The sequence below is a fragment of the Balaenoptera acutorostrata genome, chromosome 8, assembly GCF_949987535.1.
Source record: "Balaenoptera acutorostrata chromosome 8, mBalAcu1.1, whole genome shotgun sequence".
In the NCBI taxonomy this organism is placed as follows: domain Eukaryota; kingdom Metazoa; phylum Chordata; class Mammalia; order Artiodactyla; family Balaenopteridae; genus Balaenoptera; species Balaenoptera acutorostrata.
Window position 1 is genome coordinate 60221188 of NC_080071.1, and position 576716 is coordinate 60797903.

Consider the following 576716-nt stretch of genomic DNA (forward strand, 5'->3'; position numbering starts at 1 on the left):
AGGCTAACAAATATTGTATAAGAAAGTAAATAAAATCATAGTAAGGAACACACTCATATATATTAATGTAAACGCTTAATATTGATTTAACCAAAAAGTGATTTGTGACTGCACTGGAAGATTGGGAGTGAGTGTGGGATGGAGAATGTTGGCCCAACGACCAGGTGACAGGGCCACTTTATCTAGCTGTCCGTGTTCCCCTTTGCTGGGGCCCTGCTCAGGAGGTCTCGGGGAGACAAGGGAAGGAGGTGGGGTGGAGCACCCCAGGTGAGAAGATGGTGCTACAGGGGGCTAGAATTCAGGTAAGAATCTGAGAGGAGCCTGCAGCAGTAGCAAGACAGAAGCTCTGCTTCTGTTTAGGACCTTGTATCTGCTTCCTGTGAGAATGGGGCCGATCCTGAACTTGGGGGTTTAGAGGAGTCCCAGGGGCAAGAAGTGAGAGTCTGGGGCAGGCCAACTCCCAGCAAGTGCCTTCCCTATTCCATTTCTGGTCGGCCCATCTGGACTGAGCAGTTCTTTTTTTTTTTTAAACATCTTTATTGAAGTATAATTACCTTACAATGGTGTGTTAGCTTCTGCTTTATAACAAAGTGAATCAGTTATACATATACAATATGTTCCCATTTCTCCTCCCTCTTGCATCTCCCTCCCTCCCACCCTCCCCATCCCACCCCTCTAGGTGGTCACAAAGCACCGAGCTGATCTCCCTGTGCTATGCGGCTGCTTCCCACTAGTTATCTGTTTTACATTTGGTAGTGTATATATGTCCATGACACTCTCTTACCCTGTCACCTGAGCAGTTCTTAAAGGCCCGGCTCCACCATGCCATTCTCTGTGCCCCCAGTGAGCCTGGCAAAGCAACTTGTCCACAACAGGTATTTGATAAATATTTGTTACCTGACTAATAAACTGGGTGTCTCTAATCACAGGGAGCAGTCAACAAGGACAAAGGAGCTCCACAAGTAAAACTGTGAAAATGTAACAGTCATTACAATGTTATAGATAATTTTAAAAATTAGAATTAAAAAACCAAAATGCATAAGTAAATTATGGTACAACCACTCAGTGGAGTTTATATAGTTTTTTTTGTTTTCTTGGTTTTTTTGCTGCACCACGTGGCGTACTGGATCTTAGTTCTCAGACCAGGGATCGAACCCGTGCCCCCTGCAGTGGAAGCACAGAGACTTAGCATTGGACTGCTAGGGAAGCCCTATATAGATTTTAATTGACCACTTTAAAGCCTGTGGAAACATGAAGAAATGAGTATGAACCAAGATAGAAAATAGTGTGTATGCAATGAATACAATTATGTGAAAGTTTGTACCAATATGGACAAGGGTTAGAAAAGAATATATTTAAAAATGAAAATTGGGCCAGAATGTCAGAATTATGATTTTTCTTCCCCCTCCACGACATTCTTTACTAAAATTTTCTTTGGGTTTTGGAATCAGATGGGTCTGATTTGCATGGAAGCTCCTCCACTTATCAGCTGTGGGACCTCAAAAGATGTACTTTCACATTTCTGAGTCTCAGTTTCCTCATCTGCAAAATGGGGACAAAAATTCATGCCTCCTCATTGTGCTGTTGTGCACATGAAACGAGACCATGTCAGGAAAGCTCTTGGCACACTGCCTTGCATACATTACATTCTCAAAAACTGGTAACTGAGTTTAGGAATATTATGAACCCCAGTGGCATTTTGTTTACAGAAACTTTTATTTCTAAATTTGTGGGAGAATAGGTTTATTTTTGTGTCTCTGTTAAATTGAAATATGCTTATTGTAAAGAAAATCATAACACAGAATAGTCTAAGGAAGTAAAAATTCTCCAAAATACTAACATCTAGAGATGACCACTGAAAATATTTTGATTAATGTCTTCTAGAATTCTCTCTAAAGAAGCAGATTTACATAATTTTCCATAAATGAGAACAAACTCTACTTACATTCTAGATGTGCCTTTTTTAAACAATGTCATGAGCTTCTTTTAATGTCAGTAACTATATATATATATATGTATATATGTATAGTATAATCATATAATCATTTTTAAACTTAAGTTTACTACGGAGAGATTTTTTAAATGTACAGAAGTAGAGAAAAGAGTACAGTGAACTCACACATCACCTAGCTTCAACAATTAGCAATTCGTGGCTAGTCTCATTCATCCATACTCAGCCCACTTTTCTAACACTAGATTATTTTAAAAGCAAACCTATAATTTTAATTATACTTAAGACAAATCTTTAAAACAAGCCTGAGATTTGATTCTATATCATCATGACTTTGTAAATTTCTCTTCTATGAATGTACCTGTTTATATTTTTAGCCGGTTTTATATTGATGAACATTTGGTTGTTTCCTTTTTTCACCAATGCTTGGTGCATATTCTTTTGCTCTTAAAAAGTAAAGGCCTCTCCCTCCAAATACTCGTGGGGATGACACTCAAAATATTTAACAACCAGTAAGACAAGACTATGGAACAATCAGAATAGTCAAGGGTTATAGGGATGGAACAGGGTGGAGGACTCTCTCCCATCCCCACGCCAGGTATTAAACCCTTACCTGCTGAATCCTGAGGAGGTATGGGGGTGCCAGGGGAGGTGTTGGGGTAACCAAGGTGACAGTCAGGGCATTCGAGGGGCTTGAACAATGTATATGCACAACCAGTATGGTAGTATTTCAGTATATCAATAACTGCATACAAGCTAAACGTCAGCCCTCTACCTCTGTATTCTCCCAAGAGGGAACCACTGTTAACAGCTTTTTGGTTATCCTTCCAGAAATGTTCTGTAATCTTTAAAATTTTTTACACAAGTGAGAACATACTTTACACACTACACCATTTTTGCTTTTTTTTAAAAATATATAACAGGCTATCTAATACATATTTCCATATCAGCATAGATAGATCTACTGCATACAGAGTGGCTTGATGCACATTGTATGGCTCTAAACATAGGGGTGTGTGTGGTGGTGATGGGGTTAGGATTCTTTCTCCTCATCATTTTCCTTTCCTATATCTCTCCCTGATGATTTTACCTGAGGATCAGTGGACCGAATGTGCCAACAGGTGACTCTGTAGTCACCAGTGAGCCAGCTGAGCCTCCAGAAAAAAATTATATGAAACATCTTTCCAAAGGGCTTACCTTGGACTGCCCAAAGATTTGTTTTTCCCATGTGGTTCCTCTCCAAGCCAAGGGTCTTAAAGACACCACAAGGTTATAGAGAAACTGTTTCGCACCAACACAAAATCAGAATTCATTCTAGGTCAAATCCAGAGAGTTCCAGAGCTCGAGACTTCAGTGGTCATTCCAAGTGATTGAAATGCCAGAGCAGAAAATCCACAGTATGTGTGCTGCAGAGAGACAGGCTTCCAGTGAATCCAGTCAAAGTCTTTTACAAAGGCTGACCTGGCATGAGCATGAATTTCCCTTCTAAAGACAATCCAGTTTGAGTCTTTCAGTATTGCAATGAAAGTCAAACTAGAGCAGAAAGTCACCCCTTCATTCAGACTGTTGACGTGGGCTTTGCGTTGTGAGGTTTGTCCTTGGGAGATGGAAGGGAAGGTTTGTTTCTTTTATTGCTATGGAAACAGAACAGCAGCACCTCATTGGCTCAGGCACTCTGCTCTCTAAGAGAGAAGGCTGGAGAATCAGCCATTGAGAAATTCTCCAAGATGTGCTTAAGATATACTTTCAGAGGAAATAAAATTAAACAGCACTCCTAGGCTTAGTTGGCTGTGGCAGTAGTTTCCAGACAGGAAACGTGATGGGTTTTAAGTTCCTCTGTCATTTGCTCACAGAAACCTAAAACTCTAAAGTAAGCACTTTCTTCCTTGAATTTCAGGATTTGAAATCTATAAAAGTACAAATCCCCCAGGGCAGGAGTCTTTTTCAGTACCAAGAAACTCAGATTTTTTTTTTCCCTAAAGAAAGCTGTTTTTTCTCATATTGGATTTGCCAAAAAGTTCGTTTGGGTTTTTTGTTAGGATGTTACCGAAAACCCTGAACGAACTTTTTGGCCAACCCAACAGAAAAAAAAAATGCTTGCTTAAAAAAAGACCAGTGGCTTTTATTTTTATTCTGCTGCACCTCACTATATTTTACACATTTTATAATAAAAAATTCCTTTAAATAATACCCTTATTACATACTATTCTCATCTATTTTTTAAATTTTTTAATTTTTTAAAATAAAATTTATTATTATTATTTTTAATTTTTATTTTATATTGGAGCATAGTTGATTAATAATGTTGTATTAGTTTCAGGTGTACAACAAAGTGATCCAGTTATACATGTACATGTATCTATTCTTTTTCAAATTCTTTTCCCACTTAGGTTATTACAGAATTTTGAGCAGAGTCCCCTGTGCTATACAGTTGGTCCTTATTGGTTATCTATTTTCAATATAGTAGTGTGTACATGTCAATCCCAAACTCCCAATCTATCCCTTTTTCTTCTATTTAAAATGAAAGCTGATTATAAATCCACCAGATTGATTTCATGATTCACTGATGAGTCACAACCCAAAGCTTTTAAACCTTTGTTATAAGTTCATCCATTCATTCTACTCCACACTTACTATCTACTGCGTGCCAGGCACTGTTGTGAGGTTGGGTGGATACCTCAGTTCCTGGGATCCAAAGAGCTTAGAGACTAGTGGGGAAACGGACAGTTAATAAATTCCAAAAAAGCACAATGAAGCTTATGTTGAGGGCCTCACCACATGCAGTGGGAGTGGATAGCTGGGATTCTTCTCTAGTTTAATGAGTCAAATAGTTTTAATTAGAGAAAGAATCTAACTAGCTTTGCATATTAGAAAGATAATTTTGACTGCAATGTAGAAAAAAACAATTGGAGGGACCAAGGTATGAGGGAGGAAAATCAGTTAGGAGTCTGTCTGTGGCAGTGGCCAAATGAGGGAGTAGCAGTGGAGATGGAGAGAAAGAGGACACAAGAGGTCTTGGTGATTGAGGGAAAAGGAGGAGGCCATGATGATTCCTGGGTTTCTAGCTCAAGCAGTTGAGTAGACGGTGGGGCCATTTATTGAGATGGGGAAGTCTGGGGGACAGACAGGCTCAGGGGAGCTGGCCATGATTTCTTGGACTTGTTGAGTCTGAGATACCAGGGAGACATCCAAGTGGTGAGGTCGGTTACAGAGTTTGTTACATGTTTTGGGAGTTCAGAAGAAGAGTCTGGGCTATAAACACTTTAGGAGTCTTCAGAGTAGATCTTATTTTAAGCCAAGGCAGCGGATGAGATCACACAGGGAAAGGGTTGTGTAAGAAGAGAAGAGGGTCTAGAACAGAGCCCTGAGGAACACCAATGTTTATGACAGTGTTTCTCAAAGTATGAACCATGTGTTAGTTAAAATATGTAAAACTACCACATGAATGAAAGTGGCTTAAAACAGAGAGGTTCATTAATTTCATGAAATACAAAGTCTGAGGTCAGGCTACCAGAGTTGATGTAGACCTAGAAATGTCATTGTAGAACTGGGTTCTTTCCATTTAATCTATGTTAGCTCTTCTCCCTCTCTTCCTTATCACTGTTACTATATTCCAGAATATTTATTTTCAATAAATCTTCCTTTATACACATAATGAATATTTAATTAGTCAGCAGAGAAAATAAATATGTCTACATTTAAGATAAATCTTTACTCTCACAGATATGTTCTCTAGCCTTGGTGACTTGACTGATTAACAAATTAGTCTCTAAGTAAAGAAGATTTGACTTTAAGTGTGGAGAAACATGACATATTCACTGAAATCAAATGGACCATTTTTCAAATGCTAGGACTGACTCTACTTATTTGCACTTAGTTGGATTATTGTGTATTTTACGATTTGCATTATCATCTTATTACCATACGACAACTGCTATGGAGGAAAAATGTATTTTATGTGATTCATAAGGAACAGTTGGAGAAAATTGCCCTTCATTTGCAAATCTCTGTTGATACTTTGCAATAGTTACCAAAGTAAAGCTGAAGCATCAAAGTATGTATAAAGATCATACAAACTATATACAAAAAAAGAACTGGGTTCTTTCCATCTTTCTGTCATGCCAGCCTCAGTGTGTTGCTGGAGGGGAGCCTCGTGATTGCACTGTGGCTGCCATGACTCCAAGTACCATGAGCAGACTAGGTAGAGATGACTTCAAAAGCTAAAAGGAGGACTTCCCTGGTGGTCCAATGTTTAAGACTTCGCCTTCCAATGCAGGGGGTGTGGGTTTGATCCCTGCGTGGGGAGCTAAGATCCCACATGCCTCACGGCCAAAAAACCAAAACATAAAACAGAAGCAATATTGTAAAAAATTCATTGAAGACTTTAAAAATGGTCCACGTCAGAAAAAAAAAGGCTAAAAGGGAGGGAAAGAAGTTACCAAGAGAACAAGGGGATTGGATTTAGGAATTGGATATTTATTTTGAGTCTGTTTATTGCATGAAAATTTATATTAACCTGCTGTCTTACGATTAAAAAATAATAGGTAGGATTTGGGTCTTGTGTGGAGAGTGGCTAAAAAGAAAGATACAAAGGAAGTGGGTGCTGAAGGAAAACCCCAGCCACTTGACTTGGCCGAGGCTTAGCACTAATAACATTAGGATTTTTTTCCCTCCTTTCCTCTTTTTAGTCATTAGGACAACTTTGTTATCTCTAAAAGAGCAGAAGGGAAGGAAATGAAAGTTTTTCGGAGCTAAGTGTTCACTGCTCTTTCTTTGGTTGAATTTAGGGAAACTTTGGCATTGCATAAAAGGCTCTTTCCGAAGACCCCGTAAGGGGACTGATGCTACTAACATTCTCAGTAACTTTCCCCAAAGCAATGGGCCTTAGTATTTGGAATGGAGGTGGAGGAGGCCAGAATACCAACAGTATAACCAAGTATAAGTTGAATAAATGAATGAGAGAAACTGTGACCTAACAATCCACATATGTCATCAAAATTAGTCTGCACATTGGCTGGGGAAATGGGCACCATCTTGTGTGACACTGCAGCCCTCATGAAATGGCAAATGTGATCAGCTGGTGAGCATTTAGAGGCTTCCCATTCGTGTGGCTCTATTTGGTGGCTCTATGGGAATATTCCCAGTGTGGAAAAGACAGTGTTCTCTTAAGGAGCTTGTCATTATTTTCAGTTCTCTTTGATCATTTCTTGTCTTTTAAGATCTGAGTTAAGGGTGCTATGCTAAATCCCACACACTCATCCAGCAGTTTCCAAATGGCCCCTAGCCAGGGAGCCACAGGTATCATGCAAGAGCCTGCAGTGCCACCCTCACACCTAGAAGGAGAGGCCGTTGCCCTGAGCCCTGGGCTTTAGAGGGCTCTGCATATCACAGGTCTACACAAAAACCTAACTTTATTAAAGAACACATGGGCACACTTGATTTTGAGCTCAGTTCTGGAATAGCAGGACCTGTAACCCTAAACATGCTTCCTCATCATTAACATCATCAGGCCCCAGGGGAATGCTTCTCCCCATCGCTTGCCCTTTATCTTTAGAACAAAAGATGACTGTGTCCACATGCTATGAAAGTTCTGGGTTGTCCTGCTGCTAAGGTCAGAGGCCCTGCTTTGGAATGCAGGTGGAACTGCGGCAGGAGCAGTGAGGTGGGAGGAAAGGGAACTTGTCAAAAACACTCAGCATGAATGCATAGATTTACGCATAAAGAGATAACTGTTTCCCAGTGGTGCTGAGCATCCATTTTTTGCTTCTCATGTTTTCATTTGTAATTCCACAGGTACTCATATATTGGAGTGGTACTTGCAAGAACTACATATTATAGCTGAAGAGCATTTTGCAATATGGGTTCTGATTATCTTTAAATTGATATATATAGAGAGGTCTAGATAGAATGCGAATGAATCATGGCGCCAATTCTTCACATTATTGTACAGATCTAGCGATTGCTTTGAGAGATGGTGAAATAGCTTTATAAGTGGTAGTGAATTAAATGAAATTAAAATACTTTGTAAAATTTTCTGGCCCATTTGTTGTAATGTTGGAATGTGATGTGAAATTCTTGCTTTTAAACAACTTAGTGATTTTGCTGAGAAGGTAAGAAAAATAAATTTAATGGAATAAATTTTTTTTACTTATTTGACATTTATATATATTTCCTCTAACATCTCACCTCACCTTTGGTGTGCTTCACTCATACTTTCTTATGTTAGAGAATAAAGCACTTCCTGACTGTCAGCCAACAGTTGTGTTTTGGCATCTTCGCCAAACCTGCACGGCATTTGTTCACTTGAAAATTTTATGGCATTTTAGCCCTGTTTCATAAAAACTAATGAAAAAAAGAAAAACCAATACTAGCATAACTCAAACATATAAGAAAAACAGAGATGGAAGTCAACAGGATGCTGAAAGCCTCAAATCTTAACCCTCATCAGGTTTTTGAACTTAAAACACATCCACTGATAATCATTTGTGAAAGAAAACACAAAGATGCTGGGAATATTGCTAAATTATATATCAAAGAAGTAGAGACTCATACATTACTCATTTCTCACAAAATGTTCATATTTCTTTTTTTTTAATTTTAATTTTATTTTTTATACAGCAGGTTCTTATTAGTTATCTATTTTATACATATTAGTGTATACATGTCAATCCCACTCTTCCAGTTCATCCCACCCGCCCCCCCACCCCACCCCTACACTTTCCCCGCTTGGTGTCCATACGTTTGTTCTCTACATCTGTGTCTCTATTTCTGCCTTGCAAACTGGTTCATCTGTACCATTTTTCTAGATTCCACATATATGTGTTAATATACGATATTTTTCTCTTTCTGACTTACTTCACTCTGTATGACAGTCTCTAGGTCCATCCACATCTCTACAAATGACTCAATTTCATTCCTTTTTATGGCTGAGTAATATTCCATTGCATATATGTACCACAACTTCTTTATCCATTCATCTGTCGATGGGCATTTAGGTTGCTTCCATGACCTGGCTATTGTAAATAGAGCTGCAATGAACATTGGGGTGCATGTGCCTTTTTGAACTATGGTTTTCTCTGGGTATATGCCCAGTAGTGGGATTGCTGGATCATATGGTAATTCTATTTTTAGTTATTTAAGGAACCTCCATATTGTTCTTTCTGCATAGTGGCTGTATCAATTTACATTCCCACCAACAGTGCAGGAGGGTTCCCTTTTCTCCATACCCCCTCCAGCATTTGTTGTTTGTAGATTTTCTGATGATGTCCATTCTAACCGGTGTGAGGTGATACCTCACTGCAGTTTTGATTTGCATTTCCCTAATAATTAGTGATGTTGAGCAGCTTTTCATATGCCTGTTGGCCATCTGTATGTCTTCTTTCGAGAAATGCCTATTTAGGTCTTCTGCCCATTTTTGGATTGGGTTGTTTGTTTTTTTAATATTGAGCTGCTTGAGCTATTTATATATTTTGGAGATTAATCCTTTGTCTGTTGATTCATTTGCAACAGAGAAGAAAAAGAAAGGAAAGGAATACAAATTGCAGAATTTGCAGAATTTCTCCCATTCTGAGGGTTGTCTTTTCATCTTGTTTATAGTTTCCTTTGCTGTGCAAAAGCTTTTAAGTTTTATTAGGTCCCATTTGTTTATTTTTGTTTTTATTTCTATTACTCTAGGAGGTGGGTCAGAAAAGTTCTTGCTGTGATTTATGTCAAAGAGTGTTTTTCCTATGTTTTCCTCTATGAGTTTTATAGTGTCAGTCTTACATTTAGGTCTTTAATCCATTTTGAGTTTATTTTTGTGTATGGTGTTAGGGAGTGTTCTAATTTCATTCTTTTACATGTAGCTGTCCAGTTTTCCCAGCACCACTTATTGAAGAGGCTGTCTTTTCTCCACTGTATATGCTTGCCTCCTTTATCAAAGATAAGGTGACCATATGTTCGTGGGTTTATCTCTGGGCGTTCTATCCTGTTCCATTGATGTATATTTCTGTTTTTGTGCCAGTACCATATTGTCTTGATTACTGTAGCTTTGTAGTATAGTCTGAATTCAGGGAGTCTGATTCCTCCAGCTCCATTTTTTTCCCCTCAAGATTGCTTTGGCTATTCGGGGTCTTTCATGTCTGCATACAAATTTTAAGATTTTTTGTTCTAGTTCTGTAAAAAATGTCATTGGCAATTTGATAGGGATTGCATTGAATCTGTGGATTGCTTTGGGTAGTATAGTCATTTTCACAATATTGATTCTTCCAATCCAAGACCATGGTATATATCTCTCCATCTGTTTGTATCATCTTTGATTCCTATCATCAGTGTCTTATAGTTTTCTGAGTACAGGTCTTTTACCTCCTTAGGTATGTTTATTCCTAGGTATTTTATTCTTTTCGTTGCAATGGTGAATGGGATTGTTTCCTTATTTTCTCTTTCTGATCTTTCGTTGTTAGTGTATAGGAATGCAAGAGATTTCTGTGCATTAATTTTGTATCCTGCAACTTTACCAGATTCATTGATTAGCTCTAGTAGTTTTCTGGTGGCATCTTTAGGATTATCTATGTATAGTATCATGTCATCTGAAAACAGTGACAGTTTTACTTCTTCTTTTTCCAATTTATATTCCTTTCATTTCTTCTTCTTCTCTGATTGCCATGGCTAGGACTCCCAAAACTATGTTGAATAATAGTGGCGAGAGTGGACATCCTTGTCTCTTTCCTGATCTTAGAGGAAATGCTTTCAGTTTTTCACCATTGAGAATGATGTTTGCTGTGGGTTTGTCATATATGGCCTTTATTATGTTGAGGTAGGTTCCCTCTCTGCCCACTTTCTGGAGAGTTTTTATCATAAATGGGTGTTGAATTTTGTCAAAAGCTTTTTCTGCATCTATTGAGATGATTATATGGTTTTTATTCTTCAGTTTGTTAATATGGTGTATCACATTGATTGATTTGCATATATTGAAGAATCTTTGCATCCCTGGGATAAATCCCACTTGATCACTGTGTATGATCCTTTTAATGTGTTGTTGGATTCTGTTTGCTAGTATTTTGTTGAGGATTTTTGCATCTATATTAATCAGTGATATTGGTCTGTAATTTTCTTTTTTTGTGATATCTATGTCTGGTTTTGGTATCAGGATGATGGTGGCCTCGTGGAATGAGTTTGGGAGTGTTCCTTCCTCTGAAATTTTTTGGAAGAGTTTGAGAAGGATGGGTGTTAGCTCTTCTCTAAATGTTTGATAGAATTCACCTGTGAAGCCATGTGGTCCTGGACTTTTGTTTGTTGGAAGATTTTTAATCACAGTTTCAATTTCATTACTTGTGATTGTTCTGTTCATATTTTCTATTTCTTCCTGGTTCAGTCTTGGAAGGTTATACCTTTCTAAGAATTTGTCCATTTCTTCCAGGTTGTCCATTTTATTGGCATAGGGTTGCTTGTAGTAGTCTCTTTGTATTTCTGCGGTGTCCGTTGTAACTTCTTTCATTTCTAATTTTATTGATTTGAGTCCTCTCCCTCTTTTTCGTGATGAGTCTGGTTAAAGGTTTATCAATTTTAATTGTGAATTTTGGTGTGTTTAATATTGTCCCAGAGGTCTCTTAAGCTGTCTTCATTTCTTTTCATTCTTTTTTCTTTCTTCTGTTCCACGGCAGTGAATTCCAAGATTCTGTCTTCCAGGTCACTTATCCGTTCTTCTGTCTCAGTTATTCTGGTATTGATTCCTTCTAGTGTATTTTTCAGTTCAGTTATTGTATTGTTCATCTCTGTTTTTTTGTTCTTTAATTCTTCTAAGTCTTTGCTAAACATTTCTTGCATCTTCTCGATCTTTGCCTCCATTCTTTTTCTGAGGTCCTGGATCATCTTCACTATCAATATTCTGAATTCTTTTTCTGGAAGCTTGCCTATTTCCACTTCATTTAATTGTTTTTCTGGGGTTTTATTCATCTGGTACATAGTCCTCTGCCTTTTCATTTTGTCTATCTTTCTGTGAATGTGGTTTTTGTTTCACAGGCTGCAGGATTGTAGTTCTTCTTGCTTTTGCTGTCTGTCCTCTGGTGGATGAGGTTATCTAAGAGGCTTGTGCAAGCTTCCTGATGGGAGGGACTGGTGGTGGGTAGAGCTGGGTGTTGCTCTGGTGGGCAGAGCTCAGTAAAACTTTAATCCATTTGTCTGCTGATGTGTGGGGCTGAGTTCCCTCCCTGTTGGTTTTTTGGCATGAGGCAACCCAGCACTGGAGGCTACAGGCTCTTTGGTGGGGCTAATGGTGGACTCCAGGAGGGCTCATGCCAAGGAGTACTTCCCGGAACTTCTGCTGCCAGTGTCCTTGACCCTGTGGTGAGCCACAGCCACCCCCCACCTCTGCAGGAGACCCTCCAACACTAGCAGGTAGGTCTGGTTCAGTGTACTATGGGGTCACTGCTCCTTCTCCCTGGGTCCTCATGCACACACTACTTTGTGTGTGCCCTCCAAGAGTGGAATCTCTGTTTCCCCCAGTCCTGTCACTCCAGTGGGTGGACTTCTGTGGTATAATTGTTCTTTAGTTTGTGAGTCACCCACCCAGCGGTTATGGGATTTGATTTGTGATTGTGCCCTTCCTACCATCTCATTGAAGCTTCTCCTTTGTCTTTGGATGTGGAGTATCTTTTTTGGTGAGTTGTGTCTTCCTGTTGATGATCGTTCAGCAGTTAGTTGCAATTCTGGTACTCTTGCAAGAGGGAGTGCATGTCCCTCTACTCTGCTATCTTGAACCAATCTCCATATTTCTAAATGGATATTAAATGAGTTTTTAAAAATATAGCAATTAAATTGTGAGAGAGAAAAGAGAACATCAAAGAACTTTTCTGTTAGAATCCAACAATTCTCAAATTTAATTTCTTGGAAACAGTTTCAAAATAGCTAAGAGTATCAATAGTAAATTGTGGGCTATAGGTAATGAATCGCTTCATGCTTCCTGAGTCTTTTCAAATTAAAGGTCTGCATTGACTTTAGATTTTATTTTTTTGTTGCTGATACTTTGCTGAGGAAACAATATGGCTATTCTATTTTTAAAAATCTAAGAAAATAGAATAAGATGTTTACTACTCATGACTATTGTTGGTTCGTTTTGTGTTGTTTTGACAAATAGAGTTGTTTTCTGTACCACAAACAACATAATGGAAAGGAAAGACTTAATGCAGGATTACCTGTGAAAAGAACTGGGACAAAAACACAGAAAGACAAATGAAAATTTAAGAAGATACTCATGTTTATTATCTGATTAACATTTGACAGAGCAAAGGTAGGTGCACAAAGAGCTCTTTGACAAAGTCAAGCCCCAGATATCAAACTACAGTATCTCCCTGGCAGCCCCAGAGGGCACCATGCCACTCCCAGGTAGCTGTGCTGGCTATGCAACCACTCAGTGTAGATGCTGCTGTGTTGTACTTGGAGTACAGGCTTGCAGGCATCCGACATCAAAGGAGTGGGCTACTAAACACTAAGAGTTCTAGTTCCAGGTGTCAAAAGTCAATGTTATTACCAACAAGTACTAATTGTGTACCAGAATGGTCAGAAAAAATAACAGGCTTTCAATACTGTATAAAATACACCTTTTATAGAGAACAGGCTCTTGTTGTGAGCTGCCTTTAACTTATTTCCTCCCTTTGCCAAAGTCTGTTCATTCAGGTCAAATCAAGGACATATAGTACAAAATTTTTTTAAAAACTACTTTAACAATAGTCATTAACTTTTTTCCAAGACCCATGCCTAAGGCTATTTACATAAGATTTGGGATCATCATAATTCAGGAGAAAATTTAATTCTGAGTTCACAGGGAAGGTATCCCTCCTAGTAGATAATAGGATACTCAGAAATACCTGAGGTATAATCACTGAGACCCTTCAGAAGGAAAAAAAAAAAAAAAAGATCAGAGTTCCCTACACTGGCATTAAAGTACATACACAGTTGATAAAGAAAATCTAAAATGTGAACAGTGCTAAAACATAACAGATAAATTAAGAAGGAACTTGCTACAAGGCTCCAGTTCTTACTATACTTTACACACAATTTCATTATAATAGAGATTCTCATTCTCAACAAAAAATGATTTTAGGTGGAAATTTCAAAAGCAACAAAACCCAGTTTCAAAACAGAATTCATTTCTAGAGACGAGCATGCACCAGTTTCCAATCATTGTGTTTCTGGTGGAACAGCAATATCAATTTAATTTTCAAAAACCAAAGTCTGGTTCTCTTTAATCAGACAGGCTTATTTGGCTGTGAATACACCCTTGCCCTGCCTCCAAAGTGATCATTTTACCCTCGGTCATTTTAAAAGTATACTAATTATACAGAACACTCCAAAATCTAGCTTAATTTATAGCTGTTTATATAATATACATAAAATCTGATAATTTAACACTTTGTACTACTCTCTGGCCCTATATTTTCCTACTTCCTGATGTCTCTTGGAAACTGGTACAGGAAGATTACTTTCTTAGAGAATAAATAAAAAGCTTAAAGAATTGTCTAAAATAAGCACCCCAGAGTTACTTTATGAAGTAGAAACTCAAATATCATTTAAAATGTGAATTGGAATATTCTAGAAATTTAAACATCAGGAATTCTTCTGGTCCACATTCAGGGACATGTGCGTTCACTTACAGACCAGCTGGAATCCTTTCTGAACATCTCTGTGTATGGTCTGCTGATTTCAGAATGATTGAGCAAGGGGGAGAGAATGGGGAGAGGACACTTTTTGTTTTTAAGAAATTTATTTAGAAGAGTTTTATTAAAAGATTCTAAAAATCATGGAAAACTCACGCATTTTACTCTTGCATGTGTGTTTTGAGCACATAGCTCTTCCCGAAGGAGAGGCAGCTCGAGAGGAGAGACGGACCCTCCTCTGGCCTGTAATAGGTGTATGGATGGGAGCCACAGGAGTAACATGCCCATCAAGAATTCTTCAGAAAATTGCCTTTCAGTTTAAGAACAAAGGAGCAAAACATTTGCTAATGAAGCAATGAAAAGATCAAGTAACACGCCTCCCATTTTCAAAAAGAACTAGGCCCCTCCTTCATCTTCTCTCCATAATGCCTTTCATGTAACAGCATTTCTTTCTCAACTGCATGACCGAGATAAAGCCATGTCATCTGATGAGAAGCAGACCTTGGTCAGCAATGCTCAGAAAACAGATCTGTTTTTTTCCCAATTCAACCCTTGCGTCACACTGCTGAAAGCTGAAACCTAATCCCAGAGTTTCACTTTGCCATTTCACATAGTTAAAAAAAAGAAAAAAGGAATCCCAGAGAAAAAGCAAAAGTGTTTGACTTTCCCATTAAAAAAAGTTCATTCTCTAATTCTGCAGATATGAAGAAAAAGGCAGATGTTTTAATATTATTTTATATTAAAAAAACACAATCTCAAAGAAAGCACCTGGGTTTTACTTCAGTTTATAATAATTTGCTGTGCCTGAGAACTTTTGTGCAAATATATGTCATCTTTCATTAAAAGTATGCATAGCACATTTTCAAAAAAGTTTAGTTGCAACCAACTTTCCTTCCAAAAAAACTCACAGAGATAAATACACAACATTCTCTAATTCCTATTGATTGCACTTCTGGTTTAACCCATCCAGCCTCCAAGGAAATTTGAAAGACATGTACAGTAATTATGTTCATACACCTTGGCCAATGCACTTATTCAGAAGAAATATTCTGAAAACAAGTTTCCTTGGTTCCGATGTACCCATATTTTCCTTCTTAAAGTAAATCCCTCCTACCCCCCACTCATGTTGTTTGGGGGGGTATTATATAAAAACACAAATTAAAAAAATTAACCCTTATTAATCACAAATGCAAAAGGAATGTGGATTATGCTTGGGATCCCAGTGGCTCAAAGGCCTGAAAACAGAAAGCAAAAAGGGAGTCTCCACTAGTCTGATCTTATGAAAAAGGTAAAATTCCTTGTTTGATAATGCAGTGAGCATACTCTTTGATGGAGGTGTAATTTAACCAGACATTAACAGGGGCCAGCAGATAAGCCATCTCACTGTTGTCTCAGTAACAGACTGAGTTTACTCCAGCAACCTTCTAGAACAGCTTTCTAAAGGTTAATGGTCAAAGCTGCTCCTTCTTTTTTCCCATCTCCTAACCTGGGTCCTCCTTGCTTATGCTCACCAGAAGTAAATGTGCTAGCAAGTTCAGTATTTCTGGTATGTTCCAATATTACTGAATTTATTTTCTAGTCACTTTTTATTTTCAAGACAAGAAATACCAACTGGAGGACAGCATTAAACATTTCTTCTTTCTCTGCTTCCAAACACTCATGACCCATTCATTTATACTTTCAATTTATCAGACAGACCTCATGCCAATTCTGTTTCCGTTCTTCCACTTTCCCCTTTCCACATTCACAACCCTTCTGCAACATTCCTTTTCTCTCAGACAAGACTACATGTATCAGTGCAAATCTTTCCTTCATGTGCTAACTTGTATAAGAGGTCAGTCAACTGCTGAACCTCAGTCTTCCTTCAGGATATCCATTTTGGGTGATGATGTGCAAACTGGGGTGCCAAAGCTACCCATCATGACTGGAAGACTCTGATTCCTCCTCAGTCCACTCAATAAATTGCTACCTGAATTTAAATAGACAGCAGAGTTTGGTCTTTGAAGACCATTTTCTGCCTCTTGGCTTCTTCCATTTTCCTGGGCTGCAGGGGTCTTGATCACTCTGGCTATCCCCAGTCTTTTCAGCCTGTCCACTAAGTTCATCTTCAACTGGCCAACATCAGGAGGGTTTCGGGACGGTCTCAAGCCATACATCTCCTGGAGGAATGTTTCAGCTGGTCGGGAGGCCAAAAAATTTTCAGAGAGATGCACTCGAGGCTCAACGGGCAAAGGAGAAGGGCAAGGTGAGTGAGACGGTGAATTTGGTGGTGTGGAAGGGATAGCCAGGCCTCTAGGGAGAGGCTGGAGGAGGGGGTTCTCTGAAACTGGGCTGTGGTATGCTTTAGCAGAGATGCCTTGCTTTTGTAGAAGTTTGGCCAAGCTCATGGTGCCACTGAAGGTTATGGTGGAATCTCGTCGGTTGGTGATGGATTCACCAATGCTGAGTCTATAGGACATAGCAGGAGAATTCACTGCTGTGTTTGATGAACTGCTACCACTACTTCCACAGGATAATGAAGGGAAGCCAGAGCTTTACATAGAAAGAAAGAAAAAAAAAAAGCAGGAGAGAGAATTTAAGAATAAAAAGTAATCCCAAGTCAGCATTTAAAGTAATTACAGTAGTTATCCACAGTAAATATAGAGGAACAGGCAACACGTCAGTATCTGAGGAATGAAAATTTTGATGTGTTACTTTAATGATTAGTTATTTGTAATTTGTAATTTAGTCATTAACTTATTGAAACATATTTCTTTTCATAGGATATGATTTTACTGTACTTAGATAACTTTATTATTCTCAAATAATTACTTTATTATTCTTAAATTTTAACTCTAAAATATGTATCTGTGGAAATACAACTAAATTTTATGATTAAAAAATCAAAGAAATTTAAATATTGAAGAAAGTAAACTTTAGAAATTTTTATTAACATATCCATTCCATAAAGTGAAATACACCAAGAGACAATAATCCGTGATTTAACAGTTCTTCAACCTTTTAGAAAATACAATCTTTCATAATTAAACCGAAGATGCTTTTCTAAGGAGACACATTTCTTTTTAATCTGTCAATTTTATATTACTGAGAATAAAGTTCTAATTGTTAAATTTCCAAGAATGTTAATTCCAAACAATAGTAGTATAAGGATACCCATGGAACGAATTTTTCTCAATCTTGACTTAAAGCATGGGTTTCTGGGAAATTAAAAATAATTAAAAGCTTTGACAGCTATTAGAATCTTTCTTCTTATTCTATGCTTTGTTAAAAAGAAAAAAAACTAAATAAACAATCATGTACTCAAGGAAATGGTGATAGAATGGAGAAGGTACTTCTTTAGCAAATTATTCCCCCTTGAACAAATGTTACCAGCATTTAATACATAAACTTTCACTTTAACACAAAATACTCAGAATATCTAGATATCAAGATTTATAAAGATTATGAACAAGATGCAAATTTAGGATTAATAAATAAACTTTCTAAAGTACCAACTTGTATTAAAGAAGCAAAATGCAAACAACTTCGACTCCTTGGTTCTAATGTAGTCTGTCTACTGTATTCCCAGTCTCCCACCTCCCTGGTCCTACTTTATTGTAGAATTGCCTGTCTTTTCCCAAACTGTTCATGTCACTACCATACCAAATGATGGTATCAACCTGTATTGAGAGCCTCCTCAGGAACCAATTTTATAAAACCTGCTATCTTGTTGACTATAAGAACAATGTAGAAAAATTGCAGGTATGCCTGTTTATTATAGACTTTACTGAGGTCTTTATAGGATACCACCCAAATGCTTCCCTAAACAGTCAATTTGCTTCTATCTTACAGACATTGTGAATCATAATGTTATTTCCCGCCACACTGGCAGCTAGAAAGCTAAGACTCAAATACATGGCTCACCTTACTTAGCAAGTATGTAAGACTTTATAGTACAATTTATACACTAGGTGTATTCCTCTATCCATTTTATATCCTTACTCTTGATTCTTTTTTGCTTCATTTTTCTTCTCTACTTCTAGTTAACATTATCCTGCAAAGTTCTACATATCTCTGGAAATTGCCTTAGATTCTTTTTGGAATTGGTAGGACAGAAATTTCAGCAATATTGATTATTGTTCTAGTCTGTGTAGTAAATAATTTCGACTGCCCAGAGGGTTCTGGCTTTGCCCTCAGCTTCTGGGAGGTAATCTATGCCACGGCTGCTAGAAGTGTGTTTGTTCAGGATGGAGCCTGGCCACACTAGATCTTGGAGTGGACCTGGCCACACCCAATAGCTGTAGGATGGGGACTGGCCATGCCAGGAAGACTAACCATGTGATTTAGGGTGGAAGCTTTGGGTCAGTGGACCTGGAGGTGAGTTATTATAGTTATAGTGAGTTATAGCTATATAGGTAATCAATTAATCATGCCTTACACAGTGAAGCCTCAGTAAAAAAAATCTGGACACTAAGGCTGGGGTGAGCTTCCCTGGTTGGCAATACTCTGTGTGCACTGTCAAACACTGATGCCAGGAAAGTAATGACTCCTAAGGACAGGGAGGTTTCATGTGTGGAACCCTCCCAGACTCTGACTTATGTGTCTCTTCCTTCGGCTAATTTTATCCTGTAACCTTTCCCTGTAATAAACAGTAACCACGTGCATAACGGCTTTCAGTGAGTTCTGTGAGTCCTTCTAGAAAATTTATCAAACAAGAGCATGGTTTTGGGAACCCCCTGAACTTGCAGGTCATATCAGAAATGAGGGCAGTCTTGTGCGGAGGACTAGCCCCTCCAGTCTTGCAGTCTGGCTAACTCTGGGTGTAGTTTCAGGTGAGTCATTTACTACCTGCCTCCACTTGGACCAGTCACCTGAACTTTCTACGCCTCATTTTCTTCATTTAGACACTACATACTCACTTGGCTTGTCTACTTCAAAGAGTTATAATGATCAAATGAGAAAATACAAGGTGAAAATATTCTAAAGACAAATTATCACAGTACATTAATTAAAATTCTGGGAATTAAAATGACAGTAATTTAAAAAAGAAATTCAAGAAAACAGAGTTGAGGAAAAAAGTAAGGCCTCAAATTGCCCAGCCCCTCTTACCTGGGGGTAACCTGAGTAATATCAGAAGGATGTAATATCCTACAGGTGGTGAAGGTGAATGTTGAGTTTGTGCAGGACAGACACTTTCCTGGGTTTGAGGTTGCAACTGAAGTAGAGAGTTTTAGGGAATCAAACACAAAATTGAAAGACTAGGTTAATAATGTAAAAAGTTCGTCATTACTATTAATAACAGCATTTATCTGGTGTCTTTTATACAAAAATTCCCAAATCTAGAAATGAAATATACATATTGTATTTTTTTCCCATGAATTTATTTACTTATTTATTTTTGGCTGCACTGGGTCTTTGTTGCTGCGTGCGGGCTTTCTCTAGTTGTGGCGAGTGGGGGCTACTCTTCGTTGCGGTGTGCGGGCTTCTCATTGCGGTGGCTTCTCTTGTTGTGGAGCACAGGCTCTAGGCGTGTGGGCTTCAGTAGTTGTGGCACACAGGCTCAGTAGTTGTGGCTCGCGGGCTTAGTTGCTCTGCAGCATGTGGGATCTTCCTGGACCAGGGCTCAAACCTGTGTCTCCTGCACTGGCAGGTGGATTCTTAACCACTGTGCCACCAGGGAAGCCCTACATATTGTATTAGTATCCACTGGTTAGTATATAGCTGAATCCTTCAATAATTTAAAACTGTAATTCAAAAGGAGTTAATATAGCTTAGAAACAAGAGAAAAACATATTCTGAAAAAATACATTAGAAAAAAAAAAACCAAACCAAGAACTAGTCATCCAATCTTTCTAGCCAAACTATCTACTCCAATGGTTCTCGAAGTGTTATTTGCACCTTGTGGGAGTCTACAGGTCAAAACTACTTTCATAGCAACGTTAAGATGCTATCTGCCTTTTTGACTGGGTTGGCACTTGCACTGCTGGTGCAAAAGTAATAGTGGGTAAAGCTGCTGGCTCTGTAGCACAAATCAAGGCAATGGCACCAAGCTATACTAGTATTCATCACTATTGTCCAATTACAGTAGGGAAAAAAAAGCCAAATTCATATCAGAATGTCCTGATGAAGCGGTAAAAATTATTTATTAAATCTTGACCCTTGGGGGACTTTCCTGGTGGTGCACTGGTTAAGAATCCACCTGCCAGGGGTTTCCCTGGTGGTGCAGTGGTTAAGAATCCACCTGCCAATGAAGGGAACACGGGTTCGAGCCCTGATCCAGGAAGATCCCACATGCCACAGAGCAACTAAGTCTATGCACCACAACTACCGAGCCTGCGTTCTAGAGCCCACGAGCCACAACTACTGAGCTCATGCGCCTCATCTACTGAAGCCTGCGTGCTCTAGAACCCATGCTCCATAACAAGAGAAGCCACTGCAATGAGAAGCCTGCACACCGCAATGAAGAGTAGCTCCGGCTTGCCGCAACTAGAGAAAGCCCGTGCACAGCAATGAAGACCCAACACAGCCAAAAATAATAAATAAATAAAAATAAAATAAATTTATTAAAAAAAAAAAATCTTGACCCTTGGGCTTCCCTGGTGGCGCAGTGGTTAAGAATCCGCCTGCCAAGGCAGGGAACACGGGTTCGAGCCCTGGTCCGGGAAGGTCCCACATGCCGCGGAGCAACTAAGCCCGTGTGCCGCAACTACTGAGCCTGTGCTCTAGAGCCCGTGAGCCACAACTACTGAGCCTACATGCCACAACTACTGAGCCTACATGCCACAACTACTGAAGCCCGCATGCCTAGAGCCCATGCTCCGCAATAAGAGAAGCCACCGCAATGAGAAGTCCGCGCACCACAATGAAGAGTAGCCCCCACTCGCCGCAACTAGAGGAAGCCCGCGCGCAGCAATGAAGACCCAGCACAGCCAAAAATAAATAAATTAATTAATTAAAAAAAAAATCTTGACCCTTGAATCTTTAATATTCTGTGTGATGAAATGGGAAGTAAGCATTAAGCACTCTGCTTTATACAGAGATACAATGGTTATCTAGAGGAAAAGCACATATGCAATTTTTACATTTTTTCACAGAACACCATTTTTACTTGAAAGAACAATTAATACAAAAACTACAGTTATTCAGACTTGGATATCTGGCAACATTTTCTTGAAAAAGAATGTAGTGAGCCTGTCTCTTCAAGAAAATAGCTGACAGGATTTGCTGCCAGTGACAAAATTTGAGTTTTCAAGTGAAAATAAGTGTTTTGGTAGACTTGTATCCATCGCTGAGAGCTTGAAAGCTTCCTAATACTAAAAGACTTACCCAATGAGACAGGTGGTGATATTATATGATTTTAATATATTCTATAATGAAATGGGTCAACATTTGGAAGATCTGCATAACTCAGTGAACCAATATTTTCCAAATGACCAATGCATTATGTTAACAAAATCATGCATGGGTAAAAGATGCATTCAAAGAGCAGGACAGATGAACAGATTTTAATGTAACAAAGTATGAAAAGTTCACTGATAGGGTTTTAGATTAACATTGCTACAAACCTTAAAGAAACTACAACTTACCAAGTTTTGGTGTAATATCAAAGAATATCCACAAATACCTGAAGAGGCTATTAAAATACTCTTTCCTTTTCCAACCATGTATCTGTGTGAGGCTGTATTTCCTTTCTTTTTTTTAAACTTTAAATTCTTTTTATTTCATTTTATTTTTCTATTGAGGTATAGTTGATTTACTATGTTCTGTTAGTTTCAGGTATATAGCAAAGTGATTCAGTTACATAAATATATATATATATATTTTCATATTCTTTTCCCTTATGGGTTATTACAAAATATTGAGTATAGTTCCCTGTGCTATACAGTAGGTCCTTGCTGGTTATCTATTTTATATATAGTAGTGTGTATATGTTAATCCCAAACTCCTAATTTATCCCTCCCCACCCCCCTCTCCCCTTCGGTAACCATAAGTTTGTTTTCTATGTCTGTGGGTCTATTTCTGTTCTGTATATAAATTCATTTATATCAATTTTTTTAAGATTCCACATATAAGCAATATCATATGATTTTTGACTTTCTCTGTCTGGCTTACTTCACTTAGTATAATAATCTCTAGGTCCAACCATGTTGCTGCAAATGGCATTATTTCATTCTTTTTTATGGCTGAGTGGTATTCCATTGTATATATATGTACCACATCTTCTTTATCCATTCATCTGTTGATAGACATTTAGGTTGCTTCCATGTCTTGGCTATTGTAAATAGTGCTGCAATGAACACTGGGGTGCATGTACCTTTTCGAATTATGGTTTTCTCCAAATACATGCCCAGGAATGGGACTGCAGGATCATATGGTAGTTCTATTTTTAGCTTTTTAAGGAACCTTCATATTGTTCTCCATAGTGGCTGCACCAATTTACATTCCCACCAAAGGTGTAGGAGGGTTCCTTTTTCTCCACACCCTCTGCAGAATTTATTATTTGTAGACTTTTTGATGATGGAGAGGCTGTATTTTCTTCATACTCCTCAACCAAAACAACATATTGTAATAGACTGAATGTAGAAGCTGACACAAGAATCCTGCTATCTTCTGTTAAGCCATAAATTAGAGACTTGCAAAATTGGAAAACTAAACCACTTTGTAAACTACTTAAAAAAATACAGCTATTTTTCATAAAACATATTATTTGTGTTAACATGTAACTCTTTTAAAATAATGAATTAATAAATATTTTTATAATTTCTCAGTTTTGATTTCTAATAGGTAAATATTGGTAGATACAACCCACACAGACACTCTCTGGAATTCTTAACGATTTTTAAGAGTGTAAAGAGATCCTGAGTCTAAAAGTTTTGTGAACCACTGGCTGAATTGCTCTCTCTCTGCCTATCTATTTATGCAGGTTGGCTAAGAAGTGGAGAGAATTAGAAGGGGCACTTATGCTATAGATTTTTATTGTCTTATATTCAAGACTGAGTACACTCCAGTAAGATTTATACAGAGGCAGTTAGCTGACCATACAGTTATGCAGAAAGCAAAGTACTACTGGTTACTAGACTACACTCAACCAAGCACTCTTCTCACCTGTAACTGGACCACCAGCTGAAGTCATGGGCGGCAGGAAGATCCCTGTTACTGGCTGGGATACTGATGGCTTCTGTTCCACTTGAAGAGGTTGCTGAACCTGAAAAGTGATACCTTCCTCTTCATCTTCTTCTAAATCTGAGAGGTGATAGATGGCATCCTTGGGCAACTGGGTAAAGCCTTTAGTGATGACACCTGGTCGTGGGTCAAGAATGGTTCCTAAATTTGGTTGAGCAAGCTGCTGCCACTGGTGCAGAGTTTGTGATCCTGAGTATGCAAACCAAAAAAAGGAACATGTTTTAAATTTCCCACAAATATTAAATCTTGAAAGAAGCTAAAACTGTATGTGTAAAAAAGTAATGATAATAATAAAACTACTTATTTGGTCTTAATATTTTGGTAAAATTTGTAAATTAAAGTTATCTGTGGAAGATTAACAAGATGATAAAGGTATGAATAATAATCTGTTCATTTCAAAAGCTAACTTTAAAAAGGAAATCTAAAGCAGGGGTGAAAAAACCAAGACAACACCCTTAATAGGAACTAGGATGCTGAGGCAGTGATGAGAAAGAAGATACATATCACGTCGGGTTGTATTTTCCCAGGTGACAAAAATCAATACTCCTTTGTCCTGGAACTATGCCTATGAACTTTGAACTCAAAAGCCAGGCTCCTAGGTTGGAAGGCACCTTGAATTACCATGGTTTTTTTTGTATGTTTCTCAAGACTCATATGTGCTCACGACTCTCCTTTCACCAGGCTCTCAGGGAGAGTAGGAAAGCGAAGGAGATGATAAAAAAGGAGGATCCATCCTCATGGTTTCTGTCTACAAATGCTGGTGAATGATCATCCCAAGTACCTGCACCAGATGCAGTGTCTAGTTGTCACTAATAGTCATATAATCCTAAAAATGGCAACTCTGACAAATACCTGTACTGACCATTAATGAATAAAACGAACTTATAGCACCTTTGAGTTTGAGGGGTCCTTATAGGTTACTGACTCAAAATTTTGTCTAATGCAGACTCTTTTATGATAATAGCAGAGGATCACTTGAATATTGTCAATATTCCATCAAACAAAGAGATCTGTTTTGAATTCAAGTTCTGTCTTAGGAGAGAACGGAAACTGACCTGAAATTAACAGAACTGAACAAAAGAAAAATACAGACACACATATCTCTAAGTAACTGACATTTTTTGGGTAAAGAACTCTATTTTGAAAAGGAAGGTAGAGATGAAGCATTACATATAGATTATTTTTATTCATCTATCATATCTTGTTTATCTTACCATGAAAACTGCTATCAAGGATATTCCTTAGCAAAGGACAAGAAAAGATTACTCCTCCTCCCTCACATTTGTATAAAAACAGTATCAGTAGAAGAGAACTGACAGCTGATGGCTTGGAGAACGCAAATCTCTTCATTCATTTTCCACAAAGTTCTGCACGGTCACACAAACAGCGAAGATTTAGGGATAATAAAGATGTCTTCTGCACATAGGGTTCTTATAATTACAAGAGAAATCTCAATTCCAGGGGAAGGCAAAGCCAATAAGCAACATGGCTTAGAAACAGCCCTTCCTTACTTATTACCTTCAAGGGGCTTGACAATTTGCAATTTTTCAGGCATAAAACCTCGAAGGCAACTGGCACTGCTCAGGTCTGTGATCTCCGACTGGTCGGTGCAGAGGGAGGCAAGGCTCTCTGTGGGGATGCCACAGTCACTATCCCCTTCTTTCTGGCCAGCCAGAGCCTGGATCTTCCGTTGCCATTCTTCAGCAAAGAACTGCTTCTCACTTAAGTAGTTCTGTCGCCGCAGACTCAGGCGATGCAGGGCTGTAGCCAAATCGCTCTCTGCAGAGCATTCTGGTTGACAGACCTTCTGGACGTTCCTATGGGAAAAACACACTCACTGACTAGATCTGTGAGGGTCATAAGCATAGCATAGACCTCTCCTTTCCACAATGGTGAATGTTCAAGAGATTGATCTTAAAAACACATATTTTTTCTTAGATACCTGGAATACAGAAATAGTAACAACAAACCCAAATCTCTAATATATATATATATATAACATTTTTATTTTTAATTAATTAATTAATTAATTAATTTTTGGCTGCACTGGGTCTTCGTTGCTGCGCACGGGCTTTCTCTAGCTGCGGCGAGTGGGGGCTACTCTTCGTTGTGGTGCGCGGGCTTCTCTTGTTGCGGAGCATGGGCTCTAGGCGCATAGGCTTCAGTAGTTGTGGCACGCGGGGTCAGCAGTTGTGGCTCATGGGCTCTAGAGTGCAGGCCCAGTAGTCATGGCGCACGGGCTTAGTTGCTCCGCGGCATGTGGGATCTTCCCAGACCAGGGCTCGAACCTGTGTCCCCTGCATTGGCAGGTTGATTCTTAACCACTGCGCCACCAGGGAAGCCCATATATATAATATTTTTATAGATCATTTCAAGTGACTTCAGATAGGCAAAACTATACTTTATTATGTTGTGTTTATTAACTTTTCTGTTTCACTTAATTTATGAACCTACAGATAATGACCATCTATAAATCCAGTTTAGGTAGTCAAAAAACTAAATATTATTATATTTCACTGAATCTATAATACCATTGAAGGCAAGAGGTACCATTATTTTATGTACTAAGAAAGAAAAAATGTTACCCATTAAACTATGACATGTCATTAGCTGCAAAAGAGAAACAATTTCAAAAATATTAAAATGTGAAAAAATTAACTTTAGGCCATAGAATCCTCTATGAATATTACAAACATTTAAAAGAAACCAAAAAGATCTGTAAATACTGCATTTTCATAGTTCTGCAATACACAGTTTTTCACTTATTAACATTTAAAAAATTGGCAGTATCTTACAACTGATACCAAAAGAAAGAGTAGCAAGCCAAGCTTTAGTTATTCCATGTGTCAATTCACACAGATCTGTTTGTTAGATCTTTTCCTAAGGTAACTGTGTAAAATGAGGTAGTATTGAAACATCAAGCTATTGTGTCTATAGTATCTACCCCTAAGACCAGGCAATACAATTGAAAACCAAAGGTAATGGATTTCTGCATTAAGAAAGACTTCTCTCAGATGCCAAACATCTAATTTTCAAAAACTTTCAGCTGACTTTCCAGTCATGCTCTTTAATTTCTAGTTATACAAAATTCAATGAACTGAATTAATAAAGAGCAGAAAAAAATCTAAATTTAAACAAATAGGAAATAAAGAGCAATCTAGTTTTCCTCAGTAGGTATTCCAGATTATTGTTTATCCTAATGGCACCAAAGCAACTGAAATTAGGAGCATGGGTTATGAGAAAGTGTCATGTAATGCTATGCATAACTGCCAATGACCAAACAGACTCAAACAAATTTGACTTTGAACACAAAGATTTAGACTCAAATTTTGCCAAACCAGAGACGAAAGTAGTAAAGAATTTTATAGATCAATGAAAACTCCATTTTGAATACACTTAATTAAACTTTTTCACTCCAATGATCTAACAAATAATGATACAGGGAATCATTACTGAATGAAAACTGACAGCTCCAGAACTTCCTTGGGACAGCACAGAGCAATGCTGGAATTTGAGTGTGTGAATCTATGTTTCTTACCCTGGATCTTCCTCCAAGTTACTCTTCTGGATTGTTTTGTCCTCTGTTTGTTGTAAACCAGATTCAAAAGGTTTTGCTGTCATGATGACACTTGAACGGTTGGAGCCTGGAATGGGTAGCAGAGCTGGGAATGGGACAGAGCGGCCCCGTGTGTCATTGGCAACCTTGACAGTATCAAATACCCGTTTTTGTTGGGCTCTGTCAAAAGAGAAGTGTTCATTATTGCCACTGCTTACCACTGGAGTGCTTTAGAAAAGAGACATGTAAGTGCAGTTAATTAAAAATAAAGCCACCCTGAAGAGCCTCTGAAGTTTTGGAGAAATTATTAGAAAATAAATTTCAGAACAAGAGAATGCTCTCACAGATGTGAGCACTACGAGGAAAAAACTGAATAGTAAGTAGATTTACTACTGAATCTCATAATACCAATCACTATGGATTATGGCTTCTGTTTAATTTCCATCCCAATGGTTGAGTAACAACACATGTGATCTGAACTTACTTTTGTTTAAAGAGAGAAGATTCCTCGTCCAAACTCAACTTCTTACGCATGGTCCCCTCAATCTCAGCTGCCAGAGATTCCTAAGAAAAAGAGTTTGATGTTACTAACAGTGATTATCTAAGAAGCCTGTTAGGAGAAATAAACTATCTTTAAATTATTTAACAGAGTTTCCAGAATCCAATACTTTCGGTGTTATAATAAAAGAAAACAGTCACAGGCTAAAATGCAGGGGAAGAAAAGAGACATTCTGGAAATGTAACTTTCAAACAAGAACCAACTACTTTTTCATGATCTATTTTTACAAGAAAGCAGTGGGAAAAACCAATTATGATAAATAAAAGTATTACATATGCAGACACACAAAAATAAAAGGTTTGAAAGGCTATAAACCAAGATGTTAATAGTGATTCTGTGGAGGTCAGGATTTGATGGTATTTAGCAATTTCTTTTTGCTTCTCTGTAATTTCTAACTTTTCTATAATAAACATGTAAAGCTTTCATAATATAAAAAGTTGTTAAAGAAAAATAAGTAAGCTTCCCCTTCCCCTGGTCAGGGATGAAGATTCAACTAGCATGGGTGTCATGCTCAGTGGGGCTGCGCTAACAGTGACTAGAATTGGAGGTACTGGTGTGAACTCATGATTTTAAATATACCTATAAACATAGGTATGAATGTAAAGATAGATATAGACGTGTTTATGTGGGTGTATGTGAACCTACACATACTTCCTAGCTCTATCTGTTGAGAGGACCTCAAAGCAATGGTACTCTAGTGGCATTGGATACCTAGCACCCAGATTTTGGATGCTAAATATCATTTCTCATTAAAAATAACCAGAGCTCCTTGGAGAATGGCTGATCCCAGGACTGGGCCAGGGAAAGGGCAAGAGGAGCTTGAAGGAGATCCCACTGGCCACATCTGGGACAATTTAAGTATCAAAATAAAAAATAGTAACAATGGATTATAATCCACTGATTAAAATAGGAATCCCTGAGTCTATACTGACATAACCAAATGAACAAATGAATAAATAAATGACACAGAAAAGCTCTAATTTATAAAAGAATGCCAATTAAAAAAAGTTGAAAAAATGATGGAATTAAAAAGTCACCATTGGCAATTATCATAGTAATAACTGAGTCAGATACATCCCCATCAATGGGTGTTAAAACTAGTGTGTAAAGGCTTGATGAGGAACAGAATATTTAAACAGTCTCAAAGTATCACCCCAAAAATAGTAATTTTGATCACTTGGTTAAGGTAGTATCTGACAATTTTCATCAATGCAAAGTTAATTTAGTAACATTAATTCAATTAACTATTAACAATGATTAACTTTACAGTGGAAAAAACTGGCAGATACTACCTTAACCAAGCAATCAAAGTTAATTAACATCATCAGTAATGGGAAAAAGAGACAATGTGTGCCTTCCAATACAATGTTCTGAGAAGAACATGGCATTATTTCTGCTGAAAATGCATTACCTAAATCTAATTGTGGGGAAACAACAGACAAACACAAACTGAGGACATTCTACAAAGGTCATGAAGGACAAAACAAAGACAGAAGAACTGTCCCCGACTGAAACAACCAAATGCAATGTATCCTTCAAAGGTCACTGTTGGGACAATTGGCAAAATTTAAGTGGGTTCTGTGGATCAGACAGTGATAGTATTGCATCAATGTCAATATCCAGAAGTTGATGGTTATATGTGGTCATGTAGGAGAATGTCCTTGAGAGTATCCTTGTTTTTAATAAATACACACAGAATTATTAAGGGGTAATAGGATTATCTGCAACTTACTGTTAAATGGTCCAGAAAAAAAAAGAGAACAATATGACAAATGTAGTAAAATATTAAATTTGAGAAATCTAGATGAAGGATATATGAGTTTTTTGTACTATTGTTGGAACGTTATCCTAAGTTTAAAATTACCTCAAAATTAAAAATTAAAAAATATTCTGCCCCAATATTCTCTAGAAAATCTATTATAATTTATAGTTTCAGTCTTTAAAAAAATTTCACAGGACTGCATGTAAGTGTTTAAGAACTAGATTATTAAAATAACTCTTTGAACCAACATTACAAATTCGGGAATAAACTCAGAAGTTTTCATTAATTTATTTATTTCAAAAAAAAAGATTGTTTATTGAGGAATCAAATCGATATGATTCCTGCTCTCATGGGGCTTACACTCTAACTGAAGTTAAATATAGCAAGAAACTCAAGATCTGTTAAAAGAGGTTTTAGATGTTCAGAGCACTGTTTGAATAAGTGGTATGTGGTGGGATTAGGGTAAGGAGGATGACTGAAGTTTAAGTAACTCTATGGGACACAGACCTAAACTTAATTTCCTTAGGGTTCATCTCATACAATAAATCTGGAAGGGCAACTGTTAGAAGGAAGGCTACAATAAATAAATAAGAGTATTAAGGTAGATACAGATATGCAAATGAAGGCCTAAATCAATAATTAAGTTCAATTAACAAGGACAAACCATGTTATCTCTTCTCAAGATGCTTTACACCATTAGAAACCATATTACTCTCAGGACCATCTAATCTTAAGTTTCTTTCTCAGTTCCTTACCCCAGAAAAAACTCCATATGGCTGGGAGAAGTAGAGATGAGCAGCAGGGCCAGATCTATTCCGAAGTTCCTTTATTTCTTCTTGGGATTCATGTAACATTCCCAGACACTCCATATTCCTGTCTTGTAACTCATGCAGCTGAAAGACAGGATGGCAATTAGTGTTCCTTATTATATTCTCAAAAATGACAATGGGGAAAAAATCCCATTGGAATAAGTTTAAATTTTATCCAGAGGACTAATTTTACGAATTTAAATTTAATACAAAGACTCTGAAACAGACTAAGCAAGGAAAGTATATATATTTCAAGCTGCCAGATTTAGGGGTGTCTTGGTCAGAATTATATACATGCCTGATTTCCTAAAAATGTGAAATGTAGCTGAGACAACCATAACTGTCAATTCAATATTTAATGCTTCCTATCCTTAAAAAAAAAAACTTATAGAGGAAGTATAATAGCTATGGTCAAGTTAGTTTAGTGGAATATTAGATATGTATATTTTTAAACATAATGAACATGAATGAACTCTGAAGTCTGTAAATGACAAGATCAAGTCTACAAAGTATTTAATAAGATGTCAGGGTGCTCAATCATCCTAAACAAGTAGTTTCTTCTCCCTTGTTTCAAAATTTTTTTTATAGTTAGATACACAAGCATGTTAAAAGAGTACATAATTTTCAGAGAACATTTTAACTTCAAAAATCTCTTCAAGTGTGTTATGTGGACTAGATCACCAGCATCACTAGGGCTAGGGGTGCTTATTAAAAAATGCAGATTATCTTATTTTAAAAACTGTTGGGTTAGTTAATATAGACCTGTAAAAGGGTCATATATTCCTAAAGAATCTTATAAACTCAAGGTTTTCCTATTAATCAAGAAGGATGTTGTCACGTTACTATTATTTTAGAGATAGAATCTTTAAAAAGCTTTACTTCTTAGATCTCATAATTTTCAGCTTAATCTTCTGTTGTTGTTTTAAATCTGGTTATCACCTTTAGTCATTCTTATTCACAAAGAAGAAAGGAACTATTCACTCCTCCCCTCCCATATAACACAACATAAAGGAAGGTTTCATTACCTCCATTGTCAGTTGTCTTTGGGCATCTTTGGAAGCTTGGAGGTGAAGTCTCAGTTCTTCCTTCTCAATCACTTGCTAACAACATATTAAAAGAGACATGTGAAGCCTTCCCATATAAAATACAGGTTACTCTCTTTTTAAGACATCTTAAGAATGTATTTCAGGGATATAGTCCAGAGGACTATCAAAAGCCAACCTTTCAAAAGCCAAATAAGTGTAAAAAAATGGGCAGAATACAAAATCCATCAAGGTGTTCAGAGGACAATGAGCATGAGTCAGTAGTTCACATCACAACTTTCTGAGGAAAATCAAACTCCATTTTATGGAAAGAAATAGTGATTTGAAAGTAGTTATTCATGATATTTCATGACAGAAGACTAAAACAGCAATCAGACTAAAGCAATGTAAAAGGGTGGGGACCATGTTTATTTTGCTTAATGTATCTAGCACTTAGCAGAGTGCATAGTACTAGGTCAGTGCTTAACAAACATCTGCTGAATGAATGAACCTACTTCTTTAAGTTTGTGCTGAAGATCTACAATCTGAGACAAGAGAGAGGAAATCTCTTCTTGGTAACGAATCAGTTCATCGCTCTTCCCAGACAATTCTTCAGTCATTCTGGACATCTGAGCATTTGTTTCACCTGGAAAACAAAATAAAAAACTTAAAATTAATATAAATGTAGGGCAGAGGTTGGTAAACTATGGCCTGTGGGCCAAATCCTGTTTTGTAACAAGCACTGGACTATCACGAATTGATTTTTCTCTAACATAAATTTAAAATAATAAACCTGGATAACCCAATAGAGAAAATTAAAGGTTCTTCTGAAATAGACTAATGCTGGGAATTTAATAGGAGGCACTGAAGCTAAAAAGAGATAACTTGTAAAGGCAAGCAAGCTAAAGATTCTGCCTCAATCTTTTCCTTTATGAAGGACAAGAAGGTTGAAAAGAGATAGGTGAATTATATATCTTTGCAAGGGCCAAGACATTTTATGTCTTTGAAAACTCTTCAGGAATGTAAATAAGATCCCAAAAGAAATGAAAATCAAACTTAACAAATCTAACAAACGAATATTTCCAGAATGGAACAGTCACAATCTGTAAAAGCTACTGAGATGCTTCTGTAGGAGAGACTTTCTGGGATACCCAGCAAACTGAGTAGGGCCTCTAAAGCAATTCTTACAATGCAGCATTCTTGCATGTTTTAGAATTCCATTGGGGAAATAAATCTTTGTTTCATATAAAAATTTTGACATCTAAACACAAGTGGCAAAGCTATTTCTAAGTGTTATATAAAACTATTTTTAAATCGATGGAAAGTCTATAGCAATTCAAAGGATGGCAATAAGGAGACAGGAGACCAGAATCCAGGCTCTTAGGTAAATCATTGCTCTTTGTTTTTAAAGTGTAGAAGGTGGGTAATGATAGTGTTGATGGAGAAGATTCAATTTACATTCCTCTGGTTTGCTAATATTCTGTGCAAGGTACCACATTCTGAAGCCCACAGCTCAAATGATCTGATATGTTGTTATCATACCTTCTCTTTCAACATAAAAGGCTATATATCAATATTTATAAAGAGATTAAAATTTTTTCTCTAGTAAAGCTGATCTTTTTCCAACTGATTTATTTTAAAAAAATTTTAGCTAACAATACATGAAAGTAAAATATATTCCTTTATAGAGACAGAGCTGGCATTTAACAAATACTCATTGAATGTTACATTTTACACCATCATTTAAGCCCCAGTTTTGCTATTAATCAGTTTTCTGACTTTGGCAAATCATATTCTCTGTAGGGCTATTTCCTCATCAACAAAATAAGAGCTTTGGTTACTTTCATTTTAACATGCTATAATGGGTAGAAATATAGGTCTTTATTTAACGATGATGACAATTTGAAACAAAGATATTTCTTAAAAGTACATATGGTACTTTATTTAGAGTTGTGGGCTCAATGTGATATTCCAAGATTTTCAGCAATTATTTAAAATTGTTTCTTGAGATGCTTCTATTGAAACCATTGATCTAATTTCTGAGTTAGTGATATCCTACCAAAGAATTGCCCAAAGGCTATAAAACAGAATACATTAACACTTACGAAGTTCTTTAACACAATCACTGACAAGCTGTTGTTCCTTCTCTTCATAGGTAATCGTTTCTGTCTTTATGTGACAAGCCTTCAAGAAAGAAAAAAAAAATCAGTATGTGATAATATCGTCTAATGATTTTATAGTATTAACTAAAAAAATCTTTACTACTTATTTAAAGATAAAAGTTCATCACTTACAAAGGAAAACAAAAACTCATAAAGCTTTATCTATCATAAAATAAAGACCATGGAAAAGGACATGACAAACATCTCCCCCTTATTCCTCTCAGGGCCTTTGCACATGTCTACTCATCCTCACCCCAACCCCTCCCCTCCACTACATATATCTCTGATAGGCTAACCCTTAGCCTCAGCTAAAATGTCACATGTTTAAGTAGGACTTCTTTGACCCATTCCCCAACCCCCCATTATATAAGCTCATGAAACACTGTAGTTTTCCAATATAGTTCTTAACGTAGTTGTAATTATTTAGTTATTTGTGTAAACTCCACAAGCTATATATTCTATGCTGTGGCTTTCTCTATTTCACCTGTCAGCTTGCTATTATCCACTTTTCAGTGGGATCTAAGTAACAATGGAAGGCAAACACCTGTGCCTTGGTTGTCACCCACCCCCCCCACTGGAATGTCAATAGCAAATCCTTAGTTATGCCATATTTCACCTCAATACTATCTGGACCTAAACCTTATAGCCTTTAAGGTAAAGGAGAGTGAGAATTAAGTTGACTGTACCTTGGATCGAAGAACCATATTCTCTTCTTCCAGTTCCTTGAGCTTTTCTTGCAGCATGTCCAACTGCAGCAAACCTTGAGATAAGCTAAAGGACTCGTTGAAGCGAAGAGGTGTAGAGCAGCTGGAATCAGTTTCACTCTCTTCAGAAGCAATGGAGACAATTCGAAGTAACTCATCTTTCTTGGACAGCTCATGCTGCAGTTGATTAACCTGTACATCAAAAGGGCTTGATTTACAAGATAGTCTTTATTTTGCACTATTTACAAGTAATATAGCTTCTAATTCACGGAGCAATTGTTTCTCACCATACAACAAAGTCATAAAATCAGCTGTTAGGTTTTACTGACTAAAATAACAAGGGCTACAAAGAGAGTAACAAACTTCAGATACTTCCTAAGCTATAATTTTAGAGCATTAACTCAACAAATACATCTTTTTCTATACTAGGTAAAAAGAAAAGCCAATTTCCATATACTATATAATAGGAATATAGGAGGAAAATTTCACATAAGATGATACATTCACAGTTCAAAACAAAACAAAATGGAAGAAACTTCAAAGTATCAGAATAGAACCTTACTTCAAATTCTCATCCTATTGACATGTATACACTGATGTGTATAAAATTGATGACTAATAAGAACCTGCAGTATAAAAAAACAAACAAACAAAACAACTAATACTAAACTTTCATTGGGTTATTTGTATGGAAATATGTTAATATAAATGTTTCAGACATTACATGAAATTTCTAAAAATCTCATATGTTCTGGTATAATGTTATAAGTCATAATCCTAGTTATTACTTTAAAATGTATATCTCAGAAATAACTAATTTTCTTGTCAACTGCATTATTATGAACTTTCATCAAATCTTTAACTGTGGTCATTTTTAAGTCTTTTGTCATGTACAGACAGTTCTGGGTGTACTCTGATGCTTTTGCAAATATGTTCCTATAAAAGGGTTTCATCTTCAAGAAATTCATGGAAAAGACTCTGACAAGTACAGGTTTCTGGTAACTGACTGTACTGCTGAACTGAATGAATAAGCATTTTCAGAACTCTAATGAAAAACTGATGAACTCATAAAAGTGCTAACAAAAGATCAAGATGAAAAAAAAAATTAATTACATGGGACTGAGTGAACTGATGAGGATGAGTATAATTTTTGTGACTTTCTGTTTGAATTAAAAAAGAAAAAATCCAAAAAAAAAAAAAATCCCACAAGGACTCAGAGGCAAAGAATATACAAATCAATTTTCACTGCAAAGTAAAGGAGCTGCTACAGTGGAGGATTACTGGACTGAATGTCAATATTATGACATAGTATGAGTGTGTTTCATGTTTGGTAATTGCAATCATTGTTGCTTTTGTTGTGGTCATCCATGTACAATGCTTGGTGTCAGTCTATTTATCTCTTGTAAAAATAAAATACAGTGCGTGTGTGTGAAAAAAAAAAAAAAAAGAAGAGAACCGGGGTGTCCCTGAGGAAGTTCTGCCTATTGACTGGAGCATCAGCCTGCCCTTCCTGAAGATCTACCCTGTGGATTTCAGACTTGCCATCTTCCACAGTTGTATATGCAGATTCTGTGCATTAAATCTCTTAATATATGTCAAAAAAAAAAAATTCTCATCCTAAAGGTTTGTATTTTTAAGCTGCATAACTCTACATGACTTCCCAACTTTAGTTCTAGGGAATAAGTACTTTCAACACAAAGGCTTGAATGTTATTAAACATGATGATTTATAAAATATAAATGAAACCAGATAATAACAAATTATAGAAGATTTAAAATGTAACTATTCAAATTAATAATAAATCAGTTCTCACTAAAAATATTTATTGCTATGGGATAAATATATTTTCAAAAATTTCTTTTCCTTTTCTTTTCTCCTTTTGTTTGGGTTTCTGAATCAAGATACTTCCTTTGGGTATCTATTATTTGGGGGTACACTTTTAAAAAATAAATTTAAGATAAGATCACACAAAAAGTCTACAGAAAGGAGTAAGGATAAAGTGTTAGAATCTAAGCAGGATGCCACAAGTACTGTAGGTACTGAATACAGGCTTTTATATTGACTAAGGTAGAGTCACATGAGTACTCCTCTGTACAATAACACTTCATTTCTCTACTGGTTAGTTCAATGGATACTATTGTCATCACTTCAGGGACACCCAGGAAAATAAATTCTCCATTTCCCAAGACCTAATTGCTTCATGCTGCAAATACTTGATCCAAGACTTACTTGATCAAAGGCTTGTCCCAATTGCTCCTCGAGGGCTTCATTGTGCTCAGACAAGGCGTGGTTCCGCTTTAAGAGAGCTTGTCCAATTCGAGCAGCTAGCTCCAGATCACGATCCCTCTGTTAAAATGCCAAATACATCTTTTCTTCGAGTACAAATAAAATTAAGTGGTAGTTTAAAATTCTGCAGTCATTTTTGCTAAACTCAAAAGCAATGTCCTAGAAAGCATCAAGATCCATTTTAATGCCCAGATATACAAATGAATACAGCGCCTGACACACAAATGGTGTTTAATATACGTTAGTCAAATGGATGACCATCATAGTTATAAATGCAAGAGGGCATTTCTTGATAACAAGTGAGATTTATTGATCACCCCATTAATTAGGATCCAGCAACCCAACCTTTCAACTTATGACTTTATGGACTTACAAAATCAATACAGTCTTTAAAAATGAGGACAGGGCCTGACACATAGTAAAAGCCAAATAAATATTTGTTGAATGCATTTGTCTATTAAGCATGGTAATGATACAGTAGGCATGTTGAATACCGTTCCAATTAGGGCAAAGCTTATATGCATTCAGAGCCAGAGGCTTAGAGGAAAGCATAATCAAGAGCCTTATTGTCAACTGGTATAAGAATCATGATGTGAAATAAAATAGGGGATATAATAGACTGGACATTTTGAGGCTATGGCGTTCTTCTTAGAGTGTAGAGAAGAAGGGAGTCTGAAGAAATTGGTGGTAATGATGCAGGGAAGCCTACAGAAAAGTCAAGCAAGGCAAGAGTTACTCTTTCTGGGTAGATGGTGATACTTAGCAAGGCATAGGAATCTTCGATGTGGTGGTGGTGAGGATTGTATTCTGTAGGGTGGAAAACTATCAATATACATCTGAGTGCCTTATAGTATATGAGTATGGGTTCCACTTACATTAATCACTGTAAATAAAATTATGCTTCTATTTTTTTGGTCCACAGCAACATGAAAACAGGTGGATGGATTATCTCCAAATTTTCAAGGCCCACTTACCTCATTTTCAATATAGGCTAAGTGGCATACACAAAATCATTCTGGGGAGCTGCTGGGGGTGAGGGGGGCATGTGGGGAGAAGGGTATTTCAAAGAGAAAGACTGAAATTTCCATCAGATCAACTGAAATTGAAGCAAAGGGAGAGACCTCTTAAGACTGCCACTTTGAAGAGATATACTATACATACTAAAAATGTCATGGACAAAGTGAGCTCAAATAATAGCCTGAATAAAAGTAGAAAAGGGAAGATGCTTCAAACTATTGGTGTTGATTTGCAATGGAGCTGCTTCTTGAATGGGCAACTCTGTTTCAGGGTGAGTGACACCAAGGATTTATTAAAAAAAAATTTTTTTTTAAAGATTGCTTTTCTAGGACAGAGAAGCCAGCCAGCACCATTATAACACAACAAAAAATTAAGCCCTCTACAATTTCATAACAATAAACTTCAGGAGCCATTCTACTTTGGAATGCCAGTTGGTATACCAGTTGTTCTATCTGTAACAACGTCATACAGAACAACCTTGAGCAAAGACATTATCATTTTTCATTGATATGCAAATTTGATAGATTCTAAATGATCTTCTAGCTTTTTGTACTGGAGAAAAAAGACATATTCCTACCTCTGCCAGGAGATGTGTAACCATGTCGATGTCATTGTAAGTTCTGGTCATCTGCTCCACCCTGTCTGTGCCTAGAACTAAGAGAGTTAAAAACAACAGTTTATAGGATATAGAAATAATACAAAGTTTTAAACAGTCATAAGAATTGAAAGAGAACAACACAACAAACAACCCGAGCTTTTACAAAAAGCCATTCAGAATAAAAAAATAGGTAAAAAAAGAAAAGGGAAAGAAATATTTCATGTGTTAGACACTCAGGAAATAGACCAATTACTACAAACAAAATGTACATCATACAATAAATTAAGAAAGTATCAAATGATCACAAGGCAGCTACCTCCTGACTGTCTCCTCTTCCCTTGGTGAGACTGGAACTTTGGGGACTTCCCTGGTAACGCAGTGGTTAAGAATCAGCCTGTCAATGCAGGGGACATGGGTTCAAGCTCTGGTCCAGGAAGAGCCCACATGCCGCAGAGCAACTAAGCCTGTGCGCCACAACTACTAAAGCCCATGCGCCTAGAGCCCATGCTCTGCAACGAGAAGCCACCGCAATAAGCCTGTGTACAATGAAGAGTAGCCCCCGCTCGCCACAACTAGAGGAAGCCTGCGTGCAGCAACGAAGACCCAATGCAGCCAAAAATAAATAAATAAATAAATTAATTAAAAAAATAAGATTGGAACTTTGGTTCACTCACACTAGAGAATGTGGGCCTGGGGAATGAATTGAATCACCAATTGTTTTACATCCTAATCTAAATTAAAGTTATTGAGGGGCGAGTTCACGAGGAGTTATGTATAAAGGAATTTAATTAGAATTCTGCTGTGATTATCTTGAACATCTATGATCACCTGTCATGTGAGCTAATATTGATAAACAAGGAATAGGACTTGTAGGACTTCTTATAATTCTATTATGAACCGTAACACTTTTTAGCTTAATTAAAACCCCTTTTTCTTTATGATAAGCTTCACCATATGTAGGTCTTTGCTATAAACTAAACTGTATACTATAGTATTCCTTGCATAACTCAAACCCATTATTTCTGGCACTCCATAAATTCAGGAACTGCACTTGACTAATTTAGCTCCAAAGAAAAGAACAGATATGATCCTAATGATTCCACAATCACAATAAGCAATACCTTTTTAAGCTAATGATGCATAATAAAATAGGGATCTTTTGACTTTGGAGTGCATTACATGAAACAGACTTGTGTTTGACTTAGACTGATTTTAAGATTAGTTTGCCTTGAAGTGTGAAAAATCAGAGGTTTGAAGCAGAAAAGCTGAATTCACATATTTGAGTGAGCTTGAACAAGTCACTTACCCCTTCTGAGATTCAGATTCCACATTTATAATATGAAGATGATAACCTCTCACAAGGTCATTAGGAGGTTCAAATATGATAATCTACTAAGTAGTATTTAGTAAACTGCTAAGTATCATATAACTATTTATAGCTATACTCTTTAAACACAACTGGTATGTATGAAACAGCCCTGATTTAAAATTCTCTGTAAATAATGCACTGAGTTGGCAGCAGAAACTATGATTTAAGTCATCTATACTTCTTTAGTCCCATCTTAACACTTAAGGTTGTTCAAAAGACACCATTAGATAGATTTTACTTTAATCTGAGCTTTTAATTTTTCTTCTTAGCACCACTGCTTAAAATGAAACTGGGAATTGGGACTTGCCTGGTGGCGCAGTGGTTAAGAATCTGCCTTCCAATGCAGGGGATGCAGGTTCGATCCCTGGTCAGGGAACTAGATCCCATGTGCATGAGCAACTAAGGAGCCCGCTGGCCACAACTAAGGAGCACATGTGACACAACTAAGGAGCACATGTGCTGCAACTAAGGAGCCCGTGAGCCGCAACTAAGGAGCCTGCCTGCTGCAACTAAGACCCGGCGCGACCAAAAAAAATAAAATAAATAAAAAATAAATAAATATAAAAAAATAAAAATTAAAAATATGAAACTAGGAATTACCCAGAGCTTAATTATTAATGATAGTCTCACTTCTAGCTAAAAGTAAAACAAAGTGCTGGGCTGATAGTGTTAGGAGATAGCTGAAAAAGTTTTAAATTGAAAATAAGAAAACTAAAAACAACAACAACAAAAACAAACACACTAGAGAGAAACATTTTTACTCCAAAAGAATTTTTATTTACAAGTAGAGGATTTTTATTTATAAGTATAAATTAAACTATAATTTAACTCAGGGATAAGGGAAATAGGCTTTTGGGCCAGGAATCTTCACAATTTAACTTGGTAGCATAGAAGGAACAAAGGATTAAAAATTAAGGCAGATACTAACAGTGTGTGGTCTCTTCTACTGCTCGTCTCAATAATACACAGGAAAAAAATCAAGTCTATATATCTACACTCTAAACTACAGAAAACTAGCCAATTGTTGCAAAAACAAATGTAATGCAGGGCAGTGGGTCTCAACTCCAGTTTCTAATTTAATGCATTTGGAGGAAGTCCAGGGCACAGGTAGTATGTAAAATATGCCAGATGTTCTGATGTGAAGCTAGGGATGAAAACTACTGATCCAGGGTTAACACTCAAAGCAAGAACCAGCAACCCTGGAGACTCAGTTAAAAAGTTTTTATACAACTAATTTAAAAAGTAAACGAGGGCTTCCCTGGTGGCGCAGTGGTTGAGAGTCTGCCTGCCAATGCATGGGACACGGGTTCGAGCCCTGGTCTGGGAAGATCCCACGTGCCGCGGCACGGCTGGGCCCATGAGCCACAATTACTGAGCCTGCACGTCTGGAGCCTGTGCTCCGCAACAAGAGAGGCCACGACAGTGAGAGGCCCGCGCACCGCGATGAAGAGTGGCCCCCGCTTGCCGCAACTGGAGGAAGCCCTCGCGCAGAAACTAAGACCCAACACAGCCATAAATAAATATTTAAAAAAATAAAAAATAAAAAGTAAATGACATGGCTTATATTATACAACTGACAAGAAAGAGTTGAAGATGAAGTGGCAAATTTAATCTGAAGTCAAACCAGTAAATTAAGGATGTAATAAAACGCTGTGAGGTACCAGTCACACATGATGAAAGAGATGTTTTAGTGAGGAGAAACTAAAATATATTTCCCATAAATGCTTACCATCTGTCATAGTCTGACAATTTAAAGCTGAACCTTAAGAAGTTACCTAGTTTAATGATCTCATTTTCTTATATGAGGAACCTTGACTAAGAGGAATTATGTGACATGTCCAAGACGGCAAAGCAAACTATTAGTGGCAAAGCCAAGATAATAATAATGAGGTGATAACAACTCCTGTCTCACAAGGTCATAAGAAAAAACTTGGGTCTGCTCATTCTCAGTGATGGGAATGGGCTCTTTGTACCATGTTGCTGTTTCTACCACAGTCCCACCAAGATCAAAAGGCTTTTATCTTTTGAAATATTAGACTATTTATCTGTGAACACAAGTTATAAAACAACATAGGTACCATTTTTGTTTTTAACGTATTGGTATATCTATACATGTCTATACACAAGAGAGGCTGGAAGGCTATAAATCAAAATGTTAATAGTGGTTATCTCTGAGTAGGGGTTATGGTTGATCTGTTGTTTTCTGTTCAGTTTTTTGCTAATTTTCCATGAAGAACAAATGTTATCTTTGCAATCAAAAAGTAGCAGCTCTTGTTAAGAGGTTTCAAAAAGGAAAAATGAATTTTCAAATGCTTAAATATTTATTATGGCAAAGAAGTTAGATAATGCAACCCGAATTCTCCAATTCTTATGTTTTAAGTGAAACAGTCTATAGACCACCAAGCCCCAAAGGCTGGGCCACCTCAACTGCACCGAGTTGCTCAATTGATAGAGGAACACAAAGCATAGAGGAACACAAAGGATTCCTCTCTGCAGCCTAATCAGTTCTGTCTTCTCTTCTTTAACACAATATTCCTGATAAAGACAGGCTGCTTGGGATGATTCCAAAAGTACTCAGGGCAAAGCTCTTAAGTATTCTCTTGGTATTTAGGCATTGTGATTAAATGCTTCCAAAGCGATAGACTATTTCTTCACTGTAATTCTGTAACCAAGAATTCAGGGCCAAGCAGGCTGACTTTATTGTAATTCTATCAAATCCTATTTTCCCTTCAGTTCTCAGAGGTTAAAATAAAATATGTTAAATGGTACAGAAATTACCAATGCTCCTTGCTTGTTTCCAGACATGAACTTTCTAACTCTCTAAGAACAAATTATATATCAGGGAGAAAATAAACATTTGTACAGAACATTTTTGGTTTCTGAAGGTTGTTAGTTAATGTTCAACATTTTTGTTTAATATTTGGAGAATCTAATATTCCTGAAAAAACATGGGGAGATATATATAAGCACTTCACTAATTCTTACTCTATGTTATATCTGCATAATTTCACATCAACCATCCCCCAATCATTTTCAGGATGGAAAATGCCAATGTTAATCCATTTTGACATCCCTGTTATTTATATGAGATGGTTCTTGAATAGTTCTTTCATATGTCCTTTTTCAAGGTCTAGAGTTTTTACCACAATTACCTAATTTTTAAAAGATTTCTAATCTTTCATCACTCTCCAAACCTCCCACACCAAAAAACAAAAGCAAAACAACAAAAAACAAAAAAGAAACACAGTTCACATGGCAGAGTAAAAGCTAGAATAGCTCCTAATAACTACAGACAGGTCTTGAGGTTTTAACCCCAAAGAAGTGGTTCCTGCTACTATAATACAGAGAACATTTCTCCAATACAAAAAACTGCCTTCAAAAGAACTGAGGCAGAACAAAAAGGAGGCTGGTCATATATACCGTCTAGGACAGCCTTTCTCAACAGGGTTCCAGGGGAGAATTAAGCCCCATAGATAATGCTTTGAGTGACAATGTTCTCAATTCTCCGACAAATAATACCTACCTAGTACATAATGTAGAGGTGATAAGGTAATTCATTCTACAATAGATGTCTTAGGGCATATGGCTTAATTCTTCTGTGGAACTGGTTGTGAGGAATTATAAATCTGCTAACCTCTACAACTTGACTTATGGTTAATGCTTCCTGAACATTATCTGTTGTATTTCCTTTCTTGCCAGTACAGGTTAATGATTTTCAAGGGCAGAGTTGGGGAAAAGTATAACTACCAACCAGAAGTAATAATTTCTACAATCTATTTCTCGGCAAAATTCTACACCCTCCCTAATTCCTTAAATTCTCCAATTAATGTCACTATGAAATGGCCATATGGCTTTGGTGACAAAGCTTTAGATCAGTGGTTCTCAAATCTGAGTGTGCACCAGTACCATCAGGAGGACTTGTTAAAACAGACGGGCCCCACCCCCAGAGTTTCTGAATCAGTAGATCTGGGATGGTAGCACAAGGATCTGTGTTTCTTACAAGTACCAAGTGATACTGATGCCTTAATTACAACTTATATAACCACCCACCTTTTTCTTATGCATTAGGAAGTGGTACAGGTGATCCCTTACTCCCAAATAAAAAATACCCTGAAAGGCAGATCGGGTTTCTATTTTTAGCCTTCACACGAACAAATGGTACTTTCTGTCACAGTGTGATCTGATCGCACTGCTTGCCCCATGTCACTGTGGGGCTCTCTCTTAATAAAATTAAGAAAACCCTGCACGCAAAACATTCTTTGAGTATCTTAAACTTTGTGTGTGTAAGGCAGGGACTAGGAGGGAATTACTTTTTTGGACCCACCCATTGTTTACTTTGAAAATAAAACACTTGAGAGCAATCTCTTTCTGGTTTGGTAGGGGCTTCAAAGAACCACCAGTGTCCTTTTATTCATGTGAGATAGGTTCCCATCCCAAAACCTTGCCATGTTTCCTTCCAAATTTCTTTATTTTCTTCTCATGGCTCTTTCAATTTCTTTGTGTTATGTAAGAGAGAAAGTGCCTCTGCCTGTGCCACCTCTTTTTATTAGCTGTTATAATTCATTTTAATGAGCATGAGTATCTACTGGCATGTGAGGTAAGTCAGGATAAGAAGGGGCTGCAACAGCACCAGGGAGCTGAACCCTAGGATGGCTTGCCAGGGTCTGTAGTAACTATTCTAAACCACAAATCTTGACATCTCAAGGGGATAGAAAACTGTGGGAAAGGGAAAGAGAATGGTTTGTATCATGCTTTTTAAAGTTCTTTTTTTTTTTTTTTTAATTTTTATTTAGTTTTGGCTGCGTTGGATCTTTGTTGCTGTGTGCAGGCTTTCTCTAGTTGTGGTGAGCGGGGGCTACTCCTCGTTGCGGTGCACAGGCTTCTCTTTGCGGTGGCTTCTCTTGTTGCAGAGCACGGTCTCTAGGTGCACAGGCTTCAGTAGTTGCAGCACAAGGGCTCAGTAGTTGTGGTGCACGGGCTTAGTCGCTCCGTGGCATGTGGGATCTTCCTGGACCAGGGATCGAACCCTTGTCCCCTGCATTGGCAGGAGGAGTCTTAACCACTGTGCTACCAGAGAAGTCCCCGTGATTTAAAAATCTTGGTCAATTTGCTAAACAAAGTAAATCACTTATCTTTTACATTCATAAGACAGAAATTCATAATGAAGTTTATTTATATTTGAGTGAACTGTTAACCCAAAGAATTGATACTTTTAAAATAATGGTGAAATTAAAGTACAGTACAGAGATAAAGTATCAGTGAACGAATGACAATCCTAGCTTCTTTGCTTCATGATATTAGGTGTATCATATATAGTTTAATTTTCAAATTGTTGAAGTGAAAATAGTACCATTAGATGAAAGGAATAGGACACTTTTCCAGATCCTGGAAGTATGGATCTTGTAACATCCTATTAATCTCAAGTTTTAAATTGCTCCCTTGAACCCTACAGTTTGTTTATGTAAAGTCCTATAAACCAAGTATTTTAGAATCTGTTTACCTTTTATTTTCCCGTCTTTTTATTTAAAATTCATCTTTAAAGTAACTCCATTAAATCATGATCTAAGACATCTTTCTAGCTAGTCTCCCTCACTGTCCCCTCCAGCGGCATATAGGACAAAGAACATGTAAACTAAGGGCACTTTCTGTGCTGCTTTATCAAAATAATGACAAACTAAATTTATCCTGATGAAATTTCAGTTTGAAATTTTCTCACAAATCTAAAAACTCAGGGAACAAAGGGAAATGGAAATAAAAAAGTGTTCCTTTTAAAAAGCTTTTTCTAGAAAATCTCAAGCAAGTAACTTCTCAAACTAGAAAGTTAAGAAAACCTTAAGGTTAAAAGCTTTTGCACAGCAAAGGAAACCAAAAACAAGACCAAAAGACAACCCTCAGAATGGGAGAAAATATTTGCAAATGAAGCAACTGACAAAGGATTAATCTCCAAGATTTACAAGCAGCTCATGCAGCTCAATAACAAAAAAACAAACAACCCAATCCAAAAATGGGCAGAAGACCTAAATAGACATTTCTCCAAAGAAGATATACAGATTGCCAACAAACACATGAAAGAATGCTCAACATCATTAATCATTAGAGAAATGCAAATCAAAACTACAATGAGATATCATCTCACACTGGTCAGAATGGCCATCATCAAAAAATCTAGAAACAATAAATGCTGGAGAGGGTGTGGAGAAAAGGGAACCCTCTTGCACTGTTGGTGGGAATGTAAATTGATACAGCCACTATGGAGAACAGTATGGAGGTTCCTTAAAAAACTAAAAATAGAACTATCATACGACCCAGCCATCCCACTACTGGGCATATACCCTGAGAAAACCATAATTCAAAAAGAGTCATGTACCACAATGTTCATTGCAGCTCTATTTACAATAGCCAGGACATGGAAGCAACCTAAGTGTCCATCATCGGATGAATGGATAAAGAAGATGTGGCACATATATACAATGGAATATTACTCAGCCATAAAAAGAAACAAAATTGAGTTATTTGTAGTGAGGTGGATGGAGTTAGAGTCTGTCATGCAGAGTGAAGTAAGTCAGAAAGAGAAAAACAAATACAGTTTGCTAACACATATATATGGAATCTAAGGAAAAAAAAAAAAGCCATGAAGAACCTAGTGGAAAGATGGGAATAAAGACACAGACCTACTAGAGAATGGACTTGAGGATATGGGGAGGGGGAAGGGTAAGCTATGACAGGGTGAGAGAGTGGCATGGACATATATACACTACCAAATGTAAAATAGATAGCTAGTGGGAAGCAGCCGCATAGCACAGGGAGATCAGCTCGGTGCTTTGTGACCACCTAGAGGTGTGGGATAGGGAGGGTGGGAGGGAGGGAGATGCAAGAGGGAAGAGATATGGGAACATATGTATATGTATAACTGATTCACTTTGTTATAAAGCAGAAACTGACACACCATTGTAAAGCAATTATACTCCAATAAAGATGTTAAAAAAAAAAAAAAAGAAAACCTTAAGGGCCTTAATTTAATATTCAGCTACTTAAAAGAATTGTTGAGGACAGAAATACAGTTTTATTTGAGTTCCTAATTCAAGTTTAAACAATGTTTACAATTCTTTTTCTGAGCAGTAAGTAATCTGGTTATAGGAAAGTACCATTAAAAGTTAATGATTACTATGAAAATGAGAATTTCACAACAATCACTCTCCAGCTAGAATCTTTAAAAACACTGAAGCACTCACTGGGAAAATATCTAGGACCTAATGCAATCTCATATCTAATTCAAATGAAAATAATTTTATAAATATATCAATATTGAACTTATAGAATTATTATATATTCTAACAGCTACTATGCATACATCTTTATAGTGAATGAATTTTGAAAAAGTAAGCTCAGCCTGAATGCAGATTTTTGGAATAAGGTCAAAAGCAAAAAAGGTCTCCATACTTGAAAGTTTAAAAAGTGTCCTATTTAATTTTGTCATTTTTAAAGAGTGTGGTGTAAAACAGACCTATTTTCAGGACAAATTTGGCTTACTTTCTCACTGAAATATTCTCTGAATCCTTAAGTAAATGATGAAGATTACTATATAGTGTGCACGTATTTCTCCTTGGCATTATTAAAGCTACTTATGCACCCAAGAACTCTGTTTCTTAATGACTTGACAAGTTCCCGTGACTACATCAGTTTAGTAGGGTAGATAAGAGTCAAAAAGCTGATGGCTCAAGATATTAAAGTATTAGGATAATAAATGCTGTGAAATAAAAAGGCATATTAAATTTTAAATACTTTCACTACTTTTTTTTTTAAGTTCCCTTTTCTACACAGTTGGAGGAAAGTATCAAGTAAAAGATGAGAGAAATGGAAACCTCTGAGTATGCTTGCAACCCTGGACACCCAGAGTCTTAAGAATGATAAACTTTCTGCATTCAGACATAACACAATTAGAATCATCTCTTCATGTTGTTAAATCAGTTCAAGTTAAAGTAGGTAAAAACTGAACAATGGCTAGGGATGTCAAATGTTTTAAAAGTCAACACCAAGATATTCATGATCTTTAGTTCAATGGACAAACTCTAAAATACTCACTCATATAACGGAAAGTCTCTTCAGCAAGGACTGGAGAGAGGGCATCAGATCCATGTTGCTGCTGGCGTGCGGACTGAGTCCAGTCTTGATTTTCATATAGAAAGAGAGAGTCCACTCTTAGCTTATACTGGGGTAGCTGTTCTTCTAGCAGGCTCACCAGCTCGACTTCAGGGAGATCTTCATTGGAGCACACATCTAAAGAGGAGATTCCATGTAAATGAATCCAATATATTTCAATTTTCTAGGCTACAGAGAAAAATCGGTGAAATTAGTTTTGTCAAAGTAGGATAACCAAAGAAACATTAGCCAATACCATGTCTCGATGATTTTTATTACTGTATCCTGGTACTACAGTTGGTCTTTCTCTAGGTTTCTTTAATACGAGAACTTCTACAGGAAAAATACTACCATGAATTTTAATTGCATCCTATCTAAAAATATATTGTTTAGGGAATACACCTATGTTTTTAAAGTTTAAAATTTCTTATCTCTTCCTTATCAATATATTTAGTGCTGCTTACAAGAGATCTGATCTCAAATAACTTATATGCTTTGGGGAAAAAAGGCAACACAAAACAACCAGAAGAAAAGGAGTTCAAAAGGAATAAAATTACGTGTTCTTTAATAACAGAATTGAACTCCGTGGGAGGATTCTTCAAAATCTGGAAAAATGACATTTTACTACATTCTCACAGAAGCTAGATATAAAAAAAATTAACACTTACTGAAGATGTGATACATTTAAAGTCTTGAATACCTTTCACGTCACTACTCGCTCACTTGCACACCTCTAACTCCCCCCGCTTATACTTCTCTGAACACGCTTGGGCTTCTCCACCTTCATGTGTTTGCTACTGGCTTCTTGTTCCAAATGCTGCCCATCATTTAACACCTCCCAAATTTAGCAGTTTACAAAAAAAAAAAAAAAAAAACAAAACTTATCTCTTTTAATATGCTTAAAATACTACAGCTTAAAATAGAGAAAATACAGGATGTCATACCAACCCTCTCATTTTTAAAAAAGATCTGGTATTTCCTTTGGGGGTGGCATAAAGAAACATGTTCTAACTCTGGCAAAGAACAACAAAGTTCATTTTAAGAAAACATACCTTAAAAGAGTAAATTTCAACTACTTGATCTTAACAGTGAGGAGGCTGACATTAATCAAATCAAGTACAAGGAGACTGACAATATCAGACAATCCTATTCACCCAGAAGGACAAGCAGTGGCTTCATAACCACAAAGATGAGGTATATAATCACAGAGATGAGGTACATTTAAAACCTTAAATATGGATCTAAAGAAGCTCCTCTCAACCCTTAGCAGATCTCTTAAATAAGAGCTCTGAAAATACATCCAAATAATATTACTATGAATTCTATGTGACTATTCAAATTTTTCCTGCCACAAATATATCACATACAGATTGTCATTATAAATCTGCAGGAAGAGAAGTTGACTATAAATACATGCAGAGCTAAAAACAGACTCTTAGGCATTCAAGGGTATAATGAAAATGAAGAAAAAAGTAACATCCATTAAAAAAACTACTATTCCCTAGAAATTTTCTTTTAATAAGCAATAATAAAATTCTGTGAAAATTCAAGATTACCAATTCTCTACTTTCAAAAAATCATTTTAAAAGTGAGTACACAATCAAGGTTTAGTAGATTCAAATAACATCCTTCGGAGCAAATCTTATTTGCGTCCATATTTTTGATAATGTACTATTTATTGCTTTCCTGATTGTTCAGTCTTAATATTTTTATCCTACAAATGTCCCTTCCTTATGGTCACTTCTTTCTAGCTACATTGCCTCCATTTAGGTTCAAGGCCTCCTCTTGTTTCTCTTGAATATGGCCTCAAAAGTGGTCTGCCCTCATTACACTCATATTTTCCTCTACATCTTCATATCTTTATTAAGTTACTCTCCTACACAAAGCGAAGAAAGGCCTGAGTTTCATCTAGCCAGAGTAGAAAAACCTCATGAACAGTTAGGACAATCAAAAGATCCTAGAAGTGTCATGCCTACTGGTAGTAGAGTTAAATTCATGCTAGAATAAAACATGTTAGAGTATGGTCTTGTGATATAGAGACTTAGATAGCAAAGATTAAAAACAAGCCTCAAAAGAACGGATATTATCAGCAAGTAACTTGATGACCTGCCAAAATATAACAGTTTTTCAAATAAGACAAGAAAATTCAAACATCAAACAACATAACATTCAAAATATTCAGCATTTGATAAAAAATTACTAGATATTCAAAGAATAAGCAATTTGTAACCCATTACCAGTTGGAAAATAAATCAATAGAAACAAGCCCAGTAAAGACAAAGATGATAAAATTAGTAAACAGCAATTTTGAAATAGCCATTATTAATATGCTCAAAGATTTAAAAGGAAAACATGAATTTGATGAAAAGAGAAACAGAAAGTATTCCTATATTTATAAAATTCAAATAGAACTACAGTACAATATCTAAATTTAAAAATTCACTGGATAACATTAACATATTAGACACTATCCAGAAAAAAAGAACAGTAGACTTGAAGGTATAGCAATGGAAACTAAAATGAGAAAAGATTAGGAAAAAAACCAGAGCGTCAGTGACTTGCATCACAATAACAATCAGTCTAACACACATGCAACTGGAGTCACAGAAGAGGAGAGAAGAGGGAGCAGCAAGGATATTTGAAGAAATAACAGTCAAAATCTTCCAAATTTAATTAAAACTATAAATCCATATTTCAATGAAGTTCAGTGACTCTAAGCAGGATAAACACAAAGAAACCCAAAGAGAAAATCTTAAAAGCAGAGAGAGAAAAAGACACATTACATTTGAGGGAACAAAGACAAAAATGATCTCATCAGAAGCAGTGCAAGGTAGATGACAATGGAATGTCATTAAAGTGCATAAAAAAGTCAACTTAGAATTCTGCACCAGTGAAAACACCTTTTAAAAATGGTGAAATACTTTTCAGACAAGCAAAAACCTTTGACTAGTCATTGCCAGCTGACCTATATTCCAAGAAATGTTGAAGTTCTTCAGGCAAAAAGGATATAAGATGGAAATTTCCATCTATAAAAAGAAATAAAGAGTGACAGAAATGGTAAATCTGTGTGGAAATATATAAGCCTTTTATTCTCATAATGTATTTAACTTATAATTGTTCAAAGCAAAAATAATAACAATTAATTATGTATATAACATATGTAAATGTAAAAGGAATGGCAAGAATAATACAAAGGTGGGGGAAATGGAAGAATACTGTGTGTCACTTTATGAAATAGTATAACATTATCTGAAGATAGACTGTGATAAATTTAAAAATGCATATTGCAAACTCAGAGCAACCACTGAGAAAAAAGAGAGGTATAGCTACTTAGGTCAATAGTGGAATTAAAATGGAATCTTAAAAAACAAACCAGCAAACGAACAACTCAAAAGAGGAAAGGAATGAGGGGAAAAAAGGAAGAAAGAACTTTTAAATGGAACAAAGAGAAAACAAGTAGGAGTTCAGTAGACTCAACTAAACTGATAATTATGTTAAATGTAAATGGTCTAAACATACCAATTAGAAAGTAGAGATTGTCAGACTAGATAAAAAAAAAGAAAAAAAGATCCGACTTTAAACTATCTATAGATGTCCTTTAAATATTCAGATAAGTTAAAAGCAAAAGGATGGAAAATGTTATCATACCAATTCTACAAAAACTCTTTCAAATATAGAGAAGGGAATACTTCACAACTCATTTTATGAGGCCAGCATTGCCCTAATACCAAAATCAAGCAAAGACATTGCAAAAAAAGGAGTACAAACCAATGAATGGGAAACACACACACACACACACACACACACACAAACACACACACACACAAACACACACACACACACAAAACATTACAAAATCAAATCCACAATATATAAGAAGGATAATACATCATGACCAAGTAGAGTTTTCCCCAGGAATGCAAAGCTGGTTTAAAATTAAAATATAAATCAATAGAATTCACCACACTAATGGACTAAAAAAGAAAAACCATCTCAGTAATGGAAAATAGGTATTTGACAAAATTCAATACCCATTCATGACAAAAACCTCTCATCCAACTAGGAAGAGAAGGACTCTTTCTCAATTTGAAAAAGGGCATTCTCAAAAAACTTCTGGTGAAAGACCACAATTTCTCTCCTAATATTGGAACTTTGGCAAGGATGTTTGCTCCCACCACTTTTATTCAAAAATATACTGAAATCCTGTCCCATTCAAAGGGCAAGAAAAAGAAATAAAACACATCTAGATTGAAAAGGAATATGTAAAACTGTCTCCATTTGCAGACATTATGGTTTATGTAGCGAATGCTAAGGAATCTACAAGAAAGTTAATAAAACTAAGTTAAGCAAAGTTGCAGAATACAAAGTCAATATATAAAGAATCAATTTCATTTCTACATATTCGTAATAAACAGCTGGAAAATAAAATTAAATGAACAATGTCATTTATAGTAGCAGAAAAAAATTAAAAATTTAGGATTAAATTTAATAAAATATGTGGAAGACCTGTGTAATAAAAACTACAAATACTATTAAGAGAAATTAAAGAAGACCTAAATAAATGGAGAGATATATCATGTTCATGGATTAGAAGACTCAAAAGTCTTAAGATGTCAATTCTCTACAAAGTCTATATAATTCCATTCAAAATTCCATTAATCTTTGTTGGCAGAAATTGACAAGCTGGTTTTAAAATTTATATAGAAATGTGAAAGGTCTAGAATGGCCAAAATAATTTTTTAAAAAGAAGAGCAAACTTGGAGAAATTATACTACCTGATTTCAAGATTTACTACAGAGTTACAGTAATCAAAACATTGTGGTATTTATGTAAAGATAGACTTAGGGATTAAAGAAACAGAATGGAGAGTCCAGGAATAGATCCACACATACATAATCAAATGATTTTTCAATGAAATTACCAAGGTAATTCAATAGTGTAAAAGATAATATTTTCAACAAATGGTGCAGGAACAATTAAACATTCAACTGGGAAAAAAAAATCTGGACCCTAACTTCATTATACATTCAAAATTAATTATAAAATGGACTGCTGACCTAAATGTAGAAGCAAAAACTATAAAACTCTTCAAAGAAAACAAAGGAGAATGTCTTTGTGATCTTGACATATGCAAAGATTTCTTAGAAATGACACAAAAAATATGAACTATAAAAGCAAAAATTGATAAACTGGGCTCCACCAAAATTTTAAACTTTTGCTCTTCAAAAGACATCATTAAGAAGATGAAAAGGCGAGCCATGGTCTGGGAGAAAATATTTGCACCCCTTTACCTAACAAAGGATTTACACAGAATACATAAAGAATATTTACTACAATTCAGTAGTAAGACAAATATAAAAATGGGCAAATGATTTAAATAGACAACTCAAAATATCTAGAAATAGCCAATAAGCACATGAAAAGACACTGAACATCATTAGTCATCAGGGAAAAAGAAAGTGAAACCACACAGAGGTACCAGTACACACCTACTAGAATGGTTAAAATCAAAAACACTGACATTATCAAGTGTTGATGTTGTTGTGCAGACGTCAGCAAACTATGGCCCACAGGCCATACTGAACCAAACTGTACACTTAAAATGGGTGCATTTTATAGTATCTTAATGCAGGTATCTCAATAAAGCTGAACAAAAAATGGGAAAAACTTTAGGTTTAGATGGGTTGCAGGATTTTATGGAGTTTTAGAAAAGTAGTACTGTGCATTTACTGTATGTTATATAACACCTCCAACTGGTTTTGTAGCAGTATCCCATATTTTAACACATTAATACAATTTCAGCAAACAAGTATTCCAACTAAGTGAGATGTCTAGAAATAACTGGACAGGTCAGGTTTTGTGGACCAGTGAGTTTTAGAACCAAAGTTTAGAAAAAACTTTGGGTGTACAGAGTTTTTAAAATTTAGTCTTGCAGATAAGGACTTACGGGGCTGTACCTGTTTTTGCATGCCCTATATGTCCTGAGAGCCTCTTATGTGCCAGATACTGTTGTTAGGTGACTGCAGGGCACAGAACCACAAGCAACTCTGTCCTTGCAGAGACAGGAAGATAGGAATAGAAAGACAAGATAAGGGAGATGAGTATGACGCAGTTCCTACTGACCAGGGCTCACACGGTACAGGGAGTCAGATGTAGACAAGGAACAGCACCCAAGGCAGATTTTGATAATGCGATAGGAGACCTGGGGATGGAGAGGTTAATTCAGTGGTCTCTGAGGAGACCAGGCTGGAAAGAAAGGCTGAGTTCCATCATGGTGGGTCTTATATGCATTTTATCCTGTAAGCAACAGCACTTCATTTATTAAACTGGACTCACCAGTGATGCTCTCTGAGTCTCTGTGATTGATATTCATGAGGTTTTCTTCACCCATCGGTGATGTAGAAGTGGCATTCTGGGATTGACTCATGCAAAATCCTTTCTTGTTTTGGTTGAGCAGGACAGCTTTGGTTTGAATCAGAGTAAAGGAAATCCATCAAGCCATTCAATAAAGAAAGGTTCTGGTCAAATGGATATTTTCTTTTAAACAGATTTTTTTTTTGATGGTCAAATGACATCTGGAGCAATGAATGCTCTCATGTGATTATCACTCCCTGGATGGTCATGACCTAAAACAAAGAACACATCAAGTGACTTTAGAATTCAGCATGCTCATTAATAACAGCAGTCCAATTACCCAGAATGTCTGTCATTAAGAATGTTTTCCTAATGATACACACACCACATGGATAAATATCGAAATAATATATTGGATGAAAGGGTCAGACAAAAAAAGCACATAGTTTATGATTCCATTTATATAAAATTCTAGAAAATGTTAACTTATCTATAGTGACAGAAAGCAGATCAGTGGTTGCCTGGGGTTGGGGAGGGATGACCAAGGGGCAGGAGGAAAGTTTGGGGGATGATAAATATGTTCATTATTTTGATTGTGATGATGGTTTCACAAGTATATACATATGTTAAAACTTATCAAATTGTATATTTGAAATATGTGCAATCTAATGTAAATTATAATTCATTAAAGCTGTTTAAAAAATTTAAAGATAATCTACTGTTTAAAGTAAAATAATAATAATATATTGTGGGGTCTATAACATATGCAGAAGTAAAACATATTAAAACAATAACACAAAGGCCAGGAGGAGAAAAACAGAAATATACTATAGCAAGGTGTTTATACCATACATGAAATAGTAAAATATCACTCAAAGGTGAACTGTGATAAATTAAAAATGTATACTATAAACTCTAAAGCAAACAATAAAATAACTCAGAAATTACAGATATAAACCAACAAAGAAGATGAAATGGAATAATATAAAACAGGGTTTTTAATATAAAACAGGGTTTCTCAACCCTGGCACTACTGATATTTGGGGCTGGAAAATAATACTTTGTTGTGTGCATTGTAAGATGTTTAGCAGCATGCCAGTAGAATCCTCTTCCCAGACCCTCTCCCAGTTTTAACAGCCCCCAAATGTTTCCAGACAGTATCAAATGTCCCCTGGGGGGGGGGGCAAAGTTGCCCCCAGTTGAAAACTACTGATATAAAAGATGCTCCACCTCACTTATAATTAAAATAAATAAAAATGTAAAGAAAATATTTTTTATCCATTAGATCAGCAAACATTAAGTTTTATTATATTCATTGTTGGAGGAATATGGAGAAAGTGGTACTTATACTGTTGATAAAAGTGCAAATTGATACAAGCTTTTAGAAAGACTATTTGGCAATGCCTACCAAAGTTTTCAATGCATATACACCATAATTTAACAATTCTACCATTAGGAATTTATATGATGGAGATACTCACAGAGTATACCAAGATGTAGGCATAAGGATGCCCATACAGTATTTTCTTTTTTTAAAGCATACGTACACAACTGGAATCAAGAGATCCATAAAGATATAGTTTAATAATGGTATATGCAAAGGAATATAATGCATTAAATATATGTGTGTACTTTAAAAAACCCAATTGTTGCAATCAAAAAAACTGTTCAATATGAATTACAAACCTAGCTTTATACCAAAAGACAGTCTCTACTAAATAGTGTCTACTTAGCAACATGCAGCTTCTATTTATGGCTAATTCATTCTCATGCCTACTATTTACAGGCATTATAAACATGATGTGTTTTTTTTTTACAAGAGTCACCACCAAGAAATAGAAATGACCAAAATAAAAGCACTAAAGGGGACTGAAAATGGTCACTGAGGTAGCACAGAGACACACTGTCAGCAACTACCAGGGAAGAGAATTTCAGAGACAGAATGGGCAACAGGATTAAACATTACAGAAAAGTCAAAAAAGATCTTTGGTTTAAAAAAGGTGGTATACAGAGACCATAAAATCAACAGTAACCTTCTAGAAACCAGTTCAATCAAGAGATTAGGCCCAAAGCCAGGCTGTAAGTGATCAGGAAGCAAGATGGTAAGAATGGAGTTTAGTGAGTATTCACCAAGATTTGCAACATCCAGGCTTTCATGGATTTCCGTGGACAAGTAAAATTTCAAAAACTTCTGTGGTTATTGGCATAGAGTTGCTGTTTTTATACTTCATAAATGAAAAAAAAATATATAAGGAAAAACACATAATCAACAACATTCCTTCCCAGAAAAGTTTATAATTTTATATTGACATAAAAAATTTCCTCTATTTGAATTCAGAAAATTTTTATAAATTTTAAAAATTCTATTTTATATAAACAATTATTTTCTTGAAACATGTTTGTCAATATAGCAATCTGTACTAGCCAGTGCAACATGAAGTAAAGCTCAAAAGTATTTGTTTAGGTACTTTGATTTTAATTCCAGTTGTCAAAAATTCATTTTCACATCCAAGATCAGTCTACTGTGTGCAATTAAATTCTTCCCCATGTGCTATCTTATTGTCCAAACTGCCATTGCCAAATTAACCACTGAAAGGGCAATAGAACAAAAATGGGATCAAACCAGTAAAGATTTGCCCACCCCCACCCAGTGAGGTTGGGAGGAGGCCATTATTGAGCCTTCCAGAGTGGTTATGAACATGGATTCTGAACTCCAGCTCGACTACTAGTTACATGACCTTGAATAAGTTACTTACCCTTGTTTCTTCATTTGTAAAATGGGCTTAATAACATGGTCTACTTTATGGGGTTACTATGGGGATTAAGTGAGTTAAGTGACCCCAGATGGTCACTGGGGAAATTACATGAGTTAATACATGTAAAGCTCTTAGAACAATACCTTAGAATACAGTAAATGCTATGTAAATATTAGTTATTATTATTTCTACCACCACCAAATAGTACAATTTTATCATTATCATTATTATTGAACCTTACACAAAGTTGGGCACACTGTAAACCCTACTGTTGACTGCTAATACAATCTGCTCGCAACCTAAGAAGTCACATTTACTTCCTGCCCTCTGATGAGTGATGTCAGTTTAGTGCCCTTAATCATTTTCTTTCTACCTCTGTGATTCATGAACAAACTGAAAGCTTGCAGAGTCAGAGTTCTAAATGTAGTACAAACTAAACTTTGGCAAGCACAAGCAACACATATTCAGCGCATTTCCTAGTTTGTACACACTTATTCTTAGTAACTCCTTGAGTATCATCTACTTGCTATGCTGGATCTTTATTCACTCTTTTTAGGAACAACTTCACGGCTTTTTTTTCATAAAACAGTCAAGCAAGCATGCGTTATTTAACAAGAAGCCAGCCTTTGTAATTCTTGCACATTTAGGAAAAAATAAAGCAAACCAGCTAAGTGACTTATTTTAATAAGAATGAGACTTAAAAAGAACAAACAAAACATGTCATTGATATAAACATTGCTGGCAGAATACAACATGCTGATGACTTAGATAGTTTAGCCTAGCCATGGAAACTAAAATGGTCAACAGTGAGGGCCTAAATATAGGCCCTGTGCCTTAAAAAAATCTTGCTACTTCCTTAAAACAGGATACTCTGGCCAAAACAGACTTATAGAAAAGGCTAAAACAATTCAGGGACACTTCACTTTGACAAGAGTGCAGAGCCTAGAATTACAGTAAATATAATGATGTGACAAACATTTAAATTGGAAAAATACATTTAAAATTTTTATTGTACAAATAATACTTTGGGGATTAATTTAAAATACATGTTGGCTGCTGATCTGAATGCAGAAGTGGGAACAGTGCCAATCACCAACTCCAGCAGCAGCTCTTGTAGACAGTGTCAACCTTCATCCAGACAAAAGATAAAGTGTATAATTTAAAACATAAAATAAATGCACCATGTTTCCTGTATTAAATAATAGATTTGCAACAAAGACAGAGACTCACTAATTTTTAACGTATCTGCCTACATCAAAGATAAAATTTACAAAAAAAACACAATAATTTAAAAATCAGATATTGAACCACAAAAAAAAACGACTATACAATGGCTTCAGTGCTAAAAGCTGAAAAAAAGGGTGGCAGGGGGGTGTCACCCCCGAAATCCAACCTGGATAGTGAGCAGCAGATCTTACAGAGGCAGAGTCCACACACCAACACCAAGGCCAGCTTCGTGGGTGAGCCACAGTACCCTACATCCGGCACAGCCACTCTACCAGCAACTGTAAAGTTCACCCTGAGGGGCTATTTGGTCCTAGCAAATATTTGATCCCTCTTTTTTCGTATCATTCAATTTAATGACCAGTAGGGTTTTCAGAATATAAAATACATGGAGGCAGCTCTACTTACAAGCAGGACAAATTCCAAAAGGCTGTTAAAGCCGTTAGTCTAAGAGAAATCCATTAGTCTAAAAGTCCAAAACCATGAGTGAAATTTAGGTTTATGGCGTCTGCATTTCCTCCAAGCTGGTATATTTTTGGCATTAAAAAAAATAAGTGTCCTGTTTTGTTTACAATGAACATTTACTGAGGCAGGCAACCCCTCCCTGCCACAATCTCCACCAACAGAAGGGAGGCAACCTCTGGCAGCTAAGGAATCCACACCAGAGTTTCACCTGCAGATTAGAAAAGGCCTTGAACCCATGGTGCGTCTGTGGCTTTTGATAAGTTTCCATAGCACCACCTTCACTCACCACGCTCAGCCTTTAAGTTCTTGAACTCCAACTTTAACCTGAATTTCAAACGTTTGACTAAATAGGCATCCCATTTTAGCAATGATCCTCTGTTGAAACTATTTCAGGCATGCGTATTTCTTCACCTTTGGCTGACTCTCAACTGCACAGGCACATATTTTTTCACACATCCTGGGACTGCCCTTCGTAATCATTCTTATTGTCCAGTCATATATTTAATATGTATAATTTCCTCACTTTCAATTTTTTACACTATTTCTATTTTAGTGTTCATCCATCTATCACTAGTACTGCTTTCAGAGACAAAATGGGGGCTTCCCTGGTGGCACAGTGGTTGAGAATCCGCCTGCCAATGCAGGGGACACGGGTTTGAGCCCTGCTCTGGGAAGATCCCACATGCTGCAGAGCAACTAAGCCTGTGAGCCACAACTACTGAGCCTGTGCTCTAGAGCCTGTGAGCCACAACTAGCGCTCTAGAGCCTGCAAGCCACAACTACTGACGCCCGCGCGCCTAAAGCCTGTAGTCCGCAACAAGAGAATCCACTGCAATGAGAAGCCCACGCACCGCAACAAAGAGTAGCCGCCGCTCGCTGCAACTAGAGAAAGCCCGGGCACAGCAATGAAGACCCAACGCAGCCAAAAAAATCAAAAATAAATAAATAAATTTTTAAAAAAAGAGACAAAATGGGGTTTGCAATATTTATAATATTTATATTAATATCTATAAGATACCTCAAAACTATACATGTATAAACAAACATGCTATAAATAACAATAATGTCTGAGTTGAAAATGACCATCTATTGGTGATCAGCAGAGCTGAACCCCTTACTCTGTAGCATACTTTGTCCCTATCCAAAAGCTTTCATAAGTTACAAGTTTTAAGCAGACAATTTTGTGTTGCAAACGATTTATAAGAAAGTAAATCTACCATGCAAGGACAGGGCTTTCTATCCTATACATTTAGAGACGTAATTTTATTTATTTATTTATCAATATTTATTTATTTATTTATTTATTTATTTGGCTACACCAGGTCTCTTAGTTGAGGCACTTGGGATCTTCATTGCGGCATGCAGGATCTTTAGTTGTGGCATGTGAACTCTTAGTTGCGGCATGTGGGATCTAACTTTCCGACCAAGGATTGAAACCGGGCTCCCTGCATTGGGAGTACAGAGTCTTAGCCACTGAACCACTAGGGAAGTCCCAAGACGTAATTTTATTTTATTATTTTTTTAAAAAAATTTATTTATTTATTTATTTTTGGCTGCATTGGGTCTTTGTTGCTGCGTGCGGGCTTTCTCTAGTTGCAGCGAGCAGGGGCTACTCTCTGTTGCGGTGCGTGGGCTTCTCATCGCGGTGGTTTCTCATGTTGCGGAGCATGGGCTCTAGGCGCGCGGGCTTCAGTAGTTGCAGCACGTGGGCTCAGTAGTTGTGGCAGTCGGGCTCTAGAGCACAGGCTCAGTAGTTGTGGCGCACGGGCTTAGTTGCTCCGTGGCATGTGGGATCTTCCCAGACCAGGGCTCGAACTCGTGTCCCCTGCATTGGCAGGCAGATTCTTAACCACTGCTCCACCAGGGAAGCCCTGGAGACATAATTTTAGATGTTGCTTGTGCTTGGCATTTGGTTTCAAGCCAAATATTAAAGAAGGTTTGAAGAAAAAATTAGTCTGCTGTCTTGTTTGCAAAGATAATGAATTTATATTCCAGTAATCCAGTCTGAACTACTGCAGTGGAAAGGGATACTGTTTCTCTATACTTCCTCAACAAACAGTAAATAGCAAAAGAATGGGTGACTGCTAATTAGTATCTGATTCATCAGGGTCTTCAAATCACTAGGAGCTAAAACTACCACAGCAACACTGAAGATGGTTTTCTAGGCAAGGAACCATCTGTGAGTCGATGATTAATTTTACAGCAGCCACATTATACAACTGTGATTGTATATTCTTTACCTTTTCTAAGATTAGGCAAATAATCCAAAAGAAAAAGAATATTAGGCACTTTTTCACGAAAGCCAGTTCTAGTCATTACTAGAAGCCTTCTGTTTCATATTTTACATCTACATCCTCATCAAAGTACAATGACAATTATTAAAATATGACCCCAATCACGAGGAAAACGTTAAATCATGCTTTCATACCTACTCTTTAAGAAGTTAGGAAAGCAGAATTTAAAAGAAAATGTTAAAAGATAATATTTTATGGTGTTTAAATAATTAAGTTTTACCCATCTGGAAAATTTACACACCTAGTGTACCAGAGTAACAACTACGGCACCTAATAAAGGTTATCACTATCTGTGGATTTTATTTTCAAATTCTTGAAAGTATAATATTAAACATGTTAGTAAATATGCTTCCTTTTCCCATTTGGCATTTCAATGAGTTACACATATTGGTATTCAAAAGTTAAAGTCAGGGGCTTCCCTGGTGGCGCAGTGGTTGAGAATCTGCCTGCTAATGCAGGGGACACGGGTTCGAGCCCTGGTCTGGGAAGATCCCACGTGCCACGGAGCAGCTGGGCCCGTGAGCCACAATTGCTGAGCCTGCGCGTCTGGAGCCTGTGCCCCGCGACGGGAGGGGCCGCGATGGAGAAAGGCCCGTGCACCGCGATGAAGAGCAGTCCCCGCACCGCGATGAGGAGTGGCCCCCGCTTGCCGCAACTGGAGAAAGCCCTCGCACGAACCGAAGACCCAACACAGCCAAAAATAAATAAATAAATAAATAAATAAGAAAATCCTTAAAAAAAAAAAAAAAAGTTAAAGTCAGAAAAGTTAAATAGCACCTTTGTATTTGTAATGGACTATGAAATAACATATACTACATAACCCATTTATTTTCACAGACTTTTCATTAGTTATCTACAGTCACCAATTGGTAATATTAAAACAATCTCTCTGTGCCTCAGTTTACTCATTTATAAAATGGGAACAATAATAGTACCTATTTTATGTGGCTTAAGTGAGTTAATACTTGTAAAGCATATATAATAGTATTTTGTAAACAGTGAGCATTACTTATGTGCTTAATATAATTTAAAAGTTAAATAGATAAGGATGTAGCATTATAAAATACAAACAACACCATTTCATGGTACCTGGTCATGGGACGCAGACTTAGAAGATACAGGATTCAGATCAGTTCCTACGCTTCCACATTGTCAACAGCTCTAGCTCTCAAAAAGAACATGCTTTTATAAAAAGCATGGCTCTATATCTCATCTGGGATTGCCACCTAACAATAATTCAGGAGTTCTAACAATTATTCTCACCTAAGGTAATCCTTTCTTGTCACTAACTACTGGCCGTAGAGAAACTCTTACAAAAATTTACCCAAATAAAAAGCCCATGATGGGAATGCAGACTAGTGCAGCCGTTCAAAAGAACCATGGAAACTATGTTGTCAAATTAAGTACACACGTACCCTTTGATCCAGCAATTCTGCTCCCAGGTATATCTATCTCAAAGAAATTCTCACATCAGCCCATAAAGAGACAGGTGTGAGACTGTTTCCTGCATTGCTATTTGTGGTAGTAAGCTGAGGGCCTACTCTCTCGAGAGTAATAGGTAAAATGTGGATACCTACCATGGAACAACACAGCACTAGAAGTACAGTGCTGAGTGAATAAAGCAGGAAGCAAAGGAGAGAGACACCACAATGCAATTTACATAAATTAAATTTTTTCTCTATTATAAATACATTAAAATGCTTGCCTTGGGGCACGGAGAGTAGGGGATAAAAGGGAAAATTTTTAAAAATCTATGAAATCCGACTGTTCTTTTGACAGACTACTTATCGTATAATTATTATTGCAACTCTTCAATCCTTAATGTCTGAACATGTGCCTGGACATGAAAACATTTTCTGGAGACAATGTATGCAGAACTAGCAATCTCTGCAATGTAAACTATGTGGGGCACAGTTCCTGACAATTTCTTAAAAGGCCATGTTGCTTTTATATTACTACCTAGCTGCTCTAAAGCAGTGTAATTAGATTTCAACTAAAGAAATGGTTAAAAAAAAAATACAAGTGAGATTAAGCCTCAATGTTGACATCTTCATGTGTTTGGTTATCTGGTAAAAGTTTTGAAGGGAAAAATGTTTAAAGTTCAAAGATGACAACAGTTTAAAAGTGGTACATAATAAGTTACATTCCTTAAACAAACCTATTTATCATCTGATGAAAATCAGCCACAAGTGACACTGAAATTTCCATTCGGTTTCTCTCTTTTTCTTTAAAACACACAAATACAACACACACATATGCATGTGTGCACCTTTGTTTTTCATTATAAATAAAGTCATATGTTCATTCAAAAAAAATTCAGGCAGTAGATAAATATGAACAATCAAATAAAAGCTCCTTGTAATCTTTTACCATCCTTCACTGGGAGATAGACTGTTGATATGGGTTTAGTAGCCTACTCAGTTATCTTTCCATGACAACATATTGTCAATCTATGCCATCTTTTTAATGTAACTCACTTTGTAATGAATTACACAGTATTCAGAATATACAATTATATAACCACCAATTTTTTCCATCAGTGACTTTCTAACAATTGTTCATCCACTTTAAAACTCAAGAATCTAAACTTTTTTGTAAAAAGTTGGGTAGCATGTAAGCCTTTGGTCATCTATTATCTTTGTTGTTGTTATTGTTTTTAACCCTTTAAAAACGGAAAAACCATTCTTAGCTTATAGAACTGGCTGGATTTGGCCCACTGGCTATAGTTTGCTGACCTCTGGTCTATACCCTAAATCACAGTATTTTTGCACCACAGAAGAAAACAATGACACAAAACTCTTAAAGAAAATGCAACAAGTAACTGAATAAGTATAATAGTATCAACATCATATTTTCAAAATTCTACTTCTAGACAGGAATTCCAACTTTTGCATGATTTCCCAGTGACAGTGAGTATCAAAAAAGATAGTAGATATATAAAAATCCTAAAACCAGCATTGGCTACTAGTTATACATCTCTAGTTTTATCCCTTTTTACCATAACCCATTTTTTTCAAACTTGTTTCTGTAAAAGATCATGATTGGCTTAGAAATGTGAAAACCATGGCAAATTATTATTTGGCAGTCAAAAATAATTTAGTGACGTCATATGTAGTTTAGTCAAAGAAAATCGGATAGAAAATAGCTCAAAATTACTAAATGCAAACCTCAAAAGGGTAGACTTCTTGCACACATTCACAAAATAGTCTTGATTTAGTTCTCTAAGAGAAAGATCAACTCCATACTTGAACTCTATCTGAAATTCTGTATCCTTTTAAGAGAGCACTATCTTCTCTGAACCACCTGCGAAAAGAGCTACACAACGTTATATAGTATAATCAATTCTAACACTGCAAAAGCTTTTTCAGCATAGGGTTTTCTTATAACTTCTTTAAAGAATTGAGACTGAGTTTCATGTGAATTACTGAAATTTTTGAAAGTTTGGTAAATGGAGAAAATAAGTTACTGTAAAGGTTATTATTATCAAATTAAACCTAACACGGCACACATTTCATCATTTTAACATCAACAGTGGAGCTCCTCTTAGGAAAGAAATGCTTTTTGTTCAGGAAAATACATGGAAAAGGCACTTATGGTGGAAGGTAAGGCCTTGCAGCATCAAAGGAAGGCAAAGATGATCTGCATAAGACTAGGGAAACAACTGTTTGTTTTTTCCCCTCTGGAGAGGGAGAGAGAAGGCAAGGGGAAGAAATCCCATCCAGATGGCAGTAACTCAGAGGCCACAGAACACTAGGAATTTGCAGAAATCTTAGGGAGGGTTTTTGGCTTCTCCATAACATGAAACTGAAGGTTCAAGCCAACTGTTTAGTTCTTAAGGGGTCTGTCTGGATACTCAGATGACATTTGGGTATAGACATATTAAAATATTCACAAGAGTGGTTGCTATCAGGAATTTATATTCCAGGATATTAATAAAGTCATCACAGCTATTATATTTTAAATCTTTTTTTAAACATAGAAAATTATGTCCTTTTGACTAAAGTAATGGTTAAAAAAAGAAAAAAAAAACAATTATAGGTCTTCAAAAATGGATAATGCAGAGTAAATGGCATTATAAAGTTTGTGGATTTCCTATTCTCTTAACCAAAAATGGGGGGAAACATCTCGAGCAGAGGCATTTTACATAATAGATTATGTGGGTACTAAAATATGTACTGTACTTCTAGAACCAAATAAATCCTTCCACAACAAATCAGAAAGCATTTTCTTTCAACGTTGACTGGTAAAATTTAGGTAGTAGAGTAAATCAAAAGACACCATCACCTGAAAACCTACAAACACTTCACAGAAGGTTAAGAAATAAACCAAACAGATATAATCATGCTGGCAGACTTAAGAATACTTCTGTATAATCTGCTCTTTCAGACTTACCTTCAAATCAAATAGCCAAGAAGATGCCCTGAAACAGCACTTTCACAGAGCAGTAAGGTAAATTCAAATTTTAAAAACAGAAATTCAAGAAGAAGTTCAAAATCCGTGTCCTCATTTTTTTTTAAATTTTTATTGCAGTATAGTTGATTTACAATGTTGTGTTAGTTTCAGGTGTACAGCAAAGTGAATCTGTTATACACATACATATATCCTCTCTTTTTTAGATTCTTTTGTGTCCTCATTTCTGTCTCCTCTAACAATCAAACATAAACTTGCTTTTGGTGGCTTACGATGATTCTAAATCTTTCAGTTATTTTAAACTTAAAATACTTAAAGCCTTTAGAAGTAAGTTTCCAAAAGCTGCCAAAAGAAAAACTGTAGGCAAGATAGCTCTTCAGATCAATGAAGTAATCAGTGGCACCAGGATATGCAATCTTATATGACCAGGAACAGGGTGTAACTTAAAATGGGGGTGAGTGATGGTCAGGATAGAATATTTATTATAAACATATTTATAAACATATATAATTCTAGAATGATTCTAGAATTCTTCATATCTAAGACATATAACCATGTTAGTAATATAATTCTACTAGGCAAGAGACATTCATATTATATTATGGTTTAGACACAAGACTCAGTTTTCCAAACCAGTTGTCACAGTCAACTCCAGGACTTCAAGATAAGGTTACCTTTTGAGGGAGAACTGACATGTAGTGGATGATTTTGGTTTGCCAATGAAATTCAGGAATCAATCAATCTGTTACTTGTTCTGAGCTGCTAAAAATAATAAGTGGACTATAGATCAAAATAAATCCTTATTCCAAAAACTTAAGTCCACCTATATCTCAATACCTTGCAAATGCCAGGCATTCAATAAACATCTGTTAAATGAATGAATCAATCTGTAGTCAAGTTACATCCTTGCAATCTGCAGTAGGGAGAAATTGGAGCCACATGAGAAACAGAAGACGGTTAGAGCATCTGAAAACTGAAGGCTTTCTTAACCCAATTTACAAAGATCTGCATAGGCCTCTCATGGGTTTCAGTAACAAATGTGAGCATACAAGCAGGGCTATATCAGTTAAGCCCATCAGTTACATTGAAGTTGAAAACATCCCCTAGAAACGGGTTTGACAACAGTGTGGCAAAAAACCACAAAACGTTTAATACCTGTATCCGTGCTTTTTGAAAGTTGACTTTATGCCACTTTGCTTTTATGAAAGACCTACATTAGTACCTGTTTTCTCTAACTAAAAAAAAAAATGAAAAAAGGCATTTGTTTTGCAGAGAAGTGTTATAGAGGCAGTGGGCACCCTGAGCAGTGAGAGGGGCACCACCAAGCTCCTTCCCAGGGAACTATGCTCAGCATCTCAGCATCAAGCCTCTATAGCCTTGAACTGTGTCTGTGACCAACTGTGCTTTATCCTGACTTATTTTGTGCAGCTGTTAGTAAGATGTGTCCTAAGGTAATTACTTCGCTTTATACCGGCTTTCCAAAAGGTTTCATAGGAACGCTCTACTTTCTGATAGCAGGGGAAACTTGTACCCAATCCTCCCACCCCATACCCATTTTATTTTAGAAACATTGATAGTAAGATGTTTTCTCCTTAAAGTTAAGACATGGTAATGAGAAAGGTCCAACAGACTGCCATGGGAAGGGGGAAAAAGTCCTTAGATAGCATAGAATAAAAAGAAGTTGATGACTCAGGAGCACAACTATGACTAGCAATTACTGTATTATGGTGACTATGGCGATATGCTCCAGGATTATAAGCTTTTAAAGAGTTCTTTCTCCCTACACTAAATAATCTCAAATTGCTAATTTCTTGGAGACTTAAGTCCACTTCTAATTTTCTTTTCTCCCTCACTGTGAGGCTATCAGCCTTTGTTGCCAGGGTGCCTCTCCCTTTTCTAACCTGCTGTTGGCTGAGAAACCAGATTATCAGAGAACCCAGAAGTTGTCTGCTTGAGACCGAACCCTAGGACCTGTTTTTTGACCCTTGGCTAGTTCCTCAAGTACCTTTTCTTTCATCCCTCCAGCACTAGGGATTCAGCTGGCTTGCTTCTCTTCCTTTGGCACTGTTACCAAGTGCCTTTCTCATCTGGTGTTCTTTTCTCTAGGCTGGCTATGAATATGCTCTGTCCTTTCTTTACTGTCTCCTAAGAAAAGTATAGGTCCTCGTCTCTTTTGTGAGAATTTTACTGTTAATCGCTATAGAGAAATACAGTGGAAACATGGAGAAAATGGTTTAGGAAATCTTAAAATTTTTTATTGTGATTTTGCTCCTTAATCAGTATTTACTGACTCCCTTACTTGGATGCTCCCAGAAGACTGTATGTTCAATTTTTTCCTCACTACACTATGAGCTCCTTGAAGAAGGTATCTTATTTTTGTATGCCCCAAACCTTAAAGCAACTGACATACAGTAGGCTCGCAATACATGCCCAACTATAAGCTTAATGATTAAAAATGTCAACACACTGAATTACAGAAGTAACGGAATGAACAAAATTGATTATTAATACACTTCAGTCCAGCATCAACTAAATGAATTGCCTTGAAAAACAAAATCAAGTTAAGGTTGAATATTTGAAAGAAAGCACTGTATTTGCTTTATGAAAAACTCTGTATAAGAGTTTGTTGATAAAAGGGTGATATATCATTGTTATAGCAGTGACACAGTACCCACTTTTCTTGTAATAACTAAAGAGAATGAGTTGTCAGTTTTGTCAGAAAGTTAAACCTGAACCTTTGGCTCACTGCTTAGTTTTATCATGTTTTCCACAAAGAGCATTTGCAGCTGTTTATGAATGCATTTAAAATAAGCCCCATATCAAATAAGAAATGACCAAATATCTTCTTTAAGAAACTCACAATCAATAATATGTCTCATTTGTAATCTTTCAATTTTGGGACTAAAAATAAAACAAAGGCACACTCAGTGGTTTAGCCTAGTACTAGCTAAAAAGAGAATGGTTGAAAAGAAAATTTCTTTTTAGGTTGTTAAAGGCTTTAGGAACAGTAGTGCCACCTCGGAGACATTGTAGTTGGTTTCCAGTCTCCTCTTCCTTCTGCCTTCAGACAGAGAGTGCTCTTTCTTAACCAACAAGCTTCCCTTTGTTTTGATTTATACCACTGGTCTGAATAACCCCAAAGCACTACGCAACATGCCTATGACTGAAAGCAATTAAGAGCTGAAAGCAGAGTTCTGGCACTTGGACCCCAAACATGTACTTACTTTACACAAGTGATGAATTTTTGAGAAAGCCATTCTCTAAGTTGACACACATTTTAAATATAAAGTAGTTAAGTTCTCCTGATAAGGTCACAAAACCATGTGGAGAGGGGCTGCTGAAAATTCTTCACTCATGGGCGTCACCCCATAGACATGCCCTCCGTTATCCTCTTCAATGCCCTTCTTTTCTAAGACGATTCCATACCACACCTTTCTCACTCTTCTCTGAACCCCTATCTGTTCTCCATCTCTTTCTCTCATTCCTCCCAATAAACCCACATAGTCTATAGCTAGATTTCTCTCCAAACTCTGAGAATTAAGTACAAACATAATCTCAGTCATACATTTATACACTTATTGAGGGCAGTGGAAATTAGCAATCCTCTAAAAAGAGGAACTGCGTGGCTGGAAGACAGAAGGGGGAAAGAAACTTATTTTTCATTATTTCCTTCCAATTTTCCTACCATGTGTGTATGTCCATCTAGTTAAAAAATAATGAAATGTACGTTACTTGTAAGTCTCTACTCCTGCCTTCTCTAAACTTTGCTCTACTGGTTATCCCTATACTCCACTAGCTTCACCCTCTTCCTTGGCCTATTATCATGTCCAAAGTCTTCTATTTTATTAAAAACAGATAAAATAAAAATTTAAAAATCTCCCTTCCCCAAGACTCTGGGTTCCCCTCTAGCTGCTTTCCTCAGCCAAGCTTCTTCAAAGAGTATTACTCTCATGCCCTTCTCCTCATCTCTCATTCATCCTTCAACCTCACTGTGATCTGATTTTTCCTGGAACCACTTTCCCCTCAGTGACCAATAGTCCCTGCTAACCAATCCAATCATACCTTCTTAGTTGTTATCTTAGGTCATCTCTGGTTCAATATTACTGACCATTCCCCACTTCAACTTTCCTCCTGTGGCTCTCCTGGAGCCTACATCTTACAATGAATGCTCTTTCTCAAATCCCTCCATTGGATCACCCAGCTCCCTCCCCTTGATCCTTAAATGTTGTTGATCCCAGAATTCCAGTTGTGACCATGTACTTGTTTTTCATGTACCTTTGTGCAAACCATTCACGACCACAGATTAACCACTTCTTTCGTGTTAATAACTCCCAATCAGGCTCTTCAGACCAGACTTCTTCCTGAGTTCCACTCAAATCTCTCACAGGCTGATTATGATCCCTTGAACTGATCCACTGAATAGCAGATGCCTCCTTTCTCTCACCTTGCCACATTCAATCCATTATCAAATCCTGTATAGTCTAACACCAATATGTATCTCAAACACACCCACTTCTCTTCATCCCCTCTTCTACCACCCTAATTCAAGCCATCATCATCTCTTAGAATATGAAAAACCTAACAGACTCCATGCTTAATCTCCTCTCTATTCTCCATAAGGCAACAAGAATAAAGTTTTTAAAACTAAACTCCTTTTAAAAAAATTCAAGGTGTTCATAATATACAGAATAAAATCCACACTTCAAATCAGTCTCCAAGGTTCAGCCCCATCTGGCCCCTGACTACTTCTCCTCTGTCATCTTGTACCACTCTCCTCCTTGCTTATACTCAGTCACAGGCCTTCTGTCATTTCTTTCCACTTCCTCATCACACTCTCTCCTATCCTGGGCCTTTGCAACTGTTCACTGTACCCAAAATACTCTCCCCTCTTGTTCTTTATATGGTAACTACTTCTCACCCTTCAGGTCTCAGCTGAAAAGTCACCCTCTGGGAGACGTTACCAGTCCACCTGATCTGAAGTAGCCTCCCCTACCACCTTTATTTTCTAACTCCGCATCTAATGTTTCTTTCCCAACATATATTACAATTTACTTCCTGGAAGTCCTCTTCCGGACAGGAAGGGGGAAGGTGCTATCTTCTCCCTTTCCTCCTCCTTGCTGATCAGAATGGAAATACAATGGCAGGAGCTCAAGCAACTCAATAAATATTTGTTGTTGAAATGAACTATTAACTGAACTGGTGGGTGAATTCTTTCGCCATTAACATGTATAACTATCAACTCCATTGTTAAACAACATAGTGTGACACTCTTAAATTAGACCCTATTTTATTTGAACTATTCCTTCCTTCTTCATGACTTGTCAGAAACCTTTCTAAAAAGAAAGAACTCACAGTTTGGCAAACTGACAGAGATATATGGATAAGCTTCAAAGACCTCAATGATCTTTACAACATGAATTAGTTCCACTTCTATACCACGAGTAGACTTTGTGTGCTCATTTTCTAGCTTGAATAAACCATAATACAGGGTGCAGTTATTCAGAACGTCCCCAAGGTTACATGAGTCAGTAGTAAAGCTAGCAATAAAGTCAGAACATTACATATTAAGAAGCCAGTTATAAAAGAAATTTCTTTTTTTTAAATTAAATTAAATTTATTTTTTTATACAGCAGGATCTTATGAGTTACCTATTTTATACATATTAGTGTATATATGTCAATCCCAATCTCCCAGTTCATCCCACCACACCCCCCCCCCCAAAAGAAATTTCAATAAATGATCTCAATTAACAATCAGTCAACTACCTGCTTACAGGACAGCTTTCAATAAATGCCTCTTGAATTAAACTAAAAGTACTGGAAAGAGATAAAAAGTAATATACAGGGCTTCCCTGGTGGCGCAGTGGTTGGGAATCTGCCTGCTAATGCAGGGGACACGAGTTCGAGCCCTGGTCTGGGAGGATCCCACATGCCGCGGAGCAGCTGGGCCCGTGGGCCACAATTGCTGAGCCTGCGCATCTGGAGCCTGTGCCCCGCAACGGGAGGGGCCGCGATAGAGAAAGGCCCACGCACCGCGATGAAGAGCGGTCCCTGCACCGCGATGAAGAGTGGCCCCCGCTTGCCGCAACTGGAGAAAGCCCTCGCACGAACCGAAGACCCAACACAGCCAAAAATAAATAAATAAATAAATAAATAAATAAATAAATAAATAAATAAATAAAAAAAAAAGAAAATCCTTTCATTGCCTTTCCAGGCTTGCAATTTAAAAAAAAAAAAAAAAGTAATATACAACAGTCTCTGTCTTAAAGGAAGATGAAGATCTAAGAAATCTAAGATCTGATGGGGAAAGTTCCAATGATCTCCATGATCTAGATTAGATCTAAGATCTAATGATCAAAGAAATGTAAGAATATAAGAGAATACCACCAGATAAGAAATAAGTAACTAATGAGTATTAGAACAGAACTGTTGTATAGATAGTCAGTGGGAGGAGAGTTCTTTTCTAGCTGAAGTAGCCTGGCTTCACACAGGAGTAAGATTTAATACAGGGCTCCTTAAGGATGGAAAGATTTCAATAGTGAGAATGGGGGTATCCAGTAGGTAAAGGACATAGAAAGAAAAAGAGGCCCCAAAGCAAACAGCAGGCAGAGCAAATTTGACAGCAGTGTACAGACCAACTTAAGTGGGAATGATTATGGGGAAGATACTTGGAGCTTTAAATTTGGCTAGTTAAGATTAGGAAGTCTGCCCAAATAGCCAAAGCAAGGTTGAGAAAGAAAAACAGAGTTGGAGGAATCAGGTGCCCTGACTTTAAACTATATCACAAAGCTACAGTAATCAAGACAGTATGGTACTGGCACAAAAACAGAAATATAGATCAATGGTACAGGATAGAATTCCCAGAGATAAACACACACACATATGGGCACCTAATTTACAATCAAGGAGGAAAGAACATACAATGGAGAAAAGACAGCCTCTTCAATAACTGATGCTGGGAAAACTGGACAGCTACAGGTAAAAGAATGAAATTAGAACATTACCTAACACCATACACAAAAATAAACTCCAAATGAATTAAAGACTTAAATGTAAGACCACACACTATAAAACTCTTAGAGGAAAACATAGGAAAAACACACTTGGACATAAACCACAGCAAGATCTTTTCTGACCTACCTCCTAGAGTAATGGAAATAAAAACAAAAATAAACAAATGGGACTTAATGAAACTTAAAAGCTTTTGTACAGCAAAGGAAACCATAAACAAGACAAAAGACAACCTTCAGAATGGGAGAAACTATTTGCAAATGAAACAACAGACAAAGGATTAACTTCCAAAATATACAAACAGCTCATGGAGCTCAATATCAAAAAAACAAACAATCCAGTTAAAAAATGGGCAGAAGACATAAATATACATTTCACCAAGGAAGACATACAGATGGCCAAGAGGCACATGAAAAGATGTTCAACATCACTAATCATTAGAGAAATGCAAATCAAAACTACAGTGAGGTATCACCTCACACCAGTCAGAATGGCTATTATCAAAAAATCTAGAAACAATAAATGCTGGAAAGGGTGTGGTGAAAAGGGAACCCTCTTGCACTGCTGGTGGGAATGTATATTGATACAACCACTATGGAAAACAGCATGGAGTTTCCTTAAAAAACTAAAAATAGAATTACCATATGACCCAGCAATGCCACTACTGGACACATACCTTGAGAAAATCATAATTCAAAAAGAGACATGCACCACAATGTTCATTGTAGCACTATTTACAATAGCCAGGACATGGAACCAACCTAAATGTCCACTGACAAATGAATGGATAAAGAAGATGTGGCACATATATACAATGGAATATTACTCAGCCATAAAAAGAAATGAAATTGAGTTATTTGTAGTGAGGTGGATGGAGTTAGAGTCTGTCATACAGAGTGAAGTAAGTCAGAAAGAGAAAAACAAATACTGTATGCTAACGCATATATATGGAATCTAAAAAAAAAAAAAAGGTATTGATGAACCTAGTTGCAGGGCAGGAATAAAGAGGTAGACATAGAAAATGGACTTGAGGACATGGGGTGGGAGGGCGAAGCTGAGGTGAAGTCAGAGTAGCATCGACATATATACGCTACCGAATGTAAAATAGTTGGCTGGTGGGAAGCAGCAGCATAGCACAGGGAGATCAGCTTGGTGCTTTGCGATGACCTAGAGGGGTGGGATAGGGAGGATGGGAGGGAGGCTCAAGAGGGAGGGGATATGGGGGCATGCATGTGCATATGGCTGATTCACTTTGTTGTGCAACAGAAACTAACACAGTATTGTGAAGCAATTATACACCAATAAAGATCTATTTAAAAAAAAAGAAAAAAAAAGATTAGGAAGTCTGAACTTGATTCCACAGGATACAAGTTCCTTCCTTTCTTTCTTTTCTTTTTTTAATAAATTTATTTATTTATTTTATTTTTGGCTGAGTTGGGTCTTCATTACTGCATGCGGGCTTTCTCTAGTTGCAGCGAGCAGGGGCTACTCTTCGTTGCAGTGCACGGGCTTCTCATTGTGGTGGCTTCTCTTGTTGTGGAGCACGGGCTCTAGGTGCATGGGTTTCAGTAGTTGAGGCACGTGAACTCTAGAGTGCAGGCTCAGTAGTTGTGGTGCCCGGGCTTAGTTGCTCCATGGCATGTGGGATCTTCCCAGACTAGGGCTTGAATCTGTGTCCCCTGCATTGGCAGGCAGATTCTTAACCACTGTGCCACCAGGGAAGCCCCTCTTTTTTTTTTCTTTTTTGATTAAAACTTTTTTTTTTCTACCATGAAACAATATTGTTTGGTCAGTTGGTCACAACTGGGTTCTAAGTCTTTTTTTTTTTTTGAATTTATTTTTTATTGAAGTATAGTTCAATTACAATGTTGTGTTAATTACTGCTGTACAGCAAAGTGACTCAATTATACATATATGTACATTCTTTTTCATATTCTTTTCCATTATGGTTTATCACAGAATAATGAATATAGTTCCCTGTTCTACTCAGTAGGACCTTGTTGTTTACCCATTCTGTATATACCAGTTTGCATCTGCTAACCCCAAACTCCCACTCCAACCCTCTCCCTCCTCCCTCCTCCTTGGCAACCACCAGTCTGTTCTCTATGTCCCTGATTCTGCTTCTGTTTAATAGGTAGGTTCATTTGTATCATTTAAATTCTACATATAAGTGATATCATATGGTATTTGTCTTTCTCTTTCTTACTTAATTCACTTAGTATGATAATCTCCAGTTCCATCCATGTTGCTGCAAATGGCATTACTTCATTCTTTTTTATGGCTGAGTAATATTCCATTGTATATATGTACCACATCTTCTTTATCCATTCATCTGTCAGTGGACATTTAGGTTGGTTCCATGTCCTGGCTATTGTGAATAGTGCTGTTATGAACATAGGGGTGCATGTATCTTTTTGAATTATAGTTTTGTCTGGATATATACCCAGGAGTGGGATTGCTGAATGATATGGTAATTCTATTTTTAGTTTTCTGAGGAATCTCCATACTGTTTTCCACAGTGGCTGCACCAGCTGACATTCCCACCAACAGTGTAGGAGGGGGAGCAAGTTTCTAAGTGGAAAGTGACATTTGAAAAATAAATCTGGAGTCAGAATACAGGACAAATTTCAGGAATGGAGAGATTAGAGACAGAAAAATAATTAAGAAATTTTACCACGTTATGCCTGAATTATTGTAATAAAGGCATAAACTAGGTGAATAGAAACAGTAAGAGGGATGTGTGGGATTTGTGAGACAGTAAAATAGGACTTACCTGTTAAGTTGGGACTAGATGGACTTTATTGATCCTCTCCTAAAAGATAATTACTTCTAGTATACACCTCAATCATTTGGCTTAAAAACCTCACAATTTTCCTTGCCCCTCACTCCCCTAAGAGTGCTCTTTCTCAGACATTTGCTGCCCCCCACCTACCATCTCCCAAACTGGTTTCTCCAACCACATAATATATTCCAGCCAAAACAAAGGATTATATTTACTAGTTCCCTAGACACACCAGGAAATTCCCAAACCAATGACTTTGTTCATGCTATGTCGTTTTTAATGTCCTCTCCCCGTTCTACGTACCCAAAGTCTAGACATTCTTCACACCCCAGGTCAATGCCACTTTTCCCACCAAGCTCTCTCAGAGGCCCCAACTCAAAGTAAGTGTTGTCTTCCAATACTCTCCATTTTTCTCTGAAACACTTTTTTCAAAAACCTTGCAATTGTTCCTTATCTCCTCTGGTAAACTATATACTCCCCATGGTAAACATACCCAATTTATTTCTGTATTCCTTCCTTCTCTTTTCATAGGTACTTGAAGATCCTGACAAATAATATATGGCAACAGCATAGTATAATGGCTAAAAGCACAGACTCTGAAGACAGACTGTTTGAATCTGAATCTTAATACTACCATTTATTAGCTATGTGACCATGGGCAAGTTACTTAATCTCTGTATGCTACAATATCTTTATGTATAAAATGGAGATAATAAGAGTAGATATTTCATAAAGTTGTCAGAGGACTTGGCTTAGAACAGTATAAGCATCATAAAAGTGTCTATTAAATAGAGTGGAACAATACTGAATGTTCTGTGATACATGAGTAAAGCTTTATTTATCTATGGAAAGCAAAATGAAGCCAGTCTCTAGGTACTAAATAGGTATATACAAATTCTTCCTAAATCTTCTTATGTATGCCCTAAGGGTTAGTTGTGTCCTTTAAAATCTTCCTTATGTTAACAATGGTTCTGTTTTAGTTTGACATTTCAATATTCTGAGAAAATATTTAGTTCAGTTTCCTGTGACAATAAGACACCTAATTGATCTTCTTGCCTCCAGTCTTACCCCCTTTAATCCATCCTCCCATGGCTCACAGAGTATCTTTCTAAAATGCAGACCTAATGTTTTCCCACTGCTACAAAGCCCCTCCATTCCATCCCCCTTAGGATAAAGTTTAAAATCCTTAGAGTCTCATACAAATTCCTCCAAATATGGCCCCTGCCTAGTCTCCAGCTTCATCTCTCAACACTTTTTACCATAAAACCTAATCATCCGGCCACAGCTCAAAAGCTATTTGTATGTCATTCCTTTTGCTAGAACATCTCTCCATTAGTTTGCTAGGGCCACCGTAACAAAATACCATAGACTGGGTAGCTTAAACAACAGAAGTTTATTTTCTCACAGTTCTGGAGGCTAGAAGTCCACGATCAATGAGTCAGCAACACTGGTTTCTCCTAAGGCTTGCAGATGGCTGCCTTCTCAATGTGTCCTCACATGGTTTTTTTTTCCTATATGCACACGTCCCTGGTGTCTTTTTGTGTCCAAAGTTCCTCTTCTTATAAGGATACCAGTCAGAATGAATTAAAACATACCTTAAAGGTCTCATTTTAACTTAATTACCTCTTTAAAGGCCCCATCTCCAAATACAGTCACATTCTGAGGTTATGGGGGCTAGGACTTCAACTTACAAATTTTGGAGAAACACAATTCAGCCCACAACAAACCCTTCTCCTTTTCTTTAGCCAGGCTAATTCCTATTTGTTTTTCCAAGACTGGCCCAAGCCTTCCCATCCAGGCAGATTTCACTGCCCTGTCTCCATGTTCCCATAGTCCTTCTGCATGCTGCTCTCTGTATGCTGCTATCCCATTAACACACTATCCCAGTTGTCTCTTTCCTTCTTCAGACTGTATTCCTTAAGAGCAGAGACTAAATCTCTAGCACTTAGCACAGTGTCTGTTCCATTGAAGGTATTTACTACAGATTTGATTATTTAGGGAAAGTAGAAGAACATGGATTTTGAAGAAAGGCAAGCATGAGTTCAAATCCTGGCTATACCATTTACTTATCTTGTGGCTTTCGACAAGTCACTAAATGCTGACCTTCCATTCTACATAAGGTAGTTATAAAGATAAATGACTTAATTATAATAAAAGCATCCAGTTGTAGGGTTGGTACACAGTAGGTGCTCAATAAATGTTAGAGTACAGATTCTGAGATTGCCTGGATTTGACACCCAATTCCACCACTTAGTAGCTGAATGACCTTGGGTATGTTAACTTATCCTCTGCTTCAGTTGCTCATCTGTTAAAAACATCTCACACTGCTACTGTGAGGATAAGTTAATACAGGTAAAATATTTACACGGGTATCTAACACTTAGTAAGTACTATACAAATGTTTCCTATTATATGATCACTGCAAATCTGAAATAATATGACTGGAAATCATGAATAATTTAGTTCATTCAATTATGAAGTTATTTTAAATGTGAATATTACTTTAATGCCTCAGATTTCTTACCAACTAAACAGGATAGTAACTAAAGAGGTTCAAAAACTGGTATGGATGATATAAACAAAGATCAAAATAAACATGGAATAATATCATCTGCCTCATTCCTTATATTGGTGTTTAAACATATTTTGGGTATTGAAGTAAAAAATCTTAAGAAACAAGTTTTTCTACTCTTTGCGACTACAGATGTTAACCATTTGCAGTAGAGAATAACACCCCTTGGCTCATATTTTCAATTTCAGAACCACTAAACCTTTGAACTGGAAAGACCTTTGAGATGAAAGGCCAGTCCTATCATGGCTTACATTAAGTAAACAGGTGGATTTGTAACGGGCTTTCAGGGTCTTAATGAGCAGCTCTGTGGAGGACGGGAATTACAAGCAGAGAGAATAACTGGTTCAAAAGTACTAAAGCAGGGTTCACAACTTATTCTAGATGTCCAAGGTATGTAGTAGGAACCAGTATTACGAAATAACGCTGGAAAATGCTTTTTAATCATCCAACCTTTAAGGTCAGTAATTTCTGAAGTAGGTACAAGTTACCTGATCTGTAACTTTGAAGTAAGGCAGATCTAGGTATGAATCTCCACTTGTTACATAAGCAAAGTTGAGCCTCAGATTATGCAACAGGGTTATTATAGTGATTAAGTGATCGAATGTACATACAGCTCATAACTGAGATGCTTGGCTGATTGAAAGTACTCAAATTTTTGTCTTTCTGACCCCGCTCATCATATGAATAAAAATCTGCAAAATAACAAAACACTGTCTTTCATACAGTATGTGTTTGCTGAATGTCTGAGACTTGTTGAACATTACTTAATTTTAAAAACAGAAAGCTGGAATAACTGCTGAAATGATCAAGTGTCTTCATCCCTGCCCTTTATCCCCACCAAATGTCCTTCACAATTTCTTCACAAATGTCACTGCACCACCATTAACATGCTATTAACATGCTGTAGCTTCCAATTCTACAGCAAAGATTTGAAGGTCAGGAAAAAATAATCATTGAAATAGATAAAACAAAACAAAACAAAACTGGAAGAGTCCATTTCATTTTATTCCTATGGTCCATTCTAGCTTGAGGAATTTCCAGTGAAAAGTTAGTTTCTGACGCAGAAACTGCAGGTTTAAATAAAAGGTTCGTGGGCAAGTAACTGAGTTCACCGCTATTATAATGACCCAGAAATCTTTTAAGTGTTTAGGAGATTATCTTTACTCTGGTTCTAAAAGGACATCTGCCAATATCCATTATTTACGCTTGAAACTAAAGGCAACCGTCTTTCTTTTAAAAGACGTGCGGTGTCTGGCTCAAAATCAATCGCAAGAAAAGCCCAACTCAACACAGAAAGAGCTCTTTCCAATACCCTCTCGTCTCGCTCACATGACAGATGGCGACTAAGGCTTAAGGTTTAACGTCCAGACACTAAAGCCGCTTATCGCTCAAGGATGGGGCACCAGGTGGGTGCTGTCCGGCAGAGGATGGGATGCTGCCAATCCTGAGAGGTGCAGCTGGGGTGCACCCCGAGGCCAGAGCCCAACGCCCAACACTTCGCACTTACACTTGGGAAACCACCCGCTTCCCACCGCGGCGGGAGGTGGAGGGGGGACGGCCCCGGCGAGGACCCAGTCCTCCGGTACCCAGCTCAGGCTCCGGTGTCCGCGCGTGACCTCCGAAGACCGGGAGGAGCGCGGGGTGGGGAGGTTCCTTTGCCTTCAAGGGAGGATGGCAAGGGCAAGTTCGAGTCGTGCGCGGGAAGGTTACTCACAGGAATGGTCCGGCGTCCTCCGTCCTTGGCACGCGCTTGCTCGGGGAGAAGCCTCTAAAGCGGCAGCAGCCTGAGAGGAGCAGCAGAAGCGGCCGCTGCCTCCAGTAACCGCCCGGGCGTGGCAGGAACGGACGGGCGATTTCACAACATCATCATTCGGCGACTTCAGTTTTGCAGCTACTCCAGGTCAATGACAGCCCCCACACATTTGGGGAAGAGAAGAGGAAACCCATTCTCCCAGCAGCCTGCACGGCACCAGCGCACGTCCTGCTGGGGATTGTAGTTTCCTCTCGACCACGCCCCCTAACTCTAAAGGCCACGCCCCTCGCTGCTAGCCCGGGGGCGGGGGCGGGGGCGGGGCCGCGACCCTGGGGCCAGGGTGGGGCGAGCCCAGTGCAGGAGGGCTGCTGGGGGTTGGGGCAGAATTCCAGGCCCACAGCGCCAGACGGGTTGCGCCGCCCTCCTGGCTCCGCGGCTTGTGCCGCGAGCGGGCCTTGCGCGCTCGCTTTGCCGCTGGGCGGGCCTGGCGCCCGGGCCCCGCACCGCTGGCCGCCTGAGGAGAGCCGCTGGCCGCGGTCGCCGCCAGGGTAATGAGGGAGGCCGGGCTGGGGAGGGGAAGGGCTACGGGCTGGTCGCGAAGTGAGGGAGCGCGGCTCGGCCAGCGCGCGCCTGCGGAAGCTCGAGGCTAGAACTCGCCGCCCCGCTTCCAGCCTGAGCCCGGGCGGCCGACGGAGCCGTGGCGGGAGTCCGGCTCGGCGTGGCGAGCGGCCCCTGCGTGCCGCGCGGCTCCGGGTCGGCCCGGGGTCCCGGGCCGCGCGGCGGCCGAGGCACCTGCGTGCGGGGTAGGCGGTGCCAGGTGCGCGGGGCCCAGCCGCCCGCGGCGCCACCCCCACCCCTGCTGTCACCTTTGGCCGCACTCACAGGCACGCGGAGTCTCCAGACCCGAGGAGCCCTCCGGCCCGGCTCTGTGTGCCGCCTTCTGCGAGTTCGCTGCAAAGTCCCCCAAAGCAGGACTCGGAAGGAAGCTTTTACCTAATTGAACGCTCAAGCCGCGTTTCGTCCTCGGTATTTAGGTTCAGCGTTGTGTTTGTCCCTCGTGGGTTTGTTGTGTCGCGTACCTTTTTCCTCAGAACTCGATTGGAATTGGTGACAGCGCCTATCCAGGATAGAGCCTGGCACACAGTAGATGCTTAGTAAATATTTTTTGAAAGCCTGAGTCACGATGCTAAGTTTGGAAAATTCTACCGAGTTGTCCGTGGCTATAATTTTTAAGATTTTATGGGTTCCCAAGATAACTTTGAAAATTACAGTAATTTTAAAGCTCCGCAAAGAGAGTTAAATCTGGCTTTTTTGCATTCCCTGTAACAAGGGCCTCTGTTGGATGCTTAAATTAACTCAAAACCCGAGTTCTGTAATTTAGATGCGCCTTCCGATTGTCGCAGAAAGTGTTAACCTTTCAGATTAAAGCTTTCGGAGGAACCATTCTATTTTAGAACAAATTTAAATTATTTAGAAAGCTTTATTCTAATTCGCTTTTTAGATATAAGTGCGAGGGACCACACTGATATACTTGTAAATACATTTAGAAATACAAGTCTCAAGTATGATTTTTTCAAAAGGGTTTATGTTCATACCTAGTGAAAGAGCATGCAGGAGAAAATTATGACGGCAGATCTATACCCCGCCCTCCAGCGACCCCCGCTCACCCCGTCTCTTAGCAGGGGCAGCTGCTGCCTTGACCTCAAAATGTCTCATAAAATTATCTCTTAATAGTCTGTCACATCTAAAGCAAAATCCTCTGGGATTAAGCCACGCACGTGGGCAACCCCTTGAGTACTGACAATTCTCACAGATTGTGTCCGCTGCTTATGAGTTTTTCTGAAAAATAGATAATGTAATGGAGTTTAAAGTTTTTTTGTTGTTGTTTAAGAAAGAACTTAACTGATATTACACGGAAAGAGCAAGAAACAAAGTCCTGAGAACCAGGAAATTCAGTTAATCACGACATCCCTGATCTTTCTGCTTGTAGGAATGTATGCTCCAAGTGGTCAGGGCCTTGTCTGCCTCGATCACTAGTGAGTGTCCCCAGTGCCCAGCACAGTGCCTGACCCATGGCAGCCATTCATTAAACACTTGTGGGATGAATACTTGACCGTTTCAGGTAACAGGGTAATTACTTTCTACATGCGTGTGGTTTCTTCATTTACTTGGATATTTCCTTAGAATAGATGACTAGAAGTGAGAATTTTACAGGGTTAAAAGGGATGAACATTTTTATAGTTATCAAAACATTGCCAACTTACTTTCCACATGAGTCCTACCATTTGGTACCTTTCAGAGCATCTTCTCAAGCTCTTATTGATACAGCATTTGGTAGTTCTGAGCACTTTCAGATAAAGTATTTCATTTGTTCTGAATCACCCTGGAAAGTGAGCAGGGCAGGTTTTGCATTACCCCTTTTGTAACACAGCAAACACCAGTGCCTTAAATTGATGATAATGAATGGCAGGTGACAAAAATAAACCATTTCGGGTTTTTTTCTTCTTCCCATTCTCTTCCTTTGGTTTGTAGTGAATATCCTGAATAAATTGACATCTTTTCTTAGCAGTAAAATTGGATGCTGCTGTATAATATCTATGGTTTACAAAAGCTTTTTCTTTCTCATTTGTTCAGATGTTTGCAGATGCCTTGATCTAACTTGGGGTCTTCATTAAAATGAAATAATGAACCACAATTTAGGTGAAAGAGATACTGGGTAGGTGTAAGGGAATACCCAGCACTAGCAAGTTTTGAACATTGCCACCCTTTCTATTAGGAAAGATTTGGAAACTTTTGATGGTGCTTTTGTAGCTCCTTGAATCTGAATAAGTTACTGTTTTAAACCTATGCATCTGTTGGAGCCTTCATAAGCTATTGAGATTAACACTCCATCAGTGAAAGTGGACAGGAATTATTTGTATAATAGTCTGCATATCTTTCCTATCAATAAATTCCAAGAAGAATGGAAATGAGAACTAAGAATCATAAGGTAAAAAATATTCAACCTACAGAAAATATTATTTTCACATGAAAACTGAAAAAAAAATCTTTTTTTAAACATGGCAAGAAGAAAATATAATTAATTCCTAGTCTGTTGCTAATCTTGACTCCTTCCCAAATTTGCCGGTCAGTGACCCCAGATAATTTAATAGGTAATTAATCGGATAAGGAAGCTTTGGAAGATTCAAAGTTTACTTCTAAGTAGAACCATTGGAAATTCTTGGGGATCATTTGTATTAAAAGTGGGTCCAACATTGCCTTTCTGTATTGCTTTTACATTTGCTTAGGTTTCTGTAAAAAAGTAGTATAGAAAAGATAAGGAAGAAGAGATGCAGATTTATTGAGGCTTTGGAAATATTCAGAACCTCCTTTCAACTTCACTCTGCCTTTCTGTTGTGATGTCAGATCCCAAATAGTGTTCAGTGAACAGAAATGCTCTTTAAGGACACCTTTCAGGAATGTCTGTAGTCCTTGTGTCAAAGAATAGCTGCCCAAATAGTGGTGGGTTTATGGCAACTAGATCTTTAAGGAATTTGTGTGTAAATTTAAGTTATTTTGCTTCTGTTTTTATACTAGGATATTTCTGTATCTTGAAGATAAAGCAGAAATCTTCTTTGGAGTAGATGGATTTTTCTCACTTTCTGTGAACTAAAGCGATTCAATGTCTCTTTTGGTAAGTTTTTATAAGTGTGGATCTAATTTTGTGTCAATAGCGTAATTAGATATTAGTGCAAAGCCATCATAGGCATACTCTGATGGAATATTCATAGGCTCTGAGATGTTATTTTGATCTGAAAGACTTCTGGTCTTTAAAAATGAGTTAAATTATCATTGAGTTTTTGTCTCTTTAAAAAAGAGCTTCTCCTATACTTTTCTGATATACTCCTTCTATTCCTTTGTCCCATACCCACTTTTTCTCATACATTTACTGTCCTTAGACATTCCTTTTCCATCCAGTTAGCTATGCCTTATCCTTTAAATCTTTCAAAAATCCCTTTGACAAATTTCCATCTGACTAAAGGCAAGCAAAATAGTATGAAAAATAAGCCCCTTGACTTAACAAGACAAGAAACATTAGGGTCATTGTCTAATATGATGTATAGATACTGACTTGGTTTTTGTTTATATTAAGTCCATGGTATCTACTCTAGATTAAGTAGTTTTAGGACTTTCATTGTGTCTTATGTAGAATATAATACATTATTTGAATATTTGAATTATTAAAGCAGTGATCTTTTAAAAAGTGGTGGGTGCATTTGTGTGATGATTTGTAATTTACAAATACTTTCGTATATTATATCTCTCTCAGTCTTCAAAATTGTAAGCAGGGCAGGTGGTTTAATCCTCATGTGGAGTTTGGCCCATGATTGCAAAGAATTAGAGCCAGGGCTCAAACTCACATCTGCCAATCCACTCTATCACTCACCAAGTCTGAGAGGCAGAACTATGAAGTTAGGAGACTGTATTGTTAGTTATTTGGAAAATATATAATGCATTTACTTTATGTTTAAAATTTATCTACTTAAAAGGGGAGCTTTATATATCTGGAAAATACATTGAGGTGAAATATCTACCTCATTTTCTAAAGCAGGGATCAGCAAACTTTTTCTTTAGAGGGCCAGGTAGTATTTGTGTGCTATGTGATCTCTATTAAGTTTCACTTGGAAAAGCTGCCATAGGCAATATGCAAATAAATGCAAATGGATGTGTCTGTGTTTCTGTAGAACTTTATGCACTAAAACGGGTGGCTGGTCAGATTTGACTCGTGGACCATAGTTTGTTGACCCCTGCTCTAAAGGATTACTTAAGATTAACAATTTTATGTCAATTTGTGGGTTGGATGAGATGTAAAAGGGCATTTGATAGATGGAGATACTGAGATTCAAAGGGCTGTGTGGTTGCCCACGGCTTCCAAATTTGGGGGAAAGGACATCTTATGTAATCTATTATTTCATAATTATGGATTTTTGGAAAAATAGAATTTGATAGGGTCATTTATATTTGTTCAGTTTGTTAATAATTTCACTTTGTATTCTTCTTGCAATGAAATATTTAGAATCCTTTGAATCAAAACATTCATGTTTTCTCCTCAGTGAGATATTTGCGTAACTGAGATAAAGTTAAATGTTTTCGCTTATGAAGGATTCTTCCTCATTCAAGTTTTACCTCTTTTTGACAGCTAAGAAGTGGTGTTTTCAGAGGAGCAGCAGGAACAAAATTCCAGACTCCCAGAAAGAAAGCAGGTGTTCAGCATAAACCATGTTGTTTGTATAGACAGTTTAGGCACACCATGATCCATTCTTACTGGGGAGTGGTGGGAACCTTTCCAAAATCCGAGTTCCTAGATACCAGCCAAGGGTCAACCTTGCAAACAGGCCTTTCCAAGGAGAGCAGTTTTAGGCCTGCTAACCCTTTCCCACACAATACTATGAATGACTATTGTGAAAGATTCAGGGCAAATGTTGGAAAATATATGTAAATACCAAATATAATATATAAATGATGTAACTGGTGGCTATTTTTTATATGAACAACAGTATTAAGTATCTTCAAAAACTTATATTGTAAATTTTACTCACCCTACACAAACCAGTAGAAACTTTGCAAAGGAAATGATTCTACAGCTATCTTGACACTGTTAGCTCCTGTTCTTCAGGGGTGAGTTTTACATAAAACGGTGGGGATATATGTCAAATTATTGTGGTAAGATTGATATGTACAGACTGTAGGAATTCAACTTAATCAGTAATTTAGGCTAACTGGGAAAATGATTAGTTTGATTAATGAGAAATTCTGGCATATTGTAAGCTAAAGGAAGTTTGATTACTTTAAGTGACTGCAAAATAGACGTGGATGGACTTGTCTTAAAGACTCATTTGATATTATACTTTAATGTTCATATAAAAATGAATGTTCATGAGATGCTTGAAAATAATTAAAAGTCTCTTTGATACAATTTGTTTATACTTTTCTTTTGACATACCTTTTCTTCCTAAATAAATATAACATCAGCTTCATGCCACTAACATGTGTAGGTGTTACATTTCTTTATTGACAATATGTGATAACAGAACACTGAGTTGAAATGCAGGAAAATGTAAATTGCGATAATGGAACTAAGTCTCTTAATTTGATTTGAGTTGGTTAGAGATGTTTATCACCTTACGAAACAAAATTGGTTCCAAATATTGATATACTCAATGTGTGGTTTAATGTGGATAAACATGGTTCCCACACTTAAGGGAAAAAGAAAATCTGAGGATCAAGATAAAAATAATATGATGAGTGTAGCAGAGTAAATCTCTAGCTAAATATTCAGAAAAACACTGCAAAGATTACGAAAGGGTTAAAAATTAACACCAGCAGTAAAAATGAATTGATATTATTATCTCCAGGGTAGAGGGCAAGAATCAGAGATAGCACCAAGTAAAATTATAGCAGATATGAAATTTGTCTTCTGCATACCCAGCTGCTTCTCTGTTCTCTCCCATACTGTCTACCTCCACAGTATGAATCCTGGCTCCAATTCAGGTTCCTGCACGTTGCCCTTTCTCTCTGCTCCTCACCCCAGTCAACAGACTATTTTGTATCCACATGCCACCCTTACTTATCTTGTGAGTTATTTTTCACTTATTTAGTATATTTCTGAATTTACAGGATTGTTTCTGCACTTCACGAACACAAGTTGAATCACTCAGACCTGAAAAACAGTCTGAAACCAGTACCCATCAAAACTTGGTAAGAAAATGGTTAAGTACAATTAATACTCCTCTTTTGCTTTCTGTGACACCGTTTTACAGAATATAATTTCTGGTTCTCCTATATCTCTTTTTCTTTACTTCTCATTTCTTTCACTTTTCTTCTTTTACTGTTTCTTCTTCCTCTACATAAGCTATTCTCCAGAAGTCTATAATTGGCCTCTGCTCTTCTGCCTAAACAGACTCTCCCTAAGCAGTCTCACCGGCTCCTGTGGTTTCAGTTGCTCAGATTTCAGATTGTCTGGAGCTACCTGAGGTTTTCCTTCAGGTTGTGAGGGGACCCTATCATCAGGTAGGACTGATGATTCTCAAGTTTTTACCTGCAACTTTGGACTCTTTCCTGGGCACCAGATGTGTCTGTAGAATTCCTCTGGTTAGCGTTTTCAAAGGCATCTCTGTGCAGTTTGAGTAAAACCTTGATCTCTCAAAACTTCACTGACCTATTGAATTTCCTGCTTTGGCAAATGAAAATCCATCTACTAAATCACCCTAACTAGAAACTTTGGAGTTATCCTCACACTGCCTCTTCCTCTGCCCCCACATCTAGTTACACACCAAGTCTTACGGATCTGTCTCTGAAATGCCCTTGAGTCCCTCCCCTCCTTCAACTGATCACTGCTACTACTCAAATCTCATCATCTCTCACCTGGACTATTGCAGGTAAACACATTGCCTCTAGTTTCCTAGACACACATATAACCTCCTCTCCCACTCAGATCAGTATTCAACACTGTTACCAATACAGGCCTGTTTGTGCCACTTTCCAGCTTTAAAATTGCCATTGTTTTCCTAAAACGTATGGGATAAAGCCTAAACTTGTTAGTGTTTTATAAGGACTCTTAATGGTATGGAATATGTCTAATGTTTGAGTTTCATTTATTGCTGCTGAGTCTTAGCACATACTTTTATTTCTGCTTGAAATACTCCTCTAAAATTATTCCTCATGCTTAAAGAGTTGGCTCAACTATCACATCTCTGAAGCCTGTGCTCTTGTACCTTTAATTCTATTATGGTCCTACAGATCTTAGACATCCTCATAAAATGGCATTTACTATATTATCTCACAATGATTGATGTATGTGTCTCTCCACATGATCCCCATAAAATAGGCATCCTGTCTTTTTTATCTTTATCATCCCTGGGCAATGTCTGATGTATTAAATAATATTTAAAGAAACATGCTGAGAAATAAATATTTCTCTGGGATCTTCCCCTCTAAATCTCTTGATCTTCATTTTATATTATACTTCTTTCTATAAAATAGAACCTGCCTTGCAGATACCTTAGTCCTACAAAATAGAGTAATCCCAGTTAATCCTATTTATAAATTTATCCTGACCTTATCTTCAGTTGTCATCATTTTTGTCATTTCACTTTTTACTCACTAATACTGTAGTCTTCTAGTTACGTACCTTTTTGTACAATAGGATATAGTATCCAATCCTAGTTTTCATTCAAGTATTACCCTTCAGACAGGTAGTGTTTAGAAAGTAAAGTGTCTGTTGTTGACTCCTTGCTGTTACCAAGAGAGAGGCCTAGAACTCAGGAAATTTCCACAAGTGCTGCTTTTTTTGTGGGAGGGGTCATTGTGCTAGGTACATATAACATAAAATTTACCATCTTAACCATTTTAAAGTGTACAGTTCAGTGGCATCAAATACATTCATAATATTGTACAACCATCACCACCATTCATCTCTGTAACTCTTTTCATCTTGTAAAACTGAAACTCTGTACCTATTAAACAGTAGCTCCTCCTTCCCTTATAACTCCCCCACCTCTTGGAAACCACACTTCTACTTTCTGTCTCTGATCTTTGACTACTCTAAGTACCAGTATAAGTGGAATCATACTGTATTTGTTATTTTGTGACTGAGATTTTTCACTTAGCATAACGTCCTCAAGGTTCACTAGTGCTGTAGCATACTGCAGAATTTCCTTACCTTTCAAGGTTGAATAATATTCCATTATATGTATATACTACATTTTGCTTATTCATTCATCTGTTGGTGGACACTTGGGTTGCATCCACATTGTAGCTATTGTGAATAGTGCTGCTATGAACATGGGAGTACAAATATCTCTTTGAGACCCTGATTTCAATTCTTTTAGGTATATACCCAGAAGTGGAATTGCTGGATCATATGGTAATTCTATTTAAATTTTTTGAGGAACGACCATACTGTTTTCCACAGTGGCTGTACCATTTTACATTCCCACCAGCAGAGCACAAGAGTTCCAGTTTCTCTGCATCCTCTCCGATACTCATTTTCTGCTTTTTTGATAACAGCCATCATAAAGGGTGTGAGGTGGTATCTCATTGTAGTTTTGATTTGCATTTCCTTAATGATTAGTGATGTTGAGCACTTTTTCATATGTTTATTGACCACACACATGTATTCTGTGGAGAAATGTCTATTCAAGTCCTTTGCCCATTTTTGAATTGGGTTGTTTGTTTTTTGTTGTTGAATTTTAGTTCTCTCTATATTCTGGGTATTAACATCTTATCAGAAGCATGACCTACAAATATTTTCTTGATACATTTTGAGTTAATTTTTGTATAGGTAAGGGTCCAGCTTCATTCTTTTGCATCTGGATATCCAGTTTTCTCAGCACCATTTGTTGAAAATACTGTCCTAGCTCCATTGAATGGTCTTGGCACACCTGTCAAAAGTCATTTGACCATATATGTGAGGGTTTATTTCTGGGCTCTTTATTCTGTTCTGTTGCTCTATATGTCTGTCTTTGTGTCAATACCACACTGTTTTAATTACTGTAGCTTTGTAGTAAGTTTTGAAATCAGGAAGAGGGAGTCCTCCAATTTTGTTCTTTTTTCAACATTGTTTTTGCTATTCTGGATCCCTTGAGATTTTAATAATATTAAGTCTTCCAATCTTTGAACATGAGGTATGTTTCCATTCAGTTATGTCTTCTTTAATTTCTTCCAGCAATGTTTTGTAGTTTCCATTGTACAAGTCTTTCACTGCCTTGGTTAAGTTAATTTCTAAGTATTTTATTCTTTTTGGTGCTATTGTAAATGGTATTGTTTTCATGACTTTTTTCCCAGATTATTCATTAACCAGGTCTTTTGAATTTTTAGTTCAAAAAGTTATTAAAAAGTTTGACAAGGACAAGGACCCTGCCATGATTTTTGCTTTCTAATTCTCTAACTAGTCATGAAATCAAAAAGAGAAGTGAGGTTAGTTTTAAGATGATTTACTCTTAGTAAACCTATATTGTCTTCTTGTGATTACCATGTTGTTTTCTTAAGTGTCCATAACTCATCTGTGTAGTGATTTGATACCAGACCTTACTGGGCAACAGCATCAAGCTTGCCCCTTATCCTTTTTTCCCTTTTTTGAAAATTTGAGTCAATGTTTGACTATTTCCATTCGGGTTTCTCATCTGAGTTTTACTATATTTGCAGACATAATATCCTAGATGTAATTGTCTTTGGTTTGGAGGTTTGAACCTATTTAAAACAACCTGTTTTGAGCTTCAGCTACTTAATTACAACCTAAGTGCTTCTAGTTTAAAGAAGTCTATTTCCCTAATGGAGTTGATGGAAGCAAAGTAGAGGTTGATTAGCCTTATTTCAATCCATCATCTGGTAACCTGATGCCATTTTTTTCAAGCAGTGAACTGTAAGCCTCAGTTCATTCTGTGCTCTAGCCTTCCTGACAGACTTATAGCTTATCACTTTAAACATTTTTTAAACTGCTATATGCTCTTCCTTCTCTCTTATATGTGTTCTTTAAATCTGAGTCTAAGACTACTTGTTCTAAAGAAATTGAATTGATTTATTTAGATTTCTTTCTTCATTGGGATTATTTCCAATCGTATGGTAGAATTTCTTTTTATAGCCTTTCATCCCTCTTGCAGATTATTCACCTTTTACCATGAGCTTACAATTATATTTTTCTGCTCTCTTAAAAGCTTGGGGAACATGTAGAATCAAATGTACAAAATAGTTAGCAGAATTCCTAGTACATAGTAATGTCATTCCTAACTCCCTTCTTCCTTCTCTTTACCTTGGAGGTAGTAACAAGATTCTTGCCACCTGCTGGTGCCTGTAAAGGCTGCTAAGTGTCTTTCGGAGTACTGGTGTCCTTTTAGAGATCCTCATGGCTATCATATGATGCCAGTGGTGTTGGCCTCTTCTTTCTCCTGTGTGCATGTTATTTCAGTGCCACTGGGATCTGGTGCAAACCTAGCACTCTGACTCTACAGTATCCCGTGAAAGGCCATAGTGGTACATGGTCATTAACTCAGGACTTCTGTACCCTGTCCTGTTCTCCCATCTCTTGAGGCTTATTTTTCTTTCTGACCTCCCTTCTGATTCATCTCATCTTTGAAAAATGTCTTCAGCTTCTTTTAATAGGTTTTAGTATGGAAATTGTTCCTTGATTGTTAACACCTCCATTAGCTGAGCAGATACGTGTATGTGTAGTGATTGTAACTGATAACCACTTGAAGCAAGAGCACCAGAATAGAATATTCCTCATAGGTCCTTTCATTTCTTCCCTTGATATATTTATTAGATACCCTGAAGAGTCAACAGCCATTCTTAGCAACTCCTAAGAATGCTTCCTGGAAATTGTGCTGAAAAGTATTCTTCAGTACCTGTAAATCTGTTTTTCTAGCCCTCTCCCCCTTCACAGGCTGATAGCTTTATAACTAGCATCCCTTATTAGCTGTTGTAAATACTTTTTGGATCTTAAAACAGTCTCTTAAGCCACCTTTCAGTGCCTTCCTAATGAGCACTTGTGTGCTTGAAAAGACAATATCAGTATTTTACATTGGAGTAGGGGACCAAATTGGGGCACCAAAAAGTTTATACCTATTTTGTTTTCATATTTTTAAAACAATGCAGGTTGATGAGCCAACCCTATCCTTGTTGCCTCCATCCACTAGAGCCAGTGAAGTGATCTGTTCCACCAGCGTTTCTCACTATGAACTCCAAGTGGAAATAGGTAATCATTCTGGATTGCATCTAATTGACTCATCATTGTTAGAAATGAAATTGATGACAAAAAGATTACTTTGTAAGCAGGTCTCTGTTGTTACCCACAGCATAAAACTAAATGTTAATTGTGTCAGTCAAAGGGATCTGTTAATTTTATCTGTAAAACAGTAGCCCAGATTTTTTTCAAGATTACCTTCTAGAATTTTTACTTTTTCACTTAAGTACTTGTAGAGGAGGAAGACACTAAATAATCTAAGCATTTGTTATTTGTATCTTTATTGTGGGGAACTTCTGATCATTTGTCTGATTTAAATCAAATCATGTAAATCTTTTCAGTTACAGTCCTTTAACCAAATTACTTTCTTTTAACTTAAAACCTTGCCTAAAATCCCATTCGTAGTAGAAACTTTTTTCAGTTAAGTTTGGAACCGGCTGAGTTATTGTTTTTAGCCTTATACCTGTGAAAAGTTGCTCTGAGTATTCAGAAACATCTCTTAAATAATACAAAGAGATACTATCTCAGGTGCTAGGAATATAAAGCCATGTAAAACACTTGAGGAGTTCACATCCTCTCTGGGAAGACGAACATGAAAGATAGCTTTGTCTTATGCACTGGACGGTACTATAGTAGAGATGTGCTAAGTGTTATGGGAACAGAGAAGATCGAGCATTCACCTTTCATCTCGACTCTTCTAGGAGTCAAGGAAGATAGCAAAAAGGGGCTGGATCCTGAAGCATGACGAAAAGTTTACTAAATATTCTAGTCAGGGTTTTTATTCAAACAACAAAAAACAGTCCTGACTACTTAAACTAAAAGAATTTTTTGAACAATTTTGCTAACTCACAGAATCATTGGCTAGAGAAATGGGCTTGGAAGAAACCAAGAGAAACTATGTGACTAGAACCGTAGCCTGGGTCACAGCATAAGAGCAGCCTAGTTAATGTACGCTAGTAGGGTACTTTAACCCCACTAGGTGATGTTGGACCCCACTGGTGAGTTCCAACTTAACTGAAAAAAGTTTCTACCAGAAATGGGAATTTAGGTAAGGTTTTAAGTTTTAAGTGTGAGTTCTGACTGCTTTTGCTTCTTTTGTCACTCACTTCGTCCTCCAATTGACCAAGCTTATGTCATTGACCCTCCCATGCCCAGGTCAGGGTGACCAAAAGAGAAATAAGGATTTGACCTTTTCTAAAATAGCACTGGTGGAAAATGACCCCAAATTAGAAAGGACTTTTCAGATGGTGTCAATCCAAAAAAGGTAAAAAAATAATTACTCCAATAGGTGACTGAGGAAGGACTATCACATAGCTGCTCTGTGCCTAGACTCAGGAACATAGGGAGAGTAGGCAGTAGGAGGAGATAAATCTGAAAAAGGAGGCTTGGAACACATTGTGAAAGACCTCATATGGGGTATATATATAGAAGTTCAGACTCTCTCTGTCAGCCCCGCAACATACCCACTTCATTACTCAGTGGATTTAAGGAAAGGTTTGGAATCTATCGTCTCTACTAGAGAGACATTGTGGAATAGTGATGATGATAATAATAGCATCTAATCGGCATTAGGCTGAACATTTTATATGTATTTTTTCATTTCACCCCTTTTGCCCTCCCATTTTGCAGATGAGGATACTGAGGCTCTGAGAATTTAAGTAATAGTCATACAGTTAGTGATTTGAAAGCAAACTGTTGTGACTGTAAGGTCTAAGCTCTCAGCTGCTGCACTGTAGTACCTTTCTTTTGATAAAATGTTGAATTTAGAAGGACAACTGGCAGCAGTTCCAGGCAGCAATCTGGAAGATATAGTATATCAGGGATTTACAGCCAGAGGTATCATCCTCATCACCGGAGTCTTTTTAAAAATTGCAATGCCTATATCCCATCACAGACCTCCTGAATCAAAATTTCTGGTGAATGGGACCTAGGCACAGGCTCCTGAAGTAGTTCCATCAGTAGTTTTGGTGCATGTCCTGATCGAGAATGCAGGGCATAGTGAGGAAGTCACTGCATCTATCCAGAGAACAAGGACAGGACTTGAGTTAAGGCAAGTGATGCTTGTCACTGGGGAGGAAGGGATGAATTTCAGATTAACTGCATTTCAACAATAAAAGTGACAGAATTTGGTGACTGTGGAGAGAGGGAGGAAACTAACATTTATTAGGTGTCTATTAAGAGATTACCATTCTAGGTGTTTTTAATTTAAAAACTGACAGCACCAAATGCTGGTGAGTATGTCAAGTAACTGCAGTACTTATACGTGGCTTGTGGGAATGCAAAGAGGTTCAGCCACTTTCAAAAACAGTTTGGCAACTTCTTATAAGGTTAAACGTACACGACCTAGCAATCCCACTTGCAGGTATTTGCCAAAGAGAAATGAAAACATATGTCTACTTAAAGAATGGTTTTGGCAGCTTTATTTGTAGTCACAAAAAACTGAAAACAACCGAAGTATTTATCAATTTATGAATAGATAAAAATAAATTGTGGTATATACATATAATGGATTATTACTCTGCAATAGAGAGAAATTAACTACTGAAACATGGATGAATCTCAAAAGCATTATACTAAGTGAAAGAAGCCAGACACAAAAAACTGTACTCCCTATGATACTATTTACATGACAAACAAAAATCACATCAGTGGTTGCCAGGGACTGGGAGTAGGGGATTGCTGAGTAACATTCCATTGTTTGAATGTAACAATTTGTTTATCAAGTCACAATATTAACCATTACAATAGGTGTGTAATGGTATATTGTGTTTAATTCCTACTCCTCTATTTTGAGCATCTTTTCATGTGCTTGTTGCCCACTTCTGTGTCTTCTTTTGTGGCTTACCTATTTAATCTTCTGCCTAATTTTTAGTTGGGATGTTTGTCATTTATTATAGAGCTATAAGAGTTCTTTATATAGTACTCTGTGTGTAAGTCTTGTCAGATATAAATATTGTTAATACTTTCAATCAGTGGCTTGCCTTCTCATTTTCTTAACAGTGTTTTCTTGAAGAGCCAAAATTTTTAATTTTTTAATTTTGATGAACTCCAGATTATCAGTTTTTTTCCTTTGGTCATTAACACAAGTTTTACGTCTGATTGTAGGAAGAGGATTTGACAACTTGACTTCTGTCCATCTTGCACGGCATACTCCTACAGGAACACTGGTCACTGTAAAAATTACAAATCTGGAAAACTGCACTGAAGAACGCCTGAAAGCTTTACAGGTAACAATACAAAAAAAAAAAAAAAAAAAAAGATACATTTAACTTAATGTCTATTTGAGAAGATTACACCTATAAGAATTTTTTTTTTCGCAAATTAGTAGTTCTGTTAGAGAAAGGTAGATTTCTTTCTTCTAATAAACATGCAATTACAGAATTGGAAAGAATACTTGGAAGCCAGATCCATGAAAGAGCAAATATATTCAAACTTTGGTAACTACTATAAGTTCCTTCAAATGAATATCATATTTGGAACACTGGTCTGGAATTTATTTAAATACCCCTCGTCAGTCCAGTCACAAATAGTTCTATAGGGAAATAGAAAAAACAAAAGCAAACAGTTTCCTTTTCATCCAGCTAAGTAAAATTAGCTTCTGAATTGATAAATTTTAACAGATTGCATTTCAGGAATATTATAATACCACTTCAGTTGTCACTAATCATTTTTGATATAAAGAGGGAAAGGATTTTGTTTTGATATTATCCCAATTTTTTAACTATTTATATGTGCACATGTATATTGCACAGAAGAAGACTGGAAGAAATTATACTGAAATGTTAACAGTGGTTCTATGATTTAATGTTAGAAGTGACTTTTATATTCATATTTTAATGTATTTTTTAAATGTTTCTATCATAAGAACACAGTATAGTTATTGACTATGACCTCTCTGGAGTCAGACTGTCTAATAAGTTCACATCCTGCTTTCATTAATTATGTGCTTTTGGACAAGTTTTCTAGCTTGTTTCTAAGTATCCTCTTCTGTAAAATGGGAATTATAATGTCACATACTTTGTGTAGTGGTTGTGAGATTTAAAGACATGATAGCACTAAGAACAGTACTTAGTACTAATAAGCTCCATTATTAGTACTAATAAGCTGCCACTACTGCTGTTATCTTCATAATGAGGAAAAAGGTTGGTTTTTTTTGGTTTGTTTTATTATTTAAATCCACTTTATTTTTATTTACATTTCCCTTTTTTTTTTAACATCTTTATTGGAGTACAATTTCTTTACACTGGTGTGTTAGTTTCTGCTTTTTAACAACGTGAATCAGCTAAAAAGGTTGTTTTTAAATGTCTTGTCTCTTGTGTTTCTGTACTAGAAAGCAGTGATTCTGTCCCACTTTTTCCGGCATCCCAATATTACAACTTACTGGACTGTTTTCACTGTTGGCAGCTGGCTTTGGGTTATTTCTCCTTTTATGGCCTATGGTAAGAAAACTCATTTTAGGTAAAATAATTCATGGTTTAGCCTGGATGCTATAATTATAAGGATGAGTGTGATCTTAGATTTATGATTCACTACTTTTAATTTATAAATCTGATGGCCAATTCTAGATTTCATGATATATTTTTATATCTGGTTCATGTTGAATTTTAGTCTTTAGAAAAAAACGTAGAATGGGTCTCATGATCATTGAAACCACCACTGATTGCTTCTCCAAGAAGTCAATCCTTTGAACAAGCTGTCTTTTTCCCTTCAGTTTCCTTCCTCTCTCGCAGTGGAGAGCTGCTGTTATTCTTCAAGCAAAAGTAGTTTTTCTACTTGTGCACACCATCCCTATCCTTGTTTCTCTGCATTGTAAACTTATTTCACTGTATTGTAAACATCTGCATGTGTACCTGTCTCCTTCACTGGATTTGAGCTTCTCGAGGGCAGGATCATGTATGTATTTTTCATTTTGGTATCCCCAGGTGGTCATAAAATACCTAGCACAAGTAGTGTTCAGTAGGTGTATTGAATAAATAAATGAATGGATTCTAGAGCTTTGATTTTTAGGATAGCTTTTGTGAATTGCCTGTGGATTTTTTTTTTTTTTAAATTTTATAGCTACTTTATTTATTTATTTATTTATTTATTTTTGGCTGTGTTGGGTCTTCGGTTCGTGCGAGGGCTTTCTCTAGTTGCGGCAAGCGGGGGCCACGCTTCATCGCGGTGCGGGAACCGCTCTTCATCGCGGTGCGCGGGCCTTTCACTATCGCGGCCCCTCCCGTTGCGGGGCACAGGCTCCAGACGCGCAGGCTCAGTAACTGTGGCTCACGGGCCCAGCTGCTCCGCGGCATGTGGGATCTTCCCAGACCAGGGCTCGAACCCGCGTCCCCTGCACTAGCAGGCAGATTCTCAACCACTGCGCCACCAGGGAAGCCCTTGCCTGTGGATTTAAAATATATATGTTCTCACACAGTATGTATTTTTTTAGTAATATTGAATATTGTTAATTCACTTTCCTAATCTCTAGCATGTCATTAGAAAAGTCTTTTTAAAGATAGGTGAAGGAAAATTACCTTGGCATAAGAAAGTGGTTAGACTCTAAAATGTAACACGTGTGCATGCGAGCATGTGTGTGTATTTATGGTTGATAAGAACATTTAAAACATAGCTAGAAGCAAAATCACTTTCAGTGTTCATCTAAAGATTTCAGGGGTTTCTTTCAGGTTCAGCAAGTCAACTCTTGAGGACTTACTTTCCTGAAGGAATGAGTGAAACTTTAATAAGAAACATTCTCTTTGGAGCAGTGAGAGGGTTGAACTATCTGCATCAAAATGGCTGTATTCACAGGTATTTACTTATTTGTATTTTACAAAGTGAAAGAATTTGAGAGGAAGAAGTCTTTTAGGGAGCTTTTAGGAAGGAGCAATTGAGTGTTAGAATGGAGGATAGGAAGCCTGCAAATGAAAATTGAGGGAGGAAAGGACCAATAGGTATAGTAGATGCTTACATTTTATAGTTCATTCACCAGAAATGTTCAGACCACCTCCTCTGTGCCAAGTGCTGTGCTCAGTGCTGGGGTGGAGTGCCAGTCCTCGCAGAGCTCAAGTCCCAATAATGAGCGTTACAAGAACCTATCTGTTTGGGGTATAAGCTGTGGGGAGTGGGATCCTAGTTAACTCTTGTGTTTTGTTTTTTCCTTAAGCAGATAAAGAGCTGCTTTATCTGCTTTTCAGTTTTATGTCATGTTTATATTATATACAGATTGTAACTAAACCTTTGATTTCTTAAGTGTTCTGTAGCACTTTGAGATTATCATACTAAATATCAGTTCTCTTGTTGCCAAACTGTAGGTGCAGAAGTAATTGGCTGAATGTTAAAAACAATGCTGTTCTAAGATACATTGGGACTTTGTTTTCCTTTTTAATTAAGTTGCTTTTAAATAAGCTTGTTTTCTTATTGTTTGTTTCACCTCAAAGCTTTTTTCTTACTGTTTGTTGTTTCTTAGCAGCATTCTGGTTAACTGAGGATTTCTAGCAGACAGTATTCTAATTAATCAAGGTTTTATTATACTTTACCAGACTATTGGCCATCCTGCTCTATTAGTTTCCAGTTTCCGTGTTTAGGATGAAAAACAAGGCTCTTTTATAATTTATTTGATGAAGGAAATTTTTACATTAGACATATCTTTATAAATTTTGTTAATACCATGAGAGGCTATCTTTTATTGGATAATATTGCATTTAACTTTAAATTATAACTCTAAGGAGTATTTAATTTCCAAGGGAATACATGGATTTATTCTGACCAGATTTTTATTCTTTCTGCATTGGCCAATTTCTTAGTATTTAGGATTGTTTCTTTTTGTTCTAGGAGTATTAAAGCCAGCCATATCCTCATTTCTGGTGATGGCCTAGTGACCCTCTCTGGCCTGTCCCATCTGCATAGTTTGGTTAAGCATGGACAGAAGCATAGGGCTGTGTATGATTTCCCACAGTTCAGCACATCAGTGCAGCCGTGGCTGAGTCCAGAACTACTGAGACAGGTCAGGTGTGGCCATTGCATTGGGTTGTCTATGTGTCTTAAGTGTCTTCTGAGTTTGACTGAAGGACAGTTGTGCCCTTATATTTGGATTGATGAAAGGCCTACTGCAAGACTTTTTTTTATTCTTTCTTGTCAAAATTATGTTAGGAATTTTTAAATGTATACCAAATATTAGGTATATCTTGATTTCTCATGAGTTTTTTCATTATTCACCACCCTTTATCAAAAAAGCATATGTATGTAACCTTTTTTTTTATAAATTTATTTATTTCTGTCTGTGTTGGGTCTTTGTTGCTGCACGCGGGCTTCCTCCAATTGCGGAGAGCAGGGGCTACTCTTCATTGTGGTGCGCGGGCTCCTCACTGCGGTGGCTTCCCTTGTTGCAGAGCACGGGCTCCAGGCGCGCAGGCTTCAATAGATGTGGCACGCGGGCTCAGTAGTTGTGGCTTGCGGGCTCTAGAGCGCAGGCTCAGTAGTTGGGGTGCACAGGCGCAGTTGCTCCATGGCATGTGGGATCTTCCCGGACCAGGGCTCGAACCCATGTCCCCTGCATTGGCAGGCGGACTCCTAACCACTGCGCCACCAGGGAAACCCTGTATGTAACTTTTTAAAGGGTATTTACACTAAAGGACTTCAAATTAATTGTTCTACAGGATTTACATGGATATAATGTAAAATCAGATATTTACAGCGTTGGGATTACAGCATGTGAATTGGCCAGTGGGCAGGTACCTTTCCAGGACATGCACAGGACTCAGGTAAATGCTGCTAAAATCCCTGAACTACTTTCCTTTCATAAGATCCCTTACATTCTAGATAATTTCTTTTAAACATCTTTGCTGTAGACTTAGGACCTTTATTGTTGTTGTTATTGCTTTAATATTTTGCCTGAAAAGGATTGAAGGAAATTTTTCTTTCTTTTAGATGTTGTTACAGAAACTGAAAGGTCCTCCTTATAGCCCATTGGATATCAGTATTTTCCCTCAGTCAGAATCCAGAATGAAAAATTCCCGATCAGGTGTAGACTCTGGGATTGGAGAAAGTGTACATGTCTCCAGTGGAACTCGCACAGTAAATAGTGACAGATTGCAAACACCGCCCTCAAAAACATTCTCTCCTGCCTTCCTGAGCTTGGTACAGCTCTGTTTGCAGCAAGACCCTGAGAAAAGGTAATATTGGTCACTTCTAAATAGCATAAAATATCTGTGTCTTGTATTTTATAGAAGTTTTATGATATTTCCTTCTTGCCAAATTCAAATCTTTTATCAGTCTTTTCATCAAAAAACTATACAGTAGCCTAATCCAGAAAATACCAATGCTAAAAGCAAGTGGAGACAATGAGCAAATGGGAAGAATACTAGATTAGAAGTCAGAAGACTTGGACTTCAGTCTCAGCTGTATCATTTCCTAACCAAGTCACCTTGTAAAAATCAGTTAATCTTTCTGGACGTTAATTACTGCACTTATGTTAAGACATTTTAGAAACTTCCAAGCAGTACAAGAGTGTTAGTTGCTGGTATTACAATAATTATCATCACAGATAACTAATGCGTTAGCATTTTGGAAATAAGGTGTGTGTCTTTTTAATCTTTTTTAAGCCCCTTAGTGCCTAGTATAGTTCCTTATAATTAGTAAGTGCCTAATAAATGTTAAGTTACAGACTAATTGAAGGTTATCTCTGGAATTAATTCTTCCCATTAGTTAAGGTTGAAGCTAAGAATTGGGCTTCCTTACATTTATTTTTTCCTTTTAATTTTTGTGTATTGAGTTTTATAGCTCTAAACCTAAGTTCTAACATAGTTTACACCAAAAAAATCTACATTCTAATATGAGGTCTTTTTTAAAATAATTTTTTCAAAAAAATTTCAGGCCATCAGCAAGCAGTTTATTATCCCACGTTTTCTTCAAACAGGTGAGCTGATCTCTTTGTTGTCTAGATGTTTTTTAATACTACTAAAAAGTCACATCATTTTGTTGGCTTAATGGGACAGTTCGGTTACTAAGATTCTTAATAATTTTCTTATAAGGTAAAGTTAAAAAGAAGAAAACGTTTTTGGTAGTTTAATTATAGACTTTATAAAATATTTCCATTCAGCAAAACAAAATGAGTAAAGACAAACGGAATATCATCATGCGTTACTTTATCCTCAGCTTATATTTTGATTAATGTAGAGACATTTTATTTTTCTATATTGGCTAGAAATGATGTAAGGGCAAAATAATTCTGATAAAAGTCAGTTTATTTGGCTGTTACTTCTTCTTGTTTTCGGATGACCAGAATCAAAGGCATGTTTAAGTGAAAATACCTAAAAACAATTTAAACACATTTAACATAATTTCTTTAAAAGTTATTTTTTACTAAAAAAAACTAATGTATTGAATTTATGTACCAACAGCCTTATTTTGAGTTTCTTTAACAGATGAAGGAAGAAAGCCAGAGTTCAATACTTTCACTGTTGCCTCCTGCTTGTCACAGGCCATCAACAGCACCACCTCCTGTGTCACCTTGGACTGAGCCGGAATGGGATTTTCCTGATGAAAAAGATTCAAACTGGGAATTCTAGGGCTGCCAAACCCTTTTATGTCCTATATACTTGACACTTTCTCCCTGCTGCTTTTTCTTCTGTATTGCTAGGTACAAATACTAGAATTATACTTGAAAATACAGTTGGTGCACTGGAGAATCTATCATTTAAAACCACTCTGTTCAAAGGAGCATGAGGTTATAGCCCCTTTGGTTAGCTCAGAGTGCTATTATAACTCCAGGGAAACTTTGGAATTATTAATCTAACTACATTTAGTGTCATCTGTTCTCAGAATTTTTTCCCAAGCTGTGACTAACTCTTCTTTTTGATCTCTCAGTATAATTTTTGAGCCAGTTAAATTTTTCAGCATTTTGCTGCCCTCAGGGGAATGAGCCCTCAGAGGACATTGCTTCCAAGTACATTTTTTACTTCCAGATTCTCTAGCCTTTTTAATCAGCTATTGTTAAACCAACAGGCTAGTTTATCCTGGCATCAAACCCGTTTTTGATAGAAGGGGAAATGTTTATACTTTCCCATTTTCATCTGTTAATACTTATGGTAATATCAAACTGAGCCTCACTCACATTAAATGATTCACTTGAAATATATAGAGAAGTTGTAATTTGCTTTTTTTTTTAATTGTTAAGGGGCTAAAGTAACACTTTTCTACTTATGTAAATTATAGATCCTAAATTCGTGCACCCCGTGGGAGCTCAATAAAGATTTATTCAATTGAGTTTATACTTAATAATTTTCTTTGTGTGGTTTGACAAAGCTAAAACATACATTCTAATTTGTTTTGCCAAGGAAAGCTCTTTCTCAAACAGATTTATTTATATAACCTGTTGAATTGGGGACAGCCTGGTATTTGATTCAATGGAGGCAGATTTTCCAGCCCTTTATATGATTATTCTTGCTCCTGTAGGAGATTCAACTTACAAGGACATAGAGAACTTAATAGTTTTACCTTATTAGCAAAAGAGATATGCTGTCTCAAAAAGAGTATGTAGTTTGGACTGTGATAAGTTGGGATTTACCTCAATTAGTAGATTTTCTTTATTTGCACACTCTTATTTAACATTACATTAAAAATTATTTTGAAATGATTGTTTTAAGACTTAAAAATGAAAACCAATGAGACAGTAATATACAGACTAATAGTCTGAAACACAAATCTTTTCATATTTATTGGCTAGCCCCTCTCAAGGATATTTGGGTTACTCCATCAAGCAAGCCACAAAGACTTGCCAAGGTGGAGGAGAGAAAGGAGATGAGTACCAGTGGAGGCATTGAGATCACCTGTAGTGGTGGGGGCTGTAGCTCATTCCACTAACCTCCTCCTTCTCATTTCCCCTCAGCAAGAGAGGCTCACAGGAACCACAGAGGAGGTGCTCTCAAATCTGTGTGGAGAGTCAGTATGAGTACTGTGAAGCAGGACTGTGGAGGCCGGGAAACAGTGCCTCTCAGGTCCACTGTGTTAGGGTTCTCCAGAGAAGCTGAACCAGTGGATTTTTTTTTTTTCAAGTATAGTTGATTTACAATGCTGTGTTAGTTTCAGGTGTACATCAAAGTGATATATGTATATATGTAGGTATATATATTGATACATATATAGAGAGAGATATATGGATATAATCACATGTTCTTTTTCAGATTCTTTTCCATTATAGGTTATTACAAGATATTGAATATAGTTCCCTGTGCTATACAGTAGGTCCTTGTTGTTTTTTTATATACAGTAGTGTGTATCTGTTAATCCCAACTCCTAATTTATCCCTCCAACCACTTCCCCCTTTGATAACCATAAGTTTGTGTTCTGTAACTGTGAGTTTGTTTCTGTTTTATAAATAAGTTCATTTGTATCATATTTTAGATTCCACATATACATGATATCATATGATATTTGTCTTTCTCTTTCTGACTTACTTCACTTAGTATGATAATCCATACACACACACACACACACACACAGTAGAAAGTATTCCACTCAGCAATAACAAAGAATGAAATAATGCCATTTGCAGTAACATGGATTTTATATCTATCTATCTATCTATCTATCTATCTATCTATCTATCTCACATCTTCCTTAGCCATTCATGTCAGTGGACACTTAGGTTGCTTCCATGTCTTGGCTATTGTAAATAGTGCATTGGGGTGCATGTATCTTTTCAAATTAGAGTTTTCTCCACGTATATGCCCAGGAGTGGAATTGCTGGATCATATGGTACCTCTATTTTTAGTTTTTTAAGGAACCTCCATACTATTTTCCATGGTGGCTGTACCAATTTACGTTCCCACCAACAATGTAGCAGGGTTCATTTTTCTTCACACCCTCTCCAGCATTTGTTATTTGTAGACTTTTTAATGATGGCCATTCTGACTGGTGTGAGGTGATACCTCATTGTAGTTTTGATTTGCATTTCTCTAATAATTAGAAATGTGGAGCATCTTTTCATGTGCCTTTTTGCCATCTGAATGTCTTCTTTGGAGAAATGTCTATTTAGCTCATCTGCCAATTTTTTGATTGGGCTTTTTGCTTTTTTGATATTGAGCTGTATGAGCTCTTTGTATATTTGGACATTAAGCCCTTGTCAGTCACATCGTTTGCAAATATTTCCTCCCATTCTGTAGGTTGTCTTTTCATTTTGTTTATGGTTTCCTTTGCAGTGCAAAAACATATGTTTGACTAGGTCCCATTTGTTTGTTTATGCTTTTATTTCTTTTGCCTTGGGAAACTGACCTAAGAAAACATTGCTATGATTTATGTCAGGGAATGTTTTGCCTATGTTCTCTTCTAGGAGTTTTATGGTGTCATGTCTTATATTTAAGTCTTTAAGCCATTTTGAGTTTATTTTTGTGTATGGTGTGAGGGAGTGTACTAACTTCATTTATTTACATGCAGCTGTCCAGCTTTCCCAACACCACTTGCTGAAGAGACTGTCTTTTCTCCATTGTATATTGTTGCCTCTTTTGTCGAAGATTAATTGACCATAGGTGTGTGGGTTTATTTCTGGGCTCTCTGTTCTGTTCCATTGATCCATATGTCTGTTTTTGTGCTAATACCATTTTGTTTTGATTACTGTAGCTTTGTAGTGCTGTCTGAAGTCTGGGAGAGTTATGCCTCCAGCTTTGTTCCTTTTCCTCAGGACTGCATTGGCAATTCTGGGTCTTTTACGGTTCCATATAAATTTTAGGATTATTTGTTCTAGTTCTATGAAAAATGTCATGGGTAATTTGATAGGGTTCACATTAAATCTGTAGATTGCTTTGGGTAGTATGGCCATTTTAACAATATTCTTCCAATCCAAGCACATGGGATATCTTTCCATTTCTTTGAATCATCTTCAGTTTCCTTTATTAGTGTTTTATAGTTCTCAGTGTTGAAGTCTTTCACCTTGGTCATGTTTACTCCTAAGTATTTTATGCTTTTTGATGCAATTTTAAAAGGGATTTTCTTTTAACTTTCCCTTTCTGATAGTTCATTGTTAGTGTAAAGAAATGCAACAGATTTCTGTATGTTAATCTTATATCCTGCTACCTTGCTGAATTCGTTTATCACTTTTAGTTTTTGTGTGGAGTCTTTAGGGTTTTCTATGTATAGTATCATGTCATCTGCATATAATGACAATTTTGCCTCTTCCCTTCCAATTTGGATATGTTTTGTTTCTTTTTCTTATCTGATTGCTGTGGCTAGGACTTCCAATACTATGTTGAATAGAAGTGGTGGAAGTTAGCATCCTTGTCTTGCTCCAGATTTTAGTGGGAAAACTTTCAACTTTTCACTGTTGAGCGTTATGTTGGCTGTAGGTTTGTCATAAATAGCTTTTATTATGTTGAGATATGTTCACTCTATACCCACTTGGGTAAGATTTTTTTTTTCTGTCATGAATGGATGTTGAATTTTATCAGATGCTTTTTCTGCATCTATTGAGATCATGTGGTTTTGTCATTTCTTTATCACATTGATTGATTGATTTGAATATGTTGAACCATCCTCGTGACCCTGGGATGAGTCCAACTTGGTCATGGTGTATGATCTTTTGTATGTGTTGTTGGATTCAGTGTGGTAGTATTTTGTTGAAAATTTTTGCATCTATATTCATCAAAGATATTGGCCTGTAATTTTCTTTTTGGTAGTGTTTCTATCTGGTTTCGGTATTAGGGTGATGGTGGCTTCATAGAATGACTTGGGAGTGTTCCCTCCTCTTCAATCTTTTGGAAGAATTTGAGAAGGATTAGTATAAGTTCTTCTTTGTATGTTTGGTAGAATTCCCCAGTGAAGCCATCCAGTCCTGGACTTTTGTTTGCAGGGAGTTTTTAAAATTACAGATTCTGTTTCACTTCTAGTGATCAACCTGCTCAAATTATCTATTTTTTTTTAACACATAAGGAAGCATTTATTTGAGGTTTAACATGAAATCATACAAATAAAATTTGTATAAACACAAATCCACATTGAGTCATAACACAGCAGAAGACAAAGTTAAAACGAATTGGCGGCTATATACAGTTGGATACAGTTGTGTCTTGTACACTAGAAAGTCTTTTATAGAATAATCATCTTAGATCAACAGAAGACCAGTCTTCAGTGTCATCCTGCAAGCAATCTCCTCCTGTTTTCTTCAATGTCCCCTTGTAGTATGGCTGGCAATTGTTTTGGTGACTGCCACCCCCTTGAGATGCCTTGCCATAAGTGCTCTCTTGGTCACTGTAGTCTGCATATCCTTGTCCGTATCCATAGTTCCTAGTTATACCCAGAATAATCATAGCAGCCATAGCCACTATAGTTTTGATCACCACCATAGGCGCTATTGTAATTTCCATATCCTTGATCATAATAATTATTACTTGGTTCCAGTTTTGGCCCTGACCTCAGTCACGACTCCAGCACCACCTCATCCACCAGCTACAGCACATCTTCCTCTTTTTTGTTGCCTGTACGTGCAACTTTGATTTCACACTTCCCAGGACCAATTTGATGATAACTGCTTACTAACAATTTCTTTACTGGCTCTTTGTCTGTATATGTAATAAAATCCTCTTATTTGCTTTTGTATCCATGGGAAGTTCAATATTTTCAATCTCTCCAAAGCCTCCAAAATATTCTTTAATTTGTTCTTCAGAAGTATCTGGGCTCAGTCCACCCACAAAAAACCTTTTGGGGGGTTCCTTCCCTTTTAAAGCTTTGACCTTTTTAGCATCTAGCACTTTGCCATCCAGTTTGTGTTGTTTAACTTCCAAAACCTTATCAACACTAGTAGCATTTTTGAAAAGCACAAATCCAGATCCTCTTCATCTTTCAGTGACTGGATCTGTTTTAATTGTGCAGTCTACAACTTCCCCAAGTTGAGACAAATAATTCAGTCAGATCTTTCTTAACTTGTATCCCAGCTCAAGCCTCCAATAAACATTTTACCGTCATCCTGCTGATTCTTGCTCACGTGACTCTTGGATCCCTCTGCAAATTCCTCTGTGTTACTGTTCTGATTTATATCCTCTATGGCGGCAGAATTGTTGGCTGGTGGGTGCTGTCACGCAGTCTTGAGTCGTGGCCGCAACAGTGGCGGAGCATTGTATGGAGCTGGATTTAAAATGGCGGCGGACCCTAATTAAACTTAAAAGCGTTTACATAGCAAAGAAAACCATAAACAAAACGAAAAGACTACCTACAGAATGGTTGCAAATGATGCAACTGGTTTTCTTTTATATTATACTTGAGTTCTTTTTGGTTTTTGTGAATCTTTTGTATGTTTTTGATTTGTGGTTACCCTGGTTTTCAAGTATGTTAACTCATTACTGTGTCTACTTGCTTTAGACTGGTGGTCCTATAAGCTCAAACACATTCTAAAATATCTACATTTTCTTATTTCCTTCCCCCATTTTATGATTTTGATGTCCTATTTTACATTTTCATGTTTATCCTTTTGCTGTTCATTGTAGTTATAGTTGCTTTCACAAAATTTTTTGATTTTTTTTTTTTTATCTATGTACTGGCTTATTCAAGTGGTGTACAATCATTTTATATACTTGCTTTTCCCTATTTTGATTTTCCCTTTCCTATGGGTTCTTGTTTCTTTTCTATTTAGAGAAAACCTTTCAATATTTCTTTTAGGGTAGACTCAGTATTGCTGTATTCTTTTAGTTTTTGCTTGCCTGAGAAATTCTTTAATTTTTTCTTCTATTCTAAATGATAATCTTGCTGGGTAGAGTATCCTAGGTTGTGGGTTTTTCCCTTTCAGGACTTTGAATGTATTTTGCTATTCCCTTCTGGCCTGCAAAGTTTCTGTAGAGAAATCAGCAAATAGCATTACGGGGGTTCTTTTGTAACTAACTCTTTGTTTTTCTCTTGCTGCCTTTAGAATCCTGTCTTTAACTTCTGCCATTTTAATTATGATATGTCTTGGTATAGGTCTGTTTGGGTTCATCTTGTTTGGGACCCTCTTTGCTTCCTTTACCTGGATATCTGCTTCATTAGGTTTGGAAAGTTTTCAGCCATAATTTCTTCAAGTACATTTTAGATCCCCCTTTCTCTTCTCCTCCTGGGATCCCTATTATGCACAGCTTGGCATCCTTTATATCAGCCCATAGGTCTTGTATGTTGCTTTCTTTTCTTTTTTTTCATTTGTCTTTCTGCGTGCTGTTATGATTGGGTGATTTCCATTATTCTATCTTCCAGATCACTTATTCGTTCTTCTGCATTATTTAGTTTGGTATTTTATTGCCTTTAGTTTGGTTTTCATCTCAACAATTGAGTTGTCTAATTTTGATTGGCTCCTCTTTATTGTTTCTGTTTCCTTGTTACAGTGATCTGCATTTCTATTGACAGCCTTTCTTAATTCCTTCAGCATTTTTATTACCTCCTTTTTGAACGTGGAGTCTGGCAGGCTGGAGAGGTCTGTTTCATTGTTTGTTCTTTCAGGGGATTTCTTTTCTTTTAATTGGGAGTGGTTCCTCTGCTTTTCCACTTATATTTCTTTGACTCTGAATTTAGGGGAAACAGTTATCTACTGTGGTCTCAAAGGGCCGTTTTTATGTGGGAGCATCCCTGTGTAGCCTCCATGAGTCCATTATTTTTGGTGTGACGGCTGTTTTTTGGTATGGATGCCTGCCATGTCTTTCCTCAGACTTAGCTGGCCATCATCCCCTTGATATGGGGTATGATTGGTGTTGTGATGACCAGAGCTTGCACTGGATGTTGGGCAGGGCCTCCTCTTTGCTCTGTGGTTGTCACAGCCCTATCGAGAGCAGGGTCTGCTTGCCAGTTGTTGGAGTAGAAGCCCCCAGATCCAGTTCTAAGCTGCACTGTGAGGTAGGTGGGACTGGAGCACTCCCTCTGGGAAAGGAGCTGCTCCATATTCCTCTCCAGGGGCTGTCCACTGGGACGGGCACTCTGTGCCATCACCTGTTACCTAGTGCATGTGCTCACAAAATACACTGTTGTTGGCACTGCCCTCGGCCCTGCCTCCGCTGTGGGAATGCTGGTAATCAGCTCAGATTTCAGCCCTGCTTCTGCTTGTGTGCACCCACAAAACCTGCTGCTCCTGGCACCAGACCCGCCTCAGCTGGGGAATGCTGGTAATCAGCTTGGATGTCCCTCAGGCACTGCACTCACAAAGCCACTGGTATAAATCCACTGAAGCCGCGTACCCGACCCGTTGTAGGAGTGGCAGTAATCTCAGATTTCAGGGGGGTGCATGTCTTGGGCTGGGAAGTGCAGTGAGGTGGCAAGGACTGTCTGTCCTGGTCTCTCTCTCTCCTGCCTGCCGCAAACCGGCTGCTACACTCTTCTGAGCCTCTGAAGCTCCCTATCTGTCCCCTCTGACCTCCCAGCTGGTGAATGTGGTTCCCAGGGTGAGGGAACTTTTTCCCTTTCACAGCTCCCTCCGAGGGGTGCAGGTCCCATTCCAATTACTTTTTTTCCCCCCTTTTGTCCTACCCAGTTTACATGGTGATCTTTCGTGCAGCTTTGGTTGTATGAGATCTTCTGCCAGCGTTCAGTAAGTATTCCGTGAGAATCGTTCCACGTATAGATTATTTTTATATATTTGTGGAGGAGGTGAGCTCCATGTCCTTGTATTCTGCCATCTTGATCTCCATCCCCCCAATGGATTTTTTAAATAAGGAATTGGCTCACATGATTATAGAGGCTGACAAATCCCAGATCTGCAAGGTGAGTAGGCAAGCTGGAGAAGCAGTGGTGTAGTTCCAAATCGAAGGCTGGCAGGCTGAAGACTTAGGATGAGCTGATGTTTCAGTTCGACTCCAAAAGCAGGATAAAGCTGATATCCCAGTGTGAAGGCAGTCAGGCAGGAGGGATTCTCTCTCAGGGGAGGATCAGCCTTTTTCTTCTGTTCAGGCCTTCAACTGATGAGGCCCACCCACATCAAGGAGGGCAATCTGGTTTTTCAGTCTACAGACTTAGATGTTAATTTCATCCAAAAATGCTTTCACAGAAAGACCCAGAATACTGTTTGATCATGTAACTGGGCACACTGTGGCCCAGTCAAATTGACACAAAAAATTAACCATCCCAGTAGATACTGATAGCCTCACCCTGACAGTGAATGCCTTAAATTTTGCACCATAGGCTCCTGGCATGCTGTATCAATTATTTTTTTATCACTGTTGTAACAAATTACCACAAAGTGGTAATGACTTCAAACACCACAAGTCTATTATCTTACAGTTCTGGAGGTCAGAATTGTAAAATGATTTGGCAGGGCTACATTCCTTCTGCAGGCTCTAGAGGAGAATTTTCTGCCTTTTCCAGCTTCTAGAAGCTACCTGCCTTCTTTTGCTTCACGGGTCAGCATTACTTCAGCTTCTGTTTCAGTGATCACACCTCTCTCTCTGACTTGACCCTTCTGCTTCTGTCTTATAAAATCCTTTTGATTATGTTGGGCCCACCCAGATAATCCAGGATAGTCTCTCCATCTCCAGATCATTAATTTAATCATAGCTGCAAAATCTCTTTTGCCATGTAAGGTAACATAGTCACAGTTTCCTGGGATTGGGATGTTTGTATGTTGGTGGGGGAGGGGTTATTATTCTGCCTACTGTACATGGCTAATCTCATCTTGGTATCTGCTTTCTGAAGGATTCACCTTGGCCAAAATGACCTCCCATGAGTTTCTATAGTACTTTCCCCAACAGCACTTACACAACTCTACTATAACTACTTCTGTGTTTATGTCCCAGTAGACTGTGGACTCCTTGAGAATACTGTCTTATTCATGAGAACGTAGTGTTTAGCAAAATCTTTGGCATATTAATTTTATTTCCATGGTAGGAAATTTTTGACTGTGTCACAATGTTGCTGTTAAAAGTTTAATGAGGCAAAGTGACTTGAGATTTCCATCTAGTAAATATTTCCTCCTTTACTGCAAGCTAGATCAATGGTTTTCCCCATAAGTACTGTTGGTTAGTTGCCTGTTAGCTCTCAAATCCATTTCTCCACTTTTCCTCTGCTCTGCTTCACTGGGAACTACATTTCCCGTGCCCCCTCACTCTCTCTGGTTTCCAGGGAGGGAATAGCAGGAGATTAGAGAGCAGGATGAGAGAGAAGAAACATAGTTATTTCTCACCCCCTTCCCCACTCCCCTGTTTCTTGTGGTGTCTCTGTCAGTGGCTGTATCTTCTTTGTATTCTGGCTTTAGGACACTGGTCACACCACTTCTTCCTGATGTCCTATCTGAGGGGTACTATCACTTTCTGCTCTTGCCAATCTCTGGATTGCCGTATCATCCCTTTTAGTTTCTTAGCCTTGGTTCCATCACCCATGAAACCAATTCCCTGTGTTCCTTCTACTTGAAAGATCCAGAGGTAATTGTGCTTTCCCAGTCACACTCTGATTGATATATGTACTGGCAGCTTTGAGAATTACTAGAAATTCTTGGTCTCCCCCCCCAAATTACTACCTTGATTATGGCATTAAATGAATGATCAGAAATTATGTTTTCCATCAGCCAATTCTATTTAAACTCCATAAACTTTATGATTTATGGTAGAAAAATGGAAACTGACAAAAATTCTATAAATTGAAATTCTTACTCCTCAAGAGTGAACCAAAGTTCAGCGATTCAAATATTGTATTTGATAAGAATAGAACCAATTCTCAAAAGTCTCTTAATTTAAATCCTATGCTGATTTAGCTAGATAATTTTTAATGCAGTTTGTTTTATACAGTTTCTTCCTGAGTTTCATGTTATTAAAGAGGCTGTCTCATAGTTTTTCGAGTAAGCTAGAAAGTCACTCCAGTGTATTAGAAGCCTCAGGAATTAGTAGTATGAAACTTGTTTTTTATTATCATCTTTATAGTGTAAAAAGTTGTAATATCAGATGATATTGAAATTAATAGATGTTCTATAGGCTCAGGGAACTGCATACTGTTGAATCTAGAGCTGAAGAGTTAAAGTATATTCATAACAAAAGGCTGAACATACATAACTGCAAATAGAGACCCTGACACTGGGTGGTCAGGGATAATTTAGGGCATAGCAAAGATTTGGAAAATCAGAGAATAGTGAAAAAGGGGAAAAGTTGGGAAATAAAACTTCACTAATGACTATGTATCTCTGAGGTTCTCTAAGATTCATAAACAAAACACATTTACATCAAAAGTGTTTCTTTTTCATTTTAATTAAAACAAAATGGTTCTAACAAGATGAAATTTGGTTACTGACTTCTATCACACAAAAGGACAGATCTCCAAACCATTTTGTTAATTGGAGAAATGACATTCTGACTGTTGGCCTCACACATCATTCTGAACTGTTTAACATCTGGATAATATCACAAATGAGCAAACGTTTTTCAATATACTCTTTTAATTTTTTTTTTGGCCGCATTTTATGGATTTCATAATCTGGGACTGAATCATTTATATGAACTAAGCCTGCTGAAACCATTCGAGGACTTGTAAATTTTCCAGTGTAGCTTTCTCGTTTGTTAACCTTTGGAGCAGTATACAGTCTTGCAGAGCGTTTTAACTGATTATGGCTATCATTTGGGCTCTTTCCTAAAAGCCTTGCTCTTGATTTTGCTTTTTCAAGATGCTTAAATGAAGTTACATGTAAATCCTCAACTCTATCCGAACAATCCTAAATATTAAAATAAAAGATTAGGTTGGTGAGTTAGGTTTCTTAAAAGTACATTTTAGACTTACAAGGACTAAAGTTTGTAATATCAACAATGAGAGCAGTCAAATGTTTTATAGGCAGTCCCCAAATTCAGACCCTACATTCAATGCCTGCCATCAGATACTTTAAAAACCATACTTTAAAAAATCTTATTGTTTCAAAGGATCTGTTTTTCAAAAGGTATGCAAGATATGAAGCTGAAAACCAGAAATCTTAGGGGACCTGTCCTCAGGGGTCAGACTCCTAGGCAAAGACAGCCCTCCTATAATTCTCCTCTTCTAAAATATCTCTTCCCCAACCCCAAACAAACATAAATTATAAGCTCTTATATTTTACTTTTTAAATCATCCAAACATTCATTCTTTAAAAGTTAATAAACACCTTCTTTAATATTTATATACACACACATAAAGAGGTTAGCATCTAAGAATATGGTTATGTTTATACTAAAATATTAAAAATTTTTGTGTACATTCTGAGACTAAACAAGTAAAACATTTAAGAAAATAACTGTAAGGAAATACACCAAAATAATTTTTTAAAATGATGGTTGTTTTAGGGTGGTGGGATTATGGGCTTAGTTTTCCTTTTCTCTTTTTTTTCAAATTTGTATAATATGACTATATTTTATTTAAAAAATATAATAATCTACAAGTGCCCATAAGAGGGTATGGAGTTATTAGTCATTTCTCAAATTAGTGTAAACTAGTTTCCTCTGCAGTTTGAGCAGTATGTCGCTTAATGCTTTGCAGAGATGGCCACACCAAGGGAATGGGCCTGCTTTGATTTGGTGAGAAGGTGGGAGTAGATTAATAGAATTGGCAGGTAGGAGGAATTTAGGCAGGACTAAGAAGAATTAGGGCAGCAAGAGAGAGAAGATTTACCAAGAAGGAGGTATGAAGGGTCCATATTTTTGCCTAGGTTTGCAAGTAAACATTCTTCCTTTTCCATCTTATGTACATGGAAGCAATTAGGTAAGGGAATTATTAAACAATTATTAAGGGAATTTCTGCTACATTGGTGAGTAGCATATAATTTTTACTTGACAGTTGATATAACTGATTACTAGAGTGACAGCAGAAGGGCATGGAGACCCACACCACTGGTTATTTTTCTGGAAGCTCCTACAACTCAATTTCCCTGTCTTCTACTTTGATTGCTTTGGGAGATTTCCTGGATTTTAGAGAATCAAATGAGCGAGTCTTTCTGATGATCTGAAAAATGCCCTCTTACCACTCAATTCTCTGTTGTCAATTTTACTAGAGAGAAAAGTTTAGGTACTGTTGGTTTGACAGAGGGAAATAAATATAACTATATCTCCCTTATCCATTCCTAGGATAAAGGTTCTGAGATCCTATATGATCCCGTACCATATAACATAAACACAATCTCTTATTTTGTTTGGAAAAGTGATAATAAAGATTCCACTTATCTGAGGGAACTTCAGAAAGTCTTTGCTTTTCAAAAACTATGAACCCATCTTTTACTTCCTTTTCCTCATCTGTACACACACACACACACACACACACACACACACTCATTATTAAATTATTGAATTTAGAAAAGAGAAATCCAAAGTTGAGGGTATGTTGATAGTATTTACCCTGCTACACATGTGCTTTACTATTTACTAGAGGTAATCATTTGCTTTGCTGTGGAAAACAAATTCAAAGCAACTATTCTGAAATTAGATCTATTTTCTCATTCGAAGATAGTTATGCACATCAAATTATCAATATAATATCATTTTAGAATTTGTGAGTCTTCCCAACTGTGGGTCATGCCTATCTATATATGCTAATAGAGAAGAGCAGTGTTCCAGAAAATTAAAATAAGCCCCTTCCATTCCTAGAGGTTTTAACTTTGCTTTTGAATGGTTTATATAACGTCTAGTAGCAGATTTACCTTCCTAATTGTTTTATGTTAATATTAAAAATAGATTTGAATTTCCATGTTTCTCAGCAGATGGCAGAGGGGTGGTGATGAAAGAGAAAAGAGTAGAAGCTAAATTAAAATTTTACAATTCATAATTCAAGAGATTGTAAATTTTGCATATCTCTAAGGCTTAGCAGACTAACTTGCACATAATATGAACTTTGTTTACTGAAACAAAGATAATTCAGCGATCTGCAAAAAGACTATATACTTATATCTGCATGAAAAGACAATCCCAGCCTTTCTGTAGTATACAGCCACTGCCAATGGTTGTACAGGTTGTGCCTGCACAACAGCCCCTGGTTGAGGGGTCAGTCAGGGCTGAAATAGCCAGTCTTCCGTAGACAGAGCTGTGTACCCTGTCCAGGCTGTGTCAGCCGGTAGAGTCGGCCCGGAGGAAAGAGTGCTTTTTTTCTAATTTGTGATCTAGACGGGGGTTCCCCTTTATCTATTTTACATAAAGGCACTAAGTGTGTTAACATTCCCTTGATTTTCTGATTGCCTTTCGAATGAGGTGAGGTGATATTTGAATGTCAGAAGAATTTTTAAAATTTGGAGGTCTGTTTATCTTGGGGCAGTTAAGGTTACATACATACTTGCATGCAGACACATATACTCTAGATTATCTACAGAACTTTGCCAAATACAGAAATAAAAGACTTAGAAAAACATTATTACGTGTATAGTTCTTCTTGCAGTCCAATGAAGCAATGCCCTTGGAACAGATTTTCTTAGAAGAATTCCTGTGGTGGGCAGTGTGGTTGGTAATATACTAACTATCTTGTTAAATGACTTTTTTTGTTTGCTGACATGGTCTCTTTCTTTTTGAACCCTGGGCTTTAGATTTTCTCTCTTTAGCACTTCCAGGAAGAGGGATGGTTTTGAGTTTTTCTCAGCTATCAAAACTTTATATTTAAGCAATTGTGATTCAGGGACCTTGGCACATTTTTTGTTGCAAAGTTTGTTTGGTTTTATATAAAGAGTTTGTATTTCTTCTTTGTAACGTGCAAGTGTTACTAAATGTTGTTTTCTATAATTGTTATTATTTCCTTTCAATCTCTGATGATACTGGTCTTCTAATTTTGATTTCTCTCCAGCCTCTGCATTGAGGCGAGTTAGAGTATTACTTTGCCTGGAAGGAAAAGTGAGTTTGTTTACGTATTCCTCATCTTCATTTGGCATCTTGCAATTACGAATTCTTGGATACGGTGACAGTACTGCCTCAGGTTTTTCCTGTACTATCAATTTATAGGTGTTATTGTGCTCCTTTTTGTCAAGGGACTTCATTTTCAGTGTCTTTTCAAAGCAAGCATTTGATTGAGTTATTTTTGATTTACCACTCCAACTATGTGGGTCTTGTATCTCTGTTTTAAAATCACAGTTCTCTGCTTGAGGAAACTGCATGAAACCGTGTTCTTTCCTTTGTTTCTTAGGCATTGTATCTGTAAGTCTTTCTGATGACTTATTTACTGGAATTGCCTGGGTATTTTTGTTGGAACAAGGTTGTACTTTAATTAAACTCAGTATTTTTGCTTCCTTAGGATAGTATCTTTTCTGTTCCTGAATTATTGATGGACTTTCTTTAATATTCTCTAAGGAAAAATGTTCCTTTTCTTCCTTTTTGGTCAACTCTGTTTCTACAAGTCTATCTTCAGAAAGCTTTTGTAAAGTGGTTTTCTGAGCAATTTTTGAATATTTATTTTGCTTTTCTGAATGGTCCTCCACAAACTGATTTTCACCTCTTAAAGACAAATCTGGCTTTATACATTTTAATGGTGTGGAAGTAGAATTAACCAAATTTATATGCCGGCTTATCCCCTCTAATTGCCTTTCTGTGATTAGTCCTGATTTTGACAGTTTCTCTATAAAAAGGCTCTGGAGGTGTTTGCTTAAATCAGCTTTTAGATCTAAGCGTTCATTTTCTGATAAAGCTGTAAGATAGTTTTGTAGAGATTTACTTAAGGGATATTTCATGTTTATTTCAAGCCTATTACCAAAACTCCCTCTTGAAATATCTTGTCCTAACTCATGAAAAGATATTGAGGCACTTTTAGCTCTTAGAGAAGATACATTTGAGTATATAGGCTCAAATTCTGTGTCTTTAAATAAACTGTTGTCTGAAAGGTTTTTTAGGAAATAGTTTTGGAGAATTTCATTTAAAAAAGATCTTAGCTTTATTTCCAAATGTTTGTCTATGAAATGATGATTAAAATTATTTACAAAAGACATGATTTCTTTTACAGTTTCTGAATATTTCTCCAGAAAAATATTTTGCCCTTTTGGTTCTACTTTCTCATTCATCAAATACAGATTTTGATAGATTTTTGGTAAGTCCTCTTTGGTGATATGTCCTGATTCTGAAAGCCTTTCTACAAGGTAATGCTGGATATGTTTACTTAATTCAGATTTTAAATTTTTTATTTCTGACTCTGAGAGTTCTTCTAGAAATACACGCAGCTTTGGATTCAAAATAGGTTTTCTGTCCAATTTGTCTACTTTATCAAAATTCTCTTCGATTTCTTCAAGGTCTTCTGTCAGACTTGGAAAAGGATGTTCAATTAGTCTTTCTAATTCTTTTTCTGGTTGTCTGCTTTTAGACTGACTATATTTGAAAAAAACATTAAATATGTTTTTCAAAAAGGATTTTAACATTATTACCTCAGAGTTATTAAGTTTACCCATTAGTTCGTTACTTAAATTTTCTGAAGTAGAACTTAGATCATTTTCTTCTCTATCAAGCCTCTGACCATTACTTGGCAAATCTGTTTTTTTATCTGGTGTCGACTGATATTTTGAATCTTGTGGGGATCTATTTTGGCCTTTGTCTATGAATTCAACTCCATTAAAAGAAGTGGTTTCTTTGTGAATGATGGGTGTATTCTGCTCTGAAAGAGGTTCTGTTTTGCTTCTGATTTCTGAATAATACTCTGTGGAATCCTTTGGCTTTTCTTCAGCAAAAGCTGTCTCTGTATACAGCAAAAAACTCTTCTGGTATTCTTTATCTAATTCTATCACTTTGATTATCCCCGATTCTAAAAGAGTATCTACAGGAAATGCTTGTATTATCTGGCTAATAACGGATTTGGCCGGCGGAAATTCTATTTCATTATTGTTTTCTTCATAGTGAACTAGAACATTGGAAGGCGAACTCTCCCAAGCTGTGGGTAATTGACTCTGCGAGTTTATCTGTGTCTCACTCGTTTCTTTCACTCCTCTCCCCAACTCTGAGAAGATCGGTGCAGTGAATATTTGCTTTATAACATAATCATATACAAGGCTCTTCAAATCTGGTTTGGAGCTAGATACCTCACTTTTTAAATGTTTCTTTTTGAAACTACTCTTTTTTTTAATTGGAAAATCTATCTCACCAGCCTCTAAGTGTTTTTCAGAGACAGGTTCCTTTTCTACCTCTGGAGAATTTCCTGGTCCACCTTCTGAAAGTGAATCTGCAGGAATATCTTTAATTATTTGATTTAAAAGAGACTTTGAATTTAAAATGTCTCCTTCTGAAAGCCAGCTATTTAAATCGTGAGTTTTTTCAAATACTTTGCCTTCTAAACTACTTGGTCGTTCATCATGAAGAGCCAGAAGTGGAGAACTATGACTTTTCTTTCTTGCTTCAGTGTCCACAGAAACTTCAGGTGTAGAAAATAATCTATCTGAAAGGTCTTGCAGATTTTTACTTAAAATTAACTTGAGCACCATTGATTGTTTTAAATTTTCTATGTGGGAAGTAAGACTTAATGAATTTGAGCGGCAACATTTATTTACATTTACTTTTCCAGTCATTGATGATTCTCCCTCAAAGTTTGGTAAAGATACATTTGGTAGCCTTTCCTGTAACTTATTCTTAGTGTCTAAAGTCTTTACTGTGGCGATACTAGGATGATGGGCTAAATTATTCTTAGTGTCTAAAGTCTTTATTGTGATGATACCCGGATCATGGACTAACTTATTCTTAGGGTCTGAATTCTTTAGTGCGGTGATACCAGGATCACTGGCTAAATTATTCTTAGTGTCTAAACCCTTTATTGCGATGATATCAAGATTATGGGGCCAGATTTTATTAGCAGGGCTTGCAGTTTTTGAATGTGTTGGGTAAGGAGGATCTTGGTCTTCATGCTCTATAACCTCGGCACTTAAAATATTTGTACATTTGAACATATCTTGGTCTTTCCTTTTTCTGACTGACATTTTGTTGTTTATATTCCTTAGAAAAGGATCAAAACCATTCTTGATGTTGAATTTCTGGAACTGTAATATTTAAAAAAAAAAAGGTAAGAAATTCTGAAGCATTTGTTTTAAATTTATAATAAAATTTTTAGTTAATTCTCTTTGAGCGATCTGCCAATTTATCTATTCATCTTCCTACCTTCTACAAAGAGAAAACCAACTTTAATTATTTTAAAATATTTGAGATCGGAATAATAATGAGAATTTTAATGCAAATTTTTCAAATTCCTAATTCTGATACTATGTTGTGTTCAAGAGCTTTTTGCTACCTGGAATATTTTTAAACACTTAAAAGGCACTCATCAATAGTTTGTTTAAGAACTCGATTTCCAGTGTTAGCTCCATTTGCTTAGACAAAGGCTAACATTAAGATCTAAGTCCTATCCATATAAATATTTTAGTAGCAATGTGGGTAATTTTTTTTTAAATGCAAAGCAAGTAGTAGATATTCCATTAAAAGTATCATAAATATTCTCTAAAGAGTGACTTGGGAACACAGATCATCTGCCTTTAAATCTGAGAGTTTTAACAATGATGATGAGTTCCACCTAGTCCTTAGCATGTTGCAGTAGAAACTTGCTTTTTGATAAATATTATATATGCCTCAGAAATGGAAGAGAACAGTACAAAAAATTCTCAGTTACAGTGAAATGTCAGTGTAATAGCCATAGGCAGTTTTGTAAACTCTGGGGATCAGGCTATTCTATTATTGAAATAGCCTAGAAAACGAAGTCTCTTATTCAAACTCTTTGTCCATACAACTTCTCTATTATCCAGTTAAAAAAAGCAAAACGTGAAATAATCAGCCTAGTATTTGTTTTAGTTCATATGGTTTTCAAATGCTAATTGATACCCAGGTGACAGCATAAGAATCCCTGTTTTTTTGTTTTGTTTTGTTTTTTGAGAAATACAGATTCCCAGGCTCCATTTCCAAACTGAGATTCATTAGGTCAGAGGTAGGACCTGGGAATATGTATTTTTGTAAAGATAGGTGAGTGTTTCCTCTGGGTAGTCTGGTTTTGGAACCACTGAATTACATAAAGTATTAGAGAAACCTAGTATTTAAGTATAATTGATATTGGGATAAGAAAACTCAGTACTCACCTGATATTTTGGTTTGAATTCTATATATTCTGGTTTGAAAGATGGTGAAATGTATTCTTTTGGTGAAAACGCCACCTTATAAAAAGAGAAGTTTTAATTTTAGACTGCTTGTAATGAAAGGATATTTCCCAAAATAATTTTATTCATTCAATAGTTATTAAAGATATTAAACATTTTAAAAACTAAATAAGTATTTTTCTCATAACTACCATAATTTGCCTATAATCAAAAGAAATTTATATCAGAAATATATATAATCTTAGCTTCCCTGACACCATAATATTCACCCTATTGAATGTGTAAAATCAAAATAATGCTCAGCAACTTTAAGCAGAAACAAAAGTGGAAAAGAAAATAGAACTGTTAGAACAAATGTAATCTAATTTTAAAAGGTTGTGAAATGCTTTAGATAATAAATAGCATCTGATATTACACTGAGATAGCATTTTCAATGACTCTCAAGCTGTAATTGTTAAATGGGTACTTACTGCCTAAGGAAACACTTCGTACTAAATCAAGGTGTATAGGAACAATTATAGAATCACAGACCCACTGACTTTTTAGAGATGGATGACACTTTAGAGATAATAACGTCCTACTCTTTGTTTTACACAAAAATCTGCAGTTGAAATTACTGCCCTAAATTACCAGATGATTAGTAGCCTAAATCCTAGGCATCCTAAATTTTCATCTGATGCTCCTACTACCACACAATCAAGACTGCAGTGAAAGACAGTGGTGCTTTGAAAACATCATAATGTTTAGAGAAAACTTGATACCATCTCTTTGCAGAACACTTAGTACTATAAACCACTTTCCTACACATTGTCTCCTTTAGTTTGTAGGGGGTTCATTATATATCAAGTTAGTTAAAATAATTCAATGAATGACGCTTTCATAATACTTTTGGTTTAAGTGTTCATTAATATTAAGCAGTTAATAACATGACTTTATTCTTAAATCTTCAGCAGCTTCCCACGTTTTGTTATTCATTGCCCTCACACACTGACTCTAAATAATTTCTGCGAGTATCTCAGTATTCCCCACTATAGTTTCTCTCCAGGAAAATGTGTCTAACTCTGAATTCTAGAAATATATCTCGTACTTTTCCACACCTGTTCCTTTGCTCATTTTGTTTTTCTTTGCCTGAATTTTCCAAAATCTCCTTTAAAAACAGTTTAAATTCTAACATTTGAAAGTTTATTGCCTTAAATGAATTTAGTAGAAAATTAAAATTAAAAATAAATGAAATATGTATGACAAGGAAGTGGAAGAAAAAGTAGTAGAAAAAATATCATCTCGGGCTTCCCTGGTGGCGCAGTGGTTGAGAATCAACCACTGGTTGAGAATCTTGTTGCAGAGCCTGTGCTCCGCAACGAGAGGCCGCGATAGTGAGAGGCCCGCGCACCGCAATGAAGAGTGGCCCCCACTTGCCACAACTAGAGAAAGCCCTCACACAGAAATGAAGACCCAACACAGCCATAAAAATAAATAAAAAATAAATAAATTAATTAAAAAACAAAAAAAAAAACAACTTGCTTCCTTAAAAAAAAAAAAATCCAGGATAGTTATATGAGAGGGAAATGATCAGGATGCTAGAAAAGGACAAAAAAACGAAGCCAATACAGGAGCTTCAAGATGGTAGACTGAACATGTGCGTTTACTTTCTCCTACCTGCCAAAGTTCCAGTAAATTAACAGAAAATAATATTTCCAAAAGAAAAATCTGATGACAAATTGAAATTATAACGGAGTAATCATGGTTCAGGCATACAAAAACAGAGTCAGGTGGCCATTGAGGATCTTGTCTCAGATAAGATCTGGTCTCATTCAGTGGTCTCTGCACCACTGAAAACCTGAGCTTTCTCTGAACTGTACCAGACCCAAGGACACCACCGGCAGTATTCAGAACAATACCTGCCAGCTGAAAACTTATGGTCTTAAGGTCTCCCCTTGTAATTATGCAACTATTTCAGACCCCAACCAATCCTTACTTAACAAGCACCCTTACTTCTTGGCTGCTCCAATCATAATTCTTGATAAACAACTCGTGTAACTAAATGTAACTGTGCAGTTTTTGCCTTTATAAGTCTCCTCCATTTTGTAGTCCAGTGGAACACAATTCGAGTGCTTGAATATGTGTCTCCCAGGCTGCAGTCCTAACAAACCTCAAATAAACACGTTTTATTTCAATCAGGTCTAGGTCTCCATTTCTGAAATTTTGGTTAACAAATCCCATTGGAATACTGGAAATCAGTAAGGTAACACACCAAGATCCAGAAAGTTGAGAAAGTCTGGAAAATAGGAAAGCAGATGGATTGACTTAATGGAAAACCCCCATCAAGAAAACCAGAGCTTTGGGACTTCCCTGGTGGCACAGTGGTTAAGAATCTGCCTGCCAATGCAGGGGACACGGGTTCGAGTCCTGCTCCGGGAAGATCCCACATGCTGCGGAGCAACTAAGCCTGGGTGCCAAATGGGTGGGACTAATAAGTTACATTCACACATTTAAATTGTATTCCATTCAACTGAATTTTTTATAGCAATGAAAATTACTTAAATACATCCATATAAAGATGTGACTGAATCTCACAAATTTAATGCTGAAAATAATAAGCAATAATGTAATAAAGTACATGCATAACTGTCATTTGGGAATGTAAAAATAAGTCGTAAAACTACAAAGTAGGGAAATGTTATCACAACAGTCAAGATAGTGGTCATCTCTGGAGAGGGTGTGATGGGATTGTGATCAGGAAAGGGCACGTGGTTGAGGGAGAGCTTTTCATGTAATTGCACTGTTTTATTTCTTGATCTGGGTAGTGGTTACAATGGTTGTTGCTTTACAATTACTCATTAAAATGCTCACGTTTTATGCACTTTTCTGTATGTATATTTCACAACAGGACAAATATATTGTAAAGGGAGCGATGAAAAAGTGTAATGGGTTCTCAGAACAGATTAATAACAAGTATTAGGACACTGACAGTACTAATTTTAGAAGAACAAGCAAGCTAAGGAAGCTTTTTTTCCCCCTATTCAGGAAGGAAATTGGATTCAATTGAATATAGGGAAATGTTTAATTTCATTAAAACCCAGAAATCATTTATTGAGCCTGCATTTAAATTATAGAAACTTCCAGGTAAAAATGGGAGAATAAATCAGGAAAGCAAAGTAATATCTAATGAAACAAAATATAACAAAATATAATAAATTCATAAGCAGCAACTTAATAGGGAATGGGGTACAATTTTTTCTCTTTAACTTCAAAACATGGCAGCCAAGCAAAGACACAAGGGATGCTAGTGTGATTTGCAAAATCACCTGGCTCCTAACCCTACCTCCAGCCCTAGAAGAAATTCTGAGGAACGAAAATAACTCAACAAAAGCCTAGAATTCTTACCAGTATCTTCTAATTTAGGAAAAAGTAAATGAAATAAGAAGGCCTAGAAAAGTCAGACTTCTAACATTACCCTACTGAACCTCAGCAGAGAGAAGAGCTTGTGGATGGCTACAACTTCACCTTTTCCTCAACCATTTCCTAATGTCATCTAGACCTTTCATCCAGAAGAGTCAGACCCAAAAGGGAATAATTTACAGAGGCCCACTATGCACCCCACATTGGCCTGTGTGGGCCACCGTAGGAGGACTGGGAGAGCAGTGTGATCAACCAAGTGGTCATTATTCTTACGATTTAGCACAATATCAATCAAATAAGAGAATGTAAGTAGCTGAATCAGGTTGTTTGAATCTCCTAAGCCCCTTTTGGCTTGGCTGCCACATGGAGAGTGTACAATGCAGGCCAACTTGGATTTGCCATTAGTGGAAAAAAAGAAGCATCATGCCCAGGAGTGGCCAAGGTGAAATCTCAGGTTTTCAAAACAGATCTATATAACCCTCCATTCCCTGGAGGGTTATATAGATACCTCTTCCCATGGAAGAGGAGGAGATGAGAACAGTAGAGTCAGAAATCTTTTTAAGTCTTTTTTTTTTTTTTTTAGCAGGATGTTCCAATGGTCAACAATACCAGATGCATGTGGATGGTGGGGATCATGAAAGGCCCATTAAACATCTTCACTATTAGCCCTTTTTAAAAATTAATTAATTAATTAATTTTAACATCTTCTTTGGAGTATAATTGCCTTACAATGGAGTGTTAGTTTCTGCTGTATAACAAAGTGAATCAGCTATACATATACATATATCCCCATATCTCCTCCCTCTTGCGTCTCCCTCCCACCCTCCCTATCCCACCCCTCTAGGTGGACACAAAGCACCGAGCTGATCTCCCTGTGCTATGTGGCTGCTTCCTACTAGCTATTTACATTTGGTAGTGTATATATGTCCATGCCACTTTCTCACTTCGTCCCAACTTACCCTTCCCTCTCCCCATGTCCTCAAGTCCATTCTCTATGTCTGTGTCTTTATTCCTGTGCTGCCCCTATGTTCTTCGGGACCAATTTTTTTTTTTTTTAGATTCCATATATATGTGTTAGCATATGTTATTTGTTTTTCTCTTTCTGACTTACTTCACTCTGTATGACAGATTCTAGGTCCATCCACCTCACTACAAATAACTCAATTTCATTTCTTTTTATGGCTGAGTAACATTCCATTGTATATATGTGCTACATCTTCTTTATCCATTCATTTGTCTATGGACACTTAGATTGCTTCCATGTCCTGGCTATTGTAAATAGAGCTGCAATGAACATTGTGGTACATGACTCTTTTCGAATTATGGTTTTCTCAGGGTATACGCCTAGTAGTGGGATTGCTGGGTCGTATGGCAGCTCTATTTTTAGTTTTTTAAGGAACCTCAATACTGTTCTCCATAGTGCCTGTATCAATTTCCATTCCCACCAACAGTGCAAGAGTGTTCCCTTTTCTCCACACCCTCTCCAGCATTTATTGTTTCTAGATTTTCTGATGATGGCCATTCTGACCGGTGTGAGGTGATACCTCATTGTAGTTTTGATTTGCATTTCTCTGATTAATGATGTGGAGCATCCTTTCATGTGTTTGTTGGCAATCTGTATATCTTCTTTGGAGAAATGTTTATTTAGGTCTGCCCATTTTTGGATTGGGTTGTCCTTTTGATATTGAGCTGCATGAGCTGCTTGTAAATTTTGGATATTAATCCTTTGTTACTTGCTTAGCTTGCAAATATTTTCACCCATTCTGAGGGTTGTGTTTTCGTCTTGTTTATGGTTTCCTTTGGTGTTCAAAAGCTTTTAAGTTTCATTAGGTCCCATTTGTTTATTTTTTATTTTATTTTCATTTCTCTAGGAGGTGGGTCAAAAAGGATCTTGCTGTGATTTATGTCATAGAGTGTTCTGCCTATATTTTCCTCTAAGAGTTTTAAGTGTCTGGCCTCACATTTAGGTCTTTAATCCATTTTGAGGTTTCTTTTGTGTGTGGTGTTGGGGAGTGTTCTAATTTCATTCTTTCACATGTAGCTGTTCAGTTTTCCCAGCACCACTTATTGAAGAGGCTGCCTTTTCTCCATTGTATATTCTTGCCTCCTTTATCAAAGATAAGGTGACCATATGTGCGTGGGTTTATCTCTGGGCTTTCTATCCTGTACCGTTGATCTATATTTCTGTTTTTGTGTCAGTACCATACTGTCTTGATTACTGTAGCTTTGTAGTATAGTCTTAAGTCCAGAGGCCTGATTCCTCCAGCTCCGTTTTTCTTTCTCAAGATTGCTTTGGCTATTCGGGGTCTTTTGTGTTTCGATACAAGTTGTGAAATTTTTTGTTCTAGTTCTGTGAAAAATGCCATTGGTAGTTTGAGGGACTGCATTGAATCTGGAGATTGCTTTGGGTATTATAGTCATTAGTCATTTTCACAATGTTGATTCTTCCAATGCAAGAACATGGTATATCTTTCCATCTGTTTGTATCATCTTTAATTTCTTTCATCAGTGTCTTATAGTTTTCTGCATACAGGTGTTTTGTCTTCTTAGGTAGATTTATTCCTATGTATTTTATTCTTTTTGTTGCAATGGTAAATGGGAATGTTTCCTTAATTTCTCTTTCAGATTTTTCATTATTAGTGTATAGGAATGCAAGAGATTTCTGTGTGTTAATTCTGTATCCTGCTACTTTGCCAAATTCATTGATTAGGTCTAGTAGTTTTCTGGTAGCATGTTTAGGATTCTCTATGTATAGTATCATGTCATCTGCAGACAGTGACAGTTTTACTTCTTCTTTTCTGATTTGGATTCCTTTTATCTCTTTTTCTTCTCTGATTGCTGTGGCTAAAACTTCCAAAACTATGTTGAATAATAGTGGTGAGAGTGGGCAACCTTGTCTTGTTCCTGATCTTAGTGGAAATGGTCTCAGTTTTTCACCACTGAGAACGATGTTGGCTGTGGGTTTGTCATATATGGCCTTTATTATGTTGATGTAAAAGTTCCCTCTATGCCTACTTTGTGGAGGGTTTTTAGCATAAATCGGTGTTGAATTTTTTCAAAAGCTTTTTCTGCATCTATTGAGATGATCATATGGTTTTTCTCCTTCAATTTTTTAATATGGTGTATCCCATTGATTGATTTGCATATATTGAAGAATCCTTGCATTCCTGGGATAAACCCCACTTGATCATGGTGTATGATCCTTTAAATGTGCTGTTGGATTCTGTTTGCTAGTATTTTGTTGAGGATTTTTTCATCTATGTTCATCAGTGATATTTGGCCTGGAGTTTTCTTTTTTTGTGACATATTTGTCTGGCTTTGGTATCATGGTGATGGTGGCCTCGTAGAATGAGTGTGGGAGTGTTCCTCCCTCTGCTATATTTTGGAAGAGTTTGAGAGGGATCGGTGTTAGTTCGTCTCTAAATGTTTGATAGAATTATTAGCCCTTTTTATAGTGGCTTTTGCAAACTGTTTTCAGACTGCAAATGAGCCAGAAAGCCAAAGACACGACCAAGAACATTTTCAAGCACTACAATAGAGTAACTGAAGTCGTCTGACTGGACTGAAAGTAACAACATAAACTGAAAAATTGTCAACCAATTACCCTCAAAAGGAGCCCAAAGTCCAGTGTTAGAAGCAGGTGGGATACATGCAATGTAAGCTCTCTCACTGCAAGGTATATGGGTCAACTCTTGAGGAGTCAAATCTGGCATGCAGCGGGCAGCCTCTGCATCAGAAACTTTACCAAAGTTGACATCTTTACTTTGTGCCCAGCTATGATGGTGGATGTGTTGTCATGTCCAGTACAATGATAAATCCAAACAGCAATGGGGGCAATCTGTGGAGGAGAGGTTCAATGAGCAACTTGATTCCAGTCAGTCTCACGGAGCACATGCCCTTACTGTGTACATCTACACAAGTGACCCAGATGGGTCTTTTAGTAGCAGCAATTTGGTTCTATAGTTTGCAGCCCCAAAGAGGGGTGTCTTTAATCTGCCAGTTTGTAGTTTTTCAAATGGCAAACCAAGTAGCTAGACCATTGGAAATAGCTCCAGAGTAAGCAAAATGTAACAAGGTTCTTAAAGTGGAGTATTGGCCAGAGTTCTGTCCAGCTGAGTGGAATAACCACATCCATTTTTGATTCTGCATGGCTGACCTTTAGGCTGAACAGCCACAGTAGCCCAATGTTCAGCTTATCTGAACCATGAGTGAACCTGGCCCAGGTATTTAGGAGCACATCTGTGAATCCAGGGCTCCACTGAGTCAGTGGCTTTGCTTCAGGTGGCAGAATGAAGGATAAGGTTCCACCAAAATTGGTTGCTGCCACTTTTTCATACAAAACCAAAATGATGCTAGGACCAGGTCAGATGCACTCCTGAACATGCTACACCATTTGACCAGAAAAGCCTGCTGCTTTAGGCCTTACTTGAAGCATGTTGATTTGCAAGTTAGGTAACATAAAGTGCTAAGTAGAATGCCCAAAGTGATGTACATATAGTCTCCCATTCCCAAAGAGTTCAAAAATATGTTGGGCCTCCTTTTAGGTGGTGGGTGGCCAAAGAGACAGCACTTTTTCTTTGACTGCCAAAGGAATTGAGCATTGTGAATCTGCCCACATAGTCTCAAGAAAATTTACTTGGCAAGCAGGCCCTTGAATCTGTCAGGGTTTATCAGCCACCTCTGTTGGTAGAGGTGGGACACCACCACAGTCAGGGCCTCTGAAACTGAGGTTTTTGACTTGCTGACCAACAGGACATCATCTATATCTTTAGACATGAGAGGGTGGAGGCACTTACTTAAATCCTGATCCACCCACATGTGGCAAATGGCAAGGACTTATCTACACATGGTGGTGCCTTGAATGGGAGAATTCCCTCTTGATCCTTTATGAGTATTTACAGTATAGGCATGCAATACATCAATTTCAATATACAGTGGGCAGTGAGAGATATAACAACAGTACACGGACTCAGCAGAGAAGGCCCTACCCATAAGGTTACTTTAACATAACTTTTCTCCACACTGCAAGTTTTGCCCAAACGCTATCAGTTGATTTCAGATTAACCTACAATGTTAGGGGCTACAACAGCTACACTAGCCATCAGGAGATTATTATTTCCAGACTGGGAGCATAGGGGAACTAGGGTGTGAGGGAGGTTAGCCTGTGGCGGACAGCTGGAGCAGCAGGGAGGCCCCTTATCTCAGGGCTGGAACCCCTCCCCCCTTGTGCACCTCCTTGCTTCCAGAGTGCCTCTGGGCTCAGGAGCTCCTTTCCTTCTGGCACATTCTACTACAGCTCCATGCTGGAGTCTCTGGGGCCTATATCCAACAGAGCTGTACAGCTATGTGCCTTTCACCTCCCAGGAAGGTTCCCCCAGGATACAGGGCCTTTTCCTGAAAGCAAATGAGGTCATCCCTTTCTTCCCCACACCCACCTCCATCCCCAGAGGGGAGTGAGCAACAAATAAAGCTCACTGGGTGTTTTTCTTTTCTTTTTTTAAAATCCTGTCTCTCACCACTCAGCCTCTGAACAGTTATTTACAGGTAGGATAAGTGGAAGACCCCTACTGCTTGCCCCTTCCCCACCATCACCACCACTTGGGTGAGAGCATTTGCTACTAAAATCCAGGAAATCTCACATTCCCTAACCCAGCCTGTAGGGGCCCTTTTTCCTTCCTCTTCCAGAAAGTCTTGTCTCTTGTCAGTATCCCAGTCTCATTGCCAAAACTATCAAGAACGATACAGGTTCTAGGATTTTATCTATTTACAAGCTATGAAGCTCTCCTGCTACAGTTTCATGAATGCTAGCAGAAGACTCCTGGGTCAGAAACAAAGGACTTGATTATTTACAGCAAAAGCCCCATTGAGCCAAGGATTTTCTTCAGGGGCAGAGGGAGGAATAAGGTTTTCCCAAAGGTGTAATTGCCACATTTTCATGGAAAGCTGAGATACTGCTGGGGCCAGGCTGTCTGTGTTCTTGAATATACCGTTTCCATTTGACAAGCAAGGCTTACTGGGCCCTTTCCACCTTGTTAGTTGCAGGGTCCAACTTGACCCATCCTAAAACAAGAATAATAAGCCGAAGAGTCACGGACTCCATACAAGTAAGGTGTTCACTTTTGATAAGAGCTCAGTAACTCTTGGTACTAGGTAATCAAGGTAATAACTGCTTTTCAAAAGGGGTAAACCTGGTACCTGTGCCAAAGGAGAAGAAGTCCAAAACCCTAAGAGAGGTCTTCAGGCAGAGGCTCTAAATCAGCACAGAGATTTGTAGCTCAAAGGAGTCATTAGGATTGTAGGGGGACTTCCCTGGTGGCGCAGTGGTTAAGAATCCGCCTGCCAATGCAGGGGACACAGGTTCGAGGCCTGGTCTGGGAAGATCCCACATGCTGCGGAGAAACTAAGTCCGTGCACCAACAACTACTGAGCTTGCGCTCTAGAGCCTGTGAGCCACAACTACTGAAGCCCGTGCGCCTAGAGCCCGTGCTCCACAAAGAGAAGCCACTGCCATGAGAAGCCCGCGTGCCACAACGAAGAGTAGCCCCCGCTCACTACAACTAGAGGAAGCCCGCATGCAGCAACAAAGACCCAACACAGCCAAAAATAAATAAATAAATAAATTTATTTTTTGAAAAAAGGATTGTAGGGGCCCAATGATAGTGTATCACAGCTTGCTGGACAGCTTCTAACTCAGCTTGTGGCTTGGGCCCCACTGAAAAGATGCTGATTTGTAGGTTAGACAAGATAAAGAACCATGTAGAATGCCCAAGTGAGGCACGTACTGCCCCTCATACAAGCAAGGTGCTGGGCCTTCTTTTACAGTGTTGGCAGGAGGGGATGGGGCAAAGAGACAACAGTTTTTGTTTTTGCTTTTTTTTGACTGCCACAGGACTGACATTATTAATCTTTCCAAATAGTCCTAATAAACTTTACCTGGTAAGTAGTCCCCCGAATTTTGTCAGGGTTTACTAGCCACTTCTGCTGGTGGAATGTGATAATACCATTTTCAAGGCTGTTGAGATTAAGGCTTTAGACTCGCTAACCAATAGGATATCATCCATATAGAGAAAGCTGTGGAAATCTGAATGTAGAAGCACTCATGCTAAATCCTGACCCACCCACTGCTGGCTAATGGCAGGTGAGTAGTCACCTCTGCGGGAGTACTAAAAACATACACAAACTGATCTTGATCCTCAGGTGTCAGTGGTACAGCAAAGGTGGTGTTGGCAACATCCAGGATAGCATACCAAATGCCATCAGTCTGGGCAGTGGATTCAGTTACAGTCACAATATCTGGAATAGCTTGGATATGGAAACAACAACTGGATTCAGTTGGTGATAATCCACTGTAAGTCTCCAACTCCATTAGCAAATCTCACTGGCCACACAGGGATGCTGTACTGAGATAACGCATCTCTTACTTTCCCAGCTGCCTTTAAGTTCTTAATGGAGGCTGTGATTTCCCTCTGTCCTCCTAGGATTCTATAATTTTTCTGTTAGACCATCTGGGAGGGCACAGGGAGACAAGTTGGGTAGTGATTTACAATTCCCACCAGCACCTCTCTAAATATAGCTCTTCCAATCCCTCTGGCACTTATGGGATGGACACGAACAAGTATATAACACAATGATTCCTACTATACATTCAGATGTAGAAACAACAGTACATTCAACTGACCTAAAGAGTCCTATCCACAAGGTCATGTTAGTTCCCTTCCCCATTGTGAACCCTGCCTAAATTCTATAAGCTGAATCCAAGTGACTTTTCCTCCTATAGGTTCAGATAAGATAGAGATTTGGGCACCCACAACCAACAGAGCCATAAAAGTTTGGGGCCCTTCCCTCCCTGAAATGCCCCAGTGAACTTGGATGGCTATTTAGGGCCTTCTTTCCCCTTTAGTGATGGGAAGACCTTGGCTCCACCTCTAATCATGTTTCTTCTTAAAAGAGCTGAGATTAAGATAAGGGGAAAGGGAGGTGTCATGAAGTGCAGAAGGAGAAAGCAACTCCATGCCACTTAACAAGACTTCACATTTACATTTAATTTTGGGTGGTGTAGCAGCAATTCATGGCTCAACCAAATGAACTTCTAATATTATTGGTCTTTCCAACACTCTATATCAGGCAGCACAGTCTTCATAGCTGACACCATCTATTTCATCTTTGGGAATTCCTTGACTCAGCAGCCGTCACCACTCTGCTTTCTAGATAGGGTCATGAGGTTTGTGTGTCCTCAGGTGACTTCAGCTTGGTTTGCACAGCAGCACAGCAGTGACCTACTTTGTGGAGTCCACATCAATCCAGGGCATCTGCTGTCCTATTACCATGATGACATCTCATAATTTCTTGCCTGATTCCAACATAAGGGCTAAAGGAGTTTTCCAGGACACCAGAGCTGACTGCAAGAATTTATATTTCTTTGGGTCAGTTTCTAATTTCCTAGTGGATCATGTTCATCAGTTTTGTGTACCTAATTCAGGGCACTAAGAGCCTGAATACTAGTTAATGCCTATGTATGGTTTCCCACAAGAGTTCGTCTATTTCAGGGAAGTCTCCCCAAGAGGGCCAAAACTACCTTATAGCAGCCAGAACCCCCTACAAAAAACTCTGAAATCTTCTTGTTGTTTTGAAATGGATGTAAGATTGTCACTATATACTGCAGAAGTAGTTGGCCATAAGATGGTCCAGCTGTTGCCACCCTTCCTTTACAGGTATCACACAGTCTGTATCTTCATCTCCCAAACAAACCAGCCAAAGTTCTAATGATTCATTCGGTGTCTGCTCATAGCAGTCATGAATTCCCATCCTGTCATCTTTAGTGTAGGTATGCATCTCTGTAACTGTTGTCAGAGAGTAGAATCTTCTACCTACCCAGGACAGATCTTAGCAGTAATTGTTAAAATGGAACAGATTGAGGTGGATCATCAGACTGGCAAGGAAGTCTCCCCACCTGGAGGATAATTAACAACAACCAGGGCACTGTTCAGGAAGCTGTTTTTGAACCTACTTCCTCACATCTGGCTTGCAACCACCTCTCCAACTGTCCCTCATTAACAGGCAATAAAGTGGAAGGCTATTTATTGCCTGATTTACCATACAACTAAGTGTGTTCACTACCATTTTCCATGGGTTTCCCCCAAATCCAACTGATCACATGACAACATCCTTATCTATCATCCTTCAAAAAGCCAAGTCTGTCAGTATCCCATCTTATCACCAAAGTTGTCAAGAACTTACCCTACTTGTAAGCTACCAAGTTAGCTTGCCACAGTTTCATGGAGGCTGACAGTAGACCTCAAAGGACAGCTTATTACTCAGAGCAATTGCAGTAACCAGAGTTTAAGCATTTTTGCATCCGTTCCTCAAGCCCTAATTCCCACAAGGTGATGTGAAGAGGGCCACACCTGCATATGCAATGGATTACATTTCAGGACAGGAACCCTGTGCCTCTTACAAGATGTGCAGAAATGCAAGAGAACCATGGAGAACTGTCTCCCAACAAAAGGGAAAGATTTATGGAATGATGTTCACTACATATTAACTTAATGCTAGTAATTTCCAAATGGCAGAATTATAGGCTCTTTCCTCTTGCATTTTTGGGGGAATTGCTTGAATTTTTATAAGCATGCATCATTTTCAGCTCTGTACTTTAAAAAATGCATTATGAACATTCAGGTCAAGATGATAATTTGAGTTTTTACGAAGTCCCTGTAAAATGAGCACAGAGATACAAAAATAGAAGAAAATCTGTATGCATACTAAAAAACTGGGAAGATTACTAATTAGACTTAAGGCAGGAATTAGAATTCCTCTAAAATGGTTCAACTAAAGAGGCTTTAATATAAATGAAAGTCGTGTGTATGAATAAGGCACCAATAAAGGATATTGAGGGCAACAGTGAGAAGATGTTACTCCAGCCAGAGCCCAGTGATATGATAGCTGGAGTCATGGAGGTTGGGAGGACCCAGTAGTAGCTGTGGATATGAAGGAAAAATCCATTGCCAGAACCACAGCACCAAAGTAGGAAGAAAGTAGGACAGAAAAACCCCAAATTTTCTTTCCCCTCTTGCTCTCCAGTATCCTGGCAGTGCTTGTCATTTGCTGGACCTAACTGGAAGTCAGCTAGAGAGACAGGCTGGTGAGGCAGCACATAGGGGTCATCCTCTTCAGGCAAAACAAAACAACAACGAAAATAACAGGACAGAGAAAGGTGGAGAATAGATTAGGGTGGGGAGGAGATGGAAAATAATAAGCACAGGTACTGCCCACAGTCCAAAAATATTTCTGTAAGATACAGTCAAGATGAAATCAGATTGAAGGGTTGACCAAGCAACCTGGAATTTACTAAATTCAAGTAAAAGCCTGACTTGAAAGAAAGTGAACAGAATCCTGCCCCCCTCAATGGAAACACACATTTCCTCAAGTTCATAGCATCTGCAATTAGTCTAGGGTACCAGCTAAGTTAAGGTTCAGTGATGTGCTCTTGCATGTACTGCTTCAGGCTGTATATATTTTTTCCTATTCCTCACAGGCAACTGAAGGCCTACTGCAGTGTTAAAAATATTGGGAATATAATATGACTCCTTTCCCTTTTTCTGGCACCAAAAGATTTAAATGAACAATCTCTGATAAAATCCATCTCAGATACCAAAGCAAAACAGACCTTACAGAGAAAAGTGTGAACAAAGGGAAAAATGATTAGAAATTTTAAATTATCTATTTCAAAAGAAGGTCTATTTTAATCAATTGGAAAAGTTCCCCCTTATTCCTATTTTCAATCTCTATTTTATAGTCTCAAATAGTTTCAAGAATTTATTACATCTGTGAAAAGAAAACATATAGATTAGAAAAACTTACCAGTGAAAAATTATTGAATTAAAAATTATAGTGGAAAAAATAATTGTAAGGTGCATTTCACTTGCATGACTTGGGTCGACTCGAAGTGCAAAGTTAGCAAAGACAATGAGTTTGGAAGATCATGGCATGTTTTCCACTAGTCTATCAATCATTATTTAAGGCTTTAAATTTCATAAATGGAATTCATGGCATAGTAAAGGCAATGAAATTCAAATGGATGGGACTTGCTGGCAAGATGGAGGAGTAGAAAGATGTTAGCTCACCCCTTCTTAGAAGAACGCCGAAATCACAACTAACTGCTGAACAACCATCGACAAAAAAAACAACAACACTGGAACCTATCAAAAAAAAAAATACCCTACACCCACAGACAAAGAAGAAGCCACGACGAGACGGTAGGAGGGACGCAATCGTGACAAAATCAAATCCCATACCTGCCGGGTGGCCAACCCACAAACTGGAAAATAATTATATCGCAGAAGTTCTCCCACAGGAGTGAAAGTTTTGAGCCCCATGTCAGGCTCCTGAGCCTGTGGGTCTGCAAAGGGGGGTGGGGGGAGCCACCAGAGAATCTGGCTTTGAAGGTCAGTGGAGTTTGATTGCAAGAATTCTATAGGAATGGGGGAAACAAATGCCACTCTTGTGGGTGCACACAAGGTCTAGTGCACACCAGGATCCAGAGAAAAAAGCAGTGACCTCATAAGAGACTGGGCCAGACCTACCTGCTAGTATTGAAGGGTTACCCAGAGGCTGTGGGGGCAGCTGTGGCTCACTGCAGGAAAAAAGACACTGGCAGCGGCAGTTTTGGCAAGTACTCATTGGCGTAAGCCCTCCTGGAGGCCACCATACCCCCCACACACCCTCCTCACACCCCCCACCCCCCCCCACCCTCTCGAAAACCCGAGCCACACCCAACAGCCTGTAGGCTCCAGTGCTGGGATGCCTCAGGCCAAACAACAAACAGCATGGGAACAAAGCTCCACCCATCAGCAGACAGGCTGCTTAAATCTTCCTGAGCATGGCCCTGCCCACCAGAGGAACAAGAAAGAAGAACAAACAAAGGCCAAAGATAGTAGAAGAAAAGAAATAATCATAAAGATGAGAGCATAAATAAATGAAATAGAGATGAAGAAAACAATAGAAAAGATCAATGAAACTAAAAGCTGGTTCTTTGAAAAGATAAACAAAATTGATAAACCTTTAGCCAGACTCATCAAGGAAAAAAGGGAGAGGGCTCAATTCAATAAAATTAGAAATGAAAAGGAGAAGTTACAATCAACACCACAGAAATACAAAGGATCATAAGAGACTACTATAAGCACCTATATGCCAATAAAATAGACAACCTGGAAGAAATGGACAAATTCTTAGAAACGTACAGTCTCCCAAGACTGAACCAGGAAGAAATCGAAAATATGAATAGACCAATCACAAGTACTGAAATTGAAACTGAAATTTTAAAACTCCTAAAAAAACAAAAGTCCAGGACCAGATGGCTTCACAGGCGAATTCTATCAAACATTTACAGAAGAGATAACACCTATCCTTCTGAAACTATTCCTAAAAAAATTGCAGAGGAAGGAACACTCCCAACCTCATTCTATGAGGTCACCATCACCCTGATACCAAAACCAGACAAAGATACCACAAAAACAGAAAATTACAAGCCAATATCACTGATTAACATAGATGCAAAAATCCTCAACAAAATACTAGCAATCCAAATCCAACAATACATTAAAAGGATCATACACTATGATCAAGTGGGATTTATCCCAGGATGCAAGGATTTTTCAGTATCCACAAATCAATCAGTGTGATACACCACATCAACAGATTGAAGGAAAAATCCATATGATCATCTCAATAGATGCAGAAAAAGCTGTTGACAAAATTCAACAACCATTTATGATAAAAACTCTCCAGAAAGAGGGTATAGAGGGAACATACCTCAACATAATAAAGGCCATATATGAAAAACCTACAACTAACATCATACTCAACAGTGAAAAGCTGAAAGCATTTCCTCTAAAATCAGGAACAAGACAAGGATGTCCACTCTCTCCACTTTTATTCAACATAGTTTTGGAAGTCTTAGCCACAGCAATCAGAGAAGAAAAAGAAGTAAACGGAATCCAAATTTAGTTTTGGAAGTCTTAGCCACGGCAATCAGAGAAGAAAAAGAAGTAAAAGGAATCCAAATTGGAAAAGAAGAAGTAAAACTGTCACTGTTTGCAGATGACATGATACTATACATAGAAAATCCTAAAGACCTACCAGAAAACTACTAGAGCTCATCAATGAATTAGGTAAAATTGCAGGATGCAAAATTAATACACAGAAATCTGTTGCACTTCTATACACTAATAATGAAAGATCAGAAAGAGAAATTAAAGAAACAATCCCATTTACCATCGCATCAAAAAGAGTAAAATACCAAGGAATAAACCTCCCTGAGGAGAAAAAAGACCTGTACTCTGAAAACTGTAAGATGCTGATGAAAGACATCGAAGATAACACAAACAGATGGAAAGATATACCATGTTCTTGGACTGGAAGAATCAATATTGTCAAATGACTATACTACCCAAGGCAATCCTCAGATTCAATGCAATTCCTATCAAATTACCAGTGGTGTTTTTCACAGAAAAAAAATTTAATAAAAAAATTTATTTTAGAATAAAATAAATCTTAAAAAATTTTTAAGGAGATACATTTTTTTAATTAATTAATTAATTAGTTAATTAATTAATTTATGGCTGTGTTGGGTCTTCGTTTCTGTGCAAGGGCTTTCTCTAGTTGTGGCACGTGGGGGCCACTCTTCATCGTGGTGCGTGGGCCTCTCACTATCGTGGCCTCTCTTGTTGCGGAGCACAGGCTCCAGACGCGCAGGCTCAGCAATTGTGGCTCAGGGGCCTAGTCGCTCCGCAGCATGTGGGATCTTCCCAGACCAGGGCTCGAACCCGTGTTCCCTGCACTGGCAGGCAGATTCTCAACCACTGCGCCACCAGGGAAGCCCCCGAGGAGATACATTTTTTATGGAGACACAAAAGACCCTGAATAGTCAAAGCAATCTTGAGAAAGAAAAATGGAGCTGGGGGAATCAGGCTCCCTGACTTCAGACTATACTACAAAGCTACAGTAATCAAGACAGTATGGTACTGGCACAAAAACAGAAATATAGATCAATGGAACAGGATAGAAAGCCCAGAAAGAAACCCACGCATGTATGGTCAATTAGTCTATGACAAAGAAGGCAAGACTATACAATGGAGGAAAGACAGTCTCTTCAATAAATGGTGCCAGGAAAACTGGACAGCTACATGTAAAAAAATAAAATTAGAACATTCTTTAACACCATACACAAAAGTAAACTCAAAATGGATTAAAGACCTAAATGTAAGGATGGATATTATAAAACTGTTAAAGGAAAACATAGGCAGAACACTCTTTGACATAAATCGTAGCAATATCTTTTTTGAGTCATCTCCTAGAGTAATGGAAATAAAAACAAAAATAAACCAATGGGACCTAATTAAACTCAAAAGCTTTTGCACAGCAAAGGAAACCACAGACAAAACAAAAGTACAACCCACAGAATGGGAGAAAATATTTGCAAACAATGCAACTGACAAGGGATTACTCTCCAAAATTTACAAACAGCTCATGTGGCTCAATATCAAAAAACAAACAAACAACCCAATCAAAAGATGGGCAGAAGATCTAAATAGACACTTCCCCAAAGAAGGTGTACAGATGGCCAAGAGGCACATGAAAAATGCTCAACATCACTAATTATTAGAGAAATGCAAATCAAAACTACAATGAGGTATCATCTCACACCAGTCAGATTGGCCATCATCAAAAAGTCTACAAACAATAAATTCTGGAGAGGGTGTGGAGAAAAGGGAACTCTCCCACACTGTTCATGGGAATGTAAATTGGTACAGCCACTATTGAGAACAGTATGGAGGTTCCTTAAAAAACTAAAAACAGCTACTATATGATCCAGCAACCCCACTCCTGGGTATATATCTGGAGAAAAACGTGGTTTGAAAGGATCATGCAACCTAGTGTTCACTGCAGTGCTGTTTACAATAGCCAGCACATGGAAGCAACCTAAATGTCCATCAACAGAGGAATGGATAATGAAGATGTGGTACATATATACAATGGAATATTACTCAGCCATAAAAAGGAACAAAATGGTGCCATTTGCTGAGACATGGATAGACCTAGAGTCTGCCATACAGAGTGAAGTAAGCCAGAAAGAGAAAAAGAAATATTGTATAATATCACTTATATGTGTAATCTAGAAAAATGGTACAGATGAACTTATTTGCAAAGCAGAAATAGAAACACAGATGTAGAGAACAAACTTATGGATACCAAGGGGGAAGGGGAGTGGGCTGAATTAGGAGATTGGGATTGAAATATATACATTACTACGTATAAAATAGATAACTAATGAGAACCTACTGTATGGCATACTATTTCACTCATACTAAGTGAAATCAGTCAGCCAGAGAAAGACAAATATCATATGATATCGCTTATATGTGAAATCTAAAAAAAATGATACAAATGAACTCATTTACGAAACAGAAACAGACTCACAGACTTAGAGAACGAATTTATGGTTACCAGGGAGGAAGGGTGAGGGGGGGGGGATAGATTGGGACTTTGGGATTGACAATATACACACTACTATATTTAAAATTGATAACCAACAAGGACCTACTGTATAGCACAGGGAACTCTGCTCAATATTCTGTAATAACCTAAATGGGAAAAGAATTTGAAAAAGAATAGATATATGTATATGTAAAACTGAATCCCTTTGCTATACACCTGAAACTAACACAACATTGTTAATCAACTATGCTCCAATAAAATAACAATTTTTTAAAAATTCAAATGAATGAACAGAAGGTTAGTGATATCACACATACCACTCCCTGCCTTCCTTAATCCTAGTCTTCAGCAGGCACTAGTGACTTTAAACTCAAAAACTCATAAATAATCAGAGCCTTTATCACTACTCTTTATGGAATATGGAATTAATCTCGCTGCCTCATGCCTGATATTTGGTATGCTAGAACTAGGTGCTTCATTCACCTTGAAAGTATTAAAATAATTTGTATTTCCCCAGGACCAAATGATTTTGATTAATCATATACAATGAGGCTCAGGAATTGTAACATATTCAGAGATTCCAAAGAAAATGCCTCAAAACCCTGCAGTATTTCTAATTAATTAACTACTTCAACAAATATTTATTGAGTGCCCATCATGGACTCATCACTACTCTAAATGGTAAGATACTGTGATGAGTAAGACTAAGTCCCTACCATTTGGAACAAAGTCACGTGGGAGTGACAGACAATAACAAGTAAAGAAACATGTAATATGATACCAGGTAATGATACAACAAAAAAATAGAGATAGGCTAGGGTGAATGAGTGGATAATTATTTTACTTAGAGTGGTCAGAGAACGCCCCTCTAAGGAGGTAACAGCTGAGTAGAGACCTGAATGGTGTGAATGAATGAACCCCAAGAAGATCCGGAGAAGAGCATTCCCATCAGACAGAAGAATAGTTGTGGTGCTACTGCTAACTGTGCTGATTATACAGTAACCCCTCCTGATACTACCCTGTCACAACAGAACCTGAATTCTGCTTGTAACAGCAACGTATACAGCCCCAAATGATGAATCATTATTGGCAACCCCATTCCATTTTGCCAAATGCTAGTTTTCTCATTCTCCTTTGAAGCTAAACATAGTCATGTAAACTAATTCTAGTCAATGGGACATAAAATCTGCTGGAGGATTATTGGGTAAACTTCTGTTTCTTTGTAGAAATAAAAGGGGGCAAGTGCAAAAGAAAATTTGAATGTTCTACCCCCTGCCTTGATCTACAAATGATGCCGAGGACTGAAGCAAACATCCAGTAATAATGAAGTGACAAGCAAGACTGTGAAAAAGAGGAAAAATAAGAAAGAGCCTGGTTCCTGGGTCCTTAATGATACTGTTAAGCCACTAAACCAATGCCAGGAATCCCTACCTCATGACTTCATTGATCAGGTTCCAGTGGCATTGTCAGTAAAATGTAGTTTCAAAGTCAAGATCACAAGGCCATGAGAACTGTTGTTAACACTTCAAAAATATTTAAGGTAGTATCTTACAGACCCACTTGACTAGACAAAAAATATTCTAAGTATCTTAGGGTGGCCTCTTAGATCCTCTCTGCTAGACCAGAGAGCTTCTAAGATTCTTAAGGATATTGTGCTACAGCACCTTGACTATCAGTCAAAAGTAAACGGGGGCATGTTTTAAAGATATTTAGGGGTGTAACATTTAGCTAAGGTCATAATTTGATACCCAGGAAACCCGCAAAATCTCTAAGATAATCATAGTATCTTGGACTGAAAGGAACAGAGACAATTTAAAATGCAAAGAGGTTTTTGAACTCTTAACTTTCTACAGATAAGACATAGGCTGCAAAGCTACTCAGCTACAAATATAAGCTCTTTCTTATGGAAAAAGAAAGATTCTCAGAGGGCAGAGCCAGAGCTTCAGAATTACTATGGCTCACTGACTGCTATATGCTTCTCTTTACCCTTCCTTCACCTTTGGAATGTAAGTGCCTGTTGTTATCCTATTTCTGATTCACCATTGTATGTAGTGGACAGATAACTGGTCTCTTCAATTCACAGGTCTTAAGATTGAGAGAAGCCACGCTCAAGAAGTTTCATCTACCTGGATCTGATTTAGATGATGAAATTCCGTACTTAAGCTTGAGCCTAATGCAGTAATGGCATGAAACTAAGAATCTTGGAAGCAGAGTAAGTGTATTTTGCATGTGGGAGAGAAATTACTTGGAGCTAGAGATGGTTAATCTGTGGATGGCCCCCAATGAACGACACCTTCCAAAATTCACGCTCTTATGTAGTCCCCTCCCATATTGGGTCAGGGCTGAGCCTGGGACTTGCTTTAACTAACAGAATGGAGTGAAAGTGACCCTATGCTAGTACAAAGCCTAAGTCTTAAGAGTAGCTGAAGCTTCTGTTTTTGTATATTGGAAGCCCTGAGCTGCCACATAAAAAGTTCAGCTGCCCTGCTAGAAAGACCACATAGAAAGACCATATGAAGAGGTTGCATGGACAGGGGGAGGAATAATCCCTAAGATTCCAGAGAGAGAAACTGAGACAGAGAGAGAGAGAGAGAGAGAGAAACAGGCACATCAAACCAGATGTCCACGCATCCCAATTGAGCCCAGACCTACGGCTGTTTCCATCAGGGTATAAAACACATAAGAGAGCCATAATGAGTGTTCCAGCCCAGTCAAGCTCCTAGATGACTAGAGGACCAGCCAACATCAAGTGGAGCAAAACAACTGCCTACCTAAGCAAAGTCAACCCATAGAATCTTGAGAAATAATAAAACGGTTATTTTAAGCAACTAAATTTTGGAGTGGTTTGTTATGGAGCAATAAATAATTCACTTATCAAATGAAAACTGAATATTTTGGAAGTCAGATTCAATAAAGAAATTAAAAGGCAAACCACAAAAACTATGAAAAAGTATGTGCCATGAATATACAAGGTTATTATCTGTATAATAAAAAGAGCTCATTATAAAACCTAAACAACATCACCAAATACTCAACAGAAAAAAATGGACAATCTACTCATCTACTCATAGGGAAAATCAAAATGGCTAATAAGCATGAAAAAGTTTTAATCATTATTTAAAATATCATTAATACTCAAATATCACTGGTCAGAATATAAAGTGGCACAATCTTTCAGGAGAGCAATTTGTCAACATGCTATTTTTATAAATATATGAGAAGATAATCACAGACACAAATAAATAGGTAAAAGAATATTAATTTCAAGCTTAATGTCCAAAAATATAGAAACTATTTTAAATTACTGAATATCAATATTTGAGGATATCCTGCATCTTGCAAATTTTAAAGAAAATTCAGGTAACATGCTTAAAATATAATATCAAGTTTGAAAAAGCATAATATAAAATTATACATATATAGTTTGATCCAAGTTTTTAAAAATAAATAAAAGATATACATATGTTAATAAAAAAGACTGAAAGGAAATAAAATTATTAAATGTGGCAGTAGAATTATAACTACTTTTATTTTCTTTTTTATACTTCTATTTTCTAAAGTTCCTATAATGACTGTGTATTACTTTCACATTCAGTAAAAACAAGAATGTTTTTCTTTTTAAGTTACATTGCTTAGCGTATTGATCTAGGTAATTAGGAATAATTCCCCAACTTGAGATATTTAATAAAATGATATCTTGTGGAATTTGGAAAGGAATTTAGAAATGACCTAGTATAAACTACCATTCAGTAGATGAGAAAATAGGCCTAGGGATTCAGGTGTGCAAGCTTGCTGATGTATTTAGAGGCAGAGCCATACTTAGAACTCAGATTGTTTTCCCACTGACCAATACACATTTTTACACTGCTTTATGATAGTGACTCAAACAAGATGTAAAGATCTAAGTAGAATAACTGTCATTTTGAGAAATGCTTTTCCCTGGTGTACCTTTAAATGTTCCCATCATTCTCATTTTAAACTATAAAACTGTTTGTAACAGGGGCACATATGCTATTTCCTATAACAGTTTCATTAAAAATTTTCAATGAAATAACCTCTCAGGCTTTCCTTTGAATTTAGATTTTGCTGCCATTGTTATACTTTCAGCTGAATTTTACACCAAACCATGAGACTGGTTTGTATTACTGGTTTCTCAGATCACTCTGCTTTTCCTTCAAAGGTTTTTTTCCTCCTTACTTGATGAGTATTAGTAGGGTAGGAATATTTAATATACTTAGACACACTTCTACTTGGAGACATTTGAATGTATTTTCAATTTATTTATTTCTTATTAATGAATTCTTTAGTTTTTCTTAGTCTTATACTTCTAATACAAGGGCAGATACCTTTAGTTCAAGGTCTTCCTTTGGATCGTGACTTTGAAAGCTTCCTTTTGATTTTGAATCTGGGGAAACTAAGCTTGTGCTCTTCCTTCAAGCTAAGCTCAGATTGTTGCTTTGCCACCTAATTTCTGTTGGAGATAAAATTAAGTTCCTCCTCTTTATTCTACCTGGATTTATATGGATATTTTTCAACTTTACCTCTGATGGAGATGAGTCCATTTTTAAAAGGCTTGGATATCTATCTTTCAGTTTTTCTTTTGGTGGGAAGAATAGATTTTTCATTTTTATCTCCGGCATAGCTTCTTGCTGGTGTTCCTCTAAAGGTGGTATTTCGTCCTCTTCTGTTAACGTCAGCCTAGGAATAGTGGGCAATGGAGTATCTGTTTCCTTTGTTGACATGTCACTTTTAGGAGCAACAACATTTGAATCATCTTCACCCGACTGGTTCAAAGTTGGTAGAGTCAGGCCTTTCTTATCATCGTTATCCAGTAACTAGAAAATGTATCAATAAGACAAGCTACCTATTAATCATTATCAACTAGAAAATATTTAAAACTAACAAAACTGGACTTAAAATCATTTGTACTTTTATCCTTTATTATAACAAGTTACCATCAATATTTGTAAATTATTACATTCCTTATTAGAAGAGTTGAGAAATTCTCTACTTGTCTGACACCATGGACTATAGGATATTATCCATAAAAATGATCATACTGCATTATAAAGTAGAGGTTCTCATATATTCATATTTTATAAATCATCAGCATCTCAAAGAAGAAAACCAAGGGGTCTGACATTTTACTGTTACTATAATATCACCAATATACCATAACAAAGGAAACTTTAATAGCAAAATAGCACAAAGAACAATATCATAAAAATCACAATTATATGGTAAAATAAAGGAAATTTTAATAGCAAAACAGTACAAAGAATAGTATCATAAAAGAAAGGACAGTCTGTTAAGCCAGGTAAATTTAGCTGTATGAGAAATTCTCTATATTGTCTTTTTTTCTCTCTCTTTGGATTGTGCAAAACAGTACATACTGACTCTTCAATTGGTATTTTGGGAGCCACTGGCCCAAGAATAGAAATCATTAAATCCTATTTGTCAAGTAGTACAGAAGAATCTTTTATATTTTATTGGTTTACATAGGGGTCCACTGCGTACGGAATTAATACCTTCTGTAAAAATAGCTAAAAAGCAAATAATATTATGTGAACTCTATTTATTTCTATTTATAAAATACAGACTATTACTTTGGAGATTATACATTATAGAGAATACACAGTTGTATTATAGAGAAAAAGTAAAGAATGTAGTTAGGTCTGTGGCATCCATTTCTAAGGTGCAGAACTTTATGCTTTCTTTTTTTTTTTTTTTTTAAAGTATTTATTTATTTATTTATTTATTTATTTATTTATGGCTGTGTTGGGTCTTCGTTTCTGTGCGAGGACTTTCTCTAGTTGTGGCAAGCGGGGGCCACTCTTCATCGCGGTGCGCGGGCCTCTCACTATCGTGGCCTCTCTTGTTGCGGAGCACAGGCTCCAGATGCGCAGGCTCAGTAATTGTGGCTCACGGGCCTAGTTGCTCCGTGGCATGTGGGATCCTCCCAGACCAGGGCTCGAACCCGTGTCCCCTGCATTGGCAGGCGGATTCTCAACCACTGCGCCACCAGGGAAGCCCTATGCTTTCTTTTATTTGTTTCCCCCCTTCTGTTCATAAACACCTTTTGTCCCCTACATTCATATGTACTTTAAAATGTTACTATTTGATACTGAAACTTCCCTTTTAACAGTGTAATTTAAGTTAAATAAATCGTGTAACACTGTACAGATATTGTCGTAACAGAAATAACCATGAAAACTTGAATAACTTCTTGAGTGCTTTCTTCTTTCCATCTATAAATATTTCTCCATTTACAATTATTTCATCCCTTTATAAAATAGTAACTATTAGAAGTTCTCTTTCAAGCTCCCTTACCTCACTTGGAATAGTTTCAGCTTCTTCCTTTATAAGAGGGATATCTGTTAAGAAATTCATAGAAGTATATTATTATATATAAAAAATAAACATTATTTATATGCATTAATAAAATATTACAGTTTTTCTCACCAAGAATAGAAGCAATTTAAATCAAAGCAGTTATTCAAACATAAACACTACATATTTAGTAAAAACAGGCTGATGAATCTCTGGGAAGATGGAGGAGTAAATGAACAAGTGTGGAGATGAAGTGAAAACATGTATAAAATGATAAGATTTCAGATCCCTCAATATAAGACATAAAAACAGGCATGTACTATATTTTGCTAAAAGTCAAGAGGAAATAAGAATAAATCCCAGATGGTCAGTGATAAGGTTGGGATTGGAAAAAAAGAGTAAAGTTGTATGTAACCAGAAAAAATAGGACCATTCAAGAGAGGCTAACTGAAGCACTTGTAAAATTTTCCTAGAAATATAAAGAATACATATTTAGCAAGAAAAAAAGAAAATTCTAAAAGGGAAAGGGAATAAATAATTGAGATACAAAGGGATGCATAAGTCTAGTAAAAAACACAATTTATTAAGGTCACTATTAGCTGCATGACTGCTGTCAGCTCATTTTTCTGAGCCTTGGTTTTCTCACATGTAAAATAGACTAGCGATAGCTTATCTTATAGGTATGTTACAAGTATATACAATGGGAGCAGCAATGTGGTTAAATGCTTGAGTTCTTGGGTCAAATAGACTAGGTTCAAATTAATGGCTGTGTCACCTCTCACTGACTTGATCCTCAGTTTTCTCATCTGTAAATATGTGGATAAAAAATAATAGCACCCTCGATTGACTGCTTTGAGTACTGAGTTACATAATCCAAGTAATGTGCCTGGAACCCAGTGATCAGTAAATGTCAGCTGTAACTATAGGGAGCTACTGGAATGCCAAAAGGAAAGAAGTCACTAGAGGATCCAATGGGACTTGAAATAAACTCTGTGGATAAGTGAAAAAAAGTAAAAAAAAAAAAAAAATAGTAACCATCAGTGTGTGAGAGAGGTTAACCTCCAATATTCAACCGCTATACTGAAGAGGGAAGTTGTGATTCTCCTACAACCTAAAACTTGAATGTTTCAGTGAAAAAGTAGATTAAAGATGAAATAGCTCTGCTAGGCTGGTTGATCCTCAGAGGTTAAGAAATGAATATATCAAAGCCTGAGGTAGCCGGGGAAGTAGAATTAGAGAAGTAACCTGTGGCCAAAGTCTTATAATAATAAATCATTAATCCACACCAGCAGAATCCATGATTTTAAAGATAGAGTATTATGCATCTATTTTAACTTACTTTCTAAATGAATCTTTTAAGAGAGATTTTTCTTAAAAACTGCATGAACGGTATCTTCTATTAATTAAATATCTTACTGATAATTTGTGCAAAGTTCTCACATTTAATGTTAATTTAATTTCCTGTCCTGCTCTCTCTCCTCCTCCCTTTCTCTTACACACACACACGCACATGCACGCACATACACACATCCTCCACATAAAAGAGACCAATAGTTCTACAGTTAACAATGTTTAACAAAAATACCTTTTCATAGATTATAGGTAAGATTTAACTTTTTTCTTGTTCTTAAAGAGGAAAGGAGTATTAAAGATAAAAATAAAAATAACTCTTAATTGGATCTAAGTATTTTCTTTGGAGTGTTACAAAATAAATACTATATACCAAAAATATAATGAAATGTATTTTTATTCCCTAACAAAAAATGAAGTATACGTAAAGCAGATTGCTAGTTTTCTTTTTGTGATATAACCACCCTGTTTTAATTATCTTAATAATACATACAAAAGGTAAATTAGTTTCTTAACCTGATGTCACAGTATCTGTAGGTCTCTCTTCCAGTTGGCTTTCAAGTACCTCATTGGTATTACTTTCCTAGAAGAAAAACATATTGGAGAAATGTTTAAAGAGCTAAAACATTTGTTCCTGCTTTCATAACTTTTTAAAATACTTTAAAAAAATTTACAGAAGACAAGAAGAATATGGGTTTGTGAGAAAAGCAAACAGTACTGTTTTAAAGACAGGCACACCCTGGCTAGGAGTTAACGGTCCAGGAAGAGAAGACCCAAGAATTGATAGGGTTTCTGAATGATGAATGCATGACAGAAAAAGATTACAAGACAAATGACATAATGTTTAACTTCAAGGGGTATAAGAGGATACCCACGGGAAACAGATCACTTTTTTATTGGAATACATTATAGTCTATCAGTTGCAAAGTGATGTGGATCTTTATAAAATTCCAAGAAGAATTATAAGGTGGAGTGACCACTGGCTCTTATAAAATACTGATTTTTCAATGAAAACCCAAAGTTCAGAGTCCCTTTAATGAAAAGCCCCACAGAATTTCCCTAAAATACTAATTCTGTATTAGCAAATGCTAATCAATTTATTTTATCACAGCACAATCCTGCCCAATTATCTCAGAGGCATTGAAAAACATGAATATATCAATATGTTATGACTACCATTTCAAAGCTGTGATTTTAGTCAATGTTTTCTCTATTCACTGAAATCCCTATGAATCTTTTACTGCCAGGTCAAAATGTATAGATTAGATAGTACTTCTAAATAGTAAATCTTACTTATATATCTGATAAGGGTCTAGTATCCAAAATATATAAAGAACTCTTACAACTCAACAGTAAAAATATAAATAGCCTAATTAAAAAATCAGCAAAAGATATGAATAAAAATTTATTCAGAGAAGATATACAAATGGCCAGTATTCACATGAAAAGATGTTCACATCATTGGTCATTAAAGAAATGCAAATCAAAATCACAATGAGATACCACTTCAAACCCACTAGGATGGCCATAATTAAATTTTTTTAAAAAAGGAAAATAACAAGTGTTGTAGGAGATATGACACCCTCACGCATTGCTGGTTAAATGTAAAATTGTGCAGCTGCTGTGGCAAACAGTTTGGCAGTTTCTGAAAAAGTTAACAGAATTAGGATATGATCCAGCAATTCCACCCCTAAGTATATACCCAAGAGAATTAAAAACATACATGCACAAAAAAACTGCACATGAATGTTCATAGCAGCATTATACATAATAGCTAAAAAGTGGAAACAACCAAATGTCCATCAACTGATGAGTGGATAAAAAAATGTAGTATATCCAAACAATGAAATATTATTTGGCAATGAAATGAAATGAAGTATTGCTACATGCTACAATAAGGATGAACCTTAAAAACACTATACTAAGTGAAAGAATCAAGTCACAAAGGACCATATATTGTATGATTCCATTTATATGAAATATCTAGAACAAGCAAATCTATAGAGACATAAAGTACATTAGTTGTCGTCTAGGGCTAGCAGGGCATGAGGGGTTTGGAGGGTATAGGCTAAGAGGTATGGGGTTTCTTTTTGGGGTAATGATAATGTTCTCTGATTGTAGCGATGGAAGCACAACTCTGTCAATATACTTAGGGTCACTGAATTGTACACTTTAAATGGATGAACTATATAGTACGTCAATTATATCTCAACAAAGCTGTTAAAAACTAAACTTATAAATTATTAATCAATATTCATTGAATGTCACATTATCAAAATAGGAAAGTGCATGAACTATGAGTAGCATTTTATAGAGAGGGAACAAATTAACAATATCTGATCATTATTTTTAATTATCATAATTTTAAAATAAAAAGTAAAAATCTATGTACGGAAGAATGTATTATGTTAATCACCTTAGGTTCTTTATGTTCCAATCTCGGGGTAAGAACTCCTTCTAAGTAGCTAGCTTTTTCTATCCATGTACTCAGATGTCTATATTCTTTTTTCATTTTTTCTAGCCTAAAGAAAAATCAGTTACAGATTTAAAAAGTGATAGAAGAATATATATGGTATGAAACAAAGAACAACACATACAGTATGATACATTTATAAAAAGTTCTTAAAGAAGAAAACCAACAATATATTGTTTAAGGACACATAGGAAAAGGAATGATTATAACACAAATCAGGGTAGTAGTTACCTGGGGAGAGCTGGGGAGAGGGATGTAATCTCATAAGGGCACACAAAACACATTATAATATTGGTAATGTTGTATTTCTTAACCCAAATTGTAAATATCTAGGCAATGGTCTTATTATCTTTATTTAAATTATACATACATATTTAAGAAATTTTTCTATATATATTGCTCTCATTTAAACTATGTATACATATTTTATAAATTATTTAACACATATATGATATCTTCTGCAATAAAACAAATGAAAAGATAGGAATTTAGTTTTCAATCCAAATTTCAAAAGGCTTTCATAATCTAAAGATATAATCGACAAGAATTAAATGGAAAAGAGGAAATGTTTCTCAATTCATTTCATTAGGACACTATGACCTTGACAATAAAGCATAACAAGGACATTACAAAGAAGGAAAATTAGTCTAATCTCATTCACAAACATAGATGCAAATGTTACAAATAAAATATAATTTTAGTACAAAAAATGTAGTGGTATAAGGAAAAGATAATATACCATGAACCAGTTGGCTTTATCCCAGGAATATAAGGATATTTTGACATTAACAACAGAATGTTTAATTTAAATACAATTTAACTGATTAAAAGAGAAAAATAGGGCTTCCCTGGTGGCGCAGTGGTTGAGAATCTGCCTGCCAATGCAGGGGATGCGGGTTTGAGCCCTGGTCTGGGAAGATCCCACATGCCGCGGAGCAACTCGGCCCGTGAGCCACAATTACTGAGCCTGCGCATCTGGAGCCTGTGCTCGGCAACGAGAGGCCGCGATAGTGAGAGGCCCGCGCACCGCGATGAAGAGTGGCCCCCGCTTGCCACAACTAGAGAAAGCCCTCGCACAGAAACGAAGACCCAACACAGCCATACATACATACATACATAAACAGAATGTAAGCAGACAAGAATAGCATAAAAAAAAAAAAAGAGAGAGAAAAATAATTTGGCAAAATCCAACATCCATTCATGATTAAAATAGAAAACTCTTAGAAAACTAGGAACAGAATGGAATAATTTACTTAATCTGGGACAGGACATCAACCAAAAAACCTATATAAATAATGTGCTTGACTATTAAGTGCTAGAAGCATTGCCATGAAAGATCCTGAACAAAACAAAGATGTCCACCCTTACCATTTATAACAGACATTGACTGGAGCTTCCAGCCAGCATAGAATGACAAGAAAACAAAACTAAAGATTAAGGATTGGGAACAAAGAAACAAAATTGTTATTACCTGTAGATGATATGATTGTTTAAATAAATTCCCCCAAATGATACCACAAATAAGTTATTATGAATATGAAAGTTTAGCAAAAAAGGAAAATTCCAAGAAGATGATGGCAGCAGAAGTAGCATAGTTTTTGAATCCTCCCAAATATCTACATAAAAACATTCAGAGTATCTAGGTAGCAAACCCCAAAACTTATAGGCAACATTTACAACAAAATCACGTGACAAGGTTTCCCTATTAACCCCATATACATTAAGATCTTCATGGTATCAGTGAATATATGGGAGAAAGCAACAGGTATAAAAGGGGCATCTGATGAATGTGAGAATAAGAGAACCCCAAATAGCCAACAGGTAGTCACAAGAAAGCACAGCCAGCCAGCGTGAGAATAACAGTTGAAACTGGGAGGGTTTTGCTCATTCCAATAGTGGGTGAGTACAAAGCATTCATGATAAGAATTAAAGGACTGGGGCTTCCCTGGTGGCACAGTGGTTGAGAATCTCCCTGCTAATGCAGGGGACATGGGCTCGAGCCCTGGGCTGGGAGGATCCCACATGCCACGGAGCAACTAGGCCTGTGAGCCACAACTACTGAGCCTGCGTGTCTGGAGCCTGTGCTCCGCAACAAGAGAGGCCACGATAGTGAAAGGCCCACGCACCGCGATGAAGAGTGGCCCCCGCTTGCCGCAACTAGAGAAAGCCCTAGCACAGAAACGAAGACCCAACATAGCAATCAATCAATCAATCTTTAAAAAAAAAAAAAAAGAATTAAAGGACTGGAGTAGTCTAACCACTGAGGATGCTCAAAACTGACCAGCCAGGTCTCTACTTAGGGACGGGGCCTCAGAAAACCTTGAAAGAAGGTCACTGTATTTTTAAACACCAAATAAAAACTTCAGAAGTGGGAGCTCTGTGAAGCTAGAAAAGCTTTTGGAACCAAGCTTCTGCAAAAAATTCAGGAAAATTAATTTCATATAAAATTGAGCAACAGAGAATTATCAGGGCCAAATTCCAAAGTAGTTATAAGAAGATAATAAGGATCAAAATAACATTCTTAGATTGCAGAAACACACAACAAAGATACATGGGAGTCAGTGAGCAGAGGGAGGAGAGGGGGACCCATTCTGCTAGGAAGAAGGGGGTTGGGTGGTGCTGCCACTCAAGAGAAGGCAGAGCAACAGCCATCGCTGTCACTGGAAGCCAAAGAAGTCGAGGTTCTGCAGGTAGAGCTCAGGGAGCCACTCTGAATGGAGAAGCATTATAATGATCCAGATGTGTTCTACTAAGCCAAGAACTGAAGAAATTTGTGGATTCCAGTCTAAGATGGTGAAGAGGCTCCTGAACTCATTCATCTTCTCTCAGAGATACATCTGAGAGATCTCAGAGATACAAATCTATAGTTGTACAAGGAGCAATTCCTGCTGAAAGAAATCCAGAAATAGCTGAGCAACTCCTAAACACTGGACGAATGAGAAAATACCCACAGCAAATGGGTAGGAAAGGCTGAGACACACTCTCACCATAAACCTAACCCTGGCACCATGTCATACAATTGGGAAGGAACTTCCAATTCCCAGCATCTCTTTGAGGAGAGAAAGGTTTGGACCCCACAATGAGTGCTCTAACTTTCAAGACTGCCACTTGAGGGACAGGCCCCCAAAACACCTAGCTAGGTCACACCTAGCTTGTGACCATGAGACCCTCAAGGTTAAAACAAAATAGGAATAGTTCTTAATGGGTTCTCTAGGACTTGCCATGGTTATGTGCCAAGGGCTCAGCACAGAGTAGGCAAAAACTCTCCATCTCCCAGTCTTTCCCCAAGAGAAGCCTACTCACATTCTGTAAAAGTTAATGTTTGCGGGTCAGGCTTCTAATTTAGCATGCTTCTAGGGGCTGACTGCAATCCTCCCTGGAAACCAGGGAAGCCAGCAGACACTACATCTCTCTTCTCCCTCTAGCCTGATCCAGATCACCAGTATCTCCAAGGAAAAGTCTGTACATACAACTGGCACCCCAGATTTTGTGGCTGCCACCCAAAGCACAGGCCCCCAGATTGCCTGATGTCATAGTCAACAGGGTTTGCATTTACCAGTCTACAGGACTATAGTACACAAAGAAGCAGTTTTAATGGGTGCAGGTGCACCACCAACCCTGTGACTATACAAACAGGCCCAGCACAGAGGGAAGAGGAAAAAAAAGTCTTCCAGTTTCTCCCTGAAAGGGCTCTAACTACATACTTTCCCAGCATCTACCTGGGGGTTCAGCTTCCAATCAGCCTGAATCTAGGTGCTGACTGAGATCTCCCCTTTGGGACACTGACAAGTCTTGACACGCCCTCAACTATTGGAAGGGTGACTAAGAACAAACAAGGTGACTTGGACCATCACAAAGGTTTGAGGGACAACCAAGAACTTGGGCTGGGCTGATGGTAAGGTTCCTTTCCTACAATGAGGCCACAACATCAAAACTTAGAGAGGTGGTTGTTTTATCTAATGTTCAGAAACCAACACAGAGAGTCAAGGAAAATGAAGTAAGAGAGGAATAAGTCTTAAGCCAAGGAATAAAATAAAACTCCAGAAAATAAGTTCCAAACAAAAGAACAAGATAAAACTCTAGAAACAGACATTAATGAAGCAGAGATAAGTGACTTACCTGATAATGAATTCAAAATAATGGTCATAAAGATGCCCATCAAGGTCAGAAGAAAAATGCATGAACAAAGTGAGAATTTCAACAAAGAGACAGAAAATATAAGTACCAAAGAGAAATCACAGAGCTGAAGAATACAATAACTGAACAAATGATATGACCAGCAAGAAGGGGTTAATATCCAAAAATATATAAACAGCTCATATAACTCAATATCAAAAAAACAAACAACCCAATCAAAAAATGGGCAGAAGACCTGAGTAGACATTTTTCCAAAGAAGATATACAGATGGCTAACACACACAAAAAAGATGCTTAATATCACTATTAGAGAAATACAAATCGAAACAACGAGATACCTCTTCACACCTGTTAGAATGGCTATCATCAAAAAGTTTACAAATAACAAACGTTGGTGAGGATGTGGAGAAAAGGGAACCCTTTCACACTGTTGGTGGGAATATAAATTGGTGAAGCCACTATGGAAAACAATATGGAGGGTCCCCAAAAAACTAAAAATAGAACTACCATATGATCCAGCAATTCCACTCCTGAGTATAAATTAGAAAAAATGAAAACCCTAATTTGAAAAGATACATGCACTCCAATGTTCATAGCAGCACTATTTACAACAGCCAAGATACAGAAGCAACTCAAGTGTCCATCAACAGAAGAATGGACAAAAAAAGATTTATACATACACACAATGGAATATTACTCAGCCATAAAAAAGAATGAAATTCCACCATTTGCAGCAACATAGGTGGACCTAGAGAATATTATGCTTAGAGAAATAAATCAAAGAGAGAAAGACAAATACTGTATGATATCACTTATTTGTGGAATCTAAAAAATAAAATGAATGTATCTAGCAAAACAGAAAGAAACTCACAGATACAGAAAACAAACTAGTGGCTACCAGTGGGGAGAGGGAAGAAGAGAGGGGCAAAATAGGGGTATGTAATTAAAGGATACAAACTACTATGTATAAAATGGATAAGCAATAAGGATACATTGTACATCACAGGGAATTATAGCCATTATTTTGTAATAACTTTTTAGAATTTAATTAAAAAAAAGCTTTTTGGCCACGCCACGCAGCATGCAGGATCTTAAGTTTCCCAACCAGGGATTGAACCTGCATTCCCTGCAATGGAAGCATGGAGTCTTAACCACTGGACCACCAGGGAAGTCCCTGTAATAACTTCTAATGAAGTATAATTTATAAAAATACTGAATCACTATGCTGTAGACCTGAAAATAACATAATATTGTAAATCAACTATACTTCAATTAAAGAATTCATTGTCAAACATCAAAAAAAAAAAAAGGAATCAGTTGTGTTTCAGAAAGAGAAATTAAGGAAACAATCCCATTTGCAATCACATCAAAAAGAATAAAATACCTAGGAATAAATCTAACTAAGGAGGTCAATACAAGAACTCATACAATTCAACATCAAAAAAAGCAAACAATCTGATTAAAAAATTGGCAAAGGACCTGAACATACACATTTCCAAACAAAACATACAGATGGTCAACAGACACATAAAAAGAGGCTCAACATCAATAATCATCAGGGAAATGCAAATCAAAACCACAATCAGATATCACCTCACAGAATGTCAGAATAGGCATTATCAAAAGACAACAAATAACAAGTGTTGGTGAGGGTGTGGAGAAAAGGGAACCCTCCTGCACTGTTGATGGGAATGTAAATTGGGACAGCCACTATGGAGAACAGTATGGAGGTTCTTCAAGAGATTATAAATGGAACTACCATACAATCCAGCAATTCCACTTCTGGGTATTTCTCCAAAGAAAACACAAACACTAATTTAAATAGATATATGCATCCCTATGTTCACTGCAGCATTATTCACAATAGCCAAGACACAAAAGCAACCTAAGTGCCCACTGATAGATGAATGGATAAAGAAGATGTGGTGTGTGTATATATATATATATATATATATATATATGCAATGGTGTATCAGCCATAAAAAAGAATGAAATTTTGCCATTTGCAACAAAAAAGGTATAGCGCTAACTAAATTAAGTCAGACATAGAAAGACAAGTACTGTATGATTTCACTTATATGTGGAATTTAAAATTCAAAACAGATGAAGAAACATAAATCAGAGACAGAATCATAGACACAGAGAACAAACAGAGTGGAGGGGAGTGGAAGAGGAGTGAAATAGGTAAGGGAAATTAAGAGATACAAACCTCCAGTCACAAAATAAACGGATCACCGGGATGAAATGTACAGCATGGGGAATATAGTCAAAAATAATGTAGTATCTTTGCTGACAGATGGTAACTAGACTTATCATGGTGATCATTTTGTAATTTATAGAAATGTTAAGTCACTGTGTTGTGCACCAGGAACAATATAGTGTTGTAGGTCAATCATACTTCAAAAAATGAAAGAACAAACTCATAGAAAAAAGAGATCAGATTTGGGGTTACCTGAGGCAGGGGGTGGGGGAGGGGGAACTGGATGAAGGTGGTCAAAAGGTACATACTTCCAGTTGTAAGATAAATAAGTACTAGGCATTCAGTGTACAACATGATTAACATAATTAGCACTGCTATAGGTTATATACGAAAGCTGTTATGAGAGTAAATCCTAAGAGATCTCATCACAAGGAAAAATCTTTTATTTTGAATCTATAGGAGATTATGGATATTCGGTAATCTTATCATGATAATCATTTCATGATGTATGTAAGTCAAATCATTAAGTACTGCTTAAACTTATACAGTGCTGTGTGTCAATTATATCTCAATAAAACTGAAATAAAAATAAATAAATATTATGTGGAATCTAAAAAATGGTACAAATGAACTTATTTACAAAACAGGAATAGAGTCACAAATGTAGAAAACAAACTTATGGTTACCAGAGGGGAGTGGGGAGAGAGATAAATTGGGAGATTGGGATTGACATATATACACTACTATGTATAAAATAGATAACTAGTAAGGACCTATATTGTATATAGCACAGGGAACTCTACTCAATACTATGTAATGACCTATACGGGAAAAGAACCTAAAAAAGAGTGGATATATGTATATGTATAACTGATTCACTTTGCTGTACACCTGAAACTAACACAACATAAATCAACTATACTCCAATAAAAATAAATAAATAAATAAATGTTATTGAAAGAATAAAACATAGGACTAGGGGAAAAAGGGGTTCCTTGATCACTCAAGGATTCAATGTTTATGTTTATAATTCAACGTTTATGAATTAATTTATAAGTCTGAGTAAAATATGCATATACATAAACACTATTTTCAAAATTTCAGGAGTTCTGTTTCTGGCAATGATGGAATAGATTATTTCAGACCATCTCACTGCACAACTGAAAAAGCTAGACAAAGTATTTTAAAATTTTTTCTTTGGAAGTATCAGTCAGTTATAAAGGCAGCAAGAATTTGCAAATCCAAGATGCCAGACAGAAAGGAAGTCTGGAGACTTTGAGCCCATAATTTGGAGCCATTTTCCTTCAAGGCATTTGAGGTGGCCAAGAGTTAAGAGCTTTGAGATAAATATGTAAGAATGAGGGAACAAAAACCAGAGTTCAGCCCCTGTTAAGGATGAGAAGCCATGGTAAACACCTAGGCTTTCAGTTGGGGCCCTAGAGGGCTATATCCCAAGAATAAATGTCTCCTTAAATATTGTACCCTGGTTGCCTCACACTAGTCCCGACCTTGATGTTAAGAATAATAGTAAACCAGAGAAAGACTAATGCCCACAGGAACTAAAGCCCAAATCATTTCAAATCATTTCAGTCTCATCTCAATTGAATTAAGGTGATCTGGGATTGCTAGTGTTCCCAGGCTAGCTGGCTGCCAGATGCAAATGTATATATTATCTGTAAAAATATATAATCAAGAGCCTCAAATTAGTTCTACAGATTTTCAGATACAATGTTTGGCACTTGATAAAAACAACTAGGCATATGAGAACATAAGATTTGACTAAAAACTCTGAGAAAAAAAACCAACAATAGGTATAGACTTATAGGAAATCCAAATAATCAAGTTATCAGAGACGAACTTTGAAATATAATGATTAATATGTTCAAAGAATTAAAAGATAAGACTGAGGATCTTGGTAGAGAAGTGGAACTATAAAGTAAATGAAAATTCCATAACAAAAGGAAATAACTGAAATTAAGAATTCAATTGGTTTAACAGCAGATAAGAGACAAAGAAGAAAGAACCAATGATTATAAGACAGGTCAGAAGAAAATATCTAAAGCATAGAGATAAAAGATGGGAAATACAGAAAAGAGTATAAGAGACCTATAGACTATATTGTTGAGTGAAGGGGCAGAGAAAGTATTATACTTTCTCCCATATTAATGAGTTCTCACCCTTTTTCTTGCCAGATCATTGACTTTTTAAAACAAACACTGAACCCATGAAATATCACCATGATGAAGGTTTCTGGACCAATAGCAAGCCTATGTCTCAAAGGAAAAATTAATATACAAATAACACATAAATAAGATGAAAAATTTTTTGTTTTGTTTTGTTTTTGTTTTTTACCTTGCCCGGGGTTGTTGCTGAAGTTTTTCAAGTCGTACTACAGATGGCTGGTTGGATTGGGATGCTGTAGTTGGCACCCCAACAGAAACATTCAGGTCTGGGGATAAGAATGCTGGATATTCTATTGGTTGTGGTATAATAACATTTCTGGAAAATGGTAATAAAGTTAAAATTATACAAAAGTCCACTTCTAAAATCAGTGTTAGCTATCAGACCCAGACCTCTCTCCCTATCTCTAGATCCAAATCTCTATCTCATGGCCCAGTCAAGTTGACACAAAAAACTAACCATCACAAGTCCACCCCTTGTCAACTTGGTACCCATAAACATCTTACAACATGCTTAATCTCCAAATGAAAACAGTAACAAGGTCATAATTAACCTTACATGATACAACTCTCCTGTATACATACAGCCAAAAACTCACTAGCCCCTTCCTCAGAAAAGGATGTAAAGTCCTTGGGTGATGTTTACTCTTCTCCTTAATATCCTGAAACTTAAATAACTATGATGTAAGGTTAACAATACTTAAATACTATGATATAAAGTAAATATGTATTATGTTACATGATAAGGAGATGAGAGGGAAGAAAAACATATATATAAATTTTTTTTCCAGGTCACTGAGTAAATGGGCCAGAGTAGCACATCCAAAGGAATATGTTGCCTCCAAAACCCAAGAGGCCCACTAGGTGTTATGCCTCTTTTTTTTGGTTGTAGGAGAGCCCAGATACAACAACTTACCCTTCACCTCAGCAGGAATATCTTGACAAGCCCCATACCTGGATCCCTAAAATTTCACTGAGGTCAGTAAAAGCCCTCGAATTTTATCAGACTTATTTCCCACCTTCTGACATGCAAATATCTTACCAATAAGTCTAGAATAGTGCCACTTCTTGCCCACTAGGTCCAATCAGCATAATGTCATTACTGTAAGGGTGAGTGTGATATCTTATATAAAAGAAAGTAATTAAGATTCCTGTCTACTATATTATGACATAGGGCTGGAGAGTGATGTATCTCTGAGGTAGGACAGTGAAGGTATACTGTTGGTCTTGCCTGTGGAAATAAAACTGTTTTGGATGGTCTTGATTAACAAGTATGGAGAAAAAAGCACTTGCCAGATCAAGAGTTGCATACCAGGTACCAGGGGGTGTGTTAATTTGCTCAAGCAATGAAACCACAAGTGGTACAGCAGCTGCATTTGGAGTCACCACCTGGTTAAGCTTACAATAATCTACTGTCATTCTCCAAGATATATCTCTTTTCTGCACAGGCCAGATAAGTGAGTTGAATGGGATTGTGATGGGAACCACCATCCCTGCACCTTTCAAATCCCTATGGTGGCACTAATCTCTGAAATCCTTCCAGGTAATGCTTTTGGTTTACTATTAGTGGTAGCTCTAGTGGCTTCCATTTAGTCTTTTCCACTGTAATATCCCTCATTCCACAGGACAGGGAAGGTATTCACCAACTGTTGAATACATATATTCTAATTATGCATCCTGGAACTGGGGAAATAACTATAGGATGGGTTTGGGGACCCACTGGGTCCCCCATGAGATGAATCAGAGTTAAAACTCCATTGACCACATGACTTCCATAAGCCCCTATTCTAACTGGTAGACAACAGTGACATTTTGGGTCTTTTGGAATTAGTGTCAGTTCAGAGCCAGGGTCCAGTAGTCTCTGAAAACTCTATTTCCTTTTCTCTGATGCACAGTTACCCTGGTAAAAGGCTGTAGTTCCTTTGGGGGAATGCTGGGAGAAAGATTAACATAATTTTTGGCACTGTGCTGAGGTCTCTCCTCAAGGGGATCAGGCTTCCCCTTCATTCAAAGGGTTCTGGGTCTGTAAACTGGTTCAAACTGGGAACTGATTGAGGAGCTCTGTTTTTATGATTTAGGTTAGACTTTTGTTCATTTGACCTAGAACTTTTCTGCTGATACAGATCAAGTAAGAATTTAGTAGGCTTCCTGTATGTTCTATTTCTAGGAATATCATGATCAACTAGCAATGCCACAGGTCTACATGAATCAGACTATTTTGGTTGCTGCTTTGACCCTGCTGTCCATCACAGTAACCACACCCACCTTGCCACTTCAGGATCCAATTCCTCCCAGTTCATTTAGGTTTTCCAGTTCAGTGACTGCAGTTCCCACGGCAAGGTCTGGCCTACAAAGAAGAGCAATCACAGGGCTCTTCAAGGGTGGGGATTCCCTCACAAACTTATTTGTCACAGTCATGGTGAAAGATGTGTCTTCTGGAGCCTCCCAGGGTGAATAAGTGGGTTTTAAATGACAAATCCATTCTAACACTACAATCTCCCTAAACCTTTGAATTCCTTCCTCTACATTAAACTAAAGTAGATCTGGCATTTTCAATTCACTCACAGTGGGCTATCTTTTGGTCCATGTTTCAGTAACCAACAAAGTGTTAGAGTCCTTTGTAACTCCCCAAGTTGCAAATTAAACGTAGAATCTCTGCTTAGTGAGCCCATATCCATAAATTTGATATGATCCAACTTTATGATCCTGCCACCATTATCCCATACCTTTAATATCCCCATACTCTCACATGTCCCCTGGATTTTTATATATATAAATTAGAAAACTCAAGCAGTTCTTTTTGGAGTGTAGTGTACTGCCTCATGGGTCACACTTTGAACCTCACCTTTAGGGGCTTGCTGGAACTTGAGTCTAGTTACAGGCCTAGAAGCAAAGAGGGGCCGTGGGGGTGAGTCTTGAGGAAAATCAACATCGTCTTGCATGGCAACTGCCTCAGAAGAGGCCATTACTATTTCTTCAAGCAATGCAGGGTTAATCCCCTCAGATGGGGTGGAAAGGCCACTACCACTTTTGCTGGGGGTGGAGAGGTCTCTTCCACAGGGGTCTGAGAGGTCACTGCAACTGGCAAAGCAGATATATCAGAATTTATGGGCTCAGCGTCCCCAGCTTCACCAGAGTCTTCTCCTATTTTCCCATTCCAACTTTAAGGGTCCCACTTATTCCCAACCAATATCCTCACTTTAACAGTAGACACCCTATGAGGCTGGGAGCTCAATTTGCATTGTAATTCAGGCAGCTGCAGAATGAAATTCTGGTTTCAATTTTCAGCAATCTTAGTATTATGGCTATAGGGGATAAGGGTCTCCTTCAGGGCACACATGGAAGATTTCAGGTCATTTACACAATGCTTGAGCTGGGAATTTGAATCCTTGAGCTCGTTCTTTTCTCACCTTTGTCCACCAACATTAGGAATACCCAGCCAATTCATTATATTCATTAGTTTGACAAAAATGTTTGAAAGTATCATATATATAGTCACCCATATCTTTGCTTCTTTGCTTTGATTAGGGGTATCCAATGGGTGATATTTTTCACATCGCTATTGCCAGATCACGCCATGGACTATCAGTGTCTCTTTACCACTAGAAACAGAGTCATTAGAGTCTTTAAATCTATAATCGGATTAGAGAGCTAATTCCACAAACCCCAGAACCAATTCAGAAAACTTGTCCTTAATCTTCTGTTTCTCTAGAACCACACTCGGTATCAAAATCTGTAGTAGTGAGAGCTGTTCAGAGAAACAGAACCAATAAGATGGAGACAGAGGGGGAGAAAGAGAAAGACAGACAGAGAGAGTTCATTATAGGGAATTAATTTAAGTGATTATGGAAGCTGACAAGTCCAAAGATCTGCAAGATGAGTGGGCAAGCTGGAGAGCCAGGAGAGCCAATGGTGCACAGTTCTGGTCCAAAAGTCTGCAGACTCAAGATCCAGGAAGAGCTGATGCTTCCATGCAAGTCCAAAGGCAGGAAAAAGCCAATGTTTCAGTCAAAGGCAATCAGGCAGGAGGAATTTTCTCTTACTCAGATTTTTTGTCTATTCGGGCTTTCAGCTGATTGGATGAAGCCCACCCACATTAGTGAGGGCAATCTGCTTTACTCAGTCTGCTGATTTAAATGTTAATCTCACTCAAAACATCCAGAATAATATTTGACCAAATATCTGAGCACCCCCTGGCCCAGTCAGTTTGACACACCCAATTAACTGTCACAGCCACCAAGTCATTGCCTTAGTCCAGATTGTCAGTATCTCTCATGCAGACTAATGCAACAGCTTCCTCCGATCCAACACTAAACTACTTCTGTCCATATTCAATCCTATTGATAGGATCATATAAAATGCAAGTTGATCATGGTATTTCCCCTACTTAAAATTCTTCAATGGTTCTACATCTGAAGCACTTCCAAATTTTTCCAATAAAGAACTCCTGTGGGTAGAGGACAGTGAAGGTCTCTGGAGGTGTAACTTAATGCAATCAGACACAAACCACAGATCTTGGAATCATTTTGTTATCTTGAAAATTTGTGACTTTTTAATTCTACTGCATAATATATAAATGTTAATTTTAAGATAACATTTTCCCTCTCAAAATCTTTGAGCAAAGTAATACTCCAGAAAGATGCACCATATCTTCCAGTGCTTTGTGTTGCCCTGACACACCCTTGAGGACTCAAAAGAGTAAAATTTACTCACATTTGAGAAGCATAAACCTACACTGATGATGATGGTGATGATAAAACATTTATTACTTTAATAAGTAGCTAACAACTGAGAATTCTGCTATTTGTTACTATGTTCCAAGTGCTTTATATGTAACTTATTTAATCATTACAATAACTCAATTGGGTAGTTGTTATTTTTATCCCATTCAATAGATGAAGCACAAAGAGCTGAAGTAACTTGCCCAAGGTCACACAGCTAGTACCTGGCAGAGTCCATGCAGTCTGGACTCTAGAGCCTGACCTCTTGACCACCATATCTTGCCTGTGACTGCTGCTTTGGCTCATCTCCCATTGCTCCTTTCCTTGCTCCTATGCACTTTGCAACCCACAACAAACTACTCACTGTTCTCCATTATAACATAGCCTCTTATGGCTCCCACCTGTTACTTATGTGCCGTCTTTGGGGAATGTGCCTCCTCGCCCTTACAAAATCAACCTGATGCACCACTACTCATTTTTCAAGTCTTACATCGAGCACTCTTTCTTTTGTGGATCCTTACTTGATAATACTTTCCTCCTAACTCCCCCAAGAAGTATGGGAAGCCCCTTGGCTGTGTCCCACAGACCTCTATGTTAACCTCTAGGAGGGCTCCATCTCATTTGTATTATCTCATTTTTTTTTACATGTTACCTTTGCATTAAACCATGAGCTACTTGAGGGCAGGGACCAAGTCTCATTTATCTTTGTATTTTTAGTGCCTTGGGGGTATAGCAAACATTCAATAAATGTTTATTGAATAAATGGATAAATAAGGAAATAATAATCAGTAAACATAAGAAAAACATTAAACTTTACTATTTCAACAAATCACCAATATCAAATGGACAAAATTTATTTTTAATGATAATACCCAGTGCTGACAGGAAATCAGCACTTCAGAATATAATTTCCTATTCTATACCTAATTTCCTCAATCCCGTTTCAAGTATTTTCCATTCCTTATTCTTGGATAGCACCATAGATTAAATATCTCTCTTTCAGGTGCTCATTTTTCTTTGATCTATTTTTACTGTTGAAATTGCAAGACTAATTGACATACTATACGTTAAGTTACTTTTGGCCTGCTAATTGCATTTTTTTGACCATAGGCTTTTTGCTGAAAATTTGGAGTAACAACTGGAGTGTGTGGAAGTGGTGGGTAATGCTACCATACTGCAGAGCAGAAAACTGGCAACTATTAGGCATCTTGATCTTAAAAGTTCCTCACCTCTTTCTGCAAAAGGAACATCTCACTGGCCAACTTTCCTCGTTAGGCTTCCCCTCCCTTCCCTCCTTCAGCCACGAAGTTGGCAACACTTCTCTTCTTTTCTTATCTCCAGACCTCCTCAACTCCTCTCTCCAGGGCTACACCCAGAAACTCAAAATATCTTCCCCCTTAAACAAAACAATTCACTGCTTTCTTTATCTTGGAGTCTAGTTCATTCTGGCCATGCCTTAAGACAACCAAAATTCTCCATCAAATGGATTACATATTTTAAATGCCACATGATATAACTGTGTTAATAAGACTTTAACACTTACGTCACAGGGTCTGTTCTTTCTGGAGGTGGTGCAATATTCATAAACATAGATGGCTTAATAATTTTCTGAAGAGGTTTTAACTGAGGAAAATAATAAGTATATATTAACACTGTTTAGTTACAATTCTAGTTCATCCTAATACTACTATCCCCCAGGACTTAAATGATATATATAAAGAGGAAAGGAATTAAGAGAGGAAGAAAGAATTAACATTGAGCACTAAGTATCTGCCAAGAATTTTGCATCTTTAATATTATTTAATCATCTCAATAATCCTATGAGGTAGATAACTATGCCTATTTTACAGATAATACTGAAGATCAGTAATTGTTCAAGGGCTACCCAATAGGCACGAGAGCCAACATTTGAATGCAACTTTATCTCCTCCAGTGCAAGTCCTCTTTATACATTATCAGGATAGGTAAGTAGGGGACTATGTTACTGAAAAGTTCATGGACATAAAATCAAATAGAACTTTTATGAAATTTCCCACTCTTTTCCTTACAATGCCTTTGTTCCTAGTTTTTAGTAGAGTCCACCTACATAAAACAATACAGTATTTGCCCAGTCTTATTCGAAAAGGATCTATCTCCCTAAGAATGGGATTGTTACATGTTATATCCAGACACAACACCTATCTCTGAACTTGGTACTCATAAACTATGTCACAAAAAGGACTAAGCCTTTTGTGACACAGTTTAGGACTAATTTATGATAAGAAAATAGGCAAAATGAAAAGAAAGAAAAATCAAAGCAGAAAAGGGAAAAAGAAAAAAAGCTTGTGTCTAGTGGCTTTCATCAATATATTACTTACCTGTGATTCAAAATGTATTAAAAAACATTATGATATACCACAGGCAAAATTTAAAAATACATTTTACAGGGATTTCCCTGTTAACACACAGCAGTAGACTTATTTAATAAGACTGATGTACCGACTCTCAATTCCTAATTAAAAAACAGCCAAGAATATGAAAAATAGCAAAAACTGAAAATTAAAGATTATATGTAAAGTATAGGGGTCATTTCTCCTATATAACAGCAGTACTAATGGGACTGAATTCATAAATGCCCCAAAGCTGTGACAATACCCAGGGATATCAAGATTTCTTTCAAACACTTGGTGAGAATATATGTTGGTACAATTTTTCTAGAACAATTTCTTGAAAAGGCCATTACTGACAATGATTTCCATTCTAAGAATCCGGCCTGAGGACATAATGAAAGAAAAGGATATAGGTTAATGTACAAAAATTTTCTCTGCAACATGGATATATGTAGTAAATTTAAAGGGGCAGGCTAAACCTAGGAAGATACCTTCTTTGGGCATATTACTGTCTTGATGAATCAAGAAGGGTTGATGTTGAAATAATCATGGGGAGAAAGGATTATATGTGATTAAAGTACAAAATATCTGAATAACATCAACGACTCCACTTTAATGATTATTTTTAGATATAAAAATCCACATTCATTTCTTCAATACTTAATTTTGTTTTCAATTATGTAAGTGTATGTGTACACACACACAAAAGTATTATAATGAAGACATTTTGAATAAAATCTCATTATTTAAAAATGTATGAACAAACAATGGTAAAGTTTCATTTTTCTTTAGGCTAGAGAAAAATGGTGTTCTTTTAAAAATATTTTAAAGATTTTATCAAACTGGAAAGGATAGAGGCTCAGGAGGATGATTTAACTGAAGAGCTGCAGTAGAATTATTTTTAAAAGAGGGGAGGGAACTAACCTGATGTGAAAATCCATAACCAAAGTTTCCATAGGAGAACATAAATTCCACTTCTGCCCTGCAGATAAACTAAACATGTGCCAAATTTATTTTATTGTTTGATCAGAAAGATATATTAATGGAGAGGTGATAACAACTGATATTTTTACCTCACAAATCTATAAGTTAGAAAAACCAAAGCATGAATCTCTTGATTTAAAAAAAAAAATTTACACAAGTAACTCCTATAGAAGAATCTATGGCATTCCTAAAATGTTAAAAACCTTACATTAAAGTTAAGGAATATTACATGATTAAAATATGAAAAATATCAATTTACAATTGTTAATAGAATTATGCAGAGATACATATATACATATGTACATATGTATTCATATCCATGTATATAATATTTTTAAGTGTTTATTCACACTTTTCCCATCTCCACTTCCATTTTCAGATAAAATTTTGATTTAGACAAGTGATTTCATCTCTCTGAACCACAGCTGGCTCATATGTGAAATGAAGAAGGGTGTCAGAGGTTATGCCCTCAAATGTCCATCATTCTGTTTTTTATGTTTCCTATCCCCGATCTGGCTATTGGCAGCAGAAGCCTCTCTGAGTAGATGATCAATTAATCAAGATAATAATTTTTAAGTACTTAAAAAGGAATTCAAGTAAGAACTGTAAACAACTCTTTAGAAACTCCTTAAGGAGGAAAATAATATTTCCTCAATTCAGTATGTGAGGATCTAAGGCTATGCAAAGAAGCAGCCAGAGGCGTTTTACTCTCTTACCCAATGATTTCTAATTTTTGTGTTCACCATTTAGCAGTAAGATAGCAGCATTTTAAAAAAAGGTGGAGATGAAGATTGTGAGCAAATATTATACTTTCTACTTAATATATTTCCATTAGTTCAAACAGTGACTGGTAGGGTAACAAAAGAATAAAAACAATATCAGAATAAAGTTACATGAAATGTTAAGTGTGTGCACAAAGCTTTGGAAGTTTCAGTAAAGTTCTTACTGTGTTTTTATTCAACATTCGGAGTTCTTCAGTAAAGCACCCTTTCTAGAAAAAGTAACAAAAATAAAATTCTTAAATATAGAATCACTGATGTAGACCCTTGTATATTATCTAAATCATTTCATAACTTTTTAAAAATCACGTAATGATGTTTAATGCACATATAAATTTAATAGCTAAAATACAAAAATAATGAATGTTTGGAAGAAAATAAAAATTCCAGGTTGTACCAGAAATAAATGTTAATATTTACATTTATGTTTTAAAGAAATATGTTCCTGCTGCTTATACTTAGAGGAACTGCCAGGTCTGCACTCCTTTTGAGGGGTTAAACATGAATCTACATGATAGGCTGACTCATGACAGAACTGAGTGCTTCTCTCATCTCTTGGGGACTGTTGGGATCTTTTTAACCAGGGAAACATTTGGTATCCTTGGTCACCATCTCTGATTATCTCTGCTGTGCTATGAGTCCTCCCATCTAATACAACATTCAATGGTTCTCTTTCTTTCCAGCATTTTCCATTGTGGCTCATGGAACCCCCATTCCATGGTTGACAAGCAACCTTACATCTTTAACTGCTCCACTAAACATTTCCAGCTTTCTTTAGCTCAGACCTGCCTCACCACTAAGGATGCCGCTTCCATTACAGACTCCTCAAGTGAAGGCCCTCACATCTCAAGGTTAGGTGGTGGGGTAGCATCCTCCATACTCTCTTCTATTGCTTCCAGATCTTATTATTTATTATCTTATTATACAGATAAAGTTTTCCTCTTTTAAGGCTCATGCTCTCTGGCATGTCTTTCAGACATTCTGGTCACTAATTCTCATTTAGTGAAAACTTTGGTACCTGGTCTACATGTCCTCTGCACCCCCAAAACATAGCAATCCACAAGAACCTATTTAACACCTGTCCTCTCAGTTCCTGGTGAGGCATTATAATGAGGAAAATAACAGGTGGTGGTACAATGACAGACATCACACAAAATTAGCATATCATATATATTCTTCATATAAAGTCACAAGATTTCTCAGAAAATTCATAAGTCATTGAAATTGATTTCCTTAATGATCCTGTCAACATGCTCTTTATAGCTTCTTGCTTTTTAAAGCTTCCTTTTTCCCAAAGTGGGGAGTGGGGAAACATCTTACTGTTCCAAGACTGCCTTTGTCTTCTCTTCTCTTTTAAAAATGGTGTCTCTGCTTTTGATGGAAAATTCAACCTACTGATTCATCTCCCTCATATATAAGTAAACTTTTAGTCATACTTTTAACTACTGTAAATGTCTTTGAGTTATTTCTGAAGGTCCCACTGAGATCTACCCAATTGAGTCTTCATTGGAGCCAATTAAATGTTCATCCTGAATGTGCATCTAACTTATCCAAATCCACTGAGTTTTAGGCTTGCCTTCACCCAGCTCCACTGATGAGCTTCAATGTGTGACAGTGAGCTACTTGGTTCCCTGTCCTGAATTTGACTCTGCTCTGCACAAAGCAAGTTACATGGCTAAACCCAGTAGTCGGGGTGGGGAGCACTGTAGACTACTCAAAGGTATAGATACTGGGAAGCATGATTCTTTAGGGGGCATTACTCTAACAATCTTCCACACCTTTGAATTTTCTATCGCCTTTCTCAAATAATTACAGTAGCTATCAATCTTTCTAATTGTTGAATTTATCACCTAGTCTTAGGTTCATCTGGTATGGATCATACAGCCAAACCAATGAACACAAATGGTACTGCAATTCATTCCAAAATTAACAATATATTCCCTTCTATAATCAATACAGAAATATTATAAACTCCAATATACTTATATGCCTTAATTGGACCCCAGAGCTTAACAATTAGCTGATGTTTCTGGTTTCTCCCAGAGCCTCAAAGAAATCCAAAATTATCAGGGATAGGAAGGAACAAGGGATTAATGATACAAGTACAGACCAATTACTTTTTTTTTTTTTTGGCTGCATTGGGTCTTCGTTGCTGCGCGTGGGCTTCCTCTAGTTGCAGTGAGTGGGGGCTACTCTTAATTGCGGTGCGTGGGCTTCTCATTGCGGTGGCTTCTCTTGTTGCGGAGCACGGGCTCTAGGCGCATGGGCTTCAGTAGTTGTGGTACGCGGGCTCAGTAGTTGTGGCACACGGGCTTAGCTGCTCTGTGGCATGTGGGATCTTCCCGGACCAGGGCTCTAACCCGTGTCCACTGCATTGGCAGGTGGATTCTTAACCACTGCGCTACCAGGGAAGCCCCAATTACTTTTTTTTCTTTTATAAAGTTATGCAAAACCTATTATGTGATTTGTTTAATTCAATTCAGCATCTTTGTCCTCCAAAATCAGGCCAATTATATTCAGAAAGCAATTGATACCAATTGGTAATCATAAACAATACACGTGTACTTTCCAAGTATACAAGTGAGATAATTGTTGTACAATCAGACAGCCCTGCCATGCTTCCAAACATGATCTGTAGTTTGGGTCTTATCATCAGGTCTTTCCAACTCAACCAAGCACTAGATTTTACCAATCTGCATGAGGATTTCTACCATGGCTAGTAGTTCTATCATCAAGTGGTCTATAATCTATCCCTGCATGTGACCCAAATAGCAAATGACACAGCTCAAGCTTTAGAGACCAAAGAGACAAGCGTAAATTTGTTGACTAGCATCATAAATTGTAAAAGGCCTTTTAATTTTTTTTTTTTTTTTTTTAAACAGTCAATTGCCTTTTTTTATTTTATTTTATTTATTTATTTATTTATTTATTTATTTACTTTTGGCTGTGCTGGGTCTTCGGTTCGTACGAGGGCTTTCTCTAGTTGCGGCAAGTGGGGGCCACTCTTCATCGCGGTGCGGGGACCGCTCTTCATCGCGGTGCGCGGGCCTTTCACTATCGCGGCCCCTCCCGTTGCGGGGCACAGGCTCCAGACGCGCAGGCTCAGCAGCTGTGGCTCACGGGCCCAACTGCTCCGTGGCATGTGGGATCTTCCCAGACCAGGGCTCGAACCCGTGTCTCCTGCATTAGCAGGCAGATTCTCAACCACTGCGCCACCAGGGAAGCCCCAAGGCCTTTTAATTTATGAAGGCAGTCAAAGGGTACAAACTTCTAGTTACAAGATAAATAAGTACTAGAGATGTAGTGTACAACATGATAAAAACAATCAACACCATGCCATGTTATACATGAAAGTTATTAAGGGAGTAAATCCTAAGAGTTCTGCTCATCATAAAAATTTTTTTTCTCTATTTCTTTAGTGTTTTGTCTATATGAGATGATGGATATTCATTAAACTTACTGTGGTAATCATTTCGTCAGGTATGTAAGCCAAATCATTATGCTGAACACCTTAAACTTGTACAGTGCTGCATGTAAATCACATCTCAATAAAACCAGAAGAAAAAAAAGGCCCTCCTAAAAAGATGTTCAACATTATTAGCTGTTAGGGAACTGCAAATTAATACCACGATAACACTACACAGCCATCAGAATGGCTAAAATAAAGAATAGTGACACTACCAAATGCTGATGAGGATGCTGGATGATGAGAAACTGGATCACTCATACATTTCTGGTGGGAATGTACAATGGCACAGCCACTATGGAAAACAGTTTGGCAATTTCTTTAAAAACGGTACACACAAACTACCTTATAACCCAGAAATTTATCTGAGAAGTGAACACTATGTTCACGCAAAAACCTGTGAATATAGTAACTTATTCATAACAACCAAAAACTGGAAACAGCCCAGATGTCCTCCAATGGGCGAATATTTAAACAAATTGTGGTACATTCACACCATGAAGTACTACTCAAGAACAGAAAGGAATGAACTATGGATACATGCAGTAACCTGTATGATTCTCCAGAGAATCATGCTAAGTGAAAACACGCCAATCCTAAAAGGTTACATAATGTATGATTCCATTTATATAACATCCTTGAACTGAGAAAATTACAGAAATGAAGAACAGACTGGTGGTAACCAATTGTTAAGGAAGGGTAAGGGCAGGAAGGAAGTGGGTGTAGCTATAAAAGGGCAACATTAGGGATCCTTGTATAGATGGAAACGTTCTGTATTTTGGTTGTGATACTTACCATAGTTCTGAAAGATGTTACCATCAGGGGGAAAATGAGTACATAGGATCATGCTGTATTATTTCTTTCAGCTGCATGTGAATCTATAATTATCTCAAAATAAAAGTTTAAAAAAAGGTCACTTGGCTATTTAAGGTGGGCCAAACTCATCCATGGGACTTATTCTCCCATCAGGTCTATTTTGAATAGGGCTGGATACAAACTAAATGCAAAACATTTGCCTCATAGTTCTTATCTTCCTCTATTGTCTGATGTCCAGATGCTTAAATATTATTATAAAACTATCAGCCCAAGCCAACATCAAGCCAATAAAAGTGCATCAAAAAAAAAAAAAAAAAAGACCAAAGTCCTCATGGTAAACTTTGTACTTCTGGGGTCTGAGTTTTGACCAAAAGGGGGTAACTGAGAAATTCTAATAAGGAAAATGATGTAATATTTAATTAAGGTAGAAGTGCCTGTAGAAGAATTCTGACAGATAATACACAGAGGCAGCATACCACAGCTAAAATCATAAGGCTTTGGAGGGAAATCCATAAATAACCAAAATTTCTTTCTCTGGTAACTCTGATCAATAAATAACATGGTCTCTTTACCTATGATGTAGCAATTCATCATAGAGACTCATAGAGGGCAATTCATCATAATGTAGAGACTTTCTGCAGATACGCACTGGAAGATATGTTCAAAAAAATTCACTGCAGCAATGTGCACAATAGTAAAAAACTGAAAACAATCAAAATATCCATTAAAAAATTATAGATAAATAAACTGGGGAATACTCTCACATGGAATGTATATAGCAGTGAAAAAATGAGTACTAGGCTAATGAAATTAAGTGTATTACTCTTAGAAACATAGTATGTTTAGAAACACAAAAGATACTATTTTTTGTAACTTACATTAAGTAGTAAAACTAGAAAAGAGCAAGAGAATATTAAATACAAAGTTCAGAAGAATCATTATCTTTTCTTGGAGGAAAGGGCAGGCGGCAGTAGACAGCGAGAGAGAAGGAACCACAGAATCTGTGTATAAACTCTGCCTAAAACTTTGGCTGACTCCTAAATGACACATGCACAGGGGAGACTGCAAGCAGCTCAGCTAAAGATAAAAGAACTGAAGTGAAACTGGTGCTGACAATTCAGAGAGTTTGTGGTTTGGGTCTTGTTTAGAAACATCTCAGAAAACAAAATAAAACAAACAAGCAAGCATGCTTAGTCTTTTAGGTTGTATCATTGCCCTTCCAGAAAATAAATTTTTAAAAACATAGAGAACAAACGTATGGATACCAAGGGGAAAACGGGTGGGAGATGGGATGAGTTGGGAGATTGGGACTGACATACATACACTATTGATACTGTGTATAAAATAGATAACTGGTGAGAGCCTACTGTATAGCACAGGGAACTCTACTCAGTGCTCTGTGGTGACCTAAATGGGAAGGAAGTACAAAAAAGAAGGGATATATGTATACGTATTGCTGATTCACTTTGCTGTACAGTAGAAACTAACACAATATTGTAAGGCAATTATACTGCAATAAAAAATTTTTTTAAAAAACATTATGCTGTTGCAAACTAACTTTTTTTTTGAGCCAGAGGAAGATATTGTTTACTAAGCACGTAACACAGATAATAAGCAAGAGGAGTCCATCGGGTACAGATAAATCTTAACAACAAACACCAACTGGACAATGTGATACCAAGGTGAAAAAAATTTTGATACATACCTGAATTACTTCATAAAGATGTACCTGAATACTCCCTAATAAGAGAAGATATTTTGTACTGTCATGTTGCATTAGTTCTAAGTAAATATTATTCTTCTCATCATCTTGACGTCGAGGAACCTTGATACAAAATACATATGAAAAGAAGCATTAAATTTTCAGTCTGAGTTTCAGACATAATTTCTGAACAAATACATCCATAAAATACACTTTTTGAAACACCCATTTTTTTGAAACACCCATTGCCTATACACTCTCTTCTTAACTCTACTCAAAAGTTTAGCCTAAATACTCTACTGAAACTACATTATCAAAGGTAGTCCAGTAACCAATATCCAACCCAAATAATCTAGGTAATCCAAACATTTAATACCAAAAGACATCCAACATCCTTTTCTGTCTTTTTTCTTTTACTTTTTGATAAAGTGTATATCATTGTCTCAGCTTGAAACTCTCTTCCAACCTTGAGGTTTGTAACACAATACCATTATTATAAGACCTTTAAAGTTCATATACTCTTTTGCTAATTTCAAATAAATCTCATGCCTCCCCACCCTAATATTCTAGGTGCCTTTAAAAAATTTTTTTTAATTGAGATAGTATTGACATATCACATTGTATTACTTTTAGCTGTACAACATAATGATTTGATATTTGTATAAATTATAAAATGATTATCACTGTAAGTTTAGGTAATATCCATCATCACACAGTTACAATTATTTTCTTGTGATGAGATCTTTTAAGATCTACTCTCAGAAACTTTCAAATATATAATACATTATTGTCAACTACAGTCACCATGCTGTACATTAGATCTCAAGGACTTATTTATCTATTTATCTTATAACTGGAAGTCTGCACATTTTTACCACCTTCATCCATTTCACCTACCCCCAAACCCCACCTCTGGCAACCACCAATCTATTTGTTCTCTTTAACTATGAGTTCTTTTTTTTTTTCCTTCTTTTTTTTTTTTTTTTGGCTGTACCACACAGCTTGCAGGATCTTAGTTCCCTGACCAGGGATTGAACCCGTATCCTCAGCAGTGAAAGCACGGAGTCCTAACCCCTGGACCACCAGGGAATTCCCTCATTTTATTTTTTTAGATTGTACATATAAATGATCATACCATATTTGTCTTTCTCTGACTTATTTCACTTAGCATAATGCCCAAATCCAACCACGTTGATGCAAATGGCAGGGTTTTTTCTTTTTTACGGCTGAATAAGATTTCATTGTGTATATATACCACCTTTTTCTAATCCATTCACTGTGGATGGACACTTAGGTTGCTTCCACATCTTGGCTATTGTAAATGCTGCGATATACATGAGGCTGCAGATACCTTTTTGAGACCGTGATTTCATTTTCTTTGGGTAAATACCCAGAGGAGGAATTGCTAGATCATCTGGTAGTTCTAGTTTTAATTTTTTGAGGAACCTCCGTATTTTTTCCACAGTGGCTGCAACAATTTACATTCCTACCAACAGTGCACAAGTGTTCCCTCTTCTCCACATCCTCACCAACATTTTACCAGGTGTGGGGTGATATCTCACTGTGGGTTTGATTTGCATTTCTCTGATGATTACTGATGTTGAGTACCTTTTCATGGACCTGTTAACCATTTGTATGTTTTCTTTGGAAGAATGTCTATTCAGATCCTCTACTCATTTTTTTAATTGGATTGTTTGGGTTTTTTTTTTTCTACTGAGTTGTAGTACTTTATATATTTTGGACATCAACCTCTTATCAGATATATGATTTGCAAGTATTTTACTGCATTCTGTAGGTTGCATTTTCATTTTGTTGATGGTTTCCTCAGCCATACAAAAGCTTTTTAGTTTAATGTAGTCCCACTTGTTTATTTTTGCTTTTGTTGCCTTTGCTTTTGGGGTCAAATCCAAAAAAATCATTGCTAAGACCAATGTCAAGGAATTACCTCCTATGTTTTCTTCAAGGAATTTTATGGTTTCAGGTCTTATGTTCAACTTTTTAACCTATTTTGAGTTTCTTTTTATGTATGGTATAAGATAGTGGTCCAGTTTCATTCTTTTGCCTGTGGCTGTCCAGTTTCCCCAACACCATCAACTGAAGAAACTGCCCTTTCCCCATTGTATATTCTTGGCTCCTTTATCATAAATTAATTGACCATATACATGTGGGTTTATTTCTGGGCTCTCTATTCTGTTCCTTTGAGCTACGTGTCTCTTTTTATGCCAATAGCATATTGATTACTATAGTTTTATAATATAGTTTGAAATCAGAAAGTGTGATGCCTCTAGCTTTAATCTTTCTCAAGATTGCTTTGGTTATTTGGGGTCTTTTGTGGTTACAACAAAATTTAGGATTGTTTTCCTATTTCTGTAAAAAATGCCATTGGAATTTTGATAGAGATTGCATTGTTTTAGGTAGTATGAACATTTTTTTTTTTTTTATAGCTACTTTATTTATTTATTTATTTATTTATTTTTGGCTGTGTTGGGTCTTCGGTTCGTGCGAGGGCTTTCTCTAGTTGCGGCAAGCGGGGGCCACTCTTCATCGCGGTGCGGGGACCGCTCTTCATCGCGGTGCGCGGGCCTTTCACTATCGTGGCCCCTCCCGTTGCGGGGCACAGGCTCCAGACGCGCAGGCTCAGTAGTTGTGGCTCACGGGCCCAGTTGCTCCGTGGCATGTGGGATCTTCCCAGACCAGGGCTTGAACCCGTGTCCCCTGCATTAGCAGGCAGATTCTCAACCACTGCGCCACCAGGGAAGCCCCAGTATGAACATTTAAACAGCATTAATTCTTCCAATCCATAAGCATGGAATACCTATCAATTTGTGTCTTCTTCAAATTCTTTTATCAATGTCTTATAGTTTCCAGTGTACAGGTCTTTCACCCCCTTGATTAAATTTATCCCTAGGTATTTTATCCTTTTTGATGCAATTGTAAATGAGACAATTTTTCTTTCTGACAGTTTGTTATTAGTGTATAGAAATGCAACTGGGGCTTCCCTGGTGGCACCGTGGTTGAGAATCTGCCTGCCAATGCAGGGGACACGGGTTCGAGCCCTGGTCTGGGAAGATCCCACGTGCCGCGGAGCAGCTGGGCCCGTGAGCCACAATTACTGAGCCTGCGCGTCTGGAGCCTGTGCTCCGCAACAAGAGATGCCGTGACAGTGAGAGGCCCACGCACCGCGATGAAGAGTGGCCCCCGCTTGCCACAACTAGAGAAAGCCCTCGCACAGAAACGAAGACCCAACACAGCCATAAATAAATAAATAAATAAATAAATAAACAAACAAACAAAAATGCAACTGGTTTTGTATATTGATTTTGTATCCTACAATTTTACTGAATTTATTAGTTCTAACAGGTTTTTTGTGTGTGTGGAGTCTAGATTTTTCTATATATAAAAAATAGAGACAGTTTTTCTTCTTCCTTTCTAATTTGGATGCCTTTTATTTTTCCTTCCTAACTGCTCCAGCTAGGACTTCAATTATCATGTTGAATAAAGTGGCAAGAGTGGGCATCCTTGTTTTGTTCCTAAAAAAGCTTTCAGTTTTTCACCATTGAGTATAATATTAGCTGTGGGTTTTTCATATATGGCCTTCATTATGTTGAGGTACATTCCCTTTTTACCCACTTTTTTGAGAGTTTTTGTCATGAATGGATGTTGAATTCTGACTGCATCTATTGAGATGATCATGTAATTTTTATCCTTCTTTTTATTAATGTGGTATATAATATAGACTGATTTGCAGATGTTGAACTACCCCTGCATGCCTGGAAAAAATCCTACTTAATCATATTAATATAACATGTATGATTCTTTTAATGTATTGCTGAATTTGGTCTGCGAATCATTTGTTGAGGATTTTTGCATCCATGTTCATCAGGGATATTAGCCTGTAATTTTCTTGTAGTGTCCTTGTCTGGTTTTGGTATCACAGTAATGCTGGCCTTGTAACATGAGTTTGGATGTGCTCCCTTCTCTTTTATTTTTTGGAAGAATTTGAGAAAGACTGCTATTAATTCTTTAAATATTTGGTATGCCTTAGAAGCAAACACAAGTATTCCTTAGAAGTGCTACTTTCACCCTAGACCTCAAAAAAGGTCCACAAATAATTTTCCAAGGAAAATGAGCATACCAAAGTCAACAATAATTAAGACAGCAAGGAAACAAAGCACCACGAATGAGATCAGCAAAAATAGACCATAAAAGCATGAAGTATTGGAATTTTAAAGAACTATGCTTACTCTATTTAAAGGAATAAAAGACAAGCTGAAAATACAGCCCAGGACCAGGAAACTTTAGAAGTCATTTAGCAAGTTTGAACAAAATCTAAATAGAACTTGTAGAAATGAAAACTAAAATAAATGAATAAAAACACTCAGTGTATGGACTCAACCACAGATTCACTGCAACATATGAGAATTCATGAACTGGAATACATATCAAAGGAATTATTCAGGATGCAAAGAGAGACAGAGTGATGGAAAATATGGAAAAAAAGTTAAAAGACATGGACAACAGTGCAATAGTGTAAGAACATCTAACATATGTTAAAGTTCCAGGAAAGAAAATAAAGGATCAAGAAAATGGGACAGAGAGACAGTACTGAAGAGATAATGGCTTAGAACTTTTCAGAACTGATGAACAGCAACAATCTAGTTTAAGCAGACCAACAAATCCCAACAGGATAAACAGAAAAATCCAAATACAGACACATCAGAGTTAATTTTTTTAAATACAAAAAACAAAAAAACCCCAAAAAAACATACACACACGCAAAAAGAGAAAAAGATACTCAATTTTCAGAGGTGAAAAATTTATAGGTAACTTCTCTCCAACAAATAGACACAGGAAGGACTGCTTTCTTCTTTTCTAATACATTTTTGTATTATTCCTCATGGTTGCTCTAGGGGTTAAAATATGCATCCTTAACATACTGCAGTATATCTTGAATTAAAATTATACCATATCATGCACAATAGCATAATTCCATTTACACTACTCATCCTTTGTACTATTCTTCTTATATATTTCACTTCTACAAATGCTATAAATTCTACCATTCGTCATCATTAATTTTTTTGAAAAACTCTAGTCTTCGGCCCCACCCAACAGCCTGTAGGCTCCAGTGCTGGGATGCCCCAGGCCAAGCAATCAACAGGGCAGGAACACAGCCCCACCCATCAGCAGACAGGCTGCATAAAGTCTTCTTGAGCACAGAGCTGTGGGTAAGCACACACCTTGACATGGCCCTGCCCACCAGAGGGACAAGACCCAGCTCCACCTACCAGCAGGCAGGAACCAGACCCTCCCACCAGGAGGTCTGCACAAGCCCCTTAGACAGCCTCAACCACCACGGGGCAGAGAGCAGAGGCGAGAAGAACTACACGCTGCAGCCTGTGGAATGGAAACCACAATCACAGAAAGAAAGATAAAATGAGACAGCAGAGGAACATGTCCCAGATGAAGGAAGAAGATAAAACCCCAGATGAAGGAACAAGAACAACTAAGTGAAGTGGAGATGGGCAATCTACCCAAAAACGAATTCAGAGTAATGATAGTAAAGATGAGCCAAGATCTCAGAAAAAGAATGGAGGCACAGATGCAGAAAATACAAGAAATGTTTAACAAAGACCTAGAAGAACTAAAGAACAAACAAACAGAGATGAACAATAACTGAAATAAAAATACACTAGAAGGAGTCAATAGCAGAGTAACTGAGGCATAAGAACAGATAAGTGAGCTGGAAAACAGAATGGCAGAAATCACTGCCACAGAACAAAATAAAGAAAAAAGAAATGAGGACAGTCTAAAATATCTCTGGGACAACATTTTTTAAAAATATATCTTTATTGGAGTATAACTGCTTCACAATACTGTGCTAGCCTCTGTGGTACAACAAAGTGAATCAGCCATATGCATACATAAATCCCCATATCCCCTTTCTCCTGAGCCTCCCTCCCACCCTCCCTATCCCACCCCTCTAGGTGGTTATAAAGCACCGAGCTGATCTCCCTGTGCTATGCGGCTGCTTCCCACTAGCTATTTGCTTTGCATTTGGTAGTACATATATGTCCATGCCACTCTCTCACTTCGCCCCAGCTTACCCTTCCCCCTGCCCGTGTCATCAAGTCCATTCTCTACATCAGCGTCTTTATTCCTGTCCTGCCCCTAGGTTCTTCAGAACCTTTTTTTTTTTTTTTTTTAGATTCCACATATATGTGTTAGCATACGGTATTTGTTTTTCTCTTTCTTAGTTCACTCTGTATCACAGTCTCTAGGTCCATCCACCTCACTACAAATAACTCAATTTCATTTCTTTTTATGGCTGAGTAATACTCCATTGTAGATGTGTGCCACATCTTCTTTATCCATTCATCTGTTGATGGACACTTAGATTGCTTCCATGTCCTGGCTATTGTAAACAGACCTGAAATGAACATTCTGGTATATGACTCTTTTTGAATTATGGTTTTCTCAGGGTATATGCCTAGTAGTGGGATTGCTGGATTGTATGGTAGTTCTATTTTTAGTTTTTAAGGACCCTCCATACTGTTCTCCATAGTGGCTGTATCAATTTACATTTCCACCAACAGTGTAGGAGGGTCTCCTTTTCTCCACACCCTCTCCACCATTTACTGTTTGTAGATTTTTTGATGATGGTCATTCTGACCAGTGTGAGGTTGATACCTCATTGTAGTTTTGATTTGCATTTCTCTAATGATTAGTGATGTTGAGCATCCTTTCATGTGTTAGTTGGTAATCTGTATATCTTCTTTGGAGAAATGTCTATTTAGGACTTCTGTCCATTTTTGGATTGGGTTGTTTTTTTGATATTGAGCTGCATGAGCTGCTTATATATTTTGGAGATTAATCCTTTGTCAGTTGCTTCATTTGCAAATATTTTCTCCGATTCTGAGGGCTGTCTTTTCATCTTGTTTATGGTTTCCTTTGTTGTGCAAAAGCTTTGAAGTTTTATTAGGTCCCATTTGTTTATTTTTGGTTTATTTCCATTTCTCTAGGAGGTGGGTCAAAAAGGATCTTGCTGTGATTTATGTCATAGAGTGTTCTGCCTGTGTTTTCCTCTAAGAGTTTTATACTGTCTAGTCTTACATTTAGGTCTTTACTCCATTTTGAGATTTTTTTGTGTATGGTGTTAGGGAGTGTTCTAATTTCATTCTTTTACATGTAGCTGTTCAGTTTCCTTAGCACCACTTATAGAAGAAGCTGCCTTTTCTCCATTGTATATCCTTGCCTCCTTGATCAAAGATAAGGTGACCATATGTGCGTGGGTTTAGCTCTGGGCTTTCTATCCTGTTCCATTGATCTATATTTCTGTTTTTGTGCCAGCACCATACTGTCTTGATCACTGCAGCTTTGTAGTATAGTCTGAAGTCAGGGAGCCTGATCCTCCAGCTCCATTTTTCTTTCTCAAGATTGCTTTGGCTATTTGGGGTCTTTTGTGTTTCCATACAAATTGTGAAATTTTTTGTTCTAGTTCTGTGAAAAATTCCATTGGTAGTTTGATAGGGATTGCATTGAATCTGTAGATTGCTTTGGGTAGTTTAGGCATTTTCACAATGTTGATTTTTCCAATCCAAGAACATGGTATATCTCTCCATCTATTTGTATCATCTTTACTTTCTTTCATCAGTGTCTTAAAGTTTTCTGCATACAGGTCTTTTGTGTCCTTAGGTAGGTTTATTCCTAGGTATTTTATTCTTTTTGTTGCAATGGTAAATGGGCGTGTTTCCTTAATTTCTCTAATTTTTCATCATTAGTGTATAGGAATGCTAGAGATTTCTGTGCATTAATTTTGTATCCTGCTACTTTACCAAATTCATTGATTAGCTCTAGTAGTTTTCTGGTAGCATCTTTAGGATTCTCTATGTATAGTATCATATGATCTGCAAACAGTGACAGTTTTACTTCTTCTTTTCAAATTTGGATTCCTTTTATTTCTTTTTCTTCTTGGATTGCTGTGGCTAAAACTTCCAAATCTATATTGAATAGTGGTGAGAGTGGGCAACCTTGTCTTGTTCCTGATCTTAGTGGAAATGGTTTCAGTTTTCCACCATTGAGAACGATGTTCGCAGTGGGTTTGTCATATATGGCCTTTATTATGTTGACATAAGTTCCCTCTAAGCCTACTTTCTGGAGGATTTTTATCAAAAATGGGTGTTGAATTTTGTCAAAAGCTTTTTCTGCATCTATTGAGATGATCATATGCTTTTTATACTTCAATTTGTTAATATGGTGTATCGCACTGAGTGATTTGCATATATTGAAGAATCCTTGCATTCCTGGGATAAACCCCACTTGATCATGGTGTATGATCCTTTTAATGTGCTGTTGGATTCTGTTTCCTAGTATTTTGTTGAGGATTTTTGCATCTATGTTCATCAGTGATATTGGCCCGTAGTTTTCTTTTTTGTGACATCTTTGTCTGGTTTTGGTATCAGGGTGACGGTAGCCTCATAGAAAGAGTTGGGGAGTGTTCCTCCCTCTGCTATGCTTTGGAAGAGTTTGAGAAGCATAGGTGTTAGCTCTTCTCTAAATGGTTGACAGAATTTGCCTGTGAAGCCATCTGTTGCTGCGCTTTGGTTTTTGGAAGATTTTTAATCACAGTTTCAATTTTAGTGCTTGTGATTGGTCTGTTTATATTTTCTATTTCTTCCTGGTTCAGTCTCGGAAGGTTGTGCTTTTCTAAGAATGTGTCCATTTCTTCCATTTTATTGGCATATACGTGCTTGTAGTAATCTCTCATGATCCTTTGTATTTCTGCACTGTCAGTTGTTACTTTTCCTTTTTCATTTCTAATTCTATTGATTTGAGTCTTCTCCCTTTTTTTTTCTTGATGAGTCTAGCTAATGGTTTATCAATTTTGTTTATCTTCTCAAAGAACCAGCTTTTAATTTTATTGATCTTTGCTGTCGTTTCCCTCATTTATTTTTCATTTATTTCTGATCTGATCATTATGATTTCTTTCCTTCTGCTAACTTTGGGGTATTTTTATTCTTCTTTCTCTAATTGCTCTAGGTTTAAGGTTAGGTTGTTTATTTGAGACGTTTCTTGTTCCTGAGGTAGGACTGTATTGCTGTAAACTTCCCTCTTAGAACTGCTTTTGCTGCATCCCATAGGTTTTGGGTCATTGTGTTTTCACTGTCATTTGTTTCTAGGTATTTTTTGATTTCCTCTTTGATTTCTTCAGTGATCTCTTGGTTATTTAGTAATGTATTGTTTAGCCTCCATGTGTTTGTATTTTTTTAAAGATTTTTTCCTGTAATTGATACCTAGTCTCATAGCATTGTGGTCAGAAAAGATACTTGATACGATTTCAATTTTCTTAAATTTACCAAGGCTTGATTTGCGACCCACGATATGATTTATCCTGGAGAATGTTCCATGAGCACTTGAGAAGAAAGTATATTCTGTTGTTTTTGGATGGAATGTCCTATAAATATCAATTAGGTCCATCTTGTTTAAGGTATCATTTAAAGCTTGTATTTCCTTCACTGATCACTTTCACCAATGATCTGCCCATTGGTGAAAGTGGGGTGTTAATGTCCCCTACTATTATTGTGTTACTGTTGATTTCCCCTTTTATGGCTGTTAGCACTTGCCTTATGTATTGAGGTACTCCTATGTTGGGTGCATAAATATTTACAATTCTTATATTTTCTTCTTGGATTGATCCCTTGGTCATTATGTAGTGTCCTTCTTTGTCTCTTGTAAAAGTCTTTGTTTTAAAGTCTATCTTGTCTGATATGAGAATTGCTACTCCAGCTTTCTTTTGATTTCCATTTGCATGGAATATCTTTTTCCATCCCCTCACTTTCAGTCTGTATGTGTCCCTAGGTCTGAAGTGGGTCTCTTGTAGGCAGCATACACATGGGTCTTGTTTTTGTATCCATTCAGCCAGTCTATGTCTTTTGGTGGGAGCTTTTAATCCATTTACATTTAAGGTAATTATCGATATGTATGCTCCTATTACCATTTTCTTAATTGTTTTGGGTTTGTTATTGTAGGTCTTTTCCTTCTCCTGTGTTTCCTGCCTAGAGAAGTTGCTTTAGCATTTGTTGTAAAGCTGGTTTCGTGGTGCTGAATTCTCTTAGCTTTTGCTTGTCTGTAAAGGCTTTAATTTCTCCGTCAAATCTGAATGAGATCCTTGTTGGGTAGAGTAATCTTGGTTGTAGGTTCTTCCCTTTCATCACTTTAAACATGTCCTGCCACACCCTTCTGGCTTTCAGAGTTTCTGCTGAGAAATCAGCTGTTAACCTTATGGGGATTCCCTTGTATGTTATTTGTTGCTTTTCCCTTGCTGCTTTTAATATTTTTTCTGTGTATTTAATTTTTGATAGTGTGATTAATATGTGTCCTGGCATGTTTCTCCTTGGATTTATCCTGTATGGGACTCTCTGCACTTTCTGGACTTGACTATTTCCTTTCCCATATTAGGGAAGTTTTCAACTATAATCTCTTCAAGTATTTTCTCAGACCCTTTCTTTTTCTCTTCTTCTGAGAACCCTATAATTCGAATGTTGGTGTGTTTAATGTTGTCCCAGAAGTCTCTGAGACTGTCCTCAATTCTTTTCATTCTTTTTTCTTTATTCTGCTCTGTGGTAGTTATTTCCACTATTTTATCTTCCAGGTCACTTATCCGTTCTTCTGCCTCAGTTATTCTGCTATTGATTCCTTCTAGAGAATTTTTAATTTCACTTATCATGTTGTTCATCAATGTCTGTTTGCTCTTTATTTCTTCTAGGCCCTTGTTAAACGTTTCTTGTATTTTCTCCATTCTATTTCCAAGATTTTGGATCATCTTTACTATCAGTACTCTGAATTCTTTTTCAGGTAGACTGCCTATTTCCTCTTCATTTATTTAGTCTGGTGGGTTTTTACCTTGCTCCTTCATCTGTTGTGTATTTCTCTGTCTTCTCATTTTGCTTAACTTACTGCATTTGGGGTCTCCTTTTCACAGGCTGCAGGTTTGTGGTTCCCATTGTTTTTGGCATCTGCTCCCAGTGGGTAAGGTTTGTTCAGTGGGTTGTGTAGGCTTCCTGGTGGAGGGGACTAGTGCCTGGTGGACTAGTGTTCTGGTGGATGAGGCTGGATCTTGTCTTTCTGGTGGGCAGAACCGTGTCTGGTGGTGTACTTTGGGGTGTCTGTGAACTTATTATGATTTTAGGCAGCCTCTCTGCTAATGGGTGGATTTGTGTTACTGTCTTGCTACTTGTTTGGCATAGGGTGTCCAGCACTGTAGCTTGCTGGTTGTTGAGTGGAGCTGGGTCTTAGTGTTGAGATGTAGATCTCTGGGAGAGCTTTCACCATTTGATATTATGTGGGGCCAGGAGGTCTCTGGTGGTCCAATGTTCTGAACTCGGCTCTCCCACCTCAGAGGCTCAGGCCTGACACCCAGCCGGAGCACCAAGACCCTGTCAGCCACACAGCTCAGAAGAAAAGGGAGAAAAAGAAAGAAAAGAAAGAACGAATGAAAGAAAGAAAGAAAGAAAGAAAGGAAAGGACAGAAAGGAAGGAAGGACGGAAGGAAGGAAGAAAAATAAATAAAATAAAGTTATTAAAATACAATAAAAAATCATTAAAAGTAAAACATTTAAAAAGTAATTAAAAAATAGAAAGAAATAAAGAGAGCAAACAAACCAATAAACAAATCCACCAGTGATAATAAGCAATAAAAACTATACTAAAAAAAAAACAAAAGGAAAGACAGAACCCTAGGACAAATGGTAAAAGCAAAGGTATACAGACAAAATCACACAAAGAAGTATACACATACACACTCACAAAAAGAGAAAAAGGAAAAAATATACATCTATATTTTAAAAAAAGGAAGAGGGTAACCAAATCAAACAAATCTACCAGTTATAATAAGCTCTAAATACTAAACTAAGATAAACATAAAACCAGAAACAAATTAGATGCAGAAAGCAAACCCCCCATCTACAGTTGCTCCCAAAGTCCACCGCCTCAATTTTGGGATGATTCGTTGTCTATTCAGGTATTCCACAGATGCAGGGTACATCAAGTTGATTGTGGAGATTTAATCCACTGCTCCTGAGGCTGCTGGGAGAAATTTCCCTTTCTCTTTTTTGTTCGCACAGCTCCTGGGGTTCAGCTTTGGATTTTGCCCCACCTCTGTGTGTAGGTCACCTGAGGGAGTCTGTTCTCCGCCCAGACAGGACAGGGTTAAAGGAGCAGCTGATTCCGGGGCTCTGGCTCACTCAGGCTGGGGGGAGGGAGGGGTACGAAATGCGGGGTGAGGCTGCAGCGGCAGAGGCCGGTGTGACGTTGCAACAGCCTGAGGCACGCCATGTGTTCTCCCGGGGAAGTTGTCCCTGGATCACGGGACCCTGGCAGTGGCGGGCTGCACAGTCTCCCGGGCGGGGAGGTGTGGATAGTGACCTGTGCTTGCACACAGGCTTCTTGGTGGCTGCAGCAGCAGCCTTAGCATTTCATGCCCATCCCTGCTGTCTGCGCTGAGAGCCACAGCTTGCGCCCGTCTCTGGAGCTCATTTAGGCCATGCTCTGAACCCCCTCTCCTTGTGCACCCTGAAACAATAGTCTCTTGCCTCTTAGGCAGTTCCAGACTTTTTCCTGGAGTCCCTCCTTGCTAGCTGTGGCGCACTAGCCCCTTCAGGCTGTGTTCATGTAGCCAACCCCAGTCCTCTCCCTGGGATCTGACCTCCAAAGAAGCCAGAGCCTCAGGTCCCAGCCCCCACCCGTCCCGCCCTGGAGGGTGAGCAGACAAGCCTCTCAGGCTGATGAGTGCTGCTCAGCACCGATCCTCTGTGCGGGAATCTCTCCGCTTTGCCCTCTGCACTCCTGTTGCTCTGCTCTCCTCCGTGGCTCCAACGCTTTCCCACCACCACCCCCCATCTCCACCAGTGAAGGGGCTTCCTAGTGTGTGGAAGCTTTTCCTCCTTCACAGCTCCCTCCCAGAGGTGCAGGTCCCGTCCTTATTCTTTTGTCTCTGTCTTTTCTTTTTTCTTTTGCCCTACCCAGGTACATGGGGAGTTTCTTGCCTTTGGGGAAGTCGGAGGTCTTCTGCCAGCGTTCAGTAGGTGTTCTGTACGAGTTGTTCCACATGTAGATGCATTTTTGATGTATTTATGGGGAGGAAGGTGATCTCCATGTCTTACTCCTCCACCATCTTGAAGGTGCCCCCTTGCTGCTTTTAATATTTTTTCTTTGAATTTAATTTTTGTTAGTTTGATTAATATGTGTCTTGGTGTGTTTCTCCTGGGGTTGAACCTGTATGGGACTCTCTGTGCTTCCTGGACTTCAGTGACTATTTCCTTTCTCATGTTAGGGAAGTTTTCCACTATAATCCCTTCAAATGATTTCTCAACCCTTTCTTTTTCTCTTCTTCTGTGACCACTATAATTCGAATGTTGGTGCATTTACTGTTGTCCCAGAGCTCTCTGAGATTGTCTTCAATTCTTTTCATTCTTTTTTCTGTAATCTGCTTCTTGGCTGTTATTTCCACCATTCTGTCTTCCAGCTCACTTATTCGTTCTTTTGCCTAAGTTATTGTTATTGATTCCTTCTAGTGTATTTTTCATTTCAGTTACTGTGTTGTTCATCTCTGTTTGTTTGTTCTTTAGTTCTTCTAGATCTTTGTTAAAAATTTCTTGTATTTTCTCAATCCGTGCCTCCATTCTATTTCTGAGATTCTGGATCATCTTTACTATCATTACTTTGAATTCTTTTTCAGGTAGATTGACTATTTCCTCTTCATTTATTTGGTCTTCTAGGTTTTTACCTTGCTCTTTCATCTGTGACATATTATTTTGCTGTCTTTTTTTTTTTTTTTTTTTTAGTTTATTTTTGGCTGTGTTGGGTCCTCGTTGCTGTGCGGACCTTCTCTAGTTGCGGCGAGTGGGGGTTACTCTTTGTTAGGGTGCAAGGGCTTCTCATTGCGGTGGCTTATCTTGTTGCAGAGCACAGGCTCTAGGCACACAGCCTTCAGCAGCTGTGGCACGTGGGCTCAGCAGTTGTGGCTCGCGGGCTCCAGAGCACAGGCTCAGTAGTTGTGGTGCATGGGCTCAGTTGCTCCATGGCATGTGGAATCTTACCAGACCAGGGCCCGAACCCATGTCCCCTGCATTGGCAGGTGGACTCCCAACCACTGCGCCACTGGGGAAGCCCCTTTTTTCTTTTTTGATGAGTGGGACTGTGTTCCTGTCTTACTGTTTGTTTGGCCTGAGGCTTCTAACACTGGAGTTTGTAGGCTGTTGGGTAGACCTGGGTCTTGGTTTTGAGATGAGGACCTCCAGGAGACCTCACTCCGATGAATATTCCCTGGGGTCTGAGGTTCTCTGTTAGTCCAGTGGCTTGGACATGGTGCTCCCACTGCAGGAGCTTTGGCCTGACCCCCAGCTCATGAACCAAGATCTTGTAAGCCACACGGAGCAGCAAAAAAAAAAAAAAAAAAGGGGTGGGGGGAGAACAATAACAAAGTAAAAAATAAAATTAGACTAGAAAACTAACAGATATGTTAGAAAGAATATAAACATAAAAATATAGATAAAACAACAACCAGAAGGTAAAACAGAACCACAATAGTAAAAAAGAGGAGGAGAAAAAAAAAGTTGGAAAAGGCTTTGGCTGTGGAGGGCGGGGCCTAAGCAGAGGCAGGGTTTGGGTGATGGGCAGGGCCTATGCTTAGGACCTGCAGGGCTGGAAAAGGCTCTTGGGTGTGTGGGCGTGGGGCTTAGGCTCAAAGGAACAGAAGGGACCCAGGTGTGCCTCCTGCCTCTGTTCTCAGAGGGCGGGGGAACCCATCTGGGAGCCCAGCAGGCTTCTTGGGCTCAAGTGGGCGGGCAAATGCCCTCCACTCCTCTCCTGCTACTCTGGTCCTGGAGGACCCCTCCTGCTTGCCTCTCCTGCTCTCCCCTGGCCTCCCTCTTATGCCCCCAGGACCCACACAGCCCAGAGGGGGGCCTCCGAGGGCATAGGACCCGGCCAAAGAGCCAAGCAGATTTCTCTGGCTGACAGGGCAGGGGATACACTGGGCGTGCTCCCCCTGATCCAAGCCCCCAAGGGTCCCTCCATGCGTGGGAACCCCTCCCCCCTCTCAGCCACCCTCAGGGGTGCCGGTCCTGTCCAGCTTCCACTTTTCCCCCACCTCGGTCTCCCCATGTCCTATCAGTTCGCTTGGGGGTTCCTCCCATCTCCTTGGGTGGCGAGGTCTGCCACAGCATCCTGCGGGTGTCCTAGTCATGGGGAGACGTGAACTCCGCGTCTTCCCACACTGCCATCTTGATCTGGGACAACATTAAATGCACCAAGATTCACATTATAGAGGTCCCAAAAGGAGAAGACAGAGAGAAACGACCTGAGAAAATATTTGAAGAGATAATAGCTAAGAAATTGCTTAACATGGGAAAGGAAACAGTCACCCATGTCCAGGAAGCACAGAGAGTCCCAGGCAGGACAAACCCAAGGAGAAACACACTGAGACACAAAGAATAAATTGACAAAAATTAAAGACAAAAAAAAAAAAATTAAAAGCAACAAGTAACATGCAAGGGAATTCCCATAAGGTTATCAGCTGATTTCTCAGCAGAAACTCTCAGGCTGGAAGGGAGTGGCATGATATATTTAAAGTGATGAAAGGGAAGAACCTACAACCAAGAATACTCCACCCAGCAAAGCTCTCATTCAGATTCAATGGAGAAATCAGAAGCTTTACAGACAAGCCAAAGCTAAGAGAATTCAGCACCACCAGCCCAGCTTTGCAACAAATGCTAATGGAACTTCTCTAGATGGAAAAGAAAAGGCCACAACTAGGAACAAGTAAATTACAAATGGAAAAGCTTATCAGTAAAGGCAAACATACAGTAAAGGTAGGAAATAATCTGCACACAAATATATCACAACCAGCGACTGTGAGAAGAGGAGAGCACAAATGCAGGATATTGGAAATGCATTATAAGACCAGCAACTTAAAACAATCTTGTTTATATACAGACTGTTATAGATACCAAATCTTCATGGCAACCTCAAAACCGAAAATCTACAATAGATACACACACAAAATAGAGAAAGGAATCCAAGCACAACACTAAAATTAGTCATCAAATCACAAGAGAAGAGAACAAAAGAGTAAGGGAAGAAAAAAGACCTACAAAAACAAATCCAAAACAATGAACAAAGTGGCAATAAAAACATACATACATTTAAGTACCTTAAACGTATTAAATGCTCCAACCAAAAGATATAAACTGGCTGAATGGATACAAAAACAAGACCTGTATATATGCTGTCTACAAGAGACCCATTTCAGATCTAGGGACACACACAGACTGAAAGTGAAAGACACTACATAATGGTCAAAGGATCAATCTAAGAAAAAGATACAACAATTGTAAATACATATGCACCCAACATAGGATCACCTCAATATATAAGGCAAATACTAACAGTCATAAAAGGAGAAACTGACAGCAACACAGTAGTAGTGGGGCACTTTTTTTTTAAAATAAATTTATTTATTTATATTTTATTTTTGGCTGTGTTGGGTCTTTGTTGCTGCGCACGGGCTTTCTCTAGTTGCGGCGAGCGGGGGCTACTCTTCATTGTGGTGAGTGGGCTACTCAGTGCAGTGGTTTCTCTAGTTGCAGAGCACAAGCTCTAGGCCATGCGGCTTCAGTAGTTGCAGCACGCAGGCTCAGTAGTTGTGGCTCATGGGCTCCAGAACTCAGGCTCAGTAGTTGTGGCACATGGGCTTTAGTTGCTCTGTGGCATGTGGGATCTTCCCAGAGCAGGGCTCGAACCTGTGTCCCCTGCATTGGCAGGCAGATTCTTAATGACTGCGCTACCAGGGAAGTCCCATACTGGGGGACTTTAACACCCCACCTCCATCAATGGACGAATCATCCAGACGGAAAATCAATAAGGAAACACAGGCCTTAAAAGACACATTAGACCAGATGGACTTGATATTTTGATATAAATTGATATTTATAGAGCATTCCACCCAAAAGCAGCAGAATACACATTCTTCTCAAGTGCACATGGAACATTCTCCAGGACTGATCACATACTGGGCCACAAAGCAAGCCCCAATAAATTTAAGAAAACTGAAATCATATCAAGCAGTTTTTCTGACCACAACACCATGAGATTAGAAATCAACTACAAGAAAAAAACTGTAAAACACATAAACAGATGGAGGCTAAACAATATGCCACTAAACAACCAATGGATCACTGAAGAAACCAAAGAAGAATTTAAAAAATACCTAGAGACAAATGAAAAACTGGACAGCTACATGTAAAAGAATGAAACTAGAACACTCCCTAACACCATACACAAACATAAATTCAAATGGATTAAAGACCTAAATGTAAGACCAGACACTATAAAACTCTTAGAGGAAAACATAGGGAAAACACTCTTTGACATAAACCACAGCAAGAACTTTTTTGACCCACCTCCTAGAGAAACAAAAATAAACAAATGGGACTTAAACATAACATAAGCACAGCAAAGGAAACCATAAACAAGACAAAAAGACAATCTTCAGAATGGGAGAAAATATTTGCAAATGAAACAACAGACAAAGGATTAATCTCCAAAATATACAAACAGCTCATGGAGCTCAATATCAAAAAAACAAAAAATCCAGTTAAAAAATGGGTGGAAGACCTAAACAGACACTTCACCAAGGAAGACATACAGATGGCCAAGAGGCACATGAAAAGATGCTCAATGTCACTAATTATTAGAGAAATGCAAATCACAACTACAGTGAGGTATCATCTCACACTTGTCAGAATGGCCATCATCAAAAAATCTAGAAACAGTAAATGCTGGAAAGGGTGTGGTGCAAAGGGAACTCTCCTGCACTGTTGGTGGGAATGTAAATTGATACAACCACTATGGAAAACAGTATGGAGATTCCTTAAAAATCTAAAAACAGAACTACCATATGACCCAGCAATCCCACTACTGGGCATATACGCTGAGAAAACCATAATTCAAAAAGAGTCATGTACCACAATGTTCACTGCAGCTCTATTTACAATAGCCAAGACATGGAAGCAACCTAAATGTTCATCAACAGATGAACGGATAAAGAAGTTGTGGCACATATACACAATGGAATATTACTCAGCCATAAAAAGAAATGAAATTGAGTTACTTGTAGTGAGGTGGATGGACCCAGAGTCTATCACACAGAGTGAAGTAAGTCAAAAAGAGAAAAACAAATACCGTATGCTAACACATATATATGGCATCTAAAAAAAAAAAAATTGGTACTGATGAACCTAGTTGCAGGGCAGGAATAAAGATGTAGACATAGAGAATGGACTTGAGGACACGGGATGCGAGAGGGAAGCTGGGGTGAAGTGAGAGTAGCATCGACATATATACACTACCAAATGTAAAATAGTTAGCTAGTGGGAAGCAGCAGCATAGCACAGAGAGATCAGCTTGGTGCTTCATGATGACCTAGAGGGGTGGGATAGGGAGGATGGAGGGAGGTTCAAGAGGGAAGGGATATGGGGACATATGTATGCATACGGCTGATTCACTTTGGTGTACAACAGAAACTAACACAGTATTGTGAAGCAATTATACTCCAATAAAGATCTATTAAAAAAAGGATTAAAAACAAAATAGAGACAAATGAAAACAAAAGCACGATGATCCAAAACCTATGGGACACAGCAAAAGCAGCTCTAAGAGGGAAGTTTATAGTGATACAAGCTTACCTCAGGAAACAAGAAAATTCCCAAATAAAATCCTAATCTTACACCTAAAGCAACTAGAGAAAGAAGAACATACAAAACCCAAAGTTAGCAGAAGGAAAGAAATCATAAAGATCAGAGCAGAAATAAATGATATAGAGAAAAATAAAACAACAGAAAAGATCAATGAAACTAAAAGCTGGTTCTTTGAAAAGACAGAATTGATAAACCTTTAGCCACACTCTTCAAGAAAAAAAGGTGGAGGCCTCAAATCAATAAAATTAGAAATGAAAAAGAAGAAGTTACAATGGACACCACAGAAACACAAAGGATCGTAAGAGACTACTGCAAGCAACTATATACCAGTAAAATGAACAACCTGGAAGAAATGGACAAATTCTTAGAAAGGTGCAGTCTCCCAAGTCTGAACCAGGAAAAAATAGAAAATATGAACAGACACAATCACAAGTAGTAAAATTGAAACTGTAATTTAAAAAAAAAACTCTCCTTTTGTTTATGGTTTCCTTTTCTGTGCAAAAGGTTTTAAGTATAATTAGGTCCCATTTGTTTATTTTTGTTTTTATTTCCATTACTCTAGGACATGGATCCAAAAAGATATTGCTGCAATTTATGTGAAAGAGTGTCCTGCCTATGTTTTCCTCTAGGAGTTTTATAGTACCTGGTCTTACATTTATGATAAAAACTCTGCAGAAAGTGGGCATAGAGGGAACATACCTCAGCATAATAAAGGCCATATATGACAAACCTACAGCTAACATCATACTCAATGGTTAAAGCTGAAAGCATTTCCTCCAAGATCAGGAACAAGACCAGGATGTCCACTTTCACCACTATTATTCAACATAGTTTTTGGAAGCCCTAGCCATGGCAATCAGAGAAGAAAAACAAATTTAAAGAATCTGAATTGGAAAAGAAGAAGTAAAACTGTCAATGTTTGCAGATGACATGATACTATACAGAGAAAATCCTAAAGATGCTACCAGAAAACTACTAGAGCTCATCAATGAATTTGGTAAAGTTAAAAAATTAATACATAGAAATCTGTTACATTTCTATACACTAACAATGAAAGATAAGAAAGAGAAGTTCAAGAAACAATCCTATTTACCACTGCATCAAAAAGAATAAAATAAACCTACCTAAGGAGGCAAAAGACCTGTACTCTGAAAACTGTAAGACATTGATGAAAGAAATTGAAGATGACACAAACAGATGGAAAGATATACCATGCCTTTGGATTGGAAGAATCAATATTGTCAAAATGACTATACTACCCAAAGCAATCTACAGATTCAATGCAATCCCTATCAAATTACCAATGGCGTTTTTCACAGAACTAGAGCAAAAATTCTCAAAATTTGTATGGAGACACAAAAGACCCCAAATAGCCAAAGCAATCTTGAGAAAGAAAAGTGGAGCTGAAGGAATCAGGCTCCCTGACTTCAGACTATACTACAAAGCTACAGTAATCAAAACAGTATGGTACTGGCACAAAAACAGAAATATAGATCAATGGAACATGATAGAAAGTCCAGAAATAAATGCATGCCCCTATGTTCAATTATTCTATGACAAAGGGGGCAAGAGTATAGAGTGGAGAAAAGATAGTCTCTTTAATAAATGGTGCTGGGAAAACTAGACAGCTACATGTAAAAAAATGAAATTAGGACATTCTCTAACACCATAAACAAAAATAAACTCAAAATGAATTAAAGACCTAAATGTAAGACTGGATCCTAAAACATATGCAGAACTCTCTTTGACACAAATCACAATATCTTTTTCAATCCGTCTCTTAGAGTAATGAAATAAAAACAAAAATAAACAAATGGGATATAATTAAACTCAAAAGCTTTTGCACAGCAAAGGAAACCATAAACAAAACGAAAAGACAACCCACAGAATGGAAGAAAATATTACAAATGATGAGACTGACAAGGGACCAATCTCCAAAATTTACACACAGCTCATGCAGCTCAATAACAAAAAAACAAACAACCCAATCAAAAAAATGGGCAGAAGACCTAAACAGACATTTCTCCAAAGAAGACAAACAGATGGCCAAGAGGCACATGAAAAGATGCTCAACATCGCTAATTATTAGAGAAATGCAAATCAAAACTACAATGAGGTATCACCTCAAACCAGTCACAATGGCCATCATCAAAAAGTCTACAGACAATAAATGCTGGAGAGGGTGTGGAGAAAAGGGAACCCTCTTGCACTGTTGGTGGGAATGTAAATCGGTACAGCCACTATGGAGAACAGTATGGAGGTTCCTTAAAAAACTAAAAATAGAGCTACCATATGATCCAGCAATCCCACTCCTGGGCATATATCCAGAGAAAAACAAATATTTGAAAGGATACATGCATGCCAATGTTCACTGCAGCACTGTTTACTATAGCCAAGACATGGAAGCAACCTAAATGTCCATCGATGAAGGAATGGATAAAGAAGATGTAGTACATATATACAATGGAATATTACTCAGCCATTAAAAAGAATGAAATAATGCCATTTGTGGCAACATGGATGGACCTGGAGATTATCATACTAAATGAAGTGGGAAAGATAAATATCATATGATATCCCTTATATGTGAAATCTAAAAAAGTATATACAAGTGAACTTATTTACAAAACAGAAACAGACTCAGAGACTTAGAGAATGAAATTATGGTTACCACAGGGGAAGGGTGTAGAGGGAGGGATAGACTGGGAGTTTGGGACTGACATGTACAGACTGCTATATTTAAAATAGATAACCAGCAAAGACCTACTGTATAGCACAGGGAATGCTGCTCAATATTCTGTAATAAGGACCTCTCTGGTGGCGCAGTGGTTAAGAATCCACTGCCAATATAGGGGACACGGGTTTGTTCCCTGATCCAGGGAGATCCCATGGAGACACTAAGGCTGTGTGCCACAACTACTGAGCCTGTGCTCTAGAGCCCATGAGCCACAACTACAGAGCCCACATGCCACAGCTACTGAAGCCCACGTGCCTAGAGCCTACGCTCCACAACAAGAGAAGCCACCACAGTGAGAAACCCACACACCATAAGAGTAGCCCCCACTCGCCGGCAACTAGAGAAAGCCCGTGCGCAGCAACGAGGACCCAACACAGCCAAAAATTAATTAACTAATTAAAAAATATTCTGTAATAACCTAAATGGGAAAAGAATTTGAAAACTAGATACATGTATATGTATAACTGAATCACTTTGCTGTATATCTGAAATTAACACAACATTGTTAATCAACTATACTCCAATATATAACTTAAAAAATTTAAATGTATATATGTAAAAAAAAAAAACCAGTCTAGTCTTTTGGAGAACATTTCTAAAACAGTCTTTTTATTTATTTTCTTCTTTTTAATAGTCTTTTATTTTTACCCATATATTTACCATTACCAGTGTTCTTCATTCCTTCCTGTGAATCTGGACTTCCATTTGGGATCAACGTTCCTTTGATGTTTATTAAAATGATACAAACCCTCAGCTTTTGTCTTTCACAGTCTTTTTGGAGAATATTTTCATTGCATTTAGAAATCTAGGTTGACCTTATTTTTACCACTTGAAAGACAGCATTCCCTTGACACCTGACCTCCACTTTTTAAAAAATTTTATTTATTTATTTATTTAATTTATTTGGCTGTGTCAGGTCTTAGTTGAGGTATGCAGGATATTTGTTGTGGCACGTGGGATCTTTTGTTGTGGTACGTGGGCTCTTTGTTGGGGCACACGGGCTCTAGTGCACATGGACTCAGTAGTTGTGGCACACAGGCTTAGTTGCCCCGTGGCATGTGGGATCTTAGTTGCCCAACCTGGGATCGAACCCGTGTCCCCTGCATTGGAAGGCAGATTCTTAACCACTGGACCACTAGGGTAGTCCCTGACCTCCACTGTTTTTGATGGGAAGTATGCTGTTATTCTTACTGTTGTTCACTTGAATGTCATGTGTTTTTTCCCTCTGGCTACCTTTAAGATTTTCTTTTTTCTTTTTTCTTTTTAGCAGTTTGACTATGATGTATTTTGGTGTGATCATCTTTGTACTTATTCTGCTTGAGGTTCACTGAGTTTCTTGAATCTATAGATTGATGTCTTTCATCGACTTTGGAAAATGTTTAGCAGAGAAAATTCTAAAATATTAAATACTCTAAATACTTCCTCTTCTTTCCTTCTGGCATGTAGTTACACATCTATAAATTGAGTGATGTTGCCCACTGGTCTCTTCCATTTTTCAATGTTTTTTCTCTCTGAGCCTCAATTTGAATGATTTCTATTGACTTGTCTTTCAGTTAACAGATCCTTCTGTTCTGTTCAGAATGCTTTGAAACATTTCAAATGAATTTTTCATGTCAATATTATATTTTTCATATCTAGAATCTCCATTTGGTTCTTTTTAGTTTCCATTCTCTTCAAAATTCCCATTGTGATCATCCATTTTGTCCTCCTTTTCCACTTTGACATATTTATGATAGTTACAACATTCCAATCTGCAGATTCAAACATTTGGGTCACCAGGGGGTTTACCCCTATTGTCTGTTTTTATTTCCCCATGAATAGCAATTTTTTATTATATGATGGGCATTGTGAAGTATATGTAATAGAGACTCTGGGTTTTTATATCTTCCTCTAAGAACTACTGAGTTCTTTTCTGGAAGGCAATCAACTACTGGAAGATCATCTTGATTCTATGAAAAAGTTTGAGGATAGGTCTGTTTCAGTTTTTGTCCTTAGTCCTAGTAGGTTTAACCCTTACTCTTAGGACATGATCCTTATTCCTAAGACCTGGCCTTTCTGGGATCTCAACTGAATACTGAGAATGTTCAACAAGGTCTCTCCACTTTAGCTGCATCAGACTCCAAAGACTCTGAATTTGTGACTTCTGAAATCTCTATTCAGCTCTCAGCTCTCCAGCACTTGTTCTCTGTAATTTCTCCTACAAACTCTCCTTGCACATGCACACTTTAGGATCCAGCCAAGAACCTGAGTGGAAAACCTACACAGATTTCTAGCGCTCCTTATCTGCTGCTCCCTCCTCTCTAGTACCCTGCTTTACAAATTCCAGCCAGCTTAGCAGCCCAAAACTCATCTGTTTCCTCTGCTCAGCCTCTGCTTCCTCCACCCAGAAAGACTGTTACTTTCTGTTTGGGTTTCACTTCCCTGTGCCAGATTTGCTGCCAGACAGAAAGCTATTGTAAACATGGAGCTCACCTCTTGTGCTTCCCTTCTCTTAAGGATTGCAGCCCTCCAATTCCCATTGTAAAATACCAAAAAATAGTTGCTTCATATATTTTACTAGTTTTAGGGTTGTTTAGAAGAGAAGAGTAAATCTAATAGCAGCTGCTCCAGCATGGCCAGAACAGAAATCCTCTACTATTCATTCTTTGATATGAGTTTTGTTTTAACATCACTTACCCAACAGCTTTCCAGAACAATTAAACTAGGTTAAATCCACTTGCTATTCCTTTGTATTTTTTGGTTTGTATGTTTTTATTTTTAACCTAGATCTACTTTGTAAGCTTTAGCAAATTAAAGTCCTAAAGTATATACAGTATAATTTTATTTTATCCTAGTTAGGTAGTACATAGTTTAAAAATCAAACAGTTTTACAATGGCTAAATCAAAGAAATGTTTTTTCTCCCACTTGTATTAACCATTTTTTCCCCTATATTTTATGATGTTTCAACATCTTAAAAAGCTTGCTGGCCAGAGAGAGAATTTCCCTCCCAGGGCTAGCCAGATCCTAGAGATAGCAAAGGGCTTGGCTTGATAGTAGCACATCTTTCATAGGCTAACTAACCAATCTCAAGTCTATAGCCCTAACCACCTCCTTATCTCTCATATGGAACTAATATTTCCCCTGCCCTAAATCATCCCATGGCCAGGTACCAGGCAACTAGAGACTATACTACAGCCCACAGCCTGCTGGAATTATTCAGATTAGTTAATTCTAAACTGTTGAATTCCACCCTGCATTACCTTCCTCAAGGAAACCCCAATAAAGGCTTTGGCTTGGGCTCTCCCCTTGTTTCCGTCTTCTGCCTCCTGACCACCCTGAAACTTCCCCTGGGGCCTTGTGTGGTGTGGTGTGGTGTGTCCCTTTTTCTCAGGAAATATAAATCATAAATTCTTCTTTCAATGGCATTACCCTCTCTATGTCGTCATTCAGTCATACCTCCATAAATTCGATCCCAGGTATAATTTAGTACACTACCCAACCCACTACCTAATTTTCACTCTTCAGAAGCCACCTTTCAACCTTTTTAAGGGATTTCTCTGGTTTTTGGCATAAAATCATGTTACTAATTACTTTTTTTCTTTTTAGTTTTTAGATACTATCTATTTTTTTAACTGAAGTATAGTTGATGCATAATATTATTTAAAGTACAGGTGTACAATACAGTGATTCACAGGTTTTAAAGGTTATACTCCATTTATAGTTATTATAAAATATTTGCTATATTCCCCATGTTGTACAATATATCCTTGTAGCTTGTTCTATACTTAATAGTTTGTAGCTCTTAACTCCCCATCCCTATTTTGCCCCTCCCCCTTCCCTCTCCCCACTGGTAACCACTAGTTGGTTCTCTGTACCTGAGTCTTCTTTTTTGTTATATTCACTAGTTTGTTGTATTTTTTAGATCTCACATATAAGTGATATCATATAGTATTTGTCTTTCCTGACTTACTTCACTTAGCATAAAGCCCTCCAAGTCCATCTGTGTTGCTGCAAATGGTAAAATTTCATTATTTTTTTATGGCTGAGTAGTATTCCATTGTGTGTATGTACATGTATATATGTATGTATGTATATATATCTTCTTTATCCATTCATCTGTTGATGGACACTTAGGTTGCTTCCATATCTTGGCTACTGTAAATAATGCTACTATGAACATTGAAGTCATGTATATATCATCTACTGACTGCTTATTGTGGAAGAAAAATATTCACTCTCAACATCTTCCTCCCACAATTTTCACGTTTCTTTTCCCCTCAGTCCTCCAGTATATTATATATCATTTTTTGTTAGAATAATACTTAGTGTTTATATTATTATGTATATGTAACTATTTTTCAGGGTTTAATAATATACTTACAATGATCATATTTCTTGCCCTGTATCATTTTTTAATTTCCCTGGAGTTAATATGTGTCTTGCTTTTTTATGTTTCTTTGCTTGTACAATTTTCTATGTAAATATTACTAGGTCATAGGTCATTCCCAAACTTTCCATTAGAGTGCCACTAAAACTCTCCTCTTATTATACTCAAACTAATAGCTCCTATTAAAATAAATATAGGAAAAATATTTTGATTATGCTAAAAATCACCCTATTAATTTATATTGTTTTCCAGTATTAATTTCAAGTTTTATTTAAATGGACATATAGCCACAAAATTATTGAAAACTTGGCAATGAAGTCTAGGAAAATTATTGGCAAAGTAAAAGAAATAATATGGATTGCCTATAGCAAAACAATGCTCTTTTTTAAAACTATGTTTAAAGGACTATCTTCAATACTCAACACTTAAGCAAAATGAAGTTTGAAAAAATATATATATATACGTATATATGGTATAGAGGAAACGTTTTAGGATTTCACTAAAATTCAGCTAATGTAATAAAACTATCAGGAAACAACTGGACTAATCAAGGAATCCTACAGCTAAATGAAATAGTGTCACTCATTTTGAAGACAACTCTGAGACACACTTAAGATTCTAAGAAGCTTAACTGTAAACAGAAGCAAACTCAGCATAGCAAGCTCTGGTGTGAGAGGTGGTTTAATGAAGCCAGTTTGAAGCCAGACTGACTGCATTCTCAGCTCCACCAATTACTAGTTCTATGACCTTAAGAAAGTTCTTTAAACCTTATAGTATCTGTTTCCTCATCTGCAAAATAAAGATGATAGTAAGAGTATATATATATTTTCAAGGGTTATAAAGACTAAATAAGCTAATCCATGCGAAAGTAATTAGAGAGAGTCTATATAAGAAGAAAGGAGAGAGGGAAAGGAGAAGGAGATGAAAAAAAAAGGTGTGCTATGCACTGAACGTTTGTGTCCCCTCAAAATTCATATGTTGAAGCCTAAATCTCCAACGTGATGGCATTTGTAGGTGGTGTGTTTGGGAGGTCACTAGGTCATGAGAATGGAGCCCTCATGAATCTGATTACTGTCCTTATAAGGAACTTCTCACATTCCAGAAAGGTGAGAAATAAAGGTTTGTTGTTTAAGCCACCCAGTCTATGGTAATTTGTTATAGTAGCCCACGCCGACTAAGGCAGGTGTAAGAGGGCAAATGGGAGGGGAAGACTAAGACAGAGAAAAATGCATCCATGTGTGATAAACACTCAGAATCACCGACAGCAAGATCTCAGAGAAGAACACCATGATTATGTATTCTACAGTAAACTGTAAAAACATCAATATAGCCTATAATACAGAAATAAAATACTGTAAAGTATCAAATAAAAGAACATTGCTTTTGTTTCTTTCCTGTCCCCTAGAAAAAAAAGATATTATTAGTGTAGAACGTTTGAAACTATAAAAATGCATTCTTTTATTTAGAAGAGAAATTTAACATTACCTGTACAGAAAAATATTTCACTTCATCAAATGTAATTACAGTGTCCTCTTCATTGTTTGGGGGTAGCAAGCTACACTTTTTTGTACATTTCACCACGTTGTTAATAGAGACGCGAATGAACAAATTACTGTAATGTTGTAAACTGACTGAAAATACATAATTAGGAAGCAAATTTTGTTGTAATTGAACAGTAACACATTGTAAAATTAATCCATAAAACAATTCAGGCCAAAACCTAAGAATCAATCAAATAAAGAAAGAAATTATAGAGCATATTAAACAATAAGGAAAGTCTTTTAAAATAGTATTTTTGCCCATCAGTGGTAGGTACAATATAAGTAGGAAAAGAAGGTTGATTCTTCCTTAGATTACTTCTCATACTTTTATCCTCATATTTCCATTATAATTCGTTTGCAAATTTTCCTATATATTATTTTTAAGGTGACTAAACATTTCCAATACATACTTGAAAATTTTTTTCTAAGCATAATTACATACAAATTTAAAACTTCAAAAAATATGTCACTTCAGAGTAATTTATTCTTAATTTGAGGACAACAAAATTTAAAGCAGCATTCTACTTTGTAATTCACTTCACTATATACTTCACTCATACTATATTGGTCTGTATGTTTATCTTTCATAGCACTCCATGAATTAAAACGATTTTGTTTTATGATTTAATTATCTTCAAATCTCTCTCTATTTAGAATTCTCTTCAATAGTTCACTTTATATACAAAAGAAACATCAAGTCTTCATAATGAGACTGGTTTTATGCCATGACAGATCTAATAATAAGCATTCAGCTTATTTAAAGGCACCGAGAAAAATAAACCCTTTAAACAATGTTTGAGAAGCATAGTTATTAATTAGAAATAAATTCGTATTATCATCCAAGAAGATATGTATATTTTCTTTAACTTATATGATGATCGAGGTGGATTACAGATAGCTAAAAATCTTTTGTCACTCTCCACACCAAAAAGTGGGGTTTATTTTCCTCTGCTCTTGAATCTGGCCTGGTCCTGTGACTACTTTAACATGCAACTGACATGACCTGGGCTGAGACTAGGATAGGGTGGCACTACCCAGGGTACAAAATTTAAGTGGACACCAAAAACTTCAGTAATCAATATTTTAATGTAATATTTTTAAATCAGAATTAATGCAGAAAAAAATGTTTAATGATGAAAGACAAGACCCTAGGACTACATGGAAAGAAAGGTCTAACCCTTTCAGCATCTCAGCTAAGTCCAGTCTTTCAGGCATTCTCACTAAGGCACCAGACATGTAAATGAGCCGTTTTAGGTATCCCAGCCCTTCTGAACTGCAGCCCCAGCTGTGATAACGTGAAGCAGAAGAACCACCTAGTGAACATACAGATAGTGATTGGTAATAAAGTGGTTAATGTTTTAAGCCACTGAGTCTTAGAGTGTTTTGTAAGGCAGCAATATATAACAGAAACAGTGATATATGATCACAGTATGGTTCTTAAATCAAAAGAAAGGATACTCTTAGGCGTAAAATGTTTGCAGTTCTTTACATGAATGGCTAGGCAGCCAACCTATAACAATCAAAATAAAAACACAGCGAATTAATTTTTAAAAGTTAACTTTTCTTCCATTTTACTCTCACCAAACTACATTTTTTTAAAGTTTCACTTTGTTAGTTTTTCTCATTAGAAATATTTTTTCTTATTAGAAACATCTAGTTATAGAAAACACCAGAAAGCAGAAAAATAGGCAAGATATGTTCAAAGTAAACTTAAAACAAACAAGAATACAAAGGAAAAAATGGTTCATTTATTAACTTCAATCCAACTGTCACTCTTTGAATCATTTCGATTTTACATTAGGTGAGAACTGATACAACATAGCATCTCGCATATAATAAGAAATATGCCTTGCTTCAGATAAGCTTTTTTATCCAGTATCCTAAAACCACTTTATTCATTCAATAATCATTAACTGACTATAATATGACAAGGGCTGTGAAATATTCATTCTCTCTTGTACAAAGTGTTTCCAAACGTTAAGGAAAATTATATCTTGTGTTTAACCATAAAACCAAGTACAAAATTAATACAGGAATACTTGAATACTAATATGCAGTATTAGCCAAATGTAAGCCATTTGATCTTAATTCAGCCATGTTTGGTTTTAAAAACCAAGTAAAAACAAGAGCAATATTATATTAAATATCTGTGAAACAAAATAAATGGCCCAATAGTAGTTTTAAATATAGCGTAAATAATTTTAAGGATTTGGTTTTAGAACAATGCAGAAAAAGAAGTTAGCACTCAATATTTAATTAAAAGACTACTGTATCTGAATGATGAAATTCTAAAGAAGAAAATATTGTGGTCTACTTCTTAGAGAGACATAAGTATATAATGTTATGTTAAAAGAAAGGTTCTAATCTAGGTGAGACTTAAAATGGTATTGCCATAGGAAAGTCCATGAATCACTGTTTACTTCTTAAAATTGGGTGCACACAAGGAGGGTAAAACAGGGAAATATAGCTATAATTCTGTTTTGCATAATTCTATATATAAAAATTCTGTCATAAATCACTGCCTGCCAAGTGTCTCAACATGAAGCCATCAGCAACTATCCTAATTTTCCTTATATTTCAATAGCTTTTTATACTTTTACATAAGAGATCCATATAATATAAAAAAGAGAATAAATTTCTATTCAAGTATAGAAAAAGATTTAACATTCAAAACCATAATGATGGGACTTCCCTGGTGGCACAGTGGTTAAGAATTCACCTGCCAATGCAGGGGACACGGGCTTGATCCCTGGTCCGGGAAGATCCCACACGCCACGGAGCAACTAAGCCTGCATGTCACAACTACTGAGCCTGCACTCTAGAGCCCTCAAGCCACAACTACTGAGCCCGTGCGCTTCAACTACTGAAGCTCGCACGCTCTAGGGCCTGTGTGCCGCAACTACTAAGCCTGCATGCTGCAACTACTGAAGCCTGTGAGCCTAGAGCCCATGCTCCGCAACAAGAAAAGCCACCACAATAAGAAGCCCGTGCACCACAATGAAGAGTAGCCCCTGCTCGCTGCAACTAGAGAAAGCCCATGCACAGCAACAAAGACCCAATGCAGCCAAAAACAAACAAACAAAAAAATCAAAACAAAAACCATAATGATGACCATTCACAGGTTGCAGAAAACAAATGTTGCCACAGACTGTGAGACCCATCTGTGGCCCAAAGCAATAACCCTGTCAACACCTTGACCCCCGAAACACTCTCAAACATGCACTTAAAACAGGAAGGCAACCACAGCTGTTCACAAAAGTACTTTATGTGCTCAATTTTAAGACATCTTTTTCATTTTTTTCTGAAAATGGGATATGATTATTAGAAATAGGAGTAGTGGGGTTGTGATGTAGTTATCATGGCCTACACATACACCAACTTTGCCAAATCACAGAACATTCAAAGAGAAGGTGATGTGGCTGAATCACACACCGGGAGGAGCCATCAGTCACATGCCAAACATCTCTCTGTCAAAACTTCCAGCTAACTCTTAAGAGAAGCTTTTTGATGTCTAGCAATATGCAATTCAAATAAGGAAAATATGAACTATAAGGAACTGTGGGAGAAATAAAAAGATTCTTCAAAATATGAGTTCTAAAGAGATGCAGAAGTCATTTTCAAGAATATGGATTACAGAAATTAGTATGTCAACATAGTGACATGCATAATAGTTTATGGCCAAAAGTGATTTCAAAGAATCTTTTCTAAGTTTAGAGTCGGACAGTGTAGGCTTATACTTCAACCTTGATTATGATAGAGGGAAGAAAGTGTTATATAATTTTATGAGTAAGGTACACCACAGTCATTCTGTAAAAACAAAAATGTATACATGAATTATTCTTATTTTCCCCCTAAAAAGGTGGTGTTAAATTCATCATATATTTTTTAATCAAGAAAATGTATTAGTAGACAATAGGAACTAGAGAAGAGACACAAGAGAAACTCTCATTTCACACCCACTAATTCTTCTAATAGTGTTTAGAAAATAAAGGTAACTGTGAAAGAATACCACAATATTTGATAGTTCTAAACATACAGAGATCCTCACGGCCTATACTCTCTCTATAGCGCCCAAAAGAGAAAACAGACTTTTCTGGTTCTCAGCCTAGACAGTAGGTCCCACCTGTGTGTGTACGTGTATGACAGATGAGTATGTTTGTTTTTGTTTCTATGGTTTATTATTTTTTGGATGAAGGAGAGATGTGGGATCCATTATCACTCAAAGGTCCCTAAATCTGACAAAAATATAATTATCTGAAGAGCTTAACAAAAATACTGGTTCCTAGGCCCTATTCTCAGATTCTAAGTTAGCAGATCTTAAGTGGGGCCCAAGAATCAATGTTTTAAAAAAGTATCCCAGGTAATTCTGATGTAACTAGCATTTGGGAATCCCTAGTAGAGACATCTTTTCTGTAAATCAGGATGTTTTCCATAATTTCAATGATTATTAGAATGCTCTTCTGACTCACAAAAATGAAAAATTCATGAATATGTTTATCAGAGAGGACCATTTTCTACACAGGCTTTTTGACATTAAATCGTTTTCATATGAAATAAAAAATAATTTGTACAGGTTTATTGAGGTTTAGTCATACATACCACATCCCCAAATGGCACCAAAGTTGGTGCCTCAGGTGTTACTTCTAGTTCTTTACTTTCAGACCCTTTAAGAGTTTTTCTCAGCATCTACAATGTAAATAAATTAATTTAAGACTTTATAAGGCAGAGAAAAATATAATTAGAAAAGATGTTATACTTCAACAAAAATTTTATGAGCATCTAGTATCAGGTATCATATATTTTATAACTTATATTCTATGACTTGAAAACTCATCTCTATCCTCACTAAGTTTATCATTAAGTTAGCAGAGAAACAAAATCTGTATAGTTAAATATAAAATAATTAAAGGAATTATGAGAGAGGAGAGAAGTACATAATAGCATAAACAATGAGTTCTCCTTGTTAACTAAAAATGATGGTCTTAATCTAATGTGGACTAGGTCCTGTATCCCACAAATGGCAGTAATTCTGCTTGCAAATTATTCCAATATTCTTTCAGTCATCAGCCACTGAAGGAACTGGAATTTAATCCTTAGGAATAGTAGGTACAGTGGAAAGAAGTAATGAACAGATGGCTTTTGGTTTTTGGTTGTGTGATTTCATCCAGAGTAACCCTACTAACAAATATTTCTGGGCTAATAATTAACTTTGTTCTTAAGGGCTCTGGCACAACACATAATGGTTAGCGTTTAAAAATTACAAGACATTTTAATATAGATTTGTATAGTAAAGTAAAGAGAAAGGGATGGGAGGGGAAAGGAGAGGAAGGGTGAGGGGAATAGTGAACAAACTGTCTATTAAAAATCTAATGCAAATCAATCAGCGTGATACACCATATTAACAGATTGAAGGAGAAAAACCATATGATCATCTCAATAGATGCAGAGAAAGCTTTCGACAAAATTCAACACCCATTTATGATAAAAGGCCTGCAGAAAGTAGGCAGAGAGGGAACTTTCCTCAACATAATAAAGGCCATATATGACAAACCCACAGCCAACATCATCCTCAATGGTGAAAAACTGAAACCATTTCCACTAAGATCAGGAACAAGACAAGGTTACCCACTCTCACCACTATTATTCAACATAGTTTTGGAAGTTTTAGCCACAGCAATCAGAGAAGAAAAAGAAATACACGGAATCCAAATCGGAAAAGAAGAAGTAAAGCTGTCACTGTTTGCAGATGACATGATACTATACATAGAGAATCCTAAAGATGCCACCAGAAAACTACTAGAGCTAATCAATGAATTTGTTAAAGTAGCAGGATACAAAATTAATGCACAGAAATCTCTTGCATTCCTATACACTAATGATGAAAAATCTGAAAGTGAAATTAAGAAAACACTCCCATTTACCATTGCAACAAAAAGAATAAAATATCTAGGAATAAACCTACCTAAGGAGACAAAAGACCTGTATGCAGAGAATTATAAGACACTGATGAAAGAAATTAAAGATGATACAAATAGATGGAGAGATATACCATGTTCTTGGATTGGAAGAATCAACATTGTGAAAATGACTCTACTACCCAAAGCAATCTACAGATTCAATGCAATTCCTATCAAACTACCACTGGCATTTATCACAGAACTAGAACAAAAAATTTCACAATTTGTATGGAAACACAAAAGACCCCGAATAGCCAAAGCAATCTTGAGAACGAAAAATGGAGCTGGAGGAATCAGGCTCACTGACTTCAGACTATACTACAAAGCTACAGTAATCAAGACAGTATGGTACTGGCACAAAAACAGAAATATAGATCAATGGAAAAGGATAGAAAGCCCAGAGATAAACCCACGCACATATGGTCACCTTATCTTTGATAAAGGAGGCAAGCATATACAATGGAGAAAAGGCAGCCTCCTCAATAAGTGGTGCTGGGAAAACTGGACAGGTACATGTATAAGTATGAAATTAGAACACTCCCTAACACCATACACAAAAATAAACTCAAAATGGATTAAGGACCTAAATGTAAGGCCAGACACTATCAAACTCTTAGAGGAAAACATAGGCAGAACACTCTATGACATAAATCACAGCAAGATCCTTTTTGACCCAGCTCCTAGAGAAAAGGAAATAAAAACAAAAATAAACAAATGGGACCTAATGAAACTTAAAAGCTTTTGCACAGCAAAGGAAACCATAAACAAGACGAAAAGACAACCTTCAGAATGGGCGAAAATATTTGCAAATGAAGCAACTGACAAAGGATTAATCTCCAAAATTTACAAGCAGCTCATGCAGCTCAATAACAAAAAAACAAACAACCCAATCCAAAAATGGGCAGAAGACCTAAATAGACATTTCGCCAAAGAAGATATACACATTGCCAACAAACACATGAAAGAATGCTCAACATCATTAATCATTAGAGAAATGCAAATCAAAACTACAATGAGATATCATCTCACACCAGTCAGAATGGGCATCATCAGAAAATCTACAAACAACAAATGCTGGAGAGGGTGTGGAGAAAAGGGAACCCTCTTGCACTGTTGGTGGGAATGTAAATTGATACAGCCACTATGGAGAACAGTATGGAGGTTCCTTAAAAAACTAAAAAATAGAACTACCATATGACCCAGCAATCCCACTACTGGGCATATACCCTGAGAAAACCATAATTCAAAAAGAGTCATGTACCAAAATGTTCATTGCAGCTCTATTTACAATATCCAGGACATGGAAGCAACCTAAGTGTCCATCATCGGATGAATGGATAAAGAAGATGTGGCACATATATACAATGGAATATTGTATCAGCCATAAAAAGAAACGAAATATATATCAGCCATAAAAAGCCATAAAAAGAAACGAAATTGAGTTATTTGTAGTGAGGTGGATGGAGTTAGAGTCTGTCATACAGAGTGAAGTAAGTCAGAAAGAGAAAAACAAATACAGTATGCTAACACATATATATGGAATCTAAGGGAAAAAAAAAAAAAGGTCATGAAGAACCTAGTGGCAAGACGGGAATAAAGGCACAGACCTACTAGAGAATGGACTTGAGGATATGGGGAGGGGGAAGGGTAAGATGTGACAAAGTGAGAGAGTGGCATGGACATATATACACTACCAAACGTAAAATAGATAGCTAGTGGGAAGCAGCTGCATAGCCCAGGGAGATCAGCTCTGTGCTTTGTGACCACCTAGAGGGGTGGGATAGGGAGGGTGGGAGGGAGGGAGATGCAAGAGGGAAGAGATATGGGAACATATGTATACGTATAACTGATTTACTTTGTTATAAAGCAGAAACTAACACACCATTGTAAAGCAATTATACTCCAATAAAGATGTTAAAAAAAAAAAAAAATCTAACCTGAAAAGGAGAATTGTATTTATTCCCAACCTTCGCTGAACTTGAATCAATATGGCCTTATTTATAAACAATAATTTCCCAGGAATCTTTGTCGTTGTGTCTTTCAAGAATCACTTGTTTAATTTTTACAGTATGTAATAATTCCTTATTATGTTGAAAATTTTGTTTTAAAGTACAAAACAAATACTTTCAGTGTACTGAAAACATTTGTTTTATACATCTTGGATCATTTTGTTATTGCTGCACTTGACTGGCTTAATGTGTTTTTTTTTTATATATATGATTAAATCATAGGTTAAGCTAACTGAACGACAATTACTGTACAAAAATTGTTTTATTTTTTGTATTGTTTCAAATACAAAACAATTGTTGCAAAAATATCAATCTGTGGACAGTGTATGTGTATTTAATATGGAACCTCATATTTTCTAATGTTTTAATGATCTTATTATGGAAGTCTACTTTGAATACGCATTTTAATAAATACAAAATAATTGGGGAAAAATCCTTTAGAATACTAATACTCAATTTATCCTTAACAACCTGGTATTTTATACTTAACAATCCCTCATTTTCTTACCTTTTTACTTTTCCTTCCTCATATGAGCAGAGCTCTCTTCAATGGCAGCAGCATGAACAAAACAACTTTTTGCCAAAATTCTATTAGAACCTTGAACAAAACTTCTAAAGGCTAGTCTCATAAAGCCTCTGATACCATCTAGAATTTCTCCTGAACCTGCAGAGAATTTTAATTTCAGTTAATTCCACTATGCCTTACCTCTCTGCTGCTTTTGGCCCCCAAAAGCAGAAGTTCCTCGTGGCACTTCTATTTTAAAGTCTGAACATTCACTCACATTGCTCTGCACTTCCTCCCCAATGGCCTTTCTGGCCCACTCTCCCCCATTCCACAGTTTCTTTGAAAACCTACTAGTCTACATGATTACCTTTTCCTAGGATGCTCCCACTCCCAGCACTAATGGCAAGCTCACTATCCTTACATCAATTAACATTCACTAATGTGCTGGCAGGACTATATGCCTGGCAATTTGCTGATTCCAGCTTGAGACGTTCCTGCCCTTCAGAAGTTCAGGCTGGTGTTGAAGACAGATAACAAAACAATGACAGTTTCACTATAAGTAAAACAAATGTTGAGAAGAGACAGTTTTATCTTTACTCATTCTCTGCACAGATCTTATACATGGAAAAAGAATGATTTATTCGATTGGTCAGACACTGCCATTCATTGTACAAGCTACAGGTGCATGGAATTAGGTCTAAAAGAGATGTTTTAAATCGTCTTTTTCCCTGCCCAAGCTCGGGAGCAACGACTCCTTTTCACACTCTGTGGTTCTCTGACCCCATGAAACAAGACCACTCACAGCAGGGACCAAGGATTATTCTCTAGAGTAGCAGGAGAAAATATTAGAATTTTCCAACTTCTTTAACAAATAAGGAAGTAAGCACATACAGACGACTATAAGCAGTAGACAAATATTCTGAGTAAAAGTGTGAGTTTCACACTCAGAGGGGTTCATATCAGTGCCCTCATGCTTTCAGGGTATTGCGTTTGCTAGTTAAGTGGGTTGACCAATTACATTAAGTAGTAGAATATTTAGTCTGCTTTGCAAATAGATGAGAACTGATGCCAAGAAATTTCATGGCAAAGCATTTTAAAAAGTTGGCAAACATAAAGATGCATCATGCAGTTTGGTTTTACAAAAAGATAAATGTTGCAATTTGCTAAACTCTTCTGTGATGACAGTCAGTAGTATATAAACTAGCAAATATTTTAAAATATATACTTCTCTATCCTTTCAGAGTAAGGTGATGACATTTTAATGTGTGAAAATAACTATCTTTTTGAAATAAACTCATGTTAAGATAAGAACATCTTAAAAACTATTGGAGACAAATTAATCAAGATGGCGGAGTAGAAGGACGTGCTCTCACTCCCTCTTGCGAGAGCACCAGAATCACAACTGGCTGCTGGACAATCATTGACAGGAAGACCCTGGACTTCACCAAGGAGGATACCCCACGTCCAAGGACAGAGGAGAAGCCACAGTGAGACAGTAGGAGGGGTGCAATCAGAGTAAAATCAAATCCCATAATTGCTGGGTGGGTGACTCACAGACTGGCGAACATTTATACCACAGAAGTCCACCCACTGGAGTGAAGGTTCTGAGCCCCACGTCAGGCTTCCCAACTTGGGGGTCCGGCAACGGGAGGAGGAATTCCTAGAGAATCAGACTTTGAAGCCTAGTGGGAATTGATTGCAGGACTTCGACAGGACTGGGGGAAACAGAGACCCCACTCTTGGAGGGCACACACAAAGTAATGTGTGCATCGGGACGCAGGGGAAGGAGCTGTGACCCTGGGGGAGACTGAACCAGACCTACCTGCTGGTGTTGGGGGGTCTCCTGCAGAGGCGGGGGGTGGCTCTGTTTCACCGTGGGGACAAGGACACTGGCAGCGGAGGTTCTGGGAAGTGCTCCTTGGCATGACCCCTCCCATAGTCTGCCATTAACCCCACCAAAGAGCCCAGGTAGGCTCCAGTGTTGGGTTGCCTCAGGCAAAACAACCAACAGGGAGGGAACCCAGCCCTACCCATCAACAGTCAAGTGGATTAAAGTTTTACTGAGCTCTGACCGCCACAGCAACAGTCAGCTCTACCCACCACCAGAGCCTCCCATCAAGCCTCTTAGATAGCCTCAACCACCAGAGGGCAGACAGCAGAAGCAAGAAAAACTACAATCCTGCAGCCTGTGGAACAAAAACCACATTCACAGAAAGATAGACAAGATGAAAAGGCAGAGGGCTATGTACCAGATGAAGGAACAAGAAAAAACCCCAGAAAAACAACTAAATGAAGTGGAGATAGGCAACCTTCCAGAAAAAGAATTCAGAATAATGATAGTGAAGATGATCCAGGACCTCGGAATAAGAATGGAGGCAAAGATTGAGAAGATGCAAGAAATGATTAACAAAGACCTAGAAGAATTAAAGAACAAACAAACAGAGATGACCAATACAATAACTGAAATGAAAACTACACTCGAAGGAATCAATAACAGAATAACTGAGGCAGAAGAACGGATAAGTGACCTGGAAGACAGAATGGTGGAATTCACTGCTGCGGATCAGACTAAAGAAAAAAGAATGAAAAGAAATGAAGACAGCCTAAGAGACCTCTGGGACAACATTAAACGCAACAACATTCGCATTATAGGGGTCCCAGAAGGAGAAGAGAGAGAGAAAGGACCAGAGAAAATATTTGAAGAGATTATAGTCGAAAACTTCCCTAACATGGGAAAGGAAATAGCCACCCAAGTCCAGGAAGCGCAGAGAGTCCCATACAGGATAAACCCAAGGAGAAACACGCCGAGACACATAGTAATCAAAATGGCAAAAATTAAAGACAAAGAAAAATTATTGAAAGCAGCAAGGGAAAAACGACAAATAACATACAAGGGAACTCCCATAAGGTTAACAGCTGATTTCTCAGCAGAAACTCTGCAAGCCAGAAGGGACTGGCATGATATACTTAAAGTGATGAAAGGGAAGAACCTACAACCAAGATTACTCTACCCGGCAAGGATCTCTTTAGATTTGATGGAGAAATAAAAAGCTTTACAGACAAGCAAAAGCTAAGAGAATTCAGCACCACCAAACCAGCTCTACAACAAATGCTAAAGGAACTTCTCTAAGTGGGAAACACAAGAGAAGAAAAGGGCCTACAAAAACAAACCCAAAACAATTAAGAAAATGGTCATAGGAACATACATATCAATAATTACCTTAAACGTGAATGGATTAAATGCCCCAACCAAAAGACATAGACTGGCTGAATGGATACAAAAACAAGACCCATATATATGCTGTCTACAAGAGACCCACTTTAGACCTAGGGACACATACAGACTGAAAGTGAGGGGATGGAAAAAGATATTCCATGCAAATGGAAATCAAAAGAAAGCTGGAGTAGCTATACTCATATGAGATAAAATAGACTTTAAAATAAAGAATGTTACAAGAGACAAGGAAGGACACTACATAATGATCAGGGGATCAATCCAAGAAGAAGATATAACAATTATAAATATATATGCACCCAACATAGGAGCACCTCAATACATAAGGCAACTGCTAACAGCTATAAAACAGGAAATCGACACTAACACAATAATAGTGGGGGACTTTAACACCTCACTTACACCAATGGACAGATCATCCAAAATGAAAATAAATAAGGAAACAGAAGCTTTAAATGACACAATAGACCAGATAGATTTAATTGATATATATAGGACATTCCACCCAAAAACAGCAGATTACACCTTCTTCTCAAGTGCGCACGGAACATTCTCCAGGATACATCACATCTTGGGTCACAAATCAAGCCTCAGTAAATTTTAGAAAACTGAAATCATATCAAGCATCTTTTCTGACCACAACGCTATGAGATTAGAAATGAATTACAAGGAAAAAAACGTAAAAAAGACAAACGCATGGAGGCTAAACAATACGTTACTAAATAACCAAGAAATCACTGAAGAAATCAAAGAGGAAATCAAAAAATACCTAGAGACAAATGACAATGAAAACACGATGATCCAAACCCTATGGGATGCAGCAAAAGCAGTTCTAAGAGGGAAGTTTACAGCTATACAAGCCTACTTAAAGAAACAAGAAAAATCTCAAGTAAACAATCTAACCTTACACCTAAAGAAACTAGAGAAAGAAGAACAAACAAAACCCAAAGTTAGCAGAAGGAAAGAAATCATAAAGATCAGAGCAGAAATAAATGAAATAGAAACAAAGAAAACAATAGCAAAGATCAATAAAAGTAAAAGCTGGTTCTTTGAGAAGATAAACAAAATTGATAAGCCATTAGCCAGACTCATCAAGAAAAAGAGGGAGAGGACTCAAATCAATAAAATCAGAAATGAAAAAGGAGAAGTTACAACAGACACCGCAGAAATACAAAGCATCCTAAGAGACTACTACAAGTGACTTTATGCCAATAAAATGGACAACCTGGAAGAAATGGACAAATTTTTAGAAAGGTATAACCTTCCAAGACTGAACCAGGAAGAAACAGAAAATATGAACAGACCAATCACAAGTAATGAAATTGAAACTGTGATTAAAAATCTTCCAACAAACAAAAGTCCAGGACCAGATGGCTTCACAGGTGAATTCTATCAAACATTTAGAGAAGAGCTAACATCTATCTTTCTCAAACTCTTCCAAAAAATTGCAGAGGAAGGAACACTCCCAAACTCGTTCTATGAGGCCACCATCACCCTGATACCAAAACCAGACAAAGACACTACAAAAAAAGAAAATTACAGACCAATATCACTGATGAATATAGATGCAAAAATCCTCAACAAAATACTAGCAAACAGAATCTAACAACACATTAAAAGGATCATACACCACGATCAAGTGGGATTTATCCCAGGGATGCAAGGATTCTTCAATATACGCAAATCAATCAATGTGATACACCATATTAACAAATTGAAGAATAAAAACCATATGATCATCTCAATAGATGCAGAAAAAGCTTTTGACAAAATTCAACACCCACTTATGATAAAAACTCTCCAGAAAGTGGGCAGAGAGGGACCCTACCTCAACATAATAAAGGCCATATATGACAAACCCACAGCAAACATCATTCTCAATGGTGAAAAACCAAAAGCATTTCATCTAAGATCAGGAACAAGACAAGGATGTCCACTCTCACCACTATTATTCAACATAGTTCTGGAAGTCCTAGCCACGGCAATCAGAGAACAAAAAGAAATAAAAGGAATACAAATTGGAAAAGAAGAAGTAAAACTGTCACTGTTTGCGGATGACATGATACTATACATAGAGAATCCTAAAACTGCCACCAGAAAACTGCTAGAGCTAATTAATGAATATGGTAAAGTTGCAGGATACAAAATTAATGCACAGAAATCTCTTGCATTCCTATACACCAATGATGAAAAATCTGAAAGAGAAATTATGGAAACAGTCCCAATTACCATTGCAACAAAAAGAATAAAATACCTAGGAATAAACCTACCTAGGGAGACAAAAGACCTGTATGCAGATAACTGTAAGACACTGATGAAAGAAATTAAAGATGATACCAACAGATGGAGAGATATACCATGTTCTTGGATTGGAAGAATCAATATTGTGAAAATGAGTATACTACCCATAGCAATCTACAGATTCAATGCAATCCCTATCAAATTACCAATGGCATTTTTTACGGAGCTAGAACAAATCATCTTAAAATTTGTATGGAGACACAAAAGACCCCGAATAGCCAAAGCAGTCTTGAGGCAAAAAAATGGAGCTGGAGGAATCAGACTCCCTGACTTCAGACTATACTACTACAAAGCTACAGTAATCAAGACAATATGGTACTGGCACAAAAACAGAAACACAGATCAATGGAACAAGATAGAAAGCCCAGAGATTAACCCACGCACCTATGGTCAACTCATCTATGACAAAGGAGGCAAAGATATACAATGGAGAAAAGACAGTCTCTTCAATAAGTGGTGCTGGGAAAACTGGACAGCTACATGTAAAAGAATGAAATTAGAACACTCCCTAACACCATACACAAAAATAAACTCAAAATGGATTAGAGACCTAAATATAAGACTGGACACTATAAAACTCTTAGAGGAAAACATAGGAAGAACACTCTTTGACATAAATCACAGCAAGATCTTTTTTGAACCACCTCCTAGAGTAATGGAAATAAAAACAAAAGTAAACAAGTGGGACCTAATGAAACTTCAAAGCTTTTGCACAGCAAAGGAAACCATACACAAGACGAAAAGACAACCCTCAGAATGGGAGAAAATATTTGCAAACGAATCAACGGACAAAGGATTAATCTCCAAAATATATAAACAGCTCATTCAGCTCAATATTAAAGAAACAAACACCCCAATCCAAAAATGGGCAGAAGACCTAAATAGACATTTCTCCAAAGAAGACATACAGACGGCCACAAAGCACATGAAAAGATGCTCAACATCACTAATTATTAGAGAAATGCAAATCAAAACTACAATGAGGTATCACCTCACTCCTGTTAGAATGGGCATCATCAGAAAATCTACAAACAACAAATGCTGGAGAGGGTGTGGAGAAAAGGGAACCCTCGTGCACTGTTGGTGGGAATGTAAATTGATACAGCCACTATGGAGAACAATATGGAGGTTCCTTAAAAAACTAAAAATAGAATTACCATATGACCCAGCAATCCCACTACTGGGCATATACCCAGAGAAAACCATAATTCAAAAAGACACATGCACCCAAATGTTCATTGCAGCACTATTTACAATAGCCAGGTCATGGAAGCAACCTAAATGCCCATCAACAGACGAATGGATAAAGAAGTTGTGGTACATATATACAATGGAATATTACTCAGCCATAAAAAGGAACGAAATTGAGTCATTTGTTGAGACGTGGATGGATCTAGAGACTGTCATACAGAGTGAAGTAAGTCAGAAAGAGAAAAACAAATATCGTATATTAATGCATGTATGTGGAACCTAGAAAAATGGTACAGATGTGCTGGTTTGCAGGGCAGAAGTTGAGACACAGATGTAGAGAATGGACATATGGACACCAAGGGGGGAAAACTGCGGTGGGGTGGGGATGGTGGTGTGCTGAATTGGGCGATTGGGATTGACATGTATACACTGATGTGTATAAAATTGATGCCTAATAAGAACCTGCAGTATAAAAAAACAAACAAACAAAACAACTAATACTAAACTTTCATTGGGTTATTTGTATGGAAATATGTTAATATAAATGTTTCAGACATTACATGAAATATCTAAAAATCTTATATTTGTATTTGTATGGAAATATGTATGGAAATATGTTAATATAAATGTTTCAGACATTACATGAAATTTCTAAAAATCTTATATTTGTATTTGTATGGAAATATGTATGGAAATATGTTAATATAAATGTTTCAGACATTACATGAAATTTCTAAAAATCTTATATTTGTATTTGTATGGAAATATGTTAATATAAATGTTTCAGACATTACATGAAATTTCTAAAAATCTTACATGTTCTGGTATAATGTTATAAGTAATAATCCTAGTTATTACTTTAAAATGTATATCTCAGAAATAACTAATTTTCTTGTCAACTGCATTATTATGAACTTTCATCAAAACTTTAACAGTGGTCATTTTTAAGTCTTTTGTCATTTACAGACAGTTCTGGGTGTCCTCTGATGCTTTTGCAAATATGTTCCTATAAAAGGCTTTCATCTTCAAGAAATTCATGGAAAAGACTCTGACAAGTACAGGTTTCTGGTAACTGACTGTACTGCTGAACTGAATGAATAAGCATTTTCAGAACTAATGAAAAACTGATGAACTCATAAAAGTGCTAACAAAAGATCAAGATGAAAAAAAAAATTAATTACATGGGACTGAGTGAACTGATGAGGATGAGTATAATTTTTGTGACTTTCTGTCTGAATTTAAAAAAAAACAAATCCCCCCCCCCAAAAAAAAAGAAAGTGAAAACATAAGCCACTGACTGATTTTTACAACATGTTTAGTATAATTGACAAAGGGCCTATAACTAGAATGTATACACAAATTTATACAAACTAATAAGAAAAAGGCAGACAATACAACAGAATAATGGGGAACATACTTGAACAGGCACTTCACAGAAGAGTTATAAGATCGCTAATAATCATTTGGAAGGGAACTCACCCTCATTAGTCATCAGGGAAATGAAAGTTAATACCACAAAGAGATACCACTACACATCCCTGAGATGGCTAACCATAAAGAGACTGACACTGTCAAGTGGAAGGATTTGGAGTATCTAGAACTCTAAAACACTGCCAGTGGGAATATAAGTTTTTATATTCTCTTTGAAAAACTCTTTGGTATTTTGTACTGAAGTTGAACATATACATAATAATGACCCAGAAAATCCATTCCTAGATATATTCCCAACAGAATGTAGGCATATGTATAACATGTACAAGAATGTTTAAAACTATTATTCACCATAGCCAAAAAATAGAAACAACCCAAATATTCATTAACAATAGAATGGCTCAGCTCCCAGCCCCCAGCCCACCCCGGCGGGTGAGCAGACAAGCCTCTCGGGCTGGTTGGCCTATGGTATACAATCAAGAAAGGATTTGAGGTCCTGAGGACCAGCTACCCCTCAGGGTAGTGTTTTTCCTTATGGCAAAGTTTTAAAAACAGAGGGAGAAGATCTTCAACTAAGATAGAACTCAAAAGATACCTACATTCTAGATTAAGAGTCATTTGCCTTTGGCGCCTCAGGCTCGTGCAACGTCACGCCGGCCTCTGCCGCCACAGGCTCGCCCCGCATTCCGTACCCCTCCCTCCCCCCAGCCTGAGTGAGCCAGAGCCCCCGAATCAGCTGCTCCTTTAACCCCGTCCTGTCTCAGCGAAGAACAGATGCCCTCAGGCGACCTACACGCAGAGGCAGGTCCAAATCCCAAGCTGAACCCTGGGAGCTGTGCGAACAAAGAAGAGAAAGGGAAATTTCTCCCAGCAGCCTCAGGAGCAGTGGATTAAATATCCACAATCAACTTGATGTACCCTGCATCTGTGGAATACCTGAATAGACAACGAATCATCCCAAATTGAGGAGGTGGACTTTGGGAGCAATGATATACATATATTTTTTCCTTTTTTCTCTTTTTGTGAGGGTGTATGTGTATGCTTCTGAGTGTGATTTTGTCTGTATAGCTTTGCTTTTACCATTTGTCCTAGTGTTCAGTCCTTTTTTTTTTTTAATTACTTAAAAATTTTTTTTCTTAATAATTTTTATTTTCTATTTTAATAACTTTATTTTATTTTACTTTATTTTATATTCTTCTTTCTTTCTTTCTTTCTTTTCTCCCTTTTATTCTGAGCTGTGAGGATGACAGGCTCTTGGTGCTCCAGCCAGGCATCAGGGCTGTGCCTCTGAGGTGGGAGAGGCAAGTTGAGGACACTGGTCCACAAGAGACATCCCAGCTCCAAGTAATATCAAATGGCGAAAATCTCTCAGAGATCTCCATCTCAACGCCAAGACCCAGATCCACTCAACGACCAGCAAGCTACAGTGCTGGACACCCTATGCCAAACAACTAGCAAGACAGGAACACAACACCACCCATTAGCAGACAGGCTGCCTAAAATCATAAAAAGGCCACAGACACCCCAAAACACACCACCAGACATGGACCTGCCCACCAGAAAGACAAGATCCAGCCTCATCCACCAGAACACAGGCACTAGACCCTCCACCAGGAAGCCTACACAACCCACTGAACCAACCTCAGCTACTGGGGACAGACACCAAAAACAACGGGAACTACGAACCTGCAGCCTGGGAAAAGGAGACCCCAAATGCAGTAAGTTAAGCAAAATGAGAAGACAGAGAAACACACAGTAGATGAAACAGCAAGGCAGAAACCCACCAGACCTAAAAAACGAAGAGGAACTAGGCAGTCTACTTGAAAAAGAATTCAGAATAATGATAGCGAAGATGATCCAAAATCTTGGAAACAGAATGAAGAAAATACAAGAAACGTTTAACAAGGACCTAGAAGAAATAAAGAGCAAACAAACAGTGATGAACAACACAAGAAATGAAATTAAATATTCTCTAGAAGGGATCAACAGCAGAATAACTGAGGCAGAAGAACGAATAAGTGACCTGGAAGATAAAATAGTGGAAATAACTACTGCAGAGCAGAATAAAGAAAAAAGAATGAAAAGAATTGAGGACAGTCTCAGAGACCTCTGGGACAACATTAAACGCACCAACACTCGAATTATAGGGGTCCCAGAAGAAGAAGACAAAAAGAAAGGGACTGCAAAAATATTTGAAGCGATTATAGTTGAAAACTTCCCTAATATGGGAAAGGAAATAGTTAATCAAGTCCAGGAAGCACAGAGAGTCCCATACAGGATAAATCCAAGGAGAAACACACAAAGACACATACTAATCAAACTATCAGAAATTAAATACAAAGAAAAAATATTAAAAGCAGCAAGGGAAAAATAACACACAGGGAGTCCTCATAAGGTTAACAGCTGATCTTTCAGCAGAAACACTGCAAGTGAGAAGGGAGTGGCAGGACATATTTAAAGTGATGAAGGAGAAAAACCTACAACCAAGATTACTCTACCCAGCAAGGGTCTCATTCAGATTTGACAGAGAAATTAAAACCTTTACAGACAAGCAAAAGCTAAGAGAATTCAGTACCACCAAACCAGCTTTACAACAAATGCTAAAGGAACTTCTCTAGGCAGGAAACACAAGAGAAGGAAAAGACCTACAATAACAAACCCAAAACAATTAAGAAAATGGTAATAGGAGCATACATATCAATAATTACCTTAAATGTAAATGGATTAAAAGCTGCAAACAAAAGATATAGACTAGCTGAATGGATACAAAAACAAGATCCATATATATGCTGTTGAGAGTGTTTTTTACCCACTTCAGACCTAGGGACACATACAGACTGAAAGTGAGGGGATGGAAAAAGATATTCCATGCAAATGGAAATCAAAAGAAAGCTGGAGTAGCTATACTCATATCAGATAAAATAGACTTTAAAATAAAGAATGTTACAAGAGACAAGGAAGGACACTACCTAATGGTCAAGGGATCAATCCAAGAAGAAGATATAACAATTATAAATATACATGCACCCAACATAGGAGCACCTCAATACATAAGGCAACTGCTAACAGCTATAAAACAGGAAATCGACAGTAACACAATAATAGTGGGGGACTTTAACACCTCACTTACCCCAATGGACAGATCATCCAAACAGAAAATTAATAAGGAAACACAAGCTTTAAATGACACAACAGACCAGATAGATTTAATTGATATTTATAGGACATTCCATCCCAAAACAGCAGATTACACTTCCTTCTCAAGTGCGCACAGAACATTCTCCAGGATAGATCACATCCTGGGTCACAAATCAAGCCTCAGTAAATTTAAGAAAATTGAAATCATATCAAGCATCTTTTCTGACCACAATGCTATGAGATTAGAAATGAATTACAGGGAAAACAATGTAAAAAACACAAACACATGGAGGCTAAACAATACGTTACTAAATAACCAAGAGATCACTGAAGAAATCAAAGAGGACATCAAAAAATGCCTAGAGACAAATGACAATTAAAATACGATGATCCAACACCTATGGGATGCAGCAAAAGCAGTTCTAAGAGGGAAGTTTATAGGTATACAAGCCTACCTCAAGAAACAAGAAAAATCTCAAATAAACAATCTAAACTTACACCTGAAGGAACTAGAGAAAGAAAAACAAACAAGACGAAAAGTTAGCAGAAGGAAAGAAATCATAAAGATCAGAGCAGAAATAAATGAAATAGAAACAAAGAAAACAATAGCAAAGATCAATAAAACTAAAAGCTGGTTCTTTGAGAAGATAAACAAAATTGATAAACCATTAGCCAGACTCATCAAGAAAAAGAGGGAGAGGACTCAAATCAATAAAATTAGAAACGAAAAAGGAGAAGTTACAACAGACACCGCAGAAATACAAAGCATCCTAAGAGACTACTACAAGCAACTCTATGCCAATCAAATGGACAACCGGGAAGAAATGGACAAATTCTTAGAAAGGTATAACCTTCCAAGACTGAACCAGGAAGAAATAGAAAATATGAACAGACCAATCACAAGTAATGAAATTGAAACTGTGATTAAAAATCTTCCAACAAACAAAAGTCCAGGACCAGATGGCTTCACAGGTGAATTCTATCAAACATTTAGAGAAGAGCTAACACCCATCCTTCTCAAACTCTTCCAAAAATTGCGGAAGAAGGAACACTCCCAAACTCATTCTATGAGTTCACCATCATCCTGATACCCAAACCAGACAAAGATATTACAAAAAAAGAAAATTACAGACCAATATCACTGATGAATATAGATGCAAAAATCCTCAACAAAATACTAGCAAACAAAATCCAACAACACATTAAAAGGATCATACAGGGCTTCCCTGGTGGCGCAGCGGTTGAGAATCTGCCTGCCAATGCAGGGGACACGGGTTCGAGCCCTGGTCTGGGAAGATCCCACATGCCGCGGAGCAACTGGGCCCGTGAGCCACAATTGCTGAGCCTGCGCGTCTGGAGCCTGTGCTCCGCAGCAAGAGAGGCCGCGATAGTGAGAGGCCCGCGCACCGCGATGAAGAGTGGCCCCCGCTTGCCGCAACTAGAGGAAGCCCTCGCACAGACACGAAGACCCAACACAGCCAAAAATAAATAAAATTATAAAAAAAAAAAAAAAAAAAAAGGATCATACACCATGATCAAGTGGGATTTATCCCAGCAATGCAAGGATTCTTCAATATACGCAAATCAATCAATGTGATACACCATATTAACAAACTGAAGAATAAAAGCCATACAATCATCTCAACAGATGCAGAAAAAGCTTTTGACAAAATTCAACACCGATTTATGATAAAAAATCTCCAGAAACTGGGCACAGAGGGAACCTACCTCAGCATAATAAATGCCATATACGACAAACCCACAGCAAACATCATTCTCAATGGTGAAAAACTGAAAGCATTTCCTCTAAGATCAGGAACAAGACAAGGATGTCCACTCTCACCACTATGATTCAACATAGTTTTGGAAGTCCTAGCCACGGCAATCAGAGAACAAAAAGAAATAAAAGGAATACAAATTGGAAAAGAAGAAGTAAAACTGTCACTGTTTGCAGATGACATGATACTATACATAGAGAATCCTAAAGATGCCACCAGAAAACTACTAGAGCTAATCAATGAATCTGGTAAAGTTGCAGGACACAAAATTAATGCACAGAAATCTCTTGCATTCCTATACACTAATGATGAAAAATCTGAAAGAGAAATTAAGGAAACACTCCCATTTACCACTGCAACAAAAAGAATAAAATACCTAGGAATAAACCTACCTAGGGGGACAAAAGACCTGTATGCAGAAAACTATAAGACACTGATGAAAGAAATTAAAGATGTAACCAACAGATGGAGAGATATACCATGTTCTTGGATTGGAAGAATCAATATTGTGAAAATGAGTATACTACCCAAAGCAATCTACAGATTCAATGCAATCCCTATCAAATTACCAATGGCATTTTTTACAGAACTAGAACAAAAAATCTTAAAATTTGTATGGAGACATAAAAGACCCCGAATAGCCAAAGCAGTCTTGAAGGAAAAAAACGGAGCTAGAGGAATCAGACTCCCTGACTTCAGACTATACTACTACAAAGCTACAGTAATCAAGACAATATGGTACTGGCACAAAAACAGAAACATAGATCAATGGAACAAGATAGAAAGCCCAGAGATAAACCCATGCACCTATGGTCAACTCATCTATGACAAAGGAGGCAAGGATATACAATGGAGAAAAGACAGCCTCTTCAATAAGTGGTGCTGGGAAAACTGGACAGCTACATGTAAAAGAATGAAATTAGAACACTCCCTAACACCGTACACAAAAATAAACTCAAAATGGATTCGAGACCTAAATGTAAGACTGGACACTATAAAACTCTTAGAGGAAAACTTAGGAAGAACACTCTTTGACATAAGTCACAGCAAGATCTTTTTTGATCCATCTCCTAGAGTCATGGAAATAAAAACAAAAATAAACAAATGGGACCTAATGAAACTTAAAAGCTTTTGCACAGCAAAGGAAACTACAAACAAGACGAAAAGACAATCCTCAGAATGGGAGAAAATATTTGCAAACGCATCAACAGAAAAAGAATTAATCTCCAAAATATATAAACAGCTCATGCAGCTCAATATTAAAAAAACAAACACCCCAATCCAAAAATGGGCAGAAGACCTAAATAGACATTTCTCCAAAGAAGACATACAGACGGCCACAAAGCACATGAAAAGATGCTCAACATCACTAATTATTAGAGAAATGCAAATCAAAACTACAATGAGGTATCACCTCACACCAGTTAGAATGGGCATCATCAGAAAATCTACAAACAACAAATGCTGGAGGGGGTGTGGAGAAAAGGGAACCCTCTTGCACTGTTGGTGGGAATGTAAATTGATACAGCCACTACGGACAACAGTATGGAGGTTCCTTAAAAAACTAAAAATAGAACTACCATATGATCCAGCAATCCCACTACTGGGCATATACCCAGAGAAAACCATAATTCAAAAAGACACATGCACCCCAATGTTCACTGTAGCACTATTTACTATAGCCAGGTCACGGAAGCAACCTAAATGCCCATCGACAGACAAATGGATAAAGAAGAAGTGGTACATATATACAATGGAATATTATTCAGCCATAAAAAGGAACGAAATTGGGTCGTTTGTTGAGACGTGGATGGATCCAGAGACTGTCATACAGTGAAGTAAGTCAGAAAGAGAAAAACAAATATCGTATATTAATGCATGTATGTGGAACCTAGAAAAATGGTACAGATGAACCGGTTTGCAGGGCAGAAGTCGAGACACAGATGTAGAGAACAAACGTATGGACACCAAGGGGGGAAAGCCGCGGGGGGTTGGGGATGGTGGTGTAATGAATTGGGCGATTGGGATTGACGTGTATACACTGATGTGTATAAAACTGATGACTAATAAGAACCTGCTGCATGAAAAAATAAATAAAATAAAATTCAAAAATTCCAAAAAAAAAACTAATACTAAACTTTCTTTGGGTTATTTGTATGGAAATATGTTAATATAAATGTTTCAGACACTACATGAAATTCCTAAAAATCTTATATGTTCTGGTATAATGTTATAAGTCATAATTCTAGTTATTGTTTTAAAATGTGTATCTCAGAAATAACTAAATTTCCTTGTCAATTGCATTATTATGAACTTTCATTAAATCTTCAACCGTGGTCATTTTTAAGTCTTTTGTCATTTACAGACAGTTCTGGGTGTCCTCTGATGCTTTTGCAAAAATGTTCCTATAAAAGGGTTTCACCTTCAAGGAATTCATGGAAAAGACTCTGACAAGTACAGGTTTCTGGTAACTGAGTATACTGCTGAACTGAATGAATAAGCATTTTCAGAACTCTAATGGAAAACTGATGAATTCATAAAAGTGCTAACAAAAGATCAAGATGAAAAAAAATTAATTACATGGGACTGAGTGAACTGATGAGGATGATTATAATTTTTGTAACTTTCTGTTTGAATTTAAAAAAAAATAGATAGCTAATGGGAAGCAGACGCATAGCCCAGGGAGATCAGCTCGGTGCTTTGTGACCACCTAGAGGGGTGGGATAGGGATGGTAGGAGGGAGGGAGACACAAGAGGGAAGAGATATGGGGACATATGTATATGTATAACTGATTCACTTTGTTATAAAGCAGAAAGTAACACACCATTGTAAAGCAATTATACTCCAATAAAGATATTAAAAAAAATAGAATGGATAAATATAATGTGATATGTTCACACAATGGAATATTATAGAGTAAGGAAAATTAATAACTACACTTACACACATGAATGCATCTCAGAGACAAAATATTGAACCAAAAAACCCAAAATAGATATTTTAAAATGCACATAGGATATTCTGCAAGATGCATCATATGCTAGACCATAAAATCAGTTTCAATAAATTTTGCAGAATTGAAAATTCAAAAACATTCATACAGAGAATGTTCTCCTACTTCAACAAAATAAATTATAAATATATAAATTATAAACTTATAATTTATAATATATAAATTATAAATGTATAAATAGCACAAGGAAATTTGAAAAATACACAAATCTTGGAAATTAAAAACACATTTGTAAATAAGCCATGGGTTAAAGAAGAAAAACAATAGAAATCAGAAAGTATTATGAGTTGAATAAAAATGAAAACACAACATAAAATTCATGGAGTGCAGCTAAAGCAGTGCTTAGCAGAACACTGATAGCATTAAACATCTGTACTTAGAAAAAATAAGAGCAAGCTCAACCCAAAGTGGCCAGGAGGAAGAAAATAAAGATTAGAACAGAAATCATTAAGATTATTTTTTAAAAAAAGAAAATCAATGAAACTAAAGGTAGGTTCTTGAAAAGATCATCAAAATTGTCAAATCTTTAGCTAGACTGATGAAGAGAAAAAGATAGAGGTTACAAATGCCAAAATCAAAAATGAAAGGGGTACATCACTACTGACCTTACAAAACTTAAAAGGATTATAAAGAAATACCATTGTATTAATTCCTGTAGCTGCTATAACACATCACCACAAACTTGGTGGCTTAAACAACAAAAATTTATTCTTTCACAGTTGTGAGGGCCAGAAGTCTAATATCAGTCCCCCTGGGCCAAAATCAGAAGTCAGCAGGGCAATAATTCCTCTAGAGGCTCTAAGGAAAAATCCGTTCTTGCCTCTTCCAGCTTTTGGTGACTGGCCAGCGTTCCTTGGCTTGTGGTCACATCACTCCAATCTCTACCTTTGTGATCACATTGCCTTCTCTTCTGAGTGTGTCCAAATCTCCCTCTACCTCTCTCTTATAAGGACATTTGTGATTACACGTAGGGCCCATCAGATAACCCAAGATAATCTCCCCATCACAAAATCCTAAACTTCACTGCACCTGCAAAGTTTATTGCCATATAAGATAACTACTGACAGCTATAAACAGTTTTATGCTAACAAATTAGACAATTTAGATTAAATGGAAAAATTCTTACACATATTGCCAAAACTGAATCAAGAAGAAAGACCTATAAGAACTAAACAAATTTAGTTAGTAATTAAAGTTCTTCCTACCAAGCTAAACAAAACAAAAACAAAAAAACTTAGGCCCAGGTTGTTTCACTGGTGAATTCTATCGAATACTTAAGAAATAATAACAATCCTTCACAAACTCAGGGAAAAAAAATAAAAAGAAGAGGAAAGAACACTTCCCAAGTTATTCTATGATGTCAGTATTACATTAATGCCAAAGCCAGACAGACATCACAAGATGAGAAAACAACAAATCATTATCCCTTATGAATACTGAGGCAAAACTCCGCCACAAAATATTAGTAAACTAAACCCAACAACATATTAAAAAGGTCCATATACTATGACAAAGTGGGATTTTTCCATCTGAAAATCAATGTAATAAAATTAATGTAATAAGCCACATTAATAAATGTGTCCAGTAAAGGACAAAAATCACATGATCATTTCACTAGATGCAGAAAATGTATTTGACAAAATCCAAAATGTATTCTTAATAAAAAACTCTGAACAGACTAGGAATAGATGGGAAATTCTTCAACATCATACTCAATGGTGAAAGGCTGAATGTTTTCCCCTTAAGATCAGTAAGGCAAGAGTGTTCACTCTCACTACTTTTAATCAACATTGTACTAAAGGTTCTATCCAGTGCAGTCAGATAAGAAAAAGAAATAAAAAGTATCCAGATTTGAAAGAAAGAAGTAAAACTGTCTTTATTTGCAGGTGACAAATTCTGTATATAGAAATTCCTAAGAAATCCACTAAAAAAAAAGAAGAAGAAGAAAGAAACTACTAGAACTAATAAACGAGTTCAGGTCTCAGGATACAAGAACAAAATATAAAAATCAATTGCATTTCCATATAATAGCAATGAACAACCTGGAAATGAAATTAAGAAAACAATTACATTAGAAATAGCAGCAAAATAATAAAATACTTAGGAGTAAATTTAAAAGAAGAAATGTGACTAGTACACTGAAAACTACAAAACATTCCTGAGTGAAATTAAAGATCTAAATGAATGGAAAACATTTCATGTTCTTGGCTAGAAAGATTCAATACTGTTAAGAAATCAATTCCCAAACTGATCTACAGAGCCTACAAAATATACAAACCACTAGCTAACTTAATCAGTATATGGGGATAAAATGCAAATAAGAAATGACAAGACTTTTGAAAAATCATAAAAGACTATTTGCAGACCTGCAAATATATTTTAAAACCTAAATGAAATGTATAATTTCCTAAGGAAATACAATTTAACAAAATTGATCCTGTTAGTGGTAAACAGTTCAAACAGACCACTTTCCATAAAAGAAATAGAAGAAAGCTAGCAATGAGCTATCACCACAAAAAAGTGCCAGGCCCAGGTGGTTTCACAGGGAATTCTACCAAATTCAAAAACTAGGTATCCCATGGCACCACTAAAGAAAATTTTCTTATTTTTTTATCAAGCATAGCACTGATACCTAAACCCATAAAGAAAATTATAGACGAATATAACATCAATATTGATACAAAGATACTAAATAAAATAATAAAAACAGAATATCCAGCACCGCAAAGAAAATAATATGCAATAACCAAGTGGGATTAATTCTAGGAATGTAAGTTGGTTCAATATTAGGAAATTTATTAATGTAAAACACCACATCAACAGATGTAAGGAGAAAAATTATGCAATTATCTCCATACATGTTTAAATGGCCTCTGACAAAATTCAACACCCTTTCCTGTTATAACACTCAAGAAAATAGGAATTAAGCCAGTCTTGAAGCTACTATTTCATTTGGTGGGGAAACATTGGAGGCATTTACAAAGATCAGGAACAAGGCAAGGTTGCCTACTGTCTCCACTACTACTCAACATGTTACTGGTGGCATTAGTCAAAGCAGTTAGGTAGGAGAAATCAACTAAAGGCAAGAGAATTGGAAAAAAAGAAGTAAAACTATCTCTATTTGAAGATGATCTGATAGTATATCTAAAACCCTAGAGAATTAATAACAATACTAACTCAAATGTTTAAAAAAATTAAACAAAGAAGCAGGACATGAACTTAACATACAGAAATCAACAGCCTTAATATACGTAAGTAATTAGAGGATATAAAGTAGAAAAAGCCCCACTTTAGGAACAATCTTAACAACAAGTGTGCAAAACTCTTAAGAGGAAAACACTTCTGAAAGTCACAAAAGTAGACTTGAATAATGAAAAGACATCTCTTGTTCTTGGATAGGACAGGTCAACACCATAAAGATGTCAGTTCTACCTAACATCAATTTAATGCAATCTTTATTTTAAAAAAACAAGCTTCTTTGTTGAAATGAACAAGTTAATAATAAAGTGTTTTTATTAAAAGTGAGAATAGTCAGGAAATCATTGGAAAAGAAAACTACAACGGCTGGGGGAGGGGTGGGGAACCAGTCTTACCAGACATTAAAACATACTGTAAGTCTTTAAAATAAAATAGTATGGTCTTCAGTACTTTTCCAAGGTGTATTCATGAAATACTTGAAATGCCTACTAAAAATGACTGACTTTGGGAAATGCTGTATTCCATATTCCCTTCTTCAATATTCATAGGGCACTTAGCATGTTAAAGATTCTTGCAATAAAGGAAATACCTTTGCATAAAAAAGTAGTACGGTCTTGGTGCATGAACTGATAAACAGCAATGGAATAGAATAGGAAGTCCAGAAAAAACCAAATACATGTGGTAGCTTATGTATAAAACTTATGTATACAGGTTGCATCTCAAAACACTAGGGCAAAGATGGATTTTTTTAAAAATAAGTGGTGTTGGGACATCTACTTGGGAAAAGAAAAAAAATTAAATCCAGACCTCATACCACACAGTCCAAATAAATCAGGAATCTAAATGTAAAAATAATATGCAAGTACTAGAAGGCAAAATAGGTAGATTCCTTCATGACCTGGGCATATGTAAATAGTTTTTAACTAAGACACACAATTCAGATGCAATAAAAGATTATAAACTTGACCTCATAAAATTAAGAATCTTTTGCATAGCAAAAAGTACCATAAAAGTCAAAAGACAACGTTGAATTGTGAGAAAATATTTGTAACACATATCACAGATGCAGATCTAATATCCCCAATAAAGAACTTTTGAAAAACTGAGGGGGAAAAGAAAAATGATAGGAAAATGACTCAAATGGGCAATTCACCAAAAAAAAAAAAAAAAGATTTTAAAAGGGACTTTAAACATACAAAAAGATATGTTATGGCCTCATTTCATGCTACTCTCCCTCTCATTCACTATGCTCCATGAACAGTCCAAGCTATAGAAACTTCACATTTGTTTATTGCTTCTTACGCTCTCCACCTCCATCTCCCCACTCTTTAAATGGCTAGCTTCTTCCCATTTTCAGTTTTTCACTTAAAAGCCACCTCCTCAGAGGCCTTCTCTGATCACCTATCCAAAGTCCTATCTGTCCCTCCACAATGATTCTCTATCATAGTGCCCTTTTATTTCCTTAGAACAACAGCCTAATCTGTAACTGTCTCTCCAATTCAAATGTTTGCTTCCAAGGGAAGGTGCTTTGCCTGTCTTGCTCACCGTTGTATCCTCAGTGTCTAGCACAAAGCTTGACACATATTTCAAAGTAAGTAATGAGAGGTTGGGAAATAGCATAACAGATTTCAGGATTTGGGAGGCGAAACTCTCAGAGTGAAGGCAAGGTCCAAGATGTAGAATTGCAGTAAGCTGCTGAAAGGAATTAAGGCCATTCAAAGAACTGATGTCAAGGTGAGGGATAGATTATCCACATTTTCACTAAAGTCATCAACTACAATATCCCTCGATCTGAGCACTATCTCTAGTTAATCCTTCCAGTTCTCTCAGTAATTTACATTTGATAACCTTTTTAAAAATCTCATTGAGACCTCCTTTCTCTTTCACCCAGTTCATAAACTCTTCTAGCTCCACTTGCCTCCTTCTGCAGCCTACACCCTCAGTGTATAATCCCCACATCAATGCCTAGCTTTTTCCTCTATCTGCAGTAATTCTCAAGCATGAATCTAAGCATCACTTGGGATAGTTTAAAATCTGAGCATATTCCCGGGCCCCCACCCTTCTGGATTCAGTAGGTCTAAGGTGGAGGTCCAAGAATCTAGGTTAAAACAAGCACCCCCAGAATGTTTGGATACCGGTGATCCAAAGATAAAATAAACACCGCTCTGGATGAAGAGATGCCCTTCTTCCTATCCCCGGAGGACACCTCCACCTGTACTCTAGAGGCCATACTTTTCCATTCCCTCAGAGATCTTACTTTATTGGCCTCGCTCCCCACTACGTCTCTAATCTCACCTTAAATCCTGATAGCCAAAACTATTTTTTCAGCAAAGCACATCTGATCCATGTCATCCCCCTGCTTAAAACCAACCAACGTTTCCTATCACCTGTAGCAGTGGTTCTCAACTTTGAATATCCTTGAAATCAAATGTGTTCTAAGCACGATCTGCAAATTACTGTTTTCCAAATATATTGAGAGATGTGAGACATCTCTGGGAGATGTATTTGTTTCCAAGTTTTAAAAAACTTGTACAGAAATTACTAAACATTTTGTACAGAAAATACTAGACATATTTATATAGCTGTTCTTATTACCCTATGATAATCCGCTTTCAAGAAATCATGTGCCATACACACACACACACACACACACACACACACACACACACACAGAGACGCCAAGAAGTCACAGAAAAGACGACCTTTTGCCAAATGTATAAAGTTCCATCTGTGGTGTACTGATGCATAGACAGCATTTACTAAATTGAAGAGGGTCATCCATTCCATGTTCAACGATCTACATCATGTATCTTATAGTAGTTGTTATAATAATTTAAATAGCATATAGTTATCATATTACTCTAAGTTTACTGTATAATAAACATCTATGCCACGTAAACTCATTCCTCTGGATCTGTAACTGAAAAGAATTCATTTATGAGATCATTATAACTAAATACAAGTGCACATTTCATTTCCTAAATTCTTTTTGCTGTTCTACCAAAATGTTGAAATATTCTATGGTCAAATAATTTGGGAAACCAAACTTGGGCAAACAATGTACCTTGCATATATGTGCACGACTCTTTTTTGAATGTATGTAGATGCTGTTTTATCTATTAGCAAATTCCATTAACAACACTGCCACATGGTAGCTTTTTTATCATTATAGATTTTCCCAGTCAGTAGATAGTAAAGAGCCAGCTACTTTTATTGTGGAGAGATTTTTTTTTTAACAACAAAAAGGTACCCTCATACTCAAAAAATTGGAAACCACCATTCTACAGAATAAAAGTCCAAATTCCTTAAGAGGACATACAACAAACACCTCCTATGGCCTAGATTTCCAAAGATATCTCTCTTAACACAAACTTTGCAATTTTTTCTTGTATTATCCTAAAGCTAAACCTTAATATGCTCTCAATTTATCATAACAATGAGTCAAGATTCTAAGTTTTTAGAATTAAGATGGTACTTTAGATATCAAGTAATTCAACTCCTTAAATTTACAGAAAAGGACATCATCTTCTTGTGTACCATTTGTTTCCTGATAAATACTGTACTATTTTTTAATAACTTAAGACCAACAGAGAATGTAAAATTTCCTAATAATACTCTAACAAACTTTGAAAAAGTGAGTTTCAACTTGATTCCCCTTTTCCATTTTCTTTATGCTCTGGCAGTACCACTAAATGGTAATTAAACTCAAGAGTTTCACACACTTCAAATACAAATTTACCTAATAAGACCAGGACGCCAATAATTCACCTTGCAGACATGATACAGTTTTGCTCCTACAGGTTTATCTGTAAGAACCTCAGGAATTGAAAACAGAGGTAACTAAGGTTTCTGGAGTTTAGCCCTTTAACCGTACAAATGAATTCCCAATGATGATAATGATGATGACAGCAGCTAACATTTATTAACTCTTTACTTTGGACTGTATTAAGTCCTTTATATTATTACCTCCTTTAGTTTCTCAGACAACCCTCTAAGGTAGGTAGTAATTACTGTCTTCACTTAACAATTAATAAAACGGGGCTCTGACAAATTAAATAACTGTCAGGGTCCCACAAGTAAATTCTTCCTCAGGTGTTACCGCTCTCCAAAACGAGCGCATGTTTCCCTCACTCCCATCAGCACGCATTGACCCCTTGGTCCTTCCCAACCCTCTAGGTGGTCAGGTAGGGGACAAACTCCTCCACCAGGCCCCCCACTTACATTCAGCAGCCGGTGCCCAGGACCCTCCTTGGCCTCGTCTTTGGGCCGATTCAAGGTCTTGCCCTGCTCCTGGATGTTACGGGCTGCAGAAGAGAACTCCGACCCTCTAGCATGTGTGTTTTCCAAGTTGGTACGGGGAATCCTCTGAAGTGTCTGGGCTGTGTACAGGGAATGGACCCGCCCGTTGCGGTTATCTTCTGTGTTGGAAACCTTGCCCATGTCTCGGGGCGGCTCCATCCCTCCATCCGCAGCTGGTCAGGCCTGCGCACCAACCGGCCGACGACCTGCTACTGCGCAGGCGCAGCTCTCTCCCCGCCTTTCCCTCGCTTTTCCTGTGCACGCAACAACCCTCCGGCGCCTGCGCATGACCCACACGTTCGGGCCAGGCTTCTGCCCCAGCCTGGCTTTGGGAGCGTGCTAGTTAAGCGAGCCTGCAGGGTCAGCGGCAAGCCCTTGCCCAGGCCATTTAAGTCTCCCTTTGAAGGAAGTCAGAACAAGCTTGTGGACAACAAGGTTCCTCAGCACGGGGATTGAACTCGGTTGTTTCTTGCCTGCCCCTTAACCCAGCATAAGCCCTCTTCTCCCTACACCTTACACTATCCCCTGAGCTCCAGATGTTATATTTCGAACAGGCTATGTGGACATCTTTACTCGACTGTCCCGTAGACTCATAACACAACACGTTAATATTCATCTTCCCTCTCAGATCTCTAATATGTTCCAAATGTATTTAATGTAGCAATGTCATAGCCACAAAAGCTTAATACTTCAGACACAGTTTTGAATTCTAACCCTAAATATTTGAACCCTACTCTTTATGGCATCTCGTCTAGGACATCTCACACACACATGACTGGAATGGTTTACTCGTGGGTCTCCTGGCCTGCTGTCATCCACTCTTTCCACTGCCCCAGTGTTCATACAGCTTACCTTTTTTTAAAAAAAATTTTTTTTATTTATTTTTATTTATTTATGGCTGTGTTGGGTCTTCGTTTCTGTGCGAGGGCTTTCTCTAGTTGTGGCAAGCGGGGGCCACTCTTCATTGCGGTGCGCGGGCCTCTCACTATCGCGGCCTCTCTTGTTGTGGAGCACAGGCTCCAGACGCGCAGGCTCAGTAGTTGTGGCTCACGGGCCCAGTTGCTCCGCGGCATGTGGGATCCTCCCAGACCAGGGCTCAAACCCATGTCCCCTGCATTGGCAGGCAGATTCTCAACCACTGCGCCACCAGGGAAGCCCAAGCTTACCTTTTAAAGCATACAAAATCACAAACTTTCAGAGCTTCCTTATTGGCCACAAAATTTTAATTCCGTAATATTGAAAACCAGGGACTCCAAAATGCCCTTTACCACCTCAGGATCATTACTTACGGCTATTCTATATGGAATCTATTTTTCTTTTATTCAAAGGCCACCTCAGAGTTCAGCCTTAAGTTTTATAACCCCATACACATACCCCCAAAGCAGAATTAATTGCTGTCTCCAAGCTGCTACTTGGCATATCCCTATTAGTGGGCTCGCACTATTAGAATTAGTTGTTAATTTCAAAAGATAGAGTTCTTTGGGGGCAGGAATCTGATCCTCACCTTTCACTCTTCAGGGTTCATGGCACAATATCCCAACGCCCTTGATACATGTTTGCTGTCATTTTGGGTCTGTGCTGTGTTGTGTTTAATCACTGTTCAAAGAGACTTGCTGTCCACCAGCACACTCTGACTTCCTCAGGGTTCATGTGATGCAACAACAAAAATCTAACCTAACTCTAATCAAACCTCTAGCCCTAACCTCCAGTCTACAGGAAATCCAGGAGGTAGAGAAACAAACTGAATGATACTTTTTTTTTTTTTAATTAATCAATTTATTTATTTTTGGCTGTGTTGGGTCCTCGCCTCTGTGCGAGGGCTTTCTCCAGTTGCGGCAAGCGGGGGCCACTCTTCATCGCGGCGCGCGGGCCCCTCACCGTCGCGGCCTCTCTTGTTGCGGAGCACAGGCTCCAGACACGCAGGCTCAGCAGTTGTGGCTCACGGGCGTAGTCGCTCCGCGGCATGTGGGATCCTCCCAGACCAGGGCTCAAACCTGTGTCCCCTGCACTGGCAGGCGGACTCCCAACCACTGCACCACCAGGGAAGCCCTGAATGATACTTTTATGGGTAAAAAAAATCAAACAAATAAAAATGTAGGTGGGACTATTTTTAAAAACTGGTTTGGATTCTTCATACACACACACACACACACACACACACACACACACACACACACAAAATATCACGGGGGAATGTAGAATGGTATGGCCTCTCTGAAAAGAGTTTGGTAATTTCTTAAAAAAACTAAACATGGAACTACCATACAACCCAGCAAATGCACTCCAGGGTGTCTATCCCAGAGAAATGAAAACTCACATTCACTCAAAAAGCTATACACAAATGTTCATAGCAGCTTTGTTCATAATAGTCAAAAAGTGGAATCAGCTCAGATGTCCTTCGACAGGTAAGTGGTTAAACTTCAATACATACCTTGGATCATGGCTTTGCAATAAAAAGGAATGAACTATGGCCATACAACGTGGGTTAATCTCCAGGGAATGCGCTAAGCAGAAAGAAGCTAATCCCAAAAGATTACATACTGTACGATTCAACTTATAACATTACTGAAATTGCAAAATTCTAGAAATAGAAGACATTAGTGATTGCCAGGGCTTAGAGTTAGGGGTGCAGGGAGGGGATGTGGGAAGGAGGTTGTGTTTATAAAATGGCAGCATGAGAGATTCTTATGGTTTTTGGACTTGTTCAGTACCTGGGCTGTGGTGGTATATAAATGAACCCGACACAATTGATAAAATTGTAAAGAACTTAATATATGCAGACACACACAAGTGTGTACAAGTAAAACTAGGGATATGTAAAACTAGGGATATCTGAACAAGATTGGTAGATCATGTCAGTGTCAATATGCTGGTTGTGATATTATACTATGAATTTTGTAAAATGGTATTTGGAGGCACTGGTCAAGTGTACAAAGGATTACTCTGTATTATTTAAGTTTGCATGAATCTACATTTATCTCAGTAAATTTTTCAATTAAAAAATATCATGGGGGAGAAAAGATAAGGAGACCATTTTAAATTGAGACAAACTGAAATGCGTAAACCTTGACTAGATCTTAAGAGACAACTGGGAAAATTTGAGAATGGACTGAAATTATTGTTTTTCCAACTGTTTTAATGATATTGAGCTATGCAGAAAAATGTTCTTTTTGGAGGATGCATGCTTAAATATTTGGGTGAAGTGACATGATGTTAGCAACTTACTTTCAAAAGATTTAGCAAGAAAAAAGGAGGTATAAAGAAAGCAAGCAAATGAGGCAAAAATTTAACAATAATCTAAGTTGATATAGATTACAGTTGCTATTACATTAGTCTTTCAACAATTTTACACTTGATAGTTTCCAAATAAAAATCCCTCAGAGCTCACTCACGTGTATAGCCTTTTCTTTGTCCCCACTTCCACCAGTAGAAATCCTATCCATCCTATAAAGGACCTGCACATACCCCTTACCTGAAATACTTCCCTAGATTCTTCAACTCCTATGCCTATCTCTGTCTTTTGACTAGATTATGAGTCACTAAAAGGCAGGTACCATGTTTTATTCATTTTCTTTCTTTTTTTTGTCCTCTCACAAACCTAGCAATTTGATCAAGATCAAATCATCTATTGCAATCCAAGCTTTGTTTCATAATAAATTACAAATGGTACACGTAGGCCAGAGATCCCAAATGCTGGCTAGTCTACTGGCTATATCACAACCACTTGGCATATCTTTTTCTAAAAGACAGTGTTCCAGGTACCATTTCAGACCCAATGGATCTGAATCTCTGGGAATGGAGCATAGAAGCCTATATATGTTTTGTTCTGCTTGCAGGGAGTGGGGAGAGGCAGGTATTAATTACTGAATATTTTGCACCCAAAAAACAAAGACAAAAACCCCACTGGGGATCTTGCTTTTTGACACCTCAGGAACTCTACTAAGTATACCGCTCTACCCAACATGTGACGTATGGAGAAAGGTGAGAAAAATTATGATTTTGAGCCAATCATGGAGACATACGTTAGCAGTGAACTTCCTCCAAGTTTCTCAATCATCATGACCAAAAGTATTTTGATAGATACCACTGTGTTTTCCTTGATGAAAAATTTGTACAGCTCCACCAGATTCCACGGATTGGGACATGGACGTCTTTGGGGGACAATATTCAGCTCACCAAAATCCCCCACATTGGTTCTTTCATGTTTCTCCTTGACGACATTGTTCAGGTGTGGTAAGCTTCAGCTCTAATGAGTGTGGCTTCCCTGAAGTTTGCTGACAGGGAGGATCACGAACTCCTGCACTGCCAGCTTGATGCCAGCATGAAAACCATTGCTGATCACAGTGAAAGCTGGAACAGGCAGGATGACTTCAGGATTGCCAGTGGGTTCACAATTCTGTGACAGAAGGGGAATTCCCTTTTCAGCAGCTCTGGCCTTACAAACAGCAAGATATTCCTAGTATGGTGTGCATACCAAATGTAGACCTGTGCTCAGAGCCATCCAACTCCATCATCACTTTGTCACTCCTCTTCTGCTGCATGCACAACATTCAGTGGCTTGCTAATCAGGGCAGGCCCAGTTTTACTGAGGTGCTCAAGAGCCTCTGAGACACCTTTTCCCACAGTGAACCTTAATGTCTTGAGCTCTAGGTCTCATACCAGTTGAGGCATCACTGGATACAGCTCTGAAGAGACCTCTTTGAGTGCAGGACCCACCTGAAGAGTGGGATTTCCATAAGAGCCAAAGATCTCTCTGACAAAGAGCTTGAGATTAGGTATGGTGAATCTCTACTCATACTTCTTGTCATGTAAAAAAGAAGCAGGGGAAAGGGTCTGCAGAGGTCAAGTGAGTGATCATAGGCTCGCAGCCCTCTCCTTTATTTTCCTGAGCTCTTGGCCCACTTGGCTTCTCTTCTGCAATATATGTTTTTTTAAAGCTCCCTAAATGATTCTGATGTGCAACCAGATACGGGAACTACTGGTACAGGCCTTCAAGAAAATTAAACTTTTACGATTATAAAACTTTTCAAATAAAAGTTACATTTCCTTTTTATTAGTCATGAAATATAGCATCTTTCAAGCTAAATTACATTACATTTTTATACTTATTACATGATACACAACCACGGAACCAGTTTCAAAAAAAACAAATTTCATATTTCAATTTATTCAGTAAGGAGACATGAAAAATAAATAATGAAGGTCCTTTTTCCCCTCTTCTTCCCTATTCCCTAAATTTATGTTTAAACCTGATATAGATTTTGTAACACTAAAGTAATGGCTTTTTTAAAAGCACTGTATACAGTACTTTTAAAGATAATGATTATAAATGCAACTAATTTGAGAAAACAGGAAGTAAACACTTTCACCTGCTGGTTTCTACCTCAGCATCTCCTTTGTCATAAAGACAATAATGCTATAGAAATTAATGTTTGGGAATAAATCACAGATACCATTTTAACATTTTCCATAATCCTGAGAAATTCTTCAGTATTATATAATCGAAAAATCAATTCCAAATACATCTGCAAATATCTTATAAAAATACATTTAAAAACAAGAATGGGAAAAATTCTAAATACTAGGTAATTACTCTGAAGGTGAGTCGGCACTATGAAGAGGCTTTGATTCCTTTATCTTTATCAGGATATTCTTCCACATCAGAGGAGAACATCAACTCTGGGAGAGAAAATGAACAAATCACACTCAAAATGATTTCCCAGTATCTCAAAAACAGTTTTATAGCTTAGTTATAAACAGTCTTCAAATATTGACATATTATATGTTAATAGAAAGCCCCCAAGTACAAGTAAGAATTCTTGATAGTGAAATCTGATTTAAAAGGTGAACTAATGACAAATGTACACGTTTTGCATTTTGAGATATACAAGTTTTGAATGTATTATAAACCCTTGAAAAATAAAACATATATAATAGAGACAATATAATAACTCTTACCAGGAAATTTAAGTCACTTAGAGAATCCAGGATCATTAGACATCTAAGAGGTCTAATTCTAGAGTGACCATGATAACCTAAAATGTAGGACACAGATGCAGTGGAGGACCTGGAACTAAGATGAGGTGAGTGCCAGCATATCTTAACTATGTTACCCCATTCAATCACCATAACAACCCTTTAAGCGAGTATTATCAACCTCATTTTATACTTCCTTTTTTTATCCACATGGAAATGTTATTTGACTCACATGACCCTAAAAGCAAGATTCTGGAAATATTTAATTAGTAACACACACTTTGTGATTTAGACTGAATACTACACAGGCCAGCTGCGTGCAGCTTTAATCCCAACCACAGTGCAGAATGTTATTAGTTGACATTTCTACATTTAAACTATTACTTAGCATAGACACATAATTTATTAAAATACCAGGAAATACAAAAAAAGAAAACCTTAGGAATTAATAAAATAAAGTCCCCTGATGTAAGCATTAGATGAAAAAATCTTTGAATGACTAAAAACTATACTGAGTGAAAGAAAAACAGCAAAATACTTAAAGCTTAAGAAGATTTTTTTAAATACCTTAAATTTATCGAAAGGAATAATTAGTGAACAACATGAGCAACGGTACATTTATGAATGAAAATACACAAGAAGATTACATTTTTCGTCTTGGTTTTTACAAATGGAAATGTTGAAAAGATTCTCAGTTCCAAGACTTCTGAGACACAGGCTATAATCAGTTAGTCAAACTGCAGTTAAATGCTCAGGATGTTTAACAAATCAAGAATAAAATAATAACCAAAGTCCAGAAAATATCATAGAGATTCAAGGGTGAAATTGTGGAACATCTGCCAGGAAATACAACTTACAATACAAATACTAAGCAGTTCCCAAAGCAGTGCTGAAAAGACTAACAGTTTGCTAATGTGACTCTTCTTCAGGTGTTCCAAGAGGGGTCTGAGGACTAGAGATTAGCAAATCTCACTTCACCCTGGGCACACTAAAGGTAGGATTACAAAACACTTCATTAGACAATGAGGGGTTAAGATTTTGTGGCAGGTAGAGGAGGAGGTAAGAATAAATTCACTTGAATATGTGTCTAACAGAGGCTAATAGATGAAGCATGATTTATTTCACATTAAGAGATACTTTGATCAGAAAAAGACTAAGAGAAATGAAGAGCAAAACTTCCTATAAAATACCTGAAGTGTTCCAAGAGAAGAAATACCTCCAAAATATGAGAAAGGACCACAGAAGCCCCTCATCAAGTATTCGATACTTCAAGACTACAGCTCTCCTATACACTCCTCCCTGCTTCTCGTGGCATTCTGTTTCACCACTTTATCATAACTCTTCTTGTGTTATTTTACTTTAAATAAATCTTTGTTACTGAAATGTTGTAAGCTGTATCCATTAAAAGAAGATTTATAAAGTCATTATAGAAGATTTTATGATATACTATTTTTTCTTTAATACATACCTTCACTAAGATCCATGCCTGGCCTATAAGACAAAAAAAGCCAAGATAATCCAACCAGAAGGGCCACCACCAGATTCACCACAATCCATGGCTGGAGAACCTGTTCCTCAACTCCTTCTGCCCTAAAGGTACAGAAATACTCATTAGAAATGTCTTCATTTTGGTCCATATATCCAGATATATCTATTTCATAAACTTTAAAAAAAATGAGCAGTCCTCACCCAGAGGAATAACAAGCATAAACTATAACTTCCCTATAAAATAACACCATATATATCATGAGAACAAAGGTTCAAATGTTATTGAATTCTAAACAGATTTGCTTTGTACTCAGATGTAAATGGAAATTTACTGTTGGCAAAGAATTTTTCTAAGTTTCCCTTCCAACTTCTGTTAGTACTACTCTTCAATCATTCCTTTCTCTCTTAACCTCAAGCCCCTAGCCACTCTCTTCAAACAAGACTGCCCCTCTAAGTTTTGTGAGGTGGGATCTCAGCCGTCCTATCACTCTCATGGTTGGCCACTGATCGGCAGAAGCAGACTCTCCCTAGTCCGCTCTCTTTCTGGCCTGCTTGGTTTCCTGACTCTATCACAGGTACCCACTCCCATCACTACTCTGCGGTATCAGGCTTCCTGATTGGGGGTGAGGATGTGGGGCTCCTCCAGTTCACCATGTAATGATTTATTTTAAAACCATAACTTCAGAGATTTAAAACAGATTTTTTTACAAAACATTTCATTAGAAATGCAGGAGTATACAACAATAGTTACCCATTAACCAATGGAATAGGGGTTTTTTTTGCCATAATTTTGGAAACAAAAACGGGGCCCTCAATATTATTTACAAATGAAAACAAGTAAAATAGTGAAAGGATAAGAACAGCACCATTACTCCCATCGTTGCTGTTATTACGATCAACAATTACTAATGCTACTGTGAATTCTTACCAGAGGCTACCATTAACAGAAGAAGGTGTGTAAAGGTGGATTCTGTCACTTGTCATTTGTTGACTCAGAGATAATATAAGAGCAGTAAAGTACACTGAGAAAAAGACAAATGAATTACTAATAATGTATTTTTAACAATTATTTTTAATTAATAAAATTAATTAAAAATTTATAATTTTTAATTATTTTTAATTTGTAGATTATTTTAAGGCCAAAAAATAATCTGTACTTTGGGGAATGATGATACAGAAAAAATTTCACTTGGTCAATTTCAATAGGCTGGATAGTCTTACATTATTTTTCAAGAATACAGGTAGGTAGGGAAGGGTCTTTTGATGCTCACTATTTCATCATTAGGCTGACAAGAACCTAGAAGATCTTTTAAGAAATTAAATGACTTTCTCAAGGTCCTAAAATTAGTTTTATTAATATTCTCAGAACAAAATTTATTCCAAATTATCAAAAAGATATAAAATAGTATTTGTTACTAAAATGCCCTATCAGCTCAATCTGTTTAATGTCAAGTAGAAAACACAAAAGTTAAATATTAAGCAATATAGAATAACAAACTTTTAAAAGTTATTTAGATAACCTCTATTAAAAAATTATTCTATCAAAATTATGCCTACCATGGTTTTTTAATTACAAATTCTGCTGAATAAATATCTATATGTAATGTTTATAAGTAGCAAAAATATAAAGTCCCTTTTAAAATAAAATTATACTCTTTCTGGTTCAAAGTTACATAGTTATCAAATTAAATGATTTACTCACAGAAAGATGCTAAAGCTGTTGGATCCAGGGCAAGAAAATTTCGGATTGCTACTGATGTTTTAGCAAAGTCAATCCTAGAAAATACAAAAGCCTCTTGTTACAGTGCAGTTGTCAACTTCCTACAAAACTGTACTCTCTGGACAACAGTTTCTTCCTTCTCTATTTTAATGCTACCACATGTGTTGTCTATTACTAAGCTTTAAGTAGCTACAGTTTATACTTAACACACATGAAAGAATATCTTATTTACAAAGGCAACATAGAACATCTAACTAGATGACTATTTTAGTCGGCATTCCTTTAGAGTTAAGAAGAAACAAATTAAACTTGATTGGCAAATTTCATTAGATTCTATTATACCTCTTTCTATTACCCATATTATTGGGTTATAAGTTGTTGTTTTTCTTAATGGGTTGAATTGTGTTCCCAAAAAGATATATTGAACTTCTAAACCCTGGTATCTGTGAACGTGACCTTATTTGGAAATAGAATCTTTGCAGAGGCGATCAACTTAAGATGAGGCCATTACAATGGGCTCTAATCCAATATGAATAGTGTCCTTATAAGAAAAGACACACACAGAAAAGACTAGACTGTCATGTGACAACAGAGGGAGAGGTTGGAGTGATGTATCTACAAGCCAAGGAACACCAAGGACTGCCAGAAACCTCTGGAAGCTAGGAAAGAGGCAGGAATAGACTCTCCTTGGAGCCCTCCAAAACGGAACCAACCTTGCCCACACCTTGATTTTAGACTTCTGGATTCCAGAACTGTGAGAAAATAAATTCCTGTTTCAAGCCACCCAGTTCGTAGTACTTTGTTACAGCAGCCCCAGGAAACTAATACAATACCCAGAGTCTTGTCTATACCTTATTCAGTTCATCTGGAAGATGTTTGGGACTTTCTGAGTTGATTATATTTGTATGAAATTTTGGACTCCGAGTTGATGCTGGAATGGGTTAAGACTTTGGGGGGTATTTTTGCTCACGGTAGTCCCATCCCCCACCCCCCCCAAAAAAACAGAAACAGAATGGCTTTTTTAAAAGTCAAAATAATATTAATATGCTATCATTCTATTTTGAAAATGTCATAGTCAGTCAGGGACACATTTTGCTCAACACTTCCTCCTGAAGAAAAGTTAGAGGGATCTGCAGTCACAAGAGTCTTACCTGTCAAAAGCTGAAACTGTACTTAGAGCCAAAAGCAAGTAGAGAAGACTCTGGAATGGATATGCTAACGTCTTGTATTGTTGCAGAAGGTTTGAGAGGTTAGAAAGCTCGTCTCCTGCTAAAACATATATCACAACAATATTCCACACAGCACAGCCAGCCAAGAAGCCATGAGAAAAGAGACCAATCATCCTGAATGGAAAAGGGTTTCATTATTATACATGAATGACAAAAGTAAAAAGCTAAAACATTCTTCAAGTCTCTTCACATACAAGAATAAAATTCAACATTTCACAAAAAGTAAAAACAAGTTTTTCTTTTTACTACACTGATAGGCAGATCATTTAACTCTAACTGAATGTTTAAAAACTATACCCACCACCATTTTAAGTTGTCAATTTTGTCAATAGTATTGAACAATCAACACTTTTTTAAAAAAATTACGGAACATTTGTTTTAAGAGAAGTCCAACAAAATCAGCCACCTGAAAGCCCGGTTCACTGACAGTGCAACATCTCTGGTGGTCCAGGAAGGCTTCATGTCCATCGACACATCTATCTTTTCTGTGGTCTTTATCAACTCTGAGCGATCAGCAGCCTGGAATCGCCCTAAGAACACAATACACAACTATAAACAACTAACAAGAGGGAACCCTGGTGGTCTTTCTTATTATTCTACACTTAAGAACCCTCACAGTGAGACTGAAATTTTGCTGTTTTCCTATCTAAAAATTCTCCCTGATTTGGTCCCTATTTCAGAAGGCTCTTTTCTTTCAGTTTATAAAACATACTATTTTTTTATCTTTAAGAAAAGTAAACAATGTCCATGCACTTTCTTCTCGACCCAAAATAGATGTTAAAGTAACAGTCTTAGAAATCAATTATATTTAATGAAATACAATAATGAACTTGCAACTCAGAACAAAGTCTGGAAACCCTTAACATAACATAGTCTAAAAACCTCTAATTTAGAGACTTTACGAGTATTAAAGTTTAAATCCCAACACTATAAAAGTAAGTCAATATTTGAAAACACCTTAAATTTCTTAGGAAAAGATGACAGTGTAGCATGGCATTCTGTGATGACAGAAAAGAAACTGTTTCATACACTTGTCTTAAGAAGATGCCCATGGAAGGTACCAGTTCAAGTGTCAGCACTGCAACACTGTGAGCACAGCTTTATGCTTTTACTGCTGACGAGGAGGCTTCTCCTTCTCATTTATCTGCTGATCCACAAATGAACCTCAGGAAACAGGAAAGCTTCCATTATCCTTGCCAAACCTGGCTGTCAAGTACTTTGGAGGAGGAAAGACAGAAGTACGACACCTAATTTTCCCAAAGAAAAAGCAACTTCTGAGCAGACTAGTGGTAACTTTTATGGTCAGTTACTTTACTAGGGAAGTTTCTGTGCTAAGGGAAGCAAGAATAAAAATGAGGATTGAGTGATATTGCTTGAAAATAGACTGAAGTAAATTATGGCCACATGGTAAACTAGTAAAAGCCCTTAACTAGAAGTCATGAAACCTTGGTTCGAGTCCCAATTCTGCATTAACCAACTGTGAGACCCTGCGGGAGTCAGCCTCTCTGGATTGCAGGTTTCTCACTGGCCAACGACGCCAAGATCCCTTAGGTGGGTTTTTATGGAATCAGAATTCTAAAACAATTTATGTAAAATCTAAGTTGCAAATTTTAGGACTAATCTTTATGTTTTAGATGAGTTCTTTAGGCAGAATATTCAAAGCATATCCAAGGGAAAAGCATATGGTCATGATCATGCTTTCAGCAGATTTTTCTTAAACTCTGCAAACGTAGTCTTATAACCAATGCAGAACTATTTTCCAAAAGAGTATGTAGCTATAATGTTGTATTTATTATTTAATATGGTAATACCATCATGTATTTTCTCTTATTTATTTTTAATTGTAGCATTTCATTACCTGCTCCACCACCAATACCACTACCAATTGCAGAAAACTGGTAAAGTACAACAAGAATAAAGAAATGGGTGGGAGTAGAGGGAGATTTTTTAAATTACCCATAATTCCATAACCCAGAAACAACCAGCATTAATATTTTGGCATATTTCCTTCTAGTCTTTTTTGTCCTATGCAATTTTCTATAGTTGAAATCAAACTACATGTGTGTATATTTGTTTATTTTTCATTAGAATCTTCCCATGAAGTGAAAAATTCTCCCTAAACATTATTTTTAGTGGTACAGAAGATTTCATTGTATAGATATGCCATAACTGTCTGAAATCATTCCCCTCCTGCTTTACATTTAGGTTTTTTCCAGTTTTTCACTCTCATGAATAACAACGTGATGATTAGCTTTATGTACAAATTTTTATCCATATTTTTGCTTATTTTCTTAATTCAGATTTCCAGAAGTATAATTCCCAGGTCAAAGGATATCCTTGCATAATTCTTAAAGAGCTCACATTCCAAAACAAGGACCTACTTACGGCTTTTTTCCACAAACACTTTCCCTACAGGCTGGCTAATACCAGTGGGTGCAGTCAATACAGACTGTTGTTCTGGACTACTTTGCTCATCAGTAATTATGTCTTCATCTTCAACTCCTAGCTCATTGGCATAATGTAATTCCGCTGGCTGGGTTTTCCTGTAATCAGGGAGAAAGTAAGAAAAATGGATGATTATTAACTTTTTACAGACCCAAATAAGGAGGTACCTGTGAGTCTCATGGAAAGAGCCTTGGACTTGGAGTCACAAAATTTGGTTTTTACTCAAATGGATCAGTTATTAACTGTTATGCACAGGAAGTCACTTTTATTTCTGTGGGCCTCAGTTTTCTCATCTGGAAAATGAAGTGACTGAACTAGATTTGTAAGCTTCTTCACAGATTTAAAATTACATGATTCTATATAGATATTGATCACTATCTGCAGAGTCACTTCCAAGTACAAACAAGTTATATAACTTCCAGTGTACTTCTTTAAAGAATACCATTATATTTTACCTGACACTTAATTTCCTATGTTAAAATAAACATTTTTACGTATTGCTAAAAAAATCATAATTTGAATTCTGTTAACATGAGAAAATAAATAATATAGCCTACTTTATTAATATTACCTTTAATTTTTAATATCTTTAATATGTAATATTTTTATTACTTATACAAAATCTTCTATTTGTGTTCCTCTTCTTCAGAGACAGCTCCTAAAATTTTTTTATTTAAATACAATATTTTACTTTTCTCAGTGGGTTTTACTCTTTTCAAATGTATCCTTAGACTGGTTTAACTGATATTTTTGTACTATTACTTATCCTAGAGATATACAACTGCAAGTATTTAATAAGACTTAGAAGCTGCCATTTTGGGAGCTTGAAATTAAGCATCAAGGTATCTCTGCAAAATATTTAGAAGGACAAATAAATTCTTACTTTGTCTTCCTTCGAGGTTTTCGAATGGCTGGCTCCTCAGCTGGCTCCACATTGATACCATTTTCGTTCGGTAATAAAGATGGACTAGAAGTCTTCTTCTGGGTAAAGGCAGTCTCCAAGTCTGAAAATAAAGTAGATTAAGTTTTCAAATTACCAGGATGTAAAAAGAAAAGTAATGTACAAGACTTCTTCAAGACAAAAGAACTTTAAGAATTTTAATTGGCCCCCAATTTTTTTCACCATCTTACAAATTTTTAATTTTTAAAATTTTACACCTCTAAACACTCAAGAGAAAGTCTGAAATTGTGATACCAAACACTATAGAAAAAAAAAATTAAGTAATCCAACACCCAGGGTGTGTCAGAGATCTCCAAGATTACTTCCAGGTTCTGTGATTCACTCAAAGGACTCACAAGTCATTTACACTCATGGTTACACTTTATTACGGGGAAAAGACATTAAGCAGAATCAGCAAAAAGGAAAAAGCTCATGGAGCAAAGTCCAAAAGAAAACAGGTACAAGTTTCCAAGAGTCCCCTATCAATGAAGTCACACAGGATATGCTAATTCTTCCAGCAACAAGCTGTGTCAACACATATGTCGCTTTCTCTTCCAGGCAAGCTCATCAGACACTCAGCGCCCAGGGCTTTTATTGGGAGTGATCACATAGGAACCCTCTGCCAAGCACATACCAAAATTCTAGACTGCCAGAAGAAAAGCAGATATTTAGCATAAATCACATTGTGTGCACAAATGCATAGTGAGCCACCCTGATAGAGAAAGCTTTATATCAATGTAGAAAACTGTTTACCAGCCAAGATCCCAGATGCCAGTCACGAGGCCCTCTAGAAAGTAGGCCTGTCCAGACCTGCTGTGTTAACTCTTTTCTGCACACAAGGTATTAAGTTCAAGTGAGTCAATGGAACCTTCTAACCCACTAGCAACTCTTCCTATCTGGAAATACAGGAAATGGAATGCCCTCAACGTCCCGAAAATTCTATTTTAAGAAACACTTACAGCCTGGGCTGGAAATATAATATAAGCAATAGAGCCTACCACAGATGTTCTGAACAAAACAAAAATCAAACAAAATTTAAAACCCAGAAATTTAGAAAGCTGGACCTGTAGGGGTAGGTACATTCTAGAATGGCAGTCACAAGTACTCTTTGGCCTAAACTTAGTTGGGTCCTGAATTTTCTAAAAACAGTCATTTCTATTAATACATTTTTTTCATAAATTATAAAACTATAATTATATAAAATTATATTAAAATATAATTTTTCATGAATTATAAAAATTATATTTTTTCATGAATTTTCATGAATTATAAAACTATATAGGTATATTGGTATCCATCTTGATTTTCAAATTGTACCCTAACTGAATTACTAAGAGAGTAGTATGTTTTTTTTGAATTTTTGAAATTTATTTAATTTTTTTATACAGCAGGTTCTTATTAGTCATCAATTTTATACATATCAGTGTATACATGTCAATCCCAATCGCCCAATTCATCACACCACCACCACCACCACCCCGCCATTTTCCCCGCTTGGTGTCCATACGTTTGTTCTCTATATCTGTGTCTCAATTTCTGCCCTGCAAACCGGTTCATCTGTACCATTTTTCTAGGTTCCACATATATGTGTTAATATACGATACTGTTTTCTTTCTGACTTACTTCACTCTGTATGACAGTCTCTAGATCCATCCACGTCTCAAAAAATGACCCAATTTCGTTCCTTTTTATGGCTGAGTAATATTCCATTGTATATATGTACCACTTCTTCTTTATCCATTCGTCTGTCAATGGGCATTTAGGTAGCTTCCATGACCTGGCTATTGTAAATAGTGCTGCAATGAACATTGGGGTGCATGTGTCTTTTTGAATTATGGTTTTCCCTGGGTATATGCCCAGTAGTGGGATTGCTGGATCATATGGTAATTCTATTTTTAGTTTTTTAAGGAACCTCCATACTGTTCTCCATAGTGGCTATACCAATTTACATTCCCACCAACAGTGCAAGAGGGTTCCCTTTTCTCCACAGCCTCTCCAGCATTTGTTGTTTGTAGATTTCCTGATGATGCCCATTCTAACTGGTGGGAGGTGATATCTCATTGTAGTTTTGATTTGCATTTCTCTAATAATTAGTGATGTTGAGAAGCTTTTCATGTGCTTCTTGGCCATTTGTATGTCTTCTTTGGTGAAATGTCTATTTAGGTCTTCTGCCCATTTTTCGATTGGGTTGTTTGTTTTTTCAATACTGAGCTGCATGAGCTGTTTATATATTTTGGAGATTAATCCTTTCTCCGTTGATTCGTTTGCAAATATTTTCTCCCATTCTGAGGGTTGTCTTTTCGTCTTGTTTATGGTTTCCTTTGCTGTGCAAAAGCTTTGAAGTTTCATTAGGTCCCATTTGTTTATTTTTGTTTTTATTTCCATTACTCTAGGAGGTGGATCAAAAAAGATCTTGCTGTGATTTATGTCAAAGAGTGTTCTTCCTATGTTTTCCTCTAAGAGTTTTATAGTATCTGGTTTTACATTTAGGTCTCTAATCCATTTTGAATTTATTTTTGTGTATGGTGTTAGGGAGTGTTCTAATTTCATTCTTTTACACGTAGCTGTCCAGTTTTCCCAGCACCACTTATTAAAGAGGCTGTCTTTTCTCCATTGTATGTTCTTGCCTCCTTTGTCATAGATTAGTTGACCATAGGTGCGTGGGTTTATCTCTGGGCTTTCTATCTTGTTCCATTGACCTATGTTTCTGTTTTTGTGCCAGTACCATATTGTCTTGATTACTGTAGCTTTACAGTATAGTCTGAAGTCAGGGAGTCTGATTCCTCTAGCTCCGTTTTTTTCCTTCAAGACTGCTTTGGCTATTCGGGGTCTTTTGTGTCTCCATACAAATTTTAAGATTTTTTGTTCTAGTTCCGTAAAAAATGCCATTGGTAATTTGATAGGGATTGTATTGAATCTGTACATTGCTTTGGGTAGTGTAGTCATTTTCACAAAATTCATTCTTCCAATCCAAGAACATTGTATGTCTCTCCATCTGTTGGTATCATCTTTAATTTCTTTCATCAGTGTCTATAGTTTTCTGCATACAGGTATTTTGTCTCCCTAGGTAGGTTTATTCCTAGGTATTTTATTCTTTTTGTTGCAATGGTAAATGGGAGTGTCTCCATAATTTCTCTTTCAGATTTTTCATCATTAGTGTATAGGAATGTAAGAGATTTCTGTGCATTAATTTTGTATCCTGCAACTTTACCAACTTCATTGATTAGCTCTACTAGTTTTCTGGTGGCATCTTTAGGATTCTCTATGTATAGTATCATATCATCTGCAAACAGTGACAATTTTACTTATTTTCCAATTTGTATTCCTTTTATTTCTTTTTGTTCTCTGATTGCCGTGGCTAGGACTTCCAAAACTATGTTGAATCATAGTGGTGAGAGTGGACATCCTTGTCTTGTTCTTGATCTTAGAGGAAATGCTTTCAGTTTTTCACCATTGAGAATGATGTTTGCTGTGGGTTTGTCATATATGGCCTCTATTATGTTGAGGTAGGTTCCCTCTATGCCCACTTTCTGGAGAGTTCTTATCATAAATGGGTGTTGCATTTTGTCAAAAGCTTTTTTCTGCATCTATTGAGATGATCATATGGTTTTTATTCTTCAATTTGTTAACATGGTGTATCACATTGATTGATTTGCATATATTGAAGAATCCTTGCATCGCTGGGATAAATCCCACTTGATCATGGTGTATGATCCTTTTAATGTGTTGTTGGATTCTGTTTGCTAGTATTTTGTTGAGGATTTTTGCATCTATATTCATCAGTGATACTGGTCTGTAATTTTCTTTTTTTGTAGTATCTTTGTCTGGTTTTGGTATCAGGGTGATGGTGGCCTCATAGAATTAGATTGGGAGTGTTCCTTCCTCTGCAATTTTTTGGAAGAGTTTGAGAAGGATGGGTGTTAGCTCTTCTCTAAATGTCTGACAGAATTCACCTGTGAAGCCATCTGGTCCTGGACTTTTGTTTGTTGGAAGATTTTTAATCACAGTTTCAATTTCATTACTTGTGATTGGTCTAGTCATATTTTCTATTTCTTCCTGGTTCACTCTTGGAAGGTTATACCTTTCTAAGAATTTGTCCATTTCTTCCAGGTTGTCCATTTGATTGTCATAGAGTTGCTTGTAGTAGTCTCTTAGGATGCTTTCTATTTCTGCGGTGTCTGTTGTAACTTCTCCTTTTTCATTTCTCATTTTATTGATTTGAGTCCTCTCCCTTTTTTCTTTATAAGTCTAGCTAATGGTTTATCAATTTTGTTTATCTTCTCAAAGAACCAGCTTTTAGTTTTATTGATCTTTGCTATCGTTTTCTTTGTTTCTATTTCATTTATTTCTGCTCTGATCTTTACGATTTCTTTCCTTCTGCTAACTTTGGGTCTTGTTTGTTCTTCTTTCTCTGGTTCCTTCAGCTGTAAGGTTAGATTGTTACTTGAGATTTTTCTAGTTTCTTGAGGTAGGCTTGTATAGCTATAAACTTCCCTCTTAGAACTGCTTTTGCTGCATCCCATAGGTTTTGGATCATCGTGTTTTCATTGTCATTTGTCTTTAGGTATTTTTTGATTTCCTCTTTGATTTCTTCAGTGATCTCTTGGTTATTTAGTAACGTATTGTTTAGCCTCCATGTGTTTGTGTTTTTTACGTTTTTTTCCCCTGTAATTCATTTCTAATCTCATAGCGTTGTGGTCAGTAAAGATGCTTGATATGATTTCAATTTTCTTAAATTTACTGAGGCTTGATTTGTGACCCAAGATGTGATCTATCCTGGAGAATGTTCCGTATGCACTTGAGAAGAACGTGTAATCTGCTGTTTTTGGAAGGAATGTCCAATAAATGTCAATTAAATCTATCTGGTCTATTGTGTCATTTAAAGCTTCTGTTTCCTTATTTATTTTCATTTTGGATGATCTGTCCATTGGTGTAAGTGAGGTGTTAAAGTCCCCCACTATTATTGTATTACTGTCGACTTCCTGTTTTATAGCTGTTAGCAGTTGCCTTATGTATTGAGGTGCTTTTATGTTGGGTGCATATATATTTATAATTGTTATATCTTCTTCTTGGATTGATCCCCTGATCATTATGTAGTGTCCTTCCTTGTCTCTTGTAACATTCTTTATTTTAAAGTCTATTTTTTCTGATATGAGTATTGCTACTCCAGCTTTCTTTTGATTTCCATTTGTATGGAATATATTTTTCCATCCCCTCACTTTCAGTCTGTATGTGTCCCTAGGTCTGAAGTGGGTCTCTTGTAGACAGCATGTATATGGGTCTTGTTTTTGTATCCATTCAGCGAGCCTGTGTCTTTTGGTTGGAGCATTTAATCCATTCATGTTTAAGGTAATTATCGATATGTATGTTCCTATTACCATTTTGTTAATTGTTTTGGGTTTGATTTTGTAGGTCCTTTTCTTCTGTTGTGTTTCCCACTTAGAGAAGTTCCTTTAGCATTGTTGTAGGGCTAGTTTGGTGGTGCTGAATTCTCTTAACTTTTGCTTGTCTGTAAAGCTTTTGATTTCTCCTTTGAATCTGAATGAGATCCTTGCCGGGTAGAGTAATCTTGGTTGTAGTTTCTTCCCTTTCATCACTTTAAGTGTATCATGCCACTCCCATCTAGCTTGTAGAGTTTCTGCTGAGAAATCAGCTGTTAACCTTATGGGAGTTCCCTTGCATGTTTTTTGTCATTTTTCCCTTGCTGCTTTCAATAATTTTTGTCTTTCATTTTTGCCAGTTTGATTACTATGTGTCTCAGCTTGTTTCTCCTTGGGTTTATCCTGTATGGGACTCTCTGTGCTTCCTGGACTTGGGTGGCTATTTCCTTTCCCGTGTTAGGGAAGTTTTCGACTATAATCTCTTCAGATATTTTCTCTGGTCCTTTCTCTCTCTCTTCTCCTTCTGGGACCCCTATAATGCGAATGTTGTTGTGTTTAATGTTGTCCCAGAGGTCTCTTAGGCTGTCTTCATTTCTTTTCATTCTTTTTTCTTTAGTCTTATCCGCAGCAGTGAATTCCACCATTCTGTCTTCCAGGTCACTTATCCGTTCTTCTGCCTCAGTTATTCTGCTATTGATTCCTTCTAGTGTAGTTTTCATTTCAGTTATTGTATTGGTCATCTCTGTTTGTTTGTTCTTGAATTCCTCTAGGTCTCTGTTAATCATTTCTTGCATCTTCTCAATCTTTGCCTCCATTCTTATTCCGAGGTCCTGGATCATTTTCACTATCATTATTCTGAATTCTTTTTCTGGAAGGTTGCCTATCTCCACTTCATTTAGTTGTTTTTCTGGGGTTTTTTCTTGTTTCTTCATCTGGTATATAGCTCTCTGCCTTTTCATCTTGTCTACATTTCTGTGAATTTGGTTTTTGTTCCACAGGCTGCAGGATTGTAGTTCTTCTTGCTTCTGCTGTCTGCCCTCTGGTGGATGAGGCTATAGTTCTGAAGGCTGGAAGTCTGAGATCAAGGTGCCAGCATAGTTGTATTCTGGTGAGAGCTTTCTTGCAAACAGATGTCTTTTTGTGTGTCCTCACAAGGCAGGGAGAGTGAGTGTCTAAGAGAGTAGTTTTAATTCAAGTATATTTACTGCCAGTAATGAAATAAACTGTAGAGTAGGTAAAGCTGTCTGAGGGTCATTTCTGTCTCTCTTTCCTTCTCTGCCCTCTTCTGCCCACTCCTTCTCCTCTTAGTGCCCCCAGGCACTGTGGTATCCAATTTCAACTTGCATCTCAAAACTGTGCTCCATTTTCCTAACTTTTCTAGTTCCTGCCCTCTACTCCTATAATTCTTTCATCTAATAAGCATCTACTATCTTCTAAGAGGCAAGGAATTAGTCAGGGAAACTATTTTGTAATAAACTATTCCTTGGGGCTGATGTTAATAGGAGAGAGGTAATCTCCCAATCTTTGTTCCTTCGTTTGTTTTACTCTAACAAAATCTATTGTCTTTTTTCTAATTATTATAAAAGTTATATACATAAAATATATAAAAATTAATAAAACATAAATGAAGAATGAAAATTTTAAAAAATCATCCCTAATTCCTCCTTCTAAAAAACCTACCACAGTTGACACTTTGCTATAGTCTTCCATTCTTTTTACATATGTGTATGTATATACATATGGTCTGGATTGTATTGTGTCCCCCGAAAAAGATATGTGCAAGTCCTAACTCCCAATACCTGTGAATGAGGTTTTAGAAATAGGGTCTTTGCAGATGTATTCAAGTTAAGATGAGGTCATGCTGGATTAGGATGGGCCCTAAATCCAATGACTGTTGTCCTTATAAGAAGAGCAAAATTTGGACACAGAAACACAGGGAAAAATCTGAAGACAGAGGCACAGAATGGAGTTATGCTGTCACAAGCCAAAGAATGCCAAGAATTATAAACAACCACCAGAATCTAGAAGAGGCTAGGGTGGATTCTTTCCTAGAGCCTTTGGAGGGAGCATGGCCCTGTGGACACCTTGATTTTGGACCTCTATCCTCTAGAACTGTCAGAGACTAGATTTCTCTTGTTTTAAGTCATTCAGTTTGTGGTAATCTGTTCTAGTAGCCCTAGGAAATTAATACAACATATTTTACAAAAATGGGATACTCTGATACAAACTATTTTATAATCTTTGTTTTTGACTTAACAATATATTACTGATGGTTTTCCATGTCACTATTTTACTTCAACAATCCTTTTAATGAGTACTTGGTTTCTATTAAATGGGTAAAACATGATTTATCTAGGCAGTATCACATTGTTAAATATTTGGTTATTACCAGTTTCTACTCTTATGTTACAGTTAGAATCCTTTAATTACTGTAGCCATTATAGTTACTTCTATTCCTATAAGTTCAGATAGGCTATATCAATTTATACTTTCTGTCAGTGGTGTACGAGTATACCAATTTCTCACCAATACTTTTATATCCAACAGTTTGGGATTTTATAATCTTTAAAAAGCATTGCCAGTTTGATAGCAAAATAATGATATAATATTCTGTTTACCTTGTGAATAGTGCTGGGACATAGTGAGACTCAAAAAATGTTGGCTTTTGCTCCATTATATTACTGTTAATACAGAATTTTTCCTTTCCCCACTAATCTCAATGTCCATTTCATAATATACCAAATTCATATACATACCAAGATCTGAACTTTCTGTTTTGGTCCTGAATTTGTACCCCTTCTCATAATCTGTACAGATACGATCAAAAGAGATCCTCTAAAATATTCCTGACTTAACCCATTGGAGTTACTCTGGCGATAAAAATTTTAAGCAAAAAAGAAAAAACTGGGATATGGGTGGGGAAAAATAGGAACAGACAGGTTTTTAATCATACCCCCAAAATCACAACTGCTGTCACAACCTAACCTTAGTTTCTGTACATACCAAGAGGTAGCTTCGTCTTCTTCTGTCTCCTTTGAACAGGAGCTTCTTGATGTTCTATGGGGTCTTTAGTTGGTGGCTCACTGCCCTCAGGTGGCCTGTGAACAGCAGTCTGAACAAGACCTTCCAAAGAAGCACTAGCTACAGAGAAACGGAGTTGGAAAAAATTGGGATAACTTGAGCAGAGATTACTAAGTCTTAAAAATATAGGGAAAGGGGGAACTGGAATGTTTCCTATATAATAACCTCCTCTCTTACAGAACTAATTGTGCCCCAAATCTTGATTTCCTCCCTCCTCACCTGTAACTTTGGGCTTTAAGTTGGGAAAAGAAATAAATGAGGGAACAAGGAAGAATGAGGAAGCAAAAAACAAGGAGGCTAGAAAGAGGAACAAAAGAAAGGCAGGAGGAAAACTGCTTCTGAACTTTCAAACAGGTGAAAATGTAATGGTAACTGTCACCATAGGGAACGCTCTTGTCTTATGCCTTGATAATTATCAGCCTCTATATAGTTTAGTCCTTCATTAATAAATTAACACATGATAAAGTCATCATGGATAACTGGAGTTAACAGATAACTTAAAAATCTCTTCATCTGATCATTCATTTCAATCTCTCCCCTCATCAAATCTTTGAACAGATTTCAGCCCATTTTGGCAGATTTGAATTTTACTTCATTACATTCACTACATTGCTTCTTCACAAAAGAAGAAATACAAATGAGTGAATAAACAAATGAAAAGATGCTTAACCTCATTAGTATTCAGAGAAATGGAAACTAAAGTAAGCTACTTTTTGCCCACTAGGTTGACAAAAAGAATTGAAAGGCTGATATTTTCCAATGTTCTCAAGGATTTAGCAAATGTGACACTCAAACTCTGTTGGTGGCAAGAAAATAACAACTCCCTTGAAGGCAATTTAGCAGAAATTTATCATATTAATAATGCACAGGTCCTTCTGTCTAGCAGTTTTACTGTTAGCAATCCATCCTACAGCAATATCTCTTCTTCCCCACCACCCACTATTTTATGTAGAAGAACTGCAAATTGTAGGAGTGAAAAATTTGAAGTACCCTAATTGAACAACAATTTTAATAAAAGCCTAGCAATACACCTCCTTTTTTGTCTAGAGCACTGATTTTTTTCTCTTTTTTACAAGAAAAAAAGCTGGTAGCTGGGCTAGAGCCCTACCTCTGCTACCCCAACTCAGTCTTTATTGCATCCTTCACCAGTGACCTTTCTAAATCCACATGTACATGTCTGTACTTAATTGTGAGTATATTTGTAGGGCCTAGCATTTCAGTATCTTTGTGAATCTAAGTCTCTCTGCCTCTCTTTTCTTTTTGTTGCATATCTGTATGTCTTTCTCTATGCATCCATTTCCATTTCTCTCTTTTCCTCCGCCCACCATGTATTCCACCATTTGTTAGGCAATGATAAGCTAATACAAGTTTCCAATCAGGTATAAGGTATGATCAGCTACGAGCTTTAGGAAGTTCATCCAGCAGTGGTGGGCAGGACCGACTAGGGTGGAAGAAAGCTAGAAGTACAGAACAATGTTGGAGGCTACCCCAATAGCTCAGGTGAGAAGAAGAAAGGAGCTAGGCTAACTACAGTCGTGACAGCGGAAATGACAAGGGGAAAGAGACGTAAAAGATACTACAGAAGAAGCAAGCTTGTGAGAGGCAGCAAGTAGAGTGAAGCGACCAGTGCGAGGCGACTGAGGTTTCCAGCCCCAGTCACTGGGAGAGTGGGGGTGGGGGTGGGTCCATTAACATTAATTTGTAAGTAAGCAGTAAAACTTGATTTATTGTTGAAAGTGATGATAAATTCTGGACATGCTGAGTTTGAGTTACTGACGGAATGTCCAGGATTATCAGTGAATGAGACAAAAAAAGTTCACAGAACTTGCTCATTATTGGAGCTTTAATACCTGGATGATATGGCCCTGCCTTCAGACTCATGTTCTAATGTAGAGACTCTCTGACTGAAATGAGGGATCCAAGAACCTTGTGTCTCTAAATCCAGTATCCTGTTCAAGGGTCTGGAACCAATCATAGCTTAAGACAACTTATGTTATCTAGGGATGAAAGACCTTAAAGAGTCCAAGAATGTTGTGGAAGTAAGATCTGGGGCAGCATAACCCTTTATTACACAAATGTTTCTAGATACTCTTCAGGCTGCCCACTACCTTGTCCCTCACTGCCACCAAGAATCCCACTGCTTCAAAGTGAACTGGATTCTATCCTTAACACAGCAGTGACTTGGGACTGGGGCCTGGCCTCTCCCTGATCTGTGATATTTAGCATGCCTGAGGTCCTGGAAAAACTTGTGATCCCACACAACAAAGAACACTTCTTACCTAGCGTGGTTTTTGTTCTGGGCTTCTTTTTCTTAGGACGACTAAGTGGAATATCATCTATAAAACAGAAAGAACAACAGAAAAGGCTGCCTAAAATTCAATGCAGGGAAAAGTCAAAAGGGAACTTTTAGTAGGAAAGACCTTTCCCTCTTTTCCCCTGGGTCCAGCCAATTTCTATACATTAGGGGAAGAAGGCAAGAGACTGACAAAATCAAAGGGAGCCCATAGTATAGTACCGGTAGCTCACAGCTGGTCAGTAATGTTATAAATTGTGACAGAAAGTGGGCTCACCAAATATTCATCTGATCCCCTACATTTCCCAGCCCCCTTGCACTTAGGTGTGGCCTATGACTGGTTTTGGCCAATAGGCTGCAAGATGAAGTGATCTGTGCCATTTGGGGGCCAAAACATTGAAAAAGCCAGTGAGTAACCCTCCAGCTTCCCCTTCCCTTGCTGTGGCAACTGAGAAGGTCTCATGTTAAGATGGCAGAACCACAGCATGGAAGTAGCCGGGATCACTACATCATTAGTGAAGAGGCAGAGAAAGGTAACTGTCCTGGATTGTTGCTACGATGGACTTTGCAGTAACCAGAAAAACCCCGTATAATATTAAGTAACTGAGGTTTTGGGGTTAGTGTGACATAACCCAGCCTATCCTGATGAAATGAGACAAAGGAAGATGTAGTCCCTATTACGGAACTATAATCTAGCCAACAGTTATATTCTAGGTGACTCCATTCAGGCATGAATGCTTTTTAATTTATAAGGTCAAATATCAGCCACATAACTAGTGTTACATATCAACCATCCTTTAAAAACGGCAGTCATAGGAGATTACTATGATAAAAAAATTGTAGCATTATAAATTATACTATTCAGATTCAAGTTTAAGAGAAAATGAAGGAATCAAACTAACTTTCAACCACCAAATACTGTATTTAGAAAGTTTTACATTAACAGTGAACTAACTCACCTTGATTAGCACTTTATATGACGCCGACCAAATTTAATCAGGACAGAGACAAAAAGAGAAACTCTGTTAATTAGAAATCTATTATACTGTTAGACTGAAAATTGACTTAAGTCATTACAAATTTAAAATAAAATTAGCTTTCACACAAAATCAGCTAGTTTACAAACTAGCTTATTAATTATCAGTAATAAGCTGTTTAATAAGACTAACAAAATAACCCCAATATTTTCTGAACCTACATATACATATTCCCTACTGTCTATTAATAAAGTGGATTAAACAGATTAAGAACTCTTATTTTGTCACTGATTAAAATCAGCTTAAACTCTGAGGAAACTATTCTAGCAAACAAAAGAGGATCAGAATTCTGATAAACAAGACATTAAAACATTCAGAATGGATCCATTATCCTAACATGTGGACATTTAGTCTCTGAAACAGAGCATTTAATTATAACTGTTATCTTGATGATTCAAGAATTATTCATCTTTAAACTTTCAGGAAGTCTCTTCTGAATTATTATAATTGTGTAACAGTACTAGTCAATTTTTTTCACTTTATTCACTTTGCATTCTTAAAACTCAATAATAAAATTACTGTAAATTATTTTTACCTTGGCACAGGTGGAAGGGCTCGTGGAGGACGCTATGGGGAAAAGAAAAAGAAAACTGCTTGTAAGTAAAAACCTCAGAGCATCTTTACTTCGTGTATTTCAAATTTTTGATAATCCTATTCGTCAAGTGAAACCCAGGAGGTACTGATGAGAATCAGATGGGCAATTTTAATTTGTCCTATCACTTCTGAATTTCATATAAAGTTCCCTCCTTCCTATATTCCTTAATGTCTACAGACCAGGCTCTGTTCTAAGCATCAGGGATATAGTAATGAACAAAACAGAGGGATCCTTGCTGTTATGGAACTTACATTCTAGTGGTTAAGTATTAGATGATAACGTTAAGTATATATATTATATATATATATATATATATAATATATATAATATATATGGAAAAGGAAGAATGAGGAGTGCTACTTTAGTTAGGAAAAGTCTCTCTTTAGTTAGGAGATATTTGAGCTGAGACCTGAATAAGAAAGGAGCCAAAGGGGAGCAAATACAAAGTCCTTTATGGGAGATTGGGCTTAGAGAGTTCCAGATAAAAGAAGGCCAATAAGGATAAAGCACAGTTATCAAGGCATGGGCAGATTAATTAGGAAGACAAAGGGAAGGAGCCTGGATTTTTTCTTAATTGGGGTATAGTTGCTTTACAATGTTGTGTTAGTTTCTGCTGTACAGCACAGTGAATCAGCCATATGTACACATATATCCTCTCTTTTTTGGATTTCCATTCCTTTTAGGTCACCATAGAGCACTGAGCAGAGTTCCCTGTGCTATACAGCAGGTTCTCATTAGTTATCTATTTTATACATAGTTGTTATATATGTCAATCCCAATCTCCCAATTCATCCCATGCGCCCCTTCCCTCCTTGGTGTCCACTCGTTTGTTCTCTACGTCTGTGTCTCTATTTCTGCTTTGCAAATAGGTTCATCTGTACCATTCAAAAGGCATTAAAGACCCAAACATAAGACCGGACACTATAAAACTCTTAGAGGAAAAGATAGAAAGAACACTCTTTGACATAAATCACAGCAAGATCTTTTTTGACCCACCTCCTAGAGTAATGAAAATAAAAACAAAACAAATGGGTCCTAATTATACGTAAAAGCTTTTGCACAGCAAAGGAAACCATAAACAAGATGAAAAGACAACCCTCAGAATGAGAGAAAATATTTGCAAACGAAGCAACTGACAAGGGATTAATTTCCAAAATATACAAACAGCTCATGCAGCTCAGTATCAAAAAACAAACAACCCAATCAAAAAATGGGCGGAAGACCTAAATAGACATTTCTCCAAAGAAGACATACAGATGGCCAAGAGGCACGTGAAAACATGCTCAACATCACTAATTATTACAGGTTTTGTTTTAATTCAACGGGAAGCCAATGGAGGTTTTAAGCCACATAGTAACATACTTTTAAAAAACATACTCTGAAAGATACAGTGTGAAAAACGCATTTTAGGGCAGAAAGGAAAAAAAACTTATAAATGCTATTTTACATGAATAAGAAAAGTGTTTGCAGTTCAGAGAAATTACCGTTAAGTAGCACTCTGGAATCTTTCAAAATAAAATACTAACAAAAATGCCTAGAAATCAGTTTAATGTTCCAAGTATCTCAAGCTGCTTGCAAAGGACATTGGTTTAAAAAGGTTAAATTTTAAACACTCGTAGTTTGTTCCACAACTGTCCCATTTACCTATCCATTCATTCAAAAAGTGTGTTAATACAAATGCTAGAAGATTAGGACAAGGCCAGCTGTCTTAACACTATCCAGTAGTCAAAATTCAACCGGCAAAGAAGGATAGTTATTGTTCTTTCTATCTATCTACAAAGCGGTATTGTTCTAAAGATGCTATGGACCGCTTTCTAACCACTCAGTTCACACGATAACTCCACATTTCAAAAGTCCCGCAAAAATGACGTATCATCCATCCAGAAACCCAACCTCGACACTCCTCAAAAGTAGGACGGCTCAACTGAACTGAAAGTAACTAAGGCTCGCTTACCACCTGCTTCTTCCCCATTCCGTCTAAAGCTGGGCTGCCCGGCAGCCGCTGACTCCCAGCCGCGGGTCGCTCACACCCCGCCCGGGTTCACACCCGCCCAGCGGGCCCCGCGCACAGGCGCAATGCGTCATCGAACTGCGCCGCAGAGGCCGCTCTGGCCCGCAGCCTCCCTTATCAGGGTGGGAGCGAGGGGGAGCGCGGAGACCTGGTGTGGGTTTTCCAGTCCGCTCCTGCGGAAAAGGGGGCGTCGGAGTCGGGACTGACATGCCCGGGAGGAGAGACTCCAGCGGGCGCGGTGTAGCAATCACGATTTTTCCCATGATTTCCCAAGTGGTTGCGGTGATTTGTTCGAGGGAAGTGAGAGAAGACCAGGATTAAAAGTCCCCGCTGGCAAACGGCTATCTCTTTCCCGGGCGGCTAAATGCCCTCCGGGAGGAGTCGATAAAGAGACCCTCTGTGGCAGGCCCCGGACCCGCAGGGGCAGGGCCAGCAGCGATGTGAGGCGTCGTCATGGCAACATGCGCACTCAGGCCCCCGGAAACTTCAAGCCTGGCTCCTCGTCCAGCTCCTGGAGTTCGGGTCCGGCCTTGGGAAGAACTTCCAGCCCCCACCCCCAGCCCTATCCTGTGAGCGCCAAATGGGCCGATGCGCGCACTCCCCGATCTGGGCTCTCCCCTTCTGGTCCCCAGCATGTCGGTGTCCGCTCCGCCCCAGAGGTAGCGGCTGCGTTAAGGCAGCGGCCAACGCGCCCCTCACCGCTCACCGGGTGGTCCTCGTCCACCCGGAGCCCTGAGTCTGCCCTCATGGCGCTGTGCCCGCCGGGCTCCCTCGGCGCAACCGCCGCCGGCCCGAGCCTGGCTCCCCGCGACGCCGCGGCCTCCGGGACCTGCGGGAGGCGGGGGCTTCGCGGCCCCTGACTAAGCCACCGCCCCCGGGCCGGGCCTCCGCCCGCCCCCGCGTTGCCAAGCTCCGCGTTCCAAGGCGTCGGAGTTAGAGACTCACCCGTTTAGCCACCAGGCGCGCGCGCGCGCGCGTGTGTGTTGATACAGGCAGTTCTCAGATTCTCTCCAGTTGCGCGCGCGCGCGCGTGTGTGTGTTACAGGCAATTCTCAGATTCTCTCCAGTTGCTTATCCTCCATCCAAAGAAGCACGGCATAAAATCAAACCCGGGATCACATGAGTGTTAAAAATGACTTAATTTTCTTCGTTTTGTTTGGTCGGGTTTCTTAGAAAAATAACACATTCACTTTAAATTTTAAAACTACAGATGTTTTGAAGCATACATTCTGTTTTATAGTTAAGAAAGAGCAGAGGGATGGCATGGATGTGGAAAAAGTTAGGGAATGATGCAAAAGATGAACAGATGCTAGGGCAAGAAGAGCGACTGGAAGCCTCAGACTTAAGGAAGTAAGAAAAACAAGACTTAGTGGAATAACATCCTCAGCCCGTGGTTTTCTCAGATGTTGGTCTCTAGCACTAAAATCCATTGCTCTTTCCTAATTTAGGCATAAATGTAGATACTGGCTTTTGGGAAAATTAATGATTGTTGCAGCCCTGATCAAAAGAATAATTTTTCCTTGTAGCCTAATGTGTAAAATGAGAGCAGTGCTGTTTCTGTAAGTTTTGATGTTAGATGTGAAATGTGTATATTAACCCTTCTTTCTTGCAGTTAGTCAACTAGGTACTTTTTGTCAAATCCATGTTTATAAAACAGAAGTTTCATAAGGTAAAATACAGTTTCTGAAATTAAATACGACTTATTTTATTTACGAAAGCTCTTTTTATCTGAATCATACAAAAGCCATGTGAAATCTGTGAAAGGTTCTCTTACTCAGTGACTTAACATTGTTCATATTCCTACCAATTGCTGCATATGAGGTAAAGGAACACATTTTCCCCTGAAAGCCAAATAGATAACTCTACATAACCATACAATACAGTTTTTTTTCAAATAAGATTAATTAACGAACTGCAGCACTTTTAAAGTTGCACACATTATAATAGGGCAAATACAATAGTGCTGTTTTAGATTGCAGCTGTTTTTCCAGCTCTCTGTAATAGGTGAACATTGTTAAAACTCCAGTATTAAGCAGAAGGCCTCCTTAAGATTCAGTATCAGAGGAAACCCATGTCGCTGGTACCCACTGAGGCTCCTCCTGAGCCTTCTGAACTGCAGACAACAACTGGGCACATGCATCTTGCAAGCTGTCATTCACAATCACGTGATCAAAAAACTGGCCAAACTGAGTCTCCATTTTTTGGGCTAAATCCTCCATCTCTTGTAGATCTTCATCCTTTAGGAGAAATAGAAAAATATGCATAGCAAACTTAATGAGACAAATAGAAATAATATACAGTTTGTTATTGCTGTTACATTCAGTTGTGTAGCTGTTTATAAACACAGTTATGTCATATAAATGTCCTCCATTCTAAACCACAAAACTTATGTTTCTATCTTTAGTCTTACTTAATGTCTCCCAGGTCAGGTTTTCACAAAATTGAGTAACAATTTGTAGACAGACCAATCCTCTCAACTTCCTATTTGGACTTAAATTATCTTACTCTATTATCTAAACACTTGAAGCTCTCAAACCATACACAACATAAAACCAAAGAAATTTTACCAGTTAAAAATAAATAAAACTTAAAACATAAATTTCAAATGAACATTAATCTGATAAGAATGACATTATTTCAAAGACCTGGTTCTTCGAAATGAGGCATACCTTTATTACTCTTTGCTTCATGATGACTGAATTCACCTATAATATTGTCTATTTCTACTATTGTGAAATGTTCCTTTAGTCAAGGTCATTTGGCCTTCACTTGGCACTAATGCATTACATTCATTGCTACTATTTTCTTATTTGTCCACAATAATTAAAACAGTACAACTTATTGCTAATGCAATCATAAACACAAACATAAATACAGGCACTGAAATCTTGTGGCAGTACTCCTTTATAAGATGACCAGAAGCAATTTTGTTAATTTTTTGGATTGCCATAAAAATGAGAACTGAATTTGAAATGCCCATGAGACTCAGAGAATATATCCACAGACTCCACTGTTTGAAATGCAAACTGGAGAATCAAACTTCCATACGGTAGCCATTGAAAAAATAATGAAGATAAAAATAGAGAGATAAAGGATAATATAATGATACCTCATGCTCCCATCAGTAACACATATACTAAAATTGGAATGATGTAGAGATTAGCACGGCCCCTATTCAAGGATGACATGCAAATTCGTGGAGCAGTCCATATGTTTAATTTGAGCTTTGCAAGATGAAAAAGTTCTGGAGATCTGCTTCACAATATGAATAGACTTAACACTACTTAACTGTACACTTAAAATGGTTAAGATGGTAAGTTTTGTGTTTTATGTTATATGTTTTTTACCACACACACTTACATGCACACACAAACAAGTGGATGTAATATCTTGATCTAGGTGATGGTTACCTGGGTGCATACAGATGTAAAAAGTCATTGAGCTGTACACTTAAGATTTACACACCTTGATGAATGTATGTTATGATTTAAAATATTTAAAGTGTATTTAATGAAAAAAAAATATATGTATATCTGGGAAAAAGAATCACTTGATTAATCCCACCTGGCTTGGCCCCTCTATTATTGCTATAATCATTAATAAACATCCTTTGTGTTTTAATATATATTTATAAAGGTATCTCATATTACAGATGAGATAATTGACTAGAGCATTTTAAAGTAAATTCAAATGCTTTTGTAAAATAAATAATCTATTTAAAATACACACACCCAATTTCTGTGTGACTGCAAATTGTGGCTTGAGGGCCTTTTTTTTAAAAGCTAAACCCAAAAAGAGGAGAAAAAAAATGAGTAGCCTTATAGTAGTTATTAAACTTTATTTTAATATCTATAAATGATGTCCAGTAAAAAGGATAAATGAAACAAAAGTCATAAATTTTTGTTTCATTAGAAACAAAAATTATATTACTTAACATAGGGACACTCTGGAAACAATACAGTAATTTTTTGACTAGGAAAAACCCCCCCACAATACACTCATCTATTTCCTTTGTATCTTACCTTGAACTTCATGTCCACAAAGTAGTTTGTAATGATCTTGGCATTTTTCCGAGATTGCTTCATACAACTCATGCTAGATGGCTTTATAAATATGACATAGGGCTTCAGTTCATGGGTTCGAGCCACTTGAATACCCTACACAGAAAAATTAAATGCACATTTAAAAACAGAAGTCCTAGCAACCAAAATATCTCAGTTGGGAGAGCATTAGATTGAAGATCTAAAAACAGAAGTCCTAATTTCCTAGAATCAACATGAATGTTCTCAAAATTTCTAAGAACAGAAATTAGCAGTTATTTTTAACCAGAGTATATTCTCATGTGCTCCCAAGTCCTCAACTCTAAAAAACATTTTAATAATTAAGAGATGGAGTTCTGGAATCAAAATTAAGATCAAATACTGGTTCTTCCTCTTGCTAGCTATGACATCCTTATTGAAATCTGAGAATAGGATTCTATGCATGATCTCGTGGGGAAAAGACAAGGACAGACTCTCAAGACCAATCAGCTCGGTTTCACCCTCACTTCCCTTTCCTCTTGCCATTGTCTCAAACCAGATAAAACTGACATCTTCACACTGACCACCAGTTTGACCACCAAGTGAGAACAAATCTCATATCCCCTGATTTTCTTTAGCACACAAGGTATATTTTTACATGACTACAGAAAAATGCAAAGAAAATACAGGATTATAAAAATTTGGACTACACGTTGTATGTTTTTTATCTTACCTTAACTCGCTTATTCCTGCTCTATTCCACATATGGTCTCAGGGAGACAGCTATCGACATGATAACATAGGAACCTCACCTCCTTGTGTAAAGCAACATGTTATTCCCTCCACAAGAAGTTACCTTGATGCCTTTGTGATCAAGGTCAAAGCAAGATTCTTAGTTTTCTTTATGGCTATCTGCTCAGTTCTTTTTTTTTTTTGTCTGAGAAACTCGATTTTTTTCCCCAACTAAGACAAGATAATGGCAATTGATCCTTCAAGTAAGATCCTGGTCCTTAGATATGGGAAGTGGTCTTATCCTAACAGAATAAAGTGTCTCACTACAACCTAAAGCATGTGCATAAAATGGATGACATGCATTCATTACTTTGGGGAGATGGGAAATACTCCACCACAGACCCACCTGAGGCTCTAAGTCCATGACACAAATCTTTCCTTCATCAAGGACTGCTTGAACAGCATCCACACTAGTGCCATACAGGTGGCCTTTGTACTCACCATACTCGAGCATCCTGCAAGGGTGGGACAAAGAAAACAAGAACTGTTTCTACAGGTAAAATATTATTAGTAATAACATAAAGATAAACTCCAACAGAATAGAATAAAATATGTGGATCTTGATGGCACAAAATGAATTAGTGGATATTTGACAGGAGAAAAAAAATATGTTAGGAGATCTAGGACTTAACTACTTCTTCAAATTCTCTAAAATCTGCAGCTCAGTTCTGCTCCCTCTCCAAACTCAATGATTTGGTGTACTAGTAAATCAATATACATTTCCTTACTCAATTTTCCAGATGCAAAAAAAATTACCCCAGGAGTTTTGGACAATGCATAAAACTAGGGGTTCTATTTTGAATGTTAAACAACCAGAGGGGAGAATCAGATTCTGGACGTCTAGCTTACCTGTGACTATACATGAGGCTTTCAAATGTTTCCTTTGACACATAGTGATACTCACGGCCATCCATTTCATAATTCTTTTTGGAACGAGTAGTATCTGACAAAAAAGGGAATTTTAAAAAAGAGTTTAGAATCTTCAAAATGTTTTGTTACCCATATGCGTTTGGATAAAGATGTCTGATCAAAATAAATAAATTAATACATAAACGGATAGATAAATTTAATGCTAGAACCAAAAAAGGGAGCCAGACTGGTGATAAGAAAGTAGAAGTTCTCATATCAAAATCAGCTAATCATAAGCCTTTGTGAAGTGTTCGTGGTATAAACTAGACCAGAGTGTATTATGTATTAAGCCAAGATAAGAAGGCCCTAAGGGAACTCTTGCTGTTACTTCAGAACAGAAAGTAGTGAAGTATATGTGAGCCCTAAGGTGGCTAAGGCCCCCCGGGTAGCAAAACCAGCAATATCTTAGGTTTAGATAATGCATTTCCCAAGATCTCATTTCATCCTTCACATTCGTAGCTATGTAAAAGGTTATTATCCGTAGTTTACTGATAAGTAACTGAAGATTTTAGAGAGTAACTAACTTGCTCACATGAATAAAACAAATGAAAAACAAAGTTGAAAACAAGCACCTAGGTGTCCTGACTCCTCCCAGACTAATGTCTCCTATTATGCCAGACTGTCTCAGATTTGAAATGGAGAAAGCTCATGACAGTCTGCAGTTTTGCCCAGATGCATTAATATCCAAGTGAGATGGTGATTAGTTTTAGCGATCTCCAGAAAGGAAAGATTGGTGGAGTCTGGATTCAGTCTGATTCTTTGATATCACCACTTTGACTATAGATTCTTCAACCTAAATAGTACCTGGTTGTAGAACATAGGAGTTCATTGAATACCTAAAAGTGATTCATTGTCTGCTCATCCATTTATTCAACTAACATATACTGAGTGCCTATGTTCCCGCTATCATGTTAGGTTCTTAGAACACAAAGATGAATAAGACACGGTTCCAACTCTGTGACCTGTATCTACTGCAAAGCTGCTAGTCCCTTAACCTGTATTACAAAAAATTCTCCTTATTCATAAAAAAAATGTGTATTTGTATTTGATAAAGTTTAAGGATGAAAAAGATCAACATCTGATGATATCAACACATGGAAACGACCAAGTAGGAATTTGAAACAGGCCCTAAATGATAAAAGGAGTTCTGGACATTTCAAGAAGCTCAGAAAGCAAAGGTCATCTGGGGATCATTTTTGTTTTTTCTTTATTCAAGCCTCTCTTTATATCTTTATAGTTCCTACAGTTATGCCACTTCTCCTATAGCATTTTTGTTTTTGTCTTTTGGTCGTGCTGCGCAGCACGTGGGATCTTAGTGACCCAGCGAGGGATTGGACCTGCGCCCCCTGCAGTGGAAGCGCAGAGTCTTAACCACTGGACCGCCAGGGAAGTCCCTCTTCTAAAGCTTTGTACTGAAAAAAATTCTAGTTCTCAGGTGATAGTAAATTATGTAAATATAAGCCTAAGATGACCCTTTCTCCTTGTCTTCTACTGGACTATATTTTATATGGTAGGTTAAAGTCTGTGAATTGGTGCATAATTCATTTTAAGGCATTCATTTTAAGCTTAAAACTGTTCACTCAATTTAAAAAGCAAAATATGGGCGACATATTCCCACTTTGAATGATGGTTATCCAGACAACTTACAATTCTTCTGTGTTCTGTGGGCATTTTATTTTTATCCAGATTATTGAAAATGGTGATTTCTTTATTAATTTTTGTTTTTGAGATTAGTGTCCATACTTACATATGTAAACTGTACTTGGAAAGCACAACCTATGGAATGTGGTCATAAAACAACTTTGTTTTCCCTGGCCCTGGATGAAATTCCCATGACTCTCCTGATTGCTCTTAGGTTTTAAAAAAAAGTTCATTATCATTCATGCCAAGAACTCAGCCTCAATTTAATGATTAAAATTCCATTCCCATGTAATAATCGAAATTATGAACTTCACTTATATTTTAGGCTTCTTCTCCCCACAACTGGCTCAGACTGGCCTCACCCAGGGAAGCCTGCCATCAGAGAAGTCAGAAGTCAGGAAACTGAGTTTGATTCAGTTCTTCTCTTCCCTTTCATTGCATTTCTACTGCTCCTTCCCCAGTTTTATAACTATGCAAGGCTAGAGTGCAGAGAGAGAGAGGAGAGGCAAGCAGTGCAGAAAAATTATTACTTAATTGATGCTGATGCTGGTTGCTCTTGGCTCCTTTTAGACCTGGCAGATGTTTAAATCTGGCTCTTTATCTCCCAGAGGATGTAGTGGGTTATTTTGCAGAGGCTACCACCACCACCAGCACTGCTGCATATCTCAAATCCATCTCTATTCCACCTAGCCATCTGTGATTTCTTCCACACCATCGGGTATCTGGGGATTCACTTTTGGCCTCCTTTTACAGAGGCTTCCTCTTGGGCAAGAACCAAGACAACCCCAGGCTGACTTTCTTCCACGTTATCCACCCAGATCTGGTCCTTGGGGAAAATCACAACTCTTTTGCTGTGACAGACTCTAAAAGGGCAGCTACCTCCCAAAATACAGCCTTTGGCCACTTCCTCTAAGCTCTCATCCTTTAGATTTTTCAGATATAATTCTGACACCAGTCTTCTGTGTCTCCCAAACAGCAGGGAACACATATTAAGCTCTTTAAGTGGTTTTCCTAACTTCTTCTCTCTTGCCTTGAGATGAAGGGGAAGCACCCACACCCACATGCTCCTCCAGCTTGGATGGTATAATACTTATAGTTTATATAAAATTATATGTGCATATATTAAAATTAAAAATATGATAAAGCATTTAAAGAGCCAAGCACACCGCCAGGAAGATAGTAAGTACTGAATGAATGTTAGCCATTGTTGCTAAATATTTAGTTTTCCTGAAAGGTTATCTATATGATTGCTAAAAAATGAAAAGAAGAGTCACCTTTTAAAAGCCTAGCTAGGCTACACGCTAGTAAATCAATTTCCTCTATTAAAATAAATATAGTTAGAAATCTTGAGGACTATCTCTTGTGTCTTATAATCTTACAACAAAGATGGTATAACATAGTTAAGTGAGATGAGTACATCTGCAGAGGCAAAGAAAGTTCTACCAAAACATGAACCCCTGTGAAAGAAAAAGTAAACGTACGTGGCACAGCACTTTGAAAACGGTTCGGATCAAGTTCAATGAGTTGTCTCCTCAGTTCATTTACTCCAACACCAGAAGGTCCTAAACACAAAACACCACACATGGAAATTATTAGAGGTGGATAAGTAGAGTTACGTGATGAAATCATCACTTCAGTCTTCCTGTTGAAGACACTTGAGAGCACATGGTATTGGGGAAATAACATAGTTTCCATTCTCACGAATTGAAATAACCCCAGAAGACTCTTGGGAATTTTCTTGGTGACCCATGGAGTAACCCACACTTCTCCAACATTCAGAAATGAGGTAGGGAATTGCAGGAACCTGTCACCCCAGCAAACTTTGTCTAATGTTGGATATTCAGAATTCTCTGGCCTCGAGTCAGATCATTTGAGACAAGCTGCCTTTTCTCTTCCCATGAAGTTCCTATCACATCTCAACCAGCTTCCACAATTACAGAATTCAGGGACACATCTCCTGACAGATGGTGGAGTCAGCACCCCCATGTGCAACTGGAGATAGGGCTGGCTTCATGAGCAGAGAACTGCGTGGTCCACAAGCCCATGCTTAGGCTACTGCGCTTGGCTTAATGCTTTCTGCTCCCACATTGAAATTCTTAATCATTTTTGAATAAGGGGCTTTTGCATTTTTATTTTGCCCAGCATCCTAAAAATTCTGTAGCTGGTCCTGGCTGTAAGGTATGTTGTTCTGCTCCAAAGGGGCCTGCCTTGATCACAACTGGAATACACAGAGAAGATGGCAGTAAGAGGTAAGTTCCTACTGCAGCAGTGGCCAGCTTTGCAGAGATCTTGGTCACAAAGCAGATCATCTCAGGGCTCCCCAGCTCCCCTGGTGGCGCAATGGTTAAGAATCCGCCTGCCAATGCAGGGGACACAGGTTCGAGCCCTGGTCCGGGAAGATCCCACATGCCGTAGAGCAACTAAGCCTGTGCGCCACAACTATTGAGCCTGCGCTCTAGAGCCCAGAAGCCACAACTACTGAGCCCACGTGCCACAGCTACTGAAGCCCGCGCGCCTAGAGTCCATGCTCCACAACAAGAGAAGCCACTGCAATGAGAAGCCCGTGCACCGCAACAAAGAGTAGCTCCAGCTCTCTGCAACTAGAGAAAGACAGCGTGCAGCAAGGAAGACCCAATGCAGCCAAAAAATAAATAAAATAAATTTTTTTAAAAAGTAGATCATCCCAGCACTATATTTGCCTGTTCTTCAGCACCAAAGATACAGTCCAGAAGACTTTTAGGCACTCTTCTAAAGGAGGTGGTTACAAATTTCTTAAGGGAATGAATCTTAAGCGTTTCAATTTCTAATAGAGACTAATGATCCAGTCTGGGGGGAAACATTCATCTATGCTTATAGAACAAATTCTAAACCAGATATTAAAAAAAATCTCGCTTATAACCTAATCATACTACATCTTGTTATTACACAGGTTCATATACACCATGGCATACCGCATTCAATTGTAGACAATAAAAGCATGATCCATAACGTTTTATTTATAAACACACATAAAAAGCAGGCTTTATTTTTTTTTAAGGTGTTTATATGCAGGTCCATAAAGACTCTTACTTTTACCACTACTCCCAATGCAAGACTACTGAATCCAGGAGAGCCTCGCCATGGTTGAGGAGACACTGCCTTCGGGGACATACCCACGAGCACGACGAGGCGGTGCTTGTCTGCAGGGCGTCGCTGGTACCGCACCACCTCCTCGTACGGGGCGCCCGCTGCGCCCGAGCAGGTGCTGGCGCCGCACACCTTGGCTCGCAGCTGGCTGAGGTGGGACCAGCGGCGGCAGAGGCGCATGCTGCGACGGAAACCGGCTGCGAGGGAAGAAACGCACAGGACGTGAGACCCAGGGCGGGAGAGATCGCTTCCTGCCTCACACCTGACGGAGCATGCGGTGACTGTGATCCGGAAGAGTTAATTCACACACATCTGTCTGAAGGTAGAAGATAGGAAGCAATACAAAGGAAAACAGCAAAATGCTCCCACGTGACCTCTAAGTTTCATCCAGCGCCTGCTATGTGCCGGGCATTGGTGCTGGGGATACAGTGGTCAACTAAACCAAGCCCATTTCCTCATGGAATTTACATTTCGTGCAGGAGGAGAGAGAAAAACAAACTGCAACAAAAATAAGTGCTTAGAAGAAGGGTAAGTGGATGGTGACCAGGACGCTTTTTCAGGTTGGCGGTTCATTTAAGCGTCTCTGAAGAGTCGACATTGAGCAGGGCTCTGAATGATGTAACGCAGCCAGGTGAGGAGGCGTCTGTGGGGAAGAGCAGTCCAGGCTGAGGGAACAGCATTGCAAGGGTGCAGAGAAAGGATCTTGCTTGGATGCTTGCGGAAGATAAGGAGGCCTGTGTAGCTGAGGGGCAGTGAGCAGTAGGGAGAGGGTAGGAAATGGGGTTGCAAAGGAAGCCAGGAGGCCACACAGAGACTTGGTCAAGTGTTGGATTGTGGTCAAAGTGGGATGGGAAGCCGCTGGACGGTGGAGAGTTGGGTGTGACGTGATTTGATTTACGTTTCAGGTGGATACACTTAGACACAGGCAGGTTAGGTGGTTACCCACCACTGTGTGCTCAGTGGCAGAGTTGGACACCTTAGTGGTGATTTCCGAACTCCTAGAATCCCGCATAATCTGCCTACTGAATCACAGGGCTTTCTGGTATTTTCAGAGCCATTCCCAGGTCCTGTCAGAAGATAGAGCTAGGGACTATATGTGAATATATAAATACACACACATTTACATTGCTTGTATCTATATGTGTTGAACACCATGAGTTCACACCAATGCCTACAATGCCAATTCGACACTACAGTTTTCATTCTAGCCTTCCTCCTTTCCATATGGGTAACTCCTTTCTCTAAGAGTGGGAAATCTAGCTCTCATTAGCCTCAATACATTTACTTATTGTATCAATTAACAGCACCTGGGCAGGATGGGGGACGCATAGTATCCAGCAGCCTGGCAGGAAGTGCCAAGCCCAAACTAGGTAAGGGGGGCATATTTATAGAGGCTGTGAGGTGTCGGGGCCCAAGTGATGGCAGCTGCCCCACTCACTTTGGCTCCAACGACCTGCTCCAGGCCGCCATCATCCCTGCAGTGATGCCCTCCCCACCCTGCTCAAGCTCTGATGCCCCACTCTAGGCCGCTTCTTCTCCACATGTGTGTAGATGCCTACCCTACTCAGCCTGCCTAATGGCTTTTGGGCTGAATTATTCTGGAACGGATGCAGAAAAGTGGCCCCATGTTTTTTAAAGGTCCCCAATGATTCCAATGTGCATCCAGACCTGGGGACCAACATTCTGCTTTACAGACCCTGCAGCCCTGCTGTTTTCCCACTGTCTCACATAAGGAGGAAGCCCAGCATGGTTTTAAATGAATAGTGAAGATGCCTGGTCTTTCAGAAAGCTCTGCTCAGTTCATGGAAACGTGAACATAAAAAATAAGTTTAGTGGTCAGAGAATTGGTCTCTTTAGAGTAAGGTGAATACATTATGGAACAGACTGGAAGAAAACAAAAGATTTGTGTTTGATGATTAATTAGGAGATATCCAGTATAAACCAGATGAATTACGATAAATGATCAACACATCAGAATACTGATTATTTTTTTAAAAAAGGATAGAGAGAAACCAGAACAAGGAACAAGTTTGGGAACATCCATCAGCAAAAGAAGCTTTCAGAAGAGTCAGGCTCATTCATAATTCATATACTAAGTTATATTCATATGAATATAACTCAGCAAGTGACAAAGACCCACCTTTTATTAATCATTACCTACCAATATAGAACTTCTGACCATGGCCAACGAATTCCTCCTTGTCTGTAACACAGCAAATGGCAGGAACAGAATATGGCAAAGGAGAATGAGAACTTTACTTAGAATGGATGCATGAAATTATCTTCAAATCTTCGAGAGACACTATTTCAGTAGATGGCAGCACAGCTGACTTTATCCTTGAGTGCCTTATTGAAAAATGTCCTAAGCACTTTCTATCCTATCACATGCACCAAACTATATAGAGACACTATCCAGAAATTTAGCAATACACTGAATATATTCTGTCTAGTATGGTTGGAACAAAACCTATCATAGTCTTCTTTAAAGTTATAAGAAAGATATTGAGTCATAGTAAAAACATAAATTTGGGTATACATTTTTAAATGTACCCAAAGAAAACTGATTTTAAAAAAAGGAAACATATAAACTGGTCTTGGCTTTAACTCATAGATATGGTGTTCTGTAGGTCCTATAATTAATCTCTTTGTTAGAAATGGGTTTTTATTTGTTTCCCTTATGAAGTGGTTCATTCTGTATGAAATTAGTATTTGTTTTATGGCTGCAAATTGTTTCTGACTGTCCAGGACTCTGAGAGACAAAAGTTAGGAAAACTGTGCCCAGCAGTAACATCTAGAGCTTGTTTAAACTTCTGTCTCTGCTTCCACTGGGGTCTCAGAAAAATTGTCCAAAACTCTGGGAAAAAATATTATAAAGCTATCATTTTCAAATTACTTTTTACTAACATGTATTCTTTTTCACTTATACAACTCTGTTCTGATCATTGAAATAATATAGAAAGAGCATTTGTTCATAGAATGAACGGACATATACCTTTCTTTCTTAACCTTTGTGTTTAAACACCCATTTTAAACTATAAAGAAAACACACCAATATCAATTCCATCTTCTGGTAAGTAAGCATATTTTTCTAACTGAAAATTGGAAATAAGTTTAAAAGGAAATGTTTACTTAGGGATACAGTGATACAGCTTAATTACTTTCATTGTTCATTTAAAAATATTTTCTATGACATTGTATATCTCATCACTGATTTCACCCTTAAAATATCATGTCTTATCTTAAAATATATCCAGTCAAGTATTCATGTTGAGGCACTGAAAGATCTCAAACATAGCTCTATTTGGCTTATCAAGGACATAAAAATGAATAGTCACCTTCTGAAAGTTCCTCTGGATATTTGGATAAGTGAAGAAACAGACATGAAAAAGTTAAGCCTTTGAGAAGATCAAGTTGGCAAAATAAAGACAAATAGCAATAAAGACAAATGACACAAGTGAGGCATTCATGTCACCCTTAGAGAAAGTTGTAACCTGGGCAAGACCTGCCAAGGCAAATGAACAACGCACAACTGGAAACTCAGAAACTCGCTGGACCTGCTTCTGCTGCCCAGCAGACAGTAACTTTTCCTGCAAGTTGCTTATCTAGACTCTCCTTGAAGGCTTTCTATCCATGCAGACTCCTCTCTACTTGGTTGGCAAAGAATGGGGCTTGAAAGAGAAATTTTCAAGGCAATCGATTTGAGCCTCTTCTTCCCTTCTCTCCCAGAGGCCATCTAGCTGCAGCCCTGTGAAGGCGAGGAAGTGGTGGAAGGGCCACTGGGGAAGCTCTGCAACAGCCTCTGGCCCGAGTGTCCTCATTCCTTACCTGTTCGGGTCCAGTCACACATTTCCATCTCCAGCTGGTCCCTTGAAGACAGGTGCAACTGAACACAGAGTGTACTGTTTTCTTTTTCTAGACATCTTGAAACATCCATCACCCCTGTTTTTGTTTGTTTGGTTTTCGTTGAGGGGGGGGTGTTTTTATGTTTTTTAAAATGGCATTCCTAATTAGACTATACCATCCAGAGAAATTCAAAGAGGTCACATGATACTTCATTCAGAGAAGAGTTGGGACCAAAACTTAAGAAACTTAACTGCCCATTAAATGCTCTAAGTAACAGAATTAAGCATCATGAATGACTGTCGTTATTTCTTTAGAAAAAATGCCAGCTGGGTGCCAATTGTTCCTTAACTGAGCTCCCAAGTGAGCTGGGTTCAGAATAAGGTACTTGAGAGTTCTCACTCTTTCGACTAAAAGGAGTCCAGAAGGAGTGCTTTGCAGTAACTAAGGTCAGCTGCACACTTTCCTCTGCAGTGCTGTTATTAAAGAACTAGCTGCTGATTGCCCCTATTATTTCTTCATTAAAATGCTGGCTAACACTCATGCACTTACATTCTAAGCACTTTACTTATATAAATTATTTTTCCCACTTTAGACATGGGCACCTGAAGGGCAGAGAGGTTAAGTGACAGAGGACCCCCAGCTAGTTGGACCAGGATTCATGCTTGGACAATCCGGCTCCAGTCCATGGCATTGACCACTGCAACACTGCCTCTCCTTTCACAGACATCACAATACCTCTAAGCCTCAGCCACAAGTTTGGCATGTAGAGTGTCTCCCAACAAAATGATGCGTTGAACAGAGCAAAGAATAATGACTATAATTCAGAGGAATTAAAAATTAAACCAATCCCAAACATTGAACCAAGTGTAGATCATTAAATTACCCCTAACAGGAAATTCCCTGGCGGTCCAGTGGTTAGGACTTGGCGCTTTCACTGCCGTGGCTCGGGTTCAGTCCCTGGTCTGGGAACTAAGAAACTAAGATCCCACAAGCTGGGCAGCAGTGTGAGGGGAAAAAAAAAAAGTTTACCCCTAACGAGCCAACTATCTAATTGAAAATAGGAAATTTAGAAGCAACATAAATGGTATATAAATAATTTAGGTGAGTAGTTCCCAACTCCATGTGTCTCAATACTTTTTTTTTTAAGATTTTTTTTTTTTGATGTGGGCCATTTTTAAAGTCTTTATTGAATTTGTTACAATATTGCTTCTGTTTCATGTTTTTTGTTTTTTGGTCATGAGGCATGTGGGATCTTAGCTCCCTGACCAGGGATTGAACCCACACCCCCTGCATTGGAAGGCGAAGTCTTAACCACTGGACCACTAGGGATGTCCCAATGCTATCTTCTTTTATAACTAATATTTATAACAATCTCTCTAAGTTTAAAAAATGAAATTCATAGATATATTCTAACACATCATTTAAAAACAGCAACGTAATGCTCTAACTGTAATGTAAAGGAAAATTAAAAGGAAGTAATTTATGTTTTAAAAGTACGTGTTTCAAAAAGTATATATTTCAAAATATAAATCTTTGGGCATGGCTTCTCTAGAAGACATAAACTATTAGATGCTTATACCTACTTATACTGAAGAAGCATGGATTTAAAGGAAGTGAGAAAATCAGAAAATAGTCCTTATATGAAGTATAGAAAAATAGAAGAGCAAAGTAACAAGTGGACACTAGAACAAAGAGTGTTCTGATAACAGACCAGATTTATTGGCATATATGGGAAAGAGGGAAATTGCCTTAACTGAGGTAGGTGTAATATGCCATAGCACTGACAAAATGGAGAAAATGAGGAAACATCATATACTTGGAAGCAAGTTAGTAATGTTAACATGCTCCAAAATGTTGCCAGTTTTTCAAAATACTCCATGGGGCTTATTTTGTTACTAATAACGTCAACATTACTTTGAGGAACAGACACTTGATGATACCATGTGTCATCAATAATGGCAATAACATATTAAAGAAAAAGAAAATAATTGGTTTGGTACAGGTACCTCACTTTCCATTGATTTAATATCAGTATGGATTAGAATGTGTGGAATAAATTATTCAGTAATTTCAAGGCAATGTCTTTATTCTGTTTAAATGTCTGTCTCCATAATGACTGTCTTCTAAACCAATGAGCTTTTCATGTTACATCTTGTGAAAACTTACATCACTGTTGTGTACTAAAGAACTACTTACTCAGATTCCTAATGAGTTTTGCCCAGCAGGACATTCAGGAGATCATGCAGGATGGTCTCACACACAGCAGGTCATCTAGCATCCCTGATTCCCACCAATTAAAGGCCAGTAGTGTCCCCAATCAATGTGACAACCAAAAAATGCCCCCATAGGGTTCCAAAATGTCCCAAATGAGAAGCACTGCTTATGGTGAAGTTTACAATATCTCATGACGATACTGTTTATGTCTTTAAGCAATTATTGTATCATTAAAAGTGTTTAAGTTATACCAAAATTTGGAATATACATTTAAAAATCAGTATCAGATATTCATGTTTTATTTACCAGATTCAAATGTTTCTTCATCTATGGTTTTCCATGGAGGCAAAAAACCAAAAGTATAGTTACATTACTATCCATACTGAGTCTATAGTTCAACAGTCTAATTCCCTGACCCTATGATTCTGCACACACACCACTTTTAAAATGTTTTTCCTAAATCAAGGCCAACTCAGTGGTGTGTCTGTGGCATATAAAGCCTTAAATGAGTATATATAAGCAGTTGGGCTGTGATGACAAGAAGGGGTACAGCAGGAGCTTAAAATAAATAAATAAAATCATAAAATAGAAGAGAATAAATAAAATAAAATTAAAAAGAGGCTCAGAGGGAAGGAAAAGGTGGAATGTCATGGTAAACACCAATAGATGGTTGGATACTATACAGCTTTGCTGCTAGAGGTTTGCTTGAAGCTTTGGGGGGGTCCATAAGCAAGGGGAGTGTGGCTAGGAGAAGGAGCATATGAATGGCTTGGTTGGGTTAGGGTTGTTTAGGTGACTGAGAAATACCTGAGATAAACCAAGTCCCTCATCAGTTAAAACGATTCTCGTTAGTGTTTTAAAGAGACATTAAGCATAAAAAAACTAGAATTTATATGGAGAGCAATTAGAAATATATAGCAATGTTACCAACACACACATCCTTACATCAGGCAATGCCGCATCTAAGATATACACACATTTGTGAAACGATATATTTATCATTGTTTATAATAGAAAAGAGTGGACATAATTCAAATGTCTACCAATAAGTGATTATATAAATGCACAATTACTTATTTAACCAAGAAGCCGTTTAAAATATATGAGGAGGCTCTTTATGTAATATGATGGAATCATCTCCAAGATATGTAATGTTAAGTAAAAAAGCCAGGAACAGAACAGCGTATATAGCATACCATCAAAGAGTACATGCATTTGTGTTTTAAAAAGAGGTGAGAATGAGGGTGTGGGAGAGGAGAAAAAAATATACATCGTTGCACAGAATGCGTCTGGAGGGATGCCCAAGAAACTGAGAGCATTTGCTGCCTCAAGAAAGAAAACTGAGTAGGGGAACAGAAAGAGAGAGGGAATTTTACTGAATATACTTTTGTATATTTTAAACCAATATGTGAATTTTAAATATGTGAATGTGTTACCTAATAAAAAGTTTTAATTAAAATTACAGAAAGGAAATGAATAGTACTACAAGTTAAAAAAAAAGAAAAGAAAAAAAAACCCAGGATGTGTACTTGGTAAAATAAATATAATGTCAGCATTATTCTGTAGTTGTTCTGGGAAATATATGTAAATCTTTGAAATACCCAGTGTTTAAACATTTCATATCATTATTTAATGTCTAAAAACTAGATTAACCCATAAAGCCAAGACAAAGTCACCTATCCGACTAAAGACTCTCCAACTAGTCTTCCAATAAAATCCTAGTGATTCTTGAACCAATCTTAGTTCTGCCACTAAATTTGAAAAATCTTTTCCCAATTTCCAAAAAAAATCTAAGAATAGAAATGTGAAGTATTTATATATTTCTCAGAAATTTGGAACCCATGACTATTGATCTATACTAGAATCTACCAGAAAATGGTATCAAACAATAATCAAATAGATATTTTGCTTTTAAAAAATCTGATATCTCATAGGGAGGTTGGGAGGGAGACGCAAGAAGGAGGAGATATGGGAATGTATGTATATGTATAGATGATTCACTTTGTTATACAGCAGAAACTAACACACCATTGTAAAGCAATTATACTCCAATAAAGATGTTTTAAAAATAAATAAATAAAAATTAAAAAAATTTAAAAATTAAAAAATAAAAATCTGATATCTCAATATTTTATAGTATTTCACCAAGAGCACGTGGTTTCCAGGAGTTCCTCCTGAATGTTACTGAATGTAACACCTGAGTGTTACTGTGTGTTCCTGTGATCATTTCCAGAATACTGCTTTCTAGAACACTTTCTAAAAGGTTGGTCTGAAGCATAGAGACATTCCTGCAGCTGTGCTTCCCTTCCAAGTGTCAGAACCACAGAAAAAGGCTGCGGTGGGGGATTTATTTTACACATTTCTTCCAGAAAATAAGCCTGTGGCCCCTTTGACTGACTGCTTCAGGAAATCTATAGCTGAGCTGCTTCATATTTCTCCTGGTGGTAAATCTATCAAGAGGAAATGCTACCTGCTTCCACACATTTCTCGTCAATCTTCATGTCATCTTCTATAAAAGAGCATAGAAAGGGAAAAATTGAAGTTAAAATGTTAGTATCACAGATGAAATTCCCTATGTATAGGCTTATGGCAATGAAACTCAGACCACCCTATAATCATGTTATTCTTACAACTATTGCTCACTCGGAGAGATAAAAAGGGGTCTACTGTACTAAATGAAAATGTAGGCTATGGGAGGCCACAGGACATCGAATGGTTAAAATTCTAAAAGCACAGGCTTTTGAATGCTGGACAAATTAGTTTACCTCTAAGCCTCAGTCTTCTGTCTATAAATGGGGGTAGTAATAATACCTACCACATAGGATAGGATTGAGATAATGCAGGAAAAGCTCAGACTCATGGTAAGTGCTCAATAATGTTAATTATTTTTACCTTTAGCTGGGATGTATGTATGAGAATAAAAGAATATAACTTTTAAAACTGTTCATCCTAATACTCAAAGCTCTTTACAGTGTGACCCAAACCCAGCTTTGAAAACTGCTGTCTCTTTCTTGTATCTTACACTCCTGTTAGAGAAGACTCCATTGATTCTTCCTCTGTGCCTTTGCTTAGGCTGTTCTCTTAGCCTGTAATACTTCAAAGTCCATCTCAACACTGATCAAAATGAATATCCTTGCCATGAACTGCACAGCGTTTTCTTCCTACTACCTTGAATTCTCTGCTATTGCACATCTACTCTGCCTCGTAATATAATCATTTAGGTGTTTGCCTTATTCGCCCTCCTAGACAGCTCCTTGAAAAGTGGAAATAATCTTAACTAATTTTTACGTATTTTATAGAGCTTTGTGTCTTCCACATGGTAGGCACATGACTAATTATCTATTAAATTGAATTTTACTTTTACTATCAGAATAGTTGATTTGAACATATGTTCTGAAAAAAAATTTTTTTTCTTTCAGCACTGTATATCTTGAGCCTAGCACAATACCCACAATTCCCAAGTGATCAATAAATACTATTTTAACAAATGTCTTATATATTCTAAAAGTGCAAATTATAGTTTGTATAATAAGCTATACTATTATAAAGTAATACAATAAATTTATCATCACTTCCTTAAAGATCATATCATTGATTGTTTTTAAGTAAAATGTGCAATATGAAAATGTTATGAAATAATACTCTTTTATAGAGATAGGAGCACAGATGAACAAGTCACATAGCTGAGATTTTTAACACTGTTGTTCAATTCCTTATATTCATTTAGAGATTATTTTCCAGATCAGTAATTTATAATGGTGAATTCATTAGTTCCTAGCACATAACTAGAGGGTTTTGATTTAAAGGCAAACAAAAACTACAATTGTCATTCCTGTTTTACAGAGGCCAGGAGAGAATCTCTAATAACAGCACAAGTAGTCCTGGTTTTTCTAATATGTAACCCTGGGGTCTAAAAGAGCCACGGATTTTGTGCTCTCAAAATTAACAATTCCAGGGACTTCCCTGGTGGTCCAGTGGTAAAGAATCCACCTTACAATGCAGGGGATGCGGGTTCAATCCTTGGTGGGGGACCTAAGATCCCACATGCTGTGGGGCAACAAAGCCTGCGTGCCACATCTACTGAGTTCGGGCAACTCAACTAGAGAACCCATGTGCCGCAAACTACGGAGCCCACGTGCTCTGGAGCCCGCACGCCACAGCTAGAGAGAATTCCGCGCGCTGCAGCGAAAGATCCCGCATGCCTCAACAAAGATCCCATGCGCCACAACTAAGACCCAACGCAGCCTAAAATAAATAAATAAATAATAAATAAATCTTTTTTTAAAAATGAACAATTCCACACTATGGGCTAGGGTGAGTGTTATGGACTGATTTGTACCCTCCAAAAATGCATACATATGTTGAAATCCCAGCCCCCAGATGACTGTATTTGGAGATGGGGCCTTTAAGGAGATAATTAAGATTAAATGAGGTCATAAAGTTGGGGCCCTAATCCAAAAGGACTGGTGGCCTTATAAGAAGAGGAAAAGAAACCATATTGATCTCTGTCTCTCTCTCTTTCTCTCTCTTCTCCCTCTCTCCCCACACACTTCTCCCACCCCGCATTCACAGAGGAAAGGCCATGTGAGCACACAGCGAGAAGGCAGCCATCTGCGAGCCAGGAAGAAAAGTCTCCTCAGAAACCAACCCTGTCAGAACCTTGATCTTGGACTTAGAGTCCCCAGAACTGTGAGAAATAAATGTCTGTGGTTAAAGTCACCCAGTCTGTGTGATCATGCTATGGCAGCCTGAGCTGACAAAGACAGTGGGCTTGTCACCCACCAAGACCACAGAGACCCAAAGGCCTGTCCATGCTCCTCCCCCTCCCCTTTCCAATTTCAGGGATGAAATGTGGATGGTGGCAAAGGGGACTGCTCTTCTCTCTTCTTTTCCCCTCTCCACAAGCAGACAGAGTCTTGCTTTCTTGTGTGTGTGTGTGTGTGTGTGTGTGTGTGTTTGGCATCATAATGAGTCACCTTGGTGTCTGAGCATGAAGAAAGGGAGAGGTAATAACTGGAGGCCCAATTTGCCCCTGATGTAGTGCCCTTCAGACAGAGAGCAACTTTAATCCAGACCAGGCTGTTTGCAACTTCTGACAATGTTCTTACCTTATCAATCTTTTCATCCATACAATGGGAACAATAACAATTTCATTACAGGTTTATTTTTAGACATTGTGTACAAAGCAGTTGAAACAAAACAGAGGATCAGTTTCACAACTTCCATTGAATTCTTACCATGTGCTGTGTTAGATTCTGGGGCTGCCTATAAATGTTGGTTCTCTTTTCTTTTATTCCTCTCAGTGTTAAGAATAATTACACAGTGTGTGTTCTTTTGACTGACATCTTTTTATAAATTAGGGTATTAGTGATTAGCACACTATGAGGCACACAGGAAGAGCTTAATAAATAGCTGAATTGAAATTGAAGTGAATTAAGAAAACTATAGGAAATTTCTAGGAGGCTTTGGAGATGAGTTATTTTTTCCCTACAAATACTATTTCTTACCTTCTTCCATAGAAATCGCTGGGTGCAGAAAAATGATTGAAGCAGGGGAAAAAAGAGAGAGCGAGCACAGTAGTTTATGCTATAGTTTATCAGATTAACTTACCTACAGTAGGAAAAGCAAAGTGCCAAAATTATTCTCTAAAAATTCAATGGAGACTTAGTAACAAAATGATAAGTGAATATCCTATAGAAACCAATAAATTTATGAGCCTTGTTGGAAATGGGATCTATTTGCTTCTGGCGAATCCTATTCCCTTCTATCCCAATAAGCTCTGTAAGAGTTGCATTCTATTCATTTCTGAACTAATGCACTTATTATTTGTTCATTATATTTTAGGCACTCAAATCTTGAATGGAAAGAAGGAAAGAAAGAGAGAGAGAAGGGAGGAAGAAAAGAAGGAAGGAGGAGAGAGAGAGGAAAGAGAGAGAGAGTGGAGGGAGGGAAAGAAAGAGGGATGACAATTACAAGTGCATCTTCAGTAAATAACTTTTTAATAACATCTGTAAACTAACAGACACCTGGAATTTTTCAGTAACTCTTGAGTAATAAAGTTGCCTCTACATCCTGAGTAGTAACCCTTTCCTGAGATTTTTTTTTCCCATGGTAACATCCAGGCAGAACAGAAAGATACAAAATAATATTTATTTGCAATATCATCTACAACAGTTAAAAAGAAATGACCTGATAGTTTAGAAAATGATGTGCTCCATCAGAAACATCCCTGGGGCTTCCCTGGTGGCGCAGTGGTTAAGAATCTGCCTGCCAATGCAGGGGATGCGGGTTCGAGCCCTGGTCCGGGAAGATCCCACATGCCGCGGAGCAGCTAAGCCCGTGCGTCACAACTACTGAGCCTGAGCTCTAGAGCCCGCGAGCCACAACTACTGAGCCCGCGTGCCACAACTACTGAAGCTCGTGAGCCCTAGAGCCTGTGCTCCGCAACAAGAGAAGCCACCACAATGAGAAGCCCGCGCACTGCAACGAAGAGTAGCCCCCGCTCGCCACAACTAGAGAAAGTCTGCATACAGCAACAAAGACCCAACGCAGCCAAAAATAAACTAAATAAATAAATTTTTTTAAAAAAGAAAGAAACATCCCTGTGAGAGGTGACCCTTTAACCCAGTGACTCCATACTTGGGGTTCCTGGACTCAGAGATTTGTAAGGATAATAATATGCGGCTGCAAACTCTTTTCAGGATGGACTTTGCAAAATTCTAATAGAAATGGCACATAGGTTACGCAAGCAAGTTAGATGTCAACCCGTGGCCCTACTAGTTATCAGATACGGGTTAGAAGCTTAGTTAGCACTTTCACATGCCTTTGATAAATGAAATAGGAAAATGGGTTAAAGGAGTACTTCAATCTGGTTTGGTAAAGGAACTTTTTCAAAGCACAGGGGAAATAACTAAAATATCACTATGAAGATTATACCATGACAAATGTTTCTGATAAAATGTCAAGTTAAAGAAAAAAAGATAAAAAGTAGTATTGCAACTGTTACTGTAACCATGTAAAATATGGTTCTATAACTGGAAGACAGTAGGAAAATATGGTCAGTGTAAAGGAATTTTAAGAGTGTTTTCTTTCAAAAATGTCTCTATAGTTGTCATCATATCTTTCCAAGGGGAAAAATAATAATTTTTGGCTTAGAGAATTGAGAAGTAAAGTGGATGAGGACTCTCCATGGGCAAATCGATGTTTACTTTAGTGCCCGCCTAGCCTCCTGTCCGTGCCCCTCTCCCTCTCCCTCCTCCGGGCACCTCTTCCCCTTCTGTAACTCCTGCCAGAGAGCATTTCAGACGGTCCTTGATCAGCAGGTTCTAGCTGGGCTCTACGAGCTACGACACCCTTCACTAAGGCAGTAAGTCGTTCACAAGTATTTGCCAACATGAATCCCTTTGCTGACCATTCCTCCACCGCCATCTAAAATACTGTGAAGTGAACAAACTACACTCATTAAATAATAATTCAGTCCCGTGTTTACTCATCAAAGGCACACACACTGTGCCGCTCTGCAGCCTTGCTTGCCAGTAGGTGTATAATGTATGGACTAGCTGTAGACACCTCAGGGGACTTCAAGCCGGGGAGTGATCACGAGAACATTTGCATTCTCACAAACTGAAAACTCTTCTAAATCCAAAGGAATGAATGTCTATGGTAGGATTTCAGATGGCTGCCAGGAAGCTATCTGGGGTATGGGGACATTTAAAGATCCTCTGTTGGGCGGGGAGCCAGCCCTGGGAGAGAGGGAGCTGGCTTTCCCGTGATGCACAGCCTGGGTGTAAGGTGTCAGCACACTCACATATGGTGGATTTGAGGTGGTTGTGAGGCTGGTATGGCTGAGACCACCAGAACTCCCGTTGCTTCCTATGCAAAAAGAAATACACTGTGAGAAGGAAAAAAAAAAAAATTAATCCAGGTTAACCCAGGTGAAATAGATGCAGGACAGAATGTTTCCGAGAATTCTGTTGCTTCCAACCAAGTGAACAAGGAGATTTCACCTCCAAACACACTGTCAAATACATTCTCCAAATGCATGGCCTTTCTTATCATTCTTTCGTGCCTCACAGCAGCTCTTCAGAGTCACACTGACTTAGGGTGAAAATCTGGCCTGCGACCACTAGTGCACACGCCACAGAGCTTCACTGCATGAGCCATGGCTCCTGCCTCTCCGGCATGTTAGCCCGCTCCAGCTGGTCTCAGGATTTTCACCGCATGCTCTGGTTTCCCTCCCAGGCTGTGATGCTCTCTACGGTCCCTTTAGAGCCACATGAATTTCAGTTCCTTCCGTTGTCCTTTATTTGTGCGCTCATCTAGTAAACCTGCCATTTCTGTGTGCTCCTTGCAAGACCCCCACTGGAATCTCCTTGCCACTCTCTGCTCTGAGACCATGAGGACTAATCTCATGAGGGCTTTATCCCTGTGTGTGTCCTCAGGTCATCCCTTATCCTCTGCGCTTTAATCCCTGTAAGGCTGCATCCACCACCTGCCGCTCGCTGAAGCCCTTTCACACACCCTCTGGAACTGGCAGTAAATCTCCAGCGAAATCTCTCAAACCTCCTCCTGTACCTGGAGTGAGCCCTTCACCTTCTTGTTCTAACTAAACCCAGGTCCCCCTGAGGTCACTGCTCCCCTGCCCCTTTTGAGAGGTGGCTCTTTCCTCTCCTACTCCCAGTGGTGTGTGGGCAAACCAGCTCGGGGGGATGAGTCCCCATGTGCAGCTTTGCAGATTTTTCTAGCGCCAATATTCCCATTGGGGCTGATTTCAAGCTGCCACCCCGACGTCACCCACCGTGGGTGTGAGAAGGGTCCTGCTTCTCCTGGCCATCTCCAGACCATTATCCCTCTTCCCTAGATGCCCTCACTTTGAAAGCCATTTCCCCGACTCTTCTGGAAGCCATTCTCAGATTATTCCTGCTAACTCCCATGCTCTTAACACCACTCTGTCATAATGCATGAAGATTTTGTTAGGCACAAAGATGTCCCTTCCAACACCCCGGCCTCTTGGTTCCTTGATCTCCTCTCTTCCAATGACCTTCCAATGACCTCAGCCACTGCATCCCACTGTCATACCCTAGGCCTTTCAGTACCCAAAACTACAATCTCTATATAATTTCCATTTCCAGCATCCCTTTCTTCTACCAGCACCTCCTATCTTCCCAACTCCAATAATCTATCAACCCCATAGGGACCTATAATCCATTGATCTGACTTCCTTTCCACTGACCCTGTCACCTCCCTCCTTAACAAGCTTAAATGTCATGGTCTTTCATTAAAATCACTCCCTTGTCCCTCTCTTGATTTACTGTTAAATCTGACTCCCTGTCTAATCTGGCCCTGCCCCCCAGGAAGCTGACCAGAATCACTATAAATTTATGACCTTTAACCTTAAGTGGGCCCTTAATGCTGATGATACTGTATTTATCTAACCAATTTGCTCTCCAGTTCTCATAGAAACTTTTCAAGCTTTCTCCTCTTTCCTTCCCAATATCCCCTACCCACCCTTACTCTCAGCTTCTGACATTGCTTATTCCCCTGAGAAAATAAGAGCAGGTGGAAGAGACCTTCCATAAACTCCCACCGTATCCTTCACCCTCAGCTGTGCCCACACACTCTGGATTCCCTACTGCTACTATTACTGTGGGTGAACTGTTCATGATCCTGTATAAGGCCAACGCCTCTATTTATAGGCTCCATCACATCTCCTCCTGCTTCCCCAAGGACAAGAAGAGCAGCAATGTTCCCTTCTTTCTCCTGTATCATAAAATTTTCCCTCTCACTGGATTTTTCCCATTAGCATTATCTACCCTATCTAAAAAAGTTCTCTCATACCACTCCACTTTCCCCTCTAGCTATTTGTCCATTGTTCTGCTCTACTTTATACAAAATGTCTCAAGGAATTTTCCATGCTCATTGTTGTCAATGTCTTCAAATCCCCTTTTACTAAGATTTTGATCCCACCTCATCCACTGAAATTGCTTTTATCAAGATCACCAATGACTTCTGCTGTTAAATCCAGTGGTCAATTCTCAGTCCCCTCAGCAGTGGTTGACGTAGTTGATCAGGACACTCTACCATCTTGATTTTGGTCTGCCTCATCGGCCATTCCTTCTCAGTCTCCTTTGCTAGTTCCTTTTCTTCTTCGTGATCTCTTAACATTGGCTGAGTCTTGGACCTCTTATTCTATTTTCTTTCTATTCTTAATCCCTTCCTTGGACCTCAGTAGCACCAAGGTGATGGTGGTAAGTTGAGATTCAGTAACTGGGCTTTCAACTCAGCCTTGAAAGATTATAGAGGGAGTCAGAACTACCTTTAAAAGTTTAATTTAGCTTCCCAAGTACTTTTCTCTCTTTTCTAATTGATACGATTATTCTGGTCCCTCTGGTGTTTAAGATGTTTAGAGCATATTGACAAGTTGACATTTGGATTTATAGACCAGTGTGTGTTCATCTATCTGCTTGTCTCTCTTTCTCTCATCTTAACTGCAGTAACAGAAGCCTGAGAAAACGTTTTGTTTCCTGATGGCTCAGTCTTGAGTCCAGGAGTGATGACTTTTCTTACCTCTTCAGAAGGTGGTTAGAAGGGATTAGGCCAGCACAGGTACCAAGGTCTGAGATTTTCCGGGCTTGCCACCAGAGGGCATCATTCTGGTCCACAATCTGGAGGATGTCCCCCTTCTGGAAAGGCAAGCCGGCATCCATGCAGGGGATGGCGGGATCCTCCTGGGGCCAGTACTCAGTCATGGCACGAACATATACCTGACAGTAGGTGCATAATGACACCTCAGAAGAATCCTTACCCCCGGGTTGTTAAGACTTAAAACCATCTCTCCCACTCTACCACCTACTGGTGCTATCTTTCCTCTCCATCCTCACCAAAAAGAAATTCCTTCTTGAACTGAGTCTAAGAGCCATGAAAAAAAAAAAAACCATGAGTTTGGGAATAGAATCTTTTAGCTCCGAGAAGTTTTTGCTCAAATGCTCACCATTCTTGATGTTACTTCTTAACTTCTTGGTACCCCATCTCCTGTTATTGTATTCATTTACTGATTTGCCTCTCATGTCATCAGTATCGAAAATATGCAATACAGTATTGAACAAATCTTCAACACATTATAGAGGATAGTAATAAGATACAAAGTACGTCATGGTTGTTATTGTTATTGGAGGATTTACTGTGTGTAGGTATGAAGGCTCAGTAAATTCTTACCATCTTTTGGCTATTAACAGGAGGGTCAGAAACTGGAACCACCTTGAATATGATTGTGCCACGAGACATGGCCTAGAAAAGGTCAGAGGAAAGAATGACAAATTGCAGAGTTCACTGGGTTACTGGGATTTGGCAGACAGAAGTTACAATTCAACGTGTGCAGGTCAAATGGTGACATCTCCCACAGGGGCTTTTACAAGGGCTCAACAGCTAAATATCACCACCCAGAAATGGACATTAGGAAGAAATTTAGCTTCACTTCTGTCCTGCTGTGGGACTTCCAGGATCACTGGCCTGTTAAAACCCACACTGAGGCCTGGCTTCTCACAGGGACCCTCCATCTCACTGCTGCCAGGACACCACACTCAGCAAGGTCTTAATTCCACAGGCACTAAGGAAGGAGAGGAGCTCTTGGTCTGACTTTCCCTCCTCATATCTCAGTCAGTAACTATTTCCTGAATACTGATTTCTGCATCAGGCAGCCTAGTCTTATGGGGAAGAAGATAGAGGGCCCCCAAGTCTTCTGGGGGGAACTGACGCCTCCAAACTAACGGTGGAGGAAACAGAGAGCCTCTTAGTTGGATGGGGGAGGTAAGAATCCCCCTGTCACACACACTGTGATGGGCATTGGAGATCCTAGAGATCAGCAAGAAAGATCTCGGTCTCACTTGGGAATTTCACAACCCCACTGTCCTGGCAACTCCACAGCTGGAGCCGAAAGGGCTGAGGTGGAGGCATGTGTGTCTGTGACTGACAGTCCTTTAAGCTCCCTGTGCAGTGTCTTTTATACCACACAGAATCTTGCGTAGTGGTTTGCAAAATATTTCGGTGCTTGGTATACTCCTTATAATGCCACTCCTCCTCTCAGTCCCTAAGGCACGTCTATGAAAATCTAGAGTTCCCCCAAGAACCCAGTTTGAGAACCACTAGTCTATGTAATATATAATAATTGACCTCAGGCCCCACCCTGTGGGGTGAAGATGGGGGGGAGGTGGGCAGGGAAAGCTGCTATGGCTACTGACAGCTGGACGGTGACTCGGGCAATGGTTTGAAGGATGGGAATGGGAACCGGAAAGAGTTACCAAAAGCTCATATAATCAGGTCACACCGCCATTTCAACCACCAGGACAGTGGCAGGGCCAGCAAGGATGTCCCCCTCCCCATATGCTGCCCTCTGGCGACTTCTTTTCTACCCCAAAGCTGCCTCAAGGAAACTGCATACAAATGTCAGGGGAGCAAGGGGCGGTTTGCTCAGGTTCAGACACTCCTCCACAGTCTCGCTCCGCCCACCCCGGGCTCCGTTTCCAATGGAGCAACCCAGGTGACGAGGGACCTGGGCTGGGCGGTCTGGCAGTCTTCCTGAGGCTGAAAGAGCAGCTTGTGAAGGGAAGTATCCGGAAGGGGCCAGATCACCTGAGGAGGCAGATGGGGGAAGGCGGACGAGCTGCATAGAAACAGACAAGTTCTGGGGCCTAGAGAGAGGAAGCTGCCTAGAGGGACCCGAATCCCCCTCCAGTTACAGCGCACACGCCATGGGCTGGACGCAACGTGGCATTGAGTCATGGAGAAGGCGAGGAGGAGATTGTTACCAGGATATGGATCACTTGCTCAGGGTCCAGTCCTTCAACCGAAACTCCATTCACTTCCACCAGTTTGTCTCCAGCATATAACAGCCCTAGGCAAACAGGAACACAAAACAAAGAGGGGTACAAAAAAACTCAAAAATGGCGGTAGCCATCCCAAAGCTCCTTAACAAACTCGCTAACCCAAGCAGGGTCTGACATCTTAAATTTCATTGTGAAATAATAATAATAAAGCAAACTGGCTATTCCAACTTACACCACCACCAAAGTGCATGAGAATGGCATTTTTCTACCTTTCCACCAACACTGGGTATTAACTGGTGGTGATACTTTTATTTTCACTAATCTGATGCTGTAAAATGGAACTGGAACTCTGGTAAGAAGATAACACGAAAAATAAAGCTGTCGGGGTCATGAGAAAATGTCAACTGAAAAGGAAATGGGGGGTATTCTTCAAAAGAGAAAATGTGGAGAAACTTGAGGGTTAAGATTGAGGCTTGAGAAATGTGAGGTAAGACAGTGCAGATAAGAAGCAGGATGACATCATGGAACAGAAGCCAAGGATGATGAAAATTTTAAGAAAGGTTTTGTCAACAACATCAAATGTGCTGCAGAAGTAAAAATAAAACTGAGGCTGACAGAAGGGCCAGTGGACTTAGCAACTAGGAAGTCCCCGGGTAATTTCTCTAAGAACGTTGGGGTATGAACCCTGCACCAGGTTTCCAGGGTCATGGGCAGCGAGGACACAGACAGCAGGTACAGAACAGCTCGTTTCAGAAGCACAGTGATGAAAAGAAGGAAATTTGGTTCTATGATAGAAAAAGCAAGCAACAGGTGTTTGAAGACGGGGAAGAGAGATGCCTTTTTGAACACCGAAGGACCAAGTGAAGAGTGAAAGTTGGGAATATAGAGTGAGGCAGACCTGGACTTGAATCCTGACTCACACTGTGAAACCTCGAGCAAGTTAGGTGGTTAATCTCTTTGAGCCTCAGTTTCCTCATCTATACAATAGCATGATAATAGTTACCTTGTTAGGTTTACATGGGAATGTAAAGTAAGGGAACATTAATTTAGTGCCTAGAATGGAGGGACTCAGTGAGGAAGGGCAATGGGACTTCTCTGGAATATTCCTTTCTTCCTTCTTAGTAACCAAGCAATAGAACTTATTAAAGCTCAACCTCAGTTAGGAAAGAGGGGCTTCCCAGGGAAGATTAAACAATCATTCCCTGTTTTCCTGGTCATGCTTGCAACCTGCTGCTCCAGCTTACCACTCCTCTCTGCCAGCCCACCATGGATGACTCTGGCCACCAGGATGTCCCCTGTCATCTCGTGGCGCTTGATGGTTGCTCCCTGGGGAGAGAGTACAGTAGAATCCCTTTTTACCTAACATGACCACTTTCCTGGGGGCTTCCCTCAATGTCGCTGTGGTCTTTCGGACAAGGGCATTCATACCAACCAGGGCCATACATACTGTGCCATGAAAAAGGAAAGGCCATTCAACCTTGGTCTACCAAAGTCTATATCCAACCACATAGACATCAAAGAATATTCAGATCCTTCCAAAGGTAAAGAAAACTCCCACAATTACAACCTAATCAGAGGGATTATGCTTAGAAAATCAAATTAATGCCTTACTTAGCTTCCCCTTTATAGAGGAAAAAAACTTAGGCAAATACATTAGAACAGAGTAAAATATATGTACATGTCACAGAGCCAAATAATAAAATAAAATAATTGCTTATCTCTCACAGCTCTTAGAAAACAAAAACACTAAGCAGAGATCTTCCCTGGTGAAAACATTACAACCTGTAATGTGTTTGAAATCACAGGCAAAATTCATTAAGATACAGTTTAGCCATTATTATCATGGATTCCCTCACATTTTCTGATTGTCTCACACTACATCTGTGACGACAGACAAGAATATTGCCCAAGTAATTACTAGAGATAACTTAGTTCATAATTAACCCTGGTGTAATCCTAAATGAATACGTAAAATGATTTCCTTACCAGGGGCTGCTGGTTTTTCACCAGGCAAACAATCCTCATTGCTTCCTCGCTCTCAGGGATGTTGTCTGGCAGGGGAGGGAGAAGCGGTTCAAAGTCTTTCTGAGCCACGGTGTCATGGGCGCTGAGCAAGGCCTGGGAACAGAGAAGGAAAAGGGGAACAAACGTCACACATAGGACACACCCACCTAGAAGATGCTGACTCAATACTATGTGAGATACAACAACAACCAACACGTACGGGCCAGGCATAGTTCTAAGTGTTTTATGTGGATTAACTCAATCTTCACAATAACCCTGAGGCAAGAATATATATTTTTTAATTTCTTAAATTTATTTTTATACACTTTGTAAAGGTTACTTTCCATTTACTGTAATTACAAAATAGTGGCTATTTCCCATGTTGTACAATACACCCTTGTAGTCTATCTTTCACCCAATAGTTTATACCTACCACTCCTCCACTCCCATATTGCCCGCCCCGCTCCACTGGTAACTACTAATTTGTTCTCTATATCTGTGAGTTTGCTCCTTTTTTGTTATATTCACTAGATTGTTGTATTTTTTAGAGTCCATATGTAAGTGACATCATACAGTATTTGTCTTTCTCTGTTTGACTTATTTCACTAAGCATAATGCCCTCCGAATCCATCCATGTTGCTGCAAATGGCAAAATTTTATTCTTTTTTATGGCTGAGTAGTATTCCACTGTGTGTATATATATATATATATATATATATATATATATATATATATATATATATATACCACATCTTCTTTATCCATTCATCTGTTCATGGACACTTAGGTCACTTCCATACCTTGGCAATTGTAAATAATGCTGCTATGAACATTGGGGTGCATGTATCTTTTCTTTTCAGATTCATGTTTTTGGTGTTTTTCGACATATACCCAGGAATGGAATTGCTGAGTCATATGGTAGTTCTATTTTTAGTTTTTTGAGAAAACTTCACACTGTTTTCCACAGTGGCTGCATCAACTTATTGATACAAGTGTTCCCTTTTCTCCACATCCTTGTGAGGCAAGTATATTTATTTCCCCCATTTTACAGATAAGGAAACAAGGCAGAGAGAGGGTAAGCAACACATAATATATTCTTTCATTTCTGATAAAATGTATTCTGTCACATTCTCATTTCCTGGAAACCCATGTAATCCATGGTGCTCCTATAAACTTGAACTACAAAACAACTATTGTAATAGTTTCCCCAATTAAGGTAGAATGAGGATCAGTAATCAAAACACCTTGCTGGTTTAATTATCAGTGACACTTAAGGGCCCATGTGAAACAGAATGAGAAAAAGTAGTCCTCTACTTTTAGGGTATGATCAAAGAGTTCTTTCTCATGGCCCAGTATGTTAAATTCTCATTTCACGAGATGGGGAAGTAGTCATTCTACAGCGCTGCCAGAGACTGGTGGACAGAACTTCGTTGGAACTCAGAGAAAATTCTCTAGGTTTATCTTGTGAAATAAAACTTTTTGACTGATAAATTCCATTGCTCCAAATGCAGACATCCTCTTAAATTCTAATTTGTTGATAAATTGATCTCAAAATCTATAAGTACTATGAGATAGGTTTCTATTCTGCAATCAAATGTTCTTCATATACCCCCTCATAGAGCTAATCATTATTATACTGTATTTTCCAAACACCTTCACACACTTTATTCGAAACTTAAAATAACTTAAGATGTATGCTACCTCGATTGCCCCCCACAGAATTTTAGAGGTACAATGGCTTTCCCGGGGGGAAAAAGACACCATGGGAAGTTCTGGATGCCTCCTTATAAATAGGGCAGGCTTGTCTCCATGACCAATGAGATTAAGCCAGTCACGTCCAAGTCCCATATCTTTAGGTACAGTCTGTTGGCCACCCACATACGGTAATAGAACATCTATTCAGAGAGCACATTTTCTAGCACATTTATTTCTCCTTCTCAACTTTGTCTATGTGCCAGATGGTTATATCTTGTTCATTTTAGCAAGCACTTGCCTTTAAGTGTGGAGCCTGGAGGATTTGTCTCAGCTCTTGGATCTCAGGGGACTTGGGGGTTTCACGTAATATCTTCACTACCTGGTTGGTGGAAAAACATACATTGTGAATTTTTTAACAATCTTTGTCACCTAGTTAACATCACCCAGGTTGGATAGCAGGTATACTGACATGATATTGACCTAAGAAAAGCTGTTACTGAAGCCTTCTTTTTCATCTTTAAAGTCAGGGCTTAGAGTCTTTCCTTATCATTAAACTTCATTACAGCAGGTAGAATCCAAGATTTGGGGTAGATCTAAACCACAGTGCCCCAGTCCTGGCACATTGCAGGCTTGGAGGAAGAACAAACATAATTTTGTAATGTCATATGTGCCAAGGCAATATCCCTCTAGTGGCTCTAAGATAGCTGTTTGCTAATGTGAATGCTTTACAGGCAGGTTAAGGTATCTGAGTTCTCCAGGTATAGGTTCAATTACCTGGAGAACCCAGGTAGCTTAATCCCATGGAATGTTCCATTCTTCAGTTGCAAAATGAAATAGTAATTTGTATTTTAGGGCTTATTATTTGATGAGCAATTTTAACGTTTGTTGCAACAAAAAAGTGCTAGACAGAATAAATTCTGATCTCTTTGCTTTGGTTTAGGCATAGACCTGCGTCTGACAGGACATAAGTCCTTTCAAGACTTTAACCAGCTCCATGAATCTTCAGCAGTCAAGCACCATCACATATTGTCAAATGAAAACAAGCAGTTTAGCAAGCTGCACCTCCACTCACTGGGGTTACAACTGAATAAAATATCACGTGTGTGTTTCCCTATGGACAGCTGAGAACCATTCAAGTTGTTGATTACTGGAGCTGAGGTTAGAAGTTTTCTTTTTTAATTTCTTTTAATATGGACAATAAATAAAAACAAAACAGATTATATTTATGCATCCATTCAGCAAATATGCATTGAACATCTACTGTGTGCTAGGCAGTGTTTTGAGTGATGCAAATAGAGCACTGAATAGGCAGACAAAAACCCCCAGTCTCATGGAGTTTACATTCTAGTGAGGAGCCACAGACAATAAATAAAATATATAAGTAGAAGAGTTTTATTTGATGATGTAAAGAGTTAAGAAGAAAAATGAAATAGGGAAGGTGGATAGGGAATGCTATGAGAGGATTGCAGTTTTAGATGGGGTGACCAGGGAAAGCCTCCATGAGGTGACATTTGAGTGGGGACTGGAGGGAGATGAGAAAGCAAATCGTGTGGCTATATGGGCAAGGGCATTACTGACATAAGGAATAGCAAGTGCAAAGGGCCTGCGGCAGGAGCGTGTCTGGTTCAAACAACCACCAGGGGTTCAACTGGCTGGAGCAGAGTGAATAAGGGAGAGAGTGGTGAGTATGACATCAAAGAGGTAACAGAGGCCACCTTATGTTTGACTATGCAAGAATTCTGATGTTTACTCGGAGATGAGAAGTTGTTGTAGGAAGAGTTTGAGCAGGGAAGTGACATGATTTGACTCATCTTTAATCAGAATCTCTTTGGCTGCCATGATGGGAATAGACCACAGGGGAGCAAGAGTAGAAGGGGCGACCAGGTAGGAGGCTACATCGCAGTTATCCATGTGAGAGGCGACGATGCCGTATATTAGGTGGCACAGCAGAGGTGGGGAGGTTCTCGATATATTTTGAAACTAGAGCTGACAGGACTGGGTGTGGGTGTGAGAGAAAGGAAAAGTCAAAGATGACCCCAGAGGTTTCAGCCGGGGTACTGCAAGAACAAAGATGTCTTTAGTGAGATGGAAAAGGCTGGGGTAAGAGCAGCTTTGGGGATGGGACGGCCAGGAGCTCTGTTGGGGACATGTAAAGTTTGAGGTCCATTAGACATCTCAGTAGGATGGGAGGGGGCAGAGGACATCAGAGCCTGCCGTCCAGGAGCCCAGAATAGGGATGTAAACTGGGTATCATTAGTAGGGCAACATCACCCTCTTTCCATGGGGTAATTAGGTCCACGGTTTAGGGAAAAAGAGGGAAATGCACACAAGCTAAAAATGTGTCTTGTTGGTTCTAATTTGGGGAGACTGCAGGCCTTCTATTAAAGTTCAATTAGAAACAGTTATCAGATGCATAATCACCAACTGAATTTTTCCATTAGAGCATTTAAACTAGCACTATGAGTAAAATGGTATCACGTTAAAGCTCTACTATTCTCTGGATGAAAAATCACCTCACCTCGTAGGATAACGCCTGGGCATGGGGTGTGGCAGGAATGAGCTTCTTTCCTTTAAATTCCTGGAGGCAGTCATAAACCTGCCGAGGGGCAACGAGGAGAGAATGACATATCGAGGGAAGGCTCACCCAGGGGAGACTCAGCCTGAGCGATGGCACAAGTGGCTGGGTAGCATGTGTGTTGGCCTTTAATAAGGTGTCTCTAGTTGTCCAAGCGAAATGAACTCAAGACTGGTGGCTCTAATGCTTCAAATGCTTCATTATTGGCTGCCACTGGAAACTGTTCTTCCCCAAACAATATCATTGATAAAAAGAAACGTGAACTTTTACTCTTGTTAAATTAAGTAAGCCTGGGTTTTTCCAGGCTTGAGGCCAATAAGGATTTGAAGCCAGAGACCTGTGGGAACTTCCAGGCTGGGTAGCTGCGTAGGGCATGGGTTAGGGGCTCAGGTTCACCAGGGGATCTGAATGAGAGGCCAGGCACACTATACATGCTGATTTGTACTCTGTGCTCATCTTTTGTTTCCTTTCCTCCCTTAATTCTCCAGTAAAAGTTTGTTTATAAAAATTCCAACTTTGTTGACCCTTAGGAATTGTTTTCCATACTAGGATCTAGGGTTGGGCTGAGAACACCAAGGTCTGACTAGCTCTGCAGTGCAGACCTTAATCTTATTTTAGAAATCTAGTTTCTCTTACAGTTGGAGAAATGAGGTCCAGGAGGTCAGCTCAGCCCTGCCTTTCTCCATCCGGATCTGGGATGGCGGGGCTTCCTTGCTCTACCTCAGTGCCCAAGCTCAAGTTTACCTGGAAGTGATTAAGCCTGGTGGATTGATGCAGGGAGCACAGAGCCCAAGCAGCCTACCAGTGGTAGCAAAGGCAATGCCTTTAGTGGCATTCATACCCCTGTATTAGCTTCCCAGGAGGAAAAAGTCCCTGGTAGAAATCAAGTAGTTTCCCCCAAAGTTTTATTCAGATATAATTGAGATAGAACATTGTATAAATTTAACAGGTATGACATGTTGATTTGATACACATATATGCTGCAAAATGATAACCACGATAAGGTTAGTTAACACCGCCATCACTTCACATAATTACCACTTTGTCTGTATGTCGTGATAACGTGTAAGATCTATTCTCTCAGCAAATTTCAATTATGTAATACAATATTGTTAAATATAGTCACCATGCTGTACATTTGCTCCCCAGAACTTATTCATCTTATAACTGGAAATTTGTACCCTTTGACCAATATCTCCCTATTTCCCCTCCCCCTAGTCCCTGGCAACCACTATTCTCTCTGCTTCTATGAGCTCCACCTTTTTAGATTCCACACACAAGCGAGATCACACAGTATTTGTCTTTCTCTGACTTATTTCACTTAACATAATGTCCTGAGGTCCATCCATGCTGTTGCAAAAGGGAGGATTTCCTTCCTTTTTATGGCTGAATAATATTCCATTGGACATCCCACTTCTGAGTATATAGTGATAGTGAAATGAAATCACTACCTAAAGAGATATCTGCACCCTGTGTTCATTGAAGCTTTATGCACAATAGCCAAGGCATGGAAAAAAACGTTGTGTCCAACAATGGATGAATGGATTAAGAAATCAGGTGTTTTAAAACCAGTGCTGTGTGGAGTACCTCTTTGCTCATGTTAAGTATGTTGACACTTCTTTCTTATCTTAAAGAATATAATATTAACATGCATCATAAGGCTGACCACATTTCACTTAAGTGAAGGAAACACATCCTCCAAAAAATAACTTCAAAAGGATCTTTCTTAATAATAACATTTGTTCAGAAGAACAAAATTATAGTCAGATGCTATTGTATAGTGCATGAAATTTTAGCCAAATTTAAAAAAAGAAGAGATCTTCAGAGTAAGAAAAACTTAAGATACCTAAACAGAGCTGTAGACATTTCATGTCCTAATTTATGAAAACAAAGAGGGATGATTTTTTAAAGCATTTTTATTTGTCCTGAGTTGGCCTCAAGGACAAAGGGCTGTAGACAGCTGCTAAGGGTGCTGCCTATGGCCATTTGTGGTGGCCGCTGTGTGACCCCAGGGGCCTCTGGAAGAAAGGGAGTTGGGGGCAGAAAAGAGAGGAGCTGCCATATTCTTTTCCAACCAAGTAAATTCCTTCCTAAGCTAAGAGGTTGTGTAGCTCGTCTCTGAACTTTTTCCCAGTTGAAATTTCCTGCCAACTGACAAGCAACACTGTTGGATGAGTAAGTTCTGCTCTCAAGGCTAAGGCTTCTGGGCAATGGAACGCTCACCTTGAGCAGAGCCTGCAGCCACGGGGAGTGAAGGAGGTCATACAGGAGACACACTCCATTCACGTCTCGGCTGTAGAACAGATTCAGCTGTTGTAGCACAAGCCTCAGGATTTGGGAGATACCTACAAATGGGAGAGGGCAGAGATGGGTGGAAAGGCAGGTGTAAATGTGAAGGATAATTCAGACTGCTGGGAGGTGCCCGGGGCTCGTGAGGAGAGGAGAGGAGAGGACACTGGATTTAAGGCCAAAAAAAATCTGCCTTCTAGCCCTGTTCTATCACTTACTGTGTGAACTTCAGAAAGCCATCCAACTATCCGGAACCTACTTTCCTTGTGGCAAAATTAGAGTATGTTAGCTTCCCCACAGGGTTGTTGCCAACATTAGATGAAATAATAGATCATAGTATAGAAATGGAAGATTTTATGAGAGCAATATTGCTTTCCCCTCCCCAATCTTAACAGCCTCTGGTTTATTCCAAAATTATCTAGTTGTTTTCTGGAGCCTCCTTCTCTAATTCAAACATGGAACCATGTGTATTTACCCTTTATGAAAATTCTTATTGAAAAACTCTCCTAATAGGCCTTTAGTACATATCTCAGGATTCCACTATTAAAGGGACTGAACAGAATTTAGTAAATGCTTGGTTGCTTTTACAAGTATTTTCATAGAAATCCTATTTGTTGCAGTGATATTTTGAATGTGAACAAGTTGTGAAGTTCTAAGGCAAAGTGAAACGTCGCGGGGTAGGAAAAAAAGAGATTCTGAATCTACTGTGTCAATTTCTTTCCTTCCTGCCTTGAAAATCACTTAGACTTATCACTAATAGATGCAATAAGACACTTCAAACTGTATGACAAATTCCTTATAGGAATCACAAAAAATCTATCAGAATTTCTGCACCTAAATTGGATCACATATTTAGAGGGATATTAAAAGAACTTTCTGGTCTAGAAAAGGAATCTGACACCACATACCATTCTCTGGATTGGTTACCGTAGAAAGCTTGTCGTCCTTCTCCTTGCTGTCTGGCGGGTCTGCTCCTTTGTCTGACTGTATCATGCTCCCTTCCCAAGCTTTCAGAAGGAATTCAGAGCTAGGGAGCAGATCAACAAACAGCACACAGCTCACTCAATCACACTGGCCCCGCAGCTCTTAGTACATATATAGACACATATTTTCAACAGCATTTATTGAGCAAGTCAGGCACTGTGCTACATACACACCAGGATCCACATCGAATAAAACAGTCTTGCCCTGTGGCGTTTCCTCTCTAAATTAACCATCACCAGCTGTGTGAACGAGAAAACTACTATTTCATGAAATATTCCTTCTACTCCCGTTTCTTAAAACAACTGACAAACAATGTCATGTTTGTTTATTTTCCACCTCTTTGCCTAGTTGATTTCACCATCATTCAGAGATCAGAAGAGCCTTCCCTGGCCTGACTCCATTCAGGTGCCCTCTTCCCTCTCATTGCCCGTATAGTTCTTCATGGCACTGATCACAGCAAAAGTTATGGGTTACTGCTGAGGATACTCTTAGGGTTTACTTTATATATTGCTTTAAGTAGGTTTAGTTTCAAGAAACAGAAACCCCAAATAATAGTGGCTTAACAGAGTAGTCTATATCTTGCTTATGTAAAAGTCCAGAGGCAGAGCAGCCCCACTCCATGAAATTCTCAGAGAATAGGCTCCTTCCAGCTCACTGCTTTGCCCCTTTGGGGTGTGGTGGTGTTATTATCTTCCTGTTCCAAGATGGTGGCTGGAGCACCAGCCATCACCTCTACATTTCAGCCAGCAGGATGCGGATTAAGAAAACGAGGGCAAAAAAAAAAAGAAAACGAGGGCAAAGGGGACATGCTCACTGCTCTTTGAGAAAGTTTGACAGAAGTTGCCCTACACAATGAGAAATCACCTCAGGCCCTGCAAATTTTCAAATGTCCCACTGAACTTTCATGTTGCTGGAAAAACAACAACAACAACAAAAAACACCTTATAATTATCTGACCCCAGAACTCAACTTCTCTTTACATATGAACACAAAGTATTTTTGCACAGTTTTAACATACACTGAATTTTCTGGGATGCTGCTACCTTAACTGTGGAATGAACTTACTTCATTTTGCTTGGACTTTATCAAGTTCCCCATTTCAGAAAATCAGGTCATTAATGGTTAAGCTGCTCAAAGTATAACATGTCACTACAACACACCGCCATAAAGCCGTGGCTGTACCTCTGTCTGCATTCGAAGCTGCTGCGTCCCTGGTGGGGTCTCTTATAGGTGCAAACATGTGTTACTTCATTATATCTTTTGGTATAGTGATATCCCATATTTACACATCGAAATTTAGACATCTTATCAACTACATTTGTTTAATTTCTTTTTTATTATTACTAGGGCATTATATATATGGATTTTTTTTTTTGAAGTTTTGTGTGTCTTAGTCTGGGTTCCTCCAGAATCAGACACAGAGCAAGGATTCTAGTGAGGTGATTTGCTTGGAAAGTGATCTAGAACACTAGTAGTGGAGTGAGATATTAAGACAGGGCAAGGGGAAAAAGCCAGTAAAACGTACATCAAGCAAGTAACTGCTCTGGGCCCTATGGAGCTTCATCTCATGGAGGAACAAGGGACAAGGGAGTGGGGATATTTGTACAGCAACACTGCCAGACATGGGTTGAGGGCTTTCCCCAGAAAGCATTACTTCTGGTCCTTCCAGCCTGCTACATGCGTACTTTCAGATAGAGAGTGTAGGTATAGAATGCACCAAAAGGGATATGGGTAGGGCACCGACAGCATTTGTTACAGGAGAATAATAAAGGATAAATCAGGATTTTTTTAAAAGGAGCATTTCATATTAGTTGTTAAAGACGGGTCTGTTTTTTTGAATCTGATACGGTTGAGAACCACTGTCTAGAATCTAGACAGATTGTGGGGTTGAGTCAGGGAGGCTATCTAGAAAAAGACAGATTCTTATGTTGTCTCTAAATTCTATGGCAGTGAGAAGAGCAACACAGAAAGCTGTTATGAAATCTTAGACAACCTTCCCATACATTCTTTTCCCGTCGCACTGAAGTATTCTAGTTTGCCAGATTCTGCCTAAACTTGACATCATAAGCTTCTGCCTTGCGCACCACCACCCACCCCACCCAGCCCCAAATGAGTCAGTTTACACCCTGCCTTTTTCCTGCATTCCAGTTTCTGAGACTCTATTGAATCATTTAGCACAGCAGTTGCATGTATGACTCATCTTCCTCCCTGGAGGGGAGCACTTCCAAGGTAGGGTTTGAAAAGGGAGATGGAGTGTCTGCCAGACAAAAGCCAGAGCAAACAGGTGAGTCTGACACCAAATCATCATATTCAGGCAACTTCTTAAAATGCTTCTCACAAACCATATGTTCTTGGTGAGGCAGTACGAATTAAACAATAATGCTATGTGTGCATCGTAGGTGGACCACAATTCTTCCATATTTAATGCCCAGATGACAGTGTGCCCAACCAGGCCTATCCATGCAGCAGATGGGGGCACTAGAGACTGTACGTTCCTGAGATGAAATTGTGAGAGAAATTTACAGATAGACTGTGGTTTCTATAACGAAGTCTAATTATTAAAGTAACTTCTAATCAATCTACAGCCAACCCAGAGCTACACAGATAACTCATTCATATACTCTAGAAGGCTCATTTTGGCTAAAAGTTTCTCAGCCACTGAAGCATAAACAGTAATGTTCATCTCCACAACTTAGCTGAATTCTGAAAACAGTCATCCTCAGCTTCCTGTGACAAATTTGCTATGAGCTGAATTGTGTTCCCTCCAAATTCAGGTGTTGAAGCCCTAACCCCTCGATGTGATGGTATTTGGAGATGGGGCCTTCGGGAGGTAATTAGGTTTAGATGAGGTCATGATGGTGGGGCCCTCATGATGGCATTCATGCCCTTATAAGAAGAGACACCGTAGAGCTTCTTCTCTTAATCTCTCTGCCACATGAGGACACAGCCAGAAGGAGGCTATCTTCAAGCCAGGAAGAGGGACCTCACCAGAACCCAACCAGGCTGGTACTGTGATCTCAGACTTCCAACCTCCAGAACTGTGAGAAATAAACTTCTGTTGTTTTTAAGCTGCCCAGTCCCTGGTATTGGCCCAAGGTAAGCCAAAATTTCATAGAAGGAAACCTCGGAAAATGGTTTTGCCTCCTTCCGGGTGGCAAAGAAAACTGTTGCAACTTATCGTCCTCATAGTACTTATGCTTATCCTTCACGATTCCCTTATGCATTCACCTGTTCAGTATCTGGCTCCCGTGTGGGTCAGGTCTGGAGAGCGGACACTTTGCTTGTCTGTTCACTGCTGAATCCTCAGAAGTAAAAGACTGACACCTCCCCAGGGAGCCCAAGGACAGCTGGGACATCAGTCCTGAGACAGGAGCAGCTGGACTCGGGAGGCCTGTGCCTTCCTCTCCTCCTCAGCCTGGTTATATCGACTTCAACCTCCTTCCCCGTCAGACTTGGAAATCGGGGCTGACAGATCTTGGAGGCAATCAAATGCAACCTTCATTTTACAGATAAGGAATTTGACACTCAATGGGGTATTCAGTAGATTTCACAAGCAGTAAAATCAAAAGTTTTCCTCTTTTGTTTCCATATTTAGTCCTGAAACATGCTAGTCCCTGGCAAAAGTCTGTGGTGTCCCTTCCTTGCCTGCCTTTTCATGACTGTCAGTTGAGACTTAGCTATTTCTGCTGTCTTGAGAGAGAGAGTTCTTGATTGAGACTGTAAATAATAGTCAATCATATGCAATTCCGAACTGATTAAGTAACACAGGAAGTATGGCCAGTTCTTATCATTAACTAAGAAGCTGCATTAGTGTTACTGATACCTAAGGAATTTCTCCTAAGTGTTACTTTAAAAATCAATATTTCTAGAAGACTGCTAAAAAGCAGTATATATGCACAGAGTGATTCCAATTTGTAAGCATTTTTTATGTTTATGATAGAATATTATACTTAAAAGGTGACAGTGGTACGACAAAATGGTCAATAATCTCTGGTTTCCAAAAAAAATCAATATTTCTATAAACTTAAAAATATAGTGATTACTATTAAATGCCACACTCCTTACCCGTATTATGCTCATTTTTCAAAACAATGCTTTCTACTAGACAAAGCCTGAAAAAGCACTTGAAAACTTGATGAGAAATGGCCTGTACAAAAATGGCTAGCTTCCTCTGGGTCAAAATGCTATTGATCAGGACTAAGACAAATGCTCAGTTTTACTCAGTCTCCATGGCAACTTATTATTCCATACTTAAGAAATGGTTTCTCACAGCAAAACCTGCTCTTTCGAAATCACAGAATTCTCCATATAATTTGAGATACGATGAAACTAAAGCATTCAAATTTACCCATAATTTTATTTTTAGCTCTTAAAAATTGACAGAAGGGCAGACATTTATAGACCTTTCTGGTAACTCGGGATCATTTGGCAGCGTCTCTTACCTGCAAGACTGCAAACATGCAATGTTGCTCCTATCCAGAGAAAAGCTTCAGCAGAAAATACCAGTGGGCTATTTGGTGCCAAAGTCACCTCACTGTTCTAGATAAAATCTCTGCACATCCTCTTTGATTTAATCCACAGAAGCCTAATCCAGCCTAACCACTAAATTACTCTTAAACCTCCCGTCACAAATCTTCCTAAGGATTCCTTGCACTGAAAAGTCCAATTTATATCATTTCAAACCTTCACTTCAGTATTTTCTGATTGCCAGCACATAGTTAACACCAAAAAAGATATTTTTGTTGACTATTTCAGGATAAGACACCCCAAAATAGACAATAACATTTTTATTTTCATCTAATGAAAAACTGATAACCTGAGAGTAAGCCGATCTTATTAACCTTATTTTCTCACATTATGATGAGGAAACAAGGGAAGACTCTTCAGCCAGTAATAATGAGACTTATAAAAGATCTCCTTCTGGAAGGTCCCCTACCAAGTTACTATTATGAACCTAATAGCCCATTCTCTATCTCAGATGGGAGCCACTTCCTTTTTGAAAATTTTATATTGCAGGGAGGTGTCAGTGGGAAGAACATTTGGAAGTAGAACGAGAGAAAGGGTACAGCTGGCAGCAAGGCAAAGGGTAAAGACCAAATGGCAACTGTTAAAGGTTTATCAGCCCTTTTATCCTAAATTAGACATATGGCATTCCTTTGTTCTCTGTTGTAGATGAAAACACAAGCTGGGAATGTGATACACTTGTGACTGTTTTGAGCACAGTGTATTTTATCAAAAGCACTTAATTTTATTAAAAATTTTCATTTTCAACTCGCTTTTTACTTTACGAACTTTTAATGCATAACCCAGCTATGAAATGACATCTCTGGCAGCTGTAGTAGGAAAGAGCACTGAAGTTAGACTAGGAAGTTCTGGAGTCCCAACTCTGACAGCGAGCCAATCACAGCCTCTCCTTGTCTGCAAAATCAGTGGAGTTAATACCTTCCCCCACAGGGCTGTGGGCATTCACCATGCATGTGTAAGACCTAGTAAGCTGCTGGCATGAGTGCTAGGTATTTTTATTTGCAGGCATTGGCCTGGTGACTTACAGGTTTTCCCCCCAAGGGAATTAAAATTTTATAGTTTTAATATGCTTTCTGAAAAGTATAAATACAGTATGAAGAGTCAAGTATTGGGACAGCTGCTTCAAGACTCCAATAAAAGGATGAATTATAACATGTTTCTCTTAAAATTGAGATAGCTTACTATCACTTGAGAACTTTTCAGTGGGTTTCACGTTTTTCTCTGTTAATTTCCACAATTACCCCTGTCTCTTCCTCTAAAGGGATCAAAGACATTCAGTAAATTTGCCTTTAGAAGCCAAATGTGGAACTTGTGTGTTTATTCCAAAATCAAAACAATTCCTAATGGAAATGTAAAGTGTTTAACATAAACTAATCTTTAAGAGTTGGTCCCTTTCCAATAATGGGCAGGCACATTCTAGTAAACGCTCCTTGAGAAGACATTACAACTGGTATATAATTAACTAATGCCTACCATTTCTAGCCAAAATTTTAAATCTTCCATTTTCCCTTCCTTGAATCTGTTTAGGAGGAAAAAAAATTTAACCTGTAACTATCAAAATATGTCTTTTATTCAAAGAAATAATAGTACCATTTCTTTTAAGACCCTTGACCTCAGTTTATTAGGGTCAGAAAGTTAATTTGTTGTCAGCAAAGGTGCTGTAAGTTTATGTTTATTTTAAAGAGAGAGATCTCTAAAACCCCAGTGGGATCTCTGAGGCCATACAAAGAGGCACAGATTACAATGCAGGCAACTCCCCTCCCCCAAAAAACTAAACTTGGACGTCTTTTAAATTTTTAGTTTGCCCTGTGTCATTTCTTTCGCAATCATAAACAACCTCATAAACATGAATGTTTTTATTATGAAAATTGCTGTTACATTACAGCCAACATTCCAAAACAGTATTTTAATAAACACTTGTCTTGATTATAAAGTAGAGCAGAAACCATGATCCTTTTCCAAAATCGATTAACATCTGCAGATGTTAACACAAAGGAGGAGGAGGACACTCCGTATGCTCACCCTGGTGTGTAGGAGATGAGATGGGGAAGAGCACCTATGTAATCCAAAACAGCTACTAGTGTTACTTGTATGGTATAAACCAAACACTTACAATAGGACATTAAAAAAAAAAAAAGTGCAAAACACTAAAAGGTTGAGGTGTCACAACACTTTTGAGATGGGAGAAGCCAAAGTGAGTTTCCTTTTCCTTCCCCTCTGTGAGTTCAGTGCAAGGTACAGGGAAGAACCACAACACTAGGTCAAGGATGGATGCAGTTCTTTGCCTCTGTATTTTCCAGTCTCTAGTTCTGCTCCAAAACACAGCCTGCATGCAAAAGCTCTTCAGGCTCTCATTCACAGGCCCCGGAATACAGCGTTTGCACACAGATGAATGAGGTTCTGCAGCAGCTAAGAGTCAGTGTCTGAATTCCAGTGTATTCACTCTGTAGCACTGTAAGGAATCCAAGAACAAAATTCCTATGTTCTTTCTAGTCGGGAGGCAGAAGACTCCTATTTGGATGTGCTCCAGGTCTGGGGTCAGGGTGTGGTAGAAGTAACTGCACAGAACCTCTCCCATCATGAATACCCTGGTGGGAAAGCTTAGAAAAAGTTAAAACTTCAGTTTAAAAGTTCCTCTTTCCCCTCCCTCAGCAAAGAAGCATGGTGCACACACGACTGCGAGGAATTTTGGAAGGCATAGTGTGGCTACTATAGTTTCAAGTACAATCTGCTCCTTGCAAAGGGGTCTGGGGTAACTGCAGGCAAACCAGAAACTCAAAAATATTCATCAACCTCTTTAATGTAAGAAGCTATACTGAGAATTTTTTGTTACAACTTCATGAGCTGGCATACTCTTTACTGTAGGAAGGGGTATCCTCTTTTTTCCAACAGCAGATGTATGACATTTGGGGAACTTAACACAGGCCAGGGACTGGTCTAATCTGATTTCTACCTCCTTTCCAATCCTCCCTTTAAACTATACAGTCTTTTATTCTGGGCTCAGAGCTCCGATCATTAGCAAGGCTCAGAAATAACAACCAAAATGATACAACGTCCTAATTTCAACACTGTTCTTTTTTGCCACTACAGGAAGACGCCAGATGGTGCTAAAACACTTTGAATAGATAATCCAGTTGTCAAGCTGTTATGCAGCCTAGTTAAGCTTCTCACGCTGGATCTGGTAGTAACATGCCTGAAAAAAAGTTCAAAACCATTTAAAATTTACTTTAAAAGAAATTACATAAATATAACAATTCACATGGGACTAAGAAAGGAAATCCTTGATTAATGCTGATAGCTCAACGACATCAGTTGCTTCCATTTTCCCGTTTTCTTGCAGTCCCCCTACCCTATCCCATGTCGATTTTGCCAAGTTATAATTAGTAGAAATAAAATTTTGTAAAATTCCCTCTGATTCTAAAACAGACAAAAAAATTTTAACAAGCTGTATAATATTCTTCATTAAGCAGAAATACCTTAATTTGTTAAGCCACTATTGACTGGACATGTAGAATATGCTGATGATCAGTATAAGGTACACAAACAACTACAATCAGAATCACCTAGCATGTCTGATAAACATACAGGTGAAGATTAAGCATCATTCCAGACCTAGTGAGTCAGAATTTCCAGGAATGCATCTTTAAGAAGCATCTCCAAGTGATTCTGAAAGTATCCAGGTTTGAGAGTTCCACTACAAAGAACACTTCATCCAAATAATACACAGTGTATTCCATTCTTTAATTTCTTGGGATAAATCACTAGGAGTAGGACTACTCAAACTCTAGAAACATTTTTGACGTTGTTGATATAAATGTTAATAACAATTGTTTTCTAAAAGGGTGATTTATTCTTTATCAGCAATGTGGGACTAATTCTGATTTCACTATAACCCCACCAGCCCTGGGTATAACTTTATAACATTTTTGCTAATTTAGCAGGGACAAAATGGCACTTTCTTTAAATCTGCAGTCAGGTTGAGCGTTTTCTTTAGGAATTTTTTTTTAATTAATTAATTTATTTATTTATTTTTGGCTGTGTTGGGTCTCCGTTTTCTGTGCGAGGGCTTTCTCTAGTTGTGGCAAGCGGGGGCCACTCTTCATCGCGGTGCGCGGGCCTCACTGTCGCGGCCTCTCTTGTTGCGGAGCACAGGCTCCAGACGCGCAGGCTCAGTAATTGTGGCACACGGGCTTAGTTGCTCCGCGGCATGTGGGATCTTCCCAGACCAGGGCTCAAACCCGTGTCCCCTGCATTGGCAGGCAGATTCTCAACCACTGCGCCACCAGGGAAGCCCTGAGCGTTTTCTTTTATATAAATATATTAATTCATTTCTTCCTTGGTGATATGTTTAGAGATGATCTTCATATAACATAAATACTAATAATGTAAGTCATTGGTAGCCAATATTTTTCCCAGTTGTCCCCTCCCTTTTCAGTTTATTTATTATAAATGTTAATGATATTTAAGTTGAGAAGTTTAAACAATTAGCCCAAGCCAGAAACCTGACATTTAATTCTAGTTTTTTCTCATTTTAATTTGCCTGTCTTTTCTTCTGTCTGCCTTTTTGTATATTTAAACCTTACTAAGGCATCTGTAATTCGCTACGTGAGTGATTCCACCCTGATGCCACCCTCCCTCCAAAACTGCTAATAAGCTCTTCCAATACTTTGACCATTTATTATATAATTCTCTTTTCCATTTTTGTTTGATGTTTCCATTTTCATATGTGAAATTTTTATTATAATACTGCCTATATGGGAGCTATCCCTTCCACTAAGGTATTTGTGTATTCCCATGACAGTAACATACTATCTTAATTATTGTAATTTCATAACACTTCATTAACTGACACAGTGGATCTGTTCTGCCTCTCTTTTTTTCAGAAGTGTTTTTGCCATTTTCTATTTGTTATTCTTCCAATAAACTTCACAATGATCGTATCAAATTCCAAGAAAAATCAAGGCAGCGGAACTGAAATGACTTCCAACAATCCCTACAGAGCACCCAGATCAGAGAACCTCATTTGTAACCTACTGGTTACAATAAATGGGAAAGAAAGAAGATGCGATTCATATTCATTACATACCTACTGCCTTCTGTGTTTTACCTTAATTCCATTAAATAGTTCTAATGTTGAATGTTTTTTTGGACACTTATAAGAATTCTTTCTGTTTCCTTTTTAAAGTTACATTTACATAGATGGTCTACATTTATAAGGATTTGTAACGATTTGAATGATCAATTTACAGGGAAGATTGGGTAATGAATAATTTGCTTTAGTATTTTGAGAATGATTCTACTTTAATATGTTATCGTATTTTAAAATATTAACAGTATGTGCTCTAAAGGCACTTAATGTTTGCATTAAGGTTTTATATAAAATAAAGGTTAATGACAGATTCATAATATGGTAAATGAAAGAGAGATTTTAACATAAAAAAATATTAAATAATAGCTATACTTTACCTTCAAAGTGGTGAACATTATACCCTGTTCCCCATGCTGAAGATATGGGTCCATCAGATCCTCGATGAGGTGTACTTCAGAGCCTAAATTCCTAATCCTGCCCAACAAGAAAAAGATATTGAGTTATTTCCATTTATATGTACATCCTACTTCTGAATCTATTTGAAAGGAAAAGAAAGAGCAGCTCAACAAAAAGGTAACACCGTTGTGAAAAGGGTTAACAGAAATGGATTGTTTTTCCAGTGGGGGAGCATGTTCCTGTCATCAGCTCAGAAAAGCAAGGGGCAGACTTGTTAAAATAACGTCACTGATATTAAAGTCAGAAGAGATTGGTCACCTGGCCCGTAGCACCACATATAAGAAAACAGGAAACAAATCATCCATGGACCACAAGAAGTCTTCCTGAAGTGATGCCAGGACACTCTGAGAGATCTCTTCAAAAGTCTGCTGGATGACTTTAAGTTTGTCTGATGGGGTAAATGTTGTGCTGTTGTTAAAAAAAAAATTAAAAAATAAAAATAAATGACGAAAAGACATCCTATGGTTTTCTTAATAGAGCCATTTGATACTAATTGTTTGATACAAATATACCCTCTTAGGGCTCACGTGCCTTAAGTTGGATACATCAGGCAAAAGGAGTCACTGGAAGGGATGATCTCTGTAATCCTATGGTCCTTTGAGGAAAGAAGCCTCCAACTATCAATGGCTCACATGAAAGAATTCACTAAGTCATAGATCATCTCCTTTTACCCATGTGGAATCTTATTTTCCTAATACATGCTCTTCTCTGAGTAAGAAGTTTGGTTAATTTCCATTTGGCTAAAGATACGATTATGTAGATAAATTGCTGGGTAGGTTCTCCACCACTTTTGAAAATGCAAGGGCCTTGTAGAGCAAAAGGTAACCCAAATGTCTCAGAGTCTTTCTGATCTTCAGGCTGAGTTTGACACCATCTTGGGGGTTTGGGAGGTGGAGTTAGAGCTTAGGTAAAGATAAGATCTCATCAGTATCTTAATAGACTAACTGCTCCTTTGATTTATGTAATTTTCAACAAATTAGAGATTACCTGATCTGCTGTAGACATTCTACAGCTGAGGCAAAACAAGCATCTTTTGTGGTTGGCAAAACCTGCAAAAAAAGAACTTATAAAGGTCAAAGAGGAAAGCTGTCTTATGCAGCAACAAGAAACATAAATGATACCAATGGCAGAATGCAGGTCTTCAGTGAATAACTCATGTTTGGGTATTATATTACCGAAGTAAAATAGAAACTGTTTTGCTATCTCGAATCCCCCCACACCAAATAAAAGCATATTTGCTGAGGAAACTAAAATCCACTATACCTTTTTACTCTCTCCAAGGATTGACAAGGTCACTGGCCAAAATTTCCTAAAACGAAATCCATACATTGTTAATACAAGTTGTTCCTTATGGTAAATTAGTCCCCATAAAAACAGTTAATGACTAGATTGACTTCCCTGTCCCCATTTAAAGTAACTATTCCACAGTTCCTTCATTTTTACTATTAAACCATTCCACTGAAAAAATTTACTTTCCAATTAAGGCTCATTCATTTTTTTCTGATAGCACAAATATATAATTATTGGGTGCTGGGGTGATCAGTTTTATCCTAACACTTCTAGAAAGTACAATCACTTAGTATTTCCTTGGACTAACAAAAAACAATGCCCTACAACAAAAAAGGGCACTTCTAAACTTTTAAATGAGAAATTGTAGATGGGGAGGGAGGGGAGAGAAGAGAAAAGAAGGGAAAGAAGAACACCAAAGATTGAATGCAATTAACTTTCTGAAAATGTGAATATATGTATTTTGCTTTGAAGAACTGCAAAATATCAGGCAGGATAACTCAAATTATTTACTTATATTCAGAAGAATAATCATATTTCAAACTCGTGTCTAAAAACTCTCAGAAATAGAGATTTTAGAACATCACTATTTTGCTGAAGACAGATATGTGATAGGTAAATAAACTGCAAATCATATATACAATTAGATATCAAAGTACCAAATTCCCGATAATGCTGTTTGCACGTTGAGTTAAAACAATTAGGTTCCATTCATAATTACTGTACTGACCTCTGCACCCCGAGGAAGCCCAAAAGAGCAACGTCTGGCTGCTTATTTAGTCGGAGAACACATTCCCAGTAAACATCCTCCTCCCGATCATTATCCAGGGCATAAAGCATGAACAGCGGAGGGTAGAGCCGAGGTAGGAGCACAGGAAGCAGTAACCCAGAACCTGTTACCACGTAACTACAAAATATTGGAGGGAGAGGGAGGAGCATTAATCTTAAAATTGAAAACAGAATCAAACATGGAGCTTTATTTTCTAGAACTTGAAAGTAAAGATGGGAATTTTTGAGCAAGGAAGCAGTTATATTCCTTCTTGTATGTAAGGAGTTAACATGAAAAGTCTACCTATGGCCCCAGAGTTTTGTCTTGGGCCAACTGTGAATTCTTATCATAAACTCAAAATCTAACTGAAAGCCCACTCTGTTTCCACTTTAAGGCTGAATTCCTCTGTTGTCCTAGGGCAGAATGATTTACATTGCTCAGTGGCCTTTGTGCCCAGTCATTTGTAGTTACAGTTTCATGGGGTTTGGCTAACAGAACTTGAGACCTAAAAGGAACCTCAGAGATCACAAAGTCCAGCCATATTATTTTATTTATTTTTTAAAAATTTTTTATATTTTAAATAAATTTATTTATTTATTTATTTTTGGCCGCGTTGGGTCTTCACTGCTGCGCACGGGCTTTCTCTAGTTGCAGCGAGCGGGGGCTACTCTTTGTTGCGGTGTGCTGGCTTCTCATTGCAGTGGCTTCCCTTGCTGTGGAGCACAGGCTCTAGGTGCGCGGGCTTCAGTAGTTGTGGCTCGCGGGCTCTAGAGCGCAGGCTCAGTAGTTGTGGCGCACGGACTTAGTTGCTTTGCGGCATGTGGGATCTTCCCGGACCAGGGCTCGAACCTGTGTCCCCTGCATTGGCAGGCGGATTCTTAACCACTGTGCCAGGGAAGCCCCCAACCGTATCATTTTAAAAAGAAGGAAACAGATCCAGAGAAAACTTCTCCTGGGATTCTTTGCATAAGATCACTTGGTGCCCACCCCCTTTCTTCACCATCTCCACCCAGCTCCACTCACCCTGGTTCTGGTGATTCAGATCTGGAATCTGACTTCCCAGTGCAAAAGGATTTTCTTTCAGTTGGCAGAGGAGCAGAGAGAGGAATTGTGGTGCCCTCTTCAGGAAGCTCAGGAAATAAGAACCTAAGGAAGAATAAAGAATATCATTACACAATTACAACTCTAGAGTGGATAAAAAGAGTAAAAACACATTTCCATTATTTAATCCTTTAAGGACCAATAAAACCTAACTTTCTATCAACTAAATAAGTCAGTTTCCTTAGAGTCTTAACTGATGCTTCTTACAGGATAAAATTAAGAATCTAGCTAATGAATAACACCACTAAAAAATCTATTTGTTGTGTTTTTTTCTGTCTAGTTACTAAAGAATGAACAATTCTGATCTATATTATATATGTTTTTCTTACTGGCAAATCTCATCTGAGGTCAATGTGTATTGACTCTTCAAGAAGAGATCATTGTTTTCAGAATATAAACAATTAAATGTCCAACATTAAGAAAAAATGAAAACTCAATTCATGCAAAAATTAAAAATTTTTTTTAAAAAGCCAAGCTGTTGAAAAACTTTTCCAAATGATTGAGCTGCTAAATTGTTGAGGATTTTTCCTTAGGCGTTGAATTCTCCCTGGATTTTATTTCCCACCTCTTGTATGCAAATGGTAGATTCTAACCATAAACAAGTTTATTGTCCTGTTTATTTTTACAGACTTAAACCTTAACTCTTTACAGGCAGTTTGCAATCTTCTGTATTTTTGTAGACTTTTACCATGCCCCTGCCTCGATTTTATAGTAAACTACAAAGTTCAGGAAACTTACCTTCATTTCACCCATCTAGCTAATGTCAGAGCTGAAACAATCCTAGCCCAGCGATCTTTTTAGTAGATAACACTGCCCCCTCCAAACTGAAACATTTCCAAATGCATTTATCAGTTTTGAGGCTAAATAATATAAGGAGGTTTTTCTGGGACAAATTCATAAACTTTTGTATAACTGTCTCAATACAGTACTTGTTGGCTTAAACCCAGTAAAATATCTTGAATTTCATAAGTTCCAAACTTGCTTGCTGCCTGAAACTCTCCTTCGAAAAGGTGCTTGCTTGCTTTCTCACCTTCTTCAAAGTCTCTGCTCAGATATTACCTTATTAGTCATGCCTCCTTGACCTTCCGTTTAAAATAGCAGCATCTCACCTCCAGCTCCATTCTCTTCCCCTCCATCACATGAATCATCATCTCACATATTACATATTCTGTTTACTCTGTCGCCAGTAGAATGGAAGCCCCATGAGAGTACAGACTTTCTCTCTCTCTCTTTTTTTTGGGGGGTTGGTTTACTGATAAATTCCTCCAAGGGCCAGAATGGTGGCTAACACATAGATGCGCTCAAACATTTGTTGAATAAAGTGAACAAACAGGCTGTTGTCAAGGAATAGGACATAAATACTCAGGGCTAAAACTTCACATTAGACTTTATCTTCTCTGTGGTTAGGCTTTAGAGACATGATTTTGCCTAGAGATTAAATCCCAATAAGACTACTATATTTCATACCAACATTGGTATTAAAAAAATTTATTTTAGCCTTCTATTATACCCAATGAGTAAGAAAGACATAAAGGAAGTAAGTTACAATGGCTAACGTCCATCTTTTTTATAGTTATAGCATAAACACAAAGTAAAACCACGCTTTCGTTATTTAATCTATTGAAGGATCTGTGGCATAAAACCATTTTCTTGATGACTTCAGTGAAAAGATCTCTCACCTCACCAGCTGGAAAATTCGCTTCAGGTAAGACGTAATCTCCTTCACAGCCTCCTGCAGCAGCCGACGGTTGGCTCCCACACCCACATATGTCATTCTATACACTGCAACCAGTGTCTCCACGAGCCTGCCCAGTGGGTGCAGAGGAGTGTCGCAGGCCTGAGCAGCAAGAGAACCGACGCAGCCAGTCAGTGTGCGTTAACAGCAGAAGCAATTGATCGATCAAAAAAAGAAACACTTTCATAAATGGTGAGCAGTTTTCAAACTGTCAAGAGTCTACTTTTCGACCAGGAAAATTTAAATACTTCAACTTTTCTGAAAATGTTGAGTCTACCCAAATTATATGGAGTCCCTATTCTTAAAGAATCCTTTTAACATTTTGGGAAGATAGCTTTGGATATACTGATAAAGAATATTAAAAGAAAGGTTCTAAGGGAAGTCCCTGGAGGTCCAGTGGTTAGGACTCCACGCTTCCACTGCAGGGGGCACGGGTTCGATCCCTGGTCGGGGAACTAGGATCCCAAGTGCTACATGGCACCGCCGAAGGAAGGAAAAAAAAAAAAAATAGAAAGGTTCTAACATACCTTAAACGTCATGAAAAGTATATGAAATGTTACTTTCCAGAAAACTGAATAATGACAGTTGATTATGCTCTGAAACAATCACTGTTCAGTTCCCTTGATTTCTCCTAATACGCCTTCCTGCACCCCCATGTCAATACATGTCATTCTTTAAATTGTGGGCTGATCTCACAGGGTTTGAGAAGCAAGCAAAGACGGCATAACCATGGGGTGAGGGCAGCATGCTTTATTTATACAATCTCTAGTTTGCTAACGTTACAAACAAAAAGCCATCATAAACTCTGATCCTAGATGTCCAGAACCCCCTTGAACACTTTACAAAACTTATAAAGTTCTATCACAATAGGTCAATCTTTAGGGAGAAATGTGTTTTTAGTAGTCAGAGAACTAACAAATGACATACCTCAAAAGCAAAAACAGGATATGAGTAACAATAAACTGTGAGTACATTTGAATGATATATCATGTCAGTTGTATCATTAATTCACAAGACTGGTATGGCTTTGACTCTTGTTTACCTTTATTAAATATTTCTTGATATCATCATATTTCTCCACAGAGAAGGCACCAACATGCTGAGGAATGAATTCCAAACTCTCTAGTGTCTGAGTCTGTGAACGACTTAATATCTCTGGACTATAAAAAGAGAAAAGAAAGCCTATCATATATTTCAAGAAAGCAAGATAATTGTAAGTGCACGTGAAGCACAGTCACCAACTCAGGATGCAATGGAGCATCCAGCACAGTGTTCAGCCCAAATGTGTGCGTAATTGGTAACTGACCTGCTGTTAGGTTCATGTAACAGTCATTCAAAGTAGCATTTAATGTTACTCCACACCAACCACAATAAATTAATGAAGATGTTGCACCAACAGAAACCATGGTGTTGGAAAATACTACAACGTTAGCTTGAAGAGAAAACTGGTGATAGACTTGTTAGTGATAATAAAAATGGAATAAAGGGGAGAGGGAGAGCTAAGGATTAAGGAAAATAAATCAAATGGCAAAGGCTGAAATGGAAATGAACTCAAGAAGTAAGGAGATAATGTGGATGCCACAACAGTGGTGCGGTAAGCACGCAATGGGTGAAAGGGAAGCTCTGGATGAAGAGGCTAAGATAAAACACATACTAGTCATCAACTGAAATTTTTGGTAATGGCACTCTATTAGATTACAATCAATGAGAAATTAGAAACAGTGCACAATTATCATTATGATACTGGTTTAGATAAACAAATAAGACCTTTGTGGCAGCAATGTGGTTTTATACAAAAGTTCTTTCATTCTTACTGATTGGAAACACCCAACAAGAGTTAACCAAGGTTAACTGTAGGGCTCAAGTCTCAATGTCTATGCACATGGGCTCTATCAGAGAAGGGTGACCAACTGCATCCCACACAAGGGCAGGTCCACAGCTTTAATCAATCCTGAGAGTTTCCATTTTTTCTACTGATAGAAAGAGTAGGAGGTAAAAATTATAAACTTCATGAATGAAACACTATAATCAATTCCCACTTATCCCAAACACAGGAAAAAACAAAACAAAACCTTCTTCCTATACTGTAGGGATTAGCAAGTTCTTTAGATATGAATGCTAGTCAATGCCTGCAGAAGTGACTGGCCAAGTTAAATAAGGAAATATGAAGAATGGCAGATGGAGAAAAACAAAAGCAGGAAAAAGGAAAAGGAGAAAAGGGAAGAAAATAAGAAAAAAGTAGAAAAAGAGAAATGAAGAGTACGTCTGTAATTTTTCTTTCAGCACTTCAAAATTGTTGTGCGACTTCCTTTTGACCACCAAGGTTTCTGACAACAAATATGCAGCCATTTGAATTGCTGTTTTCATATACGTAATGCAAAATTTTTCTCTATCTGCTTTCAAGATTTTTTCCTTCCAATTTGAATGTAATGTGTCTGTACATGGATATTTGGTTTTTTCTAGGATGCCGTTTGTTCAGCTTCTTGAATGTGTAGGTTTATGTCTTTCACCAAACTTGGGAGCCTTTCAACCACTATTTATTCAAATATTTTTTCAGCCCCACAATTTTTCTCCTTTTCTTCTGGGATTCCAAGGACACAAATATTAGACTCTCAGGTCCTTAGAGCTCTATTCACTTTTTTTTCACGTTCTGTTGTTCATTTTAAATAATTTCTACCAATCTATTTTCACATTTACTGACTCTTCTGCTGTAATCTCTAATCTGCTACTGACCCCACCCAGTGATTTTTAAAATTTTGGTTACTGTATTTTTCAATTCAAAAATTTTGATTTGGTTCATCTTTATATCTTCTATTTCTTTGCTGATACTTTCAATTTTAATACTTGTTTCAAGGATGTTTGCAATTGCTCATTTGAGCATTTTTATAATAGCTGCTTTAAAGATCTTGTCAGATAATTCCAAAATCTATGGTAGGGGGTTGTTGATGTCTATTGATTGTCTTTCCCCAAATGAGTTGAGGTTTTCATGGTTCTTTGATTGCCATGTAATTTTGGTTTATTTCCTGGACATTTTGAGTATTACGTTACGAGATTTTTGGGTCTTGTTTATATCCTAATGGAGAATGTTGCCATCCATAACATAGTAAACATAGTAGAACTGAAACTGTTATCTTTACAAGGACCTGCTTATAAAGTTGGCCCTTGGCTGGTACCTGGGAACTAAGCTTTCTAAAAGTTCCCTATACTAATATGAAACATTTCCTAACTGATAAGGATATTTTGCTGTCCATAGACTGTACTAACAAAGTGATTTGTGGTGAACATCTGCTTCCTTCTGGGACTATGAAATTTTGGTAGTTGCTAAGCACAGGATGCCTATGTGACTAGTCCCTAGTAAAAATCTGGGGCACTGCATCTCTGATGGGCTTCCCTGAGCAGAAACATTGTATACGTGTGGCTGCATTTTACTGCTCTGGGAGAGAGTGTGCTCTGTGTGACCCCTCACAGAAAGGACAGAGTATGGGAAGCTTGCACATGGGTTCCTCCAGACTCTGCCTGTGTCTTCTTCCCTTATGATTGGGCTGTGGAGCCTTACTGTGTTGCTGTAATAACTCTTAGCTGTGAGGACGACTATATGTTGAGTCTTATGAGTCTGTCTAGTGAATCACTGAACGTGTAGGTGATCTTGGGAATCTCTGAAACAGCTGATACTTTTGTTTCAGCCATCTGTGGGCTGTGGTTCCAATGTTAGCTCACTTCTCAAGGGCTTTGCAGTCCTATCTGGGTCTGTTCTGTGAGTACCACTGAGGTGTTAGTCTGGGACCTAGGTGGAAGACAACTTAGTAGCTGAGTTCTCAAAGTGTTTGGCTGATTCGGATCAAATCCACACATGCAGGTCTGGGGTGAATCCAGGAGTTCATAAACAACTTTACAGGGTTGCTTTCCAGAGCTCCTCTCTTTCCATGACCTCCCCAGCATTTTCTGATTCCCCTTGTAGGTCCTCCAGCCAGAAACTGCCCACTTCCATGAAGTGGTAGGAGGATAGAGAGAGAGGCCAAAGAGCAATGAGGTTTGGCCAGGACTCTTGGACCTGATGATCCATCAAGGGAGAAGAAGGGTCTACTCCTGCAAGAGTGCTGGCTCCTGCACACATCCCGTTTCATGGCTGCTCCAGCCGCAGCCATCACTGCCCCTGACACAGAAGTGCCTGCAGACTGAGGCATGAGAAAGGGGAGAAAGAGGAGAGAGAGAAAACCCAGTGTACCTCCTCCACTCTTTCTGAGCTTTAGGAAGTCTCTTTTCTGCATCTTGAGCCAGAAACAGAGGGGTTTTTCTGGATCTCTGTCTGTCTGCACCACAGTGCTTGTTTCTAGTTTCAGGTTATACTGGGTTTAGGATGAGGAATATTGAAGTTAAGAAACCCAGTAAACTCACCACTGGTTGGGTGGTACTCTAAATTCAGCTGCTCTTCCCCAAAACACCTGCTGATATTTACTTTTCAGAGTTTCAAATAAATGTCCATGCATTCTGCCTAGGTTTTATAGTTGAGTTCAGTAGCAAATACAGGGAGGTGTGTTTTATCCATCCTTACCCAGAAGTACATAATTGACTTTTAAGTTATATTTAAAAACTAAATGTGGGAAGCCTTGACAACTTACTGGTTTTAAGTTTCGTCTTCCTACCAGGCTCTGCCCTATGCTGGGCAGGCATTCACGCACCTGTCTCTGTGTTGGCGCCGACTGGTAGTCAAGGCCACAGCAATATTGTCCCACGCTTTCCAAACTTCCCCTTGGCCTGGGTTCTCACAGCCGAGCTGATGCCAACATTCATCAAACACTGCTTTCCACTTCTCATCAGCCGGCACTGCCAGGTTTCCAAGCTTCCTGCTAATAAGGTCACGTCAGCCTCTCATTAATCACTTATTTTGTGCAAAAACCCTGAAGAACAGAAACTTTCTAATATACAACTGCAAATACTTCTGTGACAAAAACTGCCTAAACTGATGGTGGTTCCACTGTTTAAAAACTGAATAAAAATTTAAATGGATGGTTTTTAGCTACTTAGTGTTTATTAGATACTAAAGTATATGAATTAAGTAGGAAGCACATCAGAACTGACTCCTTTGCTTTCTACATTTCCACAGAATTGATGTTGCAAAATTGATCCCTGCTAAAATGAGGACTTTCTGTGCCTTGCACATCTCATACTGAGAACTGTGAAATGCATTACATACTGGGTTCTAAAAATACTAAGAATAAACATGGTACAGAAAGTATATGAAGCTCCCATGAAAACAAAGAATCTGAGATGCTATCAAAATACAAAAACAAAGCTAAAGCTGGAAACAATAAAGGGAAATAAACATATGCCAAAAACTTGGAGGAAAAACATCATACACTTAAAAGACTTTGACTTTTCCCAATATATGCAGCGTATTAGTGTATATATAGGATTGACCTTTACTTTTCAAAATCAAGTTGTGCAGGGCTTCCATTTAAAATCTCCCTTTCAATCAACTTGGATACCTGCACCATTAACAGTAAGATTATTCCCACACACAGAACTTTCATCATTTTAAACATTTAAGCTCTACAGCTATAAACTAAGCCAAGAATACAGATTTAGCTATCTATAGCAGTTTCAGTTTACAATTCAAGGTTATACATTGTTTAAAGAAAAAAAGAATTAAAAAACTTGTCCTGCATTTGAAATATTAACCAGCTTTGATAAAAGCAAGACAACTCAAAACATTCAATAATTAATCCATAATTAACACTAGTTACTCACAAAACTTTAGGTCTGTCTTTATCACTCTCATACAGACTAGGCTTAAAGTACGTTCCAGTGATTTTTATCCCAGATCCCCATTCTCCACTAAAATAACCTTCAATGTAGTCTCCATTTGGCAAAGTCAATGTTCCCTAGGTAAAGTCAGAAAAAATGTGGAATTAGAGGAAATATTTTCAATCTTAAAAATCAAGAAAAAAAAGCACTAAATGGTTAACATTTTCATTTTTAACTAGTCCCTAATTCTTTTTAAAAAGGTGTATGTACATGCGTGTGCAAAAAGTATATGAAAACAATCCATGGATTAAAGAAAAATCACAGGAAAAATTGGTAAAATATTTTTACCTGAATGAAATGAATACACAACTTATCTAAATTGATGTGATGCTACTAAAGCAGTACTTAGAGGCAAATTTAAAGCTGTAAACATTTATATTATAAAATAAGGAAGATCTCAAATCAGTAATCTAAAACTCCACCTCACAAAGTTAGAAAAAGCAAACTAAACCCAAAGCAAGGAGATAATAAAAATTAGAGCAAAAATCAATGAGATAGAAAACAGACAAAAATGAATGAAGCCAAAAGTTGCTTCTTTGAAAAGATATACAAACTTGACAAACAATAAGACTGATCAAGAAAAAAAGACACTTAACTAGATCAAGAAAAAAAAAGAGAAGACATAAAATTACAAAATCAAGAAATGGGACATTACACCAACCTTACAAAAATTAAAAAGGTTAGAAGGGAACACTAAGAGAACAACTTTATGCCAATAAATTAGGTAACTTAGATGAAATAGAAAAATTCCTTAAGAGGAACAAATTACCAAAAGTGCCTCAAGAAGAAATGAAAAGTCTGAATAGACTAATTAGAAGTAAGGAAATTAAATTAGAAATTAAAAATCTTCTCACAAAGTAATGCTCAGGCCAAGATGATTTCACTGGTGAATTCTCTAAAACATTCGAAGAAGCAATAATAACACTAAGGCTTTACAAATTCTTTCCGAAAATGGAGAAGGAGGGAACCCTTCCCAATTCATTCTATGAGGCCAGTATTACCTCAGTACCAAAGACAAACATCATGAAAAAAGAAAACTATAAACATAAGTATAATAAATACCTAATAAATATAAATGTAAAAATCTTCACCAAAATATTAGCATTAATTCTAGCAATATATAAAAAGGATTATATGCCATGACTAAGTATGATTTATCCCAGGAAAACAAGGTTGCTTTAACATCAGAAAAGCAGCCAATATAATATGCTGTATTAATAGCATAAAGAGCAAAAACCACATAATCATCTCAGTAGACACAGAAAAAGCCCTTTGACATAATCTAAAACCTGTTCATAACAAAAACTCTCAACAAACTAGGAATAGAAAAGAACTATCTCAATCTGATGAATCTATGAAAAACCTTTAGCTGCATTATACTTGATGGTGGAAGATTTAATGCTTTTCCCCTAAAACAGGGAAAAAGGCAAGGATGTCCACTCTTACCACTTCTATTCAACATCTACTGGAGAGTCTAGCCAGTGCAGTCAGACAAGAAAAAAAAATCCTTCCAGATGGCAAAAGAAGAAGTAAAACTGTCTTTATTTGCAGATAACATGATCCTGTATGCAAGAAATCCATTAAAAAAAATCCTACTAGAACTAATACATGAATTCAGCAAGGTTTCAGGATATAAGAACAAAATACAAAAATCAATTGTATTTTTATATAATAGCAATGAACAATCCAAAAATAAAATTAAGCAAATAATTCTCTCTATAATAGCATCAAGAAGAATGCTTAGGAATAAATTTAACCAAAGATATGCAAGAGATGCACATTGAAAACTACAAAACATTGCTGATAGAAATTAAAGAAGATTTAAATAAATGGAGAGACATTCCACATTCATGGATTGGAAGATTCAAAATTATTAAGATGGTAATTCTTCCCAATGATCTGTAGAGTAGATTTGATCTGTAGAGTAAAAATAATCCCTATAAAAATCTCAGCAGGCTTTACTGCAGATTTTAACAAGCCAGTCCTAAAATTTATATAGAAAGGCAAAGGATCCAGAATAGCCACAATTATTATTAAAAAGAACAAAGTTGGAAAACTTACATTTCCTGATTTCACAACTTACTAGAAATCTATAGTAATCAAGACAGCATGGTACTGGCATAAGGAGAGACATGTAGATCAATGGAATATAATTCAGAGTCCAAAAATAAACACATTTTATAGTGAATTAACTTCAACAAAGGTGTCAAGAAAAGTCAATGGGAAAACTTGCTGAAGCAATTGGATACCCACATGCAAAAAGATCAATTTAGACTTTTAATTCATATCATACACAAATTACCTCAAAATGAATCATAGACATAGAACATAAGAGCTAAAACTATAAAACTTTTCAAAGAAAACACAGAAGAAAATCTTAGTAACCTTGAGTTAGGCAAAGATTTCTTAGATATGAAATCAAAAGCATAATTCATCATAAAGTTTTTTTGATAAATTGGACTTCATTAAAATTAAAAACTTTTGTACTTCAAAAGGCACTATTAAGAAAACAAAAAGACAAGACACAGACTACAAGAAAATATTTGTGAACCTTGTATCTGATAAAGAACTTGTATCCAGACTATATAAAGAAATCCTTAAAATTCAATAAGACTATAAACAAGCAAATTCTTAAAATATCAAAATATTTGAATATACATTTCATCAAAGAAGACAGATGAATTGCTAGTAAGTACATGAAGATATGCTCTATAATGCGTCTATTAGTCATTTAGGGAAAGTCAATTAAAACCATATCACTTCACACCCACTAGAATGACAAAGAGGAAAAAAAAATAAAAAATACTGGCAAAGATGTGAATAAATTAGAATCCTCATACACTGACGAGGGGAATGTAAAATGATGCAGCCACTTTGGAAAACAGTTTGGCAGTTTCTTAATATGTTAAACATCAATTTTCCATACAACCCAGCAATTGCACTCCTAGGTATCCACCCAAGAGAAATGAAAACACATGTTCACACAAGAAGTTTTAAATGTAAATGGAACAGAAACAGACTCACACATACAGAAAACAAACCTGTGGTTACCAAAGGGGAGTGGATGGTATAAGGACAAATTAGGGGTATGGGATTAACAGATACAAACAACTATATATGAAATAGATAAGCAATAAGGATATACTGTATAGCACAAGAAATTATCCCCATTACCTTGTAATAACCTATAATGTAGTATAATCTGCAAAAATACTGAGTCATTATGCTGTACACCTGAAACTAACACAATATTGTAAATCAACCATATTTCAACTAAAAAAAGAAGAAGAAGTTGCAGTCAACTTCAGTATTCATAGTAGCCCAAAGTTGGAAACAGTCTAAAGTTGGAAATAATCCAATGCCCATCAAGTGGTGAAGGGATAAACAAAATGTGGTTTTTATTCAGTAATAAAAAGGAATAAAGTACTGCACATGCCACAATATAGAAAAACCTCAAAAACATACTAAATGTGAGAAGCCACAGGGAAGAGAATACTTGCTGTATGATTCCAATTTTATGAAAGGACCTGAAAGGGCAAATCTATAAAGTCCATCAGAGGTTGTCTGGGACTGGAGGTGGAACCAGGGAGTGACTGCAAATGGGCAGGAGATGGTAAAGGAAATCTTTTTGGGTGATGGAAATGATCTCAAACTGGATGGTGGTAATGGTTGCACAACTCTGCGTATTTACTAAAAATCATTGAAATGTATGCTTAAAACAGGTGAATTTTATTATAGGTTAGCTTTTTTAAAGGTCAGGAAAAAATTAGTAAAAGATTATCAGAGAAAGAAAGAAGTTTCCAACCTTTCCACTCAGGGCCCAATCATCTGAAAATTCTCCCTCATAGATAGTATCATCTTCAGAAAGTAAAACTCCATTGCCCTATGTGAAGAAACAAAACAAAAATCACAACACATAAAACACACAGTAACTTAGGATACCCACAGTCACATCCCCCAGAGCCTTACATAATCTTAAGACAAGAAAAATAGTACTAGGAAAGGTAGAACACTAATAAAAAGATGAGTTAAAAAGTTAAGGACATAGGAGTTTCAAAAAGTCAACAGTAACTATATGTAAAATATTCCACTCACCATCATTTTATTAAGGTGGAAGTTGCCTTCATAGTATAATCCAAACTGGGTAACTACCACACCATTCCCTTGACATACATCATCTTGCCACATTCCCATGTACTTCTCCCCTCTGCAAAGAAATAGGAGAAAAAAAAAGAAATGAAATAAAAAATCAATGATGATAAAGATGAGGTGGGAGAAAAACAATTATCACATGGGAGGTACCAAGCATCACCCCTAGGTTGGTATCTGTTCCATTTCTCTAGTCAAAGTGGTCAACTCTGTCTCCTCAAACATGGGACAATGTGATTGTAAAATATATCCCACTCAGAGCAATGTTCTCTCAGGAATTTAACATTATAGTCTACCAGACATAGATCTGTATATACTTCCAGTACTTCCTTGATAACCTTAAAATATTTAATTAATGCCAAGAATTCAACTCTAAATAATGTCATCAAAATGAGTCACTCAAAAGGTAGGCTCAAACCTATGCACAATATTTTCTCACCCAAAAGTTTACTAACTTAAAAGAAATGGGATTTATCATAAAAGAAGGTTCATTCTTCACCTACTGAAACGTCGAGAAATCTTACTAATCTCCACTAAAAAAAATAAAATTAGTACAAACTGCCTGTTAAATAATCATGGATTTTAGTGATAACAGCAAAAATTTTAAAATCACACATTATGACAATAATATGAGAAGAAGAGTATATATTTAGTCCAAAAGCAAATCAGGCCAAACCAAATACAGAGGCAAAAGAACTATATTCCTCCCCAAGTTAACTGAATTTAACCAAGCTTGATTCCTGGGTTGCTGGCATGGTTACAAGTCTCTAACCTGATAGGAAGACCTAGGCAGAAAGGTGTTTAGATACTATTCTATGACCCCAAAAGGGAATTTCCATTGATCCTCCTAACCTTTTACTCCTGTTACCTACTGACTGCATTAAAGGTTTCTCTCTGTATAACAGTCAAAGGTTTGGTAGCCTCTTTGAGACACTAAAAGCTTTTTATGTGTGAAGCTTTAAGGAAAATGGTACCAATGTTAATTTTGAATGATCTTGATCTTGTAAAGAAGTAACCTGTTGTTTGGTTCACAAACAAATGCATAAAATGACACCTGACAACTCTGTCTTATTAAAAATGTTCGAAGTACTGTCAAATTAAGGTGCTCAGCCTTCATAAAAACATCAGTTTTTGGAGAAGTAGAGGAACCTTATCCTCTCACGCTAAACTGTGAGATTAGAAGCAGGGTACTGTACCTAGTGATATCATCAAAGACACCGTATCCTGCTTTCTTATCCATTACCCACTGGCCAATGAACATACTGGGAGAAGATGAAGTCAACTTTCCACTTCGTAGGAGACCATGACCATGACGCATGTTATCTTGAAAACAGCCTTCAAAAACTTCACCAGAGGCGTAACTGTGGTTAGAAAGAATGAATAAAGATCACAAGCACACTGAGTTCTGATGCTCATTTTTACAAAGTTTAGGAAATTCAAAATTATACTCATGTCTCACTGGTAGCTGTAATTATTTGTTTATATGACTATTTTTCACCAATCAAAAAATCTCATTTTTTTTTTCTCATGGCTTTTTTTTTTAAAACATCTTTATTGGAGTATAACTGCTTTACAATGGTGTGTTAGTTTCTGCTTTATAACAAAGTGAATCAGCTATACATATACATCTATCCCCATATCTCCTCTCTCTTGCATCTCCCTCCCACCCTCCCTATCCCACCCCTCTAGGTGGTCACAAAGCACCGAGCTGATCTCCCTGTGCTATGCAGCTGCTTCCCACTAGCTAGCTATTTTACATTTGGTAGTGTATATATATCCATGCCACTCTCTCACTTCGTCCCAGCTTACCCTTTCCCCTCCCCGTGTCCTCAAGTCCATCCATTACGTCTGCGTCTTTATTCCTGTCCTGCCCCTAGGTTCTTCAGAACCTTTTTTTTTTTTAGATTCCATATGTATGTGTTAGCATATGGTATTTGTTTTTCTCTTTCTTAGTTCACGCTGTATGACAGACTCTAGGTCCATCCACCTCACTACAAATAACTCAATTTCGTTTCTTTTTATGGCTGAGTAATATTCCATTGTATATATGTGCCACCTCTTCTTTATCCATTCATCTGTCGATGGATGATTAGGTTGCTTCCATGTCCTGGCTACTATAAATAGAGCTGCAATGAACATTTTGGTACATGACTCTTTTTGAATTATGGTTTTCTCAGGGTATATGCCCAGTAGTGGGATTGCTGGGTCAAAGGGTAGTTCTATTTTTAGTTTTTTGAGGAACCTCCATATTGTTCTCCACAGTGGCTGTTATCAATTTACATTCTCACCAACAGAGCAAGAGGGTTCCCTTTTCTCCACACCCTCTCCAGCATTTATTGTTTGTAGATTTTTTGATGATGGCCATTCTGACTGCTGTGAGGTGATACCTCATTGTAGTTTTGATTTGCATTTCTCTAATGATTAGTGATGTTGAGCATCCTTTCATATGTTTGTTGGCAATCTGTATATCTTCTTTGGAGGAATATCTATTTAGGTCTTCTGCCCATTTTTGGATTGGGTTGTTTATTTTTTTGATATTGAGCTGCATGAGCTGCTTGTAGATTTTGGAGATTAATCCTTTGTCAGCTGCTTCATTTGCAAATATTTTCTCCCATTCTGAGGGTTGTCTTTTTTTTTTTTTCCCCTGGGTATGATGTCATTTTTAAAAAAAATTATTTATTATTTATTTATTATTTATTTTTGGCTGTGTTGGGTCTTTGTTTCTGTGCGAGGGCTTTCTCTAGTTGTGGCAAGTGGGGGCCGCTCTTCATCGCGATGCGTGGGCCTCTCACTATCGCGGCCTCTCTTGTTGTGGAGCACAGGCTCCAGGTGCGCAGGCTCAGTAGTTGTGGCTGACAGGCCTAGTTGCTCCGCGGCATGTGGGATCTTCCCAGACCAGGGCTCGAACCCGTGTCCTCTGCATTGGCAGGCAGATTCTCAACCACTGAGCCACCAGGGAAGCCCCAAGAGGGTTGTCTTTTCGTCTTGTTTATAGTTTCCTTTGCTGTGCAAAAGCTTTTAAGTTTCATTAGGTCCCATTTGTTTATTTTTGTTTTTATTTCCATTTCTCTAGGAGGTGGGTCAAAAAGGATCTTGCTGTGATTTATGTCATAGAGTGTTCTGCCTATGTTTTCCTCTAAGAGTTTTATAGTGTCTGGCCTTAAATTTAGGTCTTTAATCCATTTTGAGTTTATGTTTGTGTATGGTGTTAGGGAGTGTTCTAATTTCATTCTTTTACATGTAGCTGTCCAGTTTTCCCAGCACCACTTACTGAAGAGGCTGTCTTTTCTCCACTGCATGTTCTTGCCTCCTTTGTCATAGATTAGGTGACCATATGTGCGTGGGTTTATCTCTGGGCTTTCCATCCTGTACCATTGATCTATATTTCTGTTTTTGTGCCAGTACCATACTGTCTTGATTACTGTAGCTTTGTAATATAGTCTGAAGTCCAGGAGCCTGATTCCTCCAGCTCCGTTTTTCTTTCTCAAGATTGCTTTGGCTATAAAAATCTCATTTTTGAATGACTGAGTCTAAGAAGTTGAAGATGTTGTGGGCGGTATTTTGTGTTAACATAGGGAAAAATGTGTATTTAGTCCCTTACGGGAAAATGAATGAGTCATCTCTGAAAGAATGACAGGCTTTGTCCATATCAGAATCATGCAGTAAATATAAGATAAATTTACAAGCAAGGTATTTAGGAGATTCTATGAGAAAGTTATGGTTTACAAGGTTTACACAGTTTTGTGAAGAACTAAATAATAACCTAATATTTTCATCTTGTGATAGATGAGAGGTTGTTCTTTTAAAGAAGACTCTATATAGTTCTATATAGTTTCAGTCATAAGAAGAATAAATAAAACTTACTGCTTGGAAAATTTGGCTACACAAACATTTAGGTTTAAATGATTCTTTGAAAAAGCAACACCAACCAGTCCAGCAACATTTCTAATGCTATTACCTATAGACTCCTTGACCACACATTTTTCCTTCTTTCCAATGGCCCACATAATGGTCTTCTTTGTTCAGTGCTTTGTTTGGGATTCTGTATTCTCCATACCTGCCAAGGGGAATAAAAACATCTTAAGATGCATTATGCCATATTCACCTTTTATGTGTATACATTGGCAAATATAACAAGAACAGAGAAAAGATCTGTTGACACCTAGAGGAGGAAAGGGGTAAATGGGGTCTGGTTTAAGCTGTTATCTATTACCTAAGCTATGTGGCAAGTCTTAGAGGAGTGGGACATCAACACCGCTACACAGAGCAATTAGGTGTTTTATCCCAAGTCCAATGAAAAACAGAAAACCTGTGGTTTAGGCCTATTTCCACCACTAATTAGCTGCATCACCTTGGGTAAGTCCAGGTACCCAGCTCCCTCATCTGTGTAATAAGGGGGGTAAATCAGATTATCTCAAGTCTCTTCTCATTCTGAAATTCTATTAAATGGAGATTAAAAGACATCATAAAAATTTATATTATCACACACACACAAAATCACCTACACAATTTATATAATAATCTTTTGATATAGTAAAATATATCAGTTCTCTAACATGATACAAAATAATTCACTGCCATATATTTACAGTGTTAGGAAACATAAGTTTATATAAAAATAGTGTCATTTGAGTACCATTAGGATACAATATCATTTAGAAGATTTCCCCCTCAACAGATCACAGAAATTAAAGATGAATTAAAACTACTGAAAGGAAAATTTCTCTATGTCTTTTGTGTAAAGGGGGCACTTCTATATCAAAAATCTCAACATCAACATTACCCAAGGTCTTCAGTCTTTACAACTAAGAAATGGATAGAAAACACAGTTCCACGTCAACAGATGGAAGCTGTGTAACTTGAGGTAACACAGCTGTCAAGGTAAGTGAGTCATTCTAGACAAATCAAGGCTGCACCCTGGATTCCCAGCTCTCTTCATGTTCATACATGTGCATTATAAGCCCTAATCCACTTCCAAAAGCACAAAACAAAATTCTGCTAACTGTCTTGAAGATAACTCTAAACACAAAATAACATAATTTAAGTCTGTAGTTGAATTTACACTCATGTTCACGAAGTTCTTACCCATCTTCCAAGCCATTCCTGAACATGCCAGAATACATCTTTCCATCTGGCCACTTCAAAACCCCTCTGCAATGCATAAGTAAAGAATAATACATGTCAATTAATGTTTCTGATAATCAGTACTTTTGCAGAAATTAGACTACCATCCTGACTCCAGGCATAAATCCAACTGTACACATTCTCACCTGCCATGAGGTTTCCCTGAAAGCCAGCGTCCATCATAGGTTGCATCCTTCAGGCGAGGATCCTTGTAGAAAGTATACTTGGCACTGCGTGAAATGGGTGGTTCCTGCCTTTGAATACTGCTGCCACTTCCATAAGGTGGAAAATCAGACGTTCCCCTCAAAGCCTGATCCACAGCTTGGCTTATAGCCCGGAGCCACTTTGTCTAGGAGCAAAAAGTAAATTTCAGTAAGCTTAAGGCAACAACTCATCAAGCACTGCTTTAAATCCTGCTAGCTTTCCTTGGTGTGAAAAAACTTCTGACTCCTAATACTCTCCTTATTGAGTAATACTCATTGGCTCTTGAAATAAACTGCTTTATGTTTTAAATTGCTACACTAAAACAACAACAGAGAAGCAAGAAGAACTACAATCCTGCAGCCTATGGAACAAAAACCACATTCACAGAAAGATAAACAAAATAAAAAGGCAGAGGACAATGTACCAGATGAAGGAACAGGATAAAACCCCAGAAAAACAACTAAATAAAGTGGAGATAGGCAACCTTCAAGAATAGAATTCAGAATAATGATAGTGAGGATGATCCAGGACCTTGGAAAAAGAATGGAGGCAAAGATCGAGAAGATGCAAGAAATGTTTAACAAAGACCTAGAAGAATTAAAGAACAAACACCTAGAAGAATTAAAGAACAAACAAACAGAGATGAACAACACAATAACTGAAATGAAACATACACTAGAAGGAATCAATAGCAGAATAACTGAGGCAGAAGAATGGATAAGTGACCTGGAAGACAGAATGGTGGAATTCACTGCCACGGAACAGAATAAAGAAAAAAGAATGAAAACAAATGAAGACAGCCTAAGAGACCTCTGGGACAACATTAAACACACGAACATTTGCATTATAGGGGTCCCAGAAGGAGGAGAGAGAGAGAAAGGACCAGAGAAAATATTTGAAGAGATTATAGTCAAAAATTTCCCTATCATGGGAAAGGAAATAGCCACCCAAGTCCAGGAAGCACAGAGAGTCCCAGGCAGGATAAACCCAAGAAGAAACACGCTGAGACACATAGTAATCAAATTCACAAAAATTAAAGACAAAGAAAAATAATTAAAAGCCACAAGGGAAAAATGACAAATAACATACAAGGGAACTCCCATAAGGTTAACAGCTGATTTCTCAGCAGAAACCCTACAAGCCAGAAGGGAGTGGCACGATACATTTAAAGTGGTGAAAGGGAAGAAATTACAACCAAGATTATTCTACCCGGCAAGGATCTCATTCAGATTCGATGGAGAAATCAAAAGCTTTACAGACAAGAAAAGCTAAGGGAATTCAGCACCACCAAACCAGCTCTACAACAAATGCTAAAGGAACTTCTCTAAGTGGGAAACACAAGAGAAGAAAAGGACCTACAGGGCTTCCCTGGTGGCGCAGTGGTTAAGAATCTGCCTGCCAATGCAGGGGACACAGGTTCAAGCCCTGGTCTGGGAAGATGCCACATGTCGCGGAGTAACTAAGCCCTTGCGCTACAACTACTGAGCCTGCGCTCTGGAGCCCACGTGCCACAACTACTGAAGCCCACGCACCTAGAGCCCATGCTCTGCAACAAGAGAAGCCACTGCAATGAGAAGCCCGTGCACTGCAAGGAAGAGTAGCCCCCGCTCACCACAACTACAGAAAGCCCGCGTGCAGCAACAAAGACCCAATGCGGCCTAAAATAAATAAATTAAATAAATAAATTTTTTAAAGAAAGGACCTACAAAAACAAAACAATTAAGAAAATGGTAATAGGAACATACGTATCGATAAATACCTTAAGTGTGAATGGATTAAATGCTCCAACCAAAAGACACAGGCTTGCTGAATGGATACAAAAACAAGACCCATATATATGCTGTCTACAAGAGACTCACTTCAGACCTAGGGACACATATAGACTGAAAGTGAGGGGATGGGAAAAGATACTCCATGCAAATGGAAATCAAAAGAAAGCTGGAGTAGCAATACTCATATCAGATAAAATAGACTTTAAATCAAAGAATGTTACAAGAGACAAGGAAAGACACTACATAATGATCAAGGGATCAATCCAAGAGGAAGATATAACAATTATAAATATATATGCACCCAACATAGGAGCACCTAAATACATAAGGCAACTGCTAACAGCTATAAAAGAGGAAATTGACAGTAACACAATAATAGTGGGGGACTTTAACACCTCACTTACCCCAATGGACAGATCTTCCAGACAGAAAATTAATAAGGAAAAACAAGCTTTAAATGACAAAATAGACCAGATAGACTTAATTGATATTTATAGGGCATTCCATCCAAAAACAGCATATTACACTTTCTTCTCAAGTGCACACAGAACGTTCTCCAGGATAGATCACATCTTGGGTCACAAATCAAGCCTCAGTAAATTTAAGAAAATTGAAATCATATCAAGCATCTTTTCTGACCACAATGCTATGAGATTAGAAATCAATTACAGGGAAAAAAACGTAAAAAACACAAACACATGGAGGCTAAACAATACGTTACTAAATAACCAAGAGATCACTAAAGAAATCAAAGAGGAAATCAAAAAATACCTAGAGACAAACGACAATGAAAACACGACAATCCAAAACCTACGCGATGCAGCAAAAGCAGTTCTAAGAGAGAAGTTTATAGCATTACAATCCTACCTCAAGAAACAAGAAAAATCTCAAATAAACAATCTAACCAAACAAACTAGTGGTTACCAGTGGGGAGAGGGAAGGAGGAAGTGGCAAGGTAAGGGCAGGGGATTAAGAGGTACAAACTACTATGTATAAAATAAATAAACTACAAGTATATGTTGTATAGCACAGGGAATATAACCAATATTTTATAATAACTTTAAATAAAAAAATTTGAATTGCCAAAAAAAAAAAATCTAACCTTACACCTAAAGGAACTAGAGAAACAAGGACAAACAAAATCCAAAGTTAGGTAGAAGGAAAGAAATCATAAAGATCAGAGCACAAATAAATGAAACAGAAACAAAGAAAACAATAGCAAAGATAAATAAAATTAAAAGCTGGTTCTTTGAGAAGATAAACAAAATTGATAAACCATTAGCCAGACTCACCAAGAAAAAGAGGGAGAGGACTCAAAACAATAAAATTAGAAATGAAAAAGGAGAAGTTACAACAGACACCGCAGAAGTACAAAGCATCATAAGAGAGTACTACAAGCAACTTTATGCCAATAAAATGGACAACATGGAAGAAAAGGACAAATTCTTAGAAAGGTATAACCTTCCAAGACTGAACCAGGAAGAAATAGAAAATATGACTAGACCAATCACAAGTAATGAAATTGAAACTGTGATTAAAAATCTTTCAACAGGGCTTCCCTGGCAGTGCAGTGATTGAGAATCTGCCTGCCAATGGGTTCGAGCCCTGGTCTGGGAAGATCCCACATGCCGCGGAGCAACTAGGCCTGTGAGCCACAACTACTGAGCCTGCGCACCTGGAGCCTGTGCTCCACAACAAGAGAGGCCGTGATAGTGAGAGGCCCGCACACTGTGATGAAGAGTGGCCCCCACTTGCCCCAACTAGAGAAAGCCTTCGCACAGAAACGAAGACCCAACACAGCCATAAATAAATAAATAAATAAATAAATAATTTTTTTTAAAGCAAAAAAAAAAACAAACAAAAAAACCCACAGCACCTCTTCAAGGTCCCAGAAAGAATCAACTCTCAAAAACAAAAAAAATCTTGCAACAAACAAAAGTCCAGGACTAGATGGCTTCACAGGTGAATTCTACCAAACATTCAGAGAAGAGCTAACACCCATCCTTCTCAAACTCTTCCAAAAAATTGTAGAGGAAGGAACAATCCCACACTCATTCTACAAGGCCACCATCACCCTGATACCAAAACCAGACAAAGATATTACAGAAAAAGAAAATTACAGATGAATATCACTGATGAATATAGATGCAAAAATCCTCAACAAAATACTAGCAAACAGAATCCAACAACATATTAAAAAGATCATACACCATGATCAAGTGGGATTTATCCCAGGGATGCAAGGATTCTTCAATGTATGCAAATCAATCAATGTGATACACCATATTAACATATTGAAGAAAAAACATATGACCATCTCAATAGATTCAGAAAAAGCTTTTGACAAAATTCAACACCCATTTATGATAAAAACTCTCCAGAAAGTGGGCACAGAGGGAACCTACCTCAACATAATAAAGGCCATAAACGACAAACCCACAGTAAACATCATTCTCAATGGTGAAAAACTGAAAGCATTTCCTCTAAGATCAGGAACAAGACAAGGATGTCCACTCTCGCCACTCTTATTCAGCATAGTTTTGGAAGTCCTAGCCACAGCAATCAGAGAAGAAAAAGAAATAAAAGGAATACAAATTGGAAAAAGAAGAAGTAAAACTGTCACTGTTTGCAGATGACATGATACCATACATACAGAATCCTAAAGATGCCACCAGAAAACTACTAGAGCTAATCAATGAATCTGGTAAAGTGGCAGGATACAAAATTAATGCACAGAAATCTTTTGTATTCCTATACACTAACAACGAAAGATCAGAAAGAGAAATTAAGGCAACAATCCCATTCACCACTGCAACAAAAAGAATGAGATACCTAGGAATAAACCTACCTAGGGAGACAAAAGACCTGTACGCAGATAACTATAAGACACTGTTGAAAGAAATCAATGACGACACAAACAGATGGAAAGATATACCATGTTCTTGGATTGGAAGAATCAATATTATGAAAATGACTGTACTACCCAAAGGAATCTACAGATTCAATGCAATCCCTATCAAATTACCAATGGCATTTTTTACAGAATTAGAACAAAAAATTTTTCAATTTGTATGGAGACCCAAAAGACCTGGAATAGCCAAAGCAATCTTGAGAAAGAAAAACGGAGCTGGAGGAATCAGGCTCCCCGACTTCAAATTATGCTACAAATCTACAGTAATCAAGACAATATGGTACTTGCACAAAAACAGAAATATAGATCAATGGAACAGGACAGAAAGCCCAGAGATAAACCCACACACCTATAGTCAACTAATCTATGACAAAGGAGGCAAGGACATACAATGGAGAAAAGACAGTCTCTTCAATAAGTGGACAGCTACATGTAAAAGAATGAACTTAGAATACTCCCTAACACCATACACAAAAATAAACTCCAAATGGATTAAAGACCTAAGTGTAAGACCGGACACTATAAAACTTAGAGGAAAACATAGGAAGAACACTCTTTAACATAAATCACAGCAAGATCTTTTTTGACCCACCTCCTAGAATAATGGAAATAAAAACAAAATAAACAAATGGGACTTAATGAAACTTAAAAGCTTTTGCAAAGCAAAGGAAACTATAAACAAGACGAAAAGACAACCCTCAGAATGGGAGAAAATATTTGCAAATGAATCAATGGACAAAGGATTAATCTCCAAAATAGAAATGCAAATCAAAACTACAATGAGGTATCATCTCACACCAGTTCGAATAGGCATCATCAGAAAATCTACAAACAAATGCTGGAGAGGGTGTGGAGAAAAGGGAACCCTCTTGCACTGTTGGTGGGAATGTAAATTGATACAGCCACTATGGAGAACAGTATGGAGGTTCCTTAGAAAACTAAAAATAGAATTACTGTTTGACCCAGCAATCACACTACTGCGCATATACCCAGAGAAAACCATAACTCAAAAGACACATGCACCCCAATGTTCACTGCAGCACTATTTACAATAGCCAGGACATGGAAGCAACCTAAATGCCCATCGACAGACGAATGGATAAAGAAGATGTGGTACATATATACAATGGAATATTACTCAGCCATAAAAAGGAAAGAAATTGGGTCATTTGTAGAGATGTGGATGGACTCAGAGACTGTCATACAGAGTGAACTAAGTCAGAAAGAGAAAAACAAATATATATAAATGCATATATGTGGAATCTAGAAAAATGGTACAGATGAACCGGTTTGCAAGGCAGAAATAGAGACACAGATGTAGAGAACAAACGTATGGACACCAAGGGGGGAAAGTGGTGGTGGTGGTGTGATGAATTGGGAGACTCGGATTGACATGTATACACCAATATGTATAAAATAGATAAATACTAAGAAACTGCTGTATAAAAAAATAAAATAAAGAACAACAACAGCAACAACAAAATTCTACAGTCTTGGTTTAATGAAGATTTATCAGACATAATTATGGATCATTAGGCAAGTAAGAACAATTTTTATGTCCTCCTTACCACCGTAAGAGACAGAAAGAGCCAGGCCAAAGATGGAAAGAAAATACCATGATGGACTAACCTTTTCCTGGGGTGTTGATGAAATGAGAGTGAACTGTTCCTCAGGTGTAGTTATCTTTAGGCCATTCCTAAAATGTTCACAAGGATAAAGATCAGTAGGTATGACAACCTGTCATTACAACATCAATCCTCAAATATGAAAAGCAACTTGTTTATTTCAAAGGGATCAGAAGTCAATTAAATTTAAATATATTCAATGCCCTGGGTGTGGTTCCCACGGTGGGAAAAGGACACAGTTATTTCTCTGGGTTAAACAATGGGGATGAGAACAATGGAGAAGCCCTTCCACCACTTGTCATGATTTGTCATGTTCTTCCCAGCAGGGCACTTACTACCTACGTGCTGGGAGGGAAAGCCTTCTTGTGCAGAATGGGGAGGCCTCCTGAGCCTCCCCAGTTTATTCATGTCTAAGGAAACAAACTGGGTAAGTAACAGAGGAAGGGAATGAGGTTGGGGGGACACTTACACACCACCAGCTTCTTCAGAAAGTGGCTCTGCCCACAGTGTGGCCAAAGGGAAAACATGGTGTGTGGAGAACTGAAACAAAGAACATGGAGATACATCTGAGAAAGCCCATGTGGGCCCTGGGGTCGCTGCTGCAGAACCCCTTTCCAACGGTTAAGTCCACCTCAGCCACACAGTCCCCATAACATAACTAGCCCCAATGGTCTCGCCATGTCTGCTGCAAGGACCCCTTCAGATGGCTGACACTCATTTTCAAGTTGGAAACTAAAAAAGCTCCCTGAAATCTGGCCAGTACCACAGAAGCAAGCTAAACAGTCTCTTTTACTCAAGAGTTTCAGTAAAATCACAACAGTTTGTAAAATAAACTGATACTACAATTAATTAAATACTCATAGTACTGCACCTTCCAGGGCCTCTTTTAAGGTTAGGAATCCAGCCTACCTGGGCATGGACTAGGGCATCATTAAAGAGAATGAACCAATTCACAGAAAACCTCCCAGCATGCTGCAGAGACAGGGCCCGGTTACTGCTCTCACACAGCAGTCGACGCTCTGGCTTCCTCAAGGAATCCTGGGATTAAAAACAAATACAAAATTGAAGTATCAAAATTATTTTCTGCAAAGAGAAGATGAAAAAGATACAAATCACATTTAGGAGAATTTGTTGGTCATAGCTTAGTTTGGTGTTAAACCTAAATTCACACGGGATCCAAACATTTCACAAAATCAGTGCTCAAAGGAAAATAAAAAGATAGGAACAAACAAAAGAGGGAGAGACATATTCAGAAAGGATTCCTAGCCATGAGGGAAGGTGTTGATATTTAAAGCCCCCACTGCTGTGGTCCTTAGCTGCCCTTAGAAAAGGGGCCATTGAAGCATTATTACCATAAATAAGTAAGAAACCGAGAAAATTATGGCAGCTGTTATGGATAAGCCTGCTGTTTTCTGGGACATCAACAATTGGCACGGTTTACCGTCATTTTTCCAGGAAAGGTCTTCCAGAAACCCAGTGTGTATTCTGCTTCCTTCCTTTTCCTGCCGAGATGGAGAGCAAGAGACTCATAACAAGAACTGGAATCCTGCAGTTTCTGGTATTCTGGAGATGTCTAGAGGCCAATAATTAAGGAGGGAAAAAAGAATATAAAACAATTGTCCAGAATTTGTAGCCTCAGTGTGCTTTAGATATGTAGTAATAATTTAGGGAGGGAAGCCAGCCTAAGAACAGATATGGTACACTAAAGGGAGCTGAGGAAAAAGAAGACTGGTTCCAGAAAATCCTACCACATACAGGTACATATGAAATAGGGGAAGAACTCAAGGGGAAAAGAAATATACACTGACAGTTATCAGTGAGGACAGCAGCAGAGAACTCAGGACAGGACAGGAATTCTCAGGGGTTTTGGTCTCGGGATCCCTCTGTTTTGCTTATGTGGGTTATTATCTCCTGATATTTACCATATCAGAAAATAAAGTTTAAAAAACTTTAAATCTTTATTAACTCACTTCAAATACAATAACACTTTTAATGAAAAATAACTAAAATTTCCAAAACAAAAAAATGTTTCATGAGAAAAGTGACATTGTTCTACATCTTTTCCAATCTCTTTATTATCTGACTTAAAAGATGACGGCTGGATTTTCATATCTGCCACTGCATTTAATCTGTTAAGATTCTTTATTTGAAATAAATGAAGAAAATCTTGCTTTTTAAAGATATATAGTCAGAAAAGGGAGGAGGATTTTAATAGCCATTTCATATAATTGTGGATATTCTCCTTTGAAACTATACCAAAACTTGTTAAATGGCAGTTTCTTAAAGAGTAGCTAAAATGTGGAATCTGAAACTACATCAAAGTCTTTGTATCCCGTTACATTAAAATTCACTGGTCTTTCCTACACTTTGAATAGATTTTTTTTAAACCTATGCATGATTTTATAACGTGTGAATTGGACATATGAAAAATACTGGTTCAGTGAATTATGCAGATCTTCCAAATGTTGATACATTTTATTGTATCAAAAAGCACATTAAATCATCACCAATCTCATCAGAAAGTCTTTAAATATTGGAAAAATGCCAAGGTTGCAGTGATAGACACGTTTTCCACATTTTAATTTTTGCTTAAAAATTCAGATTTTATCATTGGCAACAAATACTGTCAGTTGTTCTCCTTGAAGTGACAGGCTCATTTAACCCCCTTTTTGAGAAAGTATCTGTCAAATACCCAAGTCTGAATAACCATAGTTTATCTGTCAATTGTTCTTTCAAGTTAAAAAAAAAAAAAGTGCTGCTTCAGCAGCATATATACTAAAATTGGAACGATACACAGAAGATTAGCATGGCCCCTGAGCAAGAATGGCATGCAAATTCATGAAGCATTCCACATTTAAAAGAAAAAGGCAGCTTTCAACTCAAACAATCTCAATCTTGTGCTTTTCCTTGAAAAACATTCATACTTTGGGATGCAGCAGAGCTGCTTTCTGTGTACTCCCCATTTCATCATGCAGAACATTAAAAAGACGTTATATTTCTGTATGTGGTGATAAATGTTAACTAGACTTACTGTGGTCATTTCATAATATGTACATATATTGAATCACTATGTTGTATACCTGAAACTAATAAAATGTTATATGTCAATTATATCTTTTTTTTTTAAAGATATATACTCAGTGGTTGATGCTAAAAAGAATTAATAATTTTTACCGCTTTACCAAGAATGTTTTTTAAGTGAAACTGGCAATTTTTTGTTTGTTTATTTTGTTTTTTAACTGCAAGTACATGCCAGCAAAGAACACAATGACTGAGTATAGTTTGATGCCACTGCCTTGATTCATGCTAAGGAGCCAGCAGTTTGACCCATCTTTATCTCTGCACCATCAGTGCAAACTACAACACAGTGTAATCAGCAAATGTCTTAGTACTGTCCTGAAAACAGTTTGATCCTGCCATCTCCTGAAAGGGTCTCTAGAACCCCCAGGTGTCTGTGGACCAAGCTTTGAGAATCAACCACGGGATAGGGTATAATTGCGGTGTCTTGTGGAGAGTGAGCAGAAAGTAAGATGAAAAGATGATTCCTCACATTCGTAATTACTTTACATTCCACAGTTCTCAGTCATGCATATCCATTTTTTCCATTCATTTAAGGAACATTTAATGGTATCTACTACATATGGAATATTCTGTTGAGTGCTAGGGATAAAAAAATAAGTAAGGTACAATCTTTGTCTTCTGGGAGCTTATAACTAGGCAGAGAAGACAGAAAAACATATAACATACCAGAATAATACAGTGGTTTTGTTAATAGGTTATTGGAAGAGACAATATAGTAAAATAGTCAAAGGAACAGACTTCGGAGCCAGAATGCTCTGATATGAATTCTAGCTCTACCAATTCTCAGCTATGCCTCAATTCTCTCATTTGAAAAAGGGGGATGATAATAATAATATCTATTTCACAGGGTCGATGGGGGGATTAAATGAATATATATAACATGCTTAGAACAGTACCTGGCACATGGAGTGCATTTAATAAATATTAGGTATTATTTTTATTTAAAGAATTTTATACACATATAATGTCTCAGCTATACCTTACACTTACTAAATAACAATTTGCAGTGATGGAACATAGCCACATGTTTTGAAAAACACAGATGATTTTGATCCCCAACCCTGGTTGAGGATCACCGACATAATGTGATAAGAAAATAATGGGGACATAAAGTACTAGCAAAACACAGAGAAGGGAATAACTAATTCTTAAGAGATGGGCAGGGAAAGGAGTGGAGTATGGTCAGAGAGGGCTTCGTTTTCATGAGAAAAAGATTTTTGACTCAAGCCTTGAAGGTTTCCCATAATGAGGATAGAGGTAGGGTGTTTCAGGAAGGAAACATAAAGCATATGAGAACTATATCCAGGGAATCTGAACTAACATGTAGGACACAGGGTAGACTATAAGGCTAGAAACAAAAGAGAGTATCAGACTGTGAAGGGCCTTTAATGCCAAACTAAAAGAGCACGGATTTTTTACACAGAATTAGGACTCTTCAGACTGGAAATAGTACAGTATCAGACTCTGAACAATTCCAAGCTGATCTAGCTGATTTTTGATTAATCAAGGACATACTGAGTGAAATCTGTACCTCATTGGGATATTTGTGTAGCTCAAACCTTCGTAGCTGAAATTAGATCAGTGTGGGGTAACACTGAAACCAGACAAAAGAACAGACTCACAAGACCACAGCAGGGTCAAATGTAGAAAGGCCACATCAATTCCTAGATCACTCTGGAGACAATATCTGTCCAGAGAAGGAGATAGATTCCAAGATTCGAAAAATCCTGAACTATAAGAAACCCTAGAATCATTATGGTTTCTCCAGAGCCCTTCAGAATGGAAACAAAATAAAACAACACGTTTCAGTACAATTTCAAAGGTGACTGCCTTAGGACCAGCTTTAACATATACCCATATCCTAGAGCAGTGCTAATTTTCTAGGACTCCACCTAACTAATTTTATACAGAAAGTGAACTCGTTAACGTTTGAGAAAATCCTGTAACACTGTGATTTCTCATAGCATATGCCAAGGTGACCTAAATACCTGGCATAAGTCTATCATGAGTCTAGGCTCGGTGCTAATGCCACTGCTGTACAAGTGTGTGTCATTATATAGGAAGCCAGGGTTTTAAACAGCTCTGTGTAATTGTACTCAGTATGTACTCAAACTTGGACAACTATTGAATGAGTAGCACAACTGGGTCTCAACTTTAGACTTACATAAAATGAATAAAATTAATCTTGTTAAGGTCCTGAGAGGAAACTGAATCTACAGCAAAGAACACTAGATATACCTACAGTCATACTTTCTTCTTTCATTTCCCTGAAGAAAAATAAATTTAGACACATTATAAATATTAAATTAGTGTAGTTCCAGACCTTGGGGTAGCATAATTCAAACAAACAAATAAACAAACAAACAAACAATGATCCTTGACTTCCCAAGTGTCCAAAGGAGGTATACATGCTTACCACTTCAAAACAAGTAGCAAGCTTTAGCAAAACTTCGGCATAATTATGAAGTCGTCTGATTGGCAAAAAAAACAGGGTATTCAATATTTCCATCAACTGGGTGTTTTCATCATTCACTTCTGATAAATCTTGCAATAGTTCCTGGTTTTTGTTTAGGAAATCACTGAAGGGAGCGAAAAAAAGGGATTCAGTTATCATTTTGGTACTGACAACACGCATGATATTGAGTAGAAATATTTCACTTGATACTACCTTTTTCAAAATGTACATTTTTAGGTGCTATGAAAGAAAAGTACCAGACGATTAATACAATGAAATAAACCAGATGTAATTAAAAGAATTTCCCTGCCTATAAAATGGGATGTGGGGGTATAAAAAGTAGCAAATGGTAGCAATAGTAACTCTGTAATAGAAATGGTTAATCACAGGCTTGTGCCTGAAGTTCTAGGAAATGAATCATACATCCCACAGTTTCAGGGAATAATTGGAGACCAGCTGACACATTTACCTGTTAATTTCCAAGCCAGAAGTTACAGCAATAAATGGCAAGACTAACTGCTCTAATCAGTTGTGCTACACAGAAATACTGGAGGAAAAACAAAGCTCTTTGCTCTAACAGAACTGGCGTGGAATATTAAAATACTTCTAATTTCTTCTTTTTTTTTTCAATTGTTTATCATCTAATAAGAGTTTATTACAGGACAGTAATAAAAAGCTGTAGATACCAGTACTACAATTAACAGGAAGCAGTAAAGCAAATTACATGTGCAGATTTTAATGCTGAGATTGTCAAAAGCATTTCAAACTGAAGCCAACATTTAGTTTTCATATTCAATTATATATAAGTTCATAATTAAAATTTTACTGCAAATTTTAAGGCTGATCAGTAACCCATTGAGACTATGCTCACCAGACTAAAACACTTAAAAGATCTGTAAAGTAGTAAGAGTTGGTGGAACAGAGTAATAATCATTATCTGCCACTTAATGAACAATAATTATGTGCCAGGTACTACCCTGACTGCTTTACAAGCACTATATTACAATTCTCAGCTACAAGGCTTCAAACAAAACAATGTCACACAAGACTATAAAGCAAAAATGAATAATTTTATAATTCCTTAGAGAACTATGGAATAAAGAGATGTTTAACTCAGAAATTATAAAATATTATCTTAGAAAGATGGAAAAATATGTAATAATTTCCAGGAACCCATAAGTTCAATGGCACAAAGTGGACTGTGGAATAGAGAACTATGGAATAAAGAGACGTTAAACTCAGAAATTATAAAATATTATCTTAGAAAGATGGAAAAATATGTAATAATTTCCAGGAACCCATAAGTTCAATGGCACAAAGTGGACTGTTCTATAATGCAATTAAGAGAGCGTGCCCCAAGGAACATGGCCCAGATTTTTGCTTATATTGGCTTGTTGGATGTTCCTACTTCCTCCACCACATTCTATTGCTGAGATCAGCTGGGGAAACTTATTTAACCCTACAGAAGTATTCTGCTTTGACCTGCTCCTGAGAGATGGAGGTGGTACATGGTGAACACATACTCCCTCTGACCACATTTCTTCTGGATGCTCAGTACTAGACCAGAAATGTTCCAACTCTTGTAAATCCCTATTACCTTTCTGGACTCACTCAAGTCCTTGCCTATAGACTTTCCCAAAAGGGGCCCTAGTATGCTCTCAGAAAACCTGAACTACTCTGTTTAGCTTATCTTCTCTTGGGAGTTTTGAATTCAATAGTGGCAATATTGCTCTTTCCTTATATGGCTAGGTTTGCACTTGTTACTCAAAAAAAATAAATATATTAAGGTAAAAATAACCCAAGTGTCCATTGACAGATGAATGGATAATCAAAATGTGGTATATATTGTCCTCAATGGTGAAAAACTGAAACCGTTTCCACTAAGATCAGGAACAAGACAAGGTTGCCCACTCTCACCACTATTATTCAACATAGTTTTGGAAGTGTTAGCCACAGCAATCAGAGAAGACAAAGAAATAAAAGGAATCCAAATCGGAAAAGAAGAAGTAAAGCTGTCACTATTTGCAGATGACATGATACTATACATAGAGAATCCTAAAGATGCTACCAGAAAACTCCTAGAGCTAATCAATGAATTTGGTAAAGTAGCAGGATACAAAATTAATGCACAGAAATCTCTTGCATTTCTATACACTAATGACGAAAAATCTGAAAGTGAAATTAAGAAAACACTCCCATTTACCTTTGCAACAAAAAGAATAAAATATCTAGGAATAAACCTACCTAAGGAGACAAAAGACCTGTATGCAGAAAATTATAAGACACTGATGAAAGAAATTAAAGATGATACAAATAGATGGAAAGATATACCATGTTCCTGGATTGGAAGAATCAACATTGTGAAAATGACTCTACTACCCAAAGCAATCTACAGATTCAATGCAATCCCTATCAAACTACCACTGGCATTTTTCACAGAACTAGAACAAAAAATTTCACAATTTGTATGGAAACACAAAAGACCCCGAATAGCCAAAGCAATCTTGAGAACGAAAAATGGAGCTGGGGGAATCAGGCTCCCTGACTTCAGACTATATTACAAAGCTTCAGTAATCAAGACAGTTTGGTACTGGCACAAAAACAGAAATATAGATCAATGGAACAGGATAGAAAGCCCAGAGATAAACCCACACACATATGGTCAACTTATCTTTGATAAAGGAGGCAAGCATATACAGTGGAGAAAAGACAGCCTCTTCAATAAGTGGTGCTGGGAAAATTGGACAGGAACGTGTAAAAGTATGAAATTAGAACACTCCCTGACACCATGCACAAAAATAAACTCAAAATGGATTAAAGACCTAAGTGTAAGGGCAGACACTATCAAACTCTTAGAGGAAAACATAGGCAGAACACTCTATGACATACATCACAGCAAGATTCTTTTTGACCCAGCTCCCAGAGAAATGGAAATAAGAACACAAATAAACAAATGGGACCTAATGAAACTTAAAAGCTTTTGCACAGCAAAGGAAACCATAAACAAGACCAAAAGACAACCCTCAGAATGGGAGAAAATATTTGCAAATGAAGCAACTGACAAAGGATTAATCTCCAAGATTTACAAGCAGCTCATGCAGCTCAATAACAAAAAAACGAACAACCCAATCCAAAAATGGGCAGAAGATCTAAATAGACATTTATCCAAAGAAGATATACAGATGGCCTACAGACACATGAAAGAATGCTCAACATCATTAATCATTAGAGAAATGCAAATCAAAACTACAATGAGATATCATCTCACACCGGTCAGAATGGCCATCATCAAAAAATCTAGAAACAATAAATGCTGGAGAGGGTGTGGAGGAAAGGGAACACTCTTGCACTGTTGGTGGGAATGTAAATTGATACAGCCACTATGGAGAACAGTATGGAGGTTCCTTAAAAAACTACAAATAGAACTACCATACGACCCAGCAATCCCACTACTGGGCATATACCCTGAGAAAACCATAGGTCAAAAAGAGTCATGTACCAAAATGTTCATTGCAGCTCTATTTACAATAGCCAGGACATGGAAGCAACCTAAATGTCCATCGACAGATGAATGGATAAAGAAGATGTGGCACATATATACAATGGAATATTACTCAGCCATAAAAAGAAATGAAATGGAGGTATTTGTAATGAGGTGGATGGAGTTAGAGTCTGTCATACAGAGTGAAGTAAGTCAGAAAGAGAAAAACAAATACAGTATGCTAACACATATATACGGAATCTAAGGGGAAAAAAAAAAAAAGGCCATGAAGAACCTAGTGGCAAGACGGGAATAAAGACACAGACCTACTAGAGAATGGACTTGAGGATATGGGGAGGGGGTGGGGTGAGATGTGACAGGGTAAGAGAGTGTCATGGACATATATACACTACCAAATGTAAAATAGATAACTAGTGGGAAGCAGCCGCACAGCACAGGGAGATCAGCTCGGTGCTTTGTGACCACCTAGAGGGGTGGGATGGGGAGGGTGGGAGGGAGGGAGATGCAAGAGGGAAGAGAAATGGGAACATATTGTATATGTATAACTGATTCACTTTATTATAAAGCAGAAGCTAACACACTATTGTAAGGCAATTATACTTCAATAAAGATGTTTAAAAAAAAATGTGGTATATACATACAATGGAATATTATTCAGACATATAATGAAATGAAATTTTGGTATATGCTACCACATGGATAGACCTTGAAAACATTATACTTAGGGAAATAAGCCAGACACAGAAGGACAACTACTATATGATTCCACTTATATGGTACCTAGAGCAGGCAAATTCATAGAGACAGGGAGTAGAGGTTACCAGGGGCTGGGGTGGGGGGAGTCTCTGTTTAACTGGTACAGAATTTTTGTTGGGGATGATAAAAAGTTTTGTGTAGAGACAGTGGTTTACACAACATCTGAATGTGCTTGATGCCACAGAACTGTACACTTAGGAATGGTTAAAATGATAAATGCTATGTATATTTTACCACAATATTAAAAAAAATATATATCTGATGATCAAACCACCAGGCTAGCCTGAGGTGAATGGCTAAGTGATAAACCAACTAAGTGATGAAAGCTTAGGCAGATTCACTAACTGCCCATGGGCTCACTAGCTATACTCTAGAGATTCTCAAAGTGTTCTCTTTTTAAATGAATACCTTAAAGTAACTTAAATTACTGATTTTGTAAATAGAAGTTAAAAAAAATGTTATTACTGCCTTTAACTATGTAAAACCCTGGGGTTCATGAACCACTGCTTAGGAAATGCTGTCCAAATCCAAACTTAATATCTGCTTCCATAGCTCAGAGTCACCCAGAGTTCATTAATTGCTTTCCACCTGTCCAGGCTCTCGCAAGAGGCTTTCACTTATGTCATTTGCTTTAGCTGCTCTAACAAGGAATCAGGTCAACCCTTGAGAACTCGACTCTGAAATACTAGAGGAAGGTTACATTACAGAAGGGCTAAAAAGTAAAAGAATAGAAAGCGGTGTCAAAATATTAATATTAAACAAAATAGCAAGATCAAGGATTTTAAAATTACTACATAAGTTTAAAATATAACACTCTTTAACCTGTCATTAAAAAAATGAAGGCCAAACCCCTATATTTTGGAAATGAATGAGCACGTGACATGAGTCAAATCATGATGGAAATCAGAGAAATATTTAGAACTGAATGACTACAAAAACAAAATGGATCAACACTTTTTACATACAGCTAAAGCAACACTTAGAGGGAAATTTATAGCCTTAGATGAGTACTTTAGAAAAATTAAAAGATTGAAAAATTAATGAACTAAATGCTAAACTCATGAAGTTGGAAGACATGAACAGGTGAACATGAAGAAAGTAGAAGGAAATAAAAAACAGAAATTAGTGAAACAGAAAACAAAGAAAGGAAAGGATTAATTACAGCTTAATCTTTGAAAAGAGTAACAAAAAAGGGCAAACTGCTGATAAGACTGACCAAGATAAAAAAATAAAAGGCTCAAATAAATAATAATAGGGATGAAAAATAGGAGCTACAACAAATTATAGAGGTGAACACATCTTAAGACAATGATAAAAATATTATGCCAATAAATTTGAAATAATTTTCCAGAAAAGTATAAACAATTAAAGCTGAAAGAAGAAATAAAGACTTGAACAGACCTATTCATTAAAAAAAACTAAATAGTAGCTTAAAAACTCCCTACGGTAAATGCTCCCATGAAGACCATGCTTTTTAACAGATGATTTCTACCAAATCTTCAAAGTACAGATAATCCTCATCTGTACTTTGACAGAAAAAGATAGAAAAAGAGAGGAAGCTCCCTAACTCATTTTATAATTACTACTACAATCCTCTTACCAAAACTGGGCAAGTTCAGAAGAGAAGGAAAACATCATATTCACATAAATGCAAACATCTTAAATATTAGCAAATTGAATCCAGAAATGTATTAAAAAACTAATACATAAAGAGCACTGAATTTACCTTGGGAACCCAAGGATATTTAACATTTTTAAAAAATCAATTGCTCTTCAAGTTTTAGAAGGGAGCTGTTTAACCCTATAAATAATATTTACCAAAAACCTAAGGCAATCATGTTGAATGGTGAAATATTAAAAGCATTCCCTTTAAAACCAGAAATGAGACACGGTCATTACTATTCTTTCTATTAAGATATAAGATCAAAAGCAAACATGGCAAAACACTGACATCTGGGTTTAAACTTAAATCTTGGTTGTGAGTATATATTTGAAATGTTTACTATTAAAATATAACTGATTTTTTAAACATGCCTTTTTTGCTAGGTCAACACTTGTTGAGAAACTACACAGTTCAGAATGACCGGCTCATGCAAGGGGCTTTTATATTTATTACTTATCCAGAGACCAAATGCGAAAACTTTGCATTTGTGCAACACTCTGCACTTTTCTCTGTACCATCACATAAATATTTGTTCCTCACAACTGGGGAGAGAACATTCCCATTTTTCAGAGAAAAAAAGTTAGGCTCAGTTTGGTGAGGAGAGCTGTCCAAAGTCTTGGGGATAATCAGTGGTAGTAGTAAAGAAGGACCCAGATCTTGCGGCTTTTTCAATACCATGCTACTTCCAATGATAATAAGGAGCTAATAACACCTATCTTTTATAAGATTTAGTGAAAGTCTACATTTTGATTTGTTTGGCAAAAGGACCAAGTCAAAGCTTTTCCTGGGCACTCAAAAACACAGAATGCTATAAAACATGATCTTTGGTTGTTAGAATAATAACTGTAAAGTATGTATTTGCTTACATGGCAGGCTTAGCAAGAAGCTGGAATCCTCCCATAACCAGGAAATTTGTAATAGATGTGCAATACCTTGAGCAAAAAAGAAAACACATGTATATTAGTGTTAAAAAGTAAGTTTGCTCTTCAGAGTTTTTGAACATGCGTCTGGAATAGATACTTCTTGGAATCTCATCAGCGAGTTTCAGAAATTTTGTGATGCTAACATTCATGAACTGTAAAGGACTGAAGAGAAGGACAGGTTACATAATCACAAGTCAGGAGAAAAAAGCCATTTCAGTAAAGATGTTAATAGGAATTTTTTTAAAACGCCTAAAGTCATGCAGAAGATGCTAGAATTTACTTGGAAGATTTTACTTTGGTAACTTAACAAACATGAGAAAAGATGACTAAAATTGTTGGATTTTTAATAAAAATTTTCTCTAATCTTCTCTTTAGGTTTCCCAATTAAGTCTTCAGAAATAAACAATAGAGAAGGTAAGAAAATATGTTAAAAGAGCTTAAGTGAAAAAGGGTTAGAAAATGTTGGTTAAGTATTGATGTACAGTTAAAGAATAAGTCTTGAAATAATGCTTTGCACCATGTACATTTCTTTCACACTCCTGGGTCGGCAAATGGAATCATTTGACTTTGAGAGAGAAGGCGAATTCCTACTAAAACCAGCCCAAGGTACTGAACACTTAAAAATGGTTACAGTGGTAAATTTTATGTTATGTGTATTTTACCACAATTAAAAATAATTTTTAAAATTCATAAACAAATCAAGATTTTTTTACTTGCCTGATCTATATGAATACATTATTACATTAAAAAAAAAAGCCCAAGGTATCAAAATAAAAGCATTTCCAAGCATAAGTCCTGACGTATCAGAGCAGAAAAAGAAGAAATACATTATGAGATCTGTACAAGTCAAAAAAGAAAAATTAGTACTAGTAAAAGCTGAAACTTTCACACACACAAAAATCTAGTTTAAAAAAGTAAATTCGCATCAAATTATGCTACTTTTTTTATATCTGAAATATGATGACTTAAAAGACTCTAATCAGGGTATTTCCTCACAGACCATAGCTTCAAATATATTCAATTTTGCTTAGAGCTAAAATCACATACATCTATCTGCACATATACGCCTAAGTCTGAAAGGAGATACACTAAGATTATTAACAATGGTTATTTCTGGTGGTAGGATTATGGGTGACTTTAAAATCTACACTTCAGATCAACAGCAGGACCTAATATACATTAAAATAACACTTAAATTATGCCTCACATAAGAAAAAGTGAGAAATACTTAAAATTTCAAATACAGTTGGGATATTTTACTTGAAAAACATGAAAAGAACCTTGAATCACTATCTTAGGTTTTATTACAAAAATATCTTTATTTTAAAGATAGTTTGGTCTTTAAACTCTCCATATACACAACAGTGAAAAGCAGGCACTGGAAGAGCTCCATATTTACAATCAACAGTTGGTCTTAAAATAATTGTTTAGTTACCTATTTCCTCAAATTTTAGTATAATTTACTTCAGGAAACAAAATTGTTCTCTAAAGAACCATATTTATTATAATACTTTTATGTAAACTAAGTACACTGTCAATCATTCTGCTAGAATACAGAAGGAAATCTGAGAATGCATTATATTGAAATCTTTTTTCCCCTCTTAGAGTAAACTAAAATTTTAGCAATGCAGAACTATAGTTGTCTTAAGATTAAAACGCTGCTTTGCAATTTCTATTACCTTATAGCACTCTCCCTAATCTAGTCTCTTCTGATTAAGGAGCTGTTCTCCTTGGCAGAATAACCCTGCAGAGACTGAACATGACACAAGACTGGATACTTGCTCTGTATAACTATCCAAGAAGAGACTTGCATGCTTCAGGATGACCAAACTCCTGGCTTCCTTTATCCCCTGAAGGAAGCTGCTCAGTGAGGTTCCATGTTGACCGATTAGGTAACACAGCTTGCTGAACCGGCTTGCCACCTCCTGCAACAGCTGGACTGCACTTGCAGTGCCCAAATTTTCTGGAACAAAATGATGATGATGATGATAACATAACTTAAAGATTCATTATCTGAATACATTTTTATGACCAAGATTACGAATTTCCCTCTTCTGAAAATACTTAACAGGTTGAGATGTACTCTCAACTATGGAACCTAAATAATCAGTGCTTTAAAAAAAAAAAGCAAATTCAGAGATCACAATATCCAGTCATTTGAGGAACCTGTTAAAAACATTCACAGGACCCTACAGATTCTGACTCAGTAGGCCAGAGTTAAGATCCCCCAATTGGATTTTTTTTTTTTTAAAGTGCCTTCTAGTAATTCTGAAGACCAGCCAAATTTGAGAACCACTGTGCTAATCCAACTCTCCTCTCATTTTGAAGATAAGTCATCTAAGGCCAAGAGAAAGGAAGTGAATTATCTAATTTCACACAACTGGTTAGTGACAGCCAGGAATTAAACTCACTTCCATAGCTATATCTTGGTTAACATTTTCAACTTTTGTACTGACTTCTGCTCTACTTGTCCCTTGGACAAGCCCAACCCTTCACTGCAGACAGAGCAATCCAAAAATCAGACTGCCTTGGTCACTCTTAACTTTATAGAGAGCATCAGGAGATTATTGCTTTTCCCAGTCCAAAGCTCCCAATTTGTAGGACTTTTCTCCAAGCAGTGAGGCTGATGAGCAGACCAGCTAAAACCAACAAAGAAATCAGGAATCAGAACAGGAAAAGGGCAAGTTTCACTTTCCTTTCAGAGCAATCCAGGAAGCTTCCAGCTTGGATTGATTGCTTCCTATCCCTTGCCAAAGTCCTGGGGTGTTGAGCCCACCCACTGGAGGGGAATTTATAGAACAGGAACTCTACAACATTTAAAAAAGCAAAACATATTAAAAACAAAGACAAATGCAGATAGTCCCCAACTTACAAAGGGATTGAATTTGGAAAGACTATAAGTTAGGTGTTTGAAAAATAGAAAAGCAACTATACTCCAATTAAAAAAAAAATAAATGAGTAAAAGCAACTATACTCCAATAAAAAATAAAAAGAAAAAAAAAGAAAAGTAGACGTTTTCCCATTAAAAATAATGGGCTGACCTACACAAGCCAACGTCACCTTAAAGTGGAAAAATGATGTACGAACAAGGCAGAATTTAAGTACTACAGTATTGGTCTGAATTCTGTGTCCACACAGGGGGTCAAGGAGTTCAGGAGAAAGAAAGAGGAAAAAAAAAACATCCTGTCCATCTTCTGAGTGTAGGGCCAAACCTTGAAAAATTTTTGAACGACGGGAAGTTAACCTTTAACAGCCCACCCCCATCTCCATTTTGCATTCCTTTCTAACCTCCTCGATACCCCAAGAGGGGTCTATATACTATACCCTAGTATATCTGGACAGTAGCACCCCATCTAGGACTATTGCAATCTATTTTCCCCATATTATCTCCTTACCTTCAATCTCTCTTGTAACTGATTACAGCTAAGAAAAGGGATCAGATTTAATCAATTCCTGCTAATGTTGGGTAAGACCCTTAACACTCTTACAGTTATCCACATTTTTAGAGACTACTTGTAAATCCAAATGAAGTTCTACTTGATAACATTCTAAGAACCAGAACAAAGAAAATGAAAAATCTGGGTAGCATATAACGTAAGGTATCTTAGGACTAGCGGGGCTAGAAGTGTTGTTTAGAAGTCTGACTCCTAGGATCAACTTTCCCAAAGTTGTTCTGCTTCTCTGCCATGAATCTTCTGAAAGCTCCATTCTTCTACTTCCACAAGTGAAAGGAGCTCTGGGGGTGGAAGGATAGGGGCAGCTGGGCTACTGGCAAAGTGGAAATAGTTTGTAAGTTGTTGACTACCTGTGCACAAAAGAAGAGACTGGAAAGAAAGGAGAAGAGTACAACTCAAACAAAAAGTTTTCTTTATTTGTGATATAGAAAAAAACAGATAAAACAAGAGTCCTGATAATTGAGTGGGTGGAAAGAGGGGAGGGGGGAGGTTCTACTTACCTAAACTGAGAAGAGGCCTCAGAATCTGAGACTTGATATCACTTAGTTTTGAATAGAACCGTCTTTCTGTAGTAGCCAACTCATGGAGACTGGCAATATATCCCATAATGTTTTTGTCCACCAAGGCTAGATAGCTGTCTTTTCCTGCTGTCACTCTGCTTATATATCCAAGCTAAAACAGGAAAAGAAAAAGATTAAAGATAAAATATAATTTATTAGTAGCAATTTGGGCACTGAAGTTGGCTCATATCAGCTGGTGAGAGCCAATGCAGGAATTCTGCAGCAAGTTGCTTATTAAATTGTTAGAAGTTTGAAAGTGACAATAGGGAAATTACCAGAAAAAATTGGAAAACACTATAAATCAGAGCTTTTGGTTTTATTTTGATTTTTAGGGCTGGTTTACCAGTACATTGTTGTTATATACCTATATCATGATCTATATACAACCATATACATCTATACTATTATTTATTATCACAATACCTTTTATTTCATTTTACATGTGGTTAGAACCACAGACCCTCTAAATATACAAAGATCCAAATGATACAGACACATGTCTCAGGACCCCTTTTTGCATGAAATAGATGAGAGCAGAGAGGATCTCTATGCTGTATGTCAAAATATCAAGGATCTAGGAGCTATCTTTTAAAAGTACAACAGAAAGGGGTTTTCTTTAAAAGGGGATTTGGTCATTTATTCATGACACCACTGAACAAAAACATTTGATGCCTTTTGTCACATATCCCTATTAAACTAGGCAACCAAGCTGCAGGCCAACAGACTATTAACAGCCCATGGTAACTAAAGACACATATTGAGCCTCATCCCTTTCATCAGCCTATTTCATCCTTTATCTGGACTGTGGAATCTTTAATGAGGAATGTGGAGTCAGGGCCAAGAACTACAGAGAGTCAATTAGTATGTCTAGAATAACAGTCTACTATAGGTCAAGAGCCAAATCTTGGCCAGTGTTACCTTTAGCAAGAAAGATCTCACCCCTATATATATTCAGAACTTACATATTTAGCCAGAAAAACAAACACATAGGATAAAAAACAATCCATAGGATATATTAGTCAATAAGAATAAAAAATCCAGAATGTACTAGCTTCGAGGGTTAATTTCCTTGCAGTGTATCACTTTGAGGGTGTGAGTTACTGAAGTGGGGAAAAAGAAAACCAGAAACAGACCAATGGTTTTATGTTTATGAAAAAGAGGTAAGAAGTAGGAAAGCAAAGAAATTCAGATCAACGAAGGAAAAATGAGTAAACAGTAGTAAACAAAATGAAAAGCTAAGAAAAGAGGGGAGGTGATGGGAAACAGAGCACTGTTTGTGGCCTGTCAGGTCTGCCACGAGCCCACCTCAGGCCCCTGCAATTTTTACTTCCCACTTACAGTTAAAAACTCATCTATTCAATTTCTATTCTGATTCATCTCTGAGGACTCCATGAACACAGTCAGAAGACTTCGCTGTGAAATATGTATTTTAATATCCCTATGTGAGGCTGTTAATTCAACAAATATTTATAGAAATATTTACTATGAGGATCCAACAGTAAATGAGAGAGCCTAAAATCCCTACTCTTACGAATCTTACAGTAAGGGAAGACAGACAATAGACAAAATAAGTAAACTATACAGTGTGTGAGATGATGATATGCACTGTGGAGAGAAATAGGGCAGGAAAAGGAGATAAGGAGAGAAGGGGGATGGCAAGTTGGTTTGCAATTTTAAATACATTAGTCAGAGACACTTAATAATAGGCATACCATACAAAAGCAACAGAAACAAAAGACTTCTCATGTGTTATAGAATGTGGGCCTTAGGATCCAATTCCTGTTCACCTTACTACAGGAGAGAAGTATTGGAGTCTTAGTACCACTGTGATTCTCTGGAAGGTTGTCACCTTCTGTCGGGTCCTGCCGGCCACTGTAACATAATCCAGGCTGGAAGTCTTCGGTATCCACTAAAAACAGGGAATAATCCTGGCCTGCAGCTACACTCCAGACTCCATTTTCACTGTTCACCTGCAACGACAGGAGGACATTGTCTGTCCGAGATGAAGGAATCTGATGGAACTCCAAATCCACGGGAAATGGAATGTTAAGTTACTTGAACAGGTGGAGTACAAAGTCAGTCACATCTCAAGACGGCAAAACTCACCCAGCAATGTACCTGATTAACTGCAGAACAGATGCAGGAGTGAGAAGGAACCCTTGTTCAGCCTGTAAATTTAGAACTGGATTGTTTTATAAAAAACTGAAAAATTGAAATTTAAAAAGATAAAACCATAGATCTGATTTTTTCATTGTTATTTTTGGAAGTTGCCACAGATTTAGCTTGTACTACAAAGGCCCAGAAACTTCTAGAGCCCTATTCTGACAGCTAGGACACAGCTTTGTCCATACATATTCTGCTACGTGCACAAAAATCAAGGTGAAAAGAAAATCTAACATGGCTAAATTCTATCCTAGCCAACTAAACCCGTGGGTGCTAAAGTTGTTTTCCCACTTGGAACTCACTACCTCTCTGATGTGACTTCACTGTGTCCCAGGATGTTGAAACAGGCAGGACCCCTTAGAAGCCCATCTACATGGATCCCCTAGACCAGTGGTGCTCAACGAGTAGTCTCTGCAGTAGCAGCAGCAGCAATCATCTAGGAACATGTGAGAAATGCACACTCAGGCCACATTGCTACTGGGGGGTCCGACCGGGCAACCTGCTGTGACAAGCTCTCCAGGTGATTCTGATGTATGCAAAAGTTTGAGAACCACTGCCTTAAATCAATGGTTTTCAAACCTTAGGAATCCACGCAGTGATTCAGGAGCCACCATGGAAAGGCAGGTGCCAGGGTTTTGCCCCCACCCACCTCCATCCTTCAACTAAAATAGTTCCACGGTTATCTGTTTTATGTAGGGGATTCTGCCTAAGGTTTCATTTGAAGGAAGTGTTCTGCTAATGAAAACTACTGCCCCAACCTGCAGACCCAGCTTCAGCCATGACTCGTAAAACAATAAGCAAAAAACTTCTAATCTGTTAGATTCTCTGTGTCTAGATAGGATTCAAATCCTAGGTGATTGGGTGAATGTGTGTGTGTGTGTGTGTGTGTGTGTGAGCACGCACACACACGTCTCCACTACTTTATAGTTATCCTCTTCCAGCATGACATTATCTTCTCAAATTCAGGCTATCCAAATAACTGACTTCCTGTTGGTTTTGCAAAGAATGAATTAAAATTTTTGGAGGAGGAAGAAAAAAAAAAAAAAAAAAAAAAAAAAAAAAAAATTTTTGGAGGAGGAAAGAGTCGCCTTCTTTTTTTTTTTTAAAGGAACTCCTTTATTTATTTACTTATTTATTTATTTACTTACTTACTTACTTATTTATTTATTTATTTATTTATTTATTTATTTATTTATTTATTTATTTATTTATTTATTTATTTATGGCTGTGTTGAGTCTTCGTTTCTGTGCGAGGGCTTTCTCTAGTTGCGGCAAGCGGGGGCCACTCTTCATCGTGGTGCGCGGGCCTCTCACTATCGCGGCCTCTCTTGTTGCGGAGCACAGGCTCCAGACGTGCAGGCTCAGTAGTTGTGGCTCACGGGCCTAGTTGCTCCACGGCATGTGGGATCTTCCCAGACCAGGGCTCGAACCCGTGTCCCCTGCATTGGCAGGCAGATTCTCAACCACTGCGCCACCAGGGAAGCCCAAGAGTCGTCTTCTTAGTCTCTAATCAAAACTAATTCAGATCTCACTCTGCCTTGACTTTAATTCACATATTAATTTAAATGACTTCAAAATGTTTTTCTCACCCTTCCCCCAAATAAAAACCAAAATAATGATGTTGCATTTTCATACGCACAGTTAAAGAGTAATGAAACTAAAACCTTATAACAAATTCTATTCTCTTGTCTGACTCCAAAATTTTAAATAAAAATTGTATTTCCAGCATCTCCATACTATATTACAAAACTTTCCTTAGTATGAATAGATGTATATTCTACTTTATTAAAATAACAGAAAACAAGGAACAGTGAGTTACCATATTTTTATTTGTGATAAAATATCAGAAATTGAATAGCTTACCACTAAAATGTTTTATGCTGAAAATATTTAAGATTGGAGCTAGAATTAACAACTGTTCCCTAATGTTTTATTTAAGTCTTTTCTTCCCAGTAAAATTAAGTTCACTGGAAGGAAAGGCAGCATGTAAAGGTCTTATATAGTGATGGATGCATAGTTTACACTGAATACATGAATCAGCAGAATATGTACTAACTGTAGCTTATATGTGAATGACGTTCCTGAAACTGAAGTAACTATCTTTTTTTAGTCTCTACTACTTTCAGTGGAGAGAGCATGTGCTGGGATAGGGGAGATATCAGAATCAAACTATGAATACATGAGCTCCACATTCCATTCTGTTAGGCTACCAGGCTATCACCATGCCTACTCCCTGCCCACAACACCCCCCAAAACAAACAAATCTTATATAAGGAGTCAATACTATTGATGAATTTTGTATTTCTGCAGGATGTTGTGGCAGAAAAAAAGGTTGAGAAACAGTCCTCTAAAACTGCATCAAAGGGACTAGAAGTTACCAATCTCTGAATAGCATTACATAAACTAAAACCAATTCACACAGCAGTGAAGAAATTATCTATGCTTTTAGCTTCCCTACAGAAAATTAAAAGGGTTACAAAAAGGTTTTACTACTATGTATGTAAAAACAAAACAAACAAAACAAAACAAAACAAACCATCAAATAATGTTATATAAAAGTCACACTTAAAAAAAAAGTCAAACTTAGGTGAGAAGTCAAAGAGTAGGCATTATTTGGTAGTATAAAGCTCAAAAGTCAACATCTCAGTGCTAGAAACATTTGCTTTAAAAGAATGAACTTGTTCATTTTTACTTAAAAAAAAAAACAACTGTGAATACTCAGTGAAGCCAAGCAGGAAAGAAACATAAACTAACACATCAAAAAAAAGGAAACATTTAGCCTGAAAACAAGCGGCTTCACTTTTTTAAAAAAATTTTAATGTACATCATAACAAACTTAGCTTACAAGTATACAATTCTCCTAATTTTATAAAACAAGAAATGGAGAAATATAAAGTGTTCTAACTTAGAATTCTGGAATAAGTTGCTATAAAAGTTATCAAATTCACTAAATACCTTTGCAAGACGAGGAACTGTTGTTGGAAAATCGGAATGCCCAAGTTGACCAAAGGTATTGCTACCCCATGAGTAAACCTATTAGAAAACCACAGGAAAGTAGGTAAGAGATGTGACTCTGAGTTTGCATGTCAATTCTGAACTTTTATAACATATACATACCAACAGTTACACACAGATTACTTATACTAGTCTTTCCACTCTTTAGAATAACAAATATTAAGAAAATTCATTTTAAAACAAGACTGAGATAATGGGGAGATAGAGTACATAGGTAAGACACAGTCCAAGGATTAATAATAACAGTAACTAATATTTTGGGGGGGTTTATTACCTGCCAGGCATTGTTCTGAATATACTTTCTGTGTATTAATTAATGTTTCATTATCACAGGAACCCTTTTTTTAATAAGGAAATTGGCCCAGGGAGGTCACAAATTTGTAAGCGGCAGGGCCAGGATTTAATCCCAGGAACTATCCTATACTGCCTCTTACAAAGAAAGCGATTTTTTAAAAAAAAGGTACGTATCATGAAGAAAAAGTAATCATGATTCTTTACTCTGTGGATAGGAGTACTATGGAATGACTAGAGAGCCTTTTTATACATGAAGAGTTGCTGTAGGAGACACACAAATACCTATGCTCCACTACAGACAAAAAACAACCAGATTACAATGGCTATGTTTAATGAAAATGGTTTTGTTTATTCTGATTATAAAAGCAATTCATGATCATAAAAGCAATTCATGATCACTGTACAAGACTGTGACAGTACGAAGAAATAAAAAGAAAGTGAAAACCACTGATGAATCAACCACTTAGAGATAACTACTGATACTACCTTGTTTTAGAAACATACACATATATCAGTATAATTCCAGAAATTTTAATATCTACAAGATATAATGAATATACAAAATGGGACTCTACTATCAATGCTGTTTTGTGACCTGATGTTTTTTATGTAATGCTCTGCATTGACATTTTTCTAGGTCAACAAGTACAGAGTTACAATATCATTTAGAATAACTGCATAAAACTCCACTGTGGGTATAGTTTAATCAATTACCTAATGAAGTAAATACATGTATTAATAATTTCTTTCCAATTATTTAATATAAAAATTACATTAAAAATCCTTGGATATATATATATTAGTATATATATTTCCTTAGGATAAGTTCCTAGGCAAAGAACTCTGGGTCAATGAACACACACATTCTGATTTTTGATACATACTGACAAACCGCCTTCCAGCAAAGTCCAGTGTACATTCTATTCCCACCAGCACTGTGTGTACCTTTTCCCCACACTCTCACCAACACTTAGTACTAAATGCAATCCTCATTAACATGATAGGTGAGAAAATCTTGTTTTAATTTAAATTTGCTTACTGAGTAGTTGACCATCTTTTCATTTGTTGCTGGTCATTTCTATTTTTTCTTCTATGAATCACATACAAATGTCCTTTCACAATTTTTCTTTATGGATCAGGTAATAACACAGTCATATATGTTACAATATTTTTTTCCCATATGTTATGTATTTTAATTTAGTTTGTGGGGTTTTTTTGGTTTGTGTTTTGGTTTTTGCTGTGTGGGACTGCTGAATTATTACATAGACAAACATATCACCTTCACTTTCTAATTTCTGGTTTTGATGTCATGTCTTTTTCTACTCCTAAGATTACTGAAAAAAAAATCACCTAACTGTGTTCTTACACTTGTAAGGTTTTATTTCTTAACATCTACATCTTTACTCCATCTGGAATTAGAATACGTAAAGTTATCTTAATTTTCTTCTGCAAATAAGAAGCCAGTGATTCTAACAGTACTTACTGAACACTCAGTCTTGTTTTTCCACCTGATTTGAAATGCCCACTTTTTATCATAGACTAAATTCTCATATACACTTGGGTCTATTTTAATTCTACAGGTATGTTTCTGCTATAATAATCTGTTTGTAGTTTTATAATATATTTTATAAGGCTAATTCTTACTCTTCCTTTCTGTTCTTTTTCAGAATTTATGTGGCTCACCTCCTATGTTTATTCTCCTAGAATAATTTTGGGAATCATTTTATTAAGTTGTAAATATTCTATTGGAATATTTGGGGATTGTACTGAATTTACACTCTACTGAGTTAATAATCTAGGAGAAATGGCATTTTTGCAACGTTTATTCTTCTCACCTAAAAATAAAATTTCTTGACTACAATCCTGCAGCCTGTGGAACAAACACCACATTCACAGAAAGATAGACAGGATGAAAAGGCAGAGGGCTATGTACCAGATGAAAGAACAAGATAAAACCACAGAAAAACAACTAAATGAAGTGGAGATAGGCAACCTTCCAGAAAAAGAATTCAGAATAATGAGAGTGAAGATGATCCAGGACCTCGGAAAAAGAATGGAGGCAAAGATCGAGAAGATGGAAGAAATGTTTAACAAAGACCTAGAAGAATTCAAGAACAAACAAACAGAGATGAACAATACAATAACTGAAATGAAACACACACTAGAAGGAATCAATAGCAGAATAACTGAGGCAGAAGAATGGATAAGTGACCTGGAAGACAGAATGGTGGAATTCACTGTTGTGAAAAGAATAAAGAAAAAAGAATGAGAAGAAATGAAGACAGCCTAAGAGACCTCTGGGACAACATAAAATGCAACAACATTCGCATTATAGGGGTCCCAGAAGGAGAAGAGAGAGAGAAAGGCCCAGAGAAAATATTTGAAGAGATTATAGTCGAAAACTTCCCTTACATGGGAAAGGAAATAGCCACCCAAGTCCAGGAAGTGCAGAGAGTCCCATACAGGATAAACCCAAGGAGAAAGACACCGAGACACATAGTAATCAAATTGGCAAAAACTAAAGACAAAGAAAAATTATTAAAATCAGCAAGGGAAAAACGACAAATAACATACAAGGGAACTCCAATAAGGTTAACAGCTGATTTCTCAGCAGAAACTCTACAAGCCAGAAGGGAGTGGCATGATATACTTTAAGTGATGAAAGGGAAGAAGCTACAACCAAAATTACTCTACCCAGCAATGATCTCATTCAGATTCGATGGAGAAATCAAAAAATTTACAGACAAGCAAAAGCTAAGAGAATTCAGCACCACCAAACTAGCCCTACAACAAATGCTAAAGGAACTTCTCTAAGTGGGAAACACAAGAGAAGAAAAGGACCTACAAAAACAAACCCAAAGCAATTAAGAAAATGGTTATAGGAACATACATATCGATAATTACCCTAAACGTGAATGGATTAAATGCTCCAACCAAAAGACACAGGCATGCTGAATGGATACAAAAACAAGACCCATATATATGCTGTCTCCCAGAGACCCACTTCAGACTTAGGGACACATTCAGACTGAAAGTGAGGGGATAGAAAAAGATATTCCATACAAATGGAAATCAAAAGAAAGCTGGAGTAGCAATACTCATATCAGATAAAATAGACTGTAAAATAAAGAATGTTACAAGAGACAAGGAAGGAAACTACATAATGATCAGGGGACCAATTCAAGAAGAAGATATAACAATTATAAATATATATGCACCCAACATAGGAGCACCTCAACACATAAGGCATCTGCTAACAGCTATAAAAGAGGAAATCGACAGTAACACAATAATAGTGGGGGACTTTAACACCTCACTTACACCAATGGACAGATCATCCAGACAGAAAATGTATAAGGAAACACAAGCTTTAAATGACAAAATAGACCAGATAGATTTAATTGATATTTATAGGACATTCCATCCAAAAACAGCAGATTACACTTTCTTCTCAAGTGCGCACGGAACATTCTCCAGGATAGATCACATCTTGGGTCACAAATCAAGCCTCAGTAAATTTAAGAAAATTGAAATCATATCAAGCATCTTTTCTGACCACAATGCTATGAGATTAGAAATCAATTACAGGGGAAAAAATGTAAAAAACACAAACACATGGAGGCTAAAGAATATGTTATTAAATAACCAAGAGATCACTGAAGATATCAAAGAGGAAATCAAAAAATACCTAGACACATGACAATGAAAACACGACGATCCAAAACCTATGGGATGCAGCAAAAGCAGTTCTAAGAGGGAGGTTTACAGCTATACAAGCCTACCTTAAGAAACAAGAAAAATCTCAATCTAAACTTACACCTAAAGGAACTGAGAAACAAGAACAAACAAAATCCAAAGTTAGCAGAAGGAAAGAAATCATAAAGATCAGAGCAGAGGGCTTCCCTGGTGGCGCAGTGGTTGAGAGTCTGCCTGCCGATGCAGGGGACACGGGTTCGAGCCCTGGTCTGGGAGGATCCCACATGCTGCGGAGCAACTTGGCCCGTGAGCCACAATTGCTGATCCTGTGCGTCTGGAGCCTGCACGTCTGAAGCCTGCGCGTCTGGAACCTGTGCTCCGCAACAAGAGAGGCCGAGATAGTGAGAGGCCCACGCACCGCGATGAAGAGTGGCCCCTGCTTGCCGCAACTAGAGAAAGCCCTCACACAGAAACGAAGATCCAACACAGCGAAAAATAAAAAAAAAAAAAAAAGATCAGAGCAGAAATAAATGAAATAGAAACAAAGAAAACAATAGCAAAGATCAATAAAACTAAAACCTGGTTCTTTGAGAAGATAAACAAAATTGATAAATCATTAGCCAGACTCATCAAGAAAAAGAGGGAGAGGACTCAAATCAATAAAATTAGAAATGAAAAAGGAGAAGTTACAACAGACACCGCAGAAATAGAAAGCATCCTAAGAGACTACTACAAGCAGCTCTCTGCCAATAAAATGGACAACCTGGAAGAAATGGACAAATTCTTAGAAAGGTATAACCTTCCAAGACTGAACCAGGAAGAAATAGAAAATATGAACAGACCAATCACAAGTAATGAAATTGAAACTGTGATTAAAAATCTTCCAACAAACAGAAGTCCAGGACCAGATGGCTTCACAGGTGAATTCTATCAAACATTTAGAGAAGAGCTAACACCCATCCTTCTCAAACCCTTCCAAAAAATTCTGGAGGGAGGAACACTCCCAAACTCATTGTATGAGGCCACCATCACCCTGATACCAAAACCAGACAAAGATGTCACAAAAAAAGAAATTTACAGACCAATATCACTGATGAATATAGATGCAAAAATCCTCAGCAAAATACTAGCAAACAGAATCCAACAACACGTTAAAAGGATCATACACCATGATCAAGTGGGATTTATCCCAGCAATGCAAGGATTCTTCAATATATGCAAATCAATCAATGGGATACACCATACTAACAAGTTGAAGAATAAAAACCATATGATCATCTCAATAGATTCAGAAAAAGCTTTTGAGAAAACTCAAAACCGATCTATGATAAAAACTCTCCAAAAGTGGGCATAGAGGGAACCTACCTCAACATAATAAAGGCCATGTATGACAAACCCACAGTAAACATCATTCTCAATGGTGAAAAACTGAAAGCATTTCCTCTAAGATCAGGAACAAGAGAAGGATGTCCACTCTTGCCACTATTATTCAACATAGTTTTGGAAGTCCTAGCCACAGCAATCAGAGAAGAAAAAGAAAAAAAAGGATTACAAATTGGAAAAGAAAAAGTAAAACTGTCACTGTTTGCAGATGACATGATACTATACATAGAGAATCCTAAAAATGCCACCAGAAAACTACTAGAGCTAATCAATGAATTTGGTAAAGCTGCAGGATACAAAATTAATGCACAGAAATCTCTTGCATTCCTATACACCAATGATGAAAAATCTGAAAGAGAAATTATGGAAACACTCCCATTTACCACTGCAACAAAAAGAATAAAATACCTAGGAATAAACCTACCTAGGGAGAAAAAAGACCTATATGCAGAAAACTATAAGACACTGATGAAAGAAATTAAAGATGATACCAACAGATGGAGAGATATACCATGTTTTTAGATTGGAAGAATCAATATTGTGAAAATGACTATGCTACCCAAAGCAATCTACAGATTCAATGCAATCCCTATCAAATTACCAATGGCATTTTTTACGGAACTAGAACAAATCATCTCAAAATTTGTATGGAGACACAAAAGACCCCGAATAGCCAAAGCAGTCTTGAGGGGAAAAAAATGGAGCCGGAGGAATCAGACTCCCTGACTTCAGACTATACTACAAAGCTACAGTAATCAAGACAATATGGTACTGGCACAAAAACAGAAACATAGATCAATGGAACAAGATAGAAAGCCCAGAGATAAACCCATGCACCTATGGTCAACTAATCTTTTACAAAGGAGGCAAAGATATACAATGGAGAAAAGACAGTCTCTTCAATAAGTGGTGCTGGGAAAACTGGACAGCTACATGTAAAAGAATGAAATTAGAACACTCCCTAACACCATACACAAAAATAAACTCAAAATGGATTCGAGACCTAAATGTAAGACTGGACACTATAAAACTCTTAGAGGAAAACATAGGAAGAACACTCTTTGACATAAATCACAGCAAGATCTTTTTTGATCCACCTCCTAGAGTAATGCAAAAAAACCAAAAATAAACAAATGGGACCTAATGAAACTTCAAAGCTTTTGCACAGCAAAGGAAACCATAAACAAGATGAAAAGACAACCCTCAGAATGGGAGAAAATATTCGCAAACAAATCAATGGACAAAGGATTAACCTCCAAAATATATAAACAGCTCATGCAGCTCAATACTAAAGAAACAAACAACCCAATCCAAAAATGGGCAGAAGACCTAAATAGAAATTTCTCCAAATAAGACATACAGATGGCTAAGAAGCACATGAAAAGATGTTCAACATCACTAATTATTAGAGAAATGCAAATCAAAACTACAATGAGGTATCACCTCACACCAGTCAGAATGGGCATCATCAGAAAATCTACAAACAACAAATGCTGGAGAGGGTGTGGAGAAAAGGGAACCCTCTTGCACTGTTGGTGGGAGTGTAAATTGATACAGTCACTATGGAGAACAGTATGGAGGTTCCTTAGAAAACTAAAAATAGAATTACCATATGATCCAGCAATCCCACTACTGGGCATATACCCTGAGAAAACCATAATTCAAAAAGACACATGCACCCCAATGTTCATTGCAGCACTATTTACAATAGCCAGGTCATGGATGCAACCTAAATGCCCATCCACAGACGAATGGATGAAGAAGATGTGGTACATATATACAATGGAATATTACTCAGCCATAAAAAGGAACGAAATTGAGTCATTTGTTGAGACTTGGATGGATCTAGAGACTGTCATACAGAGTGAAGTAAGTCAGAAAGAGAAAAACAAATATCGTATATTAACGCATGTACGTGGAACCTAGAAAAATGGTACAGATGAATCGGTTTGCAGGGCAGAAGTTGAGACACAGATGTAGAGAACAAACGTATGGACACCAAGGGGGGAAAACCGCGGTGGGGTGGGGATGGTGGTGTGCTGAATTGGGTGATTGGGATTGACATGTATACACTGATGTATATAAAATGGATGACTAATAAGAACCTGCTGTATAAAAAAATAAATAAAATAAAATTCAAAAAAAAATAAAAATAAAATTTCTCTGTTTACTATTTTCTTTTATAACTTAGAAGAGTTCTTGAATTTGTGTCATGTGGGCTCTACACTTTTCCTACTAACGATGTTCCTATTTCCTTAATACTTTTGTTGTAATTATGAACAGCTTCTTTTTCCCCAAGTATGCTTTCTGCTTTACCTTATGTATAAAAGAAAGCTAGCAATTTTTATGCTTATTTTGTAACTTGCCACCTTCCTAATTTCTTATTTTTAAGCCTTTTTGATGATTCATCATGTTAATAATTTAAAAATTATCCTTTTCTTTCCTAATATTTATATTTATTTATATGAGCTATAATAGCTTTTTGGCTATCCTACTATGTGATAGTTAAAATAAAGCACTTAAAGGGTTTAGAATCTTTTATTGACTTTTCCTAAAAAGATAAAGGGACTGATGAAGAATCATTATATGAATATATTTAAGAATAAGTTTGAAAAACTACTTTCCTTAGGAGGGTTTATGCATATGGGCATGGTTTTAAATGATTCTGGAGGTCACTTTCAGGTCCCACAATTTTAAGAGAGAAATGCGTTTTGGTTTCTTAGTGTCTTACTTATGGATTTTCTTCATCAGAAAACAGAAATTCACCAATACCCTAGAAAACTCAGTTCTATTTTTCCATAAGAGCACGTTATAGAAAGCTTCTTTGTCAAGCAGGCTAATGTTGAATCCAAAGTCTACAGTCATGTGTGTGACTTTAGCCAAGTTACATAATTTCTCTAAACCTCCCTTTCCTCACCTTTAAAATGGAAATAATACAGTGCAATGTAAAACACTGAAAAGATCAAATGAGATACGGGATTGTTGCCTGACACACAGCATATACTCAATAAATGATGGTCCAATCTCATCAGGTTGGCCTTCCATGAAATTAAGACCAGATTTTAATAGTTTGCCTCCTACCTGGGATTTCGCAGTAAGTGCAAGAGAATGGTAACCACCTGCCTCCAGATGGATTACTTCTTTACCATCCAGACATTTTACACACAATGGTTGAAGCCTTAAAGAAAAACACACACACATACAAATTCAAAGTAAGAAGTATTCTCAGCAAGAATCATGGCCTTTCTCAAATTACGGAGTAAGTGCTTTCAAGTAAAAGTAAATATTTCAAAAGAAAACATTAAAATAAAAATACTGGATGTATGTTCAATCTACTCCTAAATACAAATAATTTTGAATGGTTTTAACCTAATCTTTGTCTATTAATCACTAATTAACCACCATAGTTCAGAATCTGTTAAGAATCATAAAACAACTGAATGATTCATATGGCAGAGAATATACTTAGGACAATAAAATATAACGAAAGAGGGGAGTTGTTTTTTTTAACGTATTAGTTGCTTTCACTCTGCTAGGAATAAAAGAGACATTTATATTAACTGGCGTTTTAGATAATCGTTCTATTTACACACTTCCACAAATATCTATTGTTAACATCATAAGAGTTTCTCTTAAACAAAACAGTTTTTCTGTGATGTACATGAATAGACATGGTTTATTACTGTGGTTACAGTTATTCTGGCAGCAGCAGATAGACCTCTTTCAGGTAAAAAAAAAAATTGTTGGTTGTTTTTTATAAGTTAAAAATTTGAACCATTCACGTGTTCCAATGAAATACAATCTTATCCCAAACATCCCTTTCTATATTCTAAGATGAATATACATCAAAGAAGAGCCGGAAAGATATACCATAGATACTTAAGTCCTTTATTGCTAGAAACAAATTCAAGACTAAGACTGATTGGGGGTGGGAGGTATTTGTTTTGCTTTTTATCAGAGTTAATGGTGTATAATAATCTAGAGCTAGAAGAAACCAGATTTCCTCTACGAGGAAATGGAGATTTGGAGACCTTCACAGGAGAGAGGTTATTTGTTTAAGCTAATTTCTAACAGTAAACACTGGCAGCACTCACCTAGGCAGAACATCACCATGCCCCAGCTGTCCTTCCTTCCCTTTCCCCCACGTCCACACCTCTGTTCTCAGAGAAGGCAGCAGCGCATCCGCTTCTCCACTGTATGTAGGGGTCAGAACCACTGTCCGCGTTTTCACCCGTGCAGCTTTTCTCAAGAGCCTGGGGGAGACTGAAAACAAACCAGCGATACCATGAGGGAGTAGATGGGTGAGAAAAAAGGGACCACTTTAATGAACTGTTGATTTTCAAAGAAATACACTAACATGGTATTTGTGAAGCATATTCTACAGGTTCTCTGCAAAACTGGGGATTAAGTAGTCAAATGAGTTTGGTAAACACTGCCTACTGCATTCTTTCCTCCCCCCTACCTGCCCTGTAGAGATTCACACACATGCATTAGCATGCTAAAGGTGCTGAAAAGTCCTGCAATTAAAAGCCCTGTTTAAATCTGTTTAACCCTGCCCCAGTTCCAAACGTTTAGCCACAAAATCCTTTTCTGTATAACATTTGTTATATAGAATGTCTACATGACATCCTATGGAACTGGTATTCTAAAGAATAAGCTTAACAAAATACTACACTAAGGCTAACAAATATTTTTCCCATTTCAAAGCAGAGTTAAAAGTTAAGCCTTTCCAAATTAAGGTCTAAGTTCAAGCATACTATAAATATTGTAACAAAAGATTTATTTTGGACATAAAACTTCAAAGTTTCTACAGTGAGGAAATGGTTATGAATGGGAAGTACTAAAAAGATTTTGTATTTTGCTGCCTACTTTAAATTACTTTATAGAGAACTTAATATTTTAAAAAAAGAATGCTGACATCTTTTAGAGTGTCCAAAATTGTAACAAAGGCATACAACACTGTGTAAATCTTGTACACGAATCTGGTGACAGGATATGTTTTGAAGAAAATGTCACTAGGTATAAACTTAGTCACTTGGTCATTAAGTTATGGGCCACAAAGAAAGTGATCATCCCCGGCTAAGATCACAATCTTTTCTGGTGAGTGTATCATCCACTTGTACATACAAAGACTCAAATATACCTACTTGAGGTTTCCTCAAAGATGTATTCTAGATCATTTTAAAAGAGAGAGAAAAAGAGTACATGGAAAATTTTTCTAAAGATACTTTTAAGTTTACTAAGTAAAATTTAACCTAAGGAAATAAGTCTGTTAGTAGAATTGCATATTTCACATGGTCTAATGGCATGACAAAAATCAATATCCCACATCTGTGGTTCAAGGAGATCTCAAATATTATATTTATACTGAAAATGCTAAAGGACATTTCAGAATAAGAACATTTTGGCCCAAGATTATCCTTCAGACTTAGCAGAATTCATGGGATACACACACACACACATACAATCAGGACTAGGGTTTTATTTGCACAGATGAATCTAGTGGCAATGAGAATCAGGAGGCAGGATAGCAAAAGTGCTCAGTGGCACAAGAGAGAGCAGTAAGTAGAACAAGGGTAGAGAATAGGGACATCGCAGAAAAGGTAAGTTTTAGTCTAGTCTAGGATTCCTGACTTCCTAACCACTGGTTTATACCATTTTGTGCAAAGCTCTAAACTATAGCCCATGGGTCAAATATAGTCCACTGCCTGTTTTTGTAAATAAAGATTTATTGGAATATAGCTCATTTATTTATGTATTTTCTATGACTGCTTTTAAGCAAAGTCAAGTAGTTGTAACAGAGACCGTATGGCCTACAAATCACAAAATATTTCTCTTTAGCTCTTTATAGAGAAAGTTTGCCAGGAACTCCCTGGCGGTTCAGTAGTTAGGACTCCGCGCTTTCACTGCCAAGGGCACAGGTTCAATCGCTGGTCAGGGCAAAAAAAAAAAAAAAGAGAGAAAGTTTGCCAACCACTGGTTGATCTAATCCAATACTTCTCGAACTTTAATGTGCATGCTCATCACCTTGGGATCTTGTTGTAATGTAAATTCTGATTCACTAAGTTTGGTATGGAGCCTGAAATCCTGCATTTCTAACCAACTCCCAGATGCTGCTGATGTTGCTGGTCTGCAGGCCACCTTGAGAAGCAAAAGTCCAGATGACTGAGACTCCTGAACTGAGTGAGAAATGTAGAAGAAACAACTGTGCAATAGTCTCAATATTCTAAGAAGTTGATTGCTAATGGTTTCAGAAAATGAAGCTTTCTCTTACTGAAGCTTAAAATCATCTTCACTTTCAGGGCAAGTACATTAACTCCTCATTTACCCAATGATCACATCTGCAACTTCATCGATCTGGAGTCCAGGCTCACCCAGGAAATAAGGAGGCTACTGCTACATTCCAGAACAATCAAATAAGACTCAAAACAAGGTTCATAAGCAGAAGCAGGTATTATGAAAAAGTGAGTGTCTAAAGTTATTTCTAAAGCAGAGAAACATGTAGCTTTTAAAAAGCTATTTAATTAAATAAATTTTGACATTTGAATATGTTAGGAAAGCGAATTTATTATAACACAGCATGTGATGTCGGGAGCATCTTGGATTCACCAAAAGTCAACTCACAAAAGCTGGTTATTTCCTTACCTTGTGACAACAATCCAGGGAGAGAGAGTCTTCGGCTGCCTCCCTCTGATTCTTCTTCTCTGATATCCACAAGACTTGAACTCTTCTTTCCTTGCATGGACTCCTGTTTAACCTGTTCTTCTCTGCTATCTTTCAGACCTTCTGGGCCTATGGGACTACTGCCTGCCTGAGCTCCAGGTTCACAAGGGGCTGTACTATAAAAGTTCATAACTTTCTTAAGAGACAAGGTCCCAGCTTCATATGTAGCAGCCACTCTCACACCAACAGCAGATGCACAAGAGACCACTAGGCTGTTCAGGGCTGAAGTGCTTGTGGTTGCTGGACTGTGAAGATTAGGAATAGCTTCTGCTACAAGAGGCTAAAATATACACACATAAAAAAGTATATAAAAATATAACCCCGTATATAACAAGCAATCAATAAAAAGAAAGTGTAACATCTATCACTATTTGCAAATATAAGAATCTAAAACAACAAGAGGTCTCTTCATCTCCAGCCTAAAGGTATCCCTTCTTGATCACAGATTTAACACATTAGATGGAAATGAGTACTTAAAATACAGTTCCTTATCAAAAGTACTTCCTTTTGTTTGAGTGGTGTTTTATCATGGTATTTAAAAATAGGTCCCAGCTGCTTTTATAAAATAAACACAGTAGAAGGGAGAGGGGAGGGAAGGTATGGAAAACATTGCCTTCAATATGAGGTAATAGCCCTGGATACAAGGTTGAAAAAATGCAAGTTTTATTATTGATCACTACTAGGAAAAATTACACAGATTTTTACTAAGAAATGATGAGAAAAAATTACATTTTAAGAAGAAAAGGCTTTTCCTAAAATGTTTTATGAACACAAATTTATATATGGCATACACAGGCAGAAAAATAAGTTATACCTCTAAACTATCTGCCCCCAAACTATGTTCTGAAATTTTTGTCCTTCTACTGTCTCATCAAGAGTTATTTTCCATGACCCAGGGGCAAGGTAAACTGAAAGATTACCTTTGCTCTCGCTACCATCGAGCAATGTGGTAGGTTAATCATTAAACATTTGGATCCAAGGTTCTTAGTGTTATTCACAGCTGTATTAGAAAGCCAACTAAAGTTTTCTGATATCGTAGTGAAAAATCAGTTAAAACATACTCTGAGCTGTCAAGCACCACTGTTTACTAAAAAAGAAAGTCACTAGATATACCTACTAACACACGAAAAAGCTTTTGGCTCATGAGCATAGGTCACAATGAAAATTTTGTTTCCTATGCTACCCAAAGATCCCAAGGGGTGGGAGGGTGTGTGTGTGTGTATCTTAATTTGTCCTGAATTGCAAACCAAACCAAAAAAATTTTTTAACACTGGCTTCTGATTTTCTTAAAGGAAATAATTCCTGTTCCCTGCACAGTGCCTGACATGTAGTAGGCACTCAATACATTTTGTTCAATTAAATACTACATTCAACAAAATGTGAGTCTTTAATTAAAATATCCAACAAAATAAACAAATATACCATATAAAAAAAGATAAATACAAAGACTATTACTTCCTTGGTGACACAGTTCTCATAACTTGTTCAGAAAAACTGGTGTCACTATTTCCACCATCTATTTACAAAAGCTCATAACAGAAGCAGTGATGGTATTTCGGGGTGACTAAATTAGGGAGTTCTTACCATTAGGTGGAGGAAAGTCAAAAAAACTCTATCTTATATAAACTTTAAACTATTGTTCTAACTGGCTCCTCTACTTAATTATATTTAACAATTCATAAAATAAGTAAATAAATAAAACAAAAACACGTGCCCAGCAATTTTGATGGAAGACATAATTTCAGGAGTTCCAATCAACCAATAGCAAAATGCAAAAATGAAATATATGCTTCATTGCCAAATACTTTGGTTTATTTCACAAACGTGAGATATTCTTTCAATTACATCTGGCCAGAAGAAAAAAACTTGTCCTAAGCCACATAAATTCCTAATGGTTAGCTGTATGATTGAGACACTATTTACAAAGATGGAATTACACTTAAACACACACTGCTAAAACTAGCATAGGTAACCAAAACTTCAAATGTTTAACCAAACAGGTCCAAAGGACAGTGCAATTTCAATGATGATAATCTATTATTCAAATAAACAGTATACAATAAACTTTTAACTACAACTTTAATAAATCAGAGAGATGACTTTTGGAAAGTCAAAATCGAACTTTTTTATAAGCATGTACGAGTCCTGTTAAATTATTACTTTTGCTTTGTTTAGATTTTTCTTTCTCCAAACAGCTTCTTAATAAAATTAAAAAAAAAAAAAAAATCAAACATCTACAAGGTTCGGTGAGTAGACTGTGAAATAAAAACTGTTTCTAAAAACACCTCTAAGCCACGTTCCCATTCTGAACCAGTAAACAACAGTGATGAAGAATCCAGAAGCTATGTGGTTTCAAAAACCTGAAAACAATGCCACAAGGCAGCTCTTTTATGATTAGTTTTTTGGGGTTTTTTTGAGACTTAACCACTGGACCACCAAGGAAGTCCCTAGGATTATATGTTTTTGTTTAGATTTGTTTTCTTAGAGTTTTGGAAAAGCAAAAGCAAAAGGCTTCCACTAAGAGTAAAAAAACAAGTATCCTTTAGAACAATTTGTTTTAAGTAGAGAGACACAGCTTACTACATGCCCCTGGTAAATAGCTTTTCTCCACTTACTACAAGTTTTCAAAGTGAAAGTAGTTTAAACGAGATGAAGAGAATATTAAACCCTCCGCCCAGTGATGCCCAGTAAGGACCACTGGTATAACTAAAAAGAATTCGAACAATATGTAATGCCAGTCAGTTTCAAGTCTGCCTATAATCGAGGGATCCGCCACACTGTAACCTTCTCTGATAAAGAAGGAAAGGATTTTTCTCAACAGTATCTGAAAAGTGCTACAAATACAGATAAGAGAATTCTTTGTGAATATATAGTCATGTTAGATTAAACTCTTCAGGGGCCCACCTTAGCCATGGGGGGAAAAGTACTTGGAAAAAAAAAAATGGGATTTTTCTACTTACAAAACAAGCCCAGAATAACATCTTTCGACATCATAAATAAAGGGCCAGAATTTGAACATAAAGAGTAATTTTGAATTAATCCAGGGTTTTCCTTATCTAGGCTTGCATGATAAGACAGATTAATAGTCAAACTCAAAAAATAAAAAAAGGTACCAACCCTTAGGTATTTTAAAGTTTCTCAAGAAAACTCATATGGTTCAACTTTATATTATAAAATTTAGCAGGTACCTGAGGTGGCACTGGCTTTTCACCATTCTCTGAGTTCTCTCTTACTGCATGATCTGACAGTTTCTGCACGTATTCATTTACTGCCTGAGTGTCAGGGTACGATGGTACACTTCTTGCAGAAGAAATTTCAGTTGTTCCCATGACATCTTGTGGGGAGGAAATGGTCTCAACACTTGCGGTCTGAACATTTCCAACATTCAGTCCGGTAGCAGCAGGCAGCTCATTTTGTACGAAGGTGTTCTCAAACACTTCTCCCTGGCCATCAAGGGTTTCAGTGGAGGGGCTGATGGCAGTGCTGGCCTGGTTTTCTGACTGGGATTCTGACAGTGTCACACCTAATGGACAGCAATGGCTGTCTGATATAATCACATGGTCTTCTTTGTCAGTCATTGTAATTAACAGCTGGCTGCACTGGTTACATCTTTCTGGCACCGGCTTCAGATCCTGGGAAGGGAGGCACTGCACCAGGGCTAAGCTGTGGAACGCACCACAGGCAACTTGGAGCACTACTCGCCCAGCAAGATGTTCCACCTTTTGTGGCTTTGTCACTGGGAAGGTAGTGGTAATGAGACCCAACTGACAACCGGTACCCCATGCCCAAATCTCTCTGCTTAGGGACAATGCCAGAGTGTGCTCCTCGCCACATGCCAACTGCAAGACCCTGACCGCTAACAAAGGACTGGTCTCGGAATCAGAAATGCTGACAGGATTTGGTTCCGGCACATACTGCTGGTTAGCGACCGCACACTGGCCAGCAGAGTTCTCCCCCCACATGTACACTACGCCGCTTTCTGTCACTGCTCCGCTGTGGAAACTCCCTGTTGCCACAGTAACGACATACTGCCCAACCAGCACCTCTTCTAGAACGGGGCTACTCGGACAAATCTCTGCTGGTTCACTTCTCCAGGGGAGAGTCCCAAAGCTGTAGACCTCACCATCTGAAGGTTTAAAAAAAAAAGAAAAAAAAAAAAAAAGGGAGGGAGTTAGTGAATTAACTAGAAATTTTATCAGCTAACTTTTAGTCCCCTCTAGGTTTAACAAAATAGAATTTTTTTTTCTTTTTTTAATTTTCAAAAGCACAGTTGTAGAAATTTGGTTGAAGCAGATAGCATTCCATACTTATTAATCTTTTAACAAATAACATCTTTTAACATTCTGAAATATAGTGACAATTTCTACAAATTGCAGGAGACTACTTCAAATGAAGGGTATTGTTCCTCTCCTTCAGCCTTATCCTACAAACTCCTAGCATCGATCCGTTACTGATGGCTACCATTGCAGGCTATTACAGAAGCAGATTCCAAGAGTTCAAAGACAAAATAATGATCATGACATGATCAGATAAAATAAGCAGAAGATAAAACAGACACATTAGCTAATATCTACAACATTCACTACTACTGAATAAGTCAGAGCAGCAAAAAATTATGCAGTGACATAAATTAGAGATTCACTTTGGCCAAAACTATGAAATTAGCTTTATACCTCCACGTTGGACTGAGAGCACCAATGTTAACATGACGTTGTGTACCATACTATGTATAATTTTTAAATGTTATTTATAATATATATTGTGTACTAGATAGCCTTCCTGAGGTGTCATTTGTTTAAAAAGCAAATCACAACAAAACAAAGAAAAAAAACAAATGAAGCCATGACTGGCTAGCTTTAGAATTAAAAGGGAAGGCACCAGTGAGTTGGGTACATGAATGATGATAACCTATTTGTGTTCACGTGTGCTACCAAGTCATAGTTTTACTGCAGGTATTGGGGAAATATGGGGGTATGTGCAAATGATTTATGCTAGCTAAAAAACTCAAATGGAACAAAGACTTGGCCATGGGTTTTGAAAAATATTAAACAAAGCCCACCATCCTTTCTTTCCTATGTGACCAGAGGGTCACCCATTTTTTTTTAATTAATGAAAATAGGTACTATTTTTCCTCCACAAAGCAGCAATTGAGTTGCTGATGAAAAAAAGGCATACTTTATCTTTGGCCTATTACACATGGCAGATACATTTATATACTCAAATTAACTCACTACAACATCTATGTAAGGAAAAACACAATAGTGGCTAGAGGGAAGATCAGCTTTTATTAGGGAATTTCTAATTTGGATAGAGTACTGAGAAAATAAGCTCACTGGTTAAGATCTTTTAAACTTTTCTTCCCAAGTGATATAACACACTCGCAACAGTTCACCAACACTTTCAATTGGTATTATATTCCATTAGAATAACAGTCTCCCCAGAGCAAATTGCAGAGAAGTGAATACTTAGACATCATTTTTTTAACCTGGAATACCTCAAAAATAGTGAGTCAATGAGGTGTCCTCATTGAATTATGAGCTAATGGTTAAATTGAATAGAGACAAAGCTTGAAAATTTCTAGTATTCAATCAGTACCATTTCCTCACTTAGGAAAGAAAGTACCTGAGATCTTTGTGCCATTTCAAGCTACACATTTGTGTGAGCTGAGATTTTTTGTTACTTTGACACTTAAACCAGAACACTGCTTAAACATGAACATAGGTTATTTACATTTTTTTTTAAGTTTTCCCTCAGTTTTCCCAGGCTTTTAGGTTTGATTCTATATATTTAAAGAGATCATGCTCATGAAGGATTACTAAATATCTTACTGAGGGGCTAATAAAACGACAGTAACAGAATTCTACTTATATAAGCTTGAGAACTATAGATTTTGAAGCCCATAGGGCAGGTACTGGATATAGTTCACATTTGAAAAGTAAGGCTTTCTCCAAATTCTGGCCTAATACAATAATAATAATAGTATTATGTATTATTATAATAAAAGTGACATAATAATAAAGAAATTAGAAAGAAATCCATGTTTGTCCCAAAAAACCACCATGGTCAGATTTAAGCTTTGTTTCCTAGAATCTGTCTTCCCTTAGTTCCTACAAGGAAAATACCAAAGCATTGTTAAATACTTAATAAATACTTACAGAGTAGAAATTTATAAATTAGTGAAGCTGATGGCAGTCCTGACCCAAATCAAATTTGCCAAGACTTAGTTGGTAAAGTGCCATCAAAATTAAAGGCAGTTCTCTATATAAATTATAGCCTATGTTTCTGATATAGATTTGTAGATTTTATTATATGTCCTTATGAGCTGCTATTTATGCCTGATAAAAATGGTACTGAGACAGTACAGCCAAGAGATTTAAAAAGCAAATTTTGAAATTAGACTCTCTGGGTTCCCATCCTAACTCTGACCCTTTAAATAGTCGTGTGTGCTTGGGAAAACAATTTAACCTCCCTGACCTTCAGCTTCCTCATCTGTGAAGTGGGCATAATAACAGCAGATACCTCATAAGGTGGTTGTGAGGACTCAATGAGATAATACATATAAAGTGCTTAGTGCAGTGCCTGGCACATATAATTGTTTAATAAACATTAGCTATTATTAGCATTATTATTCTGATACATTTAATGAACAAAGGTATAGTAAAAGGGTCTCTGAATACATAATCTTTTAAAAAATCTAATTTTTCATGTACTTATCAGTACTAAAATTTTTAAACTATAATTCTCCCTTTTATTCTAGTTATGGTACATCTTAAATATAAGAACTAACCTGATTTCTGATAAAGGGAGTAAGAACATATTTTGAAACAAAAAAAGCATAAGTTCCAGCAAAGTTCACTCAGAATCCCTCGTACCCAGTAACTCTCAGCTGCTCCTACACGCTCCGACACTGGTCAGAGTCTCAGTTAGTGTTGGCTAAGCCGTTCTTTTCAATACCTTCAGTCAGAAGAACTCCATGTTTCACTCCAAGGGCCGCATGAAGAACAGTCTTTCCTCCCCAGCCTGGCAATCTCTCTGGTGTTACAGAATGGGAGCCTGCCTGCCACACATGGACCAGGCCTCTTTCTTTGGATCCTTCAGCTTCTGTTGAGCTACAAACATCAAGAAAAATAGCTTAAAAGTAGCTTGGTCCTCCAGTTCAGAACTGTGTCTTTTGTCCTTCATACTGTCATGAGATTTATACCTTTTACCAGTACATGGGTGACTGAGTCAGATAGTTTAGCACCTATTTTATGGTGTGGTTATGACACAGGAGCAGAGGTAAAATTACTATTTATATAAACGACTTGAGGATAAACCCACAAATTACTTATCTCTATCTAAGAAGCAAACAAAACCTGGGCTATTTTTTGAAGTTTTCTGATTTAAAATTTCAAGATTCTTACTTCTCAGTAAATTAACTCCTTGTCTAGATGTTAAAGTTATAACATGCCCCAAGTTGGAGTCTTATTTTAAATTTTTAGTTTTTAATTTGGTATTTTAAAAAAAAGTATTTGATGAGAAAGACAGAAGGAATAGGGATCCATGTTTCCCTTTATACCGAGTTGAAGCTCTATAATTCCTATTTAAATTTTTAAGAATTAAATTTATAACAGGTACCAGTAAAATCCTTCATGCTTTACTCACGTTCTAGCCAAAGAATTCTATCCATCTGATAACCCTAGTTCAAAGAACATAAAACACACAGCTGCATAACAAGACTGTATCCCAACTGCCTCCCTTTCCAAGAAAAGGCCACATTAACATACTCTGGGTTTCCCTTTATATAAAATTTTCCTTTGTGTTGCCATTGACGGGGCATTTATTTTCATATTCTTTTTTCTAGAACACTGATGCCAATATTTTAATGAGGCACAGAAACTTTTTTTGGTTTTCTTTATTTTCTAATACCTAGGATTTTCTCTACTTTTGTTAAATAATATTCATCTAAACTGTAATTAGGCATAACCATGTTTTTATGAAAGGAAAGCCACAAACCTAACCCTCCTTTCAAAATATCATTCATGGTGCCAAGTTCTCTAAGGATAGAATTACAATTAATAAGGCTACTTTTGAAAACCTGAAATTATGTGTGACAAAAAAAAATGGCTTCAAAAGCTTTAAAATGGTGAAGACATTTTGTGCCTTTTATAAGCATAAGAAAGGAACTAGCAACAAAGTGTACCGCTAACAAGCTTTATTGTAATTATCTTACTCTCTTTACCAATCAACACAAATGTCACTATTCCTACTTAATAGCCATCAACAAGAAAATTAAACTGAAGAGAAGCTACACATAAGTGGAACTGTCTGTTGTGTTTTCCTAGAAGGGTAGGGGAAAAGGAAAAAATGATTTTACCTTTTCTTCTTTGAGTCCATCGGTCAGTGGGAGCACTCCATCACCAAATCATTCCCTCCTTGCAAAAGGTATATAAAACCCTAAATGGCAAAACACAGGTAAGCACAAAGAGCAGTGACAGAGCACTTTGCTATTTTATCTGTCAGATTTGAAAAAAAAGAAGAAAAAAGGCAGCTCTCCAACAAGTGCACATTCACTGGGCAATAAATATGCAGCAAAACTATTTAAACTATTTCATATCCTGCCTGCCAAAGTCGAATCTCTAGACTGAGCCTGCCCACTGAGCTTATAAAAATGCCTGTTGATCGTCAAATGTAATGTCAAAGTGAGAAAAGACTACCCACAACCTAGCTGTACTTTGTCAGGCAACAGATTTTTTTCATTTGTTTTTTATTATAAATAAGTTCAATCTGAAAACTCAATGTGTTAAGTATTCATTACACACAAATTAAGGCTACTATTTAAATGCTGCTGGGACATATGAACACTTAAATACCAATTAAGTAAACAAGAATTTCTTGGGGCTTCCCTGGTGGCGCAGTGGTTAAGAATCCGCCTGCCAATGCAGGGGACACGGGTTCGAGCCCTGGTCCCGGAAGATCCCACACGCTGTGGGACAACTAAGCCCGTGCACCACAACTACTGAAGCCCGCGCGCCTAGAGCCTGTGCTCCAAAACAAGAGACGCCACCGTAACGGGAAGCCTGCACACCGCAATGAAGAGGAATCCCCTCTCACCTCAACTAGAGAAAAGCCCACGTGCAGCAGCGAAGATCCAACGCAGCCAAAAATAAATAAATAAAATAAATTAATTAAAAAAAAAAAAAGAATTTCTGCAATCTCTCCAGTAACGTATCAGATTCAAACAGTTTGAATTTCATTTTCCAGTAATGCACACACAAAAAATTACATCATTAAAACAAAGTTTTCCATGTATTAGAACTATCAATGTTTACCCCAAATCAACCTCAATTCAAAACCATAATCCAAAGGGCTGGAAGAAAGAAGTCTGAATTTAAAATATCTATTTTTAAATCTACTATTTAATAGAAAAGAGCTATATGAAAATAACAGTACAAATATCATGACCCATCATTTCAGAAACTCAATGTTTAATAAAGTAAGAGCTAGAAATATTGACAGGCAGACAGAAACGCTCAATGCATTTCAACTAAGAAATTCACATTTTTAAGGGCACCAAAACTCATGAAAATAAGAGCAACAGGGTTTTAGATGTGTGAATGATAAAAATACTGGGGCCAAATTCATTATTTTTCTGCAAAAGGGTATGGCATCGTCACTGTGCTTTGAAAAGAGCCCACACCAGCAGGAGTGATGTAAGACCATCTGTTTACTCCAGGTTGCCTGTGAATTCTTACAGTTTCCCATCTGTATATCTGGAGGAAATTACTCTCTACCTAATGCTTATTTTAGAAAGATTTTGACTCATTCAAAGTTGGATGAAGGGTACATGTAAATGAAAGAGATATCTGAACAGATTTAATAAATGCTATTCATTTAATAAATATGATTACTAAGTGATACTATGCTTTGTGTGTGATAGTAATTAACTTTTAATAAAATGTACAGTTCACAGCATACAGAAAAGTTCTGAGGGCAGGTCTAACCTATGCTTATCTATGAGAGATCAGGGAGTAACTGGTCCCTTGATAAAAGTTAAACAATGCCCAGGCGGAAACCAGAGAACTGCTCTGGGAGGGTGTGGGAGTGCACAAGCACACTTCATGCAACTGATTCACTGTTTGTAAACCAAATTGTGTCCTACTGCCTGTCAATCAAAACTGTTGAGAATCGGTAAAATGAATAAAGCAGCTGACCTTCTCTTTTGGTGTCATATTTTTGAATACACTGTTTTCTTAAAGTGGATTACTCCTTATGCCACATGATTTCTAACCAACATTCATTTTTTCAAATCCAAATGGAATTAAAACTCTACAAACTGTCTTGCAACTTTGTTACTTACTATATACTGTAGGAAGGATAATGATTCCCAAGATACCCATGTCCTAATGCCCAGAAACTGTGAATATGTTAGGTTACATGGCAAAGGGGAAGTAAAGCTCCTAATCAGCTTGTTTTAAGTTAGGGAGATTATCCTAGTTATCTAGATGGACTCAGCATAATCACAGAGTCCTTAAAAGTGGAAGAGACAACAAGCCTCTTAGATAGCCACATCCACCACAGGGCAGACAGCGGAAGCAAGAAGAACTACACTCCTGCAGCCTGTGGAACAAAAACCACATTCACAGAAAGATAGACAAGATGAAAAGGCAGAGGGCTATGTACCAGATGAAGGAACAAGATAAAACCCCAGAAAAACAACTAAATGAAGTGGAGATAGGCAACCTTCCAGAAAAAGAATACAGAATAATGATGGTGAAGATGATCCAGGACCTCGGAAAAAGAATGGAGGCAAAGATCAAGAAGATGCAAGAAATGTTTAACAAAGACCTAGAAGAATTAAAGAACAAACAGAGATGAACAATACAATAATTGAAATGAAAACTATGCTAGAAGGAATCAATAGCAGAATAACTGAGGCAGAAGAACGGATAAGTGACCCGGAAGACAGAATGGTGGAATTCACTGCTACGGAACAGAATAAAGAAAAAAGAATGAAAAGAAATGAAGACAGCCTAAGAGACCTCTGAGACAACATTAAACACAACAACATTCACATTATAGGGGTCCCAGAAGGAGAAGAGAGAGAGAAAGGACCAGAGAAAATATCTGAAGAGATTATAGTCGAAAACTTCCCTAACACAGGAAAGGAAATAGCCACCCAAGTCCAGGAAGCACAGAGAGTCCCATACAGGACAAACCCAAGGAGAAACAAGCTGAGACACATAGTAATCAAACTGGCAAAAATGAAAGACAAAGAAAAATTATTGAAAGCAGCAAGGGAAAAATGACAAAAAACATGCAAGGGAACTCCCATAAGGTTAATAGCTGATTCCTCAGCAGAAACTCTACAAGCCAAAAGGGAGTGGCATGATACACTTAAAGTGATGAAAGGGAAGAAACTACAACCAAGATTACTCTACCCAGCAAGGATCTCATTCAGATTCAATGGAGAAATCAAAAGCTTTACAGACAAGCAAAAGTTAAGAGAATTCAGCACCACCAAACTAGCCCTACAACAATGCTAAAGGAACTTCTCTAAGTGAGAAACACAAGAGAAGAAAAGGACCTACAAAAACAAACCCAAAGCAATTAAGAAAATGGTTATAGGAACATACATATCGATAATTACCTTAAACGTGAATGGATTAAATGCTCCAACCAAAAGACAAAGGCTTGCTGAATGGATACAAAAACAAGACCCATATATATGCTGTCTACAAGAGACTCACTTCAGACCTAGGGACACATATAGACTGAAAGTGAGGGGATGGAAAAAGATACTCCATGCAAATGGAAATCAAAAGAAAGCTGGAGTAGCAATACTCATATCAGATAAAATAGACTTTAAATCAAAGAATGTTACAAGAGACAAGGAAGGACACTTTGTAATGATCAAGGGATCAATCCAAGGAGAAGATATAACAATTATAAATATATATGCACCCAACATAGGAGCACCTCAATACATAACGCAACTGCTAACAGCTATAAAAGAGGAAATCGACAGTAACACAATAATAGTGGGGGACTTTAACACCTCACTTACACCAATGGACAGATCATCCAAACAGAAAATTAATAAGGAAACACAAGCTTTAAATGACACAATAGACCAGATAGATTTAATTGATATTTATAGGACATTCCATCCAAAAACAGCAGATTACACTTCCTTCACAAGTGCACATGGAACGGAACATTCTCCAGGATAGATCACATCTTGGGTCACAAATCAAGCCTCAGTAAATTTAAGAAAATTGAAATCATATCAAGCATCTTTTCTGACCACAATGCTATGAGATTAGAAATCAATTACAGGGAAAAGAACATAAAAAACACAAACACATGGAGGCTAAACAATACGTTACTAAATAACCAAGAGGTCACTGAAAAAATCAAAGAGGAAATAAAAAATTACCTAGAGACAAATGACAATGAAAACACGACGATCCAAAACCTATGGGATGCAGCAAAAGCAGTTCTAAGAGGGAAGTTTACAGCTATAAAAGCCTACCTCAAGAAATAAGAAAAATCTCAAATAAACAATCTAAACTTACACCTGAAGGAACTAAAGAAAGAAGAACAAACAAAACCCAAAGTTAGCAGAAGGAAAGAAATCATAAAGATCAGAGCAGAAATAAATGAAATAGAAACCAAGAAAACAATAGCAAAGATCAATAAAACTAAAAGCTGGTTCTTTGAGAAGATAAACAAAACTGATAAACCACTGGCCAGACTCATCAAGAAAAAGGAGAGGACTCACATCAATAAAATTAGAAATGAAAAAAGAGAAGTTACAACAGACACTGCAGAAATACAAAGCATCCTAAGAAACTACTACAAGCAACTCTATGCCAATAAAATGGATAACCTGGAAAAAATGGACAAATTCTTAGAAAGGTATAACCTTCCAACACTGAACCAGGAAGAAATAGAAAATATGAACAGACCAATCACAAGTAATGAAATTGAAACTGTGATTAAGAATCTTCCAACAAACAAAAGTCCAGGACCAGATGGCTTCACAGGTGAATTCTATCAAACATTTAGAGAAGAGCTAACACCCATCCTTCTCAAACCCTTCCAAAAAATTGCAGAGGAAGGAACACTCCCAAACTCATTCTATGAGGCCACCATCACCCTGATACCAAAACCAGACAAAGATACTACAAAAAAAGAAAAGTACAGAACAATATCACTGATGAATATAGATGCAAAAATCCTCAACAAAATACTAGCAAACAGAATCCAACAACACGTTAAAAGGATCATACATGATGATCAAGTGGGATTTATCCCAGGGATGCAAGGATTCTTCAATACACACAAATCAATCAATGTGATACAGCATATTAACAAACTCAAGAAGAAAAATCATATGATCATCTCAATAGATTCAGAAAAAGCTTTTGACAAAATTCAACACCCATTTATAATAAAAACTCTCCAGAAAGTGGGCATAGAGGGAACCTACCTCAACATAATAGAGGCCATATACGACAAACCCACAGCAAACATCATTCTCAATGATGAAATACTGAAAACATTTCCTCTAAGATCAGGAACAAGACAAGGATGTCCACTCTCACCACTATTATTCAACATAGTTTTGGAACTCCTAGCCACGGCAATCAGAGAACAAAAAGAAATTAAAGGAATACAAATTGGAAAAGAAGAAGTAAAAGTGTCACTGTTTGCAGATGACATGATACTATACATAGAGAATCCTAAAGATGCCACCAGAAAACTACTAGAGCTAATCAATGAATTTGGTAAAGCTGCAGGATACAAAATTAATGCACAGAAATCTCTTGCATTCCTACACACTAATGATGAAAAATCTGAAAGAGAAATTATGGAAACACTCCCATTTACCACTGCAACAAAAAGAATAAAATACCTAGGTATAAACCTACCTAGGGAGACAAAAGACCTGTATGCAGAAAACTATAAGACATTAATGAAAAAAATTAAAGATGATACCAACAGATGGAGAGATATACCATGTTCTTGGATTGGAAGAATCAATATTGTGAAAATGAGTATACTACCCAAAGCAATCTACAGATTCAATGCAATCCCTATCAAATTACCAATGGCATTTTTTACAGAACTAGAACAAATCATCTCAAAATTTGTATGGAGACACAAAAGACCCCGAAGAGCAAAAGCAGTCTTGAGGGAAAAAAACAGAGTTGGAGGAATCAGACTCCCTGACTTCAGACTATACTATAAAGCTACAGTAATCAAGACAATATGGTACTGGCACAAAAACAGAAACATAGATCAATGGAACAAGATAGAAAGCCCAGAGATAAACCCACGCACCTATGGTCAACTAATCTATGACAAAGGAGGCAAGGATATACAATGGAGAAAAGACAGTCTCTTCAATAAGTGGTGCTGGGAAAACTGGACAGCTACATGTAAAAGAATGAAATTAGAACACTCCCTAACACCATACACAAAAATAAACTCAAAATGGATTAGAGACCTAAATGTAACACCGGACACTATAAAACTCTTAGAGGAAAACATAGTAAGAACACTCTTTGACATAAATCATAGCAAGATCTTTTCTGATGCACCTCTTAGAATAATGGAAAGAAAAACAAAAATAAACAAATGGGACCTAATGGAACTTAAAAGCTTTTGCACAGCAAAGGAAACCATAAACAAGACGAAAAGACAACCCTCAGAATGGGAGAAAATATTTGCAAACGAATCAACGGACAAAGGATTAATCTCCAAAATATAAAAACAGCTCATGCAGCTCAATATTAAAAAAACAAACAACCCAATCCAAAAATGGGCAGAAGACCTAAATAGACATTTCTCCAAAGAAGACATACAGATGGCCAAGAAGCACATGAAAAGCTGCTCAACATCACTAATTATTAGAGAAATGCAAATCAAAACTACAATGAGGTATCACCTCACACCAGTTAGGATGGGCATCATCAGAAAATCTACAAACAACAAATGCTGGAGGGGGTGTGGAGAAAAGGGAACCCTCTTGCACTGTTGGTGGTAATGTAAATTGATATAGCCAATATGGAGAACAGTATGGAGGTTCCTTAGAAAACTAAAAATAGAATTACCATACGACCCAGCAATCCCACTACTGGGCATATACCCAGAGAAAACCATAATTCAAAAAGACACATGCATCCCAATGTTCATTGCAGCACTATTTACAATAGCCAGGTCATGGAAGCAACCTAAATGCCCATTGACAGACGAATGGATAAAGAAGTGGTGGTACATATATACAATGGAATATTACTCAGCCATAAAAAGGAACGAAATTGGGTCATTTGTTGAGACGTGGATGGATCTAGAGACTGTCATACAGAGTGAAGTTAAGTCAGAAAGAGAAAAACAAATATTGTATATTAACGCACATAGGTGGAACCTAGAAAAATGGTACAGATGAACTGGTTTGCAGGGCAGAAATAGAGACACAGATGTAGAGAAACAAACGTATGGACACCAAGGGGGGAAGCGTCAGGGGGGTGGTGGTGGTGGTGTGATGAATTGGGAGATCGGGATTGACATGTATACACTGATGTGTATAAAACTGATGAGTAACAACAACCTGCTGTATAAAATAAATAAATAAATAAAGTGGAAGAGAGAGGCAGAGGAGAGCTCGAGAAAGAGAGGTGATGATAACAAGCCGTGTCAGAGAGCTCCTAAATTGCTGGCTTTGAAGATGGGAGGGGGCAGCCATAAGCCAGAGAATGTAGGTGGCCTCTAGAAGCTGGAAGAGGCAAGGAAACGAATTCTCTCCTAGAGCCTCCAGAAAAAAATGCAGCCCTGCTGACACCTTGATTTTAACCCAGCGAGACTTGTGTCCGACTTTTAACCTGAAGAACTCTAAGATAATAAATTCGTGTTATTTTAGGCACTGAGTTTGCAGCAATGCTACAAGCAGCAACAGAAAGCTAGTCCACTATTTCACACACATCTTTATCGATATTTATAGGTCGAATTTTGTTTTAATGGTGTTTAATATACTTGACTTCTCCTAAGAAGACACGTGTGCCTGAAATTCAGATACGGCAATGAGAAAAAAGGAAATGACTGCTAAGGAAACATAACTAAAAAGGAATATTGCACCTAAATGTGGGAAGCTTATATTATAAAGTTTTACCTCACATACTTAAAATATGCAGCATTTACCGAATCCAGTTAATCTAACATTCTTCCTCAATTATGTATCCAAACAGAAAAAGTAAACCAAAAAATTTGTTTTCCTAGTATTTTTATAATCCCCTCTCTGAGAAATCTATAAGACTTGCCTCAACCATTCAAAAAGCATTTAAACTTGCTTATGTTCTTTCACTGCTAACAGTTTTAACTGTTATAAAATTGCCTAATCATGGGGCTTCCTCTGGGGATATTTCTCCCCAGATGAGCTTTGGGGGTCAGGATCCCTGTACTCTGCTTCTTTTCTTCTGTTATAGTAACTTTCCCTCATAGCCTTTATTACATTAACTAGCTCTGATACAGAAGCTGTGTGATATTTACAGAGTCAGAAAATGTGGGGTCCTCTTTTACTGCACATGGCCTTTCCAGAGATCAATGGCATCCGTAAAAGGAGCAAACTAGACTGTAGCATCCCCTCCAACTATTAAGTACTATGAGCCACAGAGCAAAGATGCATTTATTTTAAAGTATACCACTCTACACTTCAAATTATCTGCTTCACAGTGAAATGTAATTAAACTCTCAGATGACCCTTTAAAACAAAAAGCTTGGTTCTTAATGAGTTGATTCCACTTTTAGATCCCGGTGGATACACACCCTCCTGCTACATTTAACAGAGAAATAAGCTACCTTGTACATGCGGAGAATATGGTTTTAATTCCATGATCTGGGAGTGCCCTAAAAAAAAAAAAATCTGGTCTAGATGTTCTAATTATTGCTAGAAAGAAAAGCTACTACTATGGGTCCATGATACCGTAACCAGAAATCTAAACTCCAAAAAACTCTGAAAACTAGAAGTTTTTTCATTTAAGTCTTTTGGTGGCAAAATCTAATCTGACCTGAACTCATCCAAGAGCAAAACCAACATGAACTAATGTGATGCTATTTAGTTTTTACCCCTTTAGTGTACATCTTCATATATTTTGTCATAGAAATATTAATGATTGTAGGGTGGTACCAAAGGTCCCACGAGAAGTGTTATATAATATATGGTTTATGCACCTTATTCCAAAGATCAGAAAAACTCTGAATTCCAAAACGTGCCTTGCCCCAAGGGTTTCAAGTAAGGGACTGGGAACCTGTATTCTAAAACAACTATCATTTTCAGTAGGGGTCCTCAACTTTTTAATGGCAGTGATTTACATCACTTGTTTTAAAAGTTTTAAGTCCATTTTATAGTGAACATACTCACACAGAGTGCCCAAATGAATTCTGTAAGAAATATCCTCCCTGCAAATATTCACTTGGCTCATCTTAGTGGAGGAAGGAAGCCTGGGCTCTTTAATTTCATACAAGACTACCAATTTGGTGGAAAGATGTAAATAATGAGAGAGGTGCTGTGTCCTAGAACAACTAGGACTTAGTGATGTATTAGACATAAGTGGGGGGTAAAGGAGAAGGAGGTATCGAAAATGACCTCTAATTTCTACCCTGAACAACTGTGTAGTGGTACCATTTACTGAAATGAGGAAGAGTGAGAGGGTAGGATTCTGAAGTGGAAGGTAAGATTCTCGTAAGACAAGATTTTTTTTATAAGTTCAAGATGCCTGTGAGAAATCCAAGAATACATATCAAGTGAGCAGCTGAATATGTGAGTATGGAGTTCAGAAGAAAGGTCTCAACTATTGATATAAACTTGGGAAGGCATATGGATAATATCTGAAATCAAGGCAATGGATAGTATCACTGGAGTGTGTATTAAGAGAAAAGGGAGGCACAGAATCAAGCTGTTAAGTTACTTGGATAGGATGAGCAACAAGCAAAGACTGAGGTGAGAAGTGGCCTGAGAGGTAGAACAAACAAGAGTCTGATGTGGGCACACAAAGCAAAGCAGAGAGTGTTTCCAGCAGGAATGACTGGTCAACACGGCTGGGGTCTCAGCTGGGGACTGAAAACCAGATTGCAGCAGGCTGACTATAAACAGCAGGTGAGGACATGAAAATAAAGTTGGTGTAAATGATTCTTTTAAAAAATATTGAAATGGCAAACAGAAATGGAGAAGTAGCTGGAGAGAAACATGAAGATCAAGGGTGTAATTTTGGGGGATGGGGGAAGATGACAGATAGCTGAACATGTCTGTAGGACAATGACATTGATCTTAGATGCAAGGGAGACAAGGACAGAGGGCAGAACCAAAATCCTGGACAAAAGTGGAAGAGGATAGCGTCCGGAACACGCATGCAGTGGGACTGGTCTTTCACAAGAGGAAGGGTCTACATTTTAAAAAGAAACAAAACAACAGGTACAGATACAGGCAGGATTATAGATTTTGTGGTGGGAGGATAAGAGTCCCACATGATAGCACCTGTAAGTAACTAGGACTTCACAGTATGTGTGCTATGTTTTCTAATCTCACACCTGGTTCCATTCATTCTGTCTCTTTATTTTATTTTGCCACATTTACACATTTCTGTAAACTGCCTTTTAGGAACAAGGCAGAATATAAATAAAAATTTTAAAATATGGAACAGAAATGTGTTAATGGACTATTATCCCAAATGCAAAAAGAAAATCAAATCATGTAGGATTCTATGTTTTCACATCTAGTGAACTTTATTCTCTGGACAAAGTCCTTTTGCCTTAATAATTTAGTAAAAGTTAGTATATTAACTTTAATTAAATTTCAACAACTAAAACCACATGTAGTTTTCTTACCTACTATACTCCAGGTGTGGAACTAATATAAAACTTCCACGGAAGCCAAAAACATCTTATGCTCTATTATATCCCAGCTGCTTAATATAGTCCTGACATACAACAAGTACTCAATAAATACCTGTAGACAGACTAGGCCTATATAAGTCAACAAGTTCCTACCCTTAAGGAGTTTACATACGAGTATGTTCTATCTTTCTGACTAGAATGATGGCTCTAAGTAGACAGTGCCCTCAAGGCATAAGAAAGCTAACTTAACACTAGCAAAGCTGGGCCCTTCTAGTCTTAGTCTCCTGTCTCATTTATTGGTTTAAAATAAGTGTATTGATTAAAATAGTGAAATAATAGCAATAATTATAGTTACAAGAGTAATGATATTATTGTTTAGATTGACAAGACATTAAGATAGGAAGACAGGGCTTCCCTGGTGGCGCAGTGGTTGGGAGTCTGCCTGCTAATGCAGGGGACGCGGGTTCGAGCCCTGGTCTGGGAAGATCCCACATGCCGCGGAGCGGCTGGGCCCGTGAGCCACAATTACTGAGCCTGCGCGTCTGGAGCTGTGCTCCGCAACAGGAGGGGCCGCGATGGTGAGAGGCCCGCGCACCGTGATGAGGAGTGGCCCCCGCTTGCCACAACTAGAGAAGGCCCTAGCACAGAAACGAAGACCCAACATAGCAATCAATCAATTAATCAATAAAAAAATAAATCAAAAAAAAAAAAAAAAGATAGGAAGACAATAAAAATAATAATAAAGGAGCAAACTGTATCATAATGCCTTGAAAAGAATTTGGACATAGAGTGAATCTGACATAAAATTACTACAGATTTCATGCAGTCATTTACACTTTCTCTTTAAAGTTTGAGTTAGTTGTGTTTTATTACAATGTAGTAAACCAGAGTTTATACTGTGAATGCAGTAAACAATAACTGTAGACCCTATGGAATTTTATACATGGTAAATGCTTAATAAATATTTGCTTTTAGAGGCTCAGTCTATGTTTACACATGGATTAAGGCAACTTTTGACTCAAACACCTGATTTACAACTAATCTGTATACCAACAACTGTTACTTCCTGGATATCCTGCCACTCTAGCCTTTACCCACCACCACTGAAGGGTGAGGAACACTCACCTTGCACCTAAGGCTTGACAAACCAACCACCATCAAAGGTGGAGGCCACTTCAAATCCGTCCCTCTCAGACTGAAATACTGCACCGGAGGCACTGCCTAATACCACTATGGGAGCTGACCAACCCCTTAAATCCTGACCCAGAGTTCAGGAGTTCAGTAAATTAATGCATTAAATAAAGTCAGTAGGCTGGCCTAGAGAGTACTTATTATTTATAATGTTGTTACTAATGGGATAATGCACTTAAGTCATTGATTCAAAATATATTATAAACTCCTGGAGGTCAGAAACCATGACTTATTCATCGGTACATTCTTGTACCCATGGTAACCACTAGGTATAAGCTGGCTGCGCATAAGTGAGTCCTCAGTGGAAGACAACCCTCGATCTTAAGTTCCAGTCCACGGACTTCCAAATGATTAGAAGGTTTCCATGCCTGTTATAAAAGTCAATGTCTGACATGAAAGGAAAGTGTCTTCTCATAATAGAAACTCTCATACATAATTTGCTAATGGTACTTCCTAACAAGGAAGATACTTTTCTTTCATGTCACTTCACAGATGTTAGACAACCTAGGAAAGAACAGTCCCTTTCTCCTTAGTACAAGGAGACTGTTTCTGGGCAATCAGGGACACTAAGGCTTCATAGTCTCTTTCTGTTTTTACTTATTTTTATTTTTTTTATGGCCTGCTAATTTCACCTTGAAACCTACTAAAACGACACTCTTCTGATTGTTGAGAATCTTCTAAAATGGATATTACTCATGGGAGAGGGGGATAAACATGGTAAAATAAACACCCAGCAAATACCCATTTAGCTCCTTTTTGCACCCACTGCCTATCTCTTTAAAATGCATTTTCTGTAAATACTAAATTCCCATGAAACATTCTGATAAATATTATAATACCAGCAACTGAATTTCAAATTCCCAGGTACTGCAACCATTTATGCCTATTATTACTTGATAGCATATAATTTCTGATATAAATTATTCCTTTAATATTTTGCTACTATTCTTTTACAAAAATGGCCACTTTTTTAAAAAAGGCAATATTACAGAAATACAGTTCAAAGTATGTTGGCTTATTTTACCAATCAATAATATCCAGTGCTTAAGGTCAACAAGGGGCCACATAACCAAACAGGGAGTACACATGTCAAAATATACTGCTCTGGAGATATAAGCTTCACTTAGAGTATTTTGAAAGTGCTAATAACAGGTATTCTTGATTAGGAATGAAACTATGGTTTTTAAATGTGTGAGTCATATTAGAGATCAGCTATTAAATTCACTATTTGTTATTCAACCATTTAACGCATTGTCATCATGTTTACTTATCAATACCTGTAGAAAGAGCATTATTTTGTTTGAGCAATAACTAGGACACTTGCATTCACAGTATAAAACTCAGGTTTACTACACTGTAATAAAATTTAACCAATGAAAACTTTTAAAAAGTGTTAATGACTACATGATATCTGCAGTAATTTTGGTTTTTTTTTTTTAATATTTAAATATTTATTTATTTATTTGGCTGCGCTGGGTCTTAGTTGCGGCGTGCGGGATCTAGTTTTCTGACCAGAGATGGAACCCGGGCCCCCTGCATTGGGGGAGTGTGGAGTCTTAACACTGGACCACCAGGGAAGTCCCTCTGCAGTAATTTTGTATGTGAGTCACTCTGTCAAATTCCTTGCAGGGCTTTATGATACAATGCACTCCCCTATACTTTGAGAGTTCATGATCAGTACATTGTGCCTGCACTTCTCAAGAGTCTCTAGAATTTAAATTCCCCTGCAGCCTTTCAAGAAGGATCATTCCTCATATCCTAAGGCAAGCATCTTCCCAGGAGCACAAGTCAAATGAAAAGTCTGTCTCCTCTCTTTAGAAAAGCTTTACATAGTGGAGCTGCACTGGCACATTCTTTTCACTGCGGGGAGAGAAGCTACAAAGTAAAAAAAAGAAAGCATATCGGGAGAGAGCCCCGATTATATATATAAATTCTAAGGTGCTAGTTTCACAAACTATCTTAACCATTCACAAATCTGTAAAAAAATTAATAATAATAATGTACAAATCCATGTACCCATCATTGAGTTTTAACAAATATTAACATATTTTCATATTTGCTTAAGCTCCCTTTAAAATAGAAGAAAAAGTTATACATAGATTTGAAGGAGCTCTACCCAAACCTTCCTTCTCCAGAGTTACCCACTATTCCTAAAGTTAATGTGTCTTATTTCCATGTACATTCTTATACTTTTATGTACTCTCACTAGATACATACATATCAATAAACAGTAATATGCTATATTGTTTCAAAACTCTCCATAAATGCATAATACAGTAATCATATATCCTTTGGCAACTTGCTTTTTTTACTCAAGATTATGTACTTGAAATGTATCCATGTTATAAACAAAGATCTAGTTTATTCACTTTTACCAAGGGATAGTATTCCATTGCATGAATAAACCATAGTTTATCCATTTCCTTACTAAAGTACAGCTGGATTGTTCTACTTTATCACTATTTTAAGAGCTGCTATAATCATCTTTGTTAGATGTTTGCTTGGGCAATTGCCCCAATTTTAGTTAAGAATTCAGCTCAACAAAAATTTAGGTTGCGGAAGAAAAGAACCCTTAGAATGAAAGTAAATTCACCCAGATCCCACTGACCCAGTCTTTTTTTTCATAGGAGTTGAGAAAACTGTACATTTTTCTTCAAAACCAAACTCTATGAACTGTACAATAAAAGAGTAAGTCTACAAGAGCCCCCAAAAGTACTCAATACATCTCTGATTTGAATATTTCTGCCCTATTCACGTGGATCAATTAATTCACCTACTTCACCAATTGTTCAGCTCTTTTGTCACTTGTGTGATGCTGGCAAACATCAAGACAGAATGTAAAGACGGCACCATTACATCTATAGACGAACGGGAAATGGGGATAGGAAAATAAACGTAATGCTAAAAAGGACCATGTCATAATTGGTTGCTCTTTTATTTGTGGTTACCACGCATTTTCTTAAGGACTGATATCCTTAAGAAATCTACTTTCTTATAACTGATGACTGAATTAATTGGTCATTAATGAAAAGTTAAAAGAAAAAAAAAGTTTAAAAAAATCTCTACCAGAAATATCTATATCCCTAATACAGTTAGAGTATGCGGTAGGTTTAATTCCACAAAGTTATTAAAATCCTCACAGCATTCCTCTGAGTGTCGGAGAAAAGGGCTCAACCTCACACTACATCAAAGCAAGCCTTCTTTCACACCAGCTCAAAAATCACCACTCTCTACCTTCCTTCCTAGTTTTTCAACTCATACCTTACCTAGTCCCATATTAATAAAGAATTATAAAATGTTTTTACAAGTCAGTCATATTCTTTGGAAATACCTTTAGAATGGACCCAGCAATACTGCATTTAACCCATGTTTTTCATGAAAATGTGTAAGATTGATAGTACTCTTCCCATCTAATCACATGAAAACTAAAATCAGTTCTCAGTGAGGTTGTTACCATACCTTTTGCTTCTTTGACAGTCAAAATGCCCAAAGTAAGTCAATGACAACCTAAATTCTGAAAGGCTGAAATTGGAGAAAAGGGATTCCAGTTCACATTGTATAAATCAACTTAAAAAATAAGGGGCTCACATAATGCCACTCAAATCCCCCCCCCCAAATTACATGTTTGGTTCTTTATGTTCTGCATCATCTTTTCAAATTTTAATATTGTGAAACAGCTTTTAACATTTCTTGCTATAGCTATGAATCTTAAGTCTGCCAATACTAGTCATAGTTTGGAAACTAAGTAATAAATTTAAACTAGGTATAGATTCCATCAGCATTTTCCACATTAAAAGGTTCTAATGGGACATGAAATTTCTAAAAATCTTATATTTGTATTTGTATGGAAATATGTATGGAAATATGTTAATATAAATGTTTCAGACATTACATGAAATTTCTAAAAATCTTGTATTTGTATGGAAATATGTATGGAAATATGTTAATATAAATGTTTCAGACATTACATGAAATTTCTAAAAATCTTATATTTGTATTTGTATGGAAATATGTATGGAAATATGTTAATATAAATGTTTCAGACATTACATGAAATTTCTAAAAATCTTATATTTGTATTTGTATGGAAATATGTATGGAAATATGTTAATATAAATGTTTCAGACATTACATGAAATTTCTAAAAATCTTATATTTGTATTTGTATGGAAATATGTATGGAAATATGTTAATATAAATGTTTCAGACATTACAGGAAACGTCTAAAAATCTTATATGTTCTGGTATAATGTTATAAGTAATAATCCTAGTTATTACTTTAAAATGTATATCTCAGAAATAACTAATTTTCTTGTCAACTGCATTATTATGAACTTTCATCAAATCTTTAACCATGGTCATTTTTAAGTCTTTTGTCATTTACAGACAGTTCTGGGTGTACTCTGATGATTTTGCAAATAAAAAAAAAAAAAAAAAAAAGGTTCTAATGGAACACCAAAGTTACTACAAACCAACATGAAATCATATTTCCTCTAAATATACCCCTATATCATAAAACTATCTGGAAACTATCCCTTGATTTTAAAAAGCAAACTATAGTTCTTTTCTAAAAAAATATTCAGTTATCTTTCACATCATTTAGAAAACAGTGAGTCAGTGGATCATGATGTAGTGGAAAAGGAAATGACTTATAAAAATGGCTAATATGTATTGAATATCTACATACAGTGCCAAGCACTGTAAAAAAAAATGATACATGAACCATTACATGTAAAGGTACCATTATGAGGAAGGTACTTTTATACCCGATTCAGAGATAAGGAAATGGAGGCAGATACATAACTTGCCCAAACTCAAAGATGTAAGTGTATGTGACTCCAGTTATGCTCAGGTCTAAAGCACTTCACCACTATGCTTGTATTATCAACATTAAAATACTGTAATCTACTGCAAAAGCAAATTTTTCACTCCTTAAATTCTTAATTTTATTCTTTACAGCCTTTTAAAGAACATTTACAGCCACCAACAAATCCAAAAGGCAACAGACTAAGGATCTGCGTTTGTGTTCAACAGTGATTTCCTTTTCCATTCTAAACCAAAAAGAGAATACTCTACTTGGATAAGCCACTTCAGCCCGTGTGCTTTTCCTCTTCCCTCATCAACAAAGACCTAAGCAGTACAACACTTCGGCGAACCTACACTTGTCTGTCTCCAAAGTAGTCCTATTACACAGAGGACCAACCCCACCGCCAGGACCATTTCCTTACGACAGCCCCTATGTTATTCTGTTCCTATCTTCACTTCTCAAAAGAACTTAACCAACCTCTGCTGGATAACTTGACACGACAAAGGACTAAGGCTAAACTACTAATGCTTAATATCAAAGTCATTTTCTTTTTCCACAACCGCCTTTTCAAGCCGGCAAAACCCTCGGTTCACTCTCCACCGCGATCTGCATCTAGGAACAAACCCACCTGGGACACTCACCAAGGTTCGCCGCCAGGGACCCCGCTTTATCTGGTCGGCGCCTAGAGTGGGCATTCAATAAATCCTCCTGAATGAATGGGTGGAAGGCAGCGTGGGGGGAGGCGGGAAGGGGGGCGCGAAGTAATTTCACGACCCTGAGATCTCTGCAGTGGCGCCCGGTCTGGGGAGGAGGAACCGGGGCGACTGGGAGAACCTGGAGCCGTTGGGTGCTCCTCGACAGGCAGGTCTGTTGGTCGGACGCTGACTTGGGAAGACGCGGGCGCCGTCTCCGTGGGTCTCCGCAGCGCGCTCCCGGGCCTCGGCCTGCGCCTCCGCCTTTCTCCCGGACCCCGGCCTCCCGCACGCTGGAGGCCCCGGCCGATCAGCCCTCCGAAGCCACGGGCCAACCCAGGACCCGCGCTCGCTCACCTGCCGCTCCCCCTGCAACACCCCGGTCTGCATCCGGCGCGAGCCTGGCAGTCCCGCGGGCCCGTGAGATCAGCTGATTCACGGGGGGCGGGGCTTCTCGGCAGGGGCTGGGCGGCGAGCGAGTGTGAAGGCCGGAGATCACTCCCGACGTAGGTGGGGTTAGATGCCAACGGCGTCTGGTAGGGATCAAAATTACTAAAGGGGCGTTAGACACCGCGGGCAACGTTCCCGAGGTACTGCCTTTCCCTTAGGACCAGGCAGAGCCACGACTCCTGAGATGCACTTGGGCAATGACGTAACGTGGCGTCGCGAGGGCCTAACTACCCGAGCGGTTCCATGGTAACGGTGAGGAGAGTGGTTGGGAGCTGCAGTCATTCTGCTGCTACCTCAGACTGCTGTAGTCCGAAGGGTAAGTTCGCTACTCTTGACAGTGAAAAGGCTAAAATGTCCTCAGACTGCTTCTATGGACTGTACCCTAATGGTAGTCACTTCCTCCCCCGAGAATGACGTCATCGCCAGGCGGCGGGGATTGGCGCTAGAATCCGCACTTTTTACTACTTCGTTGCAACCCCGAAGGATGGAGTGTTGTAGGAGGGAATGAGTTGGCCTCTCCTGTGATCCCCACTGAGCTCTCCCGTATACAGTCTGAGTAACGCCAGTTTGCTCAGCACACAGTTTCACGGCTGTCTGCTTGTTGCAGTCACAGCCCCACCACGACTCAGCTCGCGCTCCCTAAGTCCCCTCGTGAAGATTTTCCCGAGCCGCCACTCATGACACACAGTGGGTGCAAACTCTACTGCTGGGCAGTGTGCCATCGCTGGACCTGCAAACCTGTATTCAGACCATCAGCGAAAGATGTGCAGTCAGGGTCTGAAGCTACTGTGCATAAATGGTCTATTAAGTTCACCAACATCCTCAACTCGATTGCCTCCTTGATCCTCCATCACCTGCAAAACCGTTAGTCTGCAACAGTTCAACCAACCTTGTACACTCTTGCACCAGTGCTGGAGAAAACATAACCCTGAGGATTGGTACCACTGCAGACCAAGGGTGTCCAACTTCAGTCAGGACTACCATGTGGCCAGGCAATCTTGTTAAGCCCCAAATTGTCCTTAACACATTGCTATTCAGAATTTCTCCTATCCCTATCCCCTGCTCTTCCCAACCCGTACACTCTCCTAACTTCTTATTGAACTCTACCCACCCACCCTCTTTGGTAAAAATTTTAAAAAATAAACTTTGCCTCCTACATTTCTGAGGAAAATGAGACCCCCAGGGATGAATTTCCTTAACTCCCAGCAGCCGCTATCACAAAGCCTACCTGCAGCCCCAGCCTTCCTTTCCTTCGCCCTCTTTCTCCTTGGAAGTGTTCTGGCCTCTCAAGGTTAATCCCTTCCAATCCACTTAGAGGCTTGCTCCATTACTTATCGCTTCTCTTTTGTGTATTTTCAACCTCCCTGTCTCTTGTTACTCTTACTGCTAAGGATATAAGCTGTTCCTGCATATCCATCTTTAATTTCTTTTTCCTTTGTCCTCCTTTCTTTTACTTTCTGACCTCCCAATCTGCAGTCTCTGCTTTTTCAGCTCTACTGAAACCAGTAATCACCTTCTAATTTTGAAAGCTAATGATACCTTCTAAGAATGGAACCATTCTATGCAACCATTTAAAAGAAGGAGAATGCTCTGTATGTATTGATGTGGAATGATCTGGAAGTTAGGTTAAGAGAAAAAATGCTAGATGCTGAATCATATGAAGTGTATTCTACCAGTTACATGTTATGTATGTCTTTTCACAGGAAGAGAAAGAGAGAGGATATATATCCTTGTCTTTGTATATTCATATCTTGGCTCTGACAGGACGCATTAAAGTGACTGACACTGGGGAGGAAAATTGGGAACAAAGGTAGGAAAAAAGCTCACTTTTCACTCTATGCCATATTGCACTGTTTGAACTTGTAACTTTACAAATATAGATTGAATACGCTTTTTTAAACTTATTTTTAAAACTTTTAAATCTAAAAAATAGGTACAATTTTCATTCTTATCTTCCTTTCCCTCTTTTCTTCCTTGTTTTCTGGGATGCATTCCTTCTGGGTTTTCTCCTACTCCTCAGACCTTTCCTTTACCTTTTCAGACTCTTTCTTTCACTTGTCCCTTACATACATGGACTAAATAAATATTTATTGCACACTTATTATGTGCCAGGCACTGTTCTAAGCACTAGAGAGACACAACAATGAGCAAAACAGATAAGAGTGCCTCCTCTCATGGAACCTGCCCTCTGGTGGTGTGGAAGATAGTCTCCAGCGATGGCCACCATCAGTTCCCCCTTCATGTATACAAATGCCACTCTTGACATCAAGAGATGGAGTCTATATCCTTTTCCCCTGAATATGGGCTAGCCTATGGTTGTTTTCCCAACTAATAAAACGTGACAGAAATGAAGTTCTGATACTTCTGAATCAAGGCCTTAGAAAGAACTGGCGGCTTCCACATCCCCGTCTGAGAAGCCAGCTGCCTGCCATGCTCTAAAGAAACTCCAACTATACTATAGATTGATAAAAGACAATATGAAGAGATAGGCCACATGGAAGAGCATTAAGGTGCCAGTCTTCTGGGACCTTCCAGGCCAGCCCAGTTACTGGCTGAATGCAGCTGAGTGAGTGACACCAGCCGACATCAAGGTGAGTGTGACAGCCTAGTTAAACCCTGCCTGAATTCCTGACCCACATTCCCAAGAAATAGTAACTTGTTGCTTTGAGCCACTAAGTTTGGGGGATGGTTGGTTATGCAGCAATAACTGAAACAAGTGGGAAGAGTGAGAGGTAAACAAATACAGCAGTGACTAGGGCTACAAAGAAGCAAAATAGTATAGTAGCTAAAAGCACAGCCTGGGTTCAAATCTCAGCTCTAGCACTTACTAGCTTAATGACCTTGGCACAAGTTATTTAACCTCTATGTACTGCTGTTTCTTCATCCATAAAGCAGGGATTGTAAAGTCAGCTACTTTATAGGGTGATATGAGGACTAAATATAAAGTGCTTAGAATGCTACCCGGCATATAAGTGCTATATAAATGTTGTTGTTGTTTTGTATGAACAATAAAGAAATGTAAAGGAATAGACGGGGAAGAGTGCAATTTCATGTAAGGTGTGCAGGGCAAGCCCCTTTTCCAAGAAGACGTCTGAACAGAGATCTAAAAGGAAGTGAGGGCACAAGCCATGTGAATATCTGACACTCCAGGCAAAGGGAATAAGTAACTGTGAAGGCTAGGAGGGCAGTGTGGCTAGAGCTGAACGAGAAGAGATTGAAAGAGGCTGAATGAGGCTAGAGTTAAATGAGAAGAGGTTGAAAGGTAAGAGATAAGATCAGGTAGACAATGATCTGGTAGTAGGAGCAGATCCTCTGGGCCATGCAAAGGATGGAAAGGACTTTAGGTTTATCTGAATGATAAGAGCAATCATTGGGGCTTTGAGCAGAGGGTGTTGTAATCTGGCTTCTGTTTTAAAGGGATGATTCTTCTGCTCTGTGGAGAGTGATCATAGTGTAGAAGTTTAAGAGCGGAAGCAGGGAGAGCTGAAAGAGGCTATTGCAGTACAGTTGTCCCTCAGTACCCATGGGGGATTGGGTGCAGGACCCCTGTGGATACCAAAATCTGCAGACACTCAAGTCCCTTATAGAAAATGGTGTAGTATTTGCATATAACCTATGCACATCCTCCTGTATACTTTAAATCACCTCTAGATTACTTATAATACCTCATACAATGTAAATGTTATATAAGTAGTTGCCTGGAACAGCAAATTCAAGTTTTTCATCTTGAAACTTTCTGGAATTTTTTTTTTCAAATATTTTCAATTTGTTGTTGGTTGAATCAGTGGATGCAGAACCCGCAGACACAGGAGGGCCAAGGCAAACAGTTACGATGGCTTGGCCTAGGATGGCAGTGGAGGAGAAGGTGAAAAGGAGTTGGATTCCTGATGTATTTTGAAAGTGGAGCCTACAGTATTTGCTCATGTATTAGAAATGAGCAACTGAGAGAAAAAGAAGAATTAAGGCCTGAGTTATCGGTAAAAATGCATTGTTGTTTACTGAGATGGAAAAGATTGGGAAAAAGTATGTCTGGGGATATAGGGAGGAAGTATCAAGTATTCATATTTGAACGTGTTATAGATTATATTGCTAGTAAGCATCTGAATGGAAATGCCAAGTAGACAATTGCATATATAAGTCTTGTGTTGAGAAGAAAGATCAGGGCTAGAGATAAAATTTAGGAAGTTGTCCACGGAAAAGATAAGCAGCCTGAGGCCCTAACTCTATTTAGAGATTAAGAAGATAGGGAAGATCTAGCCCAGAATCCTGCTAGGTTCTTTGAGAGGAGAATTAACTTGTGTTTGAGAAATAGAAAGAAGGCAAAAGTATCTAGCACAGAGGGAAGAGTGGTAGAAAGTGAAGTTGTAGTGATCACGTGAGGGTTGGCAGGCCAGGATATGAGTTTGTTTGTTTGTTTGTTTGTTTGTTTTTAAATTTTATTTATTTATTTATTTATTTATTTTTGGCTGTGCTGGGTCTTCGGTTCGTGCGAGGGCTTTCTCTAGTTGCGGCAAGTGGGGGCCACTCTTCATCGCGGTGCGGGGACCGCTCTTCATCGCGGTGCGCGGGCCTTTCACTATCGCGGCCCCTCCCGTTGCGGGGCACAGGCTCCAGACGCGCAGGCTCAGCAGCTGTGGCTCACGGGCCCAGCTGCTCCGTGGCATGTGGGATCTTCCCAGACCAGGGCTCGAACCCGTGTCTCCTGCATTAGCAGGCAGATTCTCAACCACTGCGCCACCAGGGAAGCCCCCTATGAGTTTGTTTTTGATTCTAAATGCAAGGGGAATCATCAGAAAGTTTTAAGTGGGGAAGTGACCTGATTTTATTTATATTTTTGAAAGTTCATTCTGTCTAGTACTTTATGTATACCTCCAACTTCATTACACAGAATATTAAAAAGAAGTTTACTCAAGGGTTGAGATTTAGTAATATTAATATTTTTAAATTTCATTCTGACTGAATAGATTACAGGAGAGTAAGAATTGAAGCAGGGAGTCCAAGGAGAAGGTATTTCATTAGGCCAAATGCGCGATGATAATGACTTGGACTAGGGTGATAGCAGTACAAATTGAGAATTAGGTAGATTTGAGAGTAGAATTGTCATGATTTAGTGATGGATTAGACATAATTTTGATTCGTTTCCTGCCTGGGTTTTTTCTTGAGCAAATGATTCATGGGCATTCTGTTTTCTAAACTGGAGAAGACTAAGGAGAAGCATTTGGCATGGTTCAAGAGGTCTGTTTTTTGTTTTTTGTTTTTTTTCACACACACACACACACACACACACACACACACACTGTATTTTATTTTTACAAGAGAGAAATAGATTGACACCAAGCATTGTACATGGATGAAAGAGGTCTGTTTTTGGCATATTGACTTTGGGATACCTTTTTGGCATCCAAGTGGAAATATCAAGTTGGAAGTTGGGGTTCTAGGGAGAAGTCAGGTCTGGAGATAGACATTTGAGTCATTTGCACATAGGTGCCATTCAGAGCTAAAGGGACTAGATGAACTTACCTGGGAAGAAAGTGTTGATAGGAAGGTGTAGATAAGGCTGGGACTAAGTACTGGGTTGCCCAAGCTTGGAAGTTGAGCAGAGGAGGAGGAGCCATGAAGGATGATTGCAAAGGAGTCCCAGAGAGGTAAGGGGAAAACTAGGAAAGTGGTGCCCACTTCACAGAAATCAAAGAGACTTTCAAGAAGGATGGCATGATAAACGGTGTTGAATGCTGCTAAATGGTAAAGTAAGATAAGGTATGGGAAGTGATTTGTTAAGATGGAATCTCTGGTGACTTGGTGTGAAGAAAAAAAATGTTGCCTGCCATTCCAATTCTACAGGAATCAAGCCATTAGCCACTGCAGTTGCCCACTGACAGTGCACCCTGAGGGGAATTCAGGATGGAGAAAAACAGGAAACATTCTGTGCCTTGGATATAATGGCCCTTAGATAATTAAGATGCATATCTAAGGAAAATTTTCAAATGACCCCAGATTCTTGCTTATTCCCATACACAGAAAAGCACTAAAATCATTAACTTCAGTTATCTGTTCTTTGTCATTAGCAGTACTCTTTTGATGCTTGACTACACGTTTTTCCCAGTTAAAGAAGTTCATATGTATATCCTGGCTCCTCCCTTACCTCTTCAGAGCAGTTCCTCAGAGCTCTCTGAGAGGCTGTCTCCCAGGCTATTGTCCTCAGTAAGGTCCCTGAATAAAACTTAACTCACAACTTTTGCGTTGTGTATTTTTCTTTCAGTAGACATTGACAAGAGCAGGTTCAGTGGAGCAATAGACAAAGAGGCTTTACTGGGGGTGAGTTTAAGAAAGAATAGGAGGTGAGGTAGCAGGGACATCCCCTTCAAGAAGTTTTGCTGTGAAGGGAATAGAAAACTGGGGTAGTAGTTGGAGGGGAATGTGATGTCAAGGTATAGAATAGATACCCAAAACCCAAGCATTAAAAAAACAGATAGTTGATATGAGAGCAAACCCAGATTTCCCATTGGAAAGAAACTGACCTTGCAAGGAAAACAAGAAAAGATATCCAAACATGTCTTTCTAGATATTGTCATAGAATCAATACTGTCAGCACACAACCTGAGTTGAATTTAGTTATAAATATAAGCTCTTTTAGCATGGCAGGTATTACACTAATTTGCAAACCTATATGTCTCTCTTGTTAGATTCTAAGGTCCCAGACAGTATTTTTCTTATTTTTTAATTCTCTAGAGACTAGCAGCAGTCCCTTAAACTTAATAATTATTCAATAAATTGTTTATTGAGATCTAACAATTTAACAATTTGTTGAAATGCAGTTCATTGAAATAGACATAAGTGCTTGCCTCTTCTGCCAGCTACCCTGACTGACATAGGATCTTGTTCCTATTCTCAGATTGATTGCTCCCTGGGAAGAATTGAGGCATGATTCTCCCACTTTCCTGTCTTTAAAAGTGATGAAATAAAATTCATATTTAATGGCAAGATGAGGAAAATTAAAACATAAAATTTTTCTTTGCCCATTTGGGCCTCCTCACTTCCCTTTAGTGTGTATTTTGCATCTATATTAACCAGACCTCCTTAGGAGATACCATTCCTTCTTAATCTCATCAAGGGTCAGGACTCCTTAGGAGATAACCTTCCTTCTAAATCTTGTAAGGGGTCATGACGATCCATGACCCACTACTCACTTTGTACATGTAGATCTGTATTGTGTAAACTGTCAACAATATGTCATTTGACATATGTCATTTGACGTATAATATAACCCTTTCTCTCAAAAACTTGTATAACTGTACTTTGCCCTCTAATGGGTGGAACAGTCCTCAGAGCTTTCTGGAAGACTGTCTCCCAGGTTATAATCCTCAGATTGGCTTGAATAAAATTTTCTATTTCTTTCTTAGATTGGCTGTTGACTAACGTTTCTGTTGGCGAAAGCCCTACAAGAATCCTTCTGGGCTCAAAGGGCAAAAGGATTGAAGGTGATGGTTTACCTGCCCTGAGGCAATCCATGGGTGAGTGTGTGAATGTGTGTGAGGGGTGGTTAGTGGTGATGCACCCTCTGAAGGTAATGATAGTTGGACTAATTTTAATAATATTGCAATATAATATATTTTATAATGTACAATTTGCAAAATGCTTCATATGTGTGCTTTATCCTCAAAACAACCCCATGATAGGTAATTATTCCTAAAATACAGATGAAGAAACTGAGGCCCACTGACTTGTCCAAGTTAATCTAACTACTCTTAAGTGGCAGAGGGATTCAAACCCAGGTCTCCAAATCTGGATCTCCAAACTCCAAGTTCTCTGTTTTGTCCCCTACTTCAACTCCAGCTGGATCGATGTGTTGAATATAGAGTTCAGGACTAAGACTAAAAAGTAGGGTTCCAAAAGAGGATGATAGAGGATGGCAGAAAAGAAGTAACAGAGTCAGTGAAGGCCAGTATTAGAAACTGAGAATAAGACTCATGGGAGGGCAGGGTTCAGGGATATGCCTCAGAGTAGGATCAGAATGAACAATAAGTGAACGCTGATTTTAGGCTCCCATCCTCTATATGAATGTGAATATGTGTGGGAGTAGGGATGCATTCATACACATATGTACATGCTGTTATTTAATTTAACAGCCATTTAATAGGAATCTGAAAGGAGTATAAGATATAGTTCATACCCTCAAAGAATGTTTTTCTCAACTTGTTAGGAAAACATTAAAAGTAGTTATTAGGGTGTTCAGACAATCAGTGATCCAGGAGCTCATCCTTGGAAGAGATGGGGGTGTGGAGTGGGGAGAATCAAAGAAGCAAGGAAAGGTTTCGAGCAGAGATAGAACCTCAGCCAGGACTTGAAGGATGGATGGGTACAGGGGAGGGAAGAACGTGTCAGAGGAGAGACACATGAAGGTTGAGTCAGAACAGCAGGGAAGGTCTGTTGGACAGTGAAGCTACTGGCGTGACTACAGTGACGAGCAGGGGGATGAGTGGGGAATAGTGGTGGGTGAGGCAGGATAGAGTCAGGTTGTCTGAGGCCAAGCTGAGGAATTCAGACTTGATTTCATAGGTAACTAAGGGTCTGTGAGGATGTTTAATCAGAAATGATCAAAGAGGAATTTTAAAAGTATACCACAGAAACATCTTCTGGGCTTTCAAAGTAAAGTTGTAGCCTGTGTTTTTTATTCTACTTAACCATTAAAACAGAGGCTGTGGGGCTTCCCCGGTGGCGCAGTGGTTGAGAATCTGCCTGCCAATGCAGGGGACACGGGTTCGAGCCCTGGTCTGGGAAGATCCCACATGCCGCAGAGCAACTAGGCCCGTGAGCCACAATGACTGAGCCTGCACGTCTGGAGCCTGTGCTCCGCAACAAGAGAGGCCGTGATAATGAGAGGCCCGCGCACCGCGATGAAGAGTGGCCCCCACTTGCCGCAACTAGAGAAAGCCCTCGCACAGAAACGAAGACCCAACACAGCCATAAAAAAAAAAAAAAGACAAAAATGTAGTTCCCAGAGGCTCTCATTATAAAAAAAAAAAAAAAAAAAACAGAGGCTCTGTGTGTGTGTGTGTGTGTTACACTTTTTATTCTTACTGAATTAGATTACATTTCTCTCCCAAGTTAAACAGGTAGTTTAAAACAACTTACACCTGTGTTTTTAAAAATGGATGCTGAGATTCTAAGTGGCTGAGATTTTAGAAAAGGGGCACCCAAATCTCATTGACATCTGGGAGCATTTTACTCTGTGGCTGAACTTCATGTAAGAAGAAAATGACCAAGATGAGGAACAAAGACCTGCTGACGACATACTGTAATTTGGGGGAATGGTTTAAAAAGAAATGCTTTTACTCACCTCATACCAAAAATAGTGGATTAAATGACTCACCACCAGATGTAGGTAAGCAGATGCTAACTTGTTATTTTTAAAATGGAAGCACATAGCTGTATGAGATATGTTGAGACATATATTAATGAATCCTATATTATGACATAGAAGTAACCATTAGAGCAAGCATATTTTAATAAAAAAGTAAATATCTATATTTAAATGAAATAAAACCTTGCCTGAATTTCTTTAAAAAAAAATTCTTCTGGATCTGAGTTATTGTTATGTAATATGTGCCTAATAATGCTACACTTCTCTCTCTTATTCTTTCCTTACCTTAGTTTTTTGACGAAACCCATTCTACTGACATAGCTTAGCTTTCTGATCTCAAGCTGGACATTACAAGTCACTGTTTTTCCTAAAAGTAAAGAGCAGTAGTTTGGGCTAAAGGGCCTCCTTCCTTGGTGTGTATTACACATATAACATGTAAATTGTTATAAATATTTAAAGAAAGCATTTAGCCCCCAGCCTACAAAAACTAGCATCTCAAATATTTATTTGCAGGTGAGTTTTTTGAAACTTAGAACATGCTTTCCCATAGTAACAGTGAGGTAAATAATGGATTAGTTCCTGGACTAATCTACAAATGTTATTTGATTTACGATGTCATTCAAATAATGTGCATTTGCAATTAAAACTATAACTGAGGTGGGACTTCCCTGGTGGCGCAGTGGTTAAGAGTCCGCCTGCCAATGCAGAGGACACAGGTTCGAGCCCTGGTCCGGGAGGATCCCACATGCCGCGGAGCAACTAAGCCCGTGCGTAACAACTACTGAGCCTGTACTCTAGAGCCGCGTGCCACAGCTACTGAAGCCCGTGCGCCACAACTACTGGAGCCCGCGCGCCTAGAGCCTGTGCTCCACAACAAGAGAAGCCACCACAATGAGAAGCCTGCTCACTGCAACTGGAGAAAGCCCACACGCAGCAACGAGGATCCAACGCAGCCAAAAATAAATTAATTAATTAATTAAAACAAATATATATATATATGTATATATATAACTGAGAGACTTCCCTGGTGGTCCAGTGGTTAAGACTCTGTGCTTCCAATGCAGCGGGTGCGGATTGGATCCCTGGTGGGGAACTAAGGTCCCACATGCCATGCCATGGGGCCTATGTATATATATATAAATATACCTGAAATCAATACTTCTGCAATATTTTACAATTTAATAAACAAGAAGGAAAACCCCTTGGTATTGAATGAATAATTTTTCATGAATGCTGGTAGTTAAAGAAAGGCAGGTTTTAAGGGTCAAGGAGAAAAGTTGGATGAAAGTTTTGGAGTTCCAGAGTGGGAAGCAGCGCCCCATATTGGAACCCGAGCAACAGGAAAAACCTGCGCCCTTATACCTACATGGATCTAAATATCCTCCCATATTTTTTAATCAATCAGAAAAAGTTAATAAAAGCCCTATAATTTGGAAAAACATAGATAGATAGATAATAGATAGATAGATAGATAGATAGATAGATAGATAGATAGATAGGGATAAAATCCCATATTGCCAATCTGCTTGCACACCCCTGTCAATCAGCCCTCATAAACCGTCACAGCCGGTTGGGGGGTGGGAGGAAGGGCAGGGGTCAGCAGCCACGCTGTAGGGGCCAGGGGTTGATTGGAAATGACTGCTCTGTGTGTGCAGAGATGAGAGGTCGTAAATAAACAAGCAACAGCTTGTCTTCGTTTAAAATGTTAATAATGTATTCTGTTCATCATGGATTTTTGCATTTTTATTTTAATTTAAAAAATTTTTATATTTAAAACTATTGCATCAAAAACTATTGCATCAAGATTATTTATCATTTTAATTTGTTTTGATTACTGAGGGTTGGTTTGTTTGTTCATTTTTGGTGCCCCCCTTCTTCCCCACTTATGCCTCATCCCAATCGGGCAGTGGCCGGTGGGAAGCAATGAGAAAGGAAACTACAAGGGTCTCCCCAGGTTAAACTTTCTTTCCTTTCTTTCTTTTTCTCTCTCTGTCTCTGTCTCCCTCTCCCCCCTTTTCTTCCTTCTTCCCTCTCTCCCTCTCCCCAACCCCACCTTTCCCTCCCTACCTTTCTTTTTAATTTTTTTAAATACTTTTCTTACTCTGGGTCTCCAGCCCATCAGCTTTCCCCTAGCTGTTACTGACGGCTCTGCCTTGGCCAGGAGCTAACTGGCTTCTGGAGGACTGGGAGCTGGGGAGGGCTCAGTATTTCTGAGAGGAAGAGGCCTAATCGATTTGCACAGGTTTAAAAACACTTAATTTTTTTTAAATGTGGTTAAATCCTCTAAATTTCAGAGCCTTGGAGCCAAGTTTGGTTTGCCCAGCCCTAATAACTGCTAGGCTTATGTATATGATAAGGGCAGTTGGAAGATTAAGAAAAACTTATGAAGTAACTGGGTGAGGAGAAGGAAAAAAAAGATTTTTTAAAACGGATACGTGTACATTGGAGAAAGATTGCCTGAAGTGGAATCACCGTGGCTGTGAGTGGCAACGTCCAAAGAAAATTGAGGTGAGTGTGTGGTGGAGGAGGTTGGGGCATTCTCTTGAGGAAAAAAGACGTTTGGAGGGAGGAAAAGTCGAGTTGGCCAGTTCTCCATCCTGGCCACCTAGTGGTGCTGTCGATACAAGGCCGGCTGCTTTCCGGAATGAAAGACTAGATGGGGATCAGGCATCCTGGGACAGAGATGGGGACAGGGAGTCTCAGAGTGGGCCACACAGTTTGTGGGTATAAGAAATTTACAAGTCAGGTTTTGTAAGTTGTGTTTATTTGTATTTACAGACCCACAATATACACAGATTTTAAAGTAATAGTAAATTGCAGGAGATGGTTTCAAACAGTTCTAAAACTACTATAATACTTTTAGTAGTCTGGAGAGTGCTACGCTTCGCATGAAAAAGGATGGGTTTTCGGGCTAGACCATTTTACTCTGACAGAGCAAGAAACCTTAGGACAATGTTAAAGAAGATTATGGGAGCATTTTAATCCATTTCACAGAAATTAACAATGGCAAGTTGTACAGCAGTAGCATTATTTTTAGTCACCGGCCTGAGCACTTCTTTAGTGGACGAATTGTTCTCATTGTAAACTGACTTGAGGGGCTACTGGGAAGAGATGCAGATTGTGTTGAAGACCACAGGAGGAAGACACTCACTTCAGCCTCTGCTTTCAGGGATGCATGTTTCCTGTCAGAGAGGAAGTTCTTTCACATGGCTTAGAGTACCATTCTGGGTACCAAGAAACAAAATTCCTGTCCGTGTACAAGAGAACACTGTGCTGAGTTAATGGACCCACTGTGTGTCAGGGAAAAGGGTGCTCATAGCACCTGGTGCTCATTGTGTGGAGACATGGTTAAGAGCACAGATCCTAGAATCAATACCAGTGGGTTTAAATTCTAATTGTGACACTTATACTCTAAAAAATGTTGGGCAATCCTCAGTTTTCTCATCTAAAATTGGGGGAATAAATATCTATGTCACAGAATTAAATGAGATAATATATATGAAGTGCTTGGTTAGAACAGATCAAAAAATGGTAGCCGTATTAGGTGGCAATGCCTAATGAAAGAACAGAGGACCAAGAACAGGCGTGGTAAGCCTTTGGTATGACATTATCTCCCAACTCTTAATTTATATCAAGAAGGAAAATGGTCAAGTAGGTTTAAAGTATAGACATCAGAGCTTTTCTGCTTTGGTTTAAATCCTGGTTCCACCACTTTTTTCTTGTGTGGCCTTGGGCAAATTGTTTAATGCTTCTGACTACAGAACTGTTATGAATAAATACAAGTAAACCATGTGTTTGCCTTATTATTATTGTCATTTGTTTTCTACCTTTAGCCAGAACACTTGGACTAAATATGTGACTAGTTGCCTCACCATGGAACCTGTTTATGCTATAAATACAAATCTATTCTTTATGAAAAGAACGTGAAATCACTTTTTAAAAATCATATTATTATTTCATAATATATTAAAAATCAAAAATAAAATATAAAATTGGTATCCCCCATTTTATTGGGCACCAAATCATCACTTCAAGTCATTTCTGGAATTTTCCCTTAATACATTCAGACTCAAGAAATTAAAACAAACAAACAATCATACAAATGCAAATAACAACAGAGAAAACATCTAGTCTGTAGAAGCATAATTTTATTTTTTGCTTATACGGGAAACAGTGTCTTTCTGTTTTCCCTGCGTCTACAGATATCCCAAGGATTCCTACAGTTTTAGACAAAGGGTCCTCTTTAGGTATAGTGTTCAGTGTAATTTTATACTTTCACAGGCTAAGCCATTCTGTCACAGGAACACCTTGCAATTAGATTTCTTTACCTGCTTGTGAAATGTCTCTTTTAACCTGTCATTGCTTTCCAGTGGTTTTAAGATATGGACCTATACATATGGAATCACTCAGCATTCCTCAGCATTCTATCTGTAGTTCACAGTTTTGATTCACAGCACGTAAGGCCAGGATGCGAGGAGTCTAGTATCAGAGTCAGGGGCACAGAATTTAAGTCTAGAAAATTGTGACTGGGGCATTTGGCATTTCTGAGCAGAAATTCCCGGGGCTCCAAAATTGTCTTCTTTTTTATTTATTTATTTATTTATTTAATATTTACTTTTGGCTGTGTTGGGTCTTCGTTTCTGTGCGAGGGCTTTCTCTCGTTGCGGCAAGTGGGGGCCACTCTTCATCGCGGTGCGCGGGCCTCTTCACTATCGCGCCCTCTGTTGTTGCGGAGCACAGGCTCCAGACGCGCAGGCTCAGTCATTGTGGCTCACGGGCCTAGTTGCTCCGCGGCATGTGGGATCTTCCCAGATCAGGGCTCGAACCCGTGTGCCCTGCATTAGCAGGCAGACTCTCAACCACTGCGCCACCAGGGAAGCCCCAAAATTGTCTTCTTAAATCAATGAGAACTTGTGAAATTTGGAAATATGGCCACCTTGCTCCACATACTTCCTAATTAACTCATCAGTTTTGAATTTTACTCTTTCTTGAAGGCAATAGAAATAAAATATAACACTAGGATTTACACCATCAGCTTCATTGTGAAAACTGAGTACAAGTAAACAAATAGCACACTAATAGGCAATAATAGTATGATGTAAATAAAGACCACAGATGCATGTAAAGGTGCAAAGGAGACCCAGATGCCATGTGCTTGCAGTTCTGCTTACTGTCAGCAGACAGCGCTCTCAGCATGTGGAAGTGTCAAGTTAAAGAACTCCAGGAAGAAGGAAGGCATGGGATTTCAGAATCGTACTCTAGCTTTTATTTGGACCGAAGATGATGTCACATGCCTGGTGATTAACAAACTAGAGTCACTTACCTATTACTGATTTATACTAAATATAATAACTAATTTAAATGTAAGCCTAATAATTAATAAAGAATGAGACCAAACAGACAGATTTTATGCTCTTTATGCAGATACAATTATCAGTGTGTCCTCATTAAATAAAATCTGGGGAATTTAGTAGTCTTTGGGCAGCTTTATTATCTTCTACTATTTGCTAGTTTAGTAATCTTGGGAAAGTTACTTAAACTCTCTAAGATTCAGTTCCCTCGTGATTAAGTGGGGATAATAACGGTACCTTCTCATTGTCATGGAGTTGGAGGATCAGCATGGAGTCTGGCACAGAGCAGGCACTGACGTGGTAGCTGTTGCTGTTACTATTACTACTGTACTTTTATCTAAAGCCTCCCCTGCCCCCGCCTTGTTGGAAATAGGCAGGGAAATAAGGAAATAAATAAATAATCAAAATACATGGATTTCATGTGAATGTATTTTCAAAACTATTATTCTTATTCTACTTTCTTGTTTAGAAAATTCTTAAACAAAAATGAACCTCCGTATAGCCATCACTCAGCTTAACCAATTATCAACATTTTTACCAATTTTGGTTTTTTTATCCCCAACGTTATTTTTCTGGAATATTTTAAAGCAAGGAAATTAAATCATTCCACCTGCAAATACTTTAGCATTCATCTTTTTTTTTTTAAAGGTAGATTTTTTTTTTAATTCATTCACTTATTTATTTATTTATTTTTGCTGCATTGGGTCTTTGTTGCTGTGCTGAGCAGGGGCTACTCTTCTTATTTATTTATTTATTTATTTATTTATTTATTTATTTATTTATCTTTGGCTGCATTGGGTCTTCATTGCTGCATGCGGGCTTTTCTCTAGTTGCAGCGAATGGGGGCTACTCTTCGTTACGGTGTGCAGGCTTCTCATTGCGGTGGCTTCTCTTGTTGTGGATCATGGGCTCTAGGCGCGCGGGCTGCGGTAGTTGTGGCGCACGGGCTTAGTTGCTCGTGGCATGTGGGATCTTCCCGGACCAGGGCTCGAACATGTGTCCCCTGCATTGGCAGGCGGATTCTTAACTACTGCGCCACCAGGGAAGTCCAAGGGCTACTCTTCTTTGCGGTGGTTTCTCTTGTTATGGAGCACGGGCTCTAGGTGCGTGGGCTTCAGTAGTTGTGGCTCGTGGGCTCTAGAGCGCAGGCTCAGTAGTTGTTGGTGCATGGGCTTAGTTGCTCTGTGGCATGTGGGATCTTCCGGGACCAGGGCTCGAACCCATGTCCTCTGCATTGGCAGACGGATTCTTAACCACTGCGCCACCAGGGAAGCCCCGTAGTATTCATCTTTAACCATAAGATTGTTTTAAAAACATAATCATCATGCAAAATTGAAAATGAATTCTTAAGGTCATCTAATACAATATTTAAATGTCCATACTTGTCTAAGAAATGTCATTTTACAGTTGTTACCAGAGGTTGGGGAGTGGGGGAAATGGGGAAATGTTGGTCAGAGGGTACAAAGTTTCAGGTGTGCAGGATGAATAAATTCTGGAGCTCTAATGTGCAGCAGGGTGACTATAGTTAACAATATTGGATTGTATATTTGAAATTTGCTGAGTAGATCTTAATTGTTCTCACACACAAAAGTTAACTATGTGAAGGGATTGATATGTTAATTAGCTTGCTTGTGGTAGACATTTCACAATGTATACCTATATCAAAACATCACCATGTACATCTTAATTACATACAAATTTTTTTGTCAATTATACCTCAGTAAAGCTGGGGGAAAAAAAAGAAACATTGTTTTACAGTTAGTTTATTCAAATCAGGATCCAAACAAGGTCTACATATTGCATTTGTTTGTCATGTCTCTTGACTGTTTCTTTTTTTTTTTTTTTTTTTTGCCATCAATATTTTAAGAGAAATCAGGTTATTTGTCCTTTCTGATTTAGCTGTTTGCTTCCTTGTGGTATTATTTAACTTTTCTGTCCTCTGTATTTGTCGTAATTTGGTTTTAGATGTAGATATTTAATTAGATTCGGGTTAAACATTTTTCCTTAGTCAAAAATACTTCTCAGGTGTAAGTCAGACAGAGAAAGAGAAATATCACATGGTATCCCTTATATGCGGAATCTAAAAAGAAATGATACGAATGAACCTATTTACAAAACAGAAACAGACTCACAGACTTAGAGAACGAACTTACGGTTACCCGGGGGGAAGGATGGGGGGAAGGGATAGTCAGGGAGCTTGGGATCGACATGTACACACTGCTATATTTAAAATGGATAACCAACAAGGACCTACTGTATAGCACAGGGAACTCTGCTCAATGTCATGTGGCAGCCTGGATGGGAGGGGAGTTTGGGGGAGAATGGATACATGCATATGTATGGTTGAGTCCCTTTGCTGTGCACCTGAAACTATCACAACATTGTTAACCGGCTATACTCCAATATAAATTAAAAAGTTTAAAAAAATACTTCACAGGTGATGCTGTGCAATTTTTGTTGTATCACATCAGGAGGCACATACTGTCTGGATGTCCCAAATTTAGTGAGGCTAAAATTGATCACAGGACTCAGATGGTGTCAACCTGACCCTTCATTGCAGAATTCCTTATCAATCTTTCACCTGATCAGTTTAGCACCCATTGATGACTGTTGCTTAGAACTATTATTGCATTAGGGATTGCATAATAGTGAATTTTCTACTTCTGTCATTTCTTCTGCACTTATTAGCTGGAATTCTTCCATGAAGAAGAATTTCCCCCTCATTAACTACTTGATAACCCTGGAAAAATAATTTGTATAGAAAAGACAAAATAAACCCTTGATTTTCCCCTTTATTTATCAGTATTCTGAGTAATGAATTGCTGCACTAGAAACCTCCAAGTGGTCATTTTTATTTAGAATCACTATGAAGTTATGGATTTTATGTATTTGGTGTGTTTCAATCCATTGCAGTCATTATTCTTTTTGGTGTTCAAATTGTCCCATGTTAAGGCAAATGGGAGTCCTTTCAAGTTGGTTCCTGTGTCCTTTTTTTTTTTTTTTTTTTTTTTTTAAATATATCCTTTTTTCTTTTTTTTTTTTTTTTTTTTAAAGGATTTTCTTATTTATTTATTTATTTATTTATTTATTTTTGGCTGTGTTGGGTCTTCGGTTCGTGCGAGGGCTTTCTCCAGTTGCGGCAAGCGGGGGCCACTCTTCATCGCGGTGCGGGGACCGCTCTTCATCGCGGTGCGCGTGCCTTTCTCTATCGCGGCCCCTCCCGTCGCGGGGCACAGGCTCCAGACGCGCAGGCTCAGCAATTGTGGCTCACGGGCCCAGCTGCTCCGCGGCATGTGGGATCCTCCCAGACCAGGGCTCGAACCCGTGTCCCCTGCACTAGCAGGCAGACTCTCAACCACTGCGCCACCAGGGAAGCCCCCCTGTGTCCTTTTTGATGTGACTCCACTGATTTAAGATGAGCCTTGGACAAATTCTTGATAACTTTCTAGATTTCATCCTCCACACATTCAGCCACCACTTCTCCATGGATCCTTGATTCTTTTTAAAGGAAAATGGTATTTAGAGATCACAAATTGCTCATTGCTGTTGAGTTGTCGTTGTTTCTAATATATCTTTTTGGTTGACAGAGTTTGTTTGTTTGCTTGTGTGATTTTTTTTTTTTAGTGAAAAAATCATAATCAAAATAAAAATATGCATACCAATATTTACAAATCAAATTTAAGATCATATAATTTTTACTTGATTTCTTCAATCTGATATTTATGTTTATTTTCTCATAAGCTGAAAAGTTTGGTTTCTAATGACATTAGCATAATTACTTACTTGTCTAATCCTAAAATACACCAATAACAGTTTCAAAATAGTAATAGTAATATTGCTACTATTAGTAAAACTAATGACTACACTTTATTTTCCCACATTTCTTGGCCACAAAAGGTAACACACAAAAGCATTTTGCTTTTTTCACTTAACAATATATTTTGGGGCTTCTCTGGTGGCACAGTGGTTAAGAATCCACCTGCCAATGCAGGAGACACGGGTTCGAGCCCTGGTCTGGGACGATCCCACATGCCGCGGAGCAACTGGGCCCATGCGCCACAACTACTGAGCCTGTGCTCTAGAGCCCACGAGCCACAACTACTGAAGCCCGTGTGCCTAGAGCCCGTGCTCTGCAACAAGAGAAGCCACCACAATGAGAGGCCCACACACCACAACGAAGAGCCCCCGCTCTCTGAAACTAGAGAAAGCCCGCGTGCAACAACAAAGACCTGGCGCAGCCAAAAATTATTTAATTAATTAATTTTTAAAAAGAGAAAAGAATCAAAATAAAATAAAATAAAAATTTTTTAAAAACCAAAAAAATATATTTTGATGACCACTGCATGTCATTATATAGTTTTTTTTTCAACTTTTTATACTATGGACTTTTTAAAAAATTTTTTTATTGGAGTATAGTTGCTTTACAATGTTGTGTTAGTTTCTTCTCTACAAAGAAGTGAATCAGCTATATGTATACATATATCCCCTCCCTCTTGGACCTCCCTCCCACCCTCCCTCAAACCTCCCCCTCCAAGCCCACCCATCTAGGTCATCACAGAGCACCAAGCTGAGCTCCCTGTGCTATACAGCAGGTTCCCACTAGCTATCTATTTTACATATGGTAGTGTATATATGTCAGTCCTAATCTCCCAATTCGTCCCACCCTCCCCTTCCCCCGCCATGTCCACACATCCGTTCTCTATGTCTGCGTCTCTATTCCTGTCCTGCACATACGTTCACCTGTACCTTTTTTCTAGATTCCACATATCTGTGTTAATATACGATATTTGTTTTTCTCTTTCTGACTTATTTCACTCTGTATGACAGACTCTAGGTCCATCCACATCTCTACAAATGACCTAATTTCGTTCCTTTTTATGACTGAGTAATATTCCATAGTATATTTACACCACATCTTCTTTATCCATTCCTCTATCAACATGTAGTTTGCTTCCATGTCCTGGCTATTGTAAATAGAGCTGCAATGAACACTGGGGAACATGACTCTTTTTGAATTATGGTTTCCTCAGGGTGTATGCCCAATGGGGGGATTGCTGGGTCATATGGTAGTTCTATTTTTAGTTTTTTAATGAACGACCATACTGTTCTCCCTAGTGGCTGTATCAATTTACAGTCCCACGAACAGAGCAAGAGGTTTCCCTTTTCTTCACACCCTCTCCAGCATTTATTGTTTGTAGATTTTTTGATGATGGCCATTCTGACTGGTGTAAGGTAATACCTCATTGCAGTTTTGATTTGCATTTCTCTAATAATTAGTGACATTAAGCATCTTTTCATGTGCCTCTTGGCCATCTGTATGTCTTCTTTGGTGAAATGTCTATTTAGGTCTTCAGCCCATTTTTGGATTGGGTTGTTTGTTTTTTGATATTGAGCTCCATGAGCTGTTTGTATATTTTGGAGATTAATCCTTTTTCAGTTGCTTCATTTGCACATATTTTCTCCCATTCTGAGGGTTGTCCTTTCATCTTGTTTATGGTTTCCTTTGCTGTGCAAAGGCTTTTAAGTTTCATTAGGTCCCATTTGTTTATTTTTGTTTTTATTTTCATTACTCTAGGAGGTGGGTCAAAAAGATCTTGCTGTGATTTGTGTCAGAGTGTTTTTCCTATGTTTTCCTCTAAGAGTTTTACAGTGTCCGGTCATACATTTAGCTCTTTAATCCATTTTGAGTTTATTTTTGTGTATGGTGTTAGGGAGTGTTCTAATTTCATTCTTTTACATGTAGTTGCCCAGTTTTCCCAACACCACTTATTGAAGAGACTGTCTTTTCCCCATTGTATATTCTTGCCTCCTTTATCATAGATTAGGTGACCACATGTGCATGGATTTATCTCTGGGCTTTCTATCCTGTACCATTGATCTATATTTCTGTTTTTGTGCCAGTACCATACTGTCTTGAGTACAGCTTTGTAGTATAGTCTGAAGTCGGGGAGCCTGATTTCTCCAACTCTGTTTTTCTTTCTCAAAATTGCTTTTGCTATTCAGGGTCTTTTATGTTTCCATACAAATTGTGAAATTTTTTGTTCTAATTCTGAGAAAAATGCCATTGGTAATTTGATAGGGATTGCATTGAATCTGTGGATTGCTTTGGGTAGTATAGTCATTTTCACAATATTGATTCTTCCAATCCAAGACCATGGTATATCTCTCCATCTGTTTGTATCATCTTTGATTTCTTTCATCAGTGTCTTATAGTTTTCTGAGTACAGGTCTTTTACCTCCTTAGGTAGGTTTATTCCTAGGTATTTTATTCTTTTTCTTGCAATGGTGAATGGGATTGTTTCCTTAATTTCTCTTTCTGATCTTTCAATGTTAATGTATATGAATGCAAGGGATTTCTGTGCATTAATTTTGTATTCTGCAACTTTACCAAATTCATTGATTAGCTCTAATAGTTTTCTGGTGGCATCTTTAGGATTTTCTATGTATAGTATCATATCATCTGCAAATAGTGACAGTGTTACTTCTTCTTTTCCAGTTTGTGTTCCTTTTATTTCTTTTTCTTCTCTGATTGCCATGGCTAGGATTTCCAAAACTATGTTGATTAAGAGTGGCAAGAGTGGACATCCTTGTCTTGTTCCTGATCTTAGAGGAAATGCTTTCAGTTTTTCACCATTGAGAATGATGTTTACTGTGGGTTTGTCATATATGGCCTTTATTATGTTGAGGTAGGTTCCCTCTGTGCCCACTTTCTGGAGAGTTTTTTTTATCATAAATGGGTGTTGAATATTGTCAAAAGCTTTTTCTGCATCTATTGAGATGATCATATTGTTTTATTCTTCAATTTGTTAATATGGTGTATCACATTGATCTATTTGTGTATATTGAAGAATCTTTGCATTCCTGGGATAAATCCCACTTGATCATGGTGTATGATCCTTTTAATGTGTTGTTGGATTCTGTTTGCTAGAATTTTATTGAGGATTTCTGTGTCTATGTTCATCAGTGGTATTAGTCTGTAATTTTCTTTTTTTGTGACATCTTTGTCTGTTTTTCATTTAAAAGTATATTTTGATGATCACTGCATGTCATTATATAGAGTTTATTTTTTTTACAGCTGCACTCCATTGGATGTATGTGGATTATTTTTAATGTTTCTGACACAGACTTCACATTATTTCTCATGTTAATATCTGTTGAATGTTTATGATAATCTACATATTCTAGAAAGGTTATAATTAGACCAAAATTCCTAATAATCTGGCTAAATCAAATAAAGACAGAATGCAAGATTAGAGAAAGTGCAAACTCTCAACTAAACATAGCTGTTTGAATACACACCAATTGAGAAAGGAAAAAAGACTCCATAATTGTAGGGTGGGAGAATCTAGCCTGAAATTATTAATAACCTATAATTTTACTGCTAATTAAAAAAAAAATGGCTCTCATTTGTCAACACAGATTCCCTGGAAACAGAACCTCAAGCAAAAGCTTACATGCAAACACTTCATTTTGAGGGGGAGGGGTCATTGCAATCCCAGGGAAGTAGAAGTGAGAGGGAAAGGGAAGTAACGGAGGGAAGAAAGGAGGGCATAAATGGAGCATGTTTCTGAGCTGGCTTCAGCTCCACAACAAACATCGCTGGTTTCATAGTGGAAGTCCTTCCATGGGACTTCCTGCATTCCTCGATTGTGTCACCTGGCCCTTGCAGGTAGTTGCTAGAGAAGCCAGAGCCTCTGTTGGTCCATTCAGACTGGTGGCCAGACACAGGGGTCTCTTCTTGTCAGCTTCTGGTGTGAGGGATCTTTGGTCTATGAGTAAGAGTGGCCATGCTTCAAGACAGCATAGTGGGTTTCTCCCACTAGGAAGCCAACCAGGCCCTGAGGTAGGTCCGGCCAACCTGGAGTGGCACATGAACTGGGTCCGATTCACAATTCAAAATGAAATCATCAAAGTCTTCTGTCCTTATTCAGAAATCTTTGGTAACAAAAATTGTTTATCACATAGAGCTAGAAAATATCTTAAGTCATCTAATATTTTTCCTTGACTTTAAACAAGACCATAAATTATTTTATTTTTGAAAATTCTTAAGGGTATTTCACAATTTCCCTCAGTAGCCCATTCTAGTATCTAAACATACCGTTTTAAACTTTAAAAAAATCAAATTATTCTATTTTAGCAACTTGAGACTTAGGTCAATTACCCCTAGGCTAATAAAAATGCTAATCTTTTAAAAATTCTGAAACTTACAATAATTAGAGGGTGGTAAAGAATAACTGTCTCAAACCTGGTCTGAGATATAACTTTTGTATAACAAAATTCACAATCTTTTAGGAAGAAATCAGCATTTCTGATAAAATGTATTATAATCAAATTATGTTCAATTCTAATGGAATTAAACATTTTGAGAAACTAGCTTCTCTCTCTCTGTTGATTATCAGGCAAAAGTTTAATCGTTTAACAAAAAATTCTTTTTTTGTATTAGTGTAACTAGTCTGTTTGTTGTTGCTGTTGCATTTACTAAATGTCTCTAATTGGAATGAATCTTTGAATTGACTTGTTTTAGGTCTCTTGTGGCAATTTTGAAATGAAACTTCATATACGCTCATAATTAAATTATCTGAAAGGCTTTTCTTGTAAGATTCAGATATCAAATATATATAAATATTGTTGTGATAATAGACATGACTTATTTTTTCCTTAATGATTGTGTGTGTGTGTGTTTATGTGTCTTATTTTCCATCTCACTCTAATTAGCACATTATAGTGACAGTGACCTTAGGAGTCTATGAGAGAGAAAAGTTCTGTTCAAAGACTGCAAACTAGCTTGAGGTAGTTCCTTGACATGTCATGGTATTAATATAGTAAACGTTAATTACATTTATGCGGAAGGAAGGAGGCAGGGAGAGGGGAGGAGAGAGGGAGAGAAGGAGCTATTTCATGCAAACTTCTCTCCACCATTGTGTAACATTGTTACCTGTTTAGTAATAAGAACAACACAGGTGCTCACTAGATAGTTTTTGAATTGGTCAATGAATGAGTACCCCTTGGGACTCTTAGTTACACTATTGCTTAAAGGCAAAGAGATGGAGTAGATATCTTCAGCTTTCTTCCTGTTTTAGGGTTCTGTGGTTTCTTTGACTACTAAAAGTTGGCTAGGTTGCCAATTTATTTTGAAGTCTTAAAAACAAAATACTTTCAGATGAAGGGCAGGGAGAAAATACTCCTCAACATATCCGCTTTAGCACCAGGAAAGCCTAATAAATATTATCAATAATATGGATAAGCAATGTAAATTCATAAAAACTGTGTATACCAGTAGCACTAACTTGTGACTGGAATAAGAACTTTAATTGTGCCAAATTTTATTCTTTCCAATACTAGCTGTCCTGGTTTCAGTTGTGCACATATGAATGCAGGCGGCCGCCTTTCTGATGTGTAGTTTCTTGCACTGATGAAGAAAAAACTGCTGAAGTCATGAGGCTGCTCCAAGCAGAGCCCTCATGTGAGTCATATGAAGGCTCCAGCATTGCTGACCTCTGGCAAAAAGGGAGTGAACAAGGACAGGAGAGGCAGAGGGAGAGAGGTTCAAGTGCCGGGTTTTCTCCTTGAACCTGGAAGATTATGGGTCAAGAGCTGTGTGCAAAGACTCTGCAGCCCGGATGCAGCTGCCGTTGCTGTTGGGAAGGAGGCGATGCACACAGCCGTCAGAGGAGCGCTCCGGTGATGATGGAGGCTGCGATCAAGGTACTCGTATTCCAGGAGCAGCGTCCTCCTCTATCCATAAACCGAGGAGTTCAGAGGCTCCCTTTCTGTAGCAGGGTCTGGTTTTCCTGCACTAGGTCTAAAGCAATAAAAAGAAAATTCTATTAAAGTCACAGAGAATTTGTGACTGTTGTTATCAAATTTGGAGATTTTCTTTTAAGCCAAAAGGGAAAAATAATCCTATGCTTTGGGCTGCATGAAACTCCCTTGACTTGAAGTCGAGAAAGTTGTTCTCTTGAAATAGCTGAAGTACTAAATTAGAGAGCTGAAGCTCAAAAAGCAAGCTGCAGTATCGGTACCCTACGGATTAAAAATTTCAGTAATTAGTTCATGTTTATTAGCAATGTTATACTAGAAAATTTTTCCCCTGAAAAGAGAAATTAAGGGGACATGGAAAAAAAAAAGTCTAGGTTTAACAAAGAAAAATTTGAAACCATCAATCAAAGAAATTTAGGTTAACCTAAGTGTTTAAAGATATATTTTTAGGTGAAGAGAAAATGTTGTGTTTCAGCAGTTGATATCATTATTTTATTTATTTATTTTTTTTAAGGAACTGATGTTCAGGAAAGGTGCCTTTTGGGCGTGTAGGACGCTTGGAAAACATTTGAAGAGTTAACATCAGGCAAATAAAGAAAAAGTGGTTTATGCTAGCCATTGAGTCTTGACTTTGCATAAATTTTATTCCTGCACTTTCCTTTTTCTCTAGCTAACAGACCTAAAAGAAGCATCATGTTCCATGACTTCATTTCACCCCAGGGGACTTCAGGCTGTCCGTGCCCGGAAGTTCAAGAGTAAAAGGCCACGGAGTAACAGCGATTCTTTTCAGGAAGAGGATCTGAGTCAGGGTTTTCAGTGGGTGAGTGAGCAGCTGATGTTGATCAAGAATTTCATGTGTGCTTGTCTAGAGAGGCTGGGCCTTATTTCCAGGGCAATTACTGAGCAGACCTTCCCAAGTACATTCTGCAATGCTGTCTAATTTCTCTGGGGGAAAAAAAAGGCAACACTAAAAAAATGCTCTTTTCTTTCCCCCCCTCTCACTCCTCCTCATTCCCCTTATGCAGAGGAAGAGCCTCCCCTTTGGGGCAGCCTCATCTTATTTGAACTTGGAGAAGCTGGGTGAAGGTTCTTACGCTACAGTTTACAAGGGGATTAGCCGGTGAGTGACTCATTAGCTGGGAGAGACTAGAGATGAGGATCTCACCCCCAGGATTTGACATTATGAAGCCAGCTGACACAGGACAGAAGTTCAGGACCTATGCAAGACCCCACAGTCAATAGGGAAAGACATGATTATTGAAGTAGGCTTGAAAGAAAACAAACTTCCCCTGCCCCAGTTAAAATCAGCCCACTAATTTATCAGCTTTTTCTTTTTTTGATTCAATTCAAATTAAACTTTCTCAACTAGTGACCCAAAGAACAATTACTGCTCTTCACCTGGTGGGAAGTACAGTTGATAAGGTGTCTCTACAGATATTTTCATATCCCCCCCCATTCAGCCCAAAACACAATGACAGAGGTTTGCAATGGCAGCCTTGAGTTTTCTCCTTCCTTCTTCCACTTGGCCTTTGTAGAAGAAACCGAAGTTGGTTTCTACAAAGTATGACATAGTACACAAAGAATGATTAATCCTGGGTATTCTACAGTTGCAAACTACACAAAATGGCTGGAGAATAAAAAGATTGTTAATCCAGAAAGCAAGTGCCCATTTTGGCTAATAAAAACTTTGTTAAACGTATTTGAAAGATTCACAAACTCCACAGCTTTTAGTCAAGGTGGGATAGTCAGAAGGTCTGATTTCTTTAATTTATGTTACTCCAATGGAAAAAAATAATGGCTCAAAGTAGTTAAATGTTATTTTTAAAAATTTAATATAAATACTACAAGACTATTATTTATCTTAGGACTTGTGTTATAATTTTTACTTGTTAAAGAGGATTTTGGAGGAGATACCATTTTAAATATATTATGTAGAAACAGGATTTAATTCACTTCCATAAACTATCTTAGGTACTAAGAATATAAAAGATTTCCTTCAAGGGATTCAGCCTAGTAATAGAATGAAAAATACATTACAAATATATACCCTGTCCAAGTGCACAGAGATATATGTAACAGTGTATTAATTGCAGCAAGATTTATAATAGAAAAAGTAAAAACCTGGTTACAGATATCCATTAATGGAGAACTGGCTAAATTATCACTACGTAATGAAATAGTATGCAACCATCTAGAGTATAAGATGTATGAAAAGATGCCCAATATTTTACGAGAAACAAGCAAGTTACAGAACAATATATGATCTCATTTAGAAAAAAAGCACTGTTCATGTATAAATTTGTATGTGCCTAGAGGAATCTGGAAAAATACACAAGGGATTATTAAAAGTAGCTAGTTCTAGTGGTTGAAACTGGAATGGAGAAAGGTCACTCAAACTTTTCACTTTATTCCTTACCACAAAAGCATTACATTTATAATTTTAAAACATATAGAGATAGATGTCAAAAAGGCATTTGATAAATTCAACATCAATTTCTAGTTTTTAAAACTCTGAGCAGAATAGGATTAGAATGATAATTACTCATTATGTTGTAGAATAATTTCAAATCAATAGCCTACATACTTTTTCTTTGTTAAATACTAGAGACATCACCATTAAGTTAGAGGTAGGGCAAGACTGCCCACTATTCTCTATTGTTAAAGATTATCATAAGCATTCTAGCCAATGCAACGAGGAGAAAAAGACTGAAAATAATTTTTGTGGATTATAGAATTGTCTACCTAAAAAAACCCAAGAGAATCATCTAAGAAACTATTAGAAGTAGTGAGATAGAACAATAAGTTGATCAGTTACAAAATCAAAATATACTTATCAAAAGTTGTCTTATGTATTAGCAATAACCATTTAATAGAAAATATTGTAGGGGAAATTATTCTCAAAAAGCAACAACAAAAAAATCATTACAGTCAAAAATGGGCAGGATTGGGACTTCCCTGGTGGCGCAGTAGTTGGGAATCCACCTGCCAATGCAGGAGACACGGGTTCGATCCCTGGTCCGGGAAGATCCCACATGCCGTGGAGCAAGTAAGTTTGTGTGACACAGCTGCTGAGCCTGCGCTCTGGGGCCCACGAGCCACGGCCACTGAGCCCGTGTGTCACAACTACTGAAGCACACGTGCCTAGAGCCCGTGCTCCACAACAAGAGAAGCCATCGCAATGAGAAGCCCGTGCACTGCAGCGAAGAGTGGCCCCCGCTCAACGCAACTGGAGAAAGCCCACGCGCAGCAGCGAAGACCCAACGCAGACAAAAATTAAAAAAAAAAAAAAAAGGGCAGGATTTATATAAAGATTTAGTAAGGGACATAAAAGACTTGAAGAAAAAGCCAGCCAGAAAGGCATTCATTCATTCTACTCATATTTATGAAGCACCTACTCTGTGCCAGGCACTATTTTAGCCAATAAGGACTCATTGGAAAACAAAAGAGACAAAAATCCCTGCTCTTATGGAGTGTATGTTCTAGTGGGGGTGAGAGAGGCAATAAACAAATGAACTCTTTGACTGAGTTTGTCAAAGAGTAAAAATGCTTTGGAAAAGAATAAAACAAGGAAGAGGAATAGGGACTGCCAGAGTGGGGTGGTGAATTACTATTTTAAATAGTGAGAGAGGAGGCCTCACTGAGAAAGAAACACTTGAACAGAGACTGACAAAGGTGAGGCGTGAGCTGTGTGAGTGTATAGTGGAAGAGAGCTTCAGGCAGAGGGAACAGCAACTAGCAAATCCCTGAGGCAGGAGCAGGCCTGGCACTGGACTGGGAGAATGGAAGGATGTGAGGACAGGGAGGAGGTGAAGATGCAGTAGGGCCTTATATAGGGTCTCGTAGATCATTTCAGGGACCCTTGTAAGGATATTTGGATTAGAATATCTAGTAGTACAAAGATGTCAATGATTCTGTAATTTAGAGTTTTAATGTATTCTAAATATGTTCAAAAGCTACAATAATTAAAATAGTGTAGCACAAGCATAAGACAGATCGAAGAAATATGATTTGTAAAAGTCTAGAACAGTCACAAATCCAAGTATTAGTAACATCTAATATACAATCATGGTGGCATGTCGAATCAGCAGGGAAAATAATTAAATAAATAAGCAGTCCAATAAATGGAGTTGGGACGATTGTTAGCAATTTGGAAAAGGTAAATATACAATATAAATTCCCAGTGGATTAAAGAGTTAAATGAAAAAGGAAACATACAAGAGCTAGAAGAATAAACAGGGGAAGTCTGTGTAACTTTTGGACTGGAAAGGTCTGTCTATATGTAACACTTAAGTCAGAACCTGTAAGGGAAGATTGGACATGTCCGTGGTGCCCCATCTATCCAAGTACGTTCTAGGGACCCCCCCAATTCTGAGACACCTTAATAGAAGTTTCACTGAAACCATTACCATTGTCCATTTGACACGGGTAACCCTAGGACAAAATAAAATGTGATCCTTTATTATAGGTGCTCTCAGCATCTTTAAAATGTTGATGTATACCATGACTCTCTAAAAAAGATGAAGAAAAATTTTAAAGTATAAAGCATTTTCTAAACATATTTGAACAGAAAAATTTAGGGTAGGGGATAGGGAGAATTTCACAGAGCTATGTTCTGGGTAAAACATTTTGGAAAATACTGAGCATCATAAAAATTTTTAAGTTTAAAATTTCAAAGACATGATAAGGCAAACAAAAGAAATTGGTGAAAAGTATATGCAAAATATTTCAATAAAAAGTGGGCAAACAGGTAAACCAAAAAAGAACAGAAAAGACCAATAACCTTATGAAAATTCAGTTCCACAGTTATTTAAAGGAATAGAAATTAAAATGTGATAATCCTTTTTACCTATTAAATAGGCCAAAAAATGAAGATAAAAACATGCCCCCCAAAAAGAAGCCCCACATTTATGGGGATATGTCAAAGATACCTAGGAGCCAACTGAAAAAGCTCCCAAAGAGCAAAGGTGGAAAAATTTGAGCAACAAAATAAATAAAATAGTATTTATTGGGTTGTAACCCAAAGTATAAAGTGACTATGAGTCCATAGCGCTGTAAATAAGTGGTTCAGTTAATTAATAAATGGGAGAGAAGAGACAAATTTCCAGATAATTTATGCAGATAACCCACCCTCAAGGTGGTGGAGTGTAACTTTCCAGTGCTTAAGTGTGGGCTACTCATAGTGACGTTCTCCCAAAGTTCAGTATGGAAAGGGGTGGGGGGAGAATAACTTTACAGTGAAGAAACCTGACAAGTATTACCTGAGCCAGGTGATTAAGGCCACATCAAAAGCCATAAATTTTGATGACAGTATGTACCTTTAATATGATGTGATGAAACCAAAACCCATAACTGTGGTCTAATCATAAGAAAAACATCAGAAAAATTGCAATAGAGAGGTATCCTACAAAATACTTGACCAGTACTCCTCGGAACCTTTAATGTCATCAAAAACAAGGAATGTCTGGGAAACTGTCACAGCCAAGAGGAGCCTAAAGAGACATGACAACTAAATGCAATGTGGTGTCCTAGAAGAGATCCTGGAATAGAAAAGGGACATCAGGTAAAAACTAAAGATATCCTGGTAATCATATTGCAATATGTAAACGTATCAAATCAGTTTTTTCTCTAATGTTGAATATTTCAGCTATTTCTATTGTTTTCTATTGTAACTAACACAGTGAATGATATCTTTCATGCATTTGGAATTATTAAAATCTTTGCTAAGTAACTACTGAGAAAAATTCCTGAGTGTGGTAGTTTTATGGTTTTTCACACATATGATCATGTTGCATTCCCCCAAATTTTACCAATTTAGAATGCAACCCACAGCAAGCAATACAATTTTACTGCAAAAAAAAAAAAACCTAAAGAATTCCTAATAAACTGAGGGCTTTGGTTAATAATAATATATCAACGTTGGCTCATTAATTTTAACAAATGTATCATACTGATATAAGATGTTAACAACAGAGGAAACTGGATGTGAGGTATATGAGAATTTTCTGTACTATCTTCTCAACTTTTCTGTAAATCTAAAACTGTTCTAAAATATGAAATCTTACAGCAACAACAACAACAAAAAACAAACAACGCTGCCCGCTGTTGGCGAGGGGGTGCTAGAATGGCCAGGCTCATGACCAGTTAGTGGTGTGATCACTCTGCGGCACAATTTGGGAACATGTGTTCAAAATAATAAAAATTTGTGCACTGCATACTCTTTGATTTAGCAATTCCACCACGACCCTAAGAAAATAACAGAGGCTGTATGAAAAGATTTATCTACAAATATGAACAAATATGATCATCCAGGTATTTTTATAATAGCCAAAAGTTAGAAACAATGTTAAAATATTTGGAATTGGCAAAATACATTGTACATATTTATATGATGAAATGTTACTATTAAATGTCAAATAATACAAGAATGACTAACAGAAAAAGTTAAATGGAGGAAAAACAGGTTCCTAATAATACGATGTGAATCCCACTGTATTAAAAACAATATAGTTATACTTACATTAAAATCTTCTCTGTTCTCTGGCATTTAGCTTACATCAGCAAACAGAACAATGAATAAGGGGAGAGTAAGAGATGAAGAGAGAGAGAATGGTGGGACTGGGCAGGTCAGGTGGCACCTAGGAGGCAATTGTAAGAATCTGGCTTTTATTCAGAATGAAATGTGGAGATGACGGTGGGTTTTGAGCACAGAAGTGACTTGTTTTGACTTTCACTTTAAAAAAGATGCCCTGGGCTACTGCTGGAAGTAGAGGGTAGGGGTACAAACATATAAGCAGAAAGACTGTTAGGAGGTCATTACAATAATTCAGATGAAAAATAAGAATGGCTCAAATAAGTGCACAAAGGGAAATAAAAGAAACAATATATATCAAAATATGAAGCTGGCTTTGTTGGGTTATTTTTTTCTGTGCTTTCCCATAGTCTCCATATTTTCTGTAATAAATATATATCACTTGGGTAAAGAGAAAACGATGGCTTGATATATACATATGACTTTTAAAACTTTTTTATTCTGAGAAAATTGTACATTTCATATACTGGAATAAATTTTGAAGGAAAGCTACTTTTGTTAAACCATCCTTAGTATAAATTGCTGCTATGGGCCATGTCAACAAATGTGTGCCCTTTCCCCCGACTCTTCTAGGATAAATGGACAACTAGTGGCTTTAAAAGTCATCAGCATGAATGCAGAGGAAGGAGTCCCATTTACAGCCATCCGGGAAGGTAAGAACAGTAGAGTGGACCCAAGAGATATTTTAAGTTTTTGATTTGATAAAAATGCATTGAGCCTATCCATTCAGCATCTAGCTTTTTATATTTATAGAAGTAATGTTATAATTGCAATTTTATTCTTCACACCGGTTTTCCAAATCATTTTATTACTTATTCCTGAGGAAATTAGAATTCAAAACTATTATATTAGTTGATCCAAACTATGAACTCAGTGAGTATTTACTAAATATCTTCTGCGAGTTTGGTCCCATGCTAAGTGCTAAGGCTGTCTCTATATAACCCTAGAAAAAGCCATACAAAAGAGAAAGTAAATAATATACTCACACAAATTCTCAGTAAGCAGTTTGCCTGAAAATAAGTTGTTGAGATAGCATTTGAAAAACTCCTTGGGAAAACGTGTGTTTTTAGTGTTATGCCTGTATTTTCTCTGAACCCTGGACAGTAGAGCAAGTGGGTGAGAAGTCTGGTGGCATCAGATAGACTTGAGCTTGAATCTTAGATATACCAATTACTAGTGGTGTGACTGTGGGTAGATTACTTTTCCTATTTAAGACTCAGTTTATTGCAGAAAGAGGATAATAGTACCTATTTCATTGAGTTGTTATGAGGCTTAAATGAGAATATACATATAAAACACTAGTCACAGAGTTTATCTTCAGAGTTCAACAAATGTTGGCTATTATTATTATTCCATTTTTGTTACTTTCCCTTAGTGATGTCTTGTTCACTATCAAGATAACTAACAATTTATAATTTAAAAATCAAGAAGCCAGTATAGTGAAAATAAATCATTAAAATGCAATTTATTAACCTTTTTACATAAGCCATTTGAAATAAAATGATGACAGGATTGCTATTCATTTCATCAAAAACCCAGAGAAATGGCTTCTCCCTGGTCTTTCTTTCTTCCCTTTTAACTACTTCATCTTCCCTTCTTTATGGAGCACATCCTATATGCAAAGCATGCTGCTGGGTGTTGTGAAGAATGAGAAGAAAAAGCCTGATCTTTGCTCTCTATCTTTTCAGTTGTAACAGAGCAGATGATTCAAGTTGCAACCAGTGTTATGATGGAGGTAACAAAGACCTTGTAAACTGAGATGAGAACAAGTCAGTCTCAATGTGTCTAATAGAGTCAATAGATTTTGAACTGAGCTTGGAGGATGGGTCATGCAAATAGGCATGGAAAAAGGAATTCAGAAAATGAGTTTATAACTGAATTTGATGCCATTTTCAAAAGTCTTCCAGAGCCCCTGGGAAATACATCATTTTGAATTTCAGCAGAAGGGCCAAATGGCTATCAGGTTAGCCGGGGATTCAGCCTGGTAGGATCAGGTGCATTCTGGAGGAAAGTGTGGCCTTAAGTGTTCAATATAATGGAAGCTGTAGTTACTGATGTATGTATTAGTGGTCCCCCTGAAAGGATGATCAGATTTAGAAAGAGATGTGTGGATAGGCTAAAGAGTATTTCTGAGCATAATAGACATCCCCAGGTCACCAGCATAAGGGGAGGGTCTCTAGGCCCAGGTTCACCCTGTTCTCATGGTGTTTCCTTTGTGAGCTGAGCTTGCCCGTTGCTTCAGCCCTGCCTCGCTCAGATTTTGCCCACAGCCAACTTTTTCGGGATGACATTTGACTTTAACAGTGGAAACGTTTGCCGGTTTTGCTAACAGATGGTTCTTAGCATGGTTCAGAAAAGCTGGATGTGTATTGCTCTGTGTGCTAAATGTTTCTTTTATTGCATATTTACCGAGGAATTGCCTCTCCATCACAGGTGTTTGCAATTACATTTAGTATTCAACTGTGGACTTTCTTGGTTTGTTTTATAGACTTACCTTACTGAATGCTTTGCTTGTTTAATATGAAAAACCACAAAAGGATTTTTTTGACACATTGGAGGTTGTTAGGCATCCAGTTTCCAACAATGGATGTTTCTTTTTCCACTAGTGTAAAAGCTGGGAGCCCTTCATAGAGGAGCCCTCTCCCCTCAAGAAGACATAAGGCCTCATTTGAAAACTTTGGCACTGTCCCATTTTTCCTGTAAGAACTTTAAGGATGTGAGACCAGGGAGACAGGAGGTTAAATGAGAAGGGCTGAAAGGCAAAATAAGAACAGCTGGAGTTCATTAGTTAAAATCCAGGGTCACTAGCTAAAAAGGCAACTGAAAGCCATGTGCAGAAAAACTAAATGAGCAATACAGACTTCTCTAAAAAACCTTGAAGTAGGAAATACTTTTCCTGAACAGTTTGGCTGCTCTAATGGTATATCAGCCAAGGATTTATTGAGTAGGATTTTACTACACGTACAGTCTCTCTACATATAGGTAGAAAACATGCAGCAGTTTATTAATCTGGTCATTTGGAATACTATTTGACTGTAACATGTAATGTTATGAAATTGGCAAAAGTATGAACAGCACTAAGGATATTTTTCATGTGTTACCTCTTTCAATCTTCTTAATAACATTTGGAGATAGAGATTATTACGATTCCAGTACAGAGCTATGATTCAAACCAAATCTCTCTAATTCAAAAATCCATACAATCTCTTAGCATTCATTCCATGAGTATTTATTGAGCACCTATTTTGGCCAGGTACTCTGATGGCTGCTAGATACACAGCAGCAGACACAATAGGCGTGTTCCCTACCCTTATTCCTCTGCTAATTAAAAAGATTAGCCACTTTCATAGCAACTTAGAGAATCTTTCATAACTAGCTCTATAATTATATATATTTTTTCAAGTTTGCAAACATTTTCTTTTTTTTCTTTTTTTTTATACATCTTTATTGGAGTATAATTGCTTCACAATGCTGTGTTAGTTTCTGTTGTACAACAAAGTGAATCAGCCATATACATACATATACCCCCATATTCCCTCCCTCTTGAGCCTCCCTCCCACCCTCCCTATCCCACCCCTCTAGGTGGTCACAAAGCACAGAGCTGATCTCCCTGTGTTATGCGACTGCTTCCCACTAGCTACCTATTTTACATTTGGTAGTGTATATATGTCAGATGCTACTCTCACTTCGCCCCAGCTTCCACCTCCCACCAACACCCCACATGTCCTCAAGTCCATTCTCTATGTTTACATCTTTATTCCTGCCTTGCCACTAGGTTTATCAGTACCATTTTTTTTAGATTCCATATATGTGTGTTAGCATACAGTATTGTTTCTCTCTTTCTGACTTACTTCACTCTGTACGACAGACTCTAGGTCCACCCACCTCACTATAAATAACTCAATTTCGTTTCTTTTTATGGCTAATATTCCATTGTATATATGTGCCACATCACATATACCTAAACGTTTCGATGGCCATTTAGGTTGCTTCCACGTCCTGGCTATTGTAAATACTGCTGCAATGAACATTGTGGTACATGTCTCTTTTTGAATTATGGTTTTCTCAGGGTATATGTCCAGCAGCGGGATTGCTGGGTCATATGGTAGTTCTATTTTTAGTTTTTTAATGAACGACCATACTGTTCTCCCTACTGACTGAATAAATTTACATTCCCACCAACAGTGCAAGAGGGTTCCCTTTTCACCAAACCCTCTCCAGCATTTTTTGTTTGTAGATTTTTTGATGATGGCCATTCTGACCGGTGTCAGGTGATACCTCATTGCAATTTTGATTTGCATTTCTCTAATAATTAGTGACATTGAGCATCTTTTCATGTGCCTCTTGGCCATCTGTATGTCTTCTTTGGTGAAATGTCTATTTAGGTCTTCTGCCCATTTTTTAATTGGGTTGTTTGTTTTTTTGATATTGAGCTCCATGAGCTGTTTGTATATTTTGGAGATTAATCCTTTGTCAGTTGCTTCATTTGCAAGTATTTTCTCCCATTCTGAGGGTTGTCCTTTCATCTTGTTTATGGTATCCTTTGCTGTGCAAAAGCTTTTAAGCTTAATTAGGTCCCATTTGTTTATTTTTGGTTTTATTTTCATTAGTCTAGGAGGTGGGTCAAAGAAGATCTTGCTGTGGTTTATGTCAAAGAGTGTTTTTCATATGTTTTCCTCTAAGAGTTTTATAGTGTCCGGTCTTACATTTAGGTCTTTAATCCATTTTGAGTTTATTTTTGTGTATGGTGTTAGGGAGTGTTCTAATTTCATTCTCTTACATGTAACTGTCCAGTTTTCCCAGCACCACTTACTGAAGAGGCTGTCTTTTCTCCATTGTCTGTTCTTGCCTCCTTTGTCTTAAATTAAGTGACCGTATGTGCGTGGGTTTATCTCTGGGCTTTCTATCCTGTACCATTGATCTATATTTCTGTCTTTGTGCCAGTACCATAGTGTCTTGATTACTGTAGCTTTGTAGTATAATTTGAAGTTGGTGAGCCTGATTCCTCCAGCTCCGTTTTTTTTTTTCTCAAGATTGCTTTTGCTATTCGTGGTCTTTTGTGCTTCCATACAAATTGTAAAATTTTTTGTTCTATTTCTGTGAAGAATGCCATTGGTAGTTTGATAGGGATTGCATTGAATCTATAGATTGCTTTGGGTAGTATAGTCATTTTCACAATATTGATTCTTCCAATCCAAGAACACTGTATATTTCTCCAACTGTTTATATCATCTTTGATAGTTTTCTGAGTACAAGTCTTTCGCTCCTTAGTTAGTGTTTTATAGTTTTCTGAGTACAAGTCTTTCGCCTCCTTAGTTAGGTTTATTCCTAGGTATTTTATTCTTTTTGTTGTGATGGTAAATGGGATTGTTTCCTTAATTTCTCTTTCTGATTTTTCATTGTTAGTGTATAGGAATGCCAGAGATTTCTGTGCATTAATTTTGTATCCTGCAATGTTACCAAATTCATTGATTAGCTCTAGTAGTTTTCTGGTGGCATCTTTAGGATTTTCTATGTATAGTTTCATGTCATCTGCAAACAGTGACAGTTTTACTTCTTCTTTTCCAATTTGCATTCCTTTTATTTCTTTTTCTTCTCTGATTGCCATGGCTAGGACTTCCAAAACTATGTTGAATAATAGTGGCGAGAGTGGACATTCTTGTCTTGTTCCTGATCTTAGGGGAAATGCTTTCAGTTTTTCACCATTGAGAATGATGTTTTCTGTGGGTTTGTCATATATGGCCTTTATTATGTTGAGGTAGTTTCCCTCTATGCCCACTTTCTGGAGAGTTTTTATCATAAATGGGTGTAGAATTTTGTCAAAAGCTTTTTCTGCATCTATTGAGATGATCATATGGTTTTTATTCCTTAATTTGCTAATATGGTGTATCACATTGATTTGCGTATATTGAAGAATCCTTGCATTCCTGGGATAAATCCCACTTGATCATGGTGTATGATCCTTTTAATATGTTGTTGGATTCTGTTTGCTAGTATTTTGTTCAGGATTTTTGCATCTATGTTCATCAGTGATATTGGTCTATAATTTTCTTTTTTTTGTGATATCTTTTTCTGGTTTTAGTATCAGGGTGATGGTGGCTTTATAGAACGAATTTGGGAGTGTTCCTCCATCTGCAATTTTTTGGAAGAGTTTGAGAAGGATCGGTGTTAGCTCTTCTCTAAATGTCTGATAGAATTTGCCTGTGAAGCCATCTGGTCCTGGACTTTCGTTTGTTGGAAGATTTTTAATTACAGTTTCAATTTCATTATTTGCGATAGGTCTGTTTATATTTTATAATTCTTCCTGGTTCAGTCTTGGAAAATTGTACCTTTCCAAGAATTTGTCCATTTCTTTGTGGTTGTCCATTTTATTGGCATATAGTTGTTTGTAGTAGTCTCTTATAATCCTTTGTATTTCTGTGGTGTCAGTTGTGATTTCTCCTGTTTCATTTCTAATTTTATTGATATGCGTCATCTCCCATTTTTTCTTGATGAGTCTGGCTAAGGGTTTATCAATTTTGTTTGTCTTCTCAACCAACTTTTAGTTTTATTGATCTTTGCTATTGTTTTCTTTGTTTCTATTTCATTTATTTCTGCTCTGATATTTATGATTTCTTTCCTTCTACTGACTTTGGGTTTTCTTTGTTCTTCTTTCTTTAGTTGCTTTAGGTGTAGGGTTAGATTGTTTATTTGAGATTTTTCTTGTTTCTAAGGTAGGATTGAATTGCTATAAACTTCCCTCTTAGAACTGCTTTTGCTGTGTCCCATAGGTTTTGGGTCGTTGTGTTTTCGTTGTCATTTGTTTCTATGTATTTTTTAATTTCTTCTTTTATTTCCTCAGTGATCTCTGGTTATTTAGTAGTGCACTGTTTAGCCTCCATGTATTTGTGTTTTTTACAGTTTTTTTCCTGTAATTGATTTCCAACCTCATAGCATTGTGGTCAGAAAAGGTGCTTGATATGATTTCAGTTTTCTTAAATTTTCCATGGCTTGATTTGTGACCCAAGATGTGATCTCTCCTGGAAAATATTCCATGTGCACTTGAGAAGAAAGTGTGTTCTGCCACTTTCAGGTGGAATGTTCTATAAATATCAATTAAATCTATCTGGTCTATTGTGTCATTTGAAGCTTGTGTTTCCTTATTTATTTTCTGGTTTGATGACCTGTACACTGGTGTAAGTGGGGTGTTAAAGTCCCCTACTATTATTGTGTTTCCCCTTTCATGGTTGTTAGCATTTGCCTTATTTATTGAGGTGCTCCTATGTTGGGTGAATAAACATTTATATTTATTATATTTTCTTCTTGGATTGATCCCTTGATTGTTATGTAGAGTCCTTCCTTATCTCTTGTAACAGTCTTTATTTTAAAGTCTATTTTATCTGATATGAGTATTGCTGCTCCAGCTTTCTTTTGATTTCCATTTGCATGGAATATATTTTTCCGTCCCTTCACTTTCAGTCTGTATGTGTCCCTAGGTCTGAAGTGGGTCTCTTGTAGACAGCGTATATATGGGTCTTGTTTTTGTATCCATTCAGCCAGCCTGTGTCTTTTGGTTGGGGCATTTAATCCATTTACATTCAACGTCATTATTGATATGTGTGTTCCTATTGCCATTTTCTTAATTGTTTTGGGTTTGTTTTTGTGGGTCTTTTTCTTCTCTTGTGTTTCCCCCCTAGAGAAGTTCCTTTAGCATTTGTTGTAAAGCTGGTTTGGTGGTGCTGAATTCTCTGAGCTTTTGCTTGTCTGAAAAGCTTTTGATTTCTCCATTGAATCTGAATGAGATCCTTGCTGGGTAGAGTAATCTTGATTGTTCATTTTTCTCTTTCATCACTTTAAGTATATCCTGCCACGCCCTTCTGGCCTGCAGAGTTTCTGCTGAAAAATCAGCTGATAACCTTATGGGGATTCCTTTGTATGTTATTTGTTGTTTTACCCTTGCTTCTTTTAATATTTTTTTGTTGAATTTAATTTTTGATAGTTTGATTAATATGTGTCTTGGTGTGTTTCTCCTAGGGTTTATCCTGTATGGGACTCTCTGTGCTTCCTGGACTTGGGTGACTATTTCCTTTCCCATGTTAGGGAACTTTTCCATAATCTCTTCAAATATTTTCTCAGATCCTTTATTTTTCTCTGGGACCCCTATAATTTGAATGTTGGTGCATTTAGTGTTTTCCCAGAGGTCTCTGGGATTGTCTTCAATTCTTTTCAGTCTTTTTTCTTTATCCTGCTCCTCGGCAGTTGTTTCCACCATTCTGTCTTCCAGCTCACTTATTCGTTCTTCTGCCTCAGTTATTCTGTTATTGATTCCTTCTAGTGTATTTTTCATTTCAGTTATTGTATTGTTCATCTCTGTTTGTTTGTTCTTTAGTTCTTCTAGATCTTTGTTAAACATTTCTTGTATTTTCTCAATCTGTGACTCCATTCTATTCCCAAGATTCTGGATCATCTTTACTATCATTACTCTGGATTCTTTTTCGGGTAGATTGCCTATTTCCTCTTCATTTATTTGGTCTTGTAGGTTTTTACCTTGCTCCTTCATCTGTGACATATTTTTTTTCTGTCTTTTTGTTGTTGTTGTTGTTGGGTGGGATTGTGTTCCTGTCTTACTGGTTGTTTGGCCTGAGGCTTCCAACACTGGAGTTTGTAGGCTGTTGGGTAGAGCTGGGTCTTGGTGCTGAGATGAGGACCTCCGGGAGACCTCACTCTGATGAATATTCCCTGGGGTCTGAGGTTCTCTGTTAGTCCAGTAGTTTGGACTCGGAGCTCCTCGGAGCTCCACAGGAGCTTTGGCCTGACTGAAGCTTGTGAACCAAGACCCCGCAAGCCGCATGGGGTGACAAAAAAAAAAAAAAAGAAAAAAGAAAAGAAAAAACAGAAAAAAGGAGAACAATAACAAAGAGTAAAGAATAAACTTAGACTAGGAAACTAACAGATATGTTAGAAAGAATATAAAAATAAAAATATAGATGAAGGTAAAACAGAACCACAATTGTAAAAAAGAGGAGAAGGAAAAAAGAAAAAAAAAAAGGTGGAAAAGGCCTTGGCTGTGGAGGATGAGGCCTAGGCAGGGGCGGGGTTTGGGCAGTGGGCAGGGCCTATGCTTAGGACCCAAAGGGCTGGAAAAGGCCCTGCGGGGCGGGGGCAGAGGTGAGGCTTAGGCTCAACAGAAGGGGCCCAGGCGTGCCTCTGGTCTCACAGTGTGGGGGACCCGGCCTGGGAGCCCAGCAGGCTTCCTGGGCCCGAGTGGATGGGGCAAGCACCCTCTGCTCCTCTCCTGCTCCTCTGGTCCTGGAGGGCCCCTCCCACCTGCCTCTCCTGTTCTCCCCTGCCCTCCCTCCTATGCCCCCAGGACCACTATGGCCTGGAGGGGGCCTCTGAGAACATAGGACCTGGCCTGAGAGCCAGGCAGGCTCCCAGGCCTTTTGGGCAGGGGAAATGCTCATCACACTCCCCACCCTGATCCAAGATCCCGAGGGTCCCTCCAGGCGTGGGAACCCCTCCCCGCTTCCAGCCACCCGTCAGGGGCGCCAGTCCTGTCTGGCCTCCACTTCTCCTCCCTTCTCGGTTCCCCCATGTCCTACCAGTTTGCTTGAGGGTTCCTCCCATCTCCTTGGGCATCGAGGTCCCCCACCAGCATCTGGCAGGCTCCCTAGTTGTGGGGAGACACGAACTCCATGTCTTCCCATGCTGCCATCCTGACTCTGCCCCCCATAATTATATTTTAAATGTTTATTTTTGCAACTAGGAGATAACACTTTCATTTGAATAGACAAATATTAAAAGTTTTTATATAAGAACAAGTTCCCTAGTTTTATTAACTTATGTATAAATGTCTTAATAATGTGCATTATTTTAAATATGTTTCTATAAAAATAGAAACTTGGTTTAAAAAGAACTTCCAGGACTTTCAGCCTGTTAGCAGCATTAGTGAGGAAGCAATCATAGAACTAATCTTTTTGAAGGCTAGGCACATGACATAATCTTCCCCCCAACTCAATCCTTTTTTTGAAATTTTACATCAACTCTAGTTGGTAAAGTGTTATTTTTGTCATAGTGATGAAGGAATATGAACTTCAGAGAGGTTAGGTAACACATCTGAGGTCACAGAGCTAGTAATCAGAGTCATTACTTATTCAAATCCATTCTATTATATTCAAAATATCCTTTCTACTTTATTATGATAAATTTAGAAATCCTTAACTCAAGCATTTTTCCTTTCGCAACAGTTAAAATAAAAATAGAAATCTATTTTTATGATACATTTTGTATAAGTGTTAAGCAAAATACAGGAGAGACATTTTAAAGAAAATAACATACAATATTGAATATTTGTCAATTCTGATTCTTTCATCCACTCTACAGCACTGTAATTGCAAGTCTTTAAGTTAGAAAACTGTTTCAGCTGAGAATCTTTTAAGATCATTCTCTAGTAGAAAACATTACAAAGTAATTATTCCCGGTCCATATATGAGAAAACTGAGCCAAAAATAGACAGAGGCACCTCTGTGAGGTCATACAGTGAGGTGGAGGATAGCAATTAGAAGCACTGAGTTGCTGGTTACCACATAGAGATTACGATAGGCCTGGTTGTCAAGAAGTCCTCCGTTAAATGCAATCAAATCACGTCAGGGACATAACACATTTATATGTGCATAGTTGTATTTTTTTTTTTTTTTTTTTTTTGGCTGTGTTGGGTCTTCGTTTCTGTGCGAGGGCTCTCTCCAGCTGTGGCAAGCGGGGGCCACTCTTCATCACGGTGCGCGGGCCTCTCACCATCGCGGCCTCTCCTGTTGCGGAGCACAGGCTCCAGACGCGCAGGCTCAGCAATTGTGGCTCACGGGCCTAGCCGCTCCGCGGCACGTGGGATCCTCCCAGACCAGGGCTCGAACCCGCTCCCCCTGCACCAACAGGCAAACTCTCAACCACTGTGCCACCAGGGAAGCCCCCATAGTTGTATTTTTATAAAACAAAATAATGCCGTGTGATTGGGATAACAATTCCAAAGAAGTCAGATGATAACTATTATCTAACATTTATCTTCATATTTTTCTAAATTTATGTAGGTGATTTCTTGGAATGCATGACTCAGCTCATTGACTTGATTTGTGACACTCAGGCCAGAGAAAACATGGCATCAGGAACTACAAATTCTTTTCAATTCAATGCCCAATGTGGGTTGGGCCTGAGAATTGGCTCCATTATTGACTTCTACATAAACTCATGACAACTGTCTGGTCTTCATTAATTCACAAGCACTTACTGAGCACCACATGCCAGGTGTATGCTAGGTGCTCAAGGAGTTCACAACCTAGGAGGGCTTTGACTACCAGGCGCTCACTCTATATAGCTGTGTCCCAGGACTTTGAGAATCAGCCTTGTTCTTTGTCATTGTCATCTTTACATTTTCTTCTAAAGTAGAACAGAGAGTAACATCAAACATCCTGACCAAAAACAAAAAACAAAAAAACAAAAAAACAAAACATCCTGACCCATTTCACTTGCAAAGCTTCAATTTTCCTAAAACTTCACTAAACCACAAACCCAATGAAATTAACAAAACAAAGAAATTAAATATTCTCATATCATTGCAAGATGAAAATGATAATTTTTTTCTAAATTATTACTCTCTTACATATATGAGAATCAGGTTAAATTTCATTAGCTGGAATTTCAATGGTATTTAGTTGGTCATATTAAACACCTTTTGGGACACTTAAAGAAAGAAATACTTTACATTTTTAAAATGAGCTGACTAACGTTTCATCATGGGTCATTTTTTCTGATTTTGGGATTATGTTGTTTTCTTCAGGTTTTCTCTTTGGCTTTCTTTTCTTTTTTTTAAAGGAATTCCTTTATTATTTTTATTTATTTATTTATTTATTTATTTATTTATTTATTTATTTTTGGCTGTGTTGGGTCTTCGTTTCTGTGCAAGGGCTTTCTCTAGTTGCGGCAAGCGGGGGCCACTCTTCATCGCAGTGCACGGGCCTCTCACTGTCGCGGCCTCTCTTGTTGCGGAGCACAAGCTCCAGACGCGCAGGCTCAGTAGTTGTGGCTCACGGGCCTAGTTGCTCCGTGGCATGTGGGATCTTCCCAGACCAGGGCTCGAACCCGTGTCCCCTGCATTGGCAGGCAGATTCTCAACCACTGCGCCACCAGGGAAGCCCCTCTTTGGCTTTCTGAGTGTTCTCATGATCATACCAAGTTAGTATATGTAAAATTCTTAGACCAGTGCCTGGCATGTGGTAAATGCTCAATGAGTGTTAGCCATCATCATCATTATAAAATTATTTTAGAAGCACTTTAAGTAATTCTATTGCGATTCCATTTTTCTGGAGCTTTAAAGACTCCCTTGTTTATCTTTGTGTCTTTACTTTGAAGAAGAACAAAAATAAGTATATCTAGACTATGTGAATTATAAAAACAATAATTTTACAGGAATCAGAATGCTCTGATTTTAGGATTTTTCCTCTTCTCAGTTGGCTTTTGCATCCCTCAGCTAATTATCCTGTAGAACACACCATATTCTGCTGTGAAGTTTATGAGGTAGCCTTGAAATTAGAAGAAAAGACCTTTCCTTCCTGGGTTTAAGACCCACACATATGAGGTGGTAGGCATCTTAGATATCTCTGGTTGATGGACCAAACAATATACCCATATCATGAGAAAACTGCTTTAAACATCATCTACTCTTTCACGTAAATTCCCTATTATTACTCATCAAAAGTCACAGTTTCCATATAACTATTTCAGTGGTTCTGGGGTATTAAAAAAAAAAAAGCAGTAGTAGACATGCCATAACACACACGACATTTATAACTAAAATAAACATGGAATAAAAGCGTCTTCAACAGAAATACTCTATGCCAACCAATAGTATGTATAGAAATATTAGGTAATTAGTGACCACTAATTCAATAGCAAATACTTACCGAGTGCTTATAATATCCCAGACATTGTTGTAGCCACTGCCAATACAGCAATAAGCAAAATAGACAAAAGTGCCTGTGGAGTTTATATTCTGAAAGGTGGAGACAGACAACAAACATATAATATGTCAGGGGTGATAAGTGCTCTGGAGAAGGATACAGCAGGGCACAGGGATAGAGGATACCTGAGGGTGGGTCAGGGGTGGGGGCTCGGACTTATATATATAATATGAGCAGAGACCTGAAGGAAGTGAGGGAAGAAGCATGCTGAGCTGAGACAAGAAGGTTACTGGCAGGTACAAGGGCAAGTGTAAGACCTGGGGTGTAAATGTGTTTGGAAGCATCCAAGGAACAGCCTTGGATGTCCACAGTGGCCAGAGCCAAGTGAATGAGGATGGAGTGAGGAGAGGAGGGCAGGGCAGTACTGAGGGTGGACAGACATTGTATGTCCCTTCCATCTCACTCTGAGTGAGATGAGACGCCACGGGAGGGTTTGGAGCCAGGAGGACATGTCCTGACTTCCATTTGAGAAGGGTCACAGTGGCTGGGTTCTGTGGAGAAGAGACTCTCAGAAGGAAGGGAGGAAGCAGGGAGGCTAGTTAGGAGACATTTGCAGTAATTCAGGCACCATATGATGGTGGCCTGGCCCTGGATGGGAGCAGAGGAGATGGTAAGAAGGGAGGAACTCTGGACATGTTTTGAAGGTATTGCCAGAAGATTTGCTGATGGATTGGTTAAGGGTGTGAGAAAGAGTTGAGAGGAGTTGTCACTTACTAGAGTGGGGAATCCTCATCATATGGATTAATGGCTTCAAAAGATTTCTGAAAAATTGTGAAGATAAGATTAATAATGCAAATGTAAGAGAACAACAGAGAAATGGCAAAAGTGACACTTTTCCTACTCCTATAAAACAAATGATCGAGAAAACTATATGAAGTAAAGATTTATACCCAATGTTGTCACTAGCAGTGAGCCTCATCCTAAGTAGATATTGTTCCTTGAGCTTTTTACCAAATGACAGTGTGAGGCCATTGTGATTAACAAAACATACCATCATGGTTAAACATAAGCATCAGGAGTTTTAATAATATCATATTTAAGCAAGACTAAAATTGTATTAAAATAAAATTAAAATGTCAATAATATTCTTAGCAATTTCAGCTTTACCATATCCTTTTAAAATCTAATTTTGGTATATACTTTGTAGTGTGTGTGTGTGTGTGTAGAGAGAGAGATGAGAGAGAGGGAGGGAGGGAGGGGGAGAGAGAGAAAGAAAGAGAGAGAGAAGTTCATGAACATAATTTATAAATAAAAATATACATAAAATACAAGCATTCTCAACCGATTGTCCGAAGTCAGTGTTGTAAATATGGATGGTGTTGTAAACTCTAGCAGAAACATGACATAAGCAAAATTTTAAGATGTTAATCTGGGAGTGGAGGTTTAGAGGGGTTCAAAGTGATAGGGAGGCTTAGAAGCTAATGGCTGGGATATTCTAATTTGCAACAGGGGCGATGCTTTATATTAATGCATGGGATCTGATTCCATCCACATGTCAACCCTGTGAAGTCAGGTCAGGAAAGGCATTATCTCCTTTTCACAAGGAGTGAATGGAGACGTGGGTTGGGATTCTTTCCTGAGCTCGCTCGGGTAGAAAGTGACAAGGCCAGGATTCGCATGAGGCCTGTGGCTCTACAGTCAGTTCTCCATTAAGACACCCAGTAAATATATTTGAAAAAATCAAGTGCTTACTCTTGGTTGAGCATTGTACTAGGTAATGTGGCAGCATCCGAAAGAGAGGGAAAGTTGTTCCATTTCCCTGTAGTCTTTGGTCTGGGACTAGGGACAGTAAACAGATGCCTGTGAAACAATTTACTACGTTTACAAAGCAATGTACTTGTAAAAGTGAAATAATAAATTTAGCACATAAGAATTCAGGGGGGAAAAACTATAAGTTAGAACATTAGTCATTCAAGCAGAGTAGGGTTAGCAGGTGCAGTAGGGCTCCTATGATGGTAAGGTTCCCAGCTCAAACTGAGGTAAAGAAGGAAATTCACTGGCTCACAGATCTGATAAATACAGGCTTGCAGGGTGCAAAGAACGTCACCAAGAATCTGTCCAACACCCAACACTGTTTTTCTCTGCCTTAGGTTTAGTTCCAGGCGTTGGTAATCTGGCCACAGCAGCTCCCAGTTAAATCCTACAAACTCAGCCCTTACAGTGGAAAAGAAAGCATGTCTTTCCTAATGGCACAAGCAAAGTTAGAGCTCTCTTAAGGCTTGGATTTTGGGCCTGTCTCTGAACCAATCCCTGTGGCTGGGGGATGTTGTGCTCTGATTGGCCAGACCTAGGTCACATGCCCAATCTTAGGTAGGGGTGGTATCAGCCCCATCAGAATAGCATGGGCTGAGTAAGGAGAGGGTTGGTTCCCCAGAGTAAAATAGAGGTATCCCCACTAGAAAGGAGAATGGCTGCCAGGACGTAAAACAACAGGATCATTACAACAGGATAAGATTCCTGAAGGAAGTAATTGTAAAAATTTGAGTATTTGAGTTAGTTTGTTTTTAATCTTATGGAATTCTGGGAGAGAGTAGGCGGAAGAGATTCATGATATGCAGGCAGACCCTGCAGAACATTGATTTGAGTTTTTACACTTCACTTTTCCTTTCCTTTAAGTCTTAAAGACACTATTTCTTCATGCAGGGATCCCTGAGCTGAGACTCACCATCTCCTTATTGTGCCTTTTCTGGTCTCCACCCTCCTGAAGGTCTTCCTATCTCTGGAGCCCCCAGAGTCATCCTTTCAAACCCTCTCCCAGCCACTCACTGGCCTTTTATGGTGACTTCTCCCCTTTAGAGCTGCCTTTAGTGACCTAATAATAACCTGTTATTGAAGATGCAAGAGACAGTCCTCAGCCCTTCCCACTCATCCAGGCTCCCCAAGTTTGGCCCTCTCCTCTTTTTAAGTGTGAATTTCCTCCTTTTCACAGGTTTTCAATTCTCCCATTAAGAAATCCCATCCACTCTCTATATTATGATTCAGCAATCCTTCATCCCATGTTCTTATCCCTGCCTTCCATCAGTCATATCTACAGGCCCTGCTGACCCCCTGTGGGACTTTGAATTTTAGAGAATGGTCACATGGTGCAAAGTCCTGCTCTAGAAGGCACAGCACTCCTTTTCCTGCTCCTCCAATGGCCTTTATCTCTCCAGGCTTCCTCTCCTGTAGCTCTGAAGCAGAGATGATAAGCTTCCCAGAGGAAGGCATTTGCAAAGTGCTCTGAGTGCTTTGATGAAATTGATTGGGTAAATAGAAACATATTTTTTGCAACTGCTTTAGCCTGTAAGAAAAATAAGTTATGTAAATGCAATGATTCACCATTTAATAAATAATGAAGATTGTTTTATAGCTTTGAATATTATTTCACAACAAGAGATTTTTTTTCCAACATTAAAAAACCAGAATGGTTGATTTGAAATGTTTAAAAAATAAATAGTGCTTGACATTTTTAAAGCAGTACTTTCATGATCAGTGATTGAATTAAAATTTTGTTTAATTTTTCTAGCTTCTCTCCTGAAGGGTTTGAAACATGCCAATATTGTGCTGCTCCATGACATTATCCACACCAAAGAGACACTGACATTCGTTTTTGAATACATGGTGAGTTGCCCCAGCATTTTATAAAGCATAAGGAAAAAGCCTGGTGCTTGTATAATGAATCTGTTAATATTTTATGGCATGATAAAACTTTCATTACAATGTGGAAATTGTCATGGAAATTTTCATTATTGTGATTAGTGGAGCCTATTGTTCTTATGCTCATTCTTTAGTCTTGCTCCTTTACCCGCTATATTTGCTGCCTTTTTCCCCCCTCACCAGCAATAATAAACACTTTGAGTCTGCCTCCTAAATAAAACTTTTGCACTTATTTTTTTAATCTATTTTTAATCACTATCTGAGCAGAACCCAACATTTTTTCATTGACAATAAAGACATAAACCACAAGGTTTTAAAAAATTGTATACAAGTTTACTAAAGAATACATCGTTTTGTATTTCTGAAAGAAAAAACTCTTCAAATATTAGCAGAAAGGAATCATAAGGCATGTGTACCTGACTTGCCTCCAAGGACACTGAAGAGTACAAAATCCCCATGTCATTGTGTTCAGGGGCAGTCATTTAAAATGAGCCTCTCTTGTGCCGAGAAACAGGCCTCCTTCTAAGAGCAGCCAGTTAGGAAGGCACACTGTGTTTGACTTTAACAGTGGTGTCTCAGAAAACCTGGTTGTGTACCTTTTGCACCTTATTCTCAAAAATTCTGAACTTTGTAATACCTTTGAGAGTCAAGTCTGTGGTCTGCTTTGTGACACTGACCAAGCACTGCTAATGTCACTCTCTCCACCATTTTGTGTAGCACACAGACCTGGCTCAGTATATGTCTCAGCATCCAGGAGGGCTTCATCCTCACAATGTCAGGGTGAGTACTTTGAGGGTCGGGACTCTCCTCTGGCTTGGCCACAGCAGAAGAATCTTGAAACAGACTGCCATCACAAACTGAAGTTCCATGATACTAATAAGAAGATGGACATCATTGCTATTCTAGGCGAAAGTAAAAAAAAGATTTGCCTCAAGATATGGAGCAATGTCTGGCTATTTTCTGGGCAGCCTAACCCTGTCAGTCATTGTCATCATGAAATGTGTCTTTAGAAGTACAAACCAATGAAAAAGAATTGCATTACAAGAAAAAATGTGAAGTTAGGCCATCATAAAATAAATACTTTCTTCATAGCAGACTACTGTGGTCTGTGATAAAGTTTGTGTTGTACCTATAGTTCTCCACTACAACTAGCAAACAAACTACCTTTGTTGGATCTTTATCAGTTATCCTTTTGCCTGTTCTATCAGATCCGATTATATGTGGGACCAACTTCCATTTTTCCAGTCATTGGAATAGAAATAATAATAAACTCTTAACTAGCTGTAATTCTACATCTGTTATAAATTTTAGAAAGCATTTGTATTTCATACTTTTTATTCCCTAAGGTTTTATTGGCATTAATTAATTGATTGGCCCTTAACATAACCATATGAGATTTATATATGATGTACTCATTCATTTAACTAATATTTATGTGTTTATTAATTCATTCATTCAGGAAATATTTATTGACTACTTAGTGCCATGTTAAATCCTGAGGTTTCAATAATGAATAAGTTGTGTTTCTTATTTTCAGTGAGCTAAAGCCCAGTAGGATATATGGACTTAAACAGGTAGTGAGAAGCAAAGTTATAAGGGCTATGGCCATGTTAACTAGGAATACTATGAGGACTCATAGTAAGGGGACCTAATCCAGTCGTGGAGGCAAGGGGGAAAGGAAGGTTTGAAGACAGGGGTTTGAAAAGAGTGAAAACCTTTTAAAATAGTTACAGGAAAATGAAATAGAAAACTAACTAGGGAAACCAAGAAGGAATGTCTAGTAGTGTGTTAAGGACTCTGGTGAGGATGAAATCCATTAAATTATCTGCATGATCATGAGATTTCTTTCTTTCTTTCTTTCTTTCTTTCTTTCTTTCTTTCTTTCTTTCTTTCATTCGTTCTTTCTTCTTTCTCTCTGGCAGTGCTTAGCAGTTCAAATAGAGGAGCAGAGAAAGTAGATAGTTGGATTGATTGAGAAGTGGGGCTTTGCCAGACATGTGAGAGGAAAAGACAAGTAGGCAAGATATTTGGCAATTGTCAAGAGAGAGGTTAAAGGGATGGTCAGAGGCTTCTAAACTGAGTCCAATCTGAGGGAAGGAAGTGAAGATAGGCATGTTGCTGACTGCTAGGGAGAGGGCAGAAGAGTCAAGGAACTAGAGGTTTGATTAAATAGAAGAACAGTTGGAGAAAGAGTAACTGTGAGAAAGATAGAATATTTTCAGGCTTGAGTGACTCTCATTCCAAGCACTGTGCTAAGTGCTTAGCAAAATAGAAAGACATAGAAAACATGATTCCTCAAGGGACATAGAGCCAAAAACAGGAGATAAGACATACACACCAATACTATTACAGGACATTTGTGAATAACACCAAGTAAGAAATAAGACCTAACGTTGTAGACATGCAAAGAAGTAAAAGATATCTTCTCATTTTAAGAGGTTTTAATAAGCCAGACCTTTAAAGTTGCAATGCATTTCAAGAGGCTGGAATAGGGGAAGATGTTAGAGGAAGAAGGAGTATTTTCAGCAAAGGTACAGAGCAGGGAAGTAGAAGATGCGTTCAAGGAAGAGGACCCCAGAGCCATAGACTGTTAGTGTTGAAGGGACCACAGTGTTTTTCACTCTTCAGGTTCTGACCCACTAGTGGGCTGTGAAATCAGTTGGTGATTAGCAACCAGCATTTAAAAAAATGAAATGGTATGGATGAGAAAAGAATAGAAAATATTATAGTATATTACATTTAGTAAGAATAAGTATTATTTTGTGCAACTTTTTTTCCATTTGAAGCCGTGCTTCTATCTATGTATGAATGTGAAAACTGGAAACATATATATTTCTTACTGGGGGATACAATTTTTAAAAAAAGCCTTAAAAACACTGGGTTGGTCTAACTTTCTTTTTCTGCAGAATTAGAATACAAGGTTTGAAAGGACAAATGTTTTGCCTGAAGTTATAGAACCAGCTTTTGCCATTGCTAAAAAGGATTCTTGGTTAAGATTCTTTTCTACCAGTGCCATACTGCATCTCTGGTCCTGTTGGCCTGAAATAGAGACTATCTTAGTGAAATGGAGTATATTAGTCTGGGGAAATAGATTGGGTAGGTGGCTGAGAGCCTTACTTTCTAAGATGTGGACTTTATTCCTTAGACAGTAGAGTCATTAAAGGGGTTTGATTGAAAAAGAATGACACGATCAGAAGGAAATTTATGTAATTGTGGTCTGTGGGATGGATTAAAGAGAGGAGACTGGAGTCAGGGATTCCAGTTAGGAGTTTATTGATGTGGGCTAGCGTAGTGCTTCTCAAGCTTCAGTGAGCAGATGAATGACCTGGGGATCTGATGCAGTTAGTCTAGGGTGAAGCCTGAGCTTTGCATTTCTAGCATACTCCAAGGTGATACAGATGCTGCTGGCTGAGGACCAAACTCTGAGTAGCAAGTTTCTAGGTAAGAAGTGATAAACTATGATAGTGAAGGTACAAATAGAAAGGAATGTGAAAAACAAAAACAAGAGTTCAGCCGGGACATGGTGACTAACTGGGCTTATGGAGGGAAAGGATGAGGTCAAACGTGACTGATTTGGGGTGTGATTGACCTGGAGAATTATAGCTCTATTAACAGAAATAAAAGAAGTCGACTTAGAGAGAAGGCAGAAGAGTCCTATTTTAGACATGATGAGCTTCTCGTTGAGGTGGGATAGCCAAAGGAAATGAGCAGCAGGCAGCTGAAGAGGAGATTGGTTCTCAGGAGGAAGGTGTATGCTAGAGATGTAGATTTGAGGGTAGTTGATACATGGAGTTTGTAGTTAAAGACGAGAGAGTGGGTAATCAAAAGAGCAAACACAAAGAGGAAAGAACTGATGATAGAACTTTTGCTTTTAGTGGGTGAGAAGAGGAACAGGACAGCAAGGGGCAGAGGGAAGCAGCTTTTAGGAATATAGAAGATCCAGAAACATGCATTTTTATGGAAGTCAAGGCAAGAGACAGTTTCAAGGAGGGCATGGTTGAGAGTGTCACAAAGTTGAAAATCATATTTGATAGCAAGGACTTTGTGGGTTTGTGAGGGATACACTAATAAATAGAGGAATTTATTAGGGGTATATGGAAGCACAAAGGAAGAAGTTATCCAGTCAAAGCAGATAGGACTAGGGATGAGTTCCCCACAGTAGAGGCAGCAGTGAAAATGCTGGGATGCCAGGGAGGGTATGGTATATTCCAAGAACTGAAGATAACTCAGGAGTCAAGGCTGGATTAGAATGAACAGAGTTGAGGTTGGTTAGAGCTGAGACTTGAAAGGTAAGTAGGAGCCAGAGCATGAAGGGCCCAGCTATGCCATGCTATTCCATATGAGGAGCCATTAAATCGTTTTAATAGGTGATAAATTCAGATTTCCTTTTTGTAGAGCTCACTCTGATGACACTGTGGTGAATAGATTGGAAGGTGAGCAATACTTTTTTTGGTGAAATGTTATAGTCCCCTGACCTCACTCTTCCCTTGTTTTTTCTCTACTCCCACCCCATACTCTCATTTCCTCCAGTCATTCTCTAAATGCTGGTGTCCATTAGGGTTCCAACCTTGACAGTGAGGCTAATGAGGACAACAGTGGTGCAGATGTGAATTGATGGTGGAGGAAACTGGATATATGTGCAATTAATTACTTAGCCGGAATTAATGGGAGATGGAAGAGTCAGCAATGCTTTTTCTAACTTTAAGTAATTAGGTGGATGATCGTGCCATTCACTGAAACAGAGAAATGGGAAAATAGATTTTAGAGGGATATAGTGAGTTAAGTTTTGGCATACTGAGCTTGAGGTGATTATGGGATGTCCAGGTGAACTTCAGACTATATGGGTCTAACAGTTCAGGAAAGAGATCTGAGGTGGAGCTAAAGACTTTTAAATAATCAGAATACAGTTGTTAATTGAAGCAATGTTAGTGGATAAGATGGCTAAGGGAGCATGTAAGGTGATAACAGAAGGTCAAGGATGGAACCCTAAGGAATATCAATATATTAGACATCAGTAGAGAAAGTGGAACCTATAAAAAGAACAGTCAGAGAAGTAGGAGAAAAATTAAGAGATTGTGGTACCAAAGTGGGGAGAGAGCTTCAGGAAGGAAGACGGTCAACAAAGCCAGATGCTGCAAAGAGAAGGAGTGAAAGGTATCCATTGGATTTTCGTAGCAAAAGACATTGGTGACCACAGTAAAAACGTTATGAATTAAGTGATCCTAGCAGAAGCCATTTTGTAAGGGGATGAATTTCACATTTCAGAGGAAAAACAATTCCATATGATGGCAAGGCCCAGTGTGTGACCATGGGGAGTGAGGGGCTAAAGTGGGTTGGAAAAGCAGATCGTCGGAGTGTGGAGGGTGTCTGGACATGTTCACACGGGCACTGATGTTAGGGAAGCAACAGCTGGGATCTGGGTGCCCAAGTCTTGAGTGAATGATGGGGTTGGTGGGGAGTCGTGTGGATGACAGTGAGAAGAGGGATAGAGGAAGATGTGGCTCAATGGCATGAAAGTCCAAACAACAAGGGCTTTTACTTGAGGGTGGAGAAGCAATGGTTTTGAAGGGGTATTGGGAAGTCACCCAGTACCCCACCTCGCAATGATCAAAGGTATGAGCAAGTTGTAGAAGAACTAGCATCCACTTGAGAATGCTGTAGGGAAGCAGTGAACTCAAGGTCTAATTTAAGCCAAAGGAGACAGGAGAAAATTCATCAGAGAGTGGGTTTTAGGAAGTTTTAAAACCAGGATTGAGGAGTGAAAAGTGAACAATGAAAAGGTTTGGGGGAGAGAGGGACGATGGATGGTGGGTTAAATGAGAGGAAGCAGAGAACAGTATGGAGATGAGCTTTAGGGAGGAAAAAGGAATAGTCAGAGAGGCTTATATTTTTAGTGACCACAGAAGACAGGATGGGAATCATAGTGAGATTAGCCTGTGTCAGATTTCTAATAGAACAAATCCCAGGAATTCCCTCGTGAGTGGAAGGACTCGGGCTTCCCTGGAAGAGTTGGCTGACTGATCTGACTGTGTTTTTGTGGGACTCCTAGCCCAGATGGTACTAGCCCAATGGAATTATTTTGTTCCCAAGAGCCTCATTGTGTTGGAAACAGGACTAACCCCTGGGCTATGGGAAACCCCTCTGGAAAGAGTCACGATCTGGATGGTGACTGAGAAAACACCATCAGATTGGGTCATATTACTGGTGAAGTTTTGGCAGTGGGAAAGGAGGAATACAGGTTGTAAGGGATTAAAGAGTAAGTGGGTGGTGAGGTTTCTCAGCACACACTGCAGTTTTGACAAGTGTGGCTATGAAATCCCATACCTTAAGACTGCAGTGTTTTGCCATTTACAAATGCTTGTAGACATGCGGAGCCAGGGAGGAAAGGAGCTACAGAGCAAGAAGGTGAGTGGCGGGTGGGTGTGACTAATCAGTGAGAACAGTCTATGCTTGGGACGTGAAAGGGATTTCAGGCTGGCCCACTATGAAGCTCTGTCTCTGACTCAGCTAGCCAACTCTCTCCTTCCCTGTCAGGTTTTAATTTTCTAACTTTTCTCTGGTTTCTCAGGATAGTGTCATGGTGTCAGGCAGTTCTGAATTTGAGACCTGGCCCTGACTCTTTCTAGACATGTTTCTAATGTTTCCTTGAGCCCTGTTTTTCTCATCTATAAATCGAGGACGTGCATATCTTCCTCACAGGGTTGTTTTGAGGATTACAAAAGGTCCTGGGTATTCAGTACATGTTCCTTTCCCTCCCTTCCTTCTGTCTCTGTCCCTTGCTGGTCACCATCTCTCTGTCTTCTGTCTCTCACCTGTCTTCATCTCCCTCTTTCCTTACTACTATCACATTGAAAAACATATTTTTAAGCACCTACTATGGCATCTTATCTTTTACCTGGAATTTAAGTTGGTCCTTTATATTGTCTTTTCCATGAATATTTATGTTTATAACCGATCGGAGGGTTGAGATGTTGTTATGGGACTTTTGTGCTTTGGCAGCTGAGTGATGGGATGAATGGTAAAATGAATAATACAGTGTGTGTGTTTGAAGCACCAGGAAGAGAAAGAATTGGGATGAGAAAGACTCATTGAACCAGCGAACATTTGAAGTAGGAGCCTCAAGAAAATGTTAACATTCTTAAACGGCTTGAGGACCCTGATGTGGGAACTGCATGGAACCCATGCAGTGGGAGGTAAACTCCCCAGGATCCTGCTTTGGTCAGACCATGGCACTCATCACCTTGATTCCAGTGTGTCCAAGTCATTGTTAGGTCATTGCAAGTTCGAGCATCTCTGAAGTTCCTGGTTTCCAAGATGTGATGGAAAAAGTGGATTTATCCGCATGGCTCTGCATCTACTATTTTGCCCGTGTCCCAGGAATGCTGGGGCTGGCCTTTTCTTTTCAAAACTGCCAGCACATGTTCTCAGTTGGCATAGGTCTTTGTAAACCCTAATGTTGGTGTTTGAATTCTCAGTTGCCAGTGGCACTGGAAAATAGCAAAAGACACTTGGAATACTAGCATTCTTTTTCTTTTTTCCTTAAGCTTGTGTTTTGGTGGGAACCTAATAATGTCTTTGGTTTCTGTGCCTTGTAACCACAAGCAACATTTTAAAATTTAGGCCTAGAATGTATTTTTCCTTTTGTTTCCCCCGCCCCCTTTTTTTCTTCTCTATACTATTTATTCCTTATTCTCTTTTGATTTTTTTTTTTTGGTCTAATTTATTTTGGTATCTTTTCCCTCTGAATCTATACTGTATATTTCCCTTGTTTTCACTTTGAACTTAATACTTTTAAAATTCGTTTAAAAAGATAATGGTTCCTTTATTTCCTAATACCATCTAAGGATATATTTCCCAGTCTGGTCTCCCTGTGTTCTGTTTTTAAAAGGGTTTTATATCAGAGAGCCTGGAAAACTTAAGCAGTTGTAAATGTTAGAATATCATTTCCAGGTCAACTTTGATCTTATATGCCAAGTTCATCAGTGGGAAAAAAATTAAATCTTTCACATCTAAATCAATAACTACTGTTCCAAAGGAAACTTCAAAGTTTCACTTTAGATTTTTAAAGAAGGGTAATTCCTTCAGTATCAAAGAAATGAGATGTCAGGAAAAGCCAGAATCCCTTTGTTTAGGACATGGTCTACTTACTTGACTTTCCTTGTCCTTTTTTTCCCTGTTTGAATGCAAAATCTTCATTTTTTTTTCGTCTCTCAAGAGACCCTTTTACTATATTCTTTCAGATGACTGTTTTTGATTTAGAGGAGAAATCAACACATAGTGGCTCAAATCTGCTTAGATAAGGTGTTCATTCCTTCCAGCTTTTCATGTTTCAACTTTTGCGGGGCCTGGCGTACATCCACCACCAACACGTTCTCCACAGGGACCTGAAACCTCAGAACTTACTCATCAGTCACCTGGGAGAGCTCAAACTGGCTGATTTTGGTAAGTCGCCCCCCGAGTCTCTTCCTGGGCTATGAACAATGATGCTTTTGTGTGCACATGTTTAAAGCATCGACTAGGGCTGGCTTTTGAAAAGTGGGAACCGGGGAACATGATGCTTTGTCAGGATTTCAAACAACCATATAGGAAGATTGAGGCAAGAAATAGGGTGAGACTGGTAACTTCTTAGGGTTCCATCAAGCCTCAGTCTAATCAGATCCTAAAACTTGGTTACCCCTACTACCTCACTGCCATTTTTGATGTAAAGACTTTTGTAGAGTGAACATACTTGGTAGGTTTCCCTAAATCTAGGTAGATGTACAAATTCCATCAGACTAGATCAAAGTTATCCCAGGGTGACAGGATAAAGAGGTTAAGCCCAGATTGTAGGATGGACTCCTGCTGGCATGGAGGCTCCAGGACACCTGTTTCTGCTCACCTATGTATCTATATAGGTGGGACTGTATGGGTACCTGAGGCTTTTATTCTCATCAAAGTGATTCAGATTTCCTCTGAGTATCACTGTGTCTTTCCACTTTAGCACGTATCACAGTTTATAATTATACATATATACTTCTGCGATGATTTTGTCTCCTCCACTAAACTATAAGCATTATGAGGGCAGCCTGGATCCGTTTTTGCTTATCATTATATCCCTAGTGCCTGGCACCATAGCAGGTGCTCAATAAATTTTTGTTGAAAAACTGGTTCCGTATAAGCTGAGGAACCACTCTTCTCCGTTTGGCAGATGTCAAATGATGCTACTATAGCGGCAGTAAGCCTTTAACAGACATTCATTTATCAAATTCCCCACAACAGTGAACTCATCTATTCAGGTTTTTTTCTAGCTATAGATCATGTGATCCAGTGAGATAAATAGCTAACTGATGAAAGTACTCTCATTTTGTAAAAGAGCACTTGAGAATGATCCAGCTAAGGTTCTGCCAAATAACTAACGTGGATCAACAGCCCTCACCCTGTATCTGCTAAACTGGGGATTCCTGGACTGCAGAAATGGAGGGTTGCCCTTTTAGTCGTGAATCGATTTTCCATTGCTGTTACAGAGAACCCAAATTACAGAGGTGTATACATGCTCGAAGCTTCACGTTCTGTCATGTAACAGTCTGACCTAAGCAGTCAGAGCTCTGTGGTGGCCCCATGGTGCATTGGTCCACTCTTCTTCTGTCATGAAGCCCCACCACCCCTAGCCATTGCCCCACGGCCTATTTCAAGATGGCAGCCACTTCCGCCTCACTACAGCCTGGAGGAAGGAGAAAAGAGACCAACACTTAACCCCTCCATGAAGTTCACACATCACTTCTATTCATATCAAATAGGCAAAAATTTAGTTGCCTTGCTACACTTAGCTGCCAGGAAGCCCACATCTAGCTGCAAAGTAGGCCAAATTTTGAGAAATTCACTTGATGAAGAGGTATGCAAGAATCAAGATAGTTGAGTAGCTCTATTAAAAGCACCAAAGTTTGTGTATTATTTTTTAAATGTTGTTTACTCTGCCAGTTACACTCTCCTTGGCAGACTGTATCACTGTGGCTCTCCAGAAAGTCTCAGGACAGTGAGTTCTGTGCTTTCCCCCTTCGGTCAGGTCTTGCTCGGGCCAAGTCCATTCCCAGCCAGACATACTCTTCAGAAGTTGTGACTCTCTGGTACCGCCCTCCTGATGCCTTGCTGGGAGCCACTGAATATTCCTCTGAACTGGACATATGGTAAGAGCTAGTGCCAAGAAAATGTGAGTCATCCTACCCGTGAAGGTTGTTTTATTACCTGTATTACATTTTAGATAATCATTCTAATAATGACAATCACATTTGTATACAGAAATATAAAGTACTTTCAAATACATATCTCATTTGATTTTTACAATGCCCCTCCTTCTAGCTCTTCTCTTCAATCCTTTGTCTTCTCCCTTGTCCTCAGGGAAACATACATACACTCCCAAACCACAGATACACACACACAACTGTCTGCACATGCCCAAACACCATCCAGAACCTGGTGAAAAAAACATAAATACCAGGACTCTGTAGACCTGATTTTCATGCCAATATTTCTAATCAGTTACTCTGGATTACGTTATCTTCAAAAAAGCCATGTATCCTCTTTGTGTCTATGCTTCTTTGTTTTTAAAATAAGGGTAATAAACTCTCCGCATGAGGGGTTAAGGGGGATTGTAGTGCAAATGTAAGAACCAGATAGATGCTATCAAGTAGAGCCACACTGTTGGAGAGGCTGTTGGATTAACTGGGTGCAGTGGTGAGAATGGGCTCTCAGCCACTCATCGTCCTAGAGCAGTGGTGTTATGTAATCTAGCTCTGATCCCTGGAAATATCCCAGTCATTTGTGTGGTAAATTTGCAGTCACGGCCACCTCCTCAAAGGTAACAAAATGTATGGGCTTCCTTCAACTCCTTAGATGGCCTTATATAAACAGAAGGCCCTGTTTAAAAAAGAAAAACACTAAAAGGCTAAACTAAGCTTTTGAATTTCCCAAAGAATTGAGAAAAGTTGAAGAGAATTTCCTCCAGTGTATCTGGAGTCACTGATTTCCTGATACCCAGTCGCACTTCTGGAAATATCACCTGCTAGTCAAAACCCCCCTGAAACTGTCAGCTCTCACTGCTCTGCACTGTCACTTCAAAGGCCTTCAGCAGGCTCTGGCTTTCTCAGCTCTTAATGATCACTTCCTAGTTGTGCTTCGCAGACAGTGAAGCTTCTTCTCATCACTTTTAAACTTTGTTTTATTATGGAACATTTAAAACATTCAAAATATATAAATATGTACATCAGTGATTCTTAACCAGGATCAATTTTGCTTCCCAGGGACCCTTGCAGTGTTTGGAGACATTTATTGTCACAGCTGGGTGGTGGTGGGGTGCTCCTGGCATCTAGTGGGTAGAGGCCAAGGATGCTACTAAATATCTTATAATGCACAGGACAGCCCCCTACGACAAAGATGTATCCAGCCCAGAATGTCAATTGTGTCAAGATTGAGAAAACTGATGTAGATTAAAAGCATAGTAAAGTGAACTCCATGAGCCCACTACCCGATGTAACAACCAGAAACATCATGAGTACTGTCACATCCACTCGTGTCCCCTTCCCATCAGCCTGCCCCTCCACCAGAGGGGCTTCTACCCTGAATTTTTTTTTTCTTGTCATCATTCCCTTACCCTTTTTAAAAATAATATTTCTACATTTTTATGTATTTTTAAAATATTATTTATTTTACTTGCTTTTGAGTTTTTATAAAAATGATATTACATTGTTTTTAGTCTTCTGTGACTTAGTTTTTTTTAACTCAGCGTGTTTCTAAGATTCATCCATGTTGATCTATGTGGCTACACTTTATTTTCTGTTGATGAACATTTCAGTTATTTAGTTTGCCTTTTGTTTTATTTCTTTTTGCTATTTTGAATATACTTGGTACTTATATTTAAGGATATGCCTAGAGTACTTACTTAAGAGTAGATTTGCTGTGTCACAGGGTATATGAATGTTCAACTTCATGAAATAGTGTCAAATTGTTCTCCAAGTGGTTGTAACAATTTATGCACCAACAGTGTATCATAGTCCCTTATCCACATCCGCACTAACTTCATAAAATCAGATTTCTTAATTTTTGCTAAGTTAGTGGGTAGAATGGTAGCATGTTGTGATCAAATTTGCATTTCCCTAATTACTAATGAGGTTGGATGTCTTTTCATGGATTATTTGACATTTGTGTTTTTTCTCCTATGAAATACCTCTGTGTGTCTTTTGTTTTCTTTTGGTCTCTATGTCTCTGTCTCTCCTTTTCTCTCCCTTCCTCCCTTTCTTTCTTTATTGATTTATAGGAGTTCTTATACTCTGGATACTAATCTTTTATCAGTTATGAGTGCTACAAGCAGGCTCCCCAGTTCATGGCTTATGTTTTCATATCTTTATGTTGTCTTTTTAAACAAAAGTTCTTAATTTTAATACTGCTGACTTTATCAGTCTTTTCCTTTATGGTTAGCCCTTTTATTTCTTGTTTAAAAAATCCTTCCCTCCTTGAGGTCAAAATGATATCCAATACATTCTTTTAAAAGTTGTAAAATTTTTCCTTTCACTTTAAATCCTTAATACATTGGAAATTGACTTTTTCTATGCTAACCCAGTGATCTCACCCTAATTTCTTCAGCAATCTGCATGCCAAATCTCTCATATATCAGGTTTCTATAAACGCATAGGTCTGTTTTGAACTCTCTACTCTGTTCTACTGGGGTCAGTTTATCTGTCCCTGTACCAACATCCTACTGTATTAATTTCTATAGCATTATAATAATACTTGATATCTGCTAGGACAAGTCGCACCACTTACTTCATCTTCTTCCTCAGCAGTATCTTGCCTAATTTTCCTCTTTGATTCTCCATATAAATTTTACACTCAGTCTTTCAAGTTTCATGAAAAACCCTAGTGGGATTTTCATTGGAATTGCATTGAAATTATAGAACACTTTGAGGATAATTAACACCTTTGTAATATCCTCTTCCAATTTTTAAACACGGTATAATTCTCCATCTGTTTAGCTCATTTTTAATGCTGTTTAGTAAAGTTTTATAATTTCCTCTCTAAGCTCTTACATATCTAGAGCAAAGGTCCTTCCTTGTAAGTCTGTTTCTGTTGTTCATTGTTTCTTTTGGTTCTTGCATATGGTATCTTTTTTCATGCGTGTTTTGTTGTTTTTGACAATGATATGCTAATTATCCTTGGAATTTTATTTGTGGGATTTTTTTTTTTTTTGAGGGCTCGGATGAAGTGTGGTCTCTCAGAGAGGATTTGCATTTGATTCTGCTAGGTACATTTTTAAAAAAGAAATATATTATTGTATTTTACATAAGTGTTGGTCTGCTACTCAAATATTGCTTTCTTAATACCATTCCCTACTGAAAAGAACTAGGCCTTTTTGGAGAAGTAGCCAATACTGAGGCTGGGTCAGGGAAAGTATAAGATGAGCTGGGAACATCTTGTTAAGCCAGAACATTTTTTAACAAAGTGATCAAAAAATGATGGGAATATGTAAAAAGATGTGGGAAGCAGCTTGAAGAGACTGCCACTGGCCAAAGCTGGTACATTCTGAGCATCCTAATAGTGAGAGTAATGTAATGTATTATACCACTGAATAACATAAGAATACATAAGTCCAGGGCTTCCCTGGTGGCGCAGTGGTTGAGAGTCTGCCTGCTGATGCAGGGGACACGGGTTCGAGCCCTGGTCTGGGAGGATCCCACATGCCGCGGAGCAGCTGGGCCCGTGAGCCACAACTACTGAGCCTGTGCATCTGGAGCCGTGCTCCGCAACGAGAGGCCGTGACAGTGAGAGGCCTGCGCACTGTGATGAAGAGTGGCCCCCGCTCGCCACAACCGGAGAAAGCCCTCGCACAGAAACGAAGACCCAACACAGCCAAAATAAATAAATAAATAAATAAATTTATAAAAAAAAAAAGAATACATAAGTCCATACTGAAGGTAGATAGATAGATGGATGGATGGATGGATGGATGGATCAATAGATAGATAGGAAGGGAAGCTCCTTTATACAGTAGAATGCCAACTAATAACTGGAAAAGAAATGATGGAATTAGAAAATCACTATTTTGCAATATAGTAGTAATTGGTTCAAACAAGAAGCATCTCAGGAAGCTTAATAAACGTACTTTTTGTCAAATATACCTCAATAAAGCTGGAAAATAATAGACTGATTAAAAAAAAAGCATCATAGCTAAACTAGAGGGGAAGGTTTTATGAGGAATAAAATATTTATTTACATAGTTTCAAAGTACCTCTCTACAAATTACTTATTAATTACAAAAGAAAAATATAGTAACTATAGTAGAGAGGCTTGGCAGACATCACCTTAATCAAGTGATTAGAGTTAGTATTGTTGATAACGGCACTGACTGATATCGTGTGCCCCCTAATAGGACACACTGGAGAGACAGTATCATGTACGTGGTTTTCCTGCAGAAAAAGAGCATAAACCGAGTCACATCATGAGGCAGCATCAGATCAACTCAGTCTGAGGAACATTCTACGACGTAACTAGACTGTACGCTTTAAAAACGTTGTAGGGAAAGAAGAAGTTTCCTTGTCCTCTGAGGTTCAATGGATGGGTCTGTGAAATAAACTGACAAAAGACAGATTAACAGGAGAAAAGCACACACATTTTATTTTACGTTAAGAGTTTTATGTGACACAGGGGAAGTGACTTCATGGAAAGAAGAGAAAATCCCCAGAGAAACAGCTAGCCTTGGAGGCTTTTATACCATTCTTACAAAGGACGATACACTTGTAGAGAAGTAACAAGACAAAGGAAAGGGGTTTCTTTTATTATTATTATTATTATTATTCTATTTATTTGGCTGCGTCAGGTCTTAGTTGCAGCACATGGGATCTTCATTGCGGCGTGAGGGCTCTTCATTGCGGTGCACAGGCTTCTCTCTAGTTGCAGCGCACGGGCTCCAGAGCGCATGGGCTCAGTAGTTGTGGTGTGCGGGCTCTCTAGTTGTGGCGCGTGGGCTCTAGAGTGTGTAGGCTCAGTAGTTGCAGTGTGCGGGCTTAGTTGCCCCCTGGCATGTGGGATCTTAATTTCCTGACCAGGGCTCAAACCCATGTCCTCTGCTTTGGAAGGCAGATTCTTAACCACTGGACCACCAGGGAAGTCCCGGAAAGGGGTTTCTGGACTCTTTAGGGGTGATAATTGTGGAAGGTGAATATGTATATGGGGCACCCTGGTGGTAGATAAGGGTTACTTAGCAAGGTTTGTTTACATAGATTCTTCTTGGTGCCATCTCTACATATGGTGATAAGGTTGTTCTCCCCTCCTGGGATGGGAATGGGGGACATCTTCATAAGGGGATTTTATGCCCTCCTTTCAGGCAGCTAGGGAGAGGCAAAGAGCTCATCCGGTGTTTGCTTTTTCTCAGTTGCCTTCAGCTCATAACAATTCTTATGGCAGGGTGGCATATTTTAGGGTGACATTTTCCGTTCCCCTACAGAGTCAAGGTTTTAAAAGCCAAAGAAAAGCTGAGGAAATGTTCCAGATTAAAAGAGACTAAAAAGAGATATGCCAACTAAGCACAATGCATGGTCCTAGATTGGATGCTGGGGGAGATGGAGCTAAAGAACACTACTGGGACAATCAGTCGGATTTAAATATGGACTGTAGATTAGACAGTACTATTGGGATTGATGTTAAATTTCCTGATTTTGATAATTGCACTGTTGTTATGTAAGAGAATGCTTTTGTACTTAGAAAATACATGTGGAAGTATTTAAGGGTGAAGAGTCATTGTATCTGCAATGTACTCTCCACTGCTTCAGAAAAAATAGATGATAAAAAAAAATAGATGATAGATAGATAGATAGATAAAATGATAAAACCAAAGAGGCAAAATGTTGGCAATTGGTGAATCTGTTTGAAGGATATAAAAGAGTTCTTTCTACTGTTCTTGCAACTTTAAATGTTAAATTATTTCAAAATTAAAGGTTAGCAAAAAATTGAGAAAAACCTGGTGTTTCACCAAAGATAGTGAAGTAGCACTGGCTTTGTTAGAAGCACTGGCCCAGTACGTGATCAGTGTTTTCAATTATTTCCTGTGTGTTCAAGAAGGGTGTGTATTCCTGAATTGTTGGGTACAGGTTTTTACATATGTTCAAAACTTCAAGGTTGTTAATTGTGTTATTCACATTGTCTTTATATAATTTTTGTCTGCTTAAGCTATCAGGGAAAGATGTAGTGAAGTCGTTTGATATATTGTTGATTTGTCAACAATGAACAATTCTATTCATTTTTGCTTTATATACTTTGAAGCTATTTTCATTCAGTGCAAATAAATTTAAAACTGTTCATCATTCCTTCATGCACTTTAAGTCTTACTTTTGGAATAATTTTCCTTTCTTTTGCTATAAATCTTTTAGAACTGTCTTTAGTGTCAGCCTGTTGGTGGCAAACTCTGCTTTTGTTTCTTAAGGTAAACTCTCATTGTTGAAAGGTAGTCATGCTAAGGTTTTAATTGTAAGTTGACAGTTATTTTCTCTCAGAACTTTGGAGATACCATTTCCCCAGCTTTGTCTTCCATTGCTGCTCTTGTGAAGATTGCTCTCAGCCTAATTGTAGAGAAGTTTACTTTTAGCCTTATTGTCTTTCCCTTTTTTCAGGTGATCTCCCATTTTCTCTGGATGCTTTAAAGAATTTTTTCTTTGCCTTTGTTACTATGCAGTTTTCACTATAAGGTGTCTAGCGTGGATTTTTTTTTACTTACCCTGCTTGTTGCATATTGTGCTTATTCCAATTATGAATTCACGTTTTTCATCAGCCATTTTCTTTTTGAGTGTTGCCTTTATTCCGTTCTCTCTTTCTGGAGCTCCAATGAAAGATTATTAGACTATGTCTTTCTATCATCCATGGTTCTTATCCTCTCTTTCATATTTTCAGTCTCCTTGACTTTCTGTGCTGCATTTGGATAATTTCTTCAGTTCATGTACCAATTCTTTAAATCTCTTTTAAACTATGTATCCCTTACTTTTTACTACATATACAAAAACGTATGCTATTCCATTGATGAATAATGATGGCACTTACAGAATAAAAATTCAGTTGTAAGTTAAAGTTATTGTCATTACTCTTATTGATTTCATTATTGTTGTTTGTCCAGTAAAACTCAGAAAGTAACATAGAAATAGAATAATAGGCATTTTCCACTGTTTATTATATTTGTTCACTCTCTATGTAACTGTTAGATATTGGGTGTTTACCCTGGGATTCCTCTTCCCCATTTTTTTTTCTTTTCAGAGTGATAAGAGGGAAATGGGCAGGGAAAAGATTACAACAGAAGAAAAGGGAAAAAAATCCTATTTTGCCAGGCATGCAACCCTGTAGGGTACAAACTGAATGCCTTTGTAGGAGGCAGGTGACAGTGGGTGAGCATTAGAGCCTTTGTCTCAATGAAACTAATTATAACATGTAGTGCAAGAGCCTCTCATTCACAGTAAACCCTGGGGAACAGCAGAGTCCGTGGGAAGCCCAGAGCAAACAGTTAGATTATGGAAAATATACAAGTAAGACATATCGGCTATTCCCAACACTTACAACCAGCATCCTCTAATCTCCCAACATCTTTTCTTCTCTTTCTGCTACTTTTTCAGACCTTAAAAGATTGCATTAGCAACTTCAGTGAAGAGAAAAACTCAGTGTTTTAGGATGATTACACTGTTTTTGGTTTTGTTTTTACTTTTTTGTATTGTGTTAAAATATATATAACATAAAAATTACCATTTCAACTATTTTCAAATGTACATTTCAGTGGCATCGAGTACAGCCATCACCACTATCCATCTCCAGAACTTTTCCTCATCCCAAAATGAATCCCTGTACCCATTAAACAATCACTCCCTGTTACTCCCTCCCCGCAGTCCCTAGCAACCACTATTCTACTTCCTGTCTCTATGAATTTGACCACGCTAGAACCTCACATAAGTGGACTCATACAATATTTATCCTTCCATGTCTGGCTTATTTCACTTAGCATAATGTTTTCAAGGTTCATCCATGTTGTAGTAAACTGGGTTGTGTTTTTTTTAACATCTTTATTGGAGTATAATTGCTTTACAATGGTGTGTTAGTTTCTGCTTTATAACAAAGTGAAGCAGCCATACATATACATATATCCCAAAATCTCCTCCCTCTTGCGTCTCCTTCCCACCCTCCCTATCCCACCCCTCTAGGTGGTCACAAAGCACAGAGCTGATCTCCCTGTGCTATGCGGCTGCTTCCCACTAGCTACCTATTTTACATTTGGTAGTATATATAAGTCCATGCCACTCTCTCACTTCATCCCAGTTTACCCTTCCCCCTCCCCATGTCCTCAAGTCCATCCTCTAAGTCTGCGTCTTTATTCCTGTCCTGCCCCTAGGTTCTTCAGAACCATGTAAACTGGGTTTTAAAGAAGGATTTAATTTGGTAGACAAGTCCTCTATCCAAAACTAACTGCAGGCAGCTGCTGGATTTAGGACTATGGAAAGTTGTCACTGCCTGAGAGATTCTTTATAGTCAGATTTCTTGCTGCAAACTTCCAAATATAAAGAGTGGCCCAGGGAAAGCAAATGGAAATATCGTGTCACTGCCATATGTCATGCTGTTCTGAATTAATGTCAATAGTGAAAAATGAAATACTGATTCACTTCTCCCAACAATGTTCTTATGTACTCCTTGCACCTCCCCAAACCTAAAACTCCTGAGATGGTTTATTTCTCCAGAGATTGCCTAAGGAATTTGAGGAATCTTTTTCTTTCTTATGGAAGAATTTGTTCATGCTCAGAATAGAGAAAAGACTAGGAAGAGAGCCAGAAAAAGCAGAAAATATGTAAGCTGTCTCATCTAACTTGACTGAAGAACCACAGTTGGAGCAATAAAATGACCCATTGCATCTCTCCCTTCTGGAAGGATTCACTCTTTGATATCACCAGGTCTTTTTTTCTCCTGCATGTGAAGTTCCGCTTCATCTACATGAGCTGCCCCAAGGGTATCTCCACAGAGCAGAAATCCTCTGAGAAGCCTAAAGATATGTAGGGTAAGAGGAGCCACAGGAATGAAGATTTAAGAACAAAACAGAGGAATAAAAGGAAATAATAGGAGCTGGTTCCCTATCTAGACCTGAATGTTCAGATTATTTAAAATGTTTGCTTTAAGGCTAGTCTGGGGTGGGCAAAATAGATGATGGCCACACAACTTGTTTAAGAAGCAAATAAAAAACATGAAAGCCATACTACTTGTTTACAAAGCAAATGAAAAAAAAAACAGTTCTGAAGAATAAATGAAAAAAATAGGAAGATGAATCATATAGTTTTTAAAGAGCAGTGCTTACCTGAAAAATATCTTTCCTTTTCAAACTTAAGGTGTACAGCCTTATTTTCTTACCAGTGCACTGATATTTATGATACGGGTATTCTAGGTCCTGAAGTACAATTGATTTAGGAATTTTGTTTGTCTTGTAAGTGTTCTAAGTGCATTGCACATGTGCACACACACACACACACTATATATATACATATATAAAACCTTAGACTCCAGATTGTTAGGTGAGAAAGATTTTAACCTGCCCCTAAGTGAAGCTTAAAAAGAAAGACTCGGGCTTCCCTGGTGGCGCAGTGGTTGGGAGTCTGCCTGCCAATGCAGGGGACACGGGTTCGAGCCCTGGTCTGGGAAGATCCCACATGCGGTGGAGCAACTGGGCCCGTGAGCCACAACGACTGAGCCTGCGCTGTCTGGAGCCTGTGCTCCGCAACGAGAGAGGCCGCGATAGTGAGAGGCCCGCGCACCGCGATGAAGAGTGGCCCCCGCTCGCCGCAACTGGAGAAAGCCCTCGCACAGAAACGAAGACCCAACACAGCCAAAAATAAATAAATAAATAAAATTAAAAAAAAAAAAAAGACTCAAGAGAATGCCTATATGGCACCAACCATACAAATGGGAATTCCAACCAAATATTAGCATTTTATTTCTTTGTGCAAATATCTTGTGTTAGACTGCAGCACTTGCATAATGGCCTTGAAGTCCAGCTTTCTCCAATATGTTTACACAATTGTGTACACTGTCCTAGTGGTGCAGAAGATAAAGGGCACTAAGAAACGGTGTAACGAAAAGGGCTTCCTTCTTGGCTCCCCACAGCCACCAGTATGAAAGGACATGAAAAGGCAACAAGCTTTTTCTAAGCCATGAAAGCCTTTTGAGGGGAGGGAAAAAAGTGGACTACAGGTTTAAACCTAGCAATGACTATGGTTTGAACCTTGTTTAAAATGCCCGCAGGTCTTCTGGTGATTTGTGAGCCCCTGGGTTTCTGGAAGGTGGTAGGGTACTGGATGGCGGGTTGGTTCAAGTCTTCAAAAGCTGTTACATTTCCATTTCTATTTTGTGTCAGTTAATAAACAATTACATGTGTTTTATACATACAGATACATAAATATATGTGTGTGTGTGTGTGTGTGTGTTTTACTTCAAAATGAAATGATTTGAGACCTTTCAAGTATGCAAAGACAAGGCATGAGGGGAGGTGGATGGAGAGCATTTGATGGTATTCACCACCTCAGTTTTTCAGCTGGCTTATCTCACTGTTGACCATTACTAGCAACCAGGATGTTTTTTAACCATTTGGCAGTTTCCTATTACTTTCATTATTCTCCATGTATTGTTTAATTTTTACCTTTTATATCTGTTGCTTTAAAGGCAAGAAGCAAAAAGACCATGGATATTTGAAAACAAGCTAGTAAGCAGTCTTAAAATGATAATAATTCTAAAAATTCACCTCAAGATACTGTGCACCAGATTCTTAAGCTATATTTGCCTGATCAAAATTCTTTTCTTTTTTCTTTTTTTGGCCGTGCTGCGTGACTTATGGGATCTTAGTTCCCCCACCAGGGATTGAAGCCGGGCCCCGGCAGTGGTAGCGCCAAGTCCTAACCACTGGACCGCCAGGGAATTCCCAAAATTCTTGTGTCACATATCAAGATGTCTCTTGTACATGAAAAATCAGTAAAAAGAAAATATGGTGGCCATTTAATCTAAATTAGCTTTTTAACAACTAGGGATAAAGACAACCTGTTGTTTGAGGAAAAAAAACAAAAAACTACCTGCAAAACTTAGTCTGATACCTCTTATTTATAAGTATACAAAATTCTAAGAATAAGCTAATTGATTATTTTACATGCAAACCAAATATTAGGTCATGAAAATAGTTTTTGTGTCTTTTGAGGTGATAAGATACAGTTAAATGTCAGTCTTTCTTTTAATATATATTCTCTCCCCAAACTAGACACAAGATCAAAATTATTCTTAAACTTGTTTATCAAGAAATCTGCTTTCTCCTACACAAAGTAAGTTAAATAGCATGTGTTTACAGTCAGATTGAAAAAGTAAAAATTTATCATATGTAATAAATACGTATGAATAATATTAAAGACCATTTTAAAATGAACTTCATAATAAATCTTTAATAATATGATGATCTATAATAAAATGTTTTACTGAAATTTTCTTCTTTATCATGCCACAGCAAAACTTCTAGACAATTAAGGGAGTTTGCAAGATTATGTGTTCTGGTGAAAGGGATTTGGCATCAAAACTGGGGAAGTATTAGACCATGGGGATAATCTCTGTAATCAGTCACCTGAACCATTCTCAAAAGATTTGTAAGAGTTGGGACTTCCCTGGTGTCTGCCTGCCAATGCAGGGGACAGGGGTTCGAGACCTGGTCCGGAAAGATCCCACATGCCGCGGAGCAACTAAGCTCATGCGTCACAGCTACTGAGCTGTGCTCTAGAGCCCATGAGCCACAACTACTGAGCCCATGTGCCACAACTACTGAAGCCCCCATGCCTAGAGCCCGTGCTCCGAAACAAAAGAAGCATGTGTACCGCAACGAAGAGTAGCCACCGCTCGCCACAACTAGAGAAAGCCCACATGCAGCAACGAAGACCCAACGCAGCCATAAATAAATAAAGAAATAAAGATTTGTAAGAGTAAAAATGTGTTGGGCTTCCCTGGTGGCGCAGTGGTTGAGAGTCTGCCTGCCGATGCAGGGGACACGGGTTCGAGCCCTGGTCTGGGAGGATCCCACATGCCGCGGAGCAGCTGGGCCCGTGAGCCACAATTACTGAACCTGCGCGTCTGGAGCCTGTGCTCCGCAACAAGAGAGGCCGCGATGGTGAGAGGCCCGCGCACCGCGATGAGGAGTGGCCCCCGCTTGCCACAACTAGAGAAAGCCCTCTCACAGAAACGAAGACACAACACAGCCAAAAGTAAATAAATAAATAAATAAAAATTTTAAAAAAGAGTAAAGGGCTTCCCTGGTGGCGCAGTGGTTGAGAATCTGCCTGCCAATGCAGGGGACACGGGTTCGAGCCCTGGTCTGGGAAGATCCCACATGCCGCGGAGCAACTAGGCCCGTGAGCCACAATTACTGAGCCTGCGCGTCTGGAGCCTGTGCTCCGCAACAAGAGAGGCCGCGATGGTGAGAGGCCCGCGCACCGCGATGAAGAGTGGTCCCCACTTGCCGCAACTAGAGAAAGCCCTCGCACAGAAACGAAGACTCAACACAGCCATAAATAAATAAATAAATAAATAAATAAAAGACCGTGAATTTCTAAAAAAAAAAAAGAAAAGAGTAAAAATGTGCATTATTAGCAAAATAAATCTTACTTCTTACTGTTCCTGAGGAATTATTCTCCAGTTTGACTAAGTAGGAAAGAAAATTTATATTTCTCCCTATTTAATCTATTTTAAGATGCACATTCTCTGTTAAATCAGGATGCGTCTTAAAATCAGTAGCATCTTACAGTAGCCGTCAGCCATACTTCAGTTATGACTGTAGTTACCATTGTACATGTGTGGACATCCAACATGGCAGCATCAAAACTTGCAGAATGGGTGTCAGTAACTTGGAAGACAGGAGACCTCTTTTTTTTTTTTTTCTTTTTAACCCCTAGGAACCAAATGGTTGTGGAGAAGGCGTGAATCAGACATGTTTAGCAACATTCTTTAAGCTGGAGTCAAAAGTGGGCTAACACGTAACTGCAAGGTCAGCTTAGGAGCCCCAGCACCAATGACTCTTGGTTGTTTTATGGATTATTTTACGAAATGCTGTATCATCAAACTCCTGACGATACCGTCAAAGGACGATACCATGGATAAACACAGACATCAAAGAGTCCGAGTCAAATGCTGAATGTCAAAAAGTTTGATGAGTGGCTAAACCAATTTCTTCCACTTAATATTCCTTTTTTTTTTGGATGTACAAGTATGATATATGGTGAAATAATCTGTCTAATTAAATTTGTAACAGCGCTTTCAATGAATATGAAAGAAACATTCTGATCATCACAGTTTAACTTGTGGGGTTGTTTTTTTTTTGTTTCTTAAAAGTACATACAATAATGATGCTTCTTACAATGGTAGCATCTTAGTTTCAGTGAAAGAGGGTATTCAGTTTGGAGATTCAGTACTTTCCCCTCCTCTCATAAAATAGATTGTTAATGAGCTTGAATGAACTCAAATATTTGCTTTCTATACTGTGTTCCTAAATGCCCATTGTGTCCCATTTTAACAAAAAGCTGCAGGCTGTTTTTATTTTTGTTTAACATAGGGACTTTTTCTGCCAAGACTTTTCATAGTATGTGGCCCCTATCTAATTGTCCTCAAAGTATTTCTTGGGAGGTGAAATGCTAGTAGTTCAGTTTTGCATGTATGGGTTCCTTGAAAGTATTGGGTTGACTCTTATTTCTTTGTTAGGGGTGCAGGCTGCATCTTTATTGAAATGTTCCAGGGTCAACCCTTGTTTCCTGGGGTTTCCAACATCCTTGAACAGCTGGAGAAGATCTGGGAGGTAAGAGAAGAATTCCTCTTAGGAAGAAAAAAATATATGCATTACAAACTTTGAACCAAATTTTCCTTAGAGACAAACGAAGCAGTCCATCTGCTTTGAGAGAGTGAGCCGTATTTTAAGGGTTGTGGAAACTGTGGTATTTGCCAGCGGCATAAGCACCTTGGGAACGAGTGGTCAGGAACTCCCCGTTGTCCCGTGGCAGCCCATGAATCCACTTGCTCCCGGTGATTATTGTCTCAACCTCCCAGGGCAATTTCTGCCATTACTAATTAAACACAACCCTGCCCTGCCACTCCCAGCTCTAAGTCTACCATATATTTGGCCCCGGATCTTTGTCAACTGAAGACAAGGCACTGAATTTTCATAGACCCCTGATAAAACAAAGGCTTCCCGTGTTAGTGTGAGAGAAGTATGCTGTGTATCATGCTTCTCCAAAACCAGATTCCTAAGGTAACAGGGTGCTTTTGTGTGTGGGCTTCCATTTCTTTATTCATTATTTATCCCTCCCTCATTTGCACCATTATGTACTTCATTTTTATGTCCCTGGTAGCTTATATGCCATGTACTATAGTCATTTATATATTGCTGTCTTTTTTTTGATGATTTTTAAATTGTGGTTAAATATATATAGCATAAAATTTACCATTCTAACCATTTTTAAGAGTACAGTTCATAGCATTAAATGTATTCACATTGCCGTGCAACCATCACCACCATCCATTTCCAAAACTTTTTCATCATCCCAAAAAGAAGCTCTGCATCCACTCAACCAGCTCCCCATATTCCCTGCCCCCAGCCCCTGGTAACCGCTCATCGACCTTCTGTCTCCATGAATTTGCCCATTCTAGGTTTTCATATAAGTAGAATCTTAACAGGATTTGTCCTTTGTGTTTGGCTTATTTCACTTAGTGTAATGTTTTCAAGATCCATCCATATTGTAGCATGTGTCAAGTGCTTTAAACCAGGGTGGGGGGAGGGTATCGCTTGTATCCTGGATTCTGCTCCCTTTCAAGTTTGCTTGCTTCAAGCAGGCATCTAGAGCATACTTGCTAACAGCTTCCCAATCAGGTATCTTGGGAAATATTGCAGAGTGCGATTTTTGTGTGCAGGTGAGGAAACTTGGCTTTTCTCAAACTTCTTTATGATTTTGATTCAGTGGCCCCAAATATTTTGCCTTTCCAGGAATGGTATAAAAGCTTCATTTTCGAATTGTGTCTCCACTGTGGAGTCCTTCATTTATTTAAAAAAGAAAGCTGAGTTTATCTTTAATACACACATGAAGGTGAGGAAAATCCTCAGGGAACATTTAGGAAAAGGGAAGAGTTAGTTGCTAGTGTCTGGAGGGTCAATGGCTCACCTTTACGAAGATATTCTGTGCAAACCAGTCTAGTGCTACAGATTCATGACCCAGAAAACATTGTGCTTTGTGAATGTCAAAATAAAATAAAATGTCCTTTGTGAAATTAAGACATTTTATAGAGATTAATCACTGCCATTAAGCTTTCTTTTGGAAACATTGGGGATATTATGGAGGAACATAGGAAAAATTGAGACGCATTCACAAACTAAAAATAAAAACATTTTTCAAGCCAAAAGTTTTTTTTTTTCTCAAAACTCCCCTGCAAGACCAAGAACTGCTACCTTCAAAAAGTATCACTAGATGATATCATCATCTAAACTGGAGGCAGCCTAATGTAATTAATGGCTTTAGAGTCGAAGACCAGCATTTGAATTCTAGCCACTTTTTAGCGAGACGAACGTGTGCAAATTATGTAGTCCCTCTGAACTTCAGTCTCCTCGTTTGTTAAATGGGGCTAGCGATAATTACTTTCTAAACTTGCTGTGAGAATGTCATAAGATCAAATGCATAACAAGCCCCATGTGCCATAAGTGCTCGATAAATGTTTGCTGTCTTTCTCTCTCATAGAAATTATTTTCATAGAGATGTTTCAATGACCAAACTGTTAACAGGCATTTCCTAATATTTCACCTAATTGTTCTGTTCTCCCACTTAATATTACTTCTTGTCCACATTAGAGGAAGCTCAGCTAGCACTGCCTAGACCAGACCCTGCAGTGATCTTTTACACATTTGGAAAGTTTTTCCTAGCCATTAAATCAGGACACAATATTTATTGGACACTCATTATCTTATAAGATGTTACAAGGCATGGAAAAATGGAAAGAATAGGAAAAATGCATGATCTATGCTTTCACCTGTTGTTCAGTCTAGGTGGGGTGATGGGTGTAATATAAGTAAATATATGTAAAACAAACATAAACTATGTATAGATACAAAAAGATGTATGTATATATAGATAGTTAATAAAAATTATAATACTGAGATAAGGTATGCTGTTAGGATATTTGAAGAGTTATATATAAACTGATTTTTTTACATTACTTCCTATTTTTAAATGATTGTGTTCTTAAAAGCAATCATTTTACAGTTCTTTGCATTTAGCATAGCACTTAGAAATCATAGAACAGAAAGAATGAGTTAGACGTTTCCCAGGACCTGATGGCTCTCTAGTTATTGGTTCAAGTTTCCGGGACTGGTCTTGGTGGCTGACACTGGCCATCTGAAGATGTTTTAGGTAATTCAGTAAGTGAAAATTTTGGACTTGTATCTGGACATAAAGTACCAAAGCATGAGTGATGCAGCCAAAACAAATGTGTCTTAACAAATGAGTCCAACAGGTCCTGCCCAGGAAGCCATGTTCACGTCTACCATTATTCTTATCACACTGCAATAAATCAGAAGGACTTTATTTTGACATTTATGACAACTCATTACAAATATAAAACAAGTAAACACACTAGAAATAACACTGGCTTGGTGTTAGTAGACATGAGTTCTGAACCCAGCCCTAACTTCAAGTTAGGTGGTAACGCAAGTCTCATAATTTATCTCCCTGGGTCTCTAGCATCTTAAAGTATATTTGATTTTCTGACTCCATGAACTTGTGACCTCTTTGAACAAAGTGTTAAGAGAATATTGTAGCTTCTATCATTTTTAATCATAATATTCTTCTCTGTTTATTGTCCCCTCCCCACAAGCCCCATGGTTATTTCTCAGGTTTATTGACTTGTATAGCTCATTGTTGATTTTCAATCTGTGCTGATCAGGAGATAGTTCCATATTGCTTAGTTCTCCTTTATGGGCACCAAGAGGTCAGATTCATTACATCTCTTTTCCCCCCTGGTTCTGTCCAAGCAGGTAGAGGCCACAGTTTTGTTACCACATCTGTAGTTCCGTGCTCTGAGGACAAAGAGAGAACCACATTCAGCGGTGTGTTATCTCTTACACTACTACATCCCAAGCAGCTTGGAAATTCAAACATTACAAATGGCTCCTGAGTTGTGTTTTACTAAAGGTGGTCTATTTCGGGTTCTATGATACTTGATGTAGGAATTGCTTCTTTGAAAACAATGGTCTAGTCTACATCTCCCAACCTCTAATCACAACTTTTCTTTACATTTATTCTGAGATCTCACACTTAGGAATAAAGGCATAATAATAAGTCCTGAATTTTTATTTTTTTATTTTACCATCTTTCTGAAATGCCTCCGTGTGTGTGTGTGTGTGTGTTTACATCTGAATGGCTGTCATCGATTTTTAATCAATTTTTTAGAAATCTAATTCTTTCAATAAGTATTTTTAGCAAATAATACCAGATGTGGTTCTAAAATCAGAATAAAATAAACGATGCAGACTTTAAAGCCATTAATCAAAATGCCTTCAGTTTCCATTCCAACAAAGGCAGAAAACAGCCCTTGCAGCCCACTGTGGTTTCAAACACAGCACTCACTAGCTGCCTTTTAAGAGCCTTCAGGGAGGGAGTAAATCAACAATTTTTGGTTTTCAGTTTCCCAGTCAGTGAAGCGGAGATTTAGTAATTTTCTCAAGTGAAAATGAATTCAGTAACTTTCAAATAAAAACTGAGCATCAAATTTCCAAATAAAGGATATTGAATTTTTGTTTAAACTTTTAAAATCTCAGGCTTAAAGCTTTTGGCACAATATTCCAAAATTGTTGGTACCCATTTTGCTGGCTTTAATTACACAATAATACAAGGTAACCAACAATTCTGGTAACGTTCACCTTAGTGAAAATATGGATATGGTCGTTATTTATTTCCTTTATCGCTTTCTCTTCATTATCTTTACTTTCTTTCATTGTGCTTTGCCAGGCAACAGAAGACGTAGGGGTACATGTGAATCATCCCACCCACTTGTTTACATGCACATCTGTGCAAATACATAAGATGGTAGGTTAACAAAGAAGAATTAGCTTCCCATCCTCTGGCCCTCTCCCACAAAAGAAGAATTAGTCCAGTTGGTTTTTCAAAATGGATTCCAGGATTCTTAGTGTTTCCTCCGGCTCAGGGTGGCTGCTAGGAAAAGCCTGTAATCCTCTCAGTAGCTTTTCAGTTTGTTTAGGGAATAGATCAAAGAAAGAAGCTTCTACTGGGTGGCTTAATTTTTTTATTATGTGAGGGAAAATGGTGCTTCAGTGTCTTTTGTTTGAGGACAAGCTTAACGGACACCACAAAGTGTACTTCTCGGCTAGAGTCCTAGTCAGCAAGCTGGTAAATATTAAGAGCCTTCTGGATTCCTCATTGATTATTATCAGCCATTGTTGGGCAATTGACTTCCTGCCATAACAATTGGGCCAGCATCTGTATCCAGCATTTTACAAACGGATTCACTAGGCTTTTTCTATGAGAGATGCTTCTATAAAGACTTGTACTGAGATATGCTTCTAAGAAGAGTTATATTGTAGTGGTGTATGAAAACTACTAGTGTTTTATTAATATTTCACAAAAACAATATTATTCTGGCTCCTAGATATAACTGACATTGGGCTTTTATGATTATCTTAAAAGAATGGTAAGATTTTGCCTACAAGGGAACTCACAGTAACAGCGCCATCTAAAATCTGAAGTGTTTGTCTTTATACTCCAAAAGACTTTTCATAGTAATTAAAAACTAAAGCTTCAATTTGGTAATCCAAAGCACAAGTGAGCTCTTTTTCAAGTGATGTTGTTAATATTACTATCCACCAGTTAAAAACCAAATACCATATTCCAAGCTGCTGGGCCACAGGGAAAACAAGCAGATGAGATGAATTTGGTAGAAAAGACTAGAGTTAGGTTTGGGATCATTTTTAGCCAACATTCCACCGCTTAAAGGTCAGCAATCTGAATCCTTTTTAATTTGAGCACATCGGGGAACAGCTGAATGCCCATGCTGAGGCATAATTTAAACTGTCAAGTGTCTCCTGTTGAGACATATATATATAAATACAGTCATCTGATGTAAGGAAAAGGGACACTTTACCACTCCTGCCTTTTTATATTCCTAACTCCCAATGCAGCATCCTAATGTATGGTGATCATGCAGTACAGCAGACATACCTCGTTTTATTGTGCTTCACTTTATAGCACTTTGCAGACATTGCTTTTTTTTTTTTTTTTTAACAAATTGAAGGTTTGTGGCAACCCTGCGCTGTCAGATGATGGTTAGCACTTTTTAGTGAGGAAACATTTTTAAATTAAGGTATGTACATTGTTTTTTTAAATTAAGGTATGTGCATTGCTCTGTTACACACTTAATAGACCATATTATAGTGTAAACATAACTTTTATATGCACCAGGAAACCGAAAATTTGTGTGACTCACTTTACTACAATATTAGCTTTATTGTAGTACCAAACCCATAATATCTCCGAGGTATGTCTGTAGATATTTGGGGATGAGAATATGACTTTAAGCAAGGTTATATGATCTGTATTAGTCAGAGTTCTCCAGAGAAACAGAACCAATAGGAGATATGTATGTATTGTGTGTGTGTGTGTGTGTGTGTGTGTGTGTGTGTGTGTGTGTATATATCTCTTGTGATTTATTATGGGAATTGGCTCATGTGATTTCATGGAGGCTGAGATATGTCCTCTGCAAGCTGGAGAACCAGGAAAGCTGGTGGTATAATTCAGTCTAAGGGGACCACTGGTTTAAGTCCCAGAATCTGAAGGCCAGAGAACTAGGAGCTCCAATGTCCAAAGGCAAGAGAAGACGATGTCCCAGCTCAAGAAGAAAGAGAGAAAATTTGCCCTTCCTCCACCTTTTTGTTCTATTCAGGTCCTCTACCAATTGGATGATGCCACCCAGATTGGTGAGGGCCAATCTCTTTATTCAGTCTACTGATTTAAATACTAATCTCTTCCAGAAACACCCTCACAGACACCCCAGACATAATGTTTTACCGGCTATCTCGGGCATCCTTTAGCCCAGTCATGTTGACACATAGGACCGTAGAAATACACTGCAGTTTTGCCCATGAAACTGCAAATGCTGGAAACACTAAAGTTTCTTTCTTTTACACATCAGCTGGCATAATGTGACATACATTCATTTCTTCCCTCTTCCTCCCTGATGTGTCCTTCATGTCTCCATACCTGCTCCATCCACCTCATCTCCCCCTCATCTTTCTTTGTCTTTCTTTGGCTTTATATAGGTGCTGGGCGTCCCTACGGAGGATAACTGGCCTGGAGTTTCCAAGCTACCTAACTACAATCCAGGTAACATTGACTTGAGCTTCCGAAAGCTCTGAGAATTAGCAGTGTGCGAGCACTGGCCACACAAACAGGGTGTCCTTCTTTAATTGTTAACAGTGTAGATAGCTCTAGACAGATTTTTAGACTCATATTCCCTGACTAATCTTTTTACGAGGAGGACATCATTGAAATAGTAGTTGAGGTTAGATCAGTTCTCCAACTCTGTAAAACACAAGTAACAAGCTGAATAACAATCTGGAATGACTGTTACTGTGGATTCCACAACCATTTCCAAATACCCAATGGCTTAAAAGGACAACTCAAAAGATGGTCTCATTTTTGAGCCCAGTGACTATCATTGAGTTTATTAGCTAGGTTATTGTATCTCATAAAGTATAAAAAGAAAGCTGATACAATAGTGGGGAAGTAGAGGCTCACTGGGCCTAGGACAGGCCAGGTAACATGTCTCTAGATTGTATCAGAGTTCATCCATTGTCTCCAAACGTAACACTTGGTCATTTTCTGTCACACATTTTGTCCTCCAATACTGGCTCCTGGGGGTGGAAGTGTTGCCATGGGGGATGTCTTTGAGGAATGGTCCCAAGGACATGCCAGAGAGGTCAGATTACCCAGTTGTCACTTTAAGGATGTTGAGACAGAAGAGAGGAGACAAGCAATGAGCTATAAGATGAAGGACCATATCAGAGGCTGAGAAGCAAGTAATGGCCATACCAGAGCTGGACTCTTGCAGAAAGGATTAAAGGGGAGGTAAATATGTACAAATTAGGGAGAATGTGGCCCAAGTCTGATTTTCCAGTCTCTATATTATTCCATTGTCCCGTAACTAAAAATGGAATTTCCCCAAATTGTTGTCATTACTAACTTTGGTATGAGGTTATCCTGGAAGGGTTTTATGAGAGCAAGAAATTGTAAGGAGATTTCAAAGACACTTAAAATGGAAAACAAAAGACATAGGAGGATGGGAATTTTTTACTTTTTTCTCCAGCATCTAATAGTTTTGCTCAAACAGCTTTACATAGGGTTCAGGCATCTTGAACTGACCAGGATTGTGGAAAACCTACACCAGCTAAAGACCAACTGTAAAGTCATTTCAGCTGCTTTGTGAATGACCTGTATGCATTGCTAAATGGTGTTCGGATCATTTCCAAATAGTTTATCATTTCTAATGATTTTGCTTGAGTTTACTACTTGAGAAAAATGCCACCCTCTCGCCGCAGGGCTTGGAATAACGCCTTTTCCCTTTCACTCTCTGAGTGAAATGGGACCCCTCAGCTTCCTAACATGGATGCAAGCAGAAGTTTAGGGTCACAGATGGGTTGTAGAAAACAATTTGAATGATCTCAATACAAAGCTGCCATGGTGAGCATATGCTGTTCCCCCAAACCTGAAATGTTTGGGTTTCAGGTTGATTCAGGCAATAAACAGTGATCCTTGATGAGAACAATAATGATAGAAACTTGTCCAAAATGCTTCCCTGCCAGATTCTGTACTAAATAAGATAACTGGGTTCCAATAAAACATCGAGAAATATGTTGCATTTTTTATTTTGCTGTCATTTCAAAGTAATATGCAATTTTTTATTTATGAAGAGAATTCTCCAGCCCCAACATCAATAGGGTTCATACTTTGCATTGTTTTTCTAGTAAGGATTCAATTTAATTCAAATAAGTCAAAAATTTCTGAGCACCTACTATCTGCCAGGCACTGTGTAACGTGCTGGGTCTGCATAGATGAATTCGGCACATTCATGGATCTCTAAGAGGTTGGGTTTGTATTCATTCATCCACACTCTTTCACCAGCTCTCCTTATGGGGGGGGGGTGCTCATTTGTGAGCCCCACTTCCATGGGCTTGGGCAGTGTATAGCTGTGGGCCAGGCTAGGATTACGAAGGGAAGGGCGTTGTAACCTTAGTCAGAGCCAAGATGTCTCAACTTTTACTTGTAAATCTTAAAAGTCCAGCATATCTTGGGCATGGGGTCAGTACTATTGATAACTCAATCGCAAGGACTATGTTTTAAAACAGCCACCCACATCCGTGTTCCAGGAACATCCCCTTATATGAATTAAGAAGTCCCTTTGAGCAGCCTCCCACCCACCCCCACCCCTGAGCTATTGCTGCTGCTTCCAGGGACTTGAGCTCCAGTGATTAAGGGACCAGAAGAGGGGACGGGAGCCAGTAAAATGTCACAGAGGAGAACTGTTAACGCCATTCTTGATGAGATTTTCATTCCTCTCCTTTTCACTCTTAGAGCCCCCAAACTTTGAATTCAGCTGCACAACAACTTTGAGGGAGCTGGAGAGCTCAGAACTTAGGGAACCATCCAGTGGCCATCTGTGCCCACGCTGCCCTTACCAGGTCTTGTCTCGACTATGTATGAACAACACAGTTTCTGTTTGTACATGTTTTAAAAAAACACCTGGTGCTGACCCCGCTGGACAGGTTCCTCTGACCAGTTACCTGTTTTCTTGGGGCGCTGATGAGCAGGGCTGTAAGTTTTCTCGCCATCAATTCAGACTCTTGTGCCTGATTAAATCTGGGTGAAGGAAGAAAGGTATATAATTTTAGACACTGGTCTTTCTTTCTTTCTTTCTTTCTTTCTTTCCTTCTTTCTTTCTTTCTTCCCTTCCTTCCTTCCTTCCTTCCTTCCTTCCTTCCTTCTTTCCTTCCTTCCTTCCTTATCTCCCCCAGCCCCACCCCCTGCTTTAAGCAAGCTGGCTGAGAACTCTTGTGTCTTCCACTTCAAAGGGCCAGTTGTCTTATTTTGATGTGGGCAGATTGAGAAGTAGGCTTTGAAAAGTAGGCTTTTTTTTGTTTAATCTTTTCTCCTGGGATAGCTTTCAGAGCAATATATCCAAGTGTCAGTGAGGGGGTTCTGACGAGCACGGACTCCCACACTCTCAGCAGGATCATTCTCTAACAGAAATATAAAAGTGAAATATTAAAAACCCTGGAACGTGAGCTCCATCTGTAGAGTAGCCAGTGTCTTGCCTTGCTTGCACCATGGGAAAAAAAGATCTCCTTGAAACAAGAGGGAAGAGAAAAAAAGTGCTTTGAGTAAGAGGTTTACAGGTTTAGTAGAGCATAGTAACATCCCCTCAAAGAAGTGGGTGTTGCTCTGTGACCCCCCAAAACGCTCCTCCTTTGACTCAGCCGCCAGAACACTCACCCTCCCCGGCAACACACCCCCTTTTCACATGCTAACTGAGGCGCCTGTGATTGGCTGAACAATAAACTGGTCACACTTGCTAAAGGCCTGCCATCTTGCACACAATTAGCCAAGACACATTCATCAAACTGGCGGAACAGGGTCTGTGCTGGCCTCCTGCAGCGGGGGAGGGGAGCAGTTCGGTGATCCTTAGTGAGAGTCCACAAGAAGCAATAATAAAGAAGGCATGCTGGAGGGGATTCTACTATCGGAAAGTCTAAAAAGGTTAAAGCCCCAACTGATGCCATATCTGGGGTGCACTCTGTCTGTGACACAGAGGATCCCAGAAGCTTAGAGCAAACTGGATATTGGTCTTGACTGAAATCTGCCGATACATGACAGTAGTGTGAATTTAAAGGGTGGACCCCTATAGACATTTTTACAAAGCTCTCTCAGCCCTCTTGGCTTCCCCTCCCGCTCCCAAGAAAATGCACTCAGGAGTCCCTCCCCTTTTTAGCCTCAAGCACTTCGGGCCCAACTGGAACCAATAAGAATAAAGTATGTAAAAAGTAGAGAACCATTTAGGATGAATTAAGAGAAAGTATTGACTGGCAAGGTATTGGTCCTAAACTAAATATTTGGAGGACATTAAAAAGAGTTAATTTTGAGAGGGGGAAAAACAAAGTTAACATTTGCACCTTCAGTGGTAATATCTTCTGACTTTTCCAAATTCCCTTTAAATAGCTCTCCCAATGGCAATATAGACCCAATAAGATCATACCTTAAAGACCAGTTTGCTACAGACCGGTGTAAGGCTTTTAAGAGAACCAACTAAATATTTAGACATTTCTCAGCTAAAGTAAACAGAGGCCTTACCCCTCTGGAGGTTGTCCAGGCACCATCTCATTAGATGCAAAGATCCTGTGATAAAGAAAAACTTTTTTTTCTGCCCACATGATTGCAGCCCAGTTGTGGTTTTTTAATGTGTCATTGATTGTTTCATCCAACTCCTTTTGCTCCACTGAAAGGGTCTGTCGTGGCTCTGTTTGCTTCCTTAAACACGGTTTTTGAAAGCACTCATGCTGTGTGAGCTCAAATCCTAGCATTAATGTACTGCTGGGTTCATTTCACCACACTCAAAAGCGCCTAGTTTAAATCCCTCTCAATTCCATTTGAGGCACCAGAAGACTTTATCCTTCTCCACTAATGGTCCCAAGTTTACATCTAGATACTGGGGGTCAAGGACAGGAGAGGATTTAGAAATAACAGTGCATGACATTAGTCAATGCATTTGCCAAATTGGCAATTAGTTCCTGATGTGAGTGCAAAGCATTTTATTCCCGTCTCTTTGATGCCTGTTCCCGTTGAGAAGGGAATAGAGTCCACCGAGGCCTTCAAACTCTTAAAGAAATATCTGCTGAAAATCATGCCTGATGTGTGACATGAGCTCAGCTGCAGGGAAGCATCCGGGATTATCCTGGTCCTTTCAGCCCCAGGACAGAACACTGCACATGGAAAGATTTTCCACTGGAGGAACTTGGTAGAAATCAAAAGGCAGGAAAGCAGTACTAAAAGCCCTGCAGCGACCCAGATTCAGATGTCCTATAAACGATAGGCAAATGGATCCTGCTGACACCTAGTTATTTTCAGTACGCCTGCTTTTTCAACTTTTGACCACCAGGTGGAAGCAAGAAATAATGGGGGCGGAATACTGGCATCATACAGGCTCACAATACAGCAATCTAGCCTTACCCTGGGAACGTTTTATTTTGACCTGAAATCCAGTGTGAGAGCTTCGCTTCATCTGTCATCATTATAGGACAGATGATAATTAAAAATCTAAAATGATCCTTGTCTATGTTGGGATTACATAGAGCTACCACACTTTGGGCTCAAAGAGTTCTGAGTGTGTCTTTGTGTGCCTGCTGTGAACACAATCTAAGCTGTGCATCCACTCAATAGAATGAGCTATTAGCCAAGTGAGTTACTCAGTGGGCTGAACTAAGGGAAAGGATACTGATAAGAGACGTTTTAATTATTGGCATCAATTCATGGAGCTGCAGATCCACACTCCACCTTGTACTCTCTGGGGGTACTTGAGGAAGTTATTTCTTTCCCAGCTCCCTAATCTGCAAAATGGGAGCAATCCTATCATTTAAAAAGTGTCCCCTGTGTGCCAGGCACAGGACATACATAGCTAATCCTTAAACTGTCTGCTAGGGTCCATGCTGGTTGGAGTAGCACAGTTTTACACCTGAGGAAACAGAGGCTTTCTCCCAGTTCCACACAGAGGCATTTCCTAGGTTGGAGATGGGTCAGTCTACAGCAAACCTTGTTCTCCTTCTGTTAACCATGTTATGTCCCTCTGTCTCATTTTGCAGACAACATAATGATTTGATATATGTATATATTACAAAATGATAGTTAACATCCACAGTGCCTAACTTTTAGGCAATGCCCAATAAAAGTTAGTTCCCATCCTTTTTTTTTTTACACGGGGTGGAAGTTCATTCAGCTGCTCAGTGGCTCACCAGGGTTCAGACTCAATGGTAGTTGTGTGAGAGCTGATGCAATGTCTGTTTCTTTCTGTTTAGCTCCCTTAGAATTCTTGGCTTCCTTATAGATGTCAGGCACACCTCCTAGGCCAGAACTGACTTTGGTTTTTCCTTGCTTGGGCCTAAACACTGCCTGAATTCACATACCCTAAGAACTGACCTGCAGTTTTCAAACACCTACCTGAGTCAGTTTGAGAGCCTGTTAAAGCTGTCCCTTCTGGCGAAGGCTCCTTTCTGCTGCCCATCCTAAACTGCTGTGAGATGCCTGCCCACACTGTGGCCACAGGGCTCTTCCCCAGGAGAACCCTTATTATCTACATAATGGTGTCCAGTAAGGGCCACTAAATCACAGACAGTAGTCATGTTGTCATTGTTGGTTTCACCCAAAGCATGGTACAGTGGAAAGAGTGCTGAGGTTTTCTACAAAGCAAACCTGACCACTTCCAGTGTTTCTAGTATTTTACACCTGCCCCCATAACTGGCACGTAATAGTAAATAGATATTTGTTAGATGAAATCAATGGCCACCTGGGTTCTAGTTACAGGTTCTAGCATCTTCTGGACTAATAATCCTTGTTCTGCCTGCTTTGCCAAGGAAGTACATGTAAGTTATTATTCACCTTATTGCTGGGTAAAATAACGGTTATTTATTGAGCACTAACTATGAATTAGGCACTTTTCATACATCATACTACTTGGATTCACAACAGCTCTATCCAACAGGGGCAATGTTATCATTCCTACTTTATAGACGAGAGAGCTAAGGCTTGGGGAGGTATGTGTCTTGCCCAGGGTCACCTGGCCAGGAAGGGGGTGACCCAGAATATCCAGCCTGGTGAACTCCAAGTTGGTGCTCATAGGTAATTCCATAGTACCTTCCAAGGGCAAATATAATTTGGTAATAAAACAATGCCCTAGGTTGGCATCAGCCAATAACACTTTTCCAAGTTCATTCCCAAATGATTATGTCCTTTAACCCAGACTTGCTTTTAGAATCTGTGAGCTTGGTGACATGTTTCTGAAGTGTAATGTGAGTGGAGCTCCCGCCCTGGGACTCCAGCAGGCAACCCCACCTGCTTCAGGTAATGAAGCCACGATGTTCACCGAATCTATGAACCACCATCAGGCGCATTGCCGTCCCACTTCTGGAGCACAGCAAAAGCTCCTGGGAGTTACTATTAACATCTTTATTAACCCATCCCCCAAATCAAGCAGTGAAATTCATTTAGATACATGGCCCACTTTGATCTTCATTCATAGTTTCTACATTTATTTTTAGTTTTCTCATCTTTAATTTATTTGGTGGCAATTATTAGTTTTTATTGAGGGGGACTGGATAATCTTAAAGTAGTTAAGATTAGGAAAAATTACAAATGAAGGAAAGCAGGTTAAAAGAAATTTTTTTCAAGTAAACCCTGCCATGTTTCTTCCCAGTTCAGGAAAAAGGCCTTAAGGTCGCAAACATCATGGATCTGGTTCAAATCAGAAACTTCTTCCACACCTTCGTGGCCTGTGCCTGGCATCATCGATCTCTGTAAGATATAGGGTGGGAATCACAAGTGGTCTCTCTTGAGTCACTTTTACCTCTTAAGAATAAGGTTTAGTAAATTTCATTTTAAATTTTTCACCTAAGCATCAATTTTTCAGTCATTCAACAAATATTTGTTGAATGCTAGGTGCTGAGACTAAGATTCAAAAATAAATAATACATTGATACCTGCCTTCAAGGCATACAATCTAGAGGGAGAAACAAATAAATACTACAGTGTGGAAAGTATTATTATAGCAGGATCCCCTAGGGACCTCTAGGAACACTTGGAAAAAGGCCTTGGTTTGTCTGGGGAATTTAGGGACTGTTTGGGAGAAAGAGACATGAGCTGGGTTTCAGGCATGATGAAGTGGGCTTTCTCCAGGTGAGCAAGAGGGGGAAGGACATTCCAGACAAAGGAACTTGACACAGAGGAGTAGGAAAGCGGGTGTACCTGGTAATATACAAGCAGGTGAATTGCTCAGGGAAGCTAGAATGTTGGCTTTGTGGCAGACCATTGTCGGAGATTAACCTGGAAGGACAGTTGGGGAACAGATTGGAAAGTGATTTGTAATCATCCTAAGGATTTGGACTCGACTAATAAGCAAAGAGAAGGCATCGGATGATTGTTAGCAGGGAAGTGATATGGCAGGATTTAAATTTTAGAAAAAATTGCTTGGAAGACCACATGTAGAATTAAATTGGTGGTAGTCAGTGTGGCAATGCTCTAGATTCTATAAGATAAATAAGTGTCAACTAGAACAGTAGCAATGGATGAGGAATGTTGGGGCAAATCTAAAAAGCATGAAGGAGGTAGAGTCAAGGGGAGGTTGTAACTGATTGGATTTGACTTGTGAAGGAGAAACCTAAATCCAGTGGGTGAGAGAATGATAGTACCATTTACTGGCACAGGAAATAAAAGGGGGAAGGAACAGATTTGTGGGGAATGTAATGAGTATAAGGTTTGAACATTTCAAGATGAAGATATCTGTGAGACCACCAAATGGAGATATCTAAAAAGCAACTAGAAATACAAGCCTGTGGGGAATTCCCTGGCAGTCCAGTGGTTAGGACTCTGCTCACTCATTGCCGAGGGCCTGGGTTCAATCCCTGGTCAGGGAACTAAGATCCCACAAGCTATGCAGTGCGGCAAAAAAAAGAAAAGAAATACAAGCCTGTGATTATAGGGGTCTAATCTTGAAATACAAAATTGGAAGTCATCTGCTTAAAGTGGTATTTAAAGCTCCATGTGTGAGTTCAATCACACAAGGGAGACCGTGTGGAGAAAGAAGACTATGATAGCACCCAGGGGGACCAGTGCTGAAGGATCCAGTAGACAGAAAGGGTTCTTTGGAAGCTGAGAAGAAAGAGTCAGAGAGGCTGGAAAAGACCAAAAGATGATGATAATTACCATCATCGTCGTCATCATCATCCCATGGAAAACATACGGCTGTAAACTTGGGGGGAGCACCAAGTACCATGTCTGTGCATTTCCAGTGCTGAGCACAACACCTGCACGTGTGGCCCTTAAACATTTGTAGAGGCTACAGGGGAGTGATAAATGTTGTCAAATGATGCGTCGTTAAATACCATAAACACCGAATGGCATGATCAGGCTATAGCTCAAACATCGTCTGTCGGGGTGGACAGACATTAAACACTGCCCCCGGGAGAGGGGAGACTCCTGACTGTGCCCATCACCTCCACCTTCTCCATCCACGCACCAGGAGCCAGGCCTGGCTTCCCCTTCCTCTACAGAGACCATTACCTTAGGAACCGGCTTCCGAGGATAGATATTTTCTTAGAATCCACAAGAAGTTTTGATGCAGGGTTAGAAAAGTGATAAGCCCCCAATGAGAGTTGAAGTGCCAGGCTCAAATGCCAAGGAGCGCCCTCCGTGAGAGCACTGGCTTTTGGTGTCCCGATGACACTCGAACAGGAATGCCAAGTTCAGACTCCTTGAGCAAAAGACTAAGCCAGCTACCTGAGGAAGAGGGAGGCGAGCAGCTGTGAGGGCTTGAGTGTGTATATCTGGGGTGAGGCTGAGGGTGAGGTAGAAGAGCTACAGATTTTTGCAAAGCCGCTTTAAAGTTCCTGCTTGAGATAGCGCAGTAAGGCTAACAGCATTATCGACTATCTAAATATATGGTATCTCAAGAATGCATTGTGTTCGGGAAATTCCAGAGGTGTAGTTCAGTAGACCGCACTATAAGATAACCTTAGGGTGATTGTGGTAAAGACTATAGTAACTAGAAAATGTTTCACTTTGAGCTAAGGCTCAAAATGGTCCTGGTGATATTTTATCAACCAACCAACAAATCTCTATTGACTTGAATCAGTTGTGAAATGAGCTTTCTTAAAGGTTTATGAAAAAATGCATTATTTTACTATGGTAGCAACAGTTTGGCCCTCATTTTACTTTTACTCTGTTCAGCTGGGAAATTAAAATGTTCAGCTTTTGGGCTTCCCTGGTGGCGCAGTGGTTGAGAGTCTGCCTGCCAATGCAGGGGACACGGGTTCTAGCCCTGGTCTGGGAAGATCCCACATGCCGTGGAGCAACTAGGCCTGTGAGCCTGCGCGTCTGGAGCCTGTGCTCCGCAACAAGACAGGCCGCGATAGTGAGAGGCCCGCGCACCGCGATGAAGAGTGGCCCCCACTTGCCGCAACTAGAGAAAGCCCTCGCACAGAAACGAAGACCCAACACAGCCATAAATAAATAAATTAAAAAAAAAAAAAAGTTCAGCTTTTAAACTTGGCTTTTACAAAAGCAAAGTTTACTTTGCTCTTCCTGCCTCAAATTCCAACTGAACTCAAACGAGAACTCCTTTAAAGAGAACTGCAGAAGGAGGAGATGGAGAGGAATCTGGTCTAATGATTAACCATCATCTTTGGAAGGAGAAGGGAAATAAGCTACCTACAGACCTACGATTTGAGAGGCTACTGAAGCCAGAGGAACAGACTTCTCCTGAAATGGTGCTGGGTAAAATGCCTGTTTGTGGATCATTCTCTCATTGATCGCTTGCGGTTTAACTACTGGGAAAAATCAATGGAACGAGGCAGGGTCACCCAGCATCAGGTTATCTGCATAAGAGCAGAGGGCTGGCCACAAATGGGCGCTGGGCTTTGGCTTTGCTTCCTAACCAGCAACCTGGCTGACCCTGGATACCTCAATCCTCTATCTGGGCTAACGTAGCTACAAAATAGATGTAGGAAGAGAGTCAGGCACAGTCTACGCAAGACACGGAACCTCAAGTTCAATGTTGTCACATTGCCTCCTGGGGCCAACTCTTACAAGTCATCCTCTACTGGTAGAATTTACGAGCACTGATTTTTTTCCTTCATCATGCTTCCTCTTTCACATCCTTGAAAAACATGTGAAGTATGCGTCAGACACGGCGTTCTGCGATTTTTATGTACATTGATTAACTGAATTTTCACAAGCCTACTTGAGGAAATGGGCCCCAGAGAAGTGCGTGGGAGTCGCTGGTGAGTGGTCGACCCTGCCCTCCTTGATAGACTAGTGTCCTCTGCCTCATTTAGTGCCACTCTAGAAACATCTGGAGACCATTAAACATAATAACAACAACACAACAACCGACCAATGCTGCGCCCTCCCCAGGCTCGTTGAATCAGACTCTGTGGGGTGGAGCCAACGCCTCCTTTTGGTTCAAAAACTCTCCCAGGTGAGGCTAGTGTGCTGCTTGGCTTGAGGACCACTTGTGTGAGGCCAGGTTGCTTCTCCAAAATAAGAGGTAGAAACAAGAAGAAGAAAAAGAAAAAGGAATAAGACGAACATTGATTGAGCCCCTACTACAGGCCAAGTGCTTAATCTTATCTAATCCTCCCAGGCAACTGGAAAAGCCGTTCCCACTTTACAGATTGAGAAACTTCTGAGTTACTTAACCAGAGAGGTGAAGTAATTTCCCCCAAAGCCCAGAGCTCATAAGTGGCAGAAAGGAGATTTACACCTGGGCTTGTGCTCATGTTACCACACCACAGAGCTAAGGCACACTCCTCTGGCCCACACTGAAAACTCAAAAGAAATTAAGCTAGGCTTGTTAAGAACTCAAGCTTGGAACACGCTGGAATTTCAGTAGAATGAAACAGCAAATTATGGGTTTCCAAGGAGAACAATAAGACAGAAACCTTATTTAAACCTGAGAGGAGAAATACATGGTACATCAAACAAGAGAAAGAGGAAGAAAGAAAAAAGGCAAAGGATGAGGAAATACTTATACTTCACTCACTGCTTTAATTCTCAACAACAACCCTGTGCAGTAGGAGCTATAATTATCTCGCTCCTGCAGATGGGAAAACTGAGGCCCGATGAGGTTAAGCAACACCCTCAAGTCATACAGCTGGTTAAGTGGCATAGTGTGCATTCAAAACCCAAGTCCAGGTCCCAACTATACATAGTTTGCATTGCCCATCACTTTTCAAAGGAAGAGAAAGAAGGAGAAGGAAATAGGATTTATTTTGTTTAATGCTCTGAGGCCAGCACGTTGCATTCGTTATCTCACTGCATCAGCAAATTCAACAAATCACTTAGTCTTTGTGAGGCGACTATGACCTCCAACTTGAGTTATGGAAACAGGCTGGCCAGGGCGAAAGTATCTTGTTTAAGGTCACAGTGAACTTGAAGCAGTGGTTTCAAACCCTAAGTTCAGTGTTCAAACCCTAATTCAGCTAATTCCAAACCCATGTTCCACAAGAACAATACTAAAGCTAGCAACTGTATTAAATACTAAAGGCCAAAACCCCCAGCACTTAAAAATAAAACATGGGAGAGCACTGAAACGGATTTCACTATATCAATTGGAAATTGGGATATGACTGAATGAGGAAATATTTTAATTTTGTTTAGCCAGGGAAAACTGTCAGTAGGCAGCAGAAAGTGGTCTGGAAATAAACATTCTGAACAAATGCCAGGTATTCTTATCTTTACTGGTTATTTGAATTTAGGCACAATCACCTGAAGAGAGACTAAATAACCGGTATAGGCAAGTGCTTCCCTTAGTGCCCGCCTGGGACTATAAAACGCCAGCAGAGGGCTTTCCTGGTGGCGCAGTGGTTAAGAATCCGCCTGCCAATGCAGGGGACACGGGTTCAAGCCCTAGTCCGGGAAGATCCCACATGCCGCGGAGCAACTAAGCCCCTGTGTCACAACTACTGAGCCTGCGCTCTAGAGCCCACGAGCCACAACTACTGAAGCCCGCGCGCCTAGAGCCCATGCTCCCCAACAAGAGAAGCCACCACAATGAGAAGCCCTGGCTCGGACGAAGAGTAGCCCCCGCTCGCAGCAACTAGAGAAAGCCCGCGCACAGCAACGAAGACCCAACACAGCCAAAAATAAATAAATAAATAAATTTATTTTTTTAAAAAACCTCCAGCAGAGTAGTTCACATTTGATTGCATCTAACCTTGAAAACTCAGCTTAAATCATGTTCTTTGATCACAGCTTTCATTCTACAACTCTTAACACCATAATGTCCATCTTTAATTGAACATATTTTTGAAGTTACACAGTAATATGTGCTTTTTATTTAAAAATAAATAAATTTAAGAAAATTAGCATAGAAGTGAGAAGGGTAAGCCCTAGTGACCATTATCAACTATCACGATCAGGTGAGTGGTCTTCCAGGGCTTTTTCTATACACATACAGACATGAATAGGTCAGTATTATCAAAACCATTTTTTGCCCAACTATGATTAAATTCTTTGTTGGATAAACAGTCTTGCTGTTTTCCATTCCTATAGGAGCTGGAAGAAGAGAGCTTTTAATACCAAGAGAATTACATTTCAGGCCCAAGGAAAATATAAAGCAAAAACAGCCTTTTATATGAGAGTTGAAATACTCTTTTCGCAATTTGGAGTCGGAAATAGAAGGATTTGATAAGCAGCATAGGCTTACATCCTTGCAGCCCCTTTTAGCACCCTTACATAGAGTAAGCATTTAATTAGTATTTCTTGAATGAATAAGAAATTGTCTCCTTTTATAGTGGTTTTATTTTGGGTTAAATAGTGTCAATATCAAAAAAAAAATAATAGAAACACATGTATCCACATGTAAATGTTGTAAAGAGTGCTCCAAAGAAAATTACAAATCTTATTATCATCCATTTTGGATTATTCAAGCCAGGATTCACTTCCACCTTTACTGTAAGTGACATGTAAAATTAGTCCCGTTACTTTTTTTGTTTGTTTTTTGTTTTGTTTTTTTTTTAATTTTTTATTTATTTATTTATGGCTGTGTTGGGTCTTCGTTTCTGTGCGAGGGCTTTCTCTAGTTGCGGCAAGCGGGGGCCACTCTTCATCGCGGTGCGCGGGCCTCTCACTATCGCGGCCTGTCTTGTTGCGGAGCACAGGCTCCAGACGCGCAGGCTCAGTAATTGTGGCTCACGGGCCCAGTCGCTCCACGGCATGTGGGATTCCCCCAGACCAGGGCCCGAACCCGCGTCCTCCGCACTGGCAGGCAGACTGTCAACCACTGTGCCACCAGGGAAGCCCCAGTCCCGTTACTTTTTAACCACTTCTGAGTTTTTAAGACTTTGCCCCCTCATTTGTCACATGAGTTTTCTTGGAGGGGGGCGGGGCAAGCACGTTTTGTTCTCTCAAATGAATTGTAAGCTCTGTAAGAGTGGGGAAGCTTCTCGTGATTACTTTTGTATTCTCCCAGCACTCGGCACATGTTCTGCACACAGCAGACATTAAATATTGTGACTGTATTATTTTAGTTTGCTAGGGATGCTGTAACAAAGTACCAGAAACTGGGTGGCTTAAGCCACAGAAATTTATCGTCTCACGCTTCTGGGGGCTAGATCTGAACTTGAGGTGTTGGCAGGATTGGTTCCTTCTGAGGGCTCTGAGGGAAGGATTTGTTCAGGCCTCTCTCCTTGGCTTGTAGATGGCTGTCTTCTCCTTCTGTCTCTTCACATCATCTTTGTCTTCCCCTATACATCTCTGTGTCCAAAATTTCCTTTTTTATTTGGACCCTGGTCATATTAAATTAAGGTCCCCCCTAATGACCTCATCTTAACTAATTATATCTGCAACGACCCTGTGTCCAAATAAGGTCAAATTCTGAGGTACTTGGGCCTAGGACTTTGACATATGAATTCGGGAGAAGGACACAATTCAACTCAGAATAGTGACCTTCCATTTAAACTTAAACTCATTTAGTTTGCCTACCTGATAACTGAATTCCCTGTTACCCCAAGCCAAGAAGAGCATTTAGAATTTTTTTTTTTTAATATATTTATTTATTTATTTATTTATTTTTGGGTGTGTGGGTCTTCGTTTCTGTGCGAGGGCTTTCTCTAGTTGCGGCAAGTGGGGGCCACTCTTCATCGCGGTGCACGGACCTCTCACTGTCGCGGCCTCTCTTGTTGCGGAGCACAAGCTCCAGACGCGCAGGCTCAGTAGTTGTGGCTCACGGGCCTAGTTGCTCTGCGGCATGTGGGATCTTCCCAGACCAGGGCTCGAACCCGTGTCCCCTGCATTGGCAGGCAGATTCTCAACCACTGCGCCAGCAGAGAAGTCCCTAGAATTTTAATAATATTTTTAACAACAGGATTTTAGGGTTGTTTTTGTCTTTTAACGTGTCTGTGTATGCTTTCCAGAATGGTTCCCACTGCCTAAGCCTCAGAGCCTTCAGAATGTCTGCAACTGGTGAGTACCGCCTTGGAAAGCTTATCCCTCAGCAGGGTTGAAGGGACATTTCCCTGGGCCTCAACCTGATGAACACCCAGCCCCTGAGCGCCTCGATCTGGGGGCCCTCGGCCCCAGGAAGACGCCTCTCGGACAGGCAGCCACCTGTGAGTCTGTTAGTTTTTCTCTGTGAACCATTTTACTTCCCGTGAGTTTGGTCATTAAAATTGTTTTGTGCCCCTCAACCCTGCCCGAGGCCCTGAGAACGAGGGAGCGTTGGCCTGTAAGAAGACCTAGTGGGTTTATTATTCTCCGACACAGAGAAACCAAATGACGTCACTGAGCAGCTGTTGGGGGGCAACGTGATTCATGGAGGCCACGCTTTCCCAGGCCCTCTCTACGCAGCCTCCGCTCGGACCAGGGCAGACTTTTATTACCAGCTTTCAACAAGTCCCCGGTTTCTTTTGCAAAGTAAAACAGATAATAGAGACATTCCCGGAATAGTTAGCTAACTAAGCCGTGCCAGGCAACCTCAGAGCTAAGAAGAACTCAGTGTTTTCGGACAATGACCAATTACAATAACCAGTATTATTTGATCTGAGAGTAATTAGCCGAGGCTCTGTTCTTTTTGCTTCAGTGAGGAGGCAAACAGGGCAGTGAGGAAAACATCAGAGACAGGGGAAAGGGGCTCAAATGTCAAAGAAAAACACCCTCCCGCAGGTGGGGAGAAGAGAAAGAGACCCTCAGTGAACGTTTGAACGTTGTTCTTCCCTGAAAATGCGGTAGGGTTTAACCCAACCAACGTTTGTTTGATTCTTTTCCCATACTTACTGTTCATGTACTTTAAAAAGCCTCCACGGAGAGTGGATATCAGAGCACAAAGAGTGAAATAGGTCGGAACACAGAACTATGGACTAGCAAAGGATCTTTTTTTGGGAGGGACGATTCTCCCCAGGGCGTCCGCACGCTGCACTCTTATTTTCAAACGCACTGTATCACCTGAAACTCCCCGTTGTGTTGGAGACAGGTTCCAGGGAACTGCTGTTTTATCATTTCATGCAAGACGTGCAAACTTCCTCTTGCCCGCATAGTCAGGCTCCCTAACCCCTAACTAGAGGGATTTGGATTTTCATGCTGCCCTGTGGCTTTCTTCCATTTCACCACTGGCTTCCAAAATAAACGGTAACTCCAAACCTGCAGACCGCCTTACTACCCTGCACTGCCGCTGTTGTCACTGTCGCACGGCAGGAGAAAGCGCCTGCAGCCGCCCAGCCAGCCCTTCCTTCTAGGCTGAGCAGGACGTGGAGTTGCTAAATATCCCGCTGGCTTTTCTGACCATAGGCAACACCCCGGCCCACTGCCTCGTTCCCAGCAATACCTCTGCCTTAGCTCAGACTCCTGGCTTCTCTCTGCTCAGATTCTCAAAGCAAGGAGTAATGTCTAGAGATGTGCTCTCTCATACCATAGCCACTAACTACATGTGACTATTTCAATTTACATTATTTAAAATTAAATTTGAAATTCAGTTACTCCAAGGATTTACTGTATAGCACAGGGAATTATATCCAATATCTTGTAATAACCTATAATGGAATATAATCTGCAAAAGAAAACCCCCAAAACTGAATCACTACGCTGTACATCTGAAACAAACATAATATTGTAAATCAACTATACTTCAATTAAAAAAAATTTAGTTGCTCAGTTGCAGTAGCCACATTTGAAGGGCTCAATAGCCACATGTGAGTAGTGGCTACCATATGGGACGGGGCAGAAATAGGATATTTCCATCAGCACGGAAAGTTCTATTAGACAGCACTGGCCTAAGTTATCACATGAGAAAACTCTTTGCTCTGAGAAGGGCTTTGTCATTAATAGGGGACTAAGGTGGGATGCTTGCTGTGTGCCTAGTAGGGGGCTGCACGTGTTATTTCACTTACGCCTCACAAATCTCATTCCCATTTCAAAGAGAAGGAAACTGAAGCTCAAAGAAGTTCAGTAACTTGGCCAAAGTCATCAAGCTAAGTGAGCGGTAGGGCTGGGCTTCATCTGGTACCCAGGACTCTGTGGCTTTGTCAGTTGAGTCAAGTTGCAAGTGTGATGAATAGAGAGCAGCCTTGTTGTCACTGGCTTTTTTACAATATTTCTGCCAAGAGCAGAGGAGCTGTGAGCGGACTGGAAATGCACCTCGAGGCCTTGTCTGGGGTTTGATGGGATTGCGATTAACATGGGCCTAGTTAAGTGCACACTCACTGGTTAGACTGATTAGGAAATTATAGGACAGCTTCTCTGATGCTGTTTCTCTCTAGTGTTGGAGATACTTCTTATTGGGGGTATCTGCTTTACCACTTCCTAAACTGACAGCACTAAAAAAGTACCCACTCTCCTGAAACAACAACAAAAAGGTCACCATCGAAAAACCGCAATATTTGATATTTGAATAAAGTCTGCAGTTAATAATATTGTGCCTATTAATTACTTAGTTTTGATAATTTTACTGTGATTATCTAAAATGTTAACATTAGGGGAAGCTAGTGAAACATATAACTATTACTCCTGAAACTCTTCTGTAAACTTAAAATCACTTCAAAATAAAAACAAATTGAAAAATTGGAAAAAAGAAAGTGACCGCTCTATCCCTGCCCTTTTTCTCTTTCTATGGATCTAGGGGAAAACAACAAAGAAGCCAGCTGAACTCACCGTGACCAGCCTTGTGCTGCAAACAGATAAAGCCCTTCCCCCATCAACCTGCTGGCAGCAATGGCAGTGGGAGAGTTTTATACTCAGAGCCAGGCTGTGCAGAAAAATCAAGGCCGTTGCCTTAGGCCCCTGACAGCCACCAGATTCCAGATATGTTGAGTGACTTTTTCTTATTGTTCATGTTTCTATTCTGGACTTCTAAAATTAAATGTGGATGTCCTCGCACCCAGCACATCTTTCAGGATTGATTTACAATTATAATCCTTTTTACCACTTTCATGAGCAGTGGGGCCCGTGGCAATTCAGGTTGGCTGGAATGAATTTGTTTTCTTTGCACACACAGACAGGAGCTCTCCTGGACTGCTGGTGGAAATGGAAATTGGGACAACTAGCTGATAATCAAAAAATTTAACATGTTGTATAGTATCCTTCAACCTGGGAATTTCAATTTCCAGAATTTATACTAAGGACATTATTGCACAAGTACACAAAGATTTCTCTTTGAGGATATTTGTCACAGCATGATTTTAATAATAGCCCCTTACACCCCAACAAGAAAGGAAACAACTTCAATAAACGTTTGGCTATGTGGTCTATGGTATAGCTACATAGTGAAATGCTCTGCAGTCATTAAAACTATGTCCCAGAAGGCTATTCAAAGTCCTGGGAAGATGATCAAGACAGTCAAGTGCAAAAAGTAGGTTGAACAGCATGTAGAGTGTGATCCCATTTTTTTGTAAAACAAAAAATATATCTGTATAAAAATAAAGGACTAAAGAATAAATAAACACTAAAGCAATGGTGATTATCTGTGAGTGAAAAGGGTTATCTCAGAGTGATGAGATAGCTTCAGTTTTCTCTCTCTGCATTTTCTAAGTGTTCTACAACAAACGTATTATTTTGGCAATGGAACACTTCTCACTTCTGGAAATGTTGCTAGTAGGAGAGGTTCACCAGAGAATTCTTTGTCTTTGTTAACAGACTCTCATTAATTGGGTGGTAGGTTCTCTTAACTTTGCAAGGTACTCCTGGCATGTTCCATAGCTAATATCACAAGCCTAACAAATAATATCTATTAACATTTAGCCTATATGGAAATGTGCTAGTAGGCAAATTAATTTTGTGATGTTCGCTTTTCATGTCAACTTTCATTTCCAAAGCAGGGGTTGTAACCAGTGAAGAATTGTTCGGGTAGGAGTTAGAGGAGGTGGAAAATTGTAGAAATGTGCCAATAAAGGCAATGGATAGTAAACAAGACTATAGATGGCAGAAAGAAGCAGAATTATACAAACATGGAAGTAAATTAACATTTGTGCCCAAAGAAGCAACATCTGTATCCCTAGGGCTCTTTTGTCAGCTCCCAAATAAGAGATCATAGCAAGGTGGAGATTCTTAGGATGCTTGTCCAGATCAGGTGGTCCTACTATAAGCCTTTACTATGCTACTAGTAAAGGCTTGTAGTCAGGAGGGCACGTATTTGGTTTATACAGGGAAGACCAACGTGAAATTGTCTCACCCGAGGAAAAGGCTTCATGTGTGTACTCCGCCTCTGGCAGCTGAGGAGCAGAAAGAAGTAGGTGGTGGCGGTCACAGTTTGGAGGCCATGAGATTGAAATAAGTCCCAACGCCACTAAAAGCCTTGACACAACCTCGTGGGAAGGGCGGGGGGTGGGGTGGGGTCAGGGGAAGGTTGGTTAGTTGAAGAGGAAAGTCCTCAAGAAGAAGTCCCCGTATTACTGACCGGTTCCTACCCTCCTTTCTTTCATTGGTCTGCCAGAAGTGGCCTGCTCTGCTTCTATGTGTCCCCACAAGCCCCGTAAGCTCCATCAGCCTTTCCTGGCTTCGGTGCCACCCCACCTAGATACAGTCTCAATAAAACCAGTATGTACACCCGAGCTAACACGGGTTCGGAACAAGTCCCCTAGTCTTCCTTGCCCAATCAGATCGCAGCTCCTAAGCCCCTTCTCCAGAGCAGTTCTGTAACAATTCAGTTGTTATGAGCAAGCTGGGTGGGAGTGTGCAGAGGAAACACATCTCTGACTGCGGTGCAGTGTGGAGGTGGGTGCATCGCTCCCCTCCCCCCCCCCCATAACCACCTGTCCGCCCGCCCACCCCCAGAAGTTCAGAGAGGTTTCAGGCCCTAATTTCGGCATGCGTCCCACTCCACCACCCGATAGTGAAAACGGACTGGCTAAAATCTTTTTCACGAGATTTTCCCTGAGCCTCCTTCCAGACTGGTCCTGGGTCCTGCTGATTTGAACCAGCTTCCGCACTCTGGACTCCTATTTCATTGGCCCTGAAAATCTGCGCCTGGGCAGGGCACCCTAGATGGAGAAAAGACCCGCCAGCACTTCAGGCCACAAACTACTAAGCAGGCCTCCACCCCTGGTTCCCTTCTTTTCCAGCTGGCCTGGAAATTTGCAAGGACCGGGGATTTGCAGATTTCTTCTCTATCTTAAGTCTGTGAAGCATTTACTCTTGAGTTTGAGGGTAGAGTTAGTTATCTGTTTGCAGAAACAGTTTTATGTCATGGGAATCAGATACCTGAAAGTTTTTTATGCAAATCTTATGCAAAAATTAGGCAAATTCCAACTCTGGGCAGGGCCTCCTGCATCACTGCATCATGGCACCTGGGGAGGGAAAGGGTATCTGTTTGTCGCTTCAGGTTGGTATGTACATTCAACATTAAGGAAGCCCACCTGTTTTTGCTTAATTGGGGAGTTGCATGGCCAGGCAACTGAATTCTGAATGTCAGGCATCAGTTTGGCAGTTAACTGTCTCTCGGGATCAGCACAGTTTTCTGTCTTGTGCTTTCCACTTGTAAACCTATCTGTGGGCTCTAGAGACGGGTGTACTTAAATGATTGGCACTAGATTAGCAAAGACTTTCAGCCACTGTAAGTAAATAGGAAGCATGGAAGACCCACAGGGCCTGCAGGGTCAGCCCCTTGCCACCCTCCCTGGCTTCATATCAGGCCCCTCTCCTCTTTGTCCCAGGCCAGCAAACTGGCCTTTCTTCCTTTCTTTAAAATCACTCTTCTCCCTCCCACCCTGGGGGTCTGCAACGCCTGCCCCTCCCCTGCCCCAGGTCTTCAGCTCTCAGCTCAAATGCTGCTTCCTCAGGAAAGTTCTCCCTGACCACCTCCCAAGTCTGGACCTTTTTCTTCCCAGTTGTGCTTATGCATCTGTATGACCATTCGATGAGTGTCTGACTCCTCTGCGAGATTAAGCTGCCAGAAGACAGCTTCCCTGCATCTCCCAGATCCAACCGCCTACATAGTAGTTGCTCAGCTAATGGATTTGCTCAACTCCAAATTTATAATTCAACATAAGGTCGACTTGAGGATTTGTCCTTACTGTAATTTGGGTATTTAATTATCTTTCTTGCCTATGCTGTATCTCAGGGGAAACCAATAGAGCTTCTTAGAGACAAACCCTGGGAGCTGAGCTTCAGAAACACTGTAAATAAGGGTTTTTTTCACCCAAGTTTCACCCTCCAGAGTCTCCTCTTTCCCTCTTCCCCTCCCAGGATTCTGTGCTTGCCACCCTTGGAACATATTTCCATCCGGGCTTTTCTGCTTGCTAGAGGCCGCTGTGTCCCTCAAAGAAGAATCCTTAATTATATATTTCTGTTTCTATTATTACAATTCCAGGTCCTTTATGTACACCTGGTACCCAGAGCCACAGTGGAGGGGGCGGGGGTGGGGGCTGAATGGTGGCAATGCTGAAAATTTCCCTTCATCTTAGTAACAGGACAGGTAAGAGTTTCAACTTGCCATCAACTTTACTAGTCCCAGGAAAATTCTATTTGAAACTCTTCTAGCCATCTCCTTTTCTTTTCTTTTCTTCTTTCCCCCTTGATTTTTCAGAAGTGAGGCCTCTGGAGAAACTCTTTTTCTCTCTTACTTTTCCAGGTTAGGCAGGGCTCCGGAAGCTGAAGACCTGGCCTCCCAAATGCTGAAAGGCTTTCCAAGAGACCGTGTCTCTGCCCAGGAAGCACTGGTTCACAATTATTTCAGGGCCCTGCCTGCTCAACTGCACCAACTTCCTGATGGTGAGCAAGGGAGTGTGTGTGTGTGTGTGTGTGTGTGGTGTGTACATGTACACATATAAGTCTCGGTGTCTAAGTATTTTCTCAGTGCACTGGAGAATTATAGAATTTGCAACCAGAAGTGAGCTTAGAGCTGGGAGAAGCAAGATGGGTTCAAATCTTGCCTGAGTTTTTCTTGCGATTTTCTAAAACTCAAAAGTTGAGGGTTGAGATGACACAGACCTCCTTGTAATGATCCAAACATTTCCCATGCACTCACTTACTCTTAGGAATTGGATGAGATGAAAGTTGCCTCTGAGTTTGCTTTCACTAGCATCTGCCAGGAGAAGCAAAAGCAAAGTTTCTAACAACCCCCTTTTCTCTTTCCGTAGAGTAAGATGATAGGTGACATGGATATATCAGGAGAGGAGAGCCGGGCCTGTCTTGATTGGTAATCTGATGCTGCCCAAGGAAGTACGGGGTGGGGCATGGGGAGAGGGGAGTGTCCTCCCAGGCTGGACGCCCACGGGAAGCACAAGTTACCCTGAAATCAGCTTTGCTGCCTGGGCCTGAAGTCATCCTCCAAATCGGAAAACTGCTGAGAGATCATGTGGCTGGAGTGCTGCTCATGTTTCTCGGAACGTGGCCAGGAAAGGCCGTGCAGAAGTTGTGGGCAGAGCAGTCATGGCCCCGGCTGTTGGCGGGGGCCATCCTTAGGTGGAGTTTCTTTGAAAACATCCAGCGTTCAACTGAAAACAGTTTTTAGAGGTCCTAAGCCAGACAGAAGGAAGCTAATAAGGAAGGTCTAGGGGCTCAGACTGGGGGGAGGGTACTGGGCTGGGGGGTGTGATGGGGCGAGGATGGGCATGGGGCGGGGAGCTACCGTTCAGTAGTCTTAGGCATGTGATCTGGCCAAAGTCTCCAGGGTTTGCGAACGCAGCTCCACTATAACCGGGACATTGTCCTGCATCAGCCCAAAGCTCTTAGTTTGGGATCTCTTGAGGTATTTTATTATTAAAGTGAGTCATTTAGTATCTCCAAAAATAACCATAATCATACAACTGGGGTTAATGTCTTACTTAACCCTGTAGGAAGAGTCGGTCATCAGTATTTATTAAGTTGCCATTAAGTGTCAAGAACATATTAAGTACTATAAAATTTGAGGGAAAAAAGAGGCTTGTCCTTGACCTCAAGGATCCTATGAAGTGGGAGGAAAAGAGAGTGAGGAAGAGGAAACAGGACACCCTCATACACATATTAGCACAAATCATATCTAAACAGCTAAAGTCTGTGCATAATCAGCTGCAGATGTTCAGAGAATATGTGTGCGCTAAAGGCAATTCTTTGGAGGAACTAGAATAACTCAAGTAAGATGGATGAGACTGGAGGTGACTCTGGAGTAGAATTTGGAAGGAGGGGAGGGACGTGGCTTGGCATATGGGTAGAATAAAGGACATTCCACCCGACCTACAATTCTTACTCCCTTCCTGGTACCTCACCCCGAGCTTTATCCCCATCCGCTCCCCCACTCCCATCTCAATCCCCTCTTCCCAGTCTGAACCCCTAGATCCCCCCTTCTTAGCTTTCTCCTCTTGGGCTTGGGGCTTCCAGCTACCACTTCACGCAAGTATACACACTGGGGGTGTACACACATACATTCACGCTCCCTCTCTCCATTTAAAGAAACTTCTCCCATGGGCCCTCCCCCAGGATTTATTATTCTGTGTACTGAGAACCACTGGGGATCTTCAAAGTTTTCTGGGCACCAGCTTTTCCTTGATGGAGAGTAATTAGGAGAAAATCACTGTGCAAACTGATGTGTTGTTAGAAACCTGGGTTTTGATTCATCCTGGTCATCTGAAGCAAAGCCACCAACAGAGGGACTCTGTTGTGTGTGTGTGTGTGTGCACATGTGTGTGCGTGCACATGTGTGTGTGCACATGCAGGTGCAGGAGAGGGACCAATCTGTATGCCTTCTCTGTTCACCCAGCCACAGAGCCCAAATCTACTTTGACACTTTTAGAAAAATGAAAAGATGGAATCTTGCAGGAGCCTGCCTGTGCTGGCGGGGAGACAAGGAGTGCTCACGGCAGGAGGGAAGTTGACTTTTCTTTATACATATAGGGGTTTTTCCATGCAGAGTTTAAATTATGCCTGATAAAAGGAGTTTCGTGGATGTTTCAGTTCTTTCAAATTCTCCTGGCTTCCTCCCAATTAAATGAGGTTTGTCAAAGCCACAGGGCTCTGCTGCTGTTGCCTCGGCCGACAAGCACTTCCTGCAGCGACATCTCGAATCCCCGAGGGAGAAGATGAAAGGGCCAGCGCCAACAGACAGGGGAAGGGGGGCAGATCGGGGTGTGTGTGTATGTGTGTGTGTGTGCGCGTGTGCATGTGGGGGGGGGGTGCAGAAATAGGTTTAGAGACAGATCGACAGATAGGACGTGGACAAGAAGACAGGGAAAGCAAAGGTACCAGGAAAATTGGAAAGAAAAATGGAGTAAGAGAGAGCAGCCGCTGGGGCCAGTTTGTGCACCTTGAGAACAGTGGCCCTCACCAAGGGCACGTCTTCTAAGGGTGCACTCCCTTGGCCGGGCAGTGCCAGCCTACTTTCTCATTGTCCATGGCAATGAGCCTTTATTAACAGCCTCCTTTGCAGACAGGAAGAACTGGCCGGTTATCACAGTTCCCGACCCTCAGGGACACAGAGTCTCCATCCAAGGGGTGGGCTGCCCCAGGCATAAGAACTGTGCAAAAATAAGACATGCTCTTGTGAGTGGTGTGTAAAGAGAGTTTCCCTGCCATAATTATGCAAGAAATTTTGCTCTCTGGTGGCAGTATGGAATCACTTATGGGGTAATATTTGTATTATTTTATTATTCTGGTTTTATTCCGGTTGCAGGATAACAAAGTTGTCACTTTAAAATATATTTTGTTTCCCCTTTGATCTGGGAGATGCCAGCTCTTATTGTCTGCCCTCTGACGAAGACAATTTAAGCATGAAACCTGAGGCTGGGTACCGTGTGAAGAGTGGAAAGACAGCCTAAATCCCAACGGAAGCAGGGCACAGAAATTCCCCACAAAATGCAAGAGTTGCTCTCATCCATCCATGTCTGTTTTCACGAAGCCAAGAGATCCCAAACAACACTGTCCCTAGTTTGTGGCAGTAAGCTTATGGCCAGAGGAAATCGGGGGGGTCACTTGCCACGAAAATCCAGGAATTCTGGGCTTAGTTCCCTTTCGGAGCACATTCTTAAGTGGAGAAGCATGAATACTAGAATGGCAAGCATGTGGGAATTTCTGCCAAGCGCTGACATTTTCCCTTATTGACTCTTGAACACCTGAAGAAACATTAGTTGAAGGAGAAATAATTGGTAGTCTCTCTCAAAACACACCCAACAACAAGCTAATTGCTTTTGCAGATGGCCTGGGAGACACTCTACCCACTCAAGTCATCGGCTTACGGCCACACTTGTGGCCTCACGGCTGAGCCAGCAGTGCAGGACATCAGCTGGGGCAGCTAGGACCTAAAATTAGGCCCTTGGCAACTCTCTAATCTTAGCTGCAGGTTCAGCTCCTTCCTTTAATTCCCTTTGCCCTCAGCATGAACTTGGGCTCTGGGAAAGGAACGCTGCTTAACGACTTGAGAGTGAGAGGAGTAGAAAATCATTGAGCTGCCCCTTCTAGAAACTGGCTCCACTCCGTTCTTGCAAGGAGCCTTCCAAATGTTACCCTTGGAAAGTTAAGACTGATTTTGGAACCTAGCCATTTTGAGCCACAGACACTGATCCCCAAAAGTATTTTTTATCTCGGGCAGTAAATGCCACGTGATTTAAGAGTCTGGTCCTTAAGCCATGGTCCTTGATCGTCAGGACATCAAAGGCTCTCTCTCTCTGTGGGTTGGTCCCATTTTGCTTTCTAAATCCCAGACGTGAGTCTCTCCCATTCTTTCCTGGTCTAAATCCCCCTTCTCCTTTAAAACAGGTTTCAGCATCTTAAAACAAAAAACAAAAGAAAAAAAACCCTACAACTTAAAAGCTTGCAATTGATTTTGTAATTTTGTAAAAATAATTTACCAGAGTCCTTCTTGTCATCATATACTTTGGTACCTATAGGGATGGAAGAAGGCATGGCACTTACCTCTACCCTTCATCACATCACCCTAGTATCTATACTCTGGTACCTCTTCAGCAGGCCTTATTCATATTGCGCCATTAAAATCTGAGTAATTTTTTCTTTTGCTCCAATAGAAGAAGTTCAGGCCTTCTTTTAATAATATCTCTTTAATATATTTGAAGATCCCTTGACATCACTTTCTAAAGCTCACTTCTCTAGGCTGACTTCCTTTGACCTCCCTCCACCAAACATACCCAATATAGATTGTTTGTTTTACCTTTTTTAACTATTTTGCTTCATTATTCTATTCTGAACCTACTCCAATTATTTTGCTTATCTCTGAGACTATGGACCCACCCTAGACTCAGGTTTCTAACATACTGGGAGAGTTATTTTCCAGTTCATTCATGGAAGATTTACTGAGGGTCTATTAGATATGAGATTGAGGGATACAAAAATGAATTAGTTATGGACTCTGCCCTCAAAGAGCTTACAGTCCTTAAGGAAATGAAACAAGTATATAAACGGCCGTAGACCAAGTGTGAAGTGCTCTGGCAGTTCAAAGGAGGTGAGATTAAACTCCAGCTGTAGGGGTCCAGGATGGCTTTGTGAGTGGGTCTTGAAAGATGATGGGGTCTGGATGGTTGGGGAGGAAGGATATCCAGGGAGAGGAATGTCATCCTCCTCTGAATGCCATCTAATATTATCCGAAGGTATCTTCTCTTTAATAATAGTACAATCCTGACTCATATTCCATCCTAGGTTTTACTCCTCATCATTGTATGCCTTCTTGCAACAATTTAAACATTCTTTAACACGTACCAGCAAAGCTTAGTTTAGCTCTTTTTGTGCTAATGATTTCAAATCTACTCTGTTTATTGCTTTTATTGTCTAGTCTATTCAAAGTTTAACCAGAATATATTGTCATTCCACAGGCCAGGTTTCGGAGGTTGGGTTTCGTAGAGAAGAGGGAAGGGAGATTCTGAGCCAGGTCTCTCAATCCTATTCTGCTTCTAGGAGTTTCTAACCTAACTCAGACCACTCTACCTTTTAAATCCTCCATTAATCAGTACTTAAGAAGCAAGTTAGGAAGTGTCCTCCATAACACACGTCTTCACCTTCTACTCAGTGCTGTCCTCAACCCACTCTAATACATTAGAATACAAGATGTTGGGTTGAGACATGGCTTAAGGTGTTGTGTAGAGTTACGTTGGTAGGAAAAGTCTGGGTAAACCAAGTCCCTCAGCTCTACCAAGCCCTTAAGTTGGTTAAATTTGTTAGCATCATATACTGAAAGAATCTCCAAATAAAGATAAATGCTTCAGGAAAGAGTTAGAGACCCTTTGACAAGAAAAGGATCTTGGGACTCATTATTCCATGTCTTCATTATATAGATGAGTCCCTAACACCCAGAGAAGAAGTGGCTGCCATTTATTGGGCGTCTATGTGTTTTACAAAAAATTCTCATTGAATCTAGATACTAACTGTCAAATCTGGAGTTATTATCCTCATATTACATATTAGAAAACTGGGGCTGAGAGAGGCTAATTGCTCAAAGTCATACAGCTAGTAAGTGGGAGAGGCAAAATTTGACTGTAAGTCAGACTCCCAAGCCACTGTCTTCCACTTCTCATCACTGCTTGCTAAAGATCACATGGAAATTTAGTACTGTAACACAACCAGGATTAGAACCAAGATCTTGACTCCCAGCCCTGCGACCTTTCCATTCTCTCGTCGTGCTCTATGTTTATTTTAAAGCCTTCCCAGGAAAGATGTCACATGTTCCCAGGTAACATGTTCAATATCTCACAATTAAGAGAGCTCAATTTTATGTTGAATAAAGACTCAAGCCCCTGACCTCTTCCTTAATCCTTAATGTCATCTAGTCTTAGTTTGTTCTTTCTTTTTCTTTTTTTTTTTTTTGTAACACGGTCACCCTTGGGTTTTAAGATTTCTTAATCAGTGCTGGTTATTATTTTTTCCTTACTATTACTTATTAAATTTTGTAAGAAAAATATCAGGATCCAATGGAAAATTGGGTAAAGGCACAAAATAGCAATTTACACAAAGGAAATGAAAAAAACATACCAACACATGGGATAAATAGGCAGTCTAACTAGTGATTAAATAAATACAAATAACTGTTAAAGTAGTTATTTTTTTCCCTCAACTTAATGACTCCTAACTCCCAGTGCTGGGAAGATTGTGGTAAAATGATTCTCTGCAGATGGTGGTGTAAGTTGGGGCAACCTTTGCAAAGCATTTTGCCATACCTATCAGGAGCTATAAAAATGCTAACAACATTCAGCCCTATACTTTGGTTCCTGGAAATTATCCAAAGGAACAATTGAACAGAAAAGAAAAAAAAAACCAAACCCTAGATGCATAAAAATGTTCATTGCGGTGTTGTCTATAATTTTTTTAAATTCTAAAAGATAAAAGAAACTCTAAATATTCAACACAAGAGAATTGATTGGATAAATATTGTTATATTGACTCAGCATACCATTTAAAATGATAATTCACAGGAGTGTGGGGTAGTATGGAAATGTTTGCATTATGACACAAGCTAAAAGAAAGTAGGATACAAAATTGCATATTATAATGCACCTGTGGAAATGTATTATGCATATCAACAAAACTGGAAGGTAGAGTACAAAAATAAAAATGCTCTTCTAGTTGAGGGGTATTGTGGATAATTTTTTCCCTTTTTTCAAAGTTTTCTTTCATGTTGATGTTATATTGCCTTTATTGTTTAAAGGAATAAAGTAAGACAAATGGTACAGGGACTTCAAGCTCTGGATTGAGAGTTAAAAAACTTGAGTTTTCTTCTTTTTTCCCCCAGCGTCACATGCTATATTGGCCCTCATAAACCTCAATTTCTCAGTCTGCACAATGGGTTAACACTAGTTTCCTGCACCCCAGATTGACAGAATGTTTATTTTATAAACCTTTTAACTCACTGATTTCAAGGGTTCACATAAATGCCGTCCTGGGAGAATGAGAGGAGGGAGGGAGAGGAAAAGATAAATAGGCACTAATTAATTTTAAACGGAAAGATCATCTGCTTTAATCGGAAATGCATGTGTGCTGTGCCCCTAGTCAGAGTTTTAAGTGCACTCCATGTTAGTTAGCAACTTCAATTTAAAGTACTGTGTGATCCTTTGGGCTTTGAAGATATGAAGCCTATATACATACACATGAGCTAAAATTACCGCTCAGTCACGGAGGCTGTGTGCACTATGAATAATTAAATGCACTAAGCAACTCCAGCTGATGGATTGATGATGTGCAAGAGTAGTGCGAAAACCACGTGACAAGGAAAATTACAAGACATTTTGAAATGATGGTTTAATTTCCAAGCTTTCTTTTCAACTTGTGCTTTCTCTTTCAGCCATTACAGGCAAGTAGAAGAGATTTGATTATCTTGTTTCCTGAGAAAGGTTATTTAGCTCCTCAATCCCATTAAGTCACTTTCTGCACTCCAGTGCACTGAGACTTCACCAGGTTATCAGCCCAGGAAGAGTAAATGGAGACACCAGGATCAGATTTCTAAAGGAAGGAAAGTTAAAGCAAAGTTTGAAAGCGGTGACAGCCAACAGCCAGGAGCTTAGGAACTCAATTAGACTGAAAGACAACTATCTCATTATCTCATTCCGAAATGATCTAAATACATAAGAATCTCAAAGTTTTAAATAAACTTGTCCTACTGACTGTCTAGATGACTGAATTTCCCTTCTCAAAAAGTTTTTAAACACCCACTTTTGTATTTATTTATTCTAAGCGCAAAGCAGCTGCAATAATTATGCTGTCAGATTCAGAAAGCTAATGAGGAGTCAGCAAATGGAGGGTTTTGCATTTGTGAGATTGCTGCAGGAGAACCACTCCGCTGCTTTTTTCCTTCTTTCTTTTTTTTTTTTTCCTCTTGTTTTCTTTTTCTTTTTCTGTGAGTTGGGAAGGAGAGTCGGGCAGTCCATGGCCAAATTGAAATCCCTTTGATTAACTGGTTGCTTTCCCAGCACTGTTCTGCCACATGTTTCTCTCTCTCTCTCACATCCTCCCACCCCCCATCTCTCTTTTTCTTCCTCTCTCTCTCTCTCCCTCTCTCTGTCTTTGTCTCTTTCTCTCCCTCCCTCTCTCACTCTTTTTTGCTCTCTCCCTCTGTCTCTCCGCCTCCCCGCCCCGCCTCCCTCATTGCTGTTGAGGAGCTATTGCTTTTGAGGGACATCTTCATGCCACTGTCCCCAAGGTAAGAGGACACTTCTCCCTGAGGGACGTTCCCAAAATGGTTTGGACTTGAGTCGATTTGAGAGTAATCTGTAAAGTTTAATATGCACTGTTTATTTGAACTGTTTGACTGTTTACACTATGACCCGAGATAAAAGAAAGTAGACTACAAAATTGCGTGTTATAATGTACCTGGGAAAATACATTATGCATATCAACAAGACTTGAGGTCTTGCCTTTCCAGTCTAGCAAATATGTAACTCCAAACCGAAGGAGTCAGGGCCACAGCTTACCCAAGGTAGCCAAGACAGAGTAAGCATTGCAGGTTTATTTCTTCCCTTTGGGTGTGAATAGCTTCCAGCAAACAATATTATTACGGCATTTTATGCTTTCGGTGCACCAAAGCTGGAGCTTCTCTTTTTTTGTGAAACTGTGTGGTATTTAGAGCAACCCAGTTTGTGCAGCTTGTGAGCCTTGGAAAAGCAGTGCCCAAGTGGAAGGATGTCCTGAGCAGGTTTTGTGGATGTGCTTTGGTGACAATGTGGCTGTTGCCCCGGATGTTTTTCTCAGATGGTATCTGTGCTAATGCTTGTAACAATGGCTACTGGTTATTAAAGATACATGGTGTATCAGAGCAACCCAAGACGTTTGGCACGTATTATCTTCTCTAAGCTGAGAGCAATCTGCCCGCAAGTTTTCTTATCCCCATTTTGCAGATGAGCCCCTTAAAATGTTAACTTTTAGAGGACGTGGCCCATACGTTTAGCATAGTAAAGCACCCAGGGACAACACACATTTAACAAACACAGGCATTTATAAAAATGCAAACTGTCAGCATTCTGAGCTAACCAAATACATGAGTCTGAGGGCATAGGTAATATACATATATTTCAAAAACATTTTTTAATCTACAAAAGTTGCACCTTAGAGTCTATTTAAATGGATTGCCAAATATATCTAATGTCACAGAAATTTGAAACTTTCCAAAACATTATCTAGCCCAGCACCATGCTCACTGCCTGTCATCACTGGGACTCGTGTCCAGACTCCTTGGCTTGATTTTGGCCCTTGTTGTTAGTGTGTGTGTGGCCCCCAGTTCTTCTCCTATTTTGACCACCTTCAGCACCAAGGTGCCTTACCCAAGTGTTCATTTGGTAAATATGCATTGAAGTGAATTGAATTGAAGTGAATTGAATAGGAGGCACTTGACAGCTATTCAGTAATGTGAGTTATCCATGAGTCAGGATAAATTATTGGTGTATGAGTCTGGTTCACATTTTGATGTCTCTTCAGGTGACAAATATTACAACAGACATAAAAAATACACCGTGAAAAATCCCAGGAAATAATATGTTGGTGCTTTTCTCTTTTCTTCCCTACAGTGGAGTCTTTATTTACAGTTTCAGGAGTGAGGCTAAAGCCAGAAATGTGTGACCTTTTGGCCTCCTACCGGAAAGGTCACCACCTAGCCGGGTTTAGCAAATGCTGGTGAAAAGAAAGGGCAAGATCACCAAGATTTTCCAGGTAAGTGGTTCCAACTGTGTAGTTCCTTATGGATGGAAATGAAAATCAACCACTGTCCAGTGAAGACCTGGTTCATGGGTTCAGAGCACCTCTGTTCTGTGCCCGGCTCTTCATTCCCACTCTGGGCACAGAGGCCTAGGCCTCACAGGCTGTGAAAGGAGGATGGCAGTGTGCATCAGCTCCCGCTGCCAGGGGACTGGTAAGACTCCTGAGACAACCCTTACGCGTCACTGTAAGGCCTTGAGCTGACACACTGGAATACAGGACTCCACTGGCATGTTAAATTCCCTTAACTACGTAGTTCTCGCTGTCAGCTGATAGGACAAAATCAGCAGTCAGGGTGACCAACTGTCCCATTTGCTCGAGACCAAGGGGTGTCCCGGGATGTGGGATGTTCAGTGCCAAAATTGACACAGTCCCAGGTAAACCAGGATGGTTGGTCACCATAGTGCTGCAATTTACCACCTAGCCTGCCCCCAGGTGCCAGAGCAGACCTGGTGCAGAGTCTAGCCCCACCCAGGAGGTGGTTTCAGAGGCCTGTGAGTGTCCAGTCATCACTGCTACAGGCTTCTTAGGCTACACCTTTTTGCACCATTGGTTATAGGAAGTCCTCTCCAGGGTGAGCTCTGGGAACCATGAGGACCTGATAGGGAGGGAGGAGCCATCCTCAAATGTCACAGACTCAGCTGCTCTCAGGAGTCTCCTCCATCAGCCCAGGGCAACCCAGCCTTCCAAGGTAATCTTGAAGAGGAAGGGGCGCTGTAGAGGATTTCCCCAAGGCTACCATATCCTAAAGAGTACTGCTGGTAGGCACAGGAAGCCAGGTGGGACAACTCCAAAAGCCGCCATAGTATAGACATCCCTAGACCTTACAAGAGCACTCATCCTGGGCCTTGCATGGTGGGTAGAGGGGACAGCAATCTAGATAGAGGAATCAAGGTGAGACCCATGCACACAGCCAGCCAGCCAGCCCTGTAAGTGACCCTGGCTATATCCCAGACCACAGTCATTAACCTATGATTTGGCCATGCCTCTGGCAACCACAGCTTGCTGTGCTTCCTAGCAGAACTTTTGGGGCCTAGATGGTAATGACTGGCATACTCCCTGCACCACCCCTGCCCCAACGTCATTCACATGGCAGGATTCAGCTCTTTGCCAGTTTCTCTGTTAAAGGCATATACGCATCAAGAATGTCTGCCTTTTGGATCTTCTAAGATCATTGTATTTAGAAATTTGGAAAAATCAGGGAAGTTTAGAATTATAGCTCTTCATCAGAGCATTTTATGAAATACTGAAGTTTATATTTTGACGATATAAAATTGGAATTACAATAGGCAATACAATAACAACATGGTATTTCCCAAGTAAAATATTTTCTAAAGCAGAAGTTTTACTGTGTAATTATGCCATTTTCAACCCACCAGTTATGAGAATAGGGTATACTTTAGGATTTGCCCTTCATAAAATTATCAAAGACATTGATGGAAATGGTCTCATATGGTGGTGCCCCATAAGAAATAACAATTATTTCTATTGTTATTTTGTTTTACTAACCCGCCAGAAGGTAGGGAGCTTACCCTGCCTCTCTGAACTACAGTCAGTTTCTGCAAAGAATCATTCATTACCTGTAGATGTAAATTGGTCACAATAGAAAATCAATTAAAAGCAGCGTGACAAACTTGGCGTCTGTGCCAGCCATTGAGGAAGGGAGGGGGCAGGCGGAATGTGCACTGGAGTAATCTCCCGATGTCCCTGGGCCCTTGGTACTAATGTAAGGAGATAAAACCCACAGGAGATGAACCACAACAGGGAGAAGCTGGAGCAATTAAACTGTTTAATAAACGGCTTGGGATCAGCAAAATCTGGGAGTGCTGGAGTTAGGGACTAAAAGTGGTAATCACATGGACACTTGGGGCCTGTAAATCTTTTCCACTAAATTGAATTTATGTTAAAATATTCACTTTTCAGGAGATTCAAAATGTAAATTGGGATATTAGGACTTATAACTAGCAGCAATGCCTGAAGATTAAGACTCTTAAAAGATCCTCAAAATGTCAGTTTCAGGTATGGAAAAACTGTATGCTAATGTCTACAATAGAGAAATGGAACTAAAATTTACTGGGTATATACCATGTGCCAGGCACTTTACACATATTATTTCAAAGCTTGGTGTGTTTTGAATAGTTAGGGTGTGGTGAGGTATAACGATAGTTTGTACATTTGGAGATAGATTTTGATTACCAGGGGTAAGATGCTGCCTCTGTTAAAATTTATTATCACCTTTTCTATCTATCTATCCATCTATATTTATATATAATTCCATCAATAACTTTGCAATAATATTTAACAGGTTTCCTTACTCAATCTGTTATTCATGATTCTGATTTTTTTATTCTTCATTCACTTCCAGGGCTACTGTATTGCTGTTTCCGTTTTAATTTGCTTCCACTTACTAAGAAGCTTCAAATCTAACTCCACACTGGACCAAGGATTTTATACCATCACCTGTGATGTGGAATATTTTAAATATGATGTTCAAGGCAACAGTGCATAATACTTGAGGAAAAAGCAATGAAAGGTTATTGCTGTTGTCATTTGCCTAGAATTTAACAGTGATTGGCTCAAAAATTAGACATAGATTGAAATCATCTGAGAAGAGAACTTCTGAATAATTTCATTCATTTCGTTATTTGATAGAGTGATCCCTGGGCCAGAAGGAGAACAGGACAGACGGGAGACAACAATTGAAAGACTTTGGAGACAGAGCTGGTGCTTACAGAGGCCTGTCACTCCTGTGGTCACTTACAATTTCCCGCAACAAAAGGACTTCTGTGGCAAGGAGAGGATTAGTCTAAAGTTTAGAAAAGTCTCCAGGGAAGGTGGTTTCTTGGATAAAGTTGTCAACAAGAGGAGTCTTGCTTAAGACTCTTTGTTATGATTTCTTGGGGGCGCTTCTTCCTTCACTAACTGGATTGTCAAAACACATTACCACCCCATCCCAGCCAGATTTTGGGAGTTTGGATTGAGCTGCTGGTTAGAATTAAATTTCAGGCTGTCTCCTTCTACTGAATCCTAATTGTCTGTGATGACAGCAAAAGTGATGAGTAATCTCAGCTCTGATTTGATGGCAGAGATACTGAATAGATAGATAAGAGCAAAGAGTTCCAAAGTTGTAATTCAAGTCCTGTTGCACCATGAGATACACATGCTTGTGTGCACACACATAAGCCTCAAATAAAATGAGAGATCTGTCTCGGCTAACATGTGTTTCATTTTCTACAATGGGTCCTTCTAAAAGAAGCCGGGGAAACTCAAATTACTTCATCTGGGGATGATCTACTCAGGAAATGTAGTAGCCTAGAAACCAGAGACCGCTATATAGCCTTTAGAAGAACAAGGAGGAACTAATTAAGAGAGAATTTAAAAATAGTACCTATGCACTCAGAGTCTGAGATGGAAGGAGGAAAAATGTACACAGATAGTCTAAAGAAATCTACCTTACTGAGTATTTGATTTTAGTAAGGCATTTGACAAAGCCTGTCCAGATATACCTGAAAGATGAAACTGTGTGGGCTGGATGATGAGGCAGATATATGTGCCCAAAGAACAGTGGCCTTACTGGAGAAAGGCCAGCAGTGGTGTGGTACAAGTTTCAGCCCTAAGTCCTATTCTGGTCAAATGTTTTTGTTATTAATCACTTGAATAAAACTAGAGAAGGCACACAATTTATTCATATAACTCATTAAAGTAAGTACTGTTATTACTCATTTATTACTTCCATTTTACAAAAGAGGAAACTGAGGCTCAGAGAAGTTAACTAACTCCTTTGTGGTAGTACAGCAGAGGTAAGGTACACACCTGAGGTCTGGCAGTCTCCAATGTCTATGATCTTTCCAGTAATCACGTACCTATCAAATCTGTAGAATGCACAACTCTTGAAGAGGCAGCTGATATTTAGCATTGGATCATGATTCAAAAGCCTGAGCTCTTGCTAAAAGCTAATGTGTAGCATTACACACCTATTAGAATGATCAAATTCCAGAACACTGACAGCACCAAATGCTGCCAGGGATGTGGAGCAACAGGAACTCTCATTGTTGGTGGAAGGGCAAAACGGTACAGCCACTTTAGAAGACCGTTTGGCAGTTTCTTACAAAACTAAGCATACTCTTACCATAGATCCAGCAATCATGCTCCTTTGTATTTACCCAAAGGAGTTGAAAAGTTATGTCTACACAAAAACCTGCACACAGATGTTAATAGCAGCTTTATTCATAATCGCCAAAACTTTAAAACAACCAAGATGTCCTTCTGTAGATAAGTGGATAAATAGACTGTGGTACATCCAGACAATAGAATATTATTCAACACTAAAAAGAAATGGAGCTATCAAGCCATGAAAAGACGTGGAGGAACCCTGACTGAATATTACTAAGTGAAAGAAGCCGATCTGAAAGTCACGTACTACATCATTACAACTATTTGACATTCTGGAAAAGGCAAAACTATAGAGACGGTAAAAAGATCCGTGGTTGCTAGGGGAGGGAGGGAATGTTGAATAGATGGTGTGCAGAGGATTTTTAGGACAGGGTAACCATGTATGATACTATAAATGGTGGATACAGATATACGTCATTCATCAAAAATTTGTCCAAACCCATGGAATATACAACACCAAGAATGAATCCTAATGTAAAACGGACTTTGGATGATAATGATGAGTCAATGTAGGTTCATACAGTGTAACAAACCGTAGCACTCTGTGGAGGGCGTCGGTAATGGGGCAGGCTGTGCATGTGGGGGGGAGGGGTGTATGCGAGCTCTCTGTACCTTCTGCTGAATATTGCTGTGAACCTAAAATTGCTCTGAAAAATAAAGACTATTAAAACCAAAAAAAAAAAAAAAAAAAAAAAAAACCCTAGAAAATAAAAAAAGCTGATGAGCAACAGCCAATACATTCCTATCAAATTTCATCTGGTTTAATTTCTTACACTTTAGGCTTAAAATGTCAACAAGTTAAGTAAGGCTTAGTGGAAGTTGGCACTTTTAAGTATCATATGAATTAATAGTATGTCTGGCTGCCCACAAAAGATAATGCTAATACTTGTGGGTGATATAAATGAAGGAATAAGAGGGTGTCCTAGAGAAGGGAATTAGTCAGATCACATCTTAATTATTGTTAAATTTCACTCTACCCATCACGCTTTAAAAGAAACATCATATTGAAGTAAATATTTATTGTGCATCTATTAGTTTACAGATTTAATCCTGTTTAATCCTCTTAACAAGTAAGAGGTAGGTGTAATTATTCTCCGCCTTGCAGAGAAGAACACAGAACTGAATTTAAGCATCTAGGATTTGATGCTCAGACTCTGTCCCCAAAGTCTGGGCTGCATGCTCCAAGGAGGGCTGCTAGGAGAACAGAGGGTACACAGAGCAGGGCACAAGAAGGAATACTCCAAAAAGGGAAAATGCAGGGGCAGAGAAATTCCCTTCAAGGAATTGAGGGTTCTCATGGAGCAAAGGGGCTGGCTCTCTGCTGAGTGGCTGTAGAGCCGGGACAAATACGTACATTGAAATCTCAGAGATGATATTTTTGATACAGCAGGAAGAGTTCTCCAAAAATTTCACCTCTCCACCAATGAAATGAGCTCCCACAGCAGTAGTAGACTTCCTTTGTGCCCCAAAAGAGATAGAAAGCTGTAGGAGGGATTCCCATATTGGAAACTAGAATAGCTGACCCCTAAGGTCCCATCTAATTCAAAGATGTCTAATAAGGGCTTTTGAAGAGCTGTGGACAGACTATACTTGGAATTATAGTAAGATCCTATTGTTGTAAGAACAGGTAGGCTCGTTTTTGGGGTTTTTTTTAAGGATTTTTTAAAAAGTAAAAATTGACAAAATTATTCTCTTTAATTATAATGGAAGATAAATCATGCTTGTGTTTCCTTCTTTTTCTCCTTTAATGAATGGATTTGCCTATCCAAGAGCTTAATAAAAATTATATATGAAACACCAAAACATTATTCTAATCTTCGTTTCTTCCTTGATTCTGTCAAAGGAGCATTCCTGGTGTTTGTGCATATTTTTTTCCTCCCATGTTTTTGTTGATTCTTTTGTATAGGCATATACCTGACTTTTAAAAACATGAGCTATTTTTGTTCAGTTAGATGTATTAGTTATTTAATAACGCTTTCTATTTCAGTCACTAGTGCTACTCACCTAGTATTTCTGTCTCCCAGACTCCATACTTGGATGGCACTTCCTGGCTCTCCGGTGGATGAATAGGGCTGTATGATTAGTGCTGGCCAATGAATTGTGAGTGGAAGTGATAGGTATCACTTCTGAATCAAGCATTTATTTGATTGCCAGTGCAAGACCCTCCAGATCTCTCTTTATTTTTCCCTCTGTTACGGTGACCAGCAGCATTCAAGATGGTCCCAGAATGAAAGGATGTAGAACGGAGTCCCCAGATGATGTATAATGAATATATAGTGAGAAAGAGAAATAAAACTTTGTTTTAATCCATTAATATTTGGAGATTATTTGTTACTGCAGTATCACCTAGCCTATCCTGACTATTCTAGGTCACATAAAACATGTTGGTCTCTGTCCAACATGGCAGTTACTACCTACATGTGACTATTTATATTTAAACTTAATCAAGATCAAATTTAGTTCCTCAGTCACACTAACCACATTTCAAGGCCTCCATAGCCACATGTGGCTAGTGGCTACCATAATGCACAATGCAGATATAGAACATTTCCATTATTGCAGAAAGTTTTGCTGAACAGTGCTGACATAGAGTGATAGGATTTTTTTTTTTAATTAATTTTTATTTTTGGCTGTGTTGGGTCTTCGTTTCTGTGCGAGGGCTTTCTCCAGTTGCGGCAAGCGGGGGCCACTCCTCATCGCGGTGCACGGGCCTCTCACCATCGCGGCCTCTCTTGTTGCGGAGCACAGGCTCCAGACGCGCAGGCTCAGTAGTTGTGGCTCACGGGCTTCATTGCTCCGTGGCATGCGGGATCTTCTCAGACCAGGGCTCGAACCCGCGTCCCCTGCATCAGCAGGCAGACTCTCAACCACTGCGCCACCAGGGAAGCCCGAGTGATAGGATTTTTATGAGAGTTGGTAACGTTGTCTTCTAACATTTCTTGATATTTTTAAGGGCATATCCAATACCACCTTGGAGTTATTCTCAAAAAATTTTGCCTTTTTATAATGAAACCTCTGGGAACATTCAATGGAAGTTAACTTCTGGAGGAAAATAAATTACTCTGAGCAGTTACATTTCTTAGAACCAAAGTGCTCAGACTTCCCTGAAGGTTACATTGACTGACACCTTTTTGTTACTCTCAACGCCTTTCATAAATGAATTCCCAGAGCAGTTTTATTTTAGTCCATCCTCTCTGAATCTATTCACATTTTCTACTTCTAACTCCTCTCCATCCCTAAGTAGGTTAATAGGCACCTGGTATAAGATCTGAGGTGCTGGGTAATGAATTCATCCAAGTTTATTGGCATTCTTGTAAACAATTGTTTCTTTTGTAAGAACTGTCATTGGATATTACAAGAAAAATCTTGTGGGAGCCCAAAACTGAACCAAGATATAAAATAATCCTTCCCATCTATTCATTAATTTAGTCCACAAACATCTGGACAGTAGAAATATAAAAACATTCCCCCAAGGATCTTGTAGTCAACTGGGGCATTAGGTAGAAATAAATACAAGATCCAATGACATTTCAGTCCTCCCTGTCATAGAGGAGATGACAATTAATCTTTGTCTTCAAGTGAGAGTTTTCCAGGCAGGCAATTGGTGGGGGGGCGTGGGGAGGAGGGTGAAAAGAAGATAGCCCTGTGTGTGGGAAGTAAAGAAAGGACAGGATGTTTTTTGGCTGTAAGAAATTGAAAACCCCCATTCAGTGGCTTAATCCATGAGGATATTAGGTCACATAAGACATCCAGAAGTACTTGGTTCCAGGATTGATTAACTGATGGGTCAAAGACATCATCAACAACCCAGGTTCCTTCCGTCTTTCTTCACTGCATCTCTGGTGTCCTTCATCGCCTTAATTCTCAGGCTGCTTCCTATCATGGTCACAAGATGCTGCCACAGCCCCAGGCATCACATACAGGTATGACAATGTCCGGTAGAGGAAGAGGATGTCTATTCCTGTGTGCTTATTTTTCAAAGAAATCATAGTTCTCTTCACATCTTACTGAACAGACGGTCACATATCCACTCCTAAACAGCCAGCAAGAGAAATTAGATGACTGCTTTAGAATGGTCAGGATTTGCTACTGATCTGAAGTGGGGATCACTTTCCTGAGGGGCAAGTTCCTGAATAATCAGTTTTCTCTTAACTGGGGAAGAAGTGAGGAATGACTGTTGAACAGTCGACCAAAGAATCTGACACGGCAACTGTCTGTGGGGTGTAGTGCTGCAGGGAGTGGTGGGGGATGAAGAATGGCTGTAAGGTTTCCCGTCTGTGGGCCTGGATGACTTGTTGTATCATTTTTAGTCAAGCAATTAGTTCAGGAGAGGAGGCTATGCGCTCATTTCTGGACATCTTCAGTTGGAGGTGTGCATCAGACAACTGGAACTGCTGACCTGGGACTAGGAAATGAAGACTGGCTATATGTGGGCATCACCTACATACATGTCACTGAAGTCCCAAAGATGTGATTCCCCAAGAGAACATATACAAAGAGAAGAAGCACAAGGGTGGAAGAAAGAAGAATTCGCAAAGGAAACAAAGTATTAATGGCTAGAAATTGGAGGGGTGGGGCAGAAAACTAGAATCATTCTGGGTGATAAAAGTCAAGAAGAGTGTTCCAAGACTGAGGGGCCCACAGAGAAAATGTCAGAGGGGTGTAAACCAAGGCAGGCCATGGATTTTGGTGGCTACTGGTCATGGGTGACCTCTAAGGGAGCAGCTTCTGCGAAATGGTGGTCATAGAAAGATACAACGGATTAAAGAGAGAGTGAATGGTAAGAAAGTAGAAGCAGGACATATCTTTCAGAAACTAGCACAAAAGGATGAAAAAGATGGAGTACTAGCTAGAATGTGGAAGCAGTAAGAGGGTGCCTTTTCTTTACTTTTTTTTTTTTTTTTTTTTAGCACAGGAGAGAACTATGCATTTTATGGAGTGAAGGAAAAAGAAAGAAAGAAGTTGGGAGAATCAGTGGACAGTCTAAACACACTGGGCATGCTCCCTCCTTGGGCTTCTGCCTGGCTCTTTCTTCTGCCTGGAACGTTTTCCCCCAAATATCCACACAGCCAACTCCCTTGCCAACTTCAAGACTTGCTCCAATGCCATCTATCCGCGAAACCTACACCTGCCACCCTATTCAACACCCAAGCCTCCTGCACACAAATCCCCCTTACCCTGGTGGCTTTTTCTAAAGCCTTTTATTGCTGGCTTTCATGCTGTATAATTTATGGTCTACTGATTTATGACGTTTATTGTTTTTCTCACCCCTACTAAAATGTAAGCTCCTTGAGGATAGGAAACTTTGTTTTATTCACTGATGTATTTCAAGCACCTTGAATAGTCCCTTGTACATAGCAGGACCTTGATAAATATCTTTTGAGTGAATGAACTCCTCTGCCATTTGTTTCATTGCAACCCCACACTCCTTTACTCCCTTGACCTGATCTGGGTTTTTTTGGGTTTTGTTTTTTTCATATATGACATACTGATGTTTTATATTTATTGTTTACAATTGACCCTTGAAAAACTCAGGGATTAGGGGCACTGACCCTCTGCACAGTCAAAAATTTGAAAATAACTTACAGTCGGTACTCTATTGGTGGTTCCTCCACATCCATGGATTCAACCAACCGCAGATCTTGTAGTACTGTAGTATTTACTACTGAAAAAAAATCTGCATATAAGTGGACCCATGTTCAAACTCATGTTGTTCAAGGGTCAAGTGTATTTGCTCTCTCCCCCTCCTAGAAAGTAAATCCCACAGGAGCAAATTTTAATGTTTTGTTCACTGATATATCACAAGCATCTAGAATTGTGCATGACACATAATTGGTGTTTAATAACCATTTGTGGAATACATAAATGAATGAATCAGTGAAGAATCAGAGATTGAAGGAAATGAGATCAAGAGTTTACGTTTGCCTGGAAGAGGATAAGAGACACGTATCCTCTGTGATCAGAAAAAAGAGAAGTACGTGGGTCAAGATTTAGAAAAGTTCTGAAGATTGCTCAGCATTGAGCAGGATCAAGATCCAGACTGCTTTTGGATCTGGCTCTGCACTAACTAGCTGTGTGACCTTGGGCAAGTTACTTCACTTCTCTGTGCTCTCATTTCCTCCTTTGTAAAATGAGGATGATGATAATATCTGTGTCACAGAGTTGCTTGCGAGGATCAAATGATTTAATACATTTAAAGTATTTTGAATAGTGCCTGGAAGATAGTAAGCACCATGAAAATCAGCTAACTTTTGGTGGTGGGTGATGTGTATGGAGGTGGTGGTCATGATGGGTGTCGGTAGCCATCATAGGAGAGCGGAAGATAAATAGACCAGGAAAATGAAAGGTTCAGCGCCATGGGGTTCTAGCTAGCAAGGGGAGGCAGGAGGCCAGGAGGAAAATAAGAAACAAAGCAAAGGAGTAAAAGGGTTAGATTGGGGTTTAGAATGAAGTTGGGGAAGGAAAAGCCACAACACCTGGTGCTGGTTGTTTGTGGTTCTCCCTGGTGAGCCTGGCTAGTTAAAATTGCAGACATTTTTATAATGAAGTGTACTTGGGTTTTATCAACCACCTGCTCTAATAAACATTCGGACATGAATATTAGTGCTTTAAAATTTGTTTCTCTCCAAATTCCAATTCCTGCAAACTTGCATGAAATATAATAATGGCACTGAATTTTTTGGTCCTTTCTGAGATTTTTTTTTTGTCTTTATTTTAGTTTTGCAGGTGTTTCATACTTTCTTATGTTTAAACAATGTTTGAGGAGAGATGCAGGGGATTTGAGGCAGGAAATGCAAAGGGCCAGGCTAATGGCACTAACAGAACCCACTACAATGGCCACCACAGGCCACACATCTCTGGAAAAGACAATTCCCCACAAGGGTGCCTGGGGAAGGCAGATAAAAGACCAAAGTTGGGTCATGTGACAGGTGTCACTTGAGTAACAGAACTGAGGCCAGAGATAAAAGCCCACTCCTTTGGGTCACATGACACAGCTTCATTACGCTCCCAGCAGGGGGTTAGAGAGTCTGGATGCCATTTTTACTTATTTATTTATTTGTGGTTTTTTCCCCCTTATTCTGTGATAATGAGAAAATGTTTAAACTCCCATCTCTGTGTTTAAACATTTCTCCCTGCTGACAGCAGCGGGATACCCCTTGATCAACTGTCAGATAGGAAAGTGCAATTTTTCTGGAAAGTAAACAGCATGTTAGCTGGTTGGAAATAATTTTCTGTTTATTGGTAGCTGTTCCTGCAGGAGTGATGGAGCTCTGTGACAGCACTTGTCAAATGAGGAATAAGAAACAAGTTTGGAAATACCTTTAAGGACAGAGCTCTGACAATAGGGCCTTACTATTTTTTTGATAGAAATGTACTCTAAGAAAGTTAAATTCAAATGGGAAAAAAAAAAAAAAAAAAACTTTTCCAGTGTTACCAGCTCCTGAAGATCCTTCTGGCAAATCTGACACCAAGTCAAAGGCAAACTCATGGAACCCTGGAGTTGGAAGGGTCCTTGGCAGTTACTAAATCCAGCCCACTGGGGAAACTGAGGCTCAGCAAAATGCCTTAGATTCTTCTCACAAATAAGCGGAAAACGTAATAATTATCAATATAATAGAGAAACAGAGGTTATTTTTGCTTTTCAAATTCATGTGTGAAGATAAATGGGAAAAACTGGGGGAGGCAGTTTTAACATTTTTTTTAATTAATTAATTTATTTATGTATTTACTTATTTTTGGCTGTGTTGGGTCTTCGTTGCTGCATGCGGGCTTTCTCTAGTTGCGGCGAGTGGGGGCTACCCTTCATTGTGGTGCGCGGGCTTCTCATGGCGGTGGCTTCTCTTGTTGCGGAGCACAGGCTCTAGGTTCATGGGCTTCAGAAGTTGTGGCTCATGGGCTCAGTAGTTGTGGCTCACGGGCTCTAGAGTGCAGGCTCAGTAGTTGTGGCACACGGGCTTAGTTGCTCCGCGGCATGTGGGATCTTCCCAGACCAGGGCTCGAACCCGTGTTCCCTGCCTTTGCAGGCAGATTCTTAACCACTGTGCCACCAGGGAAGTCCTGCAGTTTTAACTTTTGACCTATGTATACTTAACGACCAGGTTTAATGGCTTATGTATTATGTGGATCTCTTTTTTTTTTTTTTTTCAGACCGGCTACAAAGACATCACCACCGTCTTTTATTGATTAAACATACCAGAAAAAAATGGCAGCAATAGAAGTAATATATTGATATATTCTCAAGCTATATACAGTCAACAGTTCATGTCTATCTTGAGTTAGGCTAAATCCGAGGTCCTGATTTGCTCCAGAATTTGCCTCACTTCTTCCAGATAGCTAGAGAAGTATCCCCAGCTGCGGACTAGGTGCCTTCACTTAGATCTTTCCAACAAATACATCTAGTCCTACATGTCCGAAATCTTCTCCCTCCATATCATAAACAGAGCAAAAAGGTCTTCTCCGTTCCCATTTTGATTAATTGCCTTGCATTGTCATTCACCCCGTTGCCAGATCCCCCTCTCCCTGCCTCCAAAATACCTCCCAGTCCATTTTCTCCTCTCCATCCCACTGCCTGGCTTCAGAACTGTGGTTCTCAAAGTGAGGTCCCTGCAACAGCAGTATCAGCACCACCTGGGAAACGGTGAGAAATGCACATTCTCCGGCCCCACCCCAGACCTCCCGAATGAGAAGCTGGGTGCTGGGGCCCAGCAAGTTAACAAGCCTTCCAGGTGATCCTGATGCACTGAAGTTCAAGAACCACTGCCCTGGAGGAGTTCTCCAGGCCTCCAGTAGTCCCCTAACTGGCCTCCCAGTCACCAACTTCTTTCTTCTCTGGAGTTTTCTCCACACCAGTTGTTCTCAACCTTGGCTGCACATCGGAATCACCTGGAGCGTTTTTTTTTTAAATACCAAATGCCTGAGCCCTGCTCCCAGGAATTCTTATTTAATTGATCTGGTGTGCAGCATTAGGCATCAGGATTTTTTAAAGCTCCCCATGTTATTCTGATGTGTAGCCAGGACTGCTAATCACTGCTCTGTACTGAAGCAAATCAGATGATGTCACCATCCCCCCTAGAAAAGACTTCATCAGTCAAAAGATAAATTCTGAACAGGACCCTTCAACGTGGCCCCACTCGACCTCTCCATCTGGCTCCTCCATCCTCAAGGCTCGTTCACTCCCTCTACCCTCAGCCACACAGAATTGCTCATCATTCCCCAAATGCGGTGTTCTGTTCGTATCACTAGGCTTTTGTACTTTCTGTTCCCTCTGCTAGGAGCACCCTTCTTCCTTTTGCCTGATGAATTCCTATCTATCCTTCAAAACTCAGCTCGAAGGTCACCCTCCCTGACTGCTCCAGCCCTGAGTTAGCTGCTCTCTCCTCTGGGATCCCACAACACTCTGTTGCTTTTCCATCAGAGTATTGGTCCCATTTTGGTATAATCATTAGCTGACACTTCTTTTTCTCCTTTGCTAAAACTGTCTGCACCAGGAACAGGTCAGAAGAATACTTAGCTTTTAAATTTTACTGACACTGAGAAGGTGCTCAATAAACGTTGTTTAAGTGAATAAATCGAAAATAAAATCAACCACACTTGCTGCCTTTCACTGAGATGGAATCATGGTGTCCTTTGGCTTTTCTTTCCAGAAACAGTAAAGCTCATGTAGCTCCTATTACAATGTGGACAAGGAGTTAACCAGACCTAAGTATTTGACCTTTGTTTTCTAATCTTTAAAATAGCGTCAATAATACATACTTTGTAGAGTGAGTGTGAGAACTCATTGTACAGCACCCAGCAGAGTGCTTGACGCAGAGCAGGCACGAAATAAATTAAAGTTGTTATTATCATAATAGGTAAAACTAACTGAAAACAAAGCAAGTCGAACTGAGCAGCACATCTGTTTACACATCTGTCTCCCCCTTCAGAGCGTGAGCTCTTGACGGGCAGAAGCTGCCTTATTTATCTGCGTGTTCCCTGGGGCTGGGAACCCAGTAGGCATTCATTAATTAATTCAGCCCCTCACTCAACAGCATTTATTAAGCTAATGAATGAAATAAATAGTATTTGGGTTCGAATGATGGCTTGCTGTGTGGCGGCATAGAAGGACTCACACATTTGCGCATCTTACAAAACAGAATCACAATCTTGGCAGCTGGAAGGTATCTTAGAGATCACCTTAAAGCTCCTTAGTTACAGATGAAGAAATGGAAATAACCCCACAGGAAAGCCATTTTAAGTTCGATATTTAACAAAGACTTTCTGAGTTACAAATTGATGCTGACCAAGTAGGAATACAAGTCCATGTTTGTAAAAGTTGGCCCCATCAGCGACTTGTTGAGTAAGCACTATAAGTAGGAAAGCACCTGACTTTCCATGAGGTGAGAAGCTGGCAGGTGGAAAAGAATTTCAGGGAAAAAAAAAATCATGGGTGGCACCTTTGAGCGTTTTCAGTTCCAGATCATATAGTTCCTCCCTTGGAAAATAAAGCACATTTACCCAATACGCGTTTAAATTTGTTACTCTGTCCTTTCAAAAGGCAGGTAGAAGGCACAATTTGGGTCATTTAACAAGTTCTTATTCAAGCAACAACAGATAAAAGTGGTTAGCAGATAGGATTGCATAAATAAGCCTCTTTAACAACAACAACAAAAAATCACTTCAATAGAGTGTCCTCCTGGTCTGAATCACTCCCAAGAGGTCTGAAAACCACTTTCAGCTTTCAGGACAGTCTAGTGTGGAGTTTCCCTGGTGACCCCGAGTGACTGGCTTAGAAGTCCGGAAGGCTGCTCAGGCGGTGCAAGGGGGACAGCCAGGGGCACTGGCCACAGACGTGGGGACGGAAAATCCAGGAGGCTCTTTGTGCCAAACATCCAGCACCACTAGGCCTTGGTGCCCTGGTCTCCAGGAAGCATCTCACTGCAGGGCTCTCCTGGCAGGCATCCGCCCTGACCCTTGTGTGCAAGGCTGAAAATGAAGTTTAGGCCTTGTATCAGGTTGCTTGGGCTGCCATAACAAAGTATCACCGACTGGGTGGCATAAACAAAGAAATTTATTTTCTCACAGTTCCAAGATCAAGGCGCCTGCAATGTTGGTTTCTTCTGAGGCTTCTCCTTGGCTTCCAGAGGACACCTTCTCACTGTATCCTCACAAGGTCCCTCAGTCTGTTATCTGCGTCCTAATACCCTTTTCTCATAAGGACACCGGTCATATTGGATTAGGGCCTACCTATATGACTTCATTTTACCTTAATTACCTCTTTAAAGGTCTTATCTCCAAATACAGTCACATTCTGAGTCACAACATATGAATTTGGGGGGAACACAATTCAGTCCATAATAGGCCTCTTAGCTGCAAGACTGGCTGCCGACTTCTCTCCTGCGGAAGATGAATGAATGAATGAATGAATGAATGAGTGCTCTAGACCAGCTGGACACTAAGCTGCAACTGATGCTATGTTTCCTCTGGCCACTCAGGATTTTTCTTAAGTCACGGTGTGAAAAGGAACTACGCGGGCGGGGAGCAGTCCCAGGCAGGAGTCGGGGTGGACAGCCAGCCCCGGGCCCCAGATAACAAGCTGCTCTCCAGGAACATGTGTTAGGAAAAGTGCTTGATCAGAGTGTCAGCTTGTGGGCCGAGGAGGAGCACTAAGTGGTTTTGTCTGTCACCTCCTCCACCGCCCCTGGAATTCGGCCACAGTCTGATGGAAACACTTTGCCCACTTTCAGGAGAATTTCCCCCTATCAGTGAGGCTGTGTTTCGTACTTAGGCTATCACCAGAGGCTTTCAGAGCAGCGATACTGCTCTCCCCCTGGCAGGCGTGTGGATCTCAAGGGTTGGGGTGTGGCACCAAAAGCTCCTCTGGGCAGAATGTTCTGTTAATTGGGGGTTTCATTCACATTTCATTCCCTGCACCGACTGTGCTACACGCTACTCCTGCAGCCTCTCTTCATTCGCCCCACGTTATAGTTGAGAAAACTGGGAGGGGCCACATGACAGATAAGGGAGTGAGCTGGGATTCAAGCTTAAATCCAGCCCATGTGGTTCCAAAGCCCATGCTTGGACCCCTACTCACGCTGTCCTCATGTCACTGTGAAGAGGACCAACAGGCCTTCATAAACAGCTGTGTGAGAAAGGGTTAAAGGTGCTAGTTTGGAAGTTTGAGTACCTGGGTTCCAATCCTGACTCCACAGCTTTGTAGCTGAATGCTTTGGGGCAAGTTACTTAACTCATTAGGCCTCAAATTTCCATATCTGTTAAAATGGGTCCAATAATAGTACCTACCTCTAAAGGGGTTATAGTGAGGCTTGAAAGGGTTTTACCCACCAGGGGTGTTTAATAAATGATAGTTACTAGTACTATCATGTCACAAAATACAATCAATATTATGAAGTTGCTCCCACCTGTTTGTGTGTACCCAGTGTGTTGATGAAGAAAAACAATAGCCCCTACTTACTGAGCACCTACTGTGTGTCATGCTGTAGACTGGGTGTTTTATATATATGACCTTGTGTTCTATGTATATGACCTTATTTATTCCTTGCAGGCATCCTCTGAGGTAGTTTATAGGATAAGCCTCCTATTCAGATGAAGAAAACAAAGCTCAGAGAGGGTAAGTGACTTGCTTGAGGTCACACAGCTGAAAAAATATAGAGCTGAACTTTGGTTCCAGGACTGACTTCAGAACTTATGCTTTGAATCACTAAGATACAATGTCTCTCTGAAGTAATAAACCTCAAGAAAAATTCCAGAAGTTACTACCCTCAGCTGTGCATAATCTTTTAAAGAAATCACTTTGAAAGGTGCCAACTAATCCCATCAATGAGTCCATTGTTCTTACTCTTTGGCCCTCAGAACCATCTACAACCCTCAGGAGAAAACTAGTCTCATTCAATTATATCAGACTCATCTTTTAATCTAAAATAGTATCACTTAATTTGATTATTCATCTTATTTCCCAGACTTTGATACAAATGAATTTTGGCTGTTGGTAAAAATCAAATCCACCTTTAGAGGATAAATATTTGCTCCCATCAAGATACTCCAAAGTATGCACTTAAGTGTCTAAAAAGAAACGATCCAGATTGTTTTTAACAGTATCTTTGGAATAAGTGATTCATCTTCCAAGGGGACTGCTTTAAAGGGGAGACTCATGTGGGATGCATATGCTCTGGTATGTTTACTTAAAACATACCTTAAATTTCCTTATATATATTCACAAGTAACTTGCCTGGAAGCCCCAGACACTCAACTCTGCTGAGGCAGAGGAAACTGATGAGGTCACTGAGTCCTTTTCAATTGTGTCTTGCCTGGACTCTTAAACTCTTATTCAGTGGATTACAAACATGAGCAAAAGGGTTCATTGAGGAAAGGGACATCCCCACACTTGCACCTTGAACCAGCTCTCTGTCCTGCAATGCTGAGCCCTAAGACAGAAATGGCAGTTAGTAGCTTGAGAGTTTCGGGCTCTAAAGAGACAAATGAGAGTATTGGGTACAGCTTTTGTGATAGGAAGTCAGCAGTTCTCTCATTCATGGAGCTACCCTGAACTTAAACGCCTCCCAGTTGCTGGAAACCTGGTGTTGCTTCTGATCCCAGACAGTGCTGGTTAAATTTAGACAAAATTTCTTCATATGATTTTTATGTGGCCAGCCATATGACAATCAGTTTCATGTCAGACACATGGGACCACCCTTCCACAGCCTTTCTTGGTCTCCAGCACTTGATAAGTCAGGGTGGCTAACACAGCCCAAAGACATTCTAACTGGGTTTAGTCATTACATCAGACCCTACTTACATCCCTCCTTTCAAATGTACTCAGAACACAGCCTTTCTACTTTTTGCATTGCAGAAGTTAGGTTTCTTCAAGCTCTTGTCACTTTTAGTTTTGCCTACACTGCCGCCCAGTTCCTCCCAAAGCTCCCCCTCTCACCAGACTGTGCTTCCCAGATGTTCGCAACCCTGAAACATCCCAGATGACAAAATGTATACACATTGTAATTGTCCATGTAAGTCCATCTTCACTTACTTTGCTCTGGTTCCCATTTGTCTTATCAAGTTAAATAGTAAAACTTTAATTGGTGTGGTAGGCAGAATAATGGCCCCCTAAAGATGTCCACATCCTAATCCAGGAAACTGTGAATATGTTACATTACATGGCAAAGGGGAATTAAAGTTGCAGATGGAATTAAGGTTGCTAATCAGCTGACCTTAAAACAGGGAGATAATCCTGGATTAACCAGGTAGAACTAATGTTATCCCAAGGTCCTTAAAAGTGTAAGGCAGGCAGAAGAGGAGGTCAGAGTGATGTAATATTTAAATGGACCCATTATTGCTGGCCCTGAAGGTGGAGGAAGAAGGCCAAGAGCCAAAGAGCTTGGGCAGCTTCTAGAAGCTGGAAAGAGCAAGGAGACAGATTCTCTCCTCAGCCTCCGAAAGGGAACATAATCCTGCTGAGACCTTGATTTTAGTCCAGTGAGATCCATTTCAGACTTATGAACTATAGAATTTAAGATAATAAATTTGTGTTGTCTTAAGCCACTAAATTGATGATTAGATGATTTGTTACAGTAGCAACAGGAAACGTATACAGTTACCTGGGACCTAAATAACCAGAAAATACAATTCACTGATATTTTTTCTGCTTATCACTTTCAAGAGAAATATACAGGGCTTCCTTGGTGGCGCAGTGGTTAAGAATCCGCCCGCCAATGCAGGGGACACGGGTTCGAGCCCTGGTCTGGGAAGATCCCACGTGCCGTGGAGCAACTAAGCTCGTGCGCCACAACTACTGAGCCTGCGCTCTAGAGCCTGCAAGCCACAACTACTGAGCCTGTATGCCACAACTACTGAAGCCCACGCACCTAGAGCCCATGCTCTGCAACAAGAGAAGCCACTGCAATGAGAAGCCCGTGCACCACAACGAAGAGTAGCCCCCGCTCGCCGTAACTAGAGAAAGCCCGCGAGCAGCGATGAAGACCCAACACGAAAGAAAGAAAAGAAAGAAAGAGAGAGAGAGAAAGAAAGAAGGAAAGAAGGAAGGAAGGAAAGGAAGAAAGAAAGAAAGAAGGAAGGAAGGAAAGGAAGAAAGAAAGAAAGAAAGAAAGAAAGAAAGAAATCTCAAGAAAAGTTTAAATCAACTATTTTAAGCAAGCTCTTAGATTGAGACAGACTCTCACATGGAAAGTTGGGGGCCACGGGTTTCCTGGGGAGAGCTCTCAGGAGATGCACCTGTAAGGGGTGAGGACCCAGCAGAGGGAGACACTGGCCTGCAACGCAGCTGCATCTGAGGGTTTAGCTGACCCAACAGGCAACTCTGGAGCTGGGGCAGCCCTTCAGGATTGTCCCAAATTGAGGCAATGGGGCTGAACTTTTGTCTACACATCATCCAGCCTGGGAGGGAGTATAACCTTGGGCCGGGCAGTGCCTGATGGCTACGGGCCATGCCCAGCTAGGAACACAACTGTGAGTCATCAGAGCTGCTAGAGGACAGGTGGGTGGGCCTTGAGGAGGAGATCTGGGCAGGCATAATAGTATTCACCACCAGCAATCGATATTTCTAGGGTATATGAGATCTATCTGAGCTCTATCTACATTCCATCTTGACTTGATACAACGGATAAGAAGAACTCTTATTTGCCTGGTGCTTCTTATGTAGCAGATACTATGCTTAAGGACTCTACACTCATCATCTCTAATCCTAGCCAAGTAACTACCATGAGTTCCATTTCACAGATGAGAATACTAAGGCTCAGAAGCTCAGGCTGGTGACGCAACTTGTCCCAAGCCACCCAGCTCGTTAAGTGGTGGAGCCAGGTTTTGACATCAAAGCCGGCCCCCTTAATCCCCAGTCGGCCATGGAGCTCATGGAGCGAATGAACGTTTACAAACATCTGACACCACAAGATCCTTGACCATCAAAGAAAGATAAGATTATATCCGGTAAACTCTGCTTCCTACATAGGAATAGGGGCCTGAGACCAATTGATAAGATATTAAACAAGGATTGAAATAAGTAAGGACTTCTGGTGGCCCAAAAATGTTGAGTAGATCAAGGTCTGTACTACATGCTATAAATCAAAGTTAACTACATTTTTGCTCCACACTGTACGTGGTGAATTGGGTCATAATTTTTACGTATGCCTCAGTGTTCACTTTCCAAATGGAAGCTCCTAAGGGAAAAGCCTCAAGACAGTCTACCTTTCCTCATATGGCCCCTAGCACCGCATCAACACAGGACCACACATCATAAATACCATTTGATGATTTTCTTCCCTTGCAGCCTTGGCCCAGACCCCATCTTACAGCCTATAATGCAATAGCACTCCCTGTAGCACTCTCCCTGTGGGTTGGGTCTAAAAAATATGGTGCTCTGGAAAACGCTGTAAAAGCCTCTCTTCTTTAATAAGGATCCTGGTGTCCCGTGATGGATGCTATAAAATCGTGGACCGGCTGGTGTGTTCATAGCCGTGTGGGCCCATTAAGAGCGTCTGGTTCTGCGGTAACATACTTCATATCCTGGGAAGGGAAAGGTGGTCACCAGAGAGCAAAAGCGAAAGCATTTATTATAAATAACACTAGGTGACCCTGGAGTAAACACAGCTGTGCCCTCACGGTGTCTTGTCAGTGCTGCTCCCTCAGTAGATTAAAGAAATCCATGTTTTATGGGGCCATCATTTATTCTGTATATACACCACAGAAGGCGGCTTTTCCATCAGACCTTGCTCATTGCATATAAGGTTTCAAGCCCTGGAATTGTATGAAGCAGAGATGCTTCATGAAAACACTTATTCTCGCATGTTCTAATATTTTCAAAGGGGGACGAGGATCAGTTCCTATTTGTTCCTAAATGATTTACACGGCATTTCTGGCTCTGCACAACTTGTAGCTGCCCTTCTGCTTTCTTACAGACTCTTCCCATGCACCCCCTGGCGCCCTCCCCTGCAGCCAGGGTGAGCAGGAGACTTTATCTAGGAGGGGTTGGGAGATGGCTCTGTCATCTCCCAGCTGTGGGGCTTAGGCGACTCCTTCAATTCACTGAACCTTATTTTTCTCATCCTTAAGTGGGGAGAATGAGCTCTGCTTCCTTGAATTGAGCCGAGTTAGGTCGGTTGTCTCTGAATTGGAGGACAGAGTGGGACGGGAGTAGCAACATAGAGAAAGGCTCTTTAAACTGTTGGGGAGAAATAGAGGCACAGATTTAAAAACAAACATGTATAACTGATTCACTTCACTGTACCGCAGAAACTAACACAACACTGTAAATCAACTATACTCCAATAACCTGTTGGGGAAAAATTAGAATATACAAGAATGTTATTAAATTTATATAACATTATTATATGATTATATGCATGTTAATAAATATAAATATTTATTAAATATATAAATCTAAAATCACACAAGGGCTATGTAGCTATTGTGTGTACATATGTATATGAGCGCGTGTCTGTGTGTGTGTATAAAACCTTTGCGTGATCTCACATGTATGCAGTCAGCACAGCAGTGCATGCATAACTTACAGCTACACATGTGCTGGGAGAGCCGCCGGGGCCACCACACAGCAAAGACGTGGCAGCAGGCTTACGCTGCCAACAGAGGTGGTGAGTCAATGGCCACCTGGGGGTTTTCTCTCAAGGTTCCATCACTTCTCCAACCACTTCCTCCTCACTGGTCAGAATGAGACCCAGAGAAACTGGACCTTTCATTGTCTTCTCTACCCTCCACAAACTGAGTCAAAAGAAGGAGACATCCTTAATTAGGTGGGTGGTGTGTCTGTAATTCCACACAATCGGATTTTTGCAGAGAAAGCTATCAGCCATCACTGGAGTGAAAACAAACTCTTAACGGTTCTGTTTATACATGAATTTGGTTGCCTCACCTCCATTCCAAAAGCAAAAAAAACACAGCATATCATCTACCCAAATAATGCAGCTTTACTGTCACAAGCTCAGGGCCACCAAGAGTTATCTATTCATTTGTGTTCCGAGGGCCCACTCCGTGTCAGGCATGCTGCTAAGCCCTGGGATTCCATAAGTCTCCACGACATCACCCCTGCCCTTGATGGGGGGAGATGGACAAGTCCACAAAGCATGTGTCAGCGATGAGCTCTGTACAGAGTTATGGGCACAAGTCAGTTGCCTGGGGATCCAGAGAGGGCTTCAGTTTTCTAAGGAGTGGGTTGCATTTTGCCAGATAAGGAAGAGCAGAGCGGACGGAGCAAGGTGTAAGGGACGGAGGGAACCCCATCTCTGAAGGCACAGAGGCGTGGAGTTGCTCAGGAGGACTGCATGGCAGGCGTGTGCCATTCTGAATGACAAGAGGACAGAGGGTGTTAGGGCAAGTGTCAGGAGGAGACCTAGTACATTAAGTAAGGGCAGCTTGTTAGAGTTATGTATGTTCTGACTTTATATACAAGCAGGGGAGTGGGATTGAAGGCTTATACGGGGGAGACAGGCATGATGGTACAGGGGGGTCCACTATTGAGGATTAAACATATAGTTTCCCTTTTTTCATCAGCAAGTTAAAGGTATTGGAGGGGCTTCCCTGGTGGCGCAGTGGTTGAGAGTCTGCCTGCTAATGCAGGGGACACGGGTTCAAGCCCTGGTCTGGGAGGATCCCACATGCCGCGGAGCAACTAGGCCCGTGAGCCACAACTACTGAGCCTGCGCGTCTGGAGCCTGTGCTCCGCAGCGGGAGAGGCCGCGATGGTGAGAGGCCCGCGCACCGCGATGAGGAGTGGCCCCCACTTGCCACAACTAGAGAAAGCCCTCGCACAGAAACGAAGACCCAACACAGCCAAAAATAAATAAATAAATAAAAAATAAAAATAAAGGAATTCCTTTTAAAAAAAAAAAAGTAAAATAAATATCCTTCTTTAAAAAAAAAAAAAGGTATTGGAGATGGACTGGGACACATTAGTCAACCCTTAAAAAATCAGATCAGTACTTAGTCATGTTAATTACCAGATCATTTTGTAGGATGCTATTCTATCATCACTGTTACGGTACACATTCACATAAACACACAAACACAACCTTTAACTTGCCACATGAAGATTTCCTCAAAACTGGAACTTACCCATTTTATTTATTTATTTTTAGTTTAATTTAATTAATTTATTTATTTATACAGCAGGTTCTTATTAGTTATCCGTTTTATACATATTAGTGTATACATGGCAATCCCAATCTCTCAATTCATCACACCACCACCCGCACCCCCCACCCGCCGCTTCCCCCCCTTGGTGTCCATACGTTTGTTCTCTACATCTGTGTCTCTATTGCTGCCTTGCAAACCGATTCATCTGTACCATTTTTCTAGGTTCCACATATATGCGTTAATATACAATATTTGTTTTTCTCTTTCTGACTTACTTCACTCTGTATGACAGTCTCCAAGTCCATCCACATGTCTCAACACATGACCCAGTTTCGAAGGAACCTACTCATTTTATTTAAAAAAAAAATTTTAATCTAACAGCTTTGCTTTTTAACAGCTTTCTTGAGATATAATTCACATACCATACGACTCACTTATTTAAAACATACAATTCACTGGCTTTTGGTACATTCACAGAGCTGCACATCCAACACCACAGTCAATTTTAGAGCATTTTCACCACCCCAAAAACCTTGCCGCCCTTAGTCATCACCCCTGAACCCTCCAGCTCCCTCAACCCTAGGCAACCACTAATCTTTCTGTCTTCGTAGATTTGTCTATTCTGGCTATTTCATATAAATGAAGTCATACAATTTGTGGTCTTTTGTGACTGGCTTCTTTCACTTAGTATAAGATTTTCAAGGTTCATACATGTATGCATCAGTACTTCATTCCTTTTTACAGCTGAATAATATTCCATTATATGGATATAGCACATTTTATATTTATCCATTCATCAGTTGATGGACATTTTGGTTGTTTCTACTTTTTAGCTATTATCAACAATGCTACTGTGAACATTCAGGTACAAATTTTTATGTGGGCATATGTGTTTATTTCTCCTGGGTATATACCTAGGAGTAGAATTGATGGGTCATGTGGTAACTCTATATTTAACATTTTGAGGAACTGCCAGACTGTTTTCCAAAGCAGTAGCACCATTTCACATTCCCACCAGCAGTGAATGAGAGGAACCTATTCATTTTAACGCCAAATTCTCGTTAACTCCTGTAGGAATTCCCCTTTAGATAGAAGGACTGGCTCCCGGCCCTCAGTGCTGAAGGAAGAAGTATTTGCCATGGCTGCCTTAGCTTTCAGCCCTGCTTGGAACTTATTTTAGAGTATCTAGGCCACCCCCTTGGTTTCAGGCAGACTCAACCTCTGGGATGGTTGGAATGGAATGCTTATTTTCCTGTTTCTCAGGAGTATTTTGAGGAGGGAAATTCTTTGTGATCCTTGGCATGGAATGGCACGATTTTATAGAGTCTGTTGGTGGTGGTTGCCACAACGAATGGAATAGCTATAATACTTAACATTACTGAATGTTAGCCTTGGAAGGAACAGTGAAGAGACCATTTAGTCCAGGCATGGTAAATAAGCTGCAGCAGTCTGATCAGCTGTAGGCACATGGGATTATGGAAGTCTGTCCAGGCTCAAGAAAAGGGCTGGGATTGATTAACAATGTCTGCCCTGGTGACAGGAGGGCATCAGTGGTGGCACATATGCTACCTATTTGCTTTCCCTGATTGAAGCCAGCCACGGTACAGCTGAGGCTGCAGCCAAGGTCACACAGCTGGTTAATGACAGAGTTGGAGCAAGAATCAGTTCAATGCTTTTTTTTTTTCCTCTGTGCTATACTGCCCCCAGTTCTGAAAAGTGCCTCATAAAGGGACCTGTTTAGGGACAGGACTACGGTTACCAAGTCAGCAGATCAGTTTCCATCTTGCTATGTTCCAACAGTTCTCATCAATGCCTATAAGAATGAGTCCATCAGTATGAAATATATATATATATAACTGAGTCACTTTGCTGTACAGCAGAAATTAACACAACATTGTAAATCAACTATACTTCAATAAAATTTAAAAAAAAAAGAATTACTCCATCAGGGTAACTAGTTAATGATTATAAAGGCTTAGTAAATGCTAACTAATAAAGAGGGGCCATTCCCACCTCCTGAACCCCCATATCTCCAGCACTCATGTGGAATGCCCTTTGAAGTCCACAAACTTGATACATTTGCACACAGGGAGTGTTGAGGTGGATGGGTTTGGACCAGAAAAAAAAAAAAAAAGAAGTTAAGCCTCTTCTGATTTGAAAGGGAATGACTGTGTGTGTGTGTTTTCCATTTGAACAAAGAGAAAGAAGCTCCATATTCGGCCCTTAGGTCAATCAAACCCTTTTCCTGAAACAGTAAGGGTCAAGGTCATTCTAGGGGAGAAAAATGATTTCTCTATAGGGGAGAAATGAATATTGTCTATAAAAGATAACCATTTTTTAAATCCTCAAATCTGTTTGTTTCATTAGAATGTAAAATATGCCTTTCTCCTTTTCCACTTTATTAATGAATTAGAGACCAACAAAAAATTACATAGAACTCAGAGAACTTCTGTACCTAATTCCTTTTCTTTTTAAATGTTATTACATAAAAATAGAAATAATACAAAAATGATCTTCCTTTTCCTTCTATCCCTCTACCTCCTTTTTTTTTTTTTCCTTCCCATCATCACTTGAGCACCTACCACACATCCTGCATCCCACCAGGATTCAGGTGAGTGAGCCACAGTCCCTGCACCTGAGGAGCTCAATCCCATGGGACCTGTGCTTCTTCCCCACCCAGGAGGAAGCAGAGACCAGCTGCTTCCAGGGAGAGGCTCTGGAAGACCAGTAGGTGGTCCGTGGGCAGAGAAGCAGGAGAAAAGCATTCCATGATCAGGATGCACGAAGGCATGGAAGGCTTCCGGAAATGCAAAAAGTTGAAGATGCTGAAGCAGAAGATGAATGTGGAGGAGGGAATTTAGAGGAGCCGCAGGAGGTGACGCTGGGAAAGGGACCTCTCTTCTCAGGCTCCTGGGGTGAACCTGGCTCCAAACCCCTTGTGTGGAGAAGAAGACTGGTTTTTTCATCAAACTGTTGAAACCAATTCCTGAATGCAGGCAGGGGTGTGTGTGTGTGCGTGCATGTGTGTGTGTGTGCATGTGTATGTGTGTGTGAGAGAGAGACCACATTTTATTTATTCATTCATTCTTTGATGGACATTTGGGTTGTTTTCACTTTTTGGCTATTATGAATAAACTTGCACATGAAAAGTTCATGTGCAAGTTTTCATGTGGCCCTGTGTTTTCATTTCTTTAAGTTGTAGATGGAGGAGTAGAAATGCTGGGCCATTTGGAACTCTGTTTGACATTTTGAGAAATTGCCAAATTGTTTTCCCAGATATCTTTTAAATCTGAATTTAAAAGGTAATTTAAAACCTTCAAATATATAACTTTCCTTTAACAGTTATACACAGCAACACATGCTCCTCAAGGATTATGTGCATATTATTGTCAAATGACAAAACTAAAACAGTTTAGTAATGAGTCTGATGTCCTTTGTTCAAAGGAAAACAATCCGTGTCTTGGGGGAATATAGTGCTCTTTCCAAGGGATTTTTTTTTTTTTTAATTATTATTTATTTATTTATTTATTTGGCGTGTTGGGTCTTCGTTTCTGTGCGAGGGCTTCCTCTAGTTGCGGCAAGCGGGGGCCATTCCTCATTGCGGTGCGCGGGCCTCTCACTATCGCGGCCTCTTTTGTTGCGGAGCACAGGCTCCAGACGCGCAGGCTCAGTAGTTGTGGCTCACGGGCCTAGTTGCTCCGCGGCAGGTGGGATCTTCCCAAACCAGGGCTCGAACCCGTGTCCCCTGCATTAGCAGGCAGATTCTCAACCACTGCGCCACCAGGGAAGCCCTTTCCAAGGGATTTTGGTCAAGAGTGAAGTTTACAGTATGTAGAGGCAACAAGGGGCAACTTGGAAATAGGGCATGATTGGCTAGGAGGTTGGGGATTTCCTTACAAGGCTACAGGTCCTATTTTCTAGAGGAAGGTGAGCTAGCTGAAGCTGAGTTGGGGGATTGTGGTTGGTGTTAGTTTTCCGTGACAGAGAGGTGTTTCCTGTAAGTGCAGGCCGACTTAGGTTTAGATTTGTGACTTGAGCTGGGCCCTGGGGCAGCCTCCATTTTGTGGGTCCAGATTTATGAATTAACTTTATCATTATATAAGCAGGACATCTCTTATGCCTGCAGTTCAGGACTAGAGCATCTGAGACTCAGGGAGGCTATGTCTAAAGAGATCTCCTTCCTCCCAGGAAATCCCAGGTTAGTGCCTCAGACTCATGGAGGAGTAGTTTCCTTCCTGCCTGGCCTAAAATCTTTTCTTGGTTTTATATAAAGATATTGGCTTTGATCAATGCTCACATCTCTTAGTTCCTCCCTCCACCTACAACTGACCAATGTCTATGGGATCAATTAGGTTGAAGGCAAAGGCCTAGATAGTTCTGTGGTTTCTGAATTCCCACAGCAATACGGGAAAGGAAACACCAAGTGAAACCCCCATCATGAGCAGAAGATCTGGGCAACACTCCCTTGACTGGTTGGGTCCCAGTAGCCCAAATTGGGGTGGGCGATGGGATGAAGAAAGGGGTCATTAAGCTAGACAGCAAGACTGGGGTGGGGAAGGGCCTAACCCAAAAAGCTGACTGCCCACCTACTCTGTGCCAGGTGTTCTGGGTCCAGCTCCTTATTTATCCCCATTTTTATAGAGGAGGAAACCGAGAGCTCACAGATAGGAAACCAAGAACTTGGATGCCCCAGAGCAGTAAAAGGCAAAACAGAAATGAAGACAGAGTAGGTCTGTATCCCCAGATTGGCCTCCCAACTGGGCCACAATCCCTGTGATCTGAAGCATAGAGGTTGGAAGAGGAGCGAGGGCCTGGAATCCACCCCACATCGTTCAGTGGCCTTCAAGCACCAGCACCTGGTCCTGCCCAGCAGAGCGGCTGTCACTGCTGTTTTGGAGACAATCATATATTTTTAATGACCTGCAAAATCTCCCTGTGAGAAGGGAGGGAGAGTTGAAATTACAGCCAAGTAATTTGCATTGCGAATCAAGTTATCCTCCCTCCTGCTCTCCAAGAATATGCAGAAATAAATGCCTCCTAATGAACCCTGGGGGGCTGAGGCTTTGATATGAATTCTGCTGCAGGGGTAAAGAGTTCTAGCCAGACTGAAACCCAGCGTGAGGTTGGAGCAGGAGGGCCGGGGCAGTCCCCTTCAGAGCGAGGGAGAAAGGAAATTGGATTATCTTGCTAGCAGTTGGTGTTTTTCTATCTCTTAGAACCGCAGGTTAGAGCTCCTCTCCTTCAGATGGGGGGAATTTGATTTAGTCCTATTTAACCAGCCGGCTGCTTGTCCGACTCCGACCCTTCCACCCTGGCCTCACTCACTAACCCTCAAGCTCCTTCCAGACTCTCTGGACCGACAGAGACCAGGAGCTCTAAAGCCTTTGCCTTTTCCAGAACTAAAGAAGACCTATTAAAAATAGATAGATAGATACATAGATAGATAGGTAGATGATAGATAGATAGATGATAGACAGATGATAGATGATAGATAGATAGGTAGATAGATAGATGATAGATAGATAGATAGATAGATAGATAGATAGATAGATAGATAGATAGATGATAGATAGATAGACAACCTTTCTATCTGAAGTCAGGTAGCCTTTAGTTCTGGCTACCATCGGGAAAACACCAATCCCCACCCCCGCCCCGCCAGCGCCTCCAGGGTCTGTTTATTCTGCACAGTGAGGTGTGTGTGTAGGCAAGTATGTGCTTGCAGGCCTGAGCCGTGTGAGGGCTGGCCTGTGAGCTGAGTGGTGTGGGTCTAAGGGCATGTGGATGTGGTATTTGCATGGGCTTGAGAGATGTGGTAATGATGGTTTGTGTGGACCTGTGAAAGAGAGGTGGTGGGGAGGCCTGTTCACAGCCTCCATCGGGGAGTTGGTGGGGATGGGCACAAACCCAGCTCGGACAAAGGGAATCCACAGAAGATCCGGAGCTCCATGTCAGCTGTGGCTCTCTGCCGCCTCCTTGCCCTCACCTTTCCCCAGAACTGCAAACACATCCTAGAGATCAAGATTCTCACTTCTCCCCGCTGGCCCTGCCTGAGAGGAGCCAGGAATCCCAGCAAAGCCCCTGGTGGGAAATAAGACCTTGTACCCTGAGGCAGGGCTCCTCAGTGGTTAAGAAGTAAGTGCACCCTTCAGACAACTTGATTTCAAAGCCCACATCCACTGATCAGAAAGAGTAGAACAGATTCTTCTATCCCTCTACTTCCTCACCTGGGAAAATAGAGATGGAAGAGGACCAATCCTGACGGGTAGTGGTAAATGCTTACATGCTAATAAATATGAGTTATTGGAGTGAATGGGTCGGTAACTGCTCAGCACTTTAGGATCCCATTATTGCAATCAGTATTGGTCTAAGATGATTTAGCCTTCTTTTTTTATTGAATGAAAGATTCTTTAAATTCTATAGTGCTTTGCAATTTTCAAAAGTTTCACACATGTGATTTCATATAATCCCATAACCCCTTTTTTACGCTTACCCCTATATTGCCCCTCCCCCTTCCCTTTCCCGACGGGTAACCACTAGTTTGTTCTCTATATCTGTGAGTCTGCTTCTTTTTTGTTATATTCACTAGTTTGTTGTATTTTTTAGATTCCACATATAAGTGATAAGTGATATCATACAATATTTGTCTTTCTCTGTCTGACATTTCACTTAGCATAATGCCCTCCAAGTCCATCCATGTTGCTGCAAATGGCAAAATTTTGTTCCTTTTTATGGCTGCGTAGTTTTCCATTGTATATACCACATCTTCTTTATTCATTCATCTGTTGATGGACACTTAGGTTGCAATTGTAAATAATGCTGCTATGAACATTGGGGTGCATGTGCCTTTTGAATTAGTGTTTTTGGTTTTTTCGGATATATTCTCAGGAGTAGAATTGGTGGATTATATGGTAGTTCTATTTTCAGTTTTTTGAGAAACGTCTATACTGTTTCCCACAGTGGCTGCCCCAATTTACATTCCCACCAGTGTTCCCTTTCCTCCACATCCTCACCATTATTTGTTATTTGTATTCTTTTTTTTTGTTTGTTTCATTTTTTTTTTTTAATTTTATTTATTTATTTATTTATTTATTTTTGGCTGTGATGGGTCTTCGTTTCTGTGCGAGGGCTTTCTCTAGTTGTGGCAAGCGGGGGCCACTCTTCATCATGGTGCGCGGGCCTCTCACTATCATGGCCTCTCTTGTTGGGGAGCACAGGCTCCAGACGCGCAGGCTCAGTAGTTGTGGCTCACGGGCCCAGTTGCTCCGCGGCATGTGGGATCTTCCCAGACCAGGGCTCGAACCCGTGTCCCCTGCATTGGCAGGCAGATTCTCAACCACTGCGCCACCAGGGAAGCCCCTATTTGTATTCTTTTTGATGATAGCCATTCTGACAGGTGTGAGATGATATCTCATTGTGGTCTCGATTTGCATTTCCCTAATGATTAGCGATGTTGAGCATTTTTATGTGTGATTTAACCGTCTTAAGGTGCTCTGAGGGACAGTAGGCAGAGGCCTGTGGGTTAGGGCCATAGCCAAGGACATAAATAACTTAACCCACGGTATAAGGAGGGTCTGTGCTGACAAGGGTGCTTTCAGGATTTCCTTCTTGGTGATGGCACAGTGTACATATGTTTTGGGAACTTGTCTACATCAAGATGTCCCTGAAAAAAAAAAAAGAGAGGAACTGTTATAGATTAAAAAGAAACTTGGGTCATATTAAACCAAATGCAGTTGGGAACATTGATTAGATGCTGATTTAAATGAATCAAGTATTTAAAAGTTATGAGACAATCAAGAAAATTTGAACACTGGATGGATATTAGATAATATTAAAGAATTATTGTTAATATTTTTAGATGTATTCATGACATGGTGGTTATGTGAAAAGGCCACACAGTCTTTATCTCTTAGAAAATATACTGAAATGGGTGAAGTGATAAAATGGGATTTAATTTAAAATAATCTAGCTGGTGGGGTTAGTTTAGGAAACAGGCAGAAGCAGATAAAACAAGATTGGCAAGGTGACGGTTCAAGGGGCTCCATTACATTATTTTCTCTAAGTTTGTGGGTTCGAACATTTCTAAAATTAAAATATTAAGAAGAAAAGAAGAAGCCCCTTCTGGAGCTGCCACTTGCAAGGTGGCTTCTGCCCTCCCACAATGTCACCAGGACAAGATGTTTCAGTCAGGCCCTTGGACCAACAGGGAGGGGCACAGCTGAGCAGTGCTTTCTAAGCCCTATAAATCAACAAGCACAGCTGAAGCCATTTAGTAGGAAGCTTGTTAATAAGAAAAATCTGGTTTAAATGGGTCATTTTATTGGGGAGAGGGAGCGGAGAATGATGGAGAACAGGGCCGCCCTGGCAATGAGCAGGTTTATAACTAGTGCCAAGCTCTTCCTCACAGGCTAGGATTGGATTGCATTAACTCTATCGCCACCTCGAACCTTTTCCAGGACAGTGAACCCAAGATGGGAGCAACAGGAGTGGGGGCTGGGCCTGGAACCTGTGCAGGGGAGGGTGCTGTTGGGTGATCTACCTCCTCATAGACGTGAGGGGTCTCCAAGGGCGTGCTGGGAGTTTCCGTATTCTAGGGGGGCCACATCTGGGATCTAGCGGAGACGCTCATAGACCCAGGGCAGAAAAGTGAAGGAGAAAACAGTCAGCTTGATAGACAGAAGGTTTTAAATAGAGTAACCTGAGCCAAAGAGAGAAGGAAGGCCTCCTGCAGAAGTGGGACTTTGAAGGGGGATCTTAATGGAAAAGAACCTAAGAGGGACCCTGAGAAATAATGTAGCCAAACCCAGGTGAGGATGCTTGTGGTAAATTGCACTAGAAAGTGGTTTTTGATGAAAGGGGCCTTGGAGGGCATGGGACTCAGCTTGCTCAGCCCAAGGCCTAAGAAAGCCCAGGCACCTGAGTTCAGGACTTAGGTAGTGACAGGCCAAGGCAAGGGGCCCTGGAGAAACCATGAACTCAGCTCTCTCTCCTTTCTGAATTTGCCAATGACCCAGGGCTGATGCAGGGGTAAATGGAATAGCACTGAATTTGGAGTCAAAAAACCCAAGTTCCAGCTCCAGCTTTTCCATTTCCTAGTGGTAAAACTTTGGGTGATCAATTGCTTGCACTCTTTCAGCCTGTTTCCCTATTGGCAACAGGATGAACAATACCTGTTTTACAGGTTGCTGTAGAGGGGTATTTGTGCAGTAAAAAGTGCATAGGATTTGGAGGCAGGGGCCATGGAGGCTCAAGCACAGGCCTCACCAACTATGAGCTGTGTACCTTCAAGCCAGTCACTGCCTCTGAGCCCCTATTTCCTCATCTGAAAAATGGGCAAAGAATACCAGCTTAACATGAAGACATAAAGGGGAAATGTAACTAATCGATTTATCACAGTGTCTAGCACAGGAAAACACTCGATAATGTTAGCAATTGGCATTAATGATATAAAGTATAAGAACAGAAATGAGGTTAAAGGTGCAGAGAAAGCACACTGGGACTAGAGAAGGGAGTTCAGATCTTCCCAGGCTTCCGGACAACTCAACATTGACCTCTGGTACTTTGTTTTTATCTTTTCACTTGGACTACAGGGACCACCTGGTTTTAATGCAGGCACACTTCTGCTTTGATATCCAGTAGACTTGGTAGTGTCTATTAGATAAATAAAGTCACTAGATTGATTTGAGACCTTTCTCCACAGAGAAAAACTACAGAAACTGTAGCCCGGGCATGATTGAGGTTTTGTTTTGTTCTGTTTCATTTAATTTAATTTCTTTTTATACAGCAGGTTCTTATTAGTTATCCATTTTATACATATTAGTATATACATGTCAATCGCAATCTCCTAATTCATCCCACCACCACCACCACCACCACCCCGCTCCCGCTTTCCCCCCTTGGTGTCCACACGTTTGTTCTCTACATTTGTGTATCTATTTCTGCCTTGCAAACTGGTTCATCTGTACCATTTTTCTAGATTCCACATATATGCATTAATATACGATATTTGTCTTTCTCTTTCCGACTTACTTCACTCTGTATGACAGTCTCTAGATCCATCCACGTCTCTACAAATGACCCAATTTCATTCCCTTTTTTGGCTGAGTAATATTCCATTGTATAGATGTACCACATCTTCTTTATCCATTCCTCTGTGGATGGGCATTTAGGTTGCTTCCATGACCTGGCTATTGTAAATAGTGCTACAGTGAACATTGGGGTGCATGTGCTTTTTGAATTATGGTTTTCTCTAGGTATATGCCCAGTAGTGGGATTGCTGGGTCATATGGTAGTTCTATTTTTAGTTTTTTAAGGAACCTCCATACTGTTCTCCATAGTGGCTGTATCAATTTACATTCCCACCAACAGTGCAAGAGGGTTCCCTTTCCTCCACACCCTCTCCAGCATTTTTTGTTTGTCGATTTTCTGATGATGCCCATTCTAACCAGTGTGAGGTGATACCTCATTGTAGTTTTGATTTGCATTTTTCTAATAATTCATGATGTTGAGCAGCTTTTCATGTGCCTCTTGGTCATTTGTGTGTCTTTGGAGAAATGTCTATTTAGCTCTTCTGCCCATTTTTTGATTGGATTGTTTGTTTTTTTTAATATTGAGCTGCTTGAGCTGTTTATATATTTTGGAGATTAATCCTTTGTCCATTGATTTGTTTGCAAGTATTTTCTCCCATTCTGAGGGTTGTCTTTTCATCTTGTTTATAGTTTCCTTTGCTGTGCAAAAGCTTTTAAGTTTCATTAGGTCCCATTTGTTTATTTTTGTTTTGTTTTTATTTCCATTACCCTAGGAGGTGGGTCAAAAAAGATTTTGCTGTGATTTATGTCAAAGAGTGTTCTTCCTATGTTTTCCTCTAAGAGTTTTATAGTGTCCGATCTTACATTTAGGTCTTTAATCCATCTGGAGTTTATTTTTGTGTATGGTGTTAGGGAGTGTTCTAATTTCATTCTTTTACATGTAGCTGTCCAGTTTTCCCAGCTTACTGAAGAGACGTTGAAGAGACTGTCTTTTCTCCGTTGTATATTCTTGCCTCCTTTGTCATAGATTAGTTGACCATAGGTGTGTGGGTTTATCTCTGGGCTTTCTATCCTGTTCCATTGATCTGTATTTCTGTTTTTGTGCCAGTACCATATTGTCTTGATTATTGTAGCTTTGTAATATAATTTGAAGTCGGGGAGCCTGATTCCTCCAGCTCCGTTTTTCTTTCTCAAGATTGCTTTGGCTATTCGGGGTCTTTTGTGTCTCCAAACAAATTTTAAGATTTTTTGCTCCACTTCTGTAAAAAAGGTCATTGGTAATTTGATAGGGATTACACTGAATCTGTAGATTGCTTTGGACAATATAATCATTTTCACAATATTGATTCTTCCAATCCAAGACCATGGTATATCTCTCCATCTGTTTGTATCATCTTTGATTCCTATCATCAGTGTCTTATAGTTTTCTGAGTACAGGTCTTTTACCTCCTTAGGTAGGTTTATTCCTAGGTATTTTATTCTTTTTCTTGCAATGGTGAATGGGTTTGTTTCCTTAATTTCTCTTTCTGATCTTTCATTGTTAGTGTATAGGAATGCAAGAGATTTCTGTGCATTAATTTTGTGTCCTGCAACTTTACCAAATTCATTGATTAGCTCTAGTAGTTTTCTGGTGGCATCTTTAGGATTCCCTATGTATAGTATCATATCATCTGCAAACAGTGACAGTTTTACTTCTTCTTTTCCAATTTGTATTCCTTTTATTTCTTTTTCTTCTCTGATTGCCTTGGCTAGGACTTCCAAAACTATGTTGGATAATAGTGGCAAGAGTGGACATCCTGGACTTCCCTGGTGGTGCAGCGGTTAAGAATATGCCTGCCAATGCAGGGGACACAGGTTCGTTCCCTGGTCCGGGAAGATCCCACATGCTGCGGAGCAGCTAAGCCCGTGCACCTCAACTACTGAGCCTGCACTCTAGAGCCTGCGAGCCACAACTACTGAGCCCGTGTGCCGCAACTACTGAAACCCGCGTGCCTAGAGCCTGTGCTCCACAACAATAGAAGCCACCACAATGAGAAGCCTGTGCACCACAAGAGTAGCCCCTGCTCGCCACAACTACAGAAAGCCTGCGCCCAGCAACAAAGACCCAACACAGCCTAAAATAAATTAAAAAAAGAGTGGACATCCTTGTCTTGTTCCTGATCTTAGAGGAAATGCTTGCAGTTTTTCACCATTGAGAATGATGTTTGCTGTGGGTGTGTCATATATGGCCTTTATTATGTTAAGGTAGGTTCCCTCTATGCCCACTTTCGGGAGAGTTTTTAATCATAAATGGGTGTTGAATTTTGTCAAAAGCTTTTTCTGCATCTGTTTTTTTATAAATTTATTTATTTATTTATTTATGGCTGTGTTGGGTCTTCATTTCTGTGCAAGGGCTCCCTCTAGTTGCGGCAAGTGGGGGCCACTCTTCATCGCGGTGCACAGGCCTCTCACTATCGCGGCCTCTCTTGTTGCGGAGCACAGGCTCCAGACGCTCAGGCTCAGTACCTGTGGCTTACGGGCCCAGTTGGTCCGCTGCATGTGGGATCCTCCCAGACCAGGGCTCAAACCCGTGTCCCCTGCATTAGCAGGCAGACTCTCAACCACTGCGCCACCAGGGAAGCCCCTTTCTGCATCTGTTGACATGATCATATGGTTTTTATTCTTCAATTTGTTAATATGGTGTTTCACATTGACTGATTTGCGTATACTGAAGAATCCTTGCATCCCTGGGATAAATCTCACTTGATCATGGTGGATGATCCTTTTAATGTGTTGTCGGATTCTGTTTGCTAGTATTTTGTTGAGGATTTTTGCATCTATATTCATCAGTGATATTGGTCTGTAATTTTCTTTTTTTGTAGTATCTTTGTCTGGTTTTGGCATCGGGGTGATGGTGGCCTCATAGAATGAGTTTGGGAGTGTTCCTTCCTCTGCAAATTTTTGGAAGAGTTTGAGAAGGATGGGTGTTAGCTTTTCTCTAAATGTTTGATAGAATTCACCTGTGAAGCCATGTGGTCCTGGACTTCTGTTTGTTGGAAGATTTTTAATCACAGTTTCAATTTCATTACTTGTGATTGTTCTGTTCATATTTTCTATTTCTTCCAGGTTCAGTCTTGGAAGATTATACCTTTCTAAGGATTTGTCCACTTCCTCCAGGTTGTCCATTTTATTGGCATAGAGTTGCTTGTAGTAGTCTCTTAGGATGCTTTGTATTTCTGCAGTGTCTGTTGTAACTTCTCCTTTTTCATTTCTAATTTTATTGATTTGAGTCCTCTCCCTCTTTCTCTTGATGAGTCTGGCTAAAGGTTTATCAATTTTGTTTATCTTCTCAAAGAACCAGTTTTTAGTTTTATTGATCTTTGCTATTATTTTCTTTGTTTGTATTTCATTTATTTCTGCTCTGATCTTTATGATTTCTTTCCTTCTACTACCTTTGGGTTTTGTTTGTTTGTTCTTCTTTCTCTAGTTCCTTTAGATGTAAGGTTAGATTGTTCATTTGAGATTTTTCTTGCTTCTTGAGGTAGGATTGTATTGCTATAAACTTCCCTCTTAGAACTGCTTTTGCTGCATCCCATAGGTTTTGGATCATCCTGTTTTCGTTGTCATTTGTCTCTAGGTATTTTTTGATTTCCTCTTTGATTTCTTCAGTGATCTCTTGGTTACTTAGTAACGTATGGTTTAGCCTCCATGTGTTAGTGTTTTTTACTTTTTTTCCCTGTAATTGATTTCTAATCTCATAGTGTTGTGGTCAGAAAAGATGCTTGATATGATTTCAATTTTCTTAAATTTACCGAGACTTGATTTGTGACCCAAGATGTGATCTATCCTGGAGAATGTTCCGTGTGCACTTGAGAAGAACATGTAATCTGCTGACTTCGGTTGGAATGTCCTATAAATATCAATTAAATCGATCTGGTCTATTGTGTCATTTAAAGCTTGTGTTTCCTCATTAATTTTCTGTCTGGATGAACTGTCCATTGGTGTAAGTGAGGTGTTAAAGTCCCCCACTATTATTGTGTTACTGTCGATTTCCTCTTTTATAGCTGTTAGCATTTGCCTTATGTATTGAGGTGCTCCTATGTTGGGTGCATATATATTTATAATTGTTATATCGTCTTCTTGGATTGATCCCTTGATCATTATGTAGTGTCCTTCCTTGTCTCTTGTAGCATTCTTTATTTTAAAGTCTATTTTATCTGATATGAGTATTGCTACTCCAGCTTTCTTTTGATTTCCATTTGCATGGAATATCTTTTTCCATCCCCTCACTTTCAGTCTGTATGTGTCCCTAAGTCTGAAGTGGGTCTCTTGTAGACAGCATATATATGGGTCTTGTTTTTGTATCCATTCAGTGAGCCTGTGTCTTTTGGTCGGAGCATTTAATCCATTCATGTTTAAGGTAATTAACGATATGTATGTTCCTATGACCATTTTCTTAATTGTTTTGGGTTTGTCTTTGCAGGTCCTTTTCTTCTCTTGTGTTTCCCACTTAGAGAAGTTCCTTTAGCATTTGTTGTAGAGCTGGTTTGGTGGTGCTGAATTCTCTTAGCTTTTGCTTGTATGTAAATCTTTTGATTTCTCCAACAAATCTGAATGAGATCCTTGCCAGGTAAGATAATCTTGGTTGTAGGTTCTTCCCTTTCATCACTTTAAATATGTCATGCCACTCCCTTCTGGCTTGTAGAGTTTCTGCTGAGAAATCAGCTGTTAACCTTATGGGAGTTCCCTTATATGTTACTTGTCATTTTTCCCTTGTGGCTTTTAAATAATTTTTGTCTTTAAGTTTTTTCAATTTGATTACTATGTGTCTTGGCATATTTCTCCTTGGGTTTATCCTGCCTAGGACTCTCTGTGCTTCCTGGACTTGGGTGGCTATCTATTTCCTTTCTCATGTTAGGGAAATTTTCAACTATAATCTCTTCAAATATTTTCTCAGGTCCTTTCTCTCTCTCTTCTCCTTCTGGGACCCCTATAATATGAATATTGGTGCATTTAATGTTGTCCCAGAGGTCTATTAGGCTGTCCTCATTTCTTTTCATTTTTTTTTTTCTTTATTCCATTCTGTAGCAGTGAATTCCACCATTCTGTCTTCCAGGTCACTTATCTGTTCTTCTGCCTCAGTTATTCTGCTGTTGATTCCTTCTAGTGTATTTTTCATTTCAGTTATTTTATTGTTCGTCTCTGTTTGTTTTTTCTTTAATTCTAGGTGTTTGTTTTTTAATTCTTCTACGTCTTTGTTAAACATTTCTTGCATCTTCTCGATCTTTGCCTCCATTCTTTTACCGAGGTCCTGGATCAGCTTCACTATCATTATTCTGAATTCTTTTTCTGGAAGGTTGCCTATGTCCATTTCATTTAGTTGTTTTTCTGTGTTTTATTTTGTTCCTTCATCTGGTATATAGTCCTCTGCCTTTTCATTTTGTCTATCTTTCTGTGAATGTGGTTTTCGTTCCACAGGCTGCAGGATTGTAGTTCTTGCTTCTGCTGTCTGCCCTCTGGTGGATGAGGCTATCTAAGAGGCTTGTGCAAGCTTCCTGATGGGAGGGACTGGTGATGGGTAGAGCTGGGTGTTGCTCTAGTGGGCAGAGCTCAGTAAAACTTTGATCTGCTTGTCTGCTGATCAGTGGGGCTGGGTTCCCTCGCTGTTGGTTGTTGCCTGAGGCAACCCAGCACTGGAGGCTACAAGCTCCTTGGTGGGGCGAATGGCAGACTCTGGGAGGGCTCACGCCAAGGAGTACTTCCCAGAACTTCTGTTGCCAGTGTCCTTGTCCCTGTGGTGAGCCACAGCCACCCCCTGCCTCTGCAGGAGACCCTCCAACACTAGTAGGTAGGTCTGGTTCAGTCTCCTATGGGGTCACTGATCCTTCCCCATGGGTCCTGATGCACACACTACTTTATGTGTGCCCTCCAAGAGTGGAATCTCTGTTTCCCCCAGTCCTGTTGAAGTCCTGCAGTCAAATTCCATTAGTCTTCAAAGTCTGATTCTCTAAAAATTCCTCCTCCCAGGTCCTTTGCCCAACCCCAGGTTGGGAAGCCTGACGTGGGGCTCAGAACCTTCACTGCAGTGGGTGGACTTCTGTGGTATAATTGTTCTCCAGTTTGTGAGTCACCCACCCAGCAGTTATGGGATTTGATATTATTGTGATTGTGCCTCTCCTATCATCTCATTGCGGCTTCTCCTTTGTCTTTGGATGTGGGGTATCTTTTTTGGTGAGTTCCAGTGTCTTCCTGTGGATGACTGTTCAGCAGTTAGTTGTAATTCTGGTGCTCTCACAAGAGGGAGTGAGTGCACGTCTTCTACTCCGCCATCTTGAACCTATCTCCCTGATCGAGGTTTAAGAGAAGAGAAAGGGGGCTTTGAAATTGGGAAAATAAAGGCAGAATATTGCTTTAATCTTGAGTTTAACTGGGTGGCTTCAAGAGAATCTTTAACATGAACAGTGATTTGTAGGTCAAAAATGTTAGCACGAAGCAAAAGAAAAGAGTCCTGTTTGCATTATTAATACTCATGGGTATATATATAGATCCTTTAAATAAGGCGTGCAGTCATCTTTCCCAGAGTTTGTACCTTGCGGTTACTAAAGAGACAGTTATGACACTTCCTTTGCTAAATTAAACCACGTCCACTTCACCCACATTTGTTCCTGCTCCTGCCACACAGTAACACCCCTCCCTGTCCTGGCCCAGGCCTCCACACTGGCTGGTCCCCACCCCTCCCACGGAGCAGGAGGCAATCCCAGCCGATGGCGGGTTGTTTTCCTTCCCGTCTGCCCCATGGTCCCCTGATGGTAGACGCCCAGGGTGTGAAAGTGCACACCTACAAAGTCGGCCTTCTGGTCCAAGAGGCCTCAGGGGAAGCCAGCAGTCCCTCCACTTCCTGTGGATGAAGGATTATGCGATTGAAACAGATCTTCCCAAGTGACACACACCCAGCTCAGCGCCTGGGTTAACAAGCAAATGACATCAAATTAAGGCTGAGCTGAGACCCCAGAATTTAAAAATAGGTGTTTGGACTTCCAGAGGTTTGTTTGTCTCCTTCGGGCTCCATCTCCACACTCCTTCCCTGCTGGTATCTTCTCTGTAGGGAGATAGTGGGTTGGACCAGCCCCTGTGTGCAGAAAGGGTTAATCCCCTCTTGGAGGGATTCTACACCCCCACTGGTTTGCTTGCTGTTGTGTTCCTGCTGCATTTTTTCCATTTTCTTCTCTCTTGAAGGCTCATTAAAAACTCTTTGAGTTAGAAGGGGTTTGTGTCACAGAGCTCTGCACCGCCAGCTGGACACCAGGCAGGAAATATGCACCCTGTTGACATGGGACAGCACAGGCCAGGGGGTCCCAAGGGCCCGCAGCAGTTTTTACATGGAGATAAGCTGCCACTTGGCTCCTTCTGTAACTAATCACCACTGTTGTTGAAATACTACTACTTCTGTTACAACCACTAATGCCCCAAATGAGGAACAGCACTTTGGGGTAACATCAAACACAGATGGTCACTTCTCATTTGGGATCTCCCAGCCCTCCCAGTGAACTTCCGGGGAACCCATTTGATTTCAGGGCCGTGTTGCTGCCTCTGTTGCAGGGTTGGAATGGTGCTGGGATCTGCCTGTATCTTGTTTAAACCAAGGCTTCCCTGATGAAGGTTTTGGGGGTGCAGAATTTGAAAAACAAAAGACATGGGAAGGAGTGAGTGCAAAGGGCATGAGCCTTGGAGTTCACCCAGCCTGGCTCTGAGTCTTAGCTTCAGCCCTCACTAGCTGTGTGACCTTGGACCATTACTTGCCCTCTCTGAGCTAGTTGCTTCATTAAAAAAACAAATACTAATAATATCGGGGTTGTTAGGAGGGCTCAGAGGAATGTAGATAGGTGGTGAGCAAGTGCCTGGCACACAGTAGGCACTCCATAATGAAAGCCATTACAGTTATGTTGATCTTGGTGTGTGCTGTCTTTCACAGACCCCACCCCCCTTCCACACACACACACACACACACCATGCCTGACACATCCAGTGTCCCTAGCAAAGTAACTGGCTTATGATTTATACTTCTCTCCATGCTGACCCTGTATCCAAACCAGATGGAGATCACAGTAATGACAACAACCAACATTTGCATTTCCCTTCCTGGTTTATAAAGCACAAACACCCACACCCTACTACTTAATCCTCGGAACTGCCTTGTGGGGTGTTTGTGCATTCTCACTTTTTTCAGAAGAGAAAGCAAAGGCTCAGAGGGGTTAAGCAAGGTGCCCAAGGTCACACATTGTACAAATGGCAGATCCAAGACTGAAGTTTGGTGCTCTTTCTCCCACTGCAAACTGCCCATTTCCCAGCACCCTGCCATGCAAGGAGGCAAACACCCTCATTCCCCCCAAACAACACTTACCATCTCCCCAGGGCTATCTGCTAGGGAATTAACTAATTTACCTGTAACAATGCAGAAACAGCTGTCAGTAGGTTACCCCTCCCAAGTCAAGTATTTGTATTTGGATGGGGGTCTTCTATTGCCTAGGCCTTGACCCAGAGGACTTACTTTCTGACCTTATGCAGTGAATTATGCCTTTTCCTTCTGTGTGTAAGACTTGTCATACATATTGAGGCTATGACCACATGAAATGAAGGGGAGATAGCACACAATTGTAAAGTTGTCAGCAGGAATTCCCTGGCGGTCCAGTGGTTAGAGCTTCCTGGGTTCGATCCCTGGTCAGGGAACCACAAGGGGTGCAGCCAAAAAAAAAAAAAAAAAAGTTGTCAGCAATCTTTAACTCAGTAGAGCATAGCCCAGTGATTGGGCCACTATATCCTAGACGTAACTCCATCTTCTCACCCAACTAGACCCAGCCACTGGGCTCTGGCCAAAGAGTGCCAGTTTAACCTTTCTGGGCTGAGATGAAGGAACCATGAGCTTTTTAATGACATCCACATCTCTGATCTTAACAACACCCTGTGAGGCTGTGTGAGGTAGACGCCATTTTCCTTTACATAGATAAGGATACAGAGAGGTTCCAAAGGCTTAGCTAAGGTGCCCAAGATCCCAGGCCAGCATGCAGTGGTATCCAGACCAGTCCTGCCTTTTCAGAAGGGTGCCTCTTCTACTCCTTCCTACAGGCCCTGTGTTTCCTGGGTGTTTATGGAGTGAAGCAACCACAAGTTTATCCTCCCACGGTGCTAGACACTGGCCAACCCTTGACTCTGCAGATGGAACAATCGTGAAGATGGCTAGAACCCATGGACACCACCCTATCCACCACCGCATCATATCTGGGCACAGACCCTGGAACTCCACTGTGAGGTGGGTATGGAGAGGGCACAGAAAACTCCCACCCCAAATGGAAGCCATGGGAAGTAAGCCCTTGCTGTCTTGGTAGCTGGAAGGGGAGGTTAGGAGTTGACCCCGTTCTACTCTCTAAGAATGTGAAGAGTTAACTGTGTCTGTCATTTTCCTAGGACCAGGCAAGAAGTTGTGGATTTATATCATGGCACAAAGAGTCAGGGTAAACATTAGAAAGATCTTTCCAAACATGAAGGCCACTGAAGCAGATTCATACGAGAGAGGAGAGGAAGCTACTTCTTTGGAGATTTGTAGGAAGTCGGTTAGCTGCTAGGTAGGATAGCATGCCCATCATGGACATGAGGAAACTGAAATCTAGGATTACTAGATTTCCCTTTGAGCCTCATGGCTAAAAACTGGTAGAAGACACAATATAAACAGATAGTGTAAATACACTTATTTTTAATTGAATAAACATTGCTTCTAATTTGGGATGATTTCAACAATGCTTCTTCTTGTATTTCTATTTTGGCTCTCTAGGGGAAATTTGAAGTTTCCTGGTAATTTATCATTTTAACCACAGTTTTCCTGAGGCAGTAAGTTTATATGGGAAAATAGTTTACTCTGAATCTTAAAATTTTTTCCTACGGTGTAATTTACCATCACACTAAACACACATGTCATTATCTCATAAGCTCATAATTGCTGACTCTCTAACCTTGACATCTCCAGAACAGGTAGTTCTCCTTCAAAGAATATATCATTGCAACAGCGGTACAAAATTCAGGTGCCCCTGCACGACAGGTAGAGAAGTTTTTAAAAAATGGAAATGACACCCAAGAAATAGAGAAATAAAAGATGCTCTGTGACCCTGATGTCATGCTTTGTTCACCATGGATTGGAAGTTCCTGCCCTTGATATATGCAGATGAGGGTGCTTATCTGTACCCAGAGGGCATGTGCTCCACAGCGTTTCTGGGAGGTGATGGGTTGACACAGATCCGGACACACCTTGCCCTCTCTCTCTTGTGTTTGTGAGATGGCTCCCAGAGGAGCCAGTCGGGGACTAAATCAACAGCCTGCAGGGCTGAACCTGTGGCCTTATTTCATCCTGAGCTAACCAGACAGCATGAAAAATATAGAAACGAATCGAATCATCCATCAAAACTATGTTACAGAATAGAGCGGTGTTTCCCAACCTTTCTCACAAGGAGGCACATAGAGGCAATAACACAACATAACGGTAACACAATAATAATAATCCAGAGTAAGCAGATAAGGTTCTTTGCAAGCAACCAGGTGGCTCCCGCCACTCCAGGCCTTGCCTGGACACCCGGTGGCTGAAGGGCCAGTATTTTGTGCCACCTATTGGGAAGCTCTGGAGAGCAAAATGGTTAGGACAGAGTGGCGCCAGGTGGGAGAGGGCCGTACAGTTAGATGGGTTGGATTTTTTTTTTTAATTGAAGTATAGTTGATTTACAATGTTGTAATACTTACTGCTATACAGCAAAGTGAGTCAGCTATACATATACTTACATATATATGTGTGTGTGTGTGTGTGTGTGTATACACATACATTCTTTTTCATATTCTTTTCCATTATGGTTTATCACAGGATACTGAATACAGTTCCCTGTGCTATACAGTAGGACCTTGTTGTTTATCCATTCTATATATACCAGTTTCCATCTGCTAATCCCAAACTCCCAATCCAACCCTCTCCCACCTCTCTCCCCCTTGGCAACCACAAGTCTGTTCTCTATGTCTGTGAGTCTGTTTCCGTTTCATAGATAGGTTCGTTTCATATTTTAGATTCCACATATAAGTGATATTTTATGGTATTTGTCTTTCTCTTTCTGACTTCACTTAGTATGATAATCTCTAGTTGCATCCATGTTGCTGCAAATGGCATTGTTTTGTTCTTTTTTATGGCTGAGTAGTATTCCATTGTATATATTGCCAAGTCATCTTTATCCATTCATCTGTTGATGGACATTTATGTCGTTTCCATGTCTTGGCTATTGTGAATAGTGCTGCTATGAACATAAGGGTGCATGTATCTTTTTGAATTATAGTTTTGTCTGGATATAGGCCCAGGAGTGGGATTCTTGGCTTATAGGTAATTCTATTTTTAGTTTTCTGACATGGGTTGGATTTGAGTCCTGGCTCAGTCACTAATGGCCTTAGGTGATTTATTTAATCTCTCCTTGCCTCAGTTTCCTCACAGGTGTAAAAGGATTAATAATAGTACGTACTTCACGGGGCTATTCTAAGGATTAAATGATGGATTAAATTAATCCATGTAAAGTGCTTAGAAAAGTGTCTGGCACAGAGCAAGCACTGGATAAAGGGCGTCTGCTGCTGTTCTGCTGTATTCGCTCGAGCCCCAGGGTCTGCTTCCCAGCCGAGAAGAGTGAGCATAAACAGTAACACGCTCCAAACCCAGTTAGAAATTGCGTTTGGATGATTCATCTCTTTCTCAAAATGTGTGTCTCTTCTCTTCCCTCTCACCCTCTCTCCTTCTCCCCTTCTCTAAAGTGGCCATGGACGCCTAAGAGGTAGCAGTAAAAGATGAAGGAGAATTGACCTGGGAGCAGGAAATTCGCATTCCAGTCCTGGTTCTTCCACCCACTCGTGGGCTCCTGCTGGATAAATCACCTCACCTTTCTGGCCCTCAGACTCCTCATGGACTGAGAGATGGCAGTTGACCACATGACTGCAGAGGTCTCTTTCTGCCCTAAGATGTCATGGCTGTTTTGCAGTACAGAATTAGAGTATGAGGTGTATGTGCATGGCGGCTGGTGTCTAAATCTGCATCACTCGTGTCCAGGAAGATTAACACAAAATGAGTTAACATTTTCTCTGAATCAAAATACCCGGGCTTCCCTGGTGGCGCAGTGGTTAAGAATCTGCCTACCAATGCAGGGGACACGGGTTCGAGCCCTGGTCCGGGAAGATCCCACATGCTGCAGAGCAACTAAGCCCGTGCGCCACAACTACTGAGCCTGCGCTCTAGAGCCCACGAGCCACAACTACTGAGCCCGCGTGCCACAATTACTGAAGCCCGCACACCTAGAGCCCGTGCTCCGCAACAAGAGAAGCCACTGCAATGAGAAGCCCACGCACCACAACGAAGAGTAGCCCCCGCTCGCCGCAACTAGAGAAAGCCCGTGCGCAGCACCGAAGATCCAACGCAGCCAAAAATAAAATAAATAAATTTTTAAAAAACAAAAAAAAACCCCAAAATACCCAACACATCCCCGCCTGCCGTGAGAACATACCTTCAACTTGCCACTGCTGCCCTCCCAATAGCTGAAGTCTAAATTGGAGCCTTTTTTGCCTCAAGAATAAATCTGTAAATATGTCTCCTAGGTAACATCTTGTTAGCTTCATTGCTCAAAGCTCTTAAAAATAATAAAACTGAATTTCTTTTTAAAAATGGTAACTCAGACATCTCACTTAGGCCTCCCACCCAATTAATCTGAATTAGTAAAATGTGTTCATTTCTGTCCAGATGAGGACATTGGATAAATATATGCAGACTTGTATTCATCCATGAAAAATACATATAAAACGAGATTTCCCAGAACCTGGGGTTGTTCTTTCCTAGCTCTGTTTTTTTAGAGGTGGTTATAACATGTACATCCTTCTTGCTATTAAAAATTAATATTTTAGCCCAAATCATCACTCAGAAATAACAGCCAGAGCAATATCTCAATTTAATCCTGGTCCCCCTCCTTCAGTGTCTGAGGGGAATTTTCTCTCCCTTTCTCTTTCCCGCATCCTCTAGAGAGGATGGTCCTCTGAAGCCGTTTCTCGCTCTGCCTGTGAACCAGCCGCACTGCTCTTGCTGGGTCTGTCAGGATGTCCCAGCACGGCGAGGAGGGGACTGAGCGCAGAGCTGTGTGCCCGGAAGGACTTGGCAGAACAAATGCCCACTAAGCAGGGCTCTGTGTTTTCACTGACATAAATGCCCTTCCTCCGTGAAGCTCAGCCCAGCCCTGTGTCAGAAAGACTTCCCTGGAGTTCGGACACCTATCACAGGCTCAAAAGACCGCCAGTCTCATCCAACGAGTAGAAAAATGTTTTGCAAGCCTTGGAGAGAGCTCAGACCTGCTGAAACAGAGCCGGGCCAACACCTGGGCATCGTCGGAGGCTTCAAGTGGGGCTGTGGAGGAGGCACAGGGCCAGCAGGGGCACCGGTCATGGACCAGCATCCTGGGGGAGGGGAGGGCTAAGATGGATGTGGCCTGGGACGTTTATTGCCCGCCGCCTTTGACAAATGACAATGGCTAGCAGAATGAGTTCACCAGCAAAGAAAACACAACTCACAGGGCAGCCACGGAGCCCTTTAAGAAGTGCATTTTTTCTCCCCTAGTGACATGGCCATCACCAAGGCAGAGAGAAGCAGGACCCTGAGTGTGGCCTGGGCCAACCAGGTTTCCCCATGGCTTGGTTCCTGGGGGAGGCCGAAGAATGGCCCCCAAAGGTATCCAGGTCCTAATCCCTGGAACCTGAGAACATCACCTTACACGGCAAAAGGGAATTTGCAGATGTGATTAAGTCTCTTGAGATGGGGAGATTATCCTGGATTATCTGGGTGGGCCCTAAATGTAATCACAAGTGTCCTTATGAGAGGGAGGCAGAGGGAGATTTAACTACAGAAGAAGAGAAGGCGATATGAGGCCTGAAGCAGAGATTGGAGTGACGTTCTTTGAAAATGGAGGAAGGACCACAGGCCAAGGAGTAAGGCAGCCACTGGAAACCAAAAAGGTAAAGAAGCAGATTCTCCTCTAGAGCCTCCAGATGGGGACCAGACCTGCTAACACCCTGACTTCAACCCAATGAAACTGATTTCTGACTTCTGGCCTGCGGTAAGTACTGTAAGAGTGTAAATTTGTGTTGTTTTAAGCCACTAAATTTGTGGCCACTTGTCTCAGCAGCAATAGGAAACTGCAAATGTTCCCAAGTGTAGGGGACGCCCTAGTGGCAGGGCCTCCTGGAACTACTGAAAGACACAAAGGAGCGTCAGTGCACCTCTGGGCAGATATGCCCCCAGCCTGAACACCATGCATCTTCGGCCAACACTGGGAGTACTCAGGGCAGTGGTGGAGGAAGGGAATTGGCATTTATTGAGCACCATATTTAACCCTCACAGCAGCCTGGTAAGGTAGGTATTAGGACTCCACTTTCTGGTGAAGAGTATTGAGCTGACATTCAGGTCATTTGCTCAAGGTCACAGTTGATCAGTAGCCATTCCCCGGGGAAGTTTGCTTGTGGCTTTCCCACTCCCCTGCCCTGTGTGCCCCTTCCTTAAGAATCCTCCAAAGTGAGAGATGGGGTGAGGCAGTTGCTATGGCTACAGTTCCAAGGAGCTCATTCATTCATTCATTCATTCACTAAACACTTAGCCAGCACCTCCCAAGTGTTAGGTCCTGTGCTGGGAGAAAAGAAGTGACCTTCCGCCCCAGGCCACTTACAAGCCAGGGGCAGACTTTTACAACACAAGTTATGTTGGCATTTCCCTTTAAAAAGCCCACTGCCCACCTCAGGCAAGGACAATTTGCACAGAGGATCGTGTACAGTCCACAGTGAGAGTTCTTTTATTTTACCAAGAAGGAGCTAAAGCTTGGCCTCGTTGTTGACTTGTCAGAACAGAGGGAAGAGGGACTGCGAGTCTTCGTGCTAAGGGGGTGCCCCTGTTTTGCACTCAGAGCACTTTCCTGCAGGTGCACATAAGTTTGCACTGGGCCCCAGCACTCCCTGCCCACCAGGGGTGAGTCCTGGTTAATGCTCAGCCAGTTTAGGGATACAGGCTGTGACCTGTAGAACATGTCTGCTACACTTGATCCAGAGTTTCACCTGGACTTGTTCTATTGCAACAGCCTCTATGGCAGGCAAGAACAGGGCCTAAGGCTTGCAGCTGCATCAGCTGCTCTGTCCCTGGGGTGGGCCGGGAAGGCTCTACTGAGTTTTGACTGGATGTCTCTCTCTTTTGTCCTCTCCCAGAAACGGTGCTGAATTTGTGTCCTGTTCAGTCTTCTGTTGTTAGTTGTTTTCACATAGTTTGCTTTCAGTTGCAAATAACAAAATCCAATCCAAACTGGCTCAAATAATCAAGGTATTTTACTGGCTCCATTTAAGTGCAAAAGTCTAGAAGTAGGGCTGGTTTCTAGTGCCTCAAACAAAGCAACCAGGCCTTTTGTTTTCTCTCCATTTCTCAGTTTTGTTTCCTCATCAGACTCCAGCCACGTGAGCTTCTCTTCTCGTGACCCCCCAGAATGGCCGGCAGTACCCCAAACTGAGTCTGGTTGGCCATTATGGACAGACTAGGGCGATGTTCCCAACTGGGAACCCAACAAGGCCAAAAGAAACTTAATGCACTGATGCTTTAGAGCAGATCACCTGCTCCCTAATGCAGCACAGGGGGTGGAATCACCAGGAAGCACACAGCTTGAGAAGGGGAGGGAGGTAGATTCCCCGTAGGAAACTGGGGGTGTCATTAAGAAGGGGAAGAGGAGAATGGATGATACCGGAGACACAAACAAAAAAAATGTCTATGAAATGCCTACAAAACTGATAGGGTTTTGTTGTTATTTTGATCTTAAATGGACAAATTTTCTACCCTTCTTAATACTTCCTTACAAGGTCTTCCTTAATCGGGTACTTATACAATCACATACTCGCTCACACTCCGATGACCAGGTTTCTCCTTCATTAAGGCTACAGGGCTTTTAGATGCCAGCTCTTCCCTCTGTTCGCTCTCTGTGCTTCCCCTAAAAGAAGCAGTGCTGAAATATTGCCCTTGATTAAGCAGAGGCCAATTATCTAGTTTGTGGATTATCAGGTCTCCTTTTTTCTTCCCACATCCTGCCGGCTTTTTAGCCATCCCCCTGCTCATTAACAAGCCTCCCTGAAAAGATAGGGTTAAAAAAAAAAAAAAAGGAAATGGAACTCCAAATCAGCCAGTTTAGCCTCTTACCAACCCTGGTAAAATTGTTTGCGGAGGAAGTTGAAAACAAATGGTGGCATGAGATTATCTTAAATTTCCGTGATCTGTGATAACTTTGTGGATCCCTTCCCTGATCCTCCTTAGAGATATTAAAAACAGCTGAAGTCTCCAGAAAAGGCACATTCCTTAGACACCCAGACATGGCTCCCAAGTATCTCGCTAACTTTTTAAAATAAACCTTTCTTTTTAAATCAAGAGGATTTTTTCAAGACCTATTGAAAGGATAAGAACTCAGCCCCACTGCCCAGATGGAGAACTCAGACCCCACAGCTCAATTTCTTAGTGAATGGGAGTCAATAGCCCTTGCTTAATCTGGTAAACAAAGTGAAGGGGGTCGGGGGCAAGGTGGGGCTCGTGGGCACCGCTCCCAGCAAACAGGAGTCCTCCATCACCGTCAGCGAGCATCTGATCACTATTTCTACCCACCACCCTCATCCAGCTGATTCCTCCTAACTCTGGTAGGCTGGACAGGGATTGATGATTGCCTCCTGGGTTTTCACGTCTCCTTCACAAAATTCAAACAAAAAAGAAACGGACATCTTTTCTATTTTTTAAAGAACATTCTTTCCCAATTTCTAAAAACAAGCCATTTCCCTTTGGGATTTGTCTTTCTCCTGACCACTCCTGGTGGAACAGACTTCCAATTCGGCTACCAGGTGCAGTGAGAGCCGTGATTAGAAAGGCCCAGCTCCGGGGGCTTCCCTGGTGGCGCAGTGGTTGAGAATCTGCCTGCCAATGCAGGGGACACGGGTTCGAGCCCTGGTCTGGGAAGATCCCACATGCCGCGGAGCAACTGGGCCCGTGAGCCACAATTACTGAGTCTGCGCGTCTGGAGCCTGTGCTCTGCAACAAGAGAGGCCGCGATAGTGAGAGGCCCGCGCACCGCAATGAAGAGTGGCCCCCGCTTGCCGCAACTAGAGAAAGCCCTCGGACAGAAATGAAGACCCAACACAGCCATAAATAAATAAATCAATAAAATTTAAAAAAAAAAAAAAAAAAAAAAGAAAGGCCCAGCTCCTTCATGTCATCATGTGAGAGTAACCCAGAGGCTTGACGTTCGGTGGTAAAACTGGGGGGAACGTGTTCAAATCCAATCCACTCGTCCCACATTCAGCCTGTAAGTCTGGGTAGGAGATAGGGGCTGGGAGCTTGTCTCAGTCTGTTCAGGCTGCTGTAACAAAATAGACTGGTGGTTTAGAAACAACAGACATTTGTTTCTCATAGTCCTGGGGGTTGGAAAGTCCAAGATCAAGGCTCCAGCAGATTCGATGTCTGGTGAGGATCCGCTCCTGTTTCACAGACAGCTGTTTGTCTTTTCAATATGTCCTCACGTGGCTGAAGGAGAGGAGCGTTCTCTGGGGTCTCTTTTATAAGGACACTGATTCCACCATGAGGGTTCCACCTTCATGACCTAGTCACCTCCCAAATGCCACACCTCCAAATACCATAATATTGGGGATTAGGTTTCAGCATATGAATTTTGTTGGGACACACACATTCAGTCTACGGCAGGACCAGTGCTTTCTATCACTAGCAATGGGGCTTGGTGACCTGCACAGTTATGGACAGAAAGTTAAATCAGACATTGACAACAACCTCTCCCAGCGATGTTTAAAAAGGTCAGAAGCAACCCATGCCCTCAGCAATGTTAGCAGTGTCTGTTATCATGGCCTCATAATGCATCGCTGGACTCAGAAAATATTAGACTCTAGATCCACATTTGCACCCAGCCCTGTGGTCAGTGGAGGCAAGTAACAGCTACTCTGAGCCTCAGTTTTCTCATCTGGAAATATGAACCTCAACAAATCTCATAGGGTTGTTCTGAGGATCAAATGCATTAATGTACATCGATGTGTGCAAACTGCACCCCAAATTTGGATATAATGATAATGACAGTCATCATGCCTGGATACTTGCCTTCCTTCTAATGGCCACAGTCAGTAAGTGAATTAACTTGGGAGGAGGGCATATCCCACCCTGGAGCACCCACAGTTGCCTTCCCTCATGACAGTAATTGGCTCCCTAAAAATCCAAGTTTCAACTCTACTCAAACTTTGTTGACTTCACAGTTGCCTGTGAAGTCATTTCCAGTTCCCTCTGCTGACTGAGGGTTGAAACATCTGCCTTTGGCAATATGATTTCATTTGCTTCTGCAATCTCATTATTGCCCTAATGATGGGCACCATGCACTATGCTAAACACTTCACATGCACAACATTATGTGATCCTTATTTGTAGGTGACAGTATAATAATAGTTGTTATTGTTATCCCATTTTCACATGGGAAGAATCTGAGACCCAGAAAAAGATTGGTAACTATAACTTTCCCAAAGTCACATGGCTAATAAGAGATGGAGCCGGGTTTCAAAACTACCGAGGCCTACCTGACTATGCATTCTCTAACCATTGAATCTTTTTGCCTCTCCATTCCGTTTGCCCAGGCTGCAGGGAGGGACCCCAGAAAGCCCCAGAGAGACAGTCAGGGCTGCTTTTTCTGGGCCCTAAAGAAAGGCTACAGCTTCCCCCCAGGAACCTGACACCTCTCCTTAGGATGGCTGGTCCTCTGAGCCCCATTAAGCCCCATTAAGTTCCATGCAGGACCTCTGGATGAGAAGCTATTCCCCAGCCCCCGGCCAACAGGCTCACAGACAAATGGATGCCCAGGAAGGGAACAGATCCTTCTCCAGCCAGGTCTCAGGAACCTGAGGATTAATTGCCCTGCAAGCAGCTTGTTAGACGCTGTGTTGGCAGATGAGGAGAGCAGCTATAGAATCAGCCAATTAAGCAGCCAGTGGTGCTGAACTAAACGTGCTCTTGTACTTAATGGTGGACATTGTTACTCAGCAGTTTCTCACCAGTCTGGGTTTGGGGGAAAGAATGGGACAGTGAGGGGAGTGTGAGTGGCAAAAGGAGGGTCCTGTTTGTAGAGACACACATGGCTGCTCATGACTCCCATTTCTTTCTTTCTTAAGGGGACAGTAGCATCAAGGAGTCAATGATTTCCAGCACAGGAAAGTTGGGGAGGGGTAGCGAGTATCTTGTCTGTAACCCAGGGGCAGCAGGCAGATGACAAAGGGACAAGGCCTTGTCAGCTGAGTGAAACATTTCCCTAACAGGCTGGAGACCCAGACTCAGGGTCACATCCGTAACAGGGATTAGGGGACAGTGCTAGAGGCAGGAGCCTGGGCTATGCTTTGCAGAGAGCTCACACACAATTTGAAAACTTTTCTTTCCTCTCTACTCATGCCACCAGCTTGGTGATTAGGGAGCCCCCCCGGTCCCCTCCACACTTTCTCAGTCAAGTACTTGGAGCATCATGTTCAGAAAACGTGTGAGCCTGGAGGACAGTGGAGTTGGGGGCTCAGATGGAGAAGGAGACAATAATGTCTCCATACCTAGCTGGGACCAGCCAGTCTGGCTGCTTCCCCAGTGCCTCCGTGGCAGCCAGGGTTGTATGCTGTTCAGACCTCCCTCCAAGAAACGACTTGCTGTTTAGCTGCAAGGCAGGCAGTGAGCTGACAAGTGCCACCTGTTAGAGCCTTTAGGTCCCACCTCAGCTCGGAGGCCATGCTCCTCCTGGGGCGCCCCCCCCCCCTCCAGTGACTGAGCATGGAGGAGCATGAAGGCCTGCTGTCTCTAATGACAGTGGGGACTCCTCTAATGGGCAGTCTGGGCTCCAGAGTATGAAGCACCCAAAGTACAACAATGGACAAGGGAACTCAGAAGAGTCAGAGATTAACTCAGCTGTGGAGGACCCTGGAGGACTTAATACATGCAGTACTGGGGTTCGGCTTTGGATGACAGGAAGGGTGGTGTATTTTTTTTTTGGCTGCGTTGGGTCTTTGTTGCTGCGCGTGGGCTTTCTCTAGTTGCAGCAAGCAGGGGCTACTCTCCATTGCGGTGTGCAGGCTTCTCATTGCGGTGGCTTCTCTTGTCGGGGAGCACGGGCTCTAGGCGCTTGGGCTTCAGTAGTTGTGGCTCACAGGCTTTAGAGCACAGGCTCAGTAGTTGTGGCGCACAGGCTTAGTTGCTCCGAGGCATGTGGGATCTTCCCGGACCAGGGCTTGAACCCGTGTCCCCTGCATTGGCAGGCAGATTCTTAACCACTGCACCACCAGGGAAGTCCAAGGGTGGAGTATTATGAGCGGAGATCCTTGAAGGGGCAGAGATCTAGGGTCAGAAAAATTCAGGAGGATTCAAGGCACAGTGACCAGCCCTGAAGCATGGAGTATATGGTGTTTTGAAGATAAGGTTAGAATGACAGGATATAGTTAAATACTGCAGGACTTCAAATGCTAACGTATTTGGATTTTATTGTGTTGATACTAGGGAGCCACGAAGAGATGCCACCATAAGAGCGACCTGATTAGATCAGAATTTTAGAACTATAGGTTCTTGGCAGGACAAAAATGTAGGACCTGGAGGTGGGTAGAACAGTTAACGGCTGTTCTAACAGTGAAAGCAAGAATGATAAGGACCTGACTAGGTCAGAGAAGTGGCCATGGCAAAGGTAAGGCCATGACAGGGATAAGACTGGGGATTTAGTGCAGAAGAGAATGAATGAAAAACTGATGAACTCATAAAAGTGCTAACAAAAGATCAAGATGAAAAAAAAAAATTAATTAAAAAAAAAAAAAGAAGAGAATGAGGGGAGAGAAGATGTTGGGGTCATGAGTCTGATTGATCTACAAAGTGACCTTAGAATGGGATTGAGTCAAAGAGGAAGAGTATGGGTGTCTCTAACACACTAAGGCTGAGGTAGAAGCAGTTCTGGAGCTTAGGAGAATGATAGGATTAAACATACAATTCTGGAAGTCATTTCCACTGTCATCTTCCCATCTCTGGTTCAGGTGCTAAAAAAGAGAGAGTGAAAGGAGAAGAGAATCCAAGACCAAATCTTTGGAGGGCCTCCATTTACTGGAGCACGGGTCCCGGGAATGATTGAGAAGACATCCTCAGAGTGTGACGGGACAGAAGTTCTGCAAAGAGCTCCAAGCAAAAGTGGATGCTCAACAATGTAAGGGCTATAGAGAGGTTACGTCACCAAGGATAAGGATCTGGACCATTGAGAGACTGCCAAGTGGAGAATGCTGGGATGGGGTTGGGGCTTTAAAGAGAGTACTTACAGCAGAGAGCTGCAGGCAGAGGACAGTCGTAATATAAGAACATAAAACTTTAAAAACTTTTTATTTGAAAATAATTTCAAACGTGCAGATATGTTGCAAGAACATAAATTGGACATACTGGGTTGGCCAAAAGCTTTGTTCGTTTTTTCCGTAAGATGGCTGTAGTAGCACTTAGTTGTCTTTAACTTCATTCGAAACCATTTTGTTAGCTTATATGTGAGAGCTATCATATCAGCGTGCATTTAAAAAAAGACTTACCAAAATTGGTGAATTTTTGTGTAGCCATTTTAACATTGAAGATGGAAGAAAAAAAGCAACATTTTTGGCATATTATGCTTTATTATTTCAAGAAAGGTAAAAATGCAACCAAAATGCAAAAAAAAAGATTTGTGCAGTATATGGAGAAGGTGCTGTGACTGATTGAATACATCAAAGTGGTTTGCGAAGTTTCATCCCGAAGATTTCTTGCTGGATGATGCTCCACGGTCGGGTAGACCAGTTGAAGTTGATAGCGATCAAATTGAGACATTAATTGAGAACAATCAACGTTATACCACGTGGGAGCGTTGAAAATCATTTGCACCAGCTTGGTTATGTTCATCGCTTTGATGTTTGGGTTCCACATAAGTTAAGCGAGAAAAACCTTCTTGACCATATTTCCGCATGTGATTCTCTACTTAAATGTAATGAAAACATTCTTTTTTTAAAACAAATTGTGACGGGCGATGAAAAGTAGATACTGTACAATAATGTGGAACGGAAGAGATCGTGGGGCAAGTGAAATGAACCACCACCAACCACACCAAAGGCCAGTCTTTATCTAAAGAAGGCGATGTTGTGTATACGGTGGGATTGGAAGGGAGTCCTCTTTTATGAGCTCCTTCCGGAAAACCAAATGATTAATTCCAACAAGTACTGCTCCCAATTAGACCAACTGAAAGCAACACTCAACGAAAAGTGTCCAGAATTAGTCAACAGAAAATGCATAATTTCCCATCAGGATAGTGCAAGACCACATATTTCTCTGATGACCGGGCAAAAACTGTTGCAGCTTGGCTGGGAAGTTCTGATTCATCTGCCAGACATTGCACCTTCAGATTTCCATTTATTTAGGTCTTCACAAAATTCTCTTAATGGAAAAAATTTCAATTCCCTGGAAGACTGTAAAAGGCACCTGGAACAGTTCTTTGCTCAAAAAGATAAAAAGTTTTAGGAAGATGGAATTATGAAGTTGCCTGAAAAATGGCAGAAGGTAGTGGAACAAAAGGGTGAATACGTTGTTCAATAAAGTTCTTGGTGAAAATGAAAAGTATCTTTTATTTTTACTTAAAAACCGAAGGCACTTTTTGGCCAACACAATATAATGTCTATCTACTTTTTACTCAGATTCACCTACTGTTAACATTTTACCCATTTGTTTCATCATCTGCTCTCACTCTTTCTCTCTTTTATATATATGTATATATATGTAAATATATGTTTACATAGATATATACACATATATATGTAAAATATTTTTCTGAATCTTTTGAGAGTAAATACATATATATATCATGACATTTTATCCCTAAACACATCAGTGTATATTTACTCAGAACAGAAATATTCTCTTACATAACCATAGTATATTATCAACTTCAGTAAATTTAACATCCATAGAATTCTTTCTTCAATTGACCCAATAATGTCCTTTATAGCATTTCCCCCGCAAACTGGGTGAGTGTATAAATCGGCCTTTCTTCCTGGATTCTCAGCAGTTGTAGCCCCTGAGGGTGGGGTGGGGTCTGGGTAGAAGGGAATGGTCTTCTCCATTAGCACCCACTTAAGCCACATGTCAGTTGCCAGTGGCCCTAGCTCCTGAGGACATAGGCAGAATGAGGGTCTACCAAGGAAACAAGTAGAGGTCAAAGAGCAGAACTGTGTAGAGGTAAGTCACGCTGACCTCCCTGTCTGCTAAGCCCACGGCCTGTGTATTAGAAGAATTCCTTGCTATTTCCCTTCTCAGTTTTACACAAGAAAAAAAAAATTTGTGAGTCTTCTAAGGCTTGTTCAGCAGAGTAAACAGTACCTGCACTGGCTCTATATTCTCTTTGGGCAAAGGACGGGTTTCTGAGCCTATGTTAATACATGCACGTCAGTGAAAATGGATCCTTCATGGAATCCATCGCCATCTCAAGGACTTTATTACTTGCTTAAACAACATTCCACTGAAGCTTTTCTAGGGTGGTGGTATGTTTCTCCTCATTTCCCACAGTCTCTGGCCTGTGAGGGATGCATACGGTTTTCGTCTTCTCTGAGGCTGTTTACTTCCTGAATTGGCTATTTCTAACTCTGAGACAGAATACACCTGGTGCTTTATCAACTATAAACACAAAAATCAATTTGAGAAGGAGGCACAAATCAGGGTGTTTCTGACCCGAATACTTTAGTAGGATTATTTGGCAACACAGAAATTTGTTCTCCTTAATAACTATCTTTGTTGATTCTGGCAATTCCCATACCTCACTCTCGTATTCTTCTTTTTACCAGATGAAAATTATACATCCCATTGTGTTTCCTATTTTGTGTTGGTTGCCAGAAATCTCAGAGCTACATTTAGTACTCAATTACAACAAATATATCAGCATAGATTTTTTTTTATAACTCCATTTACCATATATGTTATATTTTGTTTTTCTTAAATATATATATATATATATATATCCATTTACTATTTCTCTATGGGTGTCTATGTATGATTATCTATTTACTACGGTTTTATTGTACACGTGTCCTTAACATCAAACATCCTAAAATCATTTTTGGAAGCAGATGGGTCATGCTTCATAAATATATAGTTCCTCACAGGACTCTTATCTCCTTCTGGCCACTTATTCTACCCATTCCACATATAAAAGCAAGTCCAAGACATACTCTCTGGTGCCTGTTAACTGCCCCTCCCTGTTCCCACTGTAAATGGCCTTACCACAGAAGGCAATCTGGTTTGGGGCAGGAGTTCTTTGTTGAAATAGAAACTTTTCTCCTTGGATTACATCCTAAGTTCTTGTGTTTATTTAATTTCTTCTGGGGAATTCAAGTCTGATGCTGACAGAAGCCAAAGGGAATGCTGGTGCAGAGAGGTACAACCTTTCCGAGCTGACTTTTGTAAGAGAGAAGCAGAGAAAGCCCAGCCTTGGGGAGGCCTGTAGTCCTCCAGCCACAGCAGAGGAAGGAGGGAGGGTTGGAGGGCAGAGTTTCCTCACAGGTGACCTTCTCTGAAACAATGTGGACTCCTCATGGATTATGGACTCAGGTCTAAAGAGTGAGACCAAGAACCAGGGAGAGGCAGGTCTGTGAGGAACGTTCAAGGCACTTCCCCTGTGACATAGAAAACATCCCAAGGCAGGGAAGATACTTTCTCTCGTGGTTGATTCTGGAGCCAAGTCTACACTGGCTCTCTGCATGTTTCTAAGAGGAACCAGAGAGGTTATAAAACAGATATGTAGGTGGGGACATTCTGCACTGTCTCTGCCATAGAAAAATAATAATAATATAATAACTGACACTTGTACAAACTCTCCAAGAGCCAGGCACTGTTTCACGTGCTTATGTGAACACACACACACGTACACATATCATCTGTGAAATAGACATATTATCATTATCCCCATTTTGTAAAGGAGGAAACTGAAGCTCAGAGAGGGTACGTAAATTGCCCAAGGTCACACAGCTAGTAAGGTGGCAGAGATGGCTCTTGTACCCCGGAAGTCTGGCTTCTGAGTTTGTATATCCTACCATCTACTCTACTTATCCAGTGGCCAGCACACAACTTGCAGATGGTCCCTATCCCATGCAAGCCATAGGCAGTAGACACCCTGAGTCCCAAGTAGGGTATAATATTGGTCTCAAGTCCCTGAGAATTCCAGAGAAGACTTGTTCACTAGAACTGTGTCAGCCGATTTCTTATCCATGGGCCAGAGATAATATAAAGTGGGCTGATTTAGAGCCTAATTACGACTCTTTTGAAGAATTTCAGAAACATCGCTCTTCAACTTCTAGAAGAAGGTGAAAATTTAGATCACTCATTTATCCAAAACACAGTTATTAGGGACCTACTGCATGCAACGCACTTTGCTGGGTTATAGGGAGATGATGACTCAGCCTCAGTGGTCTCTACACTGCCAGTCCCGGGACATGACATAACGGGGTAGAGAGCAAAGGATGCTTCACCAGGTAAGGGGAGGCCTGAGGTGGGGGGGCCCATCCTGATCTTTTTTTTTTTTTTTTTTTAATATTTATTTATTTATTTATTTTTGGCTGTACTGGGTCTTCGTTGCTGCGCACAGGCTTTCTCTAGTTGTGGGAATAGGGGGCTGCTCTTCACTGTGGTGCATGGGCTTCTCATTGCAGTGGCTTCTGTTGTTGCGGAGCACGGGCTCTAGGCGCACGGGCTTGAGTAGTTGTGGCACTCAGGCTCGGTATTTGTGGCTCACAGGCTCTAGAGCGCAGGCTCAGCAGTTGTGGCACACGGGCTTAGCTGCTCCGCTGCATGTAGGGTCTTCCCGGACCAGGGCTCGAACCCATGTCCCCTGCATTGGCAGGCAGATTCTCAACCACTGCGCCACCAGGGAAGCCCCCATCCTGCTCTTAACCTGCTATGTGACCTCATGTTAGCCCTCTGGATCTCGGTTTCCACAGCTGTAAAGTGAGGGGGTGGTTTAGGACACTATCTGAAGAGTGCTTCTAGCTCTAAAGTTTGATTCTAATGGCAATAGCTGTTAATGCTGTAAAACATTTACAAACATCTTCTGTACCAGCCATTGAGATAGGCTCTGTCCATACATCTCTTATTTTGCAAATAGGCATCAAAGACAAAATGCAGCAAACAACGAAGAAGATGATTCTATTCAGGCTATTGCAGAGTGAGGAACTTTCATTAGTGAGGAAGGTATCAAAGAAAAGGAAGGGGCCTGAAGTTTTACAGAGGCTGGTAGAAAAGGGAGTCACAGCCAAGTCTTTTGGGAGTCACGTGGAAGGATTCCCTTGGAATAGTCCATGGCAGACAGGCTGGTCCTTTGCAGTTACCCATTTCCAGAACAAAAGGGGGAGGGATTTCTTAGCTGTCACTGTTTTCCAGGAACATAGGGCTTACGTATTGTCACAGGGACAACATACTTCTGTGATGCACAAATGTATAACCCCGGGGTACCTAAAATCACAAAATAAACATGGAAAAGCTTCCTAAAGTATCTATTTTTACTTGAAATTGTGGAGGCAGAATCATTATTTTTACATAAAACAAACACCTAAAAAAAAGAATGAAAATATTAATGATTTTAGAGGTAAAATCTTCAGAGATTTTATCCTTAAAATAGGGCCCTCTCTCTCTCAACCATTGGGGTACCTCTGGAAAAATTTGAGAAGCACTGGTCATTTATTCTCTTATTGAATTCTCAACAACAACTCTTTGGTAATATATTTTTTTTTTATCAAGGCTTTGTGGGGATGTTGTTATCTTTTATGTAATGTTTGTTTCTTCGTGTGCCTCTATAACTTTTTTCCTAACCTGAGAATTTTTTTTAATGACAAACTTTTTATTCTGGAATATTACAGAAGTGTTGCAGGAATAGTACAGAGAGTTCCTGTATACCCTTTACCTGTACACCCAGTTTCTGCTAATGTTAACATCTTATATAACCATGTTACATTGGTTAAAACTAATACAATTAAAATTGACAATTACTTAAGTAAACTTCAGATTTGATTTAAATTACACCTGTTTTTCCACTAATGTCCTTTCACTTTTCTAGTATCCAATCCACAATTCCACATTGCACTTAACATGAATGCCTTTTGATTGACTGAGAGAATCTTTCATGAGGCCTACTAAGTGCCAGGCACCACACTACGTCTTGGGAGCCAATGAAACCAAGAGTCCTGGGTTTTATATCATGTAAAGGACACCAGCGGTGGGGAAAGCAGCTCGTTGTCTGTTCTGTGCTCCACAGACGTGTACACTACCAAGGACCGTGTTGCGTGGATCTGAACAGGTGTACCAGCTCTGGTACACACCCATGGGTCAGCAACTAGAGGGGCCTCAGCGCTGGCGGCGGTGGGGTTCCCCAGCTCCTGCCCCTCAACTCTGGGCAGCATTTCTGAGCCCATAATGTGACCCCCATTAGTCTCTGCATTGGGCAGCCCCTCTGGAGCCCAGTGCTGAAAAGTTAGTACCTTTGAAATCAGATAAAGGGCATCAAGCCACAGCTGTGTTTGTTTTATAAATTAAAGGGTGAATCATTAAAATGATTGCTTTCCTGAAAATAAAGAGATTAAACAAGTCTCCCTTCTCCCCTTCCGCCTCCCTCCCCTTTTTCCAATTTGTCTGCAAAGGACTCCAACTTCGTGTTAAAGAGCAAAGAATTAACTGTTTCAGTCTTGGGGACTGGGCCGGCTCCATAACAATTATAATCTCTTATCTGAACCTGCCTGGAGGCAAGGGGGCCACTGGAGTAGAATTCTTTCCAGCATTAACTGCCAGTCAAATGGATACAGGAGAATAATTGAGCCTTTCCTTTAATGTTGGGGGACCCTCAAGGTGATTCTCAAACTTCCCTGTTTAGTACTACTTTTTCCCTAACCCTCTTCTGTAGGAGGTTTGGTGCATGTTGGGAATTTAAGATTTTTATACAGAAAAGGAGAAAGCATGTGAAAAGTGCTTAGAAAATCACCGGACACTCAGTAGGTGCTCAATAAATGTTAGTTCTCCTTACTATATTGAAGAGGCCTATGAGAAACATTTGTGCCTAATTTGGAAGGGCAATGGGGAGCCTTCAGGGTTTTTAGGAGGATGATATGGTTGGACCAGAGAGGTGGTCCTTAAGGAGCTTAAAATCTAGTAAGCTCTTAAATCACGCACACATAACAAGACATAAAGCAGTGAATATAGTAAATATCTAATAATTATGCAAAGTCCTTTCACCTGCATGATGTCATTTTATCCTCATATCAAGCCTATCCAGTAGCCATTATTTTATCCCCAATTTACAGATGGAGAAACAGAGATCAAGAAACTAGTAAAAGCAGAGCTCCGAGCCCAGGTGGTCTCAACATTTTCTCTTCTCCCAGAGAGGTGTGGTGGGAATCCTCCCTCCCCAGCCACTCTCCACACGGCTCCATCACAGCAGCGCAGAGTTGTGTGGCACTTGGTGTCTCTCTTCCCTCCAGACTGGGAGCAATTTAAGGGCAGAGTCTATGTCGTCTCATCTTCACCTCGAGGGCCTAGCACAGAGCCCGACTCCCGTGGATACTCAATAAAAAATGCGTTAAATAAACAGACAAAGGGACACGAATCCCAGGCATCCCTGCCTAAGAACTCCTTGTATCCTTGTTCTGTTGATTCATGCTCCTGTTCCCCATTCTGGGACAAAAGACTCCGTGGCCTATTTTACCAAAACATTATGGACAATTAGCAACGGGAACCCTAAAATGCTCAAAGAATGCAAAAACACAGCCAACATCACTATTGTGGTCAGTTCCCTGACCTCTGTAATGAAAGCAGGAAAATAAAGAGCTTTCCCCTTCAAGCCAGCATGGAGGTGCTACTCCACAAACAAATGCTGAAGTGGCCTGGGAGATGAAGGCTGAAAGTGGATTTTAAGCCTGGAGGTTTTTCAGGTCAGTCTATAAAGAGAATGCACTGTGAAGGTCATTCCTGTGCCTAGGTGAGACTTAGAGAATTGGGGTAGACCTCACCCCTGCCCCTCTCCCAAAAAAGAAGAAAAAGAAGTCACGCTTAACATTAAAAAATGAATAAATAACAACGAACCTGGTAGTATAGGCAGTGAACAGAAGAAAATGAACTCTCCCAGTCAACACTGACAAAAATGGACTCTTCCAGTTGATGTTAGAAATTCTCGTGGGAAGATCCAACACTGAGCTCAATTTCTGGAGCCCCCTCCAGGCCTCCGAATGGTCCACCTAAAAATCCTTAGGGAGAAATCATAGGAGGAAAAGGATGGATGAAGGCCACTTCGCACAGTTAAACAGCAACAACGCCCTACATTTTAAAAGTACTCAATGTGCTCAGAGTGAAAGACCAAGCAACCCTCAGAAAAGTCACAAAAGCCAGGCTGAGCTGGGCCAGACTTCACTGGGGAGGAGATGGCCTCAGGCATCAGCAGCTGGGTGAGGAGCTGGGTGGGAGCCGGATGGTCCCCCCTCCTTTCCTTCTGCGACACTTGATCCCCTCCCTGGGGCCTATATTATTTAATGATACAGAACTTTCTTGCCCCTAAAATTAAGCTTGAGGGGCCATTTCCGGTTCCCACAGGTGTGTGCAGGTTTGAGCCACTCTGGCTGCTGGGAAGGCTTCAGGTGGGAATCAGAACGAGAGCTGGGCAGGTACCACTCTGGGTTAGGAGGCTGGGCGGACAGTAGAGGCTGAGGGTTACCCCAGGGGCTGAACCCTAGGAGACAGCCCCCTCTTAAGCTCACCCGAAGGAAAGATGAGTCTGGTTTTAGCTGAGAAATTAACATTTTTTTTCTTCTCCGCTTGTTTTGTGATAACTTTTTTTTTTTAATTTTAACTTTATTGAGGTATAATTGACAAATAAAATTGGAAGATATTTAAGGTGTACATTGTGGTGATTTGATATGCATATACATTGTGAAAGGATTCCTCCATTTAGTTAATTAACACATCCACCACCTCACCCTCACATATTTATCTTGTTTTTGTTGACGTTTAAGTTCTACTCTCAGCAAATTTCAATTATACAATAGTGTTATCAACTATACTCACTGTGTTTTACATTAGATCCTCATGTTAACTTTATTTATTTATTTTTATTTTGTATTTTGTATTGGAGTAAGTAGAGTTTATTTATTTTTTATTTATTTTTATTTATTTACTTATTTCTGGCTGCGTTGGGTCTTTATAGCTGTGCGCGGGCTTTCTCTAGTTGTGGTGAGCGGGGGCTGCTCTTTGTTGCGGAGCACAGGCTCTAGGCGTGAGGGTTTCAGTAGTTGTGGCATGTTGGCTCAGTAGTTGTGGCTCACGGGCTCTAGAGCGCAGGCTCAGTAGTTGTGGTGCACGGGCTTAGTTGCTCCGTGGCATGTGGGATCTTCCTGCACCAGGGATCGAACCCGTGTCCCCTGCACTGGCAGGCGGATTCTTAACCATTGCGCCACCAGGAAAGTCCCCTATGCTAACTTTTTTTTAAATGAAAAATATCAAACATACAAAAAAAGAGAATAATACAATCAAACCCCATATACACCTCACCCAGATTCAACAATTATCAGCATTTTGCCACATTTGCTCTGTTTCTTTTTCCTTTTTCACCTTTGCTGAAATATTTTATTTAAATAAATCCAAGATAGCATGTCCTTTTATCCTTACATGCTTCAATATGCATCTCCAAAAGAAAATAAAGACGTTTCTTACATAACCACAACACTATTCTCATGCCCAACAAAATAAATAATAATTATTTGGTATCCTCTAATACTAAGCCTCTTAAAGTGACTATAGGAAATGATACCTCAGGTCAGAATCAGGGTTAAAGGAAAGCTCCACCCCACCCCCCAGGCATGCTGTTTGAGGGGAAAGAAACATTAGCCACAAATTGGTTCTCCAAGCCTCAATCCAGAATCTTTGCCTTGGTTTTGCAGAGTGGACACTTTCCAGGCAGGTGCGATAGCTCTCTTTAGATCAGGAAATTTGCCCCAGGATATGGCCTCACCCTAGCAGCACTGCGTTTGTTTCTCAGAGCAGCTGCCGCCCTGAACTAATGCTGGGGCTAGTTTCCCCCATTTCTCAGAGGGGTCGCTCTTGGGGCTTGGACCCCAAATCCCCAGCTGACCAGCTAGTTAGTGAGCCAAACCCGTTAACCCTATCAACCCCCAGAGGAGACCCTGTGGACAAAGACTAAGAGAGCAGGTATGAAGGCCCCACCCTGGAAGAGGGGATGAGTGGGTGTGTTTATCCATCCATCCATACATCATCCACATATTCACTGAGAGGCGATGAAGACCAGGTACTGTTCTAGATACTGGGACACTACAGTGAACCAAATGGACAAAATCTTTGTCTTCATGGAGGTTACATTCCAATAGAGGAGACACATAACAAACAAATAACTGAAAATACATAGTAAAATAAGACCCTCATACAAGGGTCCAAACAATGCACTGTGTAAAATGTGGGTTATTGTGAGATTAATGAAACGGCAGGAATAAACCTGCTATGGTGGATAGGAACCAATCACCAAACTTTCTCCCTGCTCAAGCTAGAGCAAGGTTGGGACTGCTATTAAAGGGCCTGACTGAATATTAAAGAATGTAAGATGGGGCTTCCCTGGTGGCGCAGTGGTTGAGAATCTGCCTGCCAATGCAGGGGACACAGGTTCCAGCCCTGGTCTGGGAAGATCCCACATGCCGCGGAGCAACTGGGCCCGTGAGCCACAACTACTGAGCCTGCGCGTCTGGAGCCTGTGCTCCGCAACAAGAGAGGCCGCGATAGTGAGAGGCCTGCGCACCGCGATGAAGAGTGGCCCCCGCTTGCCGCAACTAGAGAAAGCCCTCGCACAGAAACGAAGACCCAACACAGCCAAAAATAAAAAAATAAATTAAAAAAACTTTTAAAAAAAGAATGTAGGACGAAAACACTGAGTAATAAAGCAAGGCAAGAGGATATAGAAAGTCAGGGGAGGTTAACATTTTAAATAGATTGATTTATACAATAAGTAGAATACCTCACTAAGAACATAACCTGGGGATGGGAGCATAACTCCCCACTGACATGTACAGAGAAACCCAGAAACACTGAGGAGTCAGAAAGCATGAAAAATAACGGAGAGGAAAGGGAGCGTCTCTGAAAAGACTGCAGCAAAGAGTTAGGAATTCAGTCTTGAGGGGACCAGAAACAGATCCTCTAAGTCATTGATGCTATACTTTCTGTCATCCCTTTAGAGAGAGAAGGAAGGGGACACTCCACACAGGTGGAACAGGACAGGAGATGGCTCAGAGGTGAGAGAAAGCAATGTGTTTTCAGAGGATATATTTTCCGGACCCAGGCTTAGAAGAGCAGGAGTTAAGCTGAGCCAGAGAAAAAGGACTCAGGAATGAAAAGTGTGAAAATCCAAGATCAAGAAGGAAGTTTTATCTTTGAAGAAAGGCCCTTGGATGCATCACAGATTTCAGATGCATAAGAAGGCCCGGCAGGAGGGCTGCTTCTACAGAGCTGGCTGTGGAGGTGGAAAGGCTGGAGAGGGTGGCAGCAGGAGCTGGGGGCCGTCCTGGCCCCTTTGTCTCTCCAGAGAGGGCCAGAGGTTTGCTCCGTTCCTGAGCATTCCTGTTTATTCTTCTTCCTTTAATGATACAATGAGCTCATGGTCCCCAGCGGCACCAGGAATGAATTAGCCATTCAGCTCCCTTCAGCAGAAGCCTCGGAATGTGTGTCCTGCAGCAGGTAGGTCCCAGCTGGGTGTCTGGGGATGGCCAGGTTGTATCACCACCCACACGTGAGCCCTGCCCTCCAGGAACCAACAAGCAACCACGCTGGCTCTACGGCCAAGCAAGGGGGCTGGGGATGGGGGTCACGGCCACTGGGAGGGAGAGACCAGGTTGGCTGTTCAGACTACCAGGGAACAAGATGTTCCACCCCTCTTTGGAGGAAAATAATCCAGGAGATTCATTTCCTCTTTTTTTTTTTTTAACTATTCTTGCTTGCTATGGCAGAGCTACAGACTCTCCAAGGAGAGATTTTTTTTAAACTACCACTTCCTTTTCTATGTCTCAGCTCCATCTATACCTGCATGTGTGTGAACCCCCCATCCCTTCCCCACAGGAATCTTCATTCCTATCCAGCTGTGCCTAATCTCCCACTTGCTTTTTCTTAGGGGTGTTTCTGTTTGGTTTTTTTCAGTTGTTTTTTTTTTCACATCTTTATTGGAGTATAATTGTTTCACAATACTGTGTTAGTTTCTGCTGTATAACAAAGTGAATCAGCTATATGTACACATACATCCCCATATCCCCTCCCTCTTGAGCCTCCCTCCTACCCTCCCTATCCCACACCTCTAGGTCATCACAAAGCATCAAGTTGATCTCCTTGTGCTATGTAGCAGCTTCCCACTAGCCATCTATTTTACATTTGGTTGTGTATATATGTCAGTGCTACTCTCTCAGTTCATTTCTTAGGGGGTCTCTTGACTCCCCACCTTTCACAATACCCCGTGGTCCATTTTTTCTGAATTTTCCCCTCGCTTTAACCCAAACCTGCTCACACCAGTCCCCATCCTGCCTCTCACTGCCTGGCCTCCTCCCAGGTCCCCAAGACAAAGGGGAAGGTAGAGCAAGTCAAATGCTTGCCATCTGGTCATGCCACTCAAGTCCTTATCATTTGGTCATGCCATCTTTTCCAGGTCCCTGCCACTTCCTGGTTTACATTTTCCCCTTTTCCCTGTTAGCACCCTCGATGACCTCAACCTTCACGTCAATCATCTGTTCAGTACCCTGACCACCCTCTTCTGTGCCCTCGTCCACCCTGGTGACCTCTGTCCCACAGTATGGTGGCCACAGCTGGACCACGTTTCACGGTCTGCCTCCCTCCAAGACCTCGAGTGTGGTGCAGTCTCTTCAACCAGAGCCTCCTCGCCTGCCGACATCCCCACTTCCTCCTGAACCAAGTCTTTATCCTCACTGGGTCTTCTCATTTCTTAACCCTTTATAACTCACACAGTCTAATATCCCTCTTTTGTCTACGTTTCAACACACACACACACACATCCACACACAGGTCTCCAGGCTCTACCATGCCTTCTTTCCTGGTCTTTTTCCTCCCCACCAATTAGCACTGCTGAACCAGAGGAAGAAATACACTCTATGCAAAACTATTTTCTCTTCCAAAAGGGTAATAATATGTATTGTGCCCTGACTATAGGCTAGATACTATTCTATTCCAAGCACTTTGTGTGGATTGTCTCACTTAATCCTCACATAACCTGAGGGTTATACAACTATTATTCCCATTTTACATATAAATAACCTCCAAGCACAGAAAAGGAAAGGAATTTGCCCAAGGTCATGCAGTTGGAGGCATTACTACCATCAGACAACTTTAGCCCCCAAGGTGTTGGTTTTACCTTAGTAAAATGGCAGTAGTCTTGTACCTAGAAACTTCTTGTGATTCATTCAAACCCATTTAGTGCTTCATACAGTGGAGGAACTCAATAAGGATATGGAGGAAGTATTTAAATTACAAAAATCTGACTTGTGCATAAAATTTAAGACGCTCAAGTTCATGAAGTGACCTCCAAAAGTGAGATAGCTAAAAAGAGGGAACTTTGGATGAAAGGCATAAGCATGCATATTTGGGGGGAAAATATTTTTATTATACTTGAATTATCAAACTTTAAAATGTTGATGACATTGTAATCTATGCTAATTCAGACAAAAATTTCCAAGGGTTGATGCATTTACATCCATTTAAAAACAAAATCAATGCTCAGAATAAACAGCCTTGCAAATTTTATCAGAAGTTTCTTAAGCTCAGATACTTTATGTGATCCCAGGAAATGTGATGTTTTCTGTATCTAAAAACTGAAAGATAGTCAGTGATAAAGAAACCTCAGTTAGCATAAGCATACAAATGCAGGCTTTGGTGCTGAGGCAGAGGATATCTGAGAGCTGTTGGGATCTTGACTGGCTTGTGGTTTACCAGGCAGTCGTCATTCTCCCTGCCATGTGGAACAATGGCATAACGACATGCAGAAGCTGTATCATCACACCGAAAAAGACCCTCGACCACTGCAAGAAACGCTTTGAACTGGCGAAGTGGATACGTGTCTAAACCTCTGCCTTCTCTCTCAAGTTAATTCCTCCAACATCAAGGCAATTACTATTAAACAGCACCTGCTCCCACCCAGACAGGTAACTAGCATGACACGGCTCTCTGAATTGGTCAAAGGCAAAAACCAAACACAAAACAAAAAGAAAACAAACAAAAACCTTCCAAGATATTCCAAGAGTAAACACAAGAAATATGGGGAATGTTTTAAGAAGTGGCTGAGGACTAATGAATGCACAGAGTCAGGACGAGGCACATTACAGTGTGTGCCCCAGTAAATGAAGAGAAAGAACCACCTACGAAGCAGATCAAGAATCAAAACTCAGGTTCCAGAGATCATGGCAGTTGCAGCTTTGGTGAAACCTGTTAACCCCAGAGCGGCTTCATTTGTCTTTTAAGAACAGATGTCTTTTAGAAGTCAAGTGTCTGAAGGCAATTAACTCATCTAACTCAGTGGGCCACTCTAAGTATGTCTGCTTGGCAATCAGCAAATGCTTCCCAAATGGGTGATGGCAGAGTACAGTGGGAAAAAAACAGGCTGGAAGCTGCAGAGGATGTGGGGAGACGGGCTTTCCCACCCATTGCTGGGGAATGTGGACATCACAAGATTTTTGGCGAGAATCGGGCAGTACATATTAAAACTTAAAATGCACATGCCCTTGGTTCCAGCACTCCCACTCTGGGAAATCTAATCTACAGAAATGAAAACACCCGATGGTAATAACATGTGTACAAGGCTATTGATTGCAGTGTTGTGTGCACAAGCAAAAAACTGGAAACAACCTGAAGGTCTCTCAGTACAGGATTGACTGAATGTGTGGTGGGCATCTGTTAGCTGCCAATTCATCACCATCTGTCTCCCTCTTCCTTGCTAACAGAAACCCAATTTCCTTTAGGTATCCATTCTCCAGGAAAGGGGACATGCAGCCCCAGCCCCAGGGGAAACCCTGTAATAGTCTGGAGTGAAAGAGACTTGGAAATCTATGGTTCCAATGTGGTCCCACCACTTCCAAGCCATATGAGCTGCGTGTCTCTCCATCTACCTGGGCCCCATGTTCTCATCTGCCAAATGCTCATTCACTTGTCCTGCCTACCTGAAGGTTTTTTGTTTTTGAAAATTTTTTTTTATTGGAGTATAACTGCTTTACAATGTTGAGTTAGATTCTGCTGTACAACAAAGGGAATCAGCTCTATGTATACATATATCCCCTCCCTCTTGGACCTCCCTCCCACCCCACCACCCACCATCCCACCCCTCTAGGTCATCACAGAGCACCCAGCTGAGCTCCCTGTGCTATACAGCAGGTTCCCACTAGCTATCTATTTTACACATGGTAGTGTATATTTGTCAATCCTAATCTCCCAATTCACCCCACCCTCCCCTTCCTTCTCTTGTCCACCCATCCGTTCTCTACGTCTGTGTCTCTATTCCTGCCCTGCAAATAGGTTCATCAGTACCTTTTTTTTTAACAAATTTATTTATTTATTTATTTATTTTTGGCTGAGCTGGGTCTTTGTTGCTGCGTGCGGGCTTTTTCTCTAGTTGCGGCGAGCGGGGTCTACTCTTCCTTGCGGTGCGCGGGCTTTTCATTGTGGTGGCTTTCTCTTGTTGCAGAGCATGGGCTTTAGGCACGTGGGCTTCAGTGATTGTGGCAGGTGGGCTCAGTAGTTGTGGCTCATGGGCTCTAGAGCGCAGGCTCCGTAGTTGTGGTGCACAGGCTTAGTTGCTCCAAGGCATGTGGGATCTTCCTGGACCAGGGCTCAAACCCGTGTCCCCTGCATCGGCAGGCAGATTCTTAACCACTGCGCCACCGGGGAAGTCCAAGGGTGGAGTATTATGAGCGGAGGTCCTTCAAGGAGCAGAGATCTAGGGTCAGAAAAAGTCAGGAGAATTCAAGGCACAGTGACCAGCCCTGAAGCATGGAGTATGTGGTGTTCTGAAGATAAGGTTAGAATGACAGGATATAGTTAAATACTGCAGGACTTCAAATGCTAATGTATTTGGATTTTATTCTGTGGATACTAGGGAGCTACGAAGAGATGCCACCATAAGAGCGACCTGATTAGATCAGAATTTTAGAACTATAGGTTCTTGGCAGGACAAGTCATTCTGGTGTGTGTGTGTGTGTGTGTGTGTGCGCGTGTGCGCGCACGCGTGCACGTGCATGAGTGTAATTTTAAAGACCCCGGGGGCTGTGTCACTTGAGGATGAACTGGTATAATGAGCTTGCAGAACCAAACTTAATCCATTTGGTTATAACAAATAGCTGTTTTCTCCTAAGAGTAGCTTTGAGGCCTGCACAGAGGAACAACATACATGGGGAAAGCGGAGGTGATCCCAGTGGACCTGGAAGAAACACTGGGGGTGGCCCAGGGTTAAAGGGAAGCTGCCGCGTGTTGCCATTTGGCATTGGGATGAGGGACTCTAGGACTCCTTCCCTCAGGCCCCCATCCCCTTCCTGGCTTCACAATCCCTCCAGGGCCTGAGGCAGAGGACGCACAAAGAAACATCACAGAGGGCACCTGGGTTGTGGAGTCAGACAGACCTGGGTTTGAATTTTAACACTGCCCTTTGCTATGACCTTGAGAAAGTCACCTCTCGGGGCCCCAGTGGGCTCCTCTGTGAAGAGGGAATGAAAATGAAAAAAGAAAAATGCATATGGAGGCCTCTGCTCCAGGAGCTACGGCTTGGCTGCGCAGGCCTCGGAAGAAAGGATTTGCGACAGAATAAGAGCAGCTCATTCTGCCCTCAAGGAGACAATTAGTCCTGTTAAGGGAAAAAGAAAGGAAGCCCCACACGGTAGGCATTAACTGCAGCCCTACAGTAGGAACTAGCTGGTGCCCAGCTCTGCCCTTTGACAAGTCTGTTCTATTTCTGTCAGGCTCCAGTCTAACCCTCTGAGGCTAGGTCTGCATTTTTCCCTGGATGAACAGTTATTTCTTTTTTTTTTTTTTTTTAATTAATTAATTTATTTATTTATTTTTGCTGTGTTGGGTCTTCGTTTCTGTGCGAGGGCCTTCTCTAGTTGTGGCAAGCGGGGGCCTTTCTTCATCGCGGTGCGCGGGCCTCTCACTATCGCAGCCTCTCTTGCTGTGGAGCACAGGCTCCAGACGCGCAGGCTCACTAATTGTGGCTCACGGGCCCAGTTGCTCCGTGGCATGTGGGATCTTCCCAGACCAGGGCTTGAACCCGTGTCCCCTGCATTGGCAGGCAGATTCTCAACCGCTGCGCCACCAGGGAAGCCCCAGTTATTTCTTTTTTAAAAAGGCATTTGTCGGGCTTCCCTGGTGGCGCAGTGGTTAAGAATCAATCTGCCTGGGACTTCCCTGGTGGCGCAGTGGTTAAGAGTCTGCCCGCCAATGCGGGGGACACGGGTTCGAGCCCTGGCCCGGGAAGATCCCACATGCCGCGGAGCAGCTAAGCCCCTGTTCCACAACTGCTGAGCAACCCCCGCTCTCCACAACTAGAGAAAGCCCGCACACAGCAACGAAGACCCAGTGCAGCCAAAAATAAATAAATAAAAATAAATTAAAAAAAAAAAAAAAGAATCAATCTGCCTGCCAATGCAGGGGACCTGGGTTCGAGCCCTGGTCTGGGAAGATCCCACTTGCCACGGAGCAACTAAGCCTGTGAGCCACAACTACTGAGACCGCGTGCTGCAACTACTGAAGCCTGCGTGCCTAGGGCCTGTGCTCTGCAACAAGAGAAGCCACAGCAATGAGAAGCCCGCGCACTGCAAGGAAGAGTAGCCCCTGCTCTCCACAACTAGAGAAAGCCTGCGCGCAGCAACGAAGACCCAACCCAGCCAAAAATAAAAAATAAAAAAAAAAAAAAAAGGCATTTGTCACTTGGTACGCGCTTAAGCAAGAGAAAACCATTTGTCTCTATCCACGTTACAGACAGGGCCCAGCTTAGCCTCCTCAACAAAGCGACCCTAGGTTCCCTGAGGATTTACACGGTACCCCAGAAGGGAGACCTGGGCCCTAATCCAGACGCTGCACTACTTGCCTGACCACAGACTGCTCACTGACCCTCTGCTCGGGGACTTCAGTGTTCACATGAAATAAAGTGTTGGAACAGGAGCGGTCTCTGCAGTTTCTTCCATCTCAGACCTCCCATGATTCTGGCCCTGAGTGATAAGCCTTGACCTTATCACCCAATACTGAGCTCCTGTCCCAGGCCTGGGTCTCCCCGGGGAATCTGAGTTACCGTGATGCCTTCTGAAGAACCAGAGTCCCAAGGCCGCAGCCACCACAAGAGGAAGAAGCTACAGGCTGGGCTAACTTTCCAGAAACTCTGCAGATGGGCAATGGGTGGCAGGGCAGGTCCTGTGGTGGCGGGGAGGGGATCGCCCCTCCCCAC

At 38.9% G+C, this 576716-nt stretch overlaps 7 protein-coding genes, 1 long non-coding RNA gene, 2 other non-coding genes and 2 pseudogenes across 24 annotated transcripts; 5 read left to right on the forward strand and 7 right to left on the reverse strand.

Annotated features, from left to right (window-relative positions):
• Positions 1-13160: 13160 nt before the first annotated feature.
• TRAK2 (trafficking kinesin protein 2) lies at positions 13161-79560 on the reverse strand. 3 transcript variants are annotated; one of them, XM_007190526.2, is made up of 16 exons: positions 79310-79560; positions 54065-54354; positions 47672-47866; positions 38200-38276; positions 36549-36665; positions 34302-34511; positions 33559-33637; positions 31969-32099; positions 31457-31531; positions 30378-30515; positions 27786-27865; positions 27284-27481; positions 25264-25562; positions 23668-23934; positions 19672-19777; positions 13161-17115 (listed from the first exon to the last, which is right to left on the reverse strand). In XM_007190526.2, exons 2-16 carry the CDS (start codon positions 54153-54155, stop codon positions 16437-16439), a joined length of 2742 nt encoding a protein of 913 aa, XP_007190588.1. In that variant the 5' UTR covers positions 54156-54354; positions 79310-79560; the 3' UTR covers positions 13161-16436. The 3 variants fall into 3 exon arrangements, with proteins under 3 accessions (XP_007190588.1, XP_057407162.1, XP_057407163.1); XM_057551179.1 differs by lacking the exons at positions 54065-54354; positions 79310-79560 and adding an exon at positions 48397-48481; XM_057551180.1 differs by lacking the exons at positions 54065-54354; positions 79310-79560 and adding an exon at positions 38537-38614 and having other exon boundaries at positions 47672-47795.
• Positions 79561-79720: 160 nt separating this feature from the next.
• On the forward strand, positions 79721-101309 carry STRADB (STE20 related adaptor beta). Of its 5 annotated transcripts, none has more exons than XM_057551182.1 (13): positions 79722-79896; positions 81339-81470; positions 82925-83021; positions 86006-86086; positions 90980-91079; positions 94173-94294; positions 95398-95506; positions 96731-96854; positions 97878-98049; positions 98702-98806; positions 98973-99217; positions 99918-99960; positions 100469-101309. In XM_057551182.1, the coding sequence occupies exons 3-13, from the start codon at positions 83010-83012 to the stop codon at positions 100610-100612; spliced, it is 1257 nt and encodes a 418-aa protein (XP_057407165.1). In that variant the 5' UTR covers positions 79722-79896; positions 81339-81470; positions 82925-83009; the 3' UTR covers positions 100613-101309. The 5 variants fall into 5 exon arrangements, with proteins under 5 accessions (XP_057407167.1, XP_057407169.1, XP_057407165.1 ...); XM_057551183.1 differs by lacking the exon at positions 81339-81470 and adding an exon at positions 81983-82064; XM_057551184.1 differs by lacking the exon at positions 81339-81470 and having other exon boundaries at positions 79721-79896; positions 100525-101309.
• A 3824-nt stretch (positions 101310-105133) lies between these two features.
• LOC103004088 (heterogeneous nuclear ribonucleoprotein D-like) lies at positions 105134-106002 on the reverse strand (annotated as a pseudogene).
• Positions 106003-106594: 592 nt separating this feature from the next.
• On the forward strand, positions 106595-140703 carry LOC114238894 (uncharacterized). Its single transcript, XR_003624141.2, has 4 exons — positions 106595-108573; positions 117865-117926; positions 139979-140107; positions 140563-140703. It is a non-coding gene; the product is annotated as an uncharacterized LOC114238894 (long non-coding RNA).
• Positions 110775-231017, reverse strand: C2CD6 (C2 calcium dependent domain containing 6). The gene is made up of 17 exons (XM_007190533.2): positions 230781-231017; positions 203402-203488; positions 200261-200312; positions 198747-198892; positions 171406-171525; positions 165586-165630; positions 164580-164648; positions 162830-162909; positions 156738-156884; positions 147992-148097; positions 146092-146158; positions 144226-144269; positions 142437-142730; positions 118987-119061; positions 117706-117903; positions 114328-117597; positions 110775-111675 (listed from the first exon to the last, which is right to left on the reverse strand). The coding sequence occupies exons 1-17, from the start codon at positions 231015-231017 to the stop codon at positions 111337-111339; spliced, it is 5376 nt and encodes a 1791-aa protein (XP_007190595.2). The 3' UTR covers positions 110775-111336.
• Positions 231018-234849: 3832 nt separating this feature from the next.
• Positions 234850-236383, reverse strand: LOC103004364 (alpha-enolase-like; annotated as a pseudogene).
• On the reverse strand, positions 235890-259912 carry TMEM237 (transmembrane protein 237). Of its 3 annotated transcripts, XM_057551862.1 has the most exons (14): positions 259761-259912; positions 256984-257015; positions 256371-256381; positions 255398-255454; positions 253041-253178; positions 244600-244720; positions 243657-243814; positions 241678-241801; positions 241194-241385; positions 240025-240098; positions 239251-239344; positions 238303-238424; positions 236817-236893; positions 235890-236537 (listed from the first exon to the last, which is right to left on the reverse strand). In XM_057551862.1, the coding sequence occupies exons 1-14, from the start codon at positions 259800-259802 to the stop codon at positions 236532-236534; spliced, it is 1248 nt and encodes a 415-aa protein (XP_057407845.1). In that variant the 5' UTR covers positions 259803-259912; the 3' UTR covers positions 235890-236531. The 3 variants fall into 3 exon arrangements, with proteins under 3 accessions (XP_057407845.1, XP_057407846.1, XP_007190596.2); XM_057551863.1 differs by lacking the exon at positions 236817-236893 and having other exon boundaries at positions 259761-259909; XM_007190534.2 differs by lacking the exons at positions 236817-236893; positions 259761-259912 and adding an exon at positions 258998-259126.
• An 856-nt stretch (positions 259913-260768) lies between these two features.
• MPP4 (MAGUK p55 scaffold protein 4) lies at positions 260769-298003 on the reverse strand. Its single transcript, XM_057551921.1, has 21 exons — positions 297891-298003; positions 296917-297038; positions 294637-294714; positions 292417-292497; positions 290406-290537; positions 289664-289745; positions 288402-288487; positions 286813-286884; positions 286165-286361; positions 283406-283470; positions 281106-281123; positions 278069-278107; positions 275905-275925; positions 272877-272891; positions 271703-271744; positions 269568-269738; positions 267897-267977; positions 264715-264808; positions 264212-264320; positions 263077-263211; positions 260769-261291 (listed from the first exon to the last, which is right to left on the reverse strand). Exons 1-21 carry the CDS (start codon positions 297973-297975, stop codon positions 261100-261102), a joined length of 1917 nt encoding a protein of 638 aa, XP_057407904.1. The 5' UTR covers positions 297976-298003; the 3' UTR covers positions 260769-261099.
• On the forward strand, positions 262167-262270 carry LOC114238903 (U6 spliceosomal RNA). Its single transcript, XR_003624149.1, has one exon. It is a non-coding gene; the product is annotated as a U6 spliceosomal RNA (small nuclear RNA).
• A 6328-nt stretch (positions 298004-304331) lies between the features above and the next one.
• ALS2 (alsin Rho guanine nucleotide exchange factor ALS2) lies at positions 304332-394192 on the reverse strand. Of its 7 annotated transcripts, none has more exons than XM_057551032.1 (34): positions 394110-394192; positions 376543-376622; positions 375141-375295; positions 371375-372312; positions 368109-368466; positions 365558-365726; positions 364545-364641; positions 356031-356108; positions 352700-352882; positions 350853-351024; positions 348680-348860; positions 346841-346906; positions 340015-340177; positions 335959-336090; positions 335427-335555; positions 334987-335057; positions 334522-334588; positions 328152-328354; positions 327967-328032; positions 326840-326938; positions 324078-324242; positions 322828-322939; positions 322538-322615; positions 318676-318809; positions 317607-317774; positions 313970-314087; positions 312872-313029; positions 311115-311237; positions 310053-310229; positions 309299-309344; positions 309023-309084; positions 308294-308443; positions 307957-308053; positions 304332-305090 (listed from the first exon to the last, which is right to left on the reverse strand). In XM_057551032.1, the coding sequence occupies exons 2-34, from the start codon at positions 376560-376562 to the stop codon at positions 304980-304982; spliced, it is 5046 nt and encodes a 1681-aa protein (XP_057407015.1). In that variant the 5' UTR covers positions 376563-376622; positions 394110-394192; the 3' UTR covers positions 304332-304979. The 7 variants fall into 7 exon arrangements, 6 of the variants coding, with proteins under 6 accessions (XP_057407015.1, XP_028024432.2, XP_057407017.1 ...); XM_028168631.2 differs by lacking the exon at positions 394110-394192 and adding an exon at positions 393702-393839 and having other exon boundaries at positions 317607-317771; XM_057551034.1 differs by lacking the exon at positions 394110-394192 and adding an exon at positions 393702-393839 and having other exon boundaries at positions 304332-305683; positions 317607-317771.
• LOC114238898 (U6 spliceosomal RNA) lies at positions 337270-337375 on the forward strand. Its single transcript, XR_003624144.1, has one exon. It is a non-coding gene; the product is annotated as a U6 spliceosomal RNA (small nuclear RNA).
• A 24242-nt stretch (positions 394193-418434) lies between the features above and the next one.
• On the forward strand, positions 418435-506966 carry CDK15 (cyclin dependent kinase 15). The gene is made up of 14 exons (XM_007190536.2): positions 418435-418619; positions 419344-419493; positions 419699-419793; positions 425836-425915; positions 441757-441851; positions 442605-442667; positions 450206-450329; positions 451930-452050; positions 465645-465738; positions 472255-472318; positions 487165-487213; positions 493806-493945; positions 503644-503785; positions 506196-506966. Exons 1-13 carry the CDS (start codon positions 418497-418499, stop codon positions 503751-503753), a joined length of 1308 nt encoding a protein of 435 aa, XP_007190598.2. The 5' UTR covers positions 418435-418496; the 3' UTR covers positions 503754-503785; positions 506196-506966.
• The last annotated feature ends 69750 nt before the right edge of the window (positions 506967-576716 follow it).

Coding starts and splice junctions, on each gene's coding strand:
- TRAK2 (XM_007190526.2), bottom strand. CDS start 54,155: ATGAGTCAATCCCAGAATGCCACTTCTACATCACCGATGGGTGAAGAA. Junction 34,512..36,548: donor TGGGACAAGCCTTTGATCAA/GTAAGTCTTGGA, acceptor TTTGATGTACAG/GTTAATCAACTGCAGCATGA. Junction 31,532..31,968: donor TTCAGCACAAACTTAAAGAA/GTAGGTTCATTC, acceptor ATATGTTGTTAG/CAAGTGATTGAGAAGGAAGA.
- STRADB (XM_057551182.1), top strand. Junction 86,087..90,979: donor CCAGTACCCATCAAAACTTG/GTAAGAAAATGG, acceptor AAAACAATGCAG/GTTGATGAGCCAACCCTATC. Junction 91,080..94,172: donor TGAACTCCAAGTGGAAATAG/GTAATCATTCTG, acceptor GTCTGATTGTAG/GAAGAGGATTTGACAACTTG.
- C2CD6 (XM_007190533.2), bottom strand. CDS start 231,017: ATGGAGCCGCCCCGAGACATGGGCAAGGTTTCCAACACAGAAGATAAC. Junction 200,313..203,401: donor TGGTGCCATTTGGGGATGTG/GTATGTATGACT, acceptor TGATTGTTATAG/GTTGGCTGCCTAGCCATTCA. Junction 111,676..114,327: donor CTGCAAGAAGAACTATACAC/GTAATAATGTTT, acceptor TTTAATATTTAG/GATTGTTCGGATAGAGTTGA.
- TMEM237 (XM_057551862.1), bottom strand. CDS start 259,802: ATGAGGGCAGACTCAGGGCTCCGGGTGGACGAGGACCACCCG. Junction 244,721..253,040: donor GAAGACGAAGCTACCTCTTG/GTATGTACAGAA, acceptor CTTTATTTTCAG/ACTTGGAGACTGCCTTTACC. Junction 241,386..241,677: donor TCAGTGAACCGGGCTTTCAG/GTGGCTGATTTT, acceptor TTTTCCATTCAG/GATGATTGGTCTCTTTTCTC.
- MPP4 (XM_057551921.1), bottom strand. CDS start 297,975: ATGATACAGTCAGACAAAGGAGCAGACCCGCCAGACAGCAAGGAGAAG. Junction 288,488..289,663: donor TGGGCTGGCAGAGAGGAGTG/GTAAGCTGGAGC, acceptor CTGTTTGCCTAG/GGCTGTTATATGCTGGAGAC. Junction 261,292..263,076: donor TTGTGGACATGAAGTTCAAG/GTAAGATACAAA, acceptor TTTCTCCTAAAG/GATGAAGATCTACAAGAGAT.
- ALS2 (XM_057551032.1), bottom strand. CDS start 376,562: ATGGACTCAAAGAAGAAAAG. Junction 311,238..312,871: donor CGAATTTTCCAGCTGGTGAG/GTGAGAGATCTT, acceptor ATTCTTCCTTAG/GTTCTTATTTCCTGAGCTTC. Junction 308,054..308,293: donor TATGTGGTGCTACGGGCCAG/GTGACCAATCTC, acceptor CTTGTTGGGCAG/GATTAGGAATTTAGGCTCTG.
- CDK15 (XM_007190536.2), top strand. CDS start 418,497: ATGGGTCAAGAGCTGTGTGCAAAGACTCTGCAGCCCGGATGCAGCTGC. Junction 425,916..441,756: donor ATTTACAGCCATCCGGGAAG/GTAAGAACAGTA, acceptor TAATTTTTCTAG/CTTCTCTCCTGAAGGGTTTG. Junction 452,051..465,644: donor TCCTCTGAACTGGACATATG/GTAAGAGCTAGT, acceptor TTTCTTTGTTAG/GGGTGCAGGCTGCATCTTTA.